This window comes from Myotis myotis, unplaced genomic scaffold (assembly GCF_014108235.1).
Source record: "Myotis myotis isolate mMyoMyo1 unplaced genomic scaffold, mMyoMyo1.p scaffold_m19_p_3, whole genome shotgun sequence".
NCBI classification, from domain to species: Eukaryota; Metazoa; Chordata; class Mammalia; order Chiroptera; family Vespertilionidae; genus Myotis; species Myotis myotis.
Genome location: NW_023416335.1, coordinates 29,736,999 through 30,313,714, shown reverse-complemented (window position 1 = coordinate 30,313,714; position 576,716 = coordinate 29,736,999). Strand labels below are relative to the sequence as shown.

General features: G+C 38.8%; 1 protein-coding gene and 1 non-coding gene across 3 annotated transcripts; one reads left to right on the top strand and one right to left on the bottom strand.

Moving 5' to 3' along the window:
- Positions 1–140,048: 140,048 nt before the first annotated feature.
- Positions 140,049–557,119, top strand: MYO16 (myosin XVI). 2 transcript variants are annotated; one of them, XM_036301819.1, is made up of 34 exons: positions 140,049–140,304; positions 180,446–180,516; positions 189,833–189,976; positions 204,688–204,796; positions 209,774–209,898; positions 214,367–214,492; positions 221,241–221,316; positions 224,396–224,549; positions 238,784–238,934; positions 247,977–248,087; positions 257,662–257,727; positions 270,360–270,487; positions 274,712–274,817; positions 281,798–281,915; positions 287,372–287,519; positions 319,843–319,954; positions 323,754–323,871; positions 324,656–324,727; positions 327,345–327,486; positions 353,270–353,342; positions 366,177–366,329; positions 370,591–370,791; positions 394,833–394,908; positions 399,693–399,868; positions 402,222–402,302; positions 402,799–403,004; positions 444,001–444,103; positions 463,588–463,684; positions 469,136–469,382; positions 471,304–471,575; positions 483,598–484,737; positions 509,014–509,172; positions 526,047–526,138; positions 555,702–557,119. In XM_036301819.1, exons 1-34 carry the CDS (start codon positions 140,079–140,081, stop codon positions 555,927–555,929), a joined length of 5,607 nt encoding a protein of 1,868 aa, XP_036157712.1. In that variant the 5' UTR covers positions 140,049–140,078; the 3' UTR covers positions 555,930–557,119. The 2 variants fall into 2 exon arrangements, with proteins under 2 accessions (XP_036157712.1, XP_036157711.1); XM_036301818.1 differs by lacking the exon at positions 509,014–509,172 and having other exon boundaries at positions 140,053–140,304.
- Positions 148,113–148,219, bottom strand: LOC118652217. Its single transcript, XR_004966484.1, has one exon. It is a non-coding gene; the product is annotated as a U6 spliceosomal RNA (small nuclear RNA).
- Positions 557,120–576,716: the final 19,597 nt, after the last annotated feature.

The window sequence follows — 576,716 nt, the reverse complement described above, 5'->3', positions numbered from 1 at the left end:
AAACAGGGGGCCAGTTCACTGTCCCTAGACCGTTGGAGGGCCGGACTATAGTTTAAAAAAAAAACTGTGAACAAATTCTTATGCACACTGCACATATCTTATTTTGAAGTAAAAAACAAACAAAACGGGAACAAATATAACATTTGTATTTGCATGTGGTCCGCGGGCCATAGTTTGAGGACCTCTGGTAAGGATTCCTTCCCTACGTATTAACCAGTGGGTCTCTATACAACCATTCACGGAAAAAAAAAATCCAAAAGACTTTTAAAGCAAATGAGTGTGTATTCATTTCGGAAATAAAATTCTCTAACTTTGGAGTTTAACAGCCATGTAAGCATTACTTTCAAAGGGAAAATGGGAATATCCCTGCATGCCTGGGAAACCTTCTAGCTTAATTTTTTCAACTGCCCCAGACTGCTTCCTTTACTTTCTTCTGTTAAGAGCTGCAAATCACTTAAACAAGGACCTCTGACCCAGGCTCTGTTTCTTGGGAGCTGGACCTAAGACACATAAACAGACAGCCTTACTAAGGGTTTAGACATCTGATTGCCTCAGAAGGAAAGCACTGCTTTTTATTGTTGTTTTTTTTTTTGAACAAAGGAGATAAAAATCACTTTAACCCCATCACTCACTTACAGCCAATATTAACATTTTTATATAGTTTGTCTTCTTTTCCATCTATAAAATTGTGTGCATGATTAAATCCCAACACTAGCTATACTATATTCCCTTAACAATAAAGCTTAGACACCCGTCTCTGCCATTACACGTTCTCCTAAAGCTTCATTTATAAAGGCTGAGTGGAATTCTATGATTTGGGCAATCGAAGTAGCAATTGGGGTCACACTACTTTCTAAGCTGAAGATAAGATTGGCTCAAAATCCCCATATAAAAGATAGTAGAAAGTTCAGTGCCCTCCCCGGGATTTCTGTGAATTACTAAGGGTGTTATTTTCTCACCATCAGTCCTGACTATGCTCAGGCTTCCATTCAATTAGTTCTCTCTCAGAATCTTCTCACTGTCTCACATACGCTCTCCTTGTCTGCACATTGATCCAGATATGAATTTCAGGTATTTTCCTTCATAAACATCTCCCAGAAAGCATGTGCATGTATGACTACCTGGGGATTTGGGGAGCTGGAGGGGTTCCTCTTGCTGCCATGCAAAAAACCCTAGCTATTAACATTCGCCATCACTGTTTTTAATATATTTCTTAGCTGAGGAATTTTTTTAAAGGCTGCACTTTTATATTTTATTTCTCAGCATTTATCTATGTTCCTTCCTCCTTCTCCTCCATTTCTATTTATCCACTTTCCTGCCCCTTTCTCTACAGAGCAAAGCTGAGTTTCTCCCTTTTACTTTCAGAAAACAATGCAGCTTTCGGCACTGTCTGTTCCTGAGCTGAGCGGTGGAACTTTCTGTGAACTTTCTCTGACTCAGAAGATAATCCTTCCATTTTCACTTCGTATTTAGGGGAGGGAATCATTTTTCCATTTGCATGACTTTGCTAATTTTGAATATTTAAAATGGTTCCACTTTCTTGCCAACTCTATGATAAATATCTTTATGGCTAAATCTGCATGTACAGTTTATATCTTCCTTTTCTAGATGCCTAGAAGGAGGATTTCTATATAAAATGTACGGACATTTTTTAAAGCTTGTCATACATATTGGCCACTTGCTTTCTAGAAAAGCTGTGCCAATCTATACTGCCAGTAGTAGTGCATGGAAAGACCTCTGTCTTCTCCCAGTGTTCTAATTCTGTTTTAAATTTTACCTATCTGCTACTTGAAAGTACACTCTTGCTTTTTAATTGATATCTTTAATTGTGACCGCACTTGAATATTTTCCCCCATGTTTGGTGGAAATATGAATTCCTTCCCTCCTGAATGGCTCTTTATTCTCCTGGGAGCTCATCTTTTGAATTTAATGATTTTCTAATTTTTAAGAACTCTTTGCATATTTAGGCTACTAACATACTCTTGGTCAAGTATTCTATTTTTTTTTCAGCCTGTGTCCTACAGTTAACCTGCAGATGTATAACTTTTTAAAGTGGGAATGTAAGGATTCATCCTTTCCTTGATGCTTCCTGACTTTGTGGTGTGGTCTGAGCCCTCTAAGGTGACTCAGTGTTCCCTGGTCCCTGTGTAAGCCCCTCCCATTGATGGCAGAATAAACTATTGACTTGTTTCTGTTGAACAGAGCGTGGCAGAAGTTATGGAGTGTCATTTCCAAGATCATGTGATAACATGACTGTGGCTTCTGTCGAGTTCTCTCTCCCTCACTCTCTCTCTCTATGAAACCAGGAGGAAGCTCTGTAGAGAGTCCACATGGACATCCCTAAATTGAGCCTAGTTGGCCCCTTGATGGCAGCCTCCTGAGAGAAGATGCGTCAAGATCACCAGGCCAAGCCACACCCAGTTCCTAATCCCCAGAAACAGAGATAACACCTGTTTGTTTTATAAACTGCTGAGTTTTTGAGCAATTGGTTATCCTATCTAATAAAAGACAAAAAGGGTAATTAACCGTACCTCCACTATGTTTCCCATTGGCTAATCAGTGAGATAAGCAAATTAACTGCCAACAAAGATGGCAGCCGGCAGCCATGCAGCTGAAGTGAGCAGGAGGCTTGCTTGCTTCAGTGATGGAGGAAGCCAAGTTTCCCCGCCTGCCGGGGCCTGACTCTGAGCTCCAAAAGCAACAAAGTTGCAATTATAGAAGCTAAACAAACCCCAGATACCTGCTTTCAGCAGGCTGTGGCCATAGAGCTGGGAGCGCCAGTGACAGCAACAAAGTTTCAATTATAGAAGGTAAGTAAATTCCAGAATAAAAAAAAGAAAAAAAGGAGAGGCTGGGAGCTTCAGTCACCGGTCAGCCAGAAAATGGCCCTCAGCCCCTCACCCAGACTGGCCAGGCACCCCAGTGGGGACCCCCACCCTGAAGGGGGTGTGGCCAGACTGAAAACAGCCATCATCCTCTCATCCAGTCTGGCCAGGCACCCAAGTGGGACCCCCACCCTGAGCCGGGACACCCTTCAGGGCAAATCAGCTGGCTCCCAACTGTGCACCAGGCCTCTATCCTATATAGTAAAAGGGTAATATGCAAACTGACCCTAACAGCAGAAGGACTGGGAATGACTGGTCACTAGAACACACACTGACCACTAGGGGGCAGATACTCAATGCAGGAGCTGCCCTCTGGTGGTCAGTGAGTTCCCACATGGGGGAGCTCTGCCCAGCCACAAGCCAGGCTGATGGCTGCCAATACAGCAGTGGTGGTGGGAGCCTCTCCCGCCACCTCAGCAGCGTTAAGGATGTCTGACTGCAGCTTAGGTCTGCTCCCTGCTGGCAAGTGGACATCCCCCGAGGGCTGCCGGGCTGCCAGAGGGATGTCTGATTGCCAGCTTAGGCCCAGTCACCCGAGGAGCAGGCCTAAGTCAGCAGGTGGTCATCCCCTGAGGGGTTCCAGACTGCGAGAGGGCACAGGCCGGGCTGAGGGACCCCCCCGCCCCGAGTGCACAAATTTTTGTGCACCAGGCTTCTAGTATACATCAATAAATAACTAAAACAGTGATTATCTTATGAAATCCTTAAATTCAACATCATAAAAAATTCACTTATAATTTATCCTAGTTCTGTTATGATTTCATCTTTATAGTCAAGTGCTTAACACATTTAGGATGTATTTTTGTACTAGATAGATTACTTTAAAATATATTTTCTTTTTCCTGTAAAATTAGAATAACACTTCTCTGTCTTTATTGTGGGATTTTGCATAGATGAAGTAAGAAACCATTTGTGAAAATACTTTATATCATAATTTTAACACCTTTTATTGTGGTTATATACAGTGAAAGATAGAACCTTTTGCATAACTATTTTAACTTATCACACATTGTATTGATTATGCCTTTTTATTTTCTGTATGTTTGATGCTTTGGGATTTTTGCGGCCCTGATTACTCTGGAGGAACTGCCCTTCCCAGACTTAGCAAGTGTACCTTTCATATGAAAATCAACTAATCCAGAGCCCATGATCCAACCATCTCTTCCATGGGGCTCTCATACTCCCCTCTTATTCTCCTGCCCTAATCACTCCAGGGCCAAGTACCAGATAACTAAGAACACCACTACACCCAGAATACACTGAAATTATTCAGATTAGCCAATCCTAAAGCTGCTTACACTGCCTAGTCCCTGTCTTCCTGCAGAAACCACAGTAAAGGCTCTTGTCCATGTTGTTCCCCACCCTGGGGGCCCTAGCATGCCCGCTCCTCTCAGGAGCTGTGAGTATAACAACCCATCTTTTCAATGAGTCATCTCCTACTCTAGTGGTCTTGCCATACATGAAATAATAACATCCACATTTTAAAGCACATGTATGTGTAACTATCTATGTAGTTGCTCTGTTACATATTATGTGCATATACATGCATGCATGTATGTGCATATATGCATATATATGTATATAAATATGCATATATATGAAATGTATATGGTTGCTCTTGCACTTATTATTACTTTTTAAATTTTCACCCAAGGATATATTTATTGATTTTAGAGAGTGAGGAAGGGGAGGGGAGAGAGAGAGAGAGAGAGAGAGAGAGAAAGAGAGAGAGAGAGAGAAACATCGATCTGTTGCCTCCTGCACATACCCCAACCACAGGATCAAACCAGAAATCTAGGCATGCACTCCTGACCAGGAATCAAAACTGAGACCTTTTGGTTTATGTGATGATGCTCCAACCCACTGAGTTACACGGACCAGGGCAGTTGCTCTTGCTTTTAATAAAATAACTCTTAGGTTATTTTGGACAGGGAATTGTGCTATTCTTTTTTGTACCCTCAATGCCTGTTATGCTAACTGGTTGAATAATCTGAGGGGGAAAAAGACAGTTTTACAGCATATAGTCTCCCTTCTAAATCTTCTTTGATGATGACAGATCGCATTTGTAAGTTCCATTTCTTTAATTACATTACTTATGGTCATTGCGAGATTCTCAGCAGATTCACCAGGGAGGCTTCTGGGAAGAGTTTTCCTGCTCTGGATCAGAATATCACCTTGCTGTTGTGGTTCAGTATTGCAGTTTTTTCACTGAAATTTATAGTGTTTCTCTTATGGGCAGTTGTCAGCTGCACCTTTTGAGCTTACCATGAAATGATAGTGTAAGCAGCATTACCATCATTCAACATTTATGGGCCGTGCAGTGTGAAGATGGGACCCTGAGGTACAGCACTCGCTGCGAGTCAATCAGCTGAAGGTAAAACATTCTTCTGACCATGGTAAAGGCAATCTTCTCAGACAATCACACGGGGATGAAACTGAAAATGGGAGATGAAAGAACACGACACAAAAAACTTGCCAGAATGCAATCTTTCCCGCATGAAAAAATAAGCACCTAAGACTGTATTTCAACCACTTTGCTAATCATACAGTAAATTCTCCTCTTCTAGCGCTTGCATAGGGGGAAAAGGAGGAAAAATCAAACTTAGGTAAGAGATAAGGGAGGACTGAGATTGTCATTAAATGGCACTGAGGGATGTGATGGAGTTGAATAAAGGGTAAATGAAGAGTGACAGGAGAGAAATGTGGGCAGTGAAGTGAGAGCTGCTGCTCGGGCCATAAACTGGGAAGTGGGCTCAGAACAATGAGCCGGGTGGATTTAGCACAATTCTAACCCACTCTCTGGGCCCAGGGGACAGCACTATACAAAAACAGCACCCGCCAAGTGGTACTTCCCCGGTTTGTCTTGACAGGGTGTGAGCTGGAACTTCTGTAGCCCGGGTCCTGCAAGTCTTCCCAGGCCCTCTGGGTAAAGACTGCACCACGCTGCCTACTCCTGCCTTTGCTAAATCACAGCATCCCAGGATAGAGGCGCATGAGAGAGAGTCACAGCACTTTCTCTGGACTGACAGAGACACGGTGGAAGGAGCTTTGGGACCAGAAAACCAGTCCTCCGTGTGACTTATAATTGCCTCTCTAGCCAGCTGAGTGGTTTTGAGCACCCACTGACCTCCTTGAAAGATTCAGTTCTATTGGCAAAATAGGATCAATGCTAGCAATTTAAAGCTTACACATTACACAAGGTGGCTGTGATAGTCTCAAAGGAGATACGTTATATTAAAATCTGTGAATAGGAAAGAACTACACCAGCCCAGAGTTGGGGAGCTCCAGAGATCCATGTGGCATGATGGAAAACAGGAGGCTTTTAGAGTCAGGCCCTGTCCCACATCTACTGAGGCAGAATCTGCATTTTCCCAAGTTTCCCAGGCAACTCACATGCATGTTAAAGGTTAACAAACAGTCTTTTAAGTCACCTTGGTAAATAGGAGATGCTCAACTTAGCTTTCATACTTAAGAGAATTTCTTGGGTAAAGCTTATATACCTCTGATCAAAATTCAGAAAAACAACACCTTTTTAATGCAAACTAATAATATAAATGATAAGTTTAGAATAAAAGTATAACTTTATGCCTGAAGTTCAGGAGAGGTAAAGGAAAGGATTATATATAATTTGGAGTTATGGGATCTGGATTTGAGGCCTAAATCTCTCCCTTACCCAATTAGGTCAGTTGCTCAAAACCTTAAAGCTCAATGGCCCCATACATAAAATGGGAGTGATAATAATTGTTTTTGTAGAATGGTAAGATTAAAAGACCTATTGAATATAACAGTGATTTGTAAGGTATCTAGTAATGCATACATGTTTTATTTTTGTTGCTTCTATTTCGAAATGCTTGACATTTTTCTAATCCTGTGTATCCTAAAAGGTAAAATTAGCTGCAATCATTCTTGCAATACTGCCTCTTAGACAACCTGGTTATGGGTATCTCTGAATGAAATGCCCTGAGGAAAATATTTTTCCCAGACCAAAATAACAAGGAAGGAAACTGTGGCTCCTCTGTAGCAAGTCATACACACTTATCTTGTGAAAGATGGAAATGTTAAAAATGATTAAGTTTACATTCACTTTTACTGCTTAGATTGAAACACTTATGAGGTCCAATTTTAGTGGCCACTCATGCTCACTACATTATTAATCAATTATTATAGGTGGCGTTCCATAAGATTTTACAGCACACAGTGTTGTGCACAAATTACTTCTCTCATCGCAAGGTCTTGCTTCTATTTGCTTTTGCCTTTATTTTAAACTCATTCATTTTTTTCTACTTTACAACATTTCTTCTTGTAAGCTATCTTTTATCCTTTTGGAAAGATGAGAAGAATAAGTATAAATAAATAAATAGATATCTCAGTGTACTGTTCATAAGCAAGTTATGCTTGAGATAAATATACATTATCTATATGTACATTACACATGTATATATGCATACATTTTACAGGCACAGTATACAGATTTTAAAATGCCTTTTAGATGGAACCAAATTGAGGATGTTGAGTTAGATATTAATCACACATCACAATTGTACTTGGTATTGTTAAAGAAACAAGATATAATTGTTAAAAATTCAAGTTTTGTACATTGCATTTTTAAAGAACAATGATATTTTTGCTTTTATTCTTAGTGATTTTCTAATAAAACAGGAATTTATAACAACCATGTGAAAATCTAATGGCTAAAACAAACCACTTTGATCTCTAGATATATATTTGAAATGAGGCCTCATTTTTTTCTGGCAAATGCATTCCAGTACAAAGAAATTTTGAAAACGCCCAGAGGTGATGGCGTTTACACAATTGATTTGAAACAAAGCAAAATGATTGATAACACAGATTTCAACATTGAAACAAACAGGGTCTCTGTTGCAAACTGGCATTCACATTTAAGATTTAAGCACAGTTAAGAGAGGCCTGACCTTGGTTGAGAATCGAGCTGACCTCAGGTGCATCAGCCCCAGGCAGGGGATGGTTTTCCAATGTGAAATGCTTTCCAGAGGAACTTCTATCTGCCCTCATCTCTTGACTAAGAAGAAACAAGTAAATTATAGAGTCAGAAAAACTGGCTCTGGGAACCTCTAGTCTTTGTTCAGTTTCCTCCCATCCTCCGGTGGTATCTTTTCTTCCCCACCGTTCTTTAGGAGAATCTCAAGACCTTCTAGAAAATGGGAAAGAAATCGTACTGTCACCTACACTGATTGTAAATGAAACTCCCTGTCACATGTCAGCTCCAACACTTTCAGACATGTTTGTTTCTAAAGATTATTTTTTATTTTTACTTTTGGAAGAAAAGAATTTCTTGTTAAAAAATGTTAGCTAATATAAAAAAGTAAGAATTTTTTTTTTTTTTTAATAGGAGGTGGATGATATTCTTACTTACGACCATATTGTACTTAGGACCAGCCTGACACTGAACTTCCTGTTTTCATGGCTCCATAAAAAGGAGGAAGCAAAATCCAAACTGTGAGCAGAGATCTGAGACAGGACTGTTGCTTCCCTTTACTTTTCGTTCTTCTGTTGCTTTCCTAAAATGACCCTCCTATCCCACTCCTCCAAGCTCCCTGACATATTTAACTTCAGAACAGGCTCTTAGCTCGGCCTCTCCTCTACCTGGTGCCTTTGCTTCCCATTGGCGCCATGTAGCAAGGATGCTGTCATTTCCTGATAGTCTGTTCCTACCATCTCAGTTTTGACAGCTTCTAGGATACCTGACAGGACCAGAGGAGGCAGGAACAGTAGTTGAAGTGTCTGTGTGGATGTATTTGGGGGACCTGGGAGGAGATTGGATAGACTATTGTGGATGAGCTTCCAAGATCATCTAAGACTCTAAAATCATGAAGACGTAGGTAGATATTGAAGAATAAATTTAGAAAATGTTTTCCTTTTAAACTCTAGAAGACAAAATTTTAAATATGGAATGATATCTCTTATAGCAATATGTCCTATTGAACTCAGTTATAAATGCAAGATTAAAAAAAACCTCTATAACAAAGAAACAAGCTGTTTTGGCCACTGGAGTGTAATGTTAATTGCAAAGGACTGTCTTACCTTTCTTATTTAATTAGCATAAAATACAATAATAAAGTCAATATACATATGTTAATCATCAAGAATTGCTGGAATTTTAATAAAGTTGTATGGTCACTTACCCAAATCATTTAATCACATCTTTAAAAATATGTAGATAGCACTCATGAGGAATGGAAAAGAGTCATGCTGTCTGGTGTTGATAGGCAATCTAATAAGTAAAATGCCGTGTCAGAACAGAAGTGAACTATAGGGTTATAGCTTAAGCAGCCTGCATAAAGCTGGAGACAGAATCAGTTTCAACATGACTGCATGGATCTGGAAAGGACATTTTACTACAAATAAAGACAAGGCTCAAAGTCTTGGTTGGAAAATGCATTTTATTTTAGGTCAGCATGTAAAAAAGTCTATTCATATCAAAAATAGGGGCAACTAGGGAGCAATTAAACTGGAATCAGAGTCTGCGTGACATAAAGCTTGGATGGGACTAAGTCTAAGATAATAACACCCAGGAGATGAGTATGTAGGACAGGATGAGGACCCTGTGAGGAAGAGGAGCTGGTGTGGCTGTGTAAGACTTTTCCAGGCTGAGAGCTCAGGTGATAGACACACCTGTGGTGTCCCAGTTGCAGCGCTTGATACACGAGGAAAGCAATTTGCCATTTGTTTAATAAAGTGAAAAAGATCTCTGGCTTAGGCCCTTTATGGAAGTGACATCATTTTATTGAAAACTGTAGCCTATTCTTTGCAGCAGTGCTAAACATTCTTCCAATAACAGAATGTAGCAGAAATGTGTTGTTCTCCTCTTCACCTCAGGAGTTTTCAGGACTCTATCATTGCTCCACACTGATTGTTAGAAAATAGGAGTGAGGGGACACAGATAATGGTCAATTATAAATGAGTGATGAAGTCTACTTAACTAAAAAGAGAAACAATTATCCTCTAGAAAGAATATTTTAAAATAAAAAAATCTTTTCCAGGTCACTTTTATATTTATAAAATTGTAAACATTTTTACGAGCAACTCAGATTTATAAATAGATTTTATACCACAAATGTGGTCTCGATAACTACTACAAATGTCTAAAGATTTTTACACTTCATTATTTTTGTCAATAAGCTTTGCGTACAAGTGACATTCATGTCTCCACGGTAACTAATGCATGTGAATGTTGGTTCAGAACCTCAGGAGTTCAAGGCTGAAATTAGAAACTGACCCCCGTCCATGGAGGGCAGGGAGAGGCCACAGACATAGGCAGGCCGCTCCAGATGGGTAGGTGGCAGGTTAGCGAGCAAGGGAACCTACAGAGGAAGCTGTCCTGGGTGCTGCAAGATGAGCACATCTCCATACCCGCCTGCCAGAATCTTAAAAGTTTTAGAGAGGCTTGAACAGTGAGCGGTTACTTCTTCAGTTCAGATGGTCTCACAAACCCACTGCTCTCTCAAGGCTGTGTCCTTGAAAATGGCTGCTAGTGTGGGAACGGTGGGCTGAACAGACATTCCCAAGACGAGGGCATAGGGAGGAGCCTGGTATTCCCAGGGAATTGCAGCTGGAGGGTCCTCCACAGTCACATCCTCTCAATGACCTCCTTCCACAGAATCACACTTTAAATATAAAGACAAATATTTCAAAAGTAAAAAGATAGAATGAGATACCATGCTAACACTAATAAAATTAAATAGCTGGAGTGGCCAGCCATATCAGTGTCAGAAAAAGCAGATTTCAACTCAAGGAATATTATTACAGATAAAAGAAGTTCATTTCAAAATGATAAAGAGATTAATTCATCAGGAGTACAGACTTCTGAACATTGTGCAATCAAAACAAAAATTCTAAACACATGGAATAAAAACAGACAGAACTCTATAGAAAAACATAACAATTCACAACTATAGCTGGAGATTTCAACACCCCTTCCTCTGTAATTGGTGGAATCAATTGTGTTAGTCAGTTCAGGTTGCTCTGACAAATTACCATAGGCCTGAGGGGCTTTTCAACAACACAAATTTATTTCTCAGAGTTCTGGAACCTGGAAGTCTGAGATTGAGATTAGGTTGCGGCATGGTCCTACTGAGAAAGGACCTCTTCTGGATTCTGGAAGATGGTCTTCTTGTTGTATCCTCACGTGGCAGCTGCACTCTTTCTTTAAGGGCACTAATCCCACTCATGAGGGCTCCACCCTCACGACCTGATCACCTGTCAAAGGCACTTCCTCCTAACAACATCGTATTTCGGGGGGTTGATTTCAACATATGAATTTTGGAGGTACACAAACATTCAGTCCATAGCAAATAGAGAAACTAGACCTTCAGTTAAGCAGGAGTTATAACTGAGCATCGATTTAAACAAATGATACAGATGAAATTCTCTGTTTTCTGGCACAAACCAATACTTTTAGATGTATTGTTTCATGAGGAATGAGTGTTGCTATTTCCCAAATGACTGTTAAGAATTAGCAAATTACTTTAATCTCATGTTTAAGTTTCCAGTTTATTTGAAAAAGGTATGCAAGAGGTACACTAGATTATGAGTGTAATAACATATACAGCATTTACTTCACACACCTTTCCAGAAGATGAAGCTAATCATTTATGTTCTGAAAAGTGACAACTTTAATTCAAGATGTAAAAGTAGCTGCATTCTATTAAGGAAATCTTCTTAACTATGATGTATCAGATGGGCCTGGGGAAGCTGGAAAAGGCATGCTTCTGCAATAGCAACAGAATGACTATTTCAGAATCAGCTGTCTCCATGTAAACAGAGTGCTCCCCAATAGCAAACCAGCATTTATATCTCACTTTAAAGAGAAAAATTACCTTTGGGAACTGAACCAATATTGACATCCTTAATAATATATTGCCTATATGCTTGAATAGCATAATCATTTTTTAAAACCTTATCAGAATCTCTTGTGTATTTGAAACCACTGTGATGACTGCATGAGCAGAATGTGATGGGAATAGCTCGAATACATACATGATGTTTGTGATTCATGGCTTTTTCTTATATATATTTTTCTTTTACTGTCTTCTAATAACTATAAGAAGATAATGTAGAAACTTAGATATATGATAGAAATAAACATATATCAAACATACCATCTATATTTGAGAAATATAAACAAGTTAGTGATATAAAGCCTGAACTGTCTGCTCAATAAATCCACATTAGTATTTTAATAGACGCCTTTTGTTTGATGTCTGTAGAGTTGACGTGCCAGTTACCAGAGCTAACTTTTGGGAAGGTAAATTTGTGCAAAGTTCTCCCTCCATACAAATCTTACACTACAGACAGGCATGAAATGGTTTCACATGTTGTGCAATACAATAAGCAGAAACATGTACTGTTCCTCACAGTCCATTTCTATTTCTTAGTGCCAATGTATGAAACAAGAAAACAATTAGTTGACAAACTATTATTTTACTTTTCATTCCTAGTCATTCTTACTATCCTGCATTATTCTTAGTACCATGGTTGAAGTGCTTCGATAAATTCCATGATTTTGTAAATTATTTTTATAAGAATTAAATTTGACTTGGGACTCCCCTCTTGTCACATTGTGTATGGAAAACATCTCCATGGCAAAATGTGGACAGAGAAACATGTTTCCAGAGCCAACTAAGAACACCATTTGGGGTGTGGGGGTGGAAGCCTTCTATTTTGTTATGAAAACTGCAACAGGGAGCAGCATTTTCCTGGACGAGAGCAAGGCTGGTCTTTGTCCCTGTTCGTCCTGCTCCATGCTGAAGTTCTATTTTGGAGCAGATTTCAGGAGAATCTCGGAGGCTTTCAAATACCAGAAGGGGAAGGACTGTTTGGTCTCTGAATCTGTAAAAAGGGTCACTCATCTGCCATAGTCCCCGCGGTGGCCTTTGTTCTGGTCCGGCTGTCCAAGGGGGAAGCCCACCCAGGTCACAGCTCCCCGGCCACTGGGCAGAGGATCCATGTCGGGGCCACCCCTTTCCCCTCCTCCTCCCACGCTTCTCGCCGAAGTCGGGACGGAAAAGTTTGCAGAGTGAGCCCCATTCTTAGATTGCAGCAAAGCGAGAGGCGGGAGAACCCGAAGGGGAGGATCGAAGGAGCTGGAATTGGAGAGAGAGGCGCGGTTTCAGACAACGCGCGAGAGCGTGGGAAGGAGGGAGGCAGGGGGCCTGGAGGGGCCCCCCTGGAGGGAGCGGAGGGAGGCGAGCCCCGCATCCCGGCCGAGGCTGGCGAGTGAGACGCGGAGGGACGGCAGGCGCCCCTGGGAGCTGGAGGAGCTCAGCCCCGTGGCTGGCGGGGCGCGCGGGGAGGGGCGAGTGTGTTCGCCAACGCCGCGCTCCGACCGACCGGCGAGCGAGCACAGCCCACCCGGTGGCGAGCGGCGTCCCCAGCCCCGCGGGCCGGGCAGGGTTCCCCGCGCCGGCTCCGAGCGAGCCCCGCCCCGGGCGCAGAGGACCTGCCGCCCCGCGCCCCGCGCCCCGCGCCCTGGCTCAGCCGCGGCCGCTCTGCGGGCGCCCCCGGGACGGACCTCCGCGAACGCGCGGCCCGCTGCTCCCGGCTCCGCGGACCCTTCCGCCGCAGGTAGGAGCGAGGGGGCGCCGCGCGCGGTCCCCAGCGCCGGGCAGGTGGCCGAGCAGCCTCGCCTCCGGGTCCGGAGGTCGGCGGGGAGCACGGCTCTCCCACCCGCGGCGCTGGCGACTCCCGGAGGGTGCGGGGTGCTCGCACCTGTGTCGCGGGCGCCCGGGGTGCCCGTCCGGAGTCCCGGCGCGGAGAGGGGCGCGGGCGGCGGCTGGAGGTCCCTTTCCCGGAAAGGGGCGCGGGGAGGCGTGTGAATGGGAGCGGAGAGCAGAAACCCGCTGAACTCTGGATCTAGCCCAGCGGAGGAGGCGAGTCTGGCAGTTCGGGGGGACGGGGAAGCCTCCGGTTGCCACGGGAGATGGGGGAACGGAGTGGCCACCTCTACAACCTCTGCGGGGGCGGCGGGGGTAGGGGAGTCGTTCCTTTTTCCTTTTTCTTCGGAAAAGGAAAGGAGCGACTACTTCAGAGAACAAAGATGCAGGGGGTGGAGGAGGGCTCCTTGGCTGCTGCCTCTCCTAGTGATCTACTGACCCCTGACCGCGACCCCCGCCGGACAATGTCAGCTCCATTGTCTGGGAGCCCGGAGACTACGTGTTGGACCAAGTAGGCGGCTCGGTACCCACCGGAGGGAGGCTCTTCATTCACGGCTCCCGCTCCCCCCCCCCCCCCCCCCCCCCCCACCCATCCTCCCTGGCTGGGTAAAACCAAGTAGGTCGGTGGAAGTGCTGGGTTTAATTGGTACCTTTTATGCCCCTGAAAGTAATGAAGATGATTTCCATCAAGTTCTCTTAGCATTTCTATCATTTATGGAAAAGCTGTAGGTACTGCCCCTGGCTAGATCTCTGTTTTGGGGGGAGGGAACCAAATACATTTAAATCACGCGTTAATCGTTTGCCATTTATAAGAATGATTTAGCCATTGGAGGAGGAGGGACCAGGTAAAACGTAGCTGCTCTGAGTTGGCCAGAGGGGTCCGTGAGTAGAAAAGGCAGGTGCGAAAGGCAGGTGCGAAAGGCGGTCCTTGTCCTGCCAAGTGCCTGAGCCCAGAAAGCGCTCATCCTCTTTGAGCCGTGGGCTTTCTTTGAAGACCTCGGAAATGTCTGGGATCTCGGTTCAGGGGAAGGGTACAATGTCCTGTGCATGATTGACCTGGGCTGGGGGTATTTATGAAGCCCCTGCAGCCTATCCATGCATCGCTTAGTGATTTTCACTTAGAATTAACACGAAGAACAGGAGACGCTGAAGTCATCCATGAGCGCCTGAAATCAAAGCGCCAGGAGGGAGGAGGGGGCAAGCACCTGCCTGCACCCTCAAGCTCCTCTCTATGGGATAGCCGCCCAAATCAATTTTGCTCTTAATAGTGTTAAAGTCTTTTTGAAGGTCACTTGTCATCCTGAATTAAGGCTCCTGCAATAACAACAACAAAAAAGTCTGTGTGAAGATGTTTAGTTTATTAACATTACACAAGTGTCTGTGACATATACTTAACATTAACAGCAGCTGTGGCCCTCATCACATGTGATCCACCCATATGAGCATATGAGATTTATATTTGTGGGCTTCTGTGAAACCAGCATATATGGCATTGCTTAGAAAACAGTATTAATATGCCCCATGGATGTATTAATCCCTATAGAAATCATCCAGAATGTGATATTTGCTTATTCAAGGAAAATAAGATTAATCAATACAGTTGCATCTCGAGGGCATGGTGCTATGTTTGATTTTATCTGTGTCCTACAAGAACTGGGGGAGTGAAATGATTTAGTCAGTGTACGCTAAGATAGTGGAAGTATTTTACTTTGCTTGTGCAATTAATACTTGAAAGATTCCCCTCCCCCCCCATGTGAGAATGCGTGAAGATACAAGCTCCAGTAGCTGCTGTGGCAGGCTGTTAATGTGATCTGTGGGTAAGTCAGTATGCCTGCAGATAAAGGAGAATGCACACTAAATATGAACCCCGTGCAGAACATGGATCTTCTTGAAGGAGATTAAATACAAATAGGAACATGTCCTGCTCCTTAAGAAATCAGAAAATAAAATCTGTTGAGTAAAAGCATAATACATATAATGCACATAATATGTGTGTGTATCTTTATCTGTGTAACTTGCAGATCATTAAATGTGTTCAAACACTTGCATAAGTGAGAAAAGACATTGCATTGGAACTAGGATATTTGAAAATGATCCTTCTTTAAACTTGAGACTGTGGTTGGTTAGCTGAGCACTTAAAATGTTCAGCTCAATATAGCTGCCTTTTTGGGACTGTATGGCCAGGGCAAATCTGGGCCAATGACAGCACATGTTCCTAGAATGAGAAAACGTCAGGGTGAAAAGGAACTGGTGGAGTGATCTTTCCAGCTCCCATTACTACAAATGAAGAGAATGAAGTCCAAAGGATTTAAGCCATTTTTTCAAGACCACAGAGCTAGATCTTGGCAAGGTCCTTTGTCTTCCCTGGGAACAGGAGTGTCAGATTGTGGGAAGGTAGGGGGTTTGGTTATTTCCCTGAGTGGAAGGCCCACAAGTGAATCCTCTGGTAAGTGGTAAGTTTTTACACCGGTGATCTTCTCACTCCTCACCTCACCCCTTTCCCATGGGGTTCTCCTCCTTCTGGCCACTCCTTTTTTCTATTCTTCTCTGTACGAAGAATAATACATTGTTCTGTAGGAGTTCCAGAGTGCAAAAAAGTGAGCATATCAAGTGAACAGGAAAGATTAAAAATGCATCCAGTTTACCCATGTGGGTTTAAGAATGATTCAGGCATAAAAAAAGATGATTTTTGCCTGAAGTGCACTGAGGTGAGGAAGCAGTTGCAGCCGTGGGCAAACTACGGCCCGCGGGCCGGATCCAGCCCGTTTGAAATGAATAAAACTAAAAAAAAAAAGACCATACCCCTTTTATGTAATGATGTTTACTTTGAATTTATATTAGTTCACACAAACACTCCATCCATGCTTTTGTTCCGGCCCTCCAGTCCAGTTTAAGAACCCATTGTGGCCCTCGAGTCAAAAAGTTTGCCCACCCCTGAACTGTTAAAGGAAGTAAAGTGTCTTCACCCATAGAAACTGAGAAGCTCATAGTCACCACACCTGACCATTTTATTTCATAAGTTGCTTTTCCGCCTAAGATCTCCCTCGATACAACTGGTCTTGGGAGGATGCAGGTGGGCATGGTCATTCATTCCGCATTCCCCATTTCAGATGACGGAAATCGGTTTCTTCTCCTTTGTATAGAAGCTCTCCTACCTCCCCTATCCCCCGGCAAAATTAGTTGCTCTTCATAGATGATCATCACATTGTATGTTTACCACCCCAACTCTGTTTGTTTTCACCGTCGTAACCCAAACACTTGCCCAGAACGTGGTCCTCAGTAAGGCTTCAGTCCTTGCTTTTAGAATATATTAAACTAATGAGTTCATTTAAATCAAGCATTTCTATTCAACTGGCCTCTTTTAATCAGGGACCTTTTAAAAGGGAATGTGCCAATAATTTTTAGATGATAAAATGATGAAAATGTATTAACAGCTCTGTCGTGACATTTCCTGAGAATGAGCAGTCATTCAAGGTCACAATAACTTGACTTAGAAAAGGAGAATGCACATCTCTAAGGACTAGGGCAGGGTGCTCCCTGGGCTGCCAGTTCTGCATGCCCCAGAGGTACCCGTAAGAGTGGATTTCCTCAGCCTACCCCAGGCCTACAGAGTCAGAGTCTGAAATGGAACACAGGAGTCTCTCTCATCGAGCCCTGAGTGATTTTCATAAGTATTGCATTTGAGATCCACAGTGAGATGATCATCCAAGAGTTTACAGTCTCCTCCCTCCAGATAGATGCGCCTCTCCTACTTTATATGGAATCGGCAAAGATGTTCTTATTTGGTTAATCTCATGTTTGATTACAGCAATTAAGGAGACGACAAAAAAGCAGGTCATTGGTTCCAAGGAAGTTTAGATTCACATTATCTAATTGTAACTAAAAGTATACACAGATAAAATGATGTTATTTTTAGATAGATTGTAAACTTTAAGTGGTGGAATTATATCAACTGATTTATTTTATATACCACACTGGATTATAATACTTTGTAGATATATAATTGTGTTAAAGGAACTATTTTAAATGACCTAGTCTTTTTATTTTCTGTAATGTGTTTATTTCCGTGAATATGAAAGAAGCTGCGAGTAGAGTGCTTACACTCACTCTACTTCCTTAGAGTTCATTCCTCAGGCTTTGTAATCCAGCTTCTATTCAGAGGGTGCTGCTGAACTAGTTTTCTCACTCTTCCGTCTCCTCACTGAGCAGCATTTGAAAGCTGACATCTCACCCCTTAGCTACCTCTGGTTCCTTTCTGTCCCCTTTGGCTTTGCTGCTCTGGTCCAGATCCTCAGATTGGTTCTCCCATGCTCTCTCCTTTGGCCTCGCTTCTCCTGCTTCCACACTGCACTGAGTTTCTCCTTTGTTCTCTCTATGCCTGTGGCTGAGCTCCAGACCTGCAGCTCCAATCCTGAGTTTTTAGGGTATTTTTAGACCTGTATCTGCCTGCAGGACCCTTTAACTGTGTGTTCCATACGAAGTCTGATTTCATTTATCCAAACTGGAGTTCATAATCTCTGTTACTGTCTTCAAATCTGCCTCTGTTATTCCTGTTTTTTTTTTTTTTACTTCTTTTCTTTCCTCCCCAAGTAGTAGAAGAACCATCCACAGTCTTTTCCTTTATTTGCTCTACCTTTTCCCTCCCCCACTTTCCATTTTGTATCAGTCACCAAGGCTTTACAATTTATCTTATAAGTATTGCTGAGATTAGTCTTGTCTCCTCTGACCTTTTATAACTGACGTTGATCAACTCTTCATCACCCCCTGCCAGGGGTAAGGGCTCAGTTCCTGATTCATCTTCCTGCTCTAGTCTTCCCTTCACATCCCGTCTTAGAGTTGCCAGAGTGATTTATCTTAACTGCAAATTGGCCGAGACTCCTTGTGGAAAAGACTTCAATGATTTCCCTTACCCTTATCACAGGGTGCATGCTCCTCTGCAGATCCTACCTTGTCCTCCTTGTCCCCACCCTCCAGCCTCCCCTCAGCTATGCTGACCTACATCCCTGCCTTGGACAACACCGAGTTGCTTGGAATCCTCCAATAGAATTTAGCATTTCTTAACGTGGAGACTGTATTGGTGCTCCTATGGGCTGCGGATGTGCTTTTTCTCACTTTGCTCACCTGGAGTCAAAGGCAGACCATCTTTCTCCAAACACTCATGTCCCATGGATATCCCTTTTTGGGTCTCTTTTATACCACAAACATCTTGTGCTTAATGTTAAATGTTCCCTACTGTGTTTGAATATCTGACTTTCCCCTGTGCTGTAATTATTAGTTCCTTACTCATCTCTGTGTGTCTAGGTTGGTTCAGTGGTTCTCAACTTTCCTAATGCTGCGACCCTTTAATACAGTTTCTCATGTTGTGGTGACCCCCAACCATAAAATTATTTTCGTTGCTACTTCATAACTGTAATTTTGCTACTGTTATGAATTGTAATGTAAATATCTGATATGTAGGATGTATTTTCATTGTTTGCGACCCACAGGTTGAGAACCGCTGGTAGATGTTATATGAGTGGACATAAGCATTGCATAGGTAAAAGGCAAGTTGCCTTAGGTGCCCGAAAAATATCCTTTGGAGATATTTTGCTCCGTAGTTCCCTATGCTGTGACCACTTGGAGCCTTCATCTCACTTTTGTACACCAGAAGTAATTTTAGAGTGTAATAAAGAATAAAAAGCATTTACTCGAGCAAAAGGCAGCCCAGAAGGCACAGGTTCAGGTAGCAACTTAAACTGGGTTTCACTGAAACAAAGGGGAGGCCATCTTTTATAGAGAAAGTTCCTGCCCAAGTTCCCAATTTTATGTGAATAGGTTGCCAAATTGTGAAGTTCTGATTTGTCAGTGTAGGTGCAAACGGAGATACAGTTTGTGCAGTTATGGTTAGACAGGGCAGGTCTTAGTCCCTTGGTAGAAAGATGAAATGAAACCAGGGCCACCCTGCAGTGGTTGACTCAGACTGTGTAAACAAGCCGGGCACAGTGAGGGAGAGGTTTTTCCTGGTATACAGAATACATGATGAGCCCTGTCAGCAAATGGCCACTAGAATATTATTCATAAACTAGGGGTATGGTGCACAGCATTTGTGCACTGGAGAGGGTGTGCTTCAGCCCGGCCTGTGCCCTCTCACAGTCCGGGACCCCTCGGGGGATGTCCGCCTGCCGGTTTAGGCCCGATCCCATTGGGGGTGTGTATGGGGGGGGGAGGATCAGGCCTAAGCCAGCAGTCAGACATCCATCTCACAGTCCGGGGCTCTTGCAGTCCGGGACTCCTCATTCCTTACCGCCTGCTTGCAGCAGAGGTGGGAGAGGCTCACGCTACCGCCGCTGCGCTCACCAGATACGAGCCCTGCTTCTGGCTGAGCTATGCTCTCCTTGTGGGAGTGCACTGACCACCAGGGAGCAGCTCCTGCATTGAGCATCTGCCCCCTGGTGGTCAGTGTGCGTCATAGCAACCGGTTGTTTCGCTGTTTGGTCAATTTGCATAATAGGGTTTTATTATATAGGATGTGGGCCTTTGTTTGGCCATGAGAAGTTCATCCCAGCAAATCAATTCCTTCTCAAGGTTCACATTGTCACTGATGGTTGTTGGTGCCGGTTTAACACTGATAGGAATCTCTAATCTTGGGTGCGGTAAAGAAGAAAGTTACTCAGTGCAAACATCTCAATTGTGTTACATCATGGCTATGAGAACAGCGCCAGTGGAGGAGCTCAATCTATTACAGCTCAATTATGAAGCAGCACAGCTGTGGTGGTACTGGGGGGAGGCCTCTCTCTGGCTAGACAGCTGTGCTCTGTAGGTGTCTGCTGTGCTCTGCCCTGCTATTCTCCACTCTGGTCTGCCAGGATGTCTTCAGTGTTTCAGCTCCAGGGGGGAAACCCAGTCTTCTGTCTTCAGTGGAAGCACTCCCAGAGTCAGAGGGGAGCTGACTTATATAGAGAGAAGTCCTCACCCCTGGTCCCTGATTGGTCTGTCCTCATGCAAATGAGGACTCCAAATCCTTCCAGGTTGATTGGTCCAAAAGGCACTGTTCCGATTGGTCAGAATATAGCTACTTCGGTCCATGAAGATGCTAATGGGTATATAGCTGTGAAGTTTTAATTGATTTCAATCCTTTTGATTGAAATACAATTCCAGCAACTCCTTTTGAAGGGCTGGCTCACATAGCAGGAGCACAGTGCGGTCAGGGAGCTCAGTACAGGCTTCTCCCCGAAGTGCAGATGCTGTTTTTAAATTTGACCCCAGTTAGTCACAAGGAGCCCTTCTTGGTAGGTATCTTCTTTCTCATGGTCCACAATGTCAAATGAATCTTCCTTCTCAGGGTCCACACTTTTTACTGAATGTCTTCTCTCTTCCATTTCCCCATATCCTACCCTATTGATTCCTCTGACTCTTCATTTCCTTCTGCCTCCTATGAAAATCCTCTGTTCAATTTACAGATAAGGAAAAGAAAACCCAGAGAGGCTGAATAATTTATTCAAAGTTACACTGCTAGCTTGGGGTAGATCAGGATTTGCACAGAGGTCTGATTATTAATTCTGTGCTCTTATCACAGAAAATTCCAGGTTCTCTCTTTTTAAGAGATAAGAAAAATGTGTGTGTGTGTGTGTGTTTTTAACAAGTGCCATATAGAATACCATTACAGCCTGGGGCCACAAACCATAGCCCAAGGGCCAAATCAACCTGTAGCCCATTTGTGTACTGCCTATAAGTGAAACTGCACTATTCACATTTTTAAAGGATACCAAACAAAACTCAAAACAAAACAAAGAATGTGTGACTTACCCAGATCCCATGGCCCTGATTGCTCAAAGTATTTACTGTCTTGACTTTTACAGAGAGTATTTGCTGAGCCTGATACGAGGAACAATGGGACCTAACGGTGAAGTTCAGTGAAATTTATGTGGAAACTGACTTTGGTAAATAAACTGGACATAAAAGAAGTTGTAGATTTACTGAATTTAAAGAAGCAAAAAATGAAGGTAGAACCTATACTTCATTCAAATGGTTGATACCTTTTATTTATTTCTTAAGGTTTTTTTTTTCTTTTTTCTTTTTTTATTGTTTTATTGCTTAAAGTATTACAAAGGGTATTACATATGTGTCCTTTTTTTCCCCGCCCTTGACAATCTTTCTTAAGTTTTTGATGCTTCTCATTTATCCATGAATAATTACCATAAAAGACATTATTAGAAATAACTAATACAAGTAAAATAAATTAGGTAAATCCTCATAAAAATCACTATGGACATTTTTGGTTAATAAAATGTGATTGAAGATAGGAGTAAGGGTGAGTTTGATGTCCAAGTTCTCACAAGCCGAACTGAATTTTACATAAAAATAGGCATTTGAATATTTTATTTTTATAAATAAACATTGGATGCATTCTTTTTCATTTTTATTACTGGGATTAGTTGGTGTTTTAAAAATAAACTTGGGAGGTTAAAGCCTCTAGCATGTGGAACTGTATGCCTTTAATGAACGCATTTAAAATATTAAATAGTTCCTTTAAGAATGATAAAGTCTTATTCAGGCTTACTCATTTTCTTTCTAATTTAGATTCTTGGTTATAAGCAGCTCAGTAATATGTGGTTGGGAGTCCCTGGATAGACATTGCTTCATGAGCTCTGAAATCTTCTTTCAAAAAGTCTATTAATATGCCTTTTATCTTTACGATTTGGAATGGCAAGTCATTAACTTTACATTTATTTCACTGATTTAAAATTAAATGCAAGAGCAAGACAAAAGAACTTTGGCACAAGAAACAAATAACTTTATTAGAACAGAATACTGAGAAAATATATAGCTTGCTATCTATTTAGGTTTTAGCTTGCTCTTTCAGTGTAAAGAAACAACAGTTTTCTGGAATAATCCTAAGACATGTTATTTCTTAGGAAAAGGCTTGCTAAAGCTACAGATAGGTAAGAACCCAAATAAGGATGGTAACCCGTTTTCTTAATATAGATGGGTAACAGAAGCACTGACGTAGGAAATTGTAATGCAGTGTAAATGGTCAGTGAGAGGGTGAGCTTGAGGTGGACAAGCACTGCTGGACAAGCATTGCTTGGAGTTCCAGGCCTGCTGCTTACTTCTCTGGGACCATGAATACATGACTGAAACCTTTCTGGACTCATCTGTGACATGGGGTGAGCAGAGTGCCTGCCTGGTAGGTTAAATGTGGGATTGATTCAATGAGATGCAATTGTCCATATGTGATTAGTTCAGGGCTCATCGCTGAGCAGAAGCTCTGTAAACGCCAGCTATTGTTACCCGCCTCACTAGCCCATAGGAGAGTGGATTTTGAAATGTTAGGAGGAAAGATCATTATATCCCAGTGGACAGAAATTGTAAAATCAGAAATGACAAAAAGAAAATGGGAGGCTTTAAAAGCAACATGATGACTTTGCAGTCACACGTTATTAAGAAAAAGTCACATAGAAATGTCATGTCACTCCCCAGGGCCACCGGTGAGATGACATTTCGTCAGGACATGTGTACAAGGTGGACATTTGGGCAAATGTCCAAGCAAAGTAAGAAAAAAGAGTAATGTGAACCCACCCATAAGAAGAATGCCAGAACTAAATCTTATCCTGAGTGCAGGTATTAAAAAGTGCTAAAGAGGAGATTAGGAGGAACCAAGATGGCGGCATAGGTTAACGCGGGAGTTTGCTGCTTTGAACAACTACTTCAAAAGTGAAACCAAAAAACGGAAGGGACATCACCCAGAACCACAGGAACGCTGGCTGAGTGGAAGTCCTACAACTAGGAGGAAAGAGAAACGCATACGGTCACTCAGAGGAGGCGCAGTGCTGAAGTCAAATTCTGAGGTGCGGAGTGTGCGGAGCGGGCTGGCGGAGGAGGGCGCGGTTGGCGTTTTCAATCGGGAGGGAGTCGCAGAATCTGAGCTCCAGATCCGGGCGAGTCTTTAGGGACCCAGTCTCAAACAGGAGAAGCGGGACTGTCTGGCATCGGTCAGAGTGAGCGCAGCTTTCTCTCTGAGCTTTGCAGCGGGTGCTGGGACTCAGAGAGGCAGAGCCCCTGGGGACAGGACTGAGAGCCGCCATAACTGCTCTCTCCGGCCCACCCTGTTGATCCTGTTGGACCCGCCCCGCCCAAGCCCTGCACAGAGGCATTTGCAGGATAGCCTCAGGCAAAGGCTAGATTAGCACCTCCCTAGAGGACAGAAGTTCTCTCACTGCTGACACAGCTGATTCTCATAGCCACTTGGCCTGGAGGTCAAACCCTCCCTGGAATTAGCTACAACAATCAAGATTTAACTATAAGACTTCGAACAAAGACCACTAGGGGGTGCACCAAGGAAGCATAAACAAAATTCGGAGACAAAGAAACAGGACAAAATTGTCAATGGAAGATATAGAGTTCAGAACCACACTTTTAAGGTCTCTCAAGAACTGTTTAGAAGCCGCCGATAAACTTAATGAGATCTACAAGAAAACTAATGAGACCCTCGATCTTATATTGGGGAACCAACTAGAAATTAAGCATACACGGACTGAAATAACAAATATTATACAGACTCCCGACAGCAGACCAGAGGAGCGCAAGAATCAAGTCAATGATTTGAAATGCGAGGAAGCAAAAAACACCCAACCGGAAAAGCAAAATGAAAAAAGAATCCAAAAATGCGAGGATAGTGTAAGGAGCCTCTGGGACAGCTTCAAGCGTACCAACATCAGAATTATAGGGGTGCCAGAAGATGAGAGAGAGCAAGATATTGAAAACCTATTTGAAGAAATAATGACAGAAAACTTCCCCCACCTGGTGAAAGAAATGGACTTACAGGTCCAAGAAGCGCGGAGAACCCCAAACAAAAGGAATCCAAAGAGGACCACACCAAGACACATCATAATTAAAATGCCAAGAGCAAAAGATAAAGAGATAATCTTAAAAACAGCAAGAGAAAGAAACTCAGTTACCTACAAGGGAATACCCATACGACTGTCAGCTGATTTCTCAACAGAAACTTTGCAGGCCAGAAGGGAGTGGCAAGAAATATTCAAAGTGATGAATACCAAGAACCTACAACCAAGATTACTTTATCCAGCAAAGCTATCATTCAGAATTGAAGGTCAGATAAAGAGCTTCACAGATAAGGAAAAGCTAAAGGAGTTCATCACCACCAAACCAGGATTATATGAAATGCTGAAAGGTATCCTTTAAGAAGAGGAAGAGGAAGAAAAAGGTAAAGATACAAATTATGAACAACAAATATGCATCTATCAACAAGTGAATCTAAGAATCAAGTGAATAAATAATCTGATGAACAGAATGAACTGTTGATTATAATAGAATCAGGGACATAGAAAGGGAATGGACTGACTATTCCTGGGCGGTAAAGGGGTGTGGGAGATGCGGGAAGAGACTGGACAAAAATCGTGCACCTATGGATGAGGACAGTGGGTGGGGAGTGAGGGCGGAGGGTGGGGCGGGAACTGGGAGGAGGGGAGTTATGGGGGGAAAAAAAAGAGGAACAAATGTAATAATCTGAACAATAAAGATTTAATTAAAAAAAAAAGTGCTAAAGAGAATAAACAGGATTATTTTTGTCATGCGTAGAGTAAGAAGAGCAAGGCAGTGGTCCATTTCTGTTTAGGATTGCTGATATAAACAGTAAAGATGATATAAAAGTGGGTGTATCCATCAAGATTCTGGTCCCCAACCTCTGCATCAAAGGGAATGAGTTTCAAAAAAGAAAACAATTTAGAATCTTGGATTAGACCTTAACATAGGTGAGGAAATTAAAAACAAAATGTAGCTCTTTTAAGTGAAATCAGGTTAGGTTAAACTTTTTTTGGAAAAAAAAAAGCCATTGTGATTTTGATAGAGATTACATTGAATCTGCAGATCACTTTGGGCAATATGTATATCTTATTAAGTCTTTTAATTCATCCACACAGGCCATGTTTTCATTTATCTTCTTTAATTTCTGTCATTAATATTTTGTAGTTTTTAGCATTCAGGTAATTTGCTTCCTTGGTTAAATGTATTCCCAAGTATTTTTTTAATGATATATATTATAAATTGGATTATTTTATTAATTTCCTTTTAAGATGGTTTATTAATAGTATATACTAAACACAACTATTCTAGCAGTTATCGTGTGTGTGTGTGTGTGTGTGTATGTGTGTGTGTGCATGTGTAATATAGGGTTTTCTACATATAAGACAAAATAGATGATTTTACTTCTTCCTTTCCAATTTGGATGACTTTGGTTTTTTTTCCTTGCCTTATTGCTTTGGCTAGGACTTTCAGTACTATGTCGATAGAAGTAGTAAGAATTGACATCCTTGATTTGTTCCTGATTTTAGAGGAAAAGCTTCTAGTTTTTCAGTACTGAGTATGATGTTAGTTCTGGCCTTTAATATAATCTTTATTATGTTGAGGTAATTTTCTTTTATTCCTAGCTTCTTGAACATATTTATCACAACAGGGTGTTGAATTTTGTCATATGATTTTTTTCTGTGTCAATTGAGATAATCATGTGAATATTAGTCTTTCTGTTAATGTGGAGTATAAATTAATTGATTTTCATATATTGAAATATCCTTTCATCCCAGGGGTAAATCCCACTTGGTCATGTGATCCAACTGAGTGTGGCTCAGAACTTTTCTTCCCTTATTGAGAGTCTCTCTATCTCTCTCTGTCTTTCCACACTGTCCTACTGTGGCCATGACACTGTCATGACAGAAACTGGCCTATACATGAAGCTATCACAAGATACAGCGTAAGTTGAATGAGAAGAGAAGGGGACTAATGCCATGATCAACAGCACCTGAAACATCCCTCTTGTCATTACCTTTGAACTAGAATGTTTGTGGGTTCCACAAGGACAATAATGAATTCTTTTAATTGAATTTTAATCTTTTAAAAGTGAGAATTATAACACTCACAGAGAAAAATGCATATAAATGCACACTTAACTATAAGGTAAACACATGTATCAGGAAATAAACTATTATAAGCAACTCCACTATCCACTGCCCTTTTATAGGTATTGGTTTCTTCTGCTTTTCTGTATAGCTTTATCATATATGCATCGCTAACACTGTGGTTTTGTTCAGTCTGATGGTCAACTTAATGTAAATGGAATTATCAATAATTGTTGCATGAGTTGTAGCTTATTCAGTTTCATTGCTGGACACATTTCTTTCAGAATGTATTTATCCATTCTGCTATTACTGAGCTTTGGGTTTTTAGTTTTTAACTTGGGTATAATATGAATAATGCTACTCATTCAAGTCCTGGCATGCCTTCTAGATGAATATGTGTATTTATGTATGTATGGTGTATACCTGGGAGCGAAGGGCGGGGTCATTAATATGAATACTCTAGATGATTTAGATCAACATTTTGAAGTTTATAATAGATTGACATTTTGATCCAAGAATAAGGTGGAATTTATTAGGGAGAATTGTAAGCTTTGTTGATAGATTCAAAATATCAATAGCACAGGTTCAAAATGTCTAAGATTTGTCTTGATTATAGAATATTTGGAATAAATATGTGGCTGGTAGTTGACACATGCTCAATGTAATATGCCCCATGCCACCATAATACATGCAGATACGCTACTGACATTGAAACTTAATGTCGAATATCCTGAGTAGTTAAGTTTACATTTAAAATAGTGTGATCATTTTGGGGAGTCATATATAATTAAGGATTTGACAAACTGGAATATATACTAAAGGAAATAAACCAGAGTGGTTAAATCTCAGAAAGACCAATGTGAAAAGTTTATCCTGGGAAAGATATACCCTGGAAAAGGGTAGAAAGAATGTTGTTCCTTTCATGTTACCTATTTGTTATCTCTGTGTAGTCAACCTTGGAGCAGTGGGAGGGGTGGGACCAAACTGTATTAAGGCATATTTCATGTGTTTAATCGCTTAATATAAATTTGGGCTCTAATAAATTCAAGGGAAGGAAAAAATTTAACACATAGGGAGCTCACCATCAAATAAGTTTCAAATAGAAACAGGAGATGTCCTGGGTTTAGGTGGTCATTCATTAGAGTCTTTTCAGTATCATCTCTTTCGAGAGATGTAGGAAAAGTCACAGCCCCAAACAGGGACGCCCTGGGAGCCTTAAATCTCCTGCTCCAAGCATTTCTCCACTTCTTGAGCAGAGAGGTATTTCTTAATCCTAGATTACAGCTTCCATTCACCTGCGTAATGTGACTAAGACAACTGTACCTGTTTTCCATATAAATAATTTCTACTTGAAAAGGGTTAAGGTCAAAACAAAGGAAAAAGTGACTTCTAAGGATCGATACATAAAAAGAAGTTGTGCACTATCACTAGCCATCATGATTATGTGGTCTTCTTTAGAGTTCTAACTTACTTAGCTCAGGACAGTCTTGATTTACAGAAGCAGGAATTACATCGGAGAGGGTTCTTGTTAAGAAAAAAGAACGTCAGAATTCAAGATGCTTTACAAATTCAATGATTACTTTAATTTTCCAAGACAATTCAATAGCATTAAAAATATGAGACCAAAGGATGGACATACATTTAATGATGTGTCCTGAAACTGACACACTTAATAAAAGCAACACCATCCCTAAATATCTTGGAATACATGCTGCTTCAAAAGTGTTTAAGAAAATAGAAAAAAAGAAATCCTATTGCTTAGATATTTTCATACTCTCAAGAGATCAGTAGCATAATACATTTCTTAGGTCTGCAACATGATCATCTTACCAGAGGCAAGAAGTCCAGATTTCACACAGGTGAGCACAGAATAGTTTAATCTGACATAGCAGATGGCTCCAGGTCAGTGGCCAGTAACCATTTGTAACACACCAATGACAATGTAAGGAAGCCAGTTCTCTCTTTGGAATGCAACCCGCTTTATAAACTAGGCTGGTGACTTTTTCTGTAGGCTAGAACTCTGTTTATCTCTTCCCTTCCTTCTTTTCTTCCTGTTTCCCTTTTTTCCTTCCTTCCTTTGGTCCTTCTTATCTACGGATTTAATTGAACTTAGTTGTTTTCTTGCTTGGATAAAAGTACTGCATATATAATCACATTTATGTTTAACTGGCCGTTATACACAAATTTCAACAGTGTAAATAACAGTATAAATAAGAGGCACTTGGCCAAAATAAGCTGTATGCAAAAATCACACACAGTGTATATCAGGGCAAAAATCTAACTTTTACCCAAAGTCCAAATGCTTTGTAGAAAATTTACAAAAGCTATCTCCTAAATGGACAGTATGTAAAAGGAACCACAGGAACATTATTTATGGGATTCAAAGTAAATGTACTAGTTAATGGCTCTCCTGTCTCCTCTTTTCCTTTAAAGAAGAAACGGACGTTCCTGGCATTGTATGAATTAACTGAAAACACAGGTTTTCAAAAGTTAAGTACTTGTACATTTTAATACAAATATTCCGTGACACGATAGCTCTGGGACCATTAGTTTACAAGGTAACAATTTATTACAGTTTGTGTATATTGTTACTGAGGAGACAAACTGAGGATAAAACTTGTCCCATATTACATTTCTTTGAGTTTCCATTGACTTTCCTTCTCTCTCTTCTTTCTTCCCTATCTCCCTACTTTTACATGACCTGGGGCAAGTCATTTAATGCCAGTGCGGTGGTGTCCTAATTTTTAAAGTGTGCATCATAAAATCTGTCTGGTCTGCTTCAGATTTAGTAAGCATTAAATGAAATGATGCATGTGAAAGTCATTTTAAAATCTATATATGCTCTCTATACACACTATCTATATATTACTAATATATATAGCAAATAAGTAAAAGTGTACAATTACAATTGTAATGAAGTCATGTCATTTTACTTGAAAAGATCAATTTATATGTTTGAGTAAATATATAATTAGACTATATCTGTTATTTGGATATCAGAAATAATTTTTTATATCTGCATTACGAATTTGAGACTCTATTTTTTAGAACTTTGCCAATAAGTATTCATTTGGGGAATTAATAATCTTGAAATCTTGACTTAATAAAATATGGCAGTCCCATTGAACAAATTGGTATTTGTCAAGGAGAAAATTGGCTAGTAAAAATCTATTGACAATCTGTTATATTTTACAATTCTATTAAATTATAATATACATAGAAATTCTCTTCAGTCTCAGATACATTGAAGTCAGTAAACTTATAACAACACTCTGTGATGTGGACAATCAATGTAAAAACACAGAAGACAAATGAGATTGCATCAGAATAAAAGTGTATTATCAGAAGTGAAGATATTACAGTGACTAGATATTACTTCTTCCAGCGCTAACCAGCAGCAGATGCTCTGACACTCTTCTTCCAGTCGACGGAGAACTGGCATTTGTTAGGATTTGGGCCAATGGACTCAAATTACTCTGTGTAATGGGTAATTCCATCTTGCATATGTCCTCCCCCTCCCTCATCCCGCATCCCGTTTCTCCCTTCTTTCCTTTCTCTCTCCCTTTTTTCATTCTTCAACTAGAGGCCCAGTGCATGGATTCATGCACATTGAAATAAAATTAATGAGAAGAAATATTTTAGAGGCCGGGAGGGACCATAGGAGGTTGGCTCCAGGGTATGTCTGGCTCATCTTGCCCAGTCCTGATCAGCCGGACCCCAGCATCAAGCTAACCTACTGGTTGGAGCATCTGCCTCCTGGTGGTCAGTGTGCATCATAGCAACTGGTCAAATGGTCAAATGAACAGTCAGACACTTAGTATATTAGGCTTTTATTATATAGGATTCTTTCTTCCATTTTCTTTCTTCCTTCCCATCTTCCTTTTATCCAAAGTATCTGTGTGCCTGTTGGGCTATACATGCGATGGGAACAGCACATGACATGTTCTCTGACTTCCTGGGACTTACCATCAAATGAAGAGAAGGGAAATAAGCATGGGAAAAAGGCAAGGCAGAGCACAAGCCAATGTGTGACTGTCTGACCCAGCAAGACAGGAGTAGACAGTGCATGCTAGAGACATTCCCAAGAAGGGCAGAAATTCCTGAGAATGACACTTAAGATGGATGGGGTAATTTCATGGAACCGCTGTGAATCTTAGATGCCTGAAGGACAGATATAGTTATCTTATATAATAAAAGGCTAATATGCAAATCGACTGAATGGCAGAACAACGGGTCACTATGACATGCACTGACCACAAGGGGGCAGATGCTCTACGCAGGAGGGGCAGGGCTCCCACAGGGGGAGCACCGCTCAGCCAGAAGCCCTGAGCTGGGCTCACGACTGGTGAATACAGTGGTGGTGGCAGGAGCCTCTCCCGCCTCCGTGGCAGTCAGACATCCCCTGAGGGCTCCCGGACTGCGAGAGGGCTCAGGCTGGGATGAGGGACCTCCCCACCACCCAAGTGCACGATCTGGTGCACCGGTTCTCTAGCATATAATAAATAAAGGGAGGTTATATGATAAGATTGTATTGTGTGTTAACTGTTTATTGAAATTCAGTGTTGGGTAGCAAATAGAGCAAACAATTGAAACTTTTGAAATGAATTCCAACTTATTTTAATTATTTATGATATTTACTTCTAGCACAGATATCTGTTAGAGGAAGAATGTCTTGTGTTTTGGTTCCTTTTATCTCAAACATAATTGACTGTAGTGTAAACATCTTAGGTGTCTGCATGCTGCTTACTCCCTCGCCTAGTGCAGCTGCCTGGTAAGTAGCCCTATTCAAACTGCTAACTGTCCTCTTTATGTCTGGTAATCTGCCTCTGAGCCTGGTTTTTTAGACCTGAAGTAGTTTTGCTTGTAACTGTAATTATATTTAATGATCTGTTTTATAAATACAATGGTTTTTCCTTCCTGTGGGTAGTCAACTGGATCTGGATGTGGAAAAAAATAGATGAGAAATGGGAGCATTACATATTTCAGAAAATGTTTCTATTTTTGTGTATATTTTCTACTTTGTTCTAGATTTATGTTAAACACAACTTCATTATTATTCATCTCAAACAACATAAATAGTATGATTTTTAGATCCATGGATATGTTTCTTTGCAATTTTCTCAACCTTTCTTCTCAATAGAATATGTACAGAGTTGTATACCAAGGATGCTAAATAAGTAGTTATTACTTATTTTCCAAATATAAAAGCAAAATCAAAGTCATGAAGGAAACAAACTTAAGTATAGAACTATTTGGCACAGCTAATGAAGATATCCATATATGAGAAAAAAGAACTGGGCCAGAATGTTGGAGGTGCTCAAATTCTTTCCCATTCAGAAGGCAATAACATGTATGAATTATGTTATCCAAGTAATGTGCTCGTCAGCAGGCCTCTGGCAATGTGTTCCTATTTGTTTACTGAATGAATGAAAAAATGAATACTTTAAATGAATACTTCCATATTACTTGTTACACCAGTATTTTCCTCATGGATTTAAAATGGTGTTTCAGGAGAGTCCAATTCTTTAATGCCCCAAGTTCTGAAAACATACCAGTATGTAATTTTTCATGAGTGTATTATTCTGCTAAGGCTGATGTAACCAAGTACCATGGACTGGGTGGCTTCAACACAGAAATTTATTGTCTCAGTTCTGGAGCTAGAAGTTCAGGATTAAGGTGTCTGCAGGGTGGTGAGGGAGACTGTTCCACACCTCTCCCCTAGCTTCTGGTTGGTAGGCTGCCGCTTTGGTGTTCTTTGGCTTGTAGATCTCGTTCTTCATCTTCAGTGCATATCTGCCTCAGTGTCCAGATTTTTTCTTTTATAAGAACATCAGTCATATTGGATTAGGATGGGCCTATTTCCAAATTAAGGTCAAATTCGGAACACTGGACACTAGTACTTCAACGTATGTATTTTTTTTGTGTGTGGCTGGGGATACAATTCAAACCATAACAGAGAATATCCACCCTGGCCAGGTGGCTCAGTTGGTTAGAGCATCGTCCTGATATACCAAGGTTGTGGGGTCAATCTCCGGTCAGGGCGCATACAAGAAGTAACCAATTAATGCATAAATAAGTGGAACAACAAATCTCTCTCTCTCTCTCTCTCTCTCTCTCTCTCTCTCTCTCTCTCTCTCTCTCTCTTTCTCTCCCTCTCTCTCTCTCTCTCTCTCAAAATCAGTTGATTAAAAAAATGCCAAAGAAAGGCCCCAATCTTTTCTATGTAAGTGGTACTTAGACAGAGGGTAAGATTAAATGTAGACTGGGCAATGTAACAGAGATTTAGTAAGATGAATATTAGAGTGGAGGGAGGTCCTGGGTATAATGGTTATAATGATGAAAAAGCCATCATGTCTGGTTGGGGAAAGCCAAGGCGGTCTTAACCTCAGAGATAGATTCTAAAGTTGAAGAATGTGTTGGCATTTGTCCAGTGAATACAAATCTCAAATTTAACTTATCTAGAAGGAAACTCAGTTTTTGAATTAAACATCTTCCTTATTATCTAATTCCATTAATGGAGTCCATGGAATTAGTCTTCTCTCTCCTCCATCATTTCCATTTAGACCACAAATCTTATCTCTTCTTTTCTCTCAGAATAACGGTGTTCTTCCCTCCCTTCCATTTTCACTGCTATTCCCCAGTGGCAGGTCTTACTTCTGGAATGCCAGGATATTCCTAAATTTGTCATCTTCCCCTCATCATCCATCCTGCACCTCACTACCAGATTTATGCCTTTAGTACCAGTTTGGTCATTACTCTGCAGGCCCAAACCTTCAATATCTTTCCGTTACTCTACCAATATTATGCAAGGTTTTCATTCCAGTAGTCAAATATTTTCATAGTCTGACCCCAGCCTACATTTCTCAAGTCCACATTGATTGAGAAGGATTAAAGAACCTCAGCTTGCCAATGGACTTTAGAAGTCATCTGGTTTATCCCTCCATCACATATAAGAATCCTTCATGACATCTCAACAAGGTGGTCATGCCTTCTGTCCCCAGTTCTAGGAACTTTGCCTGTTAGAGAGCTGACTTATGTTCATGACCGTGTCAAGCGTGTGTGTGTGCTTTCTCACTTCTGCATTGTTTATGGCACTGTTATGTTATCTTTTCTGAAATATCTACACCTTTGCCCCTATTCATCCCATCATTCAAGACTTGTCTAAAATGCAGACACCGCTATGAAAAATGACTGTGGCACTTAGATTATAACAATTGAACCAAGGATTGTGCTGTGATGACAGAGGATAAATGACAAATGTGTGCAAAATGATGAAATAAAGATTGAGATGATAATAGAATATAGGAGAAAACATGTAAATGGAATTAGGATATAAAGGTTTTTTTAAAAATATGTTTTTTATTGATTTTAGAGAGAGAGAAATGGAGAGGGTGAGATAGAAACGTTGATCGACTGCTGGGGATTGAACCTGCAATCCGGGCACATGCACTGACTGGGAATCGAACCGGGTGACCTCTTGGTGCATGGGACAATGCTCAAGTCCATTGAACAACACTGTCTGGGCAGGGTTTTTGTTGAAATTTTATGTTTATATAAAATTTATTTTTGAAAACATGAAAATTTAAAAAGCAACTTGAATATTTTATGCTATTTCTGATTTCAAGTTAAAATGAACACCCTACAATTTATATTTATAAACCCTTTTGAAAAAATCAAACTACTATGATATGATTAGTCCATACTCAGGAGTGATAACAGAGAGGAAGTATGGGGACGAAAAGTACACACATCGTAGGCACAGGCATTACCTCTGGGTCCCACTAAGAATAAAAAGGAAAATCACCTTACAGTGCCGGTAGATAAAATATGAATGAGTGCAGCTGGTGCTGCTAACTAGTTTACCCCTCTTCATTTGCTTTCTCATGAATATATTCCATAGTGGAGAATTATCGCCTCAAAAACAACCTTACTTAATATATATGCTAGGAAGCAGAGTGATAGCTAAATTATTTGGATCTGCCAGTAATCATCAGGTGATAGGCATTTGTTTGTTTATAATGAAAATAATTAAATTAATGGTGTAATGAATGCCATTTACCAAATGTTGGGAAGGTTGCACTCTGTTTCCAGTCCTTGGACCATGGGGTGAAGTTGCCAGGTTTTGTAATTTTATTTGAATGCACATTTGAGTGGCATTTTGTCCCTGTTTCACAGTGGCCTTTTATGGTTTGTATTTTCCATCTGAAGAGGCAGCCCTGTAGGAGAAATGAGCCCTGGCCTCCCCGCCAACAATACTGGCCTGGCCACCAGGATCACATCCTGATCCAACTAATGTTTTCTGACATTTATGCATGTATGTATGTATGTATGTATGTATGTATGTTTTCTGACTCTTTAGAAGCATCTATAGGAAAATATAAAGTGGTAAATTCATGAGCATCTAGAGGTCTAGATTAGGGTTTTTCAACCTCAGCACTATTGACATTCTTTGTTTTGGGGTCTGTCCTATGCATTATAGAATGTTTAGCACCTCCCTGACCTCCAACCTAGGTGCTGGAAGCCTCCCTCCCCGCCCTCATCTTGACAACTAAAAACGTGTCCAGACGTTGCCAAAAGGTAAAAGGAGCAAAATATATGCCCAGTTGTAAAGCACTGATCTAGACATTAGCAGCAACTTCATTATCTTATTTTTCATTCTATTGAGTGCTGAATACTTTGTGGGGAACACCTACTCAGTGAGTCACTGTGTGATTGCTTAGCGTGCCATGGAGGCTTACTACCTTATTAAAGGGGCTTGAACAAGAGTCCTGAAACTAAAACCCATACATTTATAGTTCCTTCTATGTGTACTACACAGAATTTAAATTATGTAGAATTAATGACTTTTTACTCATCTTACACATTTTCTGTGTATATTGCTTGGGCAAATGATGCCAATTTTTTTTTTTTTTTTTAAGTTTGGCAACAGACGCTGCTCTTCATCCTCCTACTTCTGATTTATTTCTTTTAGGGGACAGGGAGGAGGGCAGTGGTGACACCAGCTGGTGAATGCAGAATTAATTACAGAGTGTTTCCCCCCAAAAAAGACACATGGATTACCAACCTCTAATGATTTTTGGCAGCTGTTCCTGTCCTTTTAAGATTACCAGTAACTGGACAGATACTTTATTCTTTTTCTTGGAAGCGTATGTTGCAATTCTTTTTGGGATTTGGACATTAGAAGCTTTGTTAGAGGCACCACAGCTGATGAAAATTTTAGGCTGTATGTGATCTTGACTCAGAAATCTGGTATAAAATTTATTAATTCACTGACTTTTAGGTAGCACTTGAATTAAGGTTAAATGCAATGGTATAAATAAATTTCAAAAAATACTGACTTAGAATTAAAGTATATGTGTCTTAAAGGTAGAAAACTTTCAGATAGGTGAAAAGTGATCTTTCTGTTTATGTTGAATTTAAAAAAGAATGATCTCAACAATATTTAAATGGCTCTTAAAACCTGCTGTGTTCATAATAAAAAATATATTTAAAAATGAAAAAAAACCAACCACAAACCACACGTTTAAAAGTAAAAAAATAAAGTGCTGGGTTCATGGCAGCAGTTGGGGATGATCAGTCAATGGTTTAATTGCATTGAAATAGAGCCTTTCAAAAAAAATGCAGGTGGGTTAAAACAAACTGCTACTATTGCCATAGGTGGTATCACTCCATTCTATCTTCTCCGTACCATGACAGAATTCCAGAATTTCCGGCAGTTTTTGTACTTCAAGAAATAATTGGAATACCTTTCCCTGTCATAGTTATTTTCATCCATACATCTGGTAGAAGCATCAGATTCCAATAAGCAAGCATTTGCTATATGAATAAATCTTATATAAGTTAAATCATTTCAATTTAAATTGTAGAGCTGAAAGGAAGGACCTTACTAGTCTCAAAAATACAATCTACACACAGTTTTTAATTTCTCACTCCCCATTTTGTCATCAGTCCACTAAATTTGAATTTAGGCCAAAGTGTTTTACTAACTAGTCCATTGGATATTCCCATAAATATTCTCTTTTATTTTTGCCCTTTCCCCCCTAGGCATCATGCTGCAGATTTGATTGTTAATATTTTTCTCTAGTTTATCACTTTTTTATTTTTATGAAGAAGCAATATAGTGTAAGGGTTAAAAATTCAAACTTACTGTCAAACTGCCTGGGTTTGAATCTTTGTTCTGCAATAGTCTGATCTTGGAAAAAACCATCAAAGGTGCCATCTTGTTCTTTCATTGACAATTAAGGTCATGTTATTACACTTGGATGGAGTTACAGAATACTCTGGGATCACAGATGGTGAGTTAATTGTGAAGAGGTTGGTGGATAAAATCAACCTACTCTGGCAAAATGGCCTATAACTTTAAGTGAACAAGCACAGCTTTCGAAGACAAATTTCTAACAAATGTAGCATATTACAACCAGCATTCATAAATACAGTCCTTGGAACTTTTAAATGATTTAAGCATGCTTTTCAATATTTATAATAAAACAGTTCCCCCTCCACACATTAAATCAAGTGAGCTGCTCCAGAAATTCAAGTTTACAAGAACACGTTACAGGTTAAGTATAGTCAATTTGAGTTTGATGGTAAATAGTAAGTAAATTTCAACACCCTTTTTCTTATTTTTTAATATCATGCAATAGATAAGTGCATGCTCTGTTTCATTACATTCTCTATATCGACACTCAGTTCTTTTTATGCTTCCTTATTAAACTGTGCAGTAAGGCTTACAGCCTCTGGCTCCAGTTATAGTTTTGTGTAAAAACACTGAATCAAAGAATATAGGGCTTATACATTTTTGTTTTCTACCCTCTCATTAAAGAAATTATTAACACAGATCCCATTAGGTGCTCAAAATTGTTTGGCAATTTGAATCATAGTGCATGAGTCATCAATCAGTGTAGAGTGGTCGTTTTTGACATCACCACGGAATAGTGTCTATATAATAAAATCCTAGTATGCTAAGTGTCCGGTAGGCCATTCAACCAATTAAAGCGTAGTATGCCAATGATATGCTAAGGCCGCTCAAGTGCTCACTATGACATGCACTGACCATCAGGGGTCAGAGAGTCAACGGGTTGACCAGTCGCTATGATGTGCACTGACCACCAGGAGGCAGACGCTATGACTGGTATGTTAGCTTGCTGCTGGGGTTTGGCCAATTGGGACTGAGTGAGATGGGCCAGACACGCCCTGGAGCCCTCCCACGGTCCCTCCGTGGCTGGCCAACCTTCTGCGTCCCTCCCTGGCCCCGATTGTGCAGCGGTGGGGTCCCTTGGCTTGGCCTGTGCCCTCTCACAATCTGGAACCCCTTGGGGCATGTTGGAGAGCCAGTTTGGACCTGAAGGCTGTATGAGCAGTTGCTATGATGCTCACTGACCACCAGGGGGCAGACGCTCAATGCAGAAGCTGCTCCTGGTCATCAGCGTGCTCCCACAGAGGGAGTGCCGCTCAGCCAGAAGCTGGGCTCACAGCTGGCGAGCACAGCGGCGGTGGCCTCTCCTGCCTCTACTGTAGCGCTAAGGATGTCTGTCTGCCTGCTTAGGCCCTATCCCCACGGGAAGTGGGCCTAAGTTATCAATCAGACATCCCCCAAGGGCTCCCGTACTGCAAGAAGGCACAGGCCAGGCTGAGGGACCCCCCTGAGTGCATGAACTTTGTGCACTGGGCCTCTAGTATACCAATAAAAGATTTCTTTGTACATGAGAGGCAAGTGTCACAATTTATTCTTTTAAAAAAATATATGTTTTTATTGATTTTTAGAGAGAGGACGGGAGAGGGAGAGAAACATCGAACATCCTGCATGCCCCCTACTGAGAATCGAGCCTGTAACTGGGGCATGTGCCCTGACCAGGAATCAAACCCCTCAACCAACTGAGCCACACCAGCCAGAGCACAATTTATTCATTTTAATTGTAAGGATTATTAATATAGGAATCTTAATTCAGACAAAATCCTGTTTGTTTTGTCTACCCTAGTAAATTTTTCCTTTTCAGTCGCCCCTTGTAGTGTGTCTGTGTTAACAGGTATACCAGTGAAAGGATTCTTTGAAACTGAGGCTGTTTTTCTGTTTATTCACAGACTTCCAAAATATGCTCCTTGTTTTATGATTCCTTCATATTTCACGTGTCTTCAGAGTAAATGCTTCACTGCAGTGACAGTCCACTCCTTCTGACCTGATTCCATTGTTTGACACATGGGAAGTTGCTAACCATGGGGTACCCAAGCATCTGTTGAATTATGAGGAAGTAAGATTACAGTAAACAAGAGGAGTAGAGCAGAGATAAACGTTTACAGATGTGAAACTTTAAGCAATTGTTACTAATGCTCCATGAACCAAATTAGCATATATTTACCATATCTGACAGCTTTTAAAATATGGTATTTTTTTTTTAAGTGAGAGCATTGTAAATGAGGTGAAGGGCAAAATCCCATAAAGAGACAGACTCTACAAACAGTTATTAACCTTTGGGCCAGATGGCACAACTTGAGGCTGTTTATCAAGATCTGAGGATAGAAATTGGGACAAGAACCATTAAGTCCAATGCCAAGAATAAGACAAGAAACTAACATAATGAGAAGGCATTATCCCACTTGAATAAATACAGCAAGATTTAAAGTTCAGATTTTTATACTAACTGGGAAAAATGAATTATTTAGATTATATTTCATGGCTGGGAGGAGTAAGGACAGAGAGGAAATGGGCAAGGAAGAAGTTAGGAAGACAGCGCAGACTCATTTTTCCTTTTCTTTTTTTTACATTTTATTTCATTTTCTCTTCTCTGTTCCTCTCTTCCTCCTCCCTCCTCCCTTCTTTTCTCTCCTTTTTTTCTTTCCTTCTTTCTTCCTCTCAACTTTTAACTTTTTTCTTAGAAGACATGGGATAAAAAAATGATGATACTTTAACCAAAGGAAGAGAATGGAAGGTAAACAGGAAAAAAGTTAAAGGTTTAAACCAGTCTAAAGTACCCGGTCAGAAGAGATGTTCAATAGCAATGTCTGAAGTCCAAGAAAACTCTTGAGACCAGAGAAAGGATAAACAATGCAGAATTAGAGAATTGATTTATTTTCTTTGACCCTGGCTGGGCCACCTCTTTTGAGCACCCTGGTAGAATGAATAAATCCTTGGTCTAGAAGGCGGGATTTAATTCCAGTTGTGTATTTGCTAGCTGTGCAAGAAATGCACTTAACTAGTCTCATCCTATGTTTCCTTAATTAAAAAACAAAAGGTTGGATTTACTTCACCCAAATTATTGTTCCTTTGTCACCAACAAGGCCTCCATATTTTTTAAAAATCTCCTTATATTTTCCCCCTCTACCTTTCCAAATCCTTCAAAACATAACTTAAATGCCATTTCCTCCAGAAAGGTTTCCTACTAATTAATCCCAATTTGAAATAATCTCTCTACTTCGAAATCCTAATACCAGCCACTAATGATGTCTGCTAATTAACTGTCAATTAGTTATGTATTGCATTATATTTGTTTCATTGTTAGCCTAGTTTTTTCTTATATGCTTTGTTCTTATATATTTTGATTCTCATTACTTCACCTTCATCATTAAGATTACTAGGGTATTTGGGGCAGGGAGAGTTTCATATACTCTTTTATTACTACAGCACCTACCATGATCCTTAAAGACAATACGTTCTTCATTAAATACTTATTCAGTCGTTATTTTTAAAAAATATATATATATTTATTGATTTCAGAGAGGAAGGGAGAGGTAGAGAGAGATAGAAACATCGATGATGAGAGAGAGAATCATTGATTGGCTGCCTCCTGCACGCCCCATAACCTAGGTTTATGCTCTGACCGGGAATCAAACTGTGACCCTCTGGTTCATAGGTCGATCGATGCTCAATCATTGAGCCACACCAGCCTGGCACTTCTTCATTTGTTGAATCGTCAATCTGGAAATCTTATATATTCCCACATTAAGCCTATTTTTATAACTTAATAAAGTGCCCTATTTTGGAATCTCAAAAATATTCCAGTTGGGAAGAAAAATAATCTCCATATTTTTTTAAATTTATATTTTCTCTGTTAAAACCCCATCAGAGTCAGTTCCTTGCTCTCCAGAGCCAGCAATGTTCCCCATGCACATGGACTAAAAATGTTGGGAAAAATCAAATGGATCATCAGGAACAGAGTGTGGACCACAATTTTGTTGTCTTCAAGGCATTTTTTTCCCCCTTGTACCTGACACTTAATTGTGCTGTACATTACTGAATTGGCAGAGTAAATTACAATTGATTTTGCAAAAAAAAAATACAGCCCCATTTTGAATGTTATTTTAATTAATGCTGATTTGCTTAACCACCAGTGTTATAACTCACTGGGAATACCAAACACCTCTGGTAATGATCCTTGGTTGAACAGGACAAGTCTTAGGATGATTTTAGCTAAGTTAGCATACTCATCGCCCATGTATGGTGTAGCGTGTATTCCCATAGGTTTACCCAGTTAGCACACAGTGACAGAGCAGTAACTTTATTGAAGAGTATTCCCTTGCTTTCTCTCTCACCAGGATTTTCTGAAACTCCACATCTCTCCCAACAATTTGTGGGTTTGTGTTTCCTTTTCCTGGTTGCTTCCAGAGTGGGCTCTGTGTTGCTGTGGTTCTGTATTGCCTGCTGCAGACCCCCAGTTACTGCTGCAAATTCTTCCACCTGCTGTTTCGAAGTCACTTCCAAGTTCTATGGATGGATTGATCCTAGAGAGAGATGAGCCTGAAGGATGAAAGCCCACGCTTACACCACCTACAGGGTGTCAGTAGGAGGAAAGAAAATGGCCAGGAAAGAAAAAAATAGGAGATGCACTAAAAAAAGTAAGAGAGATGAAAAGGGATGGTGGATAGTTCTGGAAGTTGTAGACAACAGGGAAATCATTAATTGTATAGTGTGATAGGATTATAGGACCAGATCTTTATTTCTAACACTGTTTTTTTTTTTTTTTAGAGAAATTAGATTTGAATAGATCAAACATCAATTTATGTTACTTAATTTAAGAATGGGGCACTGATTTTCAAAAATAGGCTTTTACTTTAATTATGTTATGAACACATTACTTATATATGATTCTTTGGCTGATAAGTCTCCAGTTTGCTGAGTATAGGCTCTCTGGAGGCAGATAATATATCTGTTTGACTACTGCCATATTCCTAAATTAGTTAAGTGCCTAGCTCGTGGTAAAAACATAACTTTTAGTGTTTCTCTTCACGTTATAAAAATTGTATCACATATTTGTTATACTGTAATTCTAATTACTAAAGGGCTTGACATTTTTAATGACTGTTAATCATTGTACTTCCTTTTTGGAAAATTACTGATTTATCATTTGGGTCTTAATTTCTTTATTAATTTTTGTGATGCTATTAAGTTTTTCTGTGACTATTGTCGGTATTTCCTAGGTCGTTTTACTATTGTTTATGATGTCTTTTTGAAATGAAGGTATTTTAAGTTGATAATTTTCATAGTTGTTGATCTTTTCTTTAGTGAGCTCTTTCACTGCTTCAGGCTGAGAAAGTATTTGGCGTACAAAAGTCAGCCTGGTTGGAAGTAGGAATAGCATTTATATGGACCTGGCATTGGCGTGGTGAAGAGGTTTTAAAGAAATAAAAGAAACCCAGTGAGATCAAAATTCTGAGCAAGAGACAGGATGACATACAATGAAGTTAGGAGGATAGTCAAAGGTCAGGTGTACGGAGCTTGAGGCTATATTAGGGGTTGGTGTCTTCATTCTGAGGGAAATATGCAGCCATGGAGAAAGAGAGTTTTAAGAAAGAGAGTGATATGACCAGTGTAAAAACCGCTCTGGTGGTACTGTGCACAGCATTCACAGAAGACAGAGAAGCAAGTAGAATGTGCAGTAGGGGTGCTCTTAGTAGGCAGTATAAAAGTGAGGCTCAGGTGTTAGAAGTGCATGCATTTCAGAAATCTGTTTTAGAGGTAGGACAGACAGGCTTGGGGGCAGATTTGAGGTGGGGTTTAGGGGAATAGGAAGATGACTAGATTTCTGGTCTGAGTACCTGGTGGGTGGAGGCACTGCTTATTGAGATGGAAAACACGGAAGAAGAGCTGCTCAGTTTGGGACCTGTTTATGCTTCAGAAAGCTCATTAAAGGGGCCTGGCATAGGAATAAGAAATGAGTGAATGACTGACAATTAATATGGGTGTGGGTGAGCTGACAGGGTCAGAGAAGAGTGAGAAGAAAGGCTGGTTCTAGCTTGCAATTACTCCCACTCTGAGATATCAGACTGACAGAGGGATTTTAGGCCAGAAAGAGACAGGAAAGTTTCCATAGAAATGAAGGCATATTTCCTTGAAGTAAAAATTTCCTTGAGTTAAAAAAAAAATGCAATTTTTTTTGGTAGTGATTTCAAATGCATGCATTCAATTGAGAATATGGCACCCTGCAAATGATTCTTTGATTTTAGTACAGGACTTGTTTTAAAAATAAGTTTTTTTTGATTTTGGAGAGAGAGGATGGGAGAGAGGGGAGGAGGGGGGAGAAACATTGATGTGGGAGAGAAACATTGATTGGCTGCCTCTCACATGCACCCTGACTGAGGATCAAACCCACAACCTGGGTATGTGCCCTGACCCTGATTCAAACCTGTCACCTCTTGGTATATGGGGGCAGTGCTCCAACCAGCTGAGCCGCACTGGCCAGGGCAGGGACTTTTTTCTTTACTGGGTATTTCACATGGCTTCCCTCCACTCCCTTACTTTTGGATAGTTGTGAAAGTGATTTTATTTATGTTTGTTCAGGTAGGCTGTATATTTCTGAAAGTGGTAGGACTCAATGCAATTACTATAATCATCGTGAAATAATTGAAATAATTGAAATGTTGTGTGTTCTGATTACAAGAAGTTCTGTGTTTTGTTTTTTTGGTTTTTTTTTTGCATTTCAGTTCTGGCTTTATGTTTCAGGTATCCATACACGGTGTTTGTGTCTAATAATAACTTACTGCTTCAGCTACACTAATAGGAAATTCAGAAGAGAGCCTCCAGACAAGAATACTATGTTAGTGTTATCTTTTAGGGTCGTAATCAAAAACCATTTATCTCCCATGGGCCATCATTGCTACTTACTCTTCAAGTTATAGAAAGTGAATGGTTTCATCTTGACTATCCTATAGCTTCTGGAGAAAGAGATCCACATTGTCAATATAATATTCATCAGCCCCAGAAGAAGCCCAGAGCTCAGAACATCCCACATTCACTTGATTGTTGTGCTATCCCAGGCATCAATCACAAACTTGAGTCTGGCTCCTGTTGTTGATAAAAACTCCAAAAAGAATGGAGGATGTAAGTTTTAAATGTTCACTTTTTCAATTCTCTCAACTGAAAAAGGCATATCACCAATTCCTGCCTCTGCCCCCGCCTCCACCCGAGGACCCCCTGCCATCCCCTTGGTATTCTCCCTAGCCTGCGGGCACCACCTGCAGCTTTCTCGCTACACCACCAGATTAAAAAATATACTATGCTGAGTTGTCATTTATCAGAAAAATTGCTTTTCAGTGTTGTGTGTTCTGTACTTGAGGTAAGAGAAATGGATTGATGAGTATTTGCCAAAGACTCTGCCTTCCTAAGAAAATATCCTTCTTAACATCAGTAATTTACGTGTGCACAGACAGATGATGGTTAATATCTGTTCTGTGGAAGAGCAAACTGTCTCAGGAGCCTGAGAAGTCCTCACCATTGCACACTGCTAAGCAGGACAGGCCCACATTTCGCTGGTACTGGTCAAATAGCAATCTGCATGGACCCCTTCTCTTTTGGTTTTCAGTTCTTAGAGAACTGGCATTTCATCCTTTGGGCAAATGAATGATGAATGACCTAAAGCATATATTAAACTTCATGGCTTGTCCAGTAAACCAGACAAAGTACTCTAAATTGATGATCTGTCTCCCTGTGGCTCAAATATCTTATGATCTGTCAAATAGTGAAAGGAATGCTATGGTTAAGAAGGAATATTATGGTGGGTATGTGCAGATGTTTCTCACATTGAAAAATGAGTTTATTAATGGCATGCTTATGAAGAAAGTTCTAATCTGGGATTCTGTTACCGTATTTAATTAACTAGTCAGCCTTTGAAGATCCATGAAGCTCAGATCTAGAAGTGAGTGATAATCAATTTTTGATTTTACTCTGTACACAGCTAAAGAGGGGATGGTTGTAAAACTCAGAAAGCTCAGTCAAAAGAGTAGATCAATATTTTATTTTGCTTTATGTTGCTGGTAATCCAATGGGAGGAAATGCACGTGTTCTCCTTGCTTTTTGTTTGGCTCTATACTTGCATCATTTTCAAGGGGCTGCAGGGCTGGAAAAAAGAGTATGAGATCATTTGTATTATTGCAAGTTGAAAGTTACATGCCAAGATTATGCAAACAGTGTTTATCACTAAAATGAAAATTAATAGAGTGTAATGGGAAGTAAACATCAGCAGCAGAACCTTCTTAAGAAAAATATTCCAAATTTTGGGAATAAAGTTCAACTTTTTTTCCGTAGCTATATAACTAGATATATCCCTTCTTTGATACGATTCTTGAATTAGATTCTGCATAAACTAGACTGAACTGACGAAGGTGGGAAATATTTGATATTATATTCAATATACATAGGCATGCAGTGGTCAACACAATGGTAGAAGTACCAAGGGGTCCGCAGTATGAATTTTGAATGCTGTCTTTTTATGCATTTTACTTTGTGGCAAAGACAGTATCTTGTAGAACAATTAAATTGCAGTAGTTCCTGTGTAAAATGAAGATATTGGAAAATTTTTCTTTTGTCAATTTGGACAAAGCTGCTTTTTACTAACAATTGCACTTAAAGATGTCATCGAAAAGAAATGAGGCTGGCATGACCAAGGAACTCCCTGTAGGACTGTAGTACATGGTATAATTGACAGTCCCTCTTCACACGAAAGAACTTAGTTAGAACTTGTGTGATTGTAAACAGTTTTTTGCAAATGCTCAATTATGTTAAAGGCTAGAAAACTAGAGATTTTTTTTTTTTTTTTGCCACTCACAGAAAAGAGTATATATATATATGTAGTATAACTTTAGATAGGAGGAATGTACTTTTTCTGTTTCTTTACCTGTTTCCGTATTCATCGTAACAGGAATATTGTAGAGCGTTTATTTCTGAAGAGCCACTCTTAGAAAGTAGAGTGAAGTGGGTTAGTTGAATCAGAAGTGTAAAGTTGTGTTTTTCCAAAAGCAGAACTATTCCAAGAATGTACTTTCAAAGTCAATTAGCCAAGAAAGAAAGGTTCTATGTTATAAATTATAGAAAAATTTTAATTTTTCACATACTTACAATTATAAAAGTTAATTGTATTACTCAAAATACACGTGGTAAGTGGACATTTGAAAGTTAGGGGAAATTTTAGGTGAGATAAATATCGAGATAGAGTGGTTGTAGTTTTCATTTGACATGGCCTGACACTTGCTAAAAAGACCACATGATTTCCAAAGGAGAGTTAGCATTATGGAATGCTCGTCACTCAAAATTCCTCAATACCCTTGGGTGACTACCTACCATTGGCTGTTTGCCATGATATTATTCAAATGAAAATTGGGAAACAAGTAAAAATTTACACATTTCCTATAAGTGATTTTAAAGACCTATGGTGTATATATTTATTTATTATACATTTTTATATAGAGGTTTATATAAATATTAAAATGAATATAGGTATATATTCATAGTATTCTTTAAGGAATATGTCCTTTGATGCAATGAAATAGTCAATACACAATTGATTTAACTATTCAGATATTTTATTCCATACTTTATTTTATGCTTTAAAGGATATGAGTTAAACATTTTCTTTCATCTTTTTTTTTTTTTTTTTTGGAATATGTTACCATGAACAAATTTCCAACATATTTAAAATAGAGATAATAGTATAGTAAACTTCCAGATACTTCTAGATTTAAACAATTAATATTTTTTAACAGAATAGTTTTTTTGGTTTTGGTTCTGTTATTTTCTTAATGTTTCAAATCCTAAAGTATTTCTTGGAATGAGTTAAATACATATATTTATCCTTGGGATAAGTCTTCATTTTGAAATCTTATCTGCAAATTCCCAGGAAGTAATAAACACACAGGAATTTATATAAATGTCGCTATTGATATTTTTACAAGTTTCAGGAAATCTTCCATAATAACACTAAAGAGAAAATTAATTATTCCTATAATTTTAATAACATTCTTGAGAAACAGTTTTCTAAAACTGGAGTGAATCAGGGAAAATTATGATGAAGCTCATCTGCATTTTATGCTGTGATTAATTTTCAAACAAGCTATTAATTGTCACATTAAGATTTTATTGTTACATCACATACGTGATGTTTCCTTTATGAGTACATTCACATCAACATGAAGATGGATTGTGTGCTGATAAAACACTGTTTTGTATCCACAGAAATAAGATGTTTGATTTTGTCCTAAAATATCATGCTTACTTATTTTAACTCAAAGCATCTTTCAATATCAAATATCACAAACTTATCCTACAGAAAGTATCAAATGCATATTTGGGAAGGATAAGAAAATTAACTAATTAGTAGTAAAATAATGATTTCTAAGAAAGGTTTGTTTGGAGAAATTCACAAATATTTTAAGTCTTATTACAATATGTCTTTATTTTGATTATAAAATTTACAATAATACCCAGTAGTTTTAGCATATTTTAAGGTTAATATAACTTAATAAAATACATTTTAGTAAAATCATATCCCAGATTCTCTTATTTGACCATAATAAGTGTACCAGGCAAATTTGACTACTTTCAGTTAATACTTTAATCATAAACTTTGTTAAAAGAGTATTTGCCACCTGGCTGGAGTGGCTCAGTTGCTTGAGCATCATCTTGTGCACCGAAAGTTGGCCAGTTTGATTCCCTGTCAGGGTACATGCCTGGGTTGTGGGTTTGATCCCCCAGTTGGGGCACGTATGGAAGGCAACTGATAGATGTTTTCCTCTCACATTGATGTTTCTCTCTCTCCCTCCTTCTCTCTAAGCATGTCCTTGGGTAAGGATTAAAAAAAAAAGAAAAGGATATTATTCATTCCTTAGTTTTAAATGTTTACATCCCATACTATACAGTGTTAGCTTTTTAGTAGTTTCAAGCACGTGTGGGTACTAATATATTTAAATTAATATTCCAATTTGTGAACTAATTTATTACTGGAATAGTGTGGAGATCAGTTCCCGTCCTCAATTGTTCTTCCTTTGTTAGGGCACAAGACTCCAGAGGTTTCCCAATCATGTAAAACCTTAGATATTAGATGAGAATAAATGAATGGCTGAGTCATATTTTATTATATTTTAGAATTTTTTAAAAAAATATATTTTATTGATTTTTCACAGAGAGGAAGGGAGAGAGACAGAGAGTTAGAAACATCGATGAGAGAGGAACATTGATCAGCTGCCTCCCGCACATCTCCCACTGGGGATGTGCCCGCAACCCAGGCACATGCCCCCAACCGGAATCGAACCTGGGACCTTTCAGTCGCAAGCCGACACTCTATCCACCGAGCCAAACCGGTTTCGGCATATTTTAGAAATTTTTTATTGATTTTAGAGACAGAGGAATGAAGAGGGATATATATAGAGGAACCTTGATGAAATAGAAACATGGGTTGGTTGCCTCCTGCACACCCCCTGTTGGGAATGAGCCCACAACCTGAGCATGTGCCCTGACAGGGAATCGAACTGGGGACCTCTTGGTGCATGGGTTGACGCTCAAGCACTGTGCCACACCAGCTGGGCTATTGAGTCGTATTTCAGATAAAAGGATCAGTGGAAGAAGGGTGGAGTTTGTTTATATGTTGGGGTAATACATGGTAGTGACCAAGCCTTGGACATGTTGAGTCAGAGCTGGGTTTGGGTTTTGGTTTTTCCACTTTCCATGTGCTTGAACAACCTTAGTTTTCGTGAAATGGAGATATCTACCTACTAGGTTCTATGAGGACCTTATGTGAAAATGTGTGGATAGTGTCTGCCACATCATAATTTCTCATACACACTCGTATTGGTGGTAAAGGCTGCCATGCTATTGGGATTTTTACTGTTGGTCATGATGGAAGAAATTCGTTCTAACTGAGCCAGGCTACCATTTTTGTTTGTTTGTTTTTTTTGCATGAGCACAGACCCTCATAGTGACAAGCTACCCAGGTCTGAGTGTTCTGACTGTGTGTGAAATGGGGGTACAGAGAAAAGTGAGGTTCCAGGCAGCCTAGATGTGGCCTAGAGTAGTGGCATTTAAGTGGCTGAGAGTCTTAGAGGCGACTATTGCAGCTCTGGCCAGAGCGGCTGCATCCTGAGCACATGGCTCCCAGCAGGAAGTTATCTATCTTTTATTCTGATTTCTTGTTATAAGAAAACTGCTCTCTTGGGAGGTTCTTCTGAAAATAGGCTTTTCAAGGGCAATTAGTTTTGGGATGTTGAAACTATATCAAGAGGACCTTGAAGGTGTTTTAAAGTTTAAAGAAGAACTTTAAAGTTTAACTACAGTAATGTCTGTTTATTATGATTGTAAAATACAAAATAATACCTATTATCTCAGAGACTTCTCTCTCTCCCTCTCCCCCCCATCCCCCCTCTCTCAAACACACACACACACACACACACACACACACACACACACACACACACTGAGACTCACATGTAGTAGCTTATTATAAAGCTTGGCCGGCACTTTACCAGTGCTAAATGTTTATTTTTTTTATTGCTTTCTGAATGTTCAGCAAAGAAAATACTCTCCGAAATACCATTTGACTGATAATTGAGGCCCAGAGAGCACATTTGTACAAGAATGTTATAATCTCCTTTCCTCCCATTGCAATACCGATACAGCACAGACCCCGCAAGGGAGGTGGGGACCTTGTGTTTCCCTACTCATCTCATTTTTGTTTTGCAGTATAATCAAAATAATAAGATTTTGTATTCAGAGTATACATTTCAGAACTGTTTTTCAAATCACTCGAGAGAGAATTAAGTGAGTTTGGTAAGTGGTAAATGTTATCCTTCCTCCAGGATAAAGGCAGAGAACAGAAATGAGAGCTGGCTCAGAATCAACTAGTAAGCCCATATCAGGGCTCCCAACAAAACCCACCTGTGTCTTTACTATTTACCAATTGGCTCTCCCTGGGGCAGAAGGAGATAATTCCAAAGTACAATATTCCCACCATGGCAGGTTTCACATTACTGACAAGATATCACTGCACACGGTGGGAAGAGATGCACGTCACTGACTCTCGAGTGCCTGTGAGGGATGGCTGTTGCTCACCACTCTTTACACCTAGTAATCAAACCTTTTTGGACATTCAGTTAGTCATTTGCTAGATATTTACTGGGTCATTTCCAAGAGCAATACAATGTACTAATAGGGTTTTAAAGAAGTAGGATATACAGGGTCTATCATCCAAGAGTTCAAAATTAATTTGGTAAAGGGGATGCTAGAAGGAGTTCATTATAATATAGTTAGACATTATGATAGAAATGCTGAGGAGGAAGGCCACTTAAAGCTAAATGAGCAGCGCTTTGACTTTGTCACCTTCCCTTCTACTTCAGGGGCCACTTCATTTAAACTTTCCAAGAGACAGTGCAGTTCTGAGGAGAGAGTGCTGAATCATCAATAGGTTTAGGTTAAAGAGCTGATTGGTTACTTTCAAGTAGAAGGTGTTGAGCAGGTTCCTAAATACACTCACTTATCTGAGCCCATGTTTTCCTCGTATATGAAATATGCAGAGTAGTCCTTTACAGAAACTGTGGTCTACTTTGCTAAGTAGAGGAAAAACAATGTATTCAAATGATAAAGGTCAGTTTACAGGTGTAGCAGGCTCTAATGCTGCAGCAACTCTGACTGCAGCAATGATGATGATGGTGTTGGTGGGGATGACCATGTAGATGATGATGTGGGTGATAAAGATGGTGATGATGATGATGATGATGTGGATGGTGATGATGATGATAAAGGTAGCTATGACGATGATAAGGTGATGGTGTGGTTGTGTTTATAATGAAGGCAGTAGTGATGATGATGGGGATGTTAATAAATACTCTCACTTCAGCTTCCCACCGCAGTGTTTTAGGTCCAAATTTAGAAAATATGGTTTCTTGGGAATTTAATAATTACTAGAGGCCTGGTGCACAAAAATTTGTGTACTCGGGAGGGTCCCTCAGCCAGGCCTGTGCCGTCTCGCAGTCTGGGACCCCTCGGGGGATGACCACCTGCTGGCTTAGGCCCACTCCCTGGGGGATTGGGCCTAAGCTGGCAGTCAGACATCCCTCTGGCAGCCCGGGAGCCCTAGGGGGATGTCCACTTGCTAGCGGGGAGCAGGCCTAACTGTAATTGGACATCCTTAGCGCTTCTGAGGAGCGGGAGAGGCTCCCACCACCACCGCTGTACTGGCAGCCATCAGCCTGGCTTGTGGCTGGGCAGAGCTTCCTCATGTGGGAGTGCACTGACCACCAGAGGGCAGCTTGTGTATTGAGTGTCTGCCCCCTGGTTGTCAGTGTGTGTCATAGTGACCAGTCATTCCCAGTCTTTCTGCTGTTAGGGTCAGTTTGCATATTACCCTTTTACTATATAGAATAGAGGCCTGGTGCACAATTGGGGGCCGGCTGGTTTGCCCTGAAGGGTGTCCCGGGTCAGGATGGGGGTCCCACTGGGGTGCCTGGCCAGCCTGGGTGAGGGGCTAAGGGCTGTTTTCAGACAGGCCACATCCCCTTCAGGGTGGGGGTCCCCGCTGGGGTGCCTGGCCAGCCTGGGTGAGGGGCTGATGGCTGTTTGCAGGTTGGCCACAGCCCCTTCAGGGTAAGGGTCCCCACTGGGGTGCGTGGCCAGCCTGGGTGAGGGGCTGATGGCTGTTTGCAGGTTGGCCACAGCCCCTTCAGGGTAGGGGTCCCCACTGGGGTGCCTGGCCAGCCCGGGTAAGAGGCTGATGGCTGTTTGTAGGATGGCCACAGCCCCTTCAGGGTAGGGGTCCTCTCTGAGGTGCCTGGCCATTCTGGGTGAGGGGCTGGTGGCTGTTTGCAGGCTGGCCACAGCCCCCAGTCACCCAAGCTCCCAGTGCAGGATGGCTGGAAGCAGGTATCTGGGATTTATTTAGCTTCTATAATTGAAACTTTGTTGCCTTTTGTGGAGGCCACAACCGACCAGGGCAGGTGGGAAGCTTGGCTTCCTTCATCGCTGGGGTAGCAAAGCCTCTGACTTGCTCCAGCTCCATGGCTGCCGGCCGCCATCTTGGTTGGGTTAATTTGCATATAGTCACTCTGATTGGCTGGTGGGCGTGGCTTGGGCATAGTGAAGGTATGGTCAATTAGCATCTTTGTCTTTTATTAGTGTAGATTGTAAGTAGTTGCATAGTATGGATTAGTAAAATAAAATGAGCAACGGATCCCAACAGATGTGTTCCTCCTGGTGCAGTTACCAAGGCCCTATTCTCCTTTTTCTGGGAGGAAGCTCTGATGGCACCATGCCGACTGAAGAATTATTTCATGTAGAATTTGTAGATTTACCAACCACTCTACTTCTCTCTTTTCTCAGCTATCCTTGGTGTGTTAAATTAGTTTTATAAGGTCAAAAATAAAGGAAAGGAAATTATCTGAAAAGAGATTCTGGTCTATACTGAAAAATACAGTTTTGCAGGAAAGAAAAGTTACCTAATATTTACATAGATCCTGTTCCTACTATTTCTAATATGGATTCAGGCCTATTACATAAAATGTTAAATAAACAGAACCTGGGTAAGAGACTAATTATGCTTTATTTCCATTCCATATCACAATCTCATTTAAAAATGTAACTATAATCTTGCAAAACCTCAAATGGAATTCTTGTTATTTCCACAAGGGATGTCTGGTTCGGTTTGTGATGTGTGAATGGGTGTGTGTGTGTGTGTGTGGAAGTGTGCAACTTCATATAGATACACTTTATCAACAATGATTCATTTTGTTTAGGAGAAAATAGTGAAGAGAGTAATAAATCAGAATAACCATTACACCATGACAATACATCCCAGTGCCAAGTACACCCTATAATAGAAATCAGGGTTTTTAAATGGTTGTTTTTGTGGGCTCGGAATGGCTCAGAATATCTGTCCTTTTTTCTTTTTACAAAGATTAAATGATAAGGTATGATGATTACTTATTGCTTCCAATTTATTTGCTGTCAACTGGTTTTTGTTTGGTCAGATTTTACATTCTTCTCACGCAGGTGGCCAGGCTTGCTGGTGAAGTCAGAGCTCTTGTGAGAAACGAATATTGCCTAAAGTACATGGTTCTAAATTCAATGTGTTTCTGGGGTCAGATTAGCCAGGGGTTCTATAGCTATTAACAAGAAAATAAATACTGCGTATTGTAATTGTGATCTACTTACTTAAAAACATTTAGCACATAAAAAAACAACACATTTCTCTTAACATAAAGATCTCAGATTGAAAGATTTTTATTTTTTGAGGTAGAAAATAACTTATGGTGAATTAGATTTTATATAATAAGATTTTAATATAATAGTATTTTATCTTATTACACAATTTATACTATATAAATAAGCCTATAATTTTATGCTTTTTTTATATGCTCTTTTAATGCTTTGAGAATTTAAAATACTAAAATTCTCAGAACATGATGCATGCATTTCCATTAGTACAAGTTTACTTTTATGTCTCTCAAGAGTGTTTCACAACTTTCCTTATATAGGTTTTGGAAATTTATTGTTACATTTATATAAAATTATAATCACATAGTTATATGTATATTAAAGTTGTGAATATATATATGTATAAACACCATCCATACCTTGTGAAACAATTTTTTTCTCTAACACTGAAGCATAATACATTTTAGTGTTTTTATCCATAAAAATTTATATTTTGAGGAGAGAATTTATTTATTCTTTTCATGAGTGGATCTTCAATGCTGTTCATAGTACATGGCATGTAATGAATTCTGAAAATACACTTGTTGAATAAATAAAAGCAGATGTAGGTAAGCATCTTCCCTCTCCCTAACCATTTTACTCTCAAGCACATCTCTACCTTTAGACAAGGTCTTAGATATTTTCATAATTTGTCTTTAGTTATATTTAACTAAAGTTTATTATAATTAACACTGAACAAATATGTTTTAGAGCAGAAATTGCAAACTGGCAATTCATGGTGAATTGAGCAGACATCTCTGTTCTTCTCTGACTGAGGTTTAATAAACTTCTGTGCTTGTTAAGTGATACCCTCATGAGCTCTGTGATCTTATCTGACTTCCTTGGACTGACTGGCAGAGCAGGTGGGCCTAAACCTCTGCTGTTCCATGTGCGTGACTTCCAGCCAGGTACAGCCAGAGATCCCTGCTGAAGGCCCAGGCCTCTTCCAGCTCACCCCAGTCACAGTCCCCACTTTCCATTGGTCCTTCCCCTGAATCTCTTACTAATCATTTATCCCTCCCGGCCTTTGAAGGCATTTGTATTTTTTGTCTGAATCCAGTGAGTTCACTGTTTGCACAAGACAAAGATAAACTGTCGTATTTTGAGAGTCTACTAGGGGTCAGACAGTTCTCTTACTATTATCTCATTTATTTCTCACAATAACTCAGTAGGACAGGCCTTCTTGTCTATGTTTCAGATAAAACAACAACAAAACAAAACAAATCCCAGATCTGTTCTAGGGCATATTTCCATAACACTTCTTCATGCTTGATCATAGCTCTAGGTTAATAATTTAACTGAAGGCATTGAATTCATTATTTATAAGATTAGTGGATTTTTAGTCTCTGAAAACTTTGTAAATCTCAAATATTATTAATTTACTCAAAAACATTTCTTATGTTATTTTATATTCTTAGTACCGAATGTAATTCTCTCTGCACTTTATACACTCAATAAAGGGTTGTTGGTGCTTATTCCAAGATAAAAGAAGCAGATACATGAAAAGGCAAATTATGAAAAAATTGTGGTTCATATCATTGGTTATTAAGAACTTTTTTTCAACAAGAGTTGTCTGGGAATAAAGAAAATGCAGCAGTAGCCTAGGTGGGAAAGCATGGAGAGATTAAATCAGTTTGAATTTAGCCTCAAACAAATGAGCCTGGCAAAGTTTTCATGAAACTAGGGTCTTACCTGGGTATCTGAGAAAAGGACTTGTGGAGGGCATTGGATTCTACATTGTATGAATGAAACCTTGGAAGTGAGAGCAGAGAGTCAAATGAGGTCCATGTAGTTAGGTTAGCCTTTCTGAACAGGAGGCAGTGAGCCAGAAACTTTTATGAAAACATATTAAACCAATGACGAATGTCTTTAGTTCTTTATTACCAGCTCTGTCCTCATTCTATTGGACTTTAGACTGACATAATTAATCCAGCCTTCTACAAGTTATTCACATTCCACTCATAGGCTTCCACCTCAAGTCATTTTCTCCTCTTGTATACTCTTGCTTGTGCTAGCTACTTCGAGCAAAAATATGCTTACATGTATTTCTTCACTTTACTTCCACTGTCTAGCTTTTATGTCAAATTTTTATCTTGTAGCTAGACATAGCTACAGCTCTCCAACTAGTTTTCCTGTGTCTAGTTTCAAATTTGTTCACCACTAAGGTGTCGTTGTTATCTACATTAAAGAAGGTCACTCTCCTGCTTAAAGCCTTCAACAACTCTCCATTTCCTCAAAATTAAATCCCAACTTCTTTACTTGCAATGAGAGGCAGCATTTAGCCACTGCCCAGCCATCTATCTGGCTTCTCTCTTCCTCACATTTTCCATATCATCAAAGATGGACTGTTTCTACTTTCCCCCCACAAATTACTTAATCCTCAGCTCATTCATTATTACTGTTCTTTATACAATTGATTATTGTTCATTCATTGAGAATCAGCTTGTTATTCCATTATCCAGGAAGATCTGACTACTCTGCCAACCTCTTTCCATCTTGAGTTATGTGCGTCACTTTCATGATTCTGAAAAATTCCAATTTTATTAGGAAAAATATATATGTGTATTCCAACAATATCTTCCAACTGGACAGCACTCTTCTTGAGGACAAGGGTTGAGGAATGTCTTATTGATTGCTATATTCCTATATGTGGCAGGCAGAATAATCCCCCAAAGATGCCCATGTCCTAATCCCCAGAGCCTGTGAATATGTTATCTTACATTGAAAAAGGGACTTCACAGATGTGATTAAATGAGTAATTTTGTGATAGGAAGGTTATCTCGGATTCTGGGTGGTCCCAGTATTATTTAACAGTCCTTATAAGAGGAAGGCAGGAGTGTCAGAGTGAGAGAGAGATTAGAAGATACTATATCACTGGCTTTGAAGATGGAGGACGGGGTCAGAAATCAAGAAATGCAGGCAGCTGGGCAAGGCAAGGGAACAGATTTTCCTCTGGATCCTCCAGAATGCTCCTCTCCACCCCCCTTTGCCCCCCACAGTAAAACCCATTTTGGACTTCTGAACCCCAGGAATGTATAATAATTAATTTGTATCATTTTACATCAAGCTTGTAATAATTTGTTACAGTACCAGTGGGAAACTAATACAAAATATGTAGAGGAGAGAGTTGGTAAATATTTAATGTGTGGGTAGATGAAAGATGAAATGTGGCATATACAATCTAATGGAGCACATTAGGTTTTATACTGAAGGCATGAGGGGAAGTTGGTCCCTATGGGATAGAAAATATTGGTGGGATTAGAGGGATGAGGAGAGAGGAAATAAGACTGGTGCTTGTAGGTGTCTGAGACTGAAAACTTTTAGGGTATTGAAGTAATGGAAATAATATTAAATATGGCAATAAAAATCCCAACTCAACTCCTATTACACTAGAAGGCATTAGAGCATGATTAAAGGTTAAAAAAAATCTTAGGATGTGGAGCAACAGGCACTCTGATCATTTGCTGGTTGGAATGCAAAATGCTACAGCCACTTTGGAGGAGAGTTTGATGGTTTATTACTAAACTGAACATACTCTCACCATATGACCAGCCACCATGCTCCTTGCTATTTATCTACACAAAAACTTGCACCTGGATGTTTGTCGCAGCTTTAATCATAATTGCCAAATCTTGGAGGCAAGCAAGATATCCTTTAGTAGGTGAATGGATAAATTAAAAGTGGTACAGACAATGGACTATTATTCAGCCTTTTTTTAAAAAAAGAGCTACTAACTCATGCAAAGATATGAAAGAACCTTAAAGGAATACTACTAAGTGAAGTAAACCAATCTGAAAAGGTCACATACTATATGATTCCAAATATGTGTTATTCTGGAAAAAGGCAGAACTATGGAGACAGTAAAAATATCAGTAATTGCTAAGAGTTGGAATTGGGGAGGGATAAATAGAGTCATAGAGAATTTTCAGGATAGTGAAAATACTCTCTATGACAGTGATGGCGAACCTTTTGAGCTCGGCGTGTCAGCATTTTGAAAAACCCTAACTTAACTCTGGTGCCGTGTCACATATAGAAATTTTTTAATATTTGCAACAATAGTAAAACAAAGACTTATATTTTGATATTTATTTTATATATTTAAATGCCATTTAACAAAGAAAAATCAACCAAAAAAAATGAGTTCACGTGTCACCTCTGACACACGTGTCATAGGTTCGCCATCACTGCTCTATGACATTATAATGGTGGATACACTCATTATACATTTTTCCAAACCAACAGAATCTACAAGACCAAGAGTGAACCCTTATGTAAACTATGGACTTTGGGTCATGATGTTGTGTCAGTGTAGGCTCATCAGTTGTAACAAATGCACCACTCTGGTGGGGGATGTTCATAATAGGGGAGGCTGAGTATAATGGGGATATGGGATATATAGGAAATTCCTTATCCCTTCCTTAAATTTTATCATGAACCTAAAATTGCTCCAAAAATAATAAAGTCTTTCCCGACTGTGTGGCTCAGTGGTTGAATGTCAACCCATGAGCCAAGAGGTCGCTGGTTTGATTCCTGGTCAGGGCACATGCATGGGTTGCAAGCTCGATCCCCAGTGGGGGTGTAGGGGTGTGGTTGGGGTATGTGTGCAGGAAGAGGCCCCATCCATGTTTCTCTCACATCGATGATTCTATCTCTCCATCCTTCTCCTTTCCTCTCTCTCTAAAAATCAATAAAAACATATTTAGAAAATAATAATAAAATCTTAAATAAAAAGAAATCTTAACAAATTTGACTTAAAATAGGAGCTAATTTTGGCAATAATGCAAAGTAGAAGGAATAACCATGAGCCCAAATTTCCTGCAGTGAACTTTGGTGAAGATTCTCTGGCCCCTTCCTGGGCAAGATACTCTGGATTTCTGTCTTTGGTGGCTCCCCGTGTATTTGGAACTGAATCCAGCTCTGCTTCATGTCCATGAAGCTGATGGGGCCAGCTGGCTGCCACACCATCTCACTGTCTTTGTGCATCCATGACCTCGATTGCAGATGGGCAAATAGTGGGGCATATGAGCGATGAGGAGAGACAGCAGGCCTCGGGGACAGTTTAGCCACTGGCAACAGCATTCCTGTCCATCTGCTGTTTGACAGAGCCGCTAAGGGTGCTACTTCCAGTGGCGTCAGCCCTTTGGCAGCTGTGCACATGGTCTTGGAAAGCATAGAAGTCTTTGCAAAAGTGCCTGGTAGTCCAGCCCCACTGTACCCTTTGAGCTTTTAACTCAACTATCTCTCGTGGGTAAAGACACACAGTATGTATGCTCGGGTGGTGTCAGAAAATTACCCTCATAGTGATATTGACACTTTACTCAAACTTAACTCCTGGGATCTGAAAATGAAGTCTTTTGTTCTTTGAAGAAGGTATAAAAATAGGTTTTTTTTTTTCTCACCTGCTAGAGTACAAACAAAATTTAAAATAGAAAGCAAGCTGGCGATGTTAGATCTGCCGTTTGTATTCTGTCATGACTTTTAATTAAGGCAAAATAATATTGAATCATTTATAGCACTTAGAGATTATTTAAGTTATGATGTTTGTGGATCTATAATTGAAATAAACTAAATTGAAAGAGGAAAGTAATGATTATCATTTGTCTTTATTTTATTATACTTACTAAAGCTATTCCTCCCTTCTAAATTTGCTTTTTCAATTAGAAAACATTTATTGAGTCCCCGCTAATGCTTTGAAAATGAATTATTGCACTTGGGAGAAAAGCATCCCATTATTTTACTCTTTTCTTTGTTGCCAGAAATGTTAACTTGCTCTTTGAGAATGCATCTTAAAGAGAAACACTACAACCACAGGCATGATGATAAATGCACCTCAGTGCTTGAGCTCCAGCCATTCACCAAGGGGTTCCAGGTTGGATTCCTCAGCACAGGCCTGGGTTGCATGCTCTATCCCCAGTAGGGGGCATGCAGGAGGCAGCTGATTCATGTTTCTCTCTCATCAATGTTTCTATCCCTATCCCTGCCTCTCCCTCAAAAATCAATGAAAACACATTAAACACTAAAAAATAAAAGTGCACCTAATATTTTATACATTTAATAAATCCCATGCATATGCCTTCATTTCACAATCAGCTTACCTACATTGTACATTGATTCCCTTTTATGAGTTCATCCAACATGTTTGTGTATCTTTTCCTTATATCAGAAATCAGTATTAAATATTCTCAAACACATTCTCAAATCCATGTCCTTCAACACATGCATGTATTATAGCCATACACTATGCTATGCCCTTATGACCTAGTGCCGCCCTCCTGTCATATCTGCCTGCTTTTCATTTGCTAGGCTTATTTTCATTCACTCTTCTAGACCTAGTTCTTGCTTTTCCTCCCTAGAAGCGCCTGTGATCTTACCTGCCTGAACTAGAGGTCTAGAGATAATGCTTCTTTCACTTCATCTGTCATAGTGTTTAATCATAGTTTACTGCAACTCCACACTTACTGTGTCATTCTCTCACATTATACTGGGAACAACTTTGGGCAGAAATTTTGTCTGTTGGTATTCTGAGTTATCCCAGGTTGAGATATTCCCACAGTGGGTATATGAAGTTACGGTGTTGATAAATAACAGTATTTCTATAGTTTTACTTCTACCTCCAGAGGCAAACATTCTGGTTCCACTTCAAGACTGTGCCTCCCCCCATCATATAAGAAATTCCCAAAGAGGTGTCACATGTGCATCCATCGAATAGCCTTCTTAGCTATCCCGGGAGTGTGCTGTTGCACTTCTGTTCTTCCTTCAGTTCCTCATATCATCTGCTGCTGAGGACTCTAGTGCCTGAGAAATGAGAGGAAACGCAGTTTGAAACCATCCCTATGCTGAAGGTGCTAGTTCTGAAATCGAGGTGCATCATCCCCAATATACTCCAATGTCCCAAAGACACTGTGCTCTCTCAAAGTTGCTGTAACGTTGGTTTTCCTTGATGAGCTGTATGAAGCTCTTTGGGAACAAGTCTCTGCATCATGGGGCATATATTCTCTATATTTGATACTCTCTCCATGGATAAATTCAATGCTCTTGAATTGTCAGCAAAATACAGAAATTGTGTACTGTGCGAATATTTTTCCTTCATGAAAAATTTTTAGTGTGGCCTCTGTGATACTGCCCTGTCATATTATTTTTTTTGGCTTCTTTTTCTTTGTGAGGTCAGAGCTCATCTCCCTAATTTTTCTATAAACAACTATCTTATACTTCATTTTTGCCTCGAATTACCCCCTTTATGATGTTGGCTCCCTATTCTAAATTATAAGTTTTGCCATCTCATTTGAGTACTAGTCATGTTCTTATTATTATCTACTTTTCTGTGTGTGTGTGTGGGGGGAGGGGTGGGGGGGGGTTTAATATTTTCTAGCTTTCTCTAGCTTTTCCAATATACATTTATCATCTTTTAGTGAAAACGAGGTGCCTCCACTCATCTTTTGGTGATGGTCTCTCATAAATGTTGAAGAGATCTGGATATTATCTAACAAGTGCAAGCTTTCCAGACTATGCAGAAATCGTAATTTATGTGTTTATTCTTTTTTATTTGCTAGCATCGAATATCCTGCCTCTGTTTTGGATGTCTTGTTTGTCACTTTTAATAAGTAGTTGTTAATTGGTTGGCTAGTCTCAAAAGAGGATCATTACATGTTTGGACCAGTGTGTATTCCTTAAGTCAGTTCTTATCATTTCTTTCCCTCACTCATTGAACAAGCTCTTATCAAGTGCTCATTGTGAGCTAAAACGCATTTAAAATTCATGTAGAGTTATAGGTACCCAGGTGAGTTGAATACAGATGATGTCTGCCAGAATACAAGCAGAATAGGAAGGGTCCCTGAAGGGCAGTGGATTGCAGATAATTCTTTTTGTGAGGCACATCAAGTAATACATTTAACACTGCAACAAACATACTTATACACCACACACATATACACATTTATAACTGAAACATAAGTATAACTTATAACTGAAACAAAAGCTTCACAAAACTTACTAGAGGAGATGGTCTCTATTTGAAGAGTAGAAACAATGCCAATTGCCACCCATTAAATTGGTTTCATGAACCATAGTTTGCACATTGTTGTGGCTTACTTGAAGTTGGGGACAATTGTCATTGATTTCTAACCTCAAAGTGGGACATGGTATGTTTACATGAAAGCCTTAGAAGAGAAGTTTTTAATTATGTAAATAGCATGGTAAAAATAAGGCAAATACATTATTCAAAAGGAAAAATTGACATTTTTATACAGCACTGTTTCTTATAAAGGCAAAGAGGTTATGCAAAGAAAAACTTGAGTACTACATATGCATTTTCTCTCCTTTAAATTTGTTATATAGTGATAAAAAGTATATATAAAACTATATATATCCTATCTAATAAAAGAGTAGTATGCAAATTAACCATCACTTTGCGATAAAGATGGTGGCACCCACAGCCAATAAGGAGGGAATATGCAAATTGATGCGACAAAGATGGCTGGAGCGGGCAGGAGGCGGGGGCTTGGCTTCCTTGGTCACCCCAGCCGGCTCTGTGGCCACTGCCCAGACAAAGCCATAGTGGCAGGGCCAAGGCAGAGGCGGTTAGAGGAGATCAGGCCAGGAGGGGAGGGCAGTTGGGAGTGATCAGCCCAGCAGTGAGGGAAGTTGGGAGCGAGCAGGCCGGCAGGAGGGGCTAGTTGGGGGTGAGCAGGCTGGCATGCAGAGTGGTTAGGGGCAATGATCAGGCAGGCAGGCAGGTGAGCGGTTAGGAGCCAGCGGTCCCGGATTGCGAGAGTGATGTCTGACTGCCGGTTTAGGCCCGATCCCTATGGACATTCCCTGAGGGGTCCCAGATTGGAGAGGGTTCAGGATGGGCTGAGGGACACCACCCCCCCCGCCATGCATGAATTTTGTGCACTGGGCCACTAGTATGTGTGTGTGTGTGTGTGTGTGTGTGTGTGTGTATGTATGTATATATACACATTATATATATGTATATATAATATATATGTCTATATTATATATAACTGGATGACAGATACATGTATACATTATCACATAGTGGGGCTACATGATAATTGGATTGAGCCAAGCCACCAACCCCAAGCATCCCCTGAGAATAATTGAGGGAATCTTTCATTAGAATCTTATTTTCAATCTTCTTAAAGAAAGCATTCCAAATATTAGGAGCTTTTCAGTAAGATGGAAAAAATATATTTCCATAGAGAGCTTAATTCATTCTCTTAGCAAAGATAATGACACCAGGGTTTTGGACACCTGTGTTCTGTTTTCCTCTTCAGGTGTTCACTGTGCCAAGTTTGTCTGTCTTACTTTGAAGTCAAATTGGCTTTTGTGGTTCCTGCTGGCTCCCTGACTCCTACTGAATTTTGCCCTAGGAAAAGTCTCCCAGTTCTCCTGCCCTCTCACATTTGGGAGAGGGCTTGGCATTAGCACAGGCATTCCTTGTCATGTTTCCTCAGCTCCACTCTGAATCAAAGGGCAAATCCCAAGGGAAAGACCCTTAACAGGGTCTTCTCACAGAAGAATTGCAGTTGTGGGGAGAAATGCACAGTGGAGGTGTTGGCAGATAAAGCGTGTGTCTGAGGGAAGTGAAGAGGCGTGAGAGGCACGCATTGTTGAGCAGCTAAAGCCACCCACTCAGCCCAGCTTCAGCTAATGGATTATAAATGAATGTGCCCTCAGGGAGCTTTCCTTGCTTGGCTGGCAGAGCTGTTTCCTCCATTCTGCGCCTGCTGCCCCCTGTGGCTCCCACTGGGTTGGGACCTGCCACAGAGACCCAGCATGATGCCCTTGAAGGAAGTTATCTGTGAGAGAACAGTGCAAACTCCACGGCTGGTGTCATATGTTGTCCTGTGTAGTGTACTAAACCACCACCTTTCTCACTTGCTTGTATATTGCTGAGTGCAGTTTAGTACTTGGGGCTGCCTGTCCCCACCGATGAAGGAAACAGTGGCCTGATGAGATGTTTGATTTTTCTTCACTTTGTATAGACGTTTCCTCAGTAGCTCTGTTGTGGGTTGTATTGTATCGCGCACAATGTTGTGTTGAAATCTTAGCTCCTAGCACCTCTGAAGGTGACCTTGCTTAAAAATAGGGTCTTTGCAGATGTAGTTAGTTAAGATGAGTCCTTCAAAGTGACCAGTGTCCTTATAGATGAACATGCAGAGGAAAGACAGCCATGTGAAGACAGAGGCAGGGATTGGGGTAAAGCAAACCAAGGAACACCAAGGATCCCAGGCAGCTGCTAGTGACTAAGAGAAGGTATGGGACAAATTCTTCCCTAGACGGTGGCCCTGATGACACCTTGATTCTGTACTTGTGGTGTCTAGATGTGAGAGGATAGTTTTATGTTGATTTAGACCACCTAGTTTGTGATACTTTGTCAATTAAAAGCTTTACTTTTAAAGAACTGCCTTTTATTTGAAAGTATAATATTGTGGCTAGATATTCAGCCTAAAAGATGTGTTACTTAAACTTTGTTCAGCTACTAAACTACAGGCCCTCTAACCCCCTTAGCAATGGTAATGCATGTTAGCTCATGTTCTTTTCTTTAGAGCTTAAAACATTTTTCAAATGTGCACTAAAATGTACTCTCTAGCAGAAACAATTAACCTTACATTTGCTTTTCTTGAATTACTATAAATTGGAATTAAAATATCAGTGTTAGAATATCAGGCTAAGAAACAACGGAAAAGATCCATCTATAAAAGAACAGTGTTTCAATTTGCCTGAGGCAGTTCAGCATATACTGGAACTTGAACAGCAGAGCTTGGTGGGTATGTGACCATGTTGCTGAGTTGCTATGGCAATATCAAACCAATGAATGGACCACCTCCCAGAGACAGGGAGGTGAGTAAGTGTGAAATTGATTCAGTTGTACACAGGCATATGCTCAAGCCAAATTTGTCAGGATAAAATTCAGGCAGGAAATGGCATTTTTAATTAAATAGACATGATGAATGTGATACTAAATATCTACTTTGGATATTTTAGTAGACGGTATTGAAAAATTAAGCGAGTTATGGAAATTTTATGCTTTTTATGTATGTTTTGCACTTATTTTAGGTAACACTGACTTTGTTTCCACCCATTTAAATTTGGATATTTAAAGCAGAATTTTACATTTGAGATGGATATTTAGTTATGTACTCTTGATATTAAACTGTTTTTATTAGCTCATTTTAGATAAACATGTTTAGAGAAATGATTTTTTAGGGAAACAAACATTTGTAAATTGAATTTTGCATTGAATAGTGTAAAATATTACAAGTAGTACAAATCAGTCAAAACTAAACATGTTTTTATATTTTAATATTTAAGAAGCCTATGATCAGGCTCTCTAAAAATAATTTATTCCCATAACATCATTTGTGTTCAGGACTCATTTTCAGCATGCGATTATTATACAGTGTTACTCTAGGTTCAAAGTATGTATTGAACTTGGTCAATGTCCTCTTTTACGATGAATGGTTTATTTTGAGTAATATGATAAAATTGATGTGATGTGCTTGGTTTCTTTTCTAATAATACATATACTAGGCTTTGTCTATTTCATAAGGTTGTTGAAAACACTATAGAACAGAGAAGGATCTATCTGTGACCTGGTAATTACTGAACTCCCTCTAACATTTAATGCAGTTTATATTAACAAAATATATTTAACAGGCATGATCAGTTTGAAATTAGAAGATGTCTCATCTCGGGACCCTTATGTACTAAGAGCTGTCCACTTTCCCATTAGTTTGACTTGTACAACAGAAGAGCATGACTTGTTTACATAACAGAAACCAATATTTGCTCTCTTTTATTCTGGTGGCATGGACTTCCAAGGCAACATTTGCCAGATCCTGGCAGAGCCCTTGCTGAAAATGCTTTCTTTTTGGGAGATAAAATGGAACTCTCTAAAGCAATGCTCTTCGAGTAATTTTTTTATGACTTTCCATTGATTTTTATTGTGAAAGGTACAGATGTTTTAACTACAACTGCGGTTAGGTAGTATAGAATGTGTTCTGTTTTGTTTAATGACCTAAAACTGTGATTATACACGGATATTTGGAGACTCTAGCACATTTACATGATGCTGTAGATAAAATTGCTTTTTGTATTGAATCACACATGTATTCATTCCTATGTAAGTGCTGTTACCTATTTCTTCTGTGTAAACTCATTTAGAGCTGTGAACACCCATACCTAAGGAAAAAGGCGTATTTAAAATACTAAATAAGACACATTTCTCAAGCAAGTAAATGCAATATATTCTCTAACACAAAGCACTTTTAGAATAATGGTGTATTTTCTGGTCTGAAGGGAGTAAGCCTTTTCAAAGCAGAATCTCTGGAGACAGGACAATATTCCTAAATAAAAACTCACTCCATTAATGTGTTTATGGCATTTCTGAATCTGAACTGTATTCTAGTTTTACTTGCCCAAGTAAGGTTTTTCACAGAAGGTATCAAACTACCAGAGGACATAAGAAGAGGTAGGAAGAGTAGAAAAAGGGATTATTCATTGTAAAATCACTTCAGCAATGCACACAGGCACATCATTAGAGCAGGTTTTAAGGTTATGACAATTTATTAGTGATAATAAGGAAACGTATACAAACTACTTAGGGTACTTGCCTTTAAAAAGGTAGGGGAGTGTGAGGGTAAGGGGGAGAGATCAACCAAAGGACTTGTATGCATGCATATGAGCCTAACCAATGGACTCAGACCACAGGGGGGTGAGGGGGCAATGGGGCAATAAGGACACATATGTAATACCTTAATCAATTAAGAAAAAAAATTAAAAATGGCTTTGTAGACAATTGTGATATATTTTGCTATATGTATATGGACCAGTGCTGGTCTGTGAATTTTTTTTATTATTGTTATCAGTCGATAATACGTACAGGCATTGACACTATGTGGCTCAGTTGGTTGGAGCACTGGCCAGTGCACCGAAAAGATTGCGGGTTTGGTTCCCAGTCAGGGCACATACCTAAGCTGTGGGTTTGATATCTGGTTGGGGTGTGTACAGGAGGCAATAGATAGATGTTTCTCTTTCATGTTGATATTTCTCTCTCTCTCCCACCCTCTATCTCTAAAAATCAATGAACACATATTCTCAGGTGAGGATTAAAAAGAAATATTGTGATGGCTTAAAAACTACTAAGAGAATAGTAGAGGAGGGTACTTATGGCATCTATAAGCTTTATGTAATAAATGAAGAGAACTTAATACATGAAACAATATTCTGAAATTATGTTATGGAGCATATTAAAACATGAAAAGACATGGCTAAGTTGATTTTTGCTTTAACATCTTTATAATAATAAAAGCATAATATGCTAATTAGACTGGACAGCCAAATGACCTTCCGGACGTCATTCCGGACATCCTTCTGGATGAAGCTGCTATGGAAGGGGCCAAGGCAGAGGCAGTTAGGGGCGATCAGGCAGGCAGGCAAGTGGTTAGGCACCATCAGGCAGGCAGGCAGAGGGTTTAGGGACCATCAGGCAGGCAGGCGGAGGGGTTAGGGGTAATCAGGCAGGCAGGCAGGCAAGCAGTTAGGAGCCAGCAGTCCCAGATTGCGAGAGGGATGTCCAACTGCCGGTTTAGGCCCAATCCTGCAGGGGTCGGGCCTATACCAGCAGTTGGACATCTCCGAGGGGTCCTGGATTGCTAGAGGGTGCAGGCCGGACTGAGGGACCCCCCCCCACCTCATGTACATGGCCTCTAGTTAAAATATAATTCACAAACTGTAACATAACCCTTATGTTTTCTTCTAAGAGTTTTATTATTTTATCTCTTAAATTTAAGTCTGTGATATGTTTGTGTATGTGTAAGGAAGAGGTCTAACTTGATTATTTTGCATGGGGATACCCAGTTGTCCCAGCATCACTTGTTGGAAAACTCTTCTTCATCTGTTTGAGCCATTGTTAATATTCAGTTGACCATAAATGTAAGGATTTATGTCTATTGCATTGATCTGTATGTCAATCCTTATGCTAGTATCACATTGTCTTAATGACTGTAGCTGTTCAGTAAGTTTTAAAATTGCAAATGTTGGCCCTCCAACATTGTTTTTCCTTTTAAGGTTGTTCAGACTAGTCTTGGTCCCTTGCCTTTTCATATACATTTTATGACCAGTTTGCCAATCTCCTCACAAAGTCAGGTGAATTTTGATAGGGTTTATATTGAATCTGTAGATCTTTCTGGGGAAATATTGCTTTCTTAACATATTAGGGCTTTCAACCCATGAACATGAAATGTCTTTCAATTTATTCCAGTCTTTAATTTCTTTCAACAGTGTTTTGTAGGTTTCAGTGTACAACTATTAAACTTTTGATGTTTATTTCTAACTTTATTATTTTATTTCTATTATAAATATAATTAGTATCTTAATTTTATTTTGATTTTTTTCATTGTTAGTAATTAGATATATGATTGATTTTTTTTTAAACGTTGATCTTGTATCCTCCAAGTTTGCTGAATTCAGTTATTAGTTCTAGTAGAATTTTTGTATGTCGATTCCTTAGGATTTTCTGTATATAAGATAATGTCTTTTGTTAATAGGAATAGTTTTACTTCTTTCTCTCCGATCTTGATGCCTTTATTTATTTTTGTTTTACTGTGTAATTTTCCTGGCTAGACCCTCCATTACAATGTTGAATAGAAGTGATGAGAGCAGACATCCTTGTCTTCTGAATTTAAAAGGAAAACTTTTAGGTTTTCATCATTGAGTATATAATGTTAGCTGAGGATTCTTTGTAGATTCCCTTTACCAAGTTGAGAAAGTTCCCTTTTCAGTTTGTTAAGTGTTTTTAACAAAGAATGCTGTTGGATTCTGTCAAATGTTATTTTTTTAAATTAAATTTATTGTGGTGACATTGGCTCACAAAAAGGTTTCAAGTCTACAACTCAATAAATTATCACCTGCACACTGCATTGTGGGCCAGTCATTCCAAGTAAAGTCTCTTTCGGTCCTCCCCACCCCACTTGCCTACCTCCACCTACCCCACTCCCCTTTTCCCTTTGGCTATCACTTTGGCTATCACTACACTGTTGTCTGTTTCTATGGGTTATCCTATCTAATAAAAGAGAAACATGGTATTAGCCATACATCCACTACCCTTCCCATTGGCTAATCAGGGCAATATGCAAATTAACTGCCAGCCAAGATGGTGGCCGGCAGCCAGGCAGCTTGAAGTTAACATGAGGCTTGCTTGCTTCAGTGATGGAGGAAACCAACATTCCCCGCCTGCCTTGCCGGCCTCTGAGCTTGTAGTTTGAAACATTGTTACAAATATAGAAGCTAAACAAAACCCCAGAAACCAGCTTTCAGCTGGCTGGGATCTCAGAGCTGGAGTTGATACAGTGTTTCGATTATAGAACCCAAACAAACCAGATACCTGCTTTCAGCAGCAGAGGCCTCAGAGCTGGAGCCAGAGCTAAAGCTGGCCCAGAATAAAAAAAAAAGAAAAAAAGGAGCAGTTGGGAGCTTCAGTCACCCGCCAGCCTGAAAACAGCCCTCAGCCACTCACCCAGACTGGCCAGGCACCCCAGTGGGGACCCACACCCTGATCCAGGACACCCTTCAGGGCAAACCAGCTGGCCCCCACCCATGCACCAGGCCTCTATCCTATATAGTAAAAGGGTAATATGCCTCCCAGCACCGGGATCAGCGGAGCAGCAAGGCCTCCCAGCACCGGGATTAGTGGAGCCGAGAGGCCTCCCAGCACCGGTAACAGCATGACAAGGGGCAGCGCCCAAACCCCCTGATAGCCCTGTGGCTCTGTGTGTGACAGGGGGCGGGGCCACAATCTCCCTATCCACCCTGCTCTGTTTGTGACAGGGGAAGGCACCCCAACCCCCTGATCAGCCCTGCTCTGTGCCTGATAGGGGGGAGCTCCCCAACCCCCTGATTGCCCTGTGGCTCTGTGTGTGACAGGGTGCGGTGCCCCAACCCCCCCACCCCATGGGCCCTGCTCTGTGTGTGACGGGGTAGAGCCATAACCTCCCCATCGGCCCTGCCCTGAGTGTGAGAGTGGCGGCTCCCCAACCCCCGATCGTCCCTGCTCTGTGGGTGATAGAGGGTGGCGCCCCAACCCCCTGATCCGCCCTGCTTTGTGTGTGACAGGGGGCAGTGCCCCAACTCCTTTATCGGCCCTAATCTGTGAGTGACAGGGGGAGCTCCTCAACCCCCTGATTGGCCCTGCTCTGTGTGTGACAGGGGGGAGCTCCCCAACCCCCTGATTGGCCCTGTTCTGTGCGTGACAGGGTACGGAGCGCCAACCCCCCTGATGGGCCCTGCTCTGTGCATGACAGTGGGTGGTGCCGCAATCTCCCCATCGACCCTGCCTTGAGTGTGACAGGGGGTGGTGCCCCAACCCCCCAATCAGCCCTGCTCTGAGCCTGACCAGGGGCTGCACCTAGGGATTGGGCCTGCCCCCTGCCACCCGGGAGCAGGCCTAAGCCAGCAGGTCATTGTCTCCCAAGGGGTCCCAGACTGCGAGAGGGCACAGGCCGGGCTGAGGGACCCCCCCTCCCCACTGAGTGCACAAATTTTTTTGCACTGGGCCTCTAGTCTATATATATACAAGGCTAATATGCTAAGTGTCCGACCATCAGACCGGTCGCTATGATGTGCACTGACCACCAGGGGCCTGATGCTCAACCCAGGAGCTGCCTAGCTGCGGTGACTTGTCAGCGGTGGTTCTTGGGTGATGCATCCTGAATCCAGAGAGGAGGGAGCCCGATTCCTGTGGGACTGCGCGATTCCACCTTCGACCATAGGTTATGTTGTTGCTGGGGCACTGTTGGCCCCGAATCTGGTTTACTACACACTTGTGTTTGTGTTCCACACCCTGTATGACAGGAACTTTGCAGAGTGCCCTCTCACACTCCGGGACCCTTAAGGGATGTCAGAGAGCCGGTTTTGGCCTGATCCCTGCAGGCCAGGCTGAGGGCCCCCACCTGCCAGAGGGACCCCTCTCACTCTGCAGATGCCAGAAAGGGACCACCAGAGGTTGGCTCCAGGGCGTCTGGTCCATCTCACCCAGTCCCATACCGCCGGCCACCTTCTAATTAATTTTCTTTCATTGTGCACCAATTCATGCACCGGGTCACTAGTATAAAGTGTTTCTGGGTTAATACCTTCATCTTCTTTTATCCAGTCTCTAACAACCATCAGTCTGTTCAATGTATCCATGCTTCTGTTTCTATTTTGTTCATTAGATTTCACATATAAGTGAGATCATATAGTATTTGTCTTTCTCTGATTGGCTTATTACACTTAGCATAATAATCTCCAGATCCCACCATGCTGTCTCAAAAAGAAGCATAGCACCGTAGTATCCCACTGTGTAAATGTACCACAGTTTTTAATCCACTTATCTTCTGATGGGCGCTTGGGCTATTTCTAGATCTTAGCTATTGTAAATTGTGCTGCTATCAAGATAGGGGTGCAGATATTCTTTCTGATTGGTGTTTCTGTCTTCTTAGGATATATTCTTAGAAGTGGGATCACTGAGTCAAACGACGGCTCTATTTTTAATTTTTTTAGGAATTTTTTTAGGAAACTCCACACCGGATTTCCATAGTGGTTGTACTAGTCTGCATTCTCACCAACAGTGTACTAGGGGTTCTTTTTCTCCACATCCTCCCCAGCACTGTTGTTTGTTGATTTATTGATGATAGCCACTCTGGCAGGTGTGAGGTGGTACCTCATTGTCATTTTAATTTGCATCTCTTGGATGATTAGTGACATTGAGCATCTTTTCATATGTCTCTTGGCCATTTGTATATCCTCTTTGGAGAAGTGTCTATTCAGGTGTTCTGCCATTTTTTAATTGTATTGTTTGTCTTTGTATGAAATTTTTTAAAATTCTCACCTGAGGATATGTTTTTATTGATTTGAGAGAGAGAGAGAGAGAGAGAGAGAGAGAGAGAGAGAGAAACATTGATATATGTGAGAGAAACAGATCCATTGCCCCCTAACCAGGGATCCAATAGTAACCCTAGGTATGTGCCCTGACTGGGAATGGAACCCGAAACCTTTCAGTGTACAGGATGACACTCTAATCCACTGAGCCACACTAGTCAGGCTTGTCTTTATTCTTGACCTTGATCTCAATTTGTTTCTGTTAAGTCTATTCCACATGCAGGATTTGCATAGATATTGGAAGTACAAAGTGAAATAGACAAAATTTCTAAACTTGAGGATTTTTTAAGGAGAAGAAGGATGTTTCAACCAGGAGAGGCAGGTGATACCCTCTTCTCACATACAAACCCAGGCAAGGGAATAAGGAAGATATTTAATCGGAACATTTTAATTCATAGTATAAATATTAGGAAACAGTGCTAAGGGGACAGACAGCAGGACAATTGCCAAGCAGTCTTGTGTACTGTTTTGGAGATGGCTTACATGTCATGTGAAGACTGAGTTGGGATGAATAGGGATTGGTCAAGTGAAAGATATGAGTGTGTTTGTGGTGGGGATAGAGCTGTGGAGATACGGTGGAGATGAGGACCCTTCATACAAAAAAAGACGGTTTTATTAAGCAACATTACAGTGTACGCAGTCATCCCCTAAAAGTTTATTGATGGTGTTACCAGGTGAAGAATGATGAAAATATTACTTGTTTTGCTGATCTCCAGGATTACAGGATTATCCACTCCAATGGGATCATAAATTGAAAATCATTTTAAAAGCATACATTGCAATATTACTATAAATATTGAGCTTTAATGTTGATATTATAGATTCAGAGAATTGCCGGGGTCCAACCCCAGCAGGTCCAGGAGTCCCCAAAGGTGTGGACGGAGTCGGCGAAGAAGGAATGACATGGAGACAGCGTTCAGTTGATCAGCAGCCTAGCCAGGCTCTCTAGCCAAGTTCTGGTCTGGATCTTCAGCGAAGTTCTGGTTAGGATCTCCAGCCAGGTTCTGAGTCCATGTTCTCTTGCTAGGTTCTCCAGGTTCTCCAACCAGATTCAGTAGCCATGTTCCCTCGCTAGGTTCTCCAGCCAGGTTCTGTCCAGGTTCTCCAGCCTGGTTCAGTCACCAGGTTCTAGTCAGGTTCTCTTGCCCATTTCTGTAGTCAGGTTCAGTCCAGGATCTTTTGCCATGTTCTCTCCAGCGAAGTTCTTCTGTCTCTAGTTCTGTGTGTTCTGTCTTCTTACATCTGTATTTATACCAGTTGATTCAATCCTATCAATCTCTATTACAAAGGTCAGGGTGTTTCTTATCTCCATTCCAGGGAGTAAAGATTATGTAGCTTAAGCATGATTGTTCATAGTTAAAGTGATTAATTACCCGCCTGGCACTTAGTTAAGAGGTTTTATTCCCTCCCTAACTTCAGGGGAAAATCCCTACCTGGGGAAACAACCTTTCTCAGAGACCTTGGTTAAAACACATAGTGCCAAGAAGGGGAGCAAACATATTAAGAACAGTATGCCATATATGCCAGGTCCCTTGAAACAGCAAGCATGGACCGGCTCCCGGCAGAGAATGATAAAGATCATGTTTATGAGCAAATATTACGAATATTAAAAACATTCAAAGATAAATAATATTTGAAGATTTGTAAAATTGTATGGTCTGAGTTTTGGCTATTACATTTTTAACAAAATAAAAGGAGCAATAGTGATTGTATTGTTTTCATTTCTGCTTTAAAAATATATGTAGTATTTTTCTTTTGTATACATTTATTGTCTTCATTATTTTGATCAGAGAAGGCCCTCAGGATGTAATATGAGAGCTACTTTTGGGAACACATCCGTAAATCATCCTGGAGATGGAGAAAGGACCCATACATCAAGCTGACAGGGTTGAAGGCATTATTCACTGGGAATCCCTGTATTCAGATGCAAAGGGTTCTAGAAGAGACTTTACTTAGAAAAGCTTTGCTGATACATGATTATAATATTCTTTTGGCTTGCTAAAATGTTGAATGTTAATACATTGCAGATTTGAACCTTGTATTTCAGGATGAACATCACATATAAGCATAACGGACTTGAAATATTATAACCCAGTGATATATCAGTATTTTTGAATAGTTAGAAAGGTGGCATATCTTTTTGTTACTTTTTCACAGAGACTGATTTAAAAATTAATTTAAATGAAATTGTGGCAGGTATTATTGCACTTTTATGGGTAAATATAGAAGAGGATTTTTAAAAAAATGAAAACAAATCCACTGACAAAGTGTTAGAATGATGAATGATAATAATTTACTCACTTATGGATTTGGTATTGCTCTGTAATTTTTCTAAATTACAAAGCTGATTCTGGCACACTGTAGAAAATTTGGAAAACAAAGATAAGAAAATGAAGGAATTAAAACTACTCTCAATATTACCAGGCAGAAAACAGTAAATACTAGCCTTTTGGTACCTATCCAGTGACTCTTTATAAAAAAATATATTTTACATATAAGATCCACATATATTACTTTACATAAAAATGGAATCATTCTTTTTGGTAAGTTGTTGCTTTTTCAAGTATTTATTGTACTGTTGTTTGACATAATTTAACAGTACTTTAAAATCCTATTGAGAAGAACTTACCAAAAGATTACAAGTTAAGGTTTCAAAGCAAGAAATATATCTCTGAGATTTATTTTATTGAAATTATCTCTGAATCAATTTTAATGCACATAATTAGATAAAGTTTTTGCATTGTCTATGATTTCTGGTAAAATATTATTCCAAGTCCAGTGTATGCTATTGGAGCAACTTTAAACAAAATTCTGTCACTTACAGCTGTAAGTATTATCATTATTCATGACTTATGTTTATAATTTTAAAGCTATATTTTTTGCAGAGTAGTAATAAATTGAATTCTGATCTTAGAGTTTGCCCAATAGAGGCACAACTTATCCCTATATTTAATAAGGAGTCTGAGATTCAGTGGGTTCCCCTTCATAGCTGAATAACAAATTTGTTATTTAGTTACGAGATATTAATTTTTTCTTAAAGATCATTTTGAACTAAGAGTAATAGTGAACCACTAGGAAGATATCCTAAGGGTTATAATTAATCACACATATTTGAGCTTAGGTTTAAGTTTAGATACAAATCTAAAAAATTGTGCAAAATTATTGTAAGTTGAAGGATGGAGTAATAATTCAGTTGCTCTTTATAATAATTCTTAACATTAAACAAATTGCTTTTAATTTCCTAAGACTCAACCTGTAAACTGAAATCGATGAATATTTGGATTTGATAAGTTAACATAGAAATGTTTTTAGAATTGATACTGGTACAAAGTAAGCACTCAATTAGCACTAACTATTTTAAATAATCTTACATTTAAGAAATATAATAAGTTATATAGATATATATGTGATGCATACTTGAAACATACAGACACGTATCCCAGATATAGTAAGAGATTATTAGAAAAAAATACTAACTTGAACAATATATAGATTTGAACTAAATTAAAATTGACAAAAAGACTTTTATAAATGATAATTTTATACTGCAAGTGAAGAAATAAACTTTTTAAAAACTAAAATCTTATTTAGTTATTTTAAAAATATTTTCTCTTTAGAAGGCATTCTGGCTTTATAATATTTTAAATTAAATATATATGTATATATATTCAAATAAGCATATATATATGAAAATAAGCTGGGTACTATTAAAACTCCATTTGACAGGCTCAGAGAAATTGATTTATCCAAGCAAACAAACAAATAAAAACAAAACAACACAGCAAGCAGAGATTTGGATCTATGCAGCCTGATTCTCAACTCCCTCCCTAGTAATAAATATCAAGTTGCAAATATTCTTTTTCAATAGAAAACCTGCTCTTTTTTAAGTAATACAGTTATATAGCTAATTAATTATGGTCCTGTTTAAGGCTCAGTTATAAAGGCTACATGATATTTCACCACTTTCAATTAGCAAACAGCGTTATGTTAGAAGGGTTACAATTGCTTCAAAATTATATCCATTTTGAATTGCACAGCAACGCAGCATATTTAGATAATTTATTATGAAGATTAGGAATGGGCTTTGAGTTAAGATTTTAAAGGTGTCTGTGAAGAAGCATAAAATGAGGTTAGTGTTTGCTAATTTTTGGTACCACCGAGAATAACAATTCATGTGTAAATTTTGTCCCTCATGCAACTCCATATATATACAACCAATTTTTCACATTAAAATTCTCCTTGAAAGATCTATTTCTAAGACACCAGGTTATTATAACCATATAATCAAATGGTGTTCCAAAAGCAGCTTAAAGCCATAATACGCATGTAGGCAGAGACTAGCATCTGGTCTGGAAGTCAGCCTTCTCAGAGAAAGACAAATACATCCTACTAAAGCCAGGACCAGAAGTGTACATTTTTTTCTTATATAACAATGTAAACAAATACAAGGGTATTTCAAGTTATCTAGAAAACAAAGAAAACATCTACAGAAGGAAATGTAATTTTAAAAATGGGCTGTAATGCCATCACTCAGGAATAACAACCTTTAATGTCCCTCCGCAGGGCTTATATATTATACACACATATTAAGTTTACATGGTAGGCCGTTCTGTATATCGAATTTTGTGTGTGTTCTACATCCAGAGTATTACGTGCACTCTACTCAGATATTCGTGTCTTGTGTGACAATCACCACTTTGCCTGTTGGGGAAAGGGGTGTTTTCCGAATTTGTATTTTGAAAAATGTGGCTGTTTTCCAGCTGTACTGATCACAGAGATTGTGCAGCCATGCCTCATTGCTTGCTAAGTGTTAAGTAGAAGAGTTAGTACAAAAAGTGGCATAATGAAATATGGTTTGTTCTGCAGCCTGTGTGTAGCAGGAACAGACTTTTATGTATTCATTAGAAGTTATAAAAACAAGACAAAGCAAAAATCTGATGAACAGAATAAACTGGTGAATATAATAGCATCAGGGGCATAGAAAGGGAGTGGACTGACAATTCTTGGGGGGGAGGCAATCTGGGGGGTGCAGGAAGAGATTGGACAAAATTCTTACACCTATTGACGAGGACAGTGGGGCGGGGGTAAGGGCATGGGGTAGGGTGGGAACCGGGTGGAGGGGAGCTATGGGGGGAAAAAGAAGAACAACTAATAATCTGAACAATAAAGATTTATTAAAAAATGTAAAAAAAAATCCTGTAAAATACAAACAAATAAACAAATGAACAAACAAACAAAAAAACCCCAACAAGACAAAGCAAGGCAGAAATCAGAGAGGAAAGTGTGCTGGAGAAAAGAGAGAGGGGTAGATTGCCTCCCTTCCAAAACAACAACACTCCCCCTCCAAAAAAAAAAAAAAAAAAAAAAAGGAAGTCTTTATAACCACAGCAAGTTTCAAGAAGATACTGAGTTATAAAGATATTTTTATGGCAGTCACCAATTCTATTTGTAAATAGTTCCACTTCACCTCTTCCAGGCACAACATAGTATCAATTGCACTTTCTAGGCCTTTCATTATTGGGTGGCACCATGTGGCGAGTTTGGGCAAATGGGATGAGAAAGTGTTTCTGTGTCTTTTCCAGGAAATGCCACTCGCTTGTGGTGTGAGGCCTTGGACACTCTTTTTCCTCTGAAAAAGGAAACTTTTGTGATGGGCAATGTTCAAGCCTAAACTGAATTGAGACCCCCTGCCCACCTCTGATGGCCTTGTAACATGAAAGACAAAGAAACTTGGCTTGTTTTCAGCCACTCAGATTTGGGGTTGATATCACTGTGGTGTAATTTAGCCCATTCTTACTCATAATTATTTCGTGTTTATGGATTTGTGTACAATGTTTTGGAATATATATTGACTAACTGTATCCTTTCATGTTTGGTCATGGAAAAGACATAGGAAAGGTGTTTCAAGGGCTAAAGCAGAGGCACAGTTAAAGTGAAGCCAAGCATACTGGTAGAGTGTATTAAAACTATAGTTAACACACACCTCAGATTTCTGGGACAACTCCTGATTGTAGCTGTCATCCTTGTATAATTATTAATAGTAACTTATTTCCCCTCTCAAGGGTTCTGGTTTAGATGATGAATTTTGATGGTAGTTCTACAAAGCCATGTGTTGACTTCTTTATCCTTACCTTTTCCTATTGAAAAGGTTGTTTGATTTGTTTATTAACCTGATTAATATGTTTTAGTTCACTTCCATATTAGTATTTCCGTCTCACATTTTATTATGCTACTAGAGGCCTGATGCATGAAAATTCATGCACTGGATGGGGGGGTTCTTCAGCCCGGTCTGTTCACAGTCCAGGAGCCCTCAGGGACAGGAGGTGACCCAGTCATAAGGAGAAGGCGATGCCCCCATCACACCCCTGCTGCTGCCACTGGCAGCAGCGCAAGCCTCAGATGGCCCTGGTTACCTGAGCCTCGGGTGGCCCTGGGTGACTGGGCAGCCACCATCCAAGGCTTGCCTGTGCCTTGGGCCTACCCTGGGTGGCTGGGCAGCCAACATTCGAGACTTACCTGTGCCTTGGGACGGCCCTAGGCGGCTGGGCAGCCGACATCCGAGGCTTGCCTGTGCCTCGGGCTGGCCCTAGGTGGCTGGGCAGCTGACATCCAAGGCTTGCCTGTGCCTTTGGCTGGCCCTGGGCAGCTGGGGGGCTGAGGGCGGGTCTAGCCTCACCGTGCACCTGCCGCACCCCCAGTGGGGCTGAAAGGACTTGGGGACTCCGGCGGGGCTGAGGGGACTGGGTGCCACCATCTTGTGGCTATGGGTGCTGCCATCTTTGTGATGGTGTGATGGTCAATTTGCATATTCTGTCTTTATTAGATAGTATATTTCTCAGTTGATAGCTTCTAGTGTTTCCATTAGTGCACTATTTATTCTCCTCTGGATTATAGTATACTGTTACTTCTTTAGCTCCTTACTTTACACCATCTGTAATAAACAGTGAAATTTATTATTTTATGAAATTTTTATTAGTTTAGCCAGTAATCACTGTGACAACAAAGCAAATACCAATATAGAATTGTCTTCAATCCCCAAAAGAAAATGACACCCAATATTGGTCATTTAAGCTTTTCAAAGAATTTTCTAGTGATCCAGGTCTGACTATATATATTGAGCACCTCATTCTTTCTTCTCTTGTTTTTATGTTTTATGGTGAAGTTGCTACTGTTTTTAAAACATTTAGAAGCCATTACCAAGTATTTTCTGGAATCACAACTGTGGAAAATTGAGGGAAATTTGGAAAGACTAGTCCAAATACAGTCCTAAATTATAGTCCCTTTAGAGCAAAATGAGAGAGCGAACACCATGTGTAAGACTTGGCAACAGTGTTAAGATATAATGGATTTAGTTTAATTTCCCAAGCTCATATTTCTTCAATTTAATTCTCTCACATACACTTTCTTCCTTAATTATTTACCTTTATTCCTAAATGTCTCTAGTTACTATGTACAGGAGCAAATATTTAAGAATCTATATTATGCCCATTGAAAAATGATCAAATACCTGCAATATTACTGATGAGAAACTTTTGGGTTCTTAAAGACCATTATCAAAATGCTTCTGTTTTGACTGGTAGTTACCAAACAGTCACAGGAATGTAAAGTACAACATAGGAAATACAGTCAATAATCCTATGTAATAAGAGAGGAATATGCTAATTAGCCATTACACCCTGAGGTGTAACGACCAAGCACATCACAACCAGATCATGGATCAGCAGGAGGGTGGGTCAGCGAGGTACAAGCAGGCTGTGGAGAGCTACAGGAGGGGGCAGGGCAGCAAGCTATGAGGAGGAGGAGGGGGAAGGCTGGAGGGAGGTGGGGTTAGCTACAGGAGGGTGGGGCAGCGGGTGGAGAGCTACAGGAGGGTGGCAGTGACCTACTGGCTACAGGACGGGGCAGGGCAGTAAGAAAGTGGGAGGCAGAGAGCTACAGGAGAGGGCAGGGCAACAAGCTATGAGGAGGGGGGGTGAGGGGGGAGCTTAGGAGGGTGGGGCAGTGGGTGGAGAGCTACAGGAGTGCGGCAGTGACCTACTGGCGCATGGATTCATGTGCAGGGCTACTAGTATTGTAATAACTATGCATGGCACCAGGTGGATACTGGAGTTATTGGGGAAACACCCTGTAAAGGGGATGATTGTCTAACCCCTGTACTGTACACTTGAAATGAATACAAGATAATATTGAATGTAAACTGTCATTGAAAAATTAATGCCTCTGTTTTCCAAACAGCATTTTTTAGCAAAGACTAAATTACCAGTATATTTTTTCCAACGCAAACTAAGAAAAACATGTAAACATCTCATTTAAAAACATTCCACATTTTCTGGAGTGTGTGTTAGTTACACTTAGAAAGTAGTGTGAATCAGTCACTACTGGAATTGCACAAACTGGCCACTGAGAAAATGACCCCCATTTGTATGACTTCATTAAGACGTAGTATCTAAATGAGCAGGTGAAATCCATCAAAAAACATAACCAACATGTGTGAGATGGGGATCCCTGAATCTGGCACGGCAGAGTATCTCTTTGAGAAGCACACCATGGGAGACAATGAGGAGAGCTAAGCCTTGGGCTGGCTTCCCATAGCCATGAGGGTGACTTCCCTGATCACCAGAGCAGTACATGCATGTTGGAGTTGACTTTACCTTGTCTATAACTTGTACCAAATCATCCACTTATGTCTTTAATTTGTACCATTCCTTCAAATAAAGTAATTTGTCCCCCCTTCAGCCCCACAAAACATATTTCACATTTTCACAAAGAGTTATAAAATCTGAGTTTCATGTGGTGGCTCTCAACCGTATGCATTAGAACATTACCTGAGATGTTTTTAATGACTACTAATGCCTGATTTCACCCCTAGAGGGTCAGATTTAATTGGATGGAGCCCAGTATTGGTGTGATTTTGAAAGTTCCCCAGGTGATTCTAATGAATCATCACTATGGTAAAACACAGTTTTAGTGGATCCCAATTTTTTTGGCATGCATACAAGTGTGTCCCCCAAAGAGTTATGTTGAGGTCATAACCCCTAGTACTCTTGAATCTTATTTGGAACATAATTAGTTAAGATGAGGCCATTCTGGAGTAGGGAGGGCCCTAATCCAATAACCGGTGCCTTTATAAGAAGAAGAAAATTTGGACAGAGACAGAGAGGACAATGTCTTGTCACAACATAGGGACTGGGGAGACACAAAAGTGAGAAGTTGAGTTGAGATGGAGGTGGAGATTGGAGTGATGCATCTACCACCTAAGGAACACCAGGGATGGCCAACTGCACACACCAGAAACTAGAAGAAGCAAGGAAACATTTTCCCCTTAAGCAGCAGTTCTCAACCTGTGGGTCGAAACTCCTTTGGGGGTCGAACGACCCTTTCACAGGGGTCGCCTAAGACCATCGGAAAACACATGTATAATTACATACTGTTTTTGTGATTAATCACTATGCTTTAATTATGTTCAATTTGTAACAATGAAATTGCGGGTCACCACAACATGAGGAACTGTATTAAAGGGTCGCGGCATTAGGAAGGTTGAGGATCACTGCCCTAGAGCCTCCAGCGATAACCCTGCCAACACCTGGATTTCAGATTCCTAGCCTCCAGTACCCTGAGAATGATCTGTCGTTGTGGTACTTAGTTATGGCAGCCCTAGGAAACTGATGCTGAGCATCATGGACATTTGTTGAATTTATTAAAAATAAAGAAGGTCAGTCCTAGTGTATAAATACTTAAACTGAATATCTGGGTATTGGTCATGGGTTGCTGATTTTTTTACTTAGTTCTCCTCCCTTATAGTGTGTGGACCAGCAGCACTGACGTAATCTGGGACTTGTTGGAAAAGCTGTTTCAGGTCCTTCATCAGATCTGAATGGAATCTGCATTTGAACAAGACCCCTATAGTGATTCCTGTGCACCTTGCAGTTTGACCAGCCTTGTCTTGGGATAACAAGGCACCCCAAAGGAGCATGAGATTGGTGGCTGTGGCCAAGAAAACAATTTTTTAAGATGAGTGAAAGTGTCAGTCTTCCAGGAAATGTAGTTAGTTGATAAGAACAGTAGTTCTTTTCTAAACATAAAGGAAGAAAATTCAATATTTGAAAATGCAGTTACAAATTGAGATCCACAGAAAATATTGATTCACTTGCTTTTTCAAAGAAAAAATATATCTGGCATTCAGGTTCATAAATGGTTAATGTCTCCATCCTTTTATTTTGAGTGCTAGGCTATTTGTTTTTTTTCATTTTTAGCTTACAGTCAATGGGCTTTCATAATGATTGGAGAGAAACATAACAAAACCAATTTCATGACTCATTTTTCCTGACAGTACTGGACAATGTGCTTTAGAGAAGAATGTATTTGGGTTTTGGTTTTACTGTGGTTGAGCTTTTGTTTGTATGTTAACTGCTTTCTCTTTCTTCTTTCTTGTCCTTTTCTGTGTAAATGACCTACTTTGAAGTTTCAAATAAAAACAAGTTAAATGGGCTTTTATTTGGCTCTTGATTTCATCTTTTTTTTCTAGCAAATTTGGAAAAGGTCCTGACTTGGAGTGTAACATGGCTGAGTGTAGAGAAGGAGAGAAAGAGCTTTTCCTGTCTGGTACACCCACGAGAACTTTTCTAGCTCGAAGGGAAGCAACAGACCTGCCAATATTTGCACTCTATGAATAGAAGCATTTGATTTTTTTTAAAAAAGTAAGAAATAAAAGATGTTTACCTACTTTTTGAGACATAGGTTAATAAATCGTGAAGGGAGCACTTTGTGAGTGTGTGTGTATGTTGCTGGCTAGCTACTGTAGGGGAAGAAACATAATTTTTCCTCTGTATTCCCCCCCCCCCCCCGATTTAGCTGAGACCCCAGTAATAAAGACAGATAACAAGAAAAAAACAGTTTATTAACATGTATACTTCATGTGCACACCAGGAAAAAATTAGTAATTCAGAATTCAGAAATAAATACCATCTTAATACGGGAAGAGGCAGGAGGATATAGGCCTCTTAGGAGAGAGTAAGAGTACCAAGTACCAAGTGGCCAAGTACAGTAAGTTTATAGGGAAGATGAATGAGCCCTTAGAAGAATAGCAAAAGATGTCTTAAAGATGACTGAACTGGATTCAAAGTCTGTCCCTGATGCCCTGATGATTCATTTGATTTGACCTGATGATTCATTTTTAGTCCATGTGCATGAGGAGCATTGCTAGTTCTGTCAGAACAAGGGGCTGACCATGATGGGGTTTTAATGGAGAAAATATAAATCCCAAATAAACGTAGTTTGTGACAAAGTTTGTTAGGATGTGATGTCTACTTCTAGTCTCCTTACCTATGGTTGTGGAGGTGAGCTGTTTATTTATAGCAGTTGAGTTCTTTTTGGAGGATCTATCTTTAAACAGATTAGGGGAATTCTGCTGTTTTGTGAGTACCTATAGCTCAAAACCATCAACATAAAAAAGTGGCATATTTTTTGGGTGGCATGACCTGAATTCCTACAGTCACATATATTGGGGCTCCATAGGATTATTCTATCGTTAATGCTTTGTTACCAGCATTGGTGACATGGTCATTATTAATACAATTTGATGGCAGAGGTTGTTTTTTAAATTAAGAAACCAAGTATGCTGCTGTTGAAATAGAAGACTTTGATATAATTATTATTTATTTGAATTTTAAGCCTTTGTACTCTTTCCCACAAGAAATAATAATTATAATTCCTTCAAAATAAAACACCCTAACCCTCTGTAGAGTTATGCTTAAACTGAACTAGTTTGATGAAACTTCTGTTAGTTCTTGTGAACATGGATGGGATACCAACATCTTTCCGCTTGTAGCGTGTGGATATTCTCACGTATAGTGTTATTTCAGTGTGATCTTGTAGGGTAATATGTTGAAGCCTGTGAGTAAATGAAGAGCAGTTAATTAGGGGCAGCTCAAGATATGGGCTGACAATTTCTCCTGATGGCAGAACAGCAGTTAGTATCAGTACAATATATAGAAAGATGAAAATAAACTACAATACTCTAAGAACTGTTGTAGAGGAACTTAAGATCAAAACATAAGATTCAATGTGAGTATACTTTAAACTATATAATAGGTACAGAAGGAACTCCGGGGTTGTGTGAATCCAACAGTACAGGGAGTGCTGGTAAAGGATTCTGGTAATAAATTACCTGACGACAGAGCTGTAGGGACAGGCCTGAGCTACTATTGAGAATTCAGAGTTTCCTTGTTCTGGGCACGTTCAAGAAATCATTAATGACAGTGAGGAATACAAGACTATGCTTGACATAGTGGCATATTTTGAGCTATGACACTGGGAGGTTGTTACCTAGAACAGTGAACAGGTATGGGTGGGACTAGCTAGTGAGGGATTTGATTACTCCAGTCCCAGCCCCTGCCTTCCTCAGATTCTACCTATGGATTCCATAAACTGACCCAATCAAGGACAGGGGTCACCATTCCTCCTCATATACCATAAAGTCACAGTCCGAATTTTTCTGCACAGGGATGTCTGCTGTGCTCCCACATGGCTCCCAAGTACCGGAAAGCAAGTTGAGCCTCCTGTCCGGTCAAAGTACCTCACCCCAACTTATCCTCTGAGGAGAGTAGGCCCTGCTGTCTAGGAGCTGCCTGGAATGCACAGCTAGCCTGTGCTCTCCGTCAGCGGAACATAAACAATTGTGCCAAACACCAATATTAGACACTATGCCTATGGTGGGTCAAGATAAAAATGAGATCCCTCCATTATCCCCTATGAATACAAACAAAAACATGAACATTATTAAAGCCATAGAAATTGCTAAACATCCCCCATGCTAGTCAGTATGAGTGATGCTGCTTTAGCCTTGCTCTAGCCTTCCCTTCTAAGAGAGATGTATTGATTCCCAATCATAGAATTAACCCAATATTCTGACACCATATGATCCAGAGAAAAGCCCTGGTTCTTGAAACCCACTTCACAATTACCTAAGTCAGGTCACATCCTTTTATAAGTCCCTCTTACTAAGACAGCCGTGGGCAAACTACGGCCCGCGGGCCGGATCCGGCCCGTTTGAAATGAATAAAACTATTGAAAAAAAAAACTATACCCTTTTATGTAATGATGTTTACTTTGAATTTATATTAGTTCACACAAACACTCCATCCATGCTTTTGTTCCGGCCCTCCGGTCCAGTTTAAGAACCCGTTGTGGCCCTCGAGTCAGAAAGTTTGCCCATCCCTGCCTATCCACTGAGCCAAACCGGCTAGGGCACATCCTACCATTTTAAACAAATGTTGGCACCTGTGCACGGTAGGATTGGCTGCATTTCACCTGTGCTGCAATGCCTCATGTACCTGTGCCACCATGGGACACTTGGAGGCTGAACACCTTCAGACAACCCTGGAGCTCAATGTGCACACACACCTCATTGCTTACTCTGGTGTGACACCTGCAGCTGGATTAGTTCTTAAAGGCTCCACCAGCCCTATGTTGGTGAGCAAATGCTAGGCCCTGTACCATTGCCTGCCTGATATATGACCGTTGTGAGCTTTCTAGGAATATTAAGTTATATGCTGGATGGGACCCTTGAGTTGGGAAGGATAATGCATCCATAGTTAGTGAGCTCCCTTTTAAATAAAAATTTCTGTGATGTTACACTCATAGAAGTTGAGGAGGACCGGTATCTTCTAGCTTCTTTGTGACCTGTTATAGATTGCTTTGGCTGAAAGGGAAGCCAAGATGACTTTTGGATCATATATATATATAAATAACTTATTCCTTTCCAGACTTTGAACACCTTTTTAAATATATTCAATCTATATATTTTATGGGTATTCTGACTGCCTGAACATTTTTGAAATAAAAACGCCCAAATCTTGAGTTCCCTTGAGAATTAGTTCTTTCTATACATTTCATCTCTCCTTTTTAATGAGCGCCTACTGCTTTACATGGAGGTATTTATTTTTCAGTGACCAGTCACTGAAGCCTGGGCTGTCAGATGGGCAGACCAGTGTTCACATTGCCTTCACTAGCTTTGCTCCAGTGTGTCATAGGAGTATTGGGCTTCTTTAATTCATTCTACAAAATTGAATGAATTCATAGAATCAGGTCAAATTTTCCCACCCCCAAATGACGAGCAACAAATCCGGATCTAATATGTATTATGAGGGGCCTGACTCAGAGCTTGCTCTGAGAATTTTTTTTTTTTTTTTAGTTTTCTCAAGAACAGTTTTGAATATTTTAGAAAGTTACATTTCCGAGTGATTAAAACAACCACTGCAGGTTAAGGTGGTGACATTCTGTTAGTGGAAGGCTAATCTAGTCTCTAATAACCCCACTGGCTGCTCCCCCACAGACACTCTGCCAGCTGGGCTCTCTAATCACTGTGCTGCCAAAGCCCCTGTCCACCTGCTGGGCAGTGTTTTGACAAGAAACAAGGATTTAGCCCTAAGCAGCCTCTGATCCCTCCAATAAATAAAGCTGCTGATTGTCACCCCTCCTCCTCCCTCCCTCAACTCCCCTCCAATTCTTTCTGTGTGACAAGTCTTACTGGTAAACCTTTAACTTCATTTGTTGTATTGATTTTTATGTGCATCATGCTGGCTACTTGGAGTGTTGCTAGCAATTAAAAAAAATAGATAGTGTACAAGTCAGAGTTCTTGACAAACTCAAGTTTTTAATTTTTTTTCTTACCTTGACTAGACTTGAGACTTGCCTTCTTGTTAATTAAAGAGCTGCACTACAGTCACAAATGAGTAGTGGCCAACTGCTGTGGAGATGAATTTGGGGCTGTCTTCAGGTCAACCTGAGCTTCTTTGTTTTCTAGAATGACTTTGTGGGGAAAAAAAAAGTCAGGCTTTGACTTACAGGAATCAGCCCATCAGCTGCCTGGGAGGAGGCAGGGGAGGGGGAGGTTGCCTCAGACTGAGCTTGGATGGGATCTGCATGCGGAGACTTAGAGTCAGCACAGAGGAGAGATTTCAAAGGTTGTATTTTCCTTCTGATCCGAGCCTCTCACCCACACTGTGGTAAGTGGGTCAGCTCTAGTTCACACTTTCATTTAGGAGAAGAGAGAAAACCCATGCAGACTTAACCCTACGTTTTCCACAGATGAATTTTAATTCCCTGATTTTAACTTTAGAATGTGTATATTTTACTATCAAACTTTTTTCTTCCTTCCTTTATTTTTTGGTTTGCTTGTGCCTTTTGATGTAATCGTTTACATTTGCAGTTGAAGGCAATCAGTCTCTTTAAAAATCTTAGCTCTCGCGCTAGCCCTAACCTGTTTGGCTTAGTGTATAGAGCATTAGCCTGCAGACTGAAGGGTCCCAGGTTAGATTCAGGTCAAGGGCACATGCCTGGGTTGTGGGCTTGATCCCCAGTAGGGGGCGTGCAGGAGGCAGCTGATCAGTGATTCTCATCATTGTTTTTTTCTCTCCCTCTCCCTCTCCCTCTCTCTCTGAAATCAATAAAAATATATTTAAAAATATCTTAGCTCTAAATCAAACTGAAAAATATAAATAAATTATTTTTTAAGAAAAGGAAATGCTAGCAAAGTTCTAAAAGACAAAGGAGGAAAGAAGGTGATTTTTTTTCCTGGATATACATGCTTTAGCAAATTCTTATGTGCAACCTAAGATTGAAGCTTGTATTAGAAAATAGTTACTTTCGTTATTCAAGCACACAGAAACATTTGCATGCCTCTGTAATATGTGTGCATATATATATATATAAACTTAAAATTACAGACATTTTAATTTTTTTCACAAAATATAGTGTATTTTCATTGTAGTTTGGGTGAATTTTTCAACCTTGACAATGACTTTTAAAAAAGTAATAGCAATCATTTATTATTGCTTCCTGTATGCCAGGCACTGTTGGTCTTTTATATGCATCATCTCACTATATACAACAAACTCATGAGTTAGGCATTTTTGTTACTCCCTTAAAATATATTTATATTAAAGAGGTACATACCACTGTTAAAATAAAGCAAATTATTCTGAAGGGTTCATAATGGAAACAATTTATCTCTTGCCCCAAAGCATGTTTACCTAAGTTTTTACCCTAGATGCAAGCACATTTATTTTTGCTTTTAGCTCTTTAGGGAGTTACCTCTGGATTCCTAACAATATACCAAAATGGCTGTTATTTTATTTAGATGTTGTTTATTGATATCTTGCTATGATGGACAGTGAATAAATTGATCCCTCATCTTCCTTTATGCCATCCTATATCTATCTCCCTTTTGTCTCCTTAGTTGTGTGTGTGTGTGTATATATATAGTTATTTTTGCTTTCTTTCCTATCTCTTATCTTTGTAACCTCAAAAATATAACTAAACTTGTATTTATTGTTGAATTTACTATAGACAAGATTTTATAACTCTCCATTTTATTAAATACAATTGTTAGCTCTCCCACTTTATCCTGCACTGTTATTCTCCCCTCCACTTTCAAATCTCTATCAGCCATACCTTGATTTTGATCGGTTTGAAGCATATGGAATTGCTGATATGTGATTGCTTTTAACCTACAAAATTAGCAGTGTCATATGATTGTGGCCAAGGTGGATACAATTACATTGAATTTCTTAACCATTGTTGTCTTCCATATGTATGGGATAGTTTTAAATGGAAAAACAGTTATTATTATTTATATTCTTATGGTTAACAGAGGGAAGAGGTTCTCATCTTCCTTGGTTGTTCGTGGGAGTGGATTTATTGTGATACCCCAAGAAAAAAGAGTTTTTTTGAGACTCACATAGGAGAACAAGTGATTTTTATTTCTGTGGAATTATATCTCTGAGTTTCCAGAGTTCCATTTCCCTTTGCTCAGTGATAGAAAAAGTATAGCTGGGGTTTCAGTAAAGTTAATATTAGAGCCAGTGTCCAGAGTTTCCTTTCCAATTTAGAGTTGTGCCCACTCCAGCTTCAGCCTAGCTTAGCTTGTATTCCAGCAGTCCATTGCATATGGGGTACACTAGGCCACATGGCTGTGGAGGAAACATGGGTGACTGCAAGGAAGCCAAGAGCAAGTTATGAGCATGAAAGAGAAAGAACTTTGTTTAGGAGATTATGTATTCCCCAATTTTTGCAGGCTTGCAGTGGCCATGCCCATTCTGGCCAGTGATCTTCGTCCCCAGGTATGACTGATAGACAGGTACCTTCCCTATGTCACCCCAACTTTACTGGGCGAGTATCTATCTTCCCTTTGTTGAATTCCTTCCCCCAGGGTTTTTCAGGTGGTTCTCTAGGGAGTGCAAAGTTGCAGCTTTCTGGTGAAGCTGCCCAAATGACATGCTTAAAATGTCTGGCTTCTTCCTTTGCTCCTCTCCTATCTATCCTATCTAATAATAGACAAACAGGGTAATTGACCGTACCTTCACTACACCTCCCATAGACTAATCAGCATGATATGCAAATTAACCACCAACAAAGATGGCGGTTAATTTGCATACGTAGGCTCCAAAAGGCAGACCAAAGACTGAAGGCGAGCTGGAGCAGCGAAGATGGAAGACGGAAGGCAGCTCCAGCCAGGGCCGCGAAGACAGAGGACAGAAGGTGGCTCCTGCTGGGGCCGTGAAGATGGGGGACGGAAGGCGGCTCTGGCTGGGGCCACGAAGATGGAGGACGGAAGGCGGCTCCGGCCAGAGTGAAGGCCTGGGTCCCGGGTGCCGGAGGAAAACCAGTGCCCACAGCCAGGAGAAGGGAAGGCCTATTGCACAAATCTCTTCATGCAATAATAGACAAACATGGTAATTAACCGTACCTCCGACAGGCTCCCCATGAGCTAATCAGGATGATATGCAAATTAACTGCCAACCAAGATGGTAGCTGGCAGCCAGGCAGCCGAAGCGAACAAGAGGCTTGCTTGCTCCAGTGAAGGAGGAAGCCAACGTTCCCCGCCTGCCACTGCCGGCCTCTGAGCTGCACTCTAAGAAACAATGTTGCAATTATAGAAGCTAAACAAACCCCAGAAACCTGCTTTCAGCCAGCCGGCCTCAGAGCTGGAGCTGCAACAGTGTTTCAATTATAGAAGCCAAACAAACCCAGATACCTGCTTTCAGCAGCCGAGGTCTCAGAGCTGGAGCCGAGCCTCAGAGCTAAAGCTGGCTCTCAGTTCCAGTGACAGCCATAGAAGGTAAATAAATCCCAGAATAAAAAAAAGAAAAAAAGGAGAGGTTGGGAGCTTCAGTCACCCCCCAGCCTGAAAATGGCCCTCAGCCCCTCACCCAGACTGGCCAGGCACTGCAGTGGGGACCCCCACCCTGAAGGGGATGTGACCAGCTGCAAACAGCCATCATCCCCTCATCCAGGCTGGCCAGGCACCCAAGCGGGACCCCCACCCTGATCCGGGACACCCTTCAGGGCAAACCAGCCGCCCCCCCCCCCCCCATGCACCAGGCCTCTATCCTATATAGTAAAAGGGTAATATGCAAACTGACCCTAACAGCAGAAAGACTGGGAATGACTGGTCACTATGACACACAGTGACCACCAGGCAGACGCTCAATGCAGGAGCTGCCCTCTGGTGGTCAGTGCGCTCCCACATGGGGGAGCTCTGCTCAGCCACCAGCCAGGCTGGTGGCTGCCAGTGCAGCAGTGGTGGTGGGAGTCTCTCCTGCCTCCTCAGCTAAGGATGTCTGAGCTTGTAAAGTGCAGATTAGTCAACCATAATGTAAAGAGAAGGGAAGACCCCTATATAGCAGGGGTCTTCACACTTTTTAAAAAGGGGCCAGTTCACTGTCCCTCAGACCATTGGAGGGCTGGACTATAGTTAAAAAAAAAAACTATGAACAAATTCCTATGCACACTGCACATATCTTATTTTGAAGTAAAAAAACAAAATGGGAACAAATACAATATTTATATTTGCATGTGGCCCGCGGGCCATAGTTTGAGGACCCCTGCTGTGGAGCCCAGGGAGGGAGGCAGGGCTGGACTGGAGGGTGGGAGGCGCCGCACGATTTCGAATAGCATGCTGGTCTCCTCGTTATTAATAACTAGCTAATTACAATGGTATCATTATGACTATATAGATGTGTTTAGAAACCGGAACACAGTGAAAAAGATGAACTCTTCCTTCTTTATGAGCCCTTTATGTTCTTTATTTTAGAATGTAGTCTCCTTTTGAGCAGTCCACTATTTCTCTTATCCAGAGACACAGGTGCTCTACCTCTTAAAAATACCATATTTATTTATGCTGTTTTAGCACTGGCAAGGATAGTCATTAGCATTTTGGAGATAACTAGCTCTGTTAGTGAGATAAATGAGAAAGGTGGGCAGGGATCAATATCTGTGTCACTTTGATTTGTTTATTCTGCAAATATTTATTGAGAACCTAACCTGTATCAGATACTGTGTGATAGGACAAAGAATAAATCAGACACAGACCTTCAAGGTGCTGTTAGTATTTTTGTGGTACTCGACAAAATCAACATTGGACTGACGGACTGTGTGAGTGTGTGTACAAACCTAGACTTGGATTCTGCTCATATTCACTGAGATTTTAGAGCATGTTTAGATTTTTCCGTAAGTTGTGACTTTTTTTCTTTTCTTTTTTTACTGAATGCTGATAAAGTATATATAACTTGTTTACTCCAATATTAGTTTTCTTATCTCTAACTTAGAGGTGTGATTTTCATTGATATTAATTGGTCTGGAAAGATCCTGTTTATATAATTTTTAAATGAAATTTTAAGTTTAGATAACAAACCAATTTTGAATTATCCTTTCATGGTTGAAAATATTTTTAAAGGCTGTCATTAAAGTGATAGTTTGAGGCTTTAAAAAAATTTTTTTTTCACTGTTCCTATATACTACTAGAGGCCCAGTGCATGAACAGTGGGGTCACTCAGCCTGGCCTGAGGGATCAGGCTAAAACTGGTTCTCCGACATCCCCTGAGCGGTCCCGGGTTGCAAGTGGGCGGAGGCCAGACAGAGAGACCCCACCGATGCATGATTGGGGCCGGGAAGGCATGCGGGAGGTTGGCCAGCCAGGGAGGAACCGCGGGAGGGCTCCAGGGCATGTCCAGCCCATCTCCATCAGTCCCAATCGGCCAGACCCCAGCAGCAAGCCAACCTACCGGTTGGAGTGTCTTCCCCCTGGTGGTCAGTGCATGTTCTAGCAACTGGTCGACTGATTGACTTTCTGCCCCCTGGTGGTCAGTGCATGTCATAGTGAACAGTTGAGCAGCCTTAGCATATTACTTACGTCTTGATTGGTTGAACGGCCGACTGGTCAACCAAACACTTAGCATATTAGGCTTTCATGTAGGATGAGTTGAAAGCATCCATTTGTTGTTGCTGAACCTGGTATTTCTTAGAAAAAAATTGCTTTAATGAAAAAATATATAGGAATGGACACATGTGTTGATTTCTTTTGTGATTTGAAAGACACTTATGCTCTCCCTTTATACTATTTTTACTCACTGGAATCTAAAACAACATGCTGGTCCATCTTGTCCACTGTTGTGAGAGTAAAACCAGTATATGAACAACTGGAGAACAAAATTACCTGTGGTTTATTACTTCCTCACGTAGGCATTTCCTCCTCACATATATCTTCATAAAACAACAAGGGTTGTGCTCACTTAGCCTATTAATTTGTAACCCATATGTCAGTCATAGTTCAGAGCCCACTTACATCTTAGAGATATCTCACACAGAGGAGCATCTAACACATAGTCAGTGCTCAATAAATGTGTCTGGAATCCGTGAATGAACAAAATTAAATGTAACCCCACTCAGTGACAGAGACAATCAAAGCCTGCCTTGAATTTTCTGTCAATTCCTGGGCAGGGCAGAGGAGGGTTGCTAAAATGCCTATGTTTCCTTTTGGCTCAAGACTTCTTGCACCACTTAGGAAAATGTTCTAGTTGTCTCACAAAACTATCCATGCTTTCCCAGTTTTGCAGTGAGAGAGTCCAGAAGTGAAATGAGGTTGTTGTTTGTTTTTTTTTTGACTTTTCATAGCCTTGTAAAGACTCAAAAGTCCAGAGAAGAAAAGCCATTTGTGATTGCAGCAAACTTTATACAAAATTTGGGGACATTTTCTCAGTTTTTATGTGTAGTGATTTGGCCCTCCATTTGCATAATCTCTTCTGTCTAGGCACACTCCCAGGAGCCTAGTTTTACAAACAAAATTGTTCAAGTGAACAAAGTCAGTCCTTCTCTAATTACTCCTGTTTATTCTGATTCTTGACTTTTTAGGACTACATTTTTCTGGAACTCTAATTCTAATGCAAAAAAATTTGGCAGCACTTCCTTGAGAGAGTGGGTTAGGGGATTGACCAGCAAAAGTTACTCAAGAGTTTGTGATGATGCCAGATAGAAGTGGGTCTGTATTTTGTCTCTGATATTTACCGGTCTTTGACATATGCTGGACTTCTCTAAGCCTTAGCCTCCTCCTATGAAATGTGGGTAATTATAACATTTTTACTTACCTCACTGAGTTGTGAGCACAGTGCTGTCAGGTTTATAGCACAATGCCCAGCAACGAGTAAGCAGGCGATAGCACTCTTTTGTTAACACTGTAGTATTAATAGTACTACTGTTGATGCTTTTACCCTCAGAAGACTTTGTGTTAGTTCCATCAATCATCTCTAGAAATTTTTGCTATTATAAAATTTACTACATTTAAAAATAGTTCGCTAGCAGGGGATCTAGCTGACCTGAAAAAGTTAAGAGTGGAGAAAAAGTGGTATATTAGACTTACTGTTATGACTGGACCTTTGACTTTCTGATAGAAATTCTAGTACTTTGAAGTGAAAATGCTTTGAAACTTAGCCACCACTGTTTCAACTGCAGCACTGTTTTTATTTTTTTATTTTACAGTTGCTTTGGAGCATTTATTACATGTAGCCCATGACATCTCTGATGGTAGAATCAGTTTCATCATGTTACTATGGTTTTTATAAGCAAATCAGCTTTTTTAAGTTTATATTTTCCAGGAGGTCTTATTAAAAATAGGATTTTCTTTCTTTTCTTTTTTTTTTAAACACTGGCATTCTGTCACACATTTTTCACCATGAGGATTTTTTTCCTGCTTTACAGAAAGAAATATGGAGAGGGGAAAATGTAATACAAGGTCTTTTTTACTTGAGTGATTCTTAGACAACTTTGAACTCAGTGTGTCGGATGTTTTGACCCACATAAAAACCTTACAAAGAAAAAACCATTTTTCAAGAGGAAGGCCAGGGTAATGGTGGTGAATGTGTGCTTCCACTCAGCACACCGTTTTCCTTTGGAGATGTGTATCACATGGAGGTTTTGAAACTAGTGTTCCATGGACTTTGGACTGTATGAGAACAAATGAAAAATTAAAATCTTCCAAAAACCCTATGTAGATAATTTATTATGGCTACACCATCCTAAGAATAAATTAGCCTGGCTGGCATTGCTCAGTGGTTGAGTGTCGACCTATGAACTAGGAGGTCATGGTTCGATTCCCAGTCAGGGTATAGGCCCGAGCTGGGCTGCTGGCTTGATCCCCAGTGTAGGGCCTCCAGGAGGCAGCAAATCAATAATTCTTTCTCATCATTGATGTTTCTCTCTCCCCCTCCCCTTTCCTCTCTGAAATCAATTAAAAATATTTTTTATTTCATTTTTTTATTTTAAGGAAAGCTATTTTAAATATAATAATGTTACATGCAATAAACCTTAATATTTCAAGAAAAACGATCTTAAATATAATAATATTACATGCAATAAACATTAATATCTACACTAATAAAAGAGAAACATGGTAATTGGCGTACGACCGCTACCCTTTTCATTGGCTAATCAGCGAGATATGCAAATTAACTGTCAGCCAAGGTGGCGGCCGGCAGCCAGGCAGCTTGTAATTAACATGAGGCTTGCTTGCCTCAGTGACGGAGGATCGTTGGAGGAAAACAACGTTCCCCGCCTGCGGCTGCAGGCCTCTGAGCGGGCAGTTTAAGAAACATTGTAACAAATACTGCCAGACTTCAGCCAGCAGATTCACAACATTGTAAGCAAAGGCCAGAAACCTACTTTCAGCCGCAGAGGCCTAAGAGCTGGAGCCAAGCCTCAAGGTAAAGCTGGCCCAGAATAAAAAAGAAAAAAAAGAAAAAAAGGAGCGGTTGGGAACTTCAGTCACCCCCAGCCTGAAAACAGCCCTCAGCCCCTCACGCAGACTGTCCAGGCACCCCAGTGGGGACCCCCACCCTGATCCATGACACCCTTCAGGGCAAACCAGCCGCCCCCACCCATGCACCAGGCCTCTACCCTATATAGTAAAAGGGTAATATGCCTCCCGGCACTGGGATCAGTGTGACAGGGGGCAGCGCCCAAACCCCCTGATCGCCCTGCGGCTCTGTGTGTGACAGGGGGCGGGGCCCCAACCCCTGATGGGCCCTGCTCTGTGTGTGACGGGGGTAGCGCCCCAACCCCCTGATTGGCCCTGCTTTGTGCGTGACAGGGGGTGGCGCCACAACCTCCCCATCAACCCTGCCTTGAGTGTGACGGGACGGTGCCCCAACCCCCAATTGGCCCTACCCTGAGCGTGACTGAGGGTGGCATCACAACCTCCCAATCTGCCCTGCTCTGTGCATGATGGGGCGGCGCCCCAACTCCCCAATCAGCCCTGCTCTGAGCCCGACCAGGGGCTGCACCTAGGGATTGGGCCTGCCCTCTGCCACCCGGGAGCAGGCCTAAGCCAGCAGGTCGTTATTTCCCGAGGGGTCCCAGACTGCGAGAGGGCACAGGTCAGGCTGAGGGACCCCCACTCCCCACTGAGTGCACAAATTTTTGTGCACCGGGCCTCTAGTTTCAAGAATAAAAGGATTTTAATTATAATATTATTAACAAAACTGTACTAACATAGTATGATATCATAAAAGTTGTAGGAAATATTAAAATTCTGCAAATAACAGGATTACTTCTATTATATTCTAGAATATTTTTTCCCCCTCTGGCTCTATTTTTGTTCATCAGTTTAGGTTGTTCATTATATGCCAGAAATGAGTGTGATCATATGATATTTATCTTTCTCTGACTGGCTTGTTTTGCTTAGCATGATGCTCTCCAGGTCCATCCATGCTGTTGCAAATGGTAAGAGTTCCTTCTTTTTTACTGCAGCGTAGTATTCCATTGTGTAGATGTACCATGGTTTTCTAATCCACTCATTGCTGATGGGCACTTATGCTGTTTCCAAATCTTAGCTATTGTAAATTGTGCTGCTGTGAACATAGGGGTGCATATATCCTTTCTGATTGGTGTTTCTGATTTCTTGAGATATAGTCCTAGAATCCTATCTAATAATAGACAAAGATTGAAATTAACCGTATCTCCGCTATGCTTCCCATTGGCTAATCAGTGAGATATGCAAATTAACCGCCAACAAAGATGGCGGCCGGCAGCCATGCAGCTGAAGCAAGCAGGAGGCTTGCTTGCTCCAGTGATGGAGGAAGCCAAGGTTTCACGCCTGTCGCGGCCCGGCTCTGAGCTGCACTGTAAGCATCAATGTTGCAATTATAGAAGCTAAACAGACCCAAGATACCTGCTTTCAGCAGGTCGTGGCCTCAGAGCTAGAGCAGCAACAAAGTTTCAATTATCGAAGGTCAATAAATCCCAGAATAAAAAGAAAAAGAAAAAAAGGAGAGGCTGGGAGCTTCAGTCGCCAGCGGGCTTGGCCAGCCTGAAAACCCTCAGCCCCTCATCCAGACTGGCCAGGCACCCCAGTGGGGACCCCTACCCTAAAGGGGGTTCAGGCAGCCTGAAAACAGCCATCAGCCCCTCATCCAGGCTGGCCAGGCACCCAAGAGGGACCCCCACCCTGATCTGGGACACCCATCAGGGCAAACCAGCCGGCCCCCACCCGTGTACTAGGCCTCTAGCCTATATAGTAAAAGAGTAATATGCAAACTGACCCTAACAGCAGAAAGACTGGGAATGACTGGTCACTATGACACACACTGACCACCAGGGGGCAGACACTCAATGCAGGAGCTGCCCTCTGGTGGTCAGTGCACTCCCACATGGGGGAGCTCTGCTCAGCCACCAGCCAGGCTGGTGGCTGCCAGTGCAGCAGTGGTGGTGGGAGCCTCTCCTGCCTCCTCAGCAGTGCTAAGCATGTCTGACTGCAGCTTAGATCTGCTCCCCGTTGGCAAGTGGACATCCCCCAGGGGCTGCCAGGCTGCCAGAGGGATGTCTGATTGCCAGCTTAGGCCCAATGCCCCGGGGAGCAGGCCTAAGCCAGCAGGTGGTCATCCCCCGAGGGGTCCCAGACTGTGAGAGGTCACAGGCTGGGCCGAGGGACCTCCCCCACCCTGAGTACACAAATTTTTGTGCACCGGGCCTCTAGTATATATATATAAAGAATAAACTATTTGAACTTTTAGTAGGTTCCATTACAATAGACTTTTTTTTTTTAATGAGAAGGGACATTATTTTTTTGTCAAATGTATAAGAGTAGGGATCTAGTCTTATTTATTTGTTAATAATGGTAGTATAATAATTTTTTCAAGTTTTGTGGTGATTCTAGGCTCTTCTGTGTCTTGTGTTTGGGGATTTTGTACCAGAGGAATTATGAGGCAACTTGCAGGACCCACAGGCCTGGAGTGCATTCTGCTGCATTCCACTCTCCTGCTCTGCCCTACGTTTTCCCTTTGTACTTCCCACACCATTTAGAATAATGCTGGTAGGAACCAGGTTAACACTGATTAGTGCTTGGTTACTGGCCCTGTAAATCACTTTGAGGAAAATTACGAAGAGCTTTAGTAGTCTATATTTTCTCAAGAGAGTGTGACCTTTTTTATATTGGTGATCTTGAGCCTCACTACCCACACAGGCATATAACATTTTATCAGTGTCTTTAAGATGTCTACTTCATTTCAGCCTATTTATACTTTCTTAAATTCTCCCCCCTCTGATGTACTTTTGGTAGTCACTGTATATATATATATATATAATTGTAATCTTGAAACACTATGTTTACATTAGGAATTTTGTTGTAATTTGGCAAAAATGTAATTTTGCACAACCAAGAGTATTTTTCAAAAACCAAAACTGTCATAGAACACATCACTAATAAGCTGAAATGCTCAAATGTCACCATATATGGAAAAAAATACATGCTATATTGTAATTTAGGCCTAGAGTCTTGCTTTTGAGAAATCAACGTGTCCTGACTTTGCAATATTGAATGATGATCACTCTCTAAATGGATGGTTTGGTCCTATGATATTCTGGAGAATACTGAGGAATATTTTTTGCTAGGAACTAATGAAATACTTTTAGAAGAACTTTTATTTTTAAGCTACCATCAATGGAACCCATTTCCCCTCTATTCTGCAGCTCTCCATGATTGACTGAAAATTTTCTGCTGAATTTGTAGGCAAACCTAGAGAGACTGAACCATAGTTATGGAAAGAGGATTACCAAAGTTATCCTCAATTGAAGGAATCCTGCCAAAGAAAAAACCTGGAAGTATTCCCAGTGTTCATTTTCTTATGTATTTCAAACAGCAAGGAAAACCCTGATGAACTTAAACCTGGTTTGAAAGTGAAAAAAAAAAGTTATCTCCAGAAAGCATGTGTAAATGAGAATTTTGATGCAGATCTAAAATAACTTACAAAAGATTTACTCTCTCTTAGAGGACATACTCTAAGAGGACATTGTGCAATATCATGAGGCATCTTGCTTAAAAGCTCGCTGAGACAATTAGATTTGGGGTATGTAATGATGATCCATGGGACAAATGGCCAGTATTGCTAATTACAGAAAATCCTGGACATATTGACCTCAACCTGAAATGTAGTAATCAGTCTGTGAAGCACTAAATAGACTGCTTTTTCTACTAGAGACAGTGCATGTGTTCTGACTGTTCATTGTCTCTGGGCTTAGTTATCTTCTATTTCTGCTCTAGGATTAGGTACATTTCTAAACTGTGCCAAGGTTGGCAAACATTCGTGGGCTTATCTTAAAATATTACTCTTTTATTTAACATACAACCTTTTTTTTCCTTCTGATTTTAGATGCCGAATCTTGGACTTAAAATATTCGAATCATTCTGTTGATGTTTGGATTGGTCATTGTTTTATTTAAGTTGAAGCTACTGTCATTCTTTGTTTTAAATCATGCTATTAACCTTTTCAGATTAATTTTTAAATTTTCTTTCACTGTAAGTTCATATGAATGGCTTATCTATCACAACACTGGCTATATTTAACATTTTAGTGGCTATTATTACACCAGATTAAAGGGGCAAAAGTGGTTAATCAACTAAATTTAACATATGTTCTCATGCTATTTTCTTGTCTTTAAGACAAACCTTAATGGATTCTTCTTTTCTAAGTTATTATTTTTCCTGTAATGACTAGTGGTCCTTGAGTGATAGAACAAAGTGAATGCATTGAGTACCTACCTATAGTGTGTGTAGCCTTTTAAGGGATATTAGAGATATTTTGGTGGAAAACATCCCTGTACCAAGGCGATGACTCTGAGACTCCCTTTCTGAGAATATTATAGCTTGTATAACATTCTTCCAAATAGTATGAGAACTCTAACATTTGGAAGATGAATGCAGTAATGAGGCTAAGGGAATGAAGGTAACTTTTCGAGATGGATCCGTTGATGTCTAGATGGACGAGTGGGTTTTGGAACTGTTCAGCAGGACAGTGCACTTTTGAAACATGCAATACATGTGTAAACATTTTTACTTGTCCAGCATTATCCGGGCTTGTCTGTTGAAAGAAACCATATCTTGTTCTGATTATGAGCAAAGCCCTTGCACCCCTTATCATAGCCCTATATCATAGCTACACGTTAATTTCCCTTCCTAAAGGACTGACTCATTGACCTAATGTAGACTGCTATGATAATTGTAGCCTTCAGTGCCAGGAAGATAATTACCTATGTTTCTAAGGAGCCTATCTTAGTGACTTGTCTAAGAATATTTCCTTTGTTTATCTAAAAGGAATTTTCCACATCTGACTTACTCTCTGTGAAGAAAACAAATCCCTTCTAATGTGCTGATACCCTGCAATGTTCTAACGCCCCACAACATTCTAGGATCTCTGATGGGGAGGATTGGTCCCCAGACTCCTAGACACGTGTTGGCGTGGAAATAAAGCAACCTCCATGTCTTCACTGTTCCCTGTGGAACTTTTTTTGGGACTGAACATGTTCATGTGTTGTCCAGTGCTAGTCAGTAATACAGTGGTATCACACATCATTACCCTCTTCTGTCCTTCAGAGCGTCCAGCTCCTGGCTGTTCTGATGTGCATTCACCATTTTCTTCTCTCCCCAGCCTTTCCCCTCAGTTCCCTGAGCGTTGGAGCTCTTCCTCATCTCAGTCTCAAAATGTTGAAAATGGCCCATTTTTGAAATAGGCAGTGTAAACATCATTAAGCTTCCCTTGATTTTCTCAGCTAGTCAGGATCTCTTTCCCACAGCACTTGGTAATTCTAAGGACTGGTAATTATCACTTTCAGTTTTGCAGATTTATGGAAACTCAGATGTTAGGTTTCATCATTGGTTTGGAAGATTCACATGAACATTTTTACTCATGTAAGGCAGCCGAAGGCAGTGTTTAAATGTGACCTTGTGTTTACTGTGATACATTAGATGCTTATTATCAAATATTTGCAGTTCCTGTGTGATTGGCCACTAAGCTACCCTTCTCCCACTTCTTCTCCCACTGCACCACATGGCTGTTTTTTCGGCTCATCTATCAGTAATTTGCCATTATCCTTCCTGCATCATGGACATGAGCAGCCCAGGCCTCACACACTGCCTAGGATTCCAGCCTTAGCTAACACCTATTCACTGTGCACATCTCATCTTAAATCCATTCTCCCCGACAATGGCCCAAATTCCCCTCCCCGACAATGAAATAATACTTTTTAAAAAATTTCCTGATATCTTATTCCTGACTAATACCCTATTAGTGTATTAATTCTAGCCCATCTGTTTCATAATAGAGTGCAGTTTAATGAGACTTCTACTCAAATGAGGATTTATCTTCTCAGAATATCAGCATTCCTACTCCCCCCCCCCCCCCCACATACTGGTACATACTTATCTATCTATAACCTGAATAAACCATGAAACCATTTGCCCATGCCATGAGGGGAACGTCATTTAAAAAATTATACTCCCATACCCCAAATCAATGTGAGATATGTATTCAGTGTGAGGAATTGTTTATCTTCAGTAATTGAAGGACACTGAAAGGGATCCAATTTAGGACCCTGAGTGTCCTCCTCACAACCCCTTGTCCTTCTGCCTTATTCTTCCTGATTTTCCCAGAAATCAGGACCAGTACATCCCACTTGCCAGATTGCACAGACCTCACCGGGAGCTGGCCCCTGAGCTGAATCTGATCTCTCAGGTCTTGACCATCTGGATGAACTCTGCTTTTCAGGCTCTTGTTTGTTTCTTTTTTGCTTTGCCTCCCGGAATTTCCCTCAGCAAAGTGCTGTGGAGCCAGCCACCCAGGACTGCCCCCTTTCTTACTTGTCCTTGTTCAGGTGCTTGGCACCCACAAGGCCTGGCTGTTTTCTGTTTCTATAGCATAAAGAGCAGAGTCGGCAGGCACTTCCCTGGGGAGAGGGTGCTAAAAGTGGATGCAAAGACAGAGTGCTCAGAGCAAGGAAAGATGGCGGGGAACCCTCTGGGGCCCCTGAGGGACTGGGTCCTTAATGACTGTTGTGGTGTTTGATTACTGGCCCCACAAGGGCGAGGACAGTGACCACTTCTGTTTTGTTTGCTGACTCGTCTCCTAGTGTGGTGCGTGGCCCACAGTAGGTGCTCAGTGGCATCAGTTGAATGAATAAATGAAGGAGCAATTCCCAGGAGTCATTAAGCTGATGAGTAAATGCAGTACTAAGCTGAAAACACTAGAGGGAGAGCAGAGGAGGACTTGGACCAAATGATATAACACAAGTTAAGATTCCGCCGTGTTTGCTAGGATGGAAATTGTACTCCTCCACTCTTGTCTTAAATTTTTTAAAAATTGTGTAAAATTGGAACTGAGTCGGGTACAAATGCTTTCTCTTTTTAATACAGGGCATGATGGCCCATACCATCTGCAGGAAAAAAAAGTAGGAATGCTGATATTCTGAGAAGATAAATCCTCATTTGAGTGGAAGTCTCATGAAATTGCACTCTATTATGAAACAGATGGGCTAGAATTAATACACTAATAGTAATCAGAAATGATCATTGATGGGCATGTGAAAGAATGCTAGGCTGAAGAATATTGTGCTTGAAAGGAAATTGGATAGCAAGCCAGGACGTTGGTATAGTCAGTGAATTTACTTATATTTTCACAAATAGTCATTAATGCAATTCAAAAAATACACAAAAGTAGGAAAGGACTTAGTATAAGCAGAATTGAGTTCACATCAAGCACTGGGACAGACAGCTGTGCCTGAAACAGGCATCCAGGGATTCCTCTCAGTTTGACCGTGAATAATGACCTCTCTAGCGTTTCTTCATCTGTAAAATGGAGGTAATACTAGAGCAGTTCACAGGGATTTGGTGAGGACCAGAGGAGCAAATGCACAGGAGACTGGCACCTGTGTAGCAAGAATTCAGTGCGCTTGCTAACTCTTAGGTAGCATTAGATTGAGGCCTTTATATTAATGTACCAAATTTACTAACATTTACCGGCTTCAGCCATTTCCTCTCTTTAGCTTCCCTTGTAATGCTTACGCTGTGCTAGAATTCTTTTTCTTGGGCTGCTCCTCAAAATGTTTGGAGCCTGGAGTGCTTTGTGGGGAAGAGTGCTTTTCTGTCATTTTTGTACTCCTGCTGCCTGCTGGTGCATCTGGTGGACAGATAAGGCCCCAGCAGTGGTTTATGAAAGAGTTTGCAGAGCAGTCGTGCTCTAAGGAAGATTTCAAATATGAATGGGAAGACGCTGATGGAAGTGCTGTATGTTGAAATTGTGTTAGCATTTAAGTTTAACTGCATTCACACTGCAGTTCATAGTAAATCCCCTTATTTATTTATTTTTTTATTTGCTTCACTCTTGGCTTCTGTGTTGTTGGATCTGGCAGTGGCTTTAATAAGCAAATGGCCTAGTGCAGCTACCTCACAGGGAACAGGTGACCTTGAGGCAGAGGAAGGAGAGAAGCTGGGAGGACTGAGTAGATAGAATTGGAGAACGGTTAAAAAAAAAAAAGGAGTGTTCACCTTTTCTTTCACCTTCAGTGCATTGTTTTGTTTTCCTCCTGATAAATAAAGGTCTGCTGGAAGTTCATTTTCAGATGCTTCAATAAGAAATTAAGTTGACTTTTTTTAAATAATAAAATGATAGACTAGACCTCAGTGGCCCAAAAGCCATAATGTTTAGAATGATGAATTCATACATCATCTTTAAAAATTAAAGATATCCATTAAGTATCACATATATCATTTTGAAAATGATGCCATATCTTCTGTCTAAATTTGCAAAAAGCATAATTTCAATGACCTCAAGTTCTATTTAATTTAGGTATTCCTAAGGAAGAGTAAGTCAGCATAAAATACAAAGAGACACTGGTACAATAACGTCTTATAGCATTCAAGTTTCAAAGACCTGGGTGGTGGACCTTGTCTATTGTTTTCAGCCTTATACTACAGTAAAGAGACAAAAAAGGACCTTAAAAAAGCACCTATTCAATGAATCAAATTAATCATTTAAACAATTCTAAATTGGAAGTCACACTGAAACAAATGAGAAAGGAATTAATTTGGAACTACTAGAAAAATGACATGTAGCCAGTATTGGATTCAGTTCAATTTAAAATCAGAACAACTTTTATGTTTTACCATCTGCCTCTCCAAGAACCTTGTAAAACTTGAATACTACAGTCCTTAGAGATTCCTATATGAGGACAGCTCTTGTAAAGGCCATTTAAAGAACATAAAACCAGAATAAAATATGTTGGTGCTTGTCCAGGAATTGAGTTAGTACTTAGTGAATTATTGAAAAGATAAATTGCATCCATGATTTAGGGACTCAATATTCCATTTGACCTTCTGCCCTCTGCAAAACCACATGGAAGTCCAGCAGTCTTCTATCCCGTGTAACAGATGAGCAAATGGAGGCTCAGAGAAGGCAGGCAACTGGGTCATACTCATCTCACCTATAAATTGCTCAGAGTGGAACTGAAACCCACAATTCTATAAACTGCTGGTTTTAGGGCATAACACTTATGAAACAAAATAGGCAAGAAGTATGAAACAGAAATTGCCTGCTAAATGTTCATGTTCTAGTTATATATGAAGGTGAACTACCTAGCAGGCAGGTGACATGTACTGACAAAATATACACTTTACTTTTTACATATACACATATGTGTGTGCACCTCTGTAGAGATTTTAATCAATTGTAAGCTTTAGTTTATGGATAATATATGAATTTTATAATGCTTTAATGGCCTATTTTGTTGATTCTTCTGAAGCTCTCCCCAGACTGTAACTTATTCATCATGTGGTCCCATGTCTTGCACGTTTGCCTACTCAATGAGCGAGTGAATGCCAAAGAAGGAATGCTCAAGTAGGAAAGAAAACATGAATAAGGTGCTGATTCCAGAAAACTAAGTATCACTGTGCTTTAAACAAGTTTGTACTGAACTTGTCATTATGACACAACATAAGATTCTCCAAAAGGTGGCATATTTGGGTGGTAGTTACTAATAAGTCAGGAGGCAGCCAATCAATGATTCTCTCTCATCATTAATGTTTCTTTCTCTTTCTCTCTCTTCCTCTCTTAAATCAATAAAAATACATGAAAAAAAGAAAAAAGTCTGTTACAATTGCTATAGCTTAGCAATTTATTTCACTAGAATCTAAAATTCCATTCCTCTCTATCCTCCTTAAATCCCATATATAAAAATAGATTTGTCTTCCCTCTATGAAGCTCTACTTCCTATCTGTAAATATTTTGTTAACACTTCCCTTCTCTTTACATTTATGGTTGACTAATCTGCACTTTACAAGCTCTGTAGTGATGGATAATCTAGGCGTGAGAGTAAAACTTCATTGTATTAGCATCCTATTAGCATTTTGAGAGGAAGCCTACAAAGGACATAAATAAACCATAATGGAATGCAGGAGGCATGGGAGCAATAAATCAGTGCAGCTCACCTAAGCAAAGAGCAAAGGGGTGGGGGACACAGGAAGGGAGGCAGCTTACCCACCTTGGATTCTTGAGTGCTTATTTCCCACCTCATTTTACCCACCTTCTTACCTTCACCTCTTTTTCCCTATAGGTCTTTTCTATGTGCCTCTTCGTTTTCTCTCTCCTCTCCCTCCATATGTATGTAATATATAGGGTGGAGTTATTCAAAAAAAGGAGTTTTGGGGGTAAGACAGGCAGGAAAGAATGTGCCAGACAGAAGTATGTGCTAAAGGTTGAGGGTCCCTGGCATGCTGAAGAGTCAAAACATTTTTAAAAAAGGCATGACCACTGAGCAGGAGGTGATGTGCCAGTGATTAAGGGGATGGTGCATGCTGTGGCCTGAGAGTCCTGGTGAGTCACGTGCTTTCGTGGCTGGGAAATCTTGGACACCGTGCTTAGTCTTTGCGCCCCAGTTTCTTCCTTTGTTAAAAAAAAATACTGCTTACTGTATAGGTCTATCACGAGGAATCAATGACTTGATACCTCTAAAGTGATTAGAATTACCCTTGATGATTAGAATTACCCTTGTCACACAAGTACTTTTTTATTGTTTGCTGTATAAAATCAAGCCTTAAGAAAAATCTGAAGTCACTTCCTAGAACTGTTCACTTATAAGTTTATTTGCAGGTTTTAAATTTTTTTCAAGTAATGTGAATATTTATTCTGGAGTGCTACAGGGAATAACGGCACATATATGTATTTTTGACTACCTGTATTTTGGGACTGTTCTGATGTTGAGATTGAAACCACACTGAAGAAGAGAGGAAGAAGTGCTGACAAATACTAGGGAGGATTAGTTCAAGTGACTTCTGGCATCCCCAACTCATTCTTCTGGCGCCAATTCCATGTCTGGAACTTTTGGAACTTGGGCTTCTAGAGAAGAGATACTTTCTAGGCTTGATAACATGAGATACATGAAAGAAATAGCACATCAGAGGACACTGGGGAAAGGGCTGAGTGAGAGGTCTGAAGAGAGGAGCTTTTAAGGAAGGAAACAGAAATGGAGAGAATTTGCACATAGGCTTTGGAGGAACCTATATTTTAGTTGGCAAAGGACATGTTCTCTGCTCTCCTTACTTATCAGTGCCTTTGCTCTTGCCCTGTATTCCCCTGCAGCTTCCCAACTACACCATCACTCTTACGGTTTCCTGTTCCAATGACATGCTGCAATCAGAGAGATATTCATAAGTTTCAAATCACCGTCCTCCCTGGCATTCAAATATCTTATCTCTTCATGAGAGAGAGAGAAGGGGAGGGAGAGAGAGATAGAATGAACATAATGTTAACAAATCATCATCATAGAAGGGAGGAGAAAGTTGCAGCTTCATCACTCTGAAATATAAATGAGTCTGGGGTAGGAATTCTCTAAATCTCTCCAGAGCTATATCACTATCCCTAAGTTGAGAAGAGTTTGTAGGTTAAATGGGCTCCAAATGAATATAGAATAATACATAGAAATTGAATAAATAGTTTATTTGTAGTTAAGTGCATGGACTGTTAAGTTATAGATAAGGACATGGTTCAACTAAAAGGACATATTTTAAAGGACCATATCAATTGGGAAAGGATAAAGGAGAGGCTCCAAATGTAACTACCTCAAAATTCCTTTCATTCTTTTTAGGAAAATAGAGATTATCTTTCAGGTCATCAAAGTACTCCAGATACTGTCTTTTAGGAGGCAGATGTGTATAGATCTGCACACAAATTTGAGCTTTATTTCTCAACTCTCTTTGGTCATCACTGATCTCTATAGTAATCTTCTAGTCAATAAAAGTTCATTATTTGATTATACCACTACTTGTATAAAGCTGTTAACTATCTCAAATGGATTTAAGAACAAGACAGACCATGCCATAGACCAATTCCAGCATGTCATAATTTCAAGAGCTTCATCAAAAGGTTGATGAGACTTGGGGACTCAACAGGGTTGAGTCACACATGTAGTCACCTGTTGGGAATGGCTAAAGGCATTTCCCCAAACCTTAATAGGAAACTGATTGTGACTGCCAGACAGTTAAAGGGCATCTTAATGTACATGTTATTGCCTCCTACTGGCCAAACACCTGAACAGCCGTAGGCTATTCCCCATTCTGACAATGGACTCTGTACCCTTTGAAACCTTACCCTTTGAAGTGTATTATCTCCATCTTGCCTTAGGACAAATTGTGTTAATAAAAGCAAGGGTCCTAGACAAGGAGGGACTCTTCAGTTTCTTTAGCTGAAGGTCCTCTGACCCCCAATGCCTTTCAAAATTATATCTCATCTCCAGACTCTATTAGTCTCTGGATTTCTATGTCATCTACGCGCAGCCCCTTTTCCAGATTCCTGAACCCTTCTTGATGCTGGGACATGAACCCCTGCAAGACCATACTTACTTTATGGTTTGCATACATACATCATATTGCACACATGCACACAAACCAAGGTACAGTCATACAAACATAAACTAATACTGCCCATTTTTTTATTTATAGTAAAAATATGCAAACTCTTGTTCAAACTCCAACTTTGGGAAGGTAAAACAATATATGCAAGTGGGCAAGTCATCCTGGAGAGTTCTAACACATATGCTGGAGATATTTCATAGTGTTAACTTTTAAATGAATAAATTTACAAATGTTTTGCAAATTTCCTTTCCTAGATACTTAATTTAATTGATACTCAGAAGTAAAACCATTTCATTTTGATTAGGGAGAAGAAAATCATAAAGTGAATGTGGGTAACCAGATGACAATTAGAGCATTCCATAGTGTGTGTGTGTGTGTGTGTGTGTGTGTGTGTGTGTGTGTCTGTAGATATGTATTCATGTATGCTACGCTGCATTATATAAAGAGCAATTTCCTATCTTTTTTGGGGGGGGAGCAACTTTAAAACTGTATTCTTTTTAAACTTTACATTACTGTTCTATGAAAATGTGAGTAAAAATGCTGATGAGTAATTTCCAGCCCTTATTGTATATATTTCCATTTAGCCTGGTTAGCATCCTCACTGCTCTGCTGACACAGAGATCAGTCTCTTGTTTGTTTTTGTTTTTTTTTGTTTTGTTTTGTTTTTTTTTTAGCAATGCTGATCTATATTTTAGTTTTCTTCTCTGTTTACCTCACAATTGCCTACAACTAAGTTAAAGGACTACTTGTTTTGGTAGGAGACTTGTGAGGCTGTCTGAAGGTGAGGAGTCCTGAATCTGTCAGCCAGTGGTTTAATACACTAGCTGAACTCAAGATCAGCCCCAATAGTTGGCAGACAGTGGACCTGAAAGGCAGGGACCTGATCAGTCAGGCAAGGCAGGCTTGATCCTGGTCCTGAGGCTCCCTGAGGGATGACCAGTAAGACTGATTTTCTAAGAAGAATTGAGTTTATTTATGCCTTTTTCCTCTTGACCATTCATGTCTTTCCTTCTCTCAGCCTTCAGAAAAAGACCCCTTAAGCCTTATAGGGCCTTAAATTATTAAACCAGAGTATTGCTCCAAGGAGAAAGTCTTGACTCCATCCACCCCAAAGCAGTCAGTATCTGTGACAGATGACACGATGGATTTAATTCCCATCCATTTTGTGTGGGTCCCTGTGTGTGATTGTTTCATCAAAGTCTAATATTCATAAACCCTAACCTATTCCCAGAGCAGAGGCAAAGAGGCTTGTATCATAGAGTTTAACTTAGTTTTATAAACAACTTGTGCATGTGATTTACAGCCTCCTTTGGAGTTTTTATATAAGTAATCTGTGTATAGGCACTCCACCTTAACTAGAGATTTGTAAACTTGAGTTTTAATTCCATCATTTAATAAAGTATGAAAAATGCAGAACTATTAGATTTAGGAATTATTTATGAAAAACTTACATAAATAATAGATTTCTCTAATAGGGGTCAAAATGGAGTAATATCTCATCTGTGAACTTTCATTAGAAAAACTATTTTGAAGCTATGTATTACACATCTCATTTTAAAATATATTTAATAATAAACAAGTGTGTAATTCTTAAACGCTTTCCTGTCACTAGATTCATTTTAGTTTCATATTTTTTTTGACTGGGAAAATATTTAGCTTGATTTGAAGAAATCTGGTGTTTCATGATACTAACCTTTAAAAGAAAAAAATCACGTTTTTATCAGAAATACTGTGAATAGTGAGCAGCTGTTTGGTTTATAAAAGAGAAAAAGGAATTTCTTTATTATTACAAATTGCTTTTGAAATATTCTGTGTGACATTCAATGAGAAAATTTTTCATTGTAATAATACTGAAAGATAATAAAATACTTGCGCCTTATTAGTGTGTGAGTTTTGTAGCAGTTAAAAAAAACAAAATTCTTCACCTGACCAGGGTGGCTCAGTTGGTTGGGCATTGTCCTGTGCACCAAAAGTTGCTGGTTTGATTCCTAGTCAGGGCACATATCTGGATTGCAGGTTCCATCCCTAGTCGGAGTATGTATGGAATGCAACTGATAGGGTGTCTCTCTCTCTCTCTCTCTCTCTCTCTCTCTCTCTCTCTCTCTCTCTCTCTCTTTCTCTCTCTTCCTTCCTTCCTCTTGCTAAGTATGTCCTTGGATGAGGATACAAACAAACAAAACACAAAGCAAACAAATGAAACCAATCCCTTTTTCCAAATGCATGATTTCATTTTCTACTTGATCATGTTCTGCAAAATACATAAATTACTAACAGCATATGTAATGCAATCTGGGTTTTTCATTGTTACCATCATTACTGTCTCTGATTTTGTATTTAAAATGTCAGATTTAAAAACCCTTGGAATTATCAGTGTTATGTTCAAACACTGAGTTGAGTTTTGTAGAGATATGTATAGATCAATAAATTTTAATCTATTTTAAGTTACCATTATTTTTAAACTTTATAAAGGGAATGAAGTTAATAGAGCCAAAATTGTTTTCCACCTATATTAATGCCTGCATTTTAAACTAATTTTTGTTTGCTAATGATGAAAAATATAAAGATTATTTTTATGTGGTTAAAAATAGCTTTACTAATGTTTTCAGCATGAATACGTGGTTTTTAGAGCAAAAAGATGAGAGAACTTCTTAATCTAGGGAATTATATGTATATACAGTTTTGTACCAAATAGAATTTGATTCTAAGTACTTTCATAATGCTAAGAATAGCTTCTTTTAGTTCCTATCAGTTGTTTTAGAGGTCTTTGTTTCCCATCTTGTAATTTCTAGCACATTTTATTGTGCTGGCTTGATTGATTATATATATTTCACCAGACTGTCAGCAGTTTGCGGGCAGGAATGAAAGCATCCTTCTCAATGTATGTCAAGTAGTAAAAACAATGACTTGTCAACTATTTACAGAATAAATGACTAAATGAATAATAAACACATTTGGTAATGAGCCCCTGGAATTTGGGGAGTGGTTATTAATCCCAGTGACTTTGCTCAAAGTTCTCACAAGAGCAGGGTTTAACTCTTAAATAACATTTTTAGGGTGCAAATCAATCATATTTGCAGTAACTTTTTTTTTTTTTTTTTTTTTGGCTAAGCAGACACCATGCTTCTCTGTGTCTCATGTATTTTCTTTTTTCATTTCAAAGAGTATATGATGTCATAGAACTCATTTGTCTTAAAGATGTTTATTGAGTATGTAGCAGCATGCAATTTGCAGAAAACTAAGAAATTCATGTATTTAAGAAAGGCATGTAGACAACATACATGTGTGTTAAGAGGAGGGATATCTAGCTGGATAGTACCTTCTTTAAAGAGACACGGGACGACATTCACATAAACTCATAATTACTGTATGCGTATATGAAGGACTTATATTGAGATAAAAGGAGAACCTTGTTTTCTGGATGACAGACATAAATAGTTGTATCTTACAGTTTATTAGATAACATTTCAAAACACACAAAAATCTTAAATAATAGAATGTACATGCTTGTATATAAAGGCTATGGTTTTGATATACTTTTATACCTGGAAAGCATTTAAAATAGTTACTCTCAATAATTTATTGTGGAAAGAATGAGTAAATGAGGAATATTTTGTTACTGATGAAGCCTGAAAATCCTTATTCTATTTCTTGACAAAACAAGTTAAAGTGTTCATTGCAGTCATTCAATATATAGCTAATAATTTTTCCTTATTAATGTTAATGGCAACTTATTGAATACCAAAAATATAAGTTAGAATTTTTATATGCATCTTTCTAATGTTTAGGATAGGGGTTAGGAATTGTACTTCCATTGTGCAGTTGAGAAAACTGAGACTAATAGATTAAATAACTTTCCGAGTCGTTATGCTGTTAAGTGGTAGAATCTGGATTTGAACTCAAGCCATTCTGATCCAAATCTTGAACTTGTATGCATCATGCTACTAACACAGTTAGAATGATTTCTTAGGGATAACTTAAGTCATGACCCTTTGTTGCATAGATTGAAATTTATAATCTTCATGTTTAATAAGGGCAGTACTCTGAGTTTTGCTTAGTAAGGTAATCCAAAACCTAGGCTTCTCCCATAGTACAATGTGCACGCTTACCATGCAGTTCATGTCTGCCTTTGCAATGCCCTCAAATGTTAGACTATGTGAACTCATTTTCAGAGATAATCAAAACCTATCAATTTGTGGGGGGGAAAAAATTTGCATTTGCAAGTGACTTAAATGTGACCCTTTCCTTTGGCTAACATAGTTATTGCATTATGAGTATGCTATTTATTTTTACTGCACTAACTCTTGAAGACCATATATTTATTGATTTCTGATTACAATTTGGTCAAACTTACATGGTTGTACAGTGAAATTCATTGCAGTCTGCAGAGGTAGCGGAATCCTAAATGTGTAAAGCTATGCAAACTAAAAGCTTTTGGTGGACTGTTTCAGTTTTACATTCTGCATAGAAAACACAAAAGATGTGTTGTGAAATACAATGTGATTTCTTCATTACTAGAGACAGATCAAAGGACCCCTGATTCTAAGACGGTTATTTTGAGATCCCGATATCCATCTCCTATTCATACACAGCAACTGGTGGCAACTAAAAATAATTGGCTCTGCCAGTAGCTAAGAATCTGGTCACATTTGGCTCCTGGACAACGTGCACAAATGAGATTTAGGATCCTCCCTTAGTTTCTTCCCTCCAGCCCACTCATCATCTAGTTTGCTGCCATTTGAAAGCTATTGAAAAGCCATTAACAGGCAGGAACGGGAGAGCCGCACTGCAGCACACCTCCGTGCTGGCAGGATGTGGCTGCATGTGAGCACCAATTAGAATGGACTATTCCCGGGATTGTGGCGCTAGGAGCCCTGTCAATCAAGGACACTACAATAGCACGTGCAGCGGTGGTGGCTCCAGACCCACAGAGAGGCGTGTTCTTAACTCTGGCTGCTGAATGAGAATGAGTTTGAAGCTTTTTGCATGATCATGGAACACAGCTCCTGTTCAATAATGCATCCTGAGGTAAACTGTTACCTGAGTCAGGGCTCTAAATAATGCATCTCCTGGGATCAACAGTTGTAGCAGAAGAGAATGCTGGAACCCATAGCAAGATTTTTCTCTGAGATGGAACGATGTCTCACTATCATTTTATCAAGTGCTGTAAGTAAGCTTGATATTTTGCTCATGTGGCTGTTTTCTTGAAATATTATTTTATGCAGGTGCTAAAATTAAGGCAGGCCTTCTAGTATGCCACATCTGGGTGAATGACATAGAACAGTGACTTTGAAAGATGTTTTACATGCTAAATGCGTTTCCTCTTAATTTCAGGTTCTGAAATAATTCCAGTGTGAGCCAAATGCTGGCAGTATAAAAATCTTTAAAACTTTAGCTTTTTATAGAAAAAGATATATACATTCCTTTTTTTATTAAAAAAAATAAGCAATCCATAAAAAGGAATTTTATAAGAATATTTCTGGGGATCAGCATATATTAATAAAGTATTTGCATCAAAACTTAGTTTATTCATGTATGGCCGAGGACATTCAGTTATCATTTTACTCTCAAGTTTTACTGCTTAATGCCTAAATCCAGTGCTCAACATGTAAGCTTGATCGTTAGGATTATCCTTGACTGTAAAGTTTTGTCCTTGTACCATTCACCTTGCAGTGCTCAGGGACTCGAATGACATCTGTACTGTACCAAATGCTATACACGGATGCTAGGAGGGTGAAATATAGTTTGTTACTGGCTTTTCCGATGGGTCCATGAAGGGTTTTTTCAGTGCCTGAATTTTAACAGGATTTTCTGAGCTAGATAAAAGCAGCATTTAAGTCTTCTCTTGGTGGTAATAATGAAGAGGGAGGTGTATTATAGCAAGAATGGCTTTCTAGATATACATTTTTCTCCAGTAGCACTTCTGAAAACTTCTGTACATTTATGTCATCTTAAAGTTACACATGACATTTGTAGAAAATGGTTTCCTCTTAGGATGAGGGTTTTGTTGGCAAAGGACATTACAATGTTACATTTAAGTAACATCATTAAGGGAACACATGTTCTGAAAGGATCTTGAGTTTTACACTAAAGGATACTGAAAAATAATGATAACTGAGAAGGATAAAATACTTACCTTCCACTTGTCTTTTGTGGGGGATGTATATAGCTATTAAAACTCTGATTAATAAAAATAAAAATGGCTCACTCTTCAGCACAATCCAAAGAGGCATGTTTTTGTCTTGCAGAACACTTTGAACTCAAAAAGAATTCACTGATCAGCTCATAAGTTTGAAAATTAGCTTTTTAATTAATAAAAATTGGTCCCATGCAGCATATTTAGAAATTATGAGGATAGTCTTTTGTTTTAACCCCTGAAATATTGGGGTTATTATCTTGCTGAAATATATATAAGACAGTGTTCCTGGCTGGGTTTGCATTGCCCCTCTTGTTTTACTGCACCAGCAGAATGTCATTATTTCTCCTCTCTGTGCCTCTGCAGAGGAAATCCCGAAACCTCTGCACCATTTCTACAGGCGCCTGTGCTCTCAGCAGACAGAACACATCTGGCGGGAGGCAGCCATGGAACATGGGCAGAAGCACAAGGGGACACAGTGACACGAACTTGGGAGAGTCAGGGTACATTTGGTCATCAAAATTAACAGTGGGTTGCCCTTTTCTGCCTTATATTATTTTTGTTTCAGCTGAATAATTGGAATTCAGAAAATTAAAGGAAGTGGTGATGTCTGGTCAATGGAAGCATTTGAGATAATTCTTACAATCCAGATGAAATCTAAAATGAGTCAATAGTGAGATGTTCCAAATATGTGGGAAAAATGTTCCTCATGAATTTATCAAAGTAACTACCAACTACTTGCTGAAGACCTATGTTCTAAGCTCTGTGTTTGGCAATATATATAAAATGGAAAAAAAAAAAAAACCCGCCCCATGAATGTTGTTGAATGCTAACTTCTCAGGCGGAATGGTACAGCGTGCTAAAGAAGTTCAGAAATTATGTTTCATTGTGTGCCACTCGTTAAGGGATATTTTATAGTCTTGAGCTGGATACTCAAGGATGAATAGAATATAGAAGGGAAATTGAGGGCATTTATAGAATCAGAGGGATATATTGTTGAGGATCCTAATCCACAATTTAATCGTTATTCCTGATGCATAAGATGTTCCCATAATGCGTTTCCTTGCCCCTTATAGTGCACTGTTCCACTGGCAGGGTTAATGGCCCACATTCTTCACATTCAGTCCTTACATGTGCTTTCTTTCTTCCGCATTATGACCTTGGCTTATCACTGCACCATTTCCACTTCCAAGCTGGGCAGCAATGCAGGAAGGGAGTAGTCAGATTCCAGAGCAGGAGCAAAAGGTGAAAATATGCAACAATGGAAGCCTAGTAAGGGAGCCTATGGCAGAAGGTTGGGAGACCAATAAAGAATGTTTGCAATAACTTTTAGTCATCTAGGGAAGTACTCATTATTTACCGTTAAAGTGTGCATATGCCGAAAGATCTAAACTCAAATTCCAACATTAGTTAACTCTGGCTTATGAAATATATGATACCTTATATCAATTATAATTAATTATATACAAATAGAAAATATACATGTTCATGTATTAATTAATGATGGGTGAATGTTTAATATAATTACATATATAATACTTATAATCATGGAATTACCAGTTACTTTTATAAACTGTCCTATTTTTTCAAAATTGTCTACAATGGGCAAGTTTTACTTTTACTCTCAGAAAAACAAAACTTTTCTAGAATGTGTAAAAGATAATATTCAGAGAAAGAAATGGCTTAGATTTGTATCATACCCACATTTCTTTCTGAATCCTTGGAAACTGGCCTATTTCTGCATGTTTCATATATCTCGTGTAGACATGTTAAAAACTGGAGTAGAACAATTTATCGCAGAAGCAAGGTACAGCAGGAAAGTTCAGGAACACTACGATAAAAAAGTGCTGATGTTTCTTGTATCACTCTGGCCAAGAGGTATCTTCAGATGGATCTGTAGTGAGATTCTATCTCTGCATTGTGCCTGGGGAGAGTGACCTGTGGATTTGGCCAGGTGCCTCAGCAGAGGTGCAAGCAGAAATGAGAAATGGCACTTGAGGGCTCACAATAGTTTTAGTGCCATGTGGAAACTTGGAACTATCTTTCTGCTTTACCTTTAACAAATGAGCAGAAACTTTACTCTTAACAAATGAGCAGAAACTTGAGGGCTTCCCTGTTAAATTCCCTTTATGTGTGTTGGGAATCTGTGTTGCCACAACTATGCCTGGACTATATTTCTCTTTGTTTAATTTTTCTCTAATTATTTGAGCTTGGGGCAGTTTACAATAGGTAGAAAGTTAAAGTTATTTTAAATGAATATATTCTAAAACTGTTAATTCATTCACAGCTAACTAAGGATGAATTATACCAGAAAGGTTGCTATTTTTCATATTAAACAAATTTTACAATACCAAGGTCACCTTATTTTTCCCCCTCATCACTCATGCTCATAAATGCTACTCCCACTAAAATGCCTTCATTGATCTTTCCCAAATTGAACATGCTGTTCATTTGTTTAAAAACTCCACTACAGCAAGTCTGCAAGCTCCATAAAATACCAATGTATGGTCCCATGATTGCTTCACTCTCCCTTAGCCCCACTCTCTACCCAAACCAGATCCATGGTCAACCATTAAACCCATTCTATCCCCTTATCCTCATCTCCCTCTGTTATACTCAAGAGACAGATGCTTAACTCAGGTTGAACCCAACTTTCCAAATCATCTGTCCTTATACCAAAGCAGTGGGGTAATCCCTGAAAGATTTCAGAAAAAAAACTAATTTCACTTTGATTTCAGATAGGCATCATTATCCCTCACTCTTATCACGTTTGCCTAGAAGGCGTGATTGTTCATGCCTAGAGATCCCTTAAATCTCCTACCCTGTGAAAATAGAATTCATCTGGTAATAACTCCTGTATCTTTCCAACATTAAATCTACAAAGCTGCCTACATATGAGCTCCTGAGACCACTTTCATTGTGTAACCATGAATTGTTCCTCTTTGTAGCCAAAGCCAATGTGTTCTGGACTCTACCCTCTATTTCCTCATTCCTTAAGTTCTCAATTTTTATCCTGCACCACCAATTTCTACTGCACCATTTCCATCAGCATCAGTACATGGCTTAATATGCCCATCTTCACACAGTCTCTCTTGACCTCATATTTCTTTCTGGCCGCCACTACATTTCCTTGTGTTCATGATCTCAACTTGGAAAAATTGCCTGTATGTATACATGGTTTCTGACCCTCATTTCCTTTTTTATTCTTCAAAATGCTGCCCCATTCACCATTGCACCGAATCCACTTAAGTAAAAACCACCTTTATGCGGCAAAATCTTATGGACATGAGTCCTTCCTCATGTTAATTTCTCACTTGACTACCACCTTCTCTTTTAGGATTTTTCTCCTGTTTTGCTGGCAACTTTTTCTATGCCTCTTTGTCAGCTTTCTGTCCTTCTTAGAGCCTGGCTCTGAAATTACAAAATTCCTGGTTGACCTCATTCATTCCTGTGGCTTTAAATGTTATCTGTATTTTCCCTAATATGTACCTTTAACTCTGATGTCTCCCTCCTTTCTGTAACAACATGGACAGCTTTTCTGACCAATAAAGATATATCAAATTATTATTGTTTTGATAGTTAGGCAATATTTCAGAGCTTTATTAAGCAATTTATAAACTCATCCCTTTTTGATAGGCATTAAAACATATTTGTTTTAATATTTAATATTTGGCTTATATTACTAGAGTATTGATTCACAAAATCAGGATTGCTGAATCAGATGGCATGTGTAGTTTTGACTATGTAGTAACTGCCAAATTTTTTCCAAGAAGCTATAGCACTTGAGATTCCCACCACCAGCAGAGAATGCTCATCCATCCTTGTATCTGCCAGCCTGGGATGCTATCTCCAAATGTTGTCAACTCCGTGGTTGAAATATAGTTCCTCACAAGGCTCTAATTTCATTTTACTAACTAGAGGCCCAATGCACAAAATTTGTGCAAGAGTAGGCCTTCCTTCCCCTGGATGCCTGCACTGGCTTCCCTCTGGCACCCAGGACCCAGTACACGGGCTTCATTCCGGCCCTGGCTTCATCAGGAAGGACGTCCAGCATGACATCCAGAAGTCTGGTCTAATTAGCATATTATGTTTTTATTATTATAGACACTTAAGGGTTCCCCTCATTTTTGTTATTCCTATTTCTTTATGTCTGTCCTCATTTTTATAATGAATTGTTTATTGTTTTAAAAAACAATTTTACATTAATATTTTTCTGGATATGTGCTGAAGATCACATTTATGTTTTTTATTTTGTCTTCATTTTGGGTACTTTTGGCACCCAATTTTCTCACATAAAAATGATGTCTCTTTTTCCTTTATGGATTTTAGTTTTGTTATTGCTTTGGGTTAGCTATTATTCCTAAATGATTAGTCTTCAACATCTTATTCTAACCTTTTATTTTCATATTTATAATTCTAATCCTTGAAAATTAAGGTGCAATATGAGATGAGGGCACTTTTTCCCTCTTTTTTATTTCTATATGACCCAATCATATCTACACCACATTTTTTCACATTTTAAATTCCAAAATGTACTTGCATCTATTTCTAGTTTTTGTTAATTACACTGATCTGCTTGTATAGTTTATAGTCATACTGTTTTGGTGACTATGGCTGTATAGTAACTTTAATCCCTTCTGATTATTATTTTTCCTAGATATTCTAAAATATTTATGTTTCCATTGTAAACTAAAATTAAATAGTCTTAAATGAAAGAAAATTCTTATTAGCACTTAAAAATTTATCCAGCAATTTAAATTTAGTAATATATTAGAATAAGATCTGTAGATCAAGAGTATCTATAATTCCACTAAATAAATTAGTTTTAATATATAGTACAACTGCTCCAAACTTATCTTTATAACAGTATTGATAAATTATATGAATATTTTATAAGAAATATAAGAATATTTTAATATTTGATTAAAACTATTTTATTGAATGTTAGTAAAAGAAAATAAGTAAAGCTCACATACTAGTGATAAATCTTGGACTCTTACGCCTAGTACAATTAAGAAAAAGATACAAATCATTAATGTGCTAATGAGGTATATACGCCACTCTCTATCTATTACATCTATGTCTGTTCTTCCTCCCTTAACAGTTGTGAAGAAACAGAATTAAAGGATATGTATAAAATGATAAAATTCTTGTAGTATATGTATATGATTCAACATTTGACTGTGTTATTAATATAGTTCATTTTTTTAACCAACTCATGAATGTCATGGATACTTTTGTCCTGATGATCCATCCAATGATAGGTCTTTGTGTATTGCTACAGTGTTGACATTGCATTATTAAAGGCTTGTCATTATATCTGGAGGGATCCAAACCTGTGCTCTTACCCGACATCTGTTATTCTAATGTGATACCTTCTCTTTCTGTAGGTTGTTTGGTGAATGAAAGGCAGCTCTTTATGCTTTCAATGGTTGGCCTACACTTAGTGTCACTTTAGGGACATAACCATGCCATGGTAACTTATATCAGCTAGATAGATTAAATTTATTTCATTTTCCTTTTGTGTCATTAATTCATATCTTTATTTATTAATCTAAGAAATATTATTGAGCTCCTATTCTTTTCTAAGCATTGGTCTAAGGGGTAAGGATAAGAGGATAATCAAGCCAGCTAACACCACTCCCATTTTTTATTTAATTTCTAAATATGTTTTTATTGATTTTCAGAGATAGGAAGGGAGAAGGAGAGAGAAATAGAAACATCAATGATGACAATCATCAATCAACTGTGTCCTGCACGCCTCTTACTGGGGATTGAGCCTGCAACCCATGCAGGTGCCCTGACTGGGAATCAAACCATGTCATTTGATGCTCAACCACTGAGCAACACTAGCTGGGCACCCCTCCTATTTTAAAAAAATAAGTTTTTATTAATTTTAGAGAGAGGGGAAGGTAGAGGAATAAAGAGATAGAAACTTCAATGAGAGAGAAACAATGATCAGCTGCCTCCTGCACACACCCTACTGAGATTAAGCCCACAACCCAGGCATGTGCCCTGAGGGGGAATTAAACCAGTGACCTTTTGGTCCATGGGAAGATGCTCAACCAATGGAACCCGGGCCAGGCCCCCTTCCATCTTGAAGTTCCCATGCTAGTATGGAGACAGAGTCAGCAAGTAAACAAGCAGACGTAGATAAAAAATTTTCAATAGTAGCAACTGATGTGAAGAAAATAAAGGAGTTTAAAGATCTAATGAGTGATCTGAGAACAAAACTTGGTAAGAAACAATTTTAAATAGGTTGTTAAGGGATAACCTCTCTTGAGAAGTGACCTCTGAGCAATTGAAGTGAGGGAGCCAAGCAGAGGGAACAGCAAGTCCAAAGGTCCTGGGGCAGGGATGAGTATGTTTCATATTGTTAATTTAAAGAACCTAAGTTCTTAGAAATTCACTTTTTAAATAACATTTCTTTCCAAATTCATAGTAAAACTACTTTTTATTTCAATGTTCTTCTCTACTCCAACATATATTCTATAGCTCCATTTACTTTTACTTCTAAACTTCTTACAAATGTTATTTACATATGCCCTTCAAATGCCAATTACTATCCAATGACTACATTTTAGCTCCTGCTCTATTATTGTATTGACATGTCAAACTGTCTTTATTTGTGCCACAATTATCTCAAAATACACAGGTTGGCAAAGTTGGTTTATGGTTACAAGTGCATGAAACAGTTTTTTTGTATTATTATTTACTAATGATTGTATTGTTTTCCATATAGACAATTGTAGAGATACTTTTGCCCCGCCCCTATATTTGCATAGTTTAAGGTAGTGACTCTCTAATTTGTTAAGTCAACCGCCCTCCTCCACCCCCACTTAATTTTCCTAAAAAAGTGTTCTTGTGATTAACTCTTTGACTTATTCTGCCCTTCCAGGTTCATGGCTTAGTCTTTTTTACAACCATTGTTTTCAGATATTTGAATCATTCCCTCATGCCAGACATTGTGCCATGCACTCAATTTATATGGACAAATAGATTTCTTTTCTGCAAGAAATTCACAATCTAGAGGGGAGATTGGAATGTGAATAAACACTTTAGATGCATTTCTGTAAGTCACTTTTCTGAGAGAAGGCAGAAGAAGGGCACCCAGTGCTACAGTGGGGAAGGTGTACAAGGAGCTGGGCCAACCTTTTCAAAGTGAGTGATAAGCCATTTAAGGATGAGGAGCCATTTACTCATGATCAACATAGGTGAGGAACCTGGGAGAAGAGATGTGCATAAAACCTTGTTGTGTGTGTATGGTGTATTCAAAGAACAAACAAAAGGTGACCCATGTGGTGGGAGAAAAACAATGTGCAATATTTGGACAAGTATGATTTTTTTAATGTTATTTATCATATGAGGGAGCTACCTGAATGATTTTAAAGAATGAGGAAAATGACCCGATTTCTGTTTTAGAACTGTCATTCTGGTAGCATTGCAAAGGATGGATGACAGGAGAGATGGTAAAAGGTATAGTAAAGGCAGTAGGCCAGATGACAGTTCAAATCAAGGTGGTAGCAATGATCTGATTTGAGAGAAATTTTTTAAAGATAGAATTAATAGAACTTACTGTCTGGTCAGTGAAAAAGTTGTGGTTTGCTTTGCCTTTTTCTTTCTGTATGTTCTGTTTAGGTTAATTATTTCATTGTCAACATCATTGTTCATAGATTCCAGGAAAATCTCTAGGTGCATACTGTCAAGCCCAAGCAGACCACTATATCCATCAGCCCTGCAGACATGGACTGTCCAAACTAAGCCTTGCTCCTTCTTCCTCTACCTGAATGTCCAGATTCTGAAGGACCTATAGGCCATGTCACCATGTGTAGACTTTTCCTGAGAGTAATTGGAATCCATTAAAATCTTTCAACTGTAAGAATGGACAGCAAAGCCCTGGCTGGGTAACTCAGATGATTAGAGTGTCCTCCCAGATAAGCCAAGGTTGCGGCTTCAATCCCCAGTCAGGGAGCATAAAAGAAGCAACCACTGGATGCACAAATAAGTGGAACAACAAACAACAAATTGATGCTTTTCTCTCCCTCTCTAAAAAAATTAAAAACCTCTAAAATAAAGAATTGGCAGTAAAGAGTTGCATTAATTAGTAAGATAAAGCATGGAGAACAAGTGGAGGGGAGTAGCAGTGGAGTGCAGGAGGCCAGCTGGGTGTCTCATGTGATAGTCCACACTTGGGCGGAGGGGAGAGCATACTGGTGAGTTACTTGAGAGTAGATAAAAATGGAACAATATGAAAGAGATGTGAGTACCAGGAACCTTAGGCTTTAGGCCAAATTTAGGAGTTGTGAAGGATGAAAGAAAGGGATTACTGATTATTCAAGACTGGCAGTTAGATTTTTGCTTGAGCAACTATGTGTATGGCATTACCATTAAGCTTCAGATGTGACCCAGAAGAGGAAGGGCAGGCTTGGCTGTACTGAGTTCCATGATGTCCAGGGAGAGCTGCCTAGTAGGTAGTTGTATAAATAGGTCTGAAGCTCAGGTGGGAGATATTTATTTAACATAGAAATGGGAACAGTGGCACATTGGTTTTGTTTAAGCCATGGTACAGGAAGAAGTAGACGACAAAAAATAGATTACTCAGATCAGAAACTTATGAAAAATAGAGGAAGAGGAGTTCACAAAGGAATTCAGGGGTCTTTAGTTAAGAACACTAGCATCACGTGTCAAGAGGCAGGGTCTGCTAAACAGCTGGCATGATGTGACAAGATTAGGGTACATGTTTGAGAGGATCCACTGGGACAATGGACAAGGAATCCTTTATTGGTGTGGACACCAAGATGAGGCAATGAATAGGTGGGAGTGGAATTCAAACTGTAGGGACTGGAGCCCATCATGGTGAGTATAGAGTACTCACAAGCTTTGGCTTCTAAAAGGTAAAGGAAGGCAGTTATGCTCACCCCAGTGCATTCAATTAAAAATGTGACTGTGGCAGCAAATAAAGGTAGTGGTGAATAAGCTGAAAGAAAAATAAAAGGAAAAAGAGATAAAGATCAATTGTTGGACAGAGATGTGTTCCTGAAAAAAAGTTTAAGAGTATAAAGACTTGCATAGTTTTTGATTTACTGTAGCTACTTCCTCATCTTTGAAAACTCAATCCTATTTATTCCTTAACACTCACCATCATTAAAAGCTATGTATTGGAACTGTTTTCTTTTAATCTTTGACATTTCCAATTTTTTGAGAAATTAAAATGACAATAACGATACTAATGATGACAGTGCAGTTTCAGAAAGCCTTAACATAAAAGAAACATTGGTTTTTTAACAATTTTCATAAGTAAATTCATGCTAGAATAGTACCTATAAAATTGTGTTTTAAGAATGATTGTTATATGAAAATCGCCCTTTTGTACCAGGCTTTGAAAACTTCTGTTCCAAACCACAGTTGAATTATGTGTTCCTATCTCAGGAGAATGCATCATAGAGCTGCAAAGTCCATTAAAATGACTCGTAAACTGTTGGTTTTTAAATTGAGTTATAGCTTCAGAAAACTATATGGAAGTCACTGTGGGCAGTTCACTAAATATATCATCTCCACAGATAGTTGTGGTCAAAAAACTAATTGGAAATTCCTGTATACTGTAAAGCAAGATGATGGTATGCAAAGTGAAAATTATGACACTGAATGAATTATTGGTACATTCTAAGTACTGCTCCCAGTTTTGTTTAGTTCAGCTTGGCTCATAGGAAGTGGTTGAGGTGGTTGAGGGAAGGATAACTAAAGGCAGAACTTTATGGTCTTCTGAATATGAAAAGGTGAAAGAGTCTTGAATTATTTATTATCTACAAACGAGGAGTGGCAGGAGAGACATTCAAATTAATGAATGGTTTTGTGGAAATCAATGGACTGTTTTTTCTTCATTCTGGCTGTTAGTAGAAAAGGACAAAGTTACTCCTTCAAGTGGGATGACTATAAATAGGAGATTAATGAAGGATATGCCTCCTGGTGCCTCATATTTTAAGTACATAAAAGTCAATTCTGTGGAGTATTATTGAGAGGAGAAAGCCATTCAAAGGTTGAATTGTTTCCTAAATTTCTAGTTTATTATTCTGTACTGTGAACAGCTTCCCCTTTTAAGTTAGCTTTGGTTCACACCCTTTCCTCAGGTTGCTTCACCTTTCTATTCTCATGAGTTCCTAGACAAGACTTAATCTTTCTCTTTCATCTCACCACTGATCCATAAAGGACATCACCTCTGACATACCAGCAAAATCAGTTTAAGATATGCCAGAAAAGCCCTGCGTGCTATGATCTGCACATGTGAACTGATTACAAATGTAGCCAGTGAGGGTGATGGAAGCAGGACACATCCTCCCCAATAATTTGGGGAGCCTCAACTGTTACTTGTGAACCCTTCAGGCTAATCCTATGGTGTTTCAGCTACTTTCTAGTGTTTTGTGTGTTTGGTTTTTTTTTTTTTAGTAAATCTTTATTGTTCAGATTATTACATTTATCCCTCTTTTTTTCCTCCCATAGCTCCCCTCCATCCAGTTCCCACCCCACCCTCTGCCCTTACCCCCCCACTGTCCTCATCCCTAGGTGCACAATTTATGTCCAGTCTCTTCCCGCATCTCCCAAACCCCTTTCCCCACCAAGAATAGTGAGTCCATTCCCTTTCTATGTCCCTGATTCTATTATAATCACCAGTTCATTCTGTTCATCAGATTATTTATTCACTTGATTCTTAGATTCACTTATTGATAGATGCATATTTGTTGTTCATAATTAGTATCTTTACCTTTTTCTTCTTCTTCCTCTTCTTAAAGGATATCTTTCAGCATTTCATATAATACTGGTTTGGTGGTGATGAACTCCTTTAGCTTTTCCTTATCTGTGAAGCTCTTTATCTGACCTTCAATTCTGAATGATAGCTTTGCTGGATAAAGTAATCTTGGTTGTAGGTTCTTGGCATTCATCACTTTGAATATTTCTTCCCACTCCCTTCTGGCCTGCAAAGTTTCTGTTGAGAAATCAGCTGACAGTCGTATGGGTATTTTCTTGTAGGTAACTGAGTTTCTTTCTCTTGCTGCTTTTAAGATTCTCTCTTTGTCTTTTGCTCTTGGCATTTTAATTATGATGTGTCTTGGTGTGGCCCTCTTTGGATTCCTTTTGTGTGGGGTTCTCTGCACTTCCTGGACTTGTAAGTCTATTTCTTTCACCAGGTGGGGGAAGTTTTCTGTCATTATTTCTTCAAATAGGTTTTCAATATCTTGGTCTCTCTCATCTTCTGGCACCCCTATAATTCTGATGTTGGTACGCTTGAAGCTTTCCCAGAGGCTCCTTACACTATCTTCGTATTTTCGGATTCTTTTTTCATTTTGCTTTTCTGGTTGGGTTTTTTTAGCTTCTTCGCATTTCAAATTTTTGCCTTGATTCTTGCGCTCCTCTGGTCTGCTGTTGGGAGTCTGTATAATATTCGTTATTTCAGTCCGTGTATGCTTAATTTCTAGTTGGTTCTTTATCACAACATTGAGGGTCTCATTAGATTTCTTGAGGATCTCAATAACTTTATCGGCGGCTTCTAAACAGTTCTTGAGAGACCTTAAAAGTACGGTTCTGAACTCAATATCCTCCATTGACAGTTTTGTCCTGTTTCTTTGTCTCCGCATTTTTTATGCTTTCTTGGTGCACCCCCTAGTGGTCTTTGTGCGCAGTCTTGTTGTAGTTAAGCCTTGATTGTTGTAGTTAATACCTGGGGGATTTGACCTCCAGGCCAACTGGCTGTGAGAATCAGCTGTGCCTGCAGTGGGAAAACTTCTGTCCTCTAGGTTGGTGCTAATCTAGCCTTTGCCTGAGGCTATCTGGCAAATGGCTCTGTTCAGGGCTTGGGCAGGGCGGGTCGCAAGGGATCAAACAGAGCGGGTGGAGGGAGCAGTTATGGCTGCTCTCAGTCCCGTCCCCATAGGCTCTGCCTCTCAGAGTCCCAGCAACCGCTGAAAACCTCGGAGAGAAAGCTGCCCTTGCGTTCCGACCGATGCCAGACAGTCCCGCTTCTTCCGTTTGAGTCTGGGTCCCTAGAGACTCGCCCAGAACTGGAGCTCAGAATCTGAGACGCCCAGAACTGGAGCTCAGAATCTGAGACTCCCTCCCATTTGAAAAGGACAACCGCGCCCTCAGCTACCAGCCTGCTCTGCGCTTACCTCCGCACCTTTGTATTTTCCGCACTGCGCCTCCTCTGAGTCTGGTATGCTGTTCTCTTTCCTTCTAGTTGAAGAATTTCCCCTCAGCCAGCTTTCCTGTGGCTCTGGGCGATGTCCGTTCCGTCCTTTAGTTACATTTGTGAAGTGGTTGTTTGAGGCAGCTAACTCCGGTGTTTACCTATGCCGCCATCTTGGTTTTCCTCTTGTGTTTTGTTTTGTTTTTCATTTTTGGTGTATCACTTAACTTCTCTAGGACTTGGTACTTTTCCTCATTTGAAAAATGTAGCTGATAATATCCCTTCATTGGTATCTGTGAAAGTCAATCAGTCTATTAATAATTCTCCTCCCCCCCTCCCTTTATCCATAATACATTCATCCATCTCTGTAGTCAAAACTTACTGAGCCACTGACGGATACAGAGTGGGTGCAGGTGCTGTCCTTGCCTTTGAAAAGGGCATATTTGTTGCCAGAATCCTGAAATCTAAAGTCCAGTGACAATATGCGAAAACTCTTAGAAATCTGTGACATGCAATGCAGATGGAGAATTTGGGGCAGGAATGGAGTTATTATGCTCTTTCTCACTTTCTTTTTTTAAATCTTCACCCACAGACATGCTTAAAGGGAGGAAGGAGGAGAGAGAAATCTCTATATGAGAGAGAAACACCAGTTGGTTGCCTTCTCTATGTTCCCTGACTGGGGATTAAACCCACAATCTGGCATGTGCCCTGACTGGGAATGCCGGGGTCCAACCCCAGCAGGTCCAGGGGTCCCCAAAGGTGTGGACGGAGTCGGCGAAGAAGGAATGACACGGAGACAGCGTTCAGTTGATCAGCAGCCTAGCCAGGATCTCTAGCCAGGATCTCCAGCCAAGTTCTGGTCTGGATCTCCAGCGAAGTTCTGCTTAGGATCTCCAGCCAGTTTCTGTATCCATGTTGTCTTGCTAGGTTCTCCAGCCAGGTTCTCCAGGTTCTCCAGCCAGGTTCTGTAGCCAAGTTCCCTTGCTAGGTTCTCCAGCCAGGTTCTGTAAAATCCCTACCTGGGGAAACAACCTTTCTCAGAGACCTTGGTTAAAACACATAGTGCCAAGAAGGTGAGCAAACATATTAAGAACAGTATGCCATATATGCCAGGTCCCTTGAAACAGCAAGCATGGACCGGCTCCCGGCAAATTCCCCCTTTTTTATTTTTTAAAATCAGGCATTAAAAAGAAAAACCCGAAATGCTCTCTTATATCCATTTTAAGAGTAGGATTGGCGCTTTCCGCTATTACCTGAGTCCTGATCTATCACCCCAGGGAGAGCTTGCCAATCCTGCACTTTCCCGGGGTGGAAAGGCTGCAGTGGGGTTAAGGATAAGGCTCCTTGGGCCAACCTCCTCCCATGCCTTTACATTTACCTTTCCTTCCTCAGAAAAGCATGGACATACTTCTTGTATAAAAAGTTCTGTCTGACTGGGAGTAACCTTAATTCCTCTGCTAGCAAGCATATGTGTTAAAAGATCAATACAGAGTCTTATTTCTTTAGACTCAGTATGGCACATCTTCTTAATCTAAAGATCAATACAGAGTCTTCTTTCTTTGGACTCAGTATGGCACATCTTCTCAATCTAAGTTCTGTACTATCCACCTTCTTACCCTACTTATCCTCTATAAGGGGGTCTGCAGTACCCTGGTGGAGTCCTATCCGTCCCGAGTGTGGGGTTCTCAATGGGGGGGGGGGGGCTTACCTAGGGGAATCCTGTTCCAGGGGTTCCCAAAGGTGTGGACGGAGTCGGCGAAGACTATCCACCCTCTTCCTACGGTGGAGTCCTATCCGTCCCGAGTGCGGGGCGCTTACCTAGGGGTCCCTGTTCGGGTGCCATATGCCGGGGTCCAACCCCAGCAGGTCCAGGGGTCCCCAAAGGTGTGGACGGAGTCGGCGAAGAAGGAATGACACGGAGACAGCGTTCAGTTGATCAGCAGCCTAGCCAGGATCTCTAGCCAGGATCTCCAGCCAAGTTCTGGTCTGGATCTCCAGCGAAGTTCTGCTTAGGATCTCCAGCCAGGTTCTGTATCCATGTTGTCTTGCTAGGTTCTCCAGCCAGGTTCTCCAGGTTCTCCAGCCAGGTTCTGTAGCCAAGTTCCCTCGCTAGGTTCTCCAGCCAGGTTCTGTAAAATCCCTACCTGGGGAAACAACCTTTCTTAGAGACCTTGGTTAAAACACATAGTGCCAAGAAGGTGAGCAAACATATTAAGAACAGTATGCCATATATGCCAGGTCCCTTGAAACAGCAAGCATGGACCGGCTCCCGGCATGGGAATTGAACCGGCAACTTTTCATTGCACAGGGATGACACCCAACCAACTGAGCAACTCTGGCCAGGCCCCTCTTCCTCACTTTAACCAGATACCTGGTAGCACTGGGTATTCTTTCTCTAACTTCTCTGATTTACAACAAATGACAAGGGCTGGAATTTTTTTACAAGACTCTTTATTTCATATTTTTAAAAGTGATTAATTTAATTTAATTTAAAAATCATACCAAAAGTATTTTTCTCTTATTAAAAATGTTCATTGCAGCAGCATATAATTAAATATGCCTCAGTATTTTGAAACATCTATTTTAATGCTTTCTTAAAAAATTTGAAAAATTGGTTCTAGTGTTAAGTATCATTTTGTTTGTTTTGTTAATTCAAGTTTATTGAGGTATAATTTACTTCCATAATTTTATTTTTAGGTGTATAGTTTGATACATTTTGACAAGTGCAGCCTATGATGTAAATGCTCCACTATCCAGATTTGGGACATTTCCTCACACCAAAAAGTTTCCTAGTTCCCATTTCCCATTCACTATTCCCTTCCCCAGCTACCAGTCCTGGGCACGACAGATCTCATTTCTGTCCCTGTAGCTTTGCTTTTTCCAGGATGTCATATCAATGGAACCATATAGCATGTGACCTTTGAGACTGGCTTCTTTACTCAGCCTAATGCTCTTGAGATCCATCCAAGTTGTTGTGAATAACAATTATTTCTTTCTTTTAATTACTGAGTAGTATTCCATGGGATGGATGTACCATGGTTTATCTATTCACCTATTGGGTGATATTTTTTGTTTCCACTTCTGTCTTAGAAACAAATCTGCTATGAACAATTCTCTACTGATTTTTGTGTGGACATACACTTTCATTTCTCTGAGATAAATACCAGGGATGCAATTTCTCAGTGTATAGTGTGTGCTTAGTAATTTAAAGAAATTGGCTTCTGTCTTTAGTATAATCCATCTGAGATTTATTCATGTTGATACATGCATCTGATTTGTTGATCTCTTTTGCTGTTGAGTAATATCCTGTTGTATGGACATACAACAGTGTGTTTATCCATTTTCTAGTTTGTGGGTATTTTGGTTGTCTCCAATCTTTTATGATTATGAGTAAAATCACTATAAAATATTCATAGGCAGATTTTTTTTGTTTGTTTGTTTTGTGTTTTGTTTTTTTTTCATCTTAACTCACTGACCTGCATGGAGAATTTGACTAGTAAGCAAAATAAATAGAAATATGCATATCAAACTACTGTGCTTTAGTTATTAAGCCACAGGATTGGGAAACACTCAAGAGATGGTTTTATTTTTAAAAATCTCAATTAGACAGTTTTAGTCAGAGGATTATTGCTGTATTCCCACTTTCTCTGAGACTTGTATATCCCAGGTCCATTAACCAGGGTCCAGCCTTGATTTTTGTGTCCTCAGCTTTAGCTTGAGAGCAGATCCTGAGCTCATTCTGATAACAGAACAGGCTTCTGGTCCCCATGTCTGTGTGGTTCAGCAGTGATAGCTCAGACTGCTTCCATTGTGCACATATCTGTCTCCTGTTTCTCATCTCCAGGGTTCTTGTGCTTTTTCTGCTCATTCTTTTTCAGGTATCTGGTCTCGAAGGATTGGAGCATTTATTATATCCATCCATACATACCAGTATATACATACAGGTATGTATGTACATACCTTCCTTCCTTCCTTCCTTCCTTCCTTCCTTCCTTCCTTCCTTCCTTCCTTCCTTCCTTCCTTCTTCTCCCTCCCCTCCCTCCCTTCCTCCCTACCCTCCCTCCCTCCTTCCCTCCTTCCCTCCTTCCCTCCTTCCCCCTTCCCCCTTCCCTCCTTCCCTCCCTTTCTTCCTTCCTTCCTTCTTCCTTCCTTCTTCCTTCCTCCTCCTCCCCCCTCCCTCCCTTCCTCCCTCTCTCTCTTCTCTCTTCTTCTTTTCTTTCTTCTTTCTTTCTCTTCTTTCCATTGTAAACTATGTGCTGAAAAAATAAAATTTATTCTTGTTTTATTATATTAGCACAGTGAGAAGGCTTTTCTCTTTAATTAGTAGAGGTGATGATTTTTAATGGAAGGCTTATAGTTTCTTTATAATTCAAATGGCTTTTTAAAAAAGGAATTCTTGAAGAAACTCAAGTTCCTATTTATAGACACTCTCTAGAGTATATCACATTAACATGCTTATTTTCTATTTTTTATCTTGTTTTAAATCTACATCTATTGATTTAAGCATAAATGAAATTTTAAAAGTATATCTTAATAATTGGTTTTCTGTGGCATCCATTATATCACAGAGAGAAATCAAGAAATCTGCATGAGAAAGTCACACACAGGACAATTACAGAAATGCTATTTTAAAAATCTAGTCTGGAGTCCAATGCTGTAAAAACACTTTTAGAATGTTTGATTATTAATTTTTAATGTCATTAGCAGTAGCAATTTTATTTCAAGACTATACAGAAAGTAATACTAGTGGCTTTTAATAAATCTTTTTATTTTCCCCTGAAAATTTAGAAGTTCCTAAGTGTTGTTATGGCTATAATTTCAGGTATTTTTGTGCCTATTCTTGTTCCCCCAGATAATCAATGGTAGTGACATCCAAGTGGAGGCATGAGCAGAGGTGGTGGCCCTCTGGGTCTTTCATGTACCCTTCCCTGTGGAGAGGGCTTACTTTTGCCAGATCTAGGCTGAGTCTGGAGTCTCTCCTGCAAAGACATACTGATCATACAATGCACCTTATTTGTTGTTGAAACTTAACTTACATTAATAACATCAGACCCATTAATGATACAATAATATTTGATAAATGAATATGAGTCATCAATAGTAATCAGTTTACATAATATTTAATATTATGTAAATAATATGTTTTTCTGCCATCAATATTTAATGAAAACATGTTTTAACATTTTTTCTCTTTATTTTCCCAGTATCTACAGTAATTTTCTGTATTGAAAATAAGCTACTAACTTTGTAAGGTTTAGTATGTACATTGTGTCCTTGTATCTTTCAAAGGCCCCAGTATATTTCTTGACTTTCAAAGATCTCAATCTTGTCTATCTCTGCCTCAGATCTCCTTGTACCACCTATCAACCCTCCTTCTACCTCCCACAAAATATGGGGCACTGTCTACATACAAAAATTTTGAGGAAAAGACCTCTAGCAGTGGTTCTCACCTGCTGTGACTCTGCAGAACAAACACAGCGAGTTACATCAGACAAGACAGGCCAACACAATGGGATCACAAGGACGGTGATAGATCAGGAACCTCAGGGTATCTGAAGGAGTAGATATGGCCAATAATGACAGTAGAACCCAACACTTCCCATCAGTCTATGCTGGCCATTATGACGGGTTCAACCTAAGTCACATTTCCAATCCTGTAGGCAGTTGAGTTGGGCAACAATTTTAATAACCCCACTAGAACCACCTGAAGTAAGAAAGGAGAGGTGATTCCTAGAAGAAGGGTGCTCCTAGAAGAAATAATGGGCCGCTGTAGGCAGTTAATGATAGTTTCAGATTCCATATAATGGAGTAGCATCGAGACATTAATTAAAATGGAAGATATGTAAAAGGCTGGTTGGTTTGTTTGTGGCACTAATTAGTAATATCTTCAATGGGCAGGGTGGAGCCCATTGATGATTGCCTCAGAGATTATGACTAGTTTTTTTTTTTTCTATACCATTATTCTAGGTTAGTATTAAGACAAATGTATTTTTGAAAATTCTGCCCAGCAGAGTGGAGTGATTTGACACTAAAGCCAAGGTGTTTTACTGCAATAACTAAGTCTTGAGCTACGGAGGGTCCTTATGTTGGACATAGGAATGCTTTTCTGAGAAGTATACTTTTTATTTTGATACTAGGTTTTAAATTGTCCTTGAAAGAAGCCTAGTTTCTTTCATTTGAAATTGTATCTTAAAAATTGATTTGAAGAGAAATAGAAATAATTTAAAACCACAAACTATAACCTAGATTGTTTTTTTAGCCTAGAAATGATAATAGAAATATTATCATTCTTTCCTCAATTATTTTCTGTACAGAGAAAAGTGGAAAAAAAACACACTTTATAAAGCCAAAATTAAGTACTAAATATAAAATTCAATTTTGTCTCAATCCATTTCAAGACTGAAAATATTATATATTAAAATAATGGCATGCATCAAATATTTTATACCAAAGTAACATTTTATATAATACAATTTGCAAGACCCAAGATGATGATATTTTATTTTTTTATTTTTTCTTAATTAAATCTTTATTGTTCAGATTATTACATTTGTTCCTCTTTTTTCCCCCCATAACTCCCCTCCTCCCAGTTCCCGCCCCACCCTCCGCCCTCATTTCCCACCCACTGTCCTCATCCATAGGTGCACGATTTTTGTCCAGTCTCTTCCCACATCTCCCACACCCCTTTCCCCCCCAAGAATAGTCAGTCCATTCCCTTTCTATGTCTCTGATTCTATTATGATCACCAGATTATTTATTCACTTGATTCTTAGATTCACTTGTTGATAGATGCATGTTTGTTGTTCATAATTTGTATCTTTACCTTTTTCTTCTTCTTCCTCTTCTTAAAGGATACCTTTCAGCATTTCATATAATACTGGTTTGGTGGTGATGAACTCCTTTAGCTTTTCCTTATCTATGAAGCTCTTTATCTGACCTTCAGTTCTGAATGATAGCTTTGCTGGATAAAGTAATCTTGGTTGTAGGTTCTTGGTATTCATCACTTTGAATATTTCTTGCCACTCCCTTCTGGCCTGCAAAGTTTCTGTTGAGAAATCAGCTGACAGTCGTATGGGTACTCCCTTGTAGGTAACTGACTGTCTTTCTCTTGCTGCTCTTAAGAGTCTCTCTTTGTCTTTTGCTCTTGGCATTTTAATTATGATGTGTCTTGGTGTGGTCGTCTTTGGATTCCTTTTGTTTGGGGTTCTCCGTGCTTCCTGGACTTGTAAGTCTATTTCTTTCACCAGGTAGGGGAAGTTTTCTGTCATTATTTCTTCAAATAGGTTTTCAATATCTTGGTCTCTCTCATCTTCTGGCACCCCTATAATTCTGATGTTGGTACGTTTGAAGCTGTCCCAGAGGCTCCTTACACTATCTTCGTATTTTCGGATTCTTTTTTCATTTTGCTTTTCCGGTTGGGTGTTTTTTGCTTCTTCGCATTTCAAATTTTTGCCTTGATTCTTGCGCTCCTCTGGTCTGCTGTTGGGAGTCTGTATAATATTCGTTATTTCAGTCCGTGTATATTTAATTTCTAGTTGGTTCTTTATCATAACATCGAGGGTCTCATTGGATTTGTTGAGGATCTCATTAAGTTTATCAGCGGCGTCTAGACAGTTCTTGAGAGACCTTAAAAGTGTGGTTCTGAACTGAATATCCTCCATTGACAGTTTTGTCCTGTTTCTTTGTCTCCGCATTTTGTTATGCTTTCTTGGTGCACCCCCTAGTGGTCTTTGTGTGCAGTCCTCCTATAGTTAAGTCTTGATTGTTGTAGTTAATACTAGGGGTATTTGACCTCTAGGTCAGCTGGCTGTGAGAATCAGCTGTGTCTGCAGTGGGAAAACTGTTGTCCTCTAGGGAGGTGCTAATCTAGCCTAGCCTGAGGCTATCTGGCAAATGGCTCTGTGCAGGGCTTGGGCGGGGCGGGTGGCTAGCTCGGGCTTGGCATCAACAGGGTGGGCCGGAGAGAGCAGTTATGGCGGCTCTCAGTTCCGTCCCTAGCGGCTCTGCCTCACAGAGTCCCAACAACCGCTGAAAACCTCAGAGAGAAAGCTGCCTTCGAGTTCCGACTGAAGGCAGACAGTCCCGCTTCTCCCGTTTGAGTCTGGGTCCCTAGAGACTCGCCCAGATCTGGAGCTCAGAATCTGAGACTCCCTCCGATTGAAAGTACCAACCGCGCCCTCCGTGGCCAGCCTGCTCCGGGTGCACTCCGTACCTGAGTATTTCACTTCAGCACTGCGCCTCCTCTGAGTCTGGGTATGATATTCTCTTTCCTCCTAGTTGTAGAATTTCCACTCAGCCAGCCTTCCTGTAGTTCTGGATGATGTCCGTTCAGTCTTTTAGGTGTGTTTTGATTTGGTTGTTCAAGGGAGCAATCTCCGGAGTTAACCTATGCCGCCATCTTGGTTCTCCTCCCAAGACGATGATATTTTAAAAAATTATTTACAGTCATGAAATTAGAGTTGCATGGACACATACACACAAGCTTTTGAATTAAAAAAAAGAAATTTAAGGAGGAACTGTTAAGGTAAAGCACATGTTCATTGGTTTTGTATTTTAAAGGTTTGTTTGTGTAGTGTTTGTTTTTCAGTGTTGCTGCAGAACTCAGACTAAAGTCATCCAGGAAGCTGGTTGACTGACCAGTGGGGTCATGAAGCCAGTCAGCACTTCTGTTTCCCTAGGGGGGAAACAGTGTATTGAAACTGGCAGGTATCCCATTCTCAGACAATCTGAACACCAGGGAATTTGTCTATTTAAAGAAATTGTCAGGAAGGAATAGAGTGAGCAGAGTCTCTTTTAACCAGGATTGAAGCTGTTGATGAGGATGATGTGTAGATATGTATTCAGAGCAGAAGATTATTTAAAGTCTTCGGACCCCAAGATGTATATTTGAGGTAAGGATCTAAATCTGTTTTGTTGAGTCTGAACCCAAGAGAGCTTCTCTCCTGAGCTACCCAGGAATTCAAGCTTGTCTAATACTGTTTTAATTTCATAGCATTGCCCTCTCTTGGAAGGGACAGGGCAGCAGTTGGGGTTCCAAAACTTGGAAACACCCAGTAGTGGGATCACGGTATTTAGAAAAGCAGGGGCAGTCATGAAATGACAGGTTTTGATTTCAGCAATACGGCGTGCCATTCACAAGTATCTGAGAACAGCCATGAGGAGGCAGTTTTAATCTTAAAGGGGCTGGACTTCCCCAGAGAAGTTCTCATTGAGTGTGTAAATGATAATAGCTAGTTGATACCCAGAGGTGGCACTCCAAATCACCAGGCTGTGCACATCCTGAATGTAGCTGGGTTGTCTCTGAAAAGGAATATGGTCATTCAGTCCTCATAGTATCAAGGTAAATTACTCTGTTCTGCATTAGCACCTGGGCATGATTTGGGAACCATCTATGACACAGGACAGAGCATCCGTGACATGGTACCCTCCATGAACTATAGATTTGATTAGACATCTGGGTCCACTGGGCTAATGAATCAGGAACATGACCTCAGGGTAACAATCTTCAGTTTTATTCTTACTCTAAAACAAATCCTGAAAAGAATTATGACTGTAAATCTATGTTCACTGAAAAGCTATTTATCATAGTCAAATCACTTGTTATTAAATAAATATTGAAAGGGAAATATTAAATGTGGAGAGGTATAGATTGATAAGTACAAAATAAATGTATTTTAGAGTATGCAGTAATTTTTGTCATTTATGTTTGTTTCATTTCCATTTTAATGAAAAAAATAAAACAATTTCACATTTTCTCATTAGAAAAGTATGCCCTAATAATTGCATGGAAACCCAAGAAGTGGTACATACTACATAAATTAAAAAATTAAAGACAGTCAAGAAATGAGATAAAAATATGTTTGATTTTTTTAAAGAAGAATTTAAATTAAATTTATTTTTCTCTCTTTCAGAGAAGCATTTCAGTGCAGGATTATATGAAACAGGCATTTTTGGACTTAAATTCTGAGATATTTTAGGGCATATCATCTATATCTTTTGCAAATGCAATTTCTTTGTACTATTTTTTGCTCTGTAAAGAAGGATATGGACCTGCAGCTTGATTGCAAGGATGTTAAAATCTAGCCATTTTTAAAGACTTCAATGCTTAGAAAGATTTTTTTTTAAGGCTCTGGGGGAGTATGTTGAAAGTGATTATACTCTTGTCTTTGAAAATCCTCACGCTTCCTTTGTTTCATTGTCATTGTATATACAGTAAAAAATAACTGTGGAAGCATGTATAACAATTGATTCTGAGAATAAAACTTCTGCCAGGAGAGTTGTTGGGTGTGTAGCTATAAGAGAGAGAGAGAGTGTGTATGTGTGTGAGTGTGTGCGCAGCATGCTAATTTCCTTCCTGAACAGCCACCTCTAGCCTCTTAAGAGTTCATAGCAAATATTTTTATAAAGTCGGATAAACAATATGTTGGCAGATACATTTTCCATTAAATAAAACTCTGTATCTATCTTTTTAAAACCCTGTGATGCATCCCCCTGTCTTACCCACACTTTTTTATTGTGGCAAAACACATAACATTTATTAGTTATCCATTTTTAAATGTACAGTTCAATAGTATTAAACATATCACATTGTTTTGACACAGATTTCCAGATCCTTTCTACCTTTAAAATCTGATACTCTCATTAAACAACAACTCTCACTTTTTCTGTCCAGCCCCCTAGCAACCACAATTCTAAATTGTTTCTATGAATTTGACTAAGTAGATACCTCATATAAGTGGAATCATTCAGTATTTGTCTATTTGTTACTGATTTATTTCATTTAGCATGTCCTCCGTGTTCATCCGTGTTATATCATGTGATAGGATTTCCTTCCTTTTTAAAATATAATAATATTCCATTGTAAAGGTATGTATATACACCATTTTGTTTAACCAGTCATGCAGTGATGACATTTAGTTTCCTCCAACTCTTGGCCACTGTGAACTATGCTGCAGTGAACATAGGTGGGTAAATGATTCTTTGGGATCCTGTTTTCAGTTATTTTGGGTATGTACCTAGAAGTGGGATTTCTAGATCTTGTAGTTCTATTTTTATTTTTTGGAAGAACTGTTTTCTATAGTGGTTGAAACATTTTTCAATTCCACCAACAGTGCAAAAGGGTTCCCAATACTTCTTACTTTCTGAGTGTTATTTTTTTCCTGTAGTATTCATTCTAATGGGTGTGAGGCGATGGCTTACTGCAGATTTTAGTTGCATTTCACTGATGACTAGTGATTTTGAGCATCTTTTTATGTACTTGGGCATTTGTATATCATCTTTAGAGAAACAACTATTCAATTCCTTTGCCCATTTTTAAATTTTGTTATTGCTATTTTTATTGTTGAGTTGTGAGAGTTTTTTATATATTTGGATACTAACCCCTTATCAGATATATGGTTTACAAATATTTTCTCCCATTCTATAGGTTGCCTTTTTACTCTGTTGACTGTGTTCTTTAATGTACAAAAGTTTTTTTAGTTAGTCCCATTTGTCTATTTATGCTTATTGCCTTTGCTTTTGGTGTCTTATCCAAGAAATCATTACTAAGTCCAATGTCATGAAATATCTATTTTTTTCATTGGTGAGTTTTATCGTCTTATGCCACATAATCTCACCTAGAAGGATGAATACATAATGCGGTTATTGAGAGACACTGGCAAACTGTTTCCTTGAATGGCTGTGCTAGTTTACATACCCACTATGAGGGTGAGGGATCCAGTTTCTCCACATCATCACCAGTATTTGGTAATATCACTAATGTAATTTATTTTTTTAATCCTCACCTGAGGATATTTTTTCATTGCTTTTAGATAATATGGAAGGGCGGGGATGGGGAGAGAAACATGGATGTGACACTACTACAGCATCATTTGTTGAAAAGACTATCCTCATTGACTTGCTTTTACACTTGTGTCACAAACGAGTTGGCTGTATTTATGTAGAGCTAATTCTAAGTTCTTTATTCTGTATCATTAATCTAAATGTCTATTCTTCTACCAATGCCAGGAACAGAAAGTATTAAAGAGATAATTGACAAAACATATTCATTTCCTTCAAAAATAAGTGAATGGATCATTTATAAAGTTGGTTTTTATTACTCCTAATCTTTTTCATTACATGCTATATTATTTTGTATTTGTTTATTTTTATCTGCAAAAGTTTTGTAGAATTCATAGGTAGATGTGGGAGAGATACATCTTAAATTTAACTATATTTTTCCAATATTATAACACTTATTATCTTTGTCATTCAAATGAGTATGAGATCATATCTTTAATTTTTTCTATACATTAGTGAGACTGCTTCTATTGTTAGGTTTGAAAATGTGACTTTCTTCTGTGTGTATATTGATTTGTGTTGAGCAAGATTCTGGACTATCAGTTCTAATAGCTGAGTCATAGAAGGTGTTGTTTTTTACATATGTCTAACACAGTATTTACAATGTTAACTAATTATTTTCCTCCTTCTACCCTTCTGGCCCTTATTTCTTTTACTTTTCCCCCTATGTTGACTAAAACCTACATGCTGAGGTAAGATAGAAGCCTTCCTTTCTAAATTTGAAGCAGAATTTAAAGAAGTGTCATACATTCATAGGTGTTCTAAAATAAGCCATTCTTTCATACCATGAACGAATTGCACACTCCTGGGTTCATTTAGCTAATATTCCTGTAGACTACTTGTATGTGTAATTATAAATGAGATTGATCTGTAACTCCCTTTTTATAGTGATGTCCTCACTTGGTTTTGAAAGCAAGTTTATCCTAATCTCCAAAATGAGTTGAGATCATTTTCATCTTAGTGCCCTAGTAATGAAGTTCAATAAGTTTTGACTAGACCTATTCAAAAGTATGTTTTCTATACTTCGTTATATTTAGTGACTGTCTTATAGATTGACAGCAGCACATATACAAAGATAGCTTATCCACTAATAATTAGACAAAACAAGTTTCAGTACCCGATACATCAATGTTTAGACCATTTAAAATCAAAGAATGGGGAATTATTTAACATGGAAATCTATTAAAGATCAATCTTTTATCATGTATGGATTTGAAATGTAACAGCCTTAGCTTCTGATTTTCCAAACCATAAGGGGATTAATTTATGAACTACTCTCTACGCTCCTTTTTGACAGCCTGAGTGGGTTGCTCAATGACTCATGCGTTATCACTGCACACTTCATAAACAGTACTTCAGAGTTAAAAACTAGAGGACTGTTGTGTTTATAATTCCAGGTGCACAGGAGATTTGATTGTAAAAGCTGAAACAATAGGACTACCACCACTCATTTTCAGTGACTTGGAATACAGATAGGTTTTCAGTAATGATGTCTAAGACAAAAACTCAAAGAGAAAGATAAATTTGGCTACAATCAACTTTGAAATTGTCTACTGTAAAATCATCCTCCATGTTTGACTGTGTGCTACTCAGTACATGACACTGCAGTGTCATTAGTTTGACCTCTTTAGGATTTTCAGTGGTTCCAAAGATTCCCTTGGCACCTGCTGTCAACCCAGGGAAGTCATGGAAGTCCAAGTGTCTTGAGAATCCAAGTCAGTGAATCAAACTTGGTGCAATTTTCTAAACAGATTTTAAATTAGAAGATGTTTCCCATCCATTATTAATGAATTCTCACAATCTGCTTGTGGCAGTGATCATGGATTTTATCAAAGAAACATACATGGAGAAATTTGTTATCATTTCAGAATCGCTGTTGTCTCTTTGTGTTTAGGTCATTGGAAAGGGATAGTTTATTGGTGGTTATCTGGTACTCCTAACATCACTCTTACAAATACTTATTAAGAGTTTTATGAAAACATATGATGGTAAAATGTTGTCAAATGCTAAAAAGCAACCAAAACGAAATTCTGCAATGCTTAGTCTCTCCCCTCTCCCATATATATATATATTAAATACATGACTGTAGAGAACCTCTGTCTTTTATTTTTTTGAGCCTTTTTGGACTATTTATGACTGTCATAAAATCTCTTTGATCTTAGACAAGTCACAGCCTCTCTCAACTTAGTTAACTTGCAACATAAGGATGGTCTTACCTGTTGGCTGTGAGAATAACACTTTGCAAAGCATCAAGTGAAACAGAAGTGGAAATAGCATCACAACTTGCTGCTTTCAAAGGAGTAGAGCACTTTTCCAAAGATGAGGTAGCACTATCCTAACTGTGTATTTCCAGATATGGCATATGATGAACCACATCTTTATGCATGCCTAGTTACTTTTACTTGCTTGAAATTTACGTCATAGATATGTCAAGAGAAGAACATATAAACACATATCTGAACCTGTATTTGTGAACCAGATTCTAGAACTTCCAGTGCTTTAACATTAATTTTCTGCCAATAGTAAAATTTTAACCAAGTGGTAAATATATGAGTTAGTACAATTCCATTACAGGTGTTTTGGGTGGAGTTTATAGGAAATAGCATCTGGAAAGAAGGTGAATATTTTCATTAACAGGACAGAGAACTCAGTTTGTTAATCAAAATATGAATAAGAAAAAGTATATAACAGCACCAATTATATTCATGATTTTGAGTTGCCAAGAGCAAAATCTCCATTCCATTGCTCCAAAGTATACTTAACCATTGTTAGGTTTCTTAGAAATGAATGTTTACCAATCACTAGGAAATGTGTTTATCAATAAATTGGTGAAAAATGATCATTGTGTCATATAAACAATGATAGCATACCTATGTTCTATATAAACAATTTATAGCTTACATATAGTCTATTACATTAGAGTAGCAGGGTCATCAGGATATGCAAAACCAATTTCATTAGGTTGTGCTGAAAGACTTAGAATGGCTTTCTGCCAAAATGTATCACATAAAGTTTAATCAGCATATTTGGTTAGATGAAGGATCATAATGCAGTGGTAATACTTTCAGGGCTTTGGTGTAGCTTTACAGAAATAAGAAAACACGGATTGTTAAGTATTAAATAAAACCACACCTCTATATCTAATTCTTTTAAAAATTTTATTTTATTATCATGCAATCTTTGTTTCTTTTTATTGAATTTATTGGGATAACACTGGTTAACAAAATTACATAGGTTTCAGGTGCACAATTCCACAGCACATCATATGTACACTGTATTGTGTATTCACCACCCTAAGTCAAGCATGTATCCATCATCCTTTATCCCTCCTATATCCTCCTCCACCTCCTCCACACCCTCTCTGCTAGGCAATCACCATGCCATCTTAACTAAGATATTAACTCTAAAAGAAGAGGGGAAAAAATATATTAACTCTTTGCTTTTCTTCCAGAGGAATGAATGAGTTTCTGACTTGTGTGATGGTAACAGGAAATCAAATATGTTCTGTAATGCTACTATATTTGTTGTAATAATGGGTCTAGACTTTCCCATTTCATTTCTTTCAGGTTGCTTTCAGCTATGTAATGTTTTCCGATCCCATGAAATGGAAATTGACCAGTGCTTGCTGGAGACCCTTCCCCTTGGCCAAAGGCAGCGGCTGGTGAAACGCATGCGCTGTGAACAAATCAAAGCCTACTATGAAAGAGAGAAGGCTTTTCAGAAGCAGGAAGGAGTCCTGAAAAAACTGAAGCATGGCAAGAACCAGAAAGTGCATTTTAACCTTGCTGACATGATTCAGGATGCAATTATCCACCATGATGACAAAGAAGGTACATGACATAAAAATGTTTTCTGATATGGTTTTCCTGTTGTTTGTTAGTTTGATGTTTTTTTGGGGGGAGATGAAGGGTAGAATTTCTTTTAAATAATAGGGGCTTTCTTTTAACTGAGATATTCAAGAAAAAAATGATCTCGTCTATGAACATAAACATTCCAAGTCTCCTAATAAACATTTCAAAAATGAAAAATTTTGGTAAAATTGTGGTATATGTTTTTAAAGAATTACCTACCTAAAAAGCAATGATTTCCTTGCAAATTGCTCATTCCAATTGTTAATTAAACTTTTAAAAATGAAATTGTTTCCTTTAAAGATGAGATTGTTCAGTAAAATGTATTATTATCTCATTCATGAATAGACATAGTCATATAGTCAGTTCCTCCCAGACACTCAGGATATTGGAGTCTATTGGTTTATCCCTTAAAATTGACTGGCTTGTAGTATCAAATGTTATTAAGAATGTTAATCCAAGTTTCCATTGTTTTTATAAAACTATTAAGCTTCTTATCTTTCATGTGTTTTTGTTTATTAATTTTTTTGTTTTTAGAATATAATTTCCAAAGTTCTTTTTTTTTTTTTAAATTAGTGTTTTTATTTTTGCTGTATAAATACCCTGAAGTGAGATTGCTGGACCATATGGCAGTGCTATTTTTAATTTTTTTCAAGAGAATTGATCTTAAATATAATAATATTACATGTAATAAACATTAATATTTCAAGAGAAAAAGGATTTTAAGTATAATAGTGCCAAAACTGTACTAACATAGTATGATATCAGAAAAGTTGTAGGAAATATTAAAACTCTGCAAATAACAGGATTACTTCTATTATATATTCTAAAATATTTTTTTCCTCTGACTCTATTTTTGTTCATCAGTTTATATTGTTCATTATGTTCCACAAATGAGTGAGATCACGTGATATTTATCTTTCTCTGACTGGCTTATTTCACTTAGCATGATGCTCTCCAGTTCCATCCATGCTGTTGCAAATGGTAGGAGTTCCTTCCTTTTTACAGCAGCGTAGTATTCCATTGTGTAGATGTATCACAGTTTTCTAATCCACTCATCTGCTGATGGGCACTTAGGCTGTTTCCAAATTCTTAGCTGTTGTAAATTGTGTAGCTATGAACATAGGGGTGCATATATCCTTTTTGATTGGTGTTTATGATTTCTTGGGATATATTTCTAGGAGTGGGATTATTGGGTCAAATGGGAGTTCCATTTTTAATATTTTGAGGAAACTCCATACTGTTCTCCACAGTGGCTGCACCAGTCTGCATTCCTACCAGCAGTGCACAGGGGTTCCTTTTTCTCTGCATCCTCCCCAGCACCTGTTGTTTGTAGATTTGTTGATAGCCATTCTGACAGGTGTAAGATGGTACCTCATTGCTGTTTTGATTTGCATCTCTCGGATGGTTAGTGACTTTGAGCAAGTTTTCATAAGTCTCTCGGCCTCGTTTATGTCCTCTTTCGAAAAGTATCTATTTAGGTCCTTTGCCCATTTTTTGATTGGGTTTTTTATCTTCCTTTTGTTAAATTGTGTGAGTTCCCTGCAAATTTGGGAGATTAAACCCTAATTGAATATAACATTGGCAAATCTGTTCTCCCATGCAGTGGGCTTTCTTATTGTTTTGTTGATGGTTTCTTTTGCTGTGCAGAAGCTTTTTATTTTAATTTAGTCCAATTTGTTTATTTTCCCTTTAGTTTCCCTTGCTCTAGGAGCTGTACTGGTGAAGATATTTCTATGACATATGTCTGATATTTTGCTGCCTATGGATTCTTCTAAGATTTTTATGGTTTTCTATCTTATGTTTAGTTCCTTTATCCATTTTGAGTTTATTTTTGTGTATGGTGTGAGTTGGTGATCTAGTTTCTTTTTTTTTTGCATGCATCTTTCCAGTTTTCCCAACACCATTTATTGAAGAGACTATCTTTTCTCCATTATATGCTCTTGCCTCCTTTGTCAAATATTAATTGAGCATAATGGGTTGGGTAGATTTCTGGGTTCTCTGTTCTGTTCCATTGGTCTATATGTCTGTTCTTATGCCAGTACCAGGCAATTTTGAGAACAGTGGCTTTGTAATATAGGTTGATATCTGGTATTGTGATCCCTCCAACTTTGTTCTTTCTTAGGATTGCTGCACTTATTCAGGGTCTTTTTTCATTCCAGATGAATTTTTGGAGAGTTTGTTCTAGGTCTGTGAAATATTCGATTGGTATCTTAATGGGGATTGTATTGAATCTATAGATTGCTTTGGGTAGTATGGACATGTAATGATGTTGATTCTACTAATCCGTGAACATGGTATGTTCTTCCATCTGTTTCTGTCTTCCTCTATCTCTTTTTTCAATGTCCTGTAGTTTTCCAAGTATAAGTGTTTTACCTCCTTAGTTAAGTTTATTCCTAGGTATCTTAATTTTTTTAGTGCAATGGTAAATGGGATTGTTTTTTTAGTTTCTCTTTCTGTGAGTTCATTTTTTGGTGTATAAAAAAGCCATATATTTCTGAGTGTTAATTTTGTATCCTGCTACATTATCGAATTCATTCATTAGTCTAGTAATTTTTTGGTGAAGTCTTTGTGGTTTTCTATGTACAGTATCATGTCATCTGCGAATAATGACAGTTTTACTTCTTCTTTTTCAGTTTGGACACCTTTTATTTCTTCTTTTCTGATAGCTATGGATAGCACTTCCATTACTATGTTGAACAGGAGTGGTGAACGTGGGCATCCCTGTCTTGTTCTGTTCTTAGGGGAAATGAGTTTAGTTTTTGCCCATTGAGTATGATGTTGGCTGTAGGTTTGTCATATATGGCCTTTATCATGTTGAGATATGCTCCCTGTATTCCAATTTTGCTAAGAGTTTTTATCAAAAATGGGTGTTGGATTTTGTCCAATGCTTTGTCTGCATCTATTGATATGATCATGTGATTTTTGTCTTTCAATTTGTTTATGTGATGTATCGCCTTTATTGATTTGTGAATATTGTATCAGCCTTGCATCCCTAGAATAAATCATACTTGATCATGGTGTGTGAACTTTTTAATATATTGCTGGATGAGATTTGCTAATATTTTGTTGAGGATTTTAGCATCTATGTTCATCAGGGATATTGGCCTGTAATTCTCTTTCTTTGTAGTGTCTTTATCTGGTTTTGGAATTAGGATAATGCTGGCCCCATAAAAAGAGTTTGGCAGTGTTTCTTCCTCTTGAATTTTCTGAAATAGTTTGAGGAATATAGGTGTTAGTTCTTTGAATGTTTGGAAAAACTCCCCTGTTAAGCTGTCCAGACCCAGGCTTTTGTTTGGTGGGAGTTTTATGATTACTGCTTCTATTTCATAAGTTGTTATTGGCCTATTCAGGTTTTTTGATTCTTCCTGATGCAGTTTTGGAAGATTGCATTTTTCTAGGAATTTTTCTATTTCATCCACATTGTCCAGTTTGTTGGGATATAGTTGTTCATAGTATTTTCTTACAATCCTTTGTATTTCTGTGGTGTCCATGGTTATTTTTCCACTTACATTTCTGATTTTATTTATTTGTGTCCTCTCTCTTTGTTTCTTGATAAGTCTGGCTAATGGTTTATCAATTTTGTTTAGCCTTTCAAAGAATCAGCTCTTGGTTTCATTGATTTTTTTGTATTTTTTTTTTTAGTCTCTATGTCATTTATTTCTGCTCTAATCTTTATTATTCCCTTCCTTATATTTACTCTGGGCTTTTCTTGTTGTTTTTGTTCTAGTTCTTTAAGTTGTAGGGTTAAATAGTTTATTGCTGATTTTTCTTGTTTTCTTAGGTATGCCTGCAGTGCTATCAACTTCCCTCTCAGGACTGTTTTTGCTGTGTCCCAGAGATTTGGGGTTGTTGTGTGTTCATTTTCATGTGTTTCCAGGAAGTTTTTTCTGTCTTGATCTCATTGATAAGCTATTCATTGTTTAATAACATGCTATTTAGCCTCCATCTGTTTGAATGTTTTTGGGTGTTTTTACTATAGTTGATTTCTAATTTCATTCCACTGTGATCTGAGAAGATTCTTGATATGATTTCAATCTTCTTGAACTTGTAGAGACTTGTTTTGTGTCCTAACATGTGGTTTATCTTTGTGAATGATCCATGTGCACTTGAGAAGATTGTATATTCTGCTGCGTTGGGGTGAAATGTTCTATAAATGTCTATTAAATCCATCTGATCCAGTGTGTCCTTTAAAGTCTCTGTTTCCTTGTTAAGTTTTTTTCTGGAATATCTGTCCAGTGAAGTCAGAGTGGTGGTCAAGTCCCCTACTATGACTGTGTTGTTGTCAATCTCTTCATTTAAGTCCTCTAGAAGTGTTTTTATATATTTAGGTGCACCTATATTGGGTGCATATATATTTACCAGGATTATATCCTCTTGTTGGATCGATCCCTTTAGTATTATGTAGTGATCTTTGTTGTCTCTTATGATGGCCTTCATTATAAAGTCTATTTTGTTGGATATGAGTACTGCTACTCCAGCTTTTTTTTCTTTGCCATTTGCATGGAAAATTTTTTTCTGTCTCTTCACTTTCCTCCTGTGTGTGTCTTTTTGTTTTGAGGTGGGTCTCTTGTAGACAGCATATAGTTGGGTCATGTTTTTGTATCCATTCAGCTACCCTACGCCTTTTGATTAGAGCATTTAATCCATTTACATTTAGGGTTATTATTGAGAGGTACTTATGTATAGCCATTTTAAGTCTGTATGGCTCAGTTTCTCTCTCTGTTTCTTCTTCTCAGCAATCTCTTACAGCAATCCCTTTAGCATTTCTTGTAATGCTGACTTGGTGGTGATGAGCTCCTTTAGCCTTTTTTTTTGTCTGGGAAGCTCTTTATTTGACTGTCTATTTTGAATGATAACCTTGCTGGATATAGTAATATTGGTCTGAGATCCTTGCTTTCTATTACCTTGAATACTTTATGCCATTCCTTTCTGGCCTGTAGAGTTTCTGATGAGAAATCAGGTGTCAGCCTTATGGGAACTCCTTTGTAGGTAACAGTTTTCTTTTCTCTTATTGCCTTTAAGATTCTCTCTTTGACATTTTAATTATGGTATATGTGGGTGTGGGTCTGTTTGAGTTCTTCTTGTTTGGGGTTCTCTGTGCCTCCTGAATTTGTGTGACTTTTTCCTTTACCAGGTTAGGGAAGTTTTCTGCCACTATTTCTTCAAACACCTTCTCTATTCCTTTCTCCCTTTCTGCCTCTTCTGACACTCCTGCTATTCTAATATTGTTACATTTCACATTGTTCCACATCTCCCTTAAGCTGTCCTCCTATTTTTTAAATTGTTGGGTTTTTTTGGTTCTCTGATTGAGTGATATTTTCAACTCTGTCTTCTAATTCACTAATTCGATCCTCAGCTTCCCCTAACCTGCTGTGTGTTCCTTCCAATGTGTTCTTTATTTGTGTTATGTCGTTCTTTATCTCAGACTGTTCTTTTTTCATAGTTACTATATCTTTTTTCTTACTATGGAACATTTTTATCATCATTACTCTGAACTCTGTTTCAGATAACTTTTTATCTCTGCTTCATTTATCTCTTCTTCTGAAGAATTCTCTAGTTCTTTCATCTGAGGTTTGTTACTTTGTCTCCTCATTTTGGTTGTCTGGGTTTGTGACTATGTTTTAAGTAGATCCTTTACACTTCTCAATCTCTAGTGCAGGACCTAATTTCCAAAGTTCTAATGTGTGAGAAACTTTTCAGCTGTAGGTATAAATATATAAGGCTTTTAGGAAGCAAATAGAAATTAATTTATCTTGGTTGGCCCTAAAACTAGTGGTTGAATTAATCCAAAACAGGCATGCAAAGAGCATAGCTCCACAATCCATTAACCACATTTCAAAGTCAACTCTCTGAAAACAGTTGTTTTGGGGTTTTGTTTTGGTAATTCATTTAGTAGCAAAACTCTTGCTGAGCTACTTATATTTTTTAACCTGTTCAATCTGGAAAATAATAAATTTAGTAAAATACATGGTTCTGAAACTTTCAAATAGGGATCACTGTTCTGTAACTAAGAAAACTGAGCACATTACATACAGTAATAGCTATAGTAAGAAGACTAAAGTCCTTTTCATGGTTTTGTGTGGGCTGGTTAGTCAAACTAGAATACTCTGGGAAGTTCTGAAAAAAAATTTAAAAATACAATGACAGTGGCAGAGAATCTCTGAGTGGGAAAATACCTACAGATCATCTAGTCCAGGGGTGGGGAACATCTGGCCCTTGGGTGTATAAGGCCTGCGTAATCATTTGGTCTTGCCCTGCCAAGGCATTAGGGGTGAGTTAATTATATATTTGACCAAATATAGCAGGCTAATTTTTAAGTTGCTAATATTGTATGGCCCTCGAATGATGTTATAAATATCCTTGGCAGAGAAAAGGTTCCTCACCCCTGATAGTCCAATGCTCTTATTTTGCACATGAAGGAATTGTCCCAGAGCCCTCTTACCACTCATTTTATCTTTCTCTTCTCACTTGAAACTTTTCATCGAATGGCCATCTGCTCTGTGAAGCTATCAGCACATGGAGGGGCTGGGACACTGTCAGTCAGGTTCAACACATCCTACTGCTCATCCCAGTACCTTCCAGTGGTATTAGAAAGGAAGATGTTTGTTCAAGGCCATGAGGCAGTAGTTATGGGACCAAATCTAGGTTAGAATGCAGGCAGATTGGAGCCTTAAATTGATTTAAAAGTAATAAAACAATAAAAACATTACTTGCAAATTTATAACATCTCTAGTGTAAAATATTTACAGGGCAAAATAATGCCTAAGTTAAGGCTAAAAAGAAATTAAAAGAGTAGAATAATAAATATAGAGACCAAGAAGAAACTATTATATATAAGTAATGCTATAATGCAGCAGTTCTCAACCTGTGGGTCGCGACCCCTTTGGAGGTCAAATGACCCTTTCACAGGGGTTGCCTAAGATCATCCTGCATATCAAGATATTTACATTATGATTCATAACAGTAGCAACATTACAGCTATGAAGTAGCAACGAAAATAATTTTATGGTGGGGTCACAACATGAGGAACTGTATTTGAAGGGCCAGGAGGTTGAGAACCACTGCTATAATGTTTCCCAAAATATTATAATATTTGGGAAAACAGTGAAGTCATGATTAACTTTGAGTTGGGTTTTATTGAAGAAATTACTTTATGTGTGTGTCTTTGTTTTTTGAATTGCAATGAAGAGAAACAATGGGACAGAAAGGGTCCACATTTTGTTTGGTGTAACCACCAACATAAAGTAATTCAAAATAATAGGGACGATAGGAAGCAGGAGAAAAACCACACACACACACACACACACACACACACACACACACTATACTTTGTACTCTTGCTAATTACTATACTAAATTCTTCTTATACACTATATTGTGTATTCTTTATGACAGAAGTAACACAAAATACTCTGAAGATTATTAGAAAAGAATGCCTCAGAAAGACAATTTATATAATTTTATTACTCCCAGGGTATAGTTTTATAAACTAATGAAAGCAAAATTGTGTTCAATAACTAAGGTCAACATTAGCATCAATGATGAAATAGTTGAATGACTTTTTTTAATTCTGCAAAAGAGTTTGAATTTCTAATCAATTATTAAAATTTTAAGTACATTATTGCAATGTAAATTAAAATGTTTGTCCAAAGAGAAGTCTTAGTTCTGGCTTCCATAAAAAGTACTATAGACTTGGTGGCTTAAGCAACAGACATTTATTTCTCCCAGTTCTGGAGATTGGACAGCCCAAGATCAACATGCCACCGGATTTGGTTCTTTTTCTTTTTTTTAATTTGGAATGCTTCATGAATTTGGATATCATCCTTGTGCAGGGGCCATGCTAATCTTCTCTGTATCCTTCCAATTTTACTATATGTGCCACTGAGGTGAGCACAAGGTTTGGTTCTTAACAGCACTTTTTCGACTTTGAACATGACTACCTTCTCGCTGAATCCCACATGGTGAAGAGAGAAAGCTCTGGTCTCTCTTTCTCTTCTTGTAAAGGTACTAATGTTATCATGGAGGTTCATCCTCATGATTTCATCCGACCCCAATTACCTCCCAAAGCCCCAACTTCTAATATCATCACATTGGGTTAGAACTTCAATATATCAGTTTGTGAAGGACAGATTCATAACAGATGGGATATTCATGTTGTACTTGAAACTGACCCACATGTGAAATAATAGTCACTTCTATTTCTTCTTTTGAGTCTTTTATCAACCTTGGGAACTCTCACATCAATGCAGATATATCTTCTGTATCAGAGGGAAAGTATTAATTTCTTGTAAATTTAAGAAATTAAATTTCATTGAAAATGTAAGCGATTTCTTTGGAGGCATTATAACCTGTCTTGCATATGTTTACTTCTCTAGAACTGTATTTAGGAAAAAGTTTACATTAAGTCATGGTAGTTATATTTTCATTTATCTTTAAGCTACTCAAATAGCTATAGGTACACATTTATATAATCGAGACAGTAAAATAATATTGCCACAGAACAAATCCTTTTCATTTAAGTAATTATTTAAAATTTTTTTTCAGATTGTGTATTTTTGTAAATTAAAAACAACAACTTACTTCTAATTACTTTTATTGGCTTACTGAGTATAAATAGTCACTATTTCAGAGGATGACATGATAAGGTTTATAGCATGTCATTTAGAAGCAATTCAGGATTTTTGTTTAACTTTATAAAAGTTGCATATTTGTAAGTGTAAATTTAGTATCTTTGATGCTTTATTGTTTGTTTTTTTTCTGGGAGATGACATTTTTGTGTATAATGTGTCATTTTAATATACTGCATGAATGTAAAATGTGTTCAATTTTTTTCTATCTTATGGGGAAATTTGTTCCATATTTTATTTTAGAGCTTTTAATTCAACTCCCTGTGAGTCATATCATGCAAAAGAAAAAGAGAGGGAGAAAGGCGCGCGTGAGAGAGAGAGAGCGAGAGAGAGAGAGAGAGAGAGAGAGAGAGAAGAGGAGAAGAGATGGAGACACTGACTGACTGGGAGAGTTAAAGAGACAGAAAGGAACTATATGTAGACAAATTTTAAATGGGAATGCAGTTTCTTCTGTTAGAAGTGCTATTCCCAAATATCAGTCATTTTCACTAATTAGTCCATATATGTTTATTAAAAGTATTACAAATGACAATGGAGTGACTTCATTATTCTTTTATTATCTAGCACTTTGGAGGCATACTCAGCCCTGTCTGTACTTCCAGCAGTCGCCAACCAGTGGTCTGTGGACCACGGGTGGTCCGTTAGGTCCGAAAGGTTGGCGACCGTTGCTAGTAGTCACTTAATTCCTCTGATAATCATATATTACTGCATGTGATAGGATATTCTCCCCATCATAAGAGTGAGAGTATTGAACCTTACAACTCATTACAGGTAATCTCTTTAGTCCACCTGCATTTGGAAACCATGATTTTGTCCACAACATCATACTGTCCCTCAAGTTAATGACTTTAAAAAAAAAAATCATTTTTATTGAGTCATGATTGACATGTAAACAGCTGTACACATTCACTGTGCACAGATTGATGAGTTTGGAGATAAGCATGCACTTGGGAAACCATCGCTAGAATCAAGGTCATAACTACCCATCACCTCGGAAAGGTTCCTTCTGCCCTTTTAATTTTTTAAAATTAAATTATTTTTTATTTGTGGAAACAGCATTTAACATGTCACTTTTCAAGCTGATTTCTGATGGGAAATGAACTAAAACATTGACTCCATAAGTTGATTTGCTTCCACGGCCACTTGGCTTTATTTCTTCGTCTTACCTAGTTGAGCTCGTTGCCCACTGTCAAGGGAGTTGCCAAAGGCAGGAGTTGATATTCTTTATGCTCTCATCTTTTCCCTACTCTTTCATTGATTAGCACCCCCCACCATCTCCCCCCATCTCTTTTTTGCAATTTAAAGGAATTTACTTGTTAACCAATTGTACTCCATAAGCGTCTACAGACAAGCAGCTGACCTTTTTAAATTAAATTCAAAATATTGTGGCAGTTAACTGGTTAAATTCTAGGCCATAGATTTTCTGAGGGACTGTTTCAACCACACAAAGAACTTGTAAGTGAGGCTATAGACCTGTGGTTATAGACCTATCAAACTTCATGTATATCTCCATTGTAACCTAATATTCTAAGTAGTCTCTTAGGAAAAAGGAAAATATCAAATTAGAGCAATGCTGGATTGTCTCCTTCTCCTACCTCTCAGAACTCTGGTCTCAGTTTCGTGGGAGGACTAGGGTCCCAGGCCCATGGTATAAGGCCCTGACCCTAACTCTCTTCTTTGTCTACCTATCCCCTCAGGAAAGCCCCACCTTTTCCCCTTGCATTCCCCTCCTCCCACTCCCGTGATTCCCAAATTGTATTCAGACTTTTCTCCTGAGTTCTAGACCCCACCTTTGTGATGGCCTTACATTTCTAACTTATCATGTTCAAAATTGAATATCTACCATCATCTCCTTCCACATCAAAATTCCCTTCTATTCTCTTTCAGTTAATATCACAGTCACTTCCCCAGACTTATAGCCCAGAAATCTTGATGTCATGTTGATTTAAGTGCACATTTGTAAAGTGTTGATGATTGTACCTCCTGGAATAATTTACAGGAAGTGTCAGCTGATTGTATATTACCGAGAATCCTCTAAGAAGATGCCTAGAATTCAGTATACTAAATATATATGGGATGATCTATTGTTAGGCTGAATGAAATTCTCCTCACTTAGAATTTCGTAAGTAAATCTTTAGGACCAAGTTTTCTCACCCCTACCCTCTCCCATCCTTGAACATGTAGCCACAGGTAAAAAAACAAATTTCACATATTCCTTAAGTATTTTATACATGAAGCACGAGACACTCCCTGTGAAACTCAGAGCTTGTGAATACTTAGCCCAGCCCATTCATTGCATTCATTGCATTCACTAGCTTGGCACAGAAGTTAAAATGCTGAAGTCGTTGGTTACCACAGAAATTTATTTGCTTATCTATCTCTTTATTTATATTTTATTATCTAGACTATAAATGAAAATGGAGTCAATTATATTTTTCCAGGGCTACTGTTTACTTAATGCTGCCTTTATGAGGATGGCCCAGCTGCTCTGGCACTGTTTTCCTAGTGTATCTGGTATAGATTTCTACTGCAGGCAGCCTCATTCTCTCTCCCTCACGTCCCCATAAGCAGCTGCACAAAGTGGCATTTAGGGAATGTGACAATCAATAAGGGATTTAAGCTGATGCCCCATAAAGACCGAAACCCAGCCTCTGCCACTCTTGAAACAGTGGTCAAAACAACCAGCTACCCAATCCTGGTTCCCCACATGCATTTAATTGTGAACATAATAGAGTGTGGTGTGTGTTAAGTTTTCTACAAGGGAAAATATTTCTAGACCACAAAACTAGGAGCACAATATACTTGACATTGGATATATGTAAACTGTCTCCGAAAGAGTTGGATTTAACAAATATCCATGTCTTGTGTATTAGATACCTGGGCTTGTGAAGGAAATGTAAAGCAGTATCCTGTGTTTAAGGAAGAAATAGGGGGAAAGAACATTCCCAGTGAAAAGACAGTAGTACACAGTGCACTGTTGTCTGCCTCGCCCATGTTCTAGAGCAGCACCACGCCTGAGCAGAGTGAGGGGAATGGCAGTTAATCAGAACCACCCCTATCATGTTAACTTCTCAGTTACACAGCAACAGAAATCCTTGAAGGTAAGCTGTAAATTAATCTGGTCCTTTGACTTGGCAGAAGAGGGAGAGGCTGTGGAAAGATGTAGTTCAGAGGAGATGTTTAATGGGGTAGACACAGGAACAAAAGGACCACTTCTAGATTTTTAGAGAAAAGCATGAGCTTTTCAGCTACAGACAATGTCCACATCAGAGATCTATTTGGAAAGCTAGGTGTGTATAGCTCATGTACATGCTGAATCCAGCAACCCTGGGCGGTTCTGAATGTTACAGAGCTAGGTTCTGTCAATTAATGATGCTGTCAATTAATAGGTAACAGCTGCTAGATAATTAAATGTTCCCATTTCAAAACCAGTCATAGAATCATAAAGCGTTGGAAATTAAGTGCATTTAAATTCTGAGGGATTCTGTATGAATTTAATGAGTGGCTTAATAGTTCACCAATACCAAATTAATATTCCTGAGAAGTATTAATTATTTTAACTGCCTGCTATTTAATCACAACTTTACCAAGGTCTGTGAGAGTAATTGAAAAGAGAGAGAGAGAGAAAGAGAGAGAGAGAGAGAGAGAGAGAGAGAGAGAGAGAGAGAGAGAGAGAGAGAGAGAATGTGCTTCAAGAGCCTTTCTAATCTCAATGGAATGACACACCATCTTTTAAAAAACAAACAGCCTGGCTGGCATGGTTCAGTGGTTAAGCATCAACCTAAGAACCAGGAGGTCATGGTTCCATTCCCAGTCAGGGCACATGCCTGGGTTACAGGCTTTATCACCAGTAGGGGGTGGGCTGGAGGCAGTCGGTCTATGATGTTTCTCTCATAGATGTTTCTAACTCTTTCCTTCTCTCTTTAAATCAATTTAAAAAATTTTAAAAAACAAAAAAAGTAGAAATTGATCAATATAAAAGAAATTGTAGCATGTCATTCATTCATTGGGGTGAAGTGTGGATGATACGAATCAGAAACTGCTCTGTGGGAATTTGTTAGAGTTTGGTAGGTAAAGAGAAAGGGACATTTGGATGTGAAAAGCAGGTAGAGCCCTGGAACTGAGGCCTAGAAAATCAGGTTTCTGATAGGAGAACATCAGGGTAGAAGCATCGCTGGGTGTCAACTGTCAGGGTTCTAACTCTCAGCTGGGGTACGAGTTCCATCCCTGCACTAATACTGATGAGCTGTGTGCCTGGACAGGGTGCTTTCTCTGCTGTACCTTCTTTTTTTAAAGTATATATTTTTATTTATTTCTGAGAGGAAGGGAGAGAGAGAAATAGAAATATCAGTGATGAGAGAGAATCATTGATTGGCTCATGCCCCTTACTGGGGATTGAGCCTGAAACCCAGGCATGTGCTCTGACCAGGAAATCGAACCCTGACTCCTGGTTCATAGGTTGACACTCAACCATTGAGCCACACCCACCAGGCTTTGTGTGCCTTCTTATCTTGCAAATAAGTTTGAGGTAGAGGCGAACCTCTCATAAGCAGCTGTGAGGATTAGTTAGATAATACATGCAAGGAACTTCTAATGGCATCTGTCACATATTGTTACATGCATAATAAATGTTAGCTACCCTTATGATTTGAAATGGAACTAAGGGATAGCATTGAAGCAGTAAAGAGTGGCTAACTAATAACTGTGACTGGCATGTGGTTCAAAGATGATCACAGTAGGATTTCATATGTGACACAAGCATAGGTATTTGACTGTTGGGGCAATCATATAAATTATAATGAAACTGAGGAGGAAAAGACTGAAGATAGGCATGTAAGTTCAGGGCATTACTGCCGGGAGTCGGTCCATCCTTGCTGTTTCAAAGGACCTGTCTCCGTGTCCTTCCTTCTTCGCCGACTCCGTCCACACCTTTGGGGACCCCTGGACCTGCTGGGGTTGGGCCCCGGCACATTACTATAACCATAGGTGAGGAGAAACAGAAATTGGATGGTTCCTTTGGAAATGGATTGAAAAGGAAAAATTCCCATTATTAATATAAAAAATTCACAGCATTTTAAAAATTTGTTCTCTTCTGCTAGGACAGTGATGGTGAACCTTTTGAGCTCGGCGTGTCAGCATTTTGAAAAACCCTAACTTTGGTGCCGTGTCACATATAGAAATTTTTTGATATTTGCAACCATAGTAAAACAAAGACTTATATTTTTGATATTTATTTTATATATTTAAATGCCATTTAACAAAGAAAAATCAACCAAAAAAATGAGTTCGCGTGTAACCTCTGATGCGCGTGTCATAGGTTCGCCATCACTATGCTAGGACAATGTGTGAATATATATATATATATATACTAGAGGGGCCTGGTGCATGAAATTTGTGCACTGGGGTGGTGTGTCCCTCAGCCCAGCCTGCACCCTCTCCAATCTGGGACCCCTCGAAGATATTGGACCTCCAGTTTAGGGGATCGGGCCTGAACTGGCAGTCGGACATCCCTCTCACAATCCGGGACCACTGGCTCCCAACCGCTCACCTGCCTGCCTTCCTGATTGCCCCTAATCGCTTCTGTCTGCCAGCCTAATCACCCCCTAACCACTCCCCTGCCAGCCTGATTGACGCCTAACTGCTCCCCTGTTGCCTGATTGCCCCCAACTGCCCTCCCCTGCTGGCCTGGTCACCCCTAACTGCCCTCCCTGCCGGCCTGGTCGCCCTCCAACTGCCCTCCCCTGCAGGCCTGGCCACCCCTAACTGCCTTTCCATGTCAGCCTGGTCGCCCACAACTGTCCTCCCCTGCCAGCCATCTTGTGGTGGCCATCTTATGACCACATGGGGGCAGCCATCTTTGACTACATGGGAGTGGCCATCTTGTGCGAGGGTGTGATGGTAAATTTGCATATTACCTCTGTATTATATAGGATATATACAGTATATATGTACACACACACACACATATGTAATGTGGCCCCCACTTATTCATGGTTTTACTTTTCATGGTGCAATTATGGAGGTCAACCACAGTCTGAAAATATTAAATGGAAAATTCAAGAAATAAACAATTCATAAGTTTTATATTTTATGCCATCCTGAGTAGTGTGATCAAATCTTACACAGTCCCTTTTCCTCCCACCTTGGATGTGAGTCATCCCTTTGTCCAACGTACCCACACATTAGCACTTAGTAGCTGTCTCAGTTATCAGATCAGCTGGTCACAATATGGCAGTGATTGTGTTCAGGTAAACCTCTTTTTACTTGATAATGGCCCTAAACTAAGAGTAGGGATGCTGGCAAGTCCAATATGGCAAAGAGAGACTGTAAAGTGCTTCCTGTAAGTGAAAAGGTGTAGTTTCAACCTAATAAGGAAAGAAAAAACATGTTATTCTGGAGTTGCTAAGCTTTATGGTAAGAACAAATCTGCTACCTGTGAAATTGTGAAGAAGGAGAAACAAACTCATGCTACTTTTGCTGTCACACCTCAAACTGCAAGTTGAGGCCACAGTGCATAACAAGTGCTTAGTTAAGATGAAAAAGGCATTACATTTGTGAGTGGAAGACAAGAACAGAAAACATGTTCTGATTGACAATGTGTTGTGCCAGAGAGCATTGAGCCTATGTGAAGACTTCATTCAGCAAGAGATCCCCTGAAACGAGTGCCCCAACTCACAGAACATTTATTACAGTACATTGTTATAACTGTCCTATGTTATTATCAGTTGTTGTTGATATCTTACTGTGCCTAATTTATAAATTAGACTTTATCATAGGTATTTATGTATAGCAAAAAAACATAGTATATATAGGATTTAGTATTGTTTGTGGTTTGAGGCATCCACTGAGCATCTTGGAATGTATCTCCTACACATAAGGGGGGGACTGCTGTATATACATACACATATATGTGCATATATATATATATATATATATATATATATATATGCCACGTATATATAAATATTAGAGGCCTGGTGCACAAATTCGTGCATGGGTGGGGTCCTTCAGGGTGGCCTGTGGAGATCAGGCTGAAACCAGCAGTCCAACACTGCCTGCCACTCCTGTCTGCCTCTCCTGCTCATCCCAGCCCTGCTGCGCCTGCCCACTCATTCTCAATCGGGTGAGGCTCATGCGAGCCCTGCTCTGGCGCCCGCCTTGAGGGAGGTGGGGGAAGCCGGAATGTGATTGGCCCTCCAGGCAGCTGGTGGGACGCCCTTGCCGGACCAGGATCCAGATCTGTCCTGCTGAAATTTGCGCACGTTGTCGGGATCCACCTGGTGGCCACTTTTATACCATTTCTTCCTTGTAGAGCATCTCGGGAGGGGAAGCAGTAGCAGTGCTTTAGGCCAACTTCCAGGAGGCCTGCAGTGTTGTTAGGATTGTGTCAGAGGCGCCGGTCCTCCCGTGCCTGGCCTGTTCTCTGGAGATTGGACCTGCAGGACTACTGAAGGAGTGAGTGGCTGCTGCCAGGCTGGTGGGCTGCCAGAACAGGTTGGTCAGCTGAGCAGTGCTCCCATGGAGTGCACTGACCACCAGGGGGCAGCTCCTACGTTGAGTATCTGCCCCCTGGTGGTCAGTACGCGTCATAGTGACAGGTTGACCAGTAGTTCGATTGCTTAGGCTTTTATATATATATAGATGTGCCAGTCATTTCTCTAAACATTTTATATGCATTTTAAAATTTAATCTCCAAAATGATCCTATGAGGTACTTACTGAATTAAATAGTGTTTCCCCCCAACATTACTATCCACCGGAACCTATGCATATGACCTTATTTGGAAACTAGAGGCCCGTTGCACCAAGATTTGCCCAATAGACCTTCCTTCCCCTGGCTGCTGGCACCGATTTTCTTCTGGCACCCGGGACCCAGGCCTTTGGTTTGGCTGCAGGCTTGGCTTCTCTGCTCCGGCCACAGCAGCAAGGCTTCGGTGCGCAGACAGCATGGTTGGGTGGGTTAATGGGACATCTTTCTGTCTGTGGCTGGATTATATTTGGAGTGAACTGTTAAGGGAAGATTTCCAGCACCATAATGCTTAAACATGAGGATGAGCCTGCAGGGAAGAGAGAAGGCTGGGTAGAATTTGGTCAAGTCAAGTCAGTGAGTACGTACTGGGCTATTGTGAACACTCATTAACACTGTCCTCTTAAATCTAAACTAACTTAGAGGTTAGTATAAGTGCTTGGAATTAATTATTGACTGAAGGGTAAATTATTTTTCCTGATGCTCTTGTAAATGAAAAGTCAGGACATTTTTTAAATCGTTGAAAGCAGTATTTATTTACTTCAGCCTCCTCATCTTCAGCATGCCATTCTATTTCTCTTAGTTTTTACAAATAAATTGTAATAGCACCTAGTGAGTGGTGACATGAGCATATCAACGTTCGACACATTTCATTCATTCGTTCACTCAAAATTAAGGACTCACTCTTTTAAGCATGCCAAGAGGTAGGCTAAGTATTGGGGATATCACGAGAAATAGAGCCTGATATCTGCAACCTGGTAGAAGGAGAGGCAGCCCAGCGAAGAAAGGCCTTCAGTATTTAATGTCTGTAGCAGAAGGTAGATGGGTGGCCAGGGCAGTGCAGTTGGAGTGGAGTGGGACGTGAAAGGGACAAAGGAAATGGATCTCTTGTCTCTTCTATGTCAGGAAACTGAAGCTACAGTTTGTCAAAGGCCTGACTTCCTGCAAGAGTGTAATATTTCAGAACTGCAAGTAATTGGATCTGATTGGGGTTGAGGAGGTCAACATCATTCTGCAGAGACCTTGAGTGCTATGTAGAGAGCTTTGCAGTTTGAGTGTAAGAGAGAGAGGATGTGTTTTTACCAAAATGTGTTAGTTGTCCATGAGCATTGTAGGTTTTGTGAATCTCCAGATTCCCAGTGTGGATGCTGCTACCTCCTTCCTCCCCACAGATAATGATCTAGGCCTTTTTCAGGTTGTCCAAAGGAATGGCAACATAGGGGCAAGAACATAAAATATTAACTAATCTTTTAGGTGTCATTCCTTACATTTTTAAATCTTTCATTACATTAATATAAGAAAATGAATGGAGGAGAAACATTCGATTAAAAAGCACATTTTTTTCTCTCTTTTTAAAAAATTTTAACCCATTAGTTTTCATATTTTAGGGAAGAGGAAGGCAGATGGGGTTTCTGGTATGTTCAATGAAATGTCTCATGGTTGTACAGTTTCACTTCTCTATGTCAATTTCTTGCCCCCTATGATGTTATTTCTTAGACGTGTTTTCTTTTGACTGAGGTGAATGTCTATAAGAATTAATGGCACAACATGAAATCTGTAATTTCTACTCCACACAATTTCAGTTTGATTAAATTGAAACTGAAAAAAAACAAACATTTGAGTTCACTGAATTAATGCTGCAGCTAAGTGCTCTGATCCATCAAATTTTAGACAGTATTGCTGCTGGTGTAAACCAAGAGTTTTCTGATTCATTGTGCTCAGGGCAGTCTAAGAAAAAAAGAGAAAAAAATGAGTTGTAATTTTTATGGGAAATAGGCACAATCTGTCAGAGTCCCAGATTGCTGCTTAGTGCACCAGGGCAGTCGCACAACAATCTGTAGATCATATATGCCTTTGACAGTATGACTGTAATACACGCCAAAGTAAAACATTTTACAGGGAAACGTGGATTTGTCATTTGTAAGATCAGAGAAGTCATTTACTGCTTGCACTAATAGAACGGAGTTCAGAGTTTTTTTTCTGAGGTTTTTCAATACACAGAAAATGTCTAGGAAAGAGAATTTTACAAATTCTGCTTTATAAAGTAGCATATTGGCAATGAGGTTCCAATTTACCCAGTAAATCGACTCCCTCTAACCATCTCAAGATCATCATTCTTCCAGTTGCCCCCTTCATTATCCATAGCACAGGGTCATTTCCATGGATGAGAAATGCTGCAATATCTTTAAAAGTAAAAGGAAAAGTAAACTCCTTTTCATTTCATAAAACAGCTCCTCAGAACAAGTTGTTTATACTCACTGTGTCCTAATTCTCACCTCCATTGTCTCTGAAAACACTCCTATTATCAATGGGTTTTTTTTTCCCATTGATACCACCAAACCTGCTACCTTCTCTTACCCTCATCAAGGATCTCCTTGTTGCCAAGTTCTCAGATATTTCTTCATCCCCATCACAGGCAACTAAAAGCACACATGACACCCTTGATCATGTCTCCCTCCTCAGTTTGACTTTCGTCTCTTGACTTCTGGACCTGTTCTCTCTCCTTGTTTTATATCTAACTCACTGGTCCCTCCTTTTCAGTCTTCTTTGCAGGATGCTCCTCAACTTTTCAAACTTTGAACACCATAATATCCCAAGAATTTAGAGCTCTTCTATATCTATCTTCCCTCTCTAGATATTACCTCCCATGACACGTGTATACTACAAACCCTAATTTTTATTCCTAGCCAAGAACTTTTCCCTGCATGTAAGAGTTCTCTACAGCATGTCCTGTGCCATCATATACTTGATTGTCCCAGACAAGACAATCTTCTCCTCCATCTTTCCAACTCAGTGAATGACTCCCTTCTACCAGTTATTCATATCAAACATTTTGGAGTCTTTCTTGACTCCTTTATGTCTCTCTCACACTCTCGTTTGATCCTTGAATATATTCTATTGGCTCTACCTCCTAGTCTTCATAATCTGACCATCTCTCACCAGTGCTGTGGCACTCTTGTCTAAGCCATCACCATCTCTTGCCTGTTTAGTGGAAGTAGTCTCCTGCAACATCACCCCGCTCCTAACCTTACCCTCTACATCATTTTGGCTCACTGGGATGGTATCTGAAGCCCTAGTCACGGACACTGAGATCCTACGACATCTGCCCCCCCTCCTGCCCTACTCCAGCCAATTATCTGATCTTACTTACTCCCATGCTCCTTCTCAGATGCTCTTCCTGAGCCCCTCCAGCTTTCTTACCTTTTCTCAAAAACGCTTCCCCTTCTCTTGTCTCACAGTCTTTTGACATTTTATCTGTATTCTGCAGGGATCATTCATTTACCTCTTTCTGTTCCAATGTCACATAACTAGAGGGGCTTTCTCTGATCCTCCTGCATGAGGGTCATAAGAGATTTCTAAAACTATGCAGCTGCTTTTGTTTCTCTCTCTTTGAGTTTTGAATAGAATAGTAGGAAGGTAGTTAGGCATTTGTCTTCAGAGACTTATTCTTCCTACAACTTAGTTGTCATTCATGGCCCTCCATAATTTTAATATTCCAAAATTATTTTGTCTCTATTTTTTGCATCATAGACAAGGATATCAGGAGAGCAGTATTGCCGTCACTTGGTTGTTGATTGGAAATTCAGATTCCTGGGCCATACCCCATACCTGCTGAATCAGAAACTCTGGGAGTGAGCCTGGGAATCTGGGCTCTAACAATCTCTCCAGGTGATTCTGATACATGCTGGGGATTTAGTTCGATTCTAATGGTTCTCTGGTTCTTACCCAGGCATGTTTGTTACATTCTTTAGTTCATTTAGTTCATTTGAGACATTGCCCTGTCTCAAATGTCACAATCATCCCTGTGAACATGATGAATTTGGTCTGATAGAAATGTTGCCATGCTTTGACTATAAAAGCTGGCTTCCTGTCCTCTGTGTTTCCTCACTCCATTTCTTATCCTTATCTTCATCTCAAAATGTCTATAGACTATTCATCTCTCAAGCCTGAATTAAATAGTTTGTCCTTCAGGAATCTTCCCTGATTTCCTAAACTGAAAGAAGAATACTTCTCCTCTGTACTCTCATAGGAATTTTACTCATGGATCTATCCTTTATTCATATCTGCCTTTGAATATAATTCGTAATACAAATGTCTTATCTTTCCTACATTGTACAACTCGGGATAGGATTATGTCTTCAGTTACTTTCTGTCCTAAGCAGAGTTGCTGGTTTGTGGTAAACTCATAGTAGAAACTTCCTTTCCCTTCTTCCTCCTTGCACTGTAGTAGCCCCTGAATATAAGAAACACAGATCATTCTGATATATTTAGCAACGTGTGCACATATGAAAAAAGGAAATACCCGTACATCATAATCCATGACCAAACTCTCACAGGAAGCATCTACAAGCAAGAAATGTGTCTGATAAATGAGCTGCGTCATGCAGAATTGGTGCATGATTTAGAAGCCATAATTACAGCTCACTCCAGCTGAGTGGTTCTAGAAGCCATTTTCAAATACCCTGGGACAACATAGATTTTATAATTGCCTTGATTTCCTTCTCATTTTAAACTAATTCTATAAGAAAACAAGATTACCTTCTTGATTTAATAAAATGAAGATCACAAACACAGTTTTATGTTTAATTTGAATTTTAGGAAGATAGGGCTTAAAGTTAAACCTGAGAATTTAGGGGCTTTGAGTTTATGCTCTGAATTTCCTTTCAAGTTGGGAAAATGACAGGGAGTAACATGCTTTATGCTTTTGGAAACTCTGGAGAAGTTAAGATGGATTGCCTTCTTCCAAAACACAGGAAGGGTGTGAACTGGATGACAACCAGGTACAATTTGTGGAGGATTTTCTTTTCTTTTTTTTACCTTGTGAGATAGTCTTAAGCAGGAAAGGTGTTTTATTCTTCTGCTTGAGCTGCCATAACACAATGCTTTAACAGAAATTAATTTTCTCATAGTCTGGAGACCAGAAGCCCCACATCAAGGTTCCAGCAAAATAGGTTTCTGGTGAGGCCTCTTTCTGGCTTGCAGACAGCTACCATCTCTCATGTCCTCTACACCAGAGCTCTCTGAAGTCTCTTCTTATAAGGATACCAGCCCTTGGCGGCGGAGGGCGTGGTTGGCGTTTTCAATCGGGAGGGAGTCGCAGACTCTGAGCTTCAGATCCGGGCGAGTCTTTAGGGACCCAGACTCAAACGGGAGAAGCGGGACTGTCTGGGTTCAGTCAGAGCGAGTGCAGCTTTCTCTCCGAGGTTTGCAGCGGTTGCTGGGACTCTGAGAGGCAGAGCCCCTGGGGACAGGACTGAGAGCCTCCATAACTGCTCTCTCAGGCCCACCCTGTTGATCCTGTGCGGCCCGCCCTGCCCAAGCCCTGCACAGAGCCATTTGCCAGATAGCCTCAGGCAAAGGCTAGATTAGCACCTCCCTAGAGGACAGAAGTTCTCTCACTGCAGGCACAGCTGATTCTCACAGCCACTTGGCCTGGAGGTCAAACCCTCCCTGGTATTAGCTACAACAATCAAGGCTTAACTACAAGACTGCGCACAAAGACCACTAGGGGGTGCACCAAGAAAGCATAACAAAATGCGGAGACAAAGAAACAGGACAAAATTGTCAATGGAAGATATAGAGTTCAGAACCACACTTTTAAGGTCTCTCAAGAACTGTTTAGAAGCCGCCGATAAACTTAATGAGATCTACAAGAAAACTAATGAGACCCTCGATGTTATATTGGGGAACCAACTAGAAATTAAGCATACATGGACTGAAATAACGAATATTATACAGACTCCCGACAGCAGATCAGAGGAGCGCAAGAATCAAGTCAATGATTTGAAATGCGAGGAAGCAAAAAACACCCAACCGGAGGGGCGGAATGAAAAAAGAACCCAAAAATGCGAGGATAGTGTAAGGAGCCTCTGGGACAACTTCAAGCGTACTAACATCAGAATTATAGGGGTGCCAGAAGATGAGAGAGACCAAGATATTGAAAAACTATTTGAAGAAATAATGACAGAAAACTTCCCCCACCTGGTGAAAGAAATGGACTTACAGGTCCAAGAAGCGGGGAGAACCCCAAACAAAAGGAATCCAAAGAGGACCACACCAAGACACATCATAATTAAAATGCCAAGAGCAAAAGACAAAGAGAGAATCTTAAAAGCAGCAAGAGAAACTCAGTTACCTACAAGGGAATACCCATACGACTGTCAGCTGATTTCTCAACAGAAACTTTGCAGGCCAGAAGGGAGTGGCAAGAAATATTCAAAGTGATGAATACCAAGAACCTACAACCAAGATTACTTTATCCAGCAAAGCTATCATTCAGAATTGAAGGTCAGATAAAGAGCTTCACAGATAAGGAAAAGCTAAAGGAGTTCATCACCACCAAACCAGGATTATATGAAATGCTGAAAGGTATCCTTTAAGAAGAGGAAGAGGAAGAAAAAGGTAAAGATACAAATTATGAACAACAAATATGCATCTATCAACAAGTGAATCTAAGAATCAAGTGAATAAATAATGTGATGAACAGAATGAACTGGTGATTATAATAGAATCAGGGACATAGAAAGGGAATGGACTGATTATTCTTGGGGGGGAAAGGGGTGTGGGAGATGCGGGAAGAGACTGGACAAAAATGGTGCACCTATGGATGAGGACAGTGGGTGGGGAGTGAGGGCGGAAGGTGGGGCAGGAACTGGGAGGAGGGGAGTTATGGGGGGAAAAAAGAGGAACAAATGTAATAATCTGAACAATAAAGATTTAATTAAAAAAAAAAAGGATACCAGCCCTATTGGATTGGGGTCCCACTCTTATGACCTTCCTTAACCTTTATCACCTCCTAAAAAGGTCCTATCTCCAAATATAGTCACATTGAGCATTAGGACTTTTGCAGGTGAATTTTGGGATTACACAATCCAGTCCATAACAGGTGTATTTTGGTGGATTTCTCATTTCAAGGAGCCTATGTTAGGTTGGGTTCACAGCAAAGCAGATACCAAAATAAGATTAATTGTGCCAGAATTTTTTGGGGAAACGCCTGCAAAAGAAAAAGGGGAAAGACCCAGAGAAGCCTGGGAGAGCCTTCAGAACCCAAGGCTGGTGTGACAGCAGTTGTCTTAGTTTGCTAAGGCTGCCATAACAAACTACCACAGGCTTGGTGGCTCAACAGAGATTTATTTTCTCACAATTCTGAAGGCTAGAAATTCAAGACCAAGATGTCAGCACGTTTGCTTTCTTCTGAGGCCTTTCTCTTTGGCTTGCAGATGATCCCTTTCTGTGTTTTCACACAGTCACCCTTCCTTCCATGTGAATCTGTGTTCTAATCCCTTCCTCTTAGAAGGGCATCAGTTTGATTAGATTCGGCCCAGCCTAATGGCCTCATTTGACCTTAATTATTTGTTTAAAGATCCTACCTGGAGAAATAGAAACTAGAAGATACTCTTTGTTTCATTAAGTTGGGAGAGTAAACAAAAACCTCTGTGGGAGGGAAAAAAAATAAAAATTTTTCTAAAGAATAGACAAGTGCACTGACCATCAGGGGAAAGACGCTCAATGCAGGAGCTGCCCCCTGGTGGTCAGTGCACCAGAAGCTGGGTTCATGGCTGGTGAGGAAGAGCCTCTTCCACCTCCGTGGCAGTGCTAAGACTGTCCAACTGACGTCTTAGGCCCGCTCCCAACAGGGCACGGGCCAAAGCTGTCAGTCGGACGTCCCTTAAGGGCTCCTGGACTGCAAGAGGGTGCAGGGGGGCTGAGGGACCCCCCCCAAGTGCACAAATTTTGTGCACCAGGCCTCTAGTCATTCTATAAAATTCCATATGCATTTTCGCTTTTGTATGTGAGAGGCTTTATCTTAAAGCCGTCTTCCAGTTTTGACTTGTAATTTCTGGTTGGACTGACTGATGGAACATCCATTTCTTCATCTTCTCTCTGGTATAATCTGGCAGTTCTATCACTGGACTCAACTGCTGTACTATTTATATTTCCTCTGTTGCTACATCTTGTTGCTTCCCTGTTGTCATCTCAGTCTCTTAATCCTGTAGGGATGTCACTTGTGTGTGTCCTTTTAACTCTTTAATCCCTTAATCTTCTATAGTTGCCTATCTTCACTGTCAGCTGTACTCTAGACTGTAGCTTCCAATGTATTAAATATTTCAAAGTTGCTATGTCTTTTTGTCCAATACAAATAAAAGTATTATCTTCTTCTTAGTTTGAAGCTTAAATTTTTTTTTATTACACATATATAATCTCTAGAGACATTTTATTACAAACCCCTTTTTTATAACCTTGGGTATGTGATAATCTAAGAATCTTTGATGACTTGAAAACACAAGGTTCTACTTTAGTACAAAAATGAAACTTTTCATAACCTTAGGAGCTAAGGATTAAATATATCAGACAAAAATTTGAAGCAATGATGAGCACTATATGTGTCAGGCAGAAATACTGAAATATTTTTAAGCAATGATTGTAAAATGATGTCTGTTAGAAGTGAATATATGATAGAGAATCTAAGAAAAATGAGATAGGATTACTTAACAAATGAGACTGAATAATGGGCTAATTTTGGGGGAAAATAAATCAATTTGTAGTAATGATTTTTTATTGAGTTGATGTAGGGAAAGGGCAACAGGTTGTATCAGATTTTCTTACAGATATTTTTTTAAAGTACACATTCCCTCTACCTGTGGACTTCTGTGAGTTCCTCTGGGTGGTATGGTCCCAATATGCTGCTGCATAGCCATGGAAGTGATGAGAGTGCTACGGGGCAGGAGGGGCATTGAAATCACAGGGAGTTTTATTTCATGCCATTAATCAGGTGGTAGCTGGATCAATAAATTTAATGTAAAATGCATTTAAATATAGTTAAGTGTTTAACCAATTTCATAAGATCCAAGTTTTCCTAAAATAGGATAAATGATATTTAATGACTAAATTCTTATCTTAAAGTTGGCAGTGAATCTCTCAGATTTACAGATTTACCTAATACTTTGTCTCCAGTACTATTTTGGGTAACACAACATCATTGTGACCAAATGTCAAGTCATTCCACTTCTGTGTTTACCATATTAATATTTGTAATATGCCATGCTCCTGAAAAGATAGAAACATTTTCTTGGAAATTTTTCTGTTTTTAAAAAACAAAACACCATTTAACAGGTAAATCATAGTCCCAAAGGACACATTCCTGAAAAGGTTGTCTCAGTTCAGGTATATTAGTTCTTCACATAGCTAAGGATTAATGCTGCAATCACTACTACACTATAATGCAACCAAGCATTTTATATGTCTTGACTCACCATTCTCATTTGTTTGAAAAATTATAATTCTTTTTTAATTGTAAATTCTGAATAGTTTAACATGGCAAGATAGTAAGTAATGTATTATTTACACAGGATTTTAATTTTGCTTTTATAATATCTAAATTAGAGTCAATTTTTAATGTTTACAACATCTAGATGTGCAAAATATTGACATAGTTCTGTTTTCTACACATCTCTATATATAAAAGGCTAATATGCTAAGTGTCCCTCTGACCATCAGACCGGTCGCTATGACACACACAGGCCACCAGGGGCCAGACACTCAATGCAGGAGCTGCCATGATGCACACTGGCCATTTACAAAGAAACAGCACTGCGGACTTGGTGCTGACAAAGCAACACTCGGCTTCCCACAAGTGGGATACAGGCCCCGCTACCACCCCAGAGCGACAGCCCACCAAATTGCTGCCAATGCTACCGAGACCCCATGGCACAAAATGTGGCCCACAGCCCAGCCCAGCTCAGAAATGGTCACTGTGGGCACTGGATAATGATGTCACATAGCAACACCCAGCTTCCTCTCCCTAGCGACTAGCCTCCCTGCAGTTTCTTCAGCCCAGGAACACTACTTGCTTTCTAGCTATGTGCAAACATTTTACACTTTAACTAAATGTTTGTGAAGCATTTTCTCGTGCCTCATCTCATTTGATCCTCACAGAAGTCCTGGAGTAGGTAGATAGGAGACTTGGTAGAATCCTATTTTCTTTTCATTAGTCGGAAAATGGAGATCTAGAAAGTTTAGAAACTTGACCCAACTGAAAAGAAGTAAGAAATAGTGGAACTTGAAAATGACTTCAGGTTTTCTCACTGCGCAGAATATAGTCAAACACTGCTACAGTTAAATATTTTACCCTTTGTTCTCCCTGTGTGATCTACAATAATAATCTGCTTCGTGTTGATGACAATTACCTGAAAGAGAAGTTGGGGTGCTTCACTGGGCTGGAAAAAGTTTAGCTAAATTAGAAAGCAGGTCTAATTAAGCAAGTTTATTCTATATCTATAAAAGACTAAGTTGACTCACACATGCGTGATACATATAAAGCTCTCGCTGGTGCCAAACGCACGTATATGTTTCGATCTGTCATTGTCGACTGTGAATTTGGTTGACACTTCCATTATAGAGAAAGGGCAAATAGCAATATTAAAATATTTCTTCTAATTAATTCCTTTCAATGTGCACAAATCTGTGCACTGGGACACTAGTTTTCAGATAACTGTTGAGCAGTAATCTAAGAAAGTGTGAGACACAGGGTAGTAGTGTTTTGACTCTACTTCATTTATTCATTGCAGAAAAGTCCTACTTCATATTGTCTGCCAATCTTTTGCCTATTAGATTTACATTATTTTAAGTAACGAGGTAAACCAGAAAACCAGTGTGGTCTGATTTTGTAGTATAGAAAAACAGAGAGGGAGAAGGGGAGGAGGGGAGGAGAGACACAGAGTGCAGATCATTTGGTCATTGTGGTTATTGTTTCTTTTAAAATAAGGATTTATTTCATTGAGTCCAAAGATATGGAGGACGTACTTACTCAGTAATTTTTGCCACTTGCTTAATCATTACAGTTTCTAGTCAAGCCTATCTTTTGTATGTTTGTTTGCTTGCTTGAAGCAAGGTGACTTTTGCAGTCCACACTATTATCTGGTTTCCTATTTAATAAACAGAAATAGACTAGAAAAGGAGCTGAGACTATTATCACTCACGTTTCTGAACTTTTAGGGACGCACGCTCCACATGGGACAGGGCCTTGCTTGAGAGGTAGACTAGGTGACGACACAAGAAGTGCCACTTTTAGGACACGTGCAGGTTTATTTTTAGTGTTTCTAAATTCATTGAAAGGCACCCCTTCCAATTACAATATATTGACATATCCCTGAAGCCTGACTCATTTTACCTTTGCCTCTGACTTTTTTTGACCTTCTCTTCAAATTTAATCATGAATTTTTAAACAAAGAACATGAGGAATCATATATAAAAGCTCAGTATAGATTGAAGCTAAACCAGACTTGGGCACTAGGAAATGATTTCTTTATATTCTATAAAGAATGACATCCATCATGCATGCCTTATCTTTCCTTGATTTTTCATGAAACAGAAATTTCCTCATCACCTCTGTGACTGAGGTATTTGATATTCATTAGCAAAACTTGGTGTGCATAATACTGGATTTAAAAAAATGCTTAAGAAATAATTTGAGATTTTCTTACTTAAATTATTCAACATGCAAGAATGTTAAATAATGTTGATTTTGCATTTGTAGGGTGTTGTTTTTTTTTTCCATGTGAAGACCTAACTAATAGAATTTTTGGCAGCTTCTATGGTCATGAGCAGTCTGGGATGGGGAGGGCTCACCTGATTTTGTTGAATGCCGAGGCCTCTGGCAAGTATTAATATTGGAATGGATAATTTTCTGAAAGGCAGCATTTATTATCTGTCTGCCTTAATGTGTCACGAGGTACATATTTTTCTACATGGGCCTCTCAGGGACAACAGTTATAAATGCTTAATGGAGCATTGGTCCGAGTATAAAAGAGAAAAATGTACTGATTTGATGAGACTCAAAAGGAAAGGGAGTTGTTGAAATGGAAACTTGGAAATATTGGGTCAAGTAAAACTAAGCATGCCTGTGTGTTTTTAAAATATGCTTTTATTGATTTTACTGTATTTTTAATTTCTCTTTATTGTTGAAAGTATTACAGATGTCTCCTCTTTCTTCCCCAGCCCCCATTGACCCCTTCTACCCCCCACCCCCCAGGCTTCACCACACTATTGTCTGTGTCCATGAGTTATGTAAATATGCATATAAGTTCTTTGGTTGATCTCTTCCCACCCACTCATCTACCCCTCCTACCTTCCCTCTGAGATTCAACAGTCTGTTCCATGCATGTTTCTATGTCTCTGGTTCTATTTTGTTTATCAGTTCATTTTGTTCTTTGGATTCCACATATGAGTGAGATTATATGATACTTCTCTTTCTCTGACTGGGCTTATTTTGCTTAACAAAGCAGTCTCCAGATCCCTCCATGCTGTCTCAAAAGATAATAGATTCTTCTTTTTTATTTTATGTGTTTTTTTGAGGCTGAGTTGAAAACTATAAGAAGTGATATCCATGATGCTAATAGGACAGCTCTATTGAGTTATTCTATGTGACCTGAAATTAAACCTATGAATTCAAAACTATTCTTACTGGTCATCCTTGGGGCTAAATATACATAATTTTAGCACATCGGATAAAAATAAAAATGAATATCCTACAGATAAGAAGACTTAACTATCCCCCAGATTTATTCCTTTCTACCTCAGAGTTATTGAAAAACACAAATAGGATTTGTACATTCAAAAATATTTGACTTTAGATTTCTGCAAATGTGGTTTTATAAAACATAATTATAGTGAAGTATGAATGGTTTAAGAACGTTATAATATCTAAGAACACCACAGTAGGGGGTTATGGCTTTTTATTGTGATAAAATACCTCTAAAATAAAGATGAACATTTAAACTATTTTAAAGGGTACTAGTCAGTGGCATTTCCCATATCCACAGGGTTGTGTGTCCACACCACTATCTAGTTCCAAGGCATTATCATCACCCCAAATGGAATCACATACCCATTAAGTAGTCACTCTTCATTTCCTCTCCTCTCCAGCCCCAGACAACCATGGATCTACTTTCCTCTCTATAAATTTTTCTTTTCTTGATATTTCATATAAATGAAACCATAGAATATATAGTTTAGTGCATCTGACATTTTTCACTTAGCATAATGTTAATTAATGTTTGTTTTCATATGTACATGTAGCATGCATTCCTTTTTATGGCCAGATAATAACCCATTATACAGATATATTGCTCATTGTTTATCCATCAGTCAGTTGATAGACATTTGGGGTATTTTGTCTATTGTGAACAGTGCTGCTATGAACATTCATGAACAGGTATTTGTTGGAATACTTGTTATAAATAGTTTTGGGTTTATACCTAGGGGTGGAATTGCTAGCTAATCTGGTAATCTTTGTTTAACATCTTGAAGAATTTTTATTTATTTATTTATTTTAATATATTTTATTGACTTTTCACAGAGAGGAAGGGAGAGGGACAGAGAGCTCGAAACATCGATGAGAGAGAAACATTGATCAGCTGCCTCCTGCACACCTCCCACTGGGGATGTGCCCGCAACCAAGTTACATGCCCTTGACCGGAATAGAACCCGGAACCTCTCAGTCCGCAGGCCGACGCTCTTTCCACTGAGCCAAACCAGTCAGGGCTTGAAGAATTTTTAGACTATTTTCCAGTCACTGACCATTTTATATTTCCACCTACAATTTGAGGGTTTCAGTTTCTCCATTCTCACCAATGCTTGTTGTTTTTTTTTTTAATTTTTATTCTTGAAGCCATCCAGTTGTTTCCAGAAACCACATTTGTTGAAGGGACTAATCCTTCTTCCATTAAAAGATAGAACTGTTGTTGAAAGAGATAGGTTTATGAATTCTGAATTCTTAATTCCATTTTCTTGATCCATATGTCTACATTATGTCAGTGCCAGGCTGTTTTGATTACTATTTCTTTGCAGTTAGTTTTGAAATCAGAAAGTATGAATTATCCTATCTTATTTTTCTTGCTTTTTCAAGATTTTTTTGGCTATTTAGGGAACCCTGTAATTTTAATCAGCATTTCATTTTTTTTAAGGCCCTTAGAATTTTGATAGGGATATGTAATAGCATTGGGATATCTCATGTTCCCTTTTCTCCCTTGGATAGTTATTTTTGTTCTCAGTGATATTAGTTGTGGTAGTTTGACTTACCAAAGAATAGTTATTACTTAGTAACCAGCATTTTTAAATGTTAATACTCATTATTTTAACAGTGATGGCAAACATTTAATACCATCTTCTAGTATGAAATAAAACAATAAAAATTACAAAAAAATATGCAATTCTGATTTATCAAAAAATGAACAAGTAGATGAAAGAATAGATTAAAGAGTTCAGAATGAAACCTACACATGTACTAGTATATTTATCTGATTTCCTACAAAGATGTTAGTGCAGTGCAGTGGCATATAAATAAGAGCGTTTTAAAGTTATGTAACATAAATCGACAGTGGATCATATATAGAGAGAAAATAAAAAATGGATCATGTATTTATACTGTGTGCATTCTGGATTTACTGTTCCTGCATCAAGGTCTGAAGAAATACAATGCAGTTAAATTTATGTTGTCATAAAACTGTCACTTGAGGTCTGTTTGGGGATATTTAGAGTTAATGATTTAGAATTGGTTTAGGTACAGAGGCCATTCCTGATTCCCAACAGGCATATATACCTTAGTAATATGTTTTAGAAATTCTGTCGAATAGGTGAGTTTGATAATAGCCTTTTTTGGAATATCTTTTCACCTGCAGGTCAGTGAGTTCCTTGAAGGGGGAAGAGAGAGAATGGGTTGGTTACAAGCAATATTTGAAGATAAAAATGGCAAATAATTTTCAAAAATATATTCAGGATATTCAGCCACTGATTTGAGAATTGCAAAGCCCTTTATTGTATAACTATTTCTTCTTTGTCTTTTGACTTCTATACCCACAATCCACTACATTATAAACTCTATGAGGACAGGATTTAAAATATATATATATATATATATATATATATATATTCTCTCACAATTCCAACTTCTAAGATAGTGTTTAGCACATACAAGACACTCACTGGATTGTTGTTGCATTAGTCATACCTGCTTACTGGGTTGGGATTTTGAGTCAGCTTGTCAATGGGGATCTTGGTATTTGGGCTTAACAACCTCCAGGCTTAAGTCAGGTCCAGTTTTTACCAAGTTGGGTAGCAAAGCAGCAATCTTAAACCCATTACAAAGTAATATGAAATTGGTTTTAACTGCCCAAAGCCTGGTAGGTCAGTGCAGCTGAGGTGGGCTTCTGCCCACTTGATTCTCCAGTGCATGTAGCTGATTAGTCTGTAGTTCCTTTGCTAAGTCTGGACCCTAATGCAGCTCTGATCACATACCCAATCCTCACAGGTCTCCTTTTCAGGAGAGTAGCTTGTAGCAACCGTGAGTGTCCCGCTGATGCATGTGGACCTGACCAAATTAGAAGGAACCACTCAAGGTATGGCTGAGCAACTCACTTGAATATAGATTTCAGGCAGATACTCACTGTGAACTTAAAAACCTATTAGACCAGGGGTGGGCAAACTTTTTGACTCAAGGGCCACAATGGGTTCTTAAACTGGACCGGAGGGCCGGAACAAAAGCATGGATGGAGTGTTTGTGTGAACTAATATAAATTCAAAGTGAACATCATTACATAAAAGGGTACGGTCTTTTTTTGTCAATAGTTTTATTCATTTCAAACGGGCCGGATCCGGCCCGCGGGCCGTAGTTTGCCCACGGCTGTATTAGACCCACTCAGATCGTTGCTAGGGTGGGATCGAAACAAGCCAAACAGTGCTTTGGATACTGATTTGCACTGCTGCCCACCCTTCCCAGTATTATAATCACTGAGATGCCTTGACCTTAAACACATATAGACTAGAGGCCTGGTGCACAAAATTCGTGCATGGGAGAGGGGTCACCTCAGCTAAACCTGCACCCTCTCCAGTCCAGGACATCCCTCTCACAATCCTGGACCACTGGCTCCTAATTGCTCACCTGCCTGCCTGCCTGGTTACTCCTAACTGCTCCTCCCCTGACATCCTGGTCACCCCTCACTCCCCTCCCCCCCCTGCTGGCCTGGTCGCCTCTTACTGCCCCCCCTACTGGCCTGGTTTCCCCCAACTGCCCCCCTCTGCTGGCCTGGTCAGCCCCAACGCCCCCCCCCCCCCGCTGGCCTGGTTGCCCCCAACTGCTCCCCCACCGGCCTGGTTGCCTCTCACAGGCCCCGCGCCGGCCTGGTCTCCCCACGAAGCCTGCTGTTTAGTCATTTGGTTGTCCCTCACTAACCCCCCTACTGGCCTGGTCGCCCCACGCAGCCTGCTGTTCAGTCGTTTGGTTGTCCTTCACTAACCCCCCTGCTGGCCTGGTTGCCCCATTCATCCTGCTTGTTCAGTCGCTTGGTTGTCCCTCACTAACCCCCCTGCCGGCCTGGTCGTAGGCAGCCATCTTGTGAGGGCGTGAGGGTTAATTTGCATATTACTTCTTTATTATATAGAATGGGTACATCTGGGACTGACTGAATTTAAGAATTTGATGACAGAACCTGAGCATTTGTATTTTTAAAAAGTTCTACATCGTAGGGAGGGTTGAGCATTATTGCTCAGGTCAGGATGTGTTCTGACCTGAGGCCTTCCCATCTACAAAGACCTTGACCCTCTCTTCTCAAATCACTCCACTAAACCAAGATTCAGGTCCAGTAAGTTTAACTAAATATATATTTATTGATATATTTTTTGAAAATAAATTGGGTGTTCTGAGGTATACAGTGGTACAGGCAGCAGGAGGGGCCAGAATCTCAGTGGTAAAGCAAGGATGAACCTAGAGGGTATTGTGCTCCATGGTAAATAAATGGGAACCAGTCTACCATGAGTTGTTAACTGCCACTGCTGGTTCTACTGCTCCAAGAGAGACATTCACGGGTAATTATATGAAATTGTTAAATCCTAGCAGTTTTTCCTCCAAGTGTCTTTAGTGGCATTTGCACCAGACCTCCTGGAGTGCTTTGTTAACATGCATAGTTTTAGATCCAATCCCCATACTAACAAATCTGAGTAACTGAAAGTGGGAATAGGGTATAATTCTTATAAAGGCAAGAAACCCTGCCTGGCTGGCATGGCTCAGTGGTTGAGCGTTGACCTATGAACCAGGAGGTCATGTCTGTGGTCAGGGCAGATGCCCGGGTTTCAGGCTCGACCACCAGTGTGGGGCATGCAGGAGGCAGCCAGTCAATGATTCTCTGTCATCATTGATGTTTCTATCTCTCTCTCCCTTCCCTTTCTGAAATCAATAAAGTATACTTAAAAAAAAGGAATAGCCTCCAAATGTGGAAAAGTTGGCTCTTGGGGGAGAAATATTTTAGCTTTAACATTCATTTGTTGCCCTTCATAGGGCAACTGTACATAAGGAGACATACAGAATATCTGTGGAATTACAGTTCCATGATGGAGGTTGTGGGTGAAGGCATGGAGAATAATGAAAACTAGGTTGAGAAGGAAAGAACTAGTAAAATCTATTTTAAAAAATTCTCAAGTCATTATTAGATATCCTGAAATTCAAGTTCTAACTAGGGCAGGGAATTTGTATGTTAAGGAGCAAATGGAAATGTTGCGGTATTGATAACATAATTTCTATATCACTGCTTTCAGCTTCCCTTCTTTACTGACATTGATGAGGTAAGATACATCTTTAAAGTATTTCTTAGAAGACTACCAATTTTTATGGAAATTTTCACATCCATATTTTTAGAAGTCTTCACATAGATGTTTTTGTTATCACTTAAGGGGAAAAAAATGACATTGGCTTGGATTTTTTAGTTGTTATTCATTGTAACTTTTTATTTAGAAATAAAATGAAACTTACAGAAAAGTTGGGAAAACAATACAAAGAACTCCCATATACCCTTCAACCAGGTTTACCAATTGCTAACATCTTATTACATATTATTGTCTTTTCCTCTTTCTAGAAATTTCCTTTTGAAGGGCTTATAACTATGACAGATTTAGCACCCATGGTTATGTTTTGTTTAACTCTTCCTTTCCTCTCTTGATTTTAAATGTAAAATCTTTGTGTATACAGACCCACCATCATCTTGAGAATTATGTGAGAGCAGTCCTAGTTGCTATGCAATAGAACGTCCATACCAGCTCACAGGATTGCCAAAGCACTTACTTTCATGAAGTTGCTCTCAAGTTACTATCATCAATGTGCTTATATCTAGAGACTGAAAATAAATGCTGGTTATCAGGTGGACTATGAGGTTTGGTTATTGTGGTGATGGTGGGGACGTTCAGTGAGGACAGCTGCCTGTTCTATTAAAGCTCCTTAGCAAAATTTTATGGTGTACTTTAGTCCATTTTTTTTTTTACCCCAATATCCGAAAATTGGCAACTGAATGTTCCTTTTAAATTTTAAATCATCTTGAAGTTTTATGGCAGCTTGATGATGAAGCCACAAATATATAATAAATGCTGAATCAGTTCCAAACAGTTACACTATAAAAGGAACCCTAAGCTTCATGATTCTGTTTGGTTCCCAGATGGCTGGTTTTCCTTAGGCTGTTTTCTTGCAGATTTTATTGTAACAGAAAGAAGACTCAGAGTAGTGATGCCATTTCACTAAACTGGTGATTTGAATCATACGATTACAAGGTTGCTATGAACCCATACCTTTTTGGAGAAAATATTTTAACCTAATCCCACAAATTTAGTAAATTATGAGGGCATTACAATGGATCTTGATTTCTGTTTTGTTTCAGAGTTGAAGGGTCACTTTCAACAGTCATGTGATATGAGAAGGAAACTAATTTTCTTGGTGAAGAATATAATCTTTGGAGTTATACAGCCCACACTCAAGTTCTAGATCCACCATGCTATCCTGTGGCTTGGGACAGCACATAGTCATCAGAGCATTACTTTCCTTATTAGTAAAGCAGTGACAATTATGGTATCTACAATGTGAGTTTAAAAAATTGAAGTAATTATTATATTTAAAGTGCTTAGAGCAGTATCAGACCCTAAGTATGTGTAAAAATGCTCAGTGTGTGTTAGTTTTATAAAAATGTGCCACTTTTTCAAAATTCTAAGTGAATTATGACACAGGTTGCATTTTCTTCATTATATCTTTACTAAAGGCCAGAGGCACGAAACTCATGCAAGAGTAGGTATTCCTTCCCCCAGCTGCCGGCACCGGCTTCCCTCTGGCACCTGGAACCTGTGCTTCCCTCAGGCGGACACCCAGGACCCAGGGTTCCCTCCTGCTGCCAGCAGGTACTGGGGGACCCCGGCTTCCCTTGCAGCCCCGGCTTTGTCCAGAAGGTCATCCGGAAGGACTTCCGGTCTAATTAGCGTATTATGCTTTTATTATTATAGATATCTAGGTACCTTATGATGTCCAGTTTTTAACCCTTAGCAAAGGCATGGCATTTAGCTGACTCTCCATTGTTTCTTTATGTTGTTAATAGTGGATTTTATCTTATTGTTGAGTTTCCTCCTGAGATATCCAGGGGCAAACCAGTCAATGTCCAGGTACTGAATGAGTTCCACCTGGCAATGTAAACAGCTCTTTCAGGAATAGGCTTTCTTTCTAAGAAAAGAAATGCTCAGAGTTTTCACTGTAGGCTGTCTGGCTAGATTAAGGAAGGGCTGGGGCTTAGCCATCTCTATCACTGTGGCAAGAAGGAAATTCTGGAGTGCTTGCCTGTAGTGTCCTCATTCCGGAACATTCTTGGAAAATGTTCCTCATCCACCTCAGCTGCTGCCTGGAGTGTCCTGGTGCTTACCCTGCATCCCCTGAGAGCCAGTTGTTAAAATTTCAGGAATTTGTGGATCCGTTGTGAAATAGTTAAACTAAACTTATATTAAAAACTAAGCATGTAAACTTACAACTAAGTGGATTTTATTAAAAACAAAATAATATAAACTCAAAACTTAATACTTCCTAATTAGTTCATCACATTTTTCTCTCATTTATGCTTTTGAAGTTATTTACTTTTTCTATGTCTGTGTGGTGGAAACGCCACATCATTCTGAGGTATGTCATGTCTTTTCCCAACTACGGGTTTAGAAATATATTGGTAGCTTAAAATCAAACATGGTGGGGAGGATTATACCACAGAAATTGAAAACTACAAATCAGGGCTTGATTTATTGTCTTAATTGATTGTTTAGAATTGATGAAATGATGGAGTAAATATTAATGATGCAGGCTGTATTCAAAAATTGTCAGTAGCCATGATGGTATGAACAGCACAAAAATGTGATGAAATATGATCACGTTATTCAATATTAGTTGTCTGATTCAGCAAACATATCGCCCAGGTCATTGATCTAAACCTGTGGGTTGCGACCCCGTTGGGGGTCGAACGACCCTTTCACAGGGGTTGCCTAAATACATCCTGCATATCAGATATTTACATTATGATTCATAACAGTAGCAACATTACAGTTATGAAGTAGCAACGAAAATTTTATGGTTGGGGTCACCACAACATGAGGAACTGTATTGAAGGGTCGCTGCATTAGCAAGGTTGAGAACCATTGATCTAATCTAATAAAAGAGAAACATGCAAATTGACCATACCTCCGCTACACCCAGCAGCCATGCCCACAAGCCACACCCACCAGCAAATCAGGAGTGAATATACAAATTAACCCAACTAAGATGGCGGCAGCCATGGAGCTGGAGTGAGCAGGAGGCTTGGGTTGCCCCCAGTGATGGAGGAAGCCAAGCTTCCCGCCTGCCCTGCTGGTCCTGAGCTCCGCTCAAGGCTACAAAGTTTCAATTATAGAAGATAAATAAATCCCAGATACTGGCTTCTAGCCCGCGGCCGTGGCCAGCCTGAAAACGGCCCTCAGCCCCTCACCCAGGCTGGCCAGGCACCCCAGTAGGGCCTCCCACCCTGAAGGGGCTGTGGCCAGCCTGTAAACAGCCATCAGCCCCTCACCCAGGCTGGCCACACCCCCATGGGGTGAGGGTCCCCGCTGGGGGGTTGGCCAGCCTGCAAACAGCCATCAGCCCCTCACCCAGCCTGGCCAGGCACCCCAGTAGGGCCTCCCACCCTGAAGGGGGTGTGGCCAGCCTGCAAACAGCCATCAGCTCCTCACCCAGGCTGGCCAGGCACTCCAGCAGGATCCCCACCCTTATCCGGGACACCCTTCAGGGCAAACCAGCTGGCCCCCACCCATGCACCAGGCCTCTATCCTATATAATAAAAGGGTAATATGCAAATTGACCCTAACAGCAGAACCACTGTGAATGACTGGTCACTATGATACACACTTACCACCAGGGGGGAGATGCTCAATGCAGGAGCTGCCCCCTGGTGGTCAGTGCGCTCCCACAGAGGAAGCTCTGCTCAGCCACAAGCCAGGCTGATGGCTGCCAGCACAGTGGTGGTGGCGGGAGCCTCTCCCACCTCCTCAGCAGCACTAAGGATATCCGACTGCAGCTTAGGCCTGCTCCCTGCTGGCAAGTGGACATCCCCCAAGGGCTCCTGGGCTGCCAGAGCGATGTCTGACTTCCAGCTTAGGCCTGATGCCCCAGCGAGCAGGCCTAAGCCAGCAGGTGGACATCCCCCGAAGGGTCCCAGATTGTGAGGGGGCACAGGCCGGGCTGAGGGACCCCCTTGAGTGCACAAATTTTTGCGTACCTGTCCGCTAGTAAATAAATAATGTTCTGAAATACTTCATTGGTTCACTTTAATCTTACTCAGGGCTCAGCAAACTTTTTCTTTAAAAGGCTATATAGTAAATATTTTAAACTTTAGGGGCTATGCAGAATCGATGGTGCACAGTATTCTTGAATTTTTTTATTGCTTTTTATTTCTTATGTATCCTTTAAAAATGTAGCAGTCACTCTTCGCTCAAATGCTGTACAAAATCAGGCCAGGGCTGGATCTAGCCTGCTGCCTATGCCCATAGTTTCAGACCTCTGGCTCTTATCCTTTAATGTCAATGAAAATATCAACCAGACATCAAGGATACATTCATTAATTGTACCCATGGATTGCCTGTGGATCCAAGAGTTCAGTAAAATTAAAAATACACACGAACATTTTGTGATAATCAGTTGGCTATGTGGAATTTATAATAATTATTGTATATTAATGTTTTTAAATGTGAACTACACAGCCTTTATATCAGTAACATGTGTAATACATTCATAAACACATATTTGTCTATCCGTCTATCTTTCCCTCCATCCATCCATTTATCTCCACATCTAGACATCTATATCTTCATCTCCATCTGTCCTTGAGCATTCCCAGCACATTGCTATGGTCCACCCTGCTTCTGTGGAGATTACCGTCAATGTTTTGCACTTTATAAACTAGATTCCCTGGACCTGGTGGCTCAGCCCCACCTTGGCAGTTAGTGCTGCCTTAGATCCCTCTCTCTGCAATCCCATTAAGCCACAGGCTGGGTAGTCCATTCTTTAAACCCAGCAGCAAAGCTATGCACCCTCACTGCAGCCACGCCTCTGGAATGATCCTTAATCTACATTTAAACAGAAAGTGAGAGCAAGAGACCCTCTCTAGCCCTTGTTGGACCCTCTCTTATGTCTGAGCTCATGCTGCTGTGGACTGGGGGGATTATACAACAAACAGTTATTTATCACAGTTTGGAGGCTGGGAAGTCCCAAGATCAAGGCTCCAATAGATATGGCCCCTGGTGAGACCAGTCTTCAATGTTTACAGATGGATGCCCTCTCCTCTGTCCTCACGTGGCCAGAGAGGGAGCTCTCAACTCTTCATCTCCTTGTGAGGGCACTAATCCCATCATGGTGACTCCACTCTCCGTACATAGTTATTGGCAACATGGGGGTGTGATGATCTTAGCCTTGATCTCTAATGACACATCTTTGCTCTTCGTGATCTTCCCCAATTCTTCCATTGCTGCCTTCCAAGTCTCAGCCGTCTCTTAATTTCTTGGCTCTCATATCCATTTGAACTGATGACTGAAACAAGATGATCAAAATCTTTTTTTTTTTATTGATTAAAGTATTACAAAGGGTATTACATATGTGTCCATTTTATCCCCCCGCCCTAGACAGTCCCCTAGCCTCCCCTATCCCCCAATGTCTTATGTCCACTGGTTATGCTTATATGCATGCATACAAGTCCTTTAGTTGATCTCTTACCCCCCTACCTCCTGCCCCCCAACCCTCCCCGGCCTTCCCGCTGCAGTTTAACAATCTGTTTGAGGCAGCTCTGCCTCTGTATCTATTATTGTTCAAAAGTTTATAATGGTCTCTATTATCCATGAATGAGTGATATCATGTGGTATTGTTCCTTCATTGACTGGCTTATTTCACTTAGCATAATGCTCTCCAGTTCCATCCATGACGTTGCAAATGGTAAGAGTTCCTTCCTTTTTAGAGCAGCATAGTATTCCATCGTGTAGATGTACCACAGTTTTCTAATCCATTTTAACCCTTTCAATGTCTTCAGTGTCTGTGACACAGTTTTGTATGGCTTCTGTAGTCATGATTTTTGTCTTCTTGATGTTCAGATGCAGTCTTGCTTAGCACTTTCTTCTTTCACTTTAATCAGAAGTTGTTCAAGTCATTGCTACTTTCTTCCAGTAAGAAGGTGCCACCAGCATATCTTAAGTTATTACGATTTCTTCCAAGGCTTTACCTTCCAAGGACCCTGCCTTCCTGGACTTTTCTAATGGCGGAGAAGGAAGATACCCAAGTCAGCAAGTAGATGTACCATGTGATGTCTGGTTACAGTTGATCCTGTAACTTTTAGGTCAGAGTGTGGAAGAAAGATGTATTATAATTCTCTTCTCCTCTTTCATTCTTTCAGCACTTCGACTGTTGAAGGAGGGGGTGGACCCCCACACTCCCGTTTCCTCAGGAGGGTCCCTGCTCCATCTGGTAAGAACTGTGATGACCAATATAAGTGTGGGTGACACCAAAGACAAGGAGACTCAATTATGGGGTCAAAACTCAGTAGCAAAATGTATATCTGACAGGTGATCAGAAAAAGGATGTTTCAAATTAAAAGTCTTTGATAATACATTTATATTTATGAATTACTTGCATTATAGTTTGTAAATAATGCCTTTGCAAATGGAGTGAGAGTCTTTGCCTTAAAGAAGATGCTTTTGTAAATGAATAGTATTCAACAAATAAGCAAGAGAATACTGAATCAATTACAGAGTATTAGGCAATCATCCTTTTATATCTATTAGTTGGTTTTGTTGCTCCAAATAACAATAGTTTGCTTTTGGCCTAGCTCATATACATGTAAATAAAACTAACTTTTGTTCTTTTGGAAACAAAATGAGGAGATTAAAGTGATAAGCTAGATGGGAAACACTTTATTAATTCTTGAGTCAATGCAAATATATTGCATTTGTATACTGTTACACATAGATGAAGGGGGAAGATGGACCTGAAATGCATTTAAGAAAACCTGGTGATGCCCGAAGGAACATGGTTCTCAGGGCTGAGCCTCCTTTTCCTGGGGTACTGAGTAAATCAAAACAAATGAAAAATTGCAGGTTGCCAGAAAGACAAAATTGCAGGGTTTCAAAATGACTTAAATACTGAAAAAGGCAATTTAGCCATCTAAAATGTCAAGTGTGAGTAGGTTGCTCTGCAGCTTGCCCTATGTTTTAGGCATTCCACATTACAGCACCTAAGCTCTAATTATGTATTCTAGGGTCAAGGTCTTTGAGAAAAAGGCAGCCTATATTTGTGTGAGCCAACAGGATAAGCTGTGGAAATCTCTGTGATTTTCCAGTTTTGTTTATTTAACTCAATTATTATTCAGTGAGTACTTGACTCTAAGGGTAGATTTTTATAGGACATTTCTCTTGGAAGTGCCACAATAACTTTTATGTTGGAGATTAACCATTTCCACTATATTGCAGATGGGTATTTGAGAAAGAGGTTTTAATGTTTTTTTTTGGCATATAAAATTTAAAGTTATCATCTATACACTGAGTGGCCAGATGATTATGACCGGCCAGATTATTATGACCACCCCATCAGTACTTCATTGACACTTCCAAAAATACTGAATATTGAAAATTTCCTAAGAAAATACTCTCAAGGTTTTATTATTATTACCAGAGGCCCTGTGCATGAAATTTATGCACTGGTGGGGTCCCTCCGCCTGGCTGGCAATTGGGGCCAATCAGGCCATGTCGCCCAGTCCTGACTGGAGCCGATTGGAGCTGGTGGCTGGGGAGGGACCGCGGGAGGGGCTGTGAAAGGGCTCCAGGGCGTGTCCAGCCCTGTCTAGCCCAGTCCCAATCAGCCAGACCCCAGCAGAAAGCTAACCTACTGGTTGGAGCATCTGCCCCCTAGTGGTCAGTGCACATCATAGCGACTGGTTGGTCCACTGCTCAGACATTTAGCATATTAGGCTTTTATATATATAGATTATTTGCATAACTAATTCACTTCATTGTACTGATGGGGTGGTCATAATAATCTGGCCACTCAGTGTATTCCTAATAAATACATCTGAATTTGTCTGTTTACTTGCCCTTCGCTAAATAATTCATGTATCAAACCTAAGGCAGGTATCAGATACTGTTATAGACAGAAGAGAAATAATGTCAACAAGTAACAATATCAGAAACTAGAAATTTAGTCTCGTGAGAGCAATATAGATGGAAACTCAGATTTAACTCTTTAAAATAGTATGATATTTATGGAGTTGAAAACTGAATCCCAGAAGCTTTGCTAAAATGCTATCCAGGGTTTTATGTTATGCCCTTAAACAAATGAGCTATCGAAGAGCTCCTGATGGTAGCAAAACCTTCTTGAATGGAGTATGAAAACAAATTCTTTTCATTCCACCCTTTGACAGCAGAAGGCCTTAGTGAAGCTTAAGTGGAATACATTAGAAGTAAGCAATATTATTTCTTTTACCTGGGGAATTCTAGTTTTATCATAAAGACTGTGATTTAAGCAGTGGAATTTCATGCAGCTATTAAAATATTGAACCACATGTTCAAGGGCAATAAAGGTAAAAATACATAACTGGTACTACATCAGTCTAAACAGTTTCTTCACAGTGAAGGAAACCATCTACAAAATAAAAAGACACCCTACTGAATGGGAGAAGTTATTCACATATGATATATCTAATAAAGACAATATAAAAAGTATATAAGGAACTCATAGACCTCAATATAAAAAACAATCTGATTAAAAATTGTGCAGAGGATCTGAATAGACATTTCTCCAAAGAAGATGTACAGATGGACACTAGATATCAAAATATGCTCAATGTCACTAATCATCAGGGAAATGCAAAGTAAAACTACAGTGAGATACAGCCTCACACCTGTCAGAAAGTTGTCATCAAAGAGTCCACAAAATAACAAGTGTTGGCGAGGATGTGGATAAAAGGGAGCCCTGAGGCACTGTTGGTTAGATTGTTAAGTGATGCAGCCACTACAGAAAACAGTATGGAAATTCCTCCAAAAATTAAAATTAGAACTGCCATAGTACTCAGCAATTCCACTTCGGAATTTGAAAAGATATATGCAAAAGCAAAAACACTAATTTGAAAGCAAAATGCAAATCAATAAATGTGATACATCATATAAACAAATTGAGAGATAAAAATCACATAGTCATATCAATTGATGGAAAAAAAGCATTTGACAAAATCCAACACCCTTTCTTGATAAAAACTGTCAGCAAGATGGGAATAGAAGGATCATACCTCAACATAATAAAAGCCATATATGAAAAACCCACAGCCAACATCATAATCAATGGGCAAAAACTAAAACCATTTCCCCTAAGAACAGGAACAAGACAGGGATGCCCACTCTCACCACTCCTGTTTGACGTAGTACTGGAAGTACTAGCCATTGCGATCAGACAATAAGAAGAAATAAAAGGCATCCAAACTGTAAAAGAAGAAGTAAAACTGTCCTTATTCACAGATGACATGATACTGTACATAGAAAACCCTAAAGACTCCATAAAAAAATTATTAGACTTAATAAGTGAATTTGGCAATGTAGCAGGATACAAAATTATTGCCAAGAAATCTATGGCATTTCTATACACCAATAATGAAATTACAGAAAGAGAGACTAAAAAAGCAATCTCATTTACCATCACACCAAAAAATTAAGATACCTAGGAATAAACTTGACTAAGGAGGTAAAAGACCTATATGTGGAAAACTACAGGACACTGAAAAAAGAGATAGAAGAAGACATAAACAGATGGAAGAACATACCATGTTCATGGATTTGTAGAATCAACATCATCAAAATGTCCATACTACCCAAAGCAATCTACACTGAGTGGCCAGATTATTATGACTGGCCAGATTATTATGAACACCCCATCAGTACAATGAAGTGAATTAGTTATGCAAATGATAGTAATACTAAAACCTTGAGAGTATTTGCTTAGGAAGTTTTCAATATTCAGTATTTTTGGAAGTGTCAATGAAGTACTGATGGGGTGGTCATAATAATCCAGCCGGTCATAATAATTTGGCCACTCAGTGTGTGTGTGTGGTTTTAAAGATGTTAAGCTGTTGATCTCATTGTACTATTGATCTCATTGTAGTGTATGTACTATTGATCTATTGATCTCATTGTACTATATGTACTAATCCCTGACCTGCTTTTGATATTTGCCAATATCTTAGATATATTTGCATATCTGTCATAGCTCAGTATTTTTAAAAAAATATTTATTAAAGTTTAGTTTGCATACAATATTGATTAGTTTCCATTGTACAACACAGTGATTCAACATTTATATACCTCACAATGTGATCACCACAAGAGTCTAGTACCCATCTGCCACTGTGCAAAGTTATAACGATATTATTGTCTCATTCCCTATGTGTACACTATATCTCCATGACTTATTATTTTACAACTGGAGTGTGCTCCACTCTTCACCCATCCACGAACCCCCTCCATTCTCGCAACTATTGGTTTATTCTCTGTATCTACAGTGTCTGTTTCTGTTTTGTTGTTTATTTTGTTTAAGTTCCAAATATAGGAGAAATTATATGGCACTTGTCTTTCTCTAACATATTTCACCTAGCATAATACCCTCTGGAGTCCATAGATATTGTTGCAAATGGCAAAATTCATCCTTTTTTATAGCTGAGTAATGTCCCATTGTATATATGACACATCCTACTTACTCATTCATCTGTAGATGGACACCTAGGTTGTTTCCATATCTTGGCTATTGTAAATAATGCTGTAATGAACATAGGGTTGCATATATCTTTTCAAATTCATGGGTTTTTTTTGTTTCTTTATTGATTAAGGTATTACATATGTGTTCTTTAATTGCCCCATTGCCGCCCCCCCCCCACTCATGCCCTTACTCCCCTATTGTCTGTGCCCATTGGTTAGGCTTATATGCATGCATATAGGTCCTTTGGTTGATCTCTCCCCACTTCTCCCCACCATCTCCTACCTTCTCTCTGAGGTTCGACAGTCTGATCAATGCTTTTCTGTCTCTGGATCTGTTTTTGTTCATCAGTTTATACTCATTATATTCCATAAGTGAATGAGATCATATGATATTTATCTTTCTCTGACTGGCTTATTTCACTTAGCATAATGCTCTCCAGTTCCATCCATGCTGTTTCAAATTGTAAGAATTCCTTCTTTTTTACCGCAGCATAGTATTCCATTGTGTAGATGTACCACAGTTTTTTAATCCACTCATCTGCTGATGGGCACTTAGGCTGTTTCCAAATCTTAGCTATGGTAAATTGTGCTGCTATGAACATAAGGTTGCATATATCCTTTCTGATTGATGTTTCTAGTTTCTTGGGATATAGAGCCCAGTGCGTGATTCGAAATTGTGCAGCACCGCCCACCCTCGAGTTGGAGTTGATGGTCCGGCCCTGCATCCCTCTCTGGCCCTTGAAGCAGCTGCAGCTGCTGCTGATCAGGCCCGCCCCCAGCACAGGCGCATGGAGGCCCCTGCCGCCCCACCCCCAACACTGCACGTGCAACCTCCTCCTGTCTGGTTGATCTGTTTACAAAGTCCCAGTTAATTAGCATATTTCTCTCTCTCTCTCTCTCTCTCTCTCTCTCTCTCTATATATATATATATATATATATATATATATATGGGCTTCACTGTGTTTCTCTAAAGTATCTGGAGCTCTAAGAAGCAGAGATAATTAGCAACTTACTACAGTAGAGGCAGTTCAACAGCTTAACATCTTTAAAACCATAGAGTAGATACTGTATTTTGAAAAGAGGCAGAATATTAGGACTCTAGAGAAAATGGCTAAAAAATTATCATTATTAAAATGGTCTAGATGTTAACAAAAATAGTCACTCTGTAGAAGGTGTCCTCACTCTGACCTGCTCACCCAAACCAGAACATCTGGGCAGAAAGTAACTCCACCCTCCTTTGTTTTCCCAGAAGAGAAAGGGCAAAAGCTGCAAGGGTAAATACTGGCGAGGAAATTACTCAGAGTTGAGGAAAATACGCCCCCCACAGGGGCTGTGTCTGGGGAGTTTCTTGGGGGATGTGGGGTGGGTAACAACCATACAGGACAGTGCAACAGGAAGCAGAGAGATAAATAAAGGAGCAAAATGGAAGCCAAGGGATGATGCTAATGAGAAAGGGGAAAGTGTGGATTTGAGGGAAACTGGGAGGTGGGATGAATAAGAGGCTTGTCAATTCAGGGCTGGCTTCCTGGGCAGGTGGTCCATGTAGTCACAGAGGGCTTTGTTCTTAGAAGGGCTTATGCTTTCTTTCATCTTCTGCTGTCATCATTTTGAAATGCCTAGTACGTTTTGAATCAGGGGCCCCACATTTTCATTTTGTTCTAGGTCCCACACATTCTGTTTTGTGTGGCACTTTGAGAGGTAGAGGATGGTGACAGGAGGGGCTGGGCGCTACAGGTGCAGGAGACAGGTAGAGATAGCTGGAGGTGTCAGAGTGCTGCTGAGGGTGACAGAGTGGCTCTGCAGCCATTTCCTTGGTATATAAAGTGCCACTAGGAATTGGACAAAGTGATAAAGAACAGCTTGAGCTGGGACGGCGAGTTGCCTGCTTGAGAAAAATTCTTTTCCGGGAGAATTAAGTTTACTATCTAACAATAATATTGTAAGAATATTATAACAGCAATGTTCAACCATCGTAATCTTTCCAGACAAGTGTGATTAGAGGGTATTTATTGCTGTCAAATTATTATTCATAATCTTTTGACATGTGAATCTAAAAACGACATTACTTGTGAGGGGCTGATATCACTTTCAACACTGGGTCTAATTAACTCTTTTTTGGTAAAAGACACTGGAAAGCCAAGCCCTGGGTATCTGAATTGTCAGTGTGGACTCCGGAGGTGCAGGTTGAGGATACCGTGGCAGGCACAGGAGGAGGAGGTCACGTCTTTATGGATTATGCAGGGAGCTATCAAAAAGATGAGAGTAGAATAGAAATTACTTCCATGTGAATTTCCTGAAATAAATTGGATCCAGGCCCCACATTCCAAAACAGTGTATTGAGCTTTCTGACTCTGGTTCTCACCTTCTCAGTCATTGTGCAGAAACCTGCAGCTCCTGCGGGTGGGGCCATATGCAGTTCCTACCATCAGGGCCTGGTAGTGGTGACCCTTGTTTTGTTACACAGGATATGGAACATCTGACAGCCAAAGATCCCAGTTCAAAACCGAAACTCATCTTTCGATCTTCCTATGTTTGATGTTACCCCAGGTGCTTTCATGCATCCCAATACTGATGCATGCTCACATCTTCCTCCATATGGAATTTGTACCATAATTTTGCATTGTACTTAGTGTATCATCTTGAGATTAATAGGTAATGGAGAAAGATATGACTATTCTTCCATGGCTATATATCATGATTGTGAACCACAATTCCTACATCTTATTTTGTTTGTGAAATATCAGTTCAAATATTGTGCCTATTTTTTTTAAATTGGGTTGTCTTTTAATTACTACTTTTTAAGACAATCAAGTAATGATAAAACATAGATGTATCCACATAGTTCCCATTTCCATGCTATCAATCTGTTCAGTATCAGTTTGTTTGAAGTTTTCTTGCAGCTCACTGGTGATCTATCTGTTCATTTATTTAAAGCCATTTTTCTCTGTGTGTTCCATTATGTATAATTGATATTACTGTGTTGAAGTTCATCAATCTTGTCTTCTGCAATACCTAGTCAGTTGTTAATCTCATCCAGTAGTATATTTTTCATTTCATCCATTGTATTTATCATCTCTAGAACTAAAATTTGAGCCTTTTTAATATCTTCCATGTTCAGCAGTTCCCCTAGCTTTTTAAACATATGGAATGCAGTTATAATAATAGTCTTAACACTCAGATTTGTTAATTCTAATAGGCATGTCACTTCTGAGTTGGTTTCCGTTTATGACTTTTTCTTCTCATTGTGTTTCCTATTTCCCTGTTTTTTTTTGAATATATGGTAATTTTTTTCTGGATGCTAGACATAGTCAATTCTGCCGTGTTGGGTACTGAATACCTTTTTGTTTCTGTTAACAATCTTAAGCTTTGTTTTGGAGGCAATTAAGTTATTTGGAAACAATTTGATCATTTCAGACATTGAATTTAATATTTTTAGGTGGGAACACAACAGCGGCTAATTTAGGGATAATATTTCCCTACCCTGGATACAAAACACATGTGGTCTCTACCCAGTGCCACAAACCGGTAAATTAGGAGGTTTACACTCTGGCTAGTGGAACAGGCACTATGAGCTCTGAGTCCTTCCTCTGTTCAGGAGGTTTCTTCTCTTATCTTGGGAAATTTCCAGGGAAATATATACTGATCATGACTCAGCTGAGTAGTTGAGGAGGCTCCAGCAAATCTTTGACATTCTCTCTATGTGCAGCCCTTCCCTTCCTGCTCCCCTGCCCTGTGCCCTGAACCCATCTCTGTCTCTCTCGACCTTTAGCTTAGTTTCCTCATGACTGATCCTGGTCAGCCAGGATTCTCTTCTTTGTTCTGTAGCTTGGGATGTCTCTCAAGGCAGTAACCTGGGGCAACAACTCTCAGAGGCCATAGTTTGTTTTTATTCAGTAAGTTGAGGTGGGAAGGTAAATAATGTCCCTGTTACTCAAATATAGTAGTCTTCCAATGAATCGGTTTTACTTGTACTATTCATTGAAAAGGTAGATATATTGATATGACAGTACTTCTGTTTTATGTGTCCAGGTTCTATAAAAAGTATGCATCATACAACCCAGAAATTTCACTGATAGGCATTTGACCTATTAATAGGTCTTTTATTTTAATAATATGAATTTGTCATTGATGTCATGTGATGCAAATATGGAAAAGTCTTATACAAAGGATGAATAATTTTCAGGGCCAGACACAAAATAAATATATGGGATTCTACAAAAGTTATTAAATATTCAAGATGGCAACCACAGGGCACTAAGCTAAGGGCAGGCTGCATCAACTCCACAGACCATACACTAATGAAGCAAGCTATGACTAATATATATATATATAATATTAATATGTATTTTAACAATAAAGAGTAAGTAAAAATAAGAACAAAATATGTTCCTAAGGTTTTGATCTAGTATATAGTAGAATATCTATAAAATACAATATTATGCAATTGTTAAAATATGTTAGAAGATTAAAGAAACTTTTCACAACAATTCACTTTTACAAGATGGCATGTTGTGTAATGCCTAGTTATCTTATGTAACTAAGCCTGGGAAAGAATATATTCATATATTCACATATATAGCGAGAATGTTGACAGATGAAGATGGAAAGACTGTGAACAGTCTTGTCTGTTTTGGATGAAATAAAATGGTGAAACTATTCTTTTGGCAGTGAGAAACTAAACATTTTTAAAGCAGAAGCATCATGTGATTAAATCTGTCTTTTAGAAAGATAATTCTGATAAATGGTCCAAGATTTTCTAATACGACTATTTGTAAATGAAGAGCACCAAAGCAGTGAAATATTTTTTCTCTTTATACTATCTGCCCCTTCTTTCTTCCCACTGCTCACAGACTCAATTTCCCCTGACGTCTTATAGATGCTCTTCTCTTGTAGGTTAGTTGAGAAACATGAATACATTCTTTCCCAGGTTAGATCCACCTCTAAACTTCCAAAATTGACATTGGAGTTTTCTACCCATTGAAATTTGGAATAAACTGTATCATAACTTGTTAAAATATTATACTTTCATTTTTTTCCCTTTCCTTTAGTGTGCTCGTTATGATAACGCCTTCATTGCAGAGATCCTCATTGACAAAGGGGTCAATGTCAATCACCAGGATGAAGACTTTTGGACGCCAATGCACATTGCCTGTGCATGTGATAATCCAGATATTGTCCTGCTCCTCGTATTAGTAAGTAAAGCAATTACATTTATAACAATTTGAAGATTTAATGGCATATGAAAAGCTATATATTTCTCTATATATATACTTCAGCAGAGAGAAAAATGTGTGCATATGTCATGACTTATTTGCCTGTAATTACAAGATAGAGACTAAGATTGTGGATTACATAATTTGTAAAACCAATTGTATAGATGTCATATCAGGCTCTGCTCTTCTTGCTTTTTTCTTGGTTATTATATACCTTAATACTTCACAAGTCAGTCCTAACTAAAATGCTTTGATAATTGTAATTTTTCAATTCGTTCTTTTAATTTTTAGTCTACTAGGCATACAATAATGAAATATGGCTTGCATGCTTGCATTGAATCTTGTTCTCTTGTTCACATCTAATAAAGAAGTATCTATAACATTCATTTGTATGAAAATTTTAAATGTAAAAATTATTGGAGTTATTTGTTGTTTTCAATTATGGCTTAGCCAGTGGTTCTCAACCTTCTGGCCCTTTAAATACAGTTCCTCATTTGTGACCCAACCATAAAATTATTTTCGTTGCTACTTCATAACTGTAATGTTGCTACTGTTATGAATAGTAATGTAAATATCTGATATGCAGGATGGACTTAGGCGACCCCTGTGAAAGGGTTGTTCGACTGCCAAAGGGGTCGCGACCCACAGGTTGAGAACCGCTGGCTTAGACCCTTATATTAATCCTCATAAACAATACTTCTGTTAAAAAAGAGTGCCAATACTTTATAGACATTTAGTGTGTACTGGTTGAATACATAAATAAACAAATAGTGAATAAATGGCGGGCCTATTTTTGGAAGACAGCCTGAATTTAACATTGCCATTATTAATTTTTATCTAATAAAAGCTGCCTTATAGCCACATTCATCTTTTTACCTGTTCTAAAATTTCTCATTCTACTCATTTTGTACTTATATTCGGAAGTGCTTGCTTCAGCACACTAATCATCTCAGTGTCTGATGATGTTGCTCTTCATTACCAGACAGAATTAAGAAATTGAAACTGGTCTTATTTCATATATAAACATAGATTTAAAATTTTAATTGTCAAGCTATTCACATTTTTATGGTTCTGTCATGCCATTTCTCACATCATAGAATAATCCAACCTTATATGCAAAGTTATATATTTGTTAGTTACTGTTTTTCAGTAAACTTCATATGTTGGTCACTATCACCATTCTTTTAACTAATATTTATTGATTACTAATTTTTGACATAATAATTTCTTCTCTTAAATACATTGCAGTTTATTCATTCAGCAAATATTTATTGAATGTCTACTATGTCCTAAGTCCTACACAATGGACAAAAAAAGACATTTTATCATTTTATCTTATAGAGTAATGGTAAAACCAAACAAAAGCAAGTAATTTAAGTGCACCATCAAGAAATTTATTAATGGATTAAGCAATGCTGAGTAGCCTCATTGCCACTATGTTATAGCTAGCCCACCAGTCATCTACCAAAATAATTCACTTTCCAATAAATTTCAATGAAATACATTGTCATAAAATTGTAATTCATGTAGAAATATGTTCCTGCTAACAGCCTCAAAATTTAGATGCCATTGTACATTTAGTCTTTCATGTTCAATATTCTTTTCATTTTCCAAAGCTTATTGATGAGTAAGGGAGACTGTGCACATTCACTTATTCAATTCATATCTCTGATTGCTTTCTATTCTATACTAAGGGGTTCAGTAGTAAATAAAGGAAGCAAAAGTCCCTGCCTTTTGGAACTTAACATTCTCCTGGGGAGAAACAGGAAAAAATACATAAATGAATAAAATTTATAGTATGTCAACTAAAGAGAATTGCTGGAGGAAGCAAGGAGAATGAAGTAGAGGGTATTAAGGAATAGCCTGAAGCGGAAGGTGATATTGGAGCTGTGAGTCTGTGGAAATGTGGATGCAAAGTGTACTGGGCAGAGGGAGCAGCAGGTGTGAAGCTGTGTGGCGGCACCATGTGCTTGAGGAACAGGAGAAAAGTGCAGCTCCAGTGAGTAGATGAGGTCAGGGCAGGACACGAAGTCAGGGAGGCAGTGGAGCTAATCGAACCTTGCAAGGACGTTAGATCTACTTTTACTACAGGAGATTAAGGGAACCAGTGCAGGGTTTTGAGAAGGGAAGTGATATGATCTGACCTACATTTACAAGATCACTCTGGCTGCTCTGTTGAATACAGATGACGGGAAGGGAAAGGGAATTATATGGATTACTAATAGGAAGCTGTTGCCACTATCCAGACCACACATGGTGGAGGTGATGAGAAGTGGCTGACATCTAGACGTTCTGAAGGTCAAGTTTTAGCATTTGGTGTGGGACTGGATTTAGGGCTTGTTAGAAATAATAGGAGTCACGGATGATTTCCACTCTTTTTTGGCCTGAGCACAGGAGGGTTACAATTTGCTGAAATGCAGAAGAATGTTAGAAGGAGGGGCATGGAGTTGGTTTTAAAAATGAATGCTAAATATAAGAAAAGGCTAACAAAATTACTATGAACACAAGAGAAGAATAAATGATGGAAGAGAAATAGAGAGTTGGTAAATTGTACAATCTGAGAGAGAAGGTGGAAGAATTTAGCTTATAAAGGAGAATAAACACCTCTTTAAGAATAAAACAAAGATTTAATAAATACAAAAAGATCAGTAGTTTGTTAGTAGGAAGTTGAAGGCAGTAGCCTGAAGACTTCAATTTTCTCAGTGAAGTTGAAGTCAAGATCAACTGCTGAGAAAGAGAGCAAATCTTATGTGTGGTCATGTACATAAAGAGTCAATGATGAGGCTCTTAGCTCAGTTCTTATGCCATGGTCCTTATTGGAAACTCAAATTTACTTTGAACCATTTGGATTTATAGCTCATTTTCTAAGGAGAAACATAAGCTCCTGAACTACAGCAGGGTACTCTGTCTCCTAATATTTAACAAATCAAAGTGGTGAAAAGAGTTATTTATAACTAAACAACATAATTATTACAGTAGTATTTAATTCAGGAATAGCCAAAGCAACTATTGAGTGGAGTTTTGGAATGGTTTAATTTTGATCTATCAATTTAAGCCACCCAACACAAACAATTTCCTATTTGAGTTTTGACAAAATTTTTGGGTTGCAGCAGTTGCCGGCAGAACCTATAAAAATGATCTAGTTCCACAGTGCCCATTAGACACAGTTCATGACACACTCATCCAACAGGCAATAAAATTACTAACATCAGATGTTCAATCACAAACAGGCCAAGGATGGAGAAAATATTCTCTGCAATTTCCAGCTTCTCCCACTGTTACTGAAGTGAGACAATGATGAAGACATTACTGAGCACCACTTAGTAAATGGCTATTCATTTTCTAATACCTCCCCTTCAGCCTTCTGATTATAAGGAGTGAGAATATTTCAAAAGTCTCTCAGTATTATGTAATAGTAATAATTCAGCAATTCACTATTGCCTATCACCCCTTTAAAAATAAAACTAATACATGTGACACTTTATCCTTCATTTATCATTATTTATTGAAATTATGTATAATAGTAACATTTATTAAATGGCTGTGGGATATGTATCAAATCATATCCGCCCCAAATTTTTAATAGGAGAGAGAAACAAGCTGAGATGATTAGTCAGGAACACAGGTAATCATTTTTCCCAATACAAATATCAGACAATATTTTACTCAAATTATTTTTCTTTTGCCCCCCAAAAAAGTTTCTTGTGGCTCAAGTGCAATGAACTGTTCAAATGTGCAGATTCATCACAGCTTTAGAACTGCTAACAGAGCAGAGTAACGTAGCAACTGTGGGCGCATTGAAAAATTAAATGTGAAATTTCAGATCTGGCATGCTGCAGATATATGAAAATCTTTAATCCAGTCATCAGAAAAGAAGTGAGATCTTCAAAGTTATCCAGAGAGCATTCCCTATGAAATCGCATTGTGCAAAACAGCAAAGAGATGTCCATTGTTCCTCTGTCAGCAGGCTAGCCATGGAGTGGATTCTGAAGCTATTTTAAAAGCATGTATTCAGGGCATAGATATATTGATACTACATGCTATATATATATATATATATATATATATATATATATATATATTCATATATATATGAACTTATTAAAATAAATATGTCAAGGTTTTCAGGGAATAAAGTTTGACATACTTTGAGTGAATCACTTTTCAGTCTTTATCATTTATTCTTGAATAACCGAAAGCTTTTTAAAATCTTGGAAATAGAAAATTATGGTGAGATTATTTTTTAAAACTAGAAAATTATTAGGGTTATTGAGCACTGATGTTTGAATATGGCACAAATTAGAAAATACTTTTAAAACTTCATAATGTGGAATGCAAAATAAAAAACGTATATATGTGAGATTCTCAAATAGTCAATAAAATAAGGAAGTGAAAGGTTATAATGTAAAACACATACTCTCAACCCCATTAGATACATACATGTGCCCATCCTCCCCTTATCATCATGTCAGACATTTGTCATGCTAATATTTAGAGATTTCTTTAGTATTTCTGTAAATGCTATTCATACACTAACTGCTTAGAATTCTACAATTATGCTTTCTTTCTTACATATTTTGTTTACTTGACATGGTTTGTCATTTATCACGTTAGCAAGGCTACACATAAATACTTAACGTGCTCCAAAGTAGCAATTACTTCAGGATGTTTACAGATGGAGCAGTGAATATGTTTTCCAATATAATTGCGACTGTTATAACAGTTATACTGTAAATTTTGTCATACAGTTAGTTTAAAATTGTTTATTGCTCCGAACATTTGCAATCATTAAAATCTCAAACTATACTTTAATCATAATGAGGGCTTGATACATAGTTCCTTAATGAATAAGTGGATTCTCTAAGTATATGGTCTCCTGTTATCTGCCTCAAATCTAGAACCCGAAAGAAAGCTACATGCTTCTAGTTTTCATTCTCTGCTTACATAGTGGAGAGCTGTGGGAAAGCCTCTGCTTAAGACCAGAGCCTATGAAGCTTCCCCTCCAGGCCTCAGTTTTCGTGATTGTGGGCAGGCAGAAGCTCAGCTGTCCTTTGGTTGGTCAGACTGAGGTACAATAAGGACAGCCTATGCCAAGGCTTTGGATCCTTCCTTCTCAGCCCATCCCCATTGGTTTTCAGGGTTTCCCCTTCAGGGGTAGTTCTTTGTTTCAGATTTCTGCTGGTGCACATCCTACCGGACAGCTTCTCTCCCTGACTGTGATGTCTCAACTGAGTTTGGAGAAAAAGGTCATGATTCAATGGCTAGGGTTAGAAAGATTTGAGTTTGTTCACCAGTTCCCTTCATGGCATAAATATTTCAGAACGAGAGGGGTTACTCTTTGAATAATCTATACTAATAAAAGGGTAATATGCTAATTAGGGCAGACATCTACCGGACGACCATCCGGACGACCATCCAGACGTCCTTCCGGACAAAGCTGCAGTGGCTGCCCAAGGCTCAGGCAAGCCGCAGATGGTAGCTGCCGCTGCCCAGGGCCGGCCTGAGGCTCAGGCAGCCATGGTGGCCGCCAGTGGCAGCAGCAGCGGGATGATGGGGGCAGCACCTTCCCCTGATTGGCCAGGCCACCTCTGGCAGAGGGAGGCCAAACTGCAGCTTATGCTGGGAGCCGAGTCAGAGGCAGTTAGGGACGATCAGGCTGGCAGGGGGCAAGATAGGGGCAATCAGGTTGGCAGAGGGGCAAGGTAGGGGCAATCAAGCTGGCCGGGAGGCAGTTAGGGGAAATCAGGCCAGCAGGCAGGCAGAAGCAGTTAGTGGTGATCAGGCAGGCAAGCAGGCAAGTGGTTAGGAGCCAGTGGTCCTGGATTGCGAGAGGGATGTCCGTCTGCCAGTTTAGGCCCGATCCCTGCAACTGGCAGTCGGACATCCCCCGAGGAGTCCCATATTGGAGAGTGTGAAGGCTGGGCTGAAGGACACCCCCCTCCCCCCCCGCCCCCCGCCGCACCGGGCCTCTAGTTTTTATAAAATAACATTCCTGCTAATTGCCCAATTCAATAATAAAAATACATATAAAATGATGCAGGATAGAGACAGTAGGTACTATACTAGATCATGTGCTTCTGTTACTTCTGACTGCATTTGGTTGCCCTTTTGAGTCAGTATCTACTATCTTTTTTTCTACAGTGATTTCATTTCATTGGGGGGGAAGGGGGACTCATTGATTTGCTTGTCTTTTTATAAAAACAGTTTGCTGTCTTCTGATTTGTTTGAAGATTTAGCAGTTCTTTGGAATTTGTCCTTGAAGACAAGGTCAGGATTGTGAGAAATTTTTTTTTTATTCTCATATAATTGGGTGTGAGCAATAGGGAAAGCTCCACAATGCTTAAGTCAGTGGGTGGAAGACAGACTTTTAAAAACAGTGGGGCCTTGACTTACGAGTGTCCCGATTAACGAGTTTTTTGAGATACGAGCCGTCTCTTGGCCGATTTTTTGCTTTGAGTTGCGAGCTAAAATTCGGGTTATGAGCCAGCTTCAGATACCCCACCGCTAGTTGGCGCAGCGAACGTCACAGTGAACGCCACAACATCAGCCCAGCATCACGTGTCTCACTTGTTCACTTCTTGATTTGAAATATGAGTAGTTTGAGTTATGAGCTCCATCATGGAACGAATTAAACTCGTAAGTCAAGGCCCCACTGTAGTAATTACTTGGAAATAAATGAATTGGACATATTTTTTTTGAGATCTCTTTTAGAGGTACCTGTAAGTTTCCACTTAATATTTTATAAATGTATTTTGTTACATTTGTTTTTTTTTAATATGTTTTTATTGATTTTAGAGAGAGGAGAGATAGAAACATCAATCTGCTGCCTTCTGGCACCCCCTACTGGGGATGGAGCCCACAACCTGGGCAGGTGTCCCCATAGGGATATGAACCTGTGACCTCTTGGTGCATGGGATAATGCTCAACCAGCTGAGCTGAGCCATACCAGTGGGGCACATTTGGTTTGATTTTAAGATGCAGATTTATAAAGTGTTCCCTTATACATCTCAGGGCATGTTGCATTTTTTTTCAATACCAGTAATCATAGAAGGCATTCTGCTATTTTTTTCTGGTCTGCTACAAAGATTGCATGGAAAAATGTTAATGTTGGCCTGTGTATTCTGGGAATGACATTTTATAAGTATTGTTTGCCTCTGACTAAAATTATTTTATTTTCTCATTGTTGGTTTTGTCAAACATATTGGATGGTAAGAGTGAAGGGGAGTCAACAAATTTCATCTACCATCTTTAATATTTCAAGGAGCTCAGACCTGAATTTCCCTTCTCTCTTCCAACTAACTATTTCATTTTGTATCATTCTTTTAAGGATTTGAATTCCTAAACTTAGCTAAAAATTGTGCTGGCAGAGAAGGGTGGGTTATTTAATATACTACATAGTTTATGGTTGTGTTTGCAAATGATTCATTTCATATGGCACTCTTTCTCTTCCTGCTACTTTTGTTAGTATAGACACAAGTTATTGAGTGCCTACTGTATGTCAAGCACTGGGCTGGGTGCTGAATAGGCTTATGCTGAAGATATTTGTAAGATACTTAAATACTAACAGTTGGTTCCACTTTGCAAACTGAAGGCCAGAATTAGGTGATTTGACCGTGGACCCAAAGCCAGCGAACAGTAGCCCTGCACACAGAGCCAGGCTTTTCTCACCGGAAGCCTCATTTCTTGTCAGTATGCCAAGGGAAGTTCCTTCCTCTTTCTCCTCTGCTTCCTATTGCCTCTAAGTCTAACTCAAACACTCCCTTGTCTTTTTGTATTTCTATTTTGCAGCTCTCTAAGTTCTAATATTCTCTTTTCCAGTTTCCAAGAGTTTCACCAAAATCACTACCTTAATGAATGTGAAATAGTGGAAAATACATAATTAAATTTTTGAGGACTTTCATAGAAGAAGCCCTATTTTGATCTCCTCTTATCTAAAGCTCTTTCCTTTTTTTGAATGTGCATTTTTTCGTAGGATAGCAGCTTTGACTATTTAATATGAGACTTCATGAATAGTTCAGCAATGACTATTATTACATATCCCCAATATAGGGTATTTTTGGCCAAATGAATTTGAAAAATTTGGGGACAATCTTCACTGGTATTTAGTGTAGGGCTTTGAAGAGACATTAATATGCTAATGTACCTCCAAGCTTTATAGGATATGGGTGTAATATAAAATGTTTTCCAATATAGTTTCTCAAACAAATATAAATAAATAATTTATGTAATATATTGGATATATCTGTTTGAGCGAAACAATGAAAATCAAATTAAGTTGTATTATCCATTTATGACTTATCATATTTGAACATAGCATTTCAAATAGATTAGTTCTTAGAAGTTTTGTGCTGAGCTCTAAAGAGTTTATGCTAAGAAGCTATAACTAGGTTTTAATAATAACAAAAAACACAATCCTGATTTATATTTTTATTTATTTATTATTGTTACTTTTTTAATTCTCACTGAGGATATTTTGCTATTGACTTTTAGAGAGAGTGAAAGAGAGAAAGACAGAGAGAAATATCCATGTGAGAGAAACACATCCATTGGTTGCTCCTGCAAGGGCCCTGACCAGGCCCCGGGCTGGGGAGGAGCCTGTAACGTAGGTATATGCCCTTGACCAGAATCGGCCTTGCGTTTCGAAGACTGATGCTCTATCTATTGAGCCAAACCAGCTAAAGCACAACCCTGGTTTTTAAATAGACAAAGTTCTTGACAGGATAATGTAGAAAAGGAATACAAATTGCCATAAATATGTATTTGAGGCAACATATTTGAAGACTATGTAAATGTTTTATTTCTCATCAGACATTTGCTTTAGTGTTAATATCCCTTGATAACTCTCATCTGAATCAGTTATTACCAAATTGAATGCTAAATTCTAACTTTATCATTTTCCCACATTTATTAGCTGTTATTATATTGTAAGGAAAAGCTTTTTCTTCTCCCCTAGATTCAGGCATTCATTTGTTTATTAATATCAGCATGAACTCATGGATTCTTTCCTGCAAATTTACATTGTAAAACAAAAAAGTTCACCTTAACCAGGCGATGAAAGTTATGGGACCAAGGAACAGCATGCATCTTCTGATATGACACAATGGGAAAAACATGCCATCCCCTCTGTGTTTTTCCTGCCAGAAATCTTATTGTAAGGACATATCATAGAAGATCTTTAAAAAAAGGCAAAGGAACTGTTCTAAATTGTAGGACACTAAAGAAATAGGACAACTAAATGCACTGGGTGACCTTGGAAAGTCCCCTGAGTCAGGGAAAAAGAACTATCCAGGATATAATTAGAAATATTAATGACATTTGTGTATGGACTATGATTTAGATAACAGCACTTACTAACATTAAAATTTTCTGATTTTCATAACTTTTGTGCCAGAGAATATCCTTGTAATAAATAGTTAAATATTTAGGGGTACAGGGACAGGGTATCTTTGACTCACTTTTAAGTGATTCAGAAGAAATACAGAAAGAGAGGGAGAGGAAAGGGGATAGAGGGGGAAACGTATAAATAATTAGTAAATTTGGATAAAAGATAGAGTATTAAGAATATTAATTTCCTAGGGTTGCTATAATAAAGTACTACAAAAGGAATGGCTTAAAACAACAGAAATTTGTTGTCTCACAATTCTGGAGTTCAGAATCCGAAATCAAGGTGCCAGCAGGACCATGATCCCTCTGAAACCTCTATGGAGGGCCCTTCTTGGTCTCTTCCATTTCCTGGAGGCCCAAGCATTTCTTGGTTTGTGGCAGCATCACTCCAATTTGCCCATCTTTCCTCTGTGTCTAAAAAATTATATAGTGGATGCTTGCATCAGTGGAATGAAGCCAAAGAACATGTATGCATAACTCGTAGACACAGTCAACAGTGTGGTGATGGCCAGAGGGATGGGGGTGAGGCTGGGTGGAGGTGGGCAAGGGGGGGGGGGCAGCGGTAGGGACAGCTGTAATAGTGTAACAATAAAATATAAGTAACATTTTTTGAACCTGAAATTGCATCAAAATTGAAAAGTTATCAAAAAGTATTAGCATATGAAAAGTGGTATTTGCTTATTAAAATGCCATTAGGTACCTCTCATGAAAATTTAATTATTAGTGTGTTAGAGATTTATTACTAAATGAAACAATTGATAAGTATATTCACTGACACTAAATTGTTACATAAAGTAAAAGAATATTTATTTGTTTTTATGTCACCTGATAGGCAGTAAATAAGATTCATATTTGGGAGGAATGAGATATTTGAATTCCATTTTCAGTACTTAGGACATAGTAGGACTAGGACGAATTGGAAGTCAGGCAGCCTCCCAGTTTGAATAATTAAAGAGGAAATGTGATTAGGGCTCCCAGTAGGAACTAGTCCCCAGTTACAGAAAACATTTGAGAAGTTTCTGTTGATTTTGCATATATAACATTGATTACTTTCATTTTCCTGATGAAAACCAATCACTGTGTAATTGATTGATTTTCCTGAAGCCACATTGAATAACTTGCCTCAGCGTCTGTATTGTACAAAGATAATATTTTTTGTTGTTGAGCTGTTCTTACTAACGCTACTTTAACTTAATTTGGAATTTCTTGTTTTATTTAGACAAAGGATAATCACTTCTGTCAGTGTAAGGAATTTGACCTCTGGTGATTAAGTATAGGAAAGTAAAACCAAGAAGGTATTTCACAGACACACACACACACACACACACACACACACACCCCTTAGGTCTTAGACATCAACTTTAAATGAGTTCTCTTGAATCATAAAAATGTATGTATGTCTTCCATCTATTCTCTCAATGTACTTTTTTTACACACCCAATTCCTAATCATATGTTTTTATAAAGGATAGCATTTGGTAATTTTAAAATGTTACTTAAGATTTAGTAATTTTGTATAGTGATTGCTAAAGTTATTGTTTCATAAAATAAGTGCAGGTTTGAATATTCTTTGTCCTATATTTGAAAATCTAGTCTAAAATCCTCAACTTGCTCTATTTCTCATACCCTGAAATAAGACAACTGTGTACACAATCAAATGTGCAAACCAGCACATGAGGAAATTAAAGTTACTGTTTACTGTGGGCATCCTCATTATGAGCCGTGTATCCAAGGAGACAATATAATTAACATGCACACCTATTCTGGAGCACTTTCCTCAGGCTTTTATAATTATAGCTGAAAAAATCATATAGTGGACACTTATGTATGGAGTAAAATTTTAAATGTTAGAAAGAACATTTTAAAAAAGATATTTAAGAATGCCATGTCTTGGGAGAGAAAAATACTATTTTAGGACATGTTTCAAATTCTAAACTAAAAATGGACATTGTCAAGAGTGATCTTTTTATTGATTTGAATTATTTCTTAGCTCTTGCTTTACAAAGTTGAGAAAATCCATTTTATGTTCCTGATTGGTTCAAAGTGTGTGTTTTTTCTTTTAAGTACTAACACAATACCTTATAAATGCTACTAATTCCCACCCCCTGGAGCATTTCCCTTTCTGTATGCTAGAAATGAGACCATCCTGATGATACTAAGAGAAGTCTGACATTTCTAGGAAACATCCTGATTTGAAAATCATCAGCGTCTTATTTCCAATGGGATCCACTAACAACTATAATTGCACATTACCTTCTAAGTTAGTCAGTCTAAGAATAATAATCAGCTATGGATCTTATCAATGGTGTTTTTTAAAAATAGATATACAATTTCAGAATTATAATTCAAGAAATACAGCTTCTCCAGGGATCCTTTAGGATCTGTGTTGTTATTGCACATGGCCAGCCTGTCTATGGACATCTACCAATACCAGATGGCCTGAGAGGTGGGAGCAGAGCACCAGGACCAGGGCCTGTTGGGCACTCTAGCCCACAAAGCAAACAAGAAAGAACAGAGGGAGGGAGGAAGAAAGGAAGGGAGGGAGGGGGGAAGACTAACTTTCATAAATGTCATTGTGGAGCTAAAAAAAAACTTTCCTTCACTTTCTAAGTTCTTCTAGCTGGGCTAATAATCAAATTAACACAGACATATTCAAAGGAGAACATATCCAAAGTTTATTATATGAATGCACATTCGGTAGTGCCATAAGAACAGAGACCCAAAGAAGTACTGGGCAGCTGAGGTTTATATGCCATTCTAAAGCCAAGGAAAAGGGTGGTTGTGATTTGGGACTTCAAAGGGCAGGAAGGCAATTCATAGGGAGACAGAAGACAAATGTTCGATAAATAAATGTTTGCTGGGCCATCTTTATCAATGAGATGCAGAGAGAACTTGGAAAAATGGGTTTTGTTAGCTTCCTTTCTGCCTGTCACACACGAGTTTATGTGAAACTAGTTATTTGTGAGGCTGTCTTCCTTCCTGGAGCAGGTCCTCTATCTACATTTGTTTCATCAGTCGAAGGGGATGTGAAAGGTTTTTCCTGAGTCCTTTGTTCCTTTATAACCCATCTTAAAAACAATATACCCAGAGGCAAACTTTGGGGTGGCAATCTCTGCTTCCCTTCATCATCCATATGGAAAGACTGAAGGCAGGAAACATACATATGCATATAGTGACTTTGTAATATTATCTCTACACCCTTGAAAGGAAAAGTCAGGAAACTTAGTTTAAAAACTATTATGAAAATTATAATTCTTTGCTTCAATTTTTAATAATTAGTTTAAGTCAGTGTTTGGCTCCTTATTTTCCATTTATTTCAATAAATCTTTGTTAGTACCTAGTATGTGTCAGGCAGTGTAATAAGTGTTGAGAATATAAAGAGGAATAAGACGTGATCTGGGATTAGAAAAGTCTGACTTCTGTGCAAGGAATTATACCTGGTAATTTAGCAGCACAGCCCAGTGAGTGATTAATGGGGTGAAATTTCAATGAATGAGTCCAGAAAAAATATTCAGAATCATGTTTCACTTTCAGACTTTCTCTGAAAGAGCCCCATTACTTCTGAAAGAATAGACATGTTCCTCCAAGTGTCCTACCTCTCTCAAGTAGCTCTCCTAGTTATTTTTGTTGTGATGGATAATAAATGGCTCTTAATTAGATTCACCGTTGCTTTGTGCCCAGATTTTTGGCATAGATAAGAGTCTATCTGAAATGTGTATGCATTGGGAAAAAGAATTACTTGATTATCTCCCACCTATTAGTATTGAAATTGGTAACAACACCATAATGGTTTGTGCCTTAATTGATTCTTTAATAATTGATACTTGGGTACATATGTAAAATCTTATTCTCATGGTTGGAGACTAAAGGAGTGAAATTATTAGCAAAGTCTACTTCAGAACAGTGCCTCAAATAATTACTTTTCAAACTCTAAATAAAAAAAATGAAATCAAATGCCCTAAGAAAATAACATGAAGTCTTTGGGATCTTAAAATTGCTTGCTTTCCTTATGTAAATGAAAATCTGAAATAAATAACTTGATTTGTTCACATAAAGGGGTATCTTTCTATGGGTATAGAATGTGTAATGTAATAAACTCTAAATGGTGAGGTAAGCAGCTTAGCTTATCTGATGGGAAAGTATTAAGATATGGGACATTATACAACTTTTGCGTACTTTTTGTTTGCTTATAATATATTTAGAGCAGTCTTTTGGAAAACCTAATGTGTAGGATATTTATACATACACATATATGAGCGTGCGCGCGCACACACACACACACACACACACACACACACGCGCGCGCACACACACACACAAAAGGCAAACCTCCACATTTTAATATATTAAATTATGAATGTGACAACATTTTATGTAAAGTTATGAATTTGGATATTATATGAATGATAGAACTATATTTATATTGCAATACAGATGCCTATTCACTAAAAAACAACAAGGGGACACTTGGCATTTGTTTGGCCTCAGCTTAACGACATGTTATGGGTAGGTGTATGGGAAATCTTGGACACTGGGAACGTGTTCATGTCTTGCCCTTGGAGAAAATATGTAAACCATGCCTAATCCATTGTATGGAGCTCATTAAACAATGTAAAGCAATGGTGATAATTTATGTGACCAGGCTTTTTAGATAAAAAGCACATTGATCATTGTATTTAAGCTGAGATGGCAAAGGGTGGAGCAGGTGTGCTCAGAGATGTTTGATGGAGGGCCCTTTGAAGCTAAAGGATTTGTAAGAACCATATATCATATATTCCATTTATTAGTGCCTACAGATTATGCTTTTTCTTAGAAAAGCTTCTGGAAAAACGAAAGCCTTATGAAAACATCATGGTGTGAGAACAGCTCTGAGATGAGTTTCTGTGGAGAGCAAGGAGCATGAAGATTTTATAAAATAGTTTGGGGAAGATCAAAGTTCGTACAAGAGTTTTCATTTGGACTCAGCATCCATAAGGTTTTGAGAAATAAGACAGGCTGTATAGGGGTAGCCAGCACACTGGCCTGAGTGGTTCAGTAGCCATGGATTTGATATTTTTGAGTTTAGCAAGAGGGATGGGGAAAAGTAGTTGGGACTCAGGTCTTTCAATGGTCAGTTGAACATTTTTAGACTGTCAGATTTCTCAAAAATATTTAATGTGTTTGTCATAAAAATAATTCCAGTATTCTATAGGATTGTATCTGATGTAAACTATTGTGTACCTGTTTTCCGACTAAGATAGAAATGAAAGGATTGACCTATCTATGTTAACAGTATACATACGTTATATTTGTTTTTTTCACTTACAGGCTGGAGCCAATGTCCTTCTCCAGGATGTTAATGGAAACATACCATTGGATTATGCTGTAGAAGGGACAGAATCAAGCTCTGTTCTATTGACGTATCTGGATGAAAAGGGTAGGCTGAGCTTTGAAAAACTGTAGAGAGATAGACAAAGAGATAGGTTGGTGGCATTATAAGTGTACTTATTTTTTGGGTCTTCCTACATGATTTTCTATTGATACGATTTCCCTAGATTGCATAAAATGAATTATGTTTCTACATTGCAATTCACTTTCCTACTGCAATACATTGTTGGTTTAGTCAATGCAGTTTTGCAAGCCAGCAACATTCTAGAGGCCAACAATGAAGGAACATTTTAACAAGCATTTAAAATCCATAATTAGAGGGACTGGGCTTGCAATTATAATCTATTCTCCACTGGGAGGAGAAGGGAAGTGAACCAGCACAACTGAATTTTGAGTTAATGAGAGTAAGGTCATGTGAAGTGTATTCTCTTAGGAGCCATGGTCCTCTTAAGAATTATTACTGTGGGTACGTCAGGGCATAAGTCAAGGGCAGTTTGCACGGGCATCTCAGCATCCACTCTTGGTGACACTTGGCAACAGAAACATTGTCAGAAGAATGCCCATGATCATGGTGCTGGCCTGCAAAGATGCAGCTGAGGGCTCAGATGTATTTAATGCAAAGAACAGTTAATTGCACAGACCCAGGGTATAATTTCATGAGTAAGTTCAACATTGGCAAAGTGAGAGGTGTTTGAAATCTTTAGCTTGATATGGTATTAAAATAAAGAAGTATGTCCCCTCTTTTATTTTTCTCCTTTATGATGTTTAGGAAAAAATAAAAACAATTAAATTATAATCCCTTCCAATATGGTGTTTTGTCAAAGAAAAGGTTTAAAAATTTTAAGAGCCTCATCGTGCTTGTGACTCTATTCTCACCTCTAAGAAAAGCCCGCACACCTGCCTCTTTGTTTCCTGTGCTCTTTGCCTCCTCCAGATCGCTTGTCCCAGAGGGTTTATTGTGAGGATGGTTTAGGATAATAATAATAATTAGGACTCAGCAGCTATGAGTTCTTAAAAACAGTCTCATTAATTCTGAGAGCAAGGTAAAAGCCACTATTTTCATTCCAGTGAATGTGAGCCTCGCTGTGCTGCTGAAGGTCACTGAGTCATGGCCTGGGTGACAGAGCAGCTTGGGTGCAGGCGCTGTGGTATAGTCAGTCCTTCACATTACGTCTCCCTCAGTCCTTGTACCTACCTGCTCCTACCTGAGGAAAACCCTGCGTTCTTCCCATCTTATTAACTATGACTTTGAGACTAATTACTTCTAAATGGAATGAGCTGAAAGTTATGGGCATTCCATGTTGGGAAGCTTTATTATTTGCACAGCTGCAAAGTTTAACCTGTGGTCACATGATTCTGAACTGACATGAACCTGACTGTCTTTTATTTAGCTGTGCCAGTTCTAAGTTATGTTTTCCTGCTCTTCTTACTGTTCTTAATTTTTAACAGCCATCATGATAAATGTTTTTCTCTGGAAACTAAAGTTAACTATCTTTATTTACAAAAGAATTAACATCCAATATAATAAAGAGCTAATATGCTAATTAGACCAAACAGCCAGACAACCTTCCTGACAACCCTCTGGACAACCCTCCAGACAAAGCCGGTGCTTCGAGGGCTGAGGCAGCCGGGGCTGTGAGGGCCAAGGCAGCAGCTGCTGCTGCAAGGGCCGAGCCCTTTGCTCGAATTTTGTGCACCGGGCCTCTAGTTACTTATAAATATCTTCAACTCATTAAAGGTTTTTGTCTCATAAAAAGTTTTAGTATTTTCTAAAGCAGTATTATCTATTCTGTAGAAATAAAAAGAAGTGTATTCCTTTGAGAGGTTACTTTAAAGAGTGATTAAGAAAAAGAAAAAATGAAAGGAAGGTCCTGACTCTGAATGGTCTGGAGAAAATCTGTCACGGTGATGGCTGTCACAGTTAGTTTGTAAAATACATATTTGCTGGAACAAATTCAATGTAATAGCTCTTACATTTTAAACTCTGTTTTCCATTTGTCACCACTGTGGCACTGGCCTCTGCCTTCCCATCCATCTGCCCCCCTCTCATCTCATTCACAATCTGTTTCCATTTCTGACAGTGTCCCTCCTACTTATCATTTCGGCTGCCACACTTCCTATAAATACCAGCTAATTTGATGTATTCTCCCCTTGTTGGTGCCCCTTTAGAATTATCTGCTGTGACAGCATGGGCCGATGTCCCTAGAAATTTCTAATATTATGAGATGAGATTTTTATTGTTATTTAGCACCCAGTATTTCAGCACTGCATTCTTATAACCAGGCACCTGCAATCCTTGGATTTTCAACCCGCGTCATACAGTTTCAAACCAGAGTACTTATTGTGCTGTCACACCAGGTCACATGTGGCAGGAGGCAGTCCAGGTTGTGAGCAAGTTGATTACATGGAAAATCACTGGTTACAAGTTCTAATTGTACTGTCACCACTGACATACACTATACCTGGGCACAGCAATTAACCTCTGCTCACCGCCTGAGCTGTCTGGGCTGGAAAGTGAGGCAGCCACGGAGGGCTGATTGAGCAGGTGATGCATATTAGATCTCCAGTGCAAAGCAGACCAGCTGGTGTTCAAGGAAATCAATCGATTATAAAATGAGCCAGCATAGAGAGAAAGCAGTACAGGAAGAGCTCAAGGTGGTCCAGGACAGATAGATGCTCACCATGAGGGGAGGGAGTACATATATCTTGGTGTATATGTATACATAGATATACATTCAAGTCCCGGAAAAAGAAATAAAAACAACTTTGCTCAACACATATCATTGCACTGTGCCCTTTCTCCTTCATTCCAAATCGATCATTTTTAAAAAGTAGCCCACCTTTATTCTCCCGAGTTCCTAATCTCTACTCAGCCCACACTCCCTACCAATCCACTGGGAAGGTCCATGCCACCATGTGTCGCCCTTTTTGGTTCTCCATCCAGTGGTCACTTTTCTGTTCTCTAGTACCTCATCTCTCTGTGACAGCTGATGACCTTGATCACACTCTGTTACGGAAACTCTCTCACCTGCAATGACCTTTCCATAGTTTCCCCTTCTATTCCAGCTTTTACTTAGTTTTCTGCAGACACCAAAATGTGGGTAGTTCCCAGGGCTCTGTCTTTCAGTTTGTCTTCTTTTATCTTCCCAAACTACCCTGGCTTATCTTGCCCTCTTCTTTGTGTTGTTCCCACCTGCCTGTTCCCAAGAATGTTCCTATAGCTTAGATATCTTTCAAGACCTGCAGGCTTGTATGCTCAGTTTTCAGTCTCTTGATTTGGATATCAGAAAATTTGAAATAACTTGTCTACATGGAACTTACCCTTTCATGCACTCTATATATGTTATATTTTATCATAACAGCCAGGAACCCAAGTATCTGAACATCACTTTTCATCTCCTAAATCCCTCACATCCAATTGTCACCAAATCTGACAGAGTCTGTTTCCTGGACATCTGACCTTTGATATGCCCATATCTCTCACTAAGTTTGCTATTAGTATCTTAGTGAAAACTCTGGACTTTCTTTTTTGTTTTTATTTTATTATCACTTTTGTTAATCCTTACCTGAGGATATTTTTTTCCCATTGGTTTTTAGAGAGAGTGGAAGGGAGGGTGAGAGGGTGAGAGAGAGAAACATTGTTGTGGGAGAGACCCATTGATTGGTTGCCTCCCACATGCACACCTTGACCAGGGCCATGGATCGAACCTGAAAACCAAGTACATGTCCTTGACCAGGAATTGAACTTGAGAACATTTGGTGTGAAGGCCTATGCTCTAACCGCTGAGAAAAACCAGCCAGGGCAGTCTTTCTATTTTGGAACAGTCTTGGAAACTGGTCTTCTCACCTCTAGCCATTTCTGTTTATTCTTCAGAGGACTCTCAGATTAATCAGTCCACAAATAACCTTATCTATTTATTCTCCTTATTAAAGTTCATTCAAAATGCTGCCCTTAAACCAACCTCTTCAGAATCACCCAGAGTCAGGGTGACAGTGCATCCCTTTTGCCTAGGACAGTCCTACATTGTGCCTGTAGTCAGGGTGGAGGAAAGGGGTTGGGTAGAGGGTTACAGTGCCCTTTTGGCTTGAACATGTTTATTTATCTTTGCTAGAACCAACTTTCTTTGCCTGCTCAACTCTTTTGCTTCCTACAAGTCTTGGCTCTCTTAGGAAACTTACTATGGAGACAAAAATTGGCGTTAGATTCACTTGTAGGAGCTTAGTGGAGAATATTGTGCTAAAATCATGAAATGAATCATTTCAGAGTCAGCATAATAGTAAAATTATCTGTAATAGTATCATAGAATAGCCCCAATACATAATAGATAATGGAGTAAGTAAAAAGTTGAATTGTTAAAAAGACAATGTTACCTGATAAGGGACAGTTAATGAAAGTAAAGGTAGGGTCCAGATTGACTTGATGTGTTAATGTAGTTTCAGTTTTGCAGACAGGCCTCTGACCTCACTGCATGGGATGCAGCTTCTGAGACCTAACATTACTTATATTATCAAATGTATTCAAGTGATAGTAATCAGTATCACATGTACATACTGTTAATTAAACTACAGACTTTATTCAAATTCTTTCCATTTTTCCAAAGATGTATTTTTTAAATCTATTCCAAGATAGATTGCTTTTAGCAGCAACTATTTTGGCCAGAACAATCATAAAGAGTGAAAACTGTATCTTTATACTTTCTTGTAATTTAATTTAGGTACTTTAAAATACTTTCGGCAGTGTGTGTTGATTTATACTAAAGCCAATATCCATTATGAACCTGCCATATGTAAGGTATCGTATCATGAATTTGGGATATAATAAGAGGGAAATTATTCAACACCACCCTCTAGCTGGAAATAGAATGCTTGCAAGAGAAATAATTACATATAGCACTTTGAGTGAGAATTCAAAGTGAAGAGGGGCTTCAAAGACGAACACGTTGGACGAATATAAGATGAAACTATTTTCACTCCAGCATCTGAGAAGCAACTCTACATTCTGTTTGAAAGGCTCTTTTCCCCCTAGGGGTGGATCTGACCTCCCTGCGCCAGATGAAGCTTCAGAGACCCATGAGTATGTTAACCGATGTCAAACACTTCTTATCATGTGGAGGGAATGTTAACGAGAAAAATGATGAAGGAGTAACACTGGTAAGTTAATATACTTGACTCAGAAATATTGCTTAAGCGGAGAATTTAAGTTTATTTTTAAGACATAGAAATGACTATGATTAAATAATGTATTTTTGATTACAAAAGTAATATATATTCATTGTAGAAATTTTAGAAAGCACATAAATATTCAAAGGAAAATACAAATCACTTATGCCACCACCCAGAGAAAACTGATGTTTATATATATGTTGATATATTTTCTTCCAAGCTTCCTTCTTATGCATGTTTCCCCTACAAATTTAGAAGATTTTTTTTGCATCTATTTGTCACTGTGATTTCAGAGATGAAACTTACAGGATAATGTTTTTATTTTAATTTTAAGCAAAACAAACGATGGCTTAGTCTGGTGAATAAATTTCTAAATTCGAGAAAACATTGCTTTTTATTGATATAAGGCATAGCTGCAGTAAGTTAAAAACAGAACAATTAAATTTGGATTGATGTTTCTATAAATATAAGTTCAGTGATCAAAATATGAACATTTGGCCCTATTGACCCATAAAATTTACCTGGAGTGGGCATGCAGGGCTTAAAATTAATTATGATGGAAATATATGCATTAAAGCTCAGAGAAAATAAAGAAGTAAACTAGGACAGCAGAAAAGAGTATGAAGCTCTGAAACATGGGATGTACCGAAGGGGTTGGAGCCAATGATTTTCTACCATGGAAAAAGTATGGTGTGAGGTTGAACACAGGGGCTTTCAAGCTGAACACTGGTAAGTGCAATGACCCTGAGGCAGGACCAGGTATGGTGTGATTGATACACAACAAGGTGCTAAGTTTGGCTTAGCAGAGAAAAGGAGTGAAGAGAAGTAACTAGGGTCAGATCACACATACTGTGGGTCTATGTGAGGACAGTGGCAGTTACTCTGAGTGAGATGAGGACACATTGGAGAGTTCTGAAGAGAGGCAGAGTGCGATTTTACTTCAGTTCTGAAAAGATCACTCACTGAGTGCTGTGTTAAGGATGGACTGTATAATGGCAAGGGTGAAGCTGAGAGTTCCATTAGGAGCCTTTTCCAGTGATTTAGGAAAGCAATGGTGTGGCTCAGCCAAAGGTGGTAGAAGTTGAGGTGATGAGAAGTAGCTAATTTTAGTCAATATTAAAAGAAGTTCCATAAATTTCCTGATGGAAATGTGGTGTGAGAGAAAGAAAAGACTTCAAAATGACTCCAAGTATTTTTTGCTTGAACAACTTGAGTGATGAAGTTGGCATCGAATGAGGTAGAGAAGGCTGAAGATGGAGCTTAGAGCAGGAAATATCAGAATCAGTTCTGGAAATATAAAGTTAGAAGTGCCTCTTAGCCATATTCATGGAGATGTTGAGTTTGTGGTTGGATATTGCAGTCTGAGATTCATGAAATGTCTGGACTAAAGAAACAATTTGGGGAACATTAGCATATATGTGATCTTGAGAACTCCTGACTCAGATGAAATCATGAATTGATATAGCAGAAAAGAGGATTTGGGACTATGCCTTGGGGCTTAGGCAAAAGAGGAAGATCCAGAAATGAGATGAGAAAGAACACCTCCCAAAGTAGGAGGGAAACCAAGAGAATGAGGTGTCCTGGGAGCCAAGTGAAGAACTTATGATGAAAACGAGGATAAGATAGACTATAAAATACTGCTGAAAGGGTCAAGTAAATGGAGATGACAAATTGGCTATTGGACTTGGTAACATGGAGGTTATTGGTCTTCTTATCTAGGGTAGTTTCAGTGCAGTGGTTGGGTCAAAATCCAGTTTACAGTGGGCTATTTAATTAATAGTTCAATTAACACACACACAATACACTAATGCCTAACACATTGTAGAAACCCAATAGAGACTTTGTTTCTTTGTTTGACAGAAGATATTACAACTTTACATACATTTTGAAAAATCATTGTTAAATGACACTAATGTATTATGCTTCAAACACTATTGAATAAAAGGACCTGCCATTGTTCAGTAGGAAAGCTATTGAAATAATCAGTATAGAGTAATAGATCACTCTCATTTTAAACCATCTTCAATTTTGACATTCCCATAAATGTTGCTAATAATTTTTCTGTAGTAACAATCTTCTGGTGATCGTCTTTGAGCTTTTTACAATGAAAATAGTAATGAATGGAAAGCTAGAAAGTTGTCCCTTGGAGACCAGAGTATTTAGCAAGTGACAGTTATATTTGATTCTTAGGTCTAAATTGTTTAGTCTGTTATGTTAATGACTGTCATCGCTGGAGTTGCCTTTCTGTAAGGCACATGTATTTTGTGCTTTCCTGTCTATTGTTGGTGATAACATAAGCACTTTTGTCCTTAGACTGATTTCTATATCCTGAGTTGGAGTGTCAATTGTGGTTCAAAATTAGGTATAATTTTCCACACTGTTAAATTGCTGTGCAAAAAGAGATGCAATTATCAACAAAAGGCTCAATGGAATAAACTTCTAGTAAGATGGTTTTGATGTTGTCTTTTCCTTTTTTAGAATACACACTAAAATAACCAAATATATTACAGCTCTTTTAAAAAGATTTCTTAGTTTACATTACTATTAGTCTGAAAAGGAAACAGAAGCCTTAGAAAAGAACACAGTCCAGCCGAAACCGGTTTGGCTCAGTGGATAGAGTGTCGGCCTGCGGACTGAGGGGTCTTGGGTTCGATTCCGGTCAGGGGCATGTACCTGGGTTGCGGGCACATCCCCAGTGGGAGGTGTGTAGGAGGCAGCTGATCGATGTTTCTCTCTCATCGATGTTTCTAACTCTCTATCTCTCTCCCTTCCTCTCTGTAAAAAGTTAATAAAATATATTTAAAAAAAAAAAAAGAAAAGAAAAGAACACAGTCCAAAAAAGCCATGTTATAGAGCATATGAAAATTAGTTCCTGAGTTTGAATGTATATATGCTCTTGGAAAATACTACTGTAATAATTAGCATATATACCACAAAGATATTGGCTGGTTCTTCACTGTTTTATTATAGAATTTGATATATTACATCTGGCCTTGATACATATGCACTGTTGGAAAACAATTATTCGTGAGATGTAAATACCAAGCATTCTTGTTTTTGTTTCTCTTTGTGATATCGGGAGTGTTGGTTCATCCCGTACTTCTAGTCAAGGACAATAAATAGCCAATGCATGATTTTTCTGGCCATTTTTAGGGAACACAGCTTTTATGGTTACTTTATGTCACAAAACATAGCCTCAATTTAGAGATTAGATTGTCCAGACCCATGTACTATTTAAAACTCACAACCTGAATAACGTCCAGGCTCATTGATCTTTTTAATGCCATACTCCCCTTTAATCATATGGTGTAGCTCATGAATCCCTTGCCAATGTAATAGTTTTATGCAATACAAAATGGTGCATAGAATTACATAGAAAGCCAGTTATGTTGAAATATAGTAATCATATTGAAATTAAATTTGTTATATGTAATGTTTGTGCTTCTTTATTAATTAATACACTAAGTAACAGATCTAATGATTACCATGACTTTACAGTAGAGTTGGACATGGGTGATATTTGGAGATATTTGCTATAATATTAATGTGATATGAAAGTATAATTTCTTCTGCTAATTTTTCCTTAATTGCTTTAACTGTAAAATAAATCATGTAGTTACTTAATAACCTAATTGAAATTGGATTGGATGACAGTTTACTTAGAAAGAAAGGCTATGCCTTAGAAACAGGAATCACCACATCTGAAAAATTTGAAAGGTTCTCCAAACCCTGAGCTCATCACTGTAGTTCCTGAGGCCTCATTTCTGAACTTGGTTTCTCAATGTAAACTGTAATCTATAATAATAAAATCTTAATATGCTAATTAGACCAGATGTCCTTCCGGATGACCTTCCGGACAAAGCCAGGGCTGCTAGGAAAGCACGGGTCCCGAGTGCCTGCCATTGAGAAACCAAGCTGGGAGAATGTCAAAATGATAGCTGCACAATCATTTTAAAGCTTGTCAGGATTCATTCATCCTCTCCAGTTCCTGTCCCTTTTATGTGTATAAAAGCATCACAGGATCACATTTTCTGTTGTCATTTGTATCTTTCAATCTCTTTCCTAAAACACCAAATGCAGTGCTAGAACTTTAGAGCTAGTCAGTACATGTGTGACTTCTGGACAAGTAGTGATAAAGTATTGAATTATTATATTTCGTATTTAAAAGTATTCATATTATAGTAGAAAGGCACATTAGAGAGGAAAATAGGAATTACATGAAAAACTGTACCTTGTCAGAGTCAGAAGGAAAACAATACTTAATTAACCCATAAGCCTTTTTCAAACAATGATGACATTCACTTGTACCAAATAAATCAAAGTATATATGTTTCTTTTATTAAGGTCTCTGTATTTTAGGTTCAATACTTTATTAAATTGCTCTCTTTAAACCACTGAATAAATTACGATGCTGCTGCTTTTTAAAGATAAATAACAAAATATCTCTTTATTGCAGTTACATATGGCATGCGCCAGTGGCTACAAGGAGGTAGTGTCTCTCCTCTTGGAACATGGGGGAGACCTCAACGCAGTGGATAATCAGTACTGGACCCCACTTCACTTGGCAGCAAAGTATGGCCAGGTAAGTGAGTTCCTGAGCTATTTTATAATCAATGCATCCTTTTATATTAATTTTATTTCAAATTATGTACTAATCATTATGTAACCTGACTTTTAATGGTATGGTCTTACTCAACAAATGTTTTATGAATAAAAAAACATTTACTTTTAAAATGACAAATAATAACATATATTCCTTAGGACTTGGCATACTAGCATACTGCATATTCTACTCAAAATCATTCAAGAAATGATCAAAAACATAAATATCCTTTATAATATAGACTTAACACAGTTTTCTTAATATTATATAGTTCTTATAAGTTTACTGTTTCATGAGACTGTAATAATTCTGTTTGTTTTCTACAATTAGTAGATGTAAAGTAAAATTACATTTTGTATTTTATTTTTCTCCATAAATTATATTTCATTTTAGTGAATGAGGGATGGGTAGCAATTCTTTCTCTGAATTGACTTTTTGCTATAGCTAATACATCTTAAGACACTAATACACAAATTAATTTTTACTAGGCACCCTTATATCCTGAAGAAGGAGCAAAATCACAGTCAGATAAAATGTGTCTTGGAGAGAGAGAGACATGTTGTATGTATCCATGACAAAAGATAAAGGAATATATTAAACTAATAAAACAGGTTAGCTATATAGTAAAAATACTTTCAACAGGTTTTATTGATGAAAGTAGATTTTAAAAAATGTTATTTTACTCTGTTATGTTTAACCATAAAAACATCATTTAATGATTAATATATATGCCAGATGTGAGACCTGCCAAGCCTCAGTGATATAAGGAACATAAGCTGAGTTCACTTGCTACTTCCTTCTTTTTTTTTTAATTTATTATTATTTTTTTTTATTGATTAAGATATTACATATGTGTCCTTGTCCCCACGTTACCCTCTACCCCCCACCCCCCCCACCCCCGCTCATGCCCTCACCCCCCCGTTGTCCATGTCCATTGATTAGGCCTATATGCTTGCATATAAGTCCTTTGGTTGATCTTTCCCCCTTACCCCCACCCTCCCCTACCTTCCCTCCAAGTCCCGACAGTCCAATCAATGCCTCTCCGTCTCTGGATCAGTCCTTGTTCATCAGCTTATGTTGTTCATTATATTCCACAAATGAGTGAGATCCTGTGGTGTTTATCCGCTCTCAAGTTCCATCCATGCTGTGGCAAATGGTAAGAGTTCCTTTTTCTTCTTCCTCTTCTTAAAGAATACCTTTCAGCATTTCATATAATGCTGGTTTGGTGGTGATGAACTCCTTTAGCTTTTTCTTATCCGTGAAGCTCTTTATCTGACCTTCTATTCTGAATGATAGCTTTGCTGGATAAAGTAATCTTGGTTGCAGGTTCTTGCTATTCATCACTTTGAATATTTCTTGCCAGTCTCTTCTGGCCTGCATGGTTTCTGTTGAGAAATCAGCTGACAGTCGTATGGGTACTCCCTTGTAGGTAACTGACTGTCTTTCTCTTGCTGCTTTTAAGATTCTCTCTTTATCTTTTGCTCTTGGCATTTTAATTATGATGTGTCTTGGTGTGGTCCTCCTTGGATTCCTTTTGTTTGGGGTTCTCTGCGCTTCCTGGACTTGTAAGTCCATTTCTTTCACCAGGTAGGGGAAGTTTTCTGTCATTATTTCTTCAAAAAGGTTTTCAATATCTTGCCCTCTCTCTCCTTCTGGTACCCCTATAATTCTGATGTTGGTACGCTTGAAGTTGTCCCAGAGGTTCCTTACACTATCTTCATATTTTTGGAATCTCTTTTCTTTTTTCTTTTTCGGTTGGGTATTTTTTGTTTTTTTGTATTTCAAATCTTTGACTTGATTCTTGGGATCCTCTTTTCTGCTGCTGGATCTCTGTAAATTATTCTTTATTTCAGTCAGTGTATGCTTAATTTCTAGTTGGTCCTTTTTCATGTCCTCCATGGTCTCCCTATACTTATTGAGGGATTCATTAAATTTATCGGCGGTTTCCATAAAATTCTTGAAAAACCTTATAACCGTGGCCTAAAACTCTATATCCAATCGTTTGCTTTCCTCCATTTCTGCCATTTGTGACCTGTTTCTTTGTCTCCGCATTTTGGCAGCTTCCCTGTGTTGATAGAGTGGCCCTGTGCGCCAGGTGTCCTGTAGGGCCCAGTAGCTCAGCCTCCCCAGTTACCTGGGGTGGACACTCTTGGTGCACTCTTGGTGCCTTGGTTGTTGTAGAATCACTGGGAGGAATTGACCTCTAGGCCAATTGGCTGTGAGAATCAGCTGTGTCTAAAGTGGGAGAACTTCTGTGCTGAAGACACCCTTCTGGGGCAAGACTTGCTTCAGTGGGGCTTTGGTGCTCACTGAGTCTGCTCCCTGAGTGCGTCCCTTATGGATCTGAGGAGTTGCAGTCTGGATGGACCCCCTCTGACCACTGGGTACAGTGGCTCCTGGATCTAAGGAGGTGCTAATTCAGCCTCTGCCTGAGGCCACACAGCAGGAGCCACGAAGAGGCTCAGCTGTGAAGCAATGCAAGCCGCTGCGGGGCCTTGGGCCTTCTCTTGGAAGTTCCAGGTCTGCCTGGTTCGGCTGCAGTTAGGTACATTCACATGCAAAAGCCTCTGCCGCAGCCTGGGTGGGGCGAGGTCTCAGGGAGTCAGAGGGCGGAGAAAGCAGCCATGGCCGATTCTCCGCCCGGTCGCGCGTCTCAGTGTTCCGGTAACGGCTGCAAGCACCTCTGAGGGAAAGCCGCCCTCAAGTTCGCTCGCTGCCGGACAGACCAGCCTCTCCCCGTATGAGTCCTGGGTCCCCAGAGACTTCCCGGAACCGGAGTTCAGAGCAGTCAGGAGCTTGTGACTCAAAAAGTCAGCCGCGTCCTCAGGCGCCACCCCCTTTCCTCGCGTGCGCGCGCCGCCGTACCTCTGCACTTCACCTCCGCAGCGCCTCTGGCTCTCAGCGTGCTTTTCTTTCCTTCTAGTTGTGGAATTTACACTCAGCCAGCCTTCCTGTTGTTCTGGATGATGTTTGCTCAGTCCTTTGCGGTAATTTTCAATTGTTGTGTGAGGCGATATTTTCCCGGTGTTTACCTATGCCGCCATCTTAGTTGCTCTCCGCTACTTCCTTCTTAAAGCTTCCTGAAGTTTCCTGCCACACAAAAGTCACAAGATAGAAGAATCAGTGATTAAACAGGCAGAGAGAATTAGTGGATATCAGTACTCTCACCCATTTACCTATCACATTAGAAAAACTTCCAAACTTTGGGTTTTCTCTTATTTTTCAACTAGAGGCCCGATGCATGAAATTCGTGCAAGAGTAGGCCTTCCTTCCCCCGGCTGCTGGCACTGGTTTCCCTCTGGCACCCAGGACTCGGGTCTCCCTCTGGAACCCGGGACTTGGGCTTCCCTCCTGCCGCTGGCAGGCACTCGGGACCCGTGCTTTCCTAGCAGCCCTGGCTTTGTCCGGAAGGTCGTCCGGAAGGACATCTGGTCTAATTAGCATATTAAGCTTTTATTATTATAGATTACAGTTTACATTCAATATTATCTTGTATTAGTTTCAGTGTACAGCACAGTGGTTAGACAGTTATATCCGTTACAAAATGTTTCCCCTGATATTTCCCGTACCCAACAGGCACCATACATAGTTATTACAGTACTCTTGACTATATTTCCTATGCTGTATCTTACATCCCTGTGACTATTTTATCGTCCCAATCTATCCTCCCAATCTCTTCACCTCTTTCACCCAGCTCCCAACTCCCCTCTCATCTGGGAATCAGATGTCTGTGTCTATGAGTCTGTTTCTGTTTTGTTTGTTCATTTATATTGTTCTTTAGATTTTACATATAAGTGAAATCATATGGTATTTATCTTTCTCTGACTGATTTATTTTAATTTATTTTACGTAGCATAATACCCTCTAGGTCCATCTGTGCATTCACAAATAGTTAAGATTTTCTTTGAAGTTTGGGGTTTCTAAATCTATGTTTTCAGCCTAGAGAAACATGGTATTGGAATTACATGGAAAATACAATTCAGTGGCTGCATTTGCTTTGGGAGATGCAGAGTAATTAAGACTGATGTTCTTATTACTCCTCCTCCAGTGTGCCAGCTACATTTCCAACACTCGTCATTTATTAACATTAAGTGACTTAAGAAACTTTCCAATGGCTTTATTTTTTTTTAACCCAGTTGCAAAATATTTTCCCCCCAACTTTTAGAAACCATTATTCCTCACTTTTTTTTTTTAGGTCTCCTATACTTTCTTCTATGTTCCAGACTCTCCCCACCACACGAACACACCTATATTTGAATCTGCCCAATGAAATGGTTAAGCCAGCCTGTTTGGAGAGCTTCCGTAGCCCCCTCATTGGCTCTGAGTACCAGCCACCACTCGCTGGCTGTGTGAACCTAATAAGCCTTAATAGTCCTTCTTCCACCGAGCCCCAGGGTCTTCAATTAGTGACAACCATCAACACATCTGTTTACGGGGGAATTGTTACATAGCTCAGAAGACTGTTGAGAATAAAGAAGGCAAATGCATCACTGAAGTATCAAAGAGCATATGTCCTAGTCAATTGATCCAGCTGTTAGATTTGTACAGAGAGATGTTGGACATAATGTTTTCTAGCAATGGCCATTTACAGGGTGCAAATGAGTCAGATTTTTAAAACAATTTCACCTTTATCCTCTGCTTCTGTAGAAAATAAGTAGCCATTAATTCTGTATTTTATAAATCCTTATACATTTTAGTACAAAGGTTAGGATCTGAAGATTATATATGTCTTTTCAGTTTTGCTCCATTAAACCTACTAGAATGGGTTCTTCACCAGAATGTAAGCTCCAGAACAGCAGAGATGTGATTTGTGTGGCCCACTGAGCCATCCTGTAGCCAGCAGAGTAACTGAAGGAATTAAATGGACAACTCAATCAACCAGGAACTAAAAGCAAAGTTCTGCTGAGAGTTAGAGTGAGGATTTAACGTTAGGATATATGACAGCAGAACAAAAATATTCTTCCTCAATTCAAACTAAAATTAAGGAATAACTAAGAGATTTATGTTAATAGAAGATTTTGAGTAAATTGTATCTTTATTTTTTGTCAAGAATATACCATATGATATCTAGAATTATTTTAAAAATTCTTTACACTACCACTTAATATTCATTTTGGAAATGATATTTTAGGAACAGGTTTTATTTGAATTATCAATTTGTATGCATGGGAGATTTGTAACTCTCCAAAGACATTTATTGTAAATAAATGCATCTCAGTTGAGAAAAAATGTGATAAATGCTAACGTTTTAGAAAGACTCGTGGCATTTTTAGAGTCATTCACAGCAATTTCAGTTTTTTATAAATATCTTATAAATATAAATACCTTTATGGAAAAGTAGTTTATAATTTATAACAGTATTTATAGTATTTATTACTTTCATTTATACTTAGATGGCATATATATTTTAAAACTTCCCTTTATACATACATTAACTTTTTCATTGAGAACAAAGAAATACCTGTTCTTCTCTAAAACTGAGAACTGAACAAGTTATGTGAGCAACAGTTCTTTCAAGAGTTGTACAGAAGATAAAATTTGATTCTAGCCTTGTACATATTTTAGTGTTATTAATAGCATTGGAAATAGTATAGTAAAAGATAAGAAAATGATTGTGAAATGTTGAAATCTAAATCTCTTCAAAAGTACTTTATATCACACAACTCTTACATCTTAACGTTCAAAGGAGTCATTTGTATTCTCAAATACATTTTTACCTAAGTATGTAAGAATGGAGATATATTTAGATTTTTTCTTCAGATATTTCTTCTTTGCTTTGGAAAAAACAACACTGTCTGGATTTGCTCCTACCCCTCTGAGCACACAGTATTGAAAAGCTCTGTGTTCTGTCCTAGGTTCTCTCCCTTCCCAATATTTATGTCTTTAGAAGTCTTCCTCCTACAGCTTCAAAGACTCTGCATGTTCATGTCTCCCAAAGCCTCCTCTCTTCTCATGTCTCTCCCAAGTTCCAGACTCAAGAGGACCACTGCCCAGATAGTAATTCCTGTCAACCTGCCTTCAAACTCAACTTGTGTACAAAGAGAATGATCATCTTCTTTTTCCCATTTCCAATCTGTTGCCTTCTTTTCTATTTAATCATTTACTGGGCATTATTATTTTCTTATTTTTCCTCTCCTCGCTCATAACTATTAAACCACTGAGCCCCAAAACTCTTACCTAGTAAATGGATTTTAGCTATATTCATGTGTGTCCTCGCTGCCTTCACCCTCATCCAGTGCTTCAGCATCTCTACATCAGGATTATCCTGCCAACCTCCTAACAGAGCTCCCTGGCCCTCCCCCACGCCATTCTAAGTACAAAAATAATCAAACCATTTCAACTCAACATCCTTTCCATTGCTGTCGATATGTAATGCCCATGCCATAAAATAATTTATGAATCCTGTGTGCCTGGGCTTCTGCTTAACTCTCCAGCTCTAGTTCTCCTGCCTTCTCCCACCAGGTTTGAGGATGAAGCCATAGTGAACTTCTTTCAGATTCTGTAGTATGCCATCATGCACATCCTTTACATGTTCTTTGCTGTTCTTGAAAATGTTAAATGGTCAAATCTGACCTAACTTTGCAGGACTACACTGTGATGTTATGCTAATGCATTCTCATTTCTCCAACCTTAAATGCCCCTTGAGGCCATGAATGTGTATTATTTACTGATGAATCTTCAGTATCCAGCATGATGTTTCCTATTTCAATCATCTCTAATGTTTCAGACAAACCTGGTGAAACTTCTTTTGATGCATCAGGCAAATCCAAACCTTCTGAACTGCAATGAAGAGAAGGCCTCAGGTAGGTAATGAGTGTCCTGGGACCACTGAGCAGTCAGTGTTTCCTTCCTGTCGTATATAAGTTGTTCATCATGAGCGTAACTAGGAAATGAGAGTCAGCCTCTCTGAGAAGCTCTGTGAAAACCAGCCCAGTTTAATATGATTCACGATTCAGATGCCCTGATCCAGGACAAGGGGACATTAGAGAGCAGTTATGTTAATGGGTTACTGTGTCCTTCCTTTACAACTTGCTTTTCAGGCTTAAACTTCCAGGCGGCGATTCCTGCAGTGTCATTACTTTAAAAGATTTTTTTGCTTTTGTGTTAACTAGTTTCTCATCAGACCCAATACATGCTTGTTCATTAAGGTATTTTTAAATAGTTAACATAACAGTATTTTTTTCTGCACAGATGTTTATACTGCTAGAAATAGAGACTGATATGCTAAAGATAATTTAAAAGTTTAAAAAACTTAATTTAATGTTACTTATTTTAAAAAATATATTTTTGAAAATTTCTAAAGTTGTAAAACAATATTTTTTGATTTTTTTTTAAAGAGAGAGAGGAAAGAAGAGAAAGAGGAAGGGAGGGAGAGAAAGAGAAGGAGAGAGAAACATTGATTTGTTTTCCCACTTATTTATGCATTCACTGGTTGATTCTTGTACGTGCCCTGACCAGGAATTGACCCTGCAGCCTTGGCATATCGGGATGACACTCTAACCAATTGAACTACCCAGCCAGAGCTACAGTTCTTTTTACTAGTATTCTTTTATATGTTCATATATGCAGTTTAAAAATTGATGTAACATTCATTTTTTAGCTTTTAGAAAATTTGACAACAATGCTACTACTCATAAATTACTTTGGTATATTAAAAAAAAGAATTCTATCCTGACCAGTGTGGCTCATTTGTTGAGTGTCCACCCATGAACCAGGAAGTCACAGTTCAATTCCCAGTTAGGGCACGTGCCCAGGTTTTGGGCTGAATTCCCAGTAGTGGGCATGCAGAAGGCAGCCAGTTGATGATACTCTCTCATCATTTTTGTTTTTATCTCTCTGTCTCTCTCTTTCCCTCTCTCTGAAATCAATAAAAACATATTTTAAAAAAGAATTCTAAGCAACAAAGAGAAAAGTCTAGTAGAAAGAACAAAATATAAAAATTTTGATGGTAGTAATTGATCAGAATAACTTATATTTACTTATTCTTCTTGTTGCTATAACTACTAGCCTCAAATTTATTATTTGATATACTTATAAGAGGGAGTATGATTAATTGATAAACATCTAGTTTAAGGCAAAATGAGGGGTTTTTTTCTATTTCTTACATTATTGGAATTAAGTATTATTATTGAGTGTTTTTTCATCTTTGCTAAAATAAACTGATGATTTAACAAACAGAACTATGATGGCTTGACAGTCTCAAATGTTACAACAGGCTAATATTAATGATAGTGTAGTAATTTTAACATGAACAACAAAAAAGTATGTCTAATAAATATGAATTAATAGTTTTCTTCTATTTTTTAATAAATATATTTATTTTGAAATATATCACACCTTCTGTTAACTCTAGTCTAGTTCTAACATATCACAATTTCAAGTTCATATCTTTATCTTCTTGCCCAGAGAAGGGAATAAATATAATTGACCCTTGACTGCATAGGCTCCCATCTGTCACACTTCCACCTTTAGGTCTAGTGTCAACTGTGCCAAACAGACATCCAAGGTAATGGACAGTTCTGGAGCCCCAGGGAATGACTAAATCCCCGGTCTACACTCAGCCTGACCACCTCCGGCATAGTGTATGGTGACTCAGACAATTTTGTCCCTGTTGGTCATGCCATGTCTACCATCAATGTAACCCCTTTTCTATGCCATGTTGGTCATGAGAGACACTATGATGTGATCATAGGAGTCCCTCAATAAACATTTATTGATTGAATGAAAATATTTCTCTCACACACAAGGGACAAAGACCAATAATGCAGTGAGAGGTTAAGAGTAAATGCAGGATATCCCAGCATCTTATCCAAGAGCAAGAAGAATGAACCAGATAAAACAATAGTGCAGTGAGAAGTGAACTTGACACATATTTTGACTGAGCAAATGAAAATTATCACAGTGCCATATTAGGTTCTTGCTGTTTTGTGTTTCTTAAACTTGGAATGGACACATAAAAATTATGTGGGGAAATAAAAGCAATTTGGGGCATAGCTGTTCGGTGAGGCAGAAATAATCTCCCTAGGTAAAGAAGCTGAGCAGCCTCCTAGTCATTATGTGATTATGATTTAACCTAAAGTAAATGATGATAAAATCCTGGCATAAGTACCTTCCTGTGGTAGGTGAATTACTGCTTCCAGCCCATAAAACCACATAAGTCAAGTTTATAGACAAAGATGGTCATGCAGTTTAGTTACGAGGGTTGAAAGGAGCAGATGACTCCATTAGGTTCCTGGTTGTTATTAATGTGAATTTTTCTCAGGATTTATTGATTCCTAGTATCATTTGTTAATAAGTATAAGTTGATTAATTCCCATCTTTGTTGCTGTCCAGATATGTTCAGATGTCACTGTTAATGTGTAATTTATAAGGAACTATAGTAATCCATATTTCAGATAGAGAGGCTAGAGTCTAGACACACTATTTTAATACATAGCTATTTATTTGTACATCTACCCATTTAGTAAAATGTTTTAGAATGCTTCCTACATGTTTTATAATAGCCCAGTCATTCTGAATGTATAATATTTTTTATCATTTTGCTTCATACTCACCAAGATGAAGGAAGAGTTTCCTGACAATAAAATGACATTAAGTTCTCTCAAGCTTAGCTTCTCGATGATTTACATTTTACACATCTCCTCTTAGTGAAATTATTTTTATATATGTTTCATTTCAGTTATAATTAAAGATGTTACTAAAGTGAAAAAGACAGTATTTTTAAATGGCAGCACTGCAATTTTGTTCCTGGCATAAACTTTTAATGTTTTTATTTTTGCTACATGTGCTGATAAATTTTAGCATTTTCAGAACTATAGAAAGTAAATAGTTTTCTGTGGTTTCACCATCCACTTTTTCTGATTTTCTTATTGGTTCTTGTAGATATCGCTGCATCTGAGTTTATTGAGGAAATGCTGCTGAAAGCCGAAATTACCTGGGAAGAAAAAATGGAAGAGCCTTTATCTGTGCCTACCTTAGCACAAGAGGAACCCTATGAAGAGATCCTTCATGACCTGCCAGCTCTTTCCAGTAAGCTGTAAGTGCCTTCTTTATACAAGGAGAAAGCTGTAGCCCTGGTTCTCTGCTGACTTAATTATTCTCATTTGTCTTCCCCACTAATCACCAGTCATTCATTCTAAAGTAAATATTAAGCCTATCTCTCAACTGAAAGCTAGAAAATTGAAGTTACATGTTAATATATTTATCAAAAGATACATGGTGACAATCACGAGTTTAGCCTACTCTTATGAATATGCTCTGATTTTGTAAAACATCACTATTTCAATAATTAGATATATTTGTCACCATGAGAGCAGAGATAATATTTTAAACACACTCCATGTTGTTGTTTTTTAGCTAAACGGGTATGTAAGGTTGCCAATGACTATCATAATGGCTAGATTTCCTAAGGTAGGAAATATAAATATTCATTTTTTCTCTCTAAAGTATAAAACCAATGATTATTTTTGTTGTCTGAAATATCTCCTAAATACTAACACATGCTGCAAGGGGGATATACCTTAAAAACATCATGCTAAATGGACAAAGTGAGAAAGAAAAGTCCATATATGATATGATTCGATTGATATGAAATGTCCAGAATTATCAAATCCATGCAAACAGAAAGCATATGAGTGTTTTCCAGGAGTGGGCAGAAGGGGTAAAGAGGAGCGTCTCTGAATGGATGTGAGTCTTTGGAAATGATGGAAATGTTCTGGAAGTAGGTGGTTACACAAACCTGTGAATATAAAAAGCAGAGAAGTGTACACTTTAAAAGCATGTATTTTGTGCTCTGTGAATTATATCTCAACAAAATAAATAAACACATAAAGCAAAAAAGATAAAATATAGTTCAGGTTGAAAGCAAAATCTGCTGTGTACAACCAGTGAGACCTAGAGGAAGTTGCCTCCTTGTATAAACACGTTTCTTTTCTGCCGGTGGCGATTATTTCTAATATGTATTTGGGACATTCGAAGGGACTTTGAATAAATAGCACTATCTAGCTTCTGGACAATTGGAGAAATAATCAAAGAGAAAAAAGGAGTCCAAATCACACCTGCTCCATGATAGAGGGTGCATGGGAGGACATAGCTAAATGTGGCAGCTGGAAGGGGTTGTGAGTATATTCCATTGTTGGGCAGCTCTACCAACAAGGCACTTAGAGACCAGATGAGGCCTCCCAAGGGAGGGGCTCCCAGACCAGGTCACAGTGTGGAGGAGGAGGAAGAGCTGTGCTCTCTGCAGGAAGGCTTGCTGCAAGAAGAAGGAGACAGGGGCTCAGGAGCCACTCTTCCCAGATTCAGACAATTCATTCCACTTCTTAAATGTAGCGGGAGGCCCAGAATTAGCATGACTCCATTTCTCTTCCTGGGAATTTGAAAAGATGCTGCCTACAGACATGCCCCCAAGGCTGTTAACAATGAATACGTGAGCTCAAAGAGGAAAACTCTTATTTCAGAGCCTGTTCCCTCTTGCTGGCATTCAAAAACACTTTTAATTTAAAATTAATCTAGATAATTCAGAGGCTAAAGCCATATGTAAATACACTGACCTCTACTTAATACTAAGATATATTCATTATTGAATTGTTGTTTTTTTGATCCTCACCTGAGGATTTGTTTTTATTGACTTGAGATATAGAGAAAAGCATCTATGTGAGGGGAAAAACATCAATCAGTTGCCTCCAGTACATGCACCAACCAGGATTCAAACCGCAACCTAGGTATGTGCCCAGATTGGAAATGGAACCCACAACCAACTGATGCTTCAACCAGGGGAGCCACCCTACCAGGGCTGGATTGTATTTTTTTAACTTTGTTGTAAATTTTTGTGTTAGACACTATGCTAAGAACCTTCATGGGTTATCTTATTCCATATTCTAAGCCTTATTTTGTGTGATAAATCATGAATTAGCCAGAATAAGAACATCACTTCTACTGTGCCCCACCATTATTAGTAAATGTCTTTCTATGTTTTAATATATAATCAATAGGATATTCCTACATTATTGTATTATCCCTTATTTCATGTTTCTAATCTCTCTTTTATCCAGTGAACATTATTATGGTCTTTATTTGTTACCTGGTTTTCAAGTTCATGTTTCAAATGAGCAGGTTAGATTTAACTCCAAAGATTCTTTCTAAGTATAATATTCCCAATCTGGTCTCTATTTGTAAAGCTTGTAGGTTTCCTCTCTCTGCTTTAAATTTACAACTGTTCTCATATTTGACTGCTGTTCCCTACTGCATTCTTTCTTTCCTGCTGACTGGGTGCCTCCTCGCTGTGCTGTCTTTTCTGTCCTTAGATATATATATTTTAGTGCCTAAATACCGTTAGTGCTGCTATGGAACCAGCTGCTGCTGAATATGCCGTTTGGTATTTGAACATGGAAATGCTCTCCTAGGGTTTTTAATCACGGGGGAGTTCTGATATGTGCTAACTTTTGTTTCTAATTTTCTATTTCATGGAGTTCTTGAGTTGGAAGTCACAAAAATTCTGCACAATGCCTAAATAGAGTAATTTACTAAACAATTGTGGGTTTTCACTTATTAACAGTAATGATAATTTATAATAACAGTAATAAAAGCTTTTTGTTGTGCAGTTAGAAGGTGTCAGGACTTGTGCAAAGTAGTTTACATGGATAATGCCATTTAACCCTCAACGCAATACCTGAAAGTACTTGCTATCACTGTCCTTTTTACATCACTGTCCGATATTCAGACTATAGTGACCTGAGTCAACACACACAAATATAGCCAACCTTACACTGTTTCCGTGAGAAGGGCCTTTTTTCCCCTTTCTTTGTTGATTAAGGTATTACATATGTGTCCTTAACCCCATATTGCCCTCCCCACCCCATTCATGCCCTAACCCAGGGGTGGGCAAACTTTTTGACTCGAGGGCCACAATGGGTTCTTAAACTGGACCGGAGGGCCGGAACAAAAGCATGGATGGAGTGTTTGTGTGAACTAATATAAATTCAAAGTAAACATCATTACATAAAAGGGTACGGTCTCTTTTATTTTTAGTTTTATTCATTTCAAATGGGCCGGATCCGGCCCGCGGGCCGTAGTTTGCCCACGGCTGCCCTAACCCCTCTGGTGTCTGTGTCCATTGGTTATGCCTATATGCATGAATACAAGTCCTTTGGTTGATTGCTCCCCCTAACCCCTCCCCTCTCCTACCTTCCCTCTAAGGTTTGAGCATCTGGTCGATGCTTCTCTATCTCTGGATCTGTTTTTGTTCAACAATTTATGTTGTTCATTATATTCCACAAATGAGTGAGATCATGTGATATTTATCTTTTTCTGACTGACTTATTTCATTTAACATAATGCTCTCCAGCTCCATCCATCCTGTTGCAAATGGTAGGAGATCCTTCCTTTTTACAGCAACATAGTATTCCATTGTGTAGATGTACCACAGTTTTCTAACCCACGCATCTGCTGATGGCCATTTAGGCTGTTTCCAAATCGTACCTATGGTGAATTATGCTGCTATGAACATAGAGGTGCGTATATCCTTTCTGATTGGTGTTTCTAGTTTCTTGGGATATATTCCTAGAAGTGGGATCACTGGGTCAAATGGGAGTTCCATTTTTAGTTTTTTTAGGAAACTCCATACTGTTATCCACAGTGGCTGCACCCAGTCTGCATTCCCACGAGCAGTGCATGAGTGTTCCTTTTTGTCTGCATCCTTGCCAGCACTTGTTTGTTGATTTGTTGATGACAGCCATTCTGACACATGTGAGATGGTACCTCATTGTAGTTTTGATTTGCATCTCTCAGACGATTAGTGACTTTGAGCATGTTTTCATATGTCTCTTGCCCTTCCTTATGTCCTCTATTTAGGTCCATTGCCCATTTTTTGATTGGGTTGTTTATCTTCCTTTTGTTAAGTTGTATGAGCTCCCTGTAAATGTTGGAGATTAAACCCTTATCAGAGATAACATTAGCAAATATGTTCTCCCATGCAGTGGGCTTTCTTATTGTTTTGTTAATGGTTTCTTTTGTTGTGAGAAGGGCCTTTTTATTTGTGATTCTAAAAGTTCTAATTTGGCTTTAAAGAGGAAATTGTTAACTGAGTTTCATTGTTAAGGCCAGTCAGCTTTAGCTGCGACACATTGTCAATTTAGGTTGAATGTTTAGTATGCCAACTTCAGAAGACAGTCTGTAATCTGGGAGAGATTTCCCTTACTGGGCTCTGCACTTACTGGTTCTGGGGCTTGGGTAACGTAATGAAACTCTTGGCCACATTTTTCCTCAAGTGTAAAATATGGGTGTTTAACCAGGCCTTTATCGCTATCTCCTGAGAGGGGAGTCTCTTGATTCCTTAGAATTCTCAAGTGTCTTTGTTATTCAAAAACCCCTTGGATCATACTTAAATGTCTGCTAACATAGATTCTCTTATCATACCCACATTTACGACTCAAGGAGTGGGGTGGTCACTCCAGAAAATCCAATGATGTGATTAAAAGATGGGGGCATTGAGCCAGTCTGACCACCAGAAGGGTAGAAAGACTGGAGACTGAGTTCAAACACATGGCCAATGATAGAGTCAGTCATGCCTACAAAATGAAACCCCAATAAAAACTCTGACAACAAGCTTGATGGACTTCTTGGTTGGTGGACTGATCAGGAGGGTGATGTGCCTTGACTCCATCAAGGGAGGACATGAAAGCTCTGCATTCAAGACCCTCCCAGCCTCACCCTGTGCATCTATTTGTTTGGCTGGTCCTGATTTGTATCCTCTATAACACAGCTGTAATAATAGCAGGTATACTGTTTTCCTGAGTACTGTGAGATCTAGCGAATTATCTAACCTGAGGGGTGTTATGGGAACCCCCAAATTTGTAGCTAGTTGGTCCAAGTGTAGGTGGCATAGAGATTCCCAAATGTGTTGCTGGCATCTGAAGTGGTGGCAGCCTTGTTGGAGAAGATGCCCTTAACTTGTGGCGTCTGTGCTAACTCTCGGTGGTCAGGCTCAAATGGTTCTGCAGTACCACAGAGCGATGATGGTGGTGATTGATGATGCCTGTCTCCTGGGCTTGTTCTTGATCTTGATGAATAGCTGAGTAGTTAATGTTTATAAAAGTGCTTAGAGCAGTAACTGGCTCATCATAATACTACATAAGTGCTAGAGAAACGACATAAAGAAAAAAATAATGTTCTTTATTCATCTGTGAACTGTCAGCAAATCATCAAAAGAATAAAGGCCTTCTGGCTACTGACTAGAAGACAATAGAATTACGCTCTCAGCTTGGTGCTTTGAAAATGATTATAACCATATGCCAAAAACCTTATTTTCTAGTCAGCTGGAAAGAAAATCCAATTTCAGAGAAGACCAGCTTGCATCCTTTGATTAGGTTGCTTAAGGTGTGGGTCTCCAGTGCTTCTGAGTCATCTGGAACTTGGGAGGGAGAGAATGTGTTGCTCTTTTTTGGGGCTAAGAAAAGTCTAAGAGGGGGCAGAGCTGAGCAGGGCTGAGGGCTATAGGAAAAGGGACTTGAGGACAGGAAGATATCCTAGGATGGTTTCAGCCAAGTAGCCATCTCCAAAGAGAAATACCCTGAGGGGATTTTTGAGTGGCACAGTATGAGTTTTGTTTGCTTCTTGACCACAGTAAAGCCTGAGACTAACAACAGGCTTAAGTAGATTTTGTGGAAAGCTTTGAAGGCACCACATTTTATGAAACAGGCTCAACTTATTGTATTCATTCAAAAGCAAGCCAACTTGTGGCTACACAATGTTTTTTTTTTCTCTATTGCCTTTGTTCCTCAATGGAAAATAAATATGGTTTACATATCAAAGCAATTTTAATAATTATTTCCATTGCTCTTCATTTGAACTCCAGGACTTAGGATGGATAGGCATAATTATCTACATTTTATTTACAGAGAAACAGAAGCCCAGAGGTGTGACAGACCTGAGGGTATAGGTAGTCAGTGGCAACTGCAATTAGAACCCACTTTCTTCAGATTCTTTGTTCATGTTCTCCAGTCTAAGGCAGGAACAAGCTCAGGAAAATGGTCTCAGCATCTTCATAGCCTCATGGTATGCGCAGTCTTGCCATGCAGATCTGAAAAAATTTATTCATATGAGGGAGATAGCATTTGGCCCATGCCTCATCAGTGCACATGGGGACAGTCATTGTGCAAATGGCTCCTTGTAAGTTAGATGCCCGGATAAGCACTGCAAAGTGCACTTTATTCTAAGACCCTTAGGTAAAATTGCACTAAGACATTAATTCCCTCACTTCTGCTGGTTGAACATCATATCTCTGGTTACGCCCGTAAGGCAGTTGTTGAAAATTTACTACTGATCCCGATGACCCAGGCATCTTCAAAATCAGCAGTCTCAGTGACCATTGTGCAGTAAAATAGCATTACCTGAGATAAAGTTCCACCAGACCCCCAGTTCTAGATTCTTCAGAGTCTTCATTTTGTTTGGAGGTCCTTGTACTATTGTTGTAGATATCAGGGGAGCTGTGGCTGGCTATGAACACTCTGGATTTTATTAGCCTGTGGTCCAGAGGGATTTGTGACATACAAGGCACTTCCTCCAGAACCTTTGTGTTTGTATATCAAAGTTTATTACTACTGTTTAATAAAAGTTGCCAGGGATCAGAAACATTCTTCATTTATACTAGCTTCATGTATGAAAGAAATAATATATAAGTCCACTTCAAAATATTGGCACTTATTAAAAAAGGAAACTGTGTCTTATTTAGAGACTTCCCTTTTGAGCAGGAATAATATTTAAAGTGAAATCTTCTTATGCAAGCTTCATGTAAAGAAAGCAATTTTAGTTATACCTCAGACTTTGGTGTTTAATTATTGGCTTTAAACATCATACGTAATGAATAATAATATCGTTTCCTATAAATATTGTATATTAAATACCTATTCAGCACTTCAAGCAAATGTAACGTCGCATTTGGATTAGAATTTTTTTGCAGATATCTTTTGAGAACTACTGTGATGAATATGATATGTTATAAAAGCAATATAAATTTTAATCCTACCACAAGTCACACATTGAAATTTTTTTTGGGTTTTAGACATGACATATTTTACCAAAGTGGCTTTTTAAATTATAAATATTTTTCTTATAAAAACTAAAGTCATTTGTGTGTGTGTGTGTGTGTGTGTGTGTGTGTGTGTGTGTGTCAGGGGGAGGGGGTACTAAAGAAAGAAATCAATTAATTTAAAACTCTCCAAGAACTATTTTATTCAATGTTAATATTTGGATCATTCTCTTATTTTATAGATGCAAAAAATCCCAAATTCCCTATAATAAATAGCTATGTTCCAAGTGTTAAAATTGAGAAGTGTTTATTCAGTCCATTACTTTAACCACCAAAATAACTGAGCCACATATGCCATTTCTTCACACTTGTTTCTAATAGATTTTTGTCTTCATTGGCCTAATATATCTCAGTAGAGTCAAATTTATTTATTCTTTATGGTTTTCTAAAATTGCTTTAGGTATAATGGCCAATAATTGTTGCCTTTGTTAGTTTCATTTTATTATGCTCCTGTTTCCATTTTCAGAAATAAAATCTCAGTTCCTAAAGGCACATTTGCTCTGCATGGCATGCCTTTTATGTTCATAGAAATAAGTAAGTCTTGACTAAATCCAGTAGAGTTTAGAAATTGGTTGTCTGCTGTTATAGTCCCATCTAATTTGTCCCACAGTCAGGCTAAAGCTATCTCTTCTGCATTAACCTAAAGTACTCTTATATAATACCTATTCCATTTTCTTTATGTTTATTGAGCCTGTCATACCAAAAGCTTTGTTTTAGAAAATATACTATTTCAATCCTATTTTTTCTGTTTCTCACTGATAAATTTCTGTTCCTAATAATTCTTTTTATAATCAAAATAATATTTTCTCATTGAAGACAATTTGGAAAGTTCATCCTGAAGCAAGAAAAAACAAACAAAACCAACACTCATTAGCATAAGAGAAAAAAATGAACCAGAGAAGTTAAAAAAGCAAGAAAGACTTTCTCCAATAGAATTGCAGTAAGAGAGAGAGAGAGAGAGAGAGAGAGAGAGAGAGAGAGAGAGAGAGAGAGAGAGAGAGAGAGAGAGAGAGAGAGGAGCTCAACTCCGTGAAACAAAAGGCTAGATAGCTTTGTACTTGGGGTGAGCTAGTGGGAAAGTGCTGGATGGAGGATGTTCTGAGGAACCTTGGTCAGTGTGATTAGGTCATTCTTGTTTGCCAATTCACATTTAAGGAAGTTAGGCTCCTACCTCCATAGAGACTGGGAGAAGGTCTTTATCTTTCCTATGGTTGCATGTCAAAGGGATCACTCTCAAGTCCTTGAGAAAGGCATTGCTGAGTTGCAGAAAATTTATATCTCAAAGGGGACAGCAAAGAATTTACAGTGGAAATAATTGCTAGAAGAACCAGGTTAGTGGTCCAGAGTTGGGAAGTAGACCCTCCATAGTTTAGTTGAAATGAATGAAATGTTAAGTCCTTTATTATTAGTCAACTTTTTTTATGAAACTCGTAGTAATTATTATATTTCTCCTTATCCTTTATGTTTCTTTTTCACTTTTAAGTTCAGTGTTTGCTCTATATACACAACTGCTTCTCAGTTTTTAAAAATTAATCTTATAAATATTTTGCATGATTGATTAACATTTAATGAGTATTAAAGTAAATACCAATGGTAACTTAAAATTATTACTTTTTAAAGAAAAATAGCATTTTAATACATGTCTATATTCCAAAAATTGATCATCGGTGAAAATTTAAATATATAACAGTTAACATTTGAATGCTATTGTTAAGCACAATGACTATACATAAAATATGTTTTAGTTAAAAAGTGGAATAGGAACTTAAAGAAAAGTTGTTCCATAGTTGTATAAAACATTATCACATACCGTCAGCCTAGGTACATTATTTGCATTTTCTTATAGAAAATGTGTGCATTACTAATTAATATATTGCCATTTAATTAAATTTTATTTAGAGTCATATTTTCTTATATAAGAGAATATTTGTAACCCGCTACTTGCAATTATTGTTAGTAATAGATCCTAGAGTATAAACCTATAGTATTATTGAATGTGTAAATAATTTTCTTAAAGATGCAGGTGAAAAGGTATGAAGAAAGATTATATATATTGGCATCATAGAGCTTGCTATACACTTAGACATCACCTAGTCTAATTTCTGCATTTGACAAAGGTGAAGCTGTCACCCAGGGACTGTGAAGGCCTTACATCAGTGGTTCTCAACCTTCTGGCCCTTTAAATACAGTTCCTCATGTTGTGACCCAACCATAAAATTATTTTCGTTGCTACTTCATAACTGTAATGTTGCTACTGTGATGAATCGTAATGTAAATATCTGATATGCAGGATGGTCTTAGGCGACCCCTGTGAAAGGGTCGTTCGACCGCCAAAGGGGTCGCGACCCACAGGTTGAGAACCGCTGCCTCACATGGTCAGGCCAACTTGAGGTAAAAATGGACTTGAAAGTAGGTGGCTGTATTCCTGGATCAATCTTCTTTCCTACTGTAGCTCTCTGTTATTGTAGTAAACTCACTGTTTCTTCCTTTTATAAATCCTTTAAAATTGGTGATTGTTTGTATTTAATGAACTGTCTTTCTAGCTTCTAACCGAACTATCAAACCGCTGCTTTATTAATATGCAAAACCTCTTTAAATCTCCAGAAAAAAATGAGATTATTTAGATAAGGAAAGATATAGGAGGAAATATTTTATAGATGTGAGGGTGGGTTTTTAGGTGTAGGCAGTGTGGCACGGTGGTTAAGGACACAAGCTCTGGAGCTCAAATCTCAACTCAACTACTGCACGCTATGTGTCCAGACCAAGTTCTTCTAGGTGGCCCTCAGTTTACTCCTCTATGAATAGATATAAAAATAGTGCCTACTTTATAATGTTGTTTTCAAATAAAGAGTGAATATGTGTAGAGTACTTAGACTACACACATTAAATACCACATAATTATTTAATGTTTTGCAGTAGCTCACTTAAATTATAGAAAATTTAGGAAAACCCACAACTGTCTTCAAATATCTAAAAGGCTCTCCTGTCAAAGAAGCATAAGGGACACTCTTGGGAGCCCTAAAAATGATGAATACAAGTTTGAGCAGACAGGCATTGTTCTAAAATTGCTCATGGAAGAAATAAGGCTTCTTTGGGAGCTATGGGTATTTTATCACTAGATTCAAAAAGATCTGGATATGAAATTTTTATAAGCATTATAACATTCTCTTTTTACAGTGAATTTTTAAAATTAATAAGCTTACTACCGGGAAGGATATGTGCCCTGGGCACTTTCCACACTCTTGCTCAGTTTGTTAGACTGCAAGGTACATAGTCAGACAGGTGACTAAGTAGTTCACAGACACCATAGCACTCACCCCCAGAGGAGGGCACTGGCTGGTCTTCTGCTTGGTACAATGTTTGCTGCTTGCTCAAAAACTACTCGAGCCCAGGCAGCATGGCTCAATGGTTGAGCATCCACCTTTAAACCAGGAGATCACGGTTCGATTCCTGGTCAAGGCATATGCCCGGGTTGCAGGCTTAATTCAAGTGTGAGGCATGCAGGAGGCAACTGATCAATGATTCTCTCTCATCATTGATGTTTCTTTCTCACTCCCCCTTCCTCTCTGAAATCAATAAAAGTATATTTTTTAAAAAAGTACTTGACTCTTTGCTAGGTTTCTCTCCTACAACACAACACCCTGCTTGCATAGGCATCCATTTAAGTCCACTGGTGTTGCCCACTCCTGTCCTTTATGGGACAGGGGGCAAGGAGAATTTGGGCAAACATGAAGCTCTGGATACTGTGTTTGCTGTGAGTAATAAAGTTTTCTGTCTGTGATCCAGGAATCTCTTGTCTTCTGCACCACCCATGAGAGAGTAGCAAGCTAACCTGTAAGAGCTTGTAGGTAGAGTAAAATCCCAGAAGCATCACAGTTCTGGACACATATAAATAGCAGGTACCTTTATTGCCTGCTATTACCATAGTCATTGTGCTCAGCCCTTTATGTGCTTTATGTTAGCAATCCCCCACTACAAGCCTTTTTTACAGATTGGTTTTGTGGAATGCTTTTATAACTTGCCCAAGGTGGCACAGCCAGACATCGAACTGTGTAGAATTTCTGACTCAAAAACATATGCTTGTTGCAGCTATACTAGACCATCATGCTGCCTCTTTTTAATATGTGTCCCCCACACTTACTTGAAAATATCTTCATTGACTCAAACACTTTAAAGCATCATCATTCAGAGATTAAAGGAAATAAAACTGATTTCACATTTCTGTAAATGTGTTCTTTAGCTGCTTCTGCTGTTCCTCTAGACCTGGCTCTAATGTGGCCATTTATGAGTGTGTCTTTACTCATGCGTTCCCAGATTACAGTAGAGTTGGATGACAGAGCATAGAGATGGGCTGCAAAACAGTGAGACATTGTGACTACTGAAAGAAGCCCTTCAAATTCCTCTCTTCCTCCCTATCAAGGTTAAGATACCAAATTGTTTATATTTCTACATACTAACAATCAGCAACTGGAAACTGAAATTTAAAGATACATTTACAGTGGCATAAAAACATGGAATATATTAGAATAAATGTGACAAATTACTTGTAAGATTTTAATGACGTAAAACCATAAAATATTGGTGATAGAAATTAATGAAGATCAACATAAATGGAGAAGTATACATGTGCTTAGGAATGACAAAATTTAACATTGTTAACATGTAAATTTTCCCCAAATTGATTTATCAAATGAATGCAATGCTAATCAAAGTCCCAACAGGCATGTTTATAAAAACTGACAAATAGATTCTAAAATTTATGTAAGAATGCTAATAACCACAAATATTCAAAATAATTTTTATAAAGGAAAAGTTGGAGACTCACATTACCTGATTTTAAGCATTACTCTGAAGGTTCATTAATCAAAACAGTATAATATTGGTGTAAGAATAGACTATTATATCAATGGAATGCAATGGATTGTCCTAAAATAGACCCACACATGTATGGTCAATTGATTTCTAACAAAGATGTTCAGGTAATTGGTTGGAGAAAGTTGTTCTTTTCAGAAATGATGCTAGAACATTTGGACAGCCATATATAAAAAAAATGAACCACAACTCATATATAGCACCATATACAAAAAAGGCACTTGCAATGAATAATAGACCTAAATGTAAAACATAAAAATCTAAAATTTTTGGAAGAAAACCTGGGAGAAAACCATGTTCATCTTGGGTTCAGAATAGAATTCTTAAATAAGATATAAGAAGTATAGACCATAAGAGAAAAAAATTCTTTAAAACATACTATTAAAAATTGAAGACAGCCCAGCCAGTATGGCCCAGTGGTTGAGCTTCTACCTGTAAACCAGGAGGTCACGGTTTGAATCTTGTTTAAGGCATATGCTTGGGTTGCAGGCTCACTCCCCAGTGGGTGGCATGCAGGAGGCAGGCAATCACTGATTCTCTCTCATCATTGATGTTTCTATTTCTCTCTCTCTCTCATTTCCTCTCTGAAATCACTAACAAAATATTTTTTAAAAAATGAAGATAAGACACAGCCTGGGAGAAAATATTTGCCAAGTAGGTATATGATAAGGGACTTGAATCCAAATATATAAACTCAAGAACCTGACAACAAAGAACCAGTGAAAAATAGTCCAAAGACTTGAGCATGCACTTTACCAAAGAAGACATACTTTTGTCAAATAAGCACATTGAAATGCAAAGTAAAACCACAGTGAAAAGCCACTGACACGCTTACTAGAATGGATTTTCAAAAAGTATTGGTACTTTTATTATCCAATGTCATTTCAATAAATTCAGTAAGAAAAAAAATATTGGCAATGATGTGAAGCAGGTGAAACTCCCACATATTGCTGGGAAGTGCCAAGTGGGACAGCCACTTTGGAAACTGTGTGGTTTTCCTAGATATTTAACCAAGGTAAGTGAAAGCATCTGTCTGCACACACGCCTGCATATGGATGTGTCTAGACGCTCCACTCACAATTGACAAAAACTGGACACAACCCAAATCTTTGGTGAATGGTTAGCCAAAGTGTAGTACATCCTGCAGTAGAATACTACTCAGCAATAAAAACGAAGCTCTTGCTATCTGCAGCAACATGAGTCTCAAAAAACATTGCTAGTTAAATGTAGTCATACACAAAAGTCTACACACTCTGACCGCTTTCATATGACATTTTGGAAAAGGCAACAATAAGTACCAGTGGTTGCAAGGGCCAGGAGGCAAAGGAGGATAGTTGACTTTGAAGTGTGATCACAAAAAGACACAGGGGAGTGATAGAAATTCTATGTATTGCTGATTATGTTGGTCACACCATTAAATGTATATATACAATTCAAAACATATTGATTGTAACTCTACAATGTGTGAGTTTTACTGTATGTAAATATAACTCAAGAAACTTGAATTTTTAAAAAGCCAAAATAGGTGCACTATGCTTCAATTAGAACTGCAACTACTATTGTAGACTACATGAAATAATTAGGTTTACATATATTGCATCTGATTACCTATATATGTATTTCTGCTTGTATGATAACATTTAGGAAAATATATTTTAAAATCTAAATATAAAAATGTTATAATGAAATTCAACTTTTAGATGTGTTTATTTTCTATGAACGTTACAGCATTTCTTTGGGCAATGCAGTCTATAGCATAACAAAACCATGAAGTATCTTTTATTTTATTTTTTGGCTAGATTGAGCTGTATAGAAATAATAAAACATTATTTTGTTAATATTGCAATCTTATGCACATCACTTCTCTCTTAGTACCCTATTGTTATTTAGTTACAAACTCTATTGCCCACAATGCTATATTTTAAATCCTATATGTACAGCATTTTAATTAATTGTATAGTTTTGCCTTTACTTGTTTGTTATTCAGTTTCACATTGAAATATCTTTCCTAGTTTAGTCAGGTGTGTCAACCTTAGCTTTTAAATTGCTTATTGATTTATCTATTAACATTTGTAGATATATTCTTCTCAAGTTGAACATATTTTTCTTTCCAATGTGAAATTGAATGAACTTCAGAGCTAGTAGAAAGGCTTACAGATTTCCCATTGTGTTTTTTTTCCTACAGTATTGAGAAACTGTTTCCTTCTTGAATAAAACAACTATCTATAATTGAAATGTCCTGTCGTGGTAATTTCTGATTTATATAGCCATGTTGGAAGAAGACTAATTTTAGTATTGATTATTTCCTGTAGCAGTCCCCTGGTGTGGCCAATTGCCAAGCAAGACAGTTTGTTGGAAAAAGACATTATGTTTAAAGATGCAACAAAAGGCCTATGCAAGAAACAGTTCCAGGACAGCTCTCCTGAAAGCTCCACTGTGAATGGCCCCACCAAACCTGAGCAGGTAATTACACCCCATGTGCATCTGCTAGTATTGTGTCCTGTTATGTCCCAAAACAAATACCCACTGATTTCCATTCAAAGAAACTTTAGTGAAAGCATAGGTTAGTATTTTAAAATTTTTATTTATGAAATGTTATTGTGTTTTACTGTCCATTAACAAGCATACTGCTATTGTGTTTTAGAAATATTTAAATTTACTGTCTTTTTAAAAAATTAATTCTCACCAGAGGATATTTTTTTCCTTTTCATTGATTTTTTTAGAGAGAATGGAAGGGAGGGAGAGAGACAGAGACAGAGAAGCATGGATGTGAAAGAGACACATCGATTGGTTGCCTCCCAAACACGCTTTGGGGCTGGGGATTGAGCCTGAAATCGAGGTATGTGCCCTTGACTGGAATCAAACACGTGACCCTTTAGTCCTTGAGCCAACGCTCTAACCACTGAGAAAAACCAGCTAGGACTTGAATTTACAGTTTGGACTTATTTATCAGGATTGTAAGCTCAGACAATATATTAATTCCTGAATATTCCTAGTTCTTTGATTGATCATCATTTTAATAATTGTTTCCTTCAAATAGCCAAATATTTTCCACAAGAGGAAAGACAAACCAATCAGAATCATTTATTCTTAAAAGTAACTGTGATTTTGTATTGTGTATGTATCTATGTGCATATGTGCATATTCCAGTGCCCAAGTTATGTGAGATCATTTTGATATGCTTGGAGTTACAGAATTTAATGTATTTTATGTTATCATTTTCATAGAAATAAATGATTTGTATATGTGTTGTGTTTTATAAATGGTAGAGTATTTTATAAATGGTAGAATAATCCTTGAAATGTCTTGTTTCAATGTATCTATGAATATTTTAAAGGTATTTTAACTGTGTTTTCTAAAGACTTTTCAAATTTTCTTCATCTCATTAATTTCTATTTTAAAATAACTAAAACAGCAAAACATTGGAAATACTTTTGAATTTTATTAGGCATATTCATCTGCTCAAGCTACCACAACATAAAACCACAAACTGGGTGGCTTAAACAGCAGAAATGTATTTCTCAACGTTCCGGAGACTGGAAATTCAAAATCCAGGTGCTGGCTGAGCCTATTTTTGGTGAAAGCCCTCTTTCTGGCTTGCAGATGGCTGCTTTGTCACTGTGTTCTCAGATGGGAGAGAGAGAGAGAGAGAGAGAGAGAGAGGGAGAGAGGGAGAGAGGGAGAGAGGGAGAGAGGGAGAGAGGGAGAGAGGGAGAGAGGGAGAGAGGGAGAGAGGGAGAGAGGGAGAGAGGGAGAGAGGGAGAGAGGGAGAGAGGGAGAGAGGGAGAGAGGGAGAGAGGGAGAGAGGGAGAGAGGGAGAGAGGGAGAGAGGGAGAGAGGGAGAGAGGGAGAGAGGGAGAGAGGGAGAGAGCCGGGAGCCGGTCCAAGCTTGCTGTTTCAAGGGACCTGGCATATATGGCATACTGTTCTTAATATGTTTGCTCACCTTCTTGGCACTATGTGTTTTAACCAAGGTCTCTGAGAAAGGTTGTTTCCCCAGGTAGGGATTTTCCCCTGAAGTTAGGGAGGGAATAAAACCTCTTAACTAAGTGCCAGGCGGGTAATTAATCACTTTAACTATGAACAATCATGCTTAAGCTACATAATCTTTACTTCCTGGAATGGAGATAAGAAACGCCCTAACCTTTGTAATAGAGATTGATAGGATTGAATCAACTGGTATAAATACAGATGTAATAAGACAGAACTTAGAATATGGAACCAGGAGAGACAGAACCTAGGCACAGAACCTACACAGAACGTTCTCTAGAGACAGAAGAACTTCGCTGGAGAGAACATGGCAAAAGATCCTGGACTGAACCTGACTACAGAAATTGGCAAGAGAACCTGACTAGAACCTGGTGACTGAACCCAGCTGGAGAACCTGGGCAGAACCTGGCTGGAGAACCTAGCGAGGGAACATGGCTACAGAACCTGGCTGGAGAACCTGGAGAACCTAGCAAGAGAACATGGACACAGAACCTGGCTGGAGATCTGAAGCAGAACTTCGCTGGAGATCCAGACCAGAACTTGGCTGGAGATCCTGGCTAGAGATCCTGGCTAGGCTGCTGATCAACTGAACGCTGTCTCCGTGTCATTCCTTCTTCGCCGACTCCGTCCACACCTTTGGGGAACCCCTGGACCTGCTGGGGTTGGACCCCGGCAGGAGAGAGGGAGAGAGGGAGAGGGAGAGAAGGAGAGAGGGAGAGAGGGAGAGAGGGAGAGAGGGAGAGAGGGAGAGAGAGAGAGAGAGAACAAACTCTCTGGCAACTCTTATAATGATACTAACCCTATGGATCAGGGTTCTACCTAACTCAGCGGTTCTCAACCTGTGGGTCGCAACCCCTTTGGGAGTCGAACGACCCTTTCACAGGGGTCACCTAAGACCATTGGAAAACACATATGTAATTGCATATTGTTTTTGTGATTAATCACTATGCTTTAATTATGTTCAATTTGTAACAATGAAAATACATCCTGCATATCAGATATTTACATTATGATTCATAACAGTAGCAAAATTACAGTTATGAAGTAGCAATGAAAATAATTTTATGGTTGGGGGTCACCACAACATGAGGAACTGTATTAAAGGGTCGCGGTATTAGGAAGGTTGAGAACCACTGACCTAACCCATACCCTCATTTAACTTTTATTATCTCCTAAAACTCTGTCTCCACATACAGTCACATTGGCAGCAAGAGCCTCAACATATGAATTGGGGGGAACACAATGCAGTCCATAGCAGTAGGCAAATCGAACGTTAGGAAAATTTAAGGCCAAGTTGTTTCTTAACTTTCTTAAGGGTCTTATGAGCTTCCTGTAACTTTAGGTACATATGACTAAGTGAAAACATTTACTTTTAAAAGGCTACATATATTCTGATTCCACTACTTGACATTCTAGAAAAGACAAAACTATGGAGACAGTAAAATGGTCAGTGGTTGCCAGCAATTGTGTGAAGGAGGAATGACTAGGAGCACAGAGGGTTTTTAGGGCAGAGAAACTACTGCCTATGATACTATAGTTGTGGCTACATGTCATTATCATTTTTGAAAACCCGCAGAATGTACAACACCCAGAGTGAACCCTGATGTAAGCTATGCATATTGGGTGATTATGATGTGTCATTTGCTTCATCTATAGTAACAAATGTACCACTCATTGGGGATGTGGATAACTGGGCAGACTATGTGTGTCAGGCCAGAGGTATATGGGAAATCTCTATACTTTCCTCTCAATTTTGCGGTGGATCTAAAACTGCTCTAAAAAACTAAGGTCTTAAAAAAAATGAGAAGACATTCATACCATAATGTCACATATAATCCTTTTATACTTAATAAGTAGAATGACTTTTCTTTTTTAATATAAGCTCTTTGTAATTGTATTCTAGACGTGAAAAGTGGTTGTAACCATATTCTGTTTATTTGGTACTAAAGAGGGAATAGCTTATTCAGGTTTTAGGTTTGTATATTATCTATTTAATATTCACCCACGTCTTCCACTGTGGACGTTACGTTGTCACATGTTCTTGCCATGAGGTGCATCGGTGATTCTTTCCAGAGGAAGAACAGAGGAAGAATCCTGCCTGGATCATACATTTATGTCCCATAGGAGGGCTTTAGAAAAGACTTGTTAAAGCGGGAACATTCTGATTAACACTTTAAAGAGAAATACATAATGTAGAAAAAATTTTTTGAATTGAAACAAAGGCCACAGAGTCTCTCCTTCCAGGATTTTGAAAAATGTAGGTCATGTCAAATGGTAACTGTATAAATGAATAGTCAAGGCTTGATTTAAATTTTTGAAATATATATTTTTATTGACTTCAGAGAGGAAGGAAATGGAGAGAGAGAGAGATAGAAACATCAATGATCAGACAGAATCATTGATAGGCTGCCTCCTAGGTTGAGCCTGCAACCCGGGCATGTGCCCTGACTGAGAATTGAACTGTGACCTCCTGGTTCATAGGTCTTCACTCAACCCCGGAGCCATGCAGGCTGGGCTGATTTAAACTTTTTATGGTTCTGATAATCACCAACATTAACAATTGCTATTATAATATCTGTGAGAATGTAGAATTTTTCTAAAGTTGCTTTAAAATTTGTAAGACATTTTCCCTTCTTTTCCAATTTTGTTTTGTTATCCCCTCCTCTCTCATGCCCTGTCCTCTTCTATTCTATTTTTAGTTTCCTACCTTCCTACAGTCTTTTCTCTCATCTTTCCTTTGAGAATAGTTGAGGTTTAAAATTAGGTCAAATTTTTATTCCACTTAGTGAGGCATGCTATGCTGGGAGAAAAGAGAGAGAATGATGGAGCCATACAGATTTGTTCTGGTTTAGGGCTGCTGCTGGAACTCTCAACTATGGAAATTCTTTAACCTCACTAAGCCCCGCCTGTGAAACGGATACATAACACTGACCGTATATGGCTGTTAGAAAGAAGACAAAAGATTAAGGCTGTCAGGTGACAGCATTTGCCAAGAGTAAAATAAAATCTCAGCAAGACGTATTCATTATTTTATTGTGATTTGTATAGACTGTCTATTAGGTTTGGCTAGAGTGGTTGAATCCTCTGTTCACTAATTTGTCTGCTCTTGATTTTTGTAAATCAAGTCAACATATCAACCAGGTTTTATTTTCAGTGTAAATATAGGTTTTTTAAGAATATAATAATACAAAATAATACTGTATATTGGCTAATATTTCAAAGCTGAAAAATGCTTTCACTTGCATTATTTTAACCTTCAAAACACCACTGTGAGCAAGTTATTACACACTTTTAATACTTATACTCAAATTTCAAACTGAATTTAAAGTGACCAAACTTCAACTCAAGAAGCAGAAGCAAATGACCTAGAATCACCTGTTTCTTTTACTCTGCGGCCAGGGCTCTTCTGAGGACAGTGCAGCTCTGGCTCCTCTTCCCTCTGGCCTGCTGCTCACTTCTGTGAGTCGGAGAGAGAGTTTGCATTCCATGGCTGCATGGGCAGGATAGGGGTTTCAAAGATTGGAGGGAATTCTCTTTCTAGAGTCCACAGATACACCAACATCCACAGACACAAAAATATAAATCCTTAGCCAAACAAGGCACAGTGAGTGTAAGGACCTAATACATTTCACTACGAAACATCTAACAGAATAACAAAGGCAAGGAAAAAGCCGTTTACAGGTAAAGGATGTTCGTGCATCGTAATGGGCTTCAGCCTTTGGAGATTCAGTACAAAGTGTGTTATCAGATTAATGTCCTTTTCCCTGTTATGACCATACTAGTCACTTAGGTTTTTTTCTTTTTTTTATTATCATTATTTTATTTTTTCTCCTCACTCATGCACACTTGGTTCTTTCCTCCTAATCTGCCTTCCCAACAATTTTTGTTGCCCTTATTCCATTTGTCAAACCATCTCTTCTGTCCATGGGCCTTCTAGTTCCTGTGTATGTTCTACTAACTTCCTGCAGAGCAAAATTACCAGCCACCGAACAGCACAGCAAAGTCGACAGCGCTCAGAGCAGAGTTGACAAGTGGAGACAGGGAATCAGGGAATTAAAATATTTTCCAATTTACATTTCCTTTGGATCTCGAAACATTTCTGAAAGTGTACCCTGAATTTTGTCCACTTAGTGTTCTAGATCTCTGCTTTTGGAAATATATGTGGGGAGATATATAATGGTTAGTTTCTATGTCTTCAGAAGAACCAACATGGTGAATTCTAGAGAGGATGTTATTATTTTACATATTTATCCCATCTATTTTTTGACTATGATAATACTTATTTGGCAGACATTGGTAGTGTACACTATTGAGTTTACAACTATAACATAAAAATATTCACAGACATGTTTTTCTTCTTCTTTCTACTTGTTATCAGCCGCCACAATACTTTTGATCTCTTTATAAAATATGTATCTTTTTGACAACCTTGCTTAAGATTGATTATCAAAGCTTTCTTCCTAATCATTTTGGTATCTTGGTATGATAAATTGAAGGAATTCTTCCCTTGATCTAATGTAACACTGTATTTGTCACAGTTTGTTACTATAAACAGACAAGGGAGTCTTCACATTTTTATTGTCCGCCTAGTATATTCTCTAACCCATGCAACAGCTGTGCTACTGAAGATGAAAACCCTCAAGAATACCAGGGAGATGTCTGTAATAGCTCCTCTAGGCTTGTCAGAACAAATGGGGAGCTTCTGTTGGTGCTAGTCATGCTGTTCCTGAATATGCATGCAGAGATTTGTGTTGAGCTCATTAAAGCTGTGGTTATCAGAGGAGCATTATCTCAGTGTAAATTACTACTTCCGAAGATAAACAAATCTTGCTCTTGATTTTTCTTCTTTTTATTATTTCTTTGGGAGTTAAATATGAATGTTAACTTGTGTGAGACTTTTGTCTTATCATTGCATTGTTCAAAGTTGTTGCAGCCATATTTTTGGCTTATCTCTTGTTATGCATGGATATGTATATATTTGTGCATTAATTTTGTGTGTGTATGTATACATGCACCGGGTGAAAGAGGTGAAGGGATTAAGAAGTATAGATTGGTAATTACAAAATAGTCATGGGGATGTAAAGTACAGCATAGGAAATGCAGTCAATAATATTGTAACAACTATGTATGGTGCCCATTGGATACTGGAAATATCAGGGGGAACACTTCGTAAAGTATATGATTGTCTAACCACTATGCTGTACACCCGAAACTAATACAAAATAATATTGAATGTAAAATGTGTTTAAATTTTTCTTTTAGAAAGTTAAAAAAAAAGATCTCACAGGAATATATACCCCTGGGATTTAAACATCATTCTCCCAGATGAATACAAACAATTGATGTCTTAGGCTTAGATGAACTTGAATTTTTCAGTATTCCAGTCCTCAGATCAGTGTGTAAGATTTTGACCTGAATTAGCATGACCATTGAAGAAGCAGAAAGGGAAACCACCGAGGGGACAGGCAGAGGCAGTTATCACTGCTTGATTTTCATGCCTCTCTGAGAACTGTTAGTCTCGGCCGCACTTTGGGCCTGTGACTCTTCAAAGTGGAACTAAATATATAAAGTTAAAAAAAAACATATTACACAATCCCCGAATTGATTTTGACAACCCAGAAAGTATTAGGAGAGCTGAGACATGATGACTTCTCTTCAGCAGCAAGTACCAGTTTTTACACTGTTCTTGAACTATGGAAGTCCATATTTCTGACACTATCAAAGACTCAAAGCTGTGCTTCTAACCTCAAGTTAAATGTCTAATTTTAGTAAGACTGTGTTATACCAGTATGTCCTTGGTAGGTTAATTCTGAAAGATATTTGAGACGTTTTATTATTTAAATCCTACAAAAAAACAGAAAATAAACTGAAGGTGTTGGCTGAGTGTGTGCATGTTGTGGGAGAGGAGGAGGCTTGTTCCTGACATTCTGAGGTCTGGAATATTTTGCAAATTAATTTTAAATAAATAAACATGTTCTTATTGGATTATCATGTTTGCCACTTATACAAATGGTTGTCTTTCCAGTGTAAGAGAGCCTGCTGCCATGACTCCCTTCCAACTGGAAGATATAACAATCCACTCTTCTGAGTATGTGAAATTCTCAGTAAAGAATTTGGGTTTCTATTATTAATGCATTAGGATTAACAGTCTTGGATAACCATGATCTGAATTTAAGAACTCATGGGAAAGATTGCATTTTTTAAAATAACCACTCATGTCAGGGAAAGAGCCCTAAATTTAGCTTTTAAAAATGTGTAATATTTTTTACTCTATAAACATTTAGCTGAACAGTAATATTTAGGATCAAATTATTTAGTGATGGTACATCCAATAGTTAAATGTATGATACAAATATAAAATATAAATACAAATATGAATGCTAATTATAAAAATAAACTTACTGTTATTACAAATTAACTATGGCATTCTGCCTGTGTGGCTCAATTGGTTGTGCATCATCCCATGAACCAAGAGGTCACCAGATCGATTTCCAGTGGGAGTACATGCCCTGGTTTCAAGCTCAATCCTCGGTATGGGGCATGCAGGAGGCAGCTGATCAGTGTTTCTCTCTCTCTCAAATTACTAAAAACATATTTTAAAAATATTAGCTATGGGCACCAAAATAGCTATGAACTCATAGAAATGTTAATAAGATTATTCTTGTTCTTTTGTTCCTCAGTGTTTCACATGAGAAGAACAAAGTTGTCACATTATAACTAATATTTGCTTTGCTGAGCATATCCTGTGTATATAAAGTTAAAAATTGGCCATTTTTAACTTATAAAGGCTAGATTTTAATCTAATTAAATAATACAAATTTATCTTTTTAATTTTTAATCTTGTCTAATTTTTAAACTGTTATTCTATATTACATTGAATAGGAAAGCATTTTTTCTTGACAGAATTATCTTAATCTCAAAGCTACTTTAATATTAAAAGCATTGTAAAGCAGAATAAAAATCACAAGCCAAAATTCTAGAGTTTACTTTAAAAATCTGGCCTTCTCATAGATGTATGCAGAAACTAAATTCCAGGCAGATTGCTTCCATGCCAACAACAGTAATTTGAGAAAGTTTTGCTTTAGCTTTGGAAACACTGCAAATACGTGAGGTTTTTTCAGCTGCTTGTCTCACAAAGGACTTAGCACAGTTTAGAGCTGTCTAAATTGTAAGTAGGGACTAGGCAGGATCAACCTGCTGAAATGATTTTGATAGACTTAATGTCTTTGGAGGATGTAAGCTGACATTTGGTGTGTGTGTGTGTGTGTGTGTGTGTGTGTGTGTGTGTGTGTGAATGCACTCTTGGGTACGCAACAGAAATTCTCATGTGAATGTATTTTTCTATGACTGTTGAATTTTTTTGTTTCTTATAAGTGAGCCATTTCATCTTTTAATAACAGTTTCAAACTCATGTGGTTTTTAAACTTTTGACATGTAATTGAAATAGAACATCCAACTGTGAAGAAAGTTGATTGCAAAGCAATTAGAATTGATCTTTTCTATTTTTTCTCCCAGGTCAAGCTAATGCCTCCTGCTCCAAATGATGACCTAGCAACACTCAGTGAGCTCAACGATGGCAGCCTGCTTTATGAAATTCAAAAGCGTTTTGGGAACAATCAGATATACGTAAGTGCCTTTTAAATTGCCTTTTGCACTGCATTTGTCTTGCAGCATATTTTTACTCTTCAGTGCTGCAAATATTACAGGTAATGGATTTATTGTTGCTTCTGGTCATGCTGATGGCTTACAGTGTATTTCTCCAGAGCTCAGGGTGATTCTACTGATGCAATTCTAAGGCAAGTTCAGCAAATTCCAAATTTCAGAGTTGTTATCTGAAAGTGAATATCCTGAGGGTAGACAACTTTCTTGTAATGCTTGCTGTGGAAGATCTTGCTTGAACCATCAGATCTGCTAATCACTTTTGAAAATGTTGTTTGTTTGATTTATTTAATTTAGTCTTCTACATCTGGAAAAGGGAAACTAAAGACGAGAAGTTAATTATGCAAGGAAAACGGCCTCCCTATTTGCATGAAATGATAAGCTATTGTTCCTCTAAATTATCAGGAAATATCTTTGTAAAGTAAATAATGTATACAGGGATATTTGATAATAGGATATAAATATATGGCTCAGATGACAAACAGCATGGAGAATTTATTTGCTGTGGTTCTTCCTTGCTTTATATGTGTGAATTCTACCAATACTAGTAATAATTTAGACACCATGTGATCTCATATCTTAATCTCTTTCTCTCTCTCCTTGATTTTGTTATATTCAACTCAGAGCAATTCAATCAGAATATCTATAGTGAAATCTGATTATACACACGTCTGCTATCTCTTTTTGACAACATCCTTTTTTTCTAGTCTGCTGAGAAATTGATTAAGTAATTTTCATGGAAATATGAAGTCTGTGATTCCCTTATAAGTCATCAATTCTCAGGTGCTGATTAGCTTATGAAAATTCAATGCAGCATTTTAATGCTTGGATAAATTGCCTGCCACTGTAAATACACTTAGAATTAAATACCTCTTTTAAAATTAATGGAATTGAGTCATTGGCATAAAGTGGAGAAAACCGATTATGTTGGTCTGTTATTACCGTTACTTGTGTAATATTTTTATTCCATTTTATTCTCTTTCCCTATCATTGTGTTGATTCTTGTTTTTAGCTTCTTAGTAATATCAGATGACCACTGCTCAAATTCTTTCTTTTTTTTTTTCTTTTCTATAAACCTTTAGGAATGCATTGAAACCTCAATGGCTGAATTTCTTTTAAGAAATGTCTTTATTGCCCTTGCTGTTTTGGCTCAGTGGATAGAGTGTCAGCCTGTAGACCAGTGGTTCTCAACCTGTGGATCGCAACCCCTTTGGGGGTTGAATGACCTTTTCACAGGGGTCGCCTAAGACCATCGGAAAACACATATATAAATACATATTGTTTTTGTGATTAATCACTATGCTTTAATTATGTTCAATTTGTAACAATAAAATTGGGGGTCACCACAACATGAGGAACTGTATTAAAGGGTCATGGCATTAGGAAGGTTGAGAACCACTGCTGTAGTCTGAAGGGTCCTGGGTTTGATTCCAGTCAAGGGCACATGCCAGAGTTGAGGGCTCGATCCCCAATGTGGGGAGTGCAGGAGGCAGCCAATCAATGATTCTCTCTCATCATTGATGTTTCTATCTCTCCCTCTCCCTTCTTTTCTGAAATCAATAAAAATATATTTTTTAAAAAGAGTCTTAACCAATCATGTTCTAATCTTAAATAACAAATACTTCCTACCTGTTTATCTGAGTCATGGCTCTAATTCCTCCACACAGTGGACCATCTTCATAGATACTCTCTGCTCTCTGGAAAATCAGAATTAATGTCCCCTGATTTGCTAAAGTTCACATAAAATATAAATTTGCCACTGTGTGAGGCATGGGTTTCCTATTTTCTGTACTTGAAATATTGAAGAGCTAAATTGTCTAGGAACAGTTTTGTGATGAGCGTTCTTTGTTATGGTTTGAATTCACCCTCATGGATAGACAAGCAATTTAAACATTATTGATTGAATGGTAATAAGTGATTCTCAAAGTGTATCCTATGCACCATTGGATGGACCTTTATTAGCAATCTTCAATGAGAGTAAGCATTTAGAAGCTCATAGCAATTTGATGGTTTAATTTCCTTCTTTTGAATCTAATAAGAATCAAGTTTTTATTTTGTATGTCTTTGTCTTTTTCAATTTCATTTGTCCAGGAATTCATCTTTATTATGTTTTACAAAAGTATTGGTCCATGAGGAATTGGAAATAAAAACCAGTGTTTCTTTCCCACAAATATAAAGGCACTAGTTTAATAGATGACTCAAAATTCAAATATTCAAATTCCAGAGTCTGATCTTGACACACCCTCCTAACATGTCCCTTTTGTAGCTTCTCGCAGCACAATTAATGGCATCCCCTTTCTTCCATCTTTCAGGCCAAAGTGCTGGTAAAAGTATTAATGTGTGTTTTTCTTCCATATCCCATATCTGATTTTACTGCAAATATCATCAGCACTTTCTTCAAAATATACACAGAACATGACTTCCACTTCTGCCACTGGCCCATCAGAGCCAAGATAAAATATTTCATCTGAGTTAATTGCTTGACAAGGATTTTCATCCTTTTTTTTGGGGGGGGGGCAATAGTCTGATTTGTTATATAAGATGATCTTTCAAAATAATCTGTAAATTGCTCTTTTAACTAAGTGTACAGCATTTCATTTAGCTATCAAATTGGGTAGTTTCCATACAGTCTCTAGCAGTAGGAAGTTCTCACATCATCAAACAGAAAATGAATTGCAGAGGATGAGACATCTGCTTGCTGGGAAATGCATAGAGTAAAGGCATTGCATTTCCCAAACAATTATTGTCAACAGTCACAGAGAGAATAGAAGATGCAATCACATCTCTTCATGGATGGCTGATAAGTATGCAAGCGATACTCTCTTCACAAACACACTAGTGGAACTTGAGACTCATAAAGAAAAGAAACTCTACAAAACAAAAATAAATTCTGTAACATCTCATTAGCCAAGTCTAGAGCCTGGCTCATCTCAGCCACTTAATAACTTACTGTTCCCTTCACGGTGGCCTACTTCGAGGCAGCAGGTCTTCTTTTTAAGAGCATCTCCAGAGGTGGGAGTTCACCAGCTGCTGTCAGAAGTTGAAGTCTCCCTCACTTCCAGGTTATTTGAAATTATGTTGATGGACACATCTTTTCCAAGCTAGCCTAGTTATTTAAAGTCTCACTACAGAATGCTATGCTGTGCAGTGTCTGCCATATAGTTGCATGTGATTCCATTCAGCCTAAAAAATGCGTTTGAACACTTGACATGTGTAAGTTATTAAAAAAGTAATGTATTAGAAAAATGAGGTAAGGGAAATCTTTACATTTCTGTAATTTTAAAACTTATTTTTCTGCAGTAAATTTAAAATTTTCCATTTTATCAAAATGGCCTCTTCAGATTATGGTATAAACCTATATGAAATCATTTTTATGACTACCATTAACATTCAGATCACATTTTCATAAATTATTTTTTATTCATCAAAAATATATTATCAAAGGCAATCTCAATTTTCTTTAGTAATTAGACCAAAATAAACAGGTTTTATCTTATAATAGGAAAATGCAGGTTGGAGTTACTCTATTTTAATTTTATTTAAAAAAATTTTTTATCTTCCTTAACTAACAGATTTCTCAGTTATCCCTCAGTCTACTTTCTAGTTTCATTTTTATTCTATGGAATAAGACTAATTTTGAGATACTAAATGAATAAGGTCTCCTTTCAGCTCATTTATTTCACTTTCATTTCTTTTCTTCTTTACTAGGCTATAAAATTCTCACCAATCCTTTTAAGTAAATTTTGTATTGAATTACAACATATAAAGGGAATAATGCACAATTTATTAGTGTATAGCTACATGAATTTTTATTTGTTGAATGCACATGTATGATCAGCAGTTTCATAAAGAAATGTAATATAAGAAGCCCCTTCCCCAAGCCACCCTGATCATCACAAAAGTTTCTGACATGTTGGGCTAGCAAATAGTTTTGTCTGTTTTCTTAATTTTACATAAAAGAAATCATCAATCATCAGTAGGTCCTTGGGTTACATTGGAGATCCGTTCCTACGGCTCTACGTAATGTGATTTTCGCTGTAAGTCGGAACCCACCTAAGTAAGCACCTACATCACTCACATGGAGCACATACACAGCAGTAATGAAGTGAAACAGTAAAAAAAAAATCAAAAGAAAGATAACAATTCCTGACCATTACTTGTGGTAAATAAATAATAAAAAATATAAAGCTCATATGTACATATGTGGAAATGATGGAACTTTTTTTTTTTTATAAATAAACTAGAGGCCTGGTGCACAAAAATTTGTGCACTCGGGGGGGAGAGGAGCTCCCTCAGCCCGGCCTGTGCCCCCTCGCAGTCTAGGACCCCTTGGGAGATAATGACCTGCTGGCTTAGGCCTGCTCCCGGGTGGCAGAGGGCAGGCCCAATCCCTAGGTGCAGCCCCTGGTCGGGCTCAGAGCAGGGCCGATTGGGGAGTTGGGGCACCACCCCCTGTTATGCACAAAACAGGACGGATCAGGAGGTTGCAATGCCACCCCTAGTCACGCTCAGGGTAGGGCTGATTGGGGGTTGGGGCACCGCCCCCTGTCACACTCAAGGCAGGGTCGATGGAGAGGTTGCGGTGCCACCCCCTGTCACGCACAGAGCAGGGCCCATCAGGGGGGTTGGGGCTCCGTACCCTGTCACACACAGAGCAGGGCCGATCAGGGGGTTGGAGAGCTCCCCCCTGTCACACACAGAGTTGGGCCGATAGGGGAGTTGGGGCACCGCCCGCTGTCACACACAGAACAGGGCAGATCAGGGGGTTGGGACACCGCCCTCTATCACCCACAGAGCAGGGCCAATGGGGAGGTTATGGCTCTACCCCGTCACACACAGAGCAGGGCTGATCAGGGGGTTGGGGCGCCGCACCCTGTCACAGACAGAGCAGTACCCATGGGGGGGGGCGTTGGGGCGCTGCACCCTGTCACACACAGAGCCACAGGGCGATCATGGGGTTGGGGAGCTCCCCCCTATCAGGCACAGAGCAAGGCCAATCAGGGGGTTGGGGCGCTGCATCCTGTCACACACAGAGCAGGGCCAATCAGGGGGTTGTGGCCCCTCCCCCTGTCACACACAGAGCTGCAGGGCGATCAGGGGGTTTGGCCGCTGCCCCTTGTCACACTGATCCCGGTGCCGGGAGGCCTCGCGGCTCTGCTGATCCTGGTGCTGGGGGGCCTCGCTGCTCCTCTGATTCCGGTGCTGGGAGGCATATTACCCTTTTACTATATAGGTTAGAGGCCTGGTGCATGGGTGGGGGCCGGCTGGTTTTCCCTGAAGGGTGTCCTGGATCAGGGTGGGGGTACCCACTGGGGTGCCTGGCCAGCCTGGGTGAGGGGATGATGGCTGTTTGCAGCTGGTCACACCCGCTTCAGGGTGGGGGTTCCCACTGGGGTGCCTGGCCAGTCTGGGTGAGGGGCTGAGGGCCATTTTCAGGCTGGCGGGTGACTGAAGCTCCCAACCTGTCCTTTTTTTAAATTTTTTTTATTCTGGGCCAGCTTTAACTCTGAGGCTTGGCTCCAGCTCTGAGGCCTCGGCTGCTGAAAGCAGGTATCTGGTTTGTTTGGGTTCTATAATTGTAACACTGTTGTGGTCCTTCTCACTCCAGCTCTGAGATCCTGGCTGGCTGAAAGCAGGGATCTGCGTTTGTTCTATAATTGAAACAATGGTGCTGTCCTGCTGGCTGAAGCCCGGCTGGCTGAAAGCAGGTTTCTGGGGTTTTGTTTAGCTTCTATATTTGTAACAATGTTTCAAACTGCAAGCTCAGAGGCTGGCAAGGCAGGCGGGGAACGTTGGCTTCCTCCGTCACTGAAGCAAGCAAGCCTCCTGTTCTCTTCAAGCTGCCTGGCTACCGGCCGCCATCTTGGTTGGCAGTTAATTTGCATATCTCCCTGATTAGCCAATGGTAAGGGTAGCAGAGGTACGGCTAATTACCATGTTTCTCTATTATTAGATAGGATGGGAGATGGCGACATAACCATGAAACTACGTACATTGAGTTTGACATAACCCAAGGACTGTCTGTATTATCTTTTGTGTTTTTCTTCTTTTATTTATCATTTTGTTTCTTGTATTTATACTGTTCCTTGTAACACTACTTATCCACTTTTATTCCTATACAATAAACTATTATGTGATTATATCCTAATTTATTAATTGACTCTACAGTTGAGGAACCTTTGAGTCATTTTCACTTTTTTGTTATTATCTATATACTAGTGGCTCAGTACATGAATTCGTGCACTTTGAAAGGAACTGTGAATTGCGAGGCTTCAGTGGGCACAGGGGCAGGTCTCGGCCCATCTTCTGCGCCCCTGCCTGGCCCATCCTGCCTTGGCCACCAGTCCCCTGTCTGCCTGCAACCCCACTCCTGCCGCTGCTGCTCCCACATGCTGACAGTGCTGGCATCACTCACACCTGCTGAGGGCGCAGAGTGATTGGGGCCGGTGCCAGCAGCAAGTGCGAGCGGGGCTGGCGCAGCAATGCCTGCTGCCTGATCCCCTCTCAGGAGCAGGGGAGGTGGAGAATCCTTCAGGGGCAATCAGGGCCAGCAGCCGCTGCTTGCGCCCACTGACAGCACTGAGCGATCCGGGCTGGCACCGGGTGCTGGCAGCGGGTGTGAGTGGCGGCTCTGGCGCAGGCAGTGGGTGCGAACGGGGCTGGCACCAGCAGCAGGTACAAGCGCCGGGTGGGACTGCGACATGTGGGAGCAAAGAATTTTGAGTAACCATCAGAGGTTTGCCCCAATGACAGTGACCAGCACCCTGCCTTGATCTGGCACCTCCGCTCACCTGCTCCACCATCCAGCCATGGCTGACGTCCACCAAATTCCGTTCTCTGCTGCCTGCTGTGGACGCCCACCATGTTCCGTGTGTGCCCCCTGGTGGTCAGTGCACGTCATAGTGACCTGTTGTTTGGTTGTTCTGCCGTTCAGTCTATTTGCATATTAGGGTTATATATATGTAAAATCCTAAGTGACTGTTACAACTGGTCGACCAGTTGCTATGATGCACACTGACCACCATGGGGCAGACGCTCAATGCAGGAGATACCCCCTGATGGTCAGTGCGCTCCCACAGCCAACCTCCCGTGGCCCCTCCCCTCGCCCCCTAGCCACTCCCCCATTGGCCCTGATGGGGGACTCAGTCTGCCAACCTCCTGCGGCCCCTCCCCCTGTTGGCCAGCCCGCCAAGATAGGATTCAATTGCCGGCCAGCCCGAGGGACCCCACCGTGCATGAATTTGTGCACTGGGCCTCTAGTAAATAACACTGTTATAAACTATCTTATGTCTTTTTGGAGGCACACATAGATAAGTATTTCTGTGGGGCATTTACAGTGGGGCCTTGACTTACAAGTGTCCCGACGAACAAGTTTGCCGTCTCTCGGCCGATTTTTTGCTTTGAGTTGCGAGCTAAAATTCAGGTTACAAGCCAGCTTCAGATACCCCACCGCTAGTTGGCGTAGTGAATGTCACAGTGAATGCCACAACATCAGCCCAGCATCACATGTCTCACTCGTTCACTTTAAGATTTGACATACGAGTAATTTGAGTTATGACCTCCGTCATGGAATGAATTAAAATCGTAAGTCAAGGCCCCACTGTACCTAGAACTGTCTCATTTTTTTATCCAGGAGAAAAAGGTCTCAATATTTTATCATTCAGCATGTTGTTTGTGGTAGCGATGCCATGTGTAGTTACTTTTTATTTGATTAAGAAAGATCTATTGAATTAATAGGTTTCATAGTTATTGTTTTTAAATCAAAAGTGGACATTAAATGTATTTAAAGTTTTTTTTTCAGCATTTAGTGAGACCATCATGTGACTTTTGTTCTTTACTTCTTAGTAATATGAGTTGATCTTCTAATGTGAAGCCAACATTACATTACTAGAATAAAGTTTATTTGGTTGAAATCTATTATCTGTTGAATGCATTATTGCAATTCAGTTTGTCAATATTTTGCTCAGAATTTTTGCATGTATTTTAATGAGAGAGAATAGCCTGTATTTTTTCTTTCAATTTACTAGTTATGTTTTTAATATCAAGCTTATGCAGGCCTCTTAAAGTGAAATGTTTTTTCTCCTGTTATTTTCTTGAATTATTTGTATAAGATTTGTTTATTTTTGTACTTCAATGTTGGGAAGAATTCACCAGAGAGAGAAGTCTAAGTTTTCTTTGTGGAAAGGTATTTTATGTATTTCTCTTATAGATGTCTGCTGATTTTATAGGTATCCATTATTAATTTCTGTCTTAATTTTACCATGATCAGAGAATATACTCTGTGTGACTCAAGTCTTTTAAATGTAATGAAACTAGTTTATGCAGTTTCTGGTAACATTATTCAATTGGTCAACTTGCTGATTATTTATTTCAAAAATTTGTCTGCTTATTTGTGAGTTACTAAGAAAAAAAACCTGTTAAAATTCCTCACTATCATTGTGAATTCATGTTTTTCTTCTAACAGCTGTTGCTGCTTCAGATATTTTATCCTTGATTTCAATCTCATAGAAATTTAGACTTGCATATCTTCCTGATTGCTTTATTTTATCATTGTGAAATGTCCCTTTTTATCACTGGTACTGGTTCTTACCTCAAAGTATATTTTCTATTAATTGAGTGTTGCTAAACCACTTTTTTTGCTGTTATTGTTTGAATGGATATTTTGCTTCATACTTTAACTTTTTTTTTTATATATATTTTATTGATTTTTTACAGAGAGGAAGGGAGAGAGATAGAGAGTTAGAAACATCGATGAGAGAGAAACATCGATCAGCTGCCTCCTGCACATCTCCTACTGGGTATGTGCCCGCAACCCAGGTACATGCCCTTGACCGGAATCGAACCTGGGACCTTTCAGTCCACAGACCGACGCTCTATCCACTGAGCCAAACCGGTTTCGGCCATACTTTAACTTTTAAATGTATTATGCTTTATATGTAAAGTGTTTTCTCTTTAGAGTAGCACACAGTATTTTAATCCAGTTTATAACCTTTTTTTTTTAAAATTGAGAGTATTTAGTAGCTTTACATTTGATGCAAGTACTGATGTATTTGGTTTTAAATCTATAATTTATTATTTGTTATCTATTTGTTCCATCTGTTTTATGTGCCTTTATATCTCATTAGTTGTCCTTTTAGTTAAAGGTATCTTCATTTCCTTTATCAACTTCTCAGTTATGCATTTTATTATTATTCTATAGCAACATAGAACTCATTACTACCCCGTTTACTTCTTCCATTATATTTTGCTATGTCTTTTAATTTTATATTTTTTTTATCCAGTCTGGTTCTCATAAAAACACTTTAAGATTAGTTCTCAGAATCCAATTATGTCACCTTTATTTGTGTGTTCAGTGGAACAAATATATTAGCTTGATTTTATTTGAATTTCACTTGTCTATTTCTTTATTTATAAAGTTAAACAATTGACAAAATGTTAAGAGCATAGTTTTTCCTTATTCTTCATATTGTAGAGTGATTTTTAACTTTAAATGTGCTATTTATATGGGTCAAACACTATTTATATCTTTTTCCTTTAACAGACTTTCATTGGGGACATCCTCTTACTTGTTAATCCATTCAAGGAGCTTCCAATTTATTCCACCATGGTGAGTATAAAATTTAAAATACCATTTAACAGTGTAGAATAATACTCACCAGACAATCCTGTTTATATCAAATGACCTATTAAGAAGAAAAATCATAACAATAGGTAAAGTCAGAATTTTCAGAAAGTTCTAAATTAAGTTGTTGCATAATGATTCTCTTCTTCATTTTTAATCTTTAACTATTTTGGCATTCAATTATTCATAATACTAATTTTTAATGTTTTTAACATTTTGAGTGATTTTTTCCATTTTATACGTTGGCAATTTAAGTCTTCTCTGACTTTTTGAAGTCAATTTTCTAGTAATTCATTATTTGTTTTAATATTTTCAAAGAAATCTCTTGACTTTAAATTTTTTTCAAATGTATACTTATTGTGTGTTCAATTGATTTCTTTTTCTTTTTATTATTTCCTTCTACTTCCTTTGAGTTTAATTTGATAGTTGTTTAAGTTGTAAAGTTCTGTCATTGATTGTTTGCCTTTCTGAATTCATATTTGAGGCTTTTTATTTTGCTTTCAGCACAACTTTACTAAATTCTACATCTTTAATATTTCACAATTTTATTACTCAGTTAAAGATATCTGTTTCCTATTATGAGTTTTTTCTTTGTTGTTTGAATTTTATAAAAATATAAACTGATTTTTCTATTTTCTACATTGCTTCACTTTAATCTACATTCTGGTTAGTAGAATGACTAGGTTAATTCTCTCTTCTATTGTTTTGAAACTACAGTTAAAACCATCTATTAAATTATTGACATCGGTTGTTTTTTATCAATATTAAAATTTTTATTTTATACATAGAGATTTCATTTCTCTGATGAAAATTTTGTTTTGCCACCTATTTTCTTAAACATGTTAAAATTTATTTTAAAATATGTCCCTGATAACTCTAATAATAATATCATTATTAATCTAGTAGCTCTAATACTAGATAATAGCATTTCTAATCTAATCTAATTATAGTATCTAATGATATCTGGGTGTGTTTGTGTGTGTGTGTGTGTGTGTGTGTGTATGTGTGTATTTGTCAATTGGTTTGTATTACATGGGTGTTATTTACAGACAGTCCTGGAAAACATTGTTTGAATACTGAACCTTTTATTTATAGAGGCTGGGATGGTATTAGCTTTGTCCAAAGAAATTTTTAATGTTTTTTGTCCTAGTGGGTAGATAAATTATAGCAGATGGTCTTGACTCTGGTACAGTTCTTTTACTTTGTGTTTGCTCTTGTGCATAAGCCGGGCCCCCTTAAAGGTCTCAACTGAGAAATCGGGATGATGTCCACCTAGGCTTTCCTTTGTTACTAAGACCTGAACTTGAAATTGTGTCTTCCTAGCAGTGTTAAACTGCTGAAATCTCTGCTTAACTCTTTAGACACTTACATTTAGTTTCTACGAGGCCTCTGAGCTTTATTCTGCAAAGTGGTAATGTGCTATGAGAAAAAGGTAGGCAGAAGATCCTGTTTGGTTCAGTGCATTTTGATATTCTCTAAGATCTTTATTGCTTAAGTCTTTGCTGCTTTGGTGATCTTCAGAGGCCTCCAATTAGGAGTTTAATTTGTATTTTTATCCAGCTCTTATATTAGTAGTTGTTCATGGCAAGATCATTAGTCTGTTTCCAACTACTTTATTATAGCTACAATAAAATGGGCCATTTCTATTTTTATTGCATTGGTGTCAGAAGATCATTTGCCTTCAAATATCTAAGCTTGGTTAAAATTGCATTATTTTTAATTCTGTACGTGTCTTTTATATATATATATATATATATATATATACACACATATATATATACATATATATATATATATATATATACATATACATATATATATATATATTATTTAAAGTTAACTATTGATGTATTGTTCCTGGTTTATGTTATAGTGTCACATTTAATTGTAGAGTGAACAAGAATCTTATGGTGAGACAAAAGTGAGTTTTAAGTAATTCAGTTATATAATTTAGATGCTTCCATGGATCTAGAGGTAAAATTCTAAGTCTCAGGGAAAATTTACATAAATTTTGTAATATGGCATTATCTGCCATATTATATTGTATTTTGTAATGGAATAAATCTGATATTTTGTGGTTTGTTTTTTGGGTCTCAACACTATGGCAGCTTTATAGCTTTAAATAATATGTGGTATTTGCAGTTCTTTCAGAAATACATGCTAGCAGATAAAAGAAGAGAAACAGGAAGAGACATATTTCTTTATCAATATAGGAATGAATATAATGCATTGAGATTTTTGCCAGAACACTTCATTAAAATTTTAAATGGCAAATACAATTTATAAATTATGGGTATCATACTCTTCCATCCATTTCCAGCTGATTCTGATATACTAGTAGGATGTAAGAGGAAAATAAATATATTTTGATAAAATATACACTGATATAAAGTTTACAGTAAAATTTTAACAGGTTAAAATGAAACTTTACAGTTCTTGATGCTTTGAAGTTCATGTATATTAGAATCAAATAGTTTGCACTCCCCTTGTATACAAGTAATAACCCATGAAATTACAGATATTAGATAGAAACAAGGATTTAATTTTTAGGTTGAATTAGTGGGCATCCTGTGTAGCAATATTAGTACCTTGTAATTTAAAATCAGCTACGCATGTATAGAACCATGTTTAAATTATCTCATTGTTCTATGGACGCACAATAGAAAGTTCCATTTGTGTGTGTGTATCTATTGATTATATTTATGTGTATGTTTATTCTTTCACATCATAAATTGAGTTTTGTTTCTTCCAGTGATGATTACTTTAATAAAAGTAAAAAGAAAATGTTGAGTATGATCATATCTATAAAGACTATACAAACCAGGAGAATGACTTCTATGTTTCATGTTGAAAAATAAAAGACCAGATCTATACCATCTGTGTCTTACTTTTATTTTGTTACCAGTACTATTAACTGTGTTATATTAAGCCTTTGCATAATATTCATTTCTTATCTAGTAGGTCATTAATCATGGATGTAGAACACCCTTTGTGGCAAACTTCATTTTGAGACTGATGTGAACACATGGCAGCAAACAGCCCTGCCCATTAGATGGCTTGCTGCCCTAAGCAATGTTGATCTGATGCTAACAACCACTGGGGAGAAGTGGTGCTGAGGGGGCCAGTAGGCAGACAGTTCTAAATGAAGCGTAATCAACAGGGAAAGGTTAATTATTATGCTGCCTATTTATGCTGAAGACAAGTATCATCACTCATTTCAAGCACGTAAGAGGTAGGGGAGAAGGAGAAAATCGAAAAGTAGGCAGATCTTTCTGAATAGGCTTACAAAAAAAGCAGGCTTATAATCAGGAACAAAAATGCCTTATAAAAGCAACAAAGATTTATTTAGTCTATTAAATATAACATGTTGTGTTAGATATTTACAGATGCTGAGTAAGAGTCTCTGTAATTAACTATATAGACATTCTAGAAGCAAAATACAAAATAAATAACTAAAAATAATCACAGACTCCATTTATAGCTGAGGATGGAAAAATACCTGCATTGGAGATGTACACTATTCATTGACATGTTGAAAGGTTAGAATGGATGAAATCTTAGGTTCAGAAGGGCATTACATGGGAAAGAAATGAGACTGGGGCCAAATCTTAAAGAATGATTACGATTCTGATGAGGGGAAACAGAGTTATATTTTGGAGAATTGTTTAGAGCAAATGGAGTTGAAAAAATAAAGGCCATTTAGAGAAATGTACAGACCAATTTCATAAATTAAGAAGGTAAAAACGCTAAATAATTAAAAATTTAGGCCTAGATTATAAAGCTAAATTAAAGACTTGGGGTTTTATTTTTCAGAAAATAAAGAACTATTGGGAAAAAATTGTATTTTAAGTGTGTTTGTTTCCATCAGTTTAAGGAGAGGAGATATTTAGGCAAGAAGACTAGATAGTAGATATTGAAATAATCTAATAATAAGTTTATCCGGGCCTAATATGGGAACTCTAGTAATGGGGAAGAAGCAGGCATTGAGTGAGTCTGCAAAGACAGTAAATAGTATTCAAAGAGTAATTTTATATGGAATGAATAGAAGCAGAGAAGATCAATTGATACAGGTTTTGAATTTGTGAGTCTGGGAGAGTAAGGGTATTGCTAATGAAGAAAGTTAAAGAAAAAGAAAGGAATTCATAAGAAAAACCAGGTTCAGGGAAACATATTCAGTTTATGGAGGTTAAATTGAAGTAGTGTTGAGACTCTATTTTGCATGCAAGATTAGGAATAATTCCTATAGATATTTCATTTTGTGAGATTCCTAGGATTCATACCATGTTTAAGATTAAGGTAGAAAAATAGTAGAAAATGAAGGAGGTTCGGGAGGGGAGAGAGATGGAGAAGGCAACCATCTTTGGTGGCAACTGAAGAACTAGGTCAAATGCATTGGCAAAGTTAGTAATCAGAAAACCAATGAACATGTGAATGTCATGGGGACAAATGCTTGAGCAGTGAATATTCATTCATCTCCCACACATCGATTTTAGACCTTTCTTGGATATTTCTCATTATTATTTTTCCTATGGAGTCCACAGACCAAGGATGTATCACCTTGAAATCTCAACATGCAAAATGATGACACCATTCAGGATAAAAGACCTGGGGATAATTTTTCAAGGTTATATTTTTGACTGCGCAGTCTTTGGTCATCCTCTAAGTGCCAGTGAGATTAAGCTTTCCCGATATGTAATATGGCATCTTATATGGGATGCCAGGTTAGGCCTTCACTTAATTTTAGATTCTGTTTGCTGCTGGTCTCCTGATATTCCCATTGCTAGACATGTTGGGTTTGGCAAGTAGCTAGAGTGGCTGAGCAGGGTTTTGTAGCTATGGAGTAGCAGGGCTGGGAAAGAATGCCAGTAGCTGGCATTGTTTAGGGTTTGTTATTACATGGTAGGCCTGCTACAAAGGGCTTTACATACATCATCACATTTCATCAAAAGGCAACCCAATCAATGTAAGAATAATCCTTTCCACTTTGCAGATGAATAAACTGATACTTAAAGAGATTAAATATACTTTCTAAAGTTTTCTCATGAGTGGCAGAGACAGAATTTATATACAGGTCTTATGACCCCATTGCAAATGCATGCTAGACTACTCTGAGACAAGTGCTGAGCCCAGAAGCATATAGATTTAATGATATGTGGTCCTTTGAACAAAACATTTTTCCTAAGGGTGTCATTTATTTATAGGTATATAAGTAAAAAACAGAAAATCCAGTCAGGCAAGTTGAGTGACATAATCATGCTATAGTGTGAAACTAGCATAATAGTCTATGCCAACTCAAGCTATTGGCATGGGGGAGCTTCCACTGGTTACCAGGATCCTGACACTGGGGACCTGTGAATGGCCCACACATAAGGTATGGAACCGCATGACTGGCTTCAGAAATCAGGATGTGGCAGAATCTGCCATCTCCTGGCAGTTTATTCAGAGGCATCATGCACAGTGGAAAACAGGAGGGAAACTGATCCATAAAGAAAGGCCTTATTCATTGGAGAGTCCAGCAAAGGCTAGAGATAATAACAAATGAAGATGATATAATGTCATCTCATCCATAAGATAAAAAAGAGCACATAAAATTTCCACTGACCAGAATCCTCTTGTTCCAAAATGGAACAGATGGGGAGATAGTAAGGTGAAGTGGAGAGAGGCAGCCTGTGGGAAAGGCAGGGTCTTGCCCTGCTGATATCTGCTTGACCGAATGAGAATGAGTGATAATATTGTTACTGATAATGATAGCTAATATAAAGTTAGATGGCTTGTTGCCACTCAGAACAACTAGAACTTATTTAAGTGAAAATCTTCCAGGTTTGATAGAAATAACTAAATAAAAAGGGGTGTGATACACACACACACACACACACACACACACACACACACACACACTTATAAAGCATAGAATTAGCATCAAGCAAAATATTATCAGGTGGGAGCAATGGACTGTTCTCCAATAAAAACTCTAAAATTTCATGAAAAGGAGATTTGCAAGAAAAGGGGACTGAGAAAGGTTACAAGTTTGGTTATCATGAAAAAAATTTATTTAGACACTCAGGATCCTTTACCACATCTAATTTCTATTAAAACGTAGCCTAAAGAGAAGAGGTAATCCCAAACAGGTGTAAAGAAGCAGAGTAGGGATGTGAATGCATTCTTCGTACCATTTATGCTCCTGGATCTCCATGTCTCGCCATTGTTTATAGCATCTAATGAAATCCGCAGCAGAATTTTCCAAAACAGGTTAAGTTTAAAAGTATTTTGCCAAAATTAGATTAAGGTTTGTGTTGGACTTGGGGAGAAGAGAAAGAGTGCTGTTGCAACTTTTCAAAACGAACAGAAATTTGTCCCAAAGGAAAAGGAAGCTAGAACTTCCTTTCAAATCATTCAAATCATTTTAATGTTCATTTTTAATTTGGGTATGCATCAGAACACAAAAAGTTCAAGTATAATACAATAGACAATTGTATATACACCACCATGTGGATCTCATTTCTTTTAAAAATATTTTAAATAAAAATGCATTGTTTCACATACTGCAACTTTAAAGATGTGACAAGAAGACATTGTTTTCTAGTTTAAGTGTAACATATTTTCTCCGTAGTACAGAAAATAGATATGCTTTAATGACTTGGTGTCTTAGTTTATATGACATAGTGTACTATGAACTAATTTCCACCTCAGCTTATTCCTTTTTATAAGCAATCACAATCACTGCCCTGTAATTATTATAAGCTCATCTAATCTTTTGTATATTCACGATACATATGCACTATACATATGCAATAAAAATGCATATACTGTTATTTTCTATTTAAATTCACTCAGAAGACATATTAGCTATATCCTTTTAAAATATTTATTAATCCTTCTGCTTTTAAATATTTTTTTCACGTTAAAAGGTGTAGTGTAACCCTACCTGGTTTAGCTCAGTGGATAGAGTGTAGGCCTGTGGACTGAAGGTTCCTGGGTTCGATTCTAGCCAATGGCACATGCCCAGATTGCGGGCTCGATCCCCCCTAGTAGAAGGCATGCAAGAGACAGCCAATCAATGCTTCTCTCTCATCACTGATGTTTCTATCTCTCTGTTTCTCTCCCTTCCTCTCTGAAATCAATAAAAAATATATGTATAAAAAAGGTGTAGATCTAGTTCAGTGATGGCGAACCATTTGAGCTCGGTGTGTCAGCATTTTGAAAAACCCTAACTTAACTCTGGTGCTGTGTCACAAATAGAAATTTTTTGATATTTGCAACCATAGTAAAACAAAGATTTATATTTTTGATATTTATTTTATATATTTAAATGCCATTTAACAAAGGAAAATCAACCAAAAAAATGAGTTCGCGTGTCACCTCTGACACGCGTGTCATAGGTTCGCCATCACTGGGCTAGTTAGTTTATTCTAAATGCCCTATAGTATTTTACTTATTAAAACACAGTCATATGGTGGTGGCTGCAGAAGCTTCCAGCTTTGAGCTAGGCCCACAGCTTCTGCACAAAAAAATTGATGGCATTTGTGGCTGAATTTATCCTGTCTACCAGGATTATCAGAGTGTTTGGGATTCCACAGAATAGAATATATTATATATGTTCTGGAATATATTACCAAATTTTTCAAAGCTGTAGTTGGTAAAAATGTATCTGATGAGGAGTTATCTCAGCAATTGAATCAGTCAAATTCATTTAATCAAGATGCTATCATGAAATGCTTGAAAAGTAGAAAAGATGAAATTAATCAGGCTCGGTTAGAAGAAATAGTTGATATTTCCTCTGCACAGTTGCAGGATTTTGATTGGCACTTAAAGCTTACACTTTCTTGTGACAAGATTGCTACATTACAAACTCAACTTTTAGACCTTCACTTAAACATAAAATAAAATGAAGTCAAACTGTATCCTGTTGAAATAAATAAAGAAGAGCTGCGGACTCTAATAAATCCTTGGAAGCAGCTAATAAGGTGATCCTGCAGTTGAAATAACTGGAAATGGTGAATAGCACCAACGTTGTCCACCCCATTGCTACAACTGATATGACAGAGTGAATGCTGTGTTCAGAAAACATACAATGTATTATAATACCAAGCTGAGAAAACAGCCCAGTTGAGTTTACAAAGATAAAAATGTATTCAACTTCCCTAAAAGACAGGAAATTACATGGTTGACAGGAAATCAACCTCCACCACTAACTAACCATATGACCTAGGAGCACTAAAACTTTGCATCAGTTTCTATATCTATAAAAAGAAGATGATTATCATACACAATTCCTGGGTTTCTGGGAGGAATGGATAAGAGAGTGAGTATAAAGCATTAAGAACAGCAGCAAGCCAATAGCAAGTATAAGCCATCATTACTAGTATTAACTATCCTATCTAATAAAAGAGAAACATGGTAATTGGCGTATGACCGCTACCTTTCCCATTGGCTAATCAGGGTGATATGCAAATTAATTGCCAGCCAAGATGGCGGCCGGCAGCCAGGCAGCTTAAACTGAACATGAGGCTTGCTTGCTTCAGTGACGGAGGACTCCAACATTCCCCGCTGCCTTGCCGGCCTCTGAGCCTGCAGTTTGAACATTGTAACAAATATAGAAGCTAAACGAAACCCCAGAAACCTGCTTTCAGCGAGCCGGGATCTCAGAGCTGGAGTTGATACAGAGTTTCGATTATAGAACCTAAATAAACCAGATACCTACTTTCAGCAGCTGAGGCCTCAGAGCTGGAGCCAAGCCTCAGAGCTAAAGCTGGCCCAGAATAAAAAAAAAAAAAGAAAACAGGAGCGGTTGGGAGCTTCAGTCCCAGCCTGAAAACAGCCCTCAGCCCCTCACCCAGACTGGCCAGGCACCCCAGTGGGGACCCCCACCCTGAAGGGTGTGTGACCAGCTGCAAACAGCCATCATCCCCTCATCCAGGCTGGCCAGGCACCCAAGTCGGGACCCCCACCCTGATCCAGGACACCCTTCAGGACAAACCAGCCAGCCTCCACCCATGCACCAGGCCTCTATTCTATATAGTAAAAGGGTAATATGCCTCCCAGCACCGGGATCAGCGGAGCCGTGAGGACTCCCGGCACCGGGATCAGCGTGACAAGGGGCAGCGACCAAACCCCCTGATCGCCTGCGGCTCTGTGTGTGACAGGGGGCGGGGCCACAACCTCCCTATCCGCCCTGCTCTGTTCGTGACAGGAGAAGGCACCCCAACCCCCTGATCAGCCCTGCTCTGTGCCTGATAGGGGGGAGCTCCCTAACACCCTGATTGCCCTGCAGCTCTGTGTGTGACGGGGTGTGGCGCCCGAACCCCCTGATCGCCCTGCGGCTCTGTGTGTGACAGGGTGTGGCGCCCCCCCCCCCACCCCCACAGGCCCTGCTCTGTGTGTGACAGGGTAGAGCCATAACCTCCCCATCGGCCCTGCCCTGAGTGTGAGAGTGGCGGCGCCCCAACCCCCTGATCGGCCCTGCTCTGTGGGTGATAGAGGGCGGGGCCCCAACCCCCTGATCCACCCTGCTCTGTGCGTGACAGGGGGTGGCGCCGCAACCCCCTGATGGGCCCTGCTCTGTGCGTGACAGGGGGTGGCGCTGCAATCTCCCCATCGACCCTGCCTTGAGTGTGACAGGGGGAGGTGCCCCAATCTCCCAATCGGCCCTACCCTGAGCATGACTGAGGGTGGCATCACAACCTCCCAATCCACCCTGCTCTGTGCATGACGGGGCGGCACCTCAACTCCCCAATCGGCCCTGCTCTAAGCCTGACCAGGGGCTGCACCTAGGGATTAGGCCTGCCCTCTGCCACCCGGGAGCAGGCCTAAGCCAGCAGGTCGTTATCTCCCGAGGGGTCCCAGACTGCGAGAGGACACAGGCCGGGCTGAGGGACCTCCCCCTGCCCCCCGAGTGCACAAATTTTTGTGCACCGGGCCTCTAGTCTATAATAAACATGCTCATATTTTATGTGTAATATATTTCCTTATTCTTTGAAACTAGATGCCTGGTGCATGAAATTCCTGCACTGGAGGGGGGGGTTGTCCCTCAGCCCAGACCTCTCCAATCTGAGACCCCTCGGGGGATGTCCAACTGCCGGTGTAGGCCTGATCCCTGTGGGACAGCCCTCTCACAATCTGGGACTGCTGTCTCCCAACTGCTCGCCTGCCTGATTCCCCCTAACCACATCTGCCTGCCAGCCTGATCACTCCCTAACCACTCCCCTGCCAGCCTGATCAACACCTAACTGCTCCCCTGCCGGCCTGGTTGCCCCCAACTGCCCTTCCTCCCCTGCAGGCCTGGTTGCCCCCAAATGCCCTCCCCTGTTGGACTGGTTGCCTCACAACTGCCCTCCCCTGCCGGCCATCTTGTGGTGGCCATCTTGTGACCACATGGGGGTGGCCATCTTGTACGAGGGTGTGACAGTCAATTTACATATTACCTTTTTATTATATAGGATGGCACTGCCTGCTTACCAGAGTTTCTGCATATTTTCTCATATTTATTGGCCATTTTATTTTCATTTATATTCTTTGCCCAATTTTTTTTTCTTTCATTTCCAGGTTTCTCATTGATTTTTAAGAATCATTTAGAAAATAATGATAATTGGTTATTTGCACAATTCATTCTCTTCTCTGGCTTTGCTTAGACTTTTTGTTTTATTATTATAGTGTTTGTGGTTGCACAGGAGTTGTTAAATGCAATGTTGTGAGATTGACCCATCATTGCCATTATAAATGTGTTTGTGACCCTCATTTTCTTACCCAAATCATGATAGCACTATTCATATACTTGCCTAAATTATTTAAGTTTTGCTCTGTCTACTCAGTTGGTTAGAGAATTATCCCAATATACCAAGGTTGAGATTTGATCCCCAGTCAGGGCACATACAGCAATCAACCAATGAATACAAAAAGTAAGTGGAACAACAAATCGATGCTCCTCTTTCTTTCTCTCCCTTTCTTCTTCTATCTCTCTTTAAAATGAATCAATGAATAAAAAATGTTAAAAGTAAATTACTTAAGTCTGCTGTTTATATTTGTGACTTAGATTCATCTGGAATTTATGTTTACATGTGGCATGATATAGAATTCAACGTTTGTTTCCTTTACAAATACATGGTCAGTTTTCTCAGCACTACTCTTTACTATACTGATCAGTGATGCAGAAACCTGCCATGTACCAATTCCCCATGCATGTGCATCTTGAGTTAGTTCTGTAGGGATCTCTTCTTCTAGTATCTGGGCCAGATCCACAGTGTTTAATGACTTTAGCTTTTTGAAATTTTTGTCGAGATATAATGCATATGGGAAAGTGCTCATTTCTAAGTGTACAGAATAATCAATGTTCCTGAGCTCTCAGATGCAAAGGTGACCAGCACTCCAGAAGCCTCATTCTTGCTCCTTTCTCATCACTGCTCACACCTTGCCCAAGGTCCCCCTGACCTGACCACGAACAGCCTCGATTACTTTGAGTAAACCTTATGTAAATGGATCTTACAGTATATTCTCTTAGGTACCTGATAGATGCCAGGCACCATGATATTTGCGAGATTCTAATTGTCTTATAACTGCAGATTATTTATTCAACTGTCAAATATTCTTTTCCTCTATAATTTTAAATCATGTAACACTAATGGAAAATTTGCAGACTAATAGTACTAACAACTTTTTTCCTCAACCATTTTCAAATAATTTGCTGGCATGTGGTCGTATCAAGGTTGAAGGCATGTACTGTGCGTTTTCTGCAAACGAAGGCATTTTTTTTATCTACCCTCCATATAACCATCAAAAATAGGGAGTTTCTACAGAGGTACTGTCATCACCTGATGAATAGGCCTCCTGGGAGTTTTGGCCATTGTCCAGTAATGAGCAGATAGTCCACAGTCCAGGCCACCGTACAGGGCACAAGGATGGGTCCACCAGGCTCCCGAATCTTCAGTCTGGAGCAGTGCTTCAGTTTTCTATTGAACTTCCCAGTCTTGACATCTTTGAAGAAATAGGCCACTTATTTTATAAAGTAAAAATTGTTTGCCTGATATTTTTTCATGCCCCACAAGTCATTCTATCATTTAAAATGTATTCACATGTCAGTGGATTCATTAGAAACGCAAAAGTCATGAAAATACTGGCACTGAATCATCATGGCAATCATCATAAATCACTGTCACTGAAATTAAGTTAATTAAAAATTTGTTTTTCTGAGAAATTTATAAATTCATATGTGTTTCAGTGGCAACTGCCTTCTATTCAAATTAAAAATCCTTTCTATCTCCTGCGACTGAAATTAGATGATGCAGAGAAATTGTATTTGATGCAAATCACCACAGTTCCCATTCACTTCTTGTTTACCTATTAAACGGTATTTTTGTGAGTTGCTCTTTTTAAAGACAGCTGAATAATTTAAAGCCTGTGAACCTAGTTATGAAGGATCAACTATGTCTCCATTTTATCATTATGAATGCTTCCAATGTGCTGAAAAGGGGCATAATTTGACAAATGTTTTGTAGTTACAAATGGGGTTCAAAATCGGAGATAAATTCACTTTCATGTTTTGGAGTGAAGTCAGCTGAGTCATGTGGGACAGTGTCCTGAAGCCTTTTTACAGAGATGTCTGTCTATGCTGCACTGTGTTCCAGGTCTCCCAGCTGTACCGGAGCAGCACGGGGCAGCCCTGCTCCTCCCTGCCACCCCACATTTTCTCCTGTGCGGAGCGGGCCGTGTACCAGCTGTTCCAGGAGCAGCGGCCCCAGTGCTTCGTTCTCAGGTAAACCCATGCTGCACCCCATCCTGAGGCCTTGGCTGTAAAAATGTCTGCATCTATTATGGTTTACATCTGTTTACTTCCTGGGCAGGTTGCAGTCCAGTATATCGTTGATTTCTTACAAAGGAGAAATGTCTTTGTTGTTGGAAATAGCCCCAAGTGTGGCTGGATCAATATCAGCAACTTAACCTGCAACTCAGTTCATTTTGAAGATTTACAACTTCAAACCAGAGTGCTTTTGCTTTCAAACCTTAGAACACATGGGGGAAGAAAAGCATCTGATGTTAGTGAACCTGTTCCACAGTTCTCCACATCGTGGTGCTGCCCAAAAAAAACAAAATAAAAATTATTAGCTTGCAACTGTGGGTTTTCCCTCCTGCTTCTAGGTATTTACTTTTGCTCATATTTTACCAAAATTATACACTGCGAAGTATTTTTTTTATTGGAATGTAATGGTAACATTAGCCCATAAATACGAAGATCAGGAGGATGATTTATATTGGAGCAAACATTCTTTACACCAAAAAAAAAAAAAAAATCTTACAGAGTTAGAGGTGAAATGTGATTATGTTTTGATATAAAATTAAATATTTAGGCATCGCAATAAGATCTGCATTGAGAATCATGTTTGACATTAGGAGAAACCTCTAAAGGAGGGGTTTCTATACTCATGGCTTTCCCTGAGTTCTGGCCCATAATGTTGGTTGAAAACTGACCCTGTAAATAAACCATTGCACACCTGCAGCCACAGTGAAATGATGGCATGTAAAGAAGGAAAGCTGGAGAGAACCCAGAGACAATTTAAAGATTTAAATAAGCATTATTTATGTACTTTCACATTGTCAATTTGATTAAAAAAAGGTCATGGAGGTTCAGATTGATGGGTGGCAAACATTAGTGTTCTCATTTACAAAACAACATATAAGTAAGTAGTTGTTTTTGCACTTGTTCCAAAACGTCCCTGGGTAAGGGAGGCCCTGGAGGGTGGCCCCATCCATTCTTGAATCAAGCAGCTCTATGTTTATTTGCCTCATCTATTGTGTTTTCCGGTCTTACTGTGACAAAAAGGGAACACTTTCAAAAAATTATGAGATTGAGAGGAATGTTTGGCAGTGTTAACAATAATAACAAGTAATATGTATTGAGAAATTACTAAGTGCTAGATGCTTTCTATGTATTATCATATTCATCACTTTAGCAACCTATTGATAGGTATTATTCTTACCACCATTTTCATATCAGGTGACTAAGTATTAGAAAGTTTAACTAATTAGTCTAGCATATTATAATTAGTAAATAGTGAATTGGGGATATGAGCCCAATAATGTGAATTAATAAATGGTGATGTATGAACCACCTATTCTGAAAGAAAGATTTCTTTATTAAGTTTTAAGAGTATCACCTAGTCCTGGCATCCAGAATTGAAGAACAAATCTGTGATCACAAGGAATTATTTGTATAGTCATTCTGTCTTCTTTCAAGATTAGTGTTTTATGTAGCTTCTCTACCTCCTTGATCATCTTGACTAATATAAAAACTTTCTATATTTATAGTAATACATTAACATTAATACATTTAGAATTCAACTAAACACACTGCCTATAAAGTTCCCTTATTTGGTGTCTATATGTCCCATAACTAGCATATGCAACAGACGATTTTTAAGATTTGGGATCAAAACCTACGTATTCCTAGAATAGGAATTCTGTAAGTTAGTGCTAGGCCAGGAAAATGTTATTTCCAAATTTTATTCTTAATTCTCATTTTGTTGGTAATATAGGCCCCGGTGGCACACTAGGTCTTATCTTGAGGAAAGGTTTTTAATAATTCTCAGCTATTTTTCCTGGGCTATAATTGAGAGTCCAAAGTCTACCATGATCTGCCTTCCCTTCGACTTCCTAAAGCCTTGTGAGATGGGTTTAATTAATTGTTTGAACATCTGTGACAAATAGCCACTATCCTAGCCCTATGCTGAGCAAATCTAAATTAATGCTATTTGCTGTACACACAAGTAGCTTGTGGGATAAGCAGTACAGGGTCTGCCTCAGTCATGAACAGATTTAGCAGACAAGGCTGTTCGGATAAGCTGAAGCATTATTGTGGGCCCATGATTAGGATAACCCCAAATATCTGGTCAACTTCCAGTTTAACCATAGACTTAGATTTTGAGATAAAAAAATATTTCTTGAAGAAATTGAACTAGAAATTTTAGTTTTAAAGTGATCGCCTATGGAGCCAAGACTGTCCTAACCCATCTCTCTCTCCTTTTTAAAAAATTTCCTTGTATTTTACTCAGTTTAAGTGAAATGTGTCTATTCTTAGATTTAATGAGAGAATTAAAATATGTGTGATTTTTAGCTCTGACCTTCCCTGCTCCTTGTCTGACAATGCAACTGTGGGAGCAGAGAAGGGACTCTGTGACCACTAGGTCAGCCCCCATACCTCACAGGCCTCCGTGTCTCCATATTCACAGGGGCTATTTCTGCCCCATTCACCAATCTGCACTCGCCACCTATTTCAGCTTGCTTAACAGAAGCTCAAGGAATATTTATTGAGTATTAATGCCAAATAAATGCTACCTTCTATGCTACTCCTTCTCCAAGGATCAGCTCAACTTCTGCCTCATCCAGATGTCGTCCCTGGTTCCCTGTAGGAGATATACTTACTCCTCCACCTTTGGGTGCATTGCCCACCGTGTTTTAATTATGTGGCATTTCTGTGCGTAGTGTTTATTGAGAGTACCCTGGGAAGCTAGCACAGAAAGAAGTGTTTTCACTTCTTTACCTCTTAAGCCTCGGGCACATAGTAGGTCCTTAGTGACTTTCATTTGAAAGAATGAGCAATATTTAAAAAAGGGATATGGTATTTTCAAGATTTATTCCTGAGTGAATGCAAGCAAAATCTCTATTAAAAAGAAAAAGATTCTTGAAACATCTAATCAGTTTGCTGGGAAGTAGAATTTTAGTAACGATAAATATAATTATAGAAATTAAATTTCCACCATGAAAGGTCTGGATTGCTTCTTCTCTGAAATTAGAAAGTTAAAGGCAAAGTTCTTTGAACCCAGAAAAGGAGCAGCTTGTCCTGTGCAGGTCACTGTCCCCTGCTCTGCTGAGGACGTGGGGGCGCTTGTTCTAAAAGTGGTGAAAATGTTTGCAGGCAGCATGGATAAGGGGAGAAGCATTTGTTAACAACCTGAGACCTGAATAAAGTAATGAAAGTTCAGCTTCTTTTCTGGCAAACCCCCTTTAATCAAATTCATTAGAACAAAACTTTAAGGGAAAAACCTGAGAAAACACTAGTATATATATATATATATATATATATATATATATATATATATATATATATTAAATTTTTTGATTCAGAGATAAAAGGCTAAGAGATGAAAGTATTCTATCTGGATGTACTAAAAACTTTATTTTATATCAGACCGCTTTGGTATGGCAATTATTATATTAGAATTTTAATACTAAATTGTCTAATTTCAGGAGTATAATACAGTAATTATTTATAGGAATTAGGTAAGATGTGAAGTATGCCTGGGAAATATCATTAAAAATAACAAGTTGGTCAGTGCTTGTTCCTAGGTTAAAGGACAATGGGAAACATGGTCTGTCCAAACTGACAGCAGCCTCAAGAGAAAATGGGCCCTGTTAGGGTCTGCTGAGGGTCAGTGCTTTGCTCACCTCTGTTATCTTAGCAACTTAGTTTTAGCAGCTGCACACTTTATATTCATTCAGAAGAAAAGAGAAGGAAAGCTCAGAAAGATGGAAGATGTAATGTCTTGTCGGGAAGGTGCAGGAAGATTTCACAAAGCCAGGCCGAGTGACTCTAGGACGAGGATGCATGCACCTCCAGGGCAGAGGGCTATCACTTGGCTCCACCTCACTACTGTCATTTACAAGCTGAGGACCAGTTGATGGTGGCTCTTTCCACCTCACACGTAGGTTACATGTTCCTGCACTGTAAGGTTTTGGATGGCAGAGGTTGCAGCCTGTTCATTTATAGTCCGGCATCTAGACCCCATAGGGCACCTGACACAGGAGATATTCACTATGATTTGAATGAATGAATCGAATTAAAGAGTAAAAAGATACCATAAATTCATTGAAAGTTATGTTGTTCCCTCCTGTCATCATGCTGGAGAATTATCTGTGGTTATTAATTTTTTACTACAGTTTCCAAAAACAGTAAACTTGTGTTTTTTTCTCTGTTTTCTTTCAGTGGGGAAAGAGGGTCTGGAAAGACCGAAGCCAGCAAACAAATAATTAGGCACCTAACCTGTAGGTCGGGCACCAGCAGGCCTATCTTTGATTCCAAATTCAAACACGTAAGTTTCTTATTTGGCTTGGAAAATATGTTGTGCCAAGAAAAATGTCATTTAAAAATACAGGGTGACACCATAATACACTATGCGTTTAACCATAAGTGGGACAAAATTTGTGGAAATAAAGAAAAAGAAAAGTTTGGGGCTTGGTATAAATGAATATTGTTCAAGTGAACTTTTATTTTTTTGTATATATTTTAAAAGGTTTCAAACATACTCTCTTCATATTTGCTGAGAACAGTTAGACTGAAAACATGTAATTTAGCTAGAGGTTGTTGTTCACCTAGAAAGTGCCCCTTCGGTGTGTAGATGCCTTTGGCAGGATTGACCCAATAAGCAAAACTTGTGGACGATTAATGAAAACTGATAATAAAGTTTCAATGTGTGTAAGAGAATTGACAACAGGAAACCTTATGGGCATTGATAAGTAGAAAGTAAATTTTCAACCCCAGGCCAAAACACATGAATTTTATATGCCAAAGATTATGTTCAATTCCTCACATATGTAAGAGGAATATAAGTTTTGTAAAAAATAAATCAACATGCTCTGTATGACATGCAAGAAAATAATGTCCCTATGTGCTATATCATTTCCTTGATTGAAAAAACACTTTAGTTCTCTCTCCCTCTTCTCTCTCTCTCTCTCTCTCTCTCTCTCTCTCTCTCTCTCTCTCTCTCTCTCTCACACACACACACACACACACACACACACACACACACACACACACACCTTCTTCCTTTAGGGGTGTCTCTTTGCTTTCTTTCTCCTAAACTCCAAGGGCCATTCTTTTGCCTCTGTAGCTTGTTTTCTGAGCTCACAGAGCCCAGCTGGCCCTCTTCTGCCTCTGCAACTTTCTAAATAAACATTTGCTTGCATATGAAGGAAAAAACAAAAACACTTGGTGCACATCATAGGCCACGCTGTAGCAGCACACACATTCTTGGAGAGTATTTCTAAGTGAGGTGTTGCAGGTATAATAATCCGGTCTGAAGTTTACACAGCGTGCCCCTCCAGAATCTCCCCACACAGCTGCACCTCGAGCATCTTTGCAGAAGGAGACCTGCGTTTCATTCAGTAATTGTGTACTTGAAAGTGTCCGATTGCATTGGAATAAAAGTGGTCGCTGTTATCGTAGGCCATTCCCTAAGACAGTGCCATGTAAAGGTTCCCGCATTGAAAATCTAGAAATGTATTTCGCAGTGAGTATTGTGCCGTTGGTGTGCGGTTTGCTTTCGCTCACCCCTTTACCTCGTGCTGCAGGCAGGGCAGAGTCATTTCTGCCAGGTAGTGTTTACCTGGGGATATTCTGGAGACTTAGTACTGGATTCCTCATTTAGAAATGAGAGGAACTTACATTAATTGGTAGATTAATGTTATTTCCTTATATTTTCTACTTTTGAATAAGAAGTCCTTCAAAAGTTAAATATGCTTTTATGGATTCCCAAGCATGTGCCTGATCCTGGAGATTTTTCTCATTATGAAGAATATATAATAAATAAATACTGCAGTGTATCCATAGTATCACGTGTTTATTAAAAACTTTACTTCATAGCCATTTACTAAGCTCGGCCTATAGATTGAGCACCTGCATATTTCTACAGCACAGCTCAAAATAATTTAACATTTCAGGGAAGAGCATAAATTGTCTTTTTTATTCAGATCTTGCAATATGCTGACTACTGACATTTAAGGATTAGAAAATTTATAAAACAACACAGTTATAAAATAGACGTGGGTTAACTAATAGAATAGCAGGATCCATTGGCTTAATTATCATGACAAGAGACAATAGTCTCCACTGTAAATTATAGACTTAAGCAATCATTTATTAAAATGATCCTTTGAGAAAGAGCAGGCTATGTAATTTCTAAAATGCATTCTAGATTACTTTATGCAAATTGGCTTTGCTTTTTAGCTTATGTGAATACATTCCAAATTGAATATCTTTGGACAAGATAGATCTAACTCTTCCAAAATTAATTAGAATCTTGGAATCGATATTATACTATCAATGGAAATTTTACATAAGACGATTTCTAATTCATTTTGTATTCATTTCTCATGGCAAATTAAAGATGTCATAAATAAGTGATTTCTAATCTCATCAAATAATATTTCCCAGGTTTGAGTATGGCTTAAAGTTCATGTCCATTATGCTTTTTTTGCTCTTCCTTTAAGTTATCTGCATGAATATTATTCAGTATCCAAAACATTAGCACATTTTTTTGCACAATGTCCAAGTGTATATCTGGAAATCGCATGCAAGCATTGGCTACATTTATGAATCAGCGGTAAATCTTTATAACATCACAGGAGTTCAGTGAAATTACACACAGTTAAGTGATGAGCTGCATGAAAGGAAAATCTGATTAAGGAGATGAGTAGAAAAGAACATCCTTGAAATATGGAGCAGTTTAGTAGAAAGCTTGATGCTCAGTACAGAGTGAGATGCGTTGGATGGCTCTGAAAGGAGCGAAGCAAGTGGGCTGAATTAGGGAGCCAGTCCCGCCAGATTAGACGGTGAGACATCCCTCTGAGGTACCACGCCAGCAGACACGGAGCATGAGGCTGCCACGAGGGATGTGTGCAACTGACATACACAGGGTGTCTTCCATTAGCAAACACTGGGCGAATCTAGCCCAAACAGTTTTGCCCTGCTTCTTAGCATAGTGTGAAACAAAAACAGCCTTTGAAGGTTCTTCTTATCAGCAGTTACCAGATACAGAGTGCAAGAGTGGTAGGGACGTTTAAGGAAAGAATATTAGGATGGTCTTCTGCAGAGAATTGTGTGGAGGCTGAGGAATGGAGAACCTTTTCCTTGTGGTTTACATCAAAGGCATAATTAAGGTTTTGCAAATTAAAGATTATAATATGGAGTGTGTGTGTGTGTGGGGGGGGGGCAAAATGAATGGGCTTGGGAGGAAGCTGCCATTTGTATGTTTCATGCTGCCATGGTAAATAGTGCCCTCCGTGAAGAGGGTGCAGAGAGGAAGAGAGATTTACTTGCTCTCAGGAAGGTGAGGGAGAGGCAAGCGTTGAGCTCCAGAGGTGACGTTAGTCATTTTAGGGAGGCACCGCATGTACTGTTTAGGGATACACAACTGTGATATTTCTGGATTTTAGCCTAACACTCCAGTGGCCCCATCTTAAAAGTCTGCTTAGGTTTATGTTCTGCTTCTGCAATGGGCTTCTGACTGTGATTTACACAGTGGGCAGGGGGGTTTGGATCCTGTCACCATTGTTGTTGCTTTTGTTTCCCTGTATAATTTCAAAACAGATAAGCTCACTGTAGAAGGCTGTTGCTTAGAATCCCTGTGTTTCAGTTTTATACTGTGGAAGCAGGGGATTTTCCATGGTTTATTGGAACATAAAAGTCATGCTTTTTGGGGGAGTGAAAACTGCATGAAACTTTTCAGTAATTCTGAAACAATAGAGTTTCAACTTTAAGAAACATTAGATTTTAGTCAAATGATTTAGACACTTATTGAGTGACTGCTTTTACAGAGCCGAATTAGAGGGTCAAATTGACTAAGCCATTATTTTGTATTGAGGGGGCCACAGATTTTTTTATTTTTAGAAAACACAGTAAGTTAACTACTACCATGATAATAGTGCATAACTTTTAATAGCATAATTATTAAACTTTTATGGGAAAATAATACTATACAATGTAAATAGGAAAAAAAATCATGCTAATCAAATGAGTCAGTAAGTACTAAAGAAATATATACTTACTTCCCTTTGCCTACATTTTTTTTAATTTAAAGTTTTATTACTGTACATCACTCTCATTATTTTGTCTCAAAGGCAAATTGAATGGTGGACTATTTTTTTTTTCTTCTAGTATTTCTCTTAACACATTTGTCTGGTGCCACCTATTGGCCAAGTGGCTAATTTTAGATAAAAGCCACTGGTTATTTTGAATTTAGAATACATAATGAGAGAATGCCATGTGAGTATTTATATTTTGTTTAATGGTTTTAGTTTTATGCTTTGTATGTACTGTTTACTGTTACTCTAGCAGTAATAGCCCTATGATGCAGTGATTGAACACATTAATTCCACAGAGAGATTGTATTGAAATCTCAGCTCCACTATTTAAAAGTTCTGAACTTTGGGAAACTTACTTAATTTCTCAATTTTCTTTTGTTTAAAATAGACACACTACTTTTGAGGACTAAAAGGAAATGTATGTATACACATACACATATATCCACACATACATGTATGCTCATATGTATATGTAAAACTTTACATATCTATAATAGTAAAAGTGTAATATGAGGGGCAATCAGGAAGGCAGGCAGAGGGGTTAGGGGCTATGAGGCAGGCAGGCAGAGGCAGTTAGGGGCGATTAGGCAGGCAGGTGAGCAGTTGGGGCAATCAGGCAGGCAGAGTGGTTAGGGGTGATCAGGCAGGCAGGCAGGCAAGCAGTTAGGAGCCAGCATTCCCAGATTATTAGAGGGTGCAAGCAGGGCTGAAGGACCATACCCCCCCGACCCCGCCCCCTCCCCCCCTCGCATGAATTTTGTGCACTGGGCCTCTAGTATCCATATATAACTTTATATACATAAATACACACATATATTTATATATGAAGTTATATATCTACATTTCTATTATTATTAACAAAAAAATAAAATTAATCTTTGTTATTTGCTGAATCTTAAATGTGTGCCAGGTACCAATTGGAGGGCTTTACACACTTACAACCACCAAAGGAGTTATCCCTGTGTTAGAATAAAGGAAAATGAGGTTCGAGAAATTTCCTAAATTTGCTCAATGTGATATAATTTGTCATTAGCAGAACAAGAATGTGATTGCAGCTACTTCTCACTACAAAGCATATACATTTAACAAGTACCCTATACTTCCTATTTGGGTACATGTCATTATTTATCTTTTATGTACATTTTATATAATAATAAAAATTCAGTTTGTTATCTGATACAACATCAAAAAGTATTAAATATTCTAAAACATTCTAATCCTTTTAGTGAATTTTAAACAGTTGTTTAATGTAATAACATAAATGTTTAAGCTGTGATGTAGCGGGCTGGAGAGGTTAATATGGGAAAAGGAGGACGTATGTAATACTTTCAACAATAAAGATCTTAAAAAGGTAAAAAAAAGTGATATAATTGCATTATGAATTTCACTATATACTTATGTAATGTTAAAGTATTGTAAAATAAGCAAAAATAGGACCTTAATAAAAACTATTTGTAATTCCTTTTGAGAAAACATTTCTGCCATAACTACTATAATTAATTTGATCTTTAAAATTAGTTTATTTTAAAGAGACTTAAATAATAGAGTTTTGGTAAAGATTTAGTATATGTTTCTATTCAAAAGATCAAACTTCCTAAACAGATATTTTATATATTTCACTATTAACACAACTCAACACTTGATTAACATCAAAGTGTTTTTCATAATCTTTATAAATATAAAGTACTTCCAGGCAAATTGAATGCCTTGGTCTAGCAGTATTCAGAAAATTAAAAAATAGGAGCAAAATTTCTTTTTTTAAATTTAGATTAAAATTCTCAAAAATATTGTTACCTGAAATTATGATGAGGTGTTATTGTGCTCCCTCTTGCGGCTGATGCAGGAACTGTATTTAATATTATTTTTATCTGGAAAAACAACTTTACCTTCATATTTTCATGCTGTTTGGAGAATTTCTTGGTCATAATCATTATCACAAGCACAAAAAATTATGAGAATAAATTGTGTTTGTTCTATAGTCAGTGTTTAAAGAAACACTTCAAGAATGAATTTCAGATGCCAGGTTGATCTGAGGAGCTTTATTAACAGAATTTTAAAACCTCAAATTCCTCCCTTCTGAAAGAGAACACATGGCAGTAAGAAACGCTGGGCACACGGCTTCATCTAGAATTCTTATTCTTGTTTCTGTGGGAGAGAATGGTTGGTTTGAAGCCATAACAAGGTGAAGGGAGCATAATGTAGGGGTTCGGTGTTGAAAAAGAGTGTAAATTAAGTAAAATTGAAAGAAGGTTATAATCCAGTATTTAAGTGCATTTATTATTTTTAAAATATATTCTATCACTTTTACTTTGATTTCTTCCCTCCAAAGCCACAACAGCATATATATATATATGATGTTTGATTCACACATCTTGACAATGTGTACATTTTCTATACATACATACTGTGTTAAAGTTTAATTTATAAAGTAGGCACAATAAAAGATTAACAACAATGACAAAATAAACAGTTATAACATTACATCTTCATAGAAGTTATGTGGATGTGGCATTATTAAGTAAAATAAGGGTTACTGTACACAAGCCCTTTGATGCTCCCACAGTTGATATGATAACCAAGATGGTTACAAGTGACTAGCAGGCATGTAGCATATGTAGCGCGGATACACTAGAAAAGGGATGATTCACTTTCTGGGTGAAATGGAGTGAGGTGACGGAAAATTTCATCACGTTACACATGAACAGTGCGCAATTTAAAACATGAGTTATTTATTGCTGGAATTTTCTATTGAATATATATTTTAAATATGTTTTGCATTGACTTTAGAGCGAGAGGAAGGGTGAAGGAGAGAGAAAGAAACATCAATGTGAGAGGGCTGCCTCCTGCTGCCCCCTACTTGGGATTGAGCCCGCAACCCAGGCATGTGCCCTGAGCAGGAATTAAACCAGCGGCCTCTTGGTGCATTGGTTGACGCTCAACCACTGAGCACACTGGCTGGGCTCCATTTAATATTTTTGAACCATGGTTGACCCCAGGTAACTGAAACTGTGGAAAAGTGAAACCACGCATAAGAACACCACTGTAGTTTGCTGTAGGAGAGGGACTTCAAACATCCAACAAGAGGTTATATGAACAATAGAGAACCTCTTAGATAATGGAATACTTCTCATATTCTTGCTATTATTCTCTAGTTTTATGTAAAAACAACAACACAAAACTGAGTTCAATAAATGGTCCTCTTTTACTCTAGGTCACGTGCATTTTAGAGGCCTTTGGACATGCTAAGACAACTCTTAATGACCTGTCCAGTTGCTTCATAAAGTATTTCGAACTGCAATTCTGCGAGAGGAAAAAACAGTTAACTGGAGGTAAGTTTAAAATGAGCAAAGGGAGGTCTCACTTGCTACCAGAAGAGGGCAGAGGAACACAGGGCAGTAACAGAGAATGCTGTGCATGCCTGTGTGTGTGCACATGCACGGGCATATCTGACCCTTCAGGTTATGAGTTCTAAAATTGTTTTGAATTAAAAATAATATTTTGAAATGAGAGGTGAGTTTTTAAGATGATTATTGTATAAACTATATAATATGGAACCAAACCAAAAAGAGCTGAAATTAATCATATTTGCTGAACATAGAAATGAACTCAAATATGTACTCAAAATATATTATAATGTGAGTATATAATTTCTTCATACAACACACACTACAATCTACTTGAAACAGAATGGAATCTATATTTTTAAATGATTGAATTAAAACAAATCAAAATATTACAGTAATCACCCACCAAACCCAAAGAGACTGTTTCTTGGTTTAAATATTTACTGTGTACTTTATGAAAACCCCCTACTTTAAATTCAACTCATTTGGAATTCAGTTAGAATTTTACATCTTTCTAATCAAAACAAATTATCCATGCAAATGAACAATATAAGTATAATTGCAGATGGAATGCCTAGTCTACTTAGAGGAATCAACTAGTTTACAAAAGTTTTATAATAGCTGTTAGCATACAAATATTTGCTAATTTAATGATTTTTTAAAGATATCAATTTTATTTGGCATTTTCAAGTTACTTTATCTTCCCTTCAGAAACTAAAAGTTAGTTTTGACCACAGTTTAGAAACAAAAATCTGTATTTTTCCTGAGTTTATGTCAAAATCAGATATTTACTAAGTGAAATTTGGTTTAAAAAATGCATAAAAGGGGCATAAAAAGAGATAATTTTGGTTGTCAAGAGCAGAGGCTTAAATTTTGCAATAGGAAAGTTTTTTGTTTTTTATTTTAATCTATGGCTAAGAGCTCTATTTGAAGATCTGCTCTAGGGGGACCTCAGGGGAGAAAGGTCTTAAGGCACCGATGTCTTTATGTGTGCTTTTATGACACCTCAGTGAAACTGTTTCTCCAGGTGAAAGGCACAGCTTGAACACTCTGTGACCGTAATTTCCCCCTGAGCCTTTTAGTGGCCAGTGGTTGGAGCCATAGAAGTGAAGGGGGTAGGACATTCCAAAAGCTGTGCTTCAACCCCTTGTCACTCCAATGTGTGACCCAAAGATAAGTACCATGGGAGGCATTTGAAGCTTGTTAAAATGTAGACACCCCGGCCCAATTGCGGACCTGCTGATTGGGACTCTAAAATCTGAGAGGCGCTTTTCTAGCCCAACCCAAGTAAAGCTGGACACTCATGTTGATGCATAACTGGCCTAAAGGAGAAATCGCTTGTCTGGGTATCAGTCACATGACTTTTTCCACCCTTTCCATTGGATACTCCCTTTACCCAGGTCAGAATGTATTAAATGGCTATGAAGGTCTTACCCATTACTGATTTTGTTTAATAGTTTGACATGTCCTCTTCTCCAGGAATGTTAATTTATAAAATTTTTATACACACATATAAGAAAGCACTAGAAAACGCTGCAGTGAGCACTTACATATGGAGGCTTCTTTAATCCACAGTCTCTATTAGCACGCAGTCCCACACAGCTTCAGCATAATCGCATCCACAAATACCTCTCACGCGGCTTCTGCAGGCAGCACACGGTGACACAGCGATAATAAATATTCATAAAGATGAACCTGAGGCACTTCAAGATTCCACAGTGCCCTTAGAATCATTAAGGAGTGATGAGCATCATTTCTGTATACTTTGAGCATTGTGCATAATCAAATTTATTCTCCTCTTAGGAAAACAGCAATTCAGGCTCCCATGTAGGTAGGTAGGCAGTCTCCACCTTTCTCCACTTCCCATATTGTTTTTCTACTCATTCTGTTCTCCTAATTAGAGCCCTTAATTCAATTCCTAGTGCCTATCTTTGTTGGGTACTTCCTTCCTGATTTTTTTTTTTTAAATTCTGGCCAAATGATATTGTGGAGGTTTTTAAAAATTTTATGAATGAAACAGCTACTAACAAATAAACAGCAAACAAATAAGTGAGGCCAGTGCTAATTGAGACTACATTAATAGAAGCAGAATGCCTAGAACATAAGTGGTAGGGGAAGAGGTCAGACTGGGAGTTCAGTTCTTTGTTTCCTGTATCTAAGAGGAAAAATAAAGCATGTATTCAGAAAATGTTTATCAGGGAAGTGAAAATTGAAGTGCCATGTGTTTGGAGCGAGCTTTGAAGAAAGTAAACACATTTACACTGAAGAGAAAAAGACTCAGGGAAATATGACAGCTGTTTTCAAATATCTGCTACTGTGGAAAGGGTCATGCGTACACAGATGTAGTATGCATACCTTAAAAAGTTGGTGAGTGTTCCAGAGAAGGAGTATTTTCACTTAATCACAAGAACTTTCCACCTTACTTCCTTGTGATTGCCAAGTGCTTTCTCACCCTGACACTGGGCGCCTTCGAGCAGGATGGAAGAGGTGACACCAACCATGTTAAAATAGCCTGACCTGAGGTAGGACACCAGAACCAGATTATTCTAAAGATGTTGCCCACTGCTTTACATGCTCTGAATTCAAATACGAAGGACTCTGTTACCTGCTGACCGGAGGTTCTAAAGTCCAGTGGAGGGACTGGACAGCATTTATTGTGTCCAGTGCCTGTTAGCAGAGAACAAACAGAGTTGATGTATGGATGGGATATAGTGTGTTCCTGTCCCAGAGCTATAGGGGTGAAGTCCATTGATGGCAGAGATCTTGTCTGCCCTGGTTTGTAGTAAACATGCATTAACTCTCCATTGGGTTAATGAATCTAAGGAATGGGCATTGTAAAGGAACAATAAACTGAGACAGTCATTATTCAGTTCAGGGAGGAAATTGCGAAAAACCATCATGCACTGATTCCTGCCAACGAAGGACACATTACTGAAATAGATAAGGGAGGTTATCAATAATTAACTCTGGATTAGTTTTTAAATCAGAGCCAAGGTTTTTTTTTTTTTTCATAATTAGAGTTTGTGTCTGCTAAGAATAGAACCATATTCTCTTTCCATAGAGCAGTTTATCACGTTGGAATGGGCAAAGCAGAAATACGCTGAAGGGTCTACAAAGGGAAGACGACCCAGAGTCCACGTGTAAAACGTGAAGAATAGTTGGCTTCTTATCTTTTCTGTGCCCCAAAGACACTTGCATATATTTAAGTAGATATTGAAATTTACTAACGATTGGAAATGTCTCCCAATGAATATGCCAAGGCTATGCTATCTATTTGAGAAACTTAAAGCTAACACAAATGAAATGGAAAATACATTAAGGCTTTTGCCTTGTCTTTTGTGAAATCTTGATTTTTAAAAACAAACCAGAAGATAGTCTTTATCTTCATTATTATCATCAGTTATCCTTGGTATTATACTCTCAATTGGACTTTCTTTTAAAAGCTTCAGAGAGCTTTAATTGATCTTATCTCCTTTGAAGAACAGCATCCTTTAGTGCAGACAGCCTGGGCTTTGGAGATAAGTCTTTTGGGTTTTAATGTAAAAAAAAAAAAAAGAAAAAAGGTTCACAACAGAATTTAAATGAGGCATTGTTTGAAAAGCACCCAGCCAGTGCCTGGTATACAGCAGGGCTCTAACTGGGGGCTCCTCCCTTTCGGAGTCCACAGGTAGCCTGGGACCTTTGTATCTTTTAGTCCCTCATTTACTGATGGGGAAAGAGAAGTTTAGAGGGGCATGGGGATTGGCAGTGTCTGATTCAGGACCAGTTCCCATACTTTGACTCCTAGTTGAGAACCTAGAATTAATGATTATTAATAATGAAGTCAACAGAAATGGGTAAGTGTGAAAGAGAATGTTTGATTATATTAATTAATCAATAGTATGCTTCTGGTGATTGCTACTTGAAGGCATGATGGGGCTTTTGGGGAATAGGTCATGATTTATAACTAGGTGAATCGGGCAGGGTGAGAGTTGGTGCTGGAATTCAAAAAAGCAGTGAAGGCAGGCATTTGTTGTTCTTAAAGGAGAGGGAAGTTTATATCCTCTATTTTATGTCATATTGAACACAAATTGGAGCTCTCTAAAATACATTTCCTACATATAAAATCTGTAAACACACACACACATACACACACACACACACACACACACACACACACACATATATATATATATATATATATATATATATATATATATATTTTATGGTACCAAACCTTTTGAGAAACATATATTCTCATGTGGATTACTGAAAAGATGCAGGGTGACAAGTATATATCTAGTCAAGAATATTTCTGACATAAAAGGTCTCAAATGGAAATTTGAATTTTGTGTTTTGTTTATGTTTTCTTCCATCTAAAAGCTCCTTCAAGATACATATTTTAAAAAATGCTACTGATCAGACTCCTGCTAATCCACAGCAATTTTATTCACTGCTGGAGATGTGCTAACTAGGATGATTAGTAATTATACTGTTTTTGAATTTAGATGAAAGGTATTGAAGCCACTCTTTGATATGGAATTCAGTTAGATTTGAATACTGCTTTAAATTAAGCCTGTATGTTGGTTGGGAAAAATGGGTATAAGGCCAACCCTTTCTCGGAGTCTAGAAGCACCATGGTCAGAAAGTCACCCCTCAACCCCTTATTCTCACTCGATATTTCTTTAGCTGATGAGTAGACAATAACAGAAGGGAACAACTACCGCAGCTTATTTCCTATGTGTATAGATTTTTTTAAAATGTCCTCTTGGTCAGTTAATTACTTTGTGGTTAATATTATTAACATTAAATAGGAAATGTTTTCGCAAATAATATAGTTAGGAAGGCAACAAAGAAATAAAATTTAATAATTTAGACCTCAGCTTGAAATTGCTAGTCACCTGACTAAATACACGTGGAGAAATGGAAAAGAAACTATACCATCTCATCCCAATTTTAAACTTTAATTGAATTAAAGGGGTATTTTGAAGTATCTTTCTTTATGCACTTTTGGAAACTTTTCTAAAGGTGTCTAATATTAATTTTCTTAATACTGTTTATTAATTTTGAGATTTTTTAAAACATTGATAATCATTGTGTTTGGCTAAATTGACCACTTACAATGTTTATAACAGGCACAGCACTATAATAATGGTTCCATTTGTGTACAGTCTTGCTATATCCAACCAAAGTTCCACACAAATGCAAGATGTTAATAATAGGGGGAACAGTATGTTGGAGAGGGAAGAGAGAGGGCATAATGGAACTCTCATAATTTTCTGCTTAATTTTTCTGACCCTAAAAAATTTCTCTGACAATAAAGTCTATTAATATTGTTTAGAAGAGGTATGTGTTTGAAAAAACGCTGTACTATTATCTTTGCAGTTAACTCATATGTGTAAATTTATGGAAATGAAACTAATAATGCCATTTAACAGAATCACTTCTGTTTTCTTAATCAGCCAGAATTTATACATATATGCTAGAGAAATCCAGACTCATTTCACAACCCCTTGGCCAAAGCAACTTTCTCATTTTCTACTTGTTGATGGATGGGTTATCTGCTGAGGAGAAATATGGACTTCACCTTAATAATTTATGTGCACATCGGTAAGTGACTGTATTTTCTAGCTAGTAGTTCTGCTTTCAAATTTTGATTGCATTTTAGCAATCTGAAATTTTATTTGTATTTTTTAAGAGAATAAATGTGACTAAAAGAGATTAATTGGATACTGTTATGTTAGGGTCATCTGTGTAACAAAGTATAATCATTTATTGTTTGTTTTGGTGAAGTTTTGGGTATGTGTATTAACTAATGTTTCTATTGTCCTAATTTTCAGAGAAGAATAAAAACATGTGTAGATATGTAACTTTTATGTTCTTTTGGGTATTTTGGATATAAAATTAGTTATGCATTCTTAAATTTTGGTAGTCTTTTGAAATAATGGGAAATATTTTGGGGGCGATTATTATTCATTAATAACAGATGAGGTTACATAATGGTTTAAGACGAACAGCACAAAAACCCGGAGGCTGATTTTCTGCACTGGAGGCAGAAAGCATTTGTTACAATGAGGATGCATTAGTTACAGGATGGTGATGGAGGTGAGGGGGTCATAAAGATATAAGAAGCAGGCCAATGTCTTTGCGATGTGAGCATTGCCACTACTGCATGATCCAAGCGGTCTCCCTAGAAGGGTTGGTCCAGGTCTTAATCAGGATGAGAACGAAACAGTCAGGAGAGTAAATGCCATTCCGAAGTGGGTGGGAGAAGGGAGTAGGAGGGAGCTGATGTGCTGATCCAAGATCACCCGTGAATTGGCGCATGGCACGGGAGAACTAGATTCTGATTGAGATAAGTAGTAATTTCCCGTATCTGTTAACACCCGATTCATAATTGATAGGAAAATTGTTTGTGGGTTTGAGAGGAATAGTGTGAATTTTCATAATTTTGTGAGAAGTTCTATGAGAAAACTTAAAGACTGCCTGGGGAGGAGAAGCAGGGCCTGAGGACTGGTTTGCTGTTCTTGAGATTTGAAGGTGAAGAAGCTGAGTAGACAGTCCGATGAAGATGCCAAGTGCAAGCTGGAGTGAGAGGGGTTTTTTCAGGGTGATGGGGCTGAGCTCCTAGAACTGGATGGAAAAGCTACGGTACAAAGTCTACCTCAGTCATTCCTGTGGGTTGAATGATGGTGGGACATCAAGCCAGGGGGAGAGAATGAATGTGCTGTATCCTAATTCACCATGACATTGTTAATCACACTCATTCAGCTTCACACATATTACACAGATGTAATCACACATATTACATCCAGCAGCGTAGATATCATTTGTAGAAGAAATCCAGAAGTTAAGGCTTTGTCAAAATTGTATTCTATTTAAAGTAAAAGAGTCTTTGAGGGTATACTGTCTCCCCAAACAACAGGGATTTAGAAGAAAAAGAAAATGCTAATATTGAAGTACAATATCCCACAGTTTAGTGACTTAAAAAAATAGATACTAAGGTCCTAGGGCATTAGAAATGTCTTTACCCAATTCCCTCACTTCCTAAAAGAGGAAATCAAATCCAGGTCCCATGTAGGCTTGTGCTGAAAGGAATATATTCTACAGCAGCAGTGTGGGAAAAGCCCCTTGCCTGGAATCAACTTTTGTTATTTCTACTTTGTCTCTCATGGGACATGTCCCTGGGAGGAAAAGCCTCAGACTGGGAACCACGGGTTAGCTGCTCAGGGGTAGGCTGTGAGGAAGAAAAGTTGGGATTCCTGTGTTCCTGATCTTTCTTACAGGCAAAACTCAAAGCTTAGAGCAGATCACCAGTTTAGAGTGTACGACTGGTGTGTTTATGTGTGTGCGCGTGCACGGGTGTGTGCCTAGCGGTATGGGCATACAGCACTGGAGAAAAAAAGGCAGCAATCTAATCTGCCACTCAAAGAATCCATTTAACTTCTTGGCCTGTGGTTTGGACCAGTCTTTTGAAGGATGTGAATGTGTGGGAGAAAACAAGCATCTCTTTATTGAGCGCCAGTTCTAACATCCATTTCTCTTTGCAAAAAGAGAGTTTGGAATCACTTAGGCTATTTAGAAAGTCAAACAGTCAGGGGGTGCTTTGTGAGAAGCTCCAACAGGAAAGAACTTGGCAAAATAATGAATAATTCAGTTCCCTTGAACAAAGAGGTTATTTTATTAAAATGTATTATACATGTCTAATGGGCACAAAACAACATTCCTCAATACAAATATACACCACCACTCCAGATTCATAAAAGTATCAGTGGGAACATTTGAACAATGAGAATTCCAGAGACAAATTATTATTTAATAAGAAAGCAAGTTATTTTTCAAATTATAATACTCTGCCTACCACAGTACTTGTGTGTTTTATGTTAAGTGGCTCTTCTCACAGCTACACTGTTGGTATACCTTCTCACCATTCAGTGCTACTAACGCTCATTTGAGGAGTTTGACCTTAGAACTCATCTTTTGTTTAGTAATTATGTATATGAAGTACCATAATTTGGGAAGTTGTTTGGCTTGTTCACAGTATAAATGTGAACTTGCTACCTTTATAACCTTTCACAAATTGATGATCCTTCTGAGTCTTCTTAAAACAGTACACACAGGTAAAGTGTATCACCATATATATATATATATATATATATATATATATATATATATATATATATTTATATATCCCCACACATATACATCTAAATACCTACACATGTGTGTATATATGAACACTATTATTGAGGGCTATCCATATCACATCACTTATCTGATTTTCTTTAAAAAGATGTCGACATATATATTAAATGGAACCAACCAGCCCCTACATTACCATCTGCAAGTCCTTTGCTGACTCAATACTCATTCCACAGTGCATCTTGTCGTGAAATTTTGTTACTCTATCTTGAGTCTTAAACAGTACAAAAATTGAAAGTTCGCTTTCTTCAAATGCATTTTTTCTCTTCTTTATTAAAATCAAATTATTACGTACATGAAAGAAACATGTAACAGTAACTATGATCTGAAGATACTCATTTACCACATGTTCTTATGTGATTAGAACTCCAGAGGAGAAAAAAGCATCATGGTTTTAGTTGTTGCTTTTTAATTAAAGCTGGAGGTTTTGTAACTTTGAGTCTGTTTTTGGAAGTAAAACTTTTCAAAGTATGACATGAAAATTTATGGAGGTTTACTTCTGTGCTATTGCACCAAAAAATACTGTTCTGTTTGTAAAAAATGGGACAATATCTGGAAAAAGCAGAAAACACTCTGTTCAATTCTAGAATATAAATGGTACAGGTATAGGCATCAGCTCCTATAGCTTAACTGCATGCGAACAACATTTATAATACTGCGCATGGAATCTTTCTCTACAGATTGTTAAAACCAGATGGGAAAGTCTCTAGGTGTCTGACACTGAGCAGCGGCAGTAAGATTGCACTTACTGAGAATTTCCACTAGATGGTGAACTCCCCACAAAGCCAGACAGAAGCAAAGGGGGAAAAAAATAAAAGCTCATTTCTAATGGTTTCTGTTTTATTTATGATTCTTCCTGTGATTTACTTTTGCTTTACATGGCTTTTTGTATCTTAAGTTCTATTTCAATTTTTGTATGAAATAATAACATTACATCTGAGGAATAAATGTAGTTTATGTCTGTGGGAATTGAGCTTTAAAGAAAACTAGAAATAGTAATGAATTGCTTATCTTCAGCCTCCTTTAAATAGCTTTTATGGGTTTAGTCCCAGAACGGTTGGGCTCCAGAATCCGAAGAAGTTCTTCCTAATCTCCCTTCATATTGAAATGATGGGAATGACATAATAACATTTCAGCAAAGGTCAGATTTTGAATGATACACTCAGCGCGAGCAGTCGTTTGGCTCAGAGCATGTGACCTGTTTCTAACCTTGTGTGCTCGTGAAAGGAAACTCTGACTCACCGAGCATTTGAACATGTGACTGCTGCCCGGGAGTACACCTGTCACAGGGTGCTGCAGCTGTGAACTCTCAGCGAAAGTTCATTTTTGGCTGAGGGTTTCTTATTCACATGGAACTTAACCTGAGGAAGTCTCACATAATTTTTTTAAAAGATAAGGGTAAACTTAAATATTATTTGAGGATACTTCTTCATGATTTTGTGATATAATAAAAGCGTTGACTGGCCACACATTTTAGCCAAGCACAGCTTGAAGTTGCTCTCAAGACAAAGGTTCGAGATAGGAGGTATTATCATCTATGTCTAACTGACCCTATTAGTTATTTAAATGATGATTGCAATTTAAGATATATAACTTACGGAGCACTTAGCATAAGCCAGGTGCTGTCCTAGTGCTCATCACCTGTGTCTGGCTGAATCCTCGCTTGTAACCAAGCAGAGGGTGCAGCACCGTGTCTGCATCAGATAGACCAGGACTTGAGGATGTAGAGGTCAACCGGGAGCCATGTTTGAATCCAGGTCCTGCTGACTCTTAACCTCAACCCTGCATTGCTCTTGCAGCAGTGTTGTTACCCAGAAAACAGCAACCACTGCCTTTGCATTCTTGTGTCAAGGCTATTTTTTTAATAAGAAAGTGGAATGGAAAGCACAAGGTCAACATCTGTGCTTAAGGAAATTTAAAATTGGTTAAGCAAAGGTGACTTAGCACATTCTGGAGTTGTCCTCTCTACCATAAATGTCCATTTCGAGTCGTTTCTTTATTTGAAACCACAAGAGCTTGCATTTCTCTCTAGCTGAAGGTTATAATACTGAGACTGTGGAAAGGGTGGGATCATCTCGGTCAATGGACAGGTAAATTTCACTTGTGAAAAGCCAACGGGAAGGAGTGAGGGTCGGTGGCTTTTGTACTTCCTCCCATTCTTGAATTACATGCACTAGATGGTCAAGCACCGTGCCTGCCTTCAGTTAGGAAAATAGAAAGTCACTCAGGGAGAGTGAAATGCTGAGTATTGCTTTCTCTGTCCGTCAAGTAGATATAATAACACATTTTTAGGTTTATATGAGTGAATCTTTATGAATTTAAAGTGCCAATTGAAGATCCCAAATTCAAAATGTTCTGAAAACCAATTTTTAACTCATATGTGACTTTTTTTTTTTTTTTAAAGTAACAAAACCTGAACTCATTTGGGGCAAAACATAGACTTGAATTGATATGAGTATTTTATAATCTTTATACATCTCATTTATTGAGAATATCCATATGGTTTTCCCAGAATTAAAAAGCTTCATTAGGGGATACTGCCCAGCCCCATGGGATATAAACATTACCCTAATTTTCAAAACCCTCCAAATTTCTGAATAACAGAGCGTATTTGTCTCTAAAAGTCTAGAAGAAGGGCTGTGGCTTGTATAATTTAGTTTTTGTGGGTCTGAAAACATGAAAGTAGTTATGTTTCAAAGTGAAGACACATCCCACCCCAGGACCACAAGGCAAATGCTCACTGACAGTGATCTCCACATGGCTTCCCTGTCTCAGCAAGACCCATCCACTTCAACACACTCTCTCCCCGTCCTCCCTCTTCATCTCTCTGTGTCTTCCTCTGTCTCTGTTGTCCCTCTGTCACTATACTTTTGAAATTGTTTCTTCTTTATAAATAAAAAGTATTTCATTGTATTGTACATTGTGAATAACTTCATTGAGCCACTACACAGGCATGGATTTAGAGAGCAATCCTTTGCCAGTGGTGGTGCTGTCCTTTGTAAAAGGAGGTGTGGCTTTTGGAGACTCATGAAGCTTGTTGAGAAAGGCCACAGTCTTCTCAAGTGTTTGGTGACTCCACTGCCATTTTAGAGAGACTTGGTCACAGCTCTGTGAGTGTGTGAGTGTGTGTGTGTGTGTGTGTGTGTGTGTGTGTGTGTGTGTGTGTGTGTTTGAGAACTTGTCTCCTGTGGCTAGAGAGCAAACAATATCCCACACTTGGGTGCAACCCTCTACCAGTCATGTCCACTCTCGTATGTCCTGCCAAGGCTGTTGCTAGCATTTCCTTTTCTCTCCCAGCCCCACTTGCTAGCCTCTTCCTCCCCTTGCACTTGGTAGCCCCACATTACTGTGTTCACTGAGCCTTCCTCTGGGTCAAGAGTGGGGTGACCATCTCCCTGTGACAGTCCTGTCATTTGTTCATCCTCAGAGTCTGGGTGAGCCATGACCCATTGTCCCAGCTCACATCTGCTCCAGCCTGACTCTGTCCTCTTACTGACTCCATCGCCATTCCTCTTTTTTCTTGAATATAACACAAAAATATCTATTATCAGTGCTTTCCATATGCACTTTCCCTAGTGGTCCCCCACATTTCCTTAGCATTTCACAGGAAGTATAGGATAGATATGGCACAGGGGAAGATAAGGTGCTATTCTCCTATGGATATAACCACATGGCCAAAATCCACATATATGAATTGCTGTTCACAAAAACGGGGCCTGGGTAGCCTATAAAGTCAAGTCCTGTACTCGAGGGTATCTGGGAGGATTGTATCCTCAGTATGGGGTGGCTTTTGAATTTCATGGAAATTCAGTGGTAAATACGTGTGAACTGCCAAGCACAGTGTTCTCATTATCTAAAAGCTCAGTTTAGATCGGGACACTCCTCACGGGTATTTGGGAAAATTGTGCCACCGCTCTGTGCCTCCCTTTGCTCATTGGTGAAGCAGGGCCAACCTTACAGCACTGTGATGAGTGAGGACCACATGGGCTGCCTCGTGAACCCTTAGAGACGCATGGGCCCCAGCGAGTTCTGCAGAAGGACCAGCTAGTGTTGTCGACCGTTGTTATAGCAGGCCCTTTCCCGCTGACGCCGTGTGAAAATAACTGAGGTAATAGCTGCTAATGCAAAAGATTATGAGTTCACATTACAACTTTAGTTCATGTAGAACAAGCATGTCAAACTCAAAGGCTAAATCAGGGCAAGTAAATGAGGCATGTGGCCTGCGGGCCGCAAGTTTGACATGCTTGTGGTAGAATTGGAATCTTGGGCAATCTTTCTCGCAGTTTATGCTTCCACTTCAGCACAGCTCTGCCCAGGGACATCCCTGAACTTCTGTTGTGTATCTAGTCTGAACTTTGATTCTCATGTTACTGTGATGAATTACTTATTTCAGTTATTTAAATTTAGTTGGATTTTTTTTTTTTTTTTTTTTTTTTTTTTGGTAAATATCAACATAGCCTTTTTAATGAAGCGAGAGTGATGGAGAGTAGATATGGAAAGGACAATGGCCCGGGCAGTGGGCAGCAGGTGGTGAAGATGTCCTGAGAAGTCTCGGACTGGCCTATCACCGGCCGCCTGGCTCAGCTTCTCTGCAGTTCTTCTTATAGAACAAGAATCGAGTGTTGTTACTGAGATTCAAAGGAAAGTACAACCTTAGGCAGAGCATGAGCGCTTCTGGAAAACTCCCTGCCTCACATATTCCCTGAGGCAAAAAGAAAATCAATTCAGATGCTTCAAATGCTTTGTGTTTCTGCACCAGCTAGAGTAAAAAAAATACAGATTTCCTGTAAGTCTAGAAAACCTGCCCCTATTTAATCACAAGACATGGCCTCCATAGGATTTTGAAATGCATGATTGGTCACTGATCATCTATCTCTTCAAATGGATTCGGTCAAGTTCAAACCAGACACGCATGTGGATTTTTCAGGGTGAGTTTGGAAACTGATAACACGATGTGGATATTTACGTAGGATCCTATGATAAAATGTGTGTGTTTATCTGTGTGCACACAACTCTACAATCACATTTTATACAGTGATAGAATGAGCGCTTTAAAGCTATTTCTGTTCTTGTAAATCCACAGCCGAATCCGAGCACATGTGGGCAGCATAATTAAAATCATAATAACCGACATTTGTTCAGCCCTGGGTTAAGGAAGGGAGCTGAGCTAAGAACTTGACAGACATCATCTCACTGTGTCCACAGCCCAGACTGACACAGGCAGTGGGGAGGGAATCACCCACAGTCACATGCCAAGAGCGGAGGAGCCACAGCCTCATCCAGAGCTTTCTGAAACACATCTCACTCCTTCCTCTCAAACTCCGATTTCTCAGTAACAGGTGAAAAATTTTGTGGACATATTTGAAAAGGAGCCACGAAGGGACTGCCTCACCCTGACAGGCTGAGCCCCTGAGGCCACAGACCACGGTGGCTGGTCTCCTCTCCTGCCCTGGTACTGGGTCCTCGGCTGTGAAGATGCTGGTTGGCCACAGAATCCTGGGAGAGTCGGAGGCAGGAAGAGTGAAAAGTTACAGGAACACAGTGAGGGCAGCTTGGCTACTGGATTCCTAGGGCTCACAGTCTCTGACTCTAGGAGAACTATTTCAGAGGAAGGGGTCTGTTGCAGCTAATGAAGGGATTGAGGCAGGGAGGGCTCTTCATTAGGGGCATCGCTGAGGGTTATGGGGTCTCATTTCCACAGTGATGCTGCTTGGGCATAGAAGGTGGCATAGGAAAGAGAAACTTGACCTCCAGCCCTACTGAGTAGAACCACCCTCACCTGGGTCTTCAACCTCATCACTTTAACTTCCCCAAATAAATGAGTCTTCTCCCCACAAGTGTCCCCCCTCTGCCCCCGCCCCCACCTTCTGAATTCTCACTCTTTCTTGCGGATTCAGAGTTCTCAGAAATCAGGCCCAGCACTTTGGCCTCCTTTGTGTTTTGGTGGCTTGTGGGATTCTGCCACACCAGGACTTACTGCTCACCTCATCATCAATGCACACACAGAGACTTTATATTTCACGTGGATTCCTCCTACGCCAGATCTTCCCTAGCCAGCCCGTATGTGTATGCTGTGATTTCAGAGCCTAGGTCTGGGCATTGGTACGCAAGGGGTTACATTTCATTTGTTAGCTTTGTCTGTTCTGACACCAGCATGTCTTTTGTTATTGAACACTGGGCTGTGTGAAGCTTCCTCACAGCATCGCCCGTCTCCCACCATCATTTACAGTCTTGGTTGCCTCAAGAGGAATTAGCTCAGTAAAACATTTGAGTACTGGAGCTAATACATGAAGCTAATTCTTTTATGAAGATATATTCATGGCCTTATAAGCACTTGGCCATCTAATAGAAATCTCTAACTGAACATGTCCCAGTCTGATGAACTCCCAACCTTACCCAAACCTGCTCTGTCCTCAGCTGGCCACTCCAGGCTTCCAGAACCCCAGACTAAAATCCCTTGGAGTGTCATTGACACCTTTCTTTTTACAACCATAGTCAACTCATGAAGCTGGTTCTACTTCTCGTTCTCCACCGCTGCCACCCAGGTGACTGACCCATGTGCCCTGCTGGGATGATGGCATTCATCATCACAGGTCACCCTTGTCCCCCATAAGGAACCAACCCTCAAGCTAATAGTCAACACAACTATTCTTTGAAGTACTCTTCTGCTGATGCCACCGTCTTTCCTTATTTCTCTGAGGCCTGAGACCCACCATTGGCTTCCAAGGCTCTGTATGATCTGGCCCCTCTCATTGTAAACCTTCTTTCCAGTCTCCCTGTGGCCCCCACTAGCCACCCTGGCCTCTTTATTGTGCCTTGACCTCCCCAGGCATATTCCCACCCTAGGTTTGCTCTAACTGGTCCCTCTTCCTAGAATGTCCTTCCTCCAGATGCCACATTGGCTACTTTCCTTATTTCTTAAGGATTTTGCTGACATCTCTTCTTCTTAGTGAGCCCCTGATAGATCTGCCACCTGAATTGAACCCTGTCCTCCTAAGCTCTTTTACGTGCTCTGCCTGCTTTTCTTCATAGCACTCAGCACCTTGACATGCTCTATAATTTACTCTTTTATAATACTTTCTGTGCCTTGTCTCTGCCCCCTGCGTGACTATACGCTCCACTAAGGCGTGGATATTTGTCTGAATCATTGATTAGTTGAAAGTGGCTGGAATAATTCTTGGCACAGAATAGGTTCTGAGTAAATACATGTTGACTGTGGAATATATGAAAGTATCGGTTTAGCTAATGTCATTGAGAATGTCTTATCCCCCCAAGTATTGCTTTTGCTTAAGATAAAGTATTAAAAAATAATGGCATGACTTTTCATGTTTGGGCTATTATTCACTCTAACCTGGGGCTTTCTAGTACTACTGAGGGGTTTTGTCTTCATATTTGTTAGTTTTGTCTGTTCTGACACTGACATCTCTTTTGCTAGCAAGCTCTTTCAACTCTAAGAAACCTCCTACGGAACCTTGAAGGAAGAAAGGGTCTTTTACCATCAGTGTAGGGTCATAGAGTCAAAACTATATATTAAAATATTCCAAATAATCTCTCTTTATATATATTAAAAATTCATTCATGCTTGGCTCCACTCCATCAACCTGTCCAGCCGGACACCACAGATAAGTTGTGTTGTGAGATTCCATAGCCATGTAAGTCAAGTCTAAGATGCTATAAGCTGGTGGAGTTTGTCTCCTCCATTGTGTGACTCCTTCTGGTCACGGGAATCTAAACAGAGCTCCAAAAACACAGCAGAGCCCAGCCCACACGTTTCTGAGTCATGGGAAAAGTCATTAATTGTGCTTCCACCCTCTGCTCCACAAATATCTTCCTCTTGGCAAGTGCGAACTGCTGAATGATCATTACTAATAAAGTGCTTCAAAGAGTCACTCTCACCCCTCTGTGGTCTGAAGGTTCGATAATGCTTGAACTTCAGTAAAGAAATTTTCTTTATTCAAGTCAGTTGTAATCTTATCAAAATCACCTGGAATCAGAGTTAGTAGTGCATTATTTGCAAACTTTCTTCACTTACGGAGTTTTAAGTGCTGCATTTTCCCATTGCTTAGGGCTCTGTATCACAAAGCTCGGTCATTTTCATGTCACACAAATGCAGTCAGTGGGAATTGTATTGTGTGTAGGTAGGCTTTCTTCAGAATCATGGTGTAGCATACCAACACGCTTATGTTTTCACACCTTCTGCTGTACATGAAGGCTAGTGGATTTTGTTCAGCACCTCAAGTCTGTTTTAATATGTTTGTCATATCCTTAGTTATTTAGCTTAATTTTTTCATGTTAATTCATATCCACCAATTAGTGATTTATGAATTTTGTTGTTCTGAATGTGACATCTCTTTTCTTGACTATTTCATGGGGTCCAAGGAAACTTATTTTGAGTATACAAAGGCTAGCACTTGTCTTTCCTTCAAAGTGGCTTGTGTTCATTGGTTCCTGTGTTCTCCAGCCATTGTGTTGTTCAGAATCAAGTAAATAGCATCGTTTTGCACAGTTAGCTGAGCATCAGCTACAGGCATCCCAGAGTTTAAGGACATTTGATGAATGATCCTGAAATGGCTCACTCTGGTTAGTACCAGCTTTCTTGTAGCTTCTTTTAAGATATTTGACTCACCAAGTCTTCCCTGCCTCAATAAATGCATCTGGACTCATACCAAAACCTAACATGTTATCCTTAACTCTCTTTCCTAGACCATTGGCGAGTCCTGTTGGCTAGGCCTCCTAAATATACAACACATGTGGTTACCTCTCTCCATGTCCATGCACAGCCCCATGATTGGCTACCATCATCGCTTACCTCTATTATTCAAGCCTTTCTTTTGGGTTTCCTAACACTGGCCCCACCAATAGCCACAACCCACTCTGAAGTAAAGGTGCTCTTTCTTTTTTTTTAAATTGTTTTATTGCTTAAAGTATTGCAAAGAGTATTATATATGTCTCCTTTTTTTTTTTCCTCCCCTTGACCTTCCCCTGGCCTCCCATACCCCCCAGGGTCTTGTGTTCATTGTAAAGGTGCTCTTTCTTACATAGAAGTCAGTTGTCATCACTGCTCATCTCCCTTAAAGCCCCCAGCATTTTTCCCTGGAGCACAGAACAGACTTCAATCTCTGGCTTTGTTCATGGGCTTCTGGTTCACTCCCTGTCCCTGTCCATGGGCTGCTACTGGAGCCACCTTGCTCTGACACCCACCACTCAAGAAAAGCACCTGCTCAGAGGGCTCATCCTCCAGTCCTCCTTCTTACCACCCTGGCCTCCACTCAGGCATCACATGCTCACATAGTTCTTGCAACATGAAATGGATGGAGGGGTTCCGACAACATGCTGAGCAGAGAAGAGAGGAGCCTAGAAGACCAGCCATCAAAGAGACTGCAGGAATTCAAGGAGACACATCTCTTCACTAACGTTTCTCTCACCAATTCAAAAATTGCTATTATCTACTGTATCCTAGAAACAGTGGTCTTTTCTGGGGATGCAAAAATATAAGAGATGGTCACTTCTCTGAGGTGGCTCAAAGTGTTCAAAATCTAAGCAATCTGCATATATCCATGAATGCTACAATGTGAGGAATGTCCCAAACATCCCACAAAAGGGTTCCAGGGAGCACTACAGGATGCTTTGTGCCCAGGCTGTGGGAGGAATATGAAGTAGAGGCTGTGAGCAGAGAGATGGACACAGTGTGGCTAAGTGGGTGAAATCACAGGTCACGGAGAGAAACAGAAACACTGCTGAATCTAATGGTCCATAGAAGAGAAACAGGAGTGGTGTTTTCTTATGTAATTTTTGGAGAGAAATATAAGCAATGCCACAAATAAATGAATACTCGCCAGTTGTGGGCTCATTCCAGATGGGCTCTTTCCTTACCTGAAGACTACGTCCTTCACACTGACAAATGCTAATAAATTGCATCCAACTCATAATCAGTTCACCTTTTGAATTGCTGGTGCTAAATAATATAAAACTATAGCATACTACAAAAATAACTTATTTCAGATTGTAGTTCTTTTTAGGTTATAGGCGCTTTGTTGGGGCCTAAGACTACTAAGATGTAAAATAACCTGTGGCTGACTTTCCAGAGTCCTAATATGAAAGAGACCCATAAATAGATCTTAGAGCAGTGGTTCTCAACCTTGGCTGCACATCAGAATCACCTGGGAATCTTTTTAAAATCCTAATTTCTGGGCCTCATCCTCCGGAAATTCTGTTTCTTTGTTACTGATGTTATGGCCCCACCCCATAACAAAGAAACAGAATTTCCATAGGATGAGGCCCAGAAATCAGGATTTTAAAAAGATTCCCAGGTTACTCTGATGTGCAGCCAAGGTTGAGAACCACTGCCTTAGAGTGTGATATGAGTGAGAGCCACCTGTGGACCTCAGCCAAGAAACACATCTCAGACAGCGTGACTCCCTAGAGAGCGGAGGAGCACGCATTCACCAAATAAAGAGAATGCCCCAGATGGAGATATAACCCAACTAAAGGACACCCAGGGAAAATGAGTGTGTGTGTCCAAACACCAATGATTTTCCTAAGTGAGGAGTAGTAAATAATGAATTATATTTGCACTTCAGCATCTCTTCTCCTTTATGTCTTCCCCCACCCAAGAGCAAGAGTGATCTTTCTAAATTAGTGATTTCCAACATCCCTTGGCGAGGGTGAAACCTACCGATGCCTGCCACTTCCCGGAGATGCTGCTGTGAGTGGCCTAGGGCGCAGCCTGGGCCTTAGCCTCGCCACCCTGGGACTCACTCCTGTGTGCTCTAATGAGAACCACTATCTCAGGTAAATCACGAGCAGTGGTTCTGCTGGTGCTCCCTTTCTAGAGGTTACCTGCGAAACCCAAATAAAATTTATTTTGTTGAATTTATGATCAAATAAGACCACCTGACCTGGAAATGTGTTTATATTTTACCAGATTTTCAAAATTTTGCAGATCATGCTTTGAGAAAGGTAAAGCCAGATATCCCGCTGTGTGAAATCAAACCTAAAGGGCGGACATGACATTGTCATGGCAGGGAAGCGTTGACCACTTTACGGAAGTGCAAACCAAATTACGTTCTCACAACAACCTCACAAGGCAGGCCTTTCCTGCCATCTCCACCGAGAATGGACAAAATACAGACAAACCTAAGCTCTGGGATGTCCAAAGCCAAGACATCCGTCACACCCAGAGCCCGAGCTTGCACACTCTCCATGCTGCACCATCTTGCCCCCGTGTTGCCAGACACATTTTCAGTAAGGTCGCCAGGAACTGCTTAGTCAGGGCACTGATGGAAACGTCTTTGTGAGAGTTCTAGAACTTTCTATCTTCCCGAAACTCTCATTTTGAAGTCCCTGCTCCAATCCCCAGTCTATATTGCTCAGTTCAATTGTCAGCAACACCTCTTTTAAAGAGGCATCGTGTGCTTTCCTTCCAGGCTGTCCTCTCTCCCAAGCCTTAGAAGGGAGGAAGGTGAAGGGTGGAGAGATGGGAGAAGCCTGAAAAAGAGAGGAAACTGGGATGAATTCCTGAGGCCTTCAGGAAAGAAGTGAGGAGAGTGTGGGACTAGCCGGAGGTGAGGAAGGCTCTGAGGATGAAGGGTAGAAAGGTCTATGCAAGTGCCAGACATTTCATCATATATTATGTCAATAAATGCATTAATATAAATAATTATTAATAATGTATATCATGACATAAATATATCAGGTATGTTATATATCATTTTCTATATAGATGTTATATAAAACATATTATTACATATAAAATATTCTTTTTTTAATATATTTTATTGATTTTTTACAGAGAGGAAGGGAGAGAGAGAGTTAGAAACATCGATGAGAGAGAAACATCGATCAGCTGCCTCCAGCACATCTCCTACTGGGGATGTGCCCGCAACCCAGGTACATGCCCTTGACCGGAATCAAACCTGGGACCCTTCAGTCCACAGGCCGACGCTCTATCCATTGAACCAAACCGGTTTTGGCATAAAATATTCTTATCAATCATAATATGTTATTAATATATGTAGTCCCAAGTGTTTTATATCTGATCAGAAGTGTGTCACTTACCTAGAAATATGGAAATTTTTGCATTTGGGAAAGTCATGTTGAGTGGATGTTAACATGTAAGAATGATTTATGATGTATATAAACTAAACATGAATAATTGAAAGGAAGAATGGAGAAGTTTGTTAGGTAAAAGGAGTGGATGTGGACAAATTATGTAGATTTAAAATTTATGTGAGGGAACACACAAACAGAAGTACTATAAAATAAAAGTTCATAGAAAAGGAATGGGCCAAAGATGTTCTTATTTTTTAACCTAAATTGCCTAAAGTAAAATAGTGAACAAAGCATATTATCAATTGATAGTTTTTATATCAATACCATATTTTTAGATGCTTATGATATACTTAAAAATGAGTCTTATATTTTAGCCATAGAGTAAAGTCTTATACATTGCCAAATTCAGAAATTGTACAGCGTATATTCTTTTCACAATGCAATAAAATTACCAACTTAATAAAGAAGCAAAGACAAACACACAAAAATCACTAAAAAACTAAATAGTTATCATTGGCAATATGGACAAAGACTATAACTCAATAGGTAGTGTTGCTACATAAATAAAAATCTTTTGCACAAATCTGAAATTGACTCTAAAAGAAATAAGAAATCAAATTAGATGAATATCGAGGGAACCCAGGCTGTTTCCACCCACAAAATGAGCCATGCCCAGGAAATTCCTAAGAATATACTTTGAAACCTTCAAACAACAGAGAATTGTTTGAACCATTGCAAAACTTAAAGCATGAAGAAAATCCTTTGTTTCTTTTGTTAAGAAGACAGCCATATACAGAAAAACCCTAGCGTTCCAACAAATATATGAAACGAAGCATGTTCTCACAAGTAATCAAGGAAATGCAAATTGAAAAAATAATCAGATAACATTTCGCAATGACATTTGCAACAATAACAAAAATCAGAAAATAGGAAGAGCGGGGCACTTACACACTCCTGAGCATTCAAATCAGTACTCACAGTTTGAAGAACAATTTGGTAATATTTAGTAAAGGTAGACTTTTGGCCCTGGTCAGGAAGCTCAGTTGGTTAGAGCATCATCCTGATATGCCAAGGTTGCAGGTTCAATCTCCAGTCAGGGCACATAGAGGAAGCAACTAATGAATGCATAAATAAGTAGAACAACAAATTAATCTCTCTCTCTTTCTCTCTCTCTCTCTCTCTCTCTCTCTCTCTCTCTCTCTCTCTCTCTCCATTCCCCTCTCTCTCTCAAATCAGTAAATAATAAAAAATATCTTAAAAGGTGGACATATGCATAACCTATCATCATAGATCATTATTACTCCACAAGGGGCTCTTTGTAATATCTGGACATATTTGTGGTCCTCACAACTTGGGGAAGTGGGTGTTACTGACATCTAGTGAGCAGAGGCAGAGGGTGCTGCCCAATAACCCACATTCCACAGGATGGCCCCACAGTACAGAATTATCTGACCTTAAATAGTCACAGTCCTGAGGTGGAGAAACTCTGACTTTGAAAAATCCACACGAGCATAAATAAATATGTACATGACTTTCATTGACATATTCTTAAACATGCAAGTAAGTGGAAAAGACAATAAATAACTATATTTAAGGAAATGAATACATTACTTAGACTGGAGAGGTGGTATTTTAAAACAATTTAAATAAATGAACCTAAAGTATATCTGTTAAGAATAGATCTTAAAAGTTAAAGTTGAGTTAACAAAGAAATTTTTCTGAGTTATGCGTGCAATCTGAATACTACTTACGTAATTTTAAGTACACACAACAATATGTACTTTATAGGTACTTTTATATAATTTTATTTAAATACTAGAGGCCTGGTACACAAAATTTGTGCATGGGGGTGGGTGTCCCTCAGCTCAGCCTGCACCCTCTCCAATCCAGGACCCCTCGGGGGATGTCTGACTACCGGTTTTCAGACATCCCTTTCACAATCCAGGACCATTGGCTCCTAACCACTCACCTGCCTGCCTTTCTAATGCCCACAACTGCCCTCCCCTGCCAGCCTGATCTCACCCCCAACTACCCTCCCCTGCCGGCCTGATCTTCCCCTCAACTGCCCTCCCCTGCCAGCCTGATCTCGCCTCCAGCTGCTCTCCCCTGCCAGCCTGATTGCTCCTAACTGCCTCTGCCTCGGCCCCCACCACCATGGCTTTGTCTGGAAGGAAGCTAAACATCCAGAAGATGGCCGGTCAACCGGTCTAATTAGCATATTACCCTTTTATTAGTATAGACTAAATTAATATATACACATTTGATCATATTTATTTAATATGGTAAGAAAGGAAAAGAATGTGTAGATGGAAGTGTTAATTTTATCTGTGAAATTTATTTGTAAACAATAGATCTGAAATAAATGTATTGTAATATTGCTGTTTTCATATTTCTGGAAAATGATGCATTGGCTGTCTCTATGTTCCTCTTTTAAAACTTGAAACATCTGATATTCAAAAAAAATTTAAATTAAAATTTCAGCATGTCTGTGCTAGCAACACATCAAAAGATACACTAATAAAATAAAGAACAGGCAATTATCTGACTTGTAGATATAGAGGCATAAATAAAATATTAGCAAATTGAATCTAACAGTCCATTAAACGATGCTCAATGATCAATATTAGGAAATTTAAATATTAGTATACATCACATCAATAAGTAAAAAGAGAAAAATCAATCGACCATTTTAAAAGGTGCCAAAACACAAAACAGCCAACTCCAAAATCTTTTTTTAAATTAGAAGTAAAAGGAGTCTTTTGGAAGACATCATATTTAGTGGTGAAGTAGTTCCAGGCTCTTTTTAGCCTTGATTCTAAAGTTGGAATCATTGTGATAAGAGAATATTAAAAGCAATGCCATTGTCAAGAAAGGTAAGACAAAATTACCATCCTTACAAATAATGTGATTGTCCACCTAGAAAATCCATCATTGACACATAGGAGGTGTGCAATCAAATGGATGAATAAATAAGTATTGTTATATGGGTGTGCTCTCATGTGTGTATAAATTTCTAGTTTTATCACAATGATTCTAGATATGAATTTTATTTATTTATTCAGTTGGAGACTTCCGTTTGCAAATCACCAGATGCATTTATTTTACTCAATTTGAAAAATTATTGGCCATTTTCTTGGTGAATGTTCCCTCTTCTTTGTTTTTCCTCTTCTCTTTTTCTGAAACTTTTTTTTTAGATGCATGCTGTTCTCTCTCATTCTGTTTTTCTCCCCTAACTTCTCTTTTATATTTTTCAACCCTGTATCTCTCTCTGCTTCATTCTGGGTAATTTCTTCTGCTAATTGTTGTCTACCAATCCATTTTTGAGCAGTGATTAATGTGATGTTTAATGTATACATTAAAATTTAATTTCAGTGACTTTTAAAGTTTCTAAATGTTCTTCTTTGTTCTTTTTCAAATCTGCTTTTTCTTAAATAGTAATTCCTTTTATTTTCTTACATATCCAGTTCTTTTAGTTGTTTTAAACACTTTTGTTACACCATGTATAACCAGTTTGTAACCAATATTAGCTAAAGTTCTTGAGCTTCTACTGTTGATGTTTCTTATGTCTGCTGACAGAGAGGATTCTTTCTTCCAGTGTTTATCGTTCAGAGAGTGACTTGGTGCCTGTGGGAATCCTGTGTGGCCACAGTGGAGGGTTAGCTTTTTAGAGAAGGTGTCCTTTGGCTCTGGTCAAATGATCTGGGAGTTTTGGGAGCCTCGGACTATTAATATGTTAACTAGAAGCCCGTTGCATGAAGATTCTAGCAATAGGCCTTCCTTCCCTTGGCTACCGGCACCGGTTTTCCTCCGGCACCCGGGACCCAGCCCATTGGTCCGACCACAGCAGAGAAGCCAAGCCTCTTCAGTCTTCAGTCTTCAGTCTTTAGTCTTCACTCTGGCCAGAGCCTTCAGTCTTCGCTCCACACCTGCATATGCAAATTAACCACCATCTTTGTTGTGTTAATTTGCATACTCATCCTGATTGGCTGGTGGGCATAGCAGAGTGACACCAATTTGCATGTTTCTCTTTTATTAGTGTAGATTTGTATGTCCTAAAGACATGTGGAGTCTATATTTTATGTTTAAGCCCCTAAAACTAAGAAAGGACTGGCTATGTTTCTGATTTCTCGAGGGCAGACATTCGCCTAACCAGAATCTGTCTGGAAAAGTGTCCTGTTGCTGTCTGTATCTGTGAGGTGGACATGCTCTGGTATCCCTCCCACTGAGGTGGTAGTCTTTGTCCGGCTGTACATAATTTCCAGGGCCAACAGCATGTTCTCCTTCCCCATGTGCACTGTAGCCCCTTGGTTAACAGAATAAGTCAAAGTTCCCATAAACCTGAGAGTCAGGATGCAGTCCCCTTTCTCAGTGAGATGTTGGCTCTCCCTTTGCAAGCATTTTTTCAGTGTTTCTCATCCACACGGTCTCAGAAGTGTACTAAGCAAGGTGTTCTCTGTTAATGATGTACTTCCTGTTTGAAAAAAATGAAAGGATTTTGTTTTTCTTCACTATACATGCAGAGTAAGTAGTGATTTTAGGTTACTTTAAGATACATGTAGAATAGTTCATCATATTGATGTGTGTGCACATGTGTGATTTTAAAGCCTACATCTACCCAGGAAATGGATGTTACTAAATTTGATTACAGCTAGATATTTTGACAAATTCTAAACACTTATGTGCTTATTTGGGGATTATTGTTAGAGATAGCTAATTCTTAGCTTTAACTTTTAGATTGATTAATCTAACACTTTTTTTCTGAAATAAAGTCCTCAAAACAGTATCAACAGAAGGCACTGTGTGGCATTGCTCATAGTGATGCCATGTTCTTGTTGATGTCCTACTGGGTCATGTATAATATAACGTCTGTGTGATATCCAGGTACAGAACAGTTTGTCCCAGGCATGCTGCAATATCTCACCTGTTTAAATATTTCACGGTAAACAGAACATCCTGCAACGATGACTGATTTTATTTCTCAATTGTCTCTTACATCAAACGCATTACCTTGGTAAAATAATCCACATGTTGTACCTGTAAACCCTCACCGTAAAACTCCTGCCTGCTGATAACCTTTGCAAAATAAATTAATATTAAAAAGAAACCCTAAACACTCAAAACATCAAAGGTTACTCCCAAGTGAGGAATTAAAGTAACAAGATTCTGATATCACCATGAGTATATCCCAGTGAGTCTCTTCAGAAGAAAATAAAACAGCTACTTGAGTCTCTGTTACACAGTAGAACACTTCCACTTATTTTTCATAAAAATGATCACTTTGGTATGTTCTGCTGAACTCCCTGTTGTGTTTCTGTGATGGGGAACGGCCCTGAATCCTCGGTAGGAGCCGTGGCTGGAAGCGCTCAGTGGGTGTAGATTCCCAGGAAGAACAGGCTCTGGGCAAGGCCCACTGTTGGTGCCTGATGAATGGTTCTGGTGAAATCTAAAGGAGTGAACTCATTTTAAGTGGAAGAAGCCAGAAAGAAGAGGCCACTTGGAGTCAATGCAGGAGGAGGGTCCTGGGGATGGACTGACAGGGAAATTCTACCCTTCACTTGAGTCCTTGCTCTCTGCCCCCTCCCTCTTCTGAAAGCTGGATGGAGGGAAGGATCCTGAGAAAAACACCATGAAAAGAGTGAGCTCCAAAATTACATGAAGGAATCAGAAAATGGACATGTATGTCTATTTGCCCCTTCATAAAGAATGTTTGCCAAACATTGATTAAATTGAAAGAAATGCTTTTTCTTTATGGTATTGACATGTAAACTCACTACAGCAATGAAAGTTCAAATTAAACAGATCAAGCCAATTTGTTGATTGAAAGATGCAACAACATTTCAGTATTTAAAAAACAAACACAATATTTACCTCTTAAAATATTGGTTTACCTTCTTGGATTTAGTAATTAAATAATCATTGATATTATATATTAGCATTCTACATAATATGTAATATAATGTATATATGTAGGGTGTCCCCCCGAAAATGTATATATAGTAACAGCTGATAGCTCAATTTTGAAAGTGAAATGTATTTTAATAAACACTGCCTTTATAATTATTCAAAGTGTGTGTATACATCTTTTGGAACTATATCACTTTGTCTTGACACTTCTGTCTTCCCCACTGTTTCTGGACAAATTCTGTATCTCATTTGTCTTTGAATCCCCAATAATCACAATTCTTGGCACATATAGAAACTCAGTAGTTTTGTTTACTGGACTGAAATTTTATTATCTTAAATTAGCAATTTATAGTAACGAAAACATGGAACTCTCCCCAGTGTACAATCTGTTCAAGTCGGTCTTTATGAAGCTTCTTTGCTTCATCAGAGCAGCATAGATCTACTGCAGCATGGTTAGCTGTGTTCAAGCAATTTTCACAGTCTAAATTTTCATTTAAAAATCTTACCTCTTAGTGACTAATAAGAGTGGGAACCTTGCTTTAGTCAGATTTATGACCTTGTGATTGGTATTAAATTAAACATTTAGAGATAGAATGAATAAATTGACTAATGAAAGAAACTGTCTTATTTCCTGTGATAAGAATGTCCATCCAATGAAAAAAATGAATGTTCTGGCAGAAAAGAAGAAAAGTATGAAAATATTTTTATGAGCATAAACACTGTGATTTTAGCATCCTACGCTAGACAAATTAAATCATGGTTGATAGAATGTTGTCTTTAAATTTCTGCTTTAACTACAGGACTATTATTTGCCAAGATCATATCTAAATATGTAATGGTTGCTGAAATGCAAAATAACCTAGTAGCATATCATTAAGCCCGACAGCGATTCCCTGATCTAGATCATTAGAGAGATGTAGTACAGTTGATTGAATGTAATATCATCAACATTTTAAGTGTCCTACATTCTCTGACGTTTTAAAATGGAGTTTGTTTTTTTCTTTGCCTAAAACGTGTGATGGATGCCATGACTTTCGATTTCAGGAGGAAGAAATTTCCTATCGGAAAACAGAGATTGGCGGGCAGTGAGGCCATTGAGAATAGTTGGCGTTAGCTGATTAAGGTTCTAAGCCAGAGTAGTACAAACAAAGCTCAACACATGATGGAATTTAATACGAGGTGTTTTCTTCTCCTCACTCCACCTCCTCTGGATTTCTAGCCTATTACCACGGGGAGAGTTCCTGCTGGCAGTAGTGCTGGTGGCAGACACATCGTTCTGCAAGAGGGAATTTAAAAAGGAGAAGGAGAGAAAAAGAAAGAGGCCAGCCCACTTTATCCTTAAATAAAACTTTCCTAAGAAAATCATCTTTTTATCCAGAAAGGAAAAAAGGAAATAGGGCATGAGGACTCTTTTTTAAAAAAATATTTTTATTGATTTCAGAGAGGAAGGGAGAAATAGAAACATCAATAATGAGAGAGAATCATTGATCAGCTGCCTCCTGCATGCCCCTCCCCGCACCCTCCCCCGCCCCCCCTCCCCACCCCCCCCCACACACACTGGGGATTGAGCCCACAACCCAGGCATATGCTCTTGACCAGAATCAAACGTGCAGCTCTTCAGTCTGCAGGCCAATGCTCTATCCACTGAGCCAAGCCGGCTGGGGCAGGACTCTCCTTTTTAAAATAATGATTATGGTTTTTAACTTCATTAGTTCATTTAATTAACTAATTATGTAAATTAATTATTTCTTTCTTAACTTTAAGTTTTAGATTCCTTAACAAATCAATTCTTCCTCATTTTAGAAGCTTTTATTTTCATGAAAGTTGAGATTCAGAATTAACTCTGAAGTGTTTGATAACTTAAATACTGAAATTATTAGAAACAACAGATTGGGTTTTTTAAAAAAAGCTCCTAGAAGGATTTGTGTAATGTCTAAAAAATCCACAGTACAAAAATTTTATATTTATTTCTAAAGAAATATAGTTTTGTACATTTGAAAATGGAAGATAAATTTGACAATGAAGATGCATTTGAGTTCCATTATATACCTCCTTATATTTTTATTAACATCTGTAATAAGTGGAATTGGTTTAGAAAACTGTAAAGTTACTTCTATAAAGAATAATATTGGCCGAATAGTAGCAGTAATAAAAGGTTCATTTAATTTCTGCTAGATCAGGATATCGTTTCATTCCTTTAGTGCATGATAAGTATCACATGGTCTTACTCCTATGTGGAATCTAATAAACAAAATAAAATGATGAACAAAACAGATCCAGAGACAGTGAAACATGCAACAGACTGACCTATTTCAAAGGAAAGGTGTGGGGGCCTGGGACAGACAAGGGTGGAAAGAAATTAATCAAAGAACTTCTATGCACATATGCATAACCCATAGATAAATAACAGTGAGGGGGAAGTCCTGGGGAGGGCAGGAGTGGTGTGGAGGGGGGTCAATGGGGAAAAAAAGGACATCTGTTATACTTTCAACAATAAAAATAAAAAATATTGAGGAAAAAGTTAAAACAGAATGTTAATTATTCCTTTGGGTTGATAAACATATTAAGCCCGGGATAGTCATGCCTACTGTTCTTGAATATTCCAGAGTACATCTTTGGAAAAATTAATCTTAAACATTTATTATGGATTCAGTACTTTTCTATGTAGCTGATTGCTTTTTTTGTATTCTTGTATAAATTACTTGGGTATCTCCTATTAATATCTCAAAGTGAAAATATCACATCTGGAACTAAAGCACATCAGCTCACCTTTAATAATAATCTTTTCAGAACTTTTGACTTTCAGTTAATTTCTAAATGTAAAGATATAATGATATTTAAGCAACTTGCTTGGGTCTTTTCTGAGAATTTTCTTTTATGTAGAAGGATTTTAACCTAAACACACAATACTACATGGTCAGGGACCACTTACTTAGAGTATTAACCTATCATTTAAGCTCCGTTTATGATTTTATGAATAGGGTTTTGTTATTAAAAGGTAGAAATATTGAATAGTGTTCAGCATGCAGGTAGAAATATTGGAGTAGTTAAAAGAATTTTATAACTAACCTGAGAATAAATAAAGAGCTTACTCTGAGTGCTAATGACTTCTTTCCAATCATTTTTCTTTTACATTATCTTGGCTCTGTTTCAAAAAATTATGTATGTTGTAATATTGTAAGTGAATTACATTTTTATGTGATATACCATGTTGTTGAAAATATGTAACATACTTAAAATCACAGCGACAGGTAACACAGAGATACCTTTCTAGAATCAAACCCAGGACCTTTCAGTCCAAGGGGTGGTGCTTATCCACTGAGCCAAAATGGCTAGGGCTGTAAGATTCTGTTTTGGATGTGTGCTGGTGTGGCCTTGGTGCATGGGTCTGGATGAGCAGGAAAAGAAACCTGGGGGTGCAGGTGACAGGAGGTGGTGGCAAAGAGCAAAGAGCAGATGATGTGGGCCCTGGCAAGCTGTGTTGGGGAGTTCACAAAAGGAGCAAGGCTTTGATTCGGGAAGTGAGCTCACTGAATTTCCATTCTGAAGAGAGAATTTTGACTGCAATGCGGAAAATGGATTGGAGGTAAGCAGGACTGGGTATCTGAAGATACAGGTTCCTACAGTGTGTGGAGGATTTGAAAGAAGGGAAATGGAGCCTAGTACAGCCCCAGGGCATAAGGTGAGCTAAGCTTATCTCTAGATGCTGGAGGTGGTGGAATATGGAGAGGGAGGCACACCTCTTAAATTCCCAGTGAATGTAGAATCAACCCCCTTAGGCAAATTTCCACAGGGTATTGGAGGAGAAATAAGTTTGAACATTATGAATATCGTAGTAGTGAAACTGAAAGGAGAGAGAAACATGGTAGATACTAGCATTAAATCATTTGAGAGGATATTAAAATTCCCTTTTATGCCTACCAAATCAAAAGAACTTGCTTGACATATTTGTGGGTTGCAGTCAACATGGTATTTTTCACAGGGATAGCAGTACATAATCATTTTTTAAAAATATGTTTATTGATTTCATAGAGGAAGGGAGAGGGAGAGAGAGATAAACATCAATGATGAGAGAAAAATCATTGATCAGCTGCCTCCTGCATGCCCCCTACTGGGGACTGAGCCTGCAACCTGGGCATGCGCCCTGACTGGGAATCTAACTGTGACCTCGTGGTTCATAGGTCGATGCTCAACCCCCGAGCCATACCAGCCCAGCAGTACGTAATCATTTGATGCAAGTTCATTGGTGGGCCCCAGAAGAACTCAGGAAACAATGCATATATCAGTAGTAACTCAGTAAGTGCTCCTGTGTTTCAATGGCCTATTCTGTAATATTTACATATTACAGCAGCTTCCTTGCCCGTGCCAACCTCAGTCAGTATTTAAGACACAGGGTTATGTTTATCCTTCATGATAGTGTTACAGACATGACCTTTCACAACACCTTACACTATGCTTTTTCATCACCATTTCTCCTGAGGGGGATGGTAGCACCTGTTCAAGCTTGGCTGACCCATATGTCTACGTGCATATATGCTGCCCATCCCCATCCACAGAGCAGGAGCAAGCCTGAGACTCACTGGGGGTGGATTACAGAAAGCTCCTCCTCCACCACCCCTCACCGCTGCAGCCCTGGGCCTTGGCTTGTTAGAAACAAGCTCATGAAAGCCAGACCAAGCCACACATCCTGAGCAGAACCTTTCCCCCTTCGCACTCTCAGTTCTCTGTGAGAAGGAAAAGGTGCTTCTTCCGGTGGCAGCGGGGGCCCAAGCCCGACACAGGCTTGAGGACTGGATGCAGGCAGGGGTGTGGGCCCCTCCACACTTGTCCGAGGCCCTTGGTGCAGGACACAGCCACTGTGTTCCTGTGTCTCCACCCCTAGCTCTCTGAATGGTCAGGAAAGAAATTAGTTAACCATAACCACTCACTATTTGAAAGATGGTAAGAGTTTAATTTGTTCCACCAGATGTTTTGACGAAATATACTGACTGATTAGAAAAATATGGACAAACTATTCTGGGAATGTCATAAGACCCAAAGTCTCTCTGAATGCGTAATTTATTAAATGGATTCTGTTCTTTTCCTGAATTTATTAAATGATTCTGTGCTTTTCCTGAAGACCACTAGCAGGGTTTCCTCTTTCCAATCAAAACAGTTTGCAGCTAACATATTAACATTCTCATTGGTGGAGACTTGTGTATCTGAAACTATGTTAATAACAATCTTAATCATATTCTGTTGGGAGCAGGGAGGATTTAGAGTTTGTTAATACTTTTCAGGTAGTTTCAAGACAATAAAGAACAGAATTTCTGTTTGAGGAGTAAGGTGGGGATGGGAGGGTGAGAAGCAGCACTTTGCCATCTTCATTAGTAAACCGTAAACAGGGTTCTCTTTATTGTTGCCAACTGTTTGATTTTTGCCTTACCTGGTTTCTGTTTACATATTAAATGTCCCCAAGTCAAGGCAGCTTTGCCCAAAAGAGAGAAGACCTTGTTCTTTTGTATTTATGCTTCTGATAAAACACTGAGCAAAACATCTTGTTTATAGTCTATGAGCCTCTGACTTGGTAAATGGGCCGCCCTAGTGCTTTTAAGGACATTGTATATCTTTTCTTTACATGTGAGTCTTTATTCCCCGTGTGTGTGCCTTGGGCACATGCAGGCACACAAGCAGTCCTTTCCTGCCTCTGAGTGGGGGTGCCTGGTGAACCTGGGCAGGGCAGCTGTTTTTTTTGTTTATTCTCTTAGTTGGTTTTCTTTTCTTTCCTTTCTTTTCTTTTTTTTTCTTTCCTTCCTTCCTTCCTTCCTTTCTTTCTTTCTTTCTTTCTTTCTTTCTTTCTTTCTTTCTTTCTTTCTTTCTTTCTTTCTTTCTTTCTTTCCCTTTCTTCCTTTCTTCTTTCTTTATAGTTGACATATAACATAGTGCAAGTTTAAGGTGTAAACATGTTGGTTTGATACATTTATATACTGCAGCGGTTCTCAACCTGTGGGTCGCGACCCCTTTGGCGGTCAAATGACCCTTTCACAGGGGTCGCCTAATACCATCCTGCATATCAGATATTTACATTACGATTCATAACAGTAGCAACATTACAGTTATGAAGTAGCAACGAAAATAATTCTATGGTTGAGTCACAACATGAGGAACTGTATTTAAAGGGCCAGAAGGTTGAGAACCACTGATATACTGCAATAATTGTCACCTAATTATTATTTCTTTTTCGCGGTGAGAATGATTAAATTCTAGTCACCTAGCAACTTTGAAGTAATAGTCCAGTATTGTTGACTGAAATCACTACTCTATGTGCTAGATCTCCAGAACTTACTCATCTGCTGGTTGCGTTTGCCGTGTGAATGCAACACTGTGAGACAGCAGGCAGGGACACCAGGGGGGTCACGGGGCCTTGAAATTCCAAGGTAGAGTTTTTGCAAATGGCCGTTGTTTGTATTTGATATTCAGATCATGCTACCTTGAATTTCCAGTCTTTATGTAGGAGTGGCACCATAGGCTAGGGCAGTGGTGGCGAACCTTTTGAGCTCGGCATGTCAGCCAGCATTTTGAAAAACCCTAACTTAACTCTGGTGCCGTGTCACATATAGAATTTTTCTGATATTTGCAACTGTAGTAAAACAAAGACTTATATTTTTGATATTTATTTTAAATATTTAAATGCCATTTAACAAAGAAAAATCAACCAAAAAAATGAGTTTGTGTGTCACCTCTGACATGCGTGTCATAGGTTTGCCATCACTGGGCTAGGGGGTAGCAGTTTTAATTTGTCCCTTTATGCAGTACATTCTCAAGGAGTTTTCATTGTGTACTCTTGTTAACACAGGAAAATTCTCCTGTGACTTAATGCATGACTTAAGTTTATCCATATGTTCTCAGAGGGCCTAAAAAACTTAGTTCAGGATCTTCTTTTCTTTACCACAAAGCATAAGTATCAGCACAAACTCTCACACACATTCACATGTACACCGTACAGTCACACACACAGTTCACACATGATTTTGTCTATAAATTTGACCTACCTTAGAAGATATATCACTGTAACACTACTTGCCATGACAGTCAACAAATTGGAACAACGGAATAATTCATTAGAAATAGCACATAGTCAACATTGGTGGTTACTGACTTATTTTAAATAAATTTAACTTGCAATGAAAATGTTTTCTTATACAAAGCCCAAACAGAATTTTGCACTGCTCAATTTTGACACATTTTTATTTTGTTTGCTATTTTGTTTCTTGTAAATGAAAACAAAGATATTTGTATATTTGATGCAGGTGTGCTTTTTCATGCTGATCTATAAAAATGAGTTTTATAAACTTGCTAAAAAACAACAACAAAAACAAACCACTATCAAATGTGGTAAACAGAGAAAGTATGAAACCCCAAAGAAACTACAAAACACTTTTCTAGAACTAATAAATGAGGTAGGCAAGTCATTGGAGCAGGGCTGAAACCAGCTATCACTGAATTCCATTCTTATGTCAAAGATGCTTGGGTCATGCCTGGAGATCTCACCGGGGTCTCCCCAGGGACCACTCTGAGAGGAAGCTGGGCCCTGCGGCATGTCCCAGGCTTCTGCTGGGCTGTGAGCTATCCCGATTCACACTAGTAAAGCAAGTAGAGAGTTGGGTCAGAAAATAGTACATTAATAGTGAAATGCCTTGTGAAATCTTCAAACTTCATGAGATTTTGCATTCAATTAAAATATATCTATATCTCATAATAATTTCATTGCTTAGTTTTTGTCCTCCCACATTTTCAAGCAAATAATATAAGTTAGGAAGATGCCTAATGAGGCTGTTCAATCTCTCTTTTCTTGCCATCTCCCCTGCAGGAAACATATCATTGAGCTTGAGAAGAGTTGAGGAGTTAGGACAGAGTGTGTGTTGGTTGGCTAATGACTGGACTGGTTACGTTAAACAAGTTTTGATTTCCTTAGACCTCGAATGGGCACGATACTAGCTCTTGTCATGATCAATGTGGAGAGATTAACTGAAGAAGCGATTTTAAAACATCCAGTCAATGATTTGACACGAGGCTTTTCTCTTTGAGTGGAATTAATCAAACAGTATGCATCCATCTGTAACTTTTAATATTATACAGCCCACATGTCACAGTCTTGTACTCCAAAGTAGAAACAACATCTAGAGCATTCCCTGGATCTGCCAGTGTTAGAAACAAAATGACAATGATCCTTGATTCAACCAATGATACAGTCTCTGATGTTCCTGACTCTGGACATTGAGATATTTGTATGTTGCCAAACATTACTGTGCCAAGTTATGAGTTAAAATGAGGTAATTAAAAAAGCAGATTGAGCTATAAGTTTATGATTTTGAGTCATGAAATGTTAATTGAAAATATATCGAACACTGAGTACTAAGGTTTGAATGCTGGGAATTGTGTGACAATTAGTTAATAGGTGACAAAGTTGGAAACTCAGATAAAATACTTGCAGAGATTTATTTAGGGTGGTTTTCAACCACTGTGTTGAGATTAGTGGGAAAATATCAAGGAGGTATAGTTGATCTGTAACCCACAACCACAACCATTCCTATTTTTAAGAGTTAAAAATGCCTGGAAATGCTATGGTAAATATTGCACATGTGATTGTCAACTTTCAAGTGATTCACATCAGGGAAAATTAGTCAAGAAGTGAGAACTATGATCTTTTCCTTCTATCTATTACTTTTATCTAAGAAAACAGAAAAGCATATCTTCTAGATTAAAACATTTTTCATTATTGAAAGCATTTGTTAAAATTTCTCAAAATGTCTCTCACTTCATTCGGCTTAGTTATTAGTGTGATTAAGAGCTTCGTTGCACAGAACACTTTGACTAAGAGCTCCCACATATGCAAAATATTTCCTGCCCAAGAAATACTCATATCTTGCATATACATTGCATGCTGAGTACAGAACGCATGCCACGCACAATATCTTATTTCATCCTCATAGAAGCATCATGAACTAAACATGAAGAATTTTTAAATTTTATTTTTCATCTATTTTCTCCATTTTATAAATAATAAAAGGTTTGAAATGTCATCAGAAAGGGGCAAACGGGACTCAACTCTGAGTCTTCAGATTCTTAGTTGTAATATTTTAATAGGCATATTCTTCAAGTATTTTTCTGTCCCTCTGTGTGGTTTTGCTATTAAATGATGTCAAAGGGAAATGAGTACTTTTAATTTCCAAAAAAAACTTTTAATTTTCGTACTAACCTCATTTTAAGCTAGTTTTGCCGATAACGAAAAATGACATTTCCAGTGAAATCATCCCAGACACTGTTGAAGAGTGGGAGGAATTTGAAAGTTTTGTAGAAGACGCCGAGTTCTGTATTTCTGACAATTTTCATGCCAACAGATGTTCTGGCTGCAGAGGAGAAGGAGCAATTTCAAAGCATCATTCCTGCCATCAGGCAAACTGCCCTCTAAAAGCCTCTATTTTGATTGACTTCCTCCTGGACTATTACATAATTAACAGCCCTGTCTACAACTACCAAGATTAATTCCACATTGCTGCTTCCAACCAGAATTTAACGGAAGTAAAAGCTGTAACGAGAATAAGGAGAATTGAGAGTGGCTATAATTTCTTACTATTAAGACCTTCGTTAGGAAAACTGAAGCCACGGAACAGTGGCTCCTCTACGCCCCTGAGATGCCACCCCCGATGGACCCCTGATTCCTCACCTTTCTCAGTGGGAAACTCACCCGCCACTGTAGTCCTGATTCAAACCCCTCTCCCTTCCTCAGCCACTTCCTTCTCTTCACCACACCTCCCCCGACAACTCCCTTTCTCTTAGTTTTTTATCCCATCTTTATGTGTTTCTGTCTCAGCATATGAATATTTTGATCTCTCCCACTCCACACCCCAGAGACTGGACTGTTTCATCTCTATCCTTCACATGATTGATAAAAAGAAGTCCGCACAGACCCCACTTCCACACCACAGCCTGCAGTCCGTGTCCTCCCCACACCACCAACGGCTTCCTTTGACTACGGTTTATTCTCTGCCCATGTCAGTCAATCTTCAAAATATGTGCTCCCTTTGTTGTGATGACTGATTACGTTTAATTTCTCTACTTCCTCCCTAAACACTCAAGTCTTTCTTCACCCCTAAAATCTTAGCATCGCCAGTTCATTCACTCCATGTTTTTTTTTTTGCATGGTGATGATTTCCAGATTTTATTCTCGAATCTTTTCTGAGTTTCAGGTCCCTAAGGCCAATCATTTCTTTGAACTCCACTTGAACTTTAATAAGAAGTTCAAAGTCAACAGGACTAACATAAAATATAAGGCTTTCTCTGTCGAGAAATTTCCTCTTCCTCTTGAGAACACTCTTTGGTTGAACGAGTCCACAGTCCATTCTTTTCCCCAGATAGAGACTTGAAAGGCACCATTGACACATCTCCTTTCTCCCCCCCTGTATCCAATCTGCCCCCTCATCCTGCAAATTCAGCCTCCTGGATGCCTCTCTACATCTTCTTTTCTTCACCACTGGTGGCCTCTCAGTTTGCCTTATCTCTTTCCAGGTAATCTTTCACGGGGATACCAGAATGTTCTATCTGAAACGACAATCTGCTCTTGTCATTTTGTTTCACGACCGTTAGCACTACCCATTACCTCCAAGACATAGTTCAAACTCTTCTGCAAGGCATACGAAACTCTGGCTGCGTCCCCAACCTCATCCATCTCTGCTCCTGTCACCACCAGTGGTCGGCAAACTGCGGCTCACGAGCCACATGCGGCTCTTTGGTCCCTTGAGTGGGGCTCTTCCACAAAATACTGACTTCTGCGCATGGGCCACGAAGTTTCAATCGCACTGTACATGTGCGCCCACACGTGGTATTTTGTGGAAGAGCCACACTCAAGGGGCCAAAGAGCCGCATGTGGCTCGCGAGCCAAAGTTTGCTGACCACTGCCATAGACTCCAATTTTGCTGATCTTCCGACGCTTCCCATATACATCAGGCACACTCAATCCTGTGTTCCTTTGTGTGTGTTGCTAATTTTTAATGAATGTCCTTAAACATTTGTTTGGCAGATTCTTATTGAAGTGTCAGTTCTTGAAACCAAAGCTTCTTTCTCTCCTACAACCATTCCTCATCATGTTCTTCAAGGTTTGGTCCCCTCCTGGGCCACTTGCTAACCCCTCCCATTCATGTCTATTGTTCTAGTTCCATATTGTGTTGTAGCTACCTCTTCTCTTGCCTTTGCCCTGGATACATATTTTTGTTTTGGCTGTTGAGCTTCCAGGGGTGAGCTCTTTATCTTTATATCCTCAGCTGACTAGCATTGCATATTTGGCAGGTGATGCTTATGTGTTTGTTGAATGAAAGGAATAAATCAATGACATAACCAACCACTTAGTAATTAAAAGATACCGACAAGAAGAAATAATAAGTTACTTTAAATTAACGCTCTTTAATAAACATATTAATGACACCGCGTATGATAGGACCCACTAAATTTCTGTGTGAAATACATAAAGCACCGTGACCTTCTCTTTTCAGAAGGAAGGGTGCAGCTAAGGTGAGAACCGAGTAAAACTGTAAATATGTTCTGGTACAACAAGAACCGTTTTTGTTTCCTGCCGGAAACATCATGTGCTATTATGTATCCAAGCCTTATAAACACATGGGTGCGCAATGTCCAGGCGATTTGCATTATCCTGGAGGCCAACTATGGCCGCAGTGACTTGTCACCACTGCAGCTTGACCAGGAGCCAAGCTATAATGCTGTGTGCTCTTTATCTTCACAGGTATTTGAACCAGACCCTGAGAGACGACCTATCAACAGCAGAGCATTCCCTGAACAGGGAGAGGTTTGCTGTTTTGAAACAAGCCTTGAATGTAGTTGGCTTCAGTAACTTGGTGAGTTATAAATATTTCACTGAGAAAACAACCTTGCACTAATTTATTAAAGTTAATCTTTCAAAAACTTTTACCGAGTCCCTATCACATTCCGGATGTGGTTGCACACACGGGTGAGTCAGCAGAGAACGAACCCCAATCTGATCTCTGCCCCTGGAGTTTACATTCTAGTGGGGAGTCAGACATACCCAAGGTGGTCAGGTCACAGGTACTGTGAAGACCAACAGGGAGTGACAAGAGGAGGGGCTGCTACCTCCCAGAGGGTGGCCAAGGAGCCCTTCTCCCAAATGAACCCTGTGAGCCACTCAGATGAAAAGAACTTTACATTGACAAGCATAAGGGAAAATTGGAAGAGCTGAAGGAACTGTTTATTGGTGAGAATCACTGTATTACAATATCTTCCTGAATAATATAAAGCTTTTTCACCCCTTTTAATTGAATTTATTGTGGTGAGGCTGGTTAACAAAATCATACATGTTAGGTGCACATCGTCTGTACACTGTATCGAGTGTTCACCACCCCAAGTCAAATTTTCATTTATCACTATTTATGCCCCCTAAACCCTTCTCCACCTCCCCCTACCCCATCCCTTGAGCAGTCAACACAGTGTAGTCCTTTTTTTTATTTTTAAAGAATTACCAAATACATGCAAGCATTATGAAACTGAGAAATATAATTTAACATGTATAAATTTCTAGGATAATATAAATGTCCTGGATCTGTGTTGTACAGTATGGTAGCCATGGTCACCTGTGGGCACTGGACATTTGGAATGTGGCTAATGAGAGTGAGGGAATGGATTTTTAATTTTTCATTGTTTTAATTAATTTAAATTGAAATGGTATTGTGTGGTGAATGGTTACTGAGTTGTATGGCACAGGTCTAGTGAATAAGAAATATGAAGTGATCTAAGCCTTGTGACTTCTCAGAATTCCCCCAAATCTCTTTCCCTTACACCTTATCTGATTCCCCTTATTGAATATGGTGTTTCTTGAATTATGGCCAGTTCCTCATTAACAATTGATATGAGATTGCATGGGTAACTTGGGTATGCCAGTAGCCCAGAAACCCAAATTTAGTTATAGTTTTTTAAAAGTTATTTTTCTTTTCCTTAAACCACTAACTTAATTGCTTTGGGTATTTGTATGTTTTTCTCTTGCCCACATAGATAAGGCTAATGGGGCAGTGAATGGGTAGGAAGGGGTGGGAAGGTGCCGAAAAGGGAGGGGAGGGGAAGGTGCCGAAAAGGGATGGGGACTCACCCTAAATGAATTAGCTCTGGGCTCTTTGCTTCACTCCACCCTTACCCCATTAGTGATTGAAATTCTGGGAAGGGCAATCATATGGCTTTTTTTTGTTTGTTCTCTGATTATCCAATCTATGTGTTTGTCTTTTACTAACTCCTACCCCTTTGCACTTTCCTGTCTTTCCACTTGCTGCTGTTGAATTTTTTGTTATTTCCCCCTTTCTCCATGCCTGAAATGTCTGCTGTCTTATAGGAAACTGGGATGTAGAGATGGGTGAGGGACCATTCTGCCAGAGTACCAGGTCCTTAGAAACAGGGCTTTAAAAATCCATGATTGATCCTTAAAGGCAGGACAAGCAAAATATACCTCCCACCTAAGATAGCGAATAGAGAATCCAACAACCTTCTTGGTAAAAGAGATATGGGCATTTTAACAAAAGACAATCCCTTCATCTTGACCCTTTGGGGAGACTGGGATGATGACAATGGAGTCTACTTCATAGGGATTCATCATGTCCAATGCGATTGGAAGAAAGGTATTTCTAGGCGGGCGAGGGCCTTGAATCAAGGCCTTGTAAGTTATTGTGGTCTTGGGAGTTCTGTTCAGGAAGGCACCTCCACCTCTTCCCTCCATCACCACCAGCCTAGCCCGCCAGCAAGGAGGCGTGTGAGTGTTGCTCAAGGTGCCCCCTACTCTCACAGCAATTTATTTGTGTCCCTGTCATAGATTTTACTGCACTTTAATTCATGTAAAGGCTAGCTTTCAGGCCTCTGCTCTCCACCACTAAACTGTAAGATCCTTGCAGGCAGAACAAAGCCTTCCTGTGGGTGTGTCCAGAAGTGCCTATCTCATGGCGGCAGGGGTGGAGGTGGTGGGGGGAGGGGGGGCTAGAACATTTAACGAGTTACTGGGTTTATTAAAAGGTCAAGGGAGCCCAGCCAGTATGGCTCAATGGTTGAACAACAATCCATGAACCAAGAGGTCATGAGTCCGATTCCCGGTCAGGGCACATGCCTATGTTGCAGGCTCAGTCTCCAATAAGGGGCGTGCAGGAGGCAGCTGATCGATGTTTCTGTCTATTCCTCTCCCTTCCTCTCTCTCTAAAATCAATAAAAAAACTCATTAAAAGAAAGGTGTGGGGGGGTGGTTGTCAGGTAGTGTAAGAGGTAAAGTGTTATCTAAACAAGCATAAATGAATTAAATTTGAAACCCTCATTTATGATTTGGGAGTTACCAAAAAGCACTTTTAAGTCGTGCCGAAATCATAGAGGGCTAACCTGAAAATGACTCGGCCATCGTTGTTGTCAATGCCCTCATTTTAAAGATGATCAAACGATGTCTTATGATGAAAGTAGAGGTTCTGGAGAAATTCATGAAGTCCCATGGAGTATATTGTTTCAACTATATATTTATAAAGAAAATAAGAGTAGTTCCTAGTAAAACTTCCACAGGCAGGAGCTTTTTATTTCCAAATTGCAGGTTAGGAAAATAAGTAAAACTTTAAAAGGTTATGACACTTGCCCTTTATGGAACTTGACCAATGTTACTATTGATACCATCACACTAAGTACATATTATTCCAGAAAAGCATGTTCTAGCTTACAGCATTTTACTGACTTTTCATGCTTACCACCAAATGACTGTCCAAGACCAAATTTAAGGTATTTTTTTATGCAGCGTTCCAGATTCTCAGATATTTTCTCTCAGCAAACATCCTTTTACTTCCTTCTACCTTCTGCTCAGAGATAGCTCTTGCCAAATTCATTTTTTTCTGAGTTTTCCTTAAAATACCTTTAAAAAGCAATTAGCATTTTATTTGTCTAGGCAGTTGTTTTCATCATGCCACCCTTAATTTTCTAGGAGAAGTAAAAAAAATTCTTTAATCACAATAACAGTTTATCTCATGAGAGAGAGAACTAGAAGGCGGACACCATGGCCCACATTCCCTAGCGAAGCAGCCACAGCGGCCGGGAGGTCTGATTGGCCTCCGTGCATAGTTCCAGGCCAGCCCTGGGAGGACGTGTGAACCTGACCTTCCCAGAGACGTCCAGCCAGTCAGACCACCACGACACAATGATTCAGTTTTCATTCTGATACTTTTGTGGAAACGTAATGCACGTCAGAACATCACCTCCTCACTCTCTTTTGTTTAAGGAACAGAAACATTGGTTTACAGGAAATGTGCATTGAACTATGAGATTTTAATTTTGAATTAGAGATTCGAACATTCGAGATCTGAGAAATCACAAGCCTACTAATATCAAAAACATTTTTTTAAAAAATTTATTTTTAACTTTAAGACAGTCAGACATAATTTAGGTATTTTTGTGGAGAAGTATTCATTATCATTAGATCTTTATTTTTCTCTGTAAGTCCTAGTGAAAATACTGAAATGCATTATGCAATAATTTCATTGCTTTTCTATAATAGAGCAGTTGACCACAGTAACATCATTTTTTAAACCTACTTTTAGGGTTTTAAAGGGCTTTACTCTTTACGTCTATTTTCTTTTAAGCAACCCTGTTCCTTTTCTCTATTTATAAAATGCACAGGAGGTGGAAAATCTGCTTGTGATTCTAGCAGCAATATTACACGTTGGAGACATTCGGTTCACGTCTCTAACTGAGGAGGACTCTGCATTTGTTTCCGACCTCCAGCTCCTAGAACAAGGTCAGTGGAACAGACATAATACGTGTGAAGTTTTGCAGACCTGCCAGTAGATGGAGACACAGTACAGAAAAGCCTGGTGGGATAAACACTAGAGCAGAATTTAGTGAGACTGGTAAGGGGAAAAACAACCCTGTAACTTTGTTCTTTTTTATAAATGGCTACGGGAATGAATAACAAGATGTACATTTATGTTCTCCTGCTGCCCACCATGTTAACAGGTTGATTCTTCCGCACATACTTGGGTTTATTTATATTCTAACTATTCTCCACCCCCACCCCCGCCACCCAGTATATTTTGGGGGCACGTTATTAGCTAAACATTTTAAACCTAATATAATTGCTTTTCTGCAAAGATCTTGCCAAACATCTCTCTCCTTTGAAGTTGCCTGTTAGTTACTCCCAGTTTTTTGGTGTTTTTTTTTTTTTTTTTTTTTTCCCTTTAAGATACCTTAAAACCACAAATTGTCAATGAACAGCATATCTTCACCTCATATCAAAGTCCTTTAATCGGGAATTGGGAGAAAACTGCCATATCTATTTGTGAGGGAAAGGAGAGAAAAAACCAGTTCTGACTTAATGCAGGAGCCCATTAACACTCATCAACACTTTGATTGCTTACAGGCTGTTTCTTTGGTTGAATTTGACAAGTTGGTTGTTTCATTTTCTTTAATACATACATTTTCTAGTGGGTCTGTGTAAAGCTTATAAATCATAACCATCAAGTACAATGTTCTCTTTCTAAACAAAATACTAACGTTAGTTTTCCTCACTGCTTTAATTGTAGTGGCTGGGATGTTACAAGTCTCAGCAGATGAACTGGTGTCTGCTCTAACAACTGATATTCAATATTTGAAAGGTACGTTTTTCCAATACTCTGGCTCTCACCTTGGTGCAACCCTGGTCTTCTTTGAAATACAAAAATAATTGCAAACTTACCTTTTCCCACTCAGTGAAACGATTTCTGTGAATTGAATGCCAAATGAGAAAAGCATTGAAAACCTGTTTGGTCACTTGATCTGACTATATATCTTAAACTCTCAGAGCTTTTGAGAGACCGTTTTGACTAATTGGTCACCCTTTCTCGCTGCTCAGTCATTTTAGACAAAGTCATCAACCCAAGAGCATTGATTTAATGAAAACATTGGGTCCCTGTGTGTATGTGGTGCCACACTGTTCTCTTCAATGAAGAGCATCCTTTTCCCTCCATGTCAACACTTTTAATAAATAGCTACCATTTATTGGGCACTTACAACAAGAATTCTAACAACCGCTATAAATGTGGGGATTTTTAAAAATTCTGACAGGTTTCTAAGAGGTGGGCATTTTCATTTCCATAACTAAGATTTCAAAGAGGTTAAAGAACTTTGTAATCATTAAGAAATGGCATTTTTGGAATTAGAATCTAATGTTACCCAATCCCCAGAATATGTCTCTATGCTGTAAGCATTTCTAGGCAAAGGGCCAGGGGAGTGGCTTTCCCCCATCCTCTTCAGTTATTCACTATAAATCATTGCTTTTCCAACCTTCCTCTGTATTGGAATTCTGGGAACTCACCATTCACCTGATCTTTTTACTCTAAAGCACCCTTCTTCTTACCTCTGTTCCTATTGGACCTACTTGCAGGTATTTAGGTATGTGACTTATAAATTTCTGCTTCACATCTAGAGTTCCCTTCCATGTTTCTGAACTCTGTGAATCTGCCTGTTATCCACTCAGTTGTCCAAAAGTCATTCTTTTTTAAAAAAAATATACTTTATTGATTCTTTACAGAGAGGAAGGGAGAGGGATAGAGAACCAGGAACATTGATGAGAGAGAAACACCAATCACCTGCCTCCTGCACACTCCCCACTGGGGATGTGCCCGCAACCAAGGTACATGCCCTTGACCGAAATCGAATCTGGGACTCTTCAGTCCGCAGGCCGACGCCCCATCTACCGAGCCAAACCGGTCAGGACCAAAAGTCATTCTTGATACCTCTTCCTCCTCCTTCTCCACTGAGTAAATCAGACACACTCCACCTCTACTCCATAAACAGCTGTCATTCTTACTGCCTTCCCTTCATTTCTATCACCATTTCCTTAATTTATCATTCCCTCCCCAGATTTTGGCAGGAACAGTCTCCTTCATCTTTTATCTTTTCCTCATCTCATGTTGCCTTCTTTTCACACTGCTTTCAGGTATAAGCTTTCTGCAAACATGATTTCATCCATGGGAACAGTCTTTGAAAGATTTCCCAACATCTTTGGAGTTAAGCTTGTCACTTTAGGACAGCACAAGAGGTCCTTTTTTACTTGGGCCTTACCCAACTTTTATGCTTCGTTTTTAGTCATTCTCCCACTGCTGTTCTTGCATCCATCCACACTAAGTTTCTTGAAGTTATCCAAATGCATTGTTGTTTTTTTTTTATCTCCTGACTTGTTGATGAAAAATTGAACCCTCCATTAATATCTATAATTTAATATATGCAGATTCCTCTGCTTACACTTGCCCTCATCTCCTTACACACGTGCCAGATGTGTGTCGCATTAGAGCCCGTAATCACGCTGACTCTAGAGACCCCAATTCTATAATATAGATAGAGCACTGCTTTCAATGCTATTGTGTGTTGTTCCATCCCCATGGCCTTGAACGTATAACTCCCTGACTCTCAATTATCTGCTGCTGTTTTGTTTGTTTGTTTGCTTATTTCAACCAGTCTCTGAAGCAGTTTTGCTCCCTTGTGTGCATGTCTGTGATTAACAGCTTAACCCTCATTTCACGTGGTCTTCATCCTGTCATTTATCTCCCTGCTCAGCCTGAGTTGCAATGGTTAGCCAGGTTGGCCAAGGCTATAAAGTTTAAATATGATGTTCCCATTTCCTCTTCACTCTCTAGCATAAATGCTGTCATAGGCTCAATTCCAAAACATCCTCACTTATTTTTTTCTTCTCTAGTCTGTTCTCTTCTAAAAAATCTTATTATTCAAGGTTTCAATTGCCATCTCTTTGAGAATGTCACAGAAATTTCTCCTTTAAGGCCCAACCGAGTTCCCACATTCCAGACCCACATTTTGGTTAGTTGGATCATTTCTTTGAAAATATTTAAAATATGACTAATTTTCCAGATGGCCAGGTTTCCAAATGCCTTGGGGATGATTCAGTATCCAAACCAGTGAGCTGTTAGCAGGAAACTTGTTAAGAGGGGCCCTTCAAAGAGTTGGTTCCCTAAGAGAACGGAAATTAACAGTCTGCAAAAGGTCAAAAGCTGTGGTCAACAATTGTAACAAATAAGATGCAATGTATATGACACATGTAAGGGAAACATTTTATGTAATAATTGACCAAGACCGCATTTATTAGAATCTTGGTATATTTTTCAACATCTTCTGGGGCTTGGGGGTGGGTGAGGGATGAATAGGATATGCACAGTTTTGCTTGCTTTTCAATGAGAGAAACCCTTGTTCTTAGGCCTCTTCTCCTCTCCACTATCCCAGGGGATATGATCACACGGCGGCATACTATAGAGATGGCGGAATTTTACCGGGATCTCCTGGCCAAGTCCTTGTACAGTCGTTTGTTTAGCTTTTTGGTGAATAGCATGAATTGTTGCCTCCAGAGTCAAGATGAGCCTAGCAGGTAAGACTGATGGATGCTGGTTGCTGGTGTCATAGATAACTTAAAAAGTCTCACCTCTTAAAGATGCTTTACAATCCAGTGTGACCCATAAATTAAACTATTCTTAAAACATTTTATTTTAACAAGTTGAAGGATTTTATTGACTATTTACAAAGATTTAATCCTCCCTCCTCCCACCCCACACACATTGATGAATTAATCAAATCATCTCTCATGTATGGAGATACACATACATGCTCTCTGGACTGAAGGCATATAGTGTCTTTGGAGCACCAATAAGTATAAAGGTGTTTAAATCTAGGAGGAAGACAGTTCAAGAATACCTAAAGCAGTTAAGTTTGTTGAGGAACCCATGTCTGTCTCGGAACCAATTTGATGGTGCATTTCAGATCAGCAATTCTTCCTGTTTTCTTCACATATTTTGTGGATTACTTGATGAAGGGTCTCTATGGTAATAATTTCACGCATAGCCTTAATCATCTTTAAGTAGAAGCTATTCAGGACTATTTGATTATCTAAAAATTATAGATCTCCATGGCATCTTGTCAATGGAAAACTTTGTTAATATTCTTGTCACTAATAATGACCTTGAGCAGATTATGGAAAGCAAAATTTCATCCAGAAGACTTTACACATTCTTATCCTATGTAATAAAGAGCTAATATGCTAATTAAACTGAACAGCAGAACAACCATCCGGACGACCTTCCAGATGAAGCTGGTGCTGCGAGGGCTGAGCCTCTTGCACGAGTTTCATGCATCGGGCCTCTATCTTTGAATAAAACCTTTTGAAAATTTCTTAGTTGTCTATATACACTCCTTTACCAAATTCCTGAAAATTGCTGCCTTTAGAGGTTTCTTGGAAAACATTATAACTAACATGTATTGCTGGGAAAGTTCCTAAATAAATATAGTCATCTCAGAAGATTTCAAGGACAAAGGGATGCTGAAATTCTCATTATAATGTATAATGATCATTCCCACTGTAATGATCAGCAGATTAAATATGCAGTCTGTGATTTAAGGGCAAATATAGTATTATTTATATTTTAGCAGACATGCCTTAGTGTTTGATATAGTGACGATTTTTTATTTTGTTATTGCTTATTGTCAGATAATTTTGATTTTCCTTTAAATATCAAGATTACTTACAGAATGATATTAATATGCTAAGTGTGCCAAATGAATCTTGCATAACATTATTGGCAGCTCTGCTGAAGTTGACCTTGAACAAATAATATATAAATCCAGCTGCACATAGAAACTTTTAGAAAATTTCCACTTGACATTTAAATCTTAGAGTCTTAAATTTATATAATTGGAAACACGTGTAGTCTAGATTTTTGCTTATATACACACAGAGAAAAAATATATAAACATAAACCTTGGAAAACACATTCTTTCCCTTTGAGTGGAAATATTATCATTGTATCAATATGTAAATTTATGATATTAGTTTTATTGTTTAAAATTATTTACTAAGCAAATGAGCAAGGACAGGAATTAGTGGGAAATTATAAATGAATTAATGTAGTATAAGTTTAACTTCTAAAATACAGTAAGTCTCATTTGAGTCATAACTCCCATTCTTTCTTCCCTATTTCTCCCATTGGTCACCCAAATTTAGATCCTGAAAAAATGCAAAGGAAGGTTATGTTTGCAGTATTTCTAATTCATTGAAATTCATGGAAAGTTTAAATTTTTGCAGATTTACAGACCCATTTCCAAAGTCATAGAAAGGTCTCGAAATGTGGATAAACTTGGAATAGGTTTTTATAGTTTATGAATCTCCAATTTTGTGGAAATTTTATAATGTCAAAAAAGATTATATAACATAAATAAATATATATCCCTATGGTTAAAGTTGGCAAGCTCTGTTGATGTTGAAGGGAAGTATTTTTTTTCATTCTGTCTATTTTTGTAAGATTTGCAAGCAAAAATAAATAGAAATAAAATATAAAGGGAATAAAGTAATAAAGGGAAAACAAGTGGAATTACAGCAGATGAAATGTATGATCTTGGAATGCTGGATTCATTTCCTGGATTACAGCAAAATAGGTACAATATTAACAATATTATATATGTTAAAAAACTCTACTTTCTCTAACTAGATTTCAAATGAGGTTGCTTCTAAATGAAAATCATGGGGTATAATGCGGACGCTGACAACTAGTTAATTAGGACGAGCAGAAGTGTTTGCCATGTTTGCCTGGCCAAAGTTGAGTCAGCGAGGTTAATGTGAGGACATACACCAGCCCGTTGCTGCCTGGGTCCTGAGTTCAGTGCAGGCTGCCTGCACCAAATGCTGCAGCTGGAGACCAACCAGCTGGCAGCTTTTATTTTATTTATTTATTTTTAAAATATAGTTTTATTGATTTCAGAGAGGAAGGGAGAGGGAGAGAGAGAGAAAAACATCAATGATGAGAGAGAATCATTGATTGGCTGCCTCCTGTACGCCCCCAACTAGGGATCAAGCCCGCAACCCAGGCATCTGCCCTTGACCGGAATCGAACCTGGGACCCTTCAGTCCGCAGTCTGACACTCTATCCACTGAGCCAAACCAGCTAGGGCTGGCTGGCAGCTTTTATTCCAGGTCCACACCTAGTGGTCAGGGCATTTCAAAACAGAAGCACACTGACACTTGGTTTAACTTACTTGAGACTTATTATCTAAGCAGGTAAAAGGGAATAATGCTAACAACAACAATAAAATACCTTCTATTTGTTTAAAACTACTTAATAATTAAAAGGTGATTTTAAATATCAAATAATTTCTAGAGAAAACGAATGAGTGGTTCACTTTGATCTGACTTTTCTAGTTATTTGGCCTCCACTCCTCTGTGAATGGTCAGTGACACACATTGACACACAGTGTAGGTATAAACAGTCACATGTTCAAACCACATGGAGATCCACATAGATTCCTACTTCCTCATATGTGGAAAATTGGCAACCACTAAGGACACCGGAGGCACTGACCTTCTCTCCCATTCTTCACTGGTCAGATTTTCCTCCATAAATAAAAGGATGTGTGGGTTGTCTCGTCCCTGCCCAGGGATGTGGCCCTTCTCCCCGAGGAGAGGCCTTCCCTCCCATGCTTCCCGCATTGCAGTCAGACCAATGCTGTGGTCCCCTTATCCTCAGGAATCTTGAATTTGACAGCCAGGGTCTCTTTTCCTCATTAGGTTAGCTTATTGATCAGGAAATAGTATCCTGCGGCTTTAAGATTCCCCTGCTTCTCAGGTGACCTCATCTCTGGTCTGTCCTGCGACACAAGCAGATATAATGTAAAAACTGCAGGATTGTCAACTCCCTTATTTCTGTCAAAGCATCTTTCTAAGTAGGTTCCTTTCAGGGTCTAACCTCAGTGTCTTAGAATAGTAGCACTTTAAATATGAAGTGCCCCGCTGGTGTTGCTCAGTGGCTGAGGGTCGATCTATGAACCAGGAGGTCATGGTTTAATTCCCAGTCAGGGAACATGCCCAAGTTGGGTTGCGAGCTCCATCTCCAGTGTGGGACATGCAAAAGGCAGCCCATCACTGATTCTCTATCATCATTGATATTTCTATCTCTTTCTCCGTCTCCCTGCCTCTCTGAAATCAATAAAAAATATATTTAAAAACTGAACTTTGTGGCACAGATAAGATTCTGAATAAATGTCCTTAATACACCTATTCTAACATGGTTTATTTTGCCTATTATGATAAAAGTTCTTTCTCATTTGGTAATTTTGGTTGCTTGTTTTTAATATAACATTTAAAATGGAAAGTCTTGCTCTTAAGCATTTGTTATTCTTAATAAAATCATAAACTTTTTGTAAAAGATAGGGAAACATGGACAGTATTGTGTTGGCCACAAGAAGAGTGTTTTATTGTGTCAACATTATAAACAGAATTGCTTGAAATTTTTTAAACATGTAGTTGCATTATTACTTATTTTGATATAACCACTTATTAAACAAGTGTGATTTTCACTGTAATGAAAACATGTTCTTCTTATGCCTTACCTTCTTTCAAAATAATCTCAACGAGGATAATATTTTTCCAACCCTGGGTGAAAACATGGGTAGGTCACAATACTTTTCTGTTCATTTTTAAATAAATCACAGTCCCACGAATCCTTTAAGTCCCCAAATATCCAGTATTTGAACAGAAATTAATAGCGTCCAAAGGTGAGGGTTCTCTTTCTCTCCCCGGTGAAGGCCTGTGGTGGCAGCTGACTGCCTCCAGGAAGGGAGTGAGGAAGGCTTCTGCACCTCAGCTTACAGGCTGTGCCTTAGGCTCTCCCAGGAAGTGGGGGGGCAGGAACAAGGGCATGAGGGGTGTCTTAGCTTCCAGATATTTGAGGCTTTCTGGTGAGAAAGATAGTTATCCCTAACCCCTTCTCTCGGCTTCTTCATAGATTCCTAGTGCTGGACTGCTCCTCCTAAAGTCCTCAAGAAATGAGAAGTGCATTCATTCCTACCCTACCTACTCCCACTGTCACCCATCCTTCAGGGCAGTCCACCAGGCTTGAGCGCACACCACGAAGGGGTTGCTTCTCCGCACCTTCCCAGGTGTGCATCTTGGGCAGGATTTCTCTGGATTGGCAGGGAATTGGGAATGAGACAGTGCCTTGAGGAGTTGTGGGTAGTTCCAAGGCTCACTTTTTATAATGGCTAAACCAAAGATGTGCACTGAACAGATTTTAGGTTTTATAAAGGATATCATCCCTGTGATTCTGAAATGAGATAGTTGGTTGGAGAGTCTTATTAAAGTGTAATGAATACCTTACATTTTGTTTAAAAACTGGTAAATAGTTTTTGTGAGTTCTAAAATTTGGACCAGTTTCATAATATAACACACATCCCTAATATTGAATTATCAAAGTTAAATTAAATTTTGTTTTTCCTGAATTAACATCTTCATCAGAGTTCTGGTACAAACTTCACTAGAGTCTTGGGCAGGCAGAGGGCCTTCTAGAAAGTTGGAGAGTTCTGTAAATGTCTTCAGACACTGAAAACTACAGTTTAATCAGCTTATTCTTGTCATGAGTTCTGAATACAATGGTTTATATTTATGGGGACACCTGAGAAATATAACCTGTGGAACATTTTCATTTTTACCATTAGAAACACCTTAAGAATAAATAGATTGAAAGTCATAGATGAAGTTTAAGAGATAACCCAGTGGAGGGGGGCGGGGGAGTGATGGTTACTTATTTATTTATTTCTGTATGTATTCATCCATTCATTTGTTTATGTCTACATGTCCTGATATCCACATATTTGGAAACATAATTTGACATGCAAGTAGAATACAGTAGATAAATTGAGTTTTAAGCATACATATCAATTTTTTGTCACTGAGCCCTCAGTTTCTTAATGTGCTTATAGTATATTACATCCTTATAATATTTTACTTGAGCTAAACATAAACATTTAAAATTTTTATGATTAATTACATTCAGCTTTGATGAGCTCTAGAGAGTGGAGGAGAGTTCCCATCTAGAGATGGGAGGAGAGTTCACTAAATACCCTCACATACCAAAACCTCTATTTCACTGCAACTAGTGTTCATCGTGAGTTCTCATGTATCCAAACCCGTTCATTTGACACCTGGTTGCAAGAACTTGGTTCCAGGGTTAGCTGAGGATAATGCAATGACGCACAGTTTTCAGCACAGGGCTTGACACAGCGGAATGGTTGCTACAGTGAAAGCATGGCGGTTATGGCTGGAAGAAGCTTCCTGGTTTATCTGTGGAGAAAGGAGGGTTGTGAAAAAATGCAGATGGACAACATGTTGAGCCTAGTCTCTTCCATTTACTTTTGATTCAGTGATCTTGTTTGTTTTGAAGACTAGCAACTAGAGGAAATACGTTGTTTTCTAGAAACAAGAATAATGCTGTTTACATACACGACTAGGACGTCAGGAGGGATTTCTATGTTTGCTCAGTTTTGCTTTGTAGTCAGCAATGATAATGGACTTGCATGAATCAGTTTCCATACTCCCTCTTTCTCTTATGGCACACCTATGACGCGTTGGCAGAATGCCTGACTCGGGTCCGGAGCACAATTTGTGGTCTTTGATCATTGTAAAATCTGGTCCACATGCATTGGGAATCATGATATTGCCTGATCTGGAGGGTGTTTTTTTTAGGTAAAAGTCACATGAAAAGAGAACAGTTACTAACCATGGACAGATGAGTAAGTGGTGCCTGGAGTAAGGAAGTGGCTACAAGGTGGAGGACACAATAGATGAACAGGGACCTCGTGATCTGTAGAGATGGGGACCCTCCGGATATTTGGGAACAGGTGGGAGAAGGAGGTTAAATTGGAATGAGGTTTTCAGGATTTAAATATGAAAGTAATAATTTCTTTCCCTGGGAGCCAGGGGCCATCCTCTCAGGATCCTTTGATCCTTAGATTGAGATTGATTATGGAGAGAGAAAAGAAGGCTATTAAAAAAATATCACTTGTGGAATTTCTCAAACTATTAAACCTTTCCTCTCCAATCCAATATAATGTAGACTTAAATAACACAAGAAAGTATTAAACATATAACAATGAGAAAGATAGGCTGTCTTAGGGAAAGGTTGAAATTATATTCTTTAGAAGTTTTTTTTTTTAAATTTGCATATCAATTCAATGATTTACACCCTGAAATTATTAGTAGAATATTTTTGCAACTTATCCTGTTTCTAAATTCACTTATTTTGATTCTAAGGAAGATCATTTCGTTAGTGAATAACGAAGATCCTAGGTGTCCAGCAAGATTTCCATCAGCACATTTAAAACATGATTTATGTGTTCCCCAACCGTCTGACTGAGGGCATTGCAAAGGATGACAATGGTAACAGTGGGATTCAGCTCCCCAGAGTCTCACAACTAATGACTCACACTCTGAAATGAGAAAAAAGAACAGGTTCAGTAGAAAGTAAACTTAAGGTCCTGTGTACTAGGTGAGCACATTCCACTCCACTCTGACAACATTAAATCTGCACAAATCAGATCGTAGCAAGCCATGTAATATTCATCTTCAGAAAACTTGTACTTTTTCAGTAGGCAAGACTTGCTGTTCTTTCTTAATTAGAGGGAACAAATATTTCATGTAGGGAAAAATCATTATAGCCTTGAAGAATGCTGCAGCTGGTTTAAGAAAGCAACCCTGTGTCAGCGTTTTGCATAATCTGTATTGGTCTAAAGACTCACTGAATGGCGGAGAGGGCTGATCTTCACCTTGATGCTCTGAAATGAAAGGAAAGTGAATTAACTGGGTTAAGTCTGTATGTGGCTTAAGTTTCCATGTGGGAATTGTTCATAGTTTCGTTCTACTGAGTTCAGTATATATACAATTAGTTTTGGATATTTAGTGGTGTGTATGTACATGTTTGTTGACTTTCCAAGGATTTTCAAAGAGAAGAGAATATTTTTATTTATATTGAAGTAATAGCCAAATTTCCTAAGATTTCTATATTTCTGTGTCCATTGATACAATGAGGTAGCATTTAATGTACTTCCAAAACGTTTTAGTGTATCTCAACGTTTTTTAGTTCAAAGTCCAATTGGAGAATCCAATGAATGGCATAAACACACACACACACACACACACACACACACACACACACACACTTTTTAATGTAATTTCTCAGGATTAATAGGTTCCCTTTTCAATTAAAAAAAATCTATGTATATGAGCTATAACAATTTTTCAAGGTCTTGATTTAAAAATTTAAAAAATCCTGAATTAATAACTCCAACATGGTTCATAGTCTCCATATATCTTTTTAAATTTTAGATAAAATTTATATTTTTTAAAAAAAACGTACACTGATGGGGGACATCTGTAATAGTGTCAACAATAAAAATTAAAGTAAAAGATCTACTAAGATATCTCTTACAAGATGAGTAACATAATTTTTAAAACACTGCTCTGACAGTAGGCATGTGAATCTATTTTGTAAGATTATTTTTAGTAGATTAGATTTTTCAGCTATAGCTAAATATTCCTCAAGGATCCTGTCCATTAACAAGAGTGACTTAGTTTAGGGGCCTGAAGTTGGTGCTAAGGAGGGAGCATCTTTTGGTGTATGCAGACAAGCCATTAAAAATATCTCTACTACACTATTCCCACAGATCACCTATAAATACTTTACCTAATCTTATGACAATTTTCACATTCCATCTATGGGTGTTTTTTTTTCTGTGTAGGGGGATTTGTCATTACTTCTGCACCATATCCTGATGTTTTATAAGATGTATTAAGCCTAAAATTCAAATTAGGAGTCTGTGCATATGTGTATGTAGGGGTGTGAATGTGACTGTGCATGTAATTATTTTCTTCTTAAGTTATTTAACATTATATATATATATATATATATATATATATATATATATATATATATATAAAATCTCAGATGCCACCTATGACTTTTAAAAGTACTTGAATGTAGCCATCAATAGTTATAAATGGTCCTTATAAAAGTGTAATTTGTTTTATCTTTTGCAAAGAAGTAAGGTCAGTTTGGGCAGGTTGATGCTTTGAGTTAGAAGTTTGAAGATTAATCTCCTCCAAGTAGGGTAGTCTCTGGGAGCATCCCAGGTGAGGAGAATTGTCCATTACTGGGATTGGATCATCTCAGAGGATTTAATTACTCCCTGCCATGCTTCCTTACAGACAGCTCACTTTTCCTTTTCATACATGTTTGTCATCATTCCCTCCAACAGGAAAGCTTAAAGTGGGCCATGGTCCTCTCCTTCTTGAGTCAGATGTTTAGGAAAGACTTTTTTATTTTAATAGCAACATGATTTTTCAGAATGTTTGCATACCCCTCCCCCCACTCACTATAGAATGGAACTTGCACTGTATAATTATCACCTAGTTCTAGATTTAAGAGTTTCTGCTCTTTGAAACTATCCACATTATTTGACCAGATGATCTGGAGCAATTCTAAAGAGTATGGGGTGGGGCAGGGCTCAGTGACCATTATAAAGCAGAGGAATATTAAAATTAATTTAAATATTATTGCCCAACCGCATGCATCTTTCCCGTAACACTCAAGGAATCACCGTGTGAAAGAGTTTGCAATGCCCCTCAGGTTTTTCAAGCTGAAATAAGTTAAAGAAACTTAATCTAAGTGATAAACTAGGCAAGAATGGAGTAAGAATAAAACATCTAGAGATTAAATGTTTTTTCACTGTTATTTTGGTAATAAAATTAGAGATTAATTTTCCCAAGAAAACATCTGACCATATATCTTTAACTTCACTTGGGGATCCTAAGTAAAATCTCTCTCTCCCTCTCTCTCTCTCAATATATATATTTTATAAATTGGTGTTAAAGTTCAAGAAACATCATAGAGATCATCTGTCCTCATTTAACAGACACAAAACTGGGAACAGTGTGAAGCTTGCTTCTGAAGCAGGGATTGAATTTGTAAATCAGATTAAAAATCAAATATTTAATCTACTTATTAGTTTTAACTTTCTCCCTCAGCACTTTAATGAAATGATTATAAAGATTTAAGCTTGCCCTAGCTGGTTTGGCTCAGTGGATAGAGCGTCGGCCTGCGGACTCGAGGGTCCTGGGTTTGATTCCGGTCAAGAGCAAGTGCCTTGGTTGCAGGCACATCCCCAGTAGGGAGTGTGCAGGAGGCAGCTGATCGATGTTTCTCTCTCATCGATGTTCCTAGCTCTCTATCCCTCTCCCTTTCTCTCTGTAAAAAATCAACAAAATATATTTAAAAAAAAAGATTTAAGCTCTTTAATAGAAATTATAAGTAAGTAAATATTTCTGCAAGAAAGATCACAATGTAAAAATCTAGCCAATCAGCTCATAACTGATTAAGAGTTGGTAAAATATATTTTGTATATTACCTTATTAATGATATGTAAAGTACTTAATTTTAATAAATACATTTGTATTAATATTGCCCAAATATCTTATAAAAATACTAAATCACCTGCTGTGCTGTTGTGAGGAAATGAAAGCAGACTTGTCTATTTTTTTTTTCCATTTAACACATTTTTTTCATTAACTCTTACATTTGGGGGATGGATTTAATATAAAAAAAAAACAGTACAAAGGGGTATAGGCAAGCCACTTACTACTATCTAGAATTTGCACTATTAACATTTGCTACTTTTGCTTCAGATTTTTATTAACATAAAAGAAATAGACTTGTAGCTAAAAACTGAATTTCTTTTTGTTTATCGGCATAGGTTCATACCTCTCCTTTTCACCCTAGAGACAGCAATATCTTCAATTCTGTGTAAACTTTCCACAATTTAGTTGCCTTTTTTTTGTTTGTTTTGGTCTAGATATTGTTTTTCCATAACAGCTATATAACATTGTGAATCATTAAGAATTTTAAAAATATGCTATCACATGGTACATTTTTTGCTGTACTTCTTGTATAACTTCACATGTTTTTGGATATTTAATTATACTGATACCTACAGAGCTAATTCATTCTTTCTAACTGCTGCACTAATTCCTCTGGATGAAAAACCAGAATATTCTCATGTTTCCCTTGTGATGAGCACTGAAGCCTCTTGTATTTTTTTCTCAATTATGAACAGTGTTGTATCATCATACATGGCTCCTGAGATACGTGTTTAAAGTTTCTCTTGGGTATTTATTAAGTGGAATAATTTCAGGGAGAGCATTAATTTTCAGTTTCCTAATTATGAGTGAAGCTGAACATGGCAATACAGGTCATGCACTGCCCTGTGACATTATTTATCATAGACATTATTTTTCTGATACAAGATCATCTTACATTTTTTTCTAAAAATCTTTAGATTTTCAGTACAGCAGATATTTGTTTGTATTTATATGAAGAATTGAGATAATTTTATATTTTAGTCAGATATTTAATTATCCCTACCTCACTTATTAGAAATACTTTTACACCTCCTCCTGATTTTTAATCTATTTGACTGAAACTGTAACAATAATATATTGTTTTAATAAGTAAATTTTTATACGTTCTTATTTTTATTTGTTTTGGATATATATATATATATATATATATATATATATATATGAATTTTATTTTCACTTTGACTGAGCCTATAAAAAATTCTTTTGGGATTTTGACTAAAAATACACTTACAGATTAATATGGGGAGAGTTGGCCATTTTAGGCTGTTGATTTTTCTCCCCCACAAATATCTGCATTTCTATTTATTCCTGTGTTCTTTCATTCTTTAAATAATGTTTGTATTTGTAATCAATTTTTTACACATTTTTATTTAAAATTTTTCTGAGTGCTTGTGCTTTTTCTTGCTATGATGAGTGCTATTTTTCTATTACATTTTAATTTATTTATTAGGATACTCAATCTTGAGTTTCATATGTTGATGTTATATACAGAAACCCTGCTGACTTTTCTTATTAGTTCTAAGAATTTTCCTGTGTAATATCTTACTATTTTATGATCATAATTATTTTTTTCTCTTCGTTTTCTCTGATGTCTCTTATTTGTTCTTCTTATTTAATTGCATTGGCCAGCACTGCCAGTACAATGTTGAAAATTTGTGGTGAGAGTAGATATTCTTGTCTTGTTTCCAAATTGATGTAATGCTTCTGAATATTTGTCATTATGTAATCTGTTTACTTAGAGTTTCAATAGATAATCTCCGTTGAGTATCTTCAATCATGGATGTAAATTTTTATCTAATGTTTTCCCTTTACCTACTAAGGTTATTATAATGATTCTTCCCTTTTCTTTGCTCAGGTGGCAAATTGTATTGATGTAAATTATTTGATGTTGAGTGATTCTTCATTTACAGTGTCAACCCTATTTGGTCATAATGTAGTAGATTTAATTTTCTAGTTTTTATTAAGGGAGTTTGCATTTATTTTCATTAGTGAAATGAGTTCTATTTTTTTTTCTTTTTATATAATCCTTTGCTGTCAGGTTTATATTAAAAAGTAAATTGTATAGATTTTTCTATAATGGTTTGCACTAAATGAAGATGAGATGCTCCTTCAATGTCCAGTGAAACTCTCCTTAAAACCTTTTGGGCGGTAGGCGTGGATTGATTTTGAATATTAATTATTTTAAAGTTTATAAGTCAGTCAGATTACGTTTTTGTCATTTATATTTTCTCGAAAATTGTCCACTTTAAGATTTTAAGTTTATTCATCAAATAAATTAGCTTCATTTTATAATTCTTTAATCTGCTTCTAGCTGTCATTTGACCCCTTTTGCATTCCTGATATTGTTTACTTATCCCTTTGCTCCATTCTCATTGATAAGTCTTTCTTGAAACTTGCTTATAAGGATTTCTTTTTTCAAAAAAAAACCCAAAAAAAACTCATTTTGTTTTGTTGTCATTTCTCATTTTTATGTTTTTATTAATTTCTGCAGTTTTATTATATCCCTGTTTTGACTTTCTTTGAATTTTATTCCTCTGTTTTCTTCTGACTTCCTGAGTGTAGTGTTTGTTTCAGATTTTCTGATGATTTGGTTGACCCTGAGTCTATAAAGAATCTCTTAAGTATCTACTGAATGCATTCCAGACGTTTTCTATGCAGCGAAGCTTCCTTTGTTGTTTAGCTCTAAATATTTTGTTTTTATGTTGTTTCAGAGATGAAATAACAAGCAGCTTGTTAGAAAGATAAATTTGACACACCATGTTTTTCTCTCCTAATCCAAAGTTGGGAGTTTCCCCCCCATTAAATAATGAGATGTCTTTGATTCTTATGAATACAGTATAAGTGACTTCTATTTCTGCATAGACTTATTTAAATCATGGTGAACATTACCATGGCAACCAAACTATACAAGTTAGCAAAATAACTGAGACAAACCTTCTTTCTAAATAATTCTCCTTCTGTTTCATTTCCTTACCAAAACACCCATATGCATGATTTCCTAAAGAGCTAAGAACCTTTTCTCTAAAATCATATATTTGTTTTTCATTATTTTGTGAGATTCATTTTTTTTCAAACAGAAGGATTCAGAATGATAAACAAGATTAGAGATTGACCAAAGCGTTACATATATTATAACACCCAAATGTAATTTTCAATGACCAAATAATAAATACAAAATAATCGTTAAAAATTTACCACACTTTTTATAAAAATTACCATATACTCTGGACACAATAATGATTAAATTTAATTATTGATCATGATAATGTGACAAATTGCTTCAAGAATAATATAGCTTATTGAAGCAATAAATATATATGCTTTTCCCTTAAGCACATGTTTTCAGGTAATGGGATAAAAATAATATTTGTCATATCTATGAGAATATGGCACTTTTAGTATCAAACAGCAGTTGGTATTTCCTTTTTGATAATGACTATTGTGTGATTTGCAAATATTATTTGAGACCCAAATAAATTCAACAAAAAATGTAAGAAATTCAGCGACTTATAAGGCTAATCAAAACCTTCTAGAATTCTACTTTTCTAGTTCTTTTTTGGGTCAGGAGTGCAGAGGGTAAAGCTTGTATATTTTATACAAAGCAAATAATTCATTGCATTGCTAGCCATGCCTGCTTTCTTGTTTCATTTCTAACTGGGGAAATGCATTTGGCCTCTCTTCAACCCCCTGATAACCTGTCCTGCTCAATAGAGTTAACCAAATCTGTATTTATTATGCTCCTCTGTGCCTGTCATTTGGGCATAGTGGCAGTTCTGCCAGAATAAATAATGCTGCAGTGCCATTCAGAAATGAGAACAGAATGTCCCATTCTGGCTCTTGGTGACCCTGTCTCTCCCTGAAGACAACACCAGGAAGGAAATGTCAGTACCACAATTTAAATACTATTCGCCTTTTTCCAATATAATTTTCTAAATGAGAAGGATGAGCTTTTCAACTAAAGGACATTTTTTAGTTTTTGTCGGCTCTATGCTTTTAACTTTCCTATCTTTACATACTATCTTATTGAAAGTACATTTTCCAAGCCTGGCTTCTTTATGTGTGCTGATGCAATAGGTGGTGGAGGTGTAATTATTGTGCTTATCATTTGTTGGATATTACCTAGACATTAGTTAGGCTTTGTGCTGGGGATCATCACATTTAATATTGACATTAGCTATGTGGTAGGTCTTATTGTCTCCCTTTCTCAGATAAAGAAACTGGATTTCAGAGAGTTTAAGTAAGTGGTCCAAGTCACACATCCACAAAGTGATGGACTTGATGCATAAACCCCAGAAGGTCAGACTTAATACCTGAGTTTTTCCCAAAAACCTTCTAACCTTGAAGGCTGTCAGAAGAGCAATACAAAAATCATGGTTTTAAAACTAAATTTTAAAAAATTAACTTTTTGAACTATAGATTATTTCTTTATTTCCACTGAAATTATTATTTAAAATATCTATGTATAGGCATGCCCCAAAGGGCAAAACTGTTCTCTCTTCCTGGTACCTGGGCTCCTAGCATCCTGCAAAGTACTTTGCAAAACTAGTTGTAAGTGCATATTCATGGAAAAAGTGAATGAACTAACAAATGATTCGTTAAAAGCCATTCTTAGAAGAGACATTGGTGGGTTGCAAAAATAATCCCACTTGTTTATTCTTCTCTAGATCCAAGTTCTATGCAATATAACTTTGATACTTCTCTTATCAAGAAGTCAAGTCTAATTTCTCTCCATTTGAGCTGCCCTTGTGACTTGTTCTAGCCCAGAGAATATAGCAAACCTGAGACTGTGCCAATTCCGAGCCCTTGCTGTAATCTGTTTTCTCCGATCCCTGTCATTGCCGTGTGCATAAGCCCAGGCTTGCTTGCAGAAGATGAGAGACACTTTGTTAGCCAGCCAACTCCGGGCATTTGGGTGAGGTCATCCTAGACTTGCCACCCTAGCCAGGCCACCCAAATTGACAAAAGGACCTACAGACCATAATACATACTTGTTGTTTTTAGCCACTGTGTTTTGGGGTGGTTGGTTATCCAGCAACATATACTTGCTACAAGTCACTGATTACTTTAAATGTCATAGCTCCTACTTTGAACCATAAATTGTGAGTATGTACATTTGAAGGTGATTGCTGGAAGGCGAGCTCTTCATTTCAGAGATGATCTGAGAGATGCTGAGATGAACCCCCTTCTTAGTGTTTTCAAATCCTGTTCCATTGTCTTCTTGGCAGCAAACTCCCCAGCCTTTGGGTGATGAAGTATAGTGGTGAGGTTTCACTATATATTTTAATTGACAGATTGAAATAGGCTTGCCTTTCCATTTCCAAAGCAATTATTTTGAGTTCTTCCTCAACACCCGCCCCCCTCCATTGCCAAAAATTGACCCAACTGCCTATAACAGTCTTACTGCACCAATCTAACATGAAGAAGAGCCTGGCCAGCATGGCTCAGTGGTTGACTGTCGACCTATAAACCAGGTCATGGTTCAATTCTGGGTCCGGGCACATGCCTGGGTTGTGGGCTTGATTCACAGTGTGGGACATGCAGGAGGCAACCAATAAATGATTTTCTCTCATAATTGATGTACCTATCTCCCTCTCCCTCTACTTCCTCTCTGAAATAAAAAAAAAATATTTTTTTTTTAAAAGAAGAGGCAAAATAAGATTAATCAATCCAGGCAAGTCTTCATCACCAGGAAGAACTAGTTGTTCTAGGAATTCTCCTAAATGTCCACTGAGTTAAATGGCCCATTCTTAAGGCTCAGCCAGCAGCCCACAACATTCTCACCATGCTTTATCACAGAAATGCTCCCTCTGCAAATCAGCCTCATGAACTTATACCATAATGGGTGAAACCTAAAGTGGCCCTCTGTGACCTAAATTATGCTAGAATTTGTCAAATTCAATGGATCCTTAAGTCTTAGAACTGTTACTACCACTATTAGTGGGTGAATTTTAATGGTTACAGATCAGATCACACCTGTAAATTCTCGTAATCATGACCTGGTTAGCTCACTGCTCTTAGTGGCTCTACCCTAACAAATCCAAGCCCCAGCAAAATGCTAGACTCCATTGAAAGTCTAGACTTCTGCCTGGGATGCACCCACTGAACATAAGCATTTTCCATGGCCAGCTATCTCTGCCTATAAGTGCCTAGTAAGCTTTCACTCACAGGGGAACTCCCTCTCCAGGAATTCGTAATCACAGCTAAACATCAGAAAAAAAAATTGCAAATGAGGTGCTTTGTTGGCCTCCTGAGAACTACTCCCACCAAACCTACTTGGATTATCCACCCCTGTTGGGATCCTGGCTTTACTCTGCCTTCCAAACCAGACCTGCCAGACCCACACCTGTTGAGTTTTCCTACATTTTATCCTGAATATTCCTCAACTGACCTTGGTTGTATACCACTACTCAAAAAAACAAAACAAAACATGAACTACAAATACACCTTCAGAGTTCACTTTCCTTTAAATCTTCTCCTCTCCTTGATGTGTGTGGATCCTTTCAGGGATCTCTCAAATACACCAGGTCAACCTGGCCCAAGTCCTGAATCCTGTGGCTGGGCTTTGTTTGAGGTCATCTAGCATGGACACAGACCCACAGGAAAGGAGGGGGCATCTTCTGGACATAAGTCTGAACTAACCATTTCCTTGACGTACACTACACAATTCCTGCTTCTTCATACAGGTTTTTATTTTGATAGTTGTTGATTTACTAAAGGTAGTCCAAACGCAATGATACAGGCTCCTAATTTAGAGGCATTCTATATAGTAAAAGTCTAATATGCTAAGTGTCCGGTCGTCCAGTAGGCCATTCAACCAATCAAAGTGTAATATGCTAGTAACATGCTAAGGCTGCTCAACCTCTCCCTATGACATGCACTGACCACCAGGGGGCAGACAGTCAACCAGTTGACCAGTTGCTATGATATGCACTGATCACCAGGGGAGTGTGCCTAAGCCATCAGTCAGACATCCCCCGAGGGCTCCCAGACTGCGAGAGGGTGCAGGCTGGGCTGAAGGACCCCCCCTTAAGTGCATGAATTTCGTGCACCGGGCTTCTAGTGTAGATATAACACTACTTGTCACTGTATGGCATATGGAATGATATAGTTGGTCACTGACTTTGTGACTGCAAGGATAAACCACAAAAAACCTACAGCTGTGTTGATTTCATGCTATGGTTGTCATTTTGTTTTGCTTTTCCCAAAAACTCTCAGGCATTGTGTGCGCCTGAAGGAAATACATCACCTCTCCTTATACCAGCATGCATCAACAATGGGGAACCTCCCTCTAGTTTCTCCCTGACTCAGTTAGCCAGATAATTTATGGAACACAATAACTTACTTCTCTTTATTTTTGTTGGGGGAACTATAGTCACTAGTCTGAAAGCATTCCCAAGAAATGCAACTCTGCTTTCAAAGAGCAGTAGGTAGTTGCCAAAAGAGTCAGCAGACATAGGAAGAGGATAGATATAAATCTCCAACACAAATGAAAATGGTAATGGGATAAATAACTGTCATAATTATATTCAACTGCTTGAAGAATGTATTTCTATCTCTTCCTTGACCTCTGGGCCAGTCTAACATCTTGTTGGTAATTGTCTTCCCTACTGATGTATTTATATTAATAAATGGGGCTTGAACCTCTCATATTAATTAGCCAAGGTCAACTGTAAGAAGGGTCACTATTCTAACATCATGTTAGATTTGACAGTACCAACATGAACATGCATTTCAGTGCTTCTTATTTAACAAATATTCAACTACTAATCTCTCTATCCCTTTGCATAGTCATGATCCTAGTGAGCATATGTTTTTTTTATTGTTTTATTGAGGTATAACATAGGTAAAGTGCACATATTCTGCACACATTTCAATGGATTTTACATATGCGTGACCATGTAACCTCCACATAGACTGAGAAGTAGAATCTACCTAGCATTCCAGAAGGCTTCGTGCACTGTTTAATGCCTGGCTTATTTTGCTCTATGTTATGTATGTGAGATGCATCTACAATGCTGAGTGTAGTGGTAGTTCATTCTTATTCTATTCTTGAGCAGTGTCCCTTTGTAAAAACATGTATGGACCTACCACTATTATTTATTCTACTGTTGATGGACACTTGGGTTGTCTCCAGGTTTTGAATGTATAAATAAAGCAGCCATGAATATTCTTGGGCATGTGTTATAGTGGACACACGCACTCATTCCCCTGGATCCATGCCCAGGAGTGGGATTTCTGGGTCATTCAGCAGGCATGTGATTTAGCATTCGTAGTGAATTCACACCATGTTCCAAATTACAAATTTCAGCTGCCACCAGCCATGTATGAGGGGTTCCAATTACTCCACACCCAATATATACACTTTGTATCTGGATCCTTTTTATTGTAATAACCATCCACACTTCTCTCTATTCTTCATAACTGTCATCCCTTTTTATAACAGCATAATACTTAGTGGAGCAGTGATCTAATAATTTACTTAAGTAGTCTGCTATTGTTCTGAAATGAGGGTTGTTTTAGACTAGGGATGCAAGAGTGGATATACACTAAATATTATTTATAGTTTTAAAAGAGTAAATTGTATGGTAGTTTGATCTCTGTTTCTGGATATATCTATCTATATATATATATAGATATATAGATATAGATATATAGATATATAGATATATAGATATATAGATATAGATACACACACACACACACACACACACACACACACACCCCAGATGTACTGGTTAATAATGCAGATTTCTTTCAATAGATGGAGTTACATATATGTTGATATATATGCAATTTGATATGTATGCTATTTTGTTGTATTGACAACAAGCTTCAAAACTTCATATGTCAAATTTGCTAAAGGTGTTAACATCATAGATATTTTTACACTTAAAAATGTCCAGTTTTGTGCCAAAAAAAAGAGCATTTGCAGGAAGTTATAATTCCTTACTTGATTTTGAAAAAAAGTACTGCTGAAAGCTTCGGGAAGCTTATGGTGAACATGCTCCTTCTCAAGATACGTGTGAACGCTGGTTTAAATGCGTTAAAAGTGATGATTTCAATGTGAAAGACAAAGAACGTCCAGGTCAACCAAAAAAGTTTGAAGACCAACAATTACAATCATTATTGGATGAAGATGCGTGTCAAACTCAAAAACAACTTGCAGAAAAATTAAACTTTGCTCAGCAAACAATTTCCGATCATTTACAAGCAATGGGAAAGATTTTAAAAGAAGGAAATGGGTGCCACATCAACTGAACGAAAGACAAATGGAAAACCGAAAAGTCATCAGTAAAATGTTGCTTCAATGGCATGAAAGAAAGTATTTTTTGCATCGAAGTGTGATTGGTGATGGAAAGTGGATTTATTTTGAGAATCTCAAATGCACAAAATCATGGGTTGATCCAGGTCAACCATCAACATCGACTGCAAGGCCAAATCGCTTCAGAAAGAAGACAATTCTCTGTATTTGGTGGGATCAGAAAGGTGTGGTGTATTAAGAGCTTCTAAAACCAGATGAAACTGTTAATACTGATCGCTACCGACAACAAATGTACAATTTGAACCACACTTTGATCGTAAAATGACCAGAATGTGCCAGAAGACATGGTAAGTAATTTTGCTTCAAGATGACGCACCATCACACACTTCAAAACCAGTTAAAGACACTTTAAAAGATCTTTTCTGGGAAGTATTAACCCACCCGCTGTATTCACCAGACCTTGCTCCTTCAGATTACCACTTGTTCCGATAGATGGCACACGCACTTTCTGAGCAGCACTTCAAAACATACAAAGAAGTAGAAAATTGGGTCTCTGAATGGTTTGCCTCAAACAAAAAATGTTTTATTGGGACAGTATCCACAAATTACCTGAACGATGGGGGGAAATGTGTAGCTAGTGATGGACATTACTTTAAATAAAGCACTTTTGATGTTCCTCTTGAAATTATCGTGTTTTCTTTGATTACAAAATCCACTATTATTAACTAGTACACCTAGTGTATATTTAGTAGAGCTTATAATAAATAAGGACATATGTTTATTAAATGTATTAATGCTTTTCAGCTATGCTAGCTTTCACTGATAAGAATGGCTTAAGTGATCTTTGTACTCTTGTTCTTGGAGAGAGTTCCCTTCCTGGTTTATCTTTTGTAGGTCGGAATTAGACTTGTTCATAGGACCAGCAATTGGAAGCAGCTTTATGTGGTCTTCATAGGGCTTACATATAGAGGAGCTCATGTTAGACAGCCTGAGTTCACATCCTGGCTCCCTCTAATGCTAATGTGCCCTTGGATAACTTAAATATTCACTCTATCTCAGTATTCTCCTCTGTAAAATGGGGTGTCACTGTACTTATCTCCTAGGGCAGTTTTTAAGGCTCAATGAGGTAAGATATTTTTAATGCTCATACAGTGCTTGGTACACATTAGCTCTAGTGTCCATCCACATCTCAGGATTTTCTCATATATCCAGGTTAATTACCTGTACATTTCATCTCAAGGGCTTTCCAAATTTTACTTACTAACTTCTTCTTTTAGTGCATAATAAGTACAAGGAAAGCCCGTGTCTAGGAATGATGTTGGTATGCGGAGTACCACAAAGGATAGAAAGAGGCAGACAGCTGCTTTGGTCAACACTTCCACCCCCATCACCCAGCTTCTAGATCAGCTTGTCAGCAAGTGCAGTCTCTTTCCTTTCTTTCATACATGTGTTCAGAAAATTATATGCCACAGGTACTTTCTTCAATCAAAGAATAAAAGAGATTAACTCCAAAAGTATGCAGTTCTGTAGTGACACCTCTCCACCCCGAGTTCCTCCCATAGGCTAGAGAAAACCCTGGGAGAGCTGCTGTAGAATGGGCAGAATTAGCCTCCACGGTGAATGTGTTTTGTTAATGAAAAATATAACATATTAATTAAATTCTTCAGCATATTTGTAGCAGTTAGTAAATGCCATAGCATAGCCCAACATCCCCAAGGACTTTGCACCACTAACCTCTGTGTAACTTCTCTGATCCCCAGGGTAGTGTGTCTGAATAGCCAGGTTGCTCAAGCCTGGAATGCTTTCATATTTCATTCTGACCCTGTCTGGGGTCCGACAGGTCACTGATCAGTTGAAGAGGCTGATTCAACTCTAGCTCAATCTCAGATCTTTATGCAAAGCAGGATCCAGCTATTTCCTAACATGACAACAAATTTAGGTAACTCTCTAATTCCATTGCCTAGGCCAGTGATGGCGAACCTTTTGAGCTTGGCCTGTCAGCATTTTGAAAAACCCTAACTTAACTCTGGTGCTGTGTCACATATAGAAATTTTTTGATATTTGCAACCATAATAAAACAAAGATTTATATTTTTGATATTTATTTTATATATTTAAATGCCATTTAACAAAGAAAAATCAACTAAAAAAATGAGTTCGATTGTCACCTCTGACACGCGTGTCATAGGTTCGCCATCACTGGCCTAGGATGATCGCACTTAAAATCTGACTTGCCCATACCACCAGATCTCTCCGCCCAAATAAAACGAGCTCATCCATGATTTAAGGTGCATATTCTATTTAATTCAGAACTCACCCCTTCCCGTATTCACGCATGGAAAACAACAACAAAACCAGAAAGATGCCTTGGCACTTAATATTTTTTGTCTGATATAAAAGGTGTTGTACTTTATTAATAAGTTAATGCAAGTGAGACAATTCTGTTAACCATCAGGAATGCCCTCAGGAGAATTCTAAAGAAGAATTTGAACTAAAACAGACCATCACATTAATATGTTAATTTTGCCTATAGGATTGAATCCTGGTTGATCAGATGACCTCTGCTCCTCCTTGCTAGAAATTGGATGTTGAGTTAAATGCCTGTGTAATATGAGTCAAGATATCAATAAGAGAAATGACAGTAATGCTGACTGCTACATAGTATGGGCACTTTGCTGGCTGCAAATTCTTGTCACCCTCCTGCCAAGGTTGCTATTACAAAAACAGACACATATTTCATTCAATCATAAATGATGAAATAGATTTTTGAAAAAAATGAACACATTATGTCTGTCAGTAGTTGCAAAAGTAACCCTTAGAATGCATTAAACCAGCATTTAATTTTTCTCCTGAAAATGATCTTTCCTTCCTTACCTTCATTTTTTTTTTATAATGGCATTTAATTTTGTAACTAAATGTAATTTAGAATGCAGTATCTATGAAAACTGAAAAAAAATCATTAAAAAGGAGTGCTCTTTAAATCAAATGTATGCTAGTCTCAATTACTAATAACTTACTTCCCCCGATCTGAACCAGAATCTTTTAACATATTTTTCTCACTCACATACCTGCGTGGCCTCAGCATCCTTCCTCTGCTTGTCAACAGGAAGTCTTGTCCTTATGAGAAGGAGAAGGGCGTATGTAGTGACATTGTGTCACCAGTAGCTCTTGCCCTTTCCTCTAACTCCTATCAACATTATGTGCTGTAACTATAGGGCCACTGCTGCCAAGGACAGCTGGGAACCAGACAGGGAAGTCACACATGAAATCGTGACAGAAGTTGGCTGAAAGCATCATACTAGGACCAGCATTAGGACGCACCCCTGCTTCTTTCTCTTCTGATCTCAGGGTCCCTGTTGCACCTGCCATCACTGGGCAAGCAGACACCTTCTGTGCTACACTCTTCTCTCTCTCTCCTTAAGGGCATTGTTGTCCTTTCCTCCACCATTTCACAGAATACCCAACATGCATTTAATCATATATATTTTTAAGTAAAGTTAATGATAAAGAGTATTATAATACCCAATATAGAACATTTAAAATTTTAAGATATCAGCTCTAGGTGTACTGTTTAAGACATTTACTGTTAACTTTTTCTGTGTTAATAATTTACTTTTTTAACATGGTTGAAATTATACTATAAGTTATTGTAAATATACAAAAGGTATAAATTTTGTTCCAGTGGTTAGTTTTTAGCTTATTGTTCAAGAACATTTACCATGCATTTACAGTGTCCTTATAAACATCAATTGAATATTTACTGCTTATAAAAATAATATTGTTTCACTATAGAAATCTTAGACAGTTCAGAATGGTAAAAAGTAATAAATAAAACCATCTCTATTTCTTCTTCTCAGCCTCATTGTATGTTTTTCTAGATCTTCTGGAGATATAACTGGGTTATTCTTTATACAGAGCTTATTTGTTGCTTTCTATTAACTTGAGAGTTTTACTAAATTAATTCATCATAGGATGCATGCCATCTAGTTAATTGTGTCTTTAATATAGGATATTTATTATTCCTTTTTTGTTTTTGCTGCTGTAATTAAGATAACAATGAACATTCTTGTTCATAGTACTTAATTTACAATTCTGGTAATTGTGTTAGTATATGTTCCTATATATGAAAGTATTGGTTCAAATGAAATGAACATTTCAAAATTTTTACCACATAACTTAATTGTTTTTTAAGAAGGCTTTACCAATTTAAACTCCTAACAAAAGTGTATGAGACTTTATCATCCTAAGTTTTAAAATATTATTTACTTCGCAATTTTAATGAGATTGACCTTTTTTATATGCTTGTTAGCCATTTATAATCCTTCTATTAGCCACTCTCTTCATTTTTATAGCAAGTTTAAACAACTGATTTTTCAAAAAACAATTTCCAGTTATTGGAGGTATCATGTATGTTAGCTATTATCTTAGAACTTTATTTGCATCTCCTCTAATTGTAACAACAATCTAGATAGACACATATTACTGGTTATCTTAGTTTTATAGATGATAAAACTGCAGCTCAGAAAATTTAAGTAACTTGCCAAAGTTATCTAACTAAAAAGTGTTTGAACTAGGATTCCTACCCAAAACAAAACAACACCCAAGCCTGACAAGCTTCATTACTAAGCTCCTGCAAGAGAAACAGTGCAGCTCATAACATGGAAAATACACACACACACACACACACACACACCCCAAAACAGAGCAACACATCAGCCCAAGCCTCCGCATCACTGTTACCACTGAGCGGACATCACTCCCAGCCTAGCTCCATGTACATTCTAAAGAGGGTAGGATGGAAAGAAGCATGCATGGAGATTATGTCTGACTGCACACATGTGTCAATAGATTGAGAAAAATATCTGTGAGAATGAATGACACAATGCATTTTAAAATAATACCTCTAATAGAATTTCATTTTATACTATTTATGCTGCAAATTTTTTTGTGTGTGTTTGTATAATCATACTTTTAAACATTTTCCTTTGGTTTTTCCCAGAATTGAAAGCAAAACAAAATCATATTTCTTTGTTGTTGTTGTTTTTTTGTACATTTATAGTTTCTTGTTCTAACATTTAACTCTCTAACCATGTACAATTTATTTGGGCACACAGGGTGAGGTTTAGTTTCTTCTAAAAAACTAAATGCATTACCTAGAGGCATCCATTGAATGACTCTTCCTTCCCCCACTGCTGTATATTCTTTGTCATGTGAAGTCCATATTAAGGACTTTTAAAATGCTTTCCCTTCTGCATCTGAAGCTCATCTTTGTACCATTGACAACAAATCATCTTAGCAGTAGGATATCACATAATCAATACTCTACCTTATTTTTCTTTTTTTTAAAAAAAGGTCATTTAAGTGACATAGACCCTAAAGCAGCGGTTCTCAACCTGTGGGTCGCGAACAATGAAAATACATCCTGCATATCAGATATTTACATTACGATTCATAACAGTAGCAAAATTATAGTTATGAAGTAGCAACGAAAATAATTTTATGGTTGGGGGTCACCACAACATGAGGAACTGTATTAAAGGGTTGTGGCATTAGGCAGGTTGAGAACCACTTTCAGAAAGGATTATGATTATGTTCTGATTGTGAAAACAAAATCCAGATACAAATGAGTCCATTGCCAATGTGCTTCTGTAGTTTGGACAAATCGAGTGGAGAGAAAACCACCAAAGTCTGCATGAGCAAGGATGGTGGTATTGAATGATAGTCACCATGATGATGACGAGATAGCACACCCACTGGCAGAAAAGGAGGAGAACAGGGGCCCCAATGCTCTGGACCAGCGATGTGGAAGGGGTGGGGGTGTGCCCTCCTGGCCACCAGCATTCCAGAATCATCATCCATCATGGAGGGCTTTCTTTGCAAGGAGAATCCTCATGCACATTCCTTCGTGCTGCCACCACACTGCTCACAGAAGCCAGGTTGTCAGGGCTGCTGTCACCAACCAGGTTTTCTTCCTTCTTTCCTCACTCTCTACGAGGGTTCCAACATCTGTGATTTTAACCGTCCAAGACTGTGGCAAATTCCAGTGTAGTTTACATTGGCAAGGAAAAAGTACCACAAGGTACTTGGTTGATTTCTTTCAATTTTACAACCAAGTTGCATGTTCTTTCTTCTTCTTTATTCGTAAAAATTCCTTTAGGAAGATCATAATATGAATTTTGAAGAGGCTGAATTTAATCTATCAAAGAATAAGCATGTGGCTTATCATTTACCTCATATTGTACCTATGTGTGATGAAGAAATTGCTTGATTCCTGCTTGTGTAACCTAACAAGATAAAGTATTAGCAGATGAGAGCCATTTAGCAGGTGGGCACAAATACCTTTAGAGAAAGGAAATCTAGAAAAGACACAGGACTGTTTCAGAAAAGCAAATATTAAGCCACCCCATGTATTTTTATATTTTAAACTTAGAAATCAATTTCTTTTAATGTTCTCTGTTTGAATCAAGGCATTAAAATAGCACTTTCCCCTCTAATTTTCAGAGTTTTTCATCGAACTCTTCGGTAATTATTTGCATGCTGGTACTTCAAATTAGCAGGGTTATGCTAAGTGGCCAGATTTCTCTGTTCTGAAGTGGCAAGGGGCAGGGGGTCCTGTAAGAGCTTGAAGGATGCCTACTCACTGTTTCATTGCTCATTTCAGCATGCAGACTTTGCATATCGGAATATTGGACATCTTTGGTTTTGAAGAATTTCAAAAGAATGAATTTGAACAAGTAAGTGTTTGTTTTTGGAATTTGATAAACTTTATAATGTTTTCCCCCTCTAATCAGTTGGCTGTTTTTAATTCATTAGAGACTATTTGCATAATTGCTTTCAAATACATAATTAAAAGAAGTACTTTGCCATTCTGTTTTAAAATTAATGTCCCTGCTTTGTTGACAGTTTATGGTTTTTTGTGTGATCTTGTAAGCAACTGGCATAATCGTATTTTTGAAACAGAGGCACTTGTTTTGAAAGACAATGCTTGATGAAGCGCTGAGTTGTGCTTATGCTGTTTCAAGTAGGTCAGAGAGACAGACGGAGGGCATCTGTATTTGAAATCAGGGCAAAGATCTTCAGAAAGCTTGGCCAAAAAATCAGAATGGAAATACTCTCTTATGCTAAATGCTGTTATTTGTAGGTTCATCTTTACGTGACATGCATACATATGACTATGTCAAACTCATGGAAATAGATTAAAGAGGCATTGATTATTTTTAATACATTTACAATTTAGGGCACCTTGAAAGGCACTAATTTGTTTATGTATCTTAATAGTACTGGATAAATAGTTTGATCAAGTTAAATATATCTAAAAATTAAGTGTTAAAGAAGAGAGTAGAAATAGAATTTACCTTACCAGGCAGAGTAAGGAAAATAAACCTGAAAAAAGATACAAGTGGAAAGGTAGAAAACCAAGCTGTACACGAAGAATTACAACTCCCCAGTGTTTAGGGATAACTGCTAATAATTGCATAACATGTGCAGCTGTCCTTTAAACTAGATGATGGGGTGGTAAAGGACACTGGACAAGGAATTAAATAGAGTGAGTCTGAAACCTCGTTCTGTGACTTCTATTAGCAAAGCTTCTGGGCCGAGATGAAGGGTCTATAATGAGCTTGGATTTCGTATTCTGTAAAATTAGAATTCTTCTAGATTTACACAATTGTGAGATTAAACAAGATTACTGTTTTAGAGATCCTGATGTTTTCTGGCTCACTGTACCTGTTCAAGAAATGGTGGATAGCAATCCTTACTGTTGTAAATGGGAACACCGGAAAAACTTTTAAAATTCAGCTATATTTTTTTTTTCCTTAAAAAGATGATACAGCATCCTGTGAGTACATCCTAAATCATACTTACTTACTTAATCCAGAGTGAGTCATCATGAATCATGTTTTTTAGAAAACATTCCAAAAAACCTAGAATGAAATAAGCTGAAGACCATAGATATTTTTCTCTTTTCATACTTTTGTATCCATGGATTCATAGAAAAAAGAGGACTTCATGGTTGTGCTTATTTGTTGCTTTTAATAAGAAAAACGGTGATGAAAATAAGGAAGAGAGCAGTTGAAAGCATGATCAGTTAATGCCAATATGTGATGTACTTCTCAGTGAAGTGTTTGAATGGTAACTGGCAGCCATATCGATTCCTCACATTTAAACCTTAGAAAACTTACACACTTTCATGTCTGTGATGAGACTCTGGATTCTCCATCACATGCTAACATGTAGAAGTCACAGGTGAAATGCTGTTAAGGCCTCTACTTGGAGCCATGCTCTCAGCACCCTGCTTTACACCCCAACACAGTCATCTATCAAGACTGTGCTGGTAACTGATATTTACAAAACATTTATGTTATTTTCTTATTAAACATCTCATTTCATGATAATTACGTATATCCTGAATTATTCGTTCATTCTGGTAAATATTTGAATAATATGTTTTAGAATAGATTCACAACCTGAGATTTTTATATAACAAGGAATGACATTTTTTCCCAAATCCTAAAAATGAATCTCTATTAAAAAGCAAAAGGTAGTTTTAGACATTTATGGATAAAATTGAAAGACCAATTCTTAGACAAATTAATATTTTTAAAATGTAGATACCTTTTCTTAGCAGGTGTGCTTTGCTATTGTACACAATAGTAACTAGAAGCCATTTAGAAGTATAAAATCGTTTTCTTAGTGATGAATCCCAAGTCATTTACAGTGGACTTAGTAAATTCCTAAATTTGCCTGGAAACTTTTTAAAGGCCATTGATTTGAATGATACATTCTAGTTTCTTGAGTTGCTAATAGATTGTGAACTTTCTTATTTTTTTATTCCATTGGAAACTTTCAAAGAAATTCTTAATAAACCGATATTATATTCAGACTCAAGCCCAGACAAATATTATTGCCTTTGTGTTTAGTTTTATTCAGTTTTAAGCTTTTGACCCATCTCTGAGATGTTCATTGGGATGTCAACTTCTACAGGGTTGAAGTTGTATTTGATGCAGCATTTTGTATATACTAGAAGTTTAACAACTGTGTTCTAAATTGAAATTTTACATATAAACTCATGAAAAATATCTTCACAGTGTATTTCCTAGTTGTTCTCCTTGCTGAAGAATAAATGTATGTAGTTCTTGACAAGTGTTCCTCCATAAGAAACTTAACAGATGTTTAGAAAAGGGACAAATTGGAGGAGATATAATAAGCATATTAAACCATCAGCTTCTCCAACCTTGGTACCCTCAAGTAGCTCTAAAACAATGGTTTCCAACCTTTTTTGGCCACACCCCACCTAAGCATCTCTAAAATCCTGATGCCCCCCTGTGACATGTAATTCTTATTATTCAAAAAGTGAGCTCCTATTCATGTGGAGGAAGCCTAAAAGGCCATTAACTTGGTCTAAACAAGCTTTCAAAGAACATGGCATCCATGGAAGAGAAAAATAAAAGAACAAAAGGCCAGTTGAAGTACTGAGGAAGAAATCACTAAGAAAATTGTTAAAAAATAATAATATGAAGTAATATCACAGAATAGCAAATAAAGTTTCAAAACATATGATAGAGAACTAAAATCCATAAATATGTCACAATATGTATTTACATACTATATACAAGGCCCCTAGAACCATGAGGAATGAAAAATATTCACTGTTAATAACTCATCTTGAATTGCCCCCCTTAAAAGTCAAATTGCCCCCTTATGGTATGTGCCCCATGTTGGGAACCACTGCTCTAAAAGATTAGATGAATGGCTGTGATCCTTTAGATAATAATTTGTTTCAGCTCATAGGAAGTATTAATCCCATTTTCTTTGACTCTTAATAAATAACTTTTACTTTGAGCTATTTCATACATTATAATAAACACCCTATTTAGAGTAACAAACACCATATCTGTCATCATTACTCTGATGATTCAGTGGAGAAGGGCATGCTAAAAATTGAGTCCTGAAGTACCTAAGTACCTATGGAGAGGCTCTGCATTTATTACCTTGATTAAGTAATTACATTATTATCAGCTTACTTCCTGTTAGGTAATATAAACTTTATAAACTCTCTTTTATTATGTGAAGTTGATCTCTAGCACTGTAAGGATATCTCCTAAGCCATTCAAAGGAAAGCCTCTCCAGTTGACTCTTCAGCATTATGCAGTGAATTCCAGTTTATAATGCTTGATAAGTACAAAGATGATAAAAAAGGGTACCTTCTTACACATTGCAATGCCACTGTTGTTAGAAAAGAGAAAGCAATTCAAGGCAAAAAGTAGAAAGGTATGGTAAAAATATTTCTACTTCCAGAGATGATTATACATTAAGAAAACGAATGAACGAAAACAATGAGAGAACTTGTTAAAGTTGTAAAATCTGCATGTAAAACCAATGACTTTTATATATTTTTAAAACACCTTTTCAGAAGACAGATGGAAGAAAACATTGTTAAAAATGAGTAAACAGCCTGAAGTGAGAGAATCTGTAAAATGCTCTGGAAAGTCACATAATTACACTTAAACAAATGGAAAGATATACTGCATTTTTAGAGAGAAAGGGTTAATATTATAAAGATGCTGATTCTCTCTAGATTAATTTATAAATATAACTTGATGCAGTCCCACTACAAATAAATGAAGAACGGATGACAGAATCAGAGCCATTCAATTTTGCAGCTCCTACTAAGTAATGAAGCTAAGCAATGAGTATCAATCATTACTAACATTACCAAAAGAGTGACAACAAACACAAGATATATGTCAAGTGTTCTTGCCAAAAAGGAAAGCAAAGGTAGGAAGGAAGGAAGGAAGGAAGGAAGGAAGGAAGGAAGGAAGGAAGGAAGGAAGGGAGGAAGGAAGGAAGGAAAAAAGGAGACATTCTGAATATAATGAAGTTTTGTGAGCTAACTACTAATTAACAGGAACAGAGGACAGCATAACATGTTAAAACTAGGGAGTGCACGCTGCAAAATCCAGAATGTGGGACACTGTGCAGGACAAATAGCATAACTTCTTCAACATATAAAATACAAGAGTAAAAATGTAAAAGCAGAAGAGTGACCTATAGATTGAAAGAGATATAAGAGATACACAAGCCAGTTAATTATTTGTACATTAGGTAGATCCTGATTTGTTTAAGTATAAAAAAATATGAGCTATGGATGTAATTTGAAATCCAGATATTTGAGAAATTAAGAAATTAATGCTGATAGAAATAGTGTGTGATAAAGGAAATATGGATGTATTTTTAAGTTCTTATATCTTAGAGAATCATACCAAAACATTTTCCAGTTAAATGACACAATGTCTGAGAATTACTTTAAATGAGACTAGTTTTGTGGGTATTAGGGGAATGGATAAAGCAAAAATTAGCATTGAGTTGGTAATTGTTGATGATTGTTGAAGATGATTGATGGTAAAAGGAAGTCCATTACATTATCCTCTTCACTGTTTAATATTCTCCATAACATACTATTTTAAATAAATATAAATGACTTTCTCCAAATAAGGATGGAGAAAGAATAGAAAGGTTCTACAATCATAGGAAATTCAAAGAAGGCAAAATAAACTATAGAATCTTACAAATGAAACTGATCAGAAGAGATATTGTCCTTCACTTGAGGGAAAAACATAAAATAGTCCCATAAACCACCAGGAATTCTAAAAAGTGAGTTGGAGACTCACAGTACACTCGGCACAGTAAAGGCCCTGAAAAATCTTGCAGAGAAGCTCATTAGCTTAGCCCAGTGTTTCTCCAATAGGCTTCTATTTTTATTATTTTCTAGACATTAGTAATTTACATCTTATACGATTAGTGTTTTGATGAATATATTTGAAAAATACTGAATATCTGAAAACTAATATCCTCCTCCTCTCCCATGTACATATATGTAGATATATATACACACAATTACTAGACATATATACTATATATATATATATATATATATATATATATATAGTAATTAATGAGCAAATCAGTTAATGGATTGTGTATGCTCTGTTCCATCATCTACCTCAATGTATTTAGCCATGTCTACATATTAAAATTACCTGGAAAGCTTTTAACATATATCAATGCCTGGACCCCACTCTGATTTAATTGGTTTGGGGTCAGGTGGGGACATCGGCCTTTTTTTAAAAAGCCACCAGTTAATTCCAGTGTGCACTAAGATTGCAAATCACTGTCCAACGCCTGGGGCTCTGCCTTTAACTAGAGTCAGCTTTAATTAATCTCCCACTTTAATTCCATGATGTATATGTCATGCTCCATTATATTTTTTGCTTCCGATATATTTCACTGAGTAATAAAGGGAGAACAGTTGGTAAAAATTTACTCAAGAAATTAAGTTTGTCATTAATACAAATGAGAGGCCATCTGGATAAGCAATAATGTTCTGTTACTAAAACGTGTTTTCAAAGGGTGCGTAATTTTTATTATTAAACCCGTTAGCAACAGCACTTTATGTACAAAGTGCATGCTAATTAAGCAGTACTTAATAACTGTTCATTCTCATCTATGAATCCTCACCTTTCACCCACATTCAAGTCCACTGTAATACCTGGAAATCTAAAGAAACCCAAACACAATTCTGGTGGATAGAGTTGAAAAGTAAAAATAATGATTGTTTTTGCATTGAAGTCCATGATATTCTCAATTATTGATGCATATGTATGCTTCTAAAACATAAACTAATTTTCCTATAAAATTTTTTCTATGGTTCTGTTTAACATACACCCACATACATATATACAACACAGTTCAGTGAAGATAAATCAAGAAAGAATAAAGAGGTTCTTGCCATGATTTTGGCTACCATTTGGTTGGTGGGATACATTCTTCCAATTTTCAACTCGGTATCTGACATAGGATGCTCTGTTTGTATTGGTCCCCTAACTATACTTCCTGGCAGTTTTAAAGTTCTTGTTATAGTACTTCTTTTATATTTTAACTTTGGTTCAAACAGGGAGTGCTTTCAACAATTTAGGGAAAGGAAAACTGTTTGGGTAAAAAAATATATTAATCTGCACATTACTTCACAGTAAGTTTGAAAACATTCTATTCTGAACTGCATGTGCTCCCAGTGGTTCCCTTTACCACCCAGCATCGCTCTCCTCTGTTAGAAACACAAATACATGTTCCCTTCCGGAGAGCACTGTTGTAATTAAAGCTATGAGTCAAAAATCACTCCACAGGCCACTCAGTTTTACACAGCGAGCTGGCATGTTCCCTGGGGGATTTTAATAAATTACTTTTTTCCCCCTCTTCCAGAGTAAAAAGAATGTGAGATACAATAAACGGCTCAGATATATTGTAAGGATCATCCTATGACACAAAGTAACACCCGATGCTGCAGCTTCAAAATTATTAGAAACTCAGTAGAGAAAGCTGTATGTTTTAAGAATCATTTTGACCAGGAGAGTAACAACTCGAGTGGCTCTGTTCAAAAGCACAATCCAAAGCCCTTTCCCATGGGCAGAAAAAGTGGGCCGATTGCTTTATACCTTTCTTGTGGGGGGTGTGGGGGGAAGAAAGGAAAAAAGAAAAGAGTGGAATTTTGACTTCTTCCAGTTCTTCCTAATTTTGCCTAGCTTTGTTCATATTTCATACTTGATATCATCATTTTGATTAAAACAGCAGAGCAATTCAGTAAAGCCACAATTCAGTTTAATAAAATATTAGTAAGTAAAAATAATTAAATGCCTTCTTTTTATTATAAACATGCTCAAGTTAGTCAAAACACTACTCTAGGCATACATACAGAGATGTCAGCTGTTAGAAGGTCAAGAGCAAGGGGATTCCCACCCATAGTCCACGAGGGTTCCCTTTTCTCCACATCCTTGCCAACACTTGTTGTTTGTTTATTTATTTATACATGTCTTTTTAAAAAATTTGATTGAATTTATTGGGGTGACATTGGTTAGTAAAATTATACAGGTTTCAAGTATACAATTCAGTAAATCATCTGGGTATTGTATTGTGTGTTCACCACCCCAAGTTGACAGTAATTTCAATAAGAATAAGTGTAGTTCTTATCACTGCCATGGAGGTGTACTTGGTGTTGTAGTTTCTTGATTACTAGTGAGCTTAATCTTTTGTGTGTAATGGCCATTTGTAGTTCTTTGCTAGTGAAGACCTGTCATATGTTTGTTGATTTATTGATGATAGCCATTCTGACAGGTGTGAGGTGATACTGTGGCTTTTATTTTTTATTCTTTCAATCACCATTTAGCCTCTCTTCCACCTCCACCCACTAACATCCCTGAAATCACCACACTATTGACCAGGCCCATGAGCTCTTCCTTTTTTTTTCTTTTTTACTCATTCCCTCCACCACCCCTCAACACTCCATCACACACACAACCAGAGCTGTTTGCCCACTGTCTATGAGTCTGTCTCTGTTTTGCTTAGTAGTTCAGTTTGTTCATTAAATTCCACATATGAGTGAAATCATATTGTACTTGTTTTTCTCTGACTGGCTTACTTCACTTGCATTTTTCTGATGATTAGTGACGTTGAGCATTTTTTCATATGACTCTTGGCCATCTGTATGTCCTCTTTGGAGAAGTGTTTATTTAGGTCCTTTGCCCATTTTTTAATTGATTTTTTGTGTTTAATTTTTGGTGTTGGCTTTTATAAGATCTTTATAAACTTTGGATATTAATCTCTGTGGAAAGTAGTATAGAGTTACCTCAAAAAATTAAAAATGAAACTTCCTTATGACCCAGCATTTCCACTTCTGGGAATATATCTGAAGAAACAGGAAATACTAGTTGAAAAAAATGTATGCATCCCTATGTTCATTGCGGCATTATTTACAGTAACCAAGATTTGGAAGCAGCCCAGGTGTTCATCAGTAAATGAGTGGATAAAATACTGTGGTGTATTTACACAATGGAATATTACTTGACCATTAAAAGAAGGAAATCATACTTTTTATTACAGTGAGGATTAACCTGTAGTGTGTTATGTTAAGTGAAAAAAGCCAGTCAGAGAAAGACAACTATCACATGATTTCACTCACATGTGGAATCTAATGAACAAAATAAGCTAACAAACAAAATAGAACAGACTCATACATACAAAGAACACACTGACAGTTTTCAGAGAGGAGAGTGGTTGGGAGGCTGGGGGAAAAAGGTGAAGGGATTAAGCAAAAAACAAACAACAGAAAACCTCAAAGACATAAACAACAGTATGGTGATTACCAGTGGGAAAGATGGGAATGAGGGAGGTAGAAGAGGATAAAGGGGGATAGGTGATGATGGAAGGAAACTTGATTTGGGGTGTTGAACAAAAAATACAATATACAGATTATGTATTATAAAATTGTACACATGAAACCTATATAATTTTATTAACAAAAGTCACCTCAATAAATTCAATAAAAAAGAGCAAGAGGATTTATTCAGGATGTCATCAAAAGTAATTTTTTTTTGTAGCTACAGAGCTACAGTCTATTCTGAATGCAAAATGATAAGAAAAGTCTATTAAACATTTGAGGCATTCACATCTATCTAAGCATTTTCAATCAGAGAATCTCAAAATGAGAAGAAAGATAAGTGTCATATAATTTGGACATTTCTTGTACAATAGAGAATCGGCCACTAATGTTCTTATTTTGGAACCCTTTATTAGATTACTTTTTATTGTTTCATATAGTAACATACATCACCTTATATTTCATGGCTTCAGCATTTATTTCTGGAGCAATCTATTTCCTAAAATATATTATATTTAGGTACAACTTTCATAACTACTTTTAAATCAAGCCCCTGAGATAGAAGATCTATTTGTGTTATCTTAAATGATTTAATGTACTTTTTAAAATCAAAAGTTAAAATAATTACAGTGGTGTATATCTTATAATCAAAGAGAACATTTTTAACGGTTCTATTCCATAATGGAGTAATTCATTTTCTGTAAGTATTTCACCCCACATTTAACAATCTTTATTAATTTTTAGTAAAAAATTACTTTAGCATTAGAGGGTTGAACATATTACTAGATTAGTGGAAAACCTCAAAATATTTTTTAAGCAAAGTGAACTAAACTTTAAAATTTTCTTTTTTTTTTTTTTGCTCTCACAATAATTTTCAGAACTTTCTGTTTTTGATTATTATTAAAATGAGAGTGACAATTAAATGTTTTTCTTTCACAGTGGGGATACTACTGTGGACAGATGCTACACAGTTTTATGAAAAATGTTTTGTCTTTCCAGAATCATTCCTAGCCACTTAGTTTTGATGAAAAAATACAAGAGGATGAATGTGCTAGACTGTAGGAGTTATAAGGAAGTACATATGTTTCTTCATTCCATCCCTCCCTTTGCTAGCCATAATATACAGAATTTGTTGGTCTGTATTCATATTCAGTTGTTTTTGCCTCGACAACCAAGCTTTTCAAGTTAAATTTTCTATATGCTATGTTCTCACCTGAAGTGACTGTAGTTCTAGCATTTTTTATATTCAGAGAATTAACCAGTAAAAGTGCAAGTTTAAGAAATATTTAGTTTTAAATATATAAAACTTCCAGGTTTGTGTATAACTCATGAAATCTAGTTGTCAAGAGGCAGGGAGGAAAAGTTCTATAACTACTGGCCATGTCAGTTAGAAATAAGAAAATTCAAGTAATTCCAGATATCATGGATGGAGGGCTAGGAAGAAGAAAATGATGCAAAGAGTGATTCTAAGTTTAAGAAAATTCTCTAAATTTTATTTTATTTTATTTTATTTTACTTTATTTTATTTTTTAGGTTTTACAATAACTTCCAAGACAGAACCAATGTGGTGTGGTTCATATTCTATTTTTCACTTAGATTTTATTTTGTAATTGAAAGCAATAGGGAAGCTAATTCAAACTATAGACATTTATTTATCATCAAATCACAGAAACCATTTTTTCAGTGTGAAACAGAAGTGCAAAAAAAGTATTGTAAATAAGGGCAATAGTCCTGGGTCATCATTTCTGACCTGGAGCTAAGAATTATATTTGTTACTTTTTGGGTATCAAGATATGCTGTATAGATAAGTCTTATTTTTAATAAAGTTATTTAAATTTTTATTTAGTGTATTTCTACTTTATTGATTATTCTCTATCTATTATCCTATATAATAAAAGGTTAATATGCAAATCGACCAAACAGTGGAAGGACTGGTCTCTATGACATGCACTGACCACCAGGAGGCAGATGCTGAACGCAGGAGCTTCCCCCTGGTGGTCAGTGTGCTCCCATGGGGGGAGTGCCGCTCAGCCAGAAGCCCAGAAGCTGGGCTCAAGGCTGGGAGGGCATCGGTGGTGGTAGGAGCCTCTCCTGCCTCCGCAGCAGCGCTGAGGATGTCCAACTGACAGCTTAGGCCCATTCCCCGTGCCAGCAGTTGGACATCCCCCGAGGGCTCCCGGACTGTGAACCTTGTGCACTGGGCCTCTAGTGTCTAATAAAAGGGTAATATGCTAATTAGACCGGACATATTCCAGACGACCCCCCGAATATCCTTCCGGACAAAGCTGTGGCTGCGAGAGCCGAGGCAAGCTGCCCAGGCTGGGCGGGCCCATCGCAGAGCCCTGGCCAGGTTGGTAGGGCCTCTCTCTATGCAGCATTGATCACAAAGCCCTGGCAGGGTGGGCAGGGTGGACAGGGCCTCCCTGTGGGCAGCAGTGGGGCCCATCCAGAGTCCCGGCCGGGTGGGAAGGGTCTCCCTTTGCTCTTCCATTGATCCCAGAGCCCCAGAAGGGTGGGCAGGGCCTCCCTGTTGGCAGGGATGATGGTGGAGCCCAGGCCGGGTGGAAAGGGTCTCCCTCCCTGTGTGGTGTTTCAGTTGCCCTGTCCAATTCTACCCCCGACTCTTGTGATAGCCTTGGACACCAAGGGCCTACAATCATTTTGAGCTTTAGCAATCCTGATGAGATTAGCAGGGTGATGAGATTAGCAGGGTGAATTAGAATAGTGAGGGTTAATTTCTAGGAATATGCATTTTATCTTAGTAAAGTTTCTGGACAGAGGCCTTAAACTACTATTTTTAAAACAGTTTTATTGAGGTATAATTAACATAATAAATGCACATATTTAAAGTATACAGTTTGATAAGTGCTGACATATATACAAACCTCTGAAAGCACGAACACCACCAAGATAATTAACACATCACCCCACAAAGTTTCCTCATGCTTTTTAAAAAATATATTTTTTTATTGATTTCAGAGAGGAAAAGAGAGGAAGAGAGAGACAGAAACATCAAAGATGAGAAAGAATCATTTAATGGCTGCCTCCTGCACACCCCCTACTGGGGAGTGAGCCTGCAACCCAGACATGTGCCCTGACCAGGAATTGAACCGTGACCTCCTGGTTCATAGGTTGATGCTCTGAGCAACACTGGCTGAACTCGTGCTTCTTTTTAATTACCTTTCTCTGTTATTTTGATTTATGTAAATTATTCACCTTTAGTTATTTCCAGGGAGTTATGGAATTCTAAATATTTCTAAGTGGCTTTTAGATTTTACCTAGTGTAACAGTGGTTAGGTTGCAGGTGGGGGAACATGATGGTCTGTGAGACTGAGTGAGTTCATTAAAGAAATGGGCGTAGATAGGGAAGAAACAAGGCTGGAGCACTGAGCCCTGGATCACCAGGATGGAGTCAAAGAAGGACATAGGCGTGGCGAGTGAGGTAGGGGGCCGAGAATGATGTTCTGGAAGACGGTGAGACGGTGCTCCACGGAAGCGGAGGAATCATTGTCACATATGGCAGGCATGTCAAGGAAAGTGAACACTGAGGATTGAACATTGGATTTAGAATTGCACCCATCACTAGTGGCTTCCACAAAAGCAATTTTAGTGGTACCAGGGAGGCAAACTTTTATTACACTGTTGTCAGTATTGGGAAGGAGAGGAATTTGAGAGAAGGAGACACTCTTTTGAGCTGTTGTTGTTATAAAAAGAAAGTAGAAAAGTAGGAGAGTAGCCTAGAGGGAAGAAAGACTTTATTCTGATTTGGTTTCTTTTCTTTCTTAAAATATGTTAAGATAATTTTTAAGTTTAAGAAATTAAAACTAAGGTTAAAAATAACATCTTTGTTTCCTGATAGGAATGAAGAAAACAAACATTTGGGAAAATGTCAAAAAATTTTCAGATAAAGGACATAGTTTCTGCAATAGAATGCTTAGGCCAGTTATTCTTTCTGAAAGAAACCCATTTTCTCTTGCAACAGAAATGAGGAGGCAAGACATGCTTCTCCTTTCCCTGGGATGTCACAGTCAATCCAGCTTTTATCTTCACTTCTTGACTAGAGACCAAATATGTATTGGAAATATTTTTTAAATCCTCAAATGTATTTTAGACTACAAATTTTTAAGTTAATGCTATAACTAGTTGTTTTTAACATTCTTTAAATTAAATAATCAGACAATGTATCCAGTGGAACTCCTTATTTTGGCTTTTCAACAATACTGCAATGCTTTATCTTGATAGACTAATTGGTGTTGAATGTTCTTGAGTCAATATTTCACCAATCTGAATCTGTGTTGTAGAAAGAATGGGTCTGCATGGCCATATTATCTTGTGAATTGTTTTCTTTTTCCCATAATAGCTTTGTGTCAACATGACCAATGAGAAGATACACCACTATATCAATGAAGTGCTTTTTCTACACGAGCAAACAGAGTGTGTACAAGAGGGAATTACCATGGAAACAGCTTATTCTCCTGGTAACCAGACTGGAGTTTTGGATTTTTTTTTCCAGGTATCCATGTAATATAATTAGTGACTTTACAGAATACTAGTACATGCATTTACATATGCTGGAGACAATTTTCTTTAAGAGACCTTATTTTTGAAGATATCTTTCTATGTGAGACTCTATGCATTTATAATCTTTCAAAGTCAACTGAGGAGCATGTAACCTTTTTCTGAAGGGGTATTTGAAGGTTTACTAATTCATTGAAAGAACAAGATATATTAAATCAGTCTGTTATAAAAATATTCACATTTATTATATTACTAAACTTTCCTTTTGGCAAATGCTCAATGAGCAAAATTTATATTTTACTAGTTAAAATAACATGCAAGACTAATAAGAACATAACATAAATTCAGAATCTTTTTTATTTATCTTTAAAGTTTCTAAATATAAGTATGAAAAAACTGGCAGAAAAATACATATGCATACCTCTTAGAATATCGGCAAGTGTTTATAATTATCTTTGTTTCTGCCTTGCAATGCAAGAATCTTTGCATCAATATTTCTATTATATAAACAGAAATCTGTCATATAAGTAGTAACCCCTATCTACTAATATAGGATTATGTATATTTACCCATAATATCTCTAAAACACATGAACATTGTTTAAAACTGATAACATTCAGCTACTGAGGAGAATAGTATTTAATTTTCTACTCTTACTTATAAATTATTTTATGTGTTTTTAATATGGTAAAATACTCTTGTTCTGCTACCAACTTGTCAACCTATTTTAAACATTAGAAACCTTAGTTCTCCAGAAAGCCCTCCCTCATCACGACATACATAAGTACATAACTTATTTGAGATTTTAAAAATATCTTCAAACTGACAGCAATATATACTTAACTGTATATGAAGAGCTTCAGCACCCCCACCCTCATTGTCATTTGCTGCTATATCATTAACTGCTATACAGTGGTCGGCTGAATGATGTTTCTTCTATCTCTTTGGCTGTCATCCCTGAGGCTTCATCTTTGGAAAGATAATTTCAGTAGTAGGGCCGTTATCAGTATGAGTTGGAAATGAGAGTGGACATTTCTGGCTGCTGCTTTTCTTTGATACCCACACAAATGTAGTGAAAAAGCATGCTAAGTGTAGGGTGAAATACACAGGTCTGTATGCCAGGCAAGCATATACCCTACAATACAAAAGAAGCTTATTGTTTCCTTTCTCATAACCTTCAGTCTTCCACTACTCACTAATATTTCAAGTTTTGCATAGGCTGTATTTGTATTTCAATGAACATATATTTGTCTTATGTCCCTGAGGGGAGGGGTCGATCCAGATTCTTCCCAAGTTCTCCAACTGTCTAGTACAGTTTGTCGCACACAGTGTTGCTGCTTTTTGTTATTATGGTGAAAATGCATATGATAACCTGTCGCATACAGAGGAATAATTCATTCTCTCTTAAGCCTTCACTTCTGAAGGAATTGAAAGGTCATTAATCCCTCTTTGTGACTTACTTCTCCATGTTCTGTGTTCTTCTTTTATGCATTTTCCTAATGCAGCAAGTTTTCCACGTCAGTAAGTTTGATCATTGCTGTTTTTTCATGGCATTCTAGCAAATGTTCAGAAAATGCAGCACATGTGAACTTGAAAAAGTTTTTGGAGACGATAAAAATTATAATGCTTTAAAAATATATCTTGTTGGTAACCAACCACATCATCCTTGCAAAATATAAAATACCATCTTGCTTTTGGAGCAGAGTAGATTAGCTCCTTTAGAATTAATCACTTCCCTTAAACTAATTGGGGCCTTGCCTTTGATTTACTTACCCATCCGTTAAAGGCTTTATCAAAGGAACAAAAATTCTCACCTCCAAAGGAGGTCTGTCACTGCCCCTGAAATAAGGACACACTTTCACACAATCTTTAAGCAACCCATTTATCCCTCACTGCGTGTCTGTATGCACTTGTGAGTGTTTGTCTGTGTGTGTGTTTAACAGCAGATAGAGAGGGGGCTTCAAGTTAATAGATGAAGGAGCAGCTTCTGAAAGTGTAATATCACACTTTATTTTTAACACTTTCTTTGTTGTTGTGTCTTTGTTTGTTGTTTTCTGTTAATCCTCACCCAAGGGTATTTTTTTCATTGACTTTTAGGGAAAGTAGAAGAGAGAGGGAAAGACAGAAAGAAACAAGGATGTGAGAGAAACACATCGATTGGTTGCCTCCTGCACGAGCCCCTGCCAGAGCCTGGGCAGGGGAGGAACCTGCAACTGAGGTACATGCCCTTGAAGAGAATTAAACCTGGGACCTTTTGGTCCACAGGCTGATGCTCTGTCCACTAAGCCAAAGCAGCTAGAGCCAATATCACTCCTTTACTTACTCATCAGCAAAGAGGTTGCTATAAATCAAAATAAAGACTTTTTAAAAAAATTTAAATATCCAGACAATATCCTAACAAATATTCTAAGCAATGAGTGTTTTTTAAGGCCTCTCCTCACCCGTCTGTATACCTATATATTTTTAACATTTTTTCACCTCTGTGCTATTCATGGAGACTCTTTATGGGGTCCCTGCCACACTGAGATTCTTGTGATGTATCATGCAGAACTGCCTGCTAGGATAACACTCCTTGAAATGGACTTTTTTCTCCAAATTTCCTTATTGAAAAGCGTTTTTGTGTTGATAAGCACTGCCTCTCCAGGTGTTCTCGGTAATTTGCCAAGGTGGTGAACTTGCTTTTTGCAGGCATTTCCAGTTCCTTCATAGTGCATTTCCACCTCATTAGTTCTTCCGTTTCCTTCCCGGAAGGCCATTGGCTGCGCCTCCTAGAGATGGCCCTCTAGGTGCCAGATGTCTCCAGAAGGCCACTCCTGGCTTGTGTGCCTCCACCAGGTGGAGGGTCTTCCTATATCTGCCACTTTCAACCTTTGTTCCCTAAGAGTGGCACCAGAACGATCTCATCTTTTGCAGCCCTCAGACAACTAACTGTATACCATCTTTGGGTTTTCTTTAGCATGAGCAGGAGACTCTGAAAGGCATAAAACAACTCAAATATTCATGACACAAAAAAATGGCTTTCTGTTGTCCAAATAAATGACATCGGGTAAGGCCAGTGGTAGTATGTTTTAGTCACCTCAAGTCAAAATAAAACTGAAATTGCTATGAGGGTCAATATAGATCTCCTCACTTTCTGAGAAGGATTCTTTTTTTTTTATGGTATTCATACTTCATTGATTTGATGTGAGGAATTAAGACAGACGATAGACAGAATAATGTAAAGAAATAATAGCCCTGGCCCACATGGCTCAGTGGTTAGGCTGTTGGCCTGCACACAGGAGGGTTGCAGGTTTGATTCCTGCTCAAGAGCACATATCTTCCTTGCAGGTTCGATCCCCACCCCCAGGCTGGTGGGTTCGTGGCCTGTGGGAGGCAACCAATCAATGTTTCTCTCTCTCCTCTTCCACTTTTGTTAAAAATCAATGGAAAAAATAACCTCACCCTTTGGGTGAGGATTAAAAAAAAAAGAAGTAATATAAAGTACCTTATTTTAAAACATAGCAACAGAAAATTTTTCCTAGGAAAGAAAAGATAAGCAGCACAGAACTAGTAAAAGTTATTCAGTTGATGGGTAAACCATGTGAACAGAATGGTGTTCTGTGTGTGGAAGATTGCAGTATCAGAGGTGGGGAAGTTCTTTAAGCACTATTTTTCTTAATATAAGATTAATTTTATATTGTTGCCTACTATATGACTTTCTTTCCCTACTTGGCACAATAAACTATCAGACATTTAATTTCAATTTTATAAGTTATAAGCTTCAAGCTTTCTTTTCTCCTAAGTCTAAATATTGGAATATGATATAGTCACTTGTACTTCCCACTAAATGATTTTGTCATAATTTTCATGGCCAACATCACTGTAGGTCTTGGTTTTTGATAAGTAACTTGTCACCATAAGTATGAAGTATTTGACATGGTAATAGGTCAAGAAGAATTGCAACTTACCTTTAGTTGGAAATTTAATTTTCTTTTTGAGATGAGATTATACTTTTTAATAATTCCAGTGTTTTAGTGTTATTAAAATATACTCTTTAATTTTTTTATTCACTGCTCTAATTAATAAATACTACTGAGGGCCTACATTACATCAGAGTTTTGATTTTAACAGTGAGCAAAAATAGATGTGTGTTAAAAGTAAAGACAATTATTTTCTGAGTGCTTTATATGAAATGATGAAAATATTAAGGATCATTCATGAATAACAAAAATACCAAATTGAGTAACAGAAGAAAAAAAATTCTTCTTAACTTTCAGAAGCCATCTGGATTTCTCTCTTTATTGGATGAAGAAAGTCAAATGATTTGGTCAATGGAAACAAATCTTCCCAAAAAACTACAAAGTCTCCTTGAATCCTCAAATACAAATGCAGTATATTCCCCCATGAAGGATGGGAATGGGAATGTTGCCCTCAAAGATCAAGGCACAGCATTCACTATTATGCACTATGCAGGACGGGTAAGTTCAAAGTTAAGTACGTAATTTATCATATGCACTAATGGACCAAAGGTCTTAAGGACAAGCTTTAAAGTTTATGATATTTTAGAGTTTCTTTTAATAAATGGAATTTGGGTGAACAACCCACAAACTTTTCCATTTCTAAGCTCTTTTCTTTTAGACTGATAAGGAGTTAGTACATCTTTAGAATGTGGGTGATGAAGCGTTCAGTATGATCCTTCTCCTTCTCATAATGTTTTGAGAATTATAACTTATTATGAGCAAAAGACACCTGGATTTCATACAAAGAGCTCTGATGTGAACTGTGGGATATTTTCATAATCCAAACAAGCATTGGACCTCTGAGTTTACTTACCCTTAAAATAGTTTTTAGTAGTATTTTTCTTAAAGCATGTCAACCTAAGAAAGCAACACCCAGATCTCTTAATTCCCTAGCCAGCTTTGGAAAATGTGTTTCTTTCTTTAAAACCTTCAGGGAATCACTCTTACCTGTCTGAAAAATTGTCACACTCTCCAGGCTAGGCTTCTATTAGACTACTTCCTGCTGATACCTCTCTTTTTTCATGACTCACCTGTTACAACTGCCCTATACAAAACCTCTGTTCAAGTTTTTTTTCCTAATCCATCCACTGTTTCCCTACATTCCCATCCCTACCCCCTTAAACTTCCTCACATTCAAGCTTAAAATGGCCCCCTTATCTTCCTCACAAGGTCCAATTGTATCCATATTTTAATACTTAGAAGCACATCCCACTTACCGTTGGTCCAGCTCCATTTATAGTTAATGTCTTCTATTCTTATATTTGTGGCCCTCAGGTATCCCCCCCCCCCAATTTGGCACTTAGTAGAAATTCCATATTAGAGGGTGAAATCTCTACTCACTCTCTCACACTCAGTGCATTGCATTCATTTCAACCAGTGTTTACTGAGTCTCTACACGCCAAACCCAGAGCATTAGAGAATCAGAGGGGAGGAAAGCATATTCCTTGCCCTCAAATAGCTCATGGTCAAATAAGGAAACGGTAAGTTACCCAATAATTATGATACAATGTGTTTATAATAACATTAGTAATATTAACAAAATTCTATAGTACCACAGAGAAAGAAGCAATTATTTAGCTTAAAAAATATATGGAAATGTTTTCTAGGGAAGTGAAATGTGACTTAAGCCTTTAAGGCTAAGTTAGAGCTTACTAAGATTAAAAGGGAGGGACATTCCAGTAAAGACATGGACTTTTGCAAGTGAATGGCATATGTAACACTCAGAATTCAGTTGCATATGGCAGAATCCATTCTAGCTGTTCAAGCAGGAAGTAACTTCAGTTCAGGAAAATAATTCCTGGGAGACTCGAAGTTGAACTTTTGGAAATGACCTTAATTAAAATCACACCACACGACAAGACTACCGAGATAGTTAGGTCCTCATCTTTGATCAGGAATCCCCCACCCATATGGAGAAGCTGCTGCTACAGGTACTGACTGTTATTTAATGTTACGAACTATACCAGTTAAATAGCCATACCCTGGTACTCCACATGGAAGAGGTCAGTGACTGGGACTGGCCTCTTTTATAAAAATCTCTTTTATATTTGAGATGTCCACTGCCCGAGAAAAACAAAACCTCCACATGACATGCTTACCAGTAAAACAGCAGAGGCAGCAGATGTGTGGCCTCCATCACTTCTGCCTTCTGAAGCGTGTGCCATAGTGCTGGACTGGTGGGTGCTACAGAACAATCAGATTATAGCTGTAAGGGATCCCGGAAGGGGAACTTGCCTGCTTTTCGACGTCTGCAGTATATGAAAGCAACTCACATGAAGGTGGTGTATCATTCTGCCATTTCCACCCACATCATAGTTGGGAAACAGTACAAGAATTTCAGTGAAGTCTATTGAACATGTCTGTAGAAAAGTCTAAAAAGACTGCTTTGGCCAAGTCAGGAGTAAATATGTATGTACTGTTCAGAACTTTGTCCTCTCACAGTGTTCATTCATCACATGTTTTCAGACAGGGTGGGGTGAAGTAGGAAAAACATGATATAAGATGGATTGAGGAAAAAAAGGACGGGGGGCGGGGAGGCTATGGAAACACTCAGGCAAGGACTGAGTGTGAGCAGTGGCTGGGGAATGCAGAGGAGGCATTCTTAAGGAAGGGGCTGGGGACAGACTGACGGGGTTTGAAGAGCAAGGGAGGACATGTAGCTAGAAATAACACTGAGGTTTCTCACCCCCTGTATGGTTATATTCTGCCAGCCGAGAGAAGAAATCCCGGAGAATGAGGCAGCTTGAAGGAAAGATATTCTGTTTTAGATGTTTTGAATTTGAGGTTTTAATGGAAGTCCCAATAGGATGCTGAAAATACTTGATGCTGGGATGAAAGACTGGTTTCTAGAAATACAATCATTGTTTTGGAAATGTGTATCTTGATCATTTCGCCCAGAAAGAACATGGAGAAAAGAGAAGAGTCAAAGAAAGGGAGGAGGAGCAGGAGGCAACAGGAAAAGCTCCTGGATGCGACAGTGAGGCCCAGAGCATCTTTGTGAGAAGTTACAGTAGAATGATGCCAAAGGAAGGCTGGAGTAGTTAATGGATGTGGAGAGAAAGTCAGTGGAAGATTTTATATATAAAAACTAGAGGTCCAGTGCACAAAATTCGTGTACTGGAGGGGGAGGCGCCCTCAGCCCAGCCTGCACCCTCTAGCAGTCCGGGACCCCTCAGGGGATGTCCTACTGCTGGGTTAGGCCCACTCCCCGTCACCACCGCTGCTCTTGCCAGCTGTGAGCCCGGCTTCTGGCTGAGCAGTGTTCCCACTGTGGGAGTGCACTTACCACCAGGGGGCAGCTCTTGCATTGAGCATCTTCCCCTAGTGGTCAGTGCACATCATAGCGACCGGTCATTCTGGTCATTCTGCCGTAGAAGTCACTGGGCTTTTATAAGATAGATAACATTCCCAGAGTAATTTCTTTTATATTTGAGAGGAGTGTGTGTGTGTGTGTGTGTGTGTGTGTGTGTGTGTGTTTTACATATTGAGTTGTTCCCATCTCCTGGCGACTCTCTGATGAGTGATGTCCACAATGTCCTATCCTCAGCAGCCCTGCCCAGCTCCTGTAGATTCATGCCTGTGGCCTCTTTTATGGAACCAATCCGTTTTATATTTGGCCATTCTCTTCCTTTTGCCTTAGATTTTTCTCAGCATTACATAGTCTTTTCCAAAGAACTCTGCCTTCTCATGATGTGCCTAAAGTAGGGCAACTTCAATTTTGTCACTTGTGCTTCCAGCAATGTGTTAGGGTTCATTTGCTCTAGAACCCACTTATTCGCCTTTCTTTCCAGGATCTGCAGAGCTCTACTCTAACACTATGAATCATTTTTATGCCTATCGGCCTTCTTCACTTTCCAACGTTCGCATTTGCTCTTAGTAATCAGAAATACAAGGGTGTGGATGGCCTTAGTGTTGGTCTCTAAGGACACATGTTTACTCTTGGTGATCTTTCCTAATTCTCCCACTTAGCCTTTAAAAATTCTTTATGACAATAGCAATCTTTTAGTCCAGTATTCAGATTGTTAAATCTATATTTTCTTTATATTATACATTTATTGAATTTATAGGATTTAATTGAAAAATTACAATAAGGAATAATTAATGATTTTGGAAAATTATTTTTCTGTAAGTTTCATGGGATCCATCTTAAGTCAGTATATACTTGACCTGCCTTGTAAATTTGTGTTTATATCTTGAAGAGGTGTTTAATAAATGTTAATTGTGTTAACTTGAATGGAATCCAGCTTTGGAATAATGTTATCTAATTATTTTGTTTGCTTTTAAAATTTATTCTAGAAGCACTTAATGAAATTTCAATTTCAATTTTTTTACAACCCTCAAGACAGAGCTTGCTTTTATTTTTTAAGGACTTGACTTTTATATCCAAATAACTTTTTTTCTTTATTGATTAAGGTATTACATACGTGTCCTTACCTCCCCCATTATCCCCCCATACCCCCAGTCATGCCCTCACCCCTCTGGTGTCTGTGACCATTGGTTAGGCGTATATGCACACATACAAGTCCTTTGGTTGATCTCTCCCCCTTACCTCCACCCTCCCCTACCTTCCCTCTGAGGTTTGAGCATCTGATTGATGCTTCTCTGTCTCTGGATCTGTTTTTGTTCATCAGTTTATGTTGTTCATTATATTCCACAAATAGTTGAGATCATGTGATATTTATCTCTCTCTGACTGGCTTATTTTGCTTAGCATAATGCTCTCCAGTTCCATCGATGCTGTTGCAAATGGTAAGAATTCCTTCTTTTTTTTATCGCAGCTTAGTATTCCATTGTGTAGATGTACCCCCGTTTTTTAATCCACTCATCTGCTGATGGGCACTTAGGCTGTTTCCAAATCTTAGGTATGGTAAATTGTGCCACTGTGAACATAGGGGTGCATATATCCTTTCTGATTGGTATTTCTGATTTCTTGGGATGTATTCATAGGAGTGGGATTATTGGGTCAAATGGGAGTTCCATTCTTAATATTTTGAGGAAATTCCATACTGTTCTCCACAGTGGTTGCACCAGTCTGCATTCCCACCAGCAGTGCACGAGGGTTCCTTTTTCTCTACATCCTTTCCAGCACTTATCATTTGTTGATTTGTTGATGATAGCCATTCTGACAGGTGTGAGATGGTACTGCATTGTCGTTTTGATTTGCATCTCTCAGATGAGTAGTGACTTTGAGCATGTTTTCATAAGTCTCTCAGCCTTATGTCCTCTTTTACAAAGTGTCTATTTAGGTCTGTGGCCCATTTTTTGATTGGGTTGTTTATCTTCCTTTTGTTAAGTTGTATGAGTTCCCTGTAAATGTTGGAGATTAAACCCTTATCAGTGATAAAATTGGCAAATATGTTCTCCCATGAAGTGGGCTTTCTTGTTGTTTTATTGATGGTTTCTTTTGCTGTACAGAAGCTTTTTATTTTGATGTAGTCCCATTTGTTTATTTTCTCTTCAGTTTCTATTGCCCTAGGAGCTGTATCAGTGAAGATATTACTTTGACATATTTCTAATATTTTGCTGCCTATGGATTCCTCTAAGATTTTTATGGTTTCCCATCTTACATTTAAGTCCTTTATCCATTTTGAGTTTATTTTTGTGTATGGTGTAAGTTGGTGGTCTAGTTTCATTTTTTGCATGTATCTGTCTAATTTTCCCAACACCATTTATTGAAGAGACTGTTTTGACTTCATTGTATACTCTTGCCTCTTTTGTCAAATATTAATTGAGCGTAGTGTTTTGGGTCAATTTCTGGGTTCTGTATCCTACTCCATTGGTCTATATGTTTGTTCTTGTACCAGTACCAGGCACTTTTGAGAACAGTGGCTTTGTAATATAGCTTGATATCTGGTATTGAGATCCCTCCTACTTTGTCCTTCTTTCTCAGGATTGCTGAAGCTATTCGGGGTCTTTTTTTATTCCAGATGAATTTTTGGAGAGTTCATTCTAGGTCTGTGAAATACGCCATTGCTATTTTAATGAGGAGTGCATTGAATCTATAGATTGCTTTGGGTTGTATGGACATTTTAAGCAAGTTTGGAGGAAAACTGAGTAGTTTTAATGAACATATTACTGAATTCTAATAGCAATAAAGCATAGCAGAGCAAGCCATTTGGTTAGTTGCCACAGAGCCAAAACCCCGTGGAGTCATGGATTTGCCTGTAAAAGTACCTTTATCTTTTAAGCAGGATTTTCCATAATTGGAGTCAGTTTTGTGTTTTCTAAAAAATCTTTTATTTCACTGAAATGTACTAATGAGTTGTAGCCCAAGGACTCCCTAAGGACTAATTCACATTTTACATTATAGATTATATGTAATTTGTGACAGTATATCAAGCCATATGCCATTCTAACCTTCAGATGTAGCTACCTGTACTTAAAGTTTGAGCTATTACACTTTCACGGAAAGCAGCATATTCTGCATTTTGAGAATCAAGAGATGTAGCGAAGAGGTAACTGGAAGGATGAGCATTCCTCAATAGCTTTTTGATGATAAAGTTGATCCCAAAGTAGAGCTCCACGGGTCTGGGGTCCTTGGCTTGGTTTGCAGCCTCTCCTTTGGCCTAATGGATATTCTAAAGAGTCTTTCTCATAACCACTTGCTCCTGCTTGATTGATTTACCTGGTTAGTGAAAACTCACTGCATCTCATAGGAAGGATAATCATTAAAACTGGTGATGATGTTGGCATCCAGTCCCACCAGGATTAACTCATCCATCCTGTTCTGACTATGGGACCCTCCCATGCTTCAGAATATTGTAAGGCTCAGAAGTCCTTTTAGAAATGTTTAAGCAACAGTATTTGCATTATAGCTAAAGATCTTTCCTAAACACATTTGAATATTTCATTACTCATAGGAGCATGGTGTATTTTCTAATTTCAATTACAGAAATAGTTGAAATAAATGGAAACAGGCTGTGCATGAAATATTAACAGGGGCTCATTAATGATCATGAATCTGAATTTAAAAAGGCTGTGAGTTGTGTTGGGTTGTTATTTGTTTTAGCAAATTTTAAATCATTTAGGGGATTACCTGCTCTTAAAATTCTGGTGATGGATAAGCACTAAATTCAGAAGTATGTCTAATTTTATTGGCTTTTAAAATGAAGAATATCAAAGGAAAGAAGAATTATTATTTGGCAAAAGACATGGGCTCTTAAGAAAATTTAATTTCCATTAAGGTGATTCTGAACTAACTCTAATGGGAAATAGTATTTTGAAGTTTCTAAATTTTAATGTGAGAAGAGGGAATAGATTAGGAGATAGTAAGGCAAACTGAAATAAAAGAATTAAATTAATGAAAATGTAGGTCAAAATTAAAATTTGTAAAATATATGACACTTACATACCTGGTCCTCTTTGTTTTCTGCTCATAATGTCTTTGTCTGAAAGTTGTTTATTGTGATTTTATTTTTTTACCATGAAGTGATTACCTCTGGATCTCATATAAATGTCCCATTCTGTGGCCTTGATTTTTTTTTACATAAATCAAGTTGGTAATATTGCTCTTGCCTAAGGTGAATTGTCTGTGTTTTAGCCTCCTTCTTTCCCCAAACAGTTCATTGTTGTCGTGGGTAGAGTGGTGGCCATTTAAAAAATATGTCCTCGTGCTCATCCCTAAAACCTGTGAGTGGGATCACATGGGAAAAAGGGTCTTTGCATATGAAATTAAGGATCCTGAGATGGAGGAATCATCCTGGTTTCACTGGATGAGCTCTAAGTCCAGTGACAAGTATCCTTATGAAAGTAAGGAAAAGAGAGCTTTGAGAGAGGAGAGGAGGCCCTGTGACCACAGAGGCAGAAATTGGAATGATGCAGCCACCAGCCAAGAATGCCTGGAGCTACAGAAGTTTAAGGAAGCAAGGAAGTAGGGTCCCGTACAGCCTCTTGGAGAGCAGAGATGGCAGATTTTATAGTTATGGCCTCCACACCTATGAGATAATAAATTTGTCTTGTTTTGAGCCACCCAGTTCTTGGCTATTTGTTACAGCAGCCCTAGAAAACTAATATAGTGTCCACTGGTTCAGCATTTACAAACTAAAAGAGAAGTGAGTAGTTTTAACTCATAGCATTGTAGAATTTCTTTGTCACATTTAAAGGTGACCCCTGCATCTTACCACCTTTATTTTTGCTCATAAGTGTTTTCTCACCTGGAATGCCCTCTTTCTTTCCAAATTCCACCCATCCTTCCAAGTATCAAGTTCTTGGCCTAATCCAAATTGCATCGATCTCTGGCTTCCCCAATCAGTAATGATGCCTGATGCTTTCATAGCATTTTCCAGTTTACAAAGTGCCTCTGAGGCATTTTCACCATGTGTATGAATGCTACTGTGTCAGTTTTCCAGTTAAGTAAGCCTTGGGGAAAGTCAGTGATTCACCAAAGATTGAACAGCTATATGTGTCTCCTGAAGGTGGTTTAAAACAGCAGGAATTTATTCTTTCACAGTTCTAGAGGCCAGACTCTAAAATCAAGTGTCATCAGATTTTTTTTAATTTTATTTATTTTATATTTTTGCATATACTGAAAGAAATCTGTTCCAAGCCATCTCCTAGCTTCTGGTGGTTGCCAGCAATAGTTTTCTTCTTCTTCCTCCTCCTCCTCCTCCTCCTCCTCCTCCTCCTCCTCCTCCTCCTCCTCCTCCTCCTCTTCCTCCTCTCCTCCTCCTCCTCCTCCTCCTCTTCCTCTTCCTCCACTTTCTCCTCCTCCACTTCCTCCTCCTCCTCCTCCTCCTCCTCCTCCTCCTCCTCCTCCTCCTCCTCCTCTTCCTCCTCCTCCTCCTCCTCCTCCACTTCCTCCTCCTCCACCTCCTCCTCCTCCTCCACTTCCTCCTCCTCCTCCTCCCCTTCTCCTCCTCCTCCTCCTCCTCCTCCTCCTCCTCCTCTTCCTCCACCTTCTCCTCCTCCTTCTCCTCCTTTTTCTTCTTCTGCTTAGACACAACACCCTCCATCTTCTCATGGTTTTCCCCATATAAGTGTCTCTGTGCGTCCTCTCCTCTTTTTGAAGGACACTGGATTTAGGGCCCATGCTATTCAGTATAATCTCATCTTAACTAATTGCATCTGAAAATATCTTATTGATAAATAAAGTTACATTTTGTGGTTCTGGGTGGACATGAATTTAGGGTACGCTATTCAACACACTACAGCCTAGAGCAGTGGTTCTCAACCTGTGGGTCGCAACCCCTTTGGGGGTCGAACGACCCTTTCACAGGGGTCGCCTAAGACCATCAGAAAACACATATATAATTACATATTGTTTTTGTGATTAATCACTATGCTTTAATTATGTTCAATTTGTAACAATGAAATTGGGGGTCACTACAGCATGAGGAACAATATTAAAGGGTCGCAGCATTAGGAAGGTTGAGAACCACTGAGCTAGAGGATCACAATACAGTGTCTCGTTTCCTCAAGTCCCATATGTTTTTCTCTTTCTGCCATGGTGTTTGGGGAAATTTGTAAAGTGTTTATTGTCTGTAGTCATGGAATTGCTGTGGTGTGGTGTGGTGTGGTGTGGTGTGGTGTGGTGTGGTGTGGTGTGGTGTGGTGTGGTGTGGTGTGGTGGAAAGACAAGTGGTAGGTTATGCACTGAGGCACTGGGACTCCATTGCTATAACTTTGAGTAGGAGACTGGCCTTCAGTTGACACAGCCATGAAATTTGTAATTAAGGAGAATATAGATATGAACCTCATAAACTTGTTCTGAAGGTTAAACAATGAGCAAGCAATAAATGCAAATATGATTATTTTGAGATATTGCATCAAATCTGTGAGTCATATTTCCCTAACAATAGCTTTAGATGCAGTAATACCACCATATTTAGGAAAAATTTGAACTCATCAATCATAGGTAGTGAAGACCTGAAAATGTCTCAGGGGTCTAATCAACTGGCTATATTCTCACACCATAATATTAGGGACTCGATTTACTTAAATCAAATTAGTGGTAAAATGTCCTTGATTAGTTCACAAAACTGTATTAGTTAGTTTTTATGTCTTATGACTGCTCACATTGCATAAAGCAGTGTTTTATAAGTCATATTATAGTAGTCATTTTTATTTATCACAATGTTATTAATATCACTTCAGCAGATGATAGGGAAAATGTAACCACTACAGTTATACTTTCTTGCTCTTCTTATTACACTTAAACAACTTCAGTGGAATATACGCACAAAAAAAGTCAAGCTATTCCTCTATCTATGGAAAATATAATTTTAAAAAACATTTAGATAAACTATTTAACTTTGGTAATATGACATTCTGTTTTTCACTGAATATACAAGGTATTTTTGTGATGAGAAGTTCTACCTCAATTAAAGAGATTTTTGTAAAAAATTATGTTCTTTACCTTTTGTCTTTATGACTAATATTTTAATTGAGCATATAGGTATGTGAAACTTTAGTACAAATTTTAAAAGATCCTTTCAATATGATTTTTCTTAAGGAAATTAAAGCATTGTCTGCAATTTATATACACGTTCGGAGAAGCAGTTTTATGATAGAATAGCCTCTTTATATAATGTGCTTATAGACGTGTTTTTCTGTGGGTGGATTTTGATTGCATTCATAAGGATTCCTCTTCCATCTCCCTAAACCACATCTCAGCAATACAGTTCTGAGCCCTGATGATTATTATTCAACTCACTGATTCCCACAGGCCTGTGTGGGAACCATATTACCAAAATGTTGCTCATGGAAGTGATGTGGAGAAAAGAACGATGTTACTGATTTGTGGCAAATCTATAAAATACCTGAATTTTTTTCCTTCTACCTGAAAAGGATCTACCCCTATTGTTGAATCAATTAAGTTTGAAATGTATTGGTTTAGATATATGGTGTTACGCAGATCTCTGAGAAGTAGAGATCTTTATCTCATTGCTACTGCAATAGGTTCTAGTTGACATACTGGTGAAAGCCTGGCTCTTTGTCCTTAGACATATTTACATAACATGTGCGAAAAGGAGACCTTGGCCTTTTTACCTTCCCAATTTTACCTGTGTCAGGAACAACTTCTGTAGCTTGTCAACTGGCCTTCACCCCCTAGACATTCGTAGGAGACACAATGTATCCAAGAGGACTCTGAAAGTGAACCTTTAAATCAAGAGAAAAAGAAGCTGGACTAATCAATAGGGAGGCTTCCATTTATTTCTCTTTCTTCTCTCCAGGCAGAATCCCCAGACATAACAATGAATCTATCCAGTCTAAGCCAAACTGATACTATTAAAGGTTACTTAACAAAGATATTTTGACTCACACAGAAAGAGCTTAATTTACATCAGTATGTTTTCACCTCCTGCACAGACTTTTAGAAAAACAAAAATTAACTTTACCAGGTGCCTGGCCATCTGTTGTTTCTATCAATTTCACCGTTGCCATAAATTTTTGTCAGGGGCTTGATAAATGCTTCCTTACCCAGGTTTTGGTGAGGAAGAGAAAATGCAGGGTCCCATTTAGGAACTCTTACTGTTTCTTCAAAGATTCAATAGCTTCTGTTACCTTCATGGGCTGACAAAGTTTTAAATAAGAAACTTTATATTTTCTAGAATATTGATAGCTTATTATTAGTGGATTGTTTTTTATCTTTAGAAGGAACCAATGAGGCATGTTTATATATTTCAGATGTGTCAATTTCAAGGCAATGTCCAATATATTCTAGGTATCTAGATAAAAAAATCTTAACAATAATACCATGTGTTCCTAATAACTTTTAAAAAGTATCAACTTAAAGTAAATCAGAATGCAAGCAAGCAAAACTATTAGATAGAATCACTTAAGGGAAAAGTAAAAAATAGAAGACTCTGCTTATAAATATTGATGCTATAAAGAGGTCAATTTACTATTGCACTTGAAATGGAGATTCTTTTCAGCAAACCTCAGATAGAGAGGTGAAACCAGCATGAAAAATTATCAGGCCCATTTGTATTTGTTGAACATGATATTTTATTCTTTTTGCTAAAATCCAATCTATATCTATAAAAGCCTAAGCAACCATTATGACCGAATGACCAGAATGACCGGTTGACCAGTTGCTATAATGCGCACTGACCACCAAGGGGCAGACACTCAATGCAGGAGCTTCCCCCTGGTAGACAGTGTACTCCCACAGCCAACCTCCCATGGCCCCTCCCCGTGGCCAGCCAACCTCCCCCAGCCTCTACCCCCCTGCCTGGCCACCCCCCTCCTATCAACCTTGATCGGGGGGGTTGGCCGGCCAACCTCCCAGGCTCCCTCCCCCCACCCAGCCAACCCCCCAGTAGGCTTCGATCATTGGCCAGGCTGAGGAACCCCACCCGTGCACAAATTTGTGCACTGAGCCTCTAGTCTTTACTATATTTTGATGTGATATATTGTATTCTAGAGTATATCGCAAAGTTTTGCATTTTTTATCACCTATTAAGTCCAACTACTTATCTTCTTGGATTTATATTTTGCATCATATAAATTACATGGTGGAGAGAGGGATTATAAAATTATAAAATCTAAGTGAACTTTTTCTTTCATAAATATTGATGTTTCTCATGGTAGTATTTGATGTCTTCTCCTGGGTGTTTATTTACTGTCATTGACTCAGTTTTGTCTATGAGATGATTCCCAAATCTTCAGTGCAACCGTTTCTCCTGTAGGCTTCATATCTGCTTTTTAATATCTCTACTTGGGTAGCATCTGAAATGCAACAGATCCAGAAGCTGACTAAACTAAACTCCCTAGCCACCTGCCGAAGTTTCTTCCTCTCAACGTACTTCAAAAAGTAAACAAATGAATAAAACTGATTTTTCCATATATGCCCCACTTTACAACTCATGGTAAAATCAGAAACCCAGCTACTTACCAAATAAAAGCTACTCTCTCCCCTTTTTATCTCCCAAATTTAAAAACACTCCTTCTTAGGCCAGTACTCTATTTCACATTACCTCCCTCACTCTCTGGGCTTACGTTAATAGTCCCCTAACACTAACTGTGTTAGTATAACATAAGTGGTAATTATCAATAAAGGGATGAGTGGATATTTTTACTTAAAGACGTACCTACTGCCTCTATTTTGTTTGTCTTCTTGTTTCTCTGATAACACTGGTCGAAATTAAATGTGATTATTCCGATCCACCTTGTTAGTAATAGACCTGAAGCAGTGGCAGTGATGGCTCCTTTCTTTACCAACTGCTCGTAAACCATTCTTTTAAGCATTTCTACCTTTGAGCTTCGCTCTCCTTGCTGGAAGAATAAACTGTGCTTTCTCCTTAAAAAATCAGATCTTGCAGATCATTTTAACACTCTTGTTCTTCATGTACCTGGTAGTTGAACAAGCACAACTCGGGGGATGTAATCAAGATTCAATTTCATTTTTGGCTCACACTCCTTTTTAAAATATATTCAGCAGGGACCGTCCTCTTCTCTCTTCTTATAACTAGATAAAAACGCAGGCGGCTCCAGTGATATTTTTCTAGTCGCAGAAAGTTCTTTATTTGCTTTCATAGGCTCTCACGGACTCAGTTCATAATTGTAGTCCTATATAATAATCAGAACTGCAGGCATAACTGAAGTTAAGTCCCCCCATGCATCAACCAGAGAGGATGCCCTGTACGGTGGCCTCGGGCATTCTGATTTCTTTATTTTCTTGTGCTCACTCGCCTTGTATTGTCACAATATGGCTTTACACACACTGTGTATGCCTTTTGGTGTTTAGGGCTAACTCTTGGTTGCTTTTATGGGTACTGAGACCCTCCTCCCCTGGGAACTTTGGAAGCCCTACCCAGGACCTTGGTGAAGCCAATTCTCCTGGGTGGCAGCTCCCCCACAGCCTCGGTTTCTGGTGTTCATTCCACACTCCCTTCTCTGGGCTCCATTATTCCCAAGCCCCATGTGTCCTCTTGGGCAGGTGTGGCATGGGCCAAAAACGTAACAGTGTTCTTTGTAGCTCATCAGAAACATCGTATGTTCTGTGCTCTCCTCTTCTAAGTGGGACACAGCTCATCCCACTGCAGCAGGGGTTGTTTCTCCCCTGCCCACCCACCCCCCACCCAGTGTTATACATTTTTATCTCTGATGTATGTATTTTTTAACGTTTTTATTGGGGTGATATTGGTTAATAAAATTATATAGGTTTCAGGTGGACAAGTCTATAATACATCATATGTATATTCTATTGTGTATTCAACAACTTCAGGTCATGTCTCCATTAATTATTCCCCCTTTACCTTCTTCTACCTCCCCTCAGCAACCCCCTCCCCCCCACTTTCTCTCTGGTAATCACCATACTGTTGTGTGTGTGTGTGTGTGTGTGTGTGTGTGTGTGTGTGTGTGTGTCTAGGAGGTTGTTTTTGTTTTGTTTTGTTTTGTTTTGTTTTGCTTTGTTTTTACTTACTCCCTTCACCTTTTTTCAGTTGGAAAACATTATGCTAATAAGCCATATTAAGGAATAAGCCAGTCAGAGGAAGACAGGGACCACATAATTTCACTCATATGTGGAATCTAATGAACAAAATAAACTAACAAACAAAATAGAAACAGACTTATAGATAGAGAACAGACTGATAAATGTCAAAGGGGAGTGGCATTGCAGGTATGGGAAAAAGGGGCTGTTTCTTTACCCCCACTGCCCCGCTTCTTAGTGGGGATTGAGCACCAGTTTGAAATGTCTTTCTAACTGATGGGACAATGTCAGATATAAGAAGTATCCCATGAAGCTGCCTTCCTCTTGGCTTAGGAGACGAGGGAAGAAATGCATAAAAGTACTTATGGCCATATTTGCATGCTACATAAAGCAATCACTATTGTGTACTCAACTTGGTGTGAGAGCAATAGATAATAGACCAACATATTGAGACACAGATAGAGAAATCAAATATGTTAGGTAGGTAGATAGATAGATAGATAGATGATACATAGATGATAGATAGATAGATAGATAGATAGATAGATAGATAGATAGATAGATATGAATGAATACACATACATATAAGTCAAATACCAGTACTACCAAAAACACATGTTAGAACCCATTCTGTAATCTGAGATAACCTGAAATACCTAAATCATCATTGAACGTGGTTTTGTTAGGGAAATTAACTTTCAGCACTTCAATCACATGGAAATATTGATTTGCATATCAGAAATACATTATGTGATAATAGAATTAGCAAATTGGTTTGTCCTTATAATGTATTGACTTACAAGGTAGAGTATGCATGCTGTGGAAAAGTATCTCATTTAAATGTAGTGTTTTATATGAAAACAATGGCTAATCTCTTAGCAGGTAGCAGTAAGAGAGAAGGAAAATTAAGTCATATAAAGTCTAAATAATGAATCTAGATGATGTCACAAAAAGCCCTCATACAACTACAACACCATAGTTTTGCCACTCAGGCACTTTTCTGTTTGCTCCCGGATTCTGGCCTGAATGAGGAACTGAAGAGTTGTAATATTTATGCTTCTAGCCTGGTGTGCAGTGCTCTATTGTTTCCATTTCTCCTTTGTCTGACCTGCGAGGCCATGCATCCCAGCAAGCATGCTGAGTCCATTCTGCTCTCTCCGCAAGATTCATTTATAGGCTTAGATGATATCTCCTTCCACACGCAGTCTTTCTAGAATGAATACTTCTTATCACTTTGTCTCTATCCATCAGCCCTTCTAGTCCCTGCATCATTCTCTTTGCTTTCTTTTATACCTTCAAGACCTTTGTTATCTTTCTTCAGGTGTTTTGAGAACAGTGATAAATAGTGTGTCTATCCCTGTCCTGTTGTGAGCTGTGGAGCAAGCAGAAGCGTCTGAGCTGTCAGCACCAAGGCAGGATTAGACAAAAGAAGAAATTGGGGCCCGGCCATGGTGGCTCAGTAGTTGAGCATGGCCCTGTGAACCAGGGGTTCATGGTTCAATTCCCAGTCAGAGCACATGCCTGGGTTGCAAGCTCAATCCCCAGTAGGGGGCATGCAGGAGGCAGCCAATCAGTGGGTCTCTCTCATCATTGATATATCTCTCTATCTCTCTCTCTCTCTCTCTCTCTATCTCTCTCTCTCTCTCTCTCTCCCCCTCTCTCCCTCAAAGCTATAAAAAAAGTATATATTAAAATAAAAAAGGAAGAAGAAATTGGGAATGGTAGAGGTTGGTCAGGAACTAGCCTGAAAAAGAAACTGTGCCAAATTTTCAATAAGAAAAAGATTACAGAGAATAGCTACACAGGAAAAGTTTAGGAGAAAGACAGGGGACAGTGAGGTGACCCAGAAGTATGTCCCCAGTGGAAACAGCCACCTCCTCTCTGGCTGGAGAGAAAAAGGGAGGAGATAGTATTACTGGCCTGGGAGCCAAAGACAGTGGGAGCCAGAACCTTGGTAGCCTGTCCCAGAAACGCTGGGGCCATGAGCAGTGGGCTGCAGGATGAGGATGGAGCCAGTGTTTGTTGGGCGGGAAGGGGATTCCCACGGTTTTCACCCTAGTCCTGCTCTCCAATCTCCTGCCAGGGCCCCGGTGGCAGCCCTAGATGGCAGGCTAGGTGACATACCACAGAGCAGGCAAGGACAGGATTTGCCAGAGAGTAAACGGTGTATGTAACAGGGAAAGACATCATCAAGCACAACGTGCGGCGGAGTCCAATTCTTTTGACAGTGCATACTTAGACAAAAATAGATTAGATAGGAAGGTGAATAGCTAGAGAAAGAGGGGGGGGGAGAGAGAAAAGAAGTAGGCTATCTCTGGACAAAGGAATTAGAGGTAAATTTTATTTTATAATTTTCAGTATTTTCCAAATTTTATAAATGAACATGCATTACATTGTGTGAAATATATTTTAAAGGTCAGTCCTAGCTATTTTTCTTGATTTTTTCCAAATGTAGTCTTTTAACCCTGATTCAATGAAGATTGTATTTATTAACTTTTGCTATTAAAGGCAATTTGAAAATCTACATAGATGCAGCCACTTACGCCCATTTAGTGTGTGCATATATAACTGTTCTAATCCCCTAGAAGTAATTTACTTTATTGATGGTCTATGCTAATAAAATAATTGAACTTTAGTGTGAACTGGCCCCAGTTCAACATTATATTGAATAAACAGGAAAGTGAGGCTCAGAGAAGCTGAGTGACTGACTACTCCTGCTTCCGTAGTTCATTAGTGCAGCCCGGTCCTGTGTGTCTTTAGGCCGATAGGTAGGAAATAGAATATGAACCCTCCTTCATAACCCTCATTCCACTGCCCTTCTCCTTTAGTACACTCTCATTCACCTCATTTTCCCCAGACTTCCAGCACTGTATATGACTTCTGCAGGGCACCACAGGAATAAGGTGTTTAAAAAAAAAAAAATACTGGCTTCTATTGCTAAGGTCTTAGACAAAGCATTTGAACATTCTTTCTCTATTCTATACCCATTTACAAAATGTTAACTATCCTAAGGGGGCAGGGGTGGAGTTTAGCCTGAGTATAATTATACATAGTCTCATTTTAAACTTATCAGCATTTTAAAAATATGCCATTATCTGCTCTACTAGTTGTTCCATTTCTCAAATGCGCAGAAAACATCGATCCTCTGCAAACCCTGTCCCTGGGCTCCCTTACCCTCTGCCAGCATCACCCAGGAGGACAGAGTTCACAGAGCATAAGTCACTGGTACCTGGAGCCGTGACTCTCAAGCTTGAAGGTGCACAGAATCAATAGGGGAACAAGTTAAAAATGCAGGTTCCTTGGCTCCAGCTCCATCAATGATGATTAGAGGTCCGGGTGAGGTCTGAACGGTGTGCATGTTTATTAAGCACCAGCGAACGTTTCCCGATAGGGACTCTGGGAAGCACATTTTCAGAAACACTGAAGGTATTAGCCGCAGAGAAGGTGCTCAGCTTAGCACATGCTCCACTGTCTCTCATTGCTCTCCTTCTGTGGGCCAGGCTCCTGGCCAGGGGTTGAGACCTCAGACGTGGGAACACACCAAGCCCCAGCTCTTCATCAAGGTCGAATCAGCCAACTGCTCTTGCTTTCCACTCGGGGAATTCAAATCAGTGATGGTGGATAGAGCCGTTGCCGCAGGGCGCTCTCACCTTCGGATATTTCTGTTTCCTTGGTGATTAGCCAAGCATGAGCCAGACAGCCTTCACGCAGAAAGAAGATGCATGTGGTTTGGCGTTTCATAACTTTCCTTTCCTTTGTGGACCCAGGAAACGAGGCACCTTACTGAATTGTAATTCACAGCCACGGTGAAAGTTTTATACTCCCTTTTCATATATAGCTAACACAATTTATCTTTTAATTATATTTATTGCAGTCCCAGAGTGTTACAGCGAGTCCTTCCAAAAAAGCAGCATGCTTCCCTGCTCCCTAGTTTATCCTGCACTCTTCATCGGGCATGCACACTCAAGCATTTAGATGCGTATTGCTCATGGCTGAAACATAAGCAAATTGCTAAATTTCCTTTGGACTCATTCTATTGAACAGAATCATTCCAAAGGAAATCTGTGAATACATGACGATTTCCTTAGATTTGTATTAGGCTGCATGCATATAAATTCCGCCATTACATGCATGAGGGAACGCTGTCACTTCCAGCAGGAATCCTACCATCCAGCCCTTCAGATGAAGAAAACATAAAGACAGAGTGGAAAAGGAAAGCATTTAACCAGGTCTCTATCTTTGGCGACTTTCATGTTTTTCTTCTTTCATCCCTCACATAACAAAACAGCAAGAATAGGGAGGATAGGGCTGTGGGCAGAGCAGCTGTCCAGAATGACCTAGAAAGGTCTCTGCTTCAACCCTGCTTCCTGCTGCTCCAGCAGCACCTGTATGTTCCTCAACTCCCCTCCCCCCCATCCCCAGTGGCTCAGCTGAGAGGATAGATCTTTAACTATTCTCATGACATGGCAGGCTCACCAAGATATAAGGGATTTCTAGGATACATTGAGTTCCTCCTCGGTGGATTCCCTTTCATAGAATCCTCTCTGCCCATTCAGCTAGGCTTTGCAGTTCACTTCCCTTTGCATTGCCCAGGCACCCAGGGGCCTTGTCCCACTGCGTTGCCTCCTCTGCCTTCTAGAAGGCACTGGTCTCAATGAGATCCACACATTGAATGTGATGTACTTAGATTCTCAGGGAGACTTGCTTTATTTGGAAGCAATTTCTCTGTGGTGCAATGAATGGATTTTGACTGATACAATTACAGGCACAGGATGAGAGTCTCCTTTTTTTGGATAAGCAGCCCATTGAGCAGCCTCAAAAATAGGGGACATAGATGTTCCATGAGTCCTTCTCAAGTCCATAATGTAAAAAAAGTTTCTAAGAAGGTCTGGGAGAAAAGTGCAGGTGAGCAGTAGAAGCAGGTGTGAGGGATATTGGTAGAAAGTGATAGGTATTATGCAAAGCCAAGTACTGACAAGCTTTTCCACCTATCTTCAAGGTCATCTTGAGAGGTGGGGGCTTGGCATTACCTTCCATGTTCCCTAGGTGAGAAGCCAGGAAGTCCTGGTGCCTTGACCAGGCTGGGTACCAGGCTGGACATGCTGAGGAGGAGGGCCGCCAAGCTCTTCCCAGGGAGTGGAGCCTTGGTAAAAGGACTTGGCATTGGCAGCTGGAAAAGCCGGAAAGGAAATTCCTAAATGGAAAAGCAGGAGTCATGTTAAGAGAGGAATTTTGGAGCAGAGTGGCAGGAAGTAAGGAGAAAGTACAATGGGAAGCACCTGGAACTATGCCATAAATCAAAGGATTTTATTAGGTAAAGTGGACATCTTTCCCTAGATAGTGAGGCTTTATCAGGAATTTGACATGAGTGACTGTTGAGTTAGATTTTTGGTTTTCTATTCCCATCATTTTATCAACATTTACTTTAAGTTTGTGTGTTCATTTAAGACAAAAAGAAAGCATGTGAGTTACCAGAGGTCAGATTACATTTTTTTTTTTAGCCATGGCCACCTCATTGGCTATACATTTTTTAAAAGTGAAAACAACTAAAAAACACCTTCCAGTGACATTTATTGAAATTGCAGTTTTCCTTTTAGTGTGTATGATTCTGAAATGCTTAGGCAGATCTCAGATTTCAGCATTGTGCTAAGTTTTTGAATCTGTACTGTGCTCCCACCTCACCACCATGGTTAGGGGATGTCATTGGAGGTTTAGTGGGGGTTCAGGACTTCCGCCACTGCCCAGAGGTAGCCCGGCCACAGCTCCTCTCTCTCCACACGCAGTTGGTGGAGTGCACTTTAGTAAACAAAGAAGCACATCTACTCTTGCCGTCTGCTCACCCGACAGCCGGAAGTGCGGCTATAGTCCCAGTGGAGACCCAGAGTTCCCGTGCTTGACCAGCAGTTGTGAGAGTCCCCTCTTCTTTTATGTCAGAGGAAGTTGAGAGAGGAAGCTAGACTTCTCCCACCCAGCAGTACCAGGCTGTGCCTCCCTTCTCCTGCTGAGTGGGGTCAGAGGAAGGCAGCCAAAACAAAGGTTTAAGTTGGAAGCTACAACACCCTCCTCCAGACAAGTGATCCACATCTTCCTAGGAAAGCAGCAGGAACATGGAAGAACTCAACAACACCATCAGCCAAGAGGATCTATTTTGCTATAGAACACTTAAAACAAGAAAAGCAGAATATGCATTCCATGCAAGTACCCATGGAACATGTAGCAAAAAAGATCATAAATCAAAACTAAATAAACTCAGAAGGATCAAAATTATACAGAATGCATTTGCCTACCACAGTGCAATCAAACTAGAAGTCAATAACAGAAAGATAACAAGAAAATCACCAAATACTTGGAAACTAAGCATTGCCCTTCTGTATAATCCATGGATTAAAAAAAAAAAAAAAAAAAAAAAAAAAAAGAATTCACAAGGGAATTAAAAAAAAGTAGAACTGAATGAAAATGAAAATGCAAGAATCAAATTTGTGAAACATGGCTAAAACAGGTCGAGAAAAAAATTTATAGAGCTAAATGAATATATTAGAAAAGAGGATAGTCTCAAATCATAATCAACTCCCACCCTAACAACCTAGGAAAAGGAGAGACAAAATCACTGAAAGCAAGAAAACAGAAGGCAGTCACAAAGAGCAAAATCAATAGAATTTTAAAAGGACAGAGAAAATCAATAAAACAAAGATCTGGTTCTTTTAAAATAACCACAAAATGTGACAAACAGCTAGTAAGAATGACAAAGAGAAAAGATACAAGTTGCTAATATCAGGAATAAAATAGGAAGTATCACTACAAACTGCAGACACTGGGGACATTAAAAAGATCAAAAGGGAATTACAATCAGCTGTTATAAATTTAATAATTTAACAACTTAGATGAAAAGGACCTATTCCTCAAAAAACACAAACTACCTCAGTTTACCCAATATTGCTACATAATTTTAATAGCTCGATAATCATCAAGGATATGAATTTGTAATTTAACTCAACTGAACAGAACAGGAAGGCTCTGGTCCCATATGGTTACACTGGAGCCTTCCTCAAATACCTAAAGGAAAATGAACACTAATCTTACATAATCTTTTCTAGAAAAATAGAAGAGAGAACTCTCCTTAATTAATTTTCTGAAGCTGCTATTACCCTGATATTAAAAGTATTTAAGACAAAGACTATATACATCCACAAAAGAAAAAAAAAAACCTGAAGATCACTATCCATCATGATACAAATGCAAAATACTTTTAAATACTAGCAAATATAATTCAATAAAATGTTAAAAATCATTCACATTAATAATTAATTTTTCCCCCGGGATGCAAAGCTGGTTCTATATTTGAAAATCAATCAAGATAATCTACCATATTAATCAGCTAAAGAAGAAAAAAAATCACAGAATTATATAAATAGATGTGGAAAAAGCATTTTATAAATTTAACATCCATTCATGATAAAAAAAAAAAAAAGACTTAGAAAAAAATGTAGGAATAGAGGGGACAACCTCAATTTGATAAAGAGCATCTACTAACATCTTACAGTTAACCTTATATTCAATGGTGAAAGACAGCGTTTTGCTCATAAGATCAGAAACAAGGTAAGAATGTCTGCTCTCACTACTGTTATTAAACATAGTGCTGATACAATATAAACATAAAGTAATCAATGTTATTTCTATACTAGAGGCCTGGTGCATGAATTCATGCACAGGTGGGGTCCCTTGGTCTGGCTGGTGATCGGGCCAACTGGGCCATCTCACCCAGTCCCATTCAAGGTTGATCAGGCTGACTGGCCTGTGTGTGGGGGGGAGCGGGGAGGAGGGACATGGGGGAGGACTACGGAAGGTTGGCCAGCTGTGGGAGGTTGGCTGTGGAGCACACCAATCACTAGGGGCAGCTCCTGCATTGAGCATCTGCTCCCTGGTGGTCAGTGTGTGTCATAGCAACTGGTCGACTGGTTATAATGGTCACTTAGTTTTTTTATATAGATACTAGTAATGGACAGTAAATTTAAAATATAACATTGATAATCACTCATAAAAATGCAAATAGGTATAAATCTAACAAAACATGAAGATCTATATGCTAAAAACCACAAAATGTGGATGAAAAAAGTCAAAGATCTAAATAAAAGGAGATATATGTCATATTTGTGGATTTGAAGACAATACAATAAATAGTCAATTTACTAATAATATAGTAATAATTCTCCCCAAATTGATACAGGGGTTTGATGTAATTCCTATCAAAATCATGTGAAATTTTATTTAGATATAGCAATATATAGTGAATATTATTCTAAAATGTATATGAAAACATGAAGAAAGTAGAATAGTTAAAACAACTCTTATAAAGGAAAATAATGTGGGAGGAATTAGTCTACTTAATTTAAAGTCATATTATAAATTAATCAAGATGGAGGTGAGGACATAGGTCAATGGAACAGATTAAAGAATGGAGAAATAGATTCATACAGATGTGTTCAATTGATTTTAGGCAGGTGAGTGTACCCATAAATTGTCAACATGGGTGATCCAGGCGATGATGTGAATGTCCTGAATGTTTAGCTCATTAATGTCAATATTCTGGTTGTGATGGTTTGCTAGGATATTATCATTGGAGTGATTGGGTGAAGGGTCCACAACTGAATTATTTCTTACAACTGAATGTGCATCTGCAAGGCTCATTTGGGGTTATTTGGCTTTTTTCTATATTCCTCTCACTAGATACATAGCCTCTTTCTCATGGATTCCTTTTCTGTTTAGTCCCCTCTTGCTGCCCATGAGACAGTCCTCTCAAGCTGACTAGTTAAAATTTCACAAGCAGTTGGGTGATTGTTGTCTTTATTGATCTAACCACCCATACTCCCTTATGGGCGATGTGCCATTCAGCCTGGCCAGTGTGGCTCAGTGGCTGAGCATCAACATATGAACCAGGAGGTCTCAGTTCAGTTCCCACTCAGGACACATGCCCGGGTTGCAGACTTTGCAGACTTGACCTCCAGTGTGGGACATGCAGGAGGCAGCAGATCAGATTCTCTCTTATCACTGATGTTTCTACCTCTTTCTCTCTCCCTTCCTCTCTGAAATCAATAAAAATATATTTTGAAAAAAGAGGTGGCATCCATTGGGCAGCTGCTTCCCTTAGTTCAGTCCTGACCCACCAGGGCAAAGGACAGCCTATGACACCTGACCATAGTGACATGCCTCAAAATTTTTCCACAAGAAGCAGAAGCAGCTGTTGAAACTGATAAGCCTTCTGGCTGAGCTGATTTCTCAAGACCACATTGAAGTTCATGCTTAGCTGAGATTGGGAGAGGCAATAAACATGAATCTCTTAAGAGACCAAATCTTCCAGGCCAGACTGGAATACCAATGAAAGCAGACAATAAAGTCATTTGAGTGTATTTAGAAGTAAACTGTCCTTGAATAATCTAGGCATTATTTTTTCATATGTTTTCTTCATTTTAAAGACTTCAGATTAATGGTGTAAATGATCCTTGCTGAAACTGGTTTGGCTCAGTGGATAGAGCGTCGGCCTGCGGACTGAAGGGTCCCAGGTTCGATTCTGGTCAAGGGCATGTACCTGGGTTGCGGGCACATTCCCAGTAGGAGATGTGCAGGAGGCAGCTGATCGATGTTTCTCTCTCATCGATGTTTCCAACTCTCTATCTCTCTCCCTTCCTCTCTGTAAAAAATCAATAAAATATATTTTTAAAAAATGATCCAAAAGGGCCCTTTTAATAAAGAGACTGAATTTATCAAACTGAAATCACACTTCCTTTTCAAGGTGTCACGGAGTCTTTCCACTTGCTTAGTGCGTTTTCTGCGCAGGTTAGAGGCCTTAAATATAAAGGTTACTCTATGAATGTGAGTCACCACCATTTTCTCTTAAACTAATGATGAGAGGAGGGCTTTGCAAATTAGAACAGAGAGGTGTCCCTTGTGTGATGTGCAGAATGACAGCACACAGGTGAGCACTTTGAACCTGCATGTAATGTGAACTCTAAGACCTGAAGGAGCTTTTTATGAATAACTTTAAACCTCCCCCAATCAAGTTGTTCTTTAAAGGAATTATTCTTGTGGTCATGTTTCATCATTAATAATTATGCCATTTTCTTTTATCCTAGGTAACGTATGAAATTGTTGGAGCAATTGAAAAAAATAAAGACTCCCTTTCACGGAATCTTTCATTTGTAATGAAAAGTAAGTTTCTCCTTCCTATGGTTAAAATACCCCACATTTCTTAGTTCTCTGAACATTATCCTATAAAATATGCCACCAGCTAAAGGATAATTTAAATTCTGTTACATTCTAATGCCCAGAATCATAAAGAATGGATCTTTCCACACTATACATTGGTTACAATTTAATTTGGAGCCTAGTAAAAACCATAATTTAACTAAGCTTTTAGCAGATAGAAATATAAAACACCTTTAACACTCTAGTGTTATGAATATAAAAAAGCTCTTCTGTGAAGACTAATGAAGATGAATATGGCTTCCAAAGTTATTTAGGCCACAGCAGGGTGAATTCCATTACTTAAGACGATTCTGAAACACACATAAGGGGTAGTTTATTCTTATGTAATTTATATAAAGAACTAATGCTCACAAAGTAGAATAAGCATACAAATTGATATGTACTCATGCACATACATATATACATACATCAATATACATTTATAGGTTCCATCTACCTCCTGAATCTTAGTACTTTGTATATGTATATCTGTAATTCTATACTATACTAAAGTTATATGCTACATGTATATATAGTGTAATTATATATGTCAATATATATTTCTATCTCCTCTAGTAATTATTTTCTTAATAGCAGTTCTGCAGTGATTCACATTTTCCTAATAACCTTTTCAATGAATTAAAGCATATCATCTTTTGTGTTTTATGTTGCTCTGAATGAGATAGTGTCATTTATCTTTCCTAGGGAAAGAAGCACATGATAGTCTTTCATGAAATAAGGGGACACCTTTGAGCTGGAAGTAAGATATTCCTATCACTTCTGGTTTGAGGAACATATTTGCCTTAAGCCAAACAGCACAGTTACAATATATTGTTTTACACAGGGAATTACTCTGCTTGCCTCTTAGAACTTCGGGTTTTTGTGAGTTCTCTGAAAGACTGAGACTAATGATAAAATATGGACTTGGAATAATACCACATAGAAGGAAGAAATTGTAAAAAACGGTCCTATTGATTATCATTGCATTGGAAATGTCTTACTGTTTTTCAATATTTGAACTTTCATTCATAACATACTTTCAGTTAACCCACACATTCTATAAAGATCTTATATACAGCATGTTTTCCAGGTGGTACAATGACATTTTCTTAGTTTTGTATTTTATGGTCATAGAATATATATTTAGAATGAGGATATGATGGCTAGTGATATTGCAATTCTCCTCATTTTAATAGAGTTCCAACATTTTAAAGCCATTCTTTTGTGTAAACTTGCTAAAATTTCCAAGAGAAAAACTAGTGATTCTTGCTTTATTCTAAACACTTCAGGATTTAGGCACATTGAGGAAGAAGACAGAATTCACCAAATGCTCTTAGATATTTATGCAAGACATAGCAACATTTTCCTTAAAGGGACAGAAAATAAATACCTTAGGCTTTGCAAGTCATAAGGTCTCTGCTGAATTCTGCTGTTATAAGAAAACAGCCCTAGACAACACAGATGGACATGGTGTATTCCATGAAACTTTATTGACCAAAACAAGAAGTAGGCCAGATGTGGCCAATGAGTCATAGTTGCACACCCATTCTATCATATGAACAAAAGATGCATGGTTGTTACAGCATTTTATGAATCTGTGAAATGTTTTAATATCTTACACTATTTATCTGTGGTTGCATCCATACATAGACTTGCAATAAATACTAATAATTTTATTTATTTAAATAGATCATGGTATTATATATTTACTGTTTATCTTTATTTTGAAATAATTTAAACTTAAAGAAAGTTACAAAATTAGTTCAAAGATCTCCCATATGTCCTTATTCCATATTTTTTCATTTCCTTTCTTTTATCCTTTTTCTCTCTCTCTACCATTCTTCTCTTCTCTCCTTTCTTTCCTCCCTCCCTCCCTTCCTTCCTTCCTTCTTTCCTTCCCTCCTTCCTTCCTTCTTCCCTCCCTCCCTCTCTTCCTTTCTCCCTCCCTCCCTTCCTTCCTCCCTCCCTCCCTCTCTTCCTTCCTTTATTCTTTTATTTCTTCTTTCCTTCCTTCCCTTTGTGTGTGTGTATATACATATATTTTTGATTCATTTGAGATTAAGTCAAATGCATCTTTATTCCTAAAACTCTGGTATAAGATCAAGAGTATTATCTTATATAACATCAGTAATTCTCAGAATATGTAACATCGATACAATAATAGTAATGTCTAATTATGAGTCCCTGTAAACTTTACCAGTTAACCTTGATCACTTTTGAAGGTGGCATACTTCAGGTTTTTTTTTTTTTTTAATCAAAGGTCACTTTTTCCTTTGATAAGTAATTTTTAAGGAAGCACTTTGAGACAATGTAAATATTTTTGTCCTCATCAAACTTCCACCCATTAGTTTTGCATAAATGAATGCTTCCTACCTAAATTAACGATTTCTCTATGGTTGCAAGATTATGGTTTTCTAACCCATTTTTTCCATCAACAGTAAATTCTATAAGAACTCATCTTTCTGATTAATTAATTATCAATATGAACTCATAAATTCTTTTGTTTTTTTCCTTGTCTCTTTAAAAAATGTTATTGATGTAGTATTGTTTGATAACATTCTATAAATTTCAGGTGTACAGCATTGTAATTTGGTATTTGTATACTCTGTTATGTGCTCACCACCAAAAGTCTAGTTTCTTCTTGATTCCCTTATTTTACTCAATGAATCATAATCCATTACTATTATTATTTTGATGTTGAAATTGCCAACATGTGGCCAGTGAGAGCCTCCTGTGTCCTTTTGACAGGCTCTCATAATATTTTTTAGCACTTCCTTGCATGTTTTTTCTTCCAAGATGTTCCAGGCTTTTCTCCCTTGCCTCAGATGTAGAATCAGCCATGTGTCCAAGAAGCCTTGATTTATTTTAGAGTAGAATAGTATTTATTCTTAAACACCAAGGTCTGGGGGCCTCGTGAGCTCATTTCTATTGTGGTGTCATGGCTTTTTGGCTCTTTCAGAACTACCAAATTTAAGATATAGATATAGAAAATATATCAATATATAAAAATACTAGAGGCCTAGTGCACGATTCATGCACCGGTGGGATCCCTCGGCCTGGCCTTCACCCTCTCACAATCTGGGACCCCTCGGGGGATGTCAAACTTCTGGTTTCTGCCATATCCCCGCAGGACAGGCCGAGGGACCCCACCGGTGCATGAATCCGTGCACCAGGCCTCTAGTATGCATATAAGATCTTTGGTTAATCTCTTTCTGCCATCTCCCCTCCCCCTTTCCCTCTGAGATTCATCAGTATGTTCCATGTTTTCATGCCTGTGTGTTGAGCATCTGCCCCCTGGTGGTCAGTGTGCATCATAGCTACCGGTCAAATGGTCACTTAGGCTTTTATATCTATAGATAGCTATATAGTTATATATTAAAGTCATGAATTTATGCTATTACTCTATTTTTCATCTAACACCAAAGGGCTTCTTTTTGCCTTCTTGCATTCCATGACCATGTCTTCCCTCTCTGGACAGTTCTCCCTAGTTGTCTGTTTGTTTATTCATAGAATGACTTTGCACTGAGTGCATTGCTAATAAATATGTTAGCCTGGACAAGCAAAATAATATGGGTGTAGAAAAGGTAAAATGGCTTTGGTACAAAACATTGCTAACTGTCTGATGGGCTGAGCATTATCCTAAATTATTTATGCACACTATTTCACATTTTAATCTTGTAGCAATCCTCAAAGTAGCTATTTTCATGGTCATTTTAAAGAAAAGGAAACTAAAGCTTAAAAACCTGCCTATGTATAGATAGAGGTAACACAAGAAAAATGCCTTCTGGATCCTTAAACACCATATACAGTTTTGACTACGCTGTTTGAATTTATAACCAAAAATTCATTCATCATTACTCCAGTTTCTTTCTGAGATGTGAAGAAAGGAATGAGATCCCGGAATTATTAGAATTTGCATAACATAACATCTAATACATATCAACATGTGCTTTTTATTTTTAGTTTATTTTTCAATTACAGTTTATATTTAATATTATTTTTTATTAGTTTCAGGTGTGTGGTATAATGGTTAGATAATAGTATACTTTACAAAGTGTTCTCCCCGATAGTTCCTGTACCCACCGGGTACCATGCATAGTTATTACAATTGTATTGACTATATTCCCTATTTATATGTGAATCTAAAGAACAGACTAAATGAACAAACCAAATTGAAATAGACTCATAGACACAGAGAACAGACTGATGGTTGCCAGAGGGGAGAGGTGTGGGGGCACTGAGTAACAAAGGTGAAGGGATTAAGGAGTACGGATTGGCAGTTACCAAATAGTCTCATAGGTACTTACATCCAGCCCTGAGACAGCTTAGATGCTTGGGAAGCATGTTCCTGGGTAGTTACTTTCCTGCAAGAGGAGTTCCTGAGAGAATCCGTGTCTTCATGACTTGGGCAAGTGCATTAAAGCCCCTTAGGCTTGATCGGGTAAGATTCTGCTCAGACAGCTAGGAGAGTAGTAAGTGACAATTAGAGAGTGAGGGACCAAGCACTCAGATGGAGAACTGGGAAACATAGATCAGGACACCTGGCCAAGGACAAGGGCGGTCAGAATTCATCAAATGGTATAATGCATCGTGGGGAAAATAAAATAGAGGCAAAGGGAAAGATGGACTCTTTGATTACATCTTCCACTCTGAATGTGTTACTAGCTGAAGGACTTGGAAGAGGAGTAAGTATAATGTAAATAACAATGTTAGTGCCACCTTAAAATATTCATTTATTTATTTCCTAGCTAGTGAAAATGTCGTGATCAATCACTTGTTCCAGTCGAAACTGTCACAAACAGGATCCCTTCTATCTTCCTATCCTTCCTTTAAATTCAGAGGACATAAATCTACCCTGCTCAATAAGAAAATGACAGCTTCTTCAACTATTGGAGAAAACAGGAATTATCTAGAACTTAGTAAGGTAGGAATTTTGTGATTGCCATTTGGTTGTTTTTAAGTTTGCTTAGAATGTTTGCTTCTTTTTTTTAAGAAAGCACAATTATAATTAGTAAAGGAAAGAAATTTTTATTTTAATTTAAAAAAATTAAATGAAAGGATGCCTACTTGAAGTATAAACATCAGAAAGAGGGACCAGTATAGGAAAGTACTTTCCAGTGAAAATTCAATAGCAAATACACAGTATTTGTAATTGTGTTGGTTGTCTGTGCAACATCCTATTTATGTTTCATCTCTATGACTGTCTCTGTGATGAATGGGAAGTAAATTTTAGGGCTAGTAGGCTAAGGTGGGATTAACTTAGCTACCTTATTCTGTTGACATTAATTACTTGAGAGGTTTTAAGTCTCTGAACATAAATTGCAGTTTCTCACAGACCCAGTGCCTTTTTCAGGTGCTAGAATGTTTTTACTGCATATTTTGTAGACATTTAAGTTATTTTTTTATTATACTATTTTTTAAATGTGTATTTGTCTCACACAAGTGTGGCTGCTCTTACACCTAATGGTTCAAACTATTTGTGAAATAGAACTACAAATTCAGTAAAGAGTTTTTCAAACTGAAATGTCTTCAGTTTAAAATTCAGTGTGGCCCAGTTTGTTTTGCTTGCCTCTACCAAAACCATAAAAGATGAGAAATATGATTGGGAAGGTGTCCAGGACAATCATTTTTAGATACTCAGTTGTAGCTTGCTGGAATGCATTTTAGCTTACCAATTAAAATGAAAGCATAATTAAAATCAGCTCTATTTTAGAAGAGTGGCAGAAATGTGTATAATATATTAGAAATGTGTGTGTGTGTGTGTGTGTGTGTGTGTGTGTGTGTGTGTTTCCTAGACCTGAGACTTAGGGATCCTTTGATATAGCTATATGATCACAGGAATTCAATCTCACTGAATACAAAAATGGCATCTTTTACATAAAAAAGACAAAGATTTACCCTTTATAAGGGAGATCTCTATTCCTGAGGGTTTCATTGAACCTGTTGGCCCTTCCTTTTCAATCACCCTGGAAATCAAGAGCAAGAAATCACCGCACACCTCTAAATTGTAATTTTTAACCTTAATTATTAAACATTACCAGGCACAGATGCCATTAGTATTTTCCCTAAAGGACTGCAGAAGAGAGATAACTCACAGTAGTTCCTCCACCCAGAAAGGGGTATTGAATGTTTAATTTCAAGGGGTGGAGATTTATTTATTATGATTACTCCTTAAGTGTTCCATTCCTCACTTCTGTTCAAACTGCCCTCATCCCTGCACGTCCTCCCCTGTGACTGGCAGAGTAGGTAGGAGTCAGCCCACTTTTTAATGGAGCATCACACTGGGCTTCCTGTTTGTAGGAAAAGGTTGATCCTGGACCAGTCGCGTCATTTGACAGTCCCTCATCAGTGATAATTAATCATTTCTGTTTGACAGTTGATCTTAATGGAAGGAAAAGAGCTATTGCCATGGCAGCAATAACACCAAATTGACAAGATTTTTATTAGAATATTTTCTTCTATAAAGATCTTTCTATTTAAAGATAACTGATTTTGGATCACTAGATATGTTGGCTTAAGTCCGTATGATTTTGTGAAATGTAAAGGTACATTAGTGGTTGAGATTCCTTTTAGACCATGGTAGAATTTAATTAATTTCCTTGTGCCCTTTATTTCTCCATTCCCCCTGGCTTCATTTTAACTGACTTTTTTTTTTTAATCTCCATTATGATTTAATCTTCGCTACACAAGATTTTTTTTCTTTTAAGAGGTATATTTAATTACTTATCACAGAAAATAGTCTATTGTTCTTTTTCACAGCCAGGCAAACGTTTTGTAGTTTAAAATGAAGAAAAGGAAGGGTAGGGAAAAATAAAGGGTGAGAAACGAATCATAGTTAATCTTAAGGAAACAAACCAATGGTTGTTAAAACATCAAATCTTTGTAACACAAAATAGTGTTATTTTGCCCTAGAGTCAGTGACATTTCATGATAAATGTGGACAGTTAGTTATACAACTAGTAAAAATACCAGGGCGAGTTTATTGTACTAACAAGTGAGTCTGGATCTATATTTAATTTCAAATTAAAGTGGGCGCAGGATGCTTACAGCCACCTACTTGAAGGGTTGGTAGTAATGGTTATTTTATATGTAGTTTCCCATTTCCCCAACATTATGGTAGTGTTACAGAAAATCATTTGATACTGATTTTTATAGTCTGTTTTAAATCTATATCTGCCTGTCAGAGAATTTACATGGATGAGAGAGTTTTTTTCTTCTAAATGGAATTTAGTAAAGTAAATTTTCCCACCCTTTCTTTGTTTTTGTTTTCTTTATAGTTATTGAAAAAGAAAGGAACTTCTGCATTTCTTCAAAGACTGGAACGAGGAGGTCCAGTCACCATTGCATCACAACTCAGGGTTAGTGATGTTTTCTGATTCTAAAACCTAAATTTTGATCATATCAACTGTAGAGGGTTTATATAGAATTTCCCCTCCCCCATTTTTGACCACTTGAGTACCTTTACACACACACACACACACACACACACACACACACACACACACACAGTGAGTGAAGGCATAACTTTTAAAGTCCTGATCGAAGGTAAAGATTTTTTTTAAATATATTTTATTGATTTTTTACAGAGAGGAAGGAAGAGGGATAGAGAGCTAGAAACATCGATGGGAGAGAAACATCGATCAGCTGCCTCCTGCACACTCCCTACTGGGTATGTGCCCGCAACCAAGGTACATGCCCTTGACTAGAATCAAACCTGGGACCCTTGAGTCTGCAGGCCGACGCTCTATCCATTGAGCCAAACCAGTTAGGGCTGAAGATAAAGATTCTTATTTAAAAATTGCTTTATATTTTGTTGTCTTTGAAGAATCAGTTTGGTTTTACTTCTCTCCTTAGAAATCTCTAACGGATATTATTGGAAAACTTCAGAAGTGCACGCCACACTTTATTCATTGCATCAAGCCCAATAACTCAAAGCTGCCAGATACCTTTGATAATTTTTACGTGTCTGCTCAGCTACAATATATTGGGGTCCTGGCGATGGTGAAGATCATCCGATATGGATACCCTGTTCGCCTGTCCTTCTCAGATTGCCTGTCAAGGTAAATTTTGTTCGTGAAACACTGTTCATTGTTCAGTGGAGCATACCGACCATATTGCAACGAGGGTCTTCTGGTCTTTTTCTTTATTATGGCGTTGCTTATATTATTCATTTTCTCCCATCCAGAAGAAACAAAGTACTCTGGGAAACAAGGAAACGCACTAATAAAGCTAATGTAAAAAGTTGCTAAACTTTGATACCTTGGAAATCATTTTCATGTTCTCTTAAGTTTGGGGGAGTTCCTTGGATTTAAAGATTTACAAAATGGTCATCTATAATGTTTACATAAAGGTTATTATTTGAAGGAAGAACATATATATGTGATTATTTTCTTTTTTATATCTATGAACAAAACATTTTTTTTAGATTAGGGGATGATAAAAAAATTCATGGGCCAAATTTAGACCATCACATATTTTTGAAGATAAAGCTTTATTAAAACAGATGAAAATGTCTGATTTTAAGGAATCAATAAAAGGGGGGGGGCAGACAAAATAAAAACCAGAAAGCATTTGTTAAAATCCTATATAAAAAGATGAAATTTTAAAATAGTTTTGATATAAAATAGTAATAAAGATGTAAGAATAAAATCTAGCATTTAAGATTGCAAACTAACTGTACAATAGAGTATGGAAAAATATTTTTGACGATCCATTCATTTAACAAAAGAGATTTTGAGAATTTTGTTGACCAGAAGTTCCATTTGAGTCACTAGTCTGGAGAAGCTGCTAAACTTAAATTAATAAGTTAGAAATATTTAGCTCAGAACAAAGGGCATAGTATTTATGACTAAAACTCTATATTCAATTTCTTTAACATTTGTTTTTTCAAAAGAAAGAAGTAGCATTTCCTCATTGTGTTTTTTGGTAAATTTCACAAAAACACAGAGAAGCAGATAAAAATCATATGAGTTTTCTTCAGCTATCCTTTAAAAAAAACTGATAGAATATCTGCAGAAGAGAAGATAAAATTGGCCACAAGTCACGATAAATTATTAGGGGAATGAATATGTTTAACCTGCAGGTTTATATTTCAGATTGACAAAATATCTGCGGGTTAAAACTTTAAAGATGTTTATGAACGAGTAAATAGACACACTGTCTCCTATTTATAGGGAAGAACTGCAATATATTTCCCACACATAATAGTTTAGGCATTCAAAGTAATCCTTCCCACTTGTTTAAGTACAAGTAGTCTTTGGATTAATGAGTTTAAAATCTCCCCCTAAACAAGTTTAAAGTAATAGATTCCCACATTCACCCAAGACCTTTCACATTGCAATCAATACAAATTACAATCCCACGACCCCCTGGTGTGTCTTGTGGTGAGGGGTAAGGTGTAGGACCTGCTAGTCGCATATGATATCAGAGGGTCACAGGTCTTGGTAAATTGGAGTTTGGGCAGTAGAAGTAACTCCCTTCCCAAATTTTGCTGAGAACAGCTGTTCCCTAACGTTATTGTCCATGAAAATCACTCGAGGCTTGTTAAAACAGATTCTAGGGCAGCACCCCCGAGTTTCCCACTCAGTAGGCCTAGGTGAGGCTGTGAAATTCTCATTTCTAATGGTGATGCTGACATTGCTGATATGTGAACAACCCTTTGAGAACCACTGGCCTCGAATACCTAGTCATCTGGGGCTATGACTTTGTTCTGTTTTGTGTGTGTGTGTGTGTGTGTGTGTGTGTGTGTGTGTGTGTGTGTTTTCCCAGCCAAGAGCTGAAAGTATGTGAATGCCTTGATAATCAAAGTGAACTTTTTGAGACTGCAAAATCTCAATGATTTATTAAATTATTAATTGAAATCTGCAAATATTTTGAGATTCCCTAGTGATCTGTATACACTTGGAGTTTGAAAAAGACTGTTGATGGATTTTTATATTGGATATGAAATAGGATTAATCTAACTGTGAAATTTTTAAAAAATATATTTAATGCATTTTTTTCTGTTTCCTTATTTTGTTAAAGTGTTCTAGAATCATGGAATCAAAGAAGGTCTGCATTAAAGGCCCCCTTATGTTTCCTCAAGTATAACCTTTGGTAGCTGTATAATTCTTTTTTCTTTTATTTTGTTTTTACTGTTGACACTATTATAGATAGTGTCCTCCCATTTCCCCCCACATTTGCCCACCTCCATCCATCCGCCTTACCCCACCTACTCTCCCATGGCCATCACCATCACCACACTATTGTCTGTATCCAAGGGCTATGCATATATATTCTTTGGCTAATCTCTTCACCTTCTTTCATCCAGTCCATCCAGTCCTCTATCCCCTCTGACACCTGTCAGTCTGTTCCATGTATTCATACCTCTGGTCTATTTTGTTCCTCAGTTTCTTTTGTTCATTTGATTCCACAGATCAGTGAGATCATATGGTATTTGTCTTTCTCTGAATGGCTTATTTTGCTTGACTACTGTTCCAGCAAGCAGTTATTTGAATTGCCCTATTCCCTGAGAAAAGGGTAGAGAAAATGGCTGTGTGTGTGTGTGTGTGTGTGTGTGTGTGTGTGTGTGTGTGGAGGGGGGGGGCGGGGGTGGAGGTTACAATATTATATATCATAATGATTAGAAAATTAGTTTTATCTTTATTTTTTAAATCTAATTTTACATATACACTCTATGAAGATTTATTTCTATTAAAATAGCATATGCAATGAGTGTCTTTTAAAATTAAGTTCAATTTTTTTATATATATGCTTTTCTTGCTGTACTATGACTTCTAGGCAGGGACATCTCTTATTCAATCACAATTCCTGTGCATTTTTGGTGTTTAATCAATGTTTTCAGAATGAACCTGACTTTGAATATTAATGGTTGTTCAATTTGAAGTAATGTTCCTGCGTAACAGAGACCATAGCTGTACTTTATTTGTTTAAAGGAGTAGTGGGGATGGGAAATGATATTTTTTGAAAATCTTTGCATTTCTTTAGTCAACCCCTTATTTAAAAGGCAATGTGATGTCTAATTATTATCTTTATTTGCAATGACATATCAATAGAAATTGCTTTATTAATTTATTTCAGTGGAAAATTGTCATCATTTATCTTAAATGAAGGATGCCAGTCTGGAATATTATCACAAAAATACCAATAAATAGAGATAATATGTTTTAATAGAACTTGAATAAAACACAATCCACATACTGTCACGTCAGAAAATAACATGATTTATTATTCAGAAAGCGCATCAGAACTTTGAAATCTCCCCAGGCTATCAAGCATCATTATATATAAAAAGCCTAGAGGTGCAATTTAATAGAACATTTTGGTTGCCAAACTATCAGACAACAGAATGTATTTTTCTTATGTAAAATATTTATTTTCTATTCATAGCACCTTGTCTTAACTGCTAGAGAATAAAATCCTGTCAAAACAAATGACTTTGTTTAGTATACAAAAAGGAATGTGGTTACAAAAAAAAAGGGACAAATATAAAAAAGATGTCCAGTTTTGAGGCAAACACCTACTTATGTGGACAGCATTTATTGTTTCTGATATCCAACATGATAACAAATGTGGACAATGGACATTCCAGTAGAATCTGCAAGTGCACATGATTATATTACAAATTTGCTCCCTGGTATCTGGGCTTTAATTACTATTCATCATGCTGAGTCTTCCTAATTGAAAGAGGAGAATTGTTGTAGTTGAGAGGATCCTATTTTGATTTAGTGTAGAAGTATGCTTGTTGAATTTTTCCCTGATAGTGTCAGAAGCTTCCTAGGGGGACGATAAAGATATAAGATCTTGTCTCTCATGGCAGGAAACTTCACAAGTTTGGATATATGAGGAAGAAGAAAAGGAGCAACAGAACTGAATTATTATATAAAAATCGTGATACATAAAATTACATATTGCTTGGACTGAATTGTATCCCCCCCCCATTCATATGTTGAAGCTCTAATCCCCAATATGACTGTATTAGGAGATGGGGCCTATAAGGAGATAATAAAAGTGGGGCCCTGATCCAAGTTCTGATGTGGCATATGATGCTCCCTTTTTCTCATTGGTTAATGGCAGTCACTTGGCCAAGGTTAGCATCATTAGGGAGGAAAGGTATCATACTCAGGAGGTACCACAAAACACACAATGAAGAGTGCGAAAGTGTCATTTCTGGCTCGCTTGTCTGTTGCTGTATGACAGACTATCCCAAAATTTAGTGGCGTACAATAGCAATTTACTATTTCTCCCAGTTCTATGGGTTAACTGTACTTTGTGGGCAGTTCTTGTCTGTGGTCTCCTGACAGTTGCTGCTATATAGCAGAAGAGTTTGGTGTTAGCTGAAGGGCTCAGTGGGGCTGGATGTACAAGACGCTTCTCCCTGGTGTGTCCAGTGCCTCTGTGTTCCTCTGTGTGGCCTCTCTCTCCATCAGAATGTCATGGACTTCTTACCTTGTGGCTATCAGTTCCAAAAGGCAAAAATAGAAACTTTCAGCCCTCTTAAAACCTGGGCGTGGGACTAGTACAGCATCACTGGCTCTGTGCTCTATTGGTCAAAGCAGTTGCCGACCAGCCCAAATCCTTCAAGTGGTAAGGGAGCAATTGACAGTGGCCAACTTTGAGACAAGCTGTCACATCTTCTTAAAGGAAGATAATGCAAGTAATAGGGAACAATGAAAAGTCTTCCACAGCCATGCGCTTTCATAGGAATGATATTATTTTTGTATCTCTCCAGGAAGTGTACTAGTATGTGAGTTTGATGTATTAAATAATATAATACCATCATTTTTGCCAAATTATAGAATTGTGGAAAATAATCATGGGTGAATGCTGAAGAAATGGTTTTGAGAAGTTCCTCAAGGTATGGCACCATGCCTTGTCCCTTATGTGGTGCCATACCACTCTTTTGCAAAGCTCTCTTTAGTAGCCCATATTCTTGTGACATTAAAATTAACAGCCAAAACCGGTTTGGCTCAGTGGATAGAGCATGGGCCTGCAGACTGAAGGGTCCCAGGTTCGATTCCGGTCAAGGGCATGTACCTGGGTTGCGGGCACATCCCCAGTGGGAGGTGTGCAGGAGACAGCTGGTCGATGTTTCTCTCTCATCGATGTTTCTAACTCTCTATCTCTCTCCCTTCCTCTCTGTAAAAAATCAATAAAACATATTTAAAATAAGATAAAATTAAATTAACATAGCTTTTCAATGAATCATATATATCTCTTACTCTTCGCAGGGTGCTAACCCTCCAAATAGTCATCCTCTCCTGGGTGGCAAGCTTCTAGGTCATATCCATCATTCATCTATGGGCTTGTTTATGGTTGGCAGCAGAGAGTAGGACAACATCATTACAGGGAGAGGTTGACCCTTTAATGAGGTGAACTTATTTGGAAAAGACAGAAGGACTTGCCCAGTGAAAGCACCACAAGGGTTGCTATTATGCTTGGCATGGTGAGGGTGCATGATCTGTGTTTTGAGATTGTTACTGGATAAGATCCCTGTTAGAAATAGTCTGAATCATTTAGCTTGTCTAAATGACACAGTTGTTGCTGAAAGGTCAAGCTGTGAAAGAACACAGCTGGGATTAAATTGGGTGTGGGGAGACGGATGAAAGAGGGCACACTTCAGCTTATTGGATTAAACTAATGGGCAGCGGCTGCCCAGTGAAGCAGAATCATCAGTCACAGATAGGGGTTGGAATCTTCCACAAGTTTTTTCTGGTTACATGGAAGTGATGCCAGTTACTACCACTACAGCTTTAATCGAAATGTGAATTAATAAGTTCAGGAGCTATTAAAATATTCTAAAGGCTTTAATTGGCAAAGGGTACATTTTCTTCAGGATAATTTTGCCAAATCTAACTTTCTGTTAAAACCCTTCTGCAGTATTGGCTGATTGTTTAAGGTTTTAATGATGTTTAGGAAAAAGGACTTACTACTTTTTAATGGAATATAAAATAGGAGAGAGGTATAAGTAATAGATTCCAGAAGCCATTTCAACTTATACATAATGAAGTATACCTTTATAGGGAATTTGTCACACTGGTCAGTAGATTATGAATCATAAATCCCCTCATCACCTACTCTTGGGATCTGCAAGCTTTTTCCATAAAGGGCTGCATAGCAATTATCCTAGGCTGTTAGGCCACAAGATCTTGATGCAGCTACTCAACTCTGCCTTGTGGCAGAAAGCAGCCATATACAGTGTATAAACGAATGGGTGAGCTAGTGTTCCAGTAAACATTGACGTAATCAGAAGGTGGGCAGTCTTAATCCCTGAGCAGCTAACCCCTTATCTAATCTCTTTCACCCCCTTTATGATAGAGTCAGGACAACAAATTCCATAGAAAAAGGACAAATAATGAGAGGTGACTTTTATGATTCCTTTGTATTTTCATAATGAGGTTAGGTCCTTATTTCTAATCTAATGAGCTATATGATCTCTCATAACAGCATTCATTCATTCATCTTTTCCTTCTGCATTATTTATTAGTTCACTCTTATTTTATACAAACATTTTTTTCTGAGTAAAAACGTCATTATGACTTGGAAAAGCACTGAAACCAGAAATAGCAATTCAGGCATCATCATTGAGCATCATTATGTACCCACCGTGGGTCAAACTCTAAATCTGCACTTTACACTTATTATTCTATTCCTCATAATAATCTTTGGAAGTGACTGCTTTCATCATAAAGATATTAGTTATTATGTAATTAGTAAATGCTAGAGCTTTTATTTGAATTTGCCTTAAATAACATGTATCAGTACCAACTAGGCCCTGGGTACTTATCTGAACTCTTTGTAAATGTTATCTCATTTAGTCTTTTTTTGTTTTAATCCTCACTCAAAGATATTTTTTCCATTGATTTTTAGAGAGAGTGGAAGGGAGAGGGAGAGACAGAGAGAAACACCAATGTGAGAGAGACACATCAATTGATTGCCTCCTGCATGCCCAGGATCTTGCAACCAAGGTTCCTGCCCTCGACTGGAATTGAACCCAGGACCCTTCAGTCTTGTTACATGGAGGTCATGCCAGTTACTACCACTATAGCTTTAATAGAAATGTGAATTAATAAGTTTAGGAGCTACTAAATATTCTAAAGGCTTTAATTGGCAAAGGGTCCTATTTCTTTAGGGTAATTTTGCCAAATTAGAGAGAGAAACATCGATCAACTGCCTTATACACATTCCCTACTGGGAATGTGCCAGAAACCTGGGCATGTTCCCTGACTGGGAATTGAACCAGTGAACTCTTGGTGCATGGGACAATGCTCAACCATTGAGCCATAATGGCCTGGCATTATCTCTTTGTTCTTGATTATTATTAGCTTCCAAAGGAAATAGGATAGGAATGCCAGAGCAGCACTATGACATCAATAGAAAAGGAAATCCCTGGAGATTTATAAAATTTAATGGTGGGCCCTTCACTCTCGATTATCTTTGGTCTGTTTGCTATAAAAAAAATCCAGTTAATTTTGAGAGTTTCATGGGCCACAAGTTATTCCCATACTCACAGCCATCTTGTAAATTCAATGGTGACATGCAGCTGGATGATGGAATGTGGATGAATTAGTCATGATAGCTGAAAAACTAGTTCAAAGAATAGTAAGACAGGTGATCCTTAAAAATGGAGTACTGTACATTTTTAAATACACTAATAAAAGACAAAGATATTAATTGACCGTACCTTCGCTATGCCCTATAAGAGCCAATCAGAGCGACTTTATGCAAATTAACCCAACCAAGATGGCAGCCGGCAGCCACGGAGCTGGAGCAAGCAGGAGGCTTGGTTGCCCAGGTGATGGAGGAAGCCAAGCTTCCTACCTGCCCTGAGCCGGCTGTGGCCTCCGCTCATGGCAACAAAGTTTCAATTATAAAAGACAAATAAATCCCAGATACCTACTTCCAGCCAGGCTTCCACTGAGAGCTTGGGTGGCTGGGGGCAGTGGCCAGCCTGCAAGCAGCCATCAGCCCCTCACCCAGGCTGGCCACACCCTCATGGGGTGAGGGCCCCTGCTGGGAGGCTTAGCCAGACTGAAAACAGCCCTCAGCCCCTCACCCAGACTGGCCAGGCACCCCAGCAAGACCCCCCCACCCTGAAGGGGCTGTAACCAGCCTGCAAACAGCCATCAGGCTCTCACCCAGGCTGGCTAGGCACTCCTATATAATAAAAGGGTAATATGCAAATTGACCCTAACAGCAGAATGACTGGTCACTATGACACACACTGACCACCAGGGGGCAGATGCTCAATGCAGGAGCTGCCCCCTGGTGGTCAGTGCGCTCCCACAGGGGGAGCTCTGCTCAGCCACAAGCCAGGCTGATGGCTGCAAGTACAGTGGTGGTGGTGGGAGCCTCTCCCGCCTCCTCAACAGCGCTAAGGATGTCCGACTGCAGCTTAGGCCTGCTCCCTGCTGGCAAGTGGACATCCCCCAAGGGCTCCCGGGCTGCCAGAGGGATGTCTGATTGCCAGCTTAGGCCCAATCCCCCCAGGGAGCAGGCCTAAGCCAGCAGGTCGTCATCCCTCGAGGGGTCCCAGACTGCGAGAGGGCACAGGCCGGGCTGAGGGACCCCTCCCCCCCAAGTGCACACACAAATTTTTGGGCACCGGGCTTCTAGTTTAAAATTTAAAATAATATAGTAAATGAAAACAAAAAACCTTTTAGTAACTTTCTGACAACCTTAGAAACAATATCCCAAAGTGATCAGTTTAAATGACTTAAAATCTATATTAATAAAAACATAATATTCTAATTAGACTGGACAGCTGAACAACCTTCCAGACATCATTTTGGATGTCCTTTTATATGAAACTGTGGTGGCAGGGGCTGAGGCAGAGGCTGTTAGGTGCAATCAGGCAGGAGGCGAGCAGTTAGAGGCCATCAGGTAGGCAGGCAGAGTGGTTAGGGGCGATCAGGCAGGCAGACGAATGGTTAAGGGCAATGAGGCAGGCAGCGGTCCCAGTTTGTGAGAGGGTGCAAGCTGAGCTGAGGAACTCCCCACAACCCTCAGTGCATGAATTTTGTGCACTGGGCCTCTAGTTAATATACACTGAGTGGCCATATTATTATGACTGGCCAGATTATTATGACCACCCCATCAGTACTTCATTGACACTTCCAAAAATACTGAATATTGAAAACTTCCTAAGCAAATACTCTCAAGGTTTTATTATTATTATTATTATTATTATTATTTGCATAACTAATTCATTTCATTGTACTGATGGGTTGTCATAATAATCTGGCCACTCAATGTATAATTCCATGTGGGTAAGCATTCATTGTGAAACAAATGAAATCAGGGTGATTATTACTATTCCAGGAAAATAGACAAGATGCTATTTTCAGGATGAATTCAATATTATATCAGTTGCATTTCATTTTAATACAATTTTAAGAGTAAATTAAAAAATGCAATGCCAGAATCCTGAATCTTATTTGTTATTTGATTTACCTGGGCTTCTTCACTTCCCTCCAGTGATGTATCTCAGTGTTTTAATTATAAGTTTCATCATACAAAACATAATCACAAAATGACCTTGCTTTCAGGATCAAAGTAGTTTTAAATAATTACCTTTAAGTTGCTTGTTTTATTACTTTAGATCATTCACTTCTTTTCATAAAGCAATTATGTTGTTTATTATGACTATTAGCATGTGGTAGTTTTCTTTCATTATATCTGAATGATCTTAATAATTTAGGAGAATACAAAGTACCTCAGGGCATAATGGGGATCTTTGAAGAGACCTAATCAATATCATCTATTACTCATCCAATTTTGACCAAAATGAGAAGACAAAAGGATGAGGCCAAGGACAGATAAAAACATCACCTTTCTTGCTCATAAAGTCTGGGTTGAAGGACATTGCTTGATGTAAGAGGCAGACTTGCCTGATAATAGAACACCAGAATTAGGGGACTATACCCACAGTTGCAGACCTTCCCATGAAGGATGCTGTTCAGGTAAAGCTTGAAGGACTTTGAGGACTTGAGGAAAACAGTTCCTTTGCAAGCATGTTGTTCACAAGCAGATGAGAATGCTCTGGTTTTGTTTATTTTTTTTTTCACCAAAATTACCAATGAGACTAGTCAGTCACTTCACTTTCCCTTATAAAGTGTAAGAGTTTCCCAGAGTGTCACCCTACCTTCATCGTTAAGAAAATGTTGGAAAAGAAGAGGGAGTTTCCTTGGCTCTGTGGTGTATTGTGTTCTGGAACCACTGGACTCATCTAATAAGTCTGTACACACTAGGGATGTTGTTATATCCCTGAGGGGTATGTCTAGTCTTTCAAATCATTTTTTCTCTCACCTGCATAAGCTCTGCACTGCTTCTATATATTCCCCCTCACCATTGATACGCAATACAGATGTTTGCTCAAAGATTCTGAAGTGTGCCAACAATGAATTACTTTAATTGATCGCAAATGCACTCAGTATTCCAAGTTGTGAATGCATTCTATTTCCCATTTCCTGTTTGGACTTCTTGGCTAACAGAGTCTACTAGGTATTCTGCAACCGGAATAAATGAAAATACTAAAATAAAACAAAAGAGCAATTCAAATAAAAATTGCAGTCACCTAGATATTCCCCAAATTTGACTAAAAATCTTCCATTATTATTAAGTTCCCAGTGAGAAATGAAAGTTGAAAAATTAATGCGTATTGTAAATTAAAGTCCAGAGATATTTGATTTCAAAGGAATTCAAATCCCAAATCTGATTATCTTGTCTTTTTTAGTTAAATGTACAAAATTCCATATGCATCAGTTAAATTAAATGAAACATTCTTTTCATTTTCTTACTTGGTTCTGTCTTAACTGAAGAGGTTCCAGACATCTTGGTTGAGCTGAACCCTTCAGTATAACAGTTTGAGCCATCATCTCTGTCTGTTTTGCCTGCAATAATAATATGCCATACAGTTGGGAGCTTAAACAGCAGACATTTATTTTCTCACAGCTCTGGATACTTGAAGTCCAAGATTAGGATGCCATCAGGGTTGATGTCTGCCGAGAACTCTCCCCTTGAGTTCCAGGTGGCCACCTTCTCACTATGTGCTCCCATAACCTTTTCTTGGTGCATGTATGCAGAGAGAGGAAGAGCAAGAATCAGAGAGAAAGAGACAGAGAGAGGACTCTGTGGTGTCTCTTCTAAAAGGACATTTTAGAGCGTCGGCCTGCGGACTGAAGGGTCCCAGGTTCGATTCCGGTCAAGGGCATGTACCTTGGTTGTGGGCACATCCCCAGTAGGGGGTATGCAGGAAGCAGCTGATCGATGTTTCTCTCTCATCGATGTTTCTAACTCTCTATACCTCTCCCTTCCTCTCTGTAAAAAAGCAATAAAAATATATTAAAAAATAAATAAATAAATAAAAGGACATTAGTCCTTGGATAAAACAGTTATGGTACATTTACACAATGGAATACTACCTGGCCATAGACAGGAAGAAAATCTTACCCTTTGCAAAAGCATGGATGAACCTAAAAAACATTATGCTAAGTGAAATAAGCCAGTCAGAGAAAGACAACTATCATATGATTTTACACATATGTGGAATCAAATGAACAAAATAAACTAATAAGCAAAATAGTGATAGACACAGATAGAGAGCCGACAGATAGCTCAAGAGAGGAAGTACTCATGAACACAGACAACAGTGTGTTAATTACAGGAGGAAGAGGAAAGCGAAAGTGAAAGAGAGTATAGGGGGGATAAATGGTGATAAAAAAATAAAATAAAATAAAATAAAATAAAATAAAAAGATAGTAGTCTTATTGAATTAGGTCCTCCCACCAGATCTAATCTAACCTTAAGCACCTCCTTATAAGGGCTCTATTTCCAAATGCAGTCACATTGAGAATTAAGGCTTTAACATATGAATGGGGGGAGGGGGGCATTCAGTCCATAATAGTCATCTTAATGGATATGGCTAATTCAGGCCTCACATGCTGTGTTAACTCGGTGCAAAGGGCCCCATCATCTTCACATTCAGAGTCCAATGAGTTAATAGGAGACTTAAGGTTATTCAAGCATTATCTTCATACACACTAAACTTGAGACTATATCTCTAGTCTCTAGAGCAGTATAATATGGGCATGATTAGTCTATAAAGTAATAGTTTATGTTGTTAAAGACAAGGGTGATCATATAGTATATTGACCAAACCAAGGCATGTTTTATAGTGACATGGGGCATTATTAACCCTTTGCGGTCGTATTAAATTTGGACATGGGTGTCGTTCTGGTCGGAATTAATTTCCATTGAAAGAGCAGTGATACATAACATGCAAGATTATGAAGGATTAACAAGATTTATTAATTCTTTTTTGGAACTACGTCACTACTAGTAGAATCACTACAAACGTTATCACTTTCTATGTCAGAGTCAGTATTCAAGGTGCCAAAATAAAACTCTTCATCGTTACTTTCAGATTTGCAGTACACTTCTTTCGGTAACTTTCTTTTTGCCATTTTGGAATATTATTTTGAAATATCTTAACAAGCGAGAATGCCTAATTACAGTTAAACGTAATTTGTAAAGCTTTATTTGAAATTCTGCGAAGTATCTCCGAAGCTTGTCGATTTCTTCACTCTCAAAAGGCTACTGACTCGCCACAGTGTTTTGCATGGCGAGTGTGGAATGACCGCATTTGTTTATATTGAGTTTCGATATCTCCAATTTGTCGGGGCAATGTTTTGGTTCGTGACAAGGTCGCTTAGACACTTAAGAGCTTTCAGAGAAATTATGAACTGATACATGAATGAGTAGAGTTAAGATTTGTATGGTTCCTTGCTGTGGTGGCTGAGAGCAGACATACGACCGGAACGGTAAAAAAAACTTTGGTGGCTGAGAGTAGACAAACGACTGCAAAGGGTTAATAATTTTGACAGGAATACTGGTATAAACTGGGACTGTTTCTGGCAAACCAGGACATTGGTTACCCCAACTATCTTTACCCTGCATATCTTTTTTGTGAGTCTCAGCACATTTCATTACCAGGATTTTTAATATTTGTCATTCCTGGTAAACTCAACTCTTTTAAGGAAGAACTTCTGTATGTCCATAATAGATGACCAACAAATATTTGGTGAATAAACTAAGACATGAAAGAATATTGTCTTAGTTTTCTGTGTAGTTTTCTAGTTGAGCTCTAAATTTTGTGTACAAGATATAGCATTCATTGATATACTATACAAAACTCATTAGTGGGTCAAAATAGTTTTCAGTATCTAACCAGCTTAACATTTCTGGTTTTATTATACCTAAACTAGAGGCCCAGTGCACGAGATTTTTGCACTGGGAGGTGGTGTCCCTCAGCCTGGCCTGTGCCCTCTCGCAGTCCAGGACCCCTTGGGGGATGTCCACTTGCTGATTTGGGGGGGGGGGGATTGGGCCTAAGCCCTCTTGCAGTACAGGGCTCTCTCAGTCCGGGACCCCTCACTCCTAACCACCCACCTGCAGCAGAGATGGGAGAGGCTCCTGCCACTGCCATTGCGCTTACCAGCTGTGAGCCTGGCTTCTGAGTGAGCGGCGCCCCCCTTGTGGAAGCGCACTGACCACCAGGGGACATCTCTTGCATTGAGTGTCTGCCCCCTGGTGGTCAGTGCACATCATAGTGACCAGTCATTCTGCCATCCAGTTGATTTGCATATTAGCCTTTTATTATATAGGATATTACCATTTTAGGGTAACCATTTAGATTTTACTTCTTTTTGGCTACTTAGACTTTAGTGTGAGATAATGATCTCAATCTTGCCTTTGTCGTAGTTTAAAATATTATCTCACTCCCCCTAAAATACTCTGAGTCATTCTCTGAAATTTCTAGCCATATGAGAATTGTACAACAATGCATAGATTAGTACTCCTATATTGATTAAACAGTGGCATTACTTGATATTTATTTATTTATTATTTGAAATGCTTCAACTAAAAGCACCCTCTTTGATATTGCAAAGGTGCAGGATCAGTTTATGCAGTAGAAATATTTTTAGCAATAAGAACATCAAATCACAATAGACACTATTGATGATCTATGTTTAGGGTAGAAACTATTTTTAGCTAAGGGTAATTTACAGCTAAAACTGATCCATTTAATAGTATTTTCACAATGTACTTTATTTCTCTATGACAATTACTTCATTAGTATAAGACCCTATTACTTAAAAATTTTGCAGCAATTTAACAAGTAAATATTTCTATTATATAAAATAAAGATGCCTATGTTGAACAGAATTCAATTTTGGAATAAAAGTAATTTGTTTTATTGTTAGTATTTATATATAATAGTATATCCTATCTAATAATAGACAAACATGGTAATTGACTGTACCTTTGCTATGCCTCCCATTGGCTAATCAGTGTGATATGCAAATTAACCACCAACAAAGATGGCGGTTAATTTGTATATGTAGGCTCCAAGCGGTGGAGTGAAGCCTGACGGCCTGGGGCTGGTGGAGCAGCGAGGCCTGACATTTCCGGGGCCAGCGGAGCAGTGAGGCCTCACGGCCCTGGGGCTGGCAGAGCAGCGAGGCCTGACATTTCCAGGCTGGTGGAGCAGCTAAGCCTGATGTTTCCAGGGCTGGCTCTGGCCAGAACTCGGCCAGAGCAAAGGCCTGGACCCTGGATGCCGGAGGCAAACCGGTGTCAGCAGCCAGGGGAAAGGAAGGCCTATTGCACGAATCTCTTCGTGCAACAGGCCTATATATATATATGTAATATGCTAATTAGACTGGGTCGAACAGACATCATCCAGATATTTGACTTCCTTCCAGACAAAGCCACAGTGGTGGAGGCCGAGGCAGAGGCAGTTAGGGGCGATCAGGCCGTCAGGGGAGCAAGTAGTTAAGGGCGATCAGGCCAGCATGGGGGAGCAAGCAGTTAGGGGCGAGAACAGGCTGGTGTGGGGGGCAAGCAGTTATGGGGTGATCAGGCTGGCAGAGGAGGGCAGTTGGGATCGATCAGGCCTGCAGGGGAGGGCAGATGGGGGCGATCAGGCTGGCAGGGGAGGGCAGTGAGGTGGTGAACAGGCTGGCAGAGTAGCAGTTAGGGGGTGATCAGACCAGTAGGAAGGTGAATTGTTAGGAGCCAGCAGTCCCGGATTGTGAGAGGGATGTCTGACTGCTGGTTTAGGTCCAATCCCACAGTGGGTCCCAGTTTGGAGAGGGTGCAGGCCTGGCTGAGGGGCACCCGCCCCATCCCCCCCGGGCCTCTAATTTTATTGTATATGTAGATAGATGATGATAGATAGATAGATAGATAGATAGATAGATAGATAGATAGATGATAGATAGTTTGGAACAACTGAACAACCGGTAGCTATGATGTGCGGTGACCACCAGGGGTGTGCATGTGGAACATGGCGGGCATTGGCAGCAGGCAGCACAGCATAGAACATGGCAGGCATCGGCCACGCCTGGATGGTGGAGCAGGTTATCGGGGCACCAGACCAAGGCAGGGTGCCGGTCGCTGTCATCGTAATCTGGGGGTTACTGAAAATTTTTTGCTCCTGTGCACTATGGTCCCACTGGTTGCTCGCACCTGCTGCCAGCGCCTGCACCTGCTGCTGGTCCCAGCCCTGCTCACACCTGCTGACAGCACCAGAACCTCTGCTTGCACCTGCTGCTGGTGCCTGGTGCTGGCCCCGATTGCTCAGCACTGTCAGTGGGTATGATAAGCAGCTGCCAGCCCCGATCGCCCCTTGGGGCTTCTCCACCTCACCCTGTTCCTGAGGGGAAATCAGGGCCGTCAGCTGCCTCTTGCACCCATTGCCAGCGATGACCCCGCTCGCACCTGCTACCAGCACCGGAGCTGCTGCTTGCACCTACTGCTGGTGCTGGTCGTTTGGCACCATCAGCGGATGTGGGCGATGGCTGCTGGCCCTGATTGCCCCTGAGGGCTTCTCCATGTCCCCCTTCTCCTGATGGGTGATTGGGTCAGCAGCTGCTGCTCGCACCTGCTGATGGCATGGGCCCCGCTCGCACCTGCTGTTGGCGCTGGCCCCAATTGCTCTGTGCTATCAGCGGGTGTGAATGGAGCCATCACCATCAGCACATGGGAGCGGTGGCAGCAGGAGCGGGGCTGCAGGCAGACAGGGGACCGGGAGCTGCAATGGAGGGGCCAGGTGGAGTATGGAGGATGGGCCGAGACCCGCCCCTGTGCCCACCGCTGTCTTGTGGCCCACAGTTCCTTTCAAGGTGCACAAATTCGTGCACTGAGCCATATATATATATATATATATATATATATATATATATATATATATATTCTATAGTTTTTGCCCTGGCCAGTGTGGCTCAGTTGGTTGGGTGTCATCCCATGTACCAAAAGGTTACCAGTTCCATTCCCAAGCATGTGCCCAGGTTGTGGACTCATCCCTGTTAAGGGGCATGCAGGAGGCAGCCAGTGTTCCTTGTTCTTTTTCACATCAATGTTTCTCTTTCTCTCTCTCCCCCTCTCTTCCTCTCTCTCTAAAAATAAATAAATTTTTAAAATTCATAGTTTTAGAAATATTATGACACCATATTGTTAAATGTTAAATTAATATTCTTACAAATATCTCTCAATTTATGACAAAAACATTCCAACAAACTTCTGCAAAAGACCTCAACTAATTTTTCCTCAGCTATCAAACATGGAATAACATATTAAAAAGGAACTTCTAATGTATTCAGAACAAGAAATTTGCAAAAGGATGAATCATGCAGAGTGACCTGAAATTATCAGTGCACTTAGTGAGGAACACAAGAGAAAAATACTTTAATAGGAATGACATGAGCAATCTCAACAACTGACCAGATGGTTAGAGGTAGGGGCAATGTGACATTTTTCTAGCTCTGATCATCATAACCCTAAAAATTATAGTCCCATGCAAGAACTAGAATACCAAATATGGCATTTACCAAAATCATGCCCTTCCTTTTTTTTTTTTTTTTTTTTTGAAGGAGTGTCTATTAGGTCTCTGCAAAGCTAAGAAATGGAAGTAATTGTTTATGCATTGCATTTAGTAAAGCAATGATTATTTAACAAGATGGTAAAACAAGAAAGTTATAGTTACACCTTTTCCATTAGACATGACCTACACCAATTCAAGGTTGACTTTTATAGAATTATCAGGAAGCAATTTTTAAAAGGAGTCATTACATGGGATATATTAAAAATCTGGTTCATTCCCAGTGAAAGGTATATTTGGAGAAGGTATAGATACAGGCTAATCCGTTTTCTGTGCCTAGTAGACCCCATTGTCAAGACCAACATCAGTGCCATTATCATCTTCCCACAATTTAGTTATATAGCTGAGTACTGTTTGATTAGATACTTCTATATGTTGTCTTATAATTCTTGTTATTGTGCTTTGGTCATTGCTACAAATAAGACTACACATTCAGATGACAGGACATGTATTTCCCTAACAGTTACCTAGCCCAGTGCCCTTATTTATGGAAAATTGATGGAAAATCTCATTTCACAGAAGGTTCTGTGTTCTAGTCATGCTTCATATTTCACATGTTCAGTCGCTTCACAATACAGCTTGTATCCTCTTTGTCACTCCTCCTATGGTGCATGTTCACTGAGAATGGTTAATTACTACATGCCATGCCATAATGTACCTTAAAATGCAATGATAAAGGCATCTTTTTATCTTTCCAGCTCTTTATTATTGGTATAGAAAATATCTTTACCAGGGTGAAGAATTTTCCCACTATCTTAATACAGCAATTTTCAGCAGGTGTGCTACAAAAAATGTTAAAGCATGCAATACCTTACTGTTTAGTCGGGGACATTGACCTCTTTTCCTTTAGATTGTCAAATGAAAAAAATAACAGCTGCCAAGGCCCCAGCCATCCAGTGTGAATGAATCAAAATTATACCCATTTTTTGGTCAGATTGGCCAAAAATGTTTTTTGGTGTGCCGCAGAATTTTAGTAATTAGTTTATGTGTGCCATGAGATGAAAAAGGTTGAAAACTCTGCCCTAATATCTTCTCACAATCTTATCTAGGTGTAACCTTAGTAATATATGCCAGTCTCCTATTTTAGATTATGTTTCTAGCACCTAACGCAGGGCCTGGGAAAAGATTGGTACACAGTAATTATGTTGTTGTCCTTAAAATAATGAATAAGAATTGATATTATCACTGGGCATTTTCCAGAGAAATATCTTCTCCCATGCCTCTGCTAATGTTCATAAAATCCATGTTCTTTAAAACACACACACACACACACACACACACACACACACACACACACAAGCATTCTTCAGAATAATCAGTACATCTCAAATATGGCAGCTCAGGAGGCTCAATAAGTTTTGTGTGGTTTGTTTGTTTGTTTTGTTTTGTTTTTAATATGGGTGGCTAGTGAGGGCCTGGGGGCGGAGCGGGGAGGAAGGGAGCTGGCTGGAAGAGGTTGATGGGGAAAAGAGGAGGATTTATGTAATAATTTCAACAGTAAAGATTTTTAAAAGAAAAACAAGGAAATGATTAAATATGGGTGGCTGGGTTGGGGCCTGGGTAGTAGGTAAGGTTACCAGATAACACATAAGATGCCAGATAAAAAATAAGATACCCAGTTAAATTTAAATTTTAGATAAACAACGAATGTTGAGGATTGACAAATATGATTACTCGTCAAGGATGCCATGACATTTCCTGGATCACAATTTCATGGATCCCCCTTCTCTTCTCTTCCCTTTCCTTCCTTCTTTTACTCTCATCTTCTTTCCTTTCTTCTACAACAATGTGTGGGTTATTTACTATGTATAAGCAATTATTAGCTACATTATCTAATTGAATGCTTTTGTAATTCTTTTAGACTAGGATATTCAAATCCATTGTTTTTATAAGATATGTTTTCATTTTCTATTTTTTATATTATGATTGCTAAATGTTGAGTATTGGATAAAAGAATGAAATATTTTTATATAACAACTAGAGGCCTGGTGCACAAAATTCGTGCACGGGGGGGAGGGTCCCTCAGCCCAGCCTACACCCTCTCCAATCTGGGACCCCTCAGGAGATGTTCAACTAAAGAGGCAGCTGGACATCCCTCTTGCAATCCAGGATGCTGGCTCCTAACCACTTGCCTGCCTGCCTGCATGATCGCCCCTAACCACCTCTGCCTACCTGCCTGATCACCCCTAAGCCCTCTGCCTGCTGGCTTGATGCTCCTAACTGCTCCCTTGCCTGCCTGATCATCCCCTAGCTGCTCCCCTGCCAGCCTTATCACCCCTAACCCCCTAACTTCCTCTGCCTCACCCCCACCACCACGGCTTTGTCCAGAAGGACATCCGGAATGACGTCTGGAAGGTCGTTTGGCTGTCTGGTCTAATTAACATATTATGCTTTTATTAGTATAGATATGGATTCAGAATTTGGTAATCCTCACTCAAATTACTCAAAAATACTAAGAACAAAATTATTTTGTTTCATGTACATTTTAATCTCTGTCCCGTTATTGAGAGATAAAGGGTATCTACTTCTGCCTGGAAAAATATAGAATTACATATTTTCAGATACAGATATTTCCATATACTTCTGACCAATATATAACTGCAGGCATATATTGGAAAGTGGTCACTTCAGATGTGAATCAACCATTAGGAAACTAACTAACTAAATTTTGTAGTATAATCAAATTTCACTGAAAAGGCTACAAACACATTGACTAAATAACAGATGATGTTTTTTTTCTACCGTTCAGTATATCATGTTGAGAATAATTCTTATCTAGTAAATATATTAATAACTGTAACATTAAAAAGTATGGAGGTTACCAGAGAGAAAGGGGTTGGAGGTTGTAAAGGTAAAGAGGGTCAGATACATGGTGTCAGAAGATGTGACTTTAGATGAAGGGCACATGATGTAATATACAGATGATGTATTATAGAAATGCATACTTGAAATCTATGTAATCTTATTAACCATAGTTACCCCAATAAGTTTATTTAAAAAATACAATACATCAAATACCAATATTTATTAGTTTTTTTCTGTTGACCAGATGCTGTTAAAACATGCACTATACACTCTTACTTTCTCATATTTATATGAATTACATGTAATTCTTATCAAAATCTCAAACTCAATTCATCTGATTCCATCTTCCTAACTTTTTTCCACCAAGAGGAGTTACTATGCTGGTGTTTACGTAACAGGCAAACTAAACATCAGAAGGGCAAGAATTTTGATTTCTATTACAATCATACAGGACATATTTTTTCTTAAGTACTTCTGAATTTTTTTATTAATGTAAATTTATTTCTAAAATTTTAACAGTTTTAATAAAATATAATTGGTATGCATAAACTGCACCTGTTTTGTAACATAAACCTGCATCCTAAAAACCATTCCACAAATAAAGATGGTGACCATAACAATTACCCCAAAAGATTCCTTATGCCCTGTGTAGTATCTATTTCCTTCTTACCCATCTCAACTTCTTTATCCCCAAACAAGCATTGACATGCTTTTGTTTACTATAAGTTAGTTTCATTTTCTAAAGTGTTCTACAAATGGAATAAAGTAGATTCATTTCTGTCTGTCTTCTTTCACTCAACATAGTAATTTTGGCATCACCCATATAAGTTGCATCAATAGTTTATTGAGTTTTATTGCTGTTGTAGGTTTACACACCTCTGGATTTGGGTTGTTCTCAGTTTTTGGTTATTATAAGTAGAGCCATTATGAACTTTTTGTACAGGTCTTTGTGTGGACATGGTTTATTTTCTGAGTGAGGCTATAAATATAAGAGTGAGGTGACTGAGGCATATGGTTAAGGTATGTTTAACTTTCTAAAAAATTGCCCAACTGTTTCCCAAAATGATTGTATTAATTTGCATTTCCACCAAGAGGGTATGAGTGTTCCAGGTATACCATCTCCAACACTTGGTTTAATCAGCCTTTTTTTATTGTTGACATTCCAATGGATGTGCACTGATATCTCATTGTGATTTTACTTTGCATCACTCTAATACCTAATGATATTGAGTATCTTTCTGTGAACTTATTTCCTATTCATATGTCTTCTTTGGTGACCTTCTTGTTCTAATATATTGCCTACGTTTTCACTGGGTTGTTGTTTTTAGAGTTCTTTATAGATTTTGAGAACACATGTGTATAGATATTTGATTGGCAAATATTTTCTCCAAAACTGTGTCCTGCCTTCTATTCTGTAGAAAAGACTGTGTAGAATTAGTATTATATTTTCTTTAAATGTTTGGGTAGAATTTGCTCATGACACCATTTGGGTATACAGATTTATTACTTGGAGAGATTTTAAAGTATAAATCCAATTTCTTTAATAGTTCTTGGGATATTCATGTTGTCTATTTCATCTTGGTTGGATTTTAGTAATTTGTGGTTTTTGAGAAATTGCTGTTTCATCTAAGGTGACAAAGTTATCAATGTAGAGTTGTTTGTAGCATTCCATTATTAACCTTTTAATATCTGTAGGGTCTGTGATAATATCCTCTATTTTTCTCTTCTGTTCCTGATAATGATAATTGTGTCTTATTTATTTTTTCCTTACCAGTCTTGCCAAAATTTTATCAATTTTATTTATTCAGAGAAAGTACCAGCTTTTGATTTTTATTATCTCTATTGTTTTATTTCTTTAACTTATGGAGATTGACATTTTTACAATGTTGAATTATTCTGCCCAAGAACATAGTGTATTCATCAGTTTGCTCAAGTGTACATATTTGCATTCCAGGAACTTAAAAATATGTCCCTCTTACAGATTTTGAACATATCCTGTTAAGTTTATGTCTAAATATTTTAAGTTTTGCTGTTATAAATGGAGCCTGGAGTAATGGAGTAATGGGTTGTTCAAATCAATTTGATTGAAACCACTCCTATCTTTATTACTTCTTCTCCTCTGCATGCTTTAGATTTACTTAGCTCTCCCTTTTCCAGTATTAACATGGAAGTTTAAGTTAAGAGATGTGTAGCCAAAACCGGTTTGGCTCAGTGGATAGAGCGTCGGTCTGCGGACTGAAAGGTCCCAGGTTCGATTCCGGTCAGGGGCGTGTACCTGGGTTGCGGGCATATCCCCAGTGGGAGATGTGCAGGAGGCAGCTGATTGATGTTTCTCTCTCATCGATGTTTCTAGCTCTCTATCTCTCTCCCTTCCTCTCTGTAAAAAATCAATAAAACATATTTTTAAAAAAAAGAGATGTGAAACCTATTTTCCCCTAATATAAGCATTTAATGTAAATTTTTCTTTGTTTGTTGAAATAGCACCATCAGACTGATGGTGAGTTTATCATTCCTTTTCAGTGCACCCTGGCCTGGAAGCCAAGCAGTTCTAAACCCAGAGGTGGGTGTTGGTGCAAATAGTTCTAGAAGTCTCCTACTGCAGGCTCAAAGGGCAGGGCATGGAACCCATAAATCGCAAGCGTGCAGAAATGCACTGTATTTTATTTCCTCCATTATCTCCTGTCTCATCCCAAGCAGTCCTGTGGCAGAAGGCTTATAGTCTACCTGATCATCTGAGCAAGGGAACTCTTCCTCCCCATTCAGAACAATAGTGGTCCCCCAGAGGATGGGGTCAACCGTATTGAACTTTTCACTTTCCTGTCAGAAGGCAGCTTGCCCCAGGTGCAGATGTAGTCACAGAGGTCTACAGTCAACAGGGCTAATGAAGCTCCAGACTACTTGCTGGAACACAGGAAAGGGAGACCCAGGAAATGAGAGATGTCTAGTGGGACAGAGAATTCGGAGGAGCTATGAAAAGTGACAACAGAGAGCTTTTTATGAAACCAGGGCTCACCTCCAAGCTCTGCAGGTGTGGATCTTATACTTATTTTACCTTTATTTTTTTCTGTTTAATCTGTTGTAATGGACTATTTTTAGAGCACTTTTAAGTTTACAGCAAAATGATCTGAAGATAGAGTTCCCACATACACCCTGCCCTCACATATACGCAGCCTCCTTCATGAACATCTCCCATAGGGTGGTACATTTGTCACCACTGATGAACCTACATTTACACATCATCACCCAAAGTGCAGAGTTTACATTAAGATTCACTCTTGGTGTTTTATAGTGTTACTTTTATTTTTATTTTGTTAAAAATATTTTAAAGATATTTTATGCAGTAAGGTATTTTAAGCTGTCATATTTTTCTTATTTATTTAATTTACTGGTGTGACATTGTTTTGCAAAACCATACAGGTTTCAAGTGTACAAGTCAATAAAACATCATCTGCATACTGAGTCTTGTGTCCATCACCCCAAGCAAAGTCTCTGTCTAACACCATTTCCCCCACTTTGTTCACCTCTACCCTTCCACCTACCCTCCTCCCCCCTTTCCCTCTGGCTATCACTACACTGTTGTCTGGGTCTGTGTGTGACATATATAATCATTTCATTCTCCTGATGCAAAACAATTGAGTTCTCTATCCAGTGTCCCATGGAATTTTTCACTCTGGCTGATGAGAACAGCCAAACTTCCTTCCTGTCTTTGTGATGGGATTGCTTCACTCTCATCCATTTGGGTGGTACCTTTCTGGGACGTTGGTAGTTTACTCGCATGCACGTGCTGATCAGTATTCTGCTGGAGACTTGAGGGGGAGCTCTGAAGACCTCTGCAGTCTTCTCTCTGTGTAGCTCTCCTCTGATTCTCTGCTCTGTGAACTCCCAGTGCCATTTACTCAGGAGATCCCCAGACTTCACAGGACCCCCTCTTTAGGCCACAGGCTACATCCTCCCTCTTTGAAGTAAGCTGACCAGGCTTACGTCTAAACTCATTTATTTCCACTGACCTTCATTGGCTAGTGTCCATTTCTTCTCATATGTTGCCCAGTCTTAAGTTGTTTGTGGACAGAGGATAAAACTAGTAACTGTTCCCCCGTTTTGACTGGAAGCAGAAATCTGTGAACTTACTTGTTATATTGGTTTCCTACTAGATGGGTACTTTATCTATTAAATTGGTCCTGTGAGTACCTGTAATTTATTATCACAACAGAGAACTTCCTAAAATGATGCTATGACTTGAAATCCTGTATTTTTTAAGATAATTTTTGATAGTTTTGAAATGGTACACTTTTCTGTTTGATTATGCACATTATGTACACCAACTTTTCCTAAACAGACTAGTATCTCTGTATAAAAAGTAACATAGAGCAGCTGGTATTTTATAAAATCATGATGCCAGACAAGAGTTTGGGATAGGAAGTGGAGGCGAATACTATATTTGAGTGTGCATGGGATTTTAATTAAGCTAAATTAAGCATGTTAGAAATTGTTCAGGAAGCTGATAACTTTCATTCTTATAGAATTTGTGGGTTGAAAGATTCTATGACCAAAATGGTCAGAAATGCATATTTATGTCCAGAATTCTGAACAGACTTAGGAACTTCTTGCCCCCGCCCCCAGACACCACACACACACACACACACACACACACACACACACACACACGCTTTGGCTCAAGAAAAAAGTACAACCTGCTTTGCTCACAGTAGAATTTTAAGAGTTAGCAGAGTCTTATCCATTCTCTTATTGATGCTCTGCCAGTGTTTTAACTCAGGGGAACCCTGAGACATGAAAAATTTCTTAAGGTATTTGAAATTTAATGAGTGATGAGGATATGTTTTTTTAAAAGTACCTTTCACTTACATTTATCAAATATTATCTCAGAAATCTTTACAAAAATCATTACCTTTAAATATTGCTGTAGCCTCTTATCAGACATTTATCAGGTCAGAAATAAGGTTCAAAAATTAAAATTGAAGCAAATATATTTGGCCGTTACTATGTACTATTGCCATTCCATTTCAGTGATAATCTTTTTCAAAGAAACAGAAAACCTGGATAACACAAGCCTTGAAAGTTATAAGCCAGTGATGGCGAACCTATGACACGCATGTCAGAGGTGACACGTGAACTCATTTTTTTGGTTGATTTTTCTTTGTTAAATGGCATTTAAATATATAAAATAAATATCAAAAATATGTCTTTGTTTTACTATGGTTGCAAATATCAAAAAATTTCAATATGTGACACGGCACCAGAGTTAAGTTAGGGTTTTTCAAAATGCTGACACTCCGAGCTCAAAAGGTTCGCCATCACTGATATAAGCTCTGTATATGAATCTTGTACATTCTCTTTTCAGGATTCTCGTATGATATTTATTCCTTTGATTAGAAATATAAAATCTTTAAATGAAGCTGCAAATATACTTTCTTAGCACTAGTATTTAAAATTAAGAAAAGTTGCAATCATAAATAAAATCTAACAAAGTGAAATGTTATATTATGCCTGGACTTTTCTTTCCTATAAACGTTATTTCTTGTGCTAAATCTTACCCATTTTTCTAGAGACCTAAAAGCTTGAAAACTCAAAGATATCTCTATAAAAGTTATTCTTTGGAATTAATATTGAGTTCCTACTAGCCACCTGGGGCCATTCGAAGTGTTGAAGATACAAAGATGAATAAGTTTTGCCCAAGTCTGAAGTATCTTCCAGTTAAGTGGGAGGAATAGATACATAAGATAGTTCTGTAGGGGGTCAGCGGATCCTAGAAGTAGCTTGTTATCTGTGAGATGGAAGTGTTCAGAAGGAATCTCTAGAGGAGTCTTGAAAGATGATGAGAAAGAAGCTCATTGAAGGAGGTGTTGGAAGATATCCCAGTCTTTAAATGGGAGTAAGGGTGAGGTTAGTTACAGGTAATATACATAAAGGGAAGGTGGTGAGAAGCATGAAACGGTGTGCAGAGACAGACATTCTCACTGCAGTAGCATAAGAACAAGCAAGAAGAATGGATCAGAGAGAAAGGCAAGACCTGTGTATTTTGGGGTACAACACTTGGAATGTATCCTGTAGCTAATAGGCATCAAACATACAAAACAGTGTAATAATGTGGCCTTATTTTCCTTTATGCTAGATTAGCAATCAGCAAACTATGACCCCTGGGCCGAGTCCAATCAGCAGCCGGCTTAGTATATTAAATAACATTTCATTGACACACAGCACACCCATTTGTTTGCATATTTTCTATGCCCCATTTTGTGTTTACAAAGGATAAGTGGAGAAGTTGTGACATAGACCATATGGCCCACAAAGCCTAAAATATTTACTATCTGGCTAATAATAATAATAATAATAATAATAATAATTAAAGCTTGCTGACCCCTGAGATGGATCTAGCACAGTTTCTCAACCTCGACACTTCACATTTTGGGCCAGATAATTCTTTGTCATACTTGGCTGATCAGTGCATTGTAGCAGCATACCCGGATTCTACCCAGTAGATTCCAGGAGCACTCTACCTCCCACATCATGATAACCAAAAATGTCTCCAGACATTGCCAAATGTCCCCTAAGAGGGCAAAATCATCCCTGGGGAAGCACTACTTGTAGCAGCTAAAGTGAAAACAGTGGAAATTTGAGTGGAGTGAAAGGACAGATATTAAAAAATATATAATTTGGATATGAAAATTGCATCATTTAGTGTTGATAAACATGGGCTTCAGTGAAAATTGGAGATGACTTTTAGAAATCTAGCTTGGGTTTCAGCATGGTGTGTTGGGTCAGTGTTACGTGCCCTTAACTGAGAAATCCTAGTGGAGGAGAAGCAGGTGTCAAAGAGAAGAGAATGAGTTCAGTTTTGGATGTGGTGGGTTCATGTATCTATGATATGCTGAGGTAACAAGGCTGATAAGCTACTGAGTATGAGAAAAGTCTGGCAAAAGATATATATTGAAATGTTGCTAGATGGTGGCTGGTATTTAAAACCAGAGCTGTAGATGAAAACCACTGAGTACAGTGTCAGAAAACCTGACAGAATATAAATCCTGTGGAAATTGTGGCAAAAAGGAGTTTTTTATAGTAGAGGGAACCAGAAATGAGGATACAAAGTGTCTACCGTGTTTCTGAATTAGGGAATGAGCCACTGAGGGTGGTAGGTCAAAGGAAAATTTTGTAGAAGGAGGCATGAAGGATGCTCAAAAACTTTTGAAAGATATGATGAGAAGAAGACAAACAAGAAGAGAAAAACAATCGAGGGTCAAGAATGCCATGGCCTCCAAAGAATACTATATGGAAAGTCCCCACTTAATGCTGGCCAGAAACATTTTCAAGAATAGTGTGAGCAAGTCGCTCCCTGCGTAGATGTTACATAAGGTTCCTTGTAAACATCCAGAGTGTTGTACAGATATCACATTAGTGGGTGGCAATTGCGACAGTAGGAGAGAGATTTTAAGGGCACTATCATCAGACCAGATATTTGCAATGGTCTGTAAAAGAGGCAGAACGCCTGGGGATGGAACTGTTGGGAAGTCATAGACTACATCTTTCTCCCTTCCTAATACCGATCCGTGGTCCTACGCAGGATACATCTTTCTATAGCAACACGTGTATTATGCATTACATATACTTGTAGGTTTAAAGTGTATTCATTTTGTTACTTTCACTGAAGCTGATCCACTCAGCTGGCCTGTTTTTAGAGGCTTTAAAATGGTTTTAAATAAATCGACCACAGCCTTCTTTTAGTATCACCCAATCTGAAAGTATAAAAGACACAGCGGAAGAAAAATGGGTATTTTGACCATTTTTAAACAATCTAAGTGAATGAGAAGTGCTATTAGGTAACAGTTGGCAAGGCAAAGTGGCCTGGGGAAGGAAACACAGCACTGCCAGTTCCTCCTGGTGACCACCTCTGCTCCTTCACTTGGGACGGATGCTTCTAGCACAGCCCATGCCCCTTCCCTGCTATGGAAAGGATCTGTGAGAAACACGACAATGACTTTGGTGTCAGAGATAGTGACCAGGTGCCAGTAAGACAAAAATGGTCCATACCCCTCAATAGTACTTAGAAATAAAAATAAGAAATTAATGGCTATGAAATTGAATGCTTTTACTTGACAGCTACTACGCTATGTGATATGATCATTAGTTTTTATACGTTGTATAAACTGATAGATATCACCAGCAAAACCATATTGCTGAGTTATCATTAAAACAATACTAAGTAATATTATTTCATTGCTTTTGCTTTATAAATAAATATACTTATATGTAAATATTAGACTGAATTATAGTGTTATATAAAATAATATTTAAATAATCCTTAAACTTTGGTTTTTTCCCCATGTCCTCTCATTTCTCCTTTCTTCCCTTCTTTTCTTTATCTATTCACCCAACAAGAGCTGTTGAATGTTTTCTTTTCAACACTCCAGATACTTCAGGGTACTTTAGGGTTAAAAATATGGAATACATGGAATATTCTCTGCCTCAGAAACTAAGAGCACAAAAAATGGTAACATGGAGTGATCAGAAGTAGATGCAGGCAATGTCTAGAACAGTGTAGGTTTCCAGGGGAGGAGATCATAAGGTTTCCTGGAGTAGACGACATTGAACTGAGGCTTGAAGACATTTAGAGTTAGCCAGAAGTGATGGTTGTCCACAGAAGCACAACCATGAAGGAGAGTGGTGAGTTCAGTAAATTTCAGGATGGCAGGAGTGTGTGATCTTAATGGGTGGGAGGTGTTTAACCAAGAAAAGGCAAAGTATCATGAAAAATCTGCTAGCCCATGAAAGACTAGAAATGTATCATGGAGGTTGGGAGTCCTTTTTGAGCAAAACAGTGTGAAAAATTTACTAGACAGGTGTGTATTTAGAAGACTATTGATTACACTGATTGATGTGGTTGAGGCTTCATGGAGATAACTGGATTGAGATGAAGAAAAGGACATAAACTTTAAAGATGTTAGGATGTTAAAATGAACAAAACATGCTGATGAACCAATTTTTGACAGACTCCAGTTTCCAGGTAGGCAGCTGGTAAATGGTAGATCCCAGGGAGTAGGACAAGATGGGAGAGTGTGTGTGAGGTGGGGAATGGAATGTGTTGACCTTGAGGTGTGTTTGGGAGATCCAAATTGTGCTCTTCAGGAGGCAATTCAGCAAATTGCCATGAAGTTCAGGAAAGTGATTATTGTGTTTTACATACAAAAACAATTAAAATTATTAATTTATAAATGATAGTTATAGCTTTGAGTGTGTTTAAGGTTTCTTAAAGAAAACATTCCAAGAGAGCCAAGAGGTAAAGGCTGAAAAAGCACATACATTCAGTAGAAGGATGGAGGAAATTATGTTTATAAAGAAGAAATTGTGAAACAGGTGACAGGGTAACATAAAGAATAGGAGGGAAGCCAGGGTTATGGCTAATTCAAGGAGGAGTGGTCAATGGTTTCATGTGGTACAGAGAAGATCAAATTATGCAAAACAGAAAAGGAGAAAAAATCCCTGCAATAAAGTTGTTGGCTTTGACATATAAATCATTAACTATCGTGATATATGATGTTATGGTGGTGTGCACAAAAGTAGAAACTGGATTGCAGAGTTTGGAGAGTATATTGGAATAAAAAGGAAACTTGTATTTGATTGTTACTAGAATGCTAACCCATTCTTGCTAATTCTCAGTTATCACACTATATTGTGGTTAAGTATTATTTAAAAAAGATCAAAGCTTGATGGTCATAAAAATGTGTTGACTATGTAACAAAGATTTTTTTCAGTTCTTTATGTAAAGAGGAAATGAGTAGTAAAATAGTTCAAACGAAAATTTGATTTACAGAGATTTGTGTTCTTTACTGACAAAATTCATTTTGTGCTGCCCAGACAAAGGTAATTTGCATTGCTGTGAACAAGAATCATTTGCATTGTTACCAGTTTTCTGCAGCTTAAGTTTTATCCCCATAGAACTGCAAATAGCTTAGTCAAAAGCGATCCATGATCATAGAGTTAGTGATTCCTAAGGGTCCTTTGGAAAATGTCCAGCATTCTATTGAGAGGTCAGGCAGGACAGTGTGGGTGTCCACTATTTCCTATATCAAGCAAAGTGTTGTACATGTATTAATCTTAATGGATGATTATAAAACAAACAAACAAACCCCCCCCCCCAAAACTGGAGATCTGGTGCACAAATTCGTGCATGGGTGGTGTCCGGCTGGCCCACCCCAATTGGGGCTGATCCAGCTGGGCCGGCTGGGGGAGTGAGTGGGGAGGGGACATGGGAGGTTGGCCGGCTGGCCCTGCCCCCGATCGGGGTGCGGGGCAGAGGGGGGTGTTGATGGGGTCTCAGTGCGTGTCAAAGCAACCGGTCATTCTAGCGTTCTGGTTACTTGGCTTTTATGTATATAGAAATGATAGGAACCAGAACATTTTTAAAAAGATATATTTTATTGATTTTTTACAGAGAGGAAGAGAGAGGGATAGAGAGTTAGAAACATCAATGAGAGAGAAACATCGATCAGCCGCCTCCTGAACACCCCCTACTGGGGATGTGCACGCAACCAAGGTACATGCCCTTGACCAGAATCGAACCCAGGACCCTTGAGTCCACAGGCCGACGCTCTATCCACTGAGCCAAACCGGTCAGGGCAAGGAACCAGAACATTTAAGTGTGTGCTGTGTTGAAAGTATGTGGCATGTTCATAGAGCATTTTTCATATTATCAAATCCTCTAGTGTTCTAGTTAATGTTAAGTCCTACAGATCTAGTGTACAGAACAGTGCCTGGAGTTAATAATACCGTATTGTAATCTTAAAATTTTGCTAAATAAACTAAAGAGCATAAGAGGAAACTTTTTGAGGTAATAGCTATGTTTATGACATTGATTGTGGTGATGCATTTACAGATGTGTATTTATGTCCAAACTCATCCAGGGGAATATATTAAAGAATATATTAAATATATTCTGTTTGTCAACCATACCTCAATAAAGTAGTTTTAAAAAAGTGAATAATTTACAAAATAAATAATCATGATTAGGTTCAGATACCAAACCCTAAGTCTTGATTCAACCATTGTCATACACCTTCAAAAGTAAGTGTACAACAGAAATGTTCATTTCTATTGAAATAGTCTGATCTAGTTTCAGGGCCAGACTGTTTCTTTGGAGATCATACCTCATTCTTAACTTCTTCATGATTGGATAACCAGCTGTAATGGCGGGGATATTCTGAACAACAGATTCATATGATACTAAGTAACTAATTTCAATATCTGAAGTAGGCATAAACTGGTAGTATTAATAAAATGACTGCATTAGCCACCAATCCTCATAAAACTTTTTAGCCATTCCCAAAGAGAATTGCCTTCTCTGTTTAGGAGAAAGAGAAAACGCTTGAATGGCAAATAACTCTAACAAACAGATTGGCCTGCCTTGGTTTCCTGCCCATACTCAGAAAGACAGGAGGTCAGACTGACCCTGGTGAATCTTTGGTTAAGGAGCAAATAGCTTTAGGAATAGGATAATTTTTCTTAAACCATATAGCTGATGGAGATCTCTTATTTAGATTTCAACAACAAATGAACATCTGTTCTTTTCAGTGTAACTAAACAAGCTGTTCTTGTACCTGATAAATACAGGCTATGGCTCGACCAGTAAATTCTGCAAAATGTGCAGGACAAAAGCACCGATTGTACTCAGCATCCTCCTGGGTGTGTATAAAGAGATCAGAAAGCACCAGGGTCGGTTCCTTCGTTTGCAACCATTATTTCAGCTCCATCACATATTTGGTCCCCCAAGAGGGCACAGTTTTAAATGTTCCCTATGGTAGATGGCTCTGGAGTATTTTGCAAGCGCGGATGGGGTTCCTGTGTAGAAAAACATCCTAGGGCTGTATTAAAAACAAGTACAAACCTGGCTGAAATAAACGTTTCATGCTGCAAAGGCTGCTCAGGAAATGAAGCCTAGCACGTATTTCACACTGCGATGTTGCTAATGTAGTGCTCACTTTCATCCATTTATTGAATAAATAGAACATTGTTACATCGCACAATTAAAATGAAATGGTGGAACTGGCTGTAAGTAAGAGAGCTTGAGAGCATTGTTATGTAAATTCTTAGCAGAGGCTCTGAATTCTCTTTTCTCCCTTTCTTTCTTTCTTTTTTTCTTTCTTTCTTTCTTTCTTTCTTTCTTTCTTTCTTTCTTTCTTTCTTTCTTTCTTTCTTCTTTTTTCTTTTTTTTGGTCTTGTCTACAGAGTGGTACTGGCTAATCCCAGGAGCTGAGGTAAAATGTAGCATTCTTTCTTATTATTTAACTCCCACATTGTCTGGGAGGAGAACACCCTGCCTTAATTACATGAAGTATGTGAATGAATGAATACCATAGGATTAAGGCTGCATCTCTGGGTGTATGCGCTGCCATGGGCTTTGAAAGGAGATGCTTTCAAGGAAGTGGCTTTGATGGAAGTGGACGAACTTGGGTTGTGGTTATTCACACCCACCACCTTCATGCACACGTCTTGGCTAGTTAGAACCCACACAGAGTGAGAGCTGAGAGTTCCTCCTGGGATTTTCAGGTAAAGGATAGGGGTGCCCTAAACTTGCCAGTCACCTGGCCCCTGACAGAACCAGCATGGGCTGCAGGGCAATGTCAGTGGGGAAGCTCCCCTGCAGTGCCCTCCGGACTCTTCCCAAGGATTCCATTACTGGGGGCTCTTGAGCCAGGAACAACATGGGAATGGGAAGTGCCACTATCTTTGAATGGCCTATCCATGTTTCTAAAGATGATAGCAGCCTATTCACAATAATATGGAAAGAGAGGGGAAATATATCTTTTCTTTTTAAAATACGTTTTTATTTAGTTTTTCTAAATATATTTTATTGACTTCAGAGAGAAAAAAAGAGAGAGAGAGAAAAGCATCAATGGTGAGAATCATTGATCAGCTGCCTCTTTCACGCCCTTACTTGGGATCGAGCCTGAATCCCGGGCATGTGTCCTGACCAGAAATCGAACTGTGGCCTCTTGGTTCATAGGTCACTGATCAACCAACTGAGCCACACAAGTGGGGAGCGAAATCAGTCTTAATCAGTGCCATAAGCAGTAGGTCCTAGATTGTCATAGTCATAATGTAAAGACTTCTTTTTTCCCTTGGTAGAGTTATATATAAATCCTAATGACCACTGATAAGCTTAATGTTGGTCACAACAGATGTAAAAATAAACTCTAGAGCAAATTTCAGGTCTGAACAATCCAGGAGGTGTAAAAGCCATTGCAAGACACAGCTGCTGTCCCCTGTCTGTCCTTCCTGTAAATATGAACCAAGAGGTCATGGGTCCTGAAGAATGGAGATAGGTGGCCACCCTGGGAAGTGAATCAGGCTGATGAGCTCCAGGCAGAGGGCACAACAGATGCAAAGAAATGTGACAAGTTCTGAAATGGTTTGATTCACTGGGTGCAGAGAACCACTGGGAAAGTGGTAGAAGATGGGGTAGAAGGACGGGCAGGTACACAGGATAAAGGCTTCATATATGGTATGCTGAGCCATGCTGGCTCTTATAGTAGCAGAGCCAACCCCCGCTACAAGACAGGCAGGCCAGGGGCCAAAGCCTGGACAGAACCTGAAATCATACAGGGGATTTTACAACCCTAAGAGTCATGGGAAGAAGAGAAAGACTGTGTACACTCTGAAAACACAGATTTTTGTGTAAATTAGATAATTTTTGACAACTTTATGTGTTTTCACATTCTCTAAAAGGAGGAAAAAGCGCTCCTCTTTCCATGCCAAGCACCTCTGCAAGTCCTCTCTGTGTGTCTCCTTTCTTCTTCTCACGCTCCCTCCCTCGCATGTTGAAATAGGTCTTCTTTCTCTCTCAAGCCCCCTTGTGCTCCTTTCTCTCCATACCTCTATTTTCATGATGGATGTCAGTACGTTGCTAGGCAGCTGCCACGCTCAGCCCACCACTCAGCATTCTGAATGCTGCAAATTATCCCCAAATAGCTAGAAAATCACCCTTGTGCACCTGCACTGTGCTTACTATGAGAGCGGGAATACGAGTGAAATGAACAACCCAGGCAAGTTGGCAGAGCCAGGGAAATGCGTCCCTATTTCAGCATAGTCAGATTGTTACATTCGCGATGTGCATGCCAGGTAGAGAAACCCCATAGAGCCCTGTGCGAAATAATCAATGAAATGATCATAGAAGAAATTGCATCCATGTCCCATAAGAGCTAAAGTTAATGAAATATAATCTCAAGTAAAGTGAAAATATACAAAAATAAGCATGAAGCAAAGCTAGAGCTTGGAAGTTTCTACAAATGTTGCCTATAAGCATTATCAGTTCTTCCTAGCCCCTGAAAAACAAAATATCAACACACACACACACACACACACACACACACGCACACACACACACACACACTGAATTAATTCTACTTCACCCTTAAGCTGCTGACCTTTACTTTTATTTATGTGGTGAACCACCAGAGCCACCCACCACGTGTGCGTCTCCACCATCTGCTAATGTCTTTATGCTGTAGGAACCTGCTTTCTTCTGTGTCTCTGGCATTATCTGGATTCCCCAGTCACCAAATCCAGCAGCCCCTTCTCAGCACGGACACACTTTAAGCTCCCTGCAACATTAAGCACTGATGACTGCATTCCAAACTCTGCTCTCCACTGGCTACCGGCCCCAGTTCTGCCTTCCTGCCCAGTCCCATTCCTCCTTGCTCTGCCCTGATGGGCTGTTTTTCTCTGTCAGTCCTCCAACATAGAGCTCCTGTGACATTTCCTGTCCTGTTTCTGTGGATTATCCAGTCCATCCTGAGGGAGGAGAAGGTTAATGGTCCTCCCCACACATTATTTGCAGGAACTAAAATATGTCCATTATCAAAAAGGTCTTGACATAAGAAAACCACATCTTTTCTGAGATATAATTTTGATAAAAATGCCATGCTGTATATTTGAGTATACGCAGTGAAATTAGAACACATCTTGGTAACCTCCGCATTTCATGGCAGAAATTCTTCTTGTAATAGGTGCTCAATAAATATTTGCTGAATAGAAAATGGAAGGGGTTCCAGTACTTAAATCTTCATAATAGAATTTTCTTTTGAATGAAGAGATTAAGTTAATACTCAGGAAACAGAAACTCTTTCCAAGAAACTGCATCTCAGTTTTGTTTTTGAAGTATTAGCTTGATATAAATGCTTTGTTTTTTTTCTGAGGAGATGCTTCTACTATTTCTTGCAGATTTCTTAAAGTAGTGAGTTGAGTCACTACAAGATTTTACCTGACTTCTGTGGTTACTGCATAAACTTTTTTTTTTTTGTCTCTAGGTCTGCAATGGGTCGGATGCCTTTTTAAAACTAAAAGGAAAAATGACTTTTGAAATGAGAAATATTAATTCCTTTCCTTAGGTTCTGCTTTATAATTATCAATTGTTGTTAGCTTTTCTCTGCTTCAAATGCAATCTATCCCTCTTAGCAACCTCAAAATAAGTATGTCCTATGGTGTGGTCCTTTCTTACAATTTCATAAGGTATCTGATATGGTGTCTGCCATTATTTTAATGTCATCATACTCCTGATTACTATTTCCATCAGGAAATCCTATTGGTTCTGCCTCCAGATATGGATAGAGTTCAAGTCCAACCAGTTCCGACCACTTCCATTGCTCTCATCCTAGGCTGCGGGAAAGCCTCCACACGGTCTCCCTGGCTGTCCACTTGCTCCACTGCCACCCACTCTCAGCCGAGCAGCTTCAGTGATTCTTTTAATGTCAAGTGATATAACTTGTCTGCTCATTCCCAGCTCAGAGTCAAAGCCAAAGTCCTTAGAATCACGGGCATGATCTGAATCTTTACCCATGTGGTTACCTTTGTGAATCCTTCTCCTCCCCCTTCTCGCCTGCTCTGTTCCAGCCACCTCCTTGCTATTCCTCCTTCCCCAAACAGGCAGGCACTACCCCACTCAGGACTTCTGGCCTTGGCTGTTCCCCAGAGAGCGCCACCGCTTGCTCCTCATCCCTCAGATATTTGCTCACAATGAAACTTTTCCTGCTTTCTTCTTCTTCATCTCTTTCATTGTGTCCGACATTCTTTCCCTTTACATTTCTATCTGCTCTATCTCCATCAAAGAATGTCAAGGATTGTCATCTGTTCTGTTCCCAGATTCATTCCCAGTACATATTTTGTGCTCAGTCAATATTAGTTGATTGATTAAATGAACCTCAATGAGCCACAGGACCACCAATTCTAGACCTAGAACTAGATCCCAATCATTTCCCTCATCCCAAGAGAGGATGAGACAAGAATGGGTTTCCTGGAAGAGGTAGCATTTATTTCTTACCGTCAGTTGACTTATCTTGGACACAGGGCAGATGTCAGCCTGAACACAGAGTTCTTCAGTGAGTTGTGGTGTTTTTATCTTGAACAAAAGAGGCTTGGAGTGTGTGGGGATGAGAGCTGAGAAGTCCTACCTGTGACCACACCCGTGCTCAGGACCATATAGTGCTCCAGGCTCCGTATTACCATTTGGCCTCAGATGGAGTTTCTGTGAGGTTAAGTTTAGCACAGCGTTAGACCAGGGACACCACCTACAGATGACACTCACATTCCAAAAGATGAGGTGATTTTAATTACACTAAAATAGAATGCCTTACCCTGTCTAAGATGACGTTTTTGTCTTTTCGGTTGAAATGTCAGAATTATACCATTTTAGGTGTCAAAAGAACAATATAAAATGAGAAAAAAGGCATCAAGGGTAAGAATTTTTTTTCTGACTTGTTAATACTGTATTCAGATACTTGAATTATTGTCAATTCAATTCTCGGTGATAATTAACAAAGTTCCAAAATGAAACAATTATAGGAGAACAAAAAGATAATTTGACTGATTTCTTTTCATTATGTAGCTCTGGCTAAATGGAAGAAATGCATTGATTTTCCTAAGCTTGAATGGGTCTGTATTTCATTATAAGTTCTGATTGACTCTTATAGGAGAGGTCCAGTCACCCAAAGGTCAAAGAGCAACAAATTATTTCTGCATGTCCCAGTCCTGATGATTACTATTGGGTTTTATATTTTTTTTGTTTTTCATGCTCCTTTTCCTTACTAGAACCATCTAGCACTGGGGGCTTGTTCATTTCTGCCTAGACTGTAGCAATGGTCATGGAGAAATTGCCTCTGGAAGTTAGCTTGTCCTGGGTTCAAATCCAAGATCAACCACTTTTACCATCTGTATAAGTGCCCTCAAGCTGCCTTAACAAAGTACCACAAACCAGGTAGCTTAAGAGAATAGAACATATTATCTCACAGTTCTAAAGGCTGGAAGTCCAAAACCAATGTGTCAGCAGGCCATATGCCCCTCTGAGGCTCTGGGTAGAATCCCCCCTATCCTCTTTTAGCTTCTGGTGGTGGCCTAAAATCCTTGGTGTTCTTGCCTTGCAGCTCATATCCAACTTCTGCCTCTGTCATCACATGTCATTTTCCTCTTCTTATAAGTACACTAGTAGCCTGATGCACAAAATTTGTGCATAGGGGGTGATGGTGGTGGTGTCCCTCAGCCTGGCCTGCACCCTCTCCAATCTGGGATCCCTCAGGGGATGTCCAACTGACGGTTTAGGCCCGATCCCAGGCCTACTGGCAGTCGGACATCCATTTTGCAATCCAGGAGAGCTGGCTTCTAACTGCTCACCTGTCTGCCTGCCTGATTGCCTCTAACCATTCTGCCTGCTGGCCTGATCACCCCCAACTGCACCCCCTTCCAGTCTGATCACCCCTAACTGCTCCCGCTGCCATCCTGATTGCCCCCAACTGCCACCCCTGCTGGCCTGATCACCCCCAATTGCCCTCCCTGCCAGTCTGATTGCCCCCAACTGCCCCCTCGCTGGCCTGCTCCCCCCCCCAACTGCTCCCCCAACACCGGCTTGCTCACCCCCAACTGCCCCCCCACTGGCCTGCTTGCCCTTAACTGCCCTACCTCTGCCAGCCTGCTCACCCCCAACTGCTCTCCCCCCACTGGCCCGCTTGCCCACAACTGCCCCCCCCTGCCAGCCTACTCTCCCCTAACCACCCTGCCACCATGGCTTTGTCTGGAAGTACGTCCAGAAGGTCTCTTGGTCTAATTAGCATATTACCCTTTTATTAGTATAGATAGTCATATTGGATAAGGGCCCACCCGTTAATGACCTCATCTTACCTTGATTACATCTGCAAAAATCCAACTTCCAAATTAGGTCTTGGGGTGGTGGTGGTGGTGGTGGGGGGGAAACAATTCAACCTATACCCATCTGTGTGAACTAGAGCAACTGAATTTATGTGATCATCAGCTTTCTCACTATCAGATTATCATGCAGACCTGCTACAGTGATGAGGAGCATGTGGAGTAATATATGAAAAGCCCCTTGTACTCCTTCAGTGCTCAAGAAATGTTACTTCTCATCCCTTAAATTCCCAGCTCAATTTCCTAGCATCATTTATGTGTACCTGCTTCATACAAAAACAATGGAGCAGACACAATGGAAGGTACAAAGATGACCCCTGCTTTAGGGAAGCTCACACACATTGAAGACTGACAGGAATAGTCTAGTATTTGTGTCGTATCCCAAGAAATACACATACAGTAAGAAAGGGGAGAAGTACTTGCTAAGTGGCTTGACAAGGGCCTCATAGGAAATTTGCTACATATTTGGAACCTGAAGCTGTGTTTAGATTTCCCAACCCAGTTTCTTTCCTAGTCTAACACATTGTACAATTATATGGTTTGTCATCCTTGGACCAAACATTGTGAAATAAAATCCATGTTTGCTGAAGTCATGCACCAGCATCGTTTGGGGATGCCCATAACGTTTAGGCATCCATCCCACTGCTCTCTGCACACTTTACTTTCACGTCCCAACCCTCCACAAACACACACATACTCCATTAGACCCACTTGTTCTCTCTGTTCCACCCTTGAAATACATCTTTCTCTTCTGCAGCAATCATAATATGGCCAGTAAAAAAAAAAAAAATAGCTACCAACTTCAGTGCCTGCTGGGTATGAAATCACATTCTTGCCTATTATTAAAAAAAAAAAAATCCACTGAATGCTTCTGTCATCCATAGATCATCTCAGTCCACTCAGTTTGATCAAAAGGATGCGCAGGATTTTTATATCCTTGCCTCTGGCACTACAATTTCATGTTCAGTCTCTGTTACTTGCTATTTTTACTCCTTTCTGTACCCCAAATTTGACACAAGAGCAAAAATCTATACAGGAAAAGGAAGGGTATTGCAGATGTTGATGTATTTATTTTATCTGAGTCAAGATTAGGAAGACTATGACAATTCTCAACCCGGAACAAATAATAGAGAGACAATCACTGACTTCTGATGCTTTGGCCTAAAATTGGTTGATTTTATGATGGAGCTACACATATACCCATTCCGTAGAAACCGAACTTCTGATGTTGAATTTTGATCTTTTCCCAGGCCATGGGTATGCCCTAGATTCTCTCATGATGCTGGGACGTGGCAGTGAGCCTCAGTTCCCAGTCAACCACATGATCGTGAGCACAAACCATCAACACTCTACGGTGTATTCATTGTGTGAGATGATTTTGCCCAACTGTAGGCTAATGTCAGCTTTCTGAGCACGTTCAAGGCAGGCTAGGCGAAGCTATGATGTTCCCTAGGTTACGTGTATTAAATGCATTTCAACTTCAGATATTTTTAATTTACAGTCGGTTTATTGGAACATAACCTCATCATAAGTGGAGGAGCATCTGTACTGAGTGTTCAGTGACAATGCTCAGGATGTAAGAAAGGAAATAAACGTCTGCTGCTGAACAAGTCAAATAGGTATATTTTCGCAGTCTGCATTATAGGCCAGAACCCTAGCTACTGCAGCGCTGGCTCGCACGCTGGGACCTCGTTTCTCTACAGCACTTGCCGAAATAAGGAGATGCGTGTGAATCCGCTGTGGCTATTGGTGGGACATGGCCACTGCTCTCAGTGCTGGCTCGGGGAAGGGGGAAAATAGAGATGTGTAGGCAATGTACTTCCCTCCTTAGTTGCCTTGAGGAAACAAAAACACTCCTTTTAGAAGATGCCAAATTTGCTGCAGCAAAATTTAGATGAAATGCTAAGATAGTCTACAGAAAAGAAAAGAAAAGTAGGTGATTTACCCTTTAGCACTGAGTTCCGTTAGCAGTCCCACATGAGAGCCATACATACACAGTAGAAGAGGATGCACTTACACAGACCTTCCCTTGTTTCTTCTGCCCATCCTCCTCCTCCTCTTCCCCTTCCTGCTCTTTCTCCTCCTCTTCTTCCTTCTCCTCTCCCTCCTACTCTCCCCGCTCCTTTTCTTTCCTCCTCCTACTCTTGCTGGTCCTATTCCTTTTTCTTATTCTCTTCCTCCTTTTCCTCCCCCTCCCCTTCTTCCTCTTCCTCCTTCTAATGCAGTTTAACTTGTATGTCGGGTTCCATACCATAAGTGCAAAAAATTTTTATATTGATGATGTAATTTTGAAAGCAGTATTTTTTTAATACATCCATAGCAAACTATTATATTGGCAAGCATTTCAGCTAGGGAATGAAAGATAATAATTTAAAGAAACTTCCAGGACATAATACAATGTCCTGCTGAAAGATTTCAAATACTCGATTATGTAATATGTGGGGAGAAAGCTGTTCTGCTCAATAATTCCGGGTGCTTTGATATTCCTTTATTACAGATTCTAACTACGTCAAGATGCACTCTCAAATGGGCATAAAGTATGCTGGTGTTTCCTAAAAGCTCTATTTTTTAATATCATTCTAAATAGTTAAGCAAAAACTAACAGATTCCCTTCTTCTTCTCCTTCTTCTCCTTCTTCTCCTTCTTCTTCTTCTTCTTCTTCTTCTTCTTCTTCTTCTTCTTCTTCTTCTTCTTCTTCTTCTCTTCTCCTCTTCTTCTCCTCCTCCTCCTCCTCCTCCTCCTCCTCCTCCTCCTCCTCCTCCTCCTCCTCCTCCTCCTCCTCCTCCTCCTCCTCCTCCTCCTCCTCCTCCTCCTTCTTTTTCTTCCTCTCCTTTTTTGCTACATGGTTTGCATCACTCCATGCTAGTGTTAAACATACATTAAAAGATTGAACAATATATTTGATTCATTTAAAACATCATTTTCCATGTAAAAGATGTGTTATTGCACCGTTGCCTGTTAAAGGCACAATGAATGGAGTATATGGGGACACGTGGAACTGGGAGTGGGGGGATGGGGGCTAAGAAACAGTGTAACAAAGACAGTTCTGTTGCTTATAATCACTGGCTTGATGAATCCAGTCACCACTTTCATGTCCCTGCTGCTTTTCACAGGTTTAAGCCCTTGGTGGAGACACTCCCCGGCGAGAAGAAGAAGCTGTCTGCTGAGGAGAAATGCCGACTTGTTCTCCAGCAGTGTAAATTACCAGGCTGGCAGGTTAGTGACCTACAAGCTCCTAACATACCCGGTTAGGATTTTAAATAAGTGAGCTGAGTCATTGCGGGGAGCCACCGGAGTCTCTCTGGCAAAAACAAATTGCTTTGATGTGTTTGGCAAGGCGAGACACTGCGTGTATTCCCTGGAAACGCATCAGTCTTTCTGATTTCCTGGTTTCAGCAGCGTGCAGCACACACACGAGGGAAGCCACAGGCTCCTGTACGGGACTGACAAGACGTTCCTGTCGCCCCGCTCGGTGTGTCCACGTTGCAGATTTAAATATTGTCAGGAAAGCTTTTTGAAACATCTAAACGGTCGCAGAAGCCAGAGAAAGCGAACGGTGAGGACAGAGCCGTGATTTCGTTGGCTCCTGGCTGGTATCTCACAAGTGTTCTTCACACCAGACTTCCCGAGCTCGAGTCTTGTTTAGGCTCCTTTGCTGTTTCTCTTTGCCCTGCTTCTAACCTACCACACACTGAAAACGCCACTGTCCTTTCAACCTCGTTTAATGGCAAAATCTTCATAATTGGAAACATTTAATTACGTCCTGTGATCCTTTTGGTTGGCAGAGGCCAGGGGCCCACGGGAGGAATAGCTGGACTTGCAGAGGGAGGAATTAGCATGAAACAGAAAAACAAGAAATACTCCCCAGAAATAGTGAGGCACAGGGTGGGTTTTGTTTAACAAGGCCAATATGCCACCTTACTAGGATAAGGAAGAGGTTGTTTGGAACTTAAGAGTCAGGACAAGAAGGTAATATTGGAGCAATAATGGGAAACAGAATCAAGGCCAAGGCACCAGGAATTATTGGGCATTTCTAGCTATAAAACAGCTCTAAGTGCTTAGGCAGCAAAGGGCATGGGGGCTAATAGTTTTGGCAAAACATAACCATTAGTGGAAAGCAGATATAAATCTCATTTAGAAAATGATAGAGCTTTCATAAGTGAAAATATATGATAATCACTGAGGCCTCAAACAAGATCTTCACTTCAGAAATGACATGAACAGAAGGTTCAGAATTGCTGAGCATGTCTGAGAGTGGTTCAATCTAGCCCAATAGGTAGAAACTACTGGCTTGACATCAACCCACACATTCTTCTATGATGAAGAACTAAGAACATGGAATTTTAGCACTGATGAGTAATGATTTGATTATCTGTGCCACCCAGTCTTTTTCTTTACCATCTTTTCCCTCTTTCTTTTTTTTTCCCTAATAATGATGGAGTTGAACTTTAAATAACAGCCTGAAGGAGGAGGCTTACACAGTCTGTAGTAATCATGGATGCACATCGTGCCTAAAGATTGCATAAAAAAGGAAGGAGGAATTACTAACACAGAATGATGTGAGCTAGTCACAACAGAGTCATAAGATGTGGGGGCCACAGATAGAACTGCATATCAAGCTTGTAGGTGAACTTAAGTCTTTTCAACTGAATCATCGCTGGAATGTTTAAGTAAGCTTTAAATAGTAGTGGTTCATGAATAAGTAACTCTAAGATATTCTTGTGTTTTTTCCCTTTAAATAATACTCATGGATAAGAATAATTAAAAAGAAATAATGTTGAGAAAGAAGGTCCTGTTGTAGGAAAAAGGTGAGGGAGTCTGGAATAAATCCTCCACTAAGAAAGTGACTGGCAGTGACCACAATACCTGACTAGCCATCAGTTCTCTGCTACACCTGTGTAGTGTATGGGATCAAAGTGTGCAAGGGGACCGGGGAACAAACTGGCAGCCATTTGTCCATGTGCTAGGACACTTAAAATTTCTGCTGAGGGCAATGATAAATTAAAACACATACTTGGACTTAGAAAAAGTTCATCAAAACAAAAAATTGGAAAAAGCTCACATTTCATTGCACTATTCCATTTCCCCTCACTCCTTACCTCTTCAAAGGAGCCTAAAAATACAGAACAAAGATAAATGTATTCATTCATTGAACATGTTTGCTCCTGTGTTCCATAATAAATAGTTGATGAGACTGCTTTCTTCAGCTTCTGTAAAATGTAACCTTCCGGGTGCTTTATCATAGAGGACAAATCATTGACTTCACAGAAATAAAGCTTACTCATATGTCAGTTTTCTGCTAGTCAGAGAGCAAAAGGATTTTTTTAAAAAAAACACACATTCATTTTTGACCTGGTAAGTCAGATTCCTCAGTTTGAAAACCAAAGCATTTGTTTGAAATGTGTTGATAGTTGCAGCTCTTACGATGACTCTCTTCTCAGTGGTTTAATGGACCAGGATGAACAGGAGCAACAGTGAGGTCCTCATGGATGGTTACTGTGTCCGTAGCATGATTCCCAAATTGCTGAGAGTTACAGTGTGTTTTTCTGTGAAGCAGGCAGGGTTAATCCTTTGCCTCTGAATGGTTAGCATAAGTTAAATTGTTCTTTTCCGTAATTTTAAGAACAATGCCAGAAGATAGAGGAGATCAGAGTTACCTTTTGCTGTGTGAACCTGCAGAGGTCCTCAAACTTTTTAAATAGGAGGCCAGTTCACTGTCCCTCAGACATTCCACACATGGGCACTGCGGGCCCGGGATGAGTTGGCTGCTAAGCAGGACAGGCAGCGGCGGCAAAAACACCTGGCGGGCCGGATAAATGTTTTCGGCGGGCCGCATGTGGCCCGCGGGCCGTAGTTTGAGGACCCCTGGTCTAGAGTATTAGCTAGAAATTAAATTCTCTTTACTAAAGGTGTGATTCTTGTATTGTTGCATCTTGAAGATCTTATGAGATTTCTTCATTTCTCCTTGACATTAATCAGACCTTGTGCAGTAAAGCCTCTGAATCACCAAGATAGGATTCTAAGTCCATGGTTCTCACACTTTCATACATGGCAGCAAATGCACAAGTGCTGATGAACACCAGTGTTTCCTTGCTTCAGATGAGGACATGTCTCTGTCCTTCCCTTCAGTGCTGTTGGGTTTGTTTACCTATCCACGTGCTATTTATTCTTTACATAGTTGTGGCTTGGGAGTCAATATGCGAGGGAGGTAGTGGGACTTTTTAATATTTTGTAAAAAATGATTTCTCTCTTCTACAGAATGTGTGTGTGTTTTTTCTCCAAAAACCAACTATTCAGGTTTTTTTGTTTTTGTTTTTTGTTTTTTTGCTTTATTTGACTTAAGCTGAATAGCATCTCTATGTAGAAAAAAGAAAGTAGGTAGGGTGAACAGTAATGACCTCATTTTAAATACGAGGAAATGGAGTCTTGGAAATCAGCATACTGATCAAAATATTAGGTACAGTTAATATTTAGTTTCGGTGGAAAGGCCCCTTTGCTGACACCGGCACCCTGGTCTTGCCATGCTCTGTTCTTTCCACTGCATTTAACTCGATCTATATCTTTTAATGTAGCTGTCCAACGTCCTTTTATTCAGGTTACAGAACTTGAAAGACATAGCCCAGGCATCCCCGTTGGAGCTTTGATCAAAGGCACTTACATATTCCTTTATCAACTGGAGCAGATTGCTTCTTGTAGTTAGTGTGTGTGTGTGTGTGTGTGTGTGTGTGTGTGTGTGTGTGTTTAATGTTCATAATTTATCCAGTAGATGAAGGAAAAAAAACTGGCAGCTTCCCGTTGCTGCCCAATTCTGATCAGAATCTTTTTTACCCAAACTGTCAGCCAAATGACCCTTACATAGCATAGCACTTTTGGACTTTAGTTCCTAACTGCATCTTGGAAAGAAACGGAGAAAGGAGAAAGAAAGAAAAGGAAAAGAAAATGGAGAAGAAGAACTGGAATTGAGGGAAGACATGATTGACTTTATACAGTGTTTCCTATCAAGTCTAGTCCTGAGAGCTGAGACCTAGATGCTACCCTGCCATCCCCAGGAAATTTGAGGGTTGAGAGAAGATTCATGGGTGGTGCTGGTTGACAGGCGAGTCAGGGTAATTTTGCTTATAAATCCCTACTTGAGCACAGATAGTTTAAGAACGGTCTTATTAAACCATTTTGGTAAATCCACCCAGTTTGCAATATGCCAGGCTTTGCTCACTACCACCTTTTTTAAAATACATATTTATTGATTTCAGAGGGGAAGGGAGGAGAGAGAGAGAGAGAGAGAGAGAGAGAGAGAGAGAGAGAGAGAGAGAGAAACATCAATAATGAGAGAGAATCATTGATTGGCTGTCTCCTACATGCCCCCTGCTAGGGATTGAGCCTGTAACCTGGGCATGTGCCCTCGATTGGAATCTAGCCTGGGACCCTTCAGTCTGCAGGACGGTGCTCTATCCACTGATCCATCTTTCACTATCTTTTAAATCATCACATCCCCCCACCTCCTTTTAGCTCCTTCTTCTCTGCTTAATTCTTATTCCTTAGATGCACGTGTTCTACAAAATTGTTGATTGTCTCTCTCTCTCTTTTTTTTTTAATATATTTTATTGATTTTCTACAGAGAAGACGGGAAAGGGATAGACAGTTAGAAACATCGATGAGAGAGAAACATCAACCAGCTGCCTCCTGCACACCCCCCAATTGGGGATGTGCCCGCAACCAAGGTACATGCCCTTGACCGAAATCAAACCTGGGACCCTTGCGTCCACAGGCCGACGCTCTATCCACTGAGCCAAACCGGTTTGGCAATTGTCTCTTTTTTAAAATTTCTTTATTGATTAAGTTATTACATATGGGTCCTTATCCCCCCATTACCCCCCAACCCTCCACTCATGCCCTCACCCCCCAGTTGTCTGTGTCCATTGGTTAGGCTTATATATGCACGCATACCAGTCCTTTGGTTGATCTCTCCCCCTTTCCCCCACCCTCCCCTCCTTCCCTCTGAGGTCTGACGGTCTGATCGATGCTTCTCTGTCTCTGGATCTGTTTTTGTTCATCAGTTTATGTTGTTCATTATATTCCATAAATGAGTGAGATCATGTGATTGTCTCTTTTGCACTAGTATGTAAGCTCCACCAGAAAGGTTTTTTATGTCAATTTACTGCTGTATCTCCAGCTTAGGGCACAGAGAAAGATGCACAGTAGATATGTGTGCATATATTCTGGGCCAGTAAATGAGTCTTTGGCAACAAAAGCCTACTAAATCATATAATAGGTTTTATATGGATACATAGACATATAGGAATTTTTAAAACCCAGAATAATTCATAACAAAAACCTAACAGTGGCAGTATCTAAGGAATCATGTTGAGATGATAGTTAAATGGAAGCTGGGCTTATATTCGTGTTTAGTAAATACATGTATTCATGCATTACTTCTGCAATTAAAATGGATTTTAAAAATTTGTAACTGCTACATAAATACAATTTAAGAAGAATATTGTATAGGGTCAAATTAATTCTTTTAAGCATTTCTGAAAACAAATCTATAAATCGCACTGACTGTGTTTTGCTTTAAAGCACTTTGGCTTTCAAATAATAATTAACTGTTTATATATTTTGCACCACTAGCTCTTACTTCTCAAAGGAATCTTCAGCCTTCTTTTATCTGACTTGAACTGGTAACCTTTGGCAAAGTTACTGATGTCACTATTCCCTTAATACACTTGACATCGCTGCTTTACCATACGGTTGTTTTCTTTTGAAGAAAAGTTGAAGGAAAATCAGTGTGTGATGGTGTCTGGAAAGAGCCCTCCTTGGTGGCAGTTTCTTGTTCACGTTTATGATGAAATGACATATCTTTAAAATACGGTGGACTAGTCAGAGCTTTGTCCTTATGCCAAGGCAGAATTTCAGTTGTTCAAAAACGCATGGAAGAGTCTTGAAATGATTTGAGTAGACTCTACAGAACTAACTTCCAGTATTGTTTTTTGTCTCACCAGACATTTTTTTTTTATGAAACAAAGAACCTGTGGATTTCTTCATTTGTGGGGGGGAAATTGAAATAGTTTGAATTAGGTCATAGTTTGAAAACAAGTTAAACTAAACCATTAGTTATTAACCTCCTGCTACTTTTAAAGTTACTCAGGTATTTTACTTATCGAAATGGATATATTTTTAGTTCAGTCCTACTTTAAGGTAACTTTGAAAATAAAGCCTCCAGATCTACATACATGCGATCACACACTCCCCACCCTGATTTCTTCAAGCCCTAGAACAGTGACTGGCAGGCATGCCGGGCCATGTGGAACATGCTTGTTTGCCATGTTATGTCATTTATGTAAAGTGAAAACTTTTGAAACTAATTCTAAGTGGAAAAATAAATGGTATAATCGGATTTTCACACGTTTTATATGAATCAACTGGTTATAGGATGATTTCTTCTGTGTTGTTATTTGAATGCTATATTCATTTTAGAGCCATCTGGAGGGATGACGAATGGAGAAACAAATCTGTCAGAGGCAGTTCACGCGATGCCAGGGGTGCCGCTTCCGAGCACAGACACTTGCAGAGCTCAGGGGAAGTCGGGATTGGGGGGCAGGCTGGCCCCCATTTAGGAGAGCCCTGCCAGCCATTTCACTGTCTTTTCACCCAGATTCTAAAACTCTGGAGTGGGGGAACCCTTGTGGACAAAAAGAGTGTTTTGCGTGGTCCCTTTGAAGTAGCTGCGACAGGAAATTACGGAAGGAGAAATTTAGGTTATAACCTTAGAGAGAGTTTACATGTCCTCTAGCATTTTAACGGTGAGGAGTCAGATAAAGGAAGACTTTCGGTAACTCGTTCAAGATTATACACACAGGAAGTAAGAAATTAAATTAGAACTTCAACTTCACCTCAACTACCCATGTAATATATTTTCATGTGCATGCTTCTTTTTTTTCCCCAAATATATTTTTATTGATTTCAGAGAGGGAGAGGAAGAGATAAAAGCATCAATGATAAGATAGAATCATTGATTGGCTGCCTCTTGCGTGCCCCCTACTGGGATCAAGCCTACAACCTGGGCATGTTCCCTGACTAGGAATCAAACTATGGCCTCCTGGTTCATAGGTCGACGCTCAACCACTGAACCATGCTGGTTGGGCCTCATGTGCATGTTTCTATGTGTATATGTGTCAGAGTGAGAGTGAGAGTGAGAGAGAGAGCACCAAGACTGAAAGAAATAACAAAGCATGCTCACAAAAGAAAAACCCCAAATTTTTGTGAAATCTGTTTTTTCTATTTGTGTTTATTCACTAACAAAAAAGTACAATAATTAATTTGTCATCATCTTCTAATGTAATTTTCAAGGAATAGCCTAAATTTCATTGTGTCTCTGTAAAAATATATGGTCTTTGAAGGATTCATTCTTATAGTACTGAGAATTGCAAGATTAACATTTTCCCATACCATTAAATAAAATCAGATGGATGAAAGATTTATTATTTCATTAATCTAAAATAGTACAGTAGAGAAAAGCTAATAAAAGTAAGAGCTAGGAACTGTTAAAGTTTTAAGCACCCTCCACTTTTTTTTTTTACATATTCTAAGATAAAACAATTGTATTAGGGCCCTTGACTCTTATTAATACAATAAATTAATGGTTTATAACCTTTGTTTTATTACTCAGAGAACACTTCATAAATCAACTATAAGTACAAGCTAGAAAATAGCCTATAAAATGATTCTTTCTCATATTCCTTCTCTTTCTCTGGAATTATTAATGTTGCAAATAATAGACAAGGGGTCTAAGAGTATCTCTTGGTACCATGTGCATTATAACTGGGAATCACTATATGAATGCACATATATTTATTTCTTTTTTTCTCTTGTACTAAACAATTACTCACATATATGAACACACTTTATTATAAAAGCAGCATTCATTCTTGATAAGAAACTTGGAAAATAGGGAAAATTAAGAAAATACAGATCATTCATAATTGAATTATTTATCTAGAGATAACTACTAATGTTTTTTGTGTATTGACTCAGTTTTTTAAAGTAATATTATAGTTGTTTAATTCTTGGTTAGTGTCTCTTTCCATTTTCACTCTGAACTTTTTGTGGACAAATATTATATCTCTTTTTTCTTATATATTGTTACATTGTGTGTGTGTGTGTGTGTGTGTGTGTGTGTGTGTGTGTGTGTGTTGCTAGTACATCCCTTTCAGGGTCTGGCACAGAGTAGACACTCAACCAATATTTGTTGAATGAATGAATGAACAAACGGCCTACTTATTATCACATTTTCTCTTTGGTAATACAGGGATCCACAATCAAGCCTTGTTGCCACGTGTCATAGTTTCTCCTTTAAAGTAATTTTATATTTTTCCTCTCAGCTTCATTACACAGAGGCACTTAATCTCTAAGTAAAAACTGGCTATGCCTGTTCTTAATCTAACTTTCAACTCTTATAAATCAATCTGATTTTCCTCTAACTCCAGGTTGAATGGTTGCTTGAGACGATAACATTTATTGAGTACCATTTATGTCCCTGAAGTTCCACAAGGCAATATTAAGTAGGAATGGGGTGTCCCTTTTCCACAGGGCTTACAGTCTTGTGGGGACGGGGTGGGACCATGAATGGTAAACTAATAAATAATTACAGGTTAGGATCCATGCTGTAAGGGAACCAATAAGGGCACTGACAGCAAATTAAAGTTGCCGAAGCTTAGATATGGCTGAAATGGCATCTCCAAGGGGAATCTCGGTAGGCTGAGATCTGAAGGAGTAGGACCCAGCCACAGGGCAGGGCAGGAAAGTGGGTCTGGGGGCAGGACCAGAGTGTGCCAAGACCCCGAGATGAAGGCAGCCTGAGAGAACTGATGGGAGCAGAATGGCTGGAGCACTGAGCACTGGGTGCTAAGAAGAGATACCATGCTGCACAACAGTGTTCCCCACCTGTATTTTCTATATTATTGCCCCACGATGGAGAAAAATTAACGAAAGAATTACTAATGAATTTACTTTTGGGTGGGGGGAATCTGAGCTATTACAAAGGTTTGTGGCCCCTCAATAATCAATCCTCCTTATCAATATGAGTCTTAACTACTAAAAAAAAAAAAGGTGGTTTTGGCTATACTTAATACTATTTTATTTCTTATATATCTATCTCATTTTCCCCAATTCCAGGTTTATTTAGCCCTCCTAAAGGCCTTTATTAAGCACCTATTTTATGCCACAAACCTTATAATAGGTAAGGGTATTTTTCCCCATCAGGAACCAGTTTCACCTTCTGGGAGCAGAATCACCGTGTTGAGAATGGATGTTTAGAGGCAAGAAAGGGCCAGAGCTTATGTAGTCAAACTACAAGGTTCTACTTTAAGTTCAATGTGAAGCCATTAATAATCTTTAAAGAGGATAGTAACACGATCTGACTTATGCTTTAAACATGAAAAAATTGCATTGTTGGAGAGCAAGAATAGAGCTGGAAAACCAGTTAACAAGCTAATATAGTGACCCAGTCAAGATAGAGTGATGGTCAACAGGACAAACAGGGTAGGTGAGTCAAAGAAAGGTCAAGAGATATCTTCCCAGGGGCCTTCAATAAATAGGCCTATTAAATTGTGTTGACTTGAAGAGTGGGATCTTCTATAAAACTAAAATATTAATGCTTGTCAGGGATATGCCCAAGCTCTTATTAACAAGTGTGAATTTGCTGCACACAATATGTGGAGCACTAAATAATGGAAAAGGCCTGGCCTTTTAGGAGTTGAAAGCAGAAGATAATTCACAAAAATAGATGTAGAGGAGTCTCAAAGCAAACAGGAACACACCACAGAATGGGTATGTGGAAAATTAGGAAACCTATGGAAGTACTAGTATATTTTAATATCTGAAAATACTCTTAAGGAAGAACAACATAAGATCAGATGCCCAGGATCAAATGCTGTGAGTGTTCATGTTTTTAGAAGTAAAACAAACATCAAAATACATGGATGGCGGTGGCTTGGCAGTTACTGGTGGTGGAAGGGCTCCCGACCTATGTGCCTACACATGCCCCAGTGAGTACAGTGGGCTGTGCTTATGCTTATGTTGCTGTTAATCATTCATCACATACATATTCCATGGGGCACGTAATTATTGACATTATGGAGGCCATTTTGTTAAGAAGAAAAACTAAAGGTGCTCCTTAAATGAATACGTTAACTTATCCAATACGCTTTCCTCTTGATTTTGAAGCTAATCAGTCTTGTTTGGGTAAGGCTTGCGATTGCTTTTTACAATGTGTTATGTGGGGAAAGAGAGATTTTTTTTAAGCACTCTTGACTATATTGATGTGATTTTCTTAATGAAATAATATATAGGATTGCATAATGAGGAATTCACTAGTAAACTTAAAATAGTGGTTTTTATTCATCACTGCTTACTGTATGGGTCATACTATTCTAGGTGAGAGTAATTAATTTTTCTTAACCTGCAATTATAGTAATTTGAGCCAAACCACCTTCTTCAAATAGAAGATACAGTACTCTATTAGATGTGCATGGCTATAATTATCTTTTCTATGTTGAAGTTAAACTTCAAGAATAGTCTATTTATATAAAAGAGAACTTGTATTTTAGTATAAATGTATCCTTTGAGGATATTTAAAAGTATATTCAGAGCCTGGCTGAAAATTAGAATATTTTTATTTCATAATTTTTCAAAGTTACCATGAAAGTACAAAATATGAAAATATTAATTATAATTATACACATACAAAATAATTGTCATCCTTAGAAACTTAATGAATCAAAGAAGCAAATGGGGGAACTATGTGAATTCAGCCTGGAGAAGATGAATTTTAGTTAAATGGTTGTTTTACTGAAATTCTTGAGAGTGTAGGAGGTATTCTATTTGTCCTTGCGGTCCCAGAGCCTGGCACAGGGCCTGGCATCAGGAATGCCCTTGGCAAATGTTCAGTTTATGTATGGATGATAGATGAATGATGAATGAATAGATGGATAAGACAGACACATGAAAGGTTGAATGGATGAATAAATGTGAGACAAGGAAAATCAGGAAAGATAAAAGATATAGTGTACCTGAGAGCTATGTTAAAATGATATGAACCAGGAATGAGCCCTACCCTGGTGGCTCAGTTGGTTGGAGCATTATCCCAATACACGGTGACAAGATTGTGGATTCGATCCTTGGTCAGAGGACATACAGGAAGCAAGCAGTGAATGCACGGATAGCTAGAACAACACATGGATGTTTGTCTCTCTGTCTGGCTAGCTGTCTCTAAAAATCAGTGAATGAAAATTTTTAAAAAATTAGAAGCAGGAATGAGTGAAAGAATATTCATAGCTTGTATGTGGAAATATCGGGGTTTGAGGGGCTGCTTCTATTTGGAAGAGATTACATAATAAGTACAGAAAGTGCTTTCCATGGTAAAAGTAGAAACAACAGTATTTTAAAGGAGCACAGTGACATTCTCAGATCAGCAGAAGGAAAAACAAGTCTGATGGGAGAGTGATGGAGACATCAAACCATATAAAAGAAACAGTATATTGTTCACATCACATCAATAAAGCTATTTAAAAACTGGGAACAGATTTACATGGTAAGGCACTTTAGGAGTTACCAGGACTTTTTTTTTTTAATGCTAATATTATATTGAAAGAAGATGACTACTTTTATTGTAAATATATAGCTTATTTTTAAGTGGGAAGTATTTATTAGAATAATGCTAATGTTTTTAGAGTAATAAAGATTGAAAAAAAATTTTTTTAAGTATATTTTATTGATTTTTTACAGAGAGAAAGGGAGAGAGATAGAGAGTTAGAAACTTCGATGAGAGAGAAACATCCATCAGCTGCTTCCTGTACACTCCCTACTGGGGATGTGCCTGCAACCAAGGTACATGCCCTTAACCAGAATCGAACCTGGGACCTTTCAGTCTGCAGGCCGATGCTCTATCCACTGAACCAAACCGGTTTCGGCAAGATTGAAAATTTTAAAGATTAATCTTTTATCAGAAACAATGGAAAGTAAGCATTTTTACAACAACAAAAAAAGCATTAACAATAAGTGATATCTCATTAAAATAAAATCTATGGTAATTATTAAGAAAAACATCCCAATATTATATGAAGTGATATTTCTAAGATAACACTGAGAACAATAGTAACATCATTCAATAAAAAATTTGTGCATATGAATGCTATAGCCCCTTGATAGTGTCTACAGAAGTTTCACATTGATTTTCTGCCCTCAGTAATATGTGGGAAGTTAAAATAACAATAAGTAGCACCTCTTTTTAGAGGAATAAGAAGTGTTAGTCCTTCAGAGATTAATAAAGGCCATATTATGGAGAGCTTTGAATGCTAATTCAGAAGTATGCATTTTAGTTTACAGGCAATATGGAATCATTGACAGTTTCTGGAAGATTAATAAATTGGAGGCAGTGTGCAAGGGGAATTGAAGAGCAGGTAAAGAATTAGAGGATGGGGTGCATTCTAGATTTTGGTTTGCAATAGTCTTATACCAAAAGTCTATTTCTTGAACAACATTAAATGCATTTTTAGAAAATGAATGAATTAAAGTAGTTCATAAAGGTTTAATTTTAAGATTTCATTATTTTAAATGAATTTTTGTAAATAACTGAGTTCATAGTATACCTAGTATCTATTAAAATCGTTCTTTGAAGTTCTTTCTCCATTTTATTCCATTTACTTTCATTTCCTTCACCTTAATATATATAACTTACCATCTTTATATTTCTTCAATGTTATCCTAGCCCACCAAAGTATTTCATAGTCAAGTTGAATATTCAGGTAGGTATACAAATAATGACAAAATAAGGAAATCAGTGATATTATAGAGATATACAAGATACATTAATGACATAGATATGCTATTTTAATGAATTAATTATTATATGGTAAATGCTAAACTGAGAGTTCACCAAGCCATCTGTGATTTAAATGATGAATAGGAGCTTATTCAGTAGATTATTTAGCCCTGGCTGGTGTTGCTCAGTGGTTGCAGGTTCAATTCCTGGTCAGGGCACATGCCCTGGTTGTGGGCTCGATCCTCGGTAAGGGGGTTGTTGATGGATGTTTCACTCTCACATTGATGTTTCTCTCTTGCTCTCCTTCTCCCTTCCTCTCTCTCTAAAATTAAATAAAAAATCTTTTTTAAAAAGTAGATAATTTATTTTTTTTAAAAAAAATATTTTATTGATTTTTTACAGAGAGGAAGGGAGAGAGATAGAGAGTCAGAAACATCGATGAGAGAGAAACATCGATTAGCTGCCTCCTGCACATCTCCTACTGGGGATGTGCCCGCAACCAACGTACATGCCCTTGACCGGAATCGAACCTGGGACCTTTCAGTCCGCAGGCCGACGCTCTATCCACTGAGCCAAACCGGTTTCGGCAAAAGTAGATAATTTAGATAAAGATATTATGTGAAAAAAGAAACAGACTATGTTAAGCCAGAGGAGAAAAACAAGTTCGCATTTTGGAACAGCAAGCAATATGATATAGTTTAAGAATAGATAAACAAGAAAGCCCTGAAAAAGAACTATACTATAGAAAGTCTAATAAACATTTCTAAAGATTTTGAACATTATCCTGAAAATTATGACTTGCAATCAAGTAATTTTAAGCACAAAAGTAATATAATGATGTTTGGAAGATCACTCTGAAGTTAGTTTTGTTCGTCATCTCCCATACAGTGAGGAGTGGTCAAATGGGGACACCCCTAAAAAGGGAGGCCAGTAATGTGCATCTCCTGTGTAGGGGGGGGGTGTCCTGAGGTTTCCATGGAAACAAGAAGTGTGGGTCCCTCCTACCCTCCATGGGAGGGCAAGCCCTACTTGTTGTAGCGCTGTGATTGGAAGCAGCAATCAGTGGTGAGGAGGAGGAAGAGGAAGGAGGAAGAAGAGGGAGGAGAGGGCCTTTACAGGTTCCTTTAATATCTCTCTCTAGTACATCCTCCAGACCACCTACATACCATCACAACTGCCATTCCAGCAGGTGTCTGTGCTCCCACAGCCTGCACCTCTAAAAAAAAAAGTCCCTGAAGACTGTAGCAGTAATTGAAGCTTTCGGAGTCATCAATGATAATTTTGTATAATCTTTTAAAATCTGTCACTTCAAAAAAAATCCTAATGGTTTTCTAATAAAAATAGCAATGACTATAATTCACAGATGGCTTACTTTTATAGGAGTGAGAATGACATTAACATTTTAATCTCAGATCAGAACACTCTGCATCTAGGGAGTGCACAGGGAGAGGGCTCAGTAGGAGAACATTTCATTCCCTCCTTTTCTACAGTGTGAGAGAGAAATATCTTTCTATAAGAGAATGCAACTAGAATCAAGAATGTAGGTGATCTGAACATTTGTTCTCATTCGGATGAATCCTAATTTGTTAGATGTGAGACAGCACACTAAGGCACTGATTGCAAAGTAACTTCATGTGAATTCATTCCATAGGAAAATTAAAATGGCCAACACATTTCTCCTAAAATTCATGTGATCCTCTCTGAGTTTTTCTGATAAAGATTTCTAGATTTATGCTTCACTAATCCTTACTATCAGTGATACCAGAGGACTGAAGGACTAAAATGCATTATTCAGACCAGTTTCTGATGAAGAAAATCAAAATACTGCTGAAGGGCTAATTTGCTACAAATATGACAACCCCAAAAGACCAGCAACTGTCAAACAAATGGTAACATTTTTTTAAAATATATTTTATTGATTTTTTGCAAAGAGGAAAGGAAAGAGATAGAGAGTCAGAAACATCGATGAGAGAGAAACATCGATCAGCTGCCTTCTGCACACCCCCTACTGGGGATGTGCCTGCAACCAAGGTACATGCCCTTGACCGGAATAGAACCTGGGACCTTTCAGTCTGCAGGCCGACGCTCTATCCACTGAGCCAAACCAGTCAGGGCAAATGGTAATATTTTCAATGAGCATCTCCATATCTTGCCAATCCACAAATAAATTATATATGGTAAAAAATGTGAATGGATATGAAATAATGGATCAGTCCATTGAATAACTGTAAAGTATTCCAAGTAGGTGAATGAAGAACTTTCTAAAACTTTCTGAATGTGATGGCAGCACAATACCTAGCCATTTCCATGAAGTCTTTAGCTCAGTTGAACAGGATACTTTTTTTTAAATTTTGTTTTATTGCTTAAAGTATTACAAAGAGTATTACATATGTCTTCCCCCCACCCCCCCCTTGACATTCCCCCAGCCTCCCCTACCCCCCTAGTGTCTTATGTCCATTGGTTATGCTTATATGCATGCATACAAGTCCCGCCCCTCCCGCCCCCCAACCCTCCCCAGCCTTCCCACTGTAGTTTGACAGTCTGTATGATGCTGCTCTGCCTCTGTATCTATTTTTGTTTATCAGCTATAATGGTCTTTATTATCCATAAATGAATGAGATCATGTGGTATTTTTCTTTCATTGACTGGCTCATTTCACTTAGCATAATGCTGTGGTACATCTACACAATGGAATACTATGCTGCTGTAAAAAAGAAGGAATTCTTACCGTTTGCAGCAGCATGGATGGAACTGAACAGGATACTTTAAATGTGGATTCAGAATTTAATTCACTCCCCCCTCCCATTGAACCAGATGCCTAGAAGCCCTCCTTACTTTCAAAGCCCTTGGTTTTACCACTGCAGGGAGAATTTTTATGGACATACTAGTAGCTACACCAAAAACCCACCAGGAGCTTTGAGAGCTGGCCTTTGGTTCCCAACATTACATGTGACTGCCTGTCTAACATCCCACCTTCCCTCGCACATGCCCTGTGCTCTCACACACCCACTCCTCTCCTCCCTTGCTATTATCCCGACCATGGCTCCCATCAAAAACTGCATTTTCCTGCCTCCAAGTCTGGCCTAACAGATCAGCCCTGTGAAACACTCAGACTGCTTCTCAAGTACCCACAGTCAGAATCCATGGAATCGCTAATATATACTGAAAAAAATCCACTTTGCCCTCCATATTTACTCCCCTTCTAATTTAGCCTACATATGTAAGCTGAAAACTGGATATTTTCTGACAATAATAGCTTATGATTTCACTTTTTCTCCCTTCCTTTGTCTCAGTAGAGGAGAGGGGTCAGCTGAATCACTGCTGCCCAAACTTTCTTATGTCTGCACCACTTGTGGACCATTTTCACTCCATTTCTTTTTCCTTTTATTTCCACCATCATTTATTCTATCGCTGACTGATGTCCATGACTTATTCACAGATTTTTGAATGACTTCTGGGTCTGGCTTCTATTCCCATCGTCCATCATACGTTATTTCCATCCTTGAAGACATTATCATCCATCTCTATACTCATCTTACACCAGCACTTCACAGTTCCTCATCTTCTCTGTCTAATTCAAATCCACCCTCCTCACATCCCTACCACTTGTAAGATCAAGAATATATCTTCATATTTTTGAGAGATATGAATATATAGATAATGATAAATAAGCAATGCATATAATAAGAGAAAAAGGATCATTCAGAGGATGCTCTGGGAACACAAATGAAAGTCATAAAAGCCCTACTGTAAGTAAATAAATGAGTATCAGAGATCTAATAATGACGGTGGGGTTTGGCTCCAGTTATAAAGGATAAATAGGGACTGGCCGCCAGACAAGCAACAGTTGTATAATCTTCCAAACCCAAACTGTTGTGATTGCCTTAGATTGTCTCACTTTGCTAACAAACTATTTCCCAAAGCCAAGCCCAACAATCCATTCTCCTGAAAAAGTAAGGACTTTATAGATTTCAAATAGAGCTTCAAAAATTATTTTTATAAAAATTAAGTCTGATCCCCTTTAATTCGTTCACTTTAGCCACATTGCTCATAGGAGAATGTCCATGTTTTCCTGTAATACTCTTCACAATTTGGCCATTAGCTACATCTGTAATCTCTTCTCTCGTCACTCTTCACCCATCTGTACCCCCAAGCTCGTTTGTCATTCTCTGCTCCTTGCCTTTCATATGCTAGTTTTTCTGCCCCCATTCATCTTTTTCCCATCATGCCTAGCCACCCTGGAAAATTCCTACATACCCTTCAATGCTAAATGGCTTAGATAACATGCTTCTGAGTGAATCTTACCTGATTCCACCTTGATCACCTCCTCCTCTCTGATGGTCCTTGAAAATAACTCGTATCATCACACTAAGCATGTATTCTTGCTAGATTTGCTTACTGCAGATTTTCCATATGAACTCATTAAGGAGAGGAACCTCCTTTGTAACTCTAGAAGAATTCTCAAGGTAAACAAATTTGGGTTTTTGAATGGCCGTTAGAAATGTCCCTGTAACAGATCTTAGTCTTCTAACTCTTTTCCTGCATAGGGTCTCCTTTTAAGTATGGAGGTGGGACTAGAATCCAGTTCTCCTGGGTGCATTCTCTAGGTCTCTTCCCCTTGTGTTCCTTGCATTTGTTAGTTCTCCTAATTGTTATTCATTCCACCATTTGTGGAGTCTTGCTGGCTATCACTCTTTTAGAGTTTCATTTTGGAACTCAGGTTTGCATGAATTTTGCCTTTGGGGTGTAGTTTCCCACAGTGAGTAACATGCCACAGTCAGGGATGAACAGAAAGATGACATGCTCCCTCCTTCCCAGTGCCTGTCTCACAGATTTGTTCCGCAGTGCTCACAGACAGTACCAACTGCTCTTCCTGTTGACTGCCAAAAGAAGTCAATAGTCGGGAAGCAGAAAAAAGACTGTGAGTTATGGAAAATAACTAAGGAGAGAGAATGGCAATACAATGGGGGAAAGAAGTAACAACTCTGTAGCCACCCACCTAGGCAAATGTCTCAAATTTCAACCAACTAAAAAAACAAAAAACTAAATGAAGAAGAACATCTAGTCAGCCAGAGGCCTCTGAAACAGAACAGTAGTTGAGAGCATTCTCTGTTGATCTAACTAACTACCCTGGCTACCACAGTATAAGATTCCGGTCCCAATTCCGTGTAAATGGGTGTTTCATTAAGACAACATGGCTAAGGGGAGAGTTAGAAGGAAAGATGGGAAGTAACAAAATATGTTTGAAGTAAACTCCGTTTCCATATGAAAAGGTTCATAAACTGCCTCTGGCCACGTACTCTGAAGACAAGTCTGACCTATAAACCTTTCCAGTACCTAATGATGTGTATATACATGCAAGCCTTGGGTGTCACTGTGATGTATGACACAGGCTGTGCGGTGTTATCATTTAATGTCCTCAGGTCATGCTTGGGAGCACACATGTTAGTCTTCCTCTTATTTTAACAGTGTTTGTCTCAAGTGCTGAGAATATGATTATGAACATATTACCAGGTTTGCCTATGCAGTATTTCCTCTTTATCTAACAGAGCATCACCTCCGAGCTTCCACAACACTTTGTGTCAGTATTTACCAGGCTTTTCTGCAATTATTTTTGCCTGCTTCCTCTGAGAGACTGTGAACACTTACATTGTAAAGGGCATTCAGTTCCATGAATTCTTAGAAAACGAGCACAACATACAGGAAAATTATTTTTTTAAATGCTCGGCATGGCTTATTGTTGTGTGTTTTTAAGAATTCTCTTTGGTAGCTGCTTTCATCAATAGCAGCATGATTGGACTAGCTCGCATACCACTAACCTTTTTTATGGAAACGAATTTGGGGACGTGATGAAATTTTAAAATTCTAGAGAATAAAGCTCAATGTGTACTTCTGCTTATGCAGATGACTAGAAAATTATTGCTCACGTGACTTTGTTGAGTCTTTTTACTTTGATGTTGCAGTTCTATAATTGCAGCTATATACATTGATCTATAATAATAAAAGCATAATATGCTAATTAGACCAGACAGCCTTCCAGATGACCTTCGGATGAAGCCAGGGCTGTGAGGGAAGCCCGGGTCCCTGGTGCCAGAGGGAAGCCTGGGTTCCAGGTGCCAGAGGGAAGCCAGTGCCGGCAGCCAGGGGAAGGAAGGCCTACTCTTGCATGAATTTTGTGCATCGGGCCTCTAGTTTATAATAATGTACAGTTTAGTAGAAAAATTAATTGACATGAGACAATTTTGTGTGACCTCTGTATGTTTTGTTTGGGTCGTTTTGCTTGGTTGTTTTCCTTTTTTGTAAACTTAACCACCCTGCCCTGGGTTGAGAAAAGAAAAGGATCACAAAGGAAAGTTAGAGGTCTGGCTCTGCCAGTGTGAAAATTCATACGTGGGGCTGGCTGTATCTTCTGATAAAGAGGACTGGATAAAAGGTGCAGAGAGTAGCCAGAGAACACATATGCGTAGCCCATGAGCAGACAACAGAGTAGTGAAGCTAGGGGAGTGGTGGTGGGGGGCTGAGTGGAGGTGGACAAAGGTAGGGGAGGTGGGGGACATCTGTAATAGTGTCAACAATAAAAAAAGAGTCAAAGCCAGTCAGTATTTTGCACTACATGATGCAACTGCCACAACTGTAGTGTGTAGGCATTTGCAAACATTGGTGACAATGTGTACACACAATAAAGAGACTTATTAGAACAAAATTTGGGTGATTGGGATTAGGTGTTAGTAGTGTTAAAAAATAATAAGGGAGATGTACTGGAATCAAATTTGTTCGCTTTGTTTATTCTAATTGTCTTCTGGAAAAATCTCTTGCCTGCTGGTTTTCTCATCATCATTTTGGCATATCCGGGCTATTAAATGTTTCCTTGCTGTTTATATTTTAGATGGGAGTCCGAAAAGTGTTTCTAAAATACTGCCATGCCAACCAGCTCAATGATTTGTGCCTACAGCTGCAGAGAAAAATTATCATCTGTCAAAAAGGTAACAGTGCACACTAACATATATGAACTTTTGTGAGTTGTGGAATAGAAGTCTAAATATCAGTGGGATCTACATTGGAGTGAACTGCTCCATCCACTCTATGCTGCTACTTACGGACACTTTTCGGGGGTTTAGGCAGCACTGTGGCTTAGTTTGCTCTTTACCTGTGTGTGAATCAGTGTATGCAGACACTACACGGCTCATGCTTTATGTGGTAGTCATTTCATCTGATATTTTGTAGCAGATTTTTATCTAAACCACAGTTTGGAAGAAGAGCTATGCCTACCCTAGGCTTTATGCATCCTCTACCTTGCAAATATTTGTGCTTATTGATCCTGACAAGAAGCGTGTACCTTTGAACCCACAGTGGTACTTAGATCCAGCTAAGAAGCCAGATTCCCAGCCAGTTCAGTCAGTCAATTGGCTACATCATATTTTATGTGATTCTGCATATGCATGGGAAAATCCTGGACTTTATTTTTCCTTTGTGAAGCAGTGATGATATCTGGAGCATTATATTTGATAGCAGATAACATTTTTTGTCATTTTAACTTTGAAATAGTTCTTTAGAATTTCTTTTCCTATCAAAATCCAAGCGACCATCAAAAATGGCTACATATTAAAAATCATAACTATGCCTCACATAAAACATATATCTTTAATACATTTTTAATTTTCTCAATAATTTAATTATGCATTATAAATACAATTATCAAAGAAAGGGAAAACGGAAAAAATTAATCCATGTGTTACTGTTTGGTGGAAATGTAATGAGCTCTCTAGTATATTTGAAGCTGTTCAAAGCTAGCAAAGACATTTCACAGGATGCAGAAATCAGTTTCATTCTGTTCAGGGCTCTATCCGTTTGAAACCCCTGGTTTCATCCAGGCACGCCCCTCATTAAATCTCCAATGTCTTATCATTTTCTGATGATAAAAAGTACTGCTACATTCTGGTTCCTCAAACCGTCTCATTCAGAATAAACAAGTTCCATCCAAATAACGCTTACAATTCAGCACTTCATTCTAAGTAAAAACATTCATCTTGGACCTCTTGGACCCCACAGGTGGGCAGTGGGCACTCCCTCCTGCCTACTTAGGCTCATGCGCACCTGTGACCCTCCAAATCTGACGAAGGGGAGGGAGAGAGTGTGGGGACAGAGCAGCTCTTCTGTCTGACCATCTGCAGTGTGACCTGGCCCGGGGTTCCTCTGGTGGGGTGATCAGGTGTTCAATGGCGATTTGGATATGTGGGCACATTTCAGCACTTATCTGCACTACCCACCTGAGGACTGGCAAGACCTCTCCTTTGGACAGTCACTTATAATCCCCCCTCAGCTCCCGGGTACCCCATGGACATTATCCGCCCAGGCCTCTATGCTGTCTAAGAAGTCTCTTTAAATGACTGCAAGCAGACATTTCTGTCTTGCAAACCATGTCTGGTGCTGGAGAACCACACCCTGGGTCCTGACAGGTGTAGCTTCTCCCCGCAGAGCTACCCTGCATTCAGGGCCTGGCAGCAGCCACTGATGCAGCATCCGTCTTCTCAGGGGTCATGCGCCGCCATGTCCTCCAAACTCCAGAGTCATATAGCAAGTTCTCGGGGTGGTCCTCAGAAGCCACGTTCACCAGCCTGGAGGGCGGAGGCAGTGGGGGAGGCCTGGGTTAGGGAAAGGACCCACCCTCAACTCTTGGCAACTGTGGCTTCTCTGTGGGTGATGATCAGCTGGCCTCTTTAATTTTGTCCTTCATCAGTGTAGAGAGAGGCTGGGGTCACAGGTCTGTTTTGGACCAACCTTGGCAGTTCCTGTTTGTGTGGCCAGCCCTGACAAACCACCCTGTGACCTGAGCATCTGCAGCCTCGGCACCACATGGGATGCTTAGAAATGTAGCTTTTCAGGCCCCACCCCAGACCTCCTGAATCAGAAGCTGCATTTCCAGCCTCAGCTGTGATTAGAATGGGAAGAATCCAATTTACAAGACCAGTGTTCTAATCACTGCACTATGGAGTTAACTGAGAACCCCATTTATTATCATGTTATATGTACATAGAAGGAAGTATCCAATTCTCCTGGAAATGTTCCTTAAATATAATTAGAAGAATGTGTCCCCTGTCTTCCATCAGGGCTGCCCACTAGGAATTTCTTCTATTCTGTTACAAAGAGAAGTTGCTGTGCCCTGCTGACCTGAAACAAAAGAAATGAGCAGAACTCTAGTTATCTCTTCACCTCTAAAGATAAAAAATTGAGAATGGTCTACAAAATGGCATCAAGATGAAAACCATAACTTCCTATGGCATAAATGAAATAAAGTATATAAAAGCATTTTTTTAAATTATAGGCTCTTAAATGCAAAGCATTACTTATTGATTTTTCTTTTTATATCTCTTGGAATAGTTCCTTCAGTACTTTTTGCTACTATGAAATTTACTCAAAATTTATATGATGTGGTGTCATTTCCAGTTTTTCAAGAGTTCTCATTTTTTTTTCTTTGGGGGGGGGGAGAAAACTGTTACTCTTAATCTTAAATTAAATTATTTAATCTTAAATTATTTGTAACAGAAGTTTCTCTCTGACTATATATGTTTACTTTGTCCTGGATGAAACTTAAAATCTGAATACTATAAATGTCATAAAAGCAGTCTTTTAAAATTGTCAGAAAGAGAATAAGTATCAATATATATTGGAGCAAATTTATTTTTATTAGTTGTCCCTTGTTAAATATACCAATTTTTAGCAACTGGTGTAACATGTTTAAAGAATTTGGAAAGGCGCTAGTATGAAATGTGAGAAAATGGAGTTCTCCAAATACGGGACCATAGATTTCTGGGCCATGAATCCAGGGAATAGCTCTGCTGATGTCGGAGGTCACAGGAAATCTGGCATATCCACATTAATATTCCATTTATTACAGGAGATTAAACAGCTTGGTACTTCCAAAAGTCAATGTCTCAGTTTTTGGTGTTTTGTTTTTTATTGGTGGGTTGTTGTTTTTCAGTGTAATAGAAACAGCAAGTGAATGGGCCAGTTTGAATTCTTCTGCTTTCTCCCAGTGTGCCCATCACATGGTTAACGCTTATTCCGCATTTTCTCTTTCTATAAGTCTGGTTGTACCTTTTACTGTTTAATTTTCCCCCCTTTAGATTAGTGCAGCATGACTGTTTACAGTTAATTCAGTACCACTGCATTCCAAAGTAGCTAAACAGTTAGTATTGCCATCGGAAGAAAAACCTGAAGCATTTTAACTGCCTGCAGAGTGTTTGCCTCTGAAGCCGTAATTGTGGAAAGTCGTGTGCAGCTTTCCACCTTGTAATCAAGAAAAGGCATCAAGTGAATGTCAGAGATAACCCACACACTGTTCTTCAGTAGCCACAGACTATTTTAAAGCACTCAATGTTTCACAGCCTTTTTTTTCTTCCCCTACAGACAAGAATAAAGTGATTTTGCTACACTCATTGGTTTTCCCTGAAAGTATAGACCTTTTTAAAATCCGAACAGTCCCTTCTAATCTTAGAAACTTAGAATTGGAAGGGATGGCATCCCAGAGTCAAAAGGACCCAATAGTAATCACTCTCCCTGCATCTGTCCACAACATCCACAAGCAGGGAGGGCCATTTTGCTCTCATGAACTTGCTCAGGGACTGGAAGCAGAGTCCCCTTCTCAGGATGCAACCTGATCCATTTATACCCTGTGCTCAGTGTTATACAAAGTTCTTCCTCACACAGATCGCAGGCATGCTACCTTGGCTTCCCTGTTGGTGATCTGCTCTCTGCAGAGTGACAGATCATGGGATGTCTGAGTGGTTAGATGCTAAGGGAATGAGCTTGGCCTCATAACCAGAGACTCAAATCCTGGCTCTTCTATTCATTGATTGTATTTGCTTGGAGGAAGATACATTTAACCCAGAATAAACATTTACTGACATACTCTAATCTCGTATTAAAAAGGGAAATCAAAATTCAGGAAATACTAAAGGCAAAAATCCTTAAGCTGAAGGAGGCTATGAACATATCTATAGCTATAAAAAGCCCAGAGACCGAACGGCGGAATGACCAGAAGGACCTGTGGATCAGTCGCTATGATGCACACTGACCAGCAGGGCGCAGACGCTCAACGCAGGAGCTGCCCCCTGGTGGTCAGCGTGCTCCCACAGTAGCAGTGTCTCTCAGCTGACCGGGATGAGCTGGGCTCCCACAGCAGGCCAATCCCTGCAGGCCACGCCCCCACCAGTGCACGAATCCTTGCACCAGGCCTCTAGTTGTTTATAATAAGTGTTACACACTGTAATAAGGCCTTGCTATGCTTCTCTTTGTCTACAGAATGGAGATAATGGAGTATTAATTATGATTGAGTGGGGGCGGTGAGTGATCGAATGGTGTTCCGAACACATGGAAGTGCCTTTAAATTGTGCTCATTGTTTTTATTTCAAGTCTTACATGTGTGCTGAAATTAGCCATTTCAAAATGTGTTCACTCACTTGTTTCCCCCAATTTTTACACATTTTTCTACCCCTGCTTCCTCAGAGAGCAGGGAGGATGTCCTATATTTCTACACAATCTCTTCCTAGAGTTGTAAGTGCAGTGTTAGTTTTTCTAAGGGTTAAATCACAGTCCTATTAACAATATGTGCATGATGTTTTCAAAGAGTGATTCCAGGAGCCTCATCATTTCTGTTATAATATGATATAATGAAAGATAATCAGTGTGTCCCAAAATGGTCCAGTTAGAGTCAAACCCCAAAATTCTCTGGGGTTTGGAACTTGTTTTTTTTCATTGACTTTAGTCCAGTCATCAATGTCCAGCCTCTCAAACAAACAAAAAAAATGTGGGAGCCTTATTATGATACTAGAAGCCTGTTGCACGAAGATTCGCGCAATAGGCCTTCCTTCCCCTGGCTGCCAGCACCGGTTTTCCTCCGGCCCCTCGGGACCCTGGCCTTTGGTCCAGCTGCAGCAGAGAAGCCAAGCCTCGAGGATAGGCTTCTCCCCTCCGGCTGCAGCAAAACTTGGCTTCCCTGCTCCAGCCTCAGCGGAGAAGCCAATCCTCTTCAGTCTTCAGTCTTCAGTCTTCACTCCGACCGGAGTTTTCAGTCTTCGCTCCTCGCCTGTGTATGCAAATTAACCACCATCTTTGTTGGGTTAATTTGCATACTCATCTGATTGGCTTGTGGGTGTAGCGGAGTGACACCAATTTGCATGTTTCTCTTTTATTAGTGTAGATTACTTGCATGACCTCATTCAGTTTAAGGATTTGTGTCTCTAGCGTTATCATGACTGAATTTAGATATTTTTTAATGCAAGATTAGAATGTTTTAGTACATTTTATTCTGAATTAAATATCTTATTTTGTAGTTGCTCAGACATAAATGTACTGTGACTTTTGTTGGTATGGGTCTGGGTTTTTCCGCTTTTGCTTCTCTCCCTGACCCCTGATTGCATTCTTTTATGGGGAAGTTATAAGAGGATTTCTGGCACGCCAGCACTTGCTTCAGAAAAGAAGCATCAGACAGCAAGAGGTCACATCCATCAACAGCTTCCTGCAGATTACAGAGGACATGGGGCTGAAGACCTATGATGCCCTGGTCATTCAGAATGCTTCAGACATTGCCCGTGAGAATGACCGGCTCAGGAATGAAATGAATGCTACTTACCACAAAGAGAAGTTGGAGGCCAGAGGCAAGCAAGAGGAAGGAACCAAAAGGTAAAGGCAGACAGTGTGCAACTTTAATTATCTATGTAATTGATTCAGTGGCATCAAGAAAGTTCCGATAGCCCTTAATGCAAAGTTCAATCAAATATGACAGTAATTACGGGAACTGGCAAGTATGTGCCCATCCTTTATTTGAAACCTCGTAAAAACCAAGAGGATGCTTTTCCTCTGCATCCTCTTAATGAAGTAAATGCTACATGTGTGAGTTTAGTCCAATGAAATAATCATTGCTTCACTTACAATGCTTGCATCAATCACTTCCCTTTCAAGCACAAAGTTTTAAGGCATCTGATATGTCTGTCTTACCTGGCTTCTCCACATCTTTATACAAGTGCCATCTATACCAGAGTCTCACTCTGAGAAACTTCTGGAAATCTAATAAAAAAAAAATGGAGAAGCCACTCTCAAAACAGAAGTAGTGAAACCAATAAATGGTTGTACAGATATTTTCCTTAGTGAACTGTCTCATTTTCTTTGCCAATAAGGAACACTTTGGGGAGAGACTCTTATTTTAAAGTTCACTTTGGAGGCGGAAATAGACAAGTGGAGACCACCTGATCCTTCTCCTCTTTATCACTCGTGCCTCTCCGTAAAACATGAGGACTCCTGTGGTTCATAGTCCCCTCCCCGGGAGGGCAGGCACATGGGTCCCTCGGATCCTAATTCACTGTGTCAAGGAGATGCTTGTTTGTTCCACAGGAACTTGGTAATATCTAGTTCTTTTTCTCACTAAGAACTGACTCCCCTTTGCCTTGAATGCCTATGTCAAATGATTTTTTTATTGAAGTGGAAATGGTAATATGCCTCTCACTAAGTAGCTTAAAATATCTCAGTGATTAAAAACTGGAAAAAAAAATCCCTTTGTATGGAAAACTGTAATTAAACATTACAAGGAAAACAAATTATCCACTGAGCGCCCTGCTTTTATCTTCAGCTAGTTCGTTTTCTACACGGGCGTCGGGCTCTGCCTTGCGGTGGATCCCAGCCCTGTTGGTGTGCTGCCATGCAAAGATATAATTATTAAAACAAATGCTCAGAGACCCCTTGTAAAATGGATGCATTGGCATCTTGGTGCTACATGATTATATTGACATATGAAGCCAGAAGGAATTTTTTTTAAAACCAGATAACTATTAATTTTATGTGACTTCCAGAATAATGTCTGTTATTTTCTCTGCTGGAGCTAAACAGCCACCCCAATTTCTCAATTTGATTATGTGTTCATTTGCCTGATGTAAAATTAAGTGAAGAAGTATTTGTCTATTTTTTTTGGATACCCACAGTTTACTTGGCATTGGACAACCAGAAGGAGTGACAGAAGAAAAATAATAATTCAGCATATAATTAAATAATTGCCAATGAGGTTTAAATTGTTAGGAGAAAAGAGAGAGAGAGAGAAAAAAAAAAGTAAAACTTTGATAGTTTTAAGTATATGTTGTTTTGCAAGGGGAAGTGGTGATGAACTCCCAGCATCTGATGCATCAGCAACTCTCTATTAAGATGGGTTCTCCAGAAATGATCATCCAGATTGAAATTCTGGTTTTCTGATTTGCTTAATAATCAGAGTGTGAAAAACTCATTCAGTGAATGCCTGGTGGAAAATGTAAGCACTCCTTAACAAGTGTTGCATTTGTGTGAGTTTATTTTGTTTTGTTTTTTGCTTTCGTGTCTTCAGTGATAATGATGAATCTCCAAGGTGCTCGTTTATCAGAAAGCAGGGGCTGGAAGGATGGGGCAGCTTTCTCTGGATGTGTGGGTCACCAGAGTGCTGCCCAGGCATCCTTCAGCCTCGCGGGGAGGGCTGTTCACCAGAAAGCCTTGGTTAAGTCTGGCTGAGCAGGTTCATTGTCACCCTCTGAACATAGTGCATCCGGGCCTCTCTGGGTGCTGTCTGTGTTTTGTTCCCCTCAAGAACTGAAGACAGGAGTGGACCCAGGCATTTCCACTGCAGCTCCGTCCCAGTCCCCATGGCTGCGGACAGCCTGGTGCAGTCCCTGGCTGGCTCCTCCACCCGGTCTCCTTCTCTGCACTCGGTGTTCAGCCTGGATGACAGCAGTGGCCTCCCGTCACCACGGAAACAGCCTCCGCCCAAGCCAAAGAGGGACCCTGCCACGCGGCTGAGCGCCTCCTATGAGGCTGTGAGCGCCTGCCTGTGGGCCGCAGCCAAGGAATCATCGACTGAAGGTTAGCCACAGGGAAGGAGGAAACCGGCTCCTTGGGTTATTGATGCACTGACTTCCGGTTTTTGAGAGCCCCATGGCAGTATTGCTACCCTAATATATTTTTAATAGGAATAAATCCAATTGTTCGCTTGCCAGCGGCTCTTTAATCATTAAATATAAATAGTCTGTATTCAAATCTCTAAGCCTCTTAGGAAAAAGCTACTTATGTATCATTTCCTTAACTCCCGTTCCCACTTCCACATGAATGAGGAGCTGAGCCTCAAATCAGAGCAATTCAGAACATTGGTCGCCAGTCCATGTGCATTTTTACTAATTTTAGCCTAAACAAAAATGTATCAGGATTCCCTATTATCACAATCCCACTAAAACTTGAGCTTGCTTTATTATGCAGTAAGTGAAACAGTTCACACAGATGAGAGTCACGATATGGCAGGATTCAGTTAGTGAAACTTTTGGAACTAAATAATAAAAGTCTCTGCATTTGTGTTCTAGAATTATTTATGCAAAATGGGAAAAGTCACACTTTACTCACAGTCAGGTATCTTGTAGATGAGTTCATGAGACTTATTGCTTAATTATTAAGTTTTAAGAGAAAGCACTTCTTTGCAGAATATTTGTTAATTTCACAGATTTTATCTATCACCTACTAAAAGTTAGGTCCTATTCTAGGCGAGGTGGATACACCATCAATGAAACAATCAAAACCACTTTTCCTGGTGGATTTTTCATTCTAGGAGGGGAAGACAAATGGTAAACATAATAAACTAGCAAAATCCATTGAGTATCTTAGAAGATGTTGCTGCAGAGAAAAATAAATATGGTAAGAGGTGGTAGTGTGTCGGGGGTAGTCAGAATTCTAAATAAAATGGCTGTGCAGGTTTCATTAGAAAAATATTATCTGAACATAAGATGGAACACAGTTCTTTCCATAAATAAATGAACCAAAAAAAGCGCAGGGAAACCATAAGCTCATCTTATGGAAAAAGAAGGCTGACTCCAGGAGCCGTGCAAAATCCATGGGCCAGGAGCCTGGAGCAATGAGTACACCCTCGTTATCTTTCTTCCAAGATGCCTTGTGCCAGTCACTTTAAGAAAGAATAGATTTTTAGAAGAATTTTTAGTTTAAAAAATGTTGCTGTCATAATGTATGAGTCATGATGCAATAATGCTTAGATGGAGGTGGAGGCGAAATTTATAACTTTGGGGAGAAGAATCCAAGTATGTATCTTTAGTGTCATGGCAATAAGGACAACAGGAAGTGAACATGACCTTAGGGAAATCCCCTAGAAGAGAGTGTTCAAGCTGGTATAGAGGTGTACACAGGACCTCCCTGAAAACATGCACACAATACTCCCAATGCACACAAGCTAGAGGAGGCTCCCCCTCTAAAAAAATCAGGAAGCCACTCCCTGAGAAAGTAGACGAGCTCACATTTCCACGATTATTACTTTGAGGCCTCTGTATTTATGGTACAGATTTCAAAAAGGTGTGATTGAAATATGAAGAAAGTTTTTTTGGCATATTGAAATAGGAAGAACAGTATTTAACAGTCTAAGACTAACGAGATGGAGATGTAAAGACTCAAAATAGCATCAGAAATAGAAAAAAAAGACACAATACCAAACAAGGTTGAAAGTTACAGTGTCTATAATATAAAGCCCCCTTCAAACTTGAATGCTTCAAACAAGCTCTATAAATTTGAATAAGCAGGTCTCAGAAAAGCTGGTAAAGTCTAAAAATGCTTTCTCTTTGTGTGCATATTAGGAGACCGATTGCCCTGAAGGTGAGATTTTAGAGTAACCAAGTGCCAAGTAGTCACATCGTTGTGAAAGGAGACAATAATATATATATATATAAAATAAAACCGAGGTCTCTCATATGAGCAGCAAAAAATGTCAATTAAGAAAAATTATTCAAAAATCATGGGATAAAAATATATATAAAATAAAGTGACAGAAAAAAGATGAATGAAGAAAATGCACGAAAGTCTACAATTGCAAAATTCTGAAACTCCTTACTACTGTAGGGAATCACAAGTCTCTCAAGATTTGCAGTATAAAATACATGATGTGATTCCTTAGACTCACAAGATTTTTATGTAAAATTTAATTAGAAATTAATTTCAGCTCACATATGAGTAAGGTGCGTGTAAGTGTCTCCACCATAGATCACACCACAGTAAATTCACATACTGGAGGTGTGTAGAAGGGCCACTCCATAAATAAGTTCCTTTTTTCCTATCTATGATACTTACTCATTTTCACAATTTATGATTCCTAGTCCTGATGACTTTACCATCATCACCATATCTCCTATGGGTGCAGATGAATTCCCACATTTTAGAATATGTTCTAAATATATATTGAAGAATAAAAAAATTAACCTGCACCCAGCCAGGGTGCTTAGTGATTGACCTTCTGTCTATGAAGCAGGAGATCATGGTTTGGTTCTGGTCAGGGCACATGCCCTGGTTGTGGGCTCAATCCCCAGTGTGGGGCGTGCAGGAGGTAGCTGATCAATGATTCTCTCTCATCATTGATGTTTCTATCTCTCTCTCCCTCTCCCTTCCTCTCTGAAATCAATAAAAAATGTTTTTTTAAAAAAAATTAACCTGCATGTTGGAATCAAGCTGGTGTGCTAGTTAGTTTTGTAGCATTAGGAGTCAAGGGCCATTAGAGGGGCTTCATCACTCAGGCCATGGACTTCTAATCCATAATCACAACGGTGGTGACACTCTTAGTAAAAAACCCACCATCAGCAGTGGTTCTGGTCCCGTTTATGCCATTGTGACAGGAGCTCAAGGTGTCCTATATAGTCGCCACTAATAACTGTGGCTCTTTACATTTAAAGTAATGAAAATTAATACAATTTAAACTTCAGTTATTCAGTCATTAGTCACAGTCTAAGTACTCAACAGCCACTGGTATGGAATTTCCCATCATCACACAAAGTTCTCAGAGAGCACTGATTCTAAGAGTTGCATGTCTTTACCACAGGGGCAGTACAGTCAGGCCTCACTTAATGTTGCCCATAGTTCTGTGATGTTAAGCAAATGGAGGTATAATGAAACCAATTTTACAATAGGCTAATTGATATAAACAAGAATTAGGTTTCTGTGGCATCTCATCAACTATCAAAACCACGCTGTATGGAATGGCATTCTTTGAGTACCTGCTGTACTGAGTTTTTTTGCACCTAGTAAGATGTCACAAATGTATCCTTCTGCAAAAGTTAAGAAGAAAATCTGATCACTACTTAAAATACTCTATGAACCCTGGTTTCATAAGAACAGGGACCACAACTGAGATCAGTTTATTATCTGAGCCATTCCTGAGGGCTCATTAAAAATTAGTTTAAGTTCTTTTCTTTTACAAATAAAGCTGCTAATCCATTCAGAAGGTTATAGAATGAATGGAGATCTGATTGGAGAATGAAGAGGAAGAATCTTAGAGAAACCAATAATTAGTCACATTAAAGTCTTAATCTTTGTGACCAGTCTTGATCTTATTAACACATGCCTTTCCTATAGGATTTTATGCAATAACAAGTGGCCATAAAGAGGGGCAGGCGAGAGGGCTCATTTTTTTTTTTTACTACCTTTGTACCTGAGAATCTTGAAACAATTTTATGGGCCAGTAAATTTTAATGCTTGTTTGCAAACTATTAACAAGCTAGAGCCAACTATTTGAAAGTACTGTTTTTTAAACGTCTGGGGTTGGTGTTTGCAAACAGTGACTAAGAAAAGGAGACTAGGGTCCTGGCTTCACTTTCTCTTTGCTAGGGGGCTCCCAGTTCCATTACTTTCTAGAGGGAAGAGTTGATTCTCTAAATCCAGAGTCCAGGCTTTCTCCCAAACACAGTGATGACTAGATGATGAAATGGCAAAAGAAAGGATTTTCTTGGGCAACGGTAGCCTCCATCGTTTTACTTTCTGTGGTATGACCTCCACAGCCACCCTCCCTGCAGACTCCAGCAGCCCATTCCTTATGAATTACGCATTGAGGAATCATTTTTTTTTCATTGCCATACAACTCCATTCTCAACAAAATGCAGTTTATAATGTATAGATATAAGAGTGGTTCAGCTGTGGGGCTTAATTTGGAAATAATGTTCTGTTTCTTTTCTTTCTGACTGTCTTATTTATATCTTTATTCTAGACAGCACTTGCCACATGGTAGGCACTCAATAAATACTTACTGAATGAAAACATGAATGTTATAGAAATATATTTCTTTGTGCTGCTTTCATTAAAGCAGAATTAGCTTTCTATCAATAAATTGAAATGAGCACAATTTGGCAAGGTTCACAATGTCCCCTGGAGATTTGTCAGATTTGGTTTGTCAACATATTTTTTAGCAGAAGCCCCTTTATACTGTTTTTTTTTTTTTTTTTTACTATTACCCGAAATTTGACAGAAATTAGGTTTTCTGTGAACACTGTCCCGGGAATTGTATTACTGGACATAACAGGAGAACATGACTGCATGTTTTACAATTGATGGTGCACTTTCACATTCAACACATATTAACTAAGTGTATTTCATGAGTTTGGCTCTTCCCTGAAGAGGCCAGTGGGGATGATAAATGGGTAAACAAATTATGAGATAAGCAGAGTAATAGCAAAAAGAACAGGATGGTATGGGACAGAGCAAATGGTTCTAATGCTGGCTGGGAAATGAGGAAGGACCTGGAAGGACATTTAAGTGGCATTATGCCTGTAGAATGCTGTCCAATGGGTAAAGATGGGATGAGAACAAGGGCTCCTCACACACACACACACACACACACACACACACACACACACACACAAAGTGTTATAACAAGGTTGGAATATATCAACTCAGTAGGAGCCCTTTTTGTCCGGTGGGTAGCTGGTTGTAACTTGATATCACTTTCACTCATGTATGCAGTGGGCCACCAGGCATTTATTTAGGCATCCTTGATGTCCTGTCCTAGGCACTAAGTTTGCTCTGAAACTAGGCAAAATCACACTAGAAGAATTTGAATACAATGGATACATCCACATGAGATACACATGTTTTCTGGTTGAACAAGCCCCTCATTCCCTTTTTCTCATAGATCAATTATGTAGGTATCTTGTTCTCAGTGAGAATGGGGCCAAATAGCCTGTGTCCTGGAGCAAATGGTGTTTTAAGTCACCCGACATGCCTTAACAACAAAGCCAAAGGGAAAGTATTTGCACAAGAACATTTTTATCTCTTAACAAAACTTAAAATGACACAAGTCCCTAGATCATTGCCCAGTCACTCAGATAAGAGTCAAGTGTATGAAATGGTGAGTCAGCTTGAGAATGTGGAGTTTAACCCTTAAGTTACTGTTTGAACAGAAAAACTTGTCCTGAAGATGATCTATAACTATGAAATGTCTACCTGACATCTTATTGACATTGTCAAGTATTAGCAAGAGTTTTACTCACAAATCTTAGGACTAAACATACTGTTAAAAAAACTCTTAATGTAAACCTATTTCTAATGGTCCTCAAATTCATATTTGCAAATGAACTACTAGTATGTACTTGGGCATTTGGGTGGACATACACACACAGGCACAAAGAAATAGCCATAAACCAAATTATTCTTTAATTCTGTAACCGTGGTGTTCTAATTTTAACTTGTGAAGTACTAAGCTTTCAAGTCCTCACCCCCACGGATTATAACTTAGTGATTATGGAATATGACAGGAACTGTGCTATCTACATCTTCAATAAAGCACGTCAGGTGACCTGATATTGCTGAACCCCAGATCATACAGAAACCTTGTTCTATCATTCATGATTAATTTCTGGCTCTGTAGTAATAAGATAATGATGACAGCAGCCAACACTTACTGAGTGTTTATAATGTTCTGGGCATTATGCTAAGTATCTTCCATCTTTATAACTACTCATTGGAATGGGATATCACTGTGACCCATCTATAGATGAGGACACTGAGTCAGGGTGCAGCGGTATATCCTGTCACACATCACTTATCCAAGGCAGTCATATCCTAGAGGCCAGGCTCTTGACTGCCACCTAACAAAATATACTACTTTATTTGTAATAGTTTAATTTCAAAGATAAAGGTTTTTTCTGCATCTAGAGAAAACCTTGAGGGAATATCATATTAGTTATCTATTGTTGTTCAACTACTCACCCAAAACTTGGTGATTTAAATCCAGCACGGTTATCTTCGTACTCTCTCAGGTTCTGGGTGTGAACGAGGCTCATCTGGGTGGCTCTTACTCAAGGTCCTTCGAAAAACTGCACATGCTGGCTGGAATCCTCTGAAATCTGGGACCTCACAGGTCTGGTACCTCAGATGTCTGGGGGCTAGGGCTGCTAGGGCACCTGTATCTCTAGGTGGTCTCTCCATGTGATTTGTGTAGCATGACAGCTCAGGGTAGCTGGACTTCATGGAGAATCAATGTGTCCAAGGCACATGCTCCAGGAAAGAGAGCGCCTGCTATGAACCAGCCTTGGGAGTCATGCAGAATCACCTCCACCACAGTCCATGAGTCAGGCACTCCCACAGGCACATGCAAGCTTAGGGAGGAGAAAGAGATTCTTTCCAGCTCTTCATTGGACTGGAAATACTATGTTTTGTGGCCAATGTTTGGAAAATACAAATTGCCTTATCCACCCTCGGGGCAAAAACAGCTCACATCCTTTTCACATACAAGAGGCACTTTCCTTCCCTCCCCCGGCAATTGCCCCAATGCCTCATCCCATCACCACACCAAGCTCTGGTGCAATGCCCAGATCTCTTCATCTAAATCAGATTCGAGTATCCTGGCTGCTCGGGTAAGGCTGTTCAGGTGGATAGCTCGCTCTTCCAGTATTGAACGTATGGATCTGAAGACCAGGGACCTATTCTCCACACAGCAAACATGCATTGGAGGGAAGGTCCAGGATGTTCCTGTTTAAAAGGGGGAAAGTTGGGCGGCACACAGCAGACTCTTTCACAGAACGGTTCTGAACAATACCTGGGCAAACTGCCTGTGCCCTGGTTAAGATTTTGTCCTAGTTCCTAGAAATGATTTGCCATGGGTCTTAGGTCCATGCTTTGGACTCCTGGCTCACCTGTAAGTTGTAATTCCTAACCCACAAGATGTGACATGTTTAGGGCTGGTAGCTTTCTCAGCCTGCTTTCTGCTTATAAAATGTTGAGGTACCAGAGCTTCCTCATTCTGTATTAAGTCTTCTCCTTTCAGTGCAAGATGATCCAATTCCTTTAAAAGCTTTGTGAGTTTCCTGTGAATTTACAATCTACTGTATTATTCAAAAGCCACATCCACAAGTCTCTGAGATAATTATCTTCTTTACTTTGGGCTCTCTGCAAGACTTCTGTGCTGCAATCCACTTACGATTCTTAGAAGTCCTGTGGTTTTGCTCCTTTGAACAGATCCACGAAGCATCACCTTAAATCTTCCTGACGTCTCAATAAAGGGTTTCATAGCCATGATCTTGGCTCCATCTTTAGATGATGTTTTCTTGAAAATATCTCAGATTTCATCTCTGCTTGAAAGTCATTTCTTCACTTGAGAATTATTTGCCATCAGGACAGCCTGGCAGTGAGAAACCTTTATTTTCAAACATAGGAATTCCGGGATCCTTTACAGTTAATAGGTCTTTCTTTGGCTTGTCTCTTTACTCTCACATTTTACTATAGGCAGCTAGAAGAATCCAGGAGGCAGATTTTACACTCTACCTGAAAACCTCCTTAGCTACATCATTCAGTTTCCTAAGTGCGTGTTTCACTTCCCGCATTACCGCAGGTGACAGTGTTGCTAAATTTCCACAATGGCACAGGAAGGCTCATGTTTCCTCCAGCTTCCGGCATCTTCCTCACCTCCTTTTAAGCCTCACCCAGAGCTTTCGTGAGGATCAACAGCCTTTGCTAACTTTGTCTTCAAGACTCCTCCAGTTTCCCAAAGCTGCGGCCACCCTTTTGAAGTTTTATTTATAGTAGCACTCCCACTTCCAGGTACCAATATCTGTACTAGTTGTCTACTGCTGTATAACAAAGCACTCCAGAATTCAGTGGCTTAAAATGACCATTGTATCCTTTTTCCTCTCTTAGAGTCCTCGTACTTGTCTGGGCTCAGCTAACCAGTGATTATACAGGCTCTCTCACAGCAGTAGTGAGAGTCAGGGGTTGGAATCATCCGAAGATTCAGTTATTAGATTTTTGGTGTCTGGGCTTGGAAAACACAGATAGCTGAGAGCTGAAGCAAATGGAGTCTTCCTCATCACTCTCGCCTCTAGGTGGTCTCTCTACCTGTTCTCTAGAGCATGGGTGCTTCAGAGTAAGCAGTCTCCTCACATAGAGATCAGGGCCATCAAGATGTGTGTTCCAGACAGCAAGAGCCAAACAGAGCCATACTACCTGGGATCCAGCCACAGAAAGCAGGCAGCCGCCCCTTCCCCATATTTTATTTGTCAGGGCCAGTCACAGAGGCCCTCCCAGATTCAGGGTTCTGAAGAGCATGTGGGACTGGAAATATTGTTGAAGCCAGTTTTGGAAAAGACAACCTGCCACCAATCCTTTAAATTATTTAAATCTTCAGAACAACTCTATAATAGCAATGCTAAAATTTTGTGTGGTTCATTAACTTTCTAGGAGAAGCTTATGTTTTAGTATGGTGAAAGCCTTTAGAATAATGCTTATTAATTACAGAATTGTGCATTTTGGGCATGCTCTGCTCTTAAAAGTTGGCTGCTTTTGGGAACTGTGTAGAATACTGGCTCACAAAGATGTCCATTGAGTTAGAAAATTAGCTTTGTTCTTTTCCATTCTCATTTGGATGTCTCCCATTTGTTTCATGTTCCCAGTGTGCCAAAATGTGAGCAAACACTTTACATGCAATATCTATTTTATGCCTCTGAGATAATTACTGATCATTTTATGCTTGACTATACTGGAGCTTAGAGAGCTTTTCCTAAAACCTCTTTTAATATTATCATTTGCACCATTGCCACCCCTTCCCCCACTACACACACACAATTCTGTGAACTCTTTCATGGCCTATTGTTTTTCACTTTTATGGCATATGTCATGTTCTAACATGATCAAGAATTAATTCATTTGTTTAACTTATTTTTTTATTGTCTGACACCTTCCACTAGGACAGAGGAAGGTAGGGAAAATTTTCTCTGTACTCACTAATGTGTTTCAGGAAATACTAGTCAAATGTATGACTCAACAAATGACTGCATGAATGAATGGTCCTGCTGAGATTTGAATCCAGATTTGACTTGGAAACCTTTAAACATATTTTTTTTAATTATGGAATTTTGCCTTTTTAAAACTTTTTTAAAAATTGAATTTATTAAGGTGACATTGGATAATAAAATGATATAGGTTTCAGGTGTATAATTCTATAACACATCATCTGAATATTGTATTTTGTGTTCACCACCCCAAGTCAAGTGTTCCTTCATCACTATTTATCCTCCTTTACCCTCCTCTACCTTCCCACAACTCCCTTTCCCACTGGTAATCACCATACTGTTCTCTGTGTATATTAGGTTGTTGTTCTTGGTTGTTATTGTTGATTTTTGCTTAATCCCTTCACCTTTTCCACCCAGGCCTCAGACTTCCCTTCCCTTTGACAGCTATCAGTCTATTTATTATCTGATTCTCTGAGTCTGTTTCTATTTTTTTGTTAGTTTATTTTGTTCATTAGATTCCACATATATATAGGTGAAATCATATGGTACTTGTCTTTCTCTGGCTGGCTTCTGTCACTTAGCATAATACCTTTCAGCTCTCCATCCATGCTGTTGCAAAAAGAAGATTCCCCTCATTTTTATGGCCAAGGAGTATTTTTTTTTGTAAATGTATCACAGGTTTTTTTATCCACTCATCTACTGTTGGACACTTGGGCTGCTTCCAAATCTTGGCTATTGTAAATAACACTTCAATGAACTTAGAGGTACATATGTTCTTTTGAATTAGTGTTTCGGGTTTCTTTGAATAAATTCCCAGAAGTGGAAGCGCTGGATCATAAGGCAGTTTCATTTTTAATTTTTTGAGATAACTCCATACTGCTTTCCCCAGGGGTTAATACTCAAAATTTACTAAAGCCTTATAAAAGTCAACACACACACACAAAAAAAAACAAATTTAAAAATGGGCAAAAAACCTGAATAGACACTACTCCAAAAAGGACATACAGATAGCCAATAGACATGAAAAGATGTTCATCAAAGAAATGAAAATTTAAAACCACAATGAGATATCACCCCATATCTGTCAGTAAATCAACAACCAAGAAGCATTGGTGAGGATTTGGAGAAAAGAGAACTCTTGTGCATTGTTGTGTGAATGCAGATTGGTGCAGCCACTGTGGAAAGTAGTATGGAGTTAACTCAAGAAATTAAAAATGGAACTGCCTTATCACCCAGCAATTCCACTTCTGGGAATATATCCAAAGAAAGCTGAAACACTAATTTGAAAGAATATATGCACCTTATGTTCATTGCAGTGTTATTTACAGTAGCCAAGATGTTAAAGCAGCCCAAGTGCCCATCAGTAGGTGAGAGGATAAAACAGCTGTGGTCCGTTTATACAATGGAATATTACTCAGCCATAGAAAAGCCTTTAATCTCAGCCATTTTACTTTATTATCTCCTTCAACCTAGGGACATTTACTGATGTCATATGTGCTGTCATGGTGAGAGAAAAATCTGCATGCCTTAAATAACTCAGGAACTAAGAAAAGTTAGATATGTTCCTATCAATAATTCTCACAGTAAAATGCCAAATTAGTAACGTAGTTTAAGATTTTTGAGTTTTGATATTTCAGTAAAGCTTAATGTAATTTCCTAAAATTAACATCTGTTTCCAGAGAAATTTTGTTTATTTAATAAATATGTATTAAATTTATAATAAACTATATTAGAAAATAAATCTTGGAATTTTTTTAAACTTAAATAAATGTTTTAAAATCATATCTAAATAGTTTTTCTGCCTCTTTTAAAATTAGTTGTTACTAATATTATGCTGATTTGTTTTTCTAAATATTTCCCTTTTTTCAACTTCAGAAATTTCCACTTTAGAAGTTCATAGTTTTATATATAATTAATTACATATAATTGATTTGAGAAAAAAAGAGAGGAAGGGAGAGAGAGAGAGAGAGAGAGAGAGAGAGAGAGAGAGAGAGAGAGAAAGAGAAAGAAACATCAATTTGTTTTTCCTTTCATTGGTTGATTCTTGTATGTGCCCTGACCAAGGATCAGCCTGAAACCTTGGTGTATCGGTGATGACTGCTCTAACCAACTGAGCGACCTGGCCAGGGCTAGAAGTTCTTAGTCTTAATTTTCCTGTTAAATATGTGTTTCTGTTAAGGATTCAAATATGCTGATTCTTTGTAAAATTCACCCTTGGCATCATTTAAATAACGAAGTTCTTTAACAAAATAATAATCTCTTTATGCATGTAGGCGTTTTGTTTTGTTTATTTCATACCATTTAAATAATCAAGCTTACTAATTTCCTACAAGAAGCTTCCATTTGCCACCGACTAGACTAGCTAATTTGCTTGTTCTCCCTAGCTTTCCATATTCTCATCTCTAAAGCCCCAGGGACCAGTTCAGTCTGTTCTCATGTCACATCTTTATCAGACCCTAAAAATACAGGTGTGGGTAGGTTCCAGCAGCTGCTTGAAGTGTGTTCCCCTGCTGAGTGGCTGTATCCCTGGGCACTTCTGGCTTGCAGGTGGCTGATAATCCCTGGACCCCTTATGGTCCACCTAACGTCTTCCTTCATGATGGAAGTTATCCTCCAGCTCTGAGACCAAAACTCCCTTTCTATTGGCAGTCTTGAGAAGTGTTGGCTGATCTAGGATCACGGGTAGGTGGTGGTGGTGGGGTGGGCAGAGTGGAGGATGCAGGCCTTTGTCTCCATCCTTGGGGACTCACAGGAGCCCAGTGGGCAAGGGCAGCCCCGCCAGCCCCAGTGCTGTGCCGGCTTGGCCCTGCAGTCTTGCTAACACCTCCCATCCTTTGCTCATCTGCCTCCAGTGCTCACCCGGCCCAGACCGCACAGTGACGACTACAGCACCATGAAGAAGATTCCTCCTCGAAAGCCAAAGCGAAGTCCCCACACCAAGCTCAGCGGCTCCTCGGAGGAGATCTCCGGCGCCGGGCCCGGGGCGGTGGGCGTCCCGGGCGCGCGGCACAGAGCAGGGGGTCCACAGTGCGCCCTGAGGGCCATGCTGGGGGTCCCCGCGCACCCAGCGCCCCTGGCGCACTCTGAGGCCGAGACAGAGCCTGAGCCGGAGCCCGTCTACATCGAGATGGTGGGCCACGCGGGCAGCCCCGACCAGGGGGAAGCGGTGTACGAGGAGATGAAGTACTTCGCGCCCCCAGAGGACGGGGGCGCTCAGGTGGCGGGCGCCTGGGCGGCCGTGTCACTCCCGTGGCTGTGTGAGCGCCCCAGCCCCTTCACCTTGGAGGAGAGAGACACTGGCTGCCAGACACCAGGGCCGGGCAAAGACACCTGCGACATCCCCGCCCCCTTCCCCAACCTGCTGCCTCACCGGCCCCCGCTCCTGGTGTTCCCCCCGACCCCTGTCACCTGCTCCCCAGCGTCGGATGAATCGCCTTTGACGCCCCTGGAGGTGAAAAAGCTGCCAGTCCTGGAAACCAACCTCAAGTACCCTGTGCAGTCGGAAGGCTCCAGTCCTCTGTCGCCACAGTATTCCAAGAGCCAAAACGGGGGTGGTGACAGGCCCCCGTCCCCCGGCCTACCTGTGTTCAACGGGTCCCACAAAGTCTCTCCGCCTCCCACGCCGCCGCCTCCTCCCCCTGCGCCGCCTGCCGCTGCCCACCGCCACTTCACCTTCCCACCCGAGGCCGGCGTGGTGCCCACGGGGAAAGCAGCCGCAAACCCGGATCTGCCCAAAGTGCAGCAAAAGCCAAACTCTGCTCCCGCAGCGGGTCCCTGCAGCTCCTTCTCCAAGGCTCCGCATTCCCCTGGGAAGGCAGCAGCTAGAGTGGACCATCGGAAGGCCAACTCCAACGCCTCGTCTCCAGTCCCCTACAGCCCCCCGAACTCCAGGCCCCTCGGCAGCCCCCTGGACGAGCTAACCAGCCTCTTTAACTCCGGGAGGAGCGTCCTTCGGAAGTCTGCAGCGGGAAGAAAAATCAGGGAACCTGAAGGTATGCAGATAGAAGCATTTCCCTTTTTTGCTCATTGAGATGGATGGAAGGATGGATGACGGGTGGGTGGATGGATGGACAGATGGATGTTGGGGGATGTAGATGTACATGTATACACACATACATATATATGTAATTTAAATAATGCTTGAGGTGATTGTGGTAGTTGTTCAGAGAGAAATTTTATGCAACCAATATGGCCAAATAGGCAGGTATGGATATTTCCATTTTTCAGATGAAGGCTCATGATATAAAAATACATAGCATGAAAACTGGATTCAGTAAATTCTTATGAGTTCATATGTGTTAGAGCAAGGTTCAGTTTTAGCTGCTGATCATTTTCCCCTCTAACAATACTTTAGACCATGGAATTAGTATTTTTATAGCATTATACATTGTCAATTCCCATTTGATTTACATTTCAGTGTTGACTCCTGTCTATCCTTCTGTCTTGGCTGTCTGTCTCACTTCCACTCCTGGTTTCTGGGATGATTACCTATTCACTTACTGTTTTACATGTGATATTGCTCACATTTCTATTGTTTTATATGAATGACTTTCTTCTGCTCATATTCCACCTGAGGAACACTTAACTTGGTTCTACTACATCTGTGTCTTCTCAGCCTAAGGCATGGTTTGCACTGACAGTCCACTCAAGTGTGCTCAATACCATGATGTTGCAGCCTGAATATATATATATTTTTTGTTCATAAAAGCAAAATGTAACTAGCAAAAAATAAAAAATAAAAAGCCAATCACTTGTAAGTAACCACATGCTACTTAATTCAGATGAAGTTGCCTTTATGTGCTAAAGGTTTCATTTAGGCAGATTCTATAAGCGGAAAGGGGTGGGGACATTAACCAAGGAACTTATCTGCATACTAGTAGCCTGGTGCACGAAATTCGTGCAAATTATAAGGGAATTAATTAGCAGAGATATTTTAATATTGCTGTTTGCCCTTTCTCTATAATAGAAGTGTGAGAGATGAAAGGAAATTAGTAAAATGTATATGAAAATAATATATAAATTTGTTAATAAATAAATAGTAACAAAAGGATATAACAACAGAGGCATGATATAAAAACAACAAAAACATGATATGAAAACAAAAACATGATATAAAAACAACAGTGATGCAAACAATGACTAATAAAGTGATTAAACTTATTCTAATATTTCCCTGTATACCACATTGAGAGTGAAAACACTTTCAGAGTGCTTGACTAATTTCCCTGGTGCTGAAGTATTTAGAACTTTAACTGTAATGACACATGCTCTTCAAACTCTAGAGAAAGCAACATATAACTGACCATGTGCGAAAATGGGTTCAGGTAGGAATGTGCCTACTCTGTCTGGAGTTTGACCTTGAGATTTATTAATAGTCATCACAAATGCTAGCATCATGGGAAACCGTCATCGAATCAATTTAAATGGGAGGCCAGTGTCAGATGGGGACAAATTAATTCTTGAAATTAGAACAACCTCTCCCTCTGCAGATCCTGTTAATACTTCAGTTTTGATAATGTTAGGTCGTAATCTTTTGATAATAAATCTGGTACCATTACAAAGACCCCATTTACTATTGAGATTTCTCAATAGCATGATGATTGCACCTACTTTCAATTTTAATTTATGACACAGCATTCCCAAAGGAGTAATACTATTAAGAAATTCAATGGGAAAATTTTCTTTTTCAGCATCATCTGTGGAATCAATGGAATCATCACTCAAATATGTGTGAAAATCTCCATCGAGTATATCCAAAATTTCATCATTTAATTTTTGAATATGCTCATTTTTTGGACAAAGAATTCATGTTTAGATATATTTTTAATATTATCTAGATATAGTATTTCCAAAGGTAGCTTCAATAATAGATCCAAAACTGCTATCAAGTTTGCCATCTCCAAGTTTTACTAACCATCCACTATTAGCCTCCTGGGAAACAGCTCGAGGAGGGTGCAGCCCTTGACAAGACAACCCAGGACTCAGTACTTCCACGCTCCGCTCTGAGGGCGGGTTCCTGCCTGAAACCTTGCCCTCTGGTAAACTGCTGGGGTAGGGCACAGTTGTTTCCAAGACAACCCCTGCAGGACTGACTTCCTTCCAGTTGGTCGAGCTTTGGGACATGATGTTATACCCAGGGTTTTTATACAAGTAGGTATGCATAACCCATGGACACAGACAATAGTGTGGTGAAGGCCTGGGGGTGGGGTGAGAGAAAGGTAGAGGAGGTCAATGGGGGTACAAAAAAAAGGAGGGGACATCTGTAATTCTTTCAACAATAAAGATAATTTTTTAAAAAATCCCAGATATAAAATGTAGAAATATGTAGACTTCTCTATCTTATACTTTTTTAAGTTTCAAAATAAATCTGAGCTCTTGCGGGGGGGGGGGGGGAGAATCTAATCATCTTTCAAAAAAAATCATTGTAAGGTTTTTATAGAAATCCAAAATATTTCCCAATGTTCCATATTTTGGAGAAGAATTGCATAAATATACAGCACCTTTTCTTTTTTTGAAAATATATTTTTATTGACTTCAGAGAGGAAGGGAGAGGGAGAGAGATAGAAACATCAATGATGAGAGAGAATCATTGATTGGCTGCCTCCTACATGCCCCCCACTGGGGATCGAGCCTACAACCTGGGCTTGTGCCCTAATCGGGAATGAACCATGACCTCCTGGTTCATAGGTCCATGCTCAACCACTGAGCATCTTTTCTTTAAAGAAATTGTAGCAGGTCCCTTGAGTTATGATGCTTTAGGTAGATGGCAACTATTAACATCCTTATTTTACAGAAATGGAAAACTTCCAGGTGAAGAGGCTAAATACCTTCCTTAGGGTCACGTGGTAGAATTGGAAGTAAAGTTTTGACTTACGTTATAACATTTTATGTGTACATTAGCCTGTTCTTTCTCCCAAAGAAAATACATAAATGTTAGCTTTCATTATTTAATTAGGAAAATTACGTTAGTTACAAAAGCTCTAGAAAATTGAGAATGCAATCTGAATAAGTGAAAAGTAGGTCAAGGCTAAGAACACTTAGCAAATGAATGAATAACCTACTTCCTATTTATTCTTCAGACAAGCTAATTGTTTGTTTAGCTAACAATTTGTTCTTAATTATAGGCCATTAATAAATGAAATTGTCCTTGTAAATAGGAGAATGTTTGAATTTCACAAGTCGTATGTTTCATTCCAGGGAACAAAGTGGAATATAAGAGTAAAGCATTAAGTAAACAAATTAGCATTTGCTTTTAGAACTAAAAGTTTATTAAAACCTCATAAACCTCATTTTACTATAGATGGGACTTGGGTAAATTCTTCTTGGCTCTATTTAAGAAAGAGAAGTTAATGCATTTCTAGACAGGCCTCATCACTTGGAAAGCCCTATGTTTAGGATTTAGAGTCTCGTGAGAATTACAGTGAGGCCTCTGGGCATGGTGCATGAATTTGCTGATTGTATTTTCCTATGGTGGCCACTAACCAGTATTTGAGAACACACATAAAACCTCAGGTACAACATTGTTAGTTCAACTCTAAAATTATAAAACATCTATTTTTCTACTGTGGGCTTTTGCAAAACACTTTTTTTAATTTGAAAAGATTTCTTTGAGCCACTTAGGACTTTCTCATAAATATATGAATTAGCAGCTCCTGTCCCAGCATAGTAGCTATAATAACAGAAAAGTTAGCAATGTGAGACTGGGTCATCCTCACACATCAGATCACGGGAGTTCCAACTATACAGTTGAGAACTGTGTGATTCTTGATGGGCTCTCATGTGGGAAATAAGTTTATAAGTGTTTTTTTTTGATGTTTTTTTTTTTAAGAATGTAAAGGGGGCTAAAGATAAGATGTAGATGAAAAAAAAGTCAGTGCTGGAGCTAATCACTGGAGCTGCTTATATGATTATTAAGGTTTACATAATTGGGTCCTTAAGTCAGTAATCCATTCTCTTCTGAATGAATTGAATGGCTGTTATTAATGACTTACTGTAGTCTTGGGACTTCTTCCCTTTAAGGTTTTAAATCTTCTACTTTACCTGCTTTATATTTAAAGATATTCTTATTTTCATCTGAAATAGCTTTCTTACCAAATCACCCAGTGGGTGGCTAATTCACCCTCAAGGCACCTAAATTAATTACAGCTCATTTCTTATACAGTTGTGATATAGGGAAATCTTTTTTTGCAAATTTTGAAGAAGAGTTCAAAATTCCTTCACATCTTTGGAAAGTGACCTTGAGGAAATTGAACTGCTCATTATTATCCTGCTATAGCTATTTCCAGTTAAAACATAAAATAAAATGAGTTGTGTATAAGAAATGAGGTCCTTTGGTATGTAATTCTGCTTCATCAGTACGCCATAAACTTGTATGTAATGTTTCATAAATAGTATCTTCCTTAAAACAGTTCATTTTCTATAGATGCTTAGATATTCAATTTGAGCTATAGAGAATCACACTACACCCAAGAGTCCAGGATGCACCCATAGACAAAATGTTATTGTGCAGATGACAGATATGACTTCAGCCTGAGAGGAAAGATGTGAGCAGCAAGGAACTGTAGTGCTCACTATGCCCCAGGCGTTGTTTTAATAACCTGTTTAATTCTCACAAGACTAAAGATACCTGCTGCTATTATCTCCATTTTACAGATGGGAAAACTAAGTCACAGAGAGATTAATCGACTTTCTTGAAGTCACCCTGCTCATAAAAGACAGAGAAAGACTTGGACACAGTAATTATGTCTCCAGTGGCAATTCTCTTAGCTAGGTACACAGGGTGCCTACGACTGGACTGTAGAGGGGAAAAAAAACCAACCAAGAATAAGGTTTTAAAATTCATATTTGCTCACCTAAGGTGCAATAAGTTAAGAGTCATCCAGTTTAGAAGGAGAAAACTGTTCCACAAACTCAAATATGCCAAAGATGTACTTTACGGCTCATGGGTATACATATACAATTTTGGAATATCATAGGGAGCCACTTGGCCCTTAAAATTAAGAATGACTAAACGTTTAATTATCTATTCCTTTCTAGATACAATTATACCATATATTCACAAAATGTTTTCCATATATAATATGGCTAATATTGTCATGCTAATTATTTCTAGTTGCCTAGAAATAGTTACATTCTCAAATATTATGAGAGCTGATTCAAGTGGAAGTGGAAGGGAAGATTCATTGTCTTGCTTAGGCCACTAGGGTGCTCTATTGCTCCAAATGGCATTACATCGTCTGATTGCATGTATCTAGAACATGAAATAAAACAAACATGTTATTCTCCACTCATTGAAAATGATCAAGATGATAGAACATTGACAAAAATGCAGCACACCTCGGGAATCTGGAGAAGAAAGTGGAGGAGAGCCAGGCTGAATTAAGGAAAAGTCTGATTTGCAGAATATATATATATATATATATATATATATATATATATATATATATATTCTCATTATTCTCTGATACTGTGCATCCTTAGTTTATAAGATATAGATAGGTAGCTAAAATTATGTCAACAAAAATAATGTTTAATGTTTCTTTGCATTTAGTAGCTGGTTATTAAATACTTAGTGAAAAACTTAGTTAAAAAACAGCAATTTGACATATAAATATATTTGATAGATTTAGCCCTTTGGCATTTTTACTTAAGCATTGCTTAAGCTAAGTGGAAATTACTGTTAATTTCAAATATTTTATTTTATTGCATAAACATTTTGAATAAGAATGGAGGTTTTAAGTCAGAGTATTATATAAACAATTTTTTTTTTTACAATATGTTATTTTCATTCTGTAGGGCCATTTTTTTAAAAAGGAATTCTTTTTAAAGTTGGCTAAATGGAAATTTTTAACATTTACGAAAGTAGAAAGAATAGATTAACGAATTTTGTCCATGGCCAAGCCTATTTTATCTTTCCTCTTCCCAGTTCCCTCCTCCACTATTGGATTATGTTGAAGTACATCCCAATGACAGATCAATTTATTAATAAATACTTATAAATATTTTATTATAGAAGTCCTTTAGAAAAAAAACAAGATTTATTATTAAGTCACTATTTAGTACAGAGAGATCTTTGGTGAGCCTTTCATATCTCAGCCATTTCCCTAACTTCATAGTTATCCTGAAGATGCCCAAATCCACTTCTCTAGCCCTGCCCCAAACTCTGGGTCACCTGTTTACCTTCCCCTGTTCATCTTCACTTGAATGGCCCACACACATCTCATACTCAACTAGGGCTAAGTTAATTCATTACCCTTTCTCTAACTCCTTGCCACTCTATAAACTGTCACCCTTTCCTCAGAACCTGTGCTTTGTTCTAGTAAAAAAAAAAAAATCCCACAAAACAAACAAACAATAACAAAAAAGCACATGATGCTATTGCTCAAGACAGAAGCCTACCTCTAGAAGCCATGTCATCACTTTTTCATGACAGAGACAAAATAATTCTCCGGGGTTAGCTTTTCCCCAAAACAACACTCCCCTGCAAAATGTTCCACATAGGCTTTGAGACACAAACCCAGACATGGGCTGCTGGTGCAGACTACCCCTTCTATTACCACCCAAAAAGTGTAGAGTTCTAAGTATTGCATCTAAACAGACTTATGTATGGAAGATCAATGTTCCCAAAGACATACAATTTGCCTCTTAAATTAGCATTCTCTGAGGTTTAGGTGTTTCTCTGACAAATTAAGTACAGTTACTTATTCATTGTTTAGTATCAAGAAGAAGAATGCTTAAAACTCACTGAAATATCAAGGAATTACGGGCAGTAATCTATGGCTTGTTCAAGGAAAGTGTTTGTAAATTGCCATTCTCTGCTCCTGTGCGTGAGACAGAACTTTCTGCACTGTCTTCATTGAATTGCTGACACATTCTAATGAGACTGCAGAGTAAGGAACTGGTCTGCCTTATGCAAATCTTGCCATCCCATAATGGGATGCAGAGCTTGACATCCCGTAGGCTTCTAGCTTATACACAGGCTCTATTAGCACTATATGCGGTGCAGAGCTGTTAATCTTTCTCACTCCCTGCAAGCTTTTTTCTCCATGGTGATTTATATGTAGGGGGTGGTGGCCTGAGGCTTCATGAAAATTACAAAGGGCGTGGACAGAACAAGCACATAGTTTACTGATGTGTTGCTGTCTGCATTCCTGCCTCACATAAAGTCTCCTTCCTGTGAAAGTAAGGCATTCCTCTGCATTCTGGAACCATTTTGAATCAACACTAAATTCCCCTCATTTTCCAAATGAGTAAGTCCTTTGGGAAGACAAGCTTAATATCCCCAGAGAAGCAAGTCCCCCATTTATCACTTAGTGAATTGGGCAAGGATGAGCGTGCTAAAGTTTCTTTTCTTGTCATGTTAATGAACCTGGCCTTTGACGTAAGGAGAATGTATCTGTGTGGGAGAAAAGGGTATTTTCACCAAGTTCTTGATCCCTGTGCAGTAATAGAGAGTATCTACATTTGGAACTTGCAACTATACAGTGGTTCTAATTCCCCAAATATCCCATAGAAACAATATTTCATTTATCTCCACTTAGAAGTAAGCTTTCAATTTTAATAAAGTGATCATTAGCCAAATTTACTTATGTTCAGAACACAAAGCTCTTTATCTTTCATATTAATTGGATGTTTCTAAAATGAGTTTTTGATTTTGAATGTTTGTGAATGTTTTGAATGTTTATGACAATTTTCCCATAATTTATAGCACCTTCTCCCTATAAATACCCAGGAATTCACACAGGGAAATTGTGCAACCAGGGGCCTGTAAATGGGACTTGCATTAACTTGTAGAGCTAATTCCCAATAAGCCTTCGTTTAATGTAAACACAGAGCCTGTTCCTGGGAATCCAAAAAAACAAGAAAGATATCTGGCTGTCACAGACGGTGTAGGAGACAGACGTGTTCATCAATGAGTGAAATTCTAATGGAGGAGAGAGGCTTTAGTCCAGAGGTCGTAAACTATTAGTGGGTCCAGGTTTGAGCTCCAAGTGGCCCCTGAACCCCATCAGATGTGTACACATGGTATCCTCAGTGGCCCGTGAGAGTCTAGGAAAGTCTGGTTGAGCAGACAGGTGAGCAGGAAGAGCAATGAATAATAACAAGTGGATGGAGTTCTCCAAGTGCAGAAGTAGAATTGACATGGCAGCCAGAAGAACCAAAGTGGGATAAGACATGCAGATGCAGTGTACATGATCCTTTTAGGATACAGCTGTGAATGTTGACGGAAAAAGAGAGAGAAGAGGAGGCACTACTTGCCTTGCATGGAATCAGAGCAGGATAAGCTTTCTGCCTGGGAGCTCCATGACGAGACCCTGAATGATCTCTGTTTGTTTCTCTTCCTCACCTGGGAATTCAGTATTAACTTATAGGATCTCTGCTATAAAGAGTGCAAAAAGCCAGAGGAGGAAAATGAACCAAAATGATAGTGGTAATTCTAGGTATGAGCATGTGACCTCATATATACTCAGAAATGCTATGGAACATTTATTAATGGTAGTGTGTTCATAATATTAACAGCTAGTATTTGTAAGTGACTCTTTTCTGTTGGTGAAACATATTGACATCTCTTTCCTCCCCAAATCCTTCCCTCTCTGCGAGGCAAGTGAAGCAGGTGAGCCCCTTTTACTAATGAGCAATCTGAGACTTTAAGGGATTAAGTGATTTTCCTATAATCACAGAAACTAATGAGTCCCAGAGTCAGGAATCAACCATGTCTCCTTTTTCCCAAACCCTGGATTCTTTGTGTCATGTTATTCTCATTCTTCAAGCACGATTAATTTTTTTCAAATGATATCAAGTCTCAGAAAGTAATTCTCTTCTGAAGTCAAACATAAAGTCATTACCAGGAAAAGATGTGGGATAAAACTATTTTTTCCTCTGTTGTAGATGTTCCTGAGGGAAATGCACGCACAGTTTTTAGCTAAGAGGATATTTTTTTTGTGCTTCTCCACCTTTTCCTTCTCTGTCCTCAGTTTTTTACAAAACTCTTTCTACTCACCCGTCTCACAAAGTGTCCTTTCTAATGCCAAGGGCTGACAGCACAAAGTCTGGGCCAGCATAATTCCTCCCATTTCAAAACCATTGGGTTTCTTGATTTTTCTAAGGTTTTGTCAGGAAACTGACCAATTACTGATAAACACACACTAAAGTTGTATTCACTTGCAAAGTGCTCATCTTTCCTTAAGGAAGCATTTAACTCTGCATGATGTAAGCCTCCATCATATTTGTGGGGAATCATATGCCTGCTCAGGACCACCAGAAAGGAAAGGTGTGGTGATCCCTCACCTTGTACCAGAGACCATGCTAAGAACCACACCGATGGTCAGCAGTGAGAAAGGCATACACTCCAAAAAGCCCTGGTCTTCTGTCTCTACAGCAACTTTCAAAAAATTAAGGCAGAAATTCACTATTTTTTTAAAGTCTGTGAATATGGACACAGAGATGTAGATAATGGCATAGGGAGAAACATGGCTGAATTAAAAAAATAGTGTCAGGCCCCTCTCATGACCATGGCACTTCCACTAGGCCATGCTGCTTCATTATCCTTTGAAACCCAGGAGCGAAACCAAGCAGAGATGTGACAATTAAATATTTAGATCAGCCTAATCAAAAAGTTACCCTTCGAAGAGTATGAATTATCTTGGGAAATTACCTTAGCATATTGGCTGTGAAACTGCAGTCTCTAGCATGCGAGTCATACCAGAGATATGTATCTTGCATAAATAGTTCATCGTTTTCCAGATGAGCCAAATGCGGCAAAGAAGCCATCACAACTGGGATGTTCTACACTGCATTGTCAGCAGGAGAAGAATCTATCGTACCTGGAATTCTGAAATAAAGAGATAGTCTTTTCAGAAATGGAGTATCTTTCATAGCCAGTAAATATTTTTCGTACTACCAACCCATTAAAGCAAGCAGCTATTGTGTAGTTTGGGTCTCTATACTGGATTGTGAATTAAACTCCCACTGGGGGCTCCAAAGAGAAGCCCAATGCTTTATCCTCTCAGCTACTGGGCAGCTCTCCTTAAGCAAGTTAATAAAGACCTTCCTGACTATCTGCATCTCATTATTGCCACATAATACAATATCCTGGGGTTTTCTTCCTTTTGTACAGAAATGCTTAGAAGCGACACGGTGTGTGGAATGTTTTCCTAAAGATCGGCTGGATTGGTGCCATGTTCTCTCTCTCCTTAAGGGGACTGAAAAAGAAAAACCTATTTCTTAATTACCTACTGGTGTTTAGGTGCTTTATGGCGCCTTGAATCATTTTGATGATTAATCTTCAGATTAGCCTAGAAAAATTTCGCAGCACTGGAGAGCTAGCTATATTCATTATTACTTTACCCATTTCATGAGCCAACAACAGTCACCTAACGTCGCTGTATATGAAGCTTCTCGTGTCTTTTTCTACTCTGGTTTTTACTTCTTTTTCTGGTTTCTCCTGGAAATCTTCAATATTTGTATTTACGCACTGTACCTTTTCAATTACTGGGAGTTGCACCTTAAGAGTGCATGTTAATTGTAATGAGACAATAAACAACAATCTCATTCACTTTGCTTCCCACAAAGATGACTAGGTTCTGTAATAGGCAGGGCTCCACAATGGCAGGCAGGAGCTGGACACGAGATTACACAGATGTACAGTGGAACAGTCACTGCACCACGACACCTGAGCAGTTATGCATTGCCCAAAGTCCCTGAAAAATAAAAAAAATAAAAGAGCTTCTTCACACCCCAAATTCTGGCTCATGATCAAGCATACTCTTCCAAAAGAAATGTCCATTGTAAAGAAAGAAAGAATTGGCATATACCCAATGGGTATATCAGGGTATTTCCCAGGCAAATGCCCCTGATTTGGATTTTTTGTTTTATTATTATGCTTTGGTGTGGAGAGATGGGTGAACCACAAAGAAGCGAAAGGGAAAAGACTGGAGCAAAGAAATGGGTGGAAACTATCACCGTGAGGCATTTCCATGTCATCACAACAACAACAAAAAGCAAAGCTCTCCCCTGTTAAATTATTCCTAAAAATCACACTCCTTGGTTGGAGTTTTATTTGCTTAATTCCAGTTCTCAACTGAGATTACCAACTGGCTGGGCTGATACTGGCTTTAACAGAAGGACGGAGGGGACATAGAGGAGAACAAATGACTAATTTAACGTCGGGTAGCCCCCATACCACTGCTACCCATTCACACATTCTTTCTTAATTAAAGAACCAATACCCAGCAGCAGATCCCATAGAGAAAATAATATTTATTGTTTTTTTTATTTTTATGAAGATTGTGTTAGTCCTATTTTGTCTCTTGGTATTTAACCATTTTCATATATAGCTAATAATAGAGCCCCTCTTGGGTTTTTAATAGATGCATTGCTTTAAGAATAACTACTGCATTCCTTAAGAAAACTGTAATGTACGTTGCTCCATTTTAGGGACATTCGCTTGTGCTGTAGTTGTAACATGCTGTTCTCATGCTTTCTGGTCATCCCCCATCTCCACCACAAAAACAGCACAACTAGAGATTTTAATTGAATCACTTACATGTCGTAGGAGACACTAAAGCTGTAATTGTTAGCATTAAATTCACTAATGTAGTTGCAACTATGTGGTGGTGGGGGTGGGTCTCTTTCATTCACTTACCCAGACTTGAAATCGAGTGTAGTTTACAGAGGCTGGGATAGTGACACGGGACAGAGGCACTGTGCTTTATGTATGGTGATGAGGGATCATAAACATGTCTTTTTAATCTGAGGATCATTAGGAAACCCAGTGATAGGGTCCAGTTGCTCATCAGAGAGCACTTCCATTGCTGTGGGGATTGAATACATCCTAAGAACCCTCGGTAATGATTTTAGAAAAAAATGTTCCACTTTCCAGATAATACAATCAATCTATGACACAGCCCTAAGACATGCAGTTTTTGTGTGTGTTTTTTTTTTCAGGGCTTAAAAACTCAGAGATTAACTTCAGGCAAAATGGTTAAACTGGCAAGAATATTTTGTATTACTGGTTGTTATTTGCCTCACAATTTCAGAGGTTTGGAAAAATCATTAAATAAGAAGAACAAGCTTTATTTATTTACTCATTTATTCAGAAAAATGCACTGAGGATCTATTTTGTGCCTGGCGTGATACTAAGCTGTTGGATTTTTAAAATAAAGTGTGGGGTCTGCTCATAAGCAGCTCACAGCAGGGAGGCACGAGAAACCCAGTGTATCCAGGCAGCGAGAAACAGTTCTTACGTGAAGATATTATTTGGGATTCACAAAAGGCTACTTACCCTTAATGCTTGGGAAAGGCTGCACCGTTATTCCATTCTTTCTACTCTCTTTCATTTTCAAATGCTTATGGTGACCATCTGAATTGATTTTTCCACCCCATAAATATGTTCTTTGAAACACTGGTCCAGAAGCTAGGATTTATATGGAGGGATGGAGGGAAATGAGATTAAAGCAACAGGAGAGAAAACACCAGGACAGGAGGTCCCCTCCCTCATGCTAGAGGCCAGTGTGTGGTCCATCCTGCACTATGATTCACTCAAGGGCATGATGACATAATCAAGGTCTGTTTTGGAATAACTACACCAGGGTCTGTGGGAAGGATTTTTCTATATTCACTCACATGTAATAAACACATTTACTTTAGCAGTGATGAATGAGAAATGATTAGTCGTGGGACCCATGAGAAGGGGAACCCCAACACTTGCCTGGCCATTTGGTGGTTGCTTCCTGTGGTGAAATGAGAATCCACTTGAGACACAGGGTTAGCCCTCCCTACAGTGTCCCAGCTGTTCAGCCTTTCTGAGTAACTGACATCGGCGCTGTGATATGTCATTGCAATAGCTCAAGGGCCATTCAGTCACATGTGCGTGTGATCTGGAGGCACAATGATTTAGTCACGCCAACCAGTCTACCTCTAGTAAAGGGCACTCTCATAGGAGCTATCAAAGAAACAGTGCAGGTGGCTTAAGGAGAATTTTGACAAGAATTTAGGCCTTCATAGATATTTTTAATTTATTATGTAAGGCCTCAGAGCTGCTGGCTAGTAGTCAGCCAATGCAGGCAGGTGGGGTTGTTCTACAGAGGTGCAGGGTTGCCACTACACTGTTGTTAAAATATTGAAATATCTTGATGCCAGTTAGAATTGCCTGCTCCCCTGAGCCCTGCAAGGTTCCCATCGCCCACTCCATCACCTTGGGTGTCCTGGCCCCAGGTCTGCCCAGTTTCTTCTCAGTTAAATGTTGACAAGGCAAGAGGTGTAGGGTGTACGTCTCCCATCTGTTCTGCTGGGTCCTGACCTGTGCCCTTTGATTATTAAATATTTTAGGTAGGTACATTTTGTAATTAGTTCTGAACATGGATTTTGAAAAGACTCAATGTACACCATTGCTTTTTGTTTTTTTAACTTTTGCTGATTTTACTGGTTCTCTCTGACCTGCTGCAGCTGCATCTGTGAAAGTCATGCTAACAATTGGAGCTTTATTGTCTTGTATGACACAGAAGTGATTCAACCCAAACTCTAGCTGTGCTGAGGTTTATGTGGTGGAGATAGAGGATAGCCAGGAGGCACTAGAACGGCATGCTACAACTGGAGTATCAGCTAATGTCCCTGATCTGGAGCAACTGTGGATGACATATTTTTTAAAGGAGTCCAGTAGTTATTCTTAAAGCAACTAATCTGTTAAAAATCCAAGAGGGGCTCCATTAATTGAAGTGGTGAAATACCAAGAGACAAAATAGAGTCAATGCAATTCTCATGAAAATAAATACATACTTTTTTCTTCTAAAGGGAGCACTGATGGTTTATCTAAGAAAGGATGAAGTGTTATGGGGCTACCCCATGTTGGTATTTTCAGATGATAGATGTCACTAGCTTACCATCTGTTTGACGCCATGCAGGTGTCTCAAATACCGAATGCTCCCCATGAAAGAGCAGGCATATTCTTTTCTTCACCTTTGCTTTCTGGAGCAAGTAGAGGGAAACCATGTACCTAAAGCAAATGCTGCTGAGACCAACAACGCTGCCCTGCAGGAGTTGCGTCCTAGGACTCCTGGGTTTACATTACCCTGGCATTTAGGAAACGTAAAAATAACAGGAATATAAATAACCGCATGACCTATGAAATTATACATGAGGAATGGGTCCCCAGGCCAGGCCAGCTTGCTGTTTAGGTGTTACATATTCAGCTAATTATAGGAAAGGCAAGCTACACAAGTACAAGGAAAGGAGAAGAATTGGTGTGTGGTGGTATTTTTCCATTATGGCAAGGACAGGATAGACGGGCACAAAAGGATCTGATTAGTGGAATTTAAAAGAACATTGGCACAGCATAATTTTCTATGCATTTTTGGGTCCTGAAACCCTTATTTATACTGACAGTCATTTTTTAGCTTTACTATCAATACCTTCTTCCCCTGCTCAGCGCATATGTTGTTGAAGATATCACTCTATTTCCTGCTTCAGTTGGTGTTTTCTAGCCTCTCCTGGGACTTGGCAGGGAAGTGGGTGGCAGGAGCTAAGAGGAGGGGACAGGGAAGCATTTCCATCCTACCCTACTTGAGCCAGAGCAAGTGTTTGTGGCACTTTCTGCCACGGAAGAGTGTTTAAGACACCAGTTCAAGGGGGAATTTCGATCTACTAAAGAGTAGAGATTTCATAAGGGCTTATTAAAAAGGAGGAAGGAATGCTGGGGACCAGCTCTAGCCTTTTAAGGTTAGCAGCATGTAGAGCAATTCTGTTTCCTCCACCCTTTCCAATGGCCGCAGTGTCATAGGAACTGATTAGTTAAGAAACAGAAAAAAATACAACATTGAAATATAACTATTGTAGAAAGCTGCTGTGTCACAGCAGTAAATGCATGGGAACCTCGTGTTCTGTTGCCAGAAGCCCTCTGTGGATACATTTCTGCAACTACTAGCAAAGGGATGATAATGGTAGATTCACCGGGTCAATTGCATTTGTGCTGTACACAAAACAGGGCGCACTTTTCATAAGCGTACGCATCTCCCCTTTAACTATGCAGCCCTTACTCACATCGTGTATCTCGTTACACAACCCGGCATGCATGTGAAATCGCTTCATATTTGACTTTAGGATCAGCCCTGTGCCTATGTGGATCCTTACCCTTGACCTTTGTCTTTCTCTAGGCCCTAGTGTCTAGGGGCAGTATGCCAGATGTTTGGGGTATGCTTTCCTGTATAAGAAAAGGTTTGATTCATTTTGCTATAGCAGAATGCAGGGGTGGGGGTAGGGCTTAGGAGTGATACTGAATTCCTTATTTGTATTTCTTCCCCATAATAACGGGATCTTGAAAAATCAGAGATTTAAAGTGCATCGATTGTTCATTGTATCACAAACTAGATTTGGCCTAACATAAACTAGATGCCTATTTGGGGTCTAAGGGATCCTACCCAAATTTAATTGCACACCATTTATGTGTAGCGGTAAGCACAGTCTAGCTGTGACGCCCACATTTTAGAAATGAGAACTTGAGAAGTAGCAGGGCCATGCCAGCCACCTCTCTCAGCGCTTGTACTTTTCCTTAATGCCAAATAGGAAAAAACAAGCACATTCCCTCCGTGCAATAGCCTTTCTGAAGAGGAATTTTCCTATAGACTTGCAGGATGAATTATAGCCAGCGTGAGTAATGAGTTTAAAATGTATTTTCACATTTTTTATGCCTTGCGTGGCCCCTCTCAGTGCTTGAAATCAGTCAAACAGCTATAGTTTGTTTTTCTCCTGCACGACTGAAACCTGGATCCTAGCTTATATGTTTCCAAAATACACTCTAAAATTATCTCAAGTTAAGGTAACTAAGAGAGAAATGTTTTAAAGCATTCTTCTTAAAGAAACACTCAATTGCTCATTCCTTCCTCCTTCTCCTTGACCTTTCTGTGGCATTTGGTACTGTCAGCCTCCCTCTGCCTGCCGTGCAAAGCCCTTTGCCTCTGCCACTCCCCCAGCTGCCCCACGCGCCCCCGCCTCATGCCTGCACCTGCCTGTTTGTATCCACTATCACTTATGTGTCACCTTCTGCCTCCTTACTCATAGGAACGTCACTTTTCCTGGAAGAAAGCCTCCCTGTTGGGAGATGCCTAAGTCTCTCCTAGACATTTTCTTTTCTGTCCTAATATCTGCTCTTGTTCAAATAACTGCCACAAAGTTTAACCCATGTGATTTCAGAGTCAGCAGCTCCAAACTCATCCTCATCTCCTGGCACCTGACTAGTCCTGACTTAACTCCCTGTCCCTCAACTCAAAAGGATCTTTAACTTGGCCCCTCCCTGACTTCCCTGTCCTGCCCATGCCCTAGTCTAAATTCTCACTGCTTTTCAGTTTCTAATCTCTCCTTGAGGCTAATCCAGCTACCTGTATTTTGCTAGATTAATAACTTTTTTAAATAGTCTTTTTCATGCCACACCCTTACTCTAAATACTGCCTGGAGGTCACTCATGTGATTCCACATAAACTCCCCCTTCTCAGGGCAGAGCTGTGGCAGAGCCAGCCTCCTCTCTCTCCTGGGCATGCTCCGTCCTGACTCTCTCGCTTTACACTTTTTACTCCCCTGCCCCCCCTCCTCTCCACATTCTGTCTGCGCTTCAAAATCCAGTGTTTTCTCCTCCTGCCCAGGCCCCAAAGGCTCACCTGGCTATTGCATCTCCTCCCACCATGGATTCCTGGGACATTTTGCACAGTTTTTGGTTCAGCCCCTGGTCTTCTGATGCCTTAGCATTTGCATAGCAGGCATCATGAAGGCAACCAGCTTTAAGTTGAGTCACCACCCAGAAACCTGAGAAAAGGCACCCATTAAAATGTACCCTGGACGTCCCTCCCACACATGTTGGCATATTATGTGTCAAAGGCTTTAACACACAGACAACAACAACAGCAACAACAAACATTAACTCACTGAGTAGGACACAATCCTGCAATGATTATTCTGAATAATTCTTTCCTAAATCCTCAAGAGCGATGTACAATCGTCACCGGTGCCTCTTCTTGCACTCATTAGTTTGAACCATAAATTCCTGTCATTATTGTCTCTTATCGCCCCTCTAGATGTAAGCATTTGGGGGATCTTTTTTTGTTTTGTTTTGTTGTAGATATACATCTCTACAAGCATGTAGTTCAATCTTAGTTTAAAATTTGGACTGTGTAGGACTTAATAAGTACTTGTTGAATCCATAGAGAGATCTCCTAGTTTGGAGAAAGAATGTGGTTGGCTCATGGCTCATCACTCCTCTTTTCTGTATTCAGCTCTCACATGTCACCCAGAGCGGCCACTGGCTCAAGGACATCTGTTTCCCAGAGATGGACTAGCCACTATGCCCTTTGATGTGGAGTGAGTACTTGCTATTGATGTGGAGTGAGTAGTTCACTCAGTCGCTCACTGTCCTCACCATGTATCAGTAGCTGGCCCACACTTGTGCAAGGAAACTTCTCTCCCCCTAGTACGGAGTGTCTCCCCTCCCCTATAGAATCTTTGCAGTCATTCTGCAAGAGAAATTCTTCTCCTTAGCCTTCATCTTACCTCTCTTCTCCCCCAAGAAAATCCTACCTCCATTCCCTCTCCTACACACATGTTCTTAACATGAACTTTTGCACACCTTTCATATCAGGGTAAACTTAAAAAAACAGTTCTGTGACTGGTGAGGAGTTAGGCCTTTCCTACCTGGACATTGCCCTGAGGAAATGCATAAAGCAATGGATCACGGTGTAATGAGAGCCAAAGGCTATGTTGCCTTGTAGCCTTATTTAGTGATTTCATACACTCTTCTCCCACTGAGTGCTAAGACCTTATACCTGGGACAGGTTCTGTTTATTTTTCCAGATATTTAAGGTTATGCAGTTGGGAGGAGGAGTGACTTCTTTAAGAAAAATAATAAAAATGACAAAAATTTAGGGATTAAAGTGGACATTTATTTAAAAGGGGAAAATAAATCAAAGCAAATGACACATCATTCAGTGACTAGAACAGTGTCTATACATAGCAGATGCTCAATAAATGCAGGGTGCCCACAAAAATATATATACACACTTTGAATAATGATTCCAATGGGTTATATCTGAAAAGAAAGAAACATTGGAATTAATTATTCAGAGTGTATATATACATTTTGGGGATACCCTATATTTGTTGAAAGAGAGAGAAAACTGTGAATAATAAACTATTGCAATTACATTACTATAAAAATTTTGACAGAAAAAAGCTGTCAGATATGCAAATGTTAACTGTGCACTCATTACCCTCTCCCTCTTGGGCCTTGGAAGTGGCTTTTGCTAGTCGGGGTAGGGTCTGGAACTTCCACTCACTAGACTCCTGGTCAACCCACCACTCCCTATCTCCAGCCAGCAAGATTCCAGAGACAACATTTACTGTATTGATTGCAATTTTCTAACATTAGAGATTGTAAAGTCATGTAAAGTAAGATTTTACAAACTTAAATATGTATGGATCTTGCATATTGGTAGGAAAGTAATCAAATGTTTATCCATGGGAATTGGGAGGACAATACTGAAGACGTGAATCCTCACATTGCGGACCAGGATATTTCTATCTGTACGTCTTTTCTTCCACATGTTAACACTCTGAGGGAGAAAGAGAGCAGCTCTAGCCCTTTGAATAAGTAGAGAAATCTCACCTCACACAATGGGATATTTCCCTTACCTTGTAATTTTAAATAAGTAGAGATTAGAAATCAAAGGCATATTATTAACAATGGAAATCCTTTCATATGTTCCCAATAATCTCATGTGAATGGGGCAAAATTATTACTGTGATACATGATTTCTCCACAGTCGTTCACATGAGTTTTTCGGTTAGTAAACTTGTCAATTATTTTAGTTACAAAAAGTATAATTCCTTTCAGAAAAGGAAATTTCTATAGCAGTGTTGTTGTAATGATTTATTCATTTTTTTCTTTCCCTCTTTCTTTCAAAAATATGTGTTGCACACAGGCTGTGGGCAGGCACTGTTCTAGGCAGTGACATTGCACTTGAGCTCATGGTGCCAAAATTCCACAGGGAGGAGACAGAAAACAAACAATTGAAATTAAATGTGTCCCACAGTGAGGACTCCTTAGAAAAACCAAACAGGAAGTGGGAGCAGGAATGGACCTGGGACAGGGAGAGGGTGCTGTTTTCTAGAAGGAGGTCTGGAAGGCCTTTCTGCTAGGGGAGGTTTGAGCAGAGTCCCCATGCACCATAGAGAGAAGGTGAAGCTGAGTGAGGGATACAGGGGTGACGTGTAGTTGGGAGCAGGGAATCAAGATATGGAGGGTCTCTCAGTTTCAGGAAACATTTGGATCTTAATCCACAGAAAATGAGCACCTAGTGGAGAGACTGGAATGGGGAAATGACGTGATCTGACTTAGGTCTTATAATGGGCTTTCTCAGCCTCAGCACTCTTGACATTCTGGGCCAGATAATTCCTTGTCGTCTGGGAGGGGACTGTTCTATACATTGTAGGGTGTTTTGTAGCATCCCTGCTGTCTACCCACTAGATGCCAGTAGTGTCCCCCTCCCCCAGTGTGACAACCAGACATTGCCAAATGTTGCTCAGAGGTGGGAGGGTGGGGAAGGGTGGGGTGGCAATATCACCTCCTATAGAAAACCACAGTTTCAAAGGATCACACCCACCCAAGCAGGATATTTTAGTTCTATAAAAACTAAAACAGGACAACTGATTTATTTTTTTTTGTATTCACATTTAGAGATTTGCTCAAACTCTCTCACTAGATTAAAATTTAACTTAAAATGTGCCTTCTGTGCTTGCTTGTATTTAATAGCCCTATCCTAATGTAAGGCCAAGACTATCTTTGAGTCAATCCCAATGTGATTTATTTCTCCCATACCTGTAAAAACAACACCAGGCAGGGGCCACAGAGAAATCCTGTGTATAGGCTAAGAGAAACCAGTATGGGTATTTGAATCAACCAATGTTACAACATACCTGACCGAAGGATGCCCTGAGTGACACAAACCACTGATTTCACAAGATGTAGAGATGGAGAAATGACTCAGACATACCTTAAATCATCATTCAGGATCTTACAGTTCTCACTTCTCTACTTGTTTGCTTAGATTCCTTGAGAATCTCAAATATTTCCTTTTGGTGTGACCGACTTTTCTTCACCCTCAAAACCCTGAAAGCCACTGCTTGGAGGCATGAACAAACTTGATGACTTTGTTTGCTCTGTATTATTCCTTTGAAAAGTCTCCATAAAATATGCATCTTGTGTGTGCACTTTTATAACCAAGGCTTTTTCAGATTTAATGCCCATGTCCTCTCGATTTGTCATTGTTATAATTTCCTCAGTGCTTACATACAGGGTAATGGGCATACTTTTGACCAGGGACATTGCAACCATTCATGCTCTAAACTGACACTTTACAACAAAATCAAATTATTGAGAATTTCTGCAATTTACCCACATTGTGACTGAATCGAGATATTAACAAGTTTGGGCACAGATGCTTTTATGTGTTTGAATCTAACTTGGAGTAGGGTGTTTGTGAGCTAAGGCTGACACAGAATTTACTATGCTAAGAATCCTCTAGTTAAAATTAATGAGTAAGGATAACCCCAGAGTGGGGACGCATATATTGATGTTGCAATTCGGGTTCAGTGGCTCAAGTACAACTTTTCAGATCTGAGTTCATTACTACTGAGAATGGGTGATAAAGCCACAGAAAGGAAGCTACCTTATCCTCTTACACCAGCACATGAAATAAGGAGGGAAGACTTTACATAAGGGGTCAGGCACAGGAATGAGTGTGGGTGGATGGTGGAGCCCTTCATGCCTTAGTCTGAATTCATCTGCAACCCTAACTAATTGTGAAATGTTTGCATGTAGATTAACCTCCACAAGCCTCAGTGACCTCATCTTGAAAATAGGTACGATAGTGACAGCTCTTCAGAATTGTTAGGAAAATAAGAGCTAAGTCAAGTATCACATCTAGCAGGGATTAGAACATAATAAACACTCAGGAGATGGTAATTATTGTAAAAGCAATGTGAATAATAATCATTAGGCTGGCCATTAATTCTTAGCTGACGTTAAGAAAGACATTCCCTTATTCCAATCCAGAGCCACCCTTGAGTAGACATATGCTTTTCATATAAGCATAGAAAGAAAACCTTAGTAGATAATGTAAGGGTCACAGTTTATTGTGACAAATTTAAAAACATTTATTGGCATCCTAGCTGGTTTGGCTCAATGGATGCAGCTTTGCCTGAGAACTGAAGGCTCCAGGGTTCGATTCAGGTCAAGGGCACATACCTTGAGGGCGTGAGGCAATCAATCCATGTGTCTCTCTCACATGGATGTTTCTCTCTCTGTCTCTCCCCCTCCCTTCCACTCTCTCTAAAAAAGTCAATGGAAAAATATCTTCGGGTGAGGATTAACAAAAAATAAATAAAAATTAAAAATAATTAAAAATAAGAACATCTATTGGCTACAATTTCACCTGCTGATCTGAAATGTGATAAGATTTTTTAAACTTTACTAGCAAAAGTGGAGGTCTTGACTATAATTTAAATATATCAGTTGTTGATGAGATAGAAATTAATTAAGAGGAAAGCTCGCATCAAATACTCATGCCGAGACACAGTGTCTCAGAGGGTTGAGTCTTGTAGCACCACACATAAGAGGACTGTCCCCATTTACCCAGGGAGGTTCTCCCTACTTCATACCCTTTTGTCGTAACCTCCCTCTGCACTGAGAACCAAAGCTAAACTCTGCCTGCCTGCCGTGGCCTCACCAGCCCTGGGTAATAGGCATGTCCTCCTTTCTCACCTACCCTTTGCTTCCACGTGCCCAGCTCCTTAGTACCTGGTTTCTTGGAAAAGGTGAGCTCTTTCGTGTTTGAGACCTTTAGACATGGGGGAGGTTGTCTATCAACACAGTTGCTTGTTTCCCTCCTTTTTCTCTGAGCCTCACTGCAACTTCCTAGGTATGTTTTCCTGATCCATGCTTTCTGAAAATGTTGGCTGCCTACCCTCACTTCCGAGTAAGTTTTCTACCCAGCTGGGATTTCACCACTTTTAATTATCTACTTGTTTCTTTGCTTGTTTGTCTATTGTCAAACTGGCCAGTAAGCTCCAAGCTGCCTATGATATTCATTATTGTGTCTCTGGCACTTGGAGGGAGGGTGTTGGGCACATGGTGGGCACTCAATAAACAACTGAATTAAAGAATGAAAAAAAAATTAGTCTTAAAGAGAAATAAAAGTTGGTGAATGTCTGTATCTTGAAACGACTTTAAAATAAAACTTGATTTACTAACTTTCCAAAGACTAAAAAGGAACAATGACCAAATAGAGTTGACCAAATTGAATAGATATTCTTTCAGTTACAGCCTTCTTGGCGATTGCTTATTGTCAAGAGCTGAGATCACCCAACCTCAAGGGCATCATTGTTCTTACGCACATTGGCTTGACCAAAGCCTTTTTAAGTATAAGGAGTCAGGAGCTGCAATGGTTCCATGGATCATTGAAATATAAAGGCTTCTCCTTGATTTTCAAAGACCTGTTCATTTTGCCTTCATTCTAACTGTCTAGCATTTTCTACTCTAAACCTTAGCATGCCTTCCTGTTTAGGCAGCCCAGATTCCTCCTTGTGCTGCACATTATTTACTGGTACATGAGTGGCCACTGCACTGTGGGTGATCTGAACAAGATCCTCACTGGAGGGTAAGGAAGTGGCAGGGTTGTTAGTGGAGAACACATTCCAGGCAAAGGGAATGCATAGACCAAAGCACTGAAATGCGAGTTGATATAGAGCAGTTGGGAAAATGCCCATCTGGGAAAATGGCCTGTAGTGCTATTGAGTATGAGTCTCAGGGGAAAGGGGAGAGGATGTCCAGGAGGAAGAGTTAGAAAGGTTCGAGCTAAGCTCTAGAGGGCTGCCTGGTTTGCCTTCTTCCTTCTTCTTTTCCTTCCTCTCTCTCTCCTTCTTATATCCCTCCTTATTGTCCCTATTTCCTTCCTTGGGATTTAAACAGCAATTCATTGAAATGACGTAGCCTAATTTGTCTTCTTGTCAAAAACAAAACCTGAACAATTGTTAGAATACATAGATTAAAGTTCTATTCTACCTCTTTCCACCTGCATGACTGTGAGTGACCTTAACTCCCTTTTCAGCAATACAGGGATAGCCTCTCTGCCTATTGAAGTCCTGGTTATGGGGATCATGGCTGATAAACTCTTCTTCCCCATGTAAAGTATAAAAAGCAAATTATGACTTTGAATAATTTGTTAGCCTAAAACTTCAGACAGGCCTAACTATAGACAGCCATAATCTACTGTGTACCAACAGACAAAGAGCAGAAAGAGCATGGATATCCTTGATGTCAAGCAATAATCTCCAAGTAAGTTGGAGTTTTTTTGAGGTCCCTGGGGAAGCAAGAGCCAGTCCCTATATGCCTGGCCAATCTGGGAGGAGAACCTGACTTTGGGGATGGGAGGGGTTGGGGAGAGCCGGTCTGACACCATGATGACAAATGTGCTTCATTTGTACATTCTCGTAGACCCTGACTAAGGATGATACTATCCTTATGTAAACATCAACCTCAGTTAGACATTGTTCCAAACCTTAGTGTTTGTTATATTTTACTTTATTATTAATACATAGTTTAAAAAAAATCCTTATTGGGCATTTTAGCCTAATTTGGACAATGATTTCTATGTTTGCATATCTGAGAGCATTCAACTTGAGACATACAATAACATGTAAGTAATTTTGTTAGGGTATAGAATAAAGAGGTAAGGATTTGAAGTTTAATATTCCTATGGATAATAACACATTTTACACTTATATTGAAAATATATTTCTTATTTTATTCCAAAGCTGTAAGATTGCTTCAGCTCTGCTCAGTTTAATAATTCAGAAACTGAATTCAAAGACATAATTATTGCCATACTTTTAGGAAATAGATTTCTCAAATGGTCAGCACTATAACAATAAGTGACATATGACATCAAAAGTTCCTTATAGACATGTTTGAAAATAACAAATTATCAAATTTATTTTCACCACTTAGTTTAACAATGTTTGTTAAATATGGTATAGCCATTGTGTTTAACAATGCTTTGGCAAAATTTGAAAAATATTTTGTAGGCCATAAATTTGAATAAGTATTGTTACTAAGTTATCATTTTAAATGTAATTAATGATTTGATAAGTTCATTATTCCATTTCAGTATTTTAATCAACATATTCAGTCTACTTTAACAGAAGAGAATAATCACGTCTAAAATTTATTTTAGGTTTTGAAACTAACATGAACCTGACTAGCCGAGATGATCCCGGTACATCAGAGATCGCACCAGAGACTCAAGATAGAAATGCAAATAACCATGGAATTCAATTATCTAATTCACTCTGTAGTGCTGTCGCTACTGAAAATGGCAATTCCATCTCAAATGGTAAGCACATCTTAAACTCAGTACTAAATAGATAAATTTTAAATTGTATCAACTCCAAATTTTAAATTGAAGAACAGATTTAAAACATAAAAATGAGGTAGGCTTAAAAACTGGAAAACAGTAGCTAAGTGGTTAAAGCATTAGCCAATGGATCAAATAGTTAAGGGTTTGATTACCGGTCAAAGGCATGTACCTAGGTTGCAGGTTGGATCCCTGGCCTCTGTAGGAGTGAGTGTCAGAGGCAACCAATCCATGTGTCACTCTTACATTGATGTTTCTCTCTCCCTCCCTCCTTGCCACTCTCTAAAAATCAATGGAAAAAAATATCCTCGGGTGAAGATTAACAATAATAAAAAAAAGGAAAATAGAATGTAAACTATGAAACATCTCTGTGGGGCATATTGATAACACATTATAGGATAAATCAAAGAACTAAAATCATTTTCAGTATTAAATGACTTTTCAGAAATATTTATGGAGAATTTGATCTATGAGAACCAGCATAAAATGAGACTTATACTGAGCAGAAGGAGTTAAATCACTCTTTTTCTTCTCATACCTACAAACTATGAAGGGAAAATAATATTGAAGGCATGGTAAACACCAAACTGGCTTTAAGTGTTTAATTGGATTATATGAATGTATCATTTGGAAATTGGCTTGACTGTATGTATCCAAAAGTTTCCTAATAGTAGCTTAAACAAATAACTTATTTCTCTCACACATAAAAGAGCCCCAGGGCTTCTAATAATGGTTAATGAAAAGATTCAGTCCAACCCATTTCTGAGAATATCCAAAAACATGTCAAATAGAAATGTTTAAATTTGTTTAATCTGATCCACTGCACTAGAAATCTAAGGCAGTGAAACACTGGAAGGGAATGAAAAAGTGAGTAAGAAATGCAATGGAAGCCAAGCAAAGAACCCCATATAGTCCAAGCTTTTCTCCAAGGGATGTTTGGGGCACTCACCTCGTGCAGAGAAGACTGGGCTGTGCTTCTGACTGCCTCCTGGGATCGAGGGGCCAGACTGAGTCTGGAGTCTGCCAGGGTCAGGGGGTGGGGCCTTGAAGTGTCCATCCTAAGGATCAATTGAATCAGAATCAGGAACCACATCACCTATGAATCATCTCAATCCAACCTCAAGGACTGATATGACCCACAGGTACCTGAGAGAAAACAGTTATATATATATGGCATCCTACACTTCAATTCAATACATAGTCAAAAAGTACCAGGCACAAAATAAGCTGAAAAATATTCTAAGCAGAAATAGCAGTCAATTGCAGTATATCCATGGCTGCTCAAAAGATCAGACTTCAAATGCACATTCTTTAAAATAAGTGTGTTTACTATGCCCAGGGAGATAAAAGATTGAGAATTTCAGCAGAAATGGGAAACAATAAAAACATGTCAAATGGAAATTCTGAAATTAAAAAATACAGTCATAAAATTAAGTATAATGGAGGATGAGTTTAAAGTTAATTAGACACAGTCATTTAAAAATAAAAACCTGGGGCAGTGAAAGATAACTCAGAAAATATGCAGAATGAGACACAAAGAAGCACAGAAGAAGAATGGAAATTCCAAGAAATGGTTTAGAGGCATAAAGGATACAGTCAGGGAGGAGGACGATTGGAATCCTAGGGAAAGAAGAGAAGGTACATGGGCAAGAGAAAAGATTTGGTGAGCAATGTTAGAGAATTCCCGATGCTGATGAAAGCATCAAGACACAGACTTGAGTTGGCAGTTCCCTAGGAAGTTTAACATACACTTTCTGTATGACCCACCAATCCCACTCCTGGGTATTTATTTACCCAATGGAAATGAAAACAGTGTCCACACAAACACCTGAATGCAAATGCTTGTGCCTGAAGTCATAATCCCTAACCCTGGAAATAAAGTTTTCTTTAACTGGCGCCTCGGTTGTATTAGCTACCTAATGCTGTGTAAAAATTCCACCCCCCCCTAACTTGGAGGCTACATACTACAACAAACAGCTATTATTGTCCAGTTTTTTGGGTGAGGAATCTGGATGTGGCTGAGCTGATTGCCTTTGGTACAAAGTCCCTTGTGAGATAGCTATCAGCTCTCAGCCAAAACTATAGTCAGCTTGACACTTGGTTGACAGATGGTCCATTTTCAAGGTTACTCACATGGGCCCTGGGGGGCCTCAGAAGATCCACTTCCCTGCTTACTTACATGGGCTTCTCCATAGGGTGGCCTCACAGCAGGGCAGGTGGCTTCCCCCAGAGCAAGCAATCCACAATAGCCAGAAAGAATACCCGTGAGGGAAGCCACTGTCTTTACACAGCCTATTCTTGGATGGGACATTGTTAGAAGAAAGTTATATATTCAGTCCACTAGGTAGGAGGCGACTATATGAGGTGTGAGTGCCTAGAGTGGACCCATTTGGGGCTATTTTTCAGGCTGACCAACTGGCAGCACAAGGGAAAACTCTGCAGTAAAAAACCATGAACTATTATACGTCACCAAATGGATGAATCTCAAACACATTGCACTAAGTGAAAAAAAGTTAGAATCTGAAGACTATAAGTGTGATTCCATTTATATGACATTTTGGAAAAGGCAACACTATTGGACAGAAAACATGAGTGGTTGCTAGAGGCTGGATATAGCACAAGGGAGCAGAGGACGGACTGCTGTCTTAGTCAGTTCTGGCTGCTGTGACAAAATGCCAAAGACAGGGTGACTAGTCAACAGCAGAAATGTATTGCTCACATTTCCAGAGGCTACACGTCCCAGATCAGGGTGCCAGCATAGTCAGGTTCTGGGGAGGGCTCTCTTTCAGGTTGCAGACTGCTGACTGCCCACTTCTATGTCTCCCAGGGCAGAGGGGCCCGGGAGCTCTCTGGGGACCCTTTTTTAAGGGCGCTAATCCCATTCATAAGAGCTCTGCCCTCATGACCTAGTGTCCTTCCAGAGGCCCCACCTTCCACCTGCCATCACCTTGGGGAGTAGGATTTCAACATGGGGGATACAGACATTCAGACCACAATGAACGACAGAGGGTATATGGTGCTATTGACAAACAGGAATGCATGTGTTCTCATAAATCCACAGATGTGTGCATCTAATAAGGGTGGCTCTTTCTCTCTGTAAATGTGATTTTGGTACAAATAGAAAAGAAAATATGCAAAACCTGAATAGAATAAATAGAAATAAAAATGCTCCTAGTCATATCGGTGGTAAAATAAAGACCAAGCCTGAGTCTTAAAAGAAAATATGCAAAACCTGAATAGAATAAATAGAAATAAAAATGCTCCTAGTCATATCGGTGGTAAAATAATGACCAAGCCTGAGTCTTAAAAGCAGCCAGCAGTTGAAAAGACAAAATACCTTCAAAGGAGTAACAAAGTCCAAAGACAATGAAAGGACATAGTTAACATGTCAAGTAAAATAACTGCCAATCCAGAATTTATAAGCAATAAAAAACTCATAAGAATGAAGGGGAGTTAGAATATTTGTGAAAAAAAATAAAAACTGAAGAATTAAACATGGGCAGACTCAAAATGTTCAGAGATTCAAAGAGGAATACAGAACAATTTTTAAAAGTCAGCGAGGTCAGGAGAGGGTAAAAGACAATATTTAATATTCTAAACCAATTTCAAAGGTAACCACTGAAAGAATAATAGTGGGGTATATAATTCCCAAACTAATAGAGTAAAATATAATAATAAAAAGTCAATTAATCAAAAGTATGGCCAAAGAAGGGAGGGGAGAGGGAAGTAAAATAGAAATATCTGAAAGGTTACACAAATAGAAAGGCCTTAGATGGTAGATAAGAAAGCATATATGAAAATAGTTAAACATAATTGAATCACATGAACTTTAAAAGACTCTCATCTTGTATAAGTTCACATTAAAAATAAATTGATTAAGATATTTTACAACCTAAGATTTCTAAAGAATATGTAAAACATAAGGATAATGAAATGTTAATGTAAAGGAATAGAAAATGAAAAGATTCACCATGAACATATTTTAAAACAATTGTCATCTATTTTGAAAATAAAAACTACATATCTGTTACACACACATACACACACATACCATTTTAACTAATGACAATAAAAATGTAACAGAATTTGTGGGGTGCTGCTAACCCCTTAATCAATGGAAATTTATAGCTTTATGCATATTATAGCAAAAGAACAAAGACTGGAACGCAGTGTTAAAAATGTCAACAAGTTAGAAACAAATATTAAATATCAAGAAAATGGAAGGAGCCCTAACCAGTTTTGCTCAGTGGATAGAGCATCAGCCTGTGGACTGAAGGGTCTCAGGTTTGATTCTCGTCAAGGGCATGTTCCAGAGTTGCAGGCTTGATCCTTGGCACCAGACTGGGCCTTGTGGGAGGCAACCAATCGATGTGTCTCTCTAACATCAATGCATCAATGTCTCTCTCTCTCTCTCTCTCTCTCTCTCTCTCTCTCTCTCTCTCTCTCTCTCTCTTTCTCTCTCCTCCTTCCCTCCCTCCCTCCTCCCCTCCTTCCCTCCTTTCTACTCTCTTAAAAAAAGGAAGGAAAGATGTAATAAAGATAAGGAAATAAGTTATTGAAATACAAAACAAGCAATAAAGCCGAAAGTTGGTTCTTTGAAAAAAATTTCTTTGAAACATGAATAAATTGATAATTCTCTTACAAAAGCAATAGAGAAATAAAGTGGACACAGTAGCCAATGCTAGGAATGACAAGGGGGATCTACCACAGATCTTGCAGAAATTAAAAAATAAGAAGAAAAAATTGTGAACATATTTATGCCAAAAACAATGTGTAAATTTGGATGAACAGATATATATCTCACAAAAGAACAATGCAACCAACAAAAATGGAGAAAAGTAATAGGAAAGCTACTTGCCACTTGTTGGCCTTCAGCTGAGAATAAGCCAGGTTCCAGAGGAGACTTGAAATATGCCTGGTCTCCTGACAGTTGCCTTGTTTGAATGTCACAGGTAAGTTGGTTGGTGCATCCCTAATGCTCTCACTGTGCTTCTAAGTTGAAAATAATTGTATGAGATTATTTCACACATTTTCTGCTTATTGCTTTATATCAGAATATTTTCAGATATAACTGGTAAGGTAGTAAAAAAAAAAAAGAAATAAGAAAGCTGAATAATAATGTAAGTATTAAATTAATTTGTAATTGAATACTTTTTTACAAAAACAAACAAACAAACAAACAAAAAACACCTCTAGGCCCAAATAGCTTTTCTGGTAAATTCTCCCAAAATTCTAAAGATGAAATAATGCCGGTGTTACACAAACTCTTCCAGAGGCTAGGAATAAGGAAAGATAAAGCGGAGATGGGGGCCCGGGGGGGGGGGGGGGGGGGGGGGAGGACCAACAACTCTTCCAGCTTTTGCAAATAGCTACTTAGTTTATGACAACTATGGCATTGAGGGACACAGAGGGAAGCATAATCAACTACTATCCACATGAGGAATAAATGAAAGGACTCCTACTCCACGCTGTTCACACAAAGTAATTCCTGGTGGTTTATAGAGCTAAATGTCAAATAGGAAATAAAATGTATCTAAGAAATACAGAAAAATATTGTTTTTACCTCAGAGGTGGGAAAAGAAAGAAGGGTTCCTTAAACAGAATACAAAATAGTGCTAACTTTAATGAAAAAATAATTATATATTCAGAGTTTACTTAAATTAAAAAAAAGATAAGTGAATAGAAAATTGAATTGGATATATGAATAAGCACTTAAATTCAAATTTTAATAGAGTTAAACATCACTAGTAATTAGAAAAATGCAAATTAAAACCACAATGTGGTACCTACTAGGCACCCTGTAGAATTAGAGAATCGACAGGCAAGGAGGAGGAGCTAAAAGATAACCACAAAGTCAGAACAGTGATTCATTTCGTATGCAGAAGAAAAGAGCCTACAGTGATTAGGTGAGAGAATGATGGGGGGTTCCGGGTAGCTGACAATGCATCTATTCCTTGACTTATGTGGTAGTTCCAGTTCCACAATTTCAAAATATTGGGGGGGGAGAGAATGAGAGAGGAAAGGAGATTTTAGGATGGATGGTAGATTCCTAGGGCTATGGAACTCCAAGGCCCGCAGAGATTCCAGCTTCACTATCCTATCTTTAGCTGCTCCCAAGGTCAGTGCTGGGGATGTGGTTTTTCAGCTGAGCAGACCCAATGATGTTCATTGTTGATTTATCAAAGAGGATATCAAAGAGAAAAGATAAGAATGGATATAGGATGAACATTGGCCAGGGCAACTGTACTGGTAATTATAATCACACTTTGGGAGTAGTCTGGTGGCAGGTAGTTGGTTGGGCAGATCTGTTCAAGCTTAGGTCTCTGGAGTAATGGGGGAATGGTCTGGTGGCTCAGGAAAATGAAAGATAATGAAAGATGTTTTTATGAGAGAGAGAGAGAGGGAGGGAGGGAGAGAGAGAGAAAGGGAGAGAGAGAGAGAGAGAGAGAGAGAGAGAGAGAGAGAGAGAGAGGGAGGGGGGGGGAGGGGAGGGGAGGGGAGGGGGGAGGAGTACAGAGGGATTACATATAATAATTATAAGTATTGGGTTCACAAGAAGAAGATTTTGGTTGCAATGTGAGGGAGTGGGATGAGGTGATGACACTGGTAAAATAAGGATTTTTAGACCAGTAATAAAAGCATCTAGAAAAAAGAACTGCAGTTTGACAAAAAATGATATAGGCTCCCAGGATCCCCAAATTTTGGCCTTGCTTAAATGGCATTTATAATTATATGCAGGTTATAAAAATTATACATGCTTTATGTGACAGTTTGGAAAATGCAGGAAAGAATAAAGAATACAAACTACCATCAGTTCTATTACCAAAAATACTTTAATTATTTGAGTAACGTTTGGGAATATGCCTAGTATTCCACTGTGTCAAATTTTATTTTTTCAACTGAACATATATGCATTTCTATATAATATATTTGATTTTTAAAATAATATTGTACACATAATTTTAATAATCTGCTTTCCCCTTAAGAATATCATGTAATTTATCTCTATGTCAACAAATATAGATCTGAATTGTTTACAGCTACCCATTAATGGTCCTGGATGCATAGCATTCCATCATATGGGATTATTATGATTTAAAATAACCAAGCCCTATTTGTTGGATATTAAAATTATACCCCAATTTTCCACCCTTAAAATAACACTGAGTGTTTATGATGTATTACTCAAGCTTGATTAAAATAGACATTTGGTAAAACTTTTTACGTTAATTTAGAATGCTCAGATTTATGTGTGTGTCTAGATAGAAATATTGAGATATAGTCTTTTAATAAATTACTTTCTGAAACCTCTGATGATATCCTTTTGTGAGGCAGTAAGTATAACAAATGTATGCACTTATATTCAAATTAAATTTCTTAAAGTAATAAAAATGGAATATGAATAACAGCAGTAGGCATCAAGTGTGTGACAGAATATTTCACAAAAGTTGTATATATCTAGTAAGAAGGTAAATAACACCATTTTACTTGCAATCTTATGGTATTTTAAGACTAGCCATTAAACAAAAAAAGGAGAAATTTAAAATATATTAAGTGATCAAGTCTGAATAAACAAATATTTTAGAAAGATGATAGTATACCCATTATTTTTGCCAAAGCTTCATTTCATAACATTCCCCCAGCTCACCTTAGATAATGAGTACCCTACCATAAAGAAAGAGAAAATGAAAACTTTATTTCACCAAAATATTTAATTTGTTCATGTTTTGATTGAAATGTAAAAGCTATGTTTCCGGAAATGGTACTAGCAAACTAAATACAAAAACAACAACAACAACAGAACCAACCCTGTGATTCTTACACGAAAAATCAAAATGAAACCAAAGGCCAATGGAATAAACAGCAACTGCTCTATACCAAAATGGAAATTTTTGTAGAATACATTCCTTGAAATTAATAATATAAAATTATGTCACCAGGAATATCAGGCTTCTAAACCTCAACATAGTATACTTTCAAACATTGGAACACAGACTCATATGTTGCTCCTTAATGCTTATAGGGTTAAGATTTTAAAATAAAGCCAGAAAACCACTTGAATATCTCGAGAATTATACATACAAAAGGAAAATTATTTCAAATGGCATTTTAAGTTTTCAAGGCCACTTGATATGTTTAAGTTGATCTTCTTTGTGAATACCATGAACTTATGGGTTCCTAAAGCCTTCCTATGATTATTAAAATCCCTGGCACAATGCCCTGGATACTTAGCCACTCAGTAAGCAGTTATCGATTAAAACAATGTTGCATATTACATATGAACCAGTAAGTCCTGCGCAGGGGCAGAATCAGAAAATGTCTCCTAGTTGGTAGGATAAAAATTAAACAGATATTACACATGTGAAACACATGATATATTCATGATCGTTATAGTCCTTAAAGTGGCTATTAGTACTGATTCATAATTCACAATGTGCTTTTTAAATAAAGGCACAAGATGGAAATAAATGTTTAAAATAACTTGAAGTCCTAATTGAATCAGAAGTAGTGTTAATTTTTTTCTAGGAAACGATTTCTCTCTTGAATGCCAGTATCTGCATGCTACCTCTGCTTCCCAGAAATAATTATCTGTTTGTTCATTTGCTGAAATATAGTTATGTGTGGGTAATTATAGCTATCACTTACTTTAATTGCCATCCTTTTACTGATGTGAACACAGACTTAGATCTTTTTTGTACACTTAATTATTCCCTGGACTTGTGGTTATTTATCATTATATTAGAGAACAGTTTTTAGTGTTAGAATGTTTTAGTTATATCAAACAAAATATTATGAATATAAAGATGTCTGTTTTGTGGGGAAATACAGATGTAAAAAAATCCCATCTAAGACATTTTATGCTCAGTATGATTTTCTTTTTTGCTGCTCAATGAATATATATTTTATGGCTGGACATCAAGAAAAATGGCAATTAAAGTATACAGTTAGCATCTTTGATTTTTACATTTATCATTCTGTGACGATTACAGCTTTTTATTTGCACTATGCTCACCCTCAGTGCACAACAAGAATTATCTGTGGTGATAAAGGGATTTCCACAGGGAAGGCCTGGGCCAGACTATTTGCAGGACCAGGGACTCCACATTCTTTGCATAGACTCTGGCACCATATTGAATTTAGCGCCTTTGTAGCAATAAATCACACTGACTAGGAGCATCAAGTACGGCTTTCATTAGCTATGCCTCAAGATAGATCCAGACCAAAGACAAAAGAGCCTCTGGTTGGAGCCTCTGAAATATATTCATATATACATTTTTTACAACATCGTTTTGTTTATGGGAATTTGTAGATTCTTTGGAACTCATACTGTTGTCTGACTCAAAGGCTTACTGCCAGCGGAAGCAAGCCTTCACTTGACAATCTGGAATATTGTGCAGTTATCTATTTTGAGCAACAGAGGTAGCTTTGAAAAGAAAGCAAGCTCCTCGGGCATTTAGTTAAAAATCTTTTGAAGTCATATAAAATATTTTTTAATTTTGATTTTATTTAATTAAATTTCCCCCACTGTGGTTGAGAAGCCAGGGTTGAAAATGGCTGGATTGAAATGCTGAAACTCAGTTTCCTTTTTCCTGTTAAAGAGTATACTCTTTGCCCATCATTGACTTCATGTTCTTAGAGTCATCCTTCACTCCCTATTTCTTGCCTCCTGCCAATACACTCTCAATACTCTTGCTGGGTGTGTGTACAAAGCCTGTAAAGGGTCGAGTGGAAGAACACGAGATTGGTATTGCCAGCTTTAGTTTCTTAGCAGGGTTGCATTCTTCCTCTTTGCCTGGACCCCAGTTCTGATGCTTCCTAACCCTGCGACCATGAGAAAATTGTTTAACTTCTCCAGTTCTCACTTTTCTCATTTGAAAAATGGGGCTAACCAATGGATTGCCTCATACAATTGTTATGAGTACTTAGTATGATGAGACTAGCACAAAGTTAGTGCCCAGTAAATATTACCTATACATGGCTATCATAAAAACTTAGATATTTTAGAGCTAGAAGATCCCTGAGAATTTACGCAAGAAAGATAAAAAATTTTATGTCTGAAATAGAGGAAGTGCAAAGCAGGATTTAATTTTTTCAAGAACATAAAGGCTATACTGCTAGAATCTTTGACTTATGATTCATTTACACATAGACCTACATTCACACATGTGTCCAAACAGCCATATCATTTTCATGGCCTATACTGGTATGCAGGGCAATGACAGATATTGCTGTTTGGAGCCTCTGGGATGAATGGAAGTCAGGATATGTAGATGGAGTTCAGGGGGAGGTTGTTTTATCCCTAGGTCGGAGGATTTAAACTAATACAAAGGGCAGAATGGCAGGAGGAAGTCTAGTGAAAGACAGATGCACATCAGTCAATCAAAGCATTTATAACCACCCATTGCATGCAGGCATTTTGCTATGCATGGGGAGTGATAGGAAATGTAAGCAACTCATGATGTGCTCTTTGTGAGCACATATGTAAAATGAAGAAAATACATAAAAGGTTGACAGTACATATCAAGAGAAATCACAAAATAGGACAGCCAGTGACAAGTGTCAAATGAATATGTAAATAATGGTTTTCTATTGCCTCCATATAGAAGAGGAGATTGTTAAGGCCTGGGATAGTAAGGGCATTTCATGGTGAAGGCTGGGATTTTCAAAATAAATAGTATTCAGACTAGAAAGACGGGAATACTTTTCATTGAAGAAAATTTACTACACCATGTCTTTTTGGCCAGGGAATGAATGGGTTGCTTTGAAAGAATAGGTACGTCAATAAGACAGGGGGAAAAAGTGTTAAGAATGTATAGGTCATTGAAGAGTGACTCTGAAAGGGTTGTTATTGTTTGGAGGGGGCACTGTCTGCTATTTTTGGAGAAATTTACTGGATGGTATTATTCAGAGTAAACAATGGAACAAAAACTTTAAGTTGAGAGTACCAATTTTGTGTTCTCCACTTGAGCCTTTGCAGCCTGTTCACACACAACAAGAGTTTTAGAGAATGTATTGGTATAAGAGAAAATAAAAAAGGAGTGAATGATGACTACATGAACTTGACACTAAAGATGGAGAATAGTGGACTCTTTAACAGAAAAAAAAGGAAGTTCTAAGTGGACACTAATTTTGTGGGTAGGATTTGGAGTTCAAGAGCTAAGAAGGACTTCTGGCTATAGATAATTGTTACGGAAACGATTATAGTTTTAGAGTTTAGGTGAGGATTCCAAGATGGAAAGATAGGAAAGGAAAATTTTGAAGGAAGCTTGAGAAATGGGGATGGTTGATAGCCTCTGAGGAAAATGTATAAAGATAAATGAGGGGGGAAAAAGAGTATTTGACCTCAAAGCCACACAGAGTGACAAACTTTGAGAAATATAGTGTGAGAAGGGCAAACATGCAGGTACAAAATAGGTGGTCGAAGAGATAGGAGAACACAGATGTCTAATTTCATAGAAACCAAGAGAGGAATTAAATCATAAATCAGGAAAGACATAAACAGAAAATTTAAATTCTATTTTTGTTGACTAAACAAACTTGGGTTCCTATGGAATGACAGGAAATTTGACTAGAAGATTCTAACTAGTAGAGCATATAAATTGCAGTGTCACAACCACCCTTTACAGTTTGTCCCAGTCTGAATCCACATCATAACTGGAAAGACTGTCCTAAAAGACATTCTCTCTGAGCATGTGCCCTGACCAAAAATTGAGCCATGACCTCCTGGTTCATAAGTCAATGCTCAACCTCTGAGCCATGCCGGCCAAGCATGTGTGGCTTTTTAAAGTGAAGGTTTCATATTGAGCAGACATGCTTAGCACTTTGAGGCAACTGTTGCTGCCATAGAAAGAATATGTTGAAGAAGGGGCATAGCACTGTTTAAACTGGAAAAGTATCATTTGAGAGCCGGGGCTGGGGAAAAGGTTGTAGCCTTGAGACAACCAGAGCAAGTTCTTTTTTTAAAAAAATTTATTTATTGATTAAGTTATTACATATGTGTCTTATCCCCACACTACCCCCCATCCTCCCCGCTCATGCCCTCACCCCCCTGTTATCTGTGTCCATTGGTTAGGCCTTTATGCTTGCATATAAGTCCTTTGGTTGATCTCTCTTCCTTACCCACACCCTCCCCTACCTTCCCTCTGAGGTTTGACGGTCTGATCGATGCTTCTCTGTCTCTGGATCTGTTTTTGTTCATCAGTTTATGTTGTTCATTATATTCCACAAATGAGTGAGATCATGTGATATTTATCTTTCTCTGACTGGCTTATTTCACTTAGCATAATGTTCTCCAGTTCCATCCATGCTGTTGCAAATGGTAAGAACTCCTTCTTTTTTACAGCAGCGTAGTATTCCATTGTGTAGATTAGTGCGAGCAATCATTCTGGGGTGGAAACCTACCTACCAATGGAAGTCAACAAGTCGGTGGCTCTAGGTTAACCGTAAATGCCCTCCCCCCCAACACTGACATTGCAACCCTGTGGGAACACACAGTTGAATTTTCTACCCCCAAGACTTTGGGGCTTTTCTAGAGCCTCATGCATTCTTAGATGCATGAGGAAATTCTCACAATGTCAGAATAAAACACACACACACACACACACACACACACACACACACACACAAAACTATCCTTATCAGTTAGGGACACATGCTCAAGAATTTACATATGAAATGATTTTGGAAAATTTTTAAATTTCTGGAAATATTTTCTAAAAAGATAATGAGTAGATGAAACAAGATTAAAATAATGAAAATTCCAAAGCTTGATGTTGAATAAGTGGAATTTCACTACATATTCTCCGTCCTTTTATGGGTTTGTGAATATTATGTAACAAAAAGTTTTGAAATATTTGCTATCTTGATAGGTAAAATGGGTAAGTTACTGTAGTCTTATATGCATTTCTTTGCACTTAATGAAAATGAGCAGGTTTATTATTTAGTGGTCATGTATATTCACTTAAATTTTCTATACAGATTCTTTGCCCATATTTAAAATCTGAGGATAAGGCCTTTATTTTGACTTGTAGGATGCTTTAAGAAAAATTAAGCCTTTTATTTAGTGTATTTGAATGTTCTATATTGTTCTTTAAAATTTGCATTTATTTTATATTTTTAACACATTTATTGTTAATGTTTAAATGAAAGCATTCATCCTTTTTTTTTTCCTTCATGGTTTGTGCCTTTGGTGTCATTTTTGGATAATTTGCCTTAAAGAAGTACTGCTTTCAATATTGCAGCAACATAAAATATTACCTTGGTTAAAAAGAAAAAGTCCTGCCCTCTGACCTCCTTTACATCTCAATAGTTCCCAACTATTACTTTACTTTATATAGTTCACACTCGCTTAGTATATTAGCCATGAGTTTCTCTGTGCTACAAGTGTCAAGGATTCCCTCCACTCCACAGGACTCTTCCTTATACCCTCCTCATTCCTCCTTTATCAGGAGGAGACCATTCACACCGAGTTCCCTGGCACCCTCCCTTCTCCCTCACTCACCCTCTGTCATCACCTGGCTCTTTGTTCCCACATATGCACCTTGCTCAAACTGAAACCATCGTCCCTGTCCAGTTAACCTGCCACAGGTTCTGAGGTCAAGGATTTCTTTAGTCAACAGGTAAGAAATGCCTTTTAACGTACAACTTTGGTAAAATGGTGTCACAGCCCCTCTGAGAAATCTGCAATTCTACCCATTACTGATAAAATACTATCAAATTTCTGTGAAATGTTATGTAACTTTAACATCTGACCTGCTCTACCTTCTAGCACATCCTCCAGGTTTCCTCCTCTGGCCATACTCTCATGTATGCTTTATTTATTTATTTATTATTTATTTATTTATTTATTTATTTATTTATTTATTTTTTGTTTGTTTGTTTGTTACACTTGACATTCAATATTATATGCAGTTCTTACAGACCGCTCCCCCAGATGTGGATCAGTCTTCTCCTATTTCATTGCCTCATCTCACTTGTTTTGCTCAATCCTCGCCATCCTAGAAGGCCAGATCTTTCGGTATCTCCACCATCACGTTTCCTCTAATCCTTTTAGTTAGAATTAATCCCTGCTTTCCCCAAGATTCTGCTCAGAGTCACCTGTACTCCTACTTACCTCTTAAGTCGTTCTGTTGTGTAGCCTGGCTAAGGGTCTTTCCTGTTAAACTTGAGCTCCTCAAGAGTAGAGGTGTTTCTTTATTCTTCATTGTATTTTCCAGTGCCTTATTCAGAGGCTGATCATAAATATGTCTTAACTTTATTTAATTGATACTATATAAAATGTTATGCTATGGGTTTGGCTTTGAGTGTGTATCCTCAATAAACAGAGTTTCTGCTTTGATTCATAGAGTAAACTTCTAACTTATAATTTAGTTTTGAAAAATGGATTACAATGTTCTTCTCCTGCCTTAGATTCTTAGTTTCAGTAAGACATCCAGTGAACCATGTTCTCTAAGTAGACATTTGACTTGCTTGTCAACCTACCTTTTGTGCCCTCACCTTTGACACCCTCCTTCACATGAGTCCCAAATCCTTTATTGTGCCCTGCTCCCTGGGCATGTTGCCAACTATCTGCTGATCTAGTTGCCTGAAATTTCAACTTGTGCTCTAACTTAGATTTCCATGCTCCTTCCCCCTATTTAGATTCCAGATCGCTCTAACACTGCTTTCCCATACCTGCTATCATGGTCTCTACTACAGTATTTCCCTAGTCAACTGGAGACATTGCTATTACTATATGGTGGGACCCAGTCTCCAGCAATGACCCCCCCATCAATAGGTGCCGGAAGCCGGTCCATCCTTGCTGTTTCAAAGGACCTGGCATATATGGCATACTGTTCTTAATATGTTTGCTCACCTTCTTGGCACTATGTGTTTTAACCAAGGTCTCCTCTCTGAGAAAGGTTGTTTCCCCAGGTAGGGATTTCCCCCTGAAGTTAGGGAGGGAATAAAACCCCTCAACTAAGTGCCAGGCGGGTAATTAATCACTTTAACTACGAACAATCATGCTTAAGCTACATAATCTTTACTCCCTGGAATGGAGATAAGAAACGCCCTAACCTTTGTAATAGAGATTGATAGGATTGAATCAACTGGTATAAATACAGATGTAACAAGACAGCAAGAGACAGAACTTAGAACACAGAACTTAGAAGACAGAACCAAGAAGACAGAACCTACACAGAACCTAGAGACAGAAGAACTTCGCTAGAGATAGAACATGGCAAAAGATCCTGGACTGAACCTGACTACAGAAATTGGCATGAGAACCTGACTAGAACCTGGTGACTGAACCTGGCTGGAGAACCTAGCGAGGGAACATGGCTACAGAACCTGGCTGGAGAACCTGGAGAACCTAGCAAGAGAACATGAACACAGAACCTGGCTGGAGATCCAAACCAGAACTTCGCTGGAGATCCAGACCAGAACTTGGCTGGAGATCCTGGCTAGAGATCCTGGATAGGCTGCTGATCAACTGAACACTGTCTTCGTGTCATTCCTTCTTCACCGACTCTGTCCACACCTTTGGGGACCCCTGGGCCTGCTGGGGTTGGACCCCAGCATATAGGTGTGTCAGTTTCCAGGTGCTGGCCCTAGTCTGTTCAGTCTCAATGAAGCTAACCTTTGCATTCAGAGTATTTGTATATAGAACGGGAAGATCAGTTGGGAAGTTTTGCTATGTGATGATAGGATTTTGTGGACTTCCCTGAGCAACTAACTCTCCTGAAATTGGAAAAAGTATGCCTTGAGTTTCTAATGATTTTAATGTGGGAATCATGTATATGTTTAATCAATTACACCTTACGACTAATTATGATTTCAGATAAGAGTAGCAATCACTTCAGAATTTGAAGTTCTTTGGGTTGAACTCATTCCATTGGGTAGTTACTTTTTTAATCTATTCATTTTCATTAATGAGTCACTTGTGATTATATTGATCCCTCTTTCAGGATGGTTCTCAGCCAGGGATGATTTTGCTTCCCTGGGATGTTTGGCAATTTCTGGGGACATTTTTGGTTGTCACACTGGGGAGGTACTACTGACATTTAGGTAGAGACCAGAGATGCTGCTAATATCCCATGATGCACAGGTCAGCACCACAGCAGAGAATTATATCACCCAAAGTGTCAGCAGTTATGCTTCTATAATAAAGTATAATTAATAAAATCCTTTGGTGCCTCATAGATACTTCTATATTACTTGGGGGGGGGGGAGTGTGTTGATTTTCTCAAATCCACCCTTCATTTTATATAGGTGGTTACAATTTGGTCTGTTATGGATGAGCAGCTACCCTGACCTTTTCCTCATAGAATTCCACCCAATCTCTTCCCTCCATTTGTATGTAAAAGAAACTATAGTCTATGGAATTCATCTGATACTTGGTTGTGTCTTATATATCTTCTAATCCCTTCTTTTCATCCCTGCTACCGCACAAATGAAATATAAACTCTGTCTCCTTTATCAACTCAAGGAACTCATCTACTTTCCACTGTCCATATACTTCTCTTTCCCCCATTGATGTTCTATCAAACAATTTTCAGTTCATAGAAAAGTTTCCCTTCTCCCCTCCAATACTTCTTTGCTGAATTTTGTTCACTTTTGTGCTCTGATAACATATTTCTTCATTATCATTGTATTTCTCTTGCTAGTATATGTTTTCTTGTATTAAATGGAAATGCAGCAATACTTTGTTTTTCTATATTTTCTTATAAAAATTTTATTATTCAATTAGTATTTAACTGATGATTATTTCAATCTATAAAATATAACAATTTTATTTTCTTACAGTAAGTACACAACTTATTTTATTCAGAGAAAGGACACACAACTTAACTATTTTGTGTTGACTTCCATAGGTTTACCTGAAGAAGAGGGATTCTCCAGGTTGTCTGTGAGTGGGACAGCGACCTCAACATTTCAGAGACATAGAGAGAGTCACACCACTCAGGTAATGACCCCCAGATATTCATAGATGCCATGATAACAAATTAAGTTATGACAGGAAATTCATTAAGTATGACCAGGAACGTATTTTTTTACTGGACTAGAGAGGGGAGCTACTCCCATCTCCATCCTAAGTTTCTCCAGCTCAACATTCTTCTTTCTCCTCTATCTCAGTTGACTTCAGTTTTCTGTGGGTTTGAAAAATAATAATGTGTCCCATATAAATAGAAAATGAATAAATGGTTTTAAAATGGAATATTGTAGATATAATTTATGTTATGGTATTTTAAAATTACTGTCAGGGAAAGATGATATTAAATGTACTGAATTATGTGAATAAGTTTTCCACATTTGACCTCAGCTAAAATAAGGGCCCTTTAAGTGATAAATACATGGAACTAAAATATATGAAGCACCTATGGTTTGCGGCATGCCATTATATCTCAGTTACTTCTTCCAGATTCCATGTAATCCAAATTCAATTAAAATATGACATGTGATCAGAGCCCAGTAAAATCAAAATGAGGTGGCAGTGTACAACATTGTGTTTCCGTGATTTCACATACATGCTTATGTGCTTGGACTTAGGAAGTTTACCAAAATCAAGGTTATCACTTCCAGAAAAAAAAATAACCACTAGTGTTTTTAGAAAGAAGAAGGATTTATATTATATAGTTTGGTGTTTTGATATGTTGAATTTTAAAATACTGTTTTCAGTAATTATCTTCAAAAAGATACCACTTTGCATTCGAGGTGGTGTACAAACAACAATAGACTTTATTATCAACATATTCAATGTGTAGCAGCAGAATTCTTATTTCGTATGAAGTTACTGTTACATCTTTTAGTATTGCAAATATCTGTGTAAAATTCTTTGAAAATCTCAGTCAAGTATCCAGATGTTTTCATGAAATCAGCTATCCGGCTAATGATCAGCTTGCATCTGAGTATTTGGCATAATGTAGGCAAGGCCTTATTATCAGATGAGACTTTTCTAAATAACACTGATGAGGTAGTGTGAAAAATCAATAATTTTAATCTTAAAAATAAATCTCACAGGAGGTAATCTGCTCAAATCATTTTCACTGAAATTGAAAGAAAATGCTAATTGGTTGCAACACTAGATTGTCCTAATCTCCTCTCTGTTCCTTAGAAATTCGCTTACTTTACCTTATAAGCGTTACAGATGCTTTATCTAAGGCAGTGGTTCTCAACCTTCCTAATGCCATGACCCTTTGATACAATTCCTCATGTTGTAGTGATCCCCAACCACAAAATTATTTTTGTTGCTACTTCATAACTGTAATTTTGCTACTGTTATGAATCGTCATGTAAATATCTGCAATGCAGGATGTATTTTCATTGTTACAAATTGAACATAATTAAAGCATAGTGATTAATCACAAAACAATATGTAATTATATATGTGTTTTCCGATGTTCTTAGGCGACCCCTGTGAAAGGGTCATTCGACCCCCAAAGGGGTGGCGAACCGCTGATCTAAGGTAATTCACAGAGGGCCCTGCTTGTTATGAACACTGGTTTGATTTTTATTACAGGGTTGACTCCTGTACATGAGAGCACAATGACACCCTTCCCAGGACTCCCACTACAATGTGGTGCATAGAGGAAAGGTTAATATTAAAAGAAGGTTCTTAACATAGGCATCTCTGAAACTTTTCCTCTGATCGTTCATGGACTTGCCCAAGAAGCAAAGAGAGATGGGAAAGGTCACCAGGAATAATTTCCCATTCCTAGTTTTCAATGGAGGCTTGTTTTCAAATGCAAATATGTCAGCCTCCAGTTATCTCATAATGCATTTTTTTCAAGGAAATGGAAAACCAGAGTCATTTTATTCCATGTAAAAGTATGGGTATTCTCATGGTAGGACACATTCCTCACTGTTGAAAAGCTATACAAGTTATATGAAACTATGCATTTAGTGGCCACACGTCTTTCAGCACAAATGCCTCTTGTGTCCCATTTATAGAGGAAATATGGACACATACAGGCATATTACACTTTAGATTTTCTACTAATGCAATTAAATAGGAATTCTATAAAGTCAGCTGGACTGATTGTACATATAGCAGCAAAATAAAATGTTGACTAAAATATTGAACCTTCCCTCTTTAAGGATGTCTATATTTTAATTAGCATCATCAGTGATTTTAATAAAATCTTTTTAAGGAGAATAAAACATATGGGCATTGTTGTAGGTAAAGAAAGCATGAAATAGATTTAGTAATTTGCCCAAGATTATAGGGAAGATTCAGAGTCTACAGTTTGAATGGATGTCAGCATCATAAGTCCTGTTTCTGAGAATGAACTTACAATAACCTACTAAAGGAATGCAGGAATAATTCAACTTTTTCATAAAATTTGAAGAATGTTTGGCTCAAGACAAAATCTAAGCAGCTGTAGTAGACATTGATGATTTGTTATTTTTAGCTGCCAGTCATAAATTTCTCACCTACCACCGTGAAATGTTAAGAGGGAGACTCCCTTTTTCTCTCTCCTTTGACAGCTAGACAAATATATGTGAGAAGGGCTCAGTCACTCTATCAACCATAGATTATGGAGTGAGAGACATATACTGGAAAGGACAGAATAGATGTCGCCATGGGGGTCACATCTGGCAGTGGTGGCTCCCTCCAGTGGCAGCAGATGTTGGTCAATGTATATCTATTGCCAGCCACTGCATCCAGCTTTGTCCAATTTGTGAGATCTTATTTTCTAACTTCATGTCATTCTTTTGCCTTCCAATAAATCTTTTAACTGTTAAGATGTTCAGAGTTAGTTTTCATTGCTTGCAAGTAAGAATTTTAACGGACACAAATTTGATACTCTTTTTTCATGGTACCGAATGTTAAAAATATAGTTTATGTTCATTTGCATCATGATTTTTATTAATTTTATTATTTTGCAAAATATCATGGATTTACATAAAAGTAGTAAAAAATAATTTTACTTAAAATATTTGAAAATAGTGCAAACTGAGACATTAGCTGTATTGTGAATGTGGCTGAGTTCATTTATGCTCCTTATATGGGTTTGGTAGGTCCATGCTGTGAACTGAGATAAAATACTCATGACCTTCCAAAACACTCAGCATGAATAAAACCAGCAGTGAATGTGTGACGTCATGGAATTCCACATGCTAGCCCTGGAGGTGGGCTTTGTGGCACATCCAGTACTCAAATTTAGAATTGCATAGGTCATAGAAGCCACTTAGATTGGTTTTAGAATGCAAAAACCAACTTTTGTAAAAACAATAATGATATTTACCTACTTGACATTTTATGAGATATAAAATCACTTTTAAAAAAATTTGGTGCCACTTGGCATGATGCAAGCCCTTAGAAATAATTCAGAGGCCGAAGACTCAGCAGTGAATGAAATACTGAGAACATCCTCCAACCCAGAATGACTTCTTAGCATTTTTTGCTGTGATTGCAATCCTCTGCTGACGCAAAAGGCCAGGTAACTTGACACAGGAAGCCCATGGATTATAAATAGCGCAAAAGCATGAGCAGCACAGGAGGGGTGTCCTGAAGACAGGAGGGTGCCAGACAGGGTTGGATAAAATAAATGTTTAGTGCTTGCCCTTGGCGTAAAATTGCTGGTTGCACATCTGGTTAGGGGTCCACACTTGACATTGAAAAATGAGATGTTTTCTTTTTCCATTTGAGCACAGCTTATTTGTATTTACATTCTCATTTTTACTTTACCAACTTTCACTGCATGCCATTTTCTTCCTCTCAGCTGTCTGCTCTCACAGTAATATCGTGTGGTTTATGATTTTTGATTTTCACTATGGGCATTTATCATATTTCTTGCCAAGCCTTTTTTATATTCGTTTGTTTTTCTAAAGAGCATAAAAAATTTTATTAATATCTGTCAGATTCAAATGTTCATTGTAAGAAATCATTGATGGTGTCTGTTAAAATAGTGGCAATTCAGCACCTGAAAGCTTAGTATATATTTCGCCCACTCCAGAAACAGCTGCCAATGAATGCCATAGCATAATCAATATGCCATTGATCCACATCAAGAAACAAATTATGTGGTTTGTTTTACTGAAAGATCAAAGAAACCTTTTTGTAATGTCACATATTAACAAAATGAACAGTTGCAGGGTACTAAATAAACCCAGTGGCTTCTTTCTATATTCATTTTATTTGTGACATAGACCTGCTTTGAAATATACTGTGGCATGGAAAAGAAAGTGTGTTACATAAAATAACTAAATCTAGACATTTACTTTAATCATTAAGGGATAGCTCTAAAGCCTATGGTAGGGAAAAAATAGGTAACCGTTTCAAAAGGAAATATCTATGTATTTCATCCAGAAGCTGCACACAGATGAAGATCTAGCATAGATGCTCTTTCACATAGCTGAGTTCCTAGGAACCAGTATGCACCACTCATGACTTCCATATTATGTGCAAGAGATGAAAGCAGTGAAATTAATTTGATGGTTTGAGATAAATGGCAGCCTTTCAACAGAAAAATGACATATCCTCTATAGATATATAAAAGTTAGAAGAAAAAAGACAACAAAACCAAATCCTATATTTTGCATTTTTCCTTCATAAAACTCAAACCATACATATGTCCTAAATGTATTCAAGTACATAGTTTTCCTAGTGAAGACACTGACTATTACCAATGAAGATAATTCAATTTTAAGAAATATTAAAAGAGTGAGAAATGAGAATTGGGATATGTTTTTAAAGAAAGGAAAGGTCTTTGAAATCTCTGCATGCTCACCTTCCAGATGAGAAACCTGCAATTAGCCAACACTATTGCATAAGGGAGCAAGTAACAATGCAACTGAGAAAATGTGGTTAAGTATAAATTCTGGTTAACTTAAGAATTTCAATATTAATTCAATATAATTTTTTAAATAAAAGAAACAAAAGACCTAGGTATGAATCCCATATGTGTTATTTAACATGTGAGTATAGAAAGTAGTAATTATTTTTCAGATTTATTAGAGAGAATATGCGTAACATGTCAAGCATGCTGCCTGCAATATAATAAATGCTGAAAAAGGGCTTGACATTATTATTACAGTGCTAGAGGCCCGTGTGGGGTCCTTTGGCCTGGCCTGCACCCTCTCGCAATCCAGGACCCCACCAGGGGATGTTGGATAGCCAGTTTCAACCTGATCCCTGCAGGCCCAATCCAGACAGGAGGGAGTTCAATCCTCCTGTGTGTTGAGCGTCTGTCCCCTGGTGGTCAGTGTGCATCATAGTGACTGGTCGACTGGTCCTTTGGTCAATTTTTTTCAAGGTTAATATTCTGAACATCAATTCTGACTCTAATAGAAAGATACTACCTAAATATGTAGGAGATTATATTGAATCAGCAGGACCCAACATTTATCTGGGATTTTGATAAAGTATATATGTCATGCATGTGATTTTCAAAAATACTTTGTTATGGAATACTAGAGGCCCGATGCACAAAATTCTTGTAGGGGGGCCCTCAGTCCAGCCCAGGGGTAGGCAAACTTTTTGACTTGAGGGCCACAATGGGTTCTTAAACTGGACCAGAGGGCCAGAACAAAAGCATGGATGGAGTGTTTGTGTGAACTAATATAAATTCAAAGTAAACATCATTACATAAAAGGGTACGGTCTTTTTTTTTTTTTTTAATTTTATTCATTTCAAACGGGCCGGATCCGGCCTGTGGGCCGTTGTTTGCCCACGGCTGGTCCAGCCTGTGCCCTCTTGCAATCTGAGATCCCTCACTCCTAACCGCCTGCCTGCTCGGTCCTAATGGTCCACCCGCGTGCTCCTTGACTCTTGGCTTGCCACTCCTTAGCACTGCCACTGCCCCTGTGCTCACCAGCCGGAAGTCCGGCTTTTGGCTGAGAGGTACTCCCACTGTGGGAACACACTGACCACCAGGGGGAAGCTTCTGCATGGAGCATCTGCCCCTGGTGGTCAGTGCACATCATAATGACTGGTCGTTCTGGTTGTTCCACTGTAATGGTTGCTGGGCTTTTATTACATAGACTAGAGGTCCAGTGCATGAAATTTGTGCACTGGGGGGGGGGGGGTTGTCCCTCAGCCCAGCCTGCACCCTCTCCAATCTGGGACCCTTCAGGGGATATCTGACTGCAGATATTGGACATCCCTCTCACAATCCAGGACTGCTGGCTCCTAACCACTCGCCTGCCTGCCTGCCTGATTGCCCCTAACCGCTTCTGCCTGCCTGCCTGATTGCCCCTAACCGCTTCTGCCTGCCAGCCTGATTGACACCTAACTGTTCCCCTGCCAGCCTGATCACCCCCAACTGCCCTACCCGGCTGGCCCGATTGCCTCCAACTGTCCTCCCCTGCAGGCCTGGTCCCCCCAACTGCCCTCTCTTGCTGGCCATCTTATGACAATGTGGGGGCGGCAATCCTGTGATGACATGGGGGCAGCCATCTTGTGATGACGTGGGGGTGTCCATCTTGTGACGATGTGGGGGTGGCCATGTTGTGATGACCTGGGGGCAGCCATCTTGTGATATGAGGGCATGAGGGTCAATTTGCATATTACCTCTTTATTATATAGAATTATAAACTTAGGAAAAAATGACAGTGACTAGTAAAACACTCAACTTCAATAAATCTTATCATTTTACCATATTTGCTTTGGCACCATATTTTAGAGAAATATATATCCAGGTCCTGATCTCATCCCTGCCTGCCACACCAAGTTGAATCACATCCTGAACATAATGTATAACTCTCCATTACACTTTTAAAGCATGTCATTTTTACCTCCAGTGATGTCCTAGGTTTAATTTTCTCTAGGACCCACTTGCTTATCTTTCTAGTGGTCCAGGGTTTCGGTAGAGCTCTCCTCCAACACCCTATTTCAACTGAATCTTTTTTCCCCCCTATCAGCTTTCTCCACTGTCCAACTTTCATATCCATACATAGCAATTGGCAACATGAGAGTGTGAATGACCTTAGCTTTGGTCTCCAATGACACATCTTTACTCTTGGAGATCTTTCCCAGTTCTTCCATTGCCATTCTTCCAAGTCTCAATCTTCTCTTGACCTTTTGGCTGCAGTCACCACTTGAATTGATGACTGAACCAAGGTAAGCAAAATATTTAACAATTTTAGTATCATTGTCTATGTTAAAGCTGTGTATTTCTTCTATAGTCATGATTTTTTTTTATCTTCGTGATGTTCAAATAGAGTCCTGCTTTCACACTTTTGTTTTTACTTTCATCAGAAGTCATTTCAAATCATTGCTACTTTCTGCCAATAAGATGGTGTCATCTGTATATCTTAAGTTATTGATATTTCTTCTACCAATTTTCACTTTTTCCCAAGTCTAGTCTTTTTTGAAATGCTATGTTCTGCATACAGATTGAAAAAATAGGGAGATAAAATGGATCCTTGTCTGATACCTTTGCCTATAGGAAACCATTCAGTCTTTTCATATCCTGTCCTGACAGTGGCTTCCTGACCATGCCTCAGAACAGTCCAGTGCTGACGCACCCCCACTTCTTTCAGAGCAATCCAAGCTTTTCATGACTCATGAAGTCAAAGGCTTTACTATAGTCTATGAAACATAGACCAACCTTCTGAAATTCTTTGGAGCACTCTAGTATCCAGCGAATATTCACAATTAGAATCCAGCTTAAACAACCTCTTTATTTGTGTGGGATATTAGAACTGGTGTTATAGTTACTGCACTCCTTGACATCTCCTTTCTTGAAAACTGGGATGTAAATGAGATGCATCCAGCCTGTAGCCCATTGTTTTGTTTCCATATTTGTCGACACTCTTGTTAAGATTTTGACAGACTCAGTCTCTGTGGCTTGAAATAAATATATTGATATCCCATCTGCCCCTGGTGATTCATTTCTTTCCAACACTTCCAGGACTGCTTTCCTTTCACTTTCTAGAATTGCAGGTTCTCCCTCCTAGTGATCTTCAAAGGTGTCTGTCATTCTTTTGTCTCTTCTGTATAGACCTTCAGGATTCTCTTTCCACCTTTCCTTTATTTTCTCCTGACTAAATAATGTGCTTCCTTCATTCAGCATTCCTATTCTAGGTTGAATTTCCCTATTATTTTCCTGAATCTTCTGGTAGGGATCTCTTGGTTGTTGTTCTTGTGTGTGTGCGTGCGTGTGTGTGTGTGTGTGTGTGTGTGTGTGTGTGTGTGTGTGTGGTGTTCTTTTTTATCTCCTTATATTGACTATGTAATAGTTCTTTTTTTATCTATCCAGGACAGTCATTGAAAAATTGTATTCAGGATTGAAACCCTACTTGAACTACCATTTACTTTTACCTCTCACTTGCCATTGACAATATTTAGTGTTTCATCCATCTTGATTTGTTCTTTCCTTTTTACATTTCATGTTGTCTTTTGGCATTCTTCCTTTTCTAGTTTCAGTCGACAGTTCTTCTAGTTTTTGTCACTTAAGTTTAACAGTGCAAATCTGTTTTAATGTGAACTTTAAATCCATCAGGTATGTTATCTTCGTTATATTTTGGCACTATAATTCCTTTGATGATGCTCTTCTTCAGCTTCACTCTCATATTTGATATTAACAATTCATGGTCAATACCACCATCTGATCCTGGTCTTGTTTGGGCAGAGAGAATACAGCTTCTCCATCTCCTGCTTCCAATCATATAGTCTATTTGATTCCTGTATTGGCTTTCTGGAGATGCCCATGTATATAGTCATCTGGTTGTTTGAAGATGGACAATCTCCTGCTTGTCCAAATTTTCCATTGACATTTGATTCTGCTTTATTTCCTATGTTTGCATTCTAATCACCTATAGTTATCAGCATATCTTGTTTAGGTGTACAATCAATTTCTTCTTGGATACTTGTGTGAAAGCTTTCAATTTCGTCTTCTTCGGCCTCTGTAATTGGAGCAGACTTGAATGATAGTTACGTTAATAGGTTTTTCTAGAAGTCTGCTTGATATTGTTCAGTCAGACCTTGTGCTATACCCCCTAACTGTGCTACATCTTGCCTCTGTATTAAAGCTATTCTTTTTATTCTGAGTTTGTCATTCCAGAGTAAGGACTTTATAGTTGACTGACTGGAAATGTCCAACTTTAGTCCATTTCAGTTTGCTACCACCAAGCACTGCAATTGTTAGATGTCCCATTTCTTGCCTTTAATTTTCAGTGTACTTGGTTCATGCTTCTTGTGTTCCACGTTCTGATTGTATGTGTTGTGCAGCATCACTCTTTCCTTTTGCCTTCATGCACATCAGGCACTAAATGTCCTTCTGGCTTAGGTCTAGTTGCATCATTGGCAACCATTCTATTCATATTTGTTCTCTGCTCTTCCCTGATAACTATTTGAGTGCTGTCTGACCTGGGAGTCTCATCTTTCAGCATGATCTCATATTTCATTTTGGACTCTCTCATTATAGGGTATTCAAGGTAAAGCAGAAAATAAACAGAATAAGAGAAGAAAATGAAGCTATGGTTTACCATTGACTTCTGCCAAAGTATGTACATCCAAACCACATGTGCTTGAGTCTGTGGTGCTGCAATCACCAAACTCCTATTAAAAGTAATTTGTTCCATTTAACCTGCATTATTGACTTTTACTCTATAGTTGTCACATATCATATATCTCTATACTTTATAGTTGTCACATATATTACATCTACATACATTGAATATATTCTCCCAGGCAATGTTAAAACTTTGCTCTCAACAGTGATGCATGTTTTAGACAACTTTAATGGAGAAAAATAATCTTTTTTGTTACCCCATGACTTACAATTTCTATGGCTCTTCTTCATTCCTGGAGTTTTAAGTGTCCTTCCATTGTCATTCACTTCACCCCAAAGAACCTCCTTTAGCATTTTATTTGCCGCAGGTCAAGAAATTCTCTTCATTTTTAAAAAATCTGAACATGTCTTATTTGCTTTAAGACTGTTTTTATTCCCTCCACAATTCACTTGCTTTTGTTTACTTTTCTGAATCATCACATTGATGTTTATGTATTTTTTTCTAAATGTTTAGTTATAATCAGTGAGGGAAATAGGCTTTAGTGGGCTTGCTTCATCTTGGCCATGCTTATATATTTATCACACATAAATTTATAATGTTATTATGTGAAATCAATTGGTCTTTATCTTTATGGGTTGTGCTTTTCTTGTTCTATTCAAGAATATCTTTCTTATGAAAAAGAAAAAAAAAAAACCTCTCTTACCCTGCTGCTATAAATATATATTTTTACATATATTTTTAAGATTAGGTTTGATTTTTTTATAGTTAGAACTTTAAGCTACTTGGCATTCGTTTTTGATGTAGTGAAAATTAATAATTTAATTTTATAGTTTTCTATGCTGATAACAATTTTCCACACTTTATACAACAAAGGACCATGCTGCTGACTTTCTCCTACTTCTGAGTACATTGCCAGAAATGGACTGTTCTCCACATTTATCATTGGCTTTCCAGATGCTTCTTTAACATTACTTTCCTCTTGATGCCCTTCCTTGAGCACCCCTTCCAAGCAACATAGGTAGCTGCCTCTGTAAATTGGTTCTTGTGACTCTATAATACAAGTCTCTTTTATACAACTTATTTTGTTGTATTATAATCATGTATGTAGATCCTGATAGACTTCTGAACATAGAGAGAACACATTGAATGCATCTTAATCATTTCTGTATTCCAAACACAATGTCCTTAATAAATTGCCAGCTCTATGTAATTATCAACCAGTAGCAGCCTCAGGAGGATTAATAGAAAGCAGACTGATAGAATATTCTTAAATTCATCAAATACTATAATACATGCCCATGTTAAAAATGTACCAGTAGACTTGGTAAATAGGGTCACAGGCAGTTGCCTCATTGATTAGAGGATATTAATGTCACATTTTATATGGTAATTAGGTTCTAAAGTTGGCATGTAATGTGAGAGTCACAATAAAAATGACTGACTTTGGAAAATCCCTTATATTGCTCATAAAGAATGACATACATGGTTTTAATATATATAACTCTATTTATATTCATACTAGAGGCCCGGTGCATGAAATTCATGCACTTGGGTGGGGGGTTGTCCCTCAGCCTGGCCTGTGCCCTCTCACAGTCTGGGAGCCCTAGGATGATGTCCAACTCTGGGGAGTGGGCCTAAGCTGGCAGTCAGACATCCTTAGTGCTGCCACAGAGGCAGGAGAGGCTCCTGCCACCACTTCTCTGCTCGCCAGCCATGAGCCTGGCTTCTGGCTGAGTGGTGCTCCCCCTGTGGGAGCGCCCTGACCACCAGGGGGCAGTTCCAGCATTGAGCATCTGCCCCCTGGTGGTCAGTACATGTCATAGAGACCAGTCGTTTTTTGCTGTTTGGTCAATTTGCATATTAGCCTTTTATTATATAGGATATATATGGATTTATGCATAGTGCATAAAACAAAATAAAGTACATAATATACATATTTTGAATTCTAAGAAAGTGGATTACATAAAATTGAATTTTTGGAAGTTCATTTATTCAGTCATTCAAACAATACTTATTGAGGATCTACTTGTGCCAGGCAAGTAGAAGCCATAGAGTTACATATTATCAAAAGGTCAGTAGTAGCCTAACACTACATTACAATGCCTATATTATTCATCTCACTATATCACATCATGTAGGCATTTCATATCATCACAAGAAGATGGGTGAGTACAGTGCAATAAGGTACTTTGAGAGAGAGAAGAGAGGCAACATTCACATTACTTTTATTACAGTAATAGAGGTCCAATGCATAAAAATTCATGCAAGAGTATGCCCTCCTTCCCCTGGCTGCTGGCATCGGCTTCCCTCCGGTGCCCGGGACCCGGGCTGCTTCCCTCCTCTGGCTGCCCTCCAGCACCCAGGATCTGGGTTGCTTCCCTCCTCCAACCACCTGCAGGTACCCAGGACCCGGGCTGGCTTCTCTCAGGCTGCCTGCTGGCACCTGGGACCCATCTGGCTTCCCTCCAGTCCCAGCTTCATCAGGAAGGACATCTAGAAGACGTCCAGTCTAATTAGCATATTGCCCTTTTATTATTATAGATATTGTTATAATAAGTATATTTTATTTACACTATTAATTATTAATCTTTTACTGTACATAGTTTATAAATCAAATGTTATTAAAAGTATATATGGGCTAAGCCAGTTTGACTAAATGGTTAGAGCATCAGATCTCAGACTGAAGGGTTATGTGTTCGATTCCGGTCAAGGGCATGTACTTCGGTGGCAGGCTCAATCTCCCCTGGTCAGGGTGAGTGTGGGAGACAACCAATTGATGTGTTTTTCTCACATCCATGTTCCTCTCTGTCTGTCTCTCCCCCTCCTTTTCACTCTGAAAAATCAATGGAAAAAATATCCTCAGGTGAGGATTAACAACAACAACAAAAACCCACACACACAAAAATATATACTTATATGGTTCAGTACTATCTGCAGTTTCAGGCACCCACTAGAGATCTTGGAATGTATCCACCATGGGTAATGAAGGGACTACCGTTAAATTATTTTTTTAAAAAGCAAAACAGGATAAGCAAAAATAGGTGTGAAAAGGGTGGTATGGAGGATGATTGGGTTGAGTTGTAATTTTAAGACAGGTTGTGAACAAAAGCCTCATTGAGCAAAATTTAAGTAAGGAATTCAAGGAGGGAGTTGATATGAGAGAAGAGCATTTCAGGTAGAAAAACAGCAAAGGCTCCGAGACAGAAGCATATCTGAATTGCAAGATGGCCAGTATGGCTGGAGTGAAGTAACTCTATAAGATGTTTAAATGAATTACCATTAATTGTAAAATGTTAATTCTAGAAAAGGGGTACTTTGAAATTATAAACTACAGCAATAGGCTAAATATAAAATCAGCAACAGGCTAAATATAAAATATCAATTATGAATGTACTAGATGCTTGATGCATGAAATTCATGCAAGAGTAGGCTTTCCTTCCCCCAGCTACTGGCACCAACTTCCATCTGGCACCCAGGACCTGGGCTTCCCTCGCAGCCCTGCCTTCGTCTGGAACAGTGGTTCTTAACCTTCCTAATGCCGTGACCCTTTAATACAGTTCCTCATGTTGTGGTGACCCCCAACCATAAAATTATTTTCGTTGCTACTTCATAACTATAATTTTGCTACTGTTATGAATCGTAATGTAAATATCTGATATGCAAGATGTATTTTCATTGTTACAAATTGAACATAATTAAAGCATAATGATTAATCACAAAAACAATATGTAATTATATATGTGTTTTCCGATGGTCTTAGGCGACCCCTGTGAAAGGGTCGTTCGACTCCCAAAGGGGTCACGACCCACAGGTTGAGAACCATTGGTCTGGAAGGACGGAAGGACATCCGGTCTAATTAGCATATGATGCTTTTATTATTTTAGATTGTATTATCTTTCTTCAAAAATCATTTACCATTTTTGGTAACTTTAGTCTGCTTAGAGTATAAGTAACGGGTAAGTATTTGCCTTTTCTGTAAGTGGAAAACGTAAGACAATTAGCTGTATTATTGCTCAAGGTAACAGAAATGGAAGACATACAACTGGACCCCGATTTCCTGACTTCTTAAATATAGTATCTTGTTCCACTGTGCTGAAACAAAATTAGCTAATGTTGGTTAAAGAATTTACTTTTTACTTTAGTAGGCCTTGTAGACCTGATTTCTATGATTATGCTGTTATTTGAAACTGTCATTTTGTGTTTCTGACCCCATCAGAATAGATTCTGAAAAAGATAAACTGACATTGCAAAGACGTGTCATGAAAGTCAGTGACATTTAAAGCATAGAATTTTTAGCCCAAGTGGATTTAAATTAATTTTATATGCTTGCAGGTGATTTTTATTTTCTATTTTTAGAACAAAGTTTTGCTTTAATATATTTACTTTCATATGTTGCTTACTTTGGCAAAATCTTCTCTTTTCCTTCCTAATCCTTCCTGAATTCTGTTTTGCTTTCCCTATTTTTTCTAGCATATGTACCTGTAATCATGACTGCCTTATAGTTAGACTATATTTCCCAGCCTCCTTTGTGGTTAGGAATAGTCATGTGAATGAGATCTAGCCAATGGAATGGAAGCCATAGTGATGTTAGCCACTTTGTAGCTTGACCCATACAAACCTCCCTTTGCCTATGACTTTTCCATGTCCCTTCCCATCCAAATCTGGATACAGAATACTCCAAGGCCCAAGAAGATGCAAAGTACATCATAATCAGAAACAATCATTTTGTCCTTACTGTGAGTAATATATTTCTTTTGTGTCAGCCACTGGGATTTGTGGTCTGCCTGTTATACCATCTTCAGTAACCATCACCCTTCATCATTTATTTGGCTTAATATTTTACATGTTGCTGCTGGACATTATTATTTATGGTACTCAACTAAGCCCAGCCTCCATTATTAGCAAACTTTATTCCTTCACTAGCAAAAGTTGTACATGTTTATATCTTCTGATGATAGAACTATTGGAATATTGCTTATCACACAATTTTAGACAAAATATAATGATCAGTGGTGCTCCCACCAAGTTAACTCTTTTTTTCTTTTGTTAATCCTTACCTGAAGATTATTTTTCCCCATTGCTTTTTTAGAGAGAGTGGAAGGGAGGGAAGGAGAGGGGAGAGAGACAGAGAGAAACATCTGTGAGAAACACACATCAACTGGTTGCCTCTCACAGGACCCCCTGACTGGGGACAGGGAGTGAACCCATAACCCAAGTATGTTCCTTGACTGGGATCGAACCCATGACCATTTGGTGTGCAGGCCGACACTCTAACCATTGAGCACACTGACCAGAGCAAAGCTTGTAACTCTTAATAACAGGTCTTTCAGAAATTTCTCAGAATCAATGAACATAGTTTTCCTCAGGGACAGTTAGTCCCCTATAACAAGTTAGCTGCCCCAAGAAATATTTTAGTATTTTTAGTAACTTTTTGGTGCATTTAATAATTATGAAGAATTGCCTCTCTTACCTCTAATTCTCCGGTGGGTGACTAATTGGTAACTAAATTTTGGAGAAAGATTAAAGGCTGATGACGGAGAAGATGCTTTCCCCCATGTGATAAATTCCATGGCCAGGGAAGTTGCTAAACTATGCCCCTTTCCTAATTATAGCTATTTTTAAAAAATCTATTTGGAATGGGTTAATAGTTTTTAATACCCAATTTCATAAAATGGTTGTCTTCATTTTTATTTAATTATAATTACTAGCATAACATACAGATTGTGGTTGTTTCCAGAAAAACTATCCTAAGAAATTAATAACTTAACCAGTAAACCGCTACAAAAGAACACAAATTAAACTGCTACAAAACAACACGAACAAGTAGGGGAAAGACTTACTCAGAGCTCCATTGCTAGTTCAAGGCCAACTCTCAAGTCCCACCCACACTTCAGGGTGCTTTTCTCTCTCTTGTGTATTTTGTAATTGTAAATGCAGACATCAACAAAAGTATGAATACCATTCCTTGTACCATTCAACCCAAATGTCCTTTCTTCTTTTTGTGTCCTACTCATCCTTTTAATCCAGAAAATTTCCACAGCCCAATAACAATTTATTGACCATATTGTCTTGAAATGAGTACCTATGAACCAGAGGTCACAGTTTGATTCTAGGTCAGGACACATGCCCAGGTTTCGGGCTCGATTCCCAGTAGGGGATGTTTAGGAGATGGCTGATTGATGATTCTCTTTCATCATTGATGTTTCTGTCTCTCTCTCCCTCTACCATCCTCTCTCTAAAATTAATTAAAAAAAAATTTTTTAAAAAGATACATTTAAGTGTCTATGAAATGAGCTTAATAAAAATTAACCTGCTTATTTCACATAGTTATAAAAATCTATTAGAATAATAACATGTGAACATGATTCAAAAGACAAAACAATGTCATGAAATGACTTTTAGAGCTGGGCCTTGGGCACTTCAGAGGATTCTATGTTTAGGCATCCGAACTGAAACTATGGTAGAGAAGATAACAGATTGGACTGACATAAGAGTTTATGTGAGAATGGATGATGATGAAGCTGGAATAATTATTGTGGGCAGAAATATAGGACTTTATGTAACATGCTAAGGTATGTGGATTTGATTGTTTAGGCTAGTGCAAGGCAACAGTATTGAAGATTTTTGAATAAGCAAATTATATCAACAGATTTATTCTTTGGAGAGATAAAATTTAGTAGATTAATTTTCCTCAATAATACCTTCTGGTATTTTAAGTGAGTCTTATATCCCAAGAAAAAATATTTTCAAAGGAATTACAATACTCATACTTTCTGTTTCCAATATAATAGATTTATGTTTTTCCATATAGTTCCTCGATTTGAACACCATTACTATACTATGTCATTACTATAAGCATACTTTAAATATATGTTATAAATATTTGCTACAATCTACTAGTCACTTATACTGCCATGTTTTTTAAATGAACTGAGGTAAGCAACCAGAGCTCATACAAAATCCATATCCTAAAATGTCACAAATTAATTATGTCACATGATGTGCAGTACAATTTTAAATTTCTATTTTATGACTTTCCATTAATAGAAACATGCATTCACTCATCAGAGTCCATTTTTATTCACAGCTATGAACTTAAAATCAGCTGAAAAACGCAAATAAATGTCCATGTAAATGATACTAAATCTGTTCTAATATTACTTCTTATAATAGTAAAGAACAGCAGTTAATTTTTAAAATAAATCAAAGTGTACAGATAAGGTAAAAAATTAAAATCTTGTCTTCCCATCCTCACTGCTGGTTGTTCAGTTATAGCTGTTCCCCATAGAATTTGTAGCACGCCTTTTACAGAATATTTCCCCCCTTTGTTTAACCCTTAAGAAACAAAAGGAAACAAAAGAGCGAGAATGAAGTTAATTGAGCTGCTGTATAAATGCCTATTTCTAAATTTGGAAGGGTCAACTATCTTTTACCTAAACCAGAGATGCTGCTGTTGTTACCAGAGGGAAGCATGCCTCATCTCCCCTTATAGCTAGTGGGAGTGAGTTTCCTAGGGCACCACTGGCCTTCCCTTTGCTCCTTTCCTGTTATTAATAATTCGTTAATTATAACTGTATCATTTTCACTTTCAAATTTTTTTCTTGTTATTTTATTTTTAGATGCATAGAAATATACAACCATTTAATCAAATAGTTTTTTGAATCACATTTTATTTGATACCACATTTTAGAATGTATTTGGATAAACTTTGGTTTTACAAACTGTGATTTTTGAGTTTCATTTTTTAAGATTTTTCTTCCAACACCTTGTTAGCATGAAGTGGAAATGGGATTTGCATTTGAAACACTAATATTCACTATTCAGTCAAGAAGCTTCCTTCTTTTAATTTCCATAAATGTCAGTAAATGCCTCTTTTCACCTCTGGGTGAATAGTCAATAGAAAAATCAATTCTGTGACAAATGAACAGCAACATGATTTTACATATGAATTATTTAACAAAGGCTATTTTTGTCCTAGAAGGGAAAGACTTCAGGTAAAAATCAGCAAGTTATTAATTTTCATTTATTAATATTATTCATAGAAATGCATATCCACGGGAAGTGAAGAAAATTTATATCTCCTTTTTAATTAGTTCATCTCATAAAACTCTATTAATGACAATAGAATGCCATTAGTAAATAGATATGTAAGTAATAAACTTCATTAAGCCTTTAAATTATATTGTGTGTTCCTCTAGGTTGTAAGAGATTTAGTGGTTTTTAACCTCTGGAAGTAAGTGAACTCATTAAAAATGTCCCACCTTAGATATAAAATTTGCATGAACTCAATTTTTACCAAACTCTTCACCAAACTCTTCATATCTAATTGGTATATTCTGGACATTAGAAGACACAAATACTTCACAAATCCAGTTGGAAAAATGGAAACCACATTCACTTCTTGAACTGCTAAATATTAAATCAACAAAATTTTCTCAATAACAAAATAAACGCATTGTTTTAACCCTCATACTGAGTTGTTGAGGTAGTAATTTTCGGTGTAGTAAGTAGCACTGTTTCTAAGGATTACTGTTTCAATGAAAGAACATTCTTGTTAAAAACCTGCTGAAAGTCAGAGATTTTATTTGAGGATGAGTATCCTAGCCCATAGCGGATCATTTCTGTATCTGTTCACATGTGCTGGGAGCTTGCAATGGGGTGTTAAGAGGCATACCTATTTATTGAAGGTCGATGGTTTCGCTCCCTTTTGTAATCCATCCTTAAGAATAGAAAGGAAAATGTGCAGTTATAGGTACAACAAAAGCCCCATTTCAGGTGGTGTAAACTAATGGGGTGTAAGTTAAAAATACTGACCCCCCCCCCTTACATGCAGCCCACATGGGAGGGGCATGAATAATACTCTCTGGCCTCTGTGGAGTGGGTCCCTTTGTCAGTTTCTTTAAGGCGTCAGGTTGTCCCAGCTCCCTGTAAACTGCGACTCGGTGCTTTCTCATACTGAGTCACGAACCCTGCAGCTTTCAGATCTCTTTCAAATGTCAAATTAAAAATCAGAGTAATGTATAATATATTATTAAATTCTCTATCAAAAGATTTTATTTTCAAAAACTTTTAAGTTGACAGCCTGTGCCATTTTCTAGAAGCCTGGGTTTTGTGCCTGTTATAGAATAATACCATTTTTTACCCATGCTATCCAAAAATAATAATTTTGGGGCATAAGATGCCTTAGTCCTTTCAGGTTGCTATAACAAAACACCTCAGACTGGCTGCTTGTATCCTATAGAAATGTATTCCTCACAGTTCTGGAGGCTGGAAGTCGGAGATCATAGAGCTAGCATGGCCAGGGAAGAGCTATCTTACAGGTATCAGAGTTATCACTCTGTCCTCACGTGGCTGAAGGGACAAGGGAGCTCTGTGCATTCCCTTTTATAAGGGCACTAATCTTACTCATGAGTGCTCCACCCTCATGACCTAATCACCTTCAAGAAGCCCCACTTCCAAATATCATCACATTAGACTTTAGGATTCCAACATGTGAATTTGGGGGTCTCAAACATTCACACCATAGCATACGATAAGCTTATTTGAATACTTAAGGCATTGCATTCTTTGACCACCATGAAGTCCATGGTAGCTGTTCCATTCCCTTCAGTGATCCCACTCACTAGTCATTCAAACCCATCTAGGCATGTCTGGATCCCCCCCCCACACACACCCTATGGGATTTCAGAGCTGCAGAGTCTTTTTAATAAGTTCCTAGGGATTTATATTGTTTGAAAGGGCACGATATAAACTTTATCTCAAATATGAGATTTGTCCAGGGTCAGTCTGGTCTTACTTCAAGGCACTTTCTTCCTTCCCCTCCCTTGGTCTCGATGGAGGTGAGGTGCTCCATTGCTCCTAAGTTTAAAAAAAAAAAATGAAACCACAAGTCTAATATAGAGGCATACCTCAGAGATATTGTGGGTTTGTTTTTAGACCATCACAACAAAGCAAATACAGTCATCATTAAAATATGGCAATAAAGCAAGTCACACAAATTTTTTGGCTTCCCAATGCCTATAAGTTATGTTTATAGTATACTTTAGGATATTAAGAGTGTGATTACATTATGCCTAAAAAACAATGTGCATACCTTAATTTGAAAAGACTTTATTGCTGAAAAGTACTAACCATAATTTGAGGCTATAGACAAATTGTCATCTTGATGCAGGGTTGCTACAAACGTTCACTTTATAAAAGACACAATATCAGTGGCGGGCAATAAAAAGAGGTATGCCTGTATTGTGGTAACATCTGTTCCTTCTCTCAAACATGCATTCAGGCATTCACACGTTAATTCCTTTTAAACCCTCCATGTAAGTGAACTGGATGCATTGTGCTGTGTAGAGATTGATTTACTCATTTTGGACTCTAGGACACCCATAGTCTTATCAAACAGTAACTAATTCTACTCACAGGGAATTCTGCTCACATTGATCAGCATTTTTCTCACTTTGATAATATATATGATCCTTTTTAATTGGAAAAAAATTGTCCTTGATTCTTAACATTTCTTAAATTACTTTATTGTAATGTTAAGATGTTACATAAAATCTCTTTATTCTTTTAGCTCTCATTACAGCTGTAAAAACCAAAGCACATTTAAAAATTCAGTAGAACAGAAACCTACAAAAGCAAAAATATTAAAATTTCTACATTTTATATTAGGTATGATTCTGTTTAGCTGACATGAAATTACTGTTGAAATATGAAGATGGTACTGACGCAGATTCCATGAACTTCAGGACCCTTTTGCCATCTTGTGCAGTTGGTTTTACCCAAGTCTCTGTCCCTTTTTTTTTCTATTTGAATTGCTGTGCAACCGACACTGTCAGATCATTTAGCTTTGTCTTAGAGAAGGATGCCTACTTGCATATTAAATATATCACTCTTCTTAACCTGCAAGAATACAAATAATATTACTTATGTCAATCTGCTTGTAAATAAAACACCAAGTCAGAAAATAAAATCTCACAGACTGCCAGCTTAAAAAGTAGGGATTCAAATGATTTAAAGTACAATTACATAACTTTTTAAAAATATTATAAAAATCAAAATGCAAAAATCTTAGATTGTCCCAAGAACTTAAGAACCCCTGAAAATATGTATCAAACCCAAATTTCAAAAACATTTAACAGTTACTTAAATTATTCACTAAAATCTGTGTATACCCTTTTTACTTTTCTCCTAAAATTCAAAAACCTCTAGACCAGTGGTTGTCAACCTGTGGGTCACGACCCCTTTGGGGGTCGAACGACCCTTTCACAGGGGTCATCTAAGACCATCGGAAAACACATATATAATTACATATTGTTTTTGTGATTAATCACTATGCTTTAATTATGTTCAATTTGTAACAATGAAAATACATCCTACATATCAGATATTTACATTAAGATTCATAACAGTAGCAAAATTACAGTTATGAAGTAGCAATGAAAATAATTTTATGGTTGAGGGTCACCACAACATGAGGAACTGAATTAAAGGGTCGCGGCATTAGGAAGGTTGAGAACCACTGCTCTAGACCTTTCATCATTTTTTCCTGAATAACTTTCTTTAGTTAAAATCAAATATAAATCATAGTTATGTTATAAACCCAGTGTATTGCTCAGTGTTTTGAGAGCTTCATGTTAATAACATGTCAACATAAATATGTTATATTTATTTATTTATCAAATATGTTTTATTGATTTCAGAGAGAGAAAGGGAGAGGGAGAGAGATAGAAACATCAATCAATGATGAGAGAGAATCATTGATCAGCTGCCTCCTGCTTTCCCCCTACTAGGGATCGAGCCCACGACCCAGGCATGTATCCTGACTGGGAATCGAACTGTGAGCCTCTCGTTCATGGGGTCAGCACTCAACCACTGAACCACACCAGCTGGAGAAGACTATGTTATATTTATATAGGAACCTAAATTGCGAGAGGTGGATACATTTAACAGTGTCTGACTGAGTCATTAGGATAACTATAATTCAGAATGTTTAGAAATTTTCTCAACTCAAACAGCTAACAATGACAAAGTCATAATAGCCCACATTTTATAGAGCTCGCACTTTTAAGTAGCTCATGTAACACTTACTCTTCCTTTTGTCCTTTTGAGGTAGATTGTTATTATTGTGACCCCAGTTTACAGATGTGGAAGCTGATAGACTTCTGCAAGGTTACACAACTATCAGGTGGCACATTTAGGATTCCAGTCCAGGTCCTCTGACTCAGAAGTCCAGGTTGTCAACTATACTGTCTGTTCAACCAACCTCAACATCTTCATAGGTTGTAATTTCCTGTTAAAAAATGAAGTCCAATGTCTATATCAAGTCTTGTAGAAATACCTCTCCCTGCCTGTTTCCCCCCATTTCCATATAATTGACCATCTCATTTTTCAAAATTTAGTTCAAAAGTTACCACCTCTCTGCCCTGGTCGGTGTGGCTCTGTTGGTTGGTACATCATCCCATCCACCAAAGGTGGTGGGTTAGATTTCCGGTTAGGGCATCTCTCTCTCTCTCTCTCTCTCTCTCTCTCTCTCTCTCTCTCTCTCTCTCTTTCTCTCTCTCTGAAATTAAAAAAAAAAAAGTTATCACCTCTCTGAAGTCTCTATAGACCTTCGTCCATAGAGTTTGCTTGCCCAGAGAAGTTCTTCCTTCTCTCTAAAATGATATAAAGAAAAAATAAGAAAGGTTAAAAAAACAAAACAAAAAAACCTCCCTCTTTTTTACTCACTCCGTCTCTATTCCATGGGCAGCACATTAAGACACTTGTGTGAGTTGCTTTTATACAAACTTCCTTTAAAAGCAGGCCATCTCATACCCAAAGGTTCAGATGTGTGTAACACTTTAGTTCTTAGTTATAACACTTGCCTTCTGCTTCTGAAAGGTGGTTTGTGTACAGACACTATTATATAAAACATGCCAGAAAATAAATAAGTGGGGTGGAAATCTATCTTTTAAAACAGTGGAAAACAAGATTTAAGTTAAAATACACCAATACGGTATCCTTATCCTACAAACAAATCCACATAAATGAGACCTGGGGGAAGCCAGCTGACTCTGAGCCCACATTGCAAGCAGCATCCCTAACCCCAGAGTTATTTCTTCTCTTTCAGAAAATGTTTCCCTTTCAATATCAATAACAAAATTATTGTTAAAAAATCATTATCGCCTTTTTAATGATAATATTTTTGTGAAATATCAAATAATAGTAAGGGAGGCTGTGAGGGTGCTTGTTATTAGCAATGGGTTGTGAAATTTAAAGAATAGAGAAACATGATTTAGATGTTTTACAGTGCTGAATAATATTATAAATACTTTTTGTTGCTTATAACTTGACCACCATTTAAGTAATATTCATAGCTGTATTTGATATTCTAAAATATGAAAGCTCTTAACTGTGACAACTATCATTCTTATACCTCACAATCTAATAAATTTAGTGAATCTAACCAAGGCAGATTAAACACCATTGGTCAAAGGACACTGTCCTCATCTTCTGATCTTCTGTATATTGTCTCATACATCATGATTTCAAAATGCCTTCTGAACTTCAGTATTGATAGTAATGATCTATCAGATATTCTTACACGGAATTTTAAGTTTCATTTAAAAAATAACCTGTGAAGATTCTGTTTTGTTTTGTAATTGAAGATCAATAATGTTAATATTTTAGCATCTCCTTTATGCCATTCTGGCAACTATCTTTATATACCTATTAAATTTTACTCAATACCTATTAATCTCCATAATAGAAAATAAAGTTCCATGGGCTCTCTCAATAAAAGGGTTTATACTGAGCACTAGTTGATTATTGCAAATATCAGTCAAATTTGTGCTTATCAGGGAAGCCTAGAGAGCTCTGTTATTGACTCAAAGATGGCATTCTTCTTTGCTCACTACATTATTCAAGACATCAATACCTTCGTTAAGAAAGTGCTTTGTCATGGTGTGTGTGTATGAGTTTCACCTTTTATAATATACTTGGGAATTCAGATTTTTAAAATAAATACTGAGAAGCTTTGAAAGGGTAGAGAGCAATTTTTTTTTTTTTTTTTTTTTTTAGTGAAGCAATGACTTAGGGGACTTAGAACATTGTATGTCAGAATCTCTCCCACCAAGCCTAGTTCAGATCAGCGGTCACTCTCAGCAGATTGGGGTAGCCTCTATGGAGTGACTCAGTCTGCAAATCTGTTCCTATCATGAAGGTCTTCGCAGAGGGTCACACCTCGTATATGTTTTTGGTCACTATGAAAAGCTACTGGCAAGAGTCTAGGATTGAGAAGAAATATAAAATGGGTATATTTTATGCTTGCTTGGTATCAGGACAGTTGTATGTTCACATTAGTATGAAGATAAAGCCAGCACATGCCATCAGGCCACAGAAGAGCAATGCCAATGACTAGGTGGAGATCTGGATTCTGTTTGTCTAGTTTTTCTGCTTTACTGTTTTGTTAGGAGTTGATTCCATTTTTTAGTCTTTTTTGTACCTTCCTTGGTTTCTTTTAGATTAATTGAATATTTATTTCACTTATTTATTATATGTTCTTACTATGTTCTTGTTGTAGTTTCACCAGAGAATAAAACATGCACCTTACGTATTGCATTTTAACAGATTTTATTACTCATACTATTTTCCTAATACTTCTAGAACTTTAGAGCCTCTACTCCATGGAACCCCTCCTGGTTTTAGTAGTTATTGGTGGCATCCATTCTTGTTTTACATATAATTTTAAGTCCATAAGACATTGCAAACATGTAATTTATATCCACCTATGCATTTAATCCCACTGTTCTTCCTTCTCTCTAAAATTTCAATTTTTTCCACGTGGTATCATTTTCTCTCACCTTCAAAACAACACACACATGCATAAGACTGTTGATGCCAAGTTACCTCATCTTTGTTTGTCCAAAAATATTTTCATTTCATTTTCATTTTTGAAATCAGAATTCTAGGTTAAATTACTTTCTTTCAGAACTTTAACCTCTGATTTGTTGTTGTCTGTCTTCCAATGTTACTGTTTAGCAGTCAGCTTCCGCTCTCACTGTCATTCCTTTGAAAATAATGTGTCTTTTCATCTGGATTTTTAAAGTTTACTCTTTCTTTTGTCTTTGGTCTTTGGCATTTTTAATATGATATGCTTTGCATTTTCTTATTGTTGGTGATGCTGTGTGTGTTCATCTTTTGTGTGGTTTACTGAGCTGATTAAAAATGTGAATTGATTCTATTAATGAGCTTTGGAAACATCTCTTTGACAATTGCTTGGCCACATTCTTTGTATCTCATCTATTTCAGATACTCCTTTATGCTTATGTTCATTCTGCTATTTCTTACATTTGCCTTTTTTCCCCTCAGTTCTCTTAAATATTTAATCATAGGTATTTTAGTTTTTATCTGCTAATTCTAAATCTGGAACATCAGTGAATCTGTTTTATCTTTTGAATTTTGGTAAATTTCCTTATCTCTTCAACATGTATAGTAATTTCTGATTGCATGGTAAGCATTGTGTGTAAATAATAGATTCCATAGATGATGTTTTCTACACAAAAGTTTATCACCATCCTTTGTTAGGAAGAAAAGGCAAGGGTGATCACATCAATCCAATCACAAATTCAGTGGTGTTGGAGAACCAGTCTACCTCTTATTGTCCTCTGATCCTCAGCTTGCACCTTCCTGTGCTTAAACTGAGAACTTAACAGGCCCCTTAGCACTGAAACATTACAGTAGCTCTAGCTCTGTAGTTGAGAGCTCAAGTCTCCAGCCATGTGCCCCACTCAGTCTTAAAGCCCAAAAGTCTTTAAGATGAGACTAGTCAGGTGCTTGAGGCTATCATCTCCCTGTTAAATTTCTGCTTCTGAAAGCATTTCTGTCGTTGTAAGACATTTCACTCTACTTCTTACACAAGGTTTTGGCCCAAGCCACCACTTATTCATACATTTGAAGAACTTAACAAATGACCCTTTGAGAAAATGCCCATGCATTTGAGGATTCTCAAGTTTTAATTGGTCTCTCTAGTTCCATGCACCTGCAAAATATTGTTTATAATCTCTTTCTTCTATAATGGACTCTCTAGACCTCAGAAGAACATAATTGGCAAATGTCCTTGAAAGTAACAAAAAAGAAGTTAGTAATTGTTTACTCAGAAAGATTTGCTCCATCCAGAACTGTGGTTTCTCTAGTTCACAGTTTTGCTAGAGCTTTGTGATGTTTTAAAAACATAATTTTTGTAATTCATTCCCTTTTTTATCATTTTACCATGGGGTGATAACCTTCCATGGCCTACAATATTCAATGCAGAAGAAGTTCCTTGTTTTTTTTTTCCTAAATATTGTAGATCAACATGAAGTTCTATTACTTTAAAAAGATGGTTTTCAAGGAAATTTGGGGGAAATAACCAACTTAGATGGTAGAGGTACCCTTCCATCAATTAAATATTCTCTCATAAAATTAACCCAGTAATAGCATTTTTCAGAGATGGCTGTTATATAAGGAAAGTGTGCCAAGGAATGAATATATATATATATATTAATAAAAGCAAAACATGCAAATTGACTGCACCTCTGCTACGCCCAAGCCACGCCCACTAGCCAATCAGAGTGACTATATGCAAATTAACCCAACCAAGATGGCAGCCGGCAGCCATGGAGCTGGAGCAAGCAGGAGACTTGGTTGCCCCAGCGATGGAGGAAGCCAAGCTTCCTGCCTGCCCTGCTCAGCTGTGGCCTCAGCTCAAGGCAACAAAGTTTCAATTATAGAAGATAAATAAATCCCAGATACCTGCTTCCAGCCAGCCTCCACTGGCAGCTTGGGTGGCTGGGGGCTGTGGCCAGCCTGCAAGCAGCCATCAGCCCCTCACCCAGGATGGCTACACCCTCATGGGGTGAGGATCCCCACTAGGGGGCTTGGCCAGCCTGCAAACAGCCATCAGCCCCTCACGCAGACTGGCCAGGCACCCCAGAAGGACCTGCCACCCTGAATGGGGTGTGGCCAGCCTGAAAACGGCCCTCAGCCCCTCACCTAGGCTGGCCAGGCACCCCAGCAGGACCCCCACCCTGATCCAGGACACCCTTCAGGACAAACCAGCCAGCCCCTACCTGTGCACCAGGTCTCTATCCTATATAATAAAAGGGTAATATGCAAATTAACCCTAACAGCAGAACAACTGGGAATGACTGGTCACTATGACACACACTGACCACCAGGGGGCAGATGCTCAATGCAGGAGCTGCCCCCTGGTGGTCAGTGCATTCCCACAGGGGGAGTTCTGCTCAGCCACAGGCCAGGCTACAGCTACCAGTACAGCGGTGGTGGTGGGAGCCTCTGCCACCTCCTCAGCAGCACTAAGGATGTCTGACTGCCAGCTTAGGCCCAATCCCCTGGGGAGCGGGCCTAAGCCAGCAGGTGGTCATCCCCCAAGGGGTCCCAGACTCTGCGAGAGGGCATTGGCCAGGCTGAGGGACCCCCCTCCAGTGCACAAATTTTTGTGCGCCAGGCCTCTAGTGCATATATATATATATATATATATATATATATATATATATATATTCATTGAATATATACAGTGAATGAGACTGAAGCTAAATGTAATCAACACAGAATACACTGATGGAAAAATAGAGGCACTAGAGTATATTAATGGAGGAAACATACAGATTTTACTCAAGTGCCATTTAGAAAAAGACAAGAAAAGGAAGGTGATATAGAGACCCTGGTCTTTAGCGTGCTGGATAACAGTTGTTAAGTAAGTGACAATCACTGTAGAGTAATCATTAAGAAGGTAGATTCTGGAGCCAGCCTGCCTGGTCCCATAATTTTCCAAGTGACTTTGGAAAAATTACTTAACCTCTCTGTGCCTCAGTTTTCTCATCACAAAATGCTTTGTAGAGTCCTTAGGAGGACTGCATGAGTTAACACTTATAAGGTGCTTAGAAAAGTACCTGGCACATATTTAGCACTTTAAGGTGTTATTAAATAAATGGGGTTTTTTTGCACACCCTCCGGCCCCCTTCCTTGGCTCACTTCCCTAACAGCAGAGGCAATCTGGCTTTCATGAGTCTTCCCAGCAGGAGAATGTCTCCTTTCCCAGTCATTCTGGTGCAGTACTGGACGCTAGAGAGAAATACCCTTTAAAGTGGGGCATGCTGTTTCAGCAGCTTCCTTTCTATTGATGCCTGGAGGTTGCTTCAGGACCTGGACAATCACAGTCCTGTCTTCCACACTTAGGAGGTTTTTTTGTTTTGTTTTTTTCTGCTTGTTTTTAAAGTCAATTTGGGGGAACTCCTTTTGCTAAAGCCCAGCTCCTGAAATCTAGTTATGCACACTAGATATGGGTTTGACCCCCTGGCTTCTGTGTTTTAGCAGCGTGTCTCAATGTTCTGCCCATCAGCTTGATTCTGGGCTTTAAAATCTTTCTCCTGGGCGAACAATAGGCTGGGGCAGCCAGGTGGAGGAGCTGGTTTTAGAATTGTCCTGGAACAAGGACCGTCTGTGCTTCTTTCAAGTGCCTGTTGTCACAGGAGAGGAAACCATCTGTATCCTGCTTTGTTGTATCCTCTTTTGTCTTGATGAAGAGGATGGAGGTGGCACTGGCACAAAGTAGCCAGTTGGAGGTGGGATGAGCCATCTCATTTCCTCTAAATGCTCCCAGTGTTCCCATCCTCATGGATTGTTTATGACTAGAGTCTCATTCTGTTAAACCAGCGTACTCACTTTAGAATTGACAGGAAAAACAAAACAAAACAAAAAAACCTGTTTCTGCAATATCTAGCTGTTATGGATTACTGGCTGCTGGCAGAAGAGGGGCCCGTGGCAGTCCACGTAGCGTGGTTGTCCTGAAGTGCCCCAGCTCAGGGGAAAGCTTGGCCTCCAGGGCATCTCTCTTCAGATGCCCGAAGGAAACGAGGGGAAGTAGCTGCCACAACTGCACATTTTGGTATGGGTTTGACCTCCTGGCTTCTATGACCTCCTAACCTCTTCTGCAAAGGCCCCTAAAATTCCCACCTCTGCGGCCTCAAGGTCTGAGAGAGCACACAGCTGGTAGTTTAGGTCATAGCTTGAATTCACTGCCACAAAATAGCGCCTGCATGACACACCAGTGGGGTTGCAGATGTTCTCAAGCATGACTACCTGCCTCCACTGAGCTTGTTTGATATTTTAGTGGCTGTCCCTCACCACACCTAACTGTTGGAACCAGTTTCTACATTAGTGTGATCCTCTCTTAACATTGACCATGAATGGGCCCTCTTGAGTAAGAGGTGTCACATTACCTTAAAAGATATTGACTAATAACTGTGCATAGACTGAGTGGATTCTAGAATGAGGCGAACCTAGAGAAATCCAAGAACATCAGACAGAATTATAATTGTAATAAGTTAAATGAAGAGAAAGTACAAGGTGCTATAAGAATCCTATATAATAAAAGGCTAATATGCAGATCAACCAAAAGACAGAACAACTGGTCGCTATGATGCTCACTGACCACCAGAGGGCAGATGCTCAATACAGGAGTTGCCCCCTTGTGGTCAGTGCTCTCCTACAGGGGGAGCACTGCTCAGCCAGAAGCAGGGCTCACAGCTGGCGAATGCAGCAGTGGTCGCAGGAGCCTCCCCCGCCTCCACAACAGTGCTAAGGACCCCTCAGGGTATGTCCACCTGACAGCGGGGAGTGGCCTAAGCAGGCAGGCAGACATCCCCCAAGGGGTTCGTGACTGTGAGAGGGTGCAGACAGGGCTGAGGAACCACTGCCCGGCCCCCCAATGCATGAATGTCGTGCACCGGGCCTCTAGTGTAAGTAATAATAGAGTGCAAACAGACATTTAAGTCTTTCTTGTATCGCTTGTCAACCAGTGCACCTATCCTCAGTGTTCCACTGATTTTTCCCCCCCATTCTTCTGAATTCAGCGGCTCACAGCCAACCCAGTTGGATGCTATTTGCTGAGTGCTGGGGGTTTTATAGGGAATGAATGATGCCTCTTTTGACCCTGGTCCAGTCCTGTGACAACCAGGTGTTGCTATTATATATCTCGCTCATTCTCAATACATATTTGGTGTTACTCTCCCCCCTTTTTCCTCCCACAGGTTATCCATCAGCTGAGGCTCTCAGAGAATGAAAGTGTGGCCCTGCAGGAGCTCCTGGACTGGAGGCGAAAGCTCTGTGAGGAAGGAGAAGACTGGCAGCAGATTCTGCAGCACTCTGAGCCCAGAGTGCCTCCTCCACCTCCATGCAAAAAGCCCACACTCCTGAAGAAGCCTGCAGGGGCCCCCTGCAGCAAGCTGCCTTCCCAGTTCTGGGACACTACCATGTGATGTGATCCAGCTCACAGCATAAAACTGCCCAGTGATTCCAGGCAGCACCCACAGAAGGCTGCCTCTGATACTGCTGGGTGCTCTCTCCACGAATTTACACAGAAAAGCACAGAACACGGAAGTTAAATACCTGAGATTCCGTGTATGTGTGTGTGTGTGTGACTGTGACTGTGTATGTGTGTGTGTGACTGTGTGTGTGTGTGTGTGTGCGTGTGTTTTCTTACCCATTCCATGGGGATACACTCCAATTTCCAGGCTCCATGGTGATAGGGCCATGCTACTTCCATGTAGCAAGTGAAAGGCCATAAAAAGATATGGATGAGGTGAGAGAGGAAAGAGGGGTGGAGGAGAGGAGGGATTCATGCACACTATACACTTGTTCTTATATAGTCTGACTACATGTTTCTCGTACTCCAATTGTTTTAATACAATATACTCTACCGGACATGTGTTTTTATTTCTTTGTAGGCATTTGTGTTTTATCGTAATTACAAACCTGAAAATGATATACATGTTTCTTACTGTGTTTTATAACTTTATGTAATTGGTGGTGCTCCCTTTCTTCAAAATACAGATTTTTAAAAATTATTTCTAGATTTTTTTTCTTTTGCATACCATTTTTTTTTACCTAAAGTATCTAAGAATCTGGGGACTCTGCTGTTGTTTTAGCTTTGCCCTGCATATCTATATGGACCAAGTCCCATGTTTTATATTTCACTCATTGATTAGGAGGCAGTTCCTTCCTGTGGCCTGTATTTCTGGATATGTGGATTGTGAGCTCTTCAGTTAAATCTCATCCCCTGACTTCAGTATAGGTTACAGGAGATTTTGTGTCAGTCTGCAGGTATGGCTTCAACTTCATAGCTGTTGGGAGGAAAGGGCCATTCCCATTTAAAGGTCTGCACAGTGCAAATAAGCACGTGGAGATTTACTGGTTTCAGCAGCAATGCTGCATCACAAGTCAATTGTCCTCTCCGAGCTCCTCTGCATGGCTCACCTGCTGTATATCCTCACCCTCCTGTACTGCAACTGCCTGTTTGTTGATGTGCTTCTGCGGGCTGTCGGGAAGTTCCAAGCGGTGGCATCAGACCATTGTGTCTGGCTACTCGGACTCTCTATTCATACCAGCCTTTGAAAAGTTACTGTGCCAATAAAAGGGTACGACTCTGTTCTTCTGTGGTTTTATTTATTTGCTGCTGTTGTTATCTTCTTGTTATCTTCCACAAGGAATGCTTCCGATTCCTGATCAGAGCCATAGGGGCAATTAAGTAATCTCATTTATCCAGCGCCCTTATGATGTTCTTCTCACAACATTTTTGCAAGCTTCAGGCTCTAGGAGTTTGTTTTCAAATGAAGCTTTATGCGTATTTAGATAGAATTCTTATGCAGGCATATGTCTGTTTTAGAAATAACATGTTCATTGTTTAGGAGTAATAATAGACAAACAGGTCAGGAGATGACAGTTTGTTAATACAAATCCCACTCCAAGCTCAGGGGAGGCCACAGGGAGAAGCACTGGGATTGGTCAGGAGGCAGAGGGAGTGAGGGAACTCTCACTCTTGAAGGTTTTTTTGTGGTTTCATGGGGAAGAATGTGTGAGGCAGAGTATGCAGGCATGGAGTGGAGGACTTTGAATCATTTCAGCAGGCCCTGGGGTGCAGAGACTGAACCTGGCTCTTTGGTACCGGGTCCTAGGCAGGGGTGTGGCCTGAAGTGGGACAGGCCAATAAGAGATGTGGTTGAGGTGTGGGCTCTGGGTTGGTTGGAGTTGTTTACTCTCTCCAGGATTTGGCTAGCCCTGGAAGGGACAATATCTCCATGAAGAGCAAGGCCCAGATATCAAAGCATCAGAATACAGTAAAATAAAAAGCATAGTTAATACATGGCTAACTGGCAAATAACTGCACCATCCAACAATCACAGGAAGGCATTCTCCAAACCTCCAGCCAACAACCAAGCCCCACACCCTGCCTCTTCCTCCTCTATTTCCCTGGCATATGACTTCCTAACCTCAGCCACTAAGCAAAAGAAGAAGCCAACTTTCCTTAATTAATACACAGCTTCCTTGGCCATGCACTGCACATGGTAGGCACGTAATAACCTTGGTTGAATTCAAGTTTGAATTGGATGCCCCTCCCCAACACTCACAGTATATTAGACCAGAATGAACAGTGAACTTCTCAGGCATTACACCTTGTGAAAACTTGTTTCAAATGTGTACTGAGCACTTGACGTGACTCTTCTATATTATTTCTAATACTGGCATAGGACTCCATGGTCATTATTATCACCTGTGAATCATCATCCTGAAATTGAAGCTCAGAGCTTGAAGTAGGCTGTCAGAATGTAAACCCTCATCATTCTGGTGCCAAAGTCCATGACATTTTAATGAGTTTGCTACTGATTATATTGAAATACATGTTTAAAACTTCAAATTTAAATGACTTTAGGGGGCTACAACATTGTGTAAAACTGATGGCAGAGCAATGTAGGGAAAGCTTACATGAAGTAAGGAGTCCCAAGCACTGAGGATCCAAAGGACACTTGCTATTCCTATTGACATGATCACAGTTTGGGGCTTGTATCATCATGAGCTGAACCTGACAATCGCCTACTAGAGGTTCCATGAGCATCATGAAATAGTAAATATTTACTCTGTCCAGTAATCACTTGCCTCCTCTAACACTTGTTGACCTCCTGGAGCTAAAGGGCAAACCCCTTGAACATTTCCTAAAACATGATCTCCTAAGTCAGTAAGGTCTTCTGTGTGTAGGTGTTTGTTTTCTCCTCAGTGGAGGAAGACTTCAGTGCGTGTTAATCACTACTTTTTGTCTAAGTTGTTTAATGCTCATACGTGAAGTTCACTTGCAAATCTAAGATTTTAATTGGTTGTTGCTTTTATTAGGTAGATTTATGTAAGCATAATTCTACTAAAGTAGATACCACTACTTTAGTAGAACTGTCTGATTGTACCTGTTCTACGTACATGACAGAAAAATCAGCAAAGACTCAAAAGCATGCATAGCCATGACAGTATGAAATAAAATCCAAGTCTGTGTGTGTATTAAAGGCACACTCAGAATCATTATTTAATGATTACAACATTGTCAAGAAAATAAACAAAGGTACTATTATGGATAATAAAGCACTGAATGTTATTCCACATAAGCCAGATTTTGACAATTATGTATATTTGCTATATATTTAATGTATTTTAATTACTATTAGACCATATGGTATGAATTATGATATATTATTAGGCCTAAGACCTTATGTTTAGCAATATAATTAGCATGAATTATTACCCTATGTTCAAACACTGCCCAATTGCTTTTTTAAAAAAAATGCTTTATGAGGGGTCTCTAAAAACTATCAAAATGTTTGTAGTGGATTAAAATGATTTAAAATGTATTTTCTAGGGTGGAAAAATATATCATTACTTTTCTTAATAGTGGTATCTACTTTAGTAGAATTATGCTTGCATAAATCTACCCAATAAAAGCAACAACCAATTAAAATCTTAGATTTGCAAGTGAACTTCACATATGAGCATTAAACAACTTAGACAAAAAATATATTTTGAATTCCATAGTTTAAAAGGATGGATACATTTCTGTCAAAATTCTAGTGCTGCCAATTTCCAGCCAGACATCAAACTCAACTCATATCACAATAAAGGTCATGAGGTTATTATATAATAACATTTGAAAATGGGATACATTTCATCTACTGGTTATTACTCTACATGGCTAATTTATTTTCTAACTTTTATATATGTATCTTTAGTTAGAAATTAATATGATTTATTTTAATTTTCATCAGAAAATTTTCCACAGAAAGCTTCTTAAATTAACTGGGGAGGCGGGGGGAACGGGGGGGGGGGACCCAACTGAGTTCCAAGTAAAAGTTTCATGTAATTTTATTACATTTTTCAAATTGTTTTTAGCTGAATATAAAAATCCATGTAATGAAGAGACAAGCAATTATATTTCTATTTATTGTGCAATGGTAAATTCTCTAGAATGTTCATATTTTCCCAAAACAGCACTATTTTCAAAAAAGTAAGACTATGTTCTCCACCTCCATACTACTTCCTTTACATCTTATTCATAAACAATGACTTTATCAAAGAAGTTCTACTACAATCTTCTACTCATGTGAGTTACAAAGATACCCATATAGCAAAGGGTTGTAGCATGCTGAGTTACAGAGGGGAAAGAATTACCTTTGTAGTTTTTTACTTTACCTAAGTACTGCAAACCCCTGGGATGTTCCATTATGATGGTTTCAGGAAGTTTCTCTAAAATCCAGGTGCTCTGTAAAACTTTAAAGATGACTTTTTCAAAAGGTCAGTCTTATTAGATGCCTATAATATATCTTTATCACTTGTTCTAATTTCTCAGATCACTTTTCAGGTTAAAAAAACGTCTATACCTAAAATATCATTTGTGTTTCCTTTGACATCAGCACACTATAATACAAGCTTTATTTAGTTTAACATGTTACAATGGCAGAAGAAAATCTTGATGTCTTCTCATGAGAAAATATTAAAGGTGAAAAAATCTATGCATTCATTTCAATTGTTGTTTTATAAGAGGAACGCATCGAATGTGTCTCTTTTATCCTTTGAATGAGTTATCCACAGACATCCTGGTATATCTGCTAGCTTGCCTTTTCCTATAGCCCCAGGGAACATGTGCTGCTTCAAAGGAAGGCTGTGAGCTTACCCAGATGACATTTTCCTGATGTCACCACTTAGTTTCTCAAGTCTAAAGAAAATGAAAGAGAATGAAACTATTGATAAATTCCTAGGGGGAGATCAAAGCTCTAAAGAAAAGTGGAATAAAACCAAATTCAATCTGAGGTTTTCTGAGGTTTTGATCTCTTAATATTTCAGCAAACAAAGGGGCTGGAGGTCCATGATCTAAAACAATCGGTTGAAAAGTGTATAAGTTCTGTCACATTCTGAAGAGAGGTTTTCTTACTGAGCCTATTTTGGGGGATCTATTAAACATAATTCAATGAAACTGGTCCTTGTGTTACAACAGAAAGAGTAGGTCCACCTAACAGAGTCCCTATTATTGTTCGTCGACATTGTTACATAAAATATTTTTTAAAATTATAACAGTAACTTTTTGGATGCTTTTCTATTTCGATAGGTTGTGCATACATGTGCATTGTAGGGGAAATAGTTCTTCATTAAAATTTGCAATTAGAAGACTGTTGTCATTCCCTTGGGCTTAAAAGCTGTTATAAAAGGATAACATTCCATATTTTTAAAAAAGCAAGGAAAGTTCCCTAACAGAAGAGAAATTCATGTAGTAGTGGTCTCCACCAGGAAAGGTTGTCTAGGCTAGGGAAGTAGATAATTTGACATGACGTCATCTCAGTATGATTACTAGCCCCAGATGAAAAGACAAAACCTACAAAAGTGAAATACTTGGTTCCCAGAGCATTCAGAAGTCCAAGTTTGCCCACATTGACTCAAGCACAACAACAACAACAACAAAAACAAAACCTGATAAAAGTTACAAGTTGCTATATTTCCCAGTTTTACTCTGACAAATAATTTGTCTTAAGTGTCCACCTCTAAAGTCTAAAGAAAATGTTTATTACTCAAATAGGCTGATTTACAAACTACAGAATCTATGGCTTAACACAATGGATCTGTATTTGCATTTGCTCCCTTAAGTTATAGTCCTACACATGTTGACCCAAACAGTTAGCCAGAGACCAAAGGTTCTTCCATCTCATGTCTCCAACCTCCTCTTAGTCTTCAAAGGGCTTCTCATTTAGCCAGTAGAAAGGGATTAGAGCAGAGTGGAACACAGGGGAGTCATAACCTGCCTGCAAGTGGCTTATGTTGCTTCTGCTCACATCCTCCTGGCCAGAACGCAGATGTGAAATTGACTCAACTGGAAGGCAAGCTGGGAAAATGGCCCTACTCTATGACCGGGAGAGAAGGGGAATTATTTGGCAAACAACTAACTAGTATCTGTCACACTATGTGAGGTGGAGAACTCATAGTATAAATATCTAAAATCTATTTTATATTTTTTTCTGCAATAGAAGTTGCCTAGGCTACTCACCTTCCACCAACCATAGATGTAGACCCTCCCTGTGTCCATAAACCACCTGCCCACCTTTCCCCTAATGTCCCATGATAAGTCTTCCCTGACTGGACCCAGAGTTCATGGAAGGAGGATGGATGGGGAAGAGAGGAGAGATGGGAGAGTTCTCACTTGCCTGGTGGCTCCCCTTCTGGGCCTGGAAATGGAGCAAATCTGCCTTTCTCTCTTGGGAGAAGTAGAATTATTTGGGGATTCCCTCTAGGTCTTCTCTCTCACCAAGGCCTGGGCAGATGGATGCATCTCTACTCCCACTGCTGCTGGTAATCTCTCTGGAGCCCACGGACATCAGCAGGAGGAATGCCTCTCTTCCCCCTACATCTCCCTAATCTCTGTAGGAGACCCCATAAGACAGTGCTCTTGGCCCCTTAAAGTATGGTCTAGTGACCAGCACCAATGACATCACCTGGGAGCCCCATTCCCAGACCTGCTGAATCAGAGACTGCATTTTTCCAAGACTAGCAGCTAATATGAAAATTTGAGCAGCACTGCTCTGGACATGCCCATGCTGGCTCTTTCCATGTGGCCCACGTTGGGTGTTGGGAGCACCTCCATCTAGCACTGGCTCCAGCAGGGCGGGCTGAACTCAGTGCAGGAACACTCTTTGGCTCCACTCCCAAAGGCAGCAAACTCCAGTTTTGAAGGTTTCTCTAGGGGTGTCACACTCTGAGCCTGAGTCCCATTAGGTCTACGTAAGATACTGGCTCTCTGAGTCTCTCCACTGCATAAAATCATTTCCCCATGCTCTTGGGGGTCCTCATGAAGCCCCTCCCACTAAACCCAACACTGAAAGCTAGCACACATCCCACAACCCTCCCTAAAGATGGGATTTCATGTGTGGCCACAGAAATCTTTCATCAATCTTTCCTCGTTCTCTCTCTGGCCCCTTTTCCTATCTTTAATCTCTCTGAGGGGCCCAAGAGACAGGAAACAAGTTTTCCTTCCTTCCCTTTGAAAAGTCTGTATATGTTATAAAGAGGGTCTAACATTCACTGGACTGTCCCAGTCACTGTCATCCTGGGGTTTTAGTGGAAACTGAGGCAGAAAGAGTTGCAATATAAAATCCTGTAACAAATATATGCAAAATTATAACATATATCCCTCAACGTTCCATAAGTCTCCAGTAACTAAGACAAGCCTTACTCTAATTACATCACCTCTAAGAGTCTGCTCTTAATTGCAGTGTACATCTTCCCCACCCACCGCAAAGGGTTTCTGCATTTTTATCATTCTGAAACTAAAGAAACCATGACTCACATGTTTCAAACCATCTTCTATACTCACTTGGCAATGATGTCACCCATAGGCTTCCCCTGGGTAAAAACTGAGAGTTGTAATCTGCATTAGACCAGGAAACCCTTAACTCTCACTTTCTCTGCTCTCACAGGAGGCACCCAATTCTTTTCTTTCTTTCTTTCTTTTTTTTCTTAATTCCTCATCCAAGGACATGTTTCCATTGACTTTATAGAGAGAGAGAAAGGGTGAGGGAGGAAGAGAAACATTGATAGGCTGCTTCCTGCAAGCATCCCGACCGGGGATCGGACCTGCAACCTGGGTATGTGCCCTGACTGGGAATCGAACCTGCAACCTTTGGTGTATGGGATGACATTCCAACCACTGGCCAGGGAAAATCACCCAATTCCAAATGTCTTTTTAGGGAAAAATATCCACCCAATCTTTTCGTTTCTCTCTACTCGTGTATACACTTTAAGTCTGGCTTCAATGAGGGTCAATAATGAAAAAACACATTCAAAGTTGCTTGTTTTTTTCAGGAGAATTTCTATACTGTTTTCTGTCTCCCTGTGCTTGTACTTTTAGTCTGAGTGTTGGGGTTGTGACACTCTTATAGTTTATAATTTTTACAGATATAACTTATATGTCACTAGTTTCTGGTTATTAGCAAAATCTCAGTATTTCAATTTAAATTGCTTTATGCTAGTTTCAAGTCATACTGATATTTTCATTTGTAACTATTCCTGCTTCAAAGATTCTGTCTAAAATTTGTTTGTGAGTTTTTAAGTTATAACTAACACTGAATTGATTTGAAGTTCCACCTCTTAATCAAGATTAAATATTCCCATGGTTCCTGTCAGGCCATTAAAACCAGGTTAAATGAAGCAAAAACAAATTTGCTCTGGATTAATTTAATTGACATGTGGTCTATGCTTTCAGTATCATATCTAAATAAGAAAACATAGTGGAATCTTTTACCCTGAGAAGGATACCACCAGGAAATAAATCACTGTGACAAGTATTTCAACATTTAAAACCACCCTTCCAAATATCAGACCAATGTTTACTTCTGGAATACTTTCTTATTTCCATCATTATTATTATTTTTAATTTTACCCTTACCTATGTCCTCTTTCATCCTATTTTCTTAACAGTCTTACAAGAGCACTGGTGCAAAAATGTTTGCTCCCTCAAAACCCTGAAGTGCATAACTCATTTGATGAGAAGTGCTGGGCACTGACAGCCATGTGTGCTGAGTAGTGTCCCCCTCCCTCTTCTGTGTGGCTGTCCATGCACCTGCTTGCAGTTGGTAGAGCTAACAAAGGGCTGAGATTCCTGTTTCCCACTTCAGCCAGGTGAGGAGGGCGAAGAGAGAGCAGTGGAAAAGAGGTCTAATGGTACTCTCATCTTGATGAGTCATGAGCATGAGAATAAGACTGAGTTAATTGATGCCTTCTTCTTGCACTTTTCAACTAGGAAATACAACTTATATTTTGGTGCCAAATTCACAGAGAAGCCCAGTGAAATTTTCTCTGTGAAGATGCCTTTGTTTTATGTGTGAAACAAAGCAAGTTCACTCATTCAAAATAAACACATACAGGGTGGGGCAAAAGTAGGCTTACAGTTGTGAGTATGTGAAGCACAGAGTTGATTCTTATATTATTACTTTTAATTGTTGCATTATTCTTCATATGAATGACCATAGTCTACTTGGCCCATAATTCTAAAGCTCCTCCTCTGCATATTTGGCATTGAATATGTGGTCTTGTTCCAACAGACACAATTCCTGCTTCTAGGAAGTTATAATTTAGTGGAGAGAAAAGAAGTTAGACAACTAACCCCACATATAACTATTTAAAAAGCAATGTTGTCAAGTGCAGAGTATTAGGAAAATCTGAAGAAAAACTTAATTTAAAAAGCGATGGAACTCTTTTTAAAATACTATTTATTTTGAAACATAGATTGGCAGGTTTCAGGTGAGAAGAGTACATTGCCATTTAGAATGCCGCAATCCCAGGAAGTGGGAAGGGAATTCAGATGTACTGTACTCTCCTCAATGACGCTGCCTTTCCAGTGCTCAAAGCCCTCTGCATATACCTTAAGCATAGCACCTGTCGAGGTATTATAATTTCTATCATTCTTACTAGCTGTGAGGATTTAAGAGATCTTGGTATTCCTCAGACTCTAGAATCGTCTTTGGCCCACAGAATGCAGCTCCCTACTACTTGGTAATGGATGAATTCAGCCAAGCAGAATGGATTGGATCAATGCATGTGAAGGCTCATTTAGAGTGAACGTTAGTGCCTAGGTATCAGGGATTCTGGGGCCACTCAGACTAGTCAAGAAGGAACATTGCCACATAGTACATTCAGCCTTCCCAGCTCCCTATGAAAATAATCTCACATGGAAACCACAGCTGCTTATGTCACCCCTCTCTAAGGTGGTAACACAAACAAATAAAGCAGAACACCTAACTGCCTCAGGGTAAAGGATCAAGGCAAAATCATGAGTCACAAAATTTTGGAGAAAAAGATAAGGCAATAACTTCAACAAGAGAAAGAAATTATGCCCAAAGAAACAGTCAGTGGAGCAATCTGAAGTACATTGACCTAAGTATGTAGTCAGTAAAATTTGAGGGACAGCTTGCCAACTTGGCAAGTTTCTGATTCAGTAAGCACCTTCCTGATTTTCTCAAATTCAGCATCTCCCTTGGCAGCCGAGTTTTGGAGTACAGAAATCTTCAATGCTCAATCTAGAGACTATTCTTTAGCTGTCCCAAAGATTATGTAATCCACTTTCTATCCTGTGCAAAATCTGCGAGAAACTAGCTAGAGTTGGCTCTTTCTTCACCTGAGCTTTCTTCTCCACAGTAATTGGTACCAGAGCTAGCTACAGACAACACTCTCAGGGAAACAAGAATCTGAAATGTGTTATCTGACCTGGTTAGATTTGAAGGCAGCATAGATTCTGCTAGCAGGAAAGGATGGGACACTGGTAGTGTATGGCATCCAGTGATGAAGGAGATACTGGAATTATTTCTGAAATTGTGGAAAATAAAGTGCCCAAATGAAGAAAAGGCTGTGGTGGTCTGCACAGCTGCTGTCTTAGACAAGCATGGAATGAAAATACAATGGCTATAGATTATGTTTGGTTGTTTTCATCTGTGTTAGAGATCACAGAATTAGAAAACAACAACTTGGGTCTTGTCATTTTTATCTCGTAGTCAGGAGATCAGGAAGCTTCTTTATCTTCAAGAAAACTTTATCTATTTTAGCTGTGAAGCAGATGTAGTCATATTGTGACTGAATTAGATAAAGAACAAAAATTATCCAGACGTATCCCTAAGACTCATGAAATGTTGAATCCACTGAGAAGAGAGAAAACTGGTCACTCCAAGAAGTAGCATGCTGTTCTTACTACTGTTTAAGAACGGAAAAGAGTACAATTGCTCGCCTATCCAATTTGTAAACATTCAAAACTTATTAAAAAGTTAATAAAATGCATTTGTTTTTAAAGGGAATGAGAAAGTGCTCTACAAACTAATATGAAGTGATTACAAACATTTACTGTTTAATGGAAAAAAGCAAACTGCAAAACACATGTGGCATGCTATATTTTATGCCAGAAAAAGAGAAACACGAATATGTTAAATTCAAACCGAATAAAGTATTATAGGGGATTGGTGGAAATGGGCTTGACTGGTAGAATTGGGAATAATAAATCTGAGTATCTTTTTATTAATTTTGACACATCTAAGTTCTTTACATATTAAAAAGTAAAATTTAATCCAAATAATAAAAATTAAACCCTAAGATTAAATGTAAACAGATACAAATGAACCAAGATGCATATTTAAACACTAATCAAACATGTACAATAACGGAATTAATTCGGGTAACTTTTGAATGAGACTTTAACTGTACATCTGTACTATAGTCCAAAAGCAAAAGGAACTTCAAAAATATTGGTCTTTAGCTAGTAACCACTGATAACATAGTATTATTAAAATAATTCTGAAATATTTTATTTTTATGGTAAGATTGATCAAATGAGTTAACATGCTAATGTTGAAAAACCATAGGAGAAGGGAGATCCAAATATAGAGTGAGGAAAGGTGAGAAAAAGTTCTGTGGTTTCTGGTTTGATTTGGAAGTTAGAGACTAAAACATTTTTTAAAATCCCAGCCCTATCCACTGAAAAGGCCTAGAAATGATAAACCTTACTAGCAGCGAGTACACCTAGCACACAGATTTAGGTTTCTAAAGGGCAGACTTCACCTGTGTGGCAGAGAAACTATGAGGTGAGCCTGGAAACTTGAGGGATCAGAATGCAAGGAAGTTACCATGTCAACACAAAACAGAAACTGACTTGAAAGGGCTCCCATGGACCACCTGTGGGGCTCTTCATATTAAAATTATAAGAGAAACACTAGAAAAAGGATATAGGCTGCTTCCATTTCTAACAAATAGAGGAAAAATTTAAACCTAAAAAAGAAAACGAACCCAACTAAATAACAGAGGCAGGAAATAAAACATCAATAAACAACTAAGAAGCATGATAGATTACAAGCACAAAATAAAAACACCAGAACGTTTCCAGATACATACGAAATCACACTAAAAGTGAATAGATTATATTCATATATGAAAAGATGGTGAAATTCAAAATGCATTAAAGAAGAGGAATGAAAGTAAAGAAGAAAAGGGAAAATAAGAAAGAAGTCCAGTTAGCTGATATAGAAGTTGGTGTCAGAATACATTGCCTTCTCATATGTGTTTGAACATGAAAAAATCAATTGTCATCACCCTTAATATGCTGAATGATAAAAGAAGGTTAATATTCACACGTACTGTACACAAGGTGAGTATTAAATGAGATGCTACATGTGACAGTAGTTTGTGAATTGTGTGAACATCTCTTATCACTATTTTTTTCTAGGGTTACTGCTTTGTTACTTATCTGTGGATATTTAAATTGCAAAAGAATACATAATTTTTGCTTTTTTAAGATGATTTCAGACAGCCGGAGGTAAAGAAAGAGGAAGAATAAAGTGTCCTATTTGTTATTCTATTTTATCAGAGGAAAAATAAAAGTAATAAGCCAGTCACTATGATGTGCAGAGTAGAGGAGTCTGATACCCCTTCATTCAGAAGGAGCACTGGACTAGAACTATAGGCATCTAGGCTCTAGTCCTGGCTTGGTAATTATATGCCTGTGCAAGCTCATGTGCTGTGTGTGTGTGTGCGCGCGTGTGTGCTCACGCGTGCAGGAGCTGGGGACAGGGAGGTGAGAAGATGTATAGTAATTTCCTAAACAATAGTTCTAAAATGTAATTATTTTAGCCTAATAAGAAAATCGACATTTTTGAAAAATTGAATTAGAATAGCCAAAAGGTTATTTTGTCCCAATCAGAAAATATAAAAGTGATGGTAGAAGCCAAAAGAGAGGGCATGTCTCTAATCAGAGAGAAGAATGAAACCCATTCAAGGTAACATAGTTAATTTTTAAGAACATATACATAAATTGAAAACAAAACAAAACAAAACAAAAAAGTGACTTCAAGAATTAACTGTGCTAGAAACATGATCCCATCATCTTCAAAGTGTGTGCTGACACTTATCCCCAAGACCTGGCCTTCCTTTTTGAATGATGAAAATAAAGATGATTGAAAATTGGAAATAAAGCCTTCCCCTGATGATTTTACACTGTTAGACCTTGCCTCGGGCAAGCCCAAGGAGAAAGACTAAGAAACACAAGGAATTCAGAGTGCCAGAGCTTATCAAAATCAAAATGGTATCTTCTAAAAACTGCCAGTAAGCTTCAAAAGATGATTAAATTGAAAAGAGCATCTAATTTGACCAAGTGGGGGACTCAGAAATAAATACAAAGATTCTGAAATGCACACCTCTTTCATGATGGAGCCACAATTCTGATAGTGCTAAAGGATACGTTAAAAGCTAAAATTGTGCCAAAAACTATAAAGTGAATATTTAAAGAAATAGTGTCTGAGTTTTCATAAAATCTAGGAGGATCCTAAAACCAAAACAATTAAAAAGGCCCAAAACTGCTATCCTATTGCACATTTTTAAATCTATGGATTATTATTATAATAGAAATTATTTTTTAATGTTTTTATTGATTTTAGAGAGAGAGGAAGGGGGAGGGAAAGAGTAAAAAAATTGATTGGCTGCCTCTCCCACTGAGACCGGTGATCTAACCCTCAACCTGGGTATGTGCCCTGACTAGGAATTGAACCAGTGACCTTTTGTTGCTCAGGAAAAATGCTCAACCAAGTGAGCTGAATTGGCCAGCAGGGCTTAAAAGAGAAATTAAACTAGACAGAATTCAAATTAATTTATTGTGGGGTGTGTGTATGTGTGTGTGTGTGTGTGTGTGTGTGTGTGTGTGTGTGTGTGTGTGTGTGTGTGTTGGGGGAGTTGTTTTGTTTTGTATTTGTCTGTAATAATCATTTCCCAGATTTTTCTGAGGGGGGAGGGTAGTAGACACAAAACAAACAAAAGCAAATAAATTCCTAAGTAGTAATTCTAAAAGGAATACCTTAGCTCTTTGATGAAATCAGTCCATGATATTCTTGGAGTACTTACTAAATGGTAAGCCTACTGTAATTCAGGGTTTACAAAACAAACAGCCGAAACTGGTTTGGCTCAGTGGATAGAGCATCAGCCTGCGGACTGAAAGGTCCCAGGTTCGATTCCAGTCAAGGGCATGTACCTTGGTTGCGGGCACATCTCCAGTAGGGGGTGTGCAGGAAGCAGTTGATTGATGTTTCTCTCTCATCGATGTTTCTAATTCTCTATCCCTCTCCCTTCCTCTCTGTAAAAAATCAATAAAATATATTAAAAAAACAAACAAACAGACAAACAAAATAAACAAAAATCCAGAGTTCCTGGTCTTGAATATATAATAATATAACAATCTGGACTGTTGAGTAAAAGAAGGCAGCAATAATGCTTAACACATCAACTCTCGCCATTATAAAAACAAGTTGTTTGAAGATCATAATAAATTCTAAAACATGGAGGAATAAGATGGGTGTCTTCCTACTTTGCCATACACCAGTCAAAACTTGGAAGAATCAGAGACAAATGAAGACTGATGAGACAGCTTAATGTAAAGAGCCTTGTAAAATGTCTGCAAAAATACTCAAATTTTGTATGCTAGATGCAAAAGGAAAAGTCCCTTTGAGTAAACAATTGAAGAAATGCATTAACACCGTATGAAGAAATGAATGCTTTTATACCATCACAGAATATTTTTAACGTCACCTTTGGTGGTTTTTATTCCTTTCTTCATTTTACCCTGCCCAGGGTGCTAACTGTGTTTGTGCCAGAATCTGGCTTTTGCCTGAGGGGTAGAGTGGGGTCTGGGACTGTCTAGATCTGTGCCCCCCCTTTTTTTCTCGTTAGTTAATTCCAGCCTCAGTAGCAACAAAAATGCCCTTTTCAGACCAGAGGGAAATCTGAGGCCAGCCTAGGATGGCACAGACCTTTACCCACTGATTCATAGTGAAGAAGTACAGATTCATTCTCTTAAGTGAATCGAACCAGCACGAGGGGAACTAAGTCACTTCACATCCCTCTGTATACCTTGGAGGGTGATCAATGTATTTATTTATCTTAAATCCATTGTGGGTCACCACCAGACTCTTTCCATGAGGTCATTTCTTGTTCATCATCCTCGAAGATGTTTGCCCACAAGCAGTGGTTAAAAAGCACAAAGGACAGAAAGCCCTCAAAAGGAGAAAATAAAGCACACCAGAGCCAACCCACATAGTTTCCATGTCACAGTCCTCACAGCCTAACATTCCGTTCTCGTCGATGAGGAAACAATATAATGTACAGTCCTGTCACCATAGCTATTAATAACTTGGATGACTTCCAGAGTTACATGGGTACAGGGGAATATTCTGTCCTTGGTAATCACATCAGTGTTTAGATGTTTTCTTCCTGAGACTATGCCTCTAGGTCTCCTGCCTGCCACGTGTGCAGGTTCTAATTTTCCAGTCACACATAAGCCCTGATTAGTGGTGATATGGCAGTAAGTAGGACCGAGTTTTTTTTTTTGTTTTTTTTTGAGACTTAGAAAGCCACAAGGAACTCTAAGTTCAAAAACACTCTATTAGCATTCTCCAGTCCTATATTAGAAAACCAATGAGGGAAAATGGAAAATGAAGTGGGTTGAGAAGGTTTTTCATCAAAACGTAGTTGTAATTGTGAGTAGGAGTTTTGTATTTAACCCCCCTAATAGCAAGCGTGATTAAGAGAATCTTGGCTTTACTGTTTACAGCAAATCTTGATTAAATACAAACAAGCAAATGGAACAAAGCAAAAAGAAATCTCTTTCAGAATGTCCTGGGATCCTTACCCAGAAGGATAATCTTGGAGGAAAAAAGGAAAAGGTCCGTAGAGTTGGCCATCTGTCTCTATTCTGCTTCCTCCCTATTTTCTTCGGCCCTTTGTCCATCTGTAGGAGTTGCCTACTCTGGTCTATCTTTTGAGTTTCAGCTTTTCAAAAAAGCAGATACTACACCAGCTCATGTTCAGCATCTATCACTACAGGCTTTATTAAATGTTAGAGAATAACAAGATCTGTTATTACACTGTGATTCCCTGGGATTTTTTTTTCCTGAAGTTGTAAGGCTGAGCACCATATGACTACATTTTCCCCAGAGCCTTACATACCAGGAGGCCCAGAGCATTAACAAATGGGTAGCATGGGAGGAGGACAGGTGATGAGACACTCACAGGGGCTTCTTTCCTACCACTCGGCCACCCTTCTCCCTTCTGTTCCTGCTTCTATAAAAGGAGTAAGCACACAGCAACCATCACATAAACCAACATCAGAAAAGAAAAAAGAATTCATCTGTTAGGAGGAAGGATGAAATGTTACAGCTATAGTACAGTGATAGCAGAGTGAGTAAGGAGTAGGAAAAGGGAACTCATTTTATTTCAGAGGGTCCCACTCTGAGCCGAGGGAAAATGTGCAAAGTCCTTGCAAGGCAGCAGCCTGATGGAGACAACAGGTCGCGCTACCTGACAACAATGAGCCCAGGTGATACTTTGGGTTCAAGCCTGTAGACAGGTAAGGGTAATGGAGGCAAAATCAATGTCTTTTTGTGACTTGAAGAAAAGTCGATGGCAAAGTTGGGTCTTATGGAAGTCTGTCTGCTTCTTAGAAAGTAAGCCAATGGAGGGCAGTATTAGGTTCTCTTTAGCTTTCCCATTGGCCTCCTCCTCTCTTTCCTTCATCCATGTTTGCTCTTTTTTACTCTTTAGAAACAACTTGAGCATCACCTTCTCTAGGAAGCTTTTCAACAACAACCATGTGAGGTGCCAACAAAATATATATCCATTATTGCCCTTAGCATGTAGATTACAGTCTACTCACTGGCTTAGTACATTGAGGGATTTTCTTTTGGGGGTTTGTGGGAATAGATGCTTCTACATTAGGATGGAGGGGGACTTAAAAAAACTGAATACAAATTTATTAATCCAACATTTGATATCTGGCAGAACTACTGCTTCTGTCCAAGATCGAGTGGCAAGGTCTGGATTTATCTAAAACAATTTTTAAAATGGTGATATAAATAAAACAATGGTTTTCAAGACCATTGAAGGCTATCAGGCCACAAAGGATGGTTATCTCTGACATAAGCTCTACAAGTTGCCCTCACTTACTGCCCTGCAAGAGTTTCCAAGCCACAGGTCAGAAATGGGGAGCTGGGGTGGAGCCAGGTGGATGCTTTGAATTGAAAAGAAGGAGCTGGGAGACCAAAGACACCACAGTTTACAGAACAGAGTGGCAGGAGAGGTCTGCAAAAAGAGAGAAATCTGGGGACCTGCAGAGGACCCACATTAATGATCCAGCTGATATGCACATGCATGTGAAAAAAACACACAAAAAACAACTACCCAAGGCTAGGAAAAATTACCCCCACATGAAAGATAGTAGTCTCTGGTCCTCACAATGGACCAGGAGTAATATCTGTTTGTATCAGTTAGATGTGAAATCTCCTGAATTTGAGGACATCGGGTAGGGCACCTAGTAGGGTTTTGCCTGAGTAGAGGGAAATAATCAGGCTAAAGTGAAGATTTCTACCATCCTGTCTAGCAAATCATAAGAAATCTTGAGAAGGAGGGATCCAAAGGAGAAATAGCAATTACTACAGGGCTTTGGAAGAGGCTCTTTCAGGTGAAGAGGTATAAAATGCAAGTGTTAGCAGCTTCATAGTAAATATTTCTCTTTATGATTCTGTCTCTCTCACTAGAGCTCCTTAAAGATTCATCTTGTATCGTTGTGTCTGGCAGAGTGACTGTCACATGACAATTGCTCAGTTAATTCTTTTTTACCTGACAGATTGACCAAAGAAATCAATGCTTAGCCTCTGAGCAGTGTCCAGAGTCATGAGACAATGCCAGGTGAAAAGTGAACGCAGAGTTTTAGAAGAGAGAGCTGGAGATTGAATGAGTCAGAGTTTGAGCAAGGAAGTCAGTTAGTAGGATATGATAAGCCAATATGCATAACAAAGAATTTGTTTTAAATAATTAACCTGGGGCAACTATGGGTGCTGGGGAAACATTCAATGGGAGACCATTTCCCAAAGTTCTGATGCTGCAGCTTGAAGTCAGCAGAGCAGGCAGTCAGAAAGGAAAATGGAAAGGAGTTGGGTATAGGGGACCAACTGGAACCGCCAGGGAGAGTGAACCCCACAAGGACAGATGGGAATCTTTCAGTTTCTCACTGACTCAGGTCCGCCACCTTCAAGGTGGAGATGTCCTTGAGGAGAAACTGACCCCTTTGTCACACAGAAGAAAAGTGATGACTATTGTCTTAATCACATATTCACTTAGGTTTTGCTTGCAACGTTTTTAAAAATGCTCTCATCCATCACAATATTTACTCCACTACTTTCCTCATCACCCATTATTGTTAACTCTTCCAAAGTATATCTCTAAATACTCTTTTAACTCATAAGGATCCAGGCACAATATCATATGATTTTGCAATTTTTATATGCTATATAGTAATAGTTCTGCAGGGCCAAAAGTATGTCTTTTTGTTTTAGGTATTTTTCTGAAAAGTGAAAACTCAGTAGATACTTTTTTATCTGACTTATTGTCCAAAGGCTCTGAAAAGTCTAGAAGTATATGGAATAACCCCTATTCTTACTGTTGTTTGAGCAGTTGCCAAATTTAGTTTGACTTACCTATCTAGGGATCCAATAAGATTTGTTCAAAGTGGTATTAGGAGTTTTCTAAATTAATATTGCTAAGTGTTCATTATTAAGAACTAGAGGCTCAGTGCACAAATTCGTGCACGGCGGGGTCCCTCGTCCTGGCTGGCGATCAGAGCCATCTAGCTCAGTCCCGACTAGGGACAATCGGGACTGGCTCGGGGGGAGGGACTGTGGGAGGTTGGCTGGCTGTGGGAGGTTGGCTATGGGAGTTCACTGACCACCAGGAGGCAGCTCCCGCATTGAGCATCTGCCCCCGATGGTCAGTGTGTTGTCATAGCTACCAGCCGAATGGTCACTTAGGCTTTTATATATATAGATTCCCTGAACACCACCTGCAAATCTGAATTGTTGATTTGAGGAAGCTAATTGGTTTCTTCCAAGTTCCTGGAATTAATACTGGCATTATTTTCCACATGAAACTCAAAGTTATCAGTTCACAAGGGCATCTTCCAAGTTTACAAGACATAGAATAAGTATAACACATTAGAGGTCATTTAAGAAAAGCCTCAACTAAACAGAATGACCAGCTCACAGAGAACTTTCTTCTTTGACAAACAAACAAAAAACGTATTGAAGACACAAGGGAAATCCAACTGGAAAATATCACACAATATTGAAAAGACATACTAATATGTCTCTATTCTAATATGACTTCAAAATAGTTTCCCTCACATTCACAGTATAATTTGGGGTTCAGTTAAAGGGCCTGAAATACATTGCAATGATTAGGTGCTACCCTTTAGGAACCAGATCAAACTTAAGAGAAAGATACACTCAGCTTAGAAAGAAAAATAGGTAGCATTTGGTCTGATTTAAACTATGAACTGTAGCTTTCTACTAGTAAATCTTTCTCCATCCAAAGTGACAAAAAATAAAGCTTTATTCCTTTGATAAAAAGTGCTAAAGAAAGAAAACACACAACAACATCAACAACAGAAAAGCAAAGACTGACTTCTTTAAGAAGTCAATAGTTGATCCTAACTGGGATCTCAGAGCTTACTCTGGAATATATCACTGAATTCTGCACTATAAATGTCCTTAGTAAACATCAATGGCTAAATATCAAGAGCTTCAGGATTGGGAGCAAGACCGAAAATTCTCAAGAAAAATATTTCTGATTATAATTGAATTGACACAATTTGCCAGGTCAGGAATAAAAGGTTTTTGTTTGTTTGGGGTTTTTTTGTTTGTTTTTGGTACAGAGTCCTCTTAACTTTGCTAAGCAAAATAGTTCAGTCCTCTTTCGAGAAAATGACCCTTAATAATTAGAGAACTTAATATTTTTTTTAAGCAATCATGAAAATTCAAAGGAGTCGTTCAGGAAGTGGGGAGAGAAGGAATGATTCTTTAATTGGCTACTTCTACTTTGTCTATCCTAGCAGTCAATGAACATATTTCTTTCACACTCTAGGGTTCTCAGGACATCATTGATTCTTTACATTGGGTAACTTCAATATAGTACAACTTCTGTGTTGTTCTGCTACATGCATTCATTTTGAAGCAACATCTTTGTTCTCTACCAAAATTATTAAAGATAAGCACTACAGTTGACATGAAAGATTGAAACACTTTTTTTAAAAAAGCAAAGTAATCAGAAATAGAAATATAGATGTAAAAAATAAACCGGCAATGTATCAATAGTAAAAAAATTAATAATCCTCTGACAATTAAATGTTATATTTGGAGGACTTGTTTTAGTTTTTATTGTGGGAAATAGAAAACATAAACAAAGTAGAATAAAACAAATATATATATATTTTTTAGTTTTGAGATATAATTTACAGACATCACTATATAAATCTAAGCTGTACAGCATAATGGTTCAACTTACATGTATTGTGCAATGATTACTACGCTAATTTATTTAGCATCCATCATCTCATATAGACATAATAAAAAGCAAAAGGAAAAAAAAAAGATCTGTTTTCCTTGTGATGCTTTCTATTCATAGGATTTACTCCCTTAACAACTTTCATAGTATTCTACAGCAGTGTTAGCCATAGTCATTGTGTTGTACATTACACCTCTCGTGATTATTTATCCAATACTTGGAAGTTTGTACATTTTGACCACCTTCAAATCTTCATGTACCTATACCCATATCTCAGCTTGAAATATTACCAATTCACAGTTAGTCTGGTTATTTTGGAGAAAATCCTATCATCACAT

What these genes read in the sequence shown, in the direction of transcription:
- MYO16 (XM_036301819.1), top strand. Translation starts at nt 140,079, where the DNA reads ATGGAAATTGACCAGTGCTTGCTGGAGACCCTTCCCCTTGGCCAAAGG. An exon ending in GAGGGTCCCTGCTCCATCTG is followed by an intron (nt 180,517 to 189,832) that starts GTAAGAACTGTG and finishes CCTTTCCTTTAG; the next exon opens with TGTGCTCGTTATGATAACGC. An exon ending in AATTATCATCTGTCAAAAAG is followed by an intron (nt 463,685 to 469,135) that starts GTAACAGTGCAC and finishes TTTATGGGGAAG; the next exon opens with TTATAAGAGGATTTCTGGCA.